Genomic DNA, 559566 nt, shown 5'->3' on the forward strand with positions numbered 1-559566 from the left:
TGCCACTCTTCTTATTCTCGCTATTATTTTTTTTTTTGCTATGCTCTAGTTGTCTACTTTAAAGGTGCTAATTATGTACTGTGGTCACGCAAAAACAAAAGAAAGGCAATCAAAATATAATTTACTATATTCCACATATATGTGGATAATGTCAAGTGAACACCTGGCACCTATGAAAATATTTATCTAGGCTGGAATCAGTGCTAACAGGACTTTTCTTTTGGCATGCAGTACCCCGTCTGCTGGTAACCTTCCGCTACGTTTCGACTCCAAGAAGATTTAATACTGATTAAAATAAACACACAGTCTTAAGTCATTACCCACTTTATTGAGATAAGTGGTAAGGGTGTTGGAGACTAGGAAATCTAAGTGACATAGCTGTTGTTTAAAGAGCGCAGGGTTGGGAAATGAATATCAGCATGAGACGTGACCCCAAGAAAAAAGAAGAGGGTAAAGGAGGAAGCATAAAAGTGCTTTAGAGATTATTCAGAAGTTAATTTCACTTACTGTTGGCTAATAATCAGGTGGTTACACATTCACTGCCACTTATCTTTCGACTTAGTGGATAAGCCAGCTTAAGCTCCGTTGGTGACATGAAATGCAAAAAGCCAAATCCACATCTCAGTGATGCCCACAGAGTGTGCACAGCTAATGCCGAGGCCTATGTTAATGTTTTATTTAATTTAAAGTGCCTCATACTTTCAGACATTTTCCTTCACTGTCAGTATTTGTATATCAGAGCCTCTAAGTGAATCTCAGCTTTTTGAACATCTTGGTGTGTGATTAACTATGTGAAACCTTGACAAAGAGAGTGTGAGAAAATGAACAGACAAAGAGACAAAAACACATGTACCGTGTGTTTGTCTTTGAGCCAGGGAATGAAATATAGGGCCTGAAGTGTGTGTGACTGAGTGTGTGTGTCCTGGCACGTGTGAGGTGGTGTGTGGGCGTCGAGAGGGAAAGCTCATAAAACCCATGATCACACTGATGAGGTCACAGGGAGTGAAACCGGAGAAAGCCTTTCATTTCCTGTCTCATTCCATCCCTCTCTCTCCTACTTCCATTCATCCATCTCTCCTCTGTCTATACTTTACTTCTGTTTTTCACAAGTAATGCCAAGAGCCAAAGTCTTTCTCACCCCCACGTCTATCTGGAATTTTTCACTGTGTCACCTAAGGTTGGAAAACAGGGATATAAGAGAGAGTTTTGCTTTTTAATCTGCCTGACGTTTGTGTTGAGCTTTAACAAATGAGACAGGAAAATGTAATTCCTGCTTTTCACAAACTCCTTTCACATGTGCTGTGGTTTTTCACACGATGTGTTCACTGTATGGGCTTCAATGGGTAAAAACGTCTGTCAGTTACAAAACTCTTGCACTCTTACCAACTCATTTGGTCTTTCTTAAAACTACAACCAGGAGTTAACAATAAAAAGTATATATAATCCTCCACATGCTCAACTGCCAGGTAATGTCATTTAAGAGGGTTTAATGATTTGACCTTCAGCGGATACAGACGTGTTTAATAAAGTCTACCAGCACCAAATGCCCCAGAAAGTTCTGTTTTATCTACTTGAGGTTTTGGTGAAATGTGAAGTATTTGCATAGTCCCACAAAAATGGAGAGGTGTTAAGCAAAGCTTGATACAATTGCAAGTAACACCAAACCTATGGCACTTTTTACAACTATTATTGGTTATTGGTTGCAAACAGTGATTAAATGTCTATCAGGTGGTCTGAGAAATCTGAGATCAGCAGAGAAAGACATATTTTCTACTCAGTGTTTGCTTAGCAGGATGTATTTACTAGCTGTGAGAACTATTCTCTCTACGCTTTCGATAAATAAAACAAAAGTTCATTTCATATCCACCTGTGCAACAAAATATGCTGAAATGGGCTGTTTCTCTTTGTTAATTTGACTTATGAAACCACAAATAGCCATCATGCTTTATGAGTGAAAGTGTGACACTTGTTCAGCAGCTTTCTTACAATCAATTTTCTTCACATTTCACCAAAACCTCAAGGTACACCTGAGCTCACTCCACAACGCAACAGTCGAGAACCAGTGCAGCAGTGGATAACAGAGAACTACACAACCGCTCCTGCAGATACTCTGCTTCTTATCGCAGATTCATTACTGGTCAGTGTTTGGCAAAAACTCCAAGGTGCGGGAGTAGCTGGCTGCCAGATTGACTGTCCCATCTGTGTGCTCACGTTTAGTACAGGGAGGAAAATTAACGGCAGGAAAGGCAGGAATGGTGCTGAGGGAAGCTGTGTTTACTTTCACAAATAGTTGCGTTCCCCAAGACAAAAACACAGCAACATTAAAACAAGCTACAAGATATGAGATCAAAACAAAGAAAAGCAAATAACTGACAAGAGGAGTTAACATCAAATGTAAAGAGGCACCTTGACTGGAACAAAAAATTCCTTAAAAGTAGAGCGAAGTACAGTAAAAGAGCCTAGTCTGTATTTGTGTGCAGTTTTCGTATATCATCACCAAGCAAACTGCCACTACTGATTAATCTTGATCTAACATCTCTTTGTATTTGTGCGTATAGAATATATTTTATTTGTTCCCCCAAGGGGAAATAGTGAAGCAGCAGTGCTAAGAGTGATTCGGTATTCTGCATCCAGTGTAAGGTTTAGCACAGGGGACCTCAGGCTTTCTCAGAACCATATTTCCATGTATTTTTAAATTTTTTATTTATTCTAGTTTCATAAAAACAAACAAATTAGATAATGTGGATAGGGAGTCTGGGATTAATTTTGAAGCAGCTGATTAGTGTGTGTTTGGATAATTGTGTCTGGGACCAAGCCTAAAAAGCCTTCAGGCTTTACCGCAGTCTGGAATACAGAAACACTCCCACCTCCTCCTGCTATCGCTGCCTCTGCTTCAACAAACCCTCCTTCATTCTGTCTTTTCATGTTTTCCGGTGCACATGGAAGAAAAACTTGCTTCTTTTACTTGTTTTTTTCATCTCTTGATACATAAGGTCCTTGATTTCTTACACCTTCAGTTTCTCCATGCCTCATGCCAGCGTGCTTCACACTCATCCCCCACCTTTACTCGTGCGTCTCCTCATCTCCTCAAAAAAGTGAAGCATATCATATAACACAATTTGCTGAAATTGTTCTTTTTCATCAGGAACACAATATTTATTATTTAGATATAACATATACATACGTATATATATATATATACATAACATATACATACGTATATATATATATATATATACATAACATATACATACGTATATATATATATATACATAACATATACATACGTATATATATATATATACATAACATATACATACGTATATATATATATATATATATACATAACATATACATACGTATATATATATATATATACACACACACATACGTATATATATCTATACATACGTGTACAGACAGACAGACAGACAGATAGACAGATAGATAGATAGATAGATAGATAGACAGACAGACAGACAGACAGACAGACAGACAGACAGACAGATAGATAGATAGATAGATAGATAGATAGATAGATAGATAGATAGATAGATAGATAGGTATAATATTTTAACTTCAAACCATCAACTGCAGATGAAACAGCACTAAGCAGAATTTCAGTCTGTTTGTTCAAATGGTTTTCTTTAAGGTATCCAAAAGTCAATAACAACTGCTAAAATCAGAAGACAAAGAACATAGTGAAGAACTGATTTTTCTTTTATTCAAGTAATAATCCAAGAAAATAATGAGAATACCAAGTATTACAAACAGTAGCAATAGTCGCTCAAGTATGTCATATTCAGCATTACAAACAACTAAAGTGCAAATAATTGTAATATCATCTCACTAAGCTATCCAATCAGAGTCTTCATTTCAAGATCAGAAAACATATTTCTGCCTTTAGTTCAGCAAACAGGTGTAGTGCTCTGTCCCGAGCAAAGCACCCCCTCTAAATGACAAACAGACTGAGAACAAGTCCCAAATGAAGAGTCCTAACTGTTAAACATGACTTGAAATTTTTGCTTTTATTTCTAAACCTGTAACAGCTGTTCACTGAAATTGATCATTTTAAAACTAGCCAAGTTAGGCACTAGTCACACAGGATTCGAGAGTGGTCGGCAACCATCTGGTGAGCACTGGTCATGGGGGGTAAAATGTGTATTCCCTGACTGGTTGTTAAGTTGTTGCCTGAGGAAATCAATTCAATTCAAGTGTTGGTTGCAGTGGAGAGGCACAGCAAGTTTTACAACAACTCAAATAGTCACTGCCACCAGCCTTCAGGAATTACTTGTCAGTGGGTCACAAAACAGACATTTTACCCTAAGAATCAGAGACTGCCAGGGGGGTCACTGACCAAGGTCTGTGTATCTCAGGCCTTAGCAGTTTAAAACCTGTAATTTTCTGTCACACTTCTAGTGACAATCATAGGTATTAAGTGACTCTATTGCAAGACCCTGATCAGGTCCAGCCCAATCCGTCCCCTCTGAAGGTCAACATTCAGGACCCGGACCTCCACTCGCTCCCCAGGTCCTAGAGCCAGGCTGCGACGACGCTGGCTGACAGGCAGCTTGTCCAGGGTGATGTTGCTCTTGTGGATGAGGCCTGCACGGCCAACGCCAATATCTACAAAAGCCCCGAACAGAGCGGTGTTGTCCACACGGCCTGTCAGCACAGCACCCACCCGCAGATCACTCATGGACACAACGCCCCGCTTAAAGTCCGCTTGTCCAAAATCTGGGAATGACAAAAAGATAGCTAGACGCAAGGTGTGGAGCGATATCAATGACAAAATAATACACAAGTGGCAGACAGTCGAAGTGTTTGGGAGTAAAAAGTGGGATAAGGGAATGCAGAAAAAAATTGTTGATGAGGCAGACATGAAAAACATAACATTTCGAGCAGTCACTCAATACTTGTATCTACATACGTTTATCAGCAGTGTATTAAACCCCACTTTCCACTTTGCCTGCTCATAAGACCTGTTTCCTGTCTGTAACACTAACACAAAGGACTGTGCTCCAGGAAATAGTCCCGTCCAATTATCCTCCCAACAGCACTGATTTCATGCAGTAGTCTTAGCCCATCTGTTTATTCAGCTGAGCACTGGCTATGAGGCCAAGCATAGTGTACTGCAACCGAATAAGGCTAACCTGAGAATGAACTTTGAAGCCGCGTTCCTCAATTTTAAGACAAGTTAGCCAGCAATAAGTGGGTAGACTTGACTTCTTTCCTCTTCACATAAAATAGTATTTAACTAGCCAGTCTGAAAATAATTACTCTTTTGTACTTACATCTTTTTTTCCCTGTTTTGGGGAAGACCGTCAAAGAAAAATATGTTGCACAAATATTAAAGTGCTCTGTGCCATTTTTAATCAGGATTTGAGAGTTGATGCTGACTTATATTTCCTCATTATCAATAAATAGGCTGCTTAATCAAAAACAGAAGAGCAAGAGATGTGTCCTATTTTTTTCCTTGAGAAAACAAATTTGAGCTACAGCAACAGTTTGTAACTATGGATGGGGTTTTAGTGGTATGTTTGTATGTGCCTGAACTGAAGTGTTTCAGATTAAGGAGAAAAACAGAGTTCTTTGTGCATTTTGTATGTGTGTCTCTGCAAAGAGACGCTGCCCAACAACACAGTCTGTTGGACCCATCACACCCTGTCAGAAACACACTGCTTGTATTGTGGGGCTACAGGGAGGAAGCCACAGCACTGTCAGATCCTATCAAGTTACACTGCCAAGACATGCCTATTATAGTAAAGGCAAGAAAAGTCAGTGTGTGTCATAACTAGCAAGATTCTCAAAGAGCTGGATGAATACAAGTTTGATTTTCTATCAGTCAGTGGGGACCTATAAAGGACATCATGAAGGAAAGATGAGAGGCCAAGGGAAGTTACTGTGACTGATAGGCTGCAGATACGTGCAGTCTACAACATTTTTATACGATTCAAAATACTGATAGTTTTGAGATATAAGGAAATAAAAAACATGCATGATCAAGGGTATACATATGTTTCATTGGCTTTCTTCTATTTAAATACCTTTTAAATAACAAAGTCAAAGTAACATTTATGTAAACATATTAATGTCAACATCTCATTTTCCTATTAAAACCAATTTTTTTTTAAAAATGTTTACATGCATTAACATGTTTTTCCTTCAGCATTTTCAACATTGTCCTTTGTATTGTTCTTCTGATTGAATTGATATCAGTATATCAGTGAGTGGCCGGAGTCTTACTTTGTCGTATGTCAAACCCGGGGGGCTGCGTCAGGCCGTCTATAATGAGTTTGAGGGTCTCGGGTGTGGTGTCCAGGGTGCGGGCCAGCTCCTCTACACTGCTTGTCTTAACTTTGTTCTCCACACAGTGTTTCAGGGTTGTACTCCCAATTTGGTCCACACTCCCACCCACAAGAGACAGAAATCTGGACAGGAGAGACGTGCAGAAATTTGAGCTTAGAAATAAAACCACAAGCCTACTTGACTTCATAGAGCCTTACCAATAATAGATACTCATTTTTAGGGATTTAGAAATTCAAATATCATTATTATTTACTAGAGTTTAGTGTTCTACCGTTATACTGAAAAGGGAAAATGTTGGGATAATTTATCTATATTTCTAGCAATGTATTCCATAAACTAGCACAAAAAAAATTTGGAAAACGTTTCACCACAATCGCTCACATGATGCTCCATCTCCAGTTTGTATTGCTAATTGCAAAGTGTCGCTACCAGTAGGGGAGTAGTTTTTGCAGACACGGCATTGACTGTGCAAACTACAAACAACCACCAAAGAACTTGCAAGGAGGTTTTTGGTTCTGCACCAAGTAACTCTTTTCAACCAGTTTCACCTTGTGACTACCAGCGAAGTCCAGCAACCACTTGCCAACCAGTCAAGGGAATAAACACCCTTCCATTAGCAACAGAAATTTGCCAGGAGGGGTCACTGACCCATCTCTAGGCTTGCATGACTGGGGTCTAAGAGTAGATGACAAACAGTAAAGGTAAAAACAGAGAAAAAAAAAGATGCTGGAAAAATGGAGGGGAAAAAAAACATATTAAGCTTATACGGGAAAGTGAGCAGGCACTGGGGAAAAATAGGGAGAGCGGCAGAGGTGTGTGAGTAATACGCAAAAAGTTGTGAGTTGTCAAGGTGGAGTTTTCTGTGTTGGATGCAAAAACACATATTTAATTTACCCCTGGTAAATCAGGTAAATCCTCATTGGGCTGTAAACGCTCTGACACCTTGTTTAATGAAACTGCCTCCACTGTGCTAAGGCTGGACTTCGTGTCTGTCAGCCACACTTTTATCACTTGATTCCAGCACGATGTCCCACCACATAATGTCTAGACAGTCAAGTCGCACCATTTCAAATTCACTGAGCCGGAGATATAAATCCAAACTAATTAGTTGCTCTCTGTACTCTAAACAGAAACAGTAACAAATTGGCATTAGAGCCAAAGTAGCGAGCAGGGTTTATGGAAAAAAAAGTGATGTATGTGTGTGTGTGTGTGTGTGTGTGTGTGTGTGTGTGTGTGTGTGTGTGTGTGTGTGTGTGTGTATTATACATACTGTAAATATTATTTACAACAGGCACTTGGCATATTTGGTGATAGATGTGACTGCATTTGTTTCTATGCATGTGTTCATGTGTGGACCAGCTGGGTAACATCCGTGATAGATGTCGCTCACTGGCAGGCTGACGCCAAACAGACTCAGCAGCTGTCCACGACATGATGGACAGAACAGGTGGAAACACACCAGAACACACACACACCAACCTGATTCATACACTGTGTTGTTCAGAAATGTTCATTTGGCAATAGGAGGGACAGTACCGATGTAACATAAAACAGCTTGTGTACAAACTATGTTTGTGACAGCTGTGCGTCGAGAGGCCCCTGCCATCAAAGTCCCTGTCTAACGCCCAAAAGAGGGAAACAAGCGGACTCGATCTCTCAACACCAGTAAGCTTGATCGGTACAAAATAGTAGCTAAGTATGTGCCAGACATGACTTAGTGGTAAGGAAACAACACCTTCGGACCAAACTGGATATCTGTATAACAATAAGGTCTTCTCTCCTGTGCCTCTTTAATCTTCTTAACTTTCCAACCACATATCTTTTAACAGGAAAAGAAATAGTTGTGTCTTGATTGCTTAGACACATATCATCTAGACCCCCAGTTGGACTAAAGCCAGGAAAAGGCGGCTGACATATAATTTCTTACAGAAAGCAAGCAGGATCATTTGTAAAGCTTTTCTTTGCACAATGCAACCAAGTTTAATTATATCATTAAGTACAATTTCTGATATTTTAACTCTTTATATATATTATAGAGTCATTTAAGTCATGCAGTTAATATACGTTCATATAAGTTTTTTTTCCTGCTCCTTAATTCATATACACTGTGGTAGAAGTTCAAAATCCAAACTAAATGTATGAGCACACTGGTTGAGTAGCAGGAATACTAAAATCTTAAAACCTAAATAAAAGCAAATAGAAGAGCACAGGAGAGATATCTTAGAATAGATTAAGTGGGTGGAGGGCCCTACTAACATACCTACATACCTACTTTCAGTGGTGTATGTTAGTATTTAAGGGGTACCGGGAGTCCACAGGCCTCCAACACCGTTGGGTTCATACTTATATAATTGCTACCAACACTGTGCATGTATTTTGGTATGTGTGTGTGAATGTAGCGTTGGGTGGGCTCTAATACAGATTTTGTCCAGGCATACAATCAAGGACCCACTCTGTCTTCAGTTATAGAAATATTAGGCCCTGACTGTTACTTATGAGAACAATATTCATCACACAGTGGAAGCTCGCTGTCTCAAACCAAATTACAATTAAATATTTCACATAATGCACTCACAGAATTAGGCTTCACTGATTTATTTTTTATTTTTTTAAAGGTGGAAAAATCATGTGTGTGCTCTTGTGTTTCTGGTTTTGTGCGCGTGTGTGTATATGGTTACAAAAAAGGGTGGATGTGTAGGCTGTGAGCAGTAATGGAGGATCCAGTTCCACTAATGCGATGAACATGATATTCCTTATACAGCATAAAGACACACACAAACACACACATACACTAACACACACAAGCATTCCTTTACAATTCTCCCTCTAAACCTTGTTTTCACCATTTGTAGGTGAGGAGGAGAGAAAATCTTTGGGGTATCTCAGTGATGCTCTCACAGCTAATAATCTAATCAATTCAAGTTGATTAGATTATTAGTGATTAGTAGCGATTATTAGAGTTCTGATTTTGAGTCAGTATACAAATTAGTGATTTTCCAAGTAACTCTTTGATTATGAATATAACTCACCAAGACTTTTACAGCTATAATCTAAAGGTTTACGTAAAAAGACATCCAAACTAGCCCAATGAGTGATACACTCGTCAAGTAGTATGGTCTATTTCCAGATCACTGTCATACCCTGTGATTTTAAGTTTAGTGGAAGGTTACTTATTTTCTGGTTTGTCAAAATAAAAGAGCAAGAACTGACATGGCTTTTCATGTACTGAAAATCTTTACAGAGACAGGTGATGTGCTGGAAACCACAACACACTTTGGGATACTTTCAGAACCCATACTGAATGGAGTACATTCCCAGACTTGGATTATAATACAGCCATAACACCGGATAATGCATTTGCCAACACAGGATTAAGAATTCTGAACAGCAAGAGAAATAGAAAAGCAGAGAACGATTAGATGTCCAGTGAGAAATTTCAATTGTGGAGTTAAATTCTATGGGAAAAATGCTAAAGATATCTTTAAACGGTTGGTAATTCTGGTTAAAAGAAGTTTTAATGTGAGGCACCATTGAGAAAGTGACAGGGAGGGGCAGTGAGAGAGCTGAAAGTATGGACGAGAAACGTGTCTGCCAAATAAATAAATAAAAATAAAAGAGAAAAACAAATAAATGTAACTAAACGCATGCAGCTCAAAAAGGAGTGCAGAGGGTATTAACAGAAGAGTAATGTGTGCTCTTATATTTTAAGACCTCTGATCCCCAATACTTCTTTGATGAACTACTCTCTAGTGCAGTCTGTATTGAACACACAGACACTGAAGTAGGAAGTTTCATACACGCAACATCAATCTATCTGCACGTGTGTGCACAGAGATACATCTCCCCACATATATGTACAGACACCATCAACAAGAGGAGAGCAATGCTTAAAACCACTAGTGTCAGAACTTATGTAGACTAAACACAGTTGAGTGACTACAGCTGGATGAGAGAGGGCCCCCTCTCTCTCCCTCCGTTTTGTGTGTCCATCTGTTACACACACACAGATGCTCAATGTGCTTCTGATATCAGCATCCGCAGCGCTAACAATCATCTCTCACACAAGGACACACACACCACAGCCAACGCCTCCTCTCTTGTATCCCATGTCTGTGTAAATCAAATCAGAGCCCTCCACCACTATAACCAACCCCATGTGAGATGGTGTCAAAATCAACTCCATCATAGCCTGAACATGCTTTAGCCAGTGGGGTGGGCTGCTGTTCAAGCGTCCGTGTGTGTTTGTGTGCACTGTACCTTTGCGCTACATGGTAGGACTCCGGGTGTATACAGGTCTGATCGAGGGGGTTAAATGAGGTTGAGACGTTGACACCAGTTTTTCCCTTGCCTTTCTTAGCTGCAGGTTTCTCGGGCACTTCTGGTGCCTGGTTAGATGATGATCTGACACTGTTTTGGCAAGAAAGAAATGCATTTTAAATCACCCCAGTATTCCTGCTCTAAGACTATATATTGTTTTATATAAACATTAAAGGAAAAGAAAGTCTATCAAGCCATGGAAACATGCTGCATTTTGCTTTACTGAGCCCTGTGAATTTTGCTTCCATCCAAATATAACAGCGGTACAAGTGCTTCAGGCACATCCCTCTGGGAGGAGATCCTGCCGCAGACCTGCGGCAACCTGGAAACATTATATCTCTAAGTTGGCTTGAAAACGCACCGGTGGTTGGGAAGTGGGAGGTCTGAGTTGCTAGACTGCTTAGACTGCTGCCCCCATCATACCGGAGGGAAAAATGTCAGAAATACTGAATGGATGGATATTTGAAATAATCCAAGTACACTGTCAGTGTTTCCCAACACATTTGACACGATTATCTAGAGTAACTAAAACATTTTTTCTTTAGAATAATTTCTGCATCACATCACACTCCTCATAAATCATAAATAACTTCTTCAACCCATCTCTGTTTTACATGATATACACGATACAAACTCTTGGATGGTAATTCAACTGTAATTTTTACTGCTTTGAACACTACGAACTGAACCCCATTGAGAAATTCTCAGAACTTGGGTGCAAGTTTATCTAAACTACTTGCATGGCTAAATAACACAAAATGTCTATGAATAAACAGGGCGTTTTAGCAGTTTGTTCCAACAGACCATTGCATGAAAAAAGACAACATTGTGAAACAGAATTTGAGTGTTTGTCTGCTTGCTTTTAGGTCTATCTATGTGGATATACTGTGTATATGAGTGCGTACCTGGATAGAGTTTGTGGGTTTATTCTAATGAAGCCAGCACACTGCTGGTAGGACTTGGGCCCCATGCCTTTGACCAGCTTCAGCTGCTCCCTGTTGATGAAGGGACCGTGCTGCTCTCTCCATTCTGTGATACTCCGTGCCCTTCCCGCATTTAAGCCTGCTACATGCCTAGGAGATAAAACAACAGATTGAAGGGAGAAAAATTACTCATCTCACAATATATTCAAACAACTTCTTAAAATTATTCTACACTAGATGCTAAAACAACAAAACAGAACAGGTAATTAAATAAGTAGGATCTCAAGCTTGGTTGATATCCATATAGGTTGTATACCTATGGGATCACCTATAATAACTCTACAGTATTAGGCTTAGACACACACACCCACACCAAACAAACAGCAGATTCTGCAACCGTGACCTGGCATTTAAGCAAGCACTGGAAACACAAGTGACACACATAAGCCAATATTAAGCATGTATATTTGTCCAGTTCAGGCTGAGCAAAGACGAGAGGTGATTTGAAACTCAATTAGGTCTGCTCTGTTAATGCCCACAGTGACTCACTCATGCTAAAGCATGTGGCTATGTCAACACTCGGCATAATACCTCAGTCATCAACACGTCTGTGTGTGTTTCATGTGCGTTTGTGCATAGCTTAACTTTGTGGAGGAATGGAAAACGCTCACTTGCAGAGCAGACAGGTAAACAGATGACCTGATGCCTGCCTTGCAGCTAATGCCAGCTCAATTCATACTGTTTGTCTCCACTGCAAAAAGTGTGCATATGAAATTTCTGCACTTCCTACTTTTGACTCATGTTTATACTGCACAAGTTGTAACAAATAAGCACATGTGTGCACGGTGTTCTTGCATGTTTCTTCTTCAGCATGTATGTTTCTGTGAGTTTAATTGTGTCCACTGTTCCTAATCCTCTTTGTTAATACCAGTCAGCCCAGTAAGTGGGCCAAGGTGTGAAGCATTAGTCTAAACAGAAAACTGGCAGGCCATCTGTGTTTTTGTGTGTGTAGATCATGCAATGGCCTGTGCATGAGTGTGAATGAAGCCTTGCCATGTTGTGACTGCAAAGGGAAAGTATGCCAGAGGTCTGAGTCTGTCTTCATCTCGTTTTCAGAATTTTGTCTCTGTCTGCATGTATTTGTGCAGCACACAGTGGTTGAGTGCAAACATGCACTTGCTTGTGAGGACATGTATTAAATGTTTTTAGGTATGTTTGATGTTTTGATTCTTAATTATCATCTAACATTAGCAAGACAGCTCACTGGTCCCAAACGAGCTATTTTAATGCATCTCTAGTCTGAGTCTACAGCCACGCTCAGTAAGAACCCTCTTCTGTGACAACATAGGCAAAGAATCTTGCAAACATAAACTGTCTGTAAAAGACGGACACAGGCAATGTGAGTCCCACAATTCAGTCTAAGCTGAGTATAATTCCCATTTTAGTGTTTAGAAACTGTACACGGTGAAACTGAGGAGCACTTCAAGATTATTGGCTAGTGACTTCTCAATCAAATCATATCAAATCACATCATACTACAACTTTTGTTTCCACTACAAATTGGGTGCAGAAGTTTGAATTTAATTTGGATTTTCTTTAATCAACACAGGCTCAAAAGCATACATACAGGTTCAAATGTGTACATACATTCACTTACATTTTTTTCTACAATGTCCTAACTTCACAAGATGATCCTGACCAAGAAAGAAGCCCTGCTCCAAAATTAACACCTTTGTACCAGCTGTTAAGCATGGTGGTGACAGCATCATGAGCTCAGGCTGTTTTACTGCTTGTGGTAATGGTATATTGCACAGTATATGGAATAATCAAGGAGGACTACTCTGAAATTCTTCCTTCAATTTAAGGTTAAGGCGGGCTAAAGCAGGCTGTTGCCAAGTGCATACTTGTTGTTTGATTATTGGGGTTCTCTCTGTGTTATTGGAGCGTCTCTACCTTACAATTTAAAGCACCTTGAGGTAAGTGCTGTTGTGGTTTGTTGCTATATAAATAAAACTGAATTGATTTTTAGAAATTATGCGATATGTCATTTTGGGTACTCTACCTCATCAGTATCTCAGAGCAGATGTTAATGTCCACACCAACAAAGCTCACACACTCCTGCACCACGCCATCCAATGCTGTCTTCAAAGCTCCAGCTGACACGTCATGCTAAGAGAAAAAAGAAACATATTGACAAAACCAGGGAATTTTTAAAGTACAGACACACACAGAGACAGAAAGACACATGGCAAAAACTGGTTAAGCAAAGAAAACAACTTTAAATCACTGCTTTTATCTGTGTGTGACAGCAAATACAGGAATTCTTAGGATTTTTCAAACCTCTTTGGGACAGATGAACACTAAAAACTAACACAGCTGCATGTAGCTCTGTTTATCAAAATATTTTAATGGAAGATTTTAACAGACTTCACTTGAGCGTGTTCAGGTTAATTCCCATATATTATATTCCATTTTCACCACATACTGCTACTTGATCTTGTGCTGACAGCAATACAGCAAATATGAGGCAAATTTTAAACAAAAAAGGGAGTGAGAAAACTGATTGACAGGAGAAGTACAGAAGTGAAAGGAAAATGTTTCGTTAGGCCTTTCTGTGATTTTTCCCAGTAATACAGTGTTCTTGTCATTGTAGCTCTCAGTCTATAAAAGTACCTCCAAATGAAACTTTCACATTTCTCATCGACCAGCCAATCAAACATTAAACAGGAGATATTTTTCAAAAGCAGTGGAGCCTGTTTGTTTGTTTTTTAAATAAGAAAGGTTGACAGCAAGAAAGGAAAGGAAAGAAAATTATTGTCAACAAACTACTTAAGTACACAACCAAATAATCTTAAAGAAATATAAGGTCTGGCAGTGAGAAACACGAAGCCCTGTGTTGTGGTTAAAATCCAGGAGTTCAGCTACAGGCTGATGTCTCAGCAACTGCTTGAGGATTAGCTGACACTCTAAACTAGACTACTGTTGGTCTTTGAATGTGTTTGTGTGCATGTGTATGTCTGTCATGTGCATGAACATGACTGAGACTAGCATGTGCTGTCCTGTAACATGATCAAGCTTTTAACAAACACTGACTTGTAAACAGATAACAACAAGAGCAGCTAGCAAACACACCCTCTGTCAGCAATAACAGGATAGGAGGACAGATGAGGATAGAGGAGGGAGAGCGCGGTAGACAGAGAACACATGGGGCTCCAAAGTTTTTGCTTGGCCGTTGTGAACTACAATATGTAATTTCAGCACAGAACCTCCAATACTTATCACACATTTTTATGCTATATAGTTACAAAAATATTTCTATCTTGTTATCTTAAGTTAGCACTTAGCCTACAACAGATGTAGCTTTGCTCAGCAGACAGAGGATGACTTACAGCTAAAAGACAAAGTAGTTCTGGAGAAAAACAGCATCTACAATCTGTTCTTTGTAAGTATAACCAGAGGCCTTTTGGAGACAATAATTTAAAAAAAATTCCGAACAGGAACAAATAAAACTACGAATGATTTATGATTTCTGCTGAGTGGCTCTAGAAGCAGAAGCTCACATGAGAAAGAGAAGACAAGGAGGAGGAAATCACCTGTCATACCAGAAAAGAATTTTCTCACGTGAGAAAGTTGGAGGTGCGTAAGGTAGTGTGAGTTTTAACCTGCAGGAAAAATCCACTGAATGTGTTCTTAGATTCTTGCTGAAACCTTATACAGGCGTGAGAAACACTAGAACACTTTAGGTGCTGCTTGGTTAGGGATGGGAACACTAAAAATGTAGCTTAATAAGCATTTATAGTAACTTCCCAAAAGTAAACAATAATCATAATAATCACATTTACACTTGAAACATTGTGACACTGCTCAATAATAATAGATATTTGCATAACAAATAAGGGACTGCTACACAGAAAAGGATATGCAAATATGTCGTAAGGAAGAAACTAACGAGAAAATACAGGTGAAGAAAAACAACTGTACTAAACAACTGTGATTTCAGAGCTGGAGTGAAAGAGTTCTGCTCTATTAAACATCCACAATCCAGTCCGTGTGTTTCCGCTTCAACACCCAGGCAGCAGAGGCCCGCATGGCTCTGCGTCACAGTTTACAGTGGCGCTAACAGCACCAGTGAAGCATGTCATGCTGTATCTTTTTATCTATCGATCCACGTGTCACACTTTGTGAGGTATGTTTTCTATCTGATTATGCAACAGACGAGTCAAATAAAATGGCACGATCACTATTTTTAAGCTGCAAATTCTAGCTTTAGAGGGATGCACTGACCTAGTGTTCTTCTATTTTCATTTTATATTCAACTCACCTCGAGGTACACACTAACTAAAGAACATTAGAAATCACATACGCAACTTAATGCAGATTTTCCATCTGAGCCATCTAGATCATTGCTAAATGTTCTTCATAGTATTTAGATTAGAGCTGTAAGGTGATGTGGAAGCATAGAGGTGGTTTGCCAGACAAAGCTATATATGCTACTATCTCTTTGAAAATCACCTCCACTCCCTCATTCCTTCGTCCCAACTCCCAGCACCCAAACCTCAAATTCATACAGAACCAATGGAGTGGATCCCTATGTGAGAAGGTTATGTTTGGATTGGTCGGAAACCAGCCAAAGCCAGCCAACCAATACAAAGGAACAAAGTGCTTCTTTCTGCACCTCAAGTACTTAAACACTGTTGAGTTACCACATGTCAATCAGAGACAGTGAGAGAAGCACAGTGATGAAAACTACAAAAGAGACAAAACAAAAAGGGTTTTTTAGAGAGGTACTTTACTGATAAAACCTAGAATACCTTGTCATTTCGACATTTATAAAATTGCAGTGAACCAGAAGGTGAGTAAACCAGAGAGGGAAAGGGGACTGACAGTAATGAATGAATGTCTTTGGACAGCAGGCTGATCGTTTATATGAAAGAAGAAGAGCCTGAGGGATGTAAATGACAGAAGGTTAACTATGAGACTAGAAAAAGTTGCATTTCCTGCGGAAATGCAGTGTGAATGCTGTGTAGTGGAATCTGCTGAAAACAGCAGAAGAAGCAAAACTATCAGCTGAAGAGAGTTGTAGAAGCTGAAGTGCTTGCTGAAAATGGCTGTATTTGAAAGGGTACAGTGAAGAGTGTCAAGAAAGAGTGCATGCAAGCAGGGGAACATGTGCGGCAACCGCCACAGGCAGGATTTGAATCTTCGCCACCATATCTCACGGCAGCTGATCATCCCACTGAGCCAAACCACTTTCGGTCTCAACCAGAAATATGATGAGAGGCAAAATGTCCACTGTGCAGAAGAAGCTGAATTGTGCTGAAAAGAGGTGAAGAAGCTGAATGTTCAGCAAAAAGAGACAAAGAACCTGAAAATTGTGCTGAAAAGAGCAGAAGAGGCTGAAAATTCTGCTAAAAAGAGCAGAAGAAACTGAAATTTGTGCTCAAAAGAGGTGAAAAACCTAAAATTCTACTGAAAAGAGCAGAACAGACTGAAAATTCTGCTAAAAAGAGCAAAAGAGAATGAAAATTCTGCTGAAAAGTGGTGAAGAAGCTGAAATTTGTGTTGAAAAGAGTGAAAAAAAAGTTGAACTGTTAACTGAAAAAAATGTTGCCATAAGCGGGATTCGATCCCAGCCCTCCTGCTCTGAGAACGGCTGCTCATCTCACTGAGCTAAAACATGGCTCAGCCAGGCAAGCAAAACCAGTGATCACACTCGCAATGTGGTCCCATTCAGCAAAATGGGCCAAAAAATGGCATAAAAAGCTTAATATCTCAAAAAGTATAAAAGTTGTGAGGACCAAAAGATATAGCAGGAATTAGCAGAAGGAGCGGAACAGAGGGAGTAGTTAACCAGCAAAGTCAAAGTCAACTTTATTTGTCAATTCTGCCACATGTACAGGACATACAGAGAATAGAAATTTCGTTACTCTCAAACCCTAGATGAAATAGCAATGAACATTTAAATATAAGAGAGTGATTAAAAAATGCAAATAAAATAATTAAAAAGTAAAAATTTAAATAAATACAATACAAATTAACAAGAAAGCTATACAATATACAATATACAGTATTCAGGTAAGGGTAAATGACATTGAGTGTAAACCAGGCAGAGTAGTGCAAATAGGCAAAAAGGTCTGAGCAACTAGAATAATAAGGTAGAAGAATAAAGAATAAAGAGAAACAGGAACTCAATAATTAAGATCAAATGTCTGTTGGGTTCCAAGTGTTGTATTCAAACTGAGACACAAAGGCTTATACTCATGTATTAATTCTTGTAATGTGGGAAGCCACAAGTCAGTGAATGTTGTCACATCTACCTGAGGTTGATTAGTTAAAACTGTTTATTTAAATCAACCAGAGCAACAACTAAGGTATGCTGCCTCAGCAGCAGCCATGATTCCAAATTCTGCATCACCAAACTCAACCCCCACCCCTTCACAGATCTCCTCCCAGTTGTCAACAATCCACAATGTACTTGGCACCAAAGTGAAGTTGGGAAAACCAATTTTGAAGACAGACAGATAGACAATGGAGTGAAACTGCTGAGTGAAGTCATTCAGTTTCACATAATAAGTGAACTATGTACAAATAAACAAGGCTATTTGAAGGTCATGATCTTGACTGACAGCACTTTTTAAGGCCTCTGAGACCTGTATATGTATTCTACATATGGAGCCTTGGCTGAGTATGCTTGTGTTTGTGGATGCAGGCATTACTAATGTTTTAGGCCCCTAAATGTGGTCACAACAATTACTTTATGAAAGTCTAAGACAATATGCAGACTAATCAGTGACTCTTCTCTACAGGCATATTATCAAACTTGTCTTTCTTGAAGGGACAAAAAGCAAGTCTTCAATATAAAAATAAATTTTAATAACCATTTTTAAGATGAATTTTAAGGTTAGGTTACAGGTTAGGCAAGTAGTGCATACAGTTAAAGTAGTTAAAGCGTGGGAGTGTGCATGCACACACAAGAGTGATCATTATGGAAGCTCAGGAAGTTAAGTAATAGCTATCAGGTCTTTGTGAAAGGTGATAGAAAATCATGAAAAACATGTCCTTGCCATCATATCACTTTCGGGTGCTGATGAATGACTGGCATTTAACGACCTAACCAAGCACATACTCGTGTGCACAAACACATGCACGGTCACACATTACCCAAGGGAGTGCAAAACAGAACATGAGAAAACTAGAACAGAAAGCGCTTCAAGAGAGGCACAGGAAGTCTCATCTATTTAGGTTTTCACTTGGAAAATATCATGTTTGAGAATTTGGACAAAATACTCTATTCAAATGTTCCATTAACAAAAAGATTAGAGGCAATGTTTGCATTTTGTTTAATATAGATGAAAAATTAAGGACACAGTTGATTTAAATCATCATTTTAAGAACCAAAAAGATGCACCTTTCCTCCTCTCTTTTAAATAGTTTATTTCTTATTTGACAATTCTGCTGTTTGCTCTTGTTAACTATGAGGTTTGTGTGCTTTTTTCCCTTGAATATCCTACTATATAAACTAATTTTGATATAAAAAGGTAGCAATTAGAAAGCACTTACCAAGAAATTTAAACAAGGGAAAGTAAATTGTACAACCTTAAAATAAGTAGCCTGGCAGCCAGATATGTATTATTTATTGCAGAATAAGAAGATATTTGGCACAAGCCTCTGTAAATCCATTATACAAACAAAGATGCAAGGTTTATTCATTTAACACCCTGCTTAAATGCACAAACACTCAAAAACATGCTTGAACAAATCTAAAGGAAATCATTAAAATAGTATCTCCTAATGTTTTTGGCACCTTCTGCCAAGTCTTAAAGAGCTTGCTTTTTTTTTCCCACGCTCCAAAGCGACTAGGCAGGAACTATCAATCACTGTCAAGCCTTCATTTTTTATTCTTCTTCTTTCCCTGTGTTCTGCCTGCTCCTGTCTGCCCCATAGGCACTACCATTCAAGGGTGAAAAACATGCCAAAGGAGTCATAGACACTTTCTTCACAAGGGGTTTTCAGTTTCAGTTTTAATATGTGACAGTATTGTGCAGGCTCATGAAGAGGTACAGGATTAAGTTACTTTACTTACTGCTGCACAAAAGTATTAAACAGTTACGTTACTGTTAAAATTTCCAGGGAAAACACTTCCTAGGTTACTTTTGTGCTTACATTTGACTTGTGCTGTGTCACTGTATACAATGCTGTGTCACTAGTATTGCACTATAATGCTGCTGGCGGCACCTTGTGGCAACAGATTCACACTTTCGATGGCATCAATGACAGTGGCTCAATAGAAAAGACGTACAAAAAATGCCCTTGAATTTGTTCACACTTATAAATGCTGCCTACAAGCTGCGATCAGTTTTTTTTTTCTACATCCTTATAAATATCATTATCTCAGATTTCCTTGAAATATTGCACTATAATTTTGAGGTTGTATTACCCACTCCTAACACGTTGTAGTATTTGAAAGAAAACATGAAATTAAAGGAAGGCAGATGAAGGGCATTAGTTCAGGTGTGTGAAGAGTTTTACAAAAAGTTAGAATTGGAAGAGAAAAACAATCAACAAAGGTGAGGGGAAGAATGACAGTTTCTTTAATATCCGGCTGGCGGGTAATGTTTTCTTACACAGCAGTGTGCGTCTGTGTGTGTGTATTTTCCAGTAGTTCATTTCACATCCCTGGGGATTTCCCAGCTGTCAACAGACCATAGCTACATAAAGGTGACTGACAGGTGGAGGTCTGGTTCAAAGGAAAGTTAGTGTCTAACTAGAAAGTGCATTTTCTGAAGAAACTGCAGTGTGAATGCTTGAATCTGAATGTATGCATTGAAATGAAATAATTACTGAATTTAAGTTAAAAATTTTGAATGAGATAAAAAAATAAAACCCTAATTTAACCTGAAAACAAAAGTGCTGAACTGCTAAAAGCTGAAGGTTACACAGAAGAAGAAGTTGGAAAAAAGCTGAAAATGTTTTAATTGTAAATTAGAAAAACCTAAGAAATGAGAAAAGAACATTTAGAGTCAGAAAACATCTGAAAGAATATTAAAAGGTCATATTCTTTGAATCACTGAATGACTAAAATGTGATCCCTCCACTTGGACCCACACAGTTTAAAAAGTTTACATCTCTGAGCTTTGAAAGACAAGATGTTGGAAAAAGAACAACGATGGCGACGTTTTGAGGGTAAAATGATGGCTTTAACACTGTGGACACAGCAGCAGTTGAAAGAGAAGTGTTTAAGATGAATTTTGGCAGAGTGGCAGAGAGAGCTCGTTAAGCAGGCAGGTGTGAGCCTGGTTGCTATAGTGACCGCACCCAATGGCTCCATACACACGCACACAGACATGCACCTCACTTTTGCTGCTTAAAATGAACAGAAAAGTCAGGCCGAAACAAATCGTTCCCAAATGAAAAGTAAAAGTCGTATTGACAAAATTCTTTCACCGTGAGCGACAGCAATGTCTAGTCTACCAAATTCTCAGTTTTCATGTCTGTGGAGTTTATTATATGGACGTGGTGACAGTGGAAAGACACCATGCTCTTCTGATTTTCAAACGAACCTTCTGAGCCATTTTAACATTAGAGTCTATGGAAGAGTTGGAGGGAGGAGGCTGTGCATTGGTGACATTTATGAAAGAACCATAACACCTAGTACAATAGTAAACACATTGGATGAAAGAGGACAGCGATGGCTACGTTTTGAGGGTAAAATCATACCTGTAGAGCAAACGCTGCGGACACAGCAGCAGTTTTAAAAAAGATTTTAAGATTAATTTTTTTGCTCCTCTCACTCTAGCAGTTGAGCTGCCTCACTCTAGCCCCAACATTCCGTCCCATACACACCCATTATAAACTCTGAAACGGGTGAAAAAACATCATGAAACTTAAACTGGAACTGAAGAAAAAGTATAATAGATATTGAAAAGATAAATACAAGTTGAATAGTTGAATGTCTTGTCTTCGTTTTAAAGTTTGAATGGTGGCTCTATGTCAACGTATGTGGAAGTAGTAGGAGTTTAAAAATGAGTAACTTGAATGAGAATTTGAAGGGTCTCCCCATTGAAATACATGGGAAATTTTTGTTGAATAAAGTTGAATAAAATTAAAAATATAAATGTTAAAAATGAGAAAAGTAGAAGCAGTCATGTCCAAAAGAATAGGAATCTAATGGTGTTTGAATGGTTTTTCTAAGTTGAACGGTTTTGAAGGAGATAGATTACAAAAAACGTACGGAATAGATAATAATAAAATAGAACTAGAAAGTGCATTTTCTGAAGAAACTGCAGTGTGAATGCTTGAATCTGAATGTATGCACTGAAATGAATTAATTACTGAATTTTGAGTTAAAAATATTGAATGAGATAAAAAAAAAAAACCCGAATTTAACCTGAAAACAAAAGTGCTGAACTGCTAAAAGCTGAAGGTTACACAGAAGAAGAAGTTGGAAAAAAGCTGAAAATGTTTTAATTGTAAATTAGAAAAACCTAAGAAATGAGAAAAGAACATTTAGAGTCAGAAAACATCTGAAAGAATATTAAAAGGTCATATTCTTTGAATCACTGAATGAAGAAAATGTGATCCCTCCACTTGGACCCACACAGTTTAAAAAGTTTACATCTCTGAGCTTTGAAAGACAAGATGTTGGAAAGAGAACAATAATGGCGACAATTTGAGGGTAAAATGATGGCTGTAACACTGTGGACACAGCAGCAGTTGAAAGAGAAGTGCTTAAGATGAATCTTGGTACAGTGGCAGGCAGAGCTCGTTAAGCAGGCAGGTGTGAGCCTGGTTGCTATAGTGACCGCACCCAATGGCTCCATACACACGTACACAGACATGCGCCTCACTTTTGCTGCTTAAAATGAACAGAAAAGTCAGGCCGAAACAAATCGTTCCCAAATGAAAAGTAAAAGTCGTATTGACAAAATTCTTTCACCGTGAGCGGCAGCAATGTCTAGTCTACTGAATTCTCAGTTTTCATGTCTGTGGAGTTTATTATATGGACGTGGTGACAGTGGAAAGACACCATGCTCTTCTGATTTTCAAACGAACCTTCTGAGCCATTTTAACATTAGAGTCTATGGAAGAGTTGGAAGGAGGAGGCTGTGCATTGGTGACATTTATGAAAGAACCGTAACACCTAGGACAATAGTAAACACATTGGATGAAAGAGGACAGCCATGGCTACGTTTTGAGGGTAAAATCATACCTGTAGAGCAAACGCTGCGGACACAGCAGCAGTTTTAAAAAATATTTTAAGATTAATTTTTTTGCTCCTCTCACTCTAGCAGTTGAGCTGCCTCACTCTAGCCCCAACATTCCGTCCCATACACACCCATTATAAACTCTGAAACGGCTGAAAAAACATCATGAAACTTAAACTGGAACTGAAGAAAAAGTATAATAGATATTGAAAAGATAAATACAAGTTGAATAGTTGAATGTCTTGTCTTCGTTTTAAAGTTTGAATGGTGGCTCTATGTCAATGTATGTGGAAGTAGTAAGAGTTTAAAAATGAGTAAATTGAATGAGAATTTGAAGGGTCTCCCCATTGAAATACATGGGAAATTTTTGTTGAATAAAGTTGAATAAAATTAAAAATATAAATGTTAAAAATGAGAAAAATAGAAGCAGTCATGTCCAAAATAATAGGAATCTAACGATGTTTGAATGGTTTTTCTAAGTTGAACGGTTTTGAAGGAGTAGGCTTTCAAAAAACGTACGGAAAAAGAAAATATAATAACTAGAAAGTGCATTTTCTGAAGAAACTGCAGTGTGAATGCTTGAATCTGAATGTATGCACTGAAATGAATTAATTGCTGAATTTTGAGTTAAAAATATTGAATGAGATTAAAAAAAAACAAAAAAAACCCGAATTTAACCTGAAAACAAAGGTGCTGAACTGCTAAAAGCTGAAGGTTACACAGAAGAAGAAGTTGGAAAAAAGCTGAAAATGTTTTAATTGTAAATTAGAAAAACCTAAGAAATGAGAAAAGAACATTTAGAGTCAGAAAACATCTGAAAGAATATTAAAAGGTCATATTCTTTGAATCACTGAATGACTAAAATGTGATCCCTCCACTTGGATCCACACAGTTTAAAAAGTTTACATCTCTGAGCTTTGAAAGACAAGATGTTGGAAAGAGAACAACGATGGCGACGTTTTGAGGGTAAAATGATGGCTTTAACACTGTGGAGATAGCAGCAGTTGAAAGAGAAGTGTTTAAGATGAATCTTGGCAGAGTGAGAGAGAGAGCTCGTTAAGCAGGCAGGTGTGAGCCTGGTTGCTATAGTGACCGCACCCAAGGGCTCCATACACACGTACACAGACATGCACCTCACTTTTGCTGCTTAAAATGAACAGAAAAGTCAGGCCGAAACAAATCGCTCCCAAATGAAAAGTAAAAGTCGTATTGACAAAATTCTTTCACCGTGAGCGACAGCAATGTCTAGTCTACCTAATTCTCAGTTTTCATGCCTGTGGAGCTTATTATATGGACGTGGTGACAGTGGAAAGACACCATGCTCTTCTGATTTTCAAACGAACCTTCTGAGCCATTTTAACATTAGAGTCTATGGAAGAGTTGGAGGGAGGAGGCTGTGCATTGGTGACATTTATGAAAGAACCATAACACCTAGTACAATAGTAAACACATTGGATGAAAGAGGACAGCCATGGCTACGTTTTGAGGGTAAAATGATGGCTGTAGAGCAAACGCTGTGGACACAGCAGCAGTTTTAAAAAAGATTTTAAGATTAATTTTTTTGCTCCTCTCACTCTAGCAGTTGAGCTGCCTCACTCTAGCCCCAACATTCCGTCCCATACACACCCATTATAAACTCTGAAACGGGTGAAAAAACATCATGAAACTTAAACTGGAACTGAAGAAAAAGTATAATAGATATTGAAAAGATAAATACAAGTTGAATAGCTGAATGTCTTGTCTTCGTTTTAAAGTTTGAATGGTGGCTCTATGTCAATGTATGTGGAAGTAGTAAGAGTTTAAAAATGAGTAAGTTGAATGAGGATTTGAAGGGTCTCCCCATTGAAATACATTATAAATTTTTGTTGAATAAAGTTGAATAAAATTAAAAATATAAATGTTAAAAATGAGAAAAATAGAAGCAATGTTGTCCAAAATAATAGGAATCTAACGGTGTTTGAATGGTTTTTCTAAGTTGAACGGTTTTGAAGGAGTAGGCTTTCAAAAAACGTACGGAAAAATAAAATATAACTAGAAAGTGCATTTTCTGAAGAAACTGCAGTGTGAATGCTTGAATCTGAATGTATGCACTGAAATGAATTAATTGCTGAATTTTGAGTTAAAAATATTGAATGAGATAAAAAAAACAAAAAAAAAAAAAACGAATTCAACCTGAAAACAAAGGTGCTGAACTGCTAAAAGCTGAAGGTTACACAGAAGAAGAAGTTGGAAAAAAGCTGAAAATGTTTTAATTGTAAATTAGAAAAACCTAAGAAATGAGAAAAGAACATTTAGAGTCAGAAAACATCTGAAAGAATATTAAAAGGTCATATTCTTTGAATCACTGAATGACTAAAATGTGATCCCTCCACTTGGACCCACACAGTTTAAAAAGTTTACATCTCTGAGCTTTGAAAGACAAGATGTTGGAAAAAGAACAACGATGGCGACGTTTTGAGGGTAAAATGATGGCTTTAACACTGTGGACACAGCAGCAGTTGAAAGAGAAGTGTTTAAGATGAATCTTGGTACAGTGGCAGAGAGAGCTCGTTAAGCAGGCAGGTGTGAGCCTGGTTGCTATAGTGACCGCACCCAATGGCTCCATACACACGCACACAGACATGCACCTCACTTTTGCTGCTTAAAATGAACAGAAAAGTCAGGCCGAAACAAATCGCTCCCAAATGAAAAGTAAAAGTCGTATTGACAAAATTCTTTCACCGTGAGCGACAGCAATGTCTAGTCTACCTAATTCTCAGTTTTCATGCCTGTGGAGCTTATTATATGGACGTGGTGACAGTGGAAAGACACCATGCTCTTCTGATTTTCAAACGAACCTTCTGAGCCATTTTAACATTAGAGTCTATGGAAGAGTTGGAAGGAGGAGGCTGTGCATTGGTGACATTTATGAAAGAACCGTAACACCTAGGACAATAGTAAACACATTGGATGAAAGAGGACAGCCATGGCTACGTTTTGAGGGTAAAATGATGGCTGTAGAGCAAACGCTGTGGACACAGCAGCAGTTTTAAAAAATATTTTAAGATTAATTTTTTTGCTCCTCTCACTCTAGCAGTTGAGCTGTCTCACTCTAGCCCCAACATTCCGTCCCATACACACCCATTATAAACTCTGAAACGGCTGAAAAAACATCATGAAACTTAAACTGGAACTGAAGAAAAAGTATAATAGATATTGAAAAGATAAATACAAGTTGAATAGTTGAATGTCTTGTCTTCGTTTTAAAGTTTGAATGGTGGCTCTATGTCAATGTATGTGGAAGTAGTAAGAGTTTAAAAATGAGTAAGTTGAATGAGAATTTGAAGGGTCTCCCCATTGAAATACATTATAAATTTTTGTTGAATAAAGTTGAATAAAATTAAAAATATAAATGTTAAAAATGAGAAAAATAGAAGCAATGTTGTCCAAAAGAATAGGAATCTAATGGTGTTTGAATGGTTTTTCTAAGTTGAACGGTTTTGAAGGAGTAGGCTTTCAAAAAACGTACGGAAAAATAAAATATAATAATAATAAAGATTAGAATAACAATACTGTGAATGCTTTTCAAGCATTCACACTAACTAGAAAGTGCATTTTCTGAAGAAACTGCAGTGTGAATGCTTGAATCTGAATGTATGCACTGAAATGAATTAATTGCTGAATTTTGAGTTAAAAATATTGAATGAGATAAAAAAAAAACAAAAAAAAAAAACGAATTTAACCTGAAAACAAAGGTGCTGAACTGCTAAAAGCTGAAGGTTACACAGAAGAAGAAGTTGGAAAAAAACTGAAAATGTTTTAAATGTAAATTAGAAAACCCTAAGAAATGAGAAAAGAACATTTAGAGTCAGAAAACATCTGAATGAATATTAAAAGGTCATATTCTTTGAATCACTGAATGACTCAAATGTGATCCCTCCACTTTGATCCACACAGTTTAAAAATTTTAAATGCCTGAGCTTTGAAAGATACGGTGTTGGAAAGAGAACAATAATGGCGACAATTTGAGGGTAAAATGATGGCTGTAACACTGTGGACACAGCAGCAGTTGAAAGAGAAGTGTTTAAGATGAATCTTGGTACAGTGGCAGGCAGAGCTCGTTAAGCAGGCAGGTGTGAGCCTGGTTGCTATAGTGACCGCACCCAATGGCTCCATACACACGTACACAGACATGCGCCTCACTTTTGCTGCTTAAAATGAACAGAAAAGTCAGGCCGAAACAAATCGCTCCCAAATGAAAAGTAAAAGTCGTATTGACAAAATTCTTTCACCGTGAGCGACAGCAATGTCTAGTCTACCTAATTCTCAGTTTTCATGCCTGTGGAGCTTATTATATGGACGTGGTGACAGTGGAAAGACACCATGCTCTTCTGATTTTCAAACGAACCTTCTGAGCCATTTTAACATTAGAGTCTATGGAAGAGTTGGAGGGAGGAGGCTGTGCATTGGTGACATTTATGAAAGAACCATAACACCTAGTACAATAGTAAACACATTGGATGAAAGAGGACAGCCATGGCTACGTTTTGAGGGTAAAATCATACCTGTAGAGCAAACGCTGCGGACACAGCAGCAGTTTTAAAAAAGATTTTAAGATTAATTTTTTTGCTCCTCTCACTCTAGCAGTTGAGCTGCCTCACTCTAGCCCCAACATTCCGTCCCATACACACCCATTATAAACTCTGAAACGGGTGAAAAAACATCATGAAACTTAAACTGGAACTGAAGAAAAAGTATAATAGATATTGAAAAGATAAATACAAGTTGAATAGTTGAATGTCTTGTCTTCGTTTTAAAGTTTGAATGGTGGCTCTATGTCAATGTATGTGGAAGTAGTAAGAGTTTAAAAATGAGTAAGTTGAATGAGGATTTGAAGGGTCTCCCCATTGAAATACATTATAAATTTTTGTTGAATAAAGTTGAATAAAATTAAAAATATAAATGTTAAAAATATGAAAAATAGAAGCAGTGTTGTCCAAAATAATAGGAATCTAACGGTGTTTGAATGGTTTTTCTAAGTTGAACGGTTTTGAAGTTATAGGATTACAAAAAACGTACGGAATACAGAATAAAATATAATAACTAGAAAGTGCATTTTCTGAAGAAACTGCAGTGTGAATGCTTGAATCTGAATGTATGCACTGAAATGAATTAATTGCTGAATTTTGAGTTAAAAATATTGAATGAGATAAAAAAAAACAACAAAAAAAAAAACGAATTTAACCTGAAAACAAAGGTGCTGAACTGCTAAAAGCTGAAGGTTACACAGAAGAAGAAGTTGGAAAAAAACTGAAAATGTTTTAAATGTAAATTAGAAAACCCTAAGAAATGAGAAAAGAACATTTAGAGTCAGAAAACATCTGAATGAATATTAAAAGGTCATATTCTTTGAATCACTGAATGACTAAAATGTGATCCCTCCACTTTGATCCACACAGTTTAAAAAGTTTAAATGCCTGAGCTTTGAAAGATACGGTGTTGGAAAGAGAACAATAATGGCGACAATTTGAGGGTAAAATGATGGCTGTAACACTGTGGACACAGCAGCAGTTGAAAGAGAAGTGCTTAAGATGAATCTTGGTACAGTGGCAGGCAGAGCTCGTTAAGCAGGCAGGTGTGAGCCTGGTTGCTATAGTGACCGCACCCAATGGCTCCATACACACGTACACAGACATGCGCCTCACTTTTGCTGCTTAAAATGAACAGAAAAGTCAGGCCCAAACAAATCGTTCCCAAATGAAAAGTATAGGTCGTATTGACAAAATTCTTTCACCGTGAGTGACAGCAATGTCTAGTCTACTGAATTCTCAGTTTTCATGCCTGTGGAGTTTATTATATGGACGTGGTGACAGTGGAAAGACACCATGCTCTTCTGATTTTCAAATGAACCTTCTGAGCCATTTTAACATTAGAGTCTATGGAAGAGTTGGAGGGAGGAGGCTGTGCATTGGTGACATTTATGAAAGAACCATAACACCTAGGACAATAGTAAACACATTGGATGAAAGAGGACAGCGATGGCTACGTTTTGAGGGTAAAATCATACCTGTAGAGCAAACGCTGCGGACACAGCAGCAGTTTTAAAAAAGATTTTAAGATTAATTTTTTTGCTCCTCTCACTCTAGCAGTTGAGCTGCCTCACTCTAGCCCCAACATTCCGTCCCATACACACCCATTATAAACTCTGAAACGGGTGAAAAAACATCATGAAACTTAAACTGGAACTGAAGAAAAAGTATAAAAGATATTGAAAAGATAAATACAAGTTGAATAGTTGAATGTCTTGTCTTCGTTTTAAAGTTTGAATGGTGGCTCTATGTCAATGTATGTGGAAGTAGTAAGAGTTTAAAAATGAGTAAGTTGAATGAGGATTTGAAGGGTCTCCCCATTGAAATACATTATAAATTTTTGTTGAATAAAGTTGAATAAAATTAAAAATATAAATGTTAAAAATATGAAAAATAGAAGCAGTGTTGTCCAAAATAATAGGAATCTAACGGTGTTTGAATGGTTTTTCTAAGTTGAACGGTTTTGAAGGAGTAGGCTTACAAAAAACGTACGGAATACAGAATAAAATATAACTAGAAAGTGCATTTTCTGAAGAAACTGCAGTGTGAATGCTTGAATCTGAATGTATGCACTGAAATGAATTAATTACTGAATTTTGAGTTAAAAATATTGAATGAGATAAAAAAAAAAAACCCGAATTTAACCTGAAAACAAAAGTGCTGAACTGCTAAAAGCTGAAAGTTACACAGAAGAAGAAGTTGGAAAAAAGCTGAAAATGTTTTAAATGTAAATTAGAAAACCCTAAGAAATGAGAAAAGAACATTTAGACTCAGAAAACATCTGAATGAATATTAAAAGGTCATATTCTTTGAATCACTGAATGACTCAAATGTGATCCCTCCACTTTGATCCACACAGTTTAAAAAGTTTAAATGCCTGAGCTTTGAAAGATACGGTGTTGGAAAGAGAACAATAATGGCGACAATTTGAGGGTAAAATGATGGCTGTAACACTGTGGACACAGCAGCAGTTGAAAGAGAAGTGCTTAAGATGAATCTTGGCACAGTGGCAGGCAGAGCTCGTTAAGCAGGCAGGTGTGAGCCTGGTTGCTATAGTGACCGCACCCAATGGCTCCATACACACGTACACAGACATGCACCTCACTTTTGCTGCTTAAAATGAACAGAAAAGTCAGGCCGAAACAAATCGTTCCCAAATGAAAAGTAAAAGTCGTATTGACAAAATTCTTTCACCGTGAGCGACAGCCATGTCTAGTCTACCTAATTCTCAGTTTTCATGCCTGTGGAGCTTATTATATGGACGTGGTGACAGTGTAAAGACACCATGCTCTTCTGATTTTCAAACGAACCTTCTGAGCCATTTTAACATTAGAGTCTATGGAAGAGTTGGAGGGAGGAGGCTGTGCATTGGTGACATTTATGAAAGAACCATAACACCTAGGACAATAGTAAACACATTGGATGAAAGAGGACAGCCATGGCTACGTTTTGAGGGTAAAATCATACCTGTAGAGCAAACGCTGCGGACACAGCAGCAGTTTTAAAAAAGATTTTAAGATTAATTTTTTTGCTCCTCTCACTCTAGCAGTTGAGCTGCCTCACTCTAGCCCCAACATTCCGTCCCATACACACCCATTATAAACTCTGAAACGGGTGAAAAAACATCATGAAACTTAAACTGGAACTGAAGAAAAAGTATAATAGATATTGAAAAGATAAATACAAGTTGAATAGTTGAATGTCTTGTCTTCGTTTTAAAGTTTGAATGGTGGCTCTATGTCAATGTATGTGGAAGTAGTAAGAGTTTAAAAATGAATAAGTTGAATGAGAATTTGAAGGGTCTCCCCATTGAAATACATGGGAAATTTTGGGAAATTTTTTTTGAATAAAGTTGAATAAAATTAAAAATATAAATGTTAAAAATATGAAAAATAGAAGCAGTCATGTCCAAAAGAAGAGGAATCTAATGGTGTTTGAATGGTTTTTCTAAGTTGAACGGTTTTGAAGGAGTAGGCTTACAAAAAACGTACGGAAAAATAAAATATAATAATAATAATAATAAAGATTCGAATAACAATACTGTGAATGCTTTTCAAGCATTCACACTAATAATAATAATTATAAAGATTCGAATAACAATACTGTGAATGCTTTTCAAGCATTCACACTAACTAGAAAGTGCATTTTCTGAAGAAACTGCAGTGTGAATGCTTGAATCTGAATGTATGCACTGAAATGAATTAATTGCTGAATTTTGAGTTAAAAATATTGAATGAGATTAAAAAAAAAAAAAAACGAATTTAACCTGAAAACAAAGGTGCTGAACTGCTAAAAGCTGAAGGTTACACAGAAGAAGGAGTTGGAAAAAAACTGAAAATGTTTTAAATGTAAATTAGAAAACCCTAAGAAATGAGAAAAGAACATTTAGAGTCAGAAAACATCTGAATGAATATTAAAAGGTCATATTCTTTGAATCACTGAATGACTCAAATGTGATCCCTCCACTTTGATCCACACAGTTTAAAAAGTTTAAATGCCTGAGCTTTGAAAGATACGGTGTTGGAAAGAGAACAATAATGGCGACAATTTGAGGGTAAAATGATGGCTGTGACACTGTGGACACAGCAGCAGTTGAAAGAGAAGTGCTTAAGATGAATCTTGGCACAGAGTGAGAGAGAGCTCATTAAGCAGGCAGGTGTGAGCCTGGTTGCTATAGTGACCGCACCCAATGGCTCCATACACACGTACACAGACATGCACCTCACTTTTGCTGCTTAAAATGAACAGAAAAGTCAGGCCGAAACAAATCGTTCCCATATGAAAAGTACAAGTCGTATTGACGAAATTCTTTCACCGTGAGCGACAGCAGCTTCTAGTCTACTGAATTCTCAGTTTTCATGCCTGTGGAGTTTATTATATGGACGTGGTGACAGTGGAAAGACACCATGCTCTTCTGATTTTCAAACGAACCTTCTGAGCAATTTTAACATTAGAGTCTATGGAAGAGTTGGAGGGAGGAGGCTGTGCATTGGTGACATTTATGAAAGAACCATAACACCTAGGACAATAGTAAACACATTGGATGAAAGAGGACAGCCATGGCTACGTTTTGAGGGTAAAATGGTGGCTGTAGAGCAAACGCTGTGGACACAGCAGCAGTTTTAAAAAATATTTTAAGATTAATTTTTTTGCTCCTCTCACTCTAGCAGTTGAGCTCTCTCACTCTAGCCCCAACATTCCGTCCCATACACACCCATTATAAACTCTGAAACGGGTGAAAAAACATCATGAAACTTAAACTGGAACTGAAGAAAAAGTATAATAGATATTGAAAAGATAAATACAAGTTGAATAGTTGAATGTCTTGTCTTCGTTTTAAAGTTTGAATGGTGGCTCTATGTCAATGTATGTGGAAGTAGATACAGTTTAAAGAGGAGGAAGTTGAATGAGAATTTGAAGGGTCTCCCCATTGAAATACATTATAAATTTTTGTTGAAAAAAGTTGAATAAAATTAAAAATATAAATGTTAAAAATGAGAAAAATAGAAGCAGTGTTGTCCAAAAGAATAGGAATCTAACGGTGTTTGAATGGTTTTTCTAAGTTGAACGGTTTTGAAGGAGTAGGCTTTCAAAAAACGTACGGAATAGATAATAATAATAAAATATAATAACTAGAAAGTGCATTTTCTGAAGAAACTGCAGTGTGAATGCTTGAATCTGAATGTATGCACTGAAATGAATTAATTGCTGAATTTTGAGTTAAAAATATTGAATGAGATTAAAAAAAAACAAAAAAAAAAAACGAATTTAACCTGAAAACAAAGGTGCTGAACTGCTAAAAGCTGAAGGTTACACAGAAGAAGGAGTTGGAAAAAAACTGAAAATGTTTTAAATGTAAATTAGAAAACCCTAAGAAATGAGAAAAGAACATTTAGAGTCAGAAAACATCTGAATGAATATTAAAAGGTCATATTCTTTGAATCACTGAATGACTCAAATGTGATCCCTCCACTTTGATCCACACAGTTTAAAAAGTTTAAATGCCTGAGCTTTGAAAGATACGGTGTTGGAAAGAGAACAATAATGGCGACAATTTGAGGGTAAAATGATGGCTGTAACACTGTGGACACAGCAGCAGTTGAAAGAGAAGTGCTTAAGATGAATCTTGGCACAGTGGCAGGCAGAGCTCGTTAAGCAGGCAGGTGTGAGCCTGGTTGCTATAGTGACTGCACCCAATGGCTCCATACACACGACACAGACATGCACCTCACTTTTGCTCCTTAAAATGAACAGAAAAGTCAGGCCGAAACAAATCGTTCCCAAATGAAAAGTAAAAGTCGTATTGACGAAATTCTTTCACCGTGAGCGACAGCAGCTTCTAGTCTACCAAATTCTCAGTTTTCATGTCTGTGGAGTTTATTATATGGACGTGGTGACAGTGGAAAGACACCATGCTCTTCTGATTTTCAAACGAACCTTCTGAGCCATTTTAACATTAGAGTCTATGGAAGAGTTGGAGGGAGGAGGCTGTGCATTGGTGACATTTATGAAAGAACCATAACACCTAGTACAATAGTAAACACATTGGATGAAAGAGGACAGCCATGGCTACGTTTTGAGGGTAAAATCATACCTGTAGAGCAAACGCTGTGGACACAGCAGCAGTTTTAAAAAAGATTTTAAGATTAATTTTTTTGCTCCTCTCACTCTAGCAGTTGAGCTGCCTCACTCTAGCCCCAACATTCCGTCCCATACACACCCATTATAAACTCTGAAACGGGTGAAAAAACATCATGAAACTTAAACTGGAACTGAAGAAAAAGTATAATAGATATTGAAAAGATAAATACAAGTTGAATAGTTGAATGTCTTGTCTTCGTTTTAAAGTTTGAATGGTGGCTCTATGTCAATGTATGTGGAAGTAGTAAGAGTTTAAAAATGAGTAAGTTGAATGAGGATTTGAAGGGTCTCCCCATTGAAATACATGGGAAATTTTTGTTGAATTTTTGTTGAATAAAGTTGAATAAAATTAAAAATATAAATGTTAAAAATATGAAAAATAGAAGCAGTGTTGTCCAAAAGAATAGGAATCTAACGATGTTTGAATGGTTTTTCTAAGTTGAACGGTTTTGAAGGAGTAGGCTTTCAAAAAACGTACGGAAAAATAATAAAATATAATAATAATAATAAAGATTAGAATAACAATACTGTGAATGCTTTTCAAGCATTCACACTAATAAAGATTAGAAGAACAATACTGTGAATGCTTTTCAAGCATTCACACTAATAATAATAAAGATTAGAAGAACAATACTGTGAATGCTTTTCAAGCATTCACACTAATAAAGATTAGAAGAACAATACTGTGAATGCTTTTCAAGCATTCACACTAACTAGAAAGTGCATTTTCTGAAGAAACTGCAGTGTGAATGCTTGAATCTGAATGTATGCACTGAAATGAATTAATTGCTGAATTTTGAGTTAAAAATATTGAATGAAATAAAAAAAAACCAAAAAAAAAAACCAAATTTAACCTGAAAACAAAGGTGCTGAACTGCTAAAAGCTGAAGGTTACACAGAAGCAGAAGTTGGAAAAAAGCTGAAAATGTTTTAAATGTAAATTAGAAAACCCTAAGAAATGAGAAAAGAACATTTAGAGTCAGAAAAAATCTGAATGAATATTAAAAGGTCATATTCTTTGAATCACTGAATGAAGAAAATGTGATCCCTCCACTTTGATCCACACAGTTTAAATGTCTGAGCTTTGAAAGACACTGTGTTGGAAAGAGAACAATAATGGCGACATTTTGAGGGTAAAATGATGGCTGTAACACTGTGGACACAGCAGCAGTTGAAAGAGAAGTGTTTAATATGAATCTTGGTACAGTGGCAGGCAGAGCTCGTTAAGCAGGCAGGTGTGAGCCTGGTTGCTATAGTGACTGCACCCAATGGCTCCATACACACGTACACAGACATGCACCTCACTTTTGCTGCTTAAAATGAACAGAAAAGTCAGGCCGAAACAAATCGCTCCCAAATGAAAAGTAAAAGTCGTATTGACGAAATTCTTTCACCGTGAGCGACAGCAGCTTCTAGTCTACTGAATTCTCAGTTTTCGTGCCTGTGGAGTTTATTATATGGACGTGGTGACAGTGGAAAGACACCATGCTCTTCTGATTTTCAAACCAACCTTCTGAGCCAATTTAACATTAGAGTCTATGGAAGAGTTGGAGGGAGGAGGCTGTGCATTGGTGACATTTATGAAAGAACCATAACACCTAGTACAATAGTAAACACATTGGATGAAAGAGGACAGCCATGGCTACGTTTTGAGGGTAAAATCATACCTGTAGAGCAAACGCTGTGGACACAGCAGCAGTTTTAAAAAAGATTTTAAGATTAATTTTTTTGCTCCTCTCACTCTAGCAGTTGAGCTGTCTCACTCTAGCCCCAACATTCCGTCCCATACACACCCATTATAAACTCTGAAACGGGTGAAAAAACATCATGAAACTTAAACTGGAACTGAAGAAAAAGTATAATAGATATTGAAAAGATAAATACAAGTTGAATAGTTGAATGTCTTGTCTTCGTTTTAAAGTTTGAATGGTGGCTCTATGTCAATGTATGTGGAAGTAGTAAGAGTTTAAAAATGAGTAAGTCGAATGAGGATTTGAAGGGTCTCCCCATTGAAATACATGGGAAATTTTGGGAAATTTTTGTTGAATAAAGTTGAATAAAATTAAAAATATAAATGTTAAAAATGAGAAAAATAGAAGCAGTCATGTCCAAAAGAAGAGGAATCTAATGGTGTTTGAATGGTTTTTCTAAGTTGAACGGTTTTGAAGGAGTAGGAGTACAAAAAACGTACGGAATACAGAATAAAATAGAATAAAGATTCGAATAACAATACTGTGAATGCTTTTCAAGCATTCACACTAATAATAACTAGAAAGTGCATTTTCTGAAGAAACTGCAGTGTGAATGCTTGAATCTGAATGTATGCACTGAAATGAATTAATTACTGAATTTAAGTTAAAAATCTTGAATGAGATAAAAAAAAAAACAAACCCGAATTTAACCTGAAAACAAAAGTGCTGAACTGCTAAAAGCTGAAGGTTACACAGAAGAAGGAGTTGGAAAAAAACTGAAAATGTTTTAAATGTAAATTAGAAAACCCTAAGAAATGAGAAAAGAACATTTAGAGTCAGAAAACATCTGAATGAATATTAAAAGGTCATATTCTTTGAATCACTGAATGACTCAAATGTGATCCCTCCACTTTGATCCACACAGTTTAAAAAGTTTAAATGCCTGAGCTTTGAAAGATACGGTGTTGGAAAGAGAACAATAATGGCGACAATTTGAGGGTAAAATGATGGCTGTAACACTGTGGACACAGCAGCAGTTGAAAGAGAAGTGCTTAAGATGAATCTTGGCACAGTGGCAGGCAGAGCTCGTTAAGCAGGCAGGTGTGAGCCTGGTTGCTATAGTGACCGCACCCAATGGCTCCATACACACGTACACAGACATGCACCTCACTTTTGCTGCTTAAAATGAACAGAAAAGTCAGGCCGAAACAAATCGTTCCCAAATGAAAAGTAAAAGTCGTATTGACAAAATTCTTTCACCGTGAGCGACAGCCATGTCTAGTCTACCTAATTCTCAGTTTTCATGCCTGTGGAGCTTATTATATGGACGTGGTGACAGTGTAAAGACACCATGCTCTTCTGATTTTCAAACGAACCTTCTGAGCCATTTTAACATTAGAGTCTATGGAAGAGTTGGAGGGAGGAGGCTGTGCATTGGTGACATTTATGAAAGAACCACAACACCTAGGACAATAGTAAACACATTGGATGAAAGAGGACAGCCATGGCTACGTTTTGAGGGTAAAATCATACCTGTAGAGCAAACGCTGCGGACACAGCAGCAGTTTTAAAAAAGATTTTAAGATTAATTTTTTTGCTCCTCTCACTCTAGCAGTTGAGCTGCCTCACTCTAGCCCCAACATTCCGTCCCATACACACCCATTATAAACTCTGAAACGGGTGAAAAAACATCATGAAACTTAAACTGGAACTGAAGAAAAAGTATAATAGATATTGAAAAGATAAATACAAGTTGAATAGTTGAATGTCTTGTCTTCGTTTTAAAGTTTGAATGGTGGCTCCATGTCAATGTATGTGGAAGTAGATACAGTTTAAAGAGGAGGAAGTTGAATGAGAATTTGAAGGGTCTCCCCATTGAAATACATGGGAAATTTTTGTTGAAAAAAGTTGAATAAAATTAAAAATATAAATGTTAAAAATGAGAAAAATAGAAGCAGTCATGTCCAAAAGAATAGGAATCTAATGGTGTTTGAATGGTTTTTCTAAGTTGAACGGTTTTGAAGGAGATAGAGTACAAAAAACGTACGGAATCCATAATAATAAAATAGAATAAAGATTCGAACTAGAAAGTGCATTTTCTGAAGAAACTGCAGTGTGAATGCTTGAATCTGAATGTATGCATTGAAATGAAATAATTACTGAATTTAAGTTAAAAATTTTGAATGAGATAAAAAAAAAACAACCCGAATTTAACCTGAAAACAAAAGTGCTGAACTGCTAAAAGCTGAAGGTTACACAGAAGAAGAAGTTGGAAAAAAGCTGAAAATGTTTTAATTGTAAATTAGAAAAACCTAAGAAACGAGAAAAGAACATTTAGAGTCAGAAAACATCTGAAAGAATATTAAAAGGTCATATTCTTTGAATCACTGAATGACTCAAATGTGATCCCTCCACTTGGACCCACACAGTTTAAAAAGTTTACATCTCTGAGCTTTGAAAGACAAGATGTTGGAAAAAGAACAACGATGGCGACGTTTTGAGGGTAAAATGATGGCTTTAACACTGTGGACACAGCAGCAGTTGAAAGAGAAGTGTTTAAGATTAATTTTGGCAGAGTGAGAGAGAGAGAGCTCGTTAAGCAGGCAGGTGTGAGCCTGGTTGCTATAGTGACCGCACCCAATGGCTCCATACACACGCACACAGACATGCACCTCACTTTTGCTGCTTAAAATGAACAGAAAAGTCAGGCCGAAACAAATCGTTCCCAAATGAAAAGTAAAAGTCGTATTGACAAAATTCTTTCACTGTGAGCGACAGCAATGTCTAGTCTACCTAATTCTCAGTTTTCATGTCTGTGGAGTTTATTATATGCACGTGGTGACAGTGGAAAGACACCATGCTCTTCTGATTTTCAAACGAACCTTCTGAGCCATTTTAACATTAGAGTCTATGGAAGAGTTTGAGGGAGGAGGCTGTGCATTGGTGACATTTATGAAAGAACCATAACACCTAGTACAATAGTAAACACATTGGATGAAAGAGGACAGCCATGGCTACGTTTTGAGGGTAAAATCATACCTGTAGAGCAAACGCTGCGGACACAGCAGCAGTTTTAAAAAAGATTTTAAGATTAATTTTTTTGCTCCTCTCACTCTAGCAGTTGAGCTGCCTCACTCTAGCCCCAACATTCCGTCCCATACACACCCATTATAAACTCTGAAACGGGTGAAAAAACATCATGAAACTTAAACTGGAACTGAAGAAAAAGTATAATAGATATTGAAAAGATAAATACAAGTTGAATAGTTGAATGTCTTGTCTTCGTTTTAAAGTTTGAATGGTGGCTCTATGTCAATGTATGTGGAAGTAGTAAGAGTTTAAAAATGAGTAAGTTGAATGAGGATTTGAAGGGTCTCCCCATTGAAATACATTATAAATTTTTGTTGAATAAAGTTGAATAAAATTAAAAATATAAATGTTAAAAATATGAAAAATAGAAGCAGTGTTGTCCAAAAGAATAGGAATCTAACGGTGTTTGAATGGTTTTTCTAAGTTGAACGGTTTTGAAGTTATAGGATTACAAAAAACGTACGGAATACAGAATAAAATATAATAATAATAATAATAATAATAATAAAGATTAGAATAACAATACTGTGAATGCTTTTCAAGCATTCACACTAATAACAATACTGTGAATGCTTTTCAAGCATTCACACTAATAATAATAATAATAAAGATTAGAATAACAATACTGTGAATGCTTTTTAAGCATTCACACTAATAAAGATTAGAAGAACAATACTGTGAATGCTTTTCAAGCATTCACACTAATAAAGATTCGAATAACAATACTGTGAATGCTTTTCAAGCATTCACACTAATTATTAAAGAACAGAAGACTCCAGCAATGTTTACACACTTAGTTTTCTGTACTGTGCCGATGTGTAAGTAGTCTTTTAAATGTCAGTGTCCTGTTAAAGCTAATGACACTGGCTCCTCATTCTGACATGTTTCTGGCTTTTCAGCATTCAAAAAAAAAAAAAAAAGGAAAACTGTCAGCCAGCGGATCCACAGTGAAAACAGCGTTCCCACCCCAATACTTGCGTCCAATCTGATTTTAATGGGCCTCACTTCTTTAGCCCTCAGCTCATTTCCGTCTTTCCCTCAGAGCTGTCACTCACTGGGTCAGCAGGGAGAGAGAAAGAGAGCGCATGCTGTGCCAGCTGTCTAGAGTTACATCTACCCTTATGCTTTTTGGGTCTAATGGCAATAAACTTTCCGAAAGCTCAAAAGGCCATATAAAAGAACTTGCTAGAAAACAAACGCATGCATGACTGCCCTATTCTCACACATATACATTCACGTATACACCAATGCAAATGTATGCACACACATTACATACTGACTCTGAAAAAGGATGGGAAGAAAGTGTGTATGCTTTGCGTGAGCTCATACACAGGTCAAGATGATGTCCCATCTCATATCTGTCAGCACCCAGAGTTTATTTACTCGGTAAGATTAGCATTTGTTGACCTAGTCACATGATCTGAGAGCGGGAGGTGCAGAACCCTGAGCACCCTAGAGAGTCAAGATCAGGACGTGATGAGAGACACGGGCCTGTGACCTAACACACACAGCCATGCACACAATCATTTGAACAATATGACCTCCTCCTTTTACTTTCAAATGTTAAATTTTTCCCATCATTCCTTTACTTTGACTTTTGTCACCCTCTGCTGTTCTTTTTAACCCCCCTCCCTTCCTTCTCTTCTTCCACTGGTGAATTCTTTTTCTTAACACTGAAATATTACCCAAAGCAACACATGAAAATGCTTCTTACGCTCCTTGAATGACAGCTCTTGAAATAACCTTGATAAAAGATATCAGTGTATTACTTAGTTACAATTTACCCTGTACAATACTGACTTAGTGAGCAGAAACCTCCTCTCAGCAGATAAACAGCACCTCATCTGTTAGTTGATGAATGAAAAACCAACTGATAACAACTTCAGTCTCCTTTTTACTAAGCCAAAAGCAAAAATTCTTTTTCATCAATGACAAAAATATCTGCTTTTTTAGCAATTAAAATTAAATTAAAAGTTAATCAAAATAAAGTCAGTCCTACGGTGCATCAATTCTTCTCTCTCATAATTTCCCAGTGATTAAATGGGCTTCACATTTCTATTACAAAGAGGAATTCCACCAATTTAACACTAGACCTGAAAACTCACTCAGCCTTACAGTACATCAGCTCTTCTCTCTCATCACTGCCCAATAATTAAATGGTCCTCACATCTTTATCAGGAACAGGAATTCTACCAATTTAACAATATAACTGAAAAACAACTGCTGCAAAAAAGCACTACATGTTCTGCAGTTTACACCCTCTCTTCTACCTGCTTTAACTATATCCAATAAAGCCTTAAAAATAACTTTATTATTACTTTTTTTTGTAGTACATAGCATCTAATACTGGATCCATCATGTACAGCTGACAGTCGTTTATTGTGACCTTATTGTATTTGCCTGTGTCATCCTCATTCTTTTCCGTTTTCTACTTATTTCCATCTCCTCATAGCCTTTTCTTCCAAGACCACATGGAGAACAATACTGCATTCATAGCTGATGCTAACAGTAAGCTCACTGACATAATGCTCAGATTGCCTTTCTCGCACAATTACATACCCACTCGCAATGCAGAAAACCAACACTGAGCCAACTCCTGCTTCACACACACACACACACACACACACACACACACACACACACACACACACACACACACACACACACACACACACACGCACACACAGACACTGGAAAGAGTATAAAAGAGTTGGCAGTGCACACAAACGGACAGAGAACGGCAATTAAACAAGCAAAAGCAAATGTCCAAACATACGTCATGCCTGATCTCCATTAATTGAATTAGTCATCCTTAGCATCATCTGTTGACACAGCTCTCAGCCAAGTTTATCTTCTTTGTCCCTGCTTGCCTGTTTTGCCTTTTTTCCTCATCCCTCTCATCGCTTTTTCTTTTTAGGACTCAGTTACGTTTCTGCTCTCTTGGTTTTGCCTAAAAGATAAATGTCGCACCTAAACTCTAGTAAAAAGCAACTTGTGCTTTGGAGGATGAAAGGATAGAAATGCAAATGCATGATTACATTATTGTTGGTATGAAATATTTGATCTGGACTCTCCTAAAAAGACCATCTTTGATAACTAAAGTAAATACGAAACATTAAAATCAAAATAAACATAAGTGCCTTATTGTACACCTGGAATATTTGTCTTCATTGACAAAAGCAGACAATCGAAAAGCTAAAAGCTAACTTACCTGATATGTTCCAATGCCTATGTGTTTGGGATCAATCTTCACAAGCTCAGCCAGCGGATCTTGGACACGTCTTCCAATCGACACTGCCATCACACACACACAGACACACACACACACACATGAGATACCTCTACGTCTCATGGGAATCCGTGGTTTGTGTTTTTCATAAACTTGGTATTTGACTCACAGTTATTGAATATGCAAATCCATAGTAGTATGCGTAATTACTCGATATGCTAATTGTCTGCATATTACTGTGTTGGCCTGAGGGCAGGCCAAACCTAATTGTCATTCCTCCACCCCCACTAATAATAATTAAAGCTGGCATTCAGCTGGAGTTGCTGCACCTGTCATTTAGCTTGCTGATAGATGTTTGAGCCATGAACCTTTAAAAACACCAATTTATCCACTTCTGTGCCCTCAGGCAAAAACAGTCAAACGTAGCACACAAACAAATACACAATACTCCTCAACCAACGTTGGGTTTGTTTTATGACAGAGTCTTTAAGGTTTAGATCACACGTCTTTTCTGATTTTCTAAATGACAAAGAGAAAAATTACAATAATCTTATTCACATACACACGGCATTTCCCCACGAGCACACACCAAGCGGAGAAGAATAACACAACCAATCAATTGTGTACTTACATAACCATGGGCAAGACAAAGGGGATGCCAGCTCTGGGCGTTACCGTACACTGTTATGTCTTTTCCATTTATATAATTTTTAAAAAGAGAAAAAGCAATATATACATAAATATTTTTAGTAGTTTGAGTTTCCTTAAAAAATAGAACTTAAAAAAACTGCTATACTCCCCAAACTTTGGCATCACAACACAATTATGACCAACGATTTGCTCATCCATTGATCAATTTCAGGGAACAGTTTGTCCCTTCATTTGTCCTTCCTTTCCTGCCCTATCCACCGTTTTGTGTATGTAGTATGCTGCATGGGATGCATCAGATTCTGATCTTTGAGGTGGAAAAGGCAGACAAAGGGAAGAATAGGATGTAAGAGAGGGAGTATGTCTGGAATCAATGGTCCTCCTCTCTCTCCTCTGGCTGCGGCAGGAGCCTGCTGCCTGAGATAATATTTAGACAGGGATGGAGTTTCAACCCTAGCCTTGCTCAGTACACCACCAAAACTCTCCTATACTCTTTCCATTTATTCCGTCTCTAACCCCCACCCCCCCTCTGAAGGGAGGTTATTTGTAAATGGAGTCCAGCAGAACTCTCCAGCACTTATTGAAAGTTTATGAGCCAAATACAGTACTACAAAAATGGGAAGCAATGAAGAGCACAACAACTGACGAAGGCCCTGGCCAGACACATTACTCAGGAGAAAACGGAGACATCCAGCCTTCTGGTGAGACACTGATGATGTGGCTGCACAGTTTTTGTTGCAGAGCATGAACTGAGAAAGAAAATGAACTGCTCGCACTCCTCTCAAACATCATTACTCTCAATCAGATCATGAGCTGAAAAAACTTGATTACAACAGGCCAACTTTTAAAGAGATGCAGCATGTCTGCAATGAGTGACTGAAAACCAGTTAGTAACAGCAGTCCTCTGATCAGAGGGGAGACGGGAGGAGCAGAAATAAGTGGAACAAAAACAGTAATCCCTGGAAATGGGTAAAATATTACCTATTTCCACTAGGTGTCCCTAATCTCACAATAATCAGTGTAATAAGTCAAAACACCCCCCTGCATACAGTGTTACACAGCCATTCATTTAGACTAAGGCAATAGCAAAGATACCCCCGAAAGGCAAAACAGACACACACTGTTATTCATGGTGTCGAGGCTTAGCATCCAAATATAAATTCAGTAGATTTCTTGAGGTTTTCGTTATGGGTATAAATATGGCTCTCTGCAAGTGCTCTGTGCTGCTGACCACAGGATACTAGTGAGGAATAATCCAGCCTTGGCTGATTTATGGTTTTTATAGAGGAAGTCTGCTGGAAACATTTATTCTCCAAAACTCAGTGTGATTCATTTATATTCTACTGTGTTTTCAATGACGTAGTATGTGCAGAGAGTTAGGAAGAATTGGCAAGGGAGGCAGAGAGGTAAAGCAAAGTTAGGGCGACAGAGGAGAACCAAAAAGCAATGCCAGAAATTCACTGATGTATGAAAGCATTATGCAAAAAAAAAAAAACCAAAAAAAAGGTGGAAAATAAAATTGAAGCTGAAACCAGTGGACATACAGCTGTTCATGACTACCAAATTTCCAACCTTATTCATATTGCTATCCACAAAAACAACACATTAAACCAGGAAAAATCTACTTGCTACTTGACAACAATCAAGCTTTGCAGCTTGGTGTACCTGCACTCCTAAGGTTAGGGTCCAGGTCTGGCATCTCTTGGACTGCCTCGGGACTCACACTGTAGATGGATGCTCCTGCCTCATTGGTTATACTAGGGAAGATATGGGAAAGAAAGAAAAGTAAGAGTTAGAAAAGTAAAGGATGTCTTTGGGAAGATACTGGCAGAGATGTACAAAGGAAAAAGGGAAAACATACAGGTTCGACAGCGGGGGGAAGGTGAAAAAGAGGTGAGAAAGATGGGTTTGCATAGGGAGAAAATTGTGAGTTAAAGAGAGGGAGGAGGAAACTAATTAAAACAGCTATTACTACTTGAGAGACATCATCATAATTAAACATGACTTACATCTTTAATAATGTACTTGAAAAGTCCTTAAAACAGTTACTTTATTTGACTCTAGTTACCCCCTTTGTAGCCATGACAAGCCAAAATAGCATCATGACTAGTAGTCCTGCACCCTTAACATTAAGATCTCAGTTACAATCTTTCAAATGCCTTTAAGTATTCTGACACTTGGCAGCAGGTGTAAAAAAACAACTTGCACTCCAAATACATGTATGAGTCACTGCCTCATGTACCTATGAATACTTAACATGTTCAGAAGTTAGCGAGTCAGTTGGGTGATTGAGTCAATTTGCCCACTGTATGGTATGCACTTTAGGCAACTATAAATTCACAGCCATACATTTTTCTGCATATATGATTCAGAGTACGGTCACTTTTCCACACTGAACTCTCACAAAAGAAAGTCTGACTCAGTAGTAAGATACCGAACCTCTTTACAGCAAATCGTGTGGCACTTCTGCCATCTAGTGGTAGTTTTGGTGCACTGTTTGCCAGCCTCTATAGAGTATTACTATAGACAAGGGATGTCAAACTCACTTAACCTCGTGAGCTACACACAGCCTATTTTAATCTTAAGTGAGGCATAGAAATGCTACTTCTCTTTCTGTCAGTGTAAAGAAACATAACTAAACATTTAATCCCTGAGATGTCTCAACATAACAAAAAGAAGTGCAATTTCAACAGCACGCTTCATTTTTCTACGTGATAAATGTGTGAAATTACAGAAAAATAAATAATTTTACAGACTGTCCTTTATTTATAAATCGAAAAGTTTTTGTTCATTCACAACAAAATGTGAAATTTATATAACAGAAAGTGACAAACATATTAGTAATTTATTAGTTTATTAGTTTTATTAGTTTATCTATTACTTAAATACTTTGGTGCATTATAAGTGTCAAAGGGGTAGGTCTATATCACTAGGGAACAAAAGGAAAAGCTGTTAATGTAATCAAAATACAATTAAAAGTTCAAAATGCTGCATTCATTCACATTTTCCAAAGCCATGTCAGGACTGAGACATGATGTCAGACATACCAAGTTTCAACTAAGTCCTAAGTAATATAATTCTTCTTTCTGCCCAGTTATCTATAAATTTAAGTAACATTAAAAAAATCCATTTACATGTTGCTGCAGAAAGAAAATCGTTAGAATTATGCATAAAGTTAGAAAATAAAACCAACAGTCTGCCTTAATACTTCACATAATTAACCATTAAATAAACTTTTAACGACTCAACTGAAGTCAAGGTCTTTGACAATTCCAGCATTGTTATATTTCATATATATCTTATAATTAAATTCCTGGCAATATAAGGTTAACATGCTACGAATTATACAATTTCCCTGTTAATGCATTCAGTCTAAAGTAGGCTGCTTATCATCCATCACCACACTTGCAAGATGGTGGTACAACAAAGCCACTGATACCCATGTTAATGTTGGTGACACACAAATGAAACTGCCAAATTGTTTAGTCGTCCTATTCTCTTGAAGGGGACTTGGAGAAAGAAAGAAGGGGGAGTTCCCTCAGGGCTAACCAATATGACAAGAGGGTCGTCCCCTCCCCTATGTCCAAAACTAAGGTCTTCCATAGTGCGCTCACACACACAAACACACACGCGTGCACATATACTATCCCAGAGGCCTAGACCTTGCTACAACAATCTTGCCAATTATAAGTGTCTCATTAATGAGGAGTGGCAGAGGCCGTCTGATGAGAATCGCATTTAAATTAACTTGTCTGTCCACCCTCCCTTTTTCTTTCTCCTTCCCAATATCTTTATTCAGCCCTTTCTCCATTACACTGTTCTTTTTGTTAACCTCCCATCCATCGCGCTGACAGCTGACATATCGCCATGGTGACACTACTAACGAGCAATGGCACATGACCTTCAAGGAGGTCAAAGCAAAGCTGGTCATTAACCTGACACACATGGGCTCGCGCAGAAACATGCAGGCTTGCAGAGACACAAATTTACATGGTAGGTAATGCAGATTAAGACCAGATTAAGATTTCGCTTATATAAACAAAATCATTCACTATACCTAAATCTCAATTTTCCAACAGCAAATGCAAAGGGCCAAATAATTATATATGTATTTATATACATATGAATGTGTATTTCCCAACCCTGATCTCTCTCTCTGCCCCCAAAACAGAGTGGGTAGGTCAATGAGGTGTAGCACCTACACCGTTTGTTTTTCAAGAAAAATTACAACAAGAGAGAGAGAGATGCTCTAGACAGAGTGAAAAAAAATGATGGTACAATGAAGCATACACAGGACATATGAAAGTTGAGAATAGGGTGAGAGAAGAAAGCAAGGCCACCAGCCCCTATCACGTCTGACTTAATTAAGGCTGCTGCTGGGGCATCTGGGTAACCACTGTCATAGATACAGCTCTGAGCCCTCATCGCCATAGCATCTATGACTGCAGCCATAGTGAGGGGATCGCCCTGGCAGCCAGCAGAAGGTCATCTGTGGTTGGATGGTGGATGAATGGACAGATAACACACACACACTCTCTCTCTCTCTCTTTTGTATACAAAGTCAGTGGTTGCCTCTTGGTGTGAAGCAATGATTTCTGCCCCTGTAGGGATATCGTTCACTCGCATGTTCATTTGCTCTCTTAATTGTACACAAACATAAATATAGACTTGCCTTTAGCCATGCCCTTTCCTGGGGGAAAGTCACAAACTCAATGGTCCACACACACACACACAATGACTGGCATCCTGCTACTCCTCAAGAAAACAGAACTGTTATTAGCCACAAAACCCCAACTCAACAACTTGAAGAAAGGGATGCTGTAACTGAATATCTGTCTATTTAGATGTTTGTTGTTTAGGCCCTATGGTTTTATATTTCACTAGTCTGATATTTCTCTTTTTAATTTGGAAATACCCTTACACTTGAGATGCTTCAGTTCACATAATTGTTGCCAATTTTGGAACGTTTTATACCAATTATATGCTTTTTTCATAAAAGGAATCAATAACAAAAATCAGTAGACAGGAGTGCTTTGCCTCTCACACTTAAAGGAGCTGTAGCACCAACAGTCCGCGCACAGTCAATTACCAGCAGGTGCAGTCACTTAAGAGAGTAAATCAAATAAAACATGCCTAGTAAAGAATATATACAATATATATGTGTAAAATACATAATATGACCAAATGCTGATGAATAAATCCCCCAAAACTGGTTCTGTTTATCTGGATGTAGCCTTTTCAGTGGGAGAAATTATGAATTTAAAAAAGCATTCTGTGTGCTGCAAAGATTAATACCTTTGAAATCACTGATTTTGTAATTCAGCTGGACAACTAACCTAAACCTACATCCAAAGCAGAGATATTTTTTAGAATGAAGATGGAGGGATATAACTGCCAAAAGTCAGTCACTTGAATTCAGCAAGACTTTGCATGCATTTCACTTGCTTAAAAGAGATCCCATATAGAATGCGAGTGTAGGTGGCTGCAATCTGCTGCTTAATATGCAAAAGAAAGCAGCAAAGGGTACTGATCTCCAATACCTTTCTCTCTGTGTTAATGATACCCAGTCAAGCTGAAGTAGAAACCTTCTTATTTACTGCTTTACTTAAATATGGTAAGGAAAAGAGAACGCAAACTTTGTTGCCCAAATATGTCTAACCTGGACCATGTTTTCTATTCCAGCAACTGTGTTTGTGTTCAGGATACTTGGATTGGCCTCATTTTATTGCCTCAGAATGAGCTGTAACATCAGATGTTGTCACCCAAAAATAAATTTGCACGCACACGCACACACACACACACACACACACACAAAAACACACACAGTAAGTTTCTCTGTCCCAGCTGCTCAAACAGCTTCGTTCCATTGTTCAGTCAGCTGCAAAGCTTGACCTGAGGGAGACAAATTGAGGGATGCGCCATATCGCACTCTCTCTCCCTCTCTCTCTCGCACACACACACACACACACACACACACACACACACACACACACACACACACACACACGTCGGTTCTGAAGACAATGACATTTTTCACAGAGAAAAGCGTCCAAATGGCAGGTGTCAGAGGCCGTCAGTCTCTTTCGAGGCGCTAGAAGGCAGGCAGCCGAACGCACACACACATAAACTCCAACTGCCAGTGTGAGGCATGTCTGAAAAGAGCAAAGCCTCACAGACACTCACGTCAATCTGGTAGCAGGAAAGGCCTGCACTTGTGTCATACACAAAAGCATACACAACCACATGCAAACACGCAATACACACATGGCATGTCACACACATTCATCACACATTTTTGTCACACAAGACTATTGTAGGGAACCGTGTAGCCCTAGGGTGAAACGTGGGGAAGAAGGGACCGAGGCTGGCCACCAGTGAGCACGGTGGGAGGAGCGACAGGCCTGTGGCTCCTCAGAATGAAAGTGGCAGATATTTACTGTTCACCACCTGCAAATGCCAAGTCCTCAACCCAACCCAAACCATCTGTGACTATGTTAAGCTAAAAAAGTCCAAATAAACCTTCTTCAAAAAACAATACTGCTTGAATTATTTGTTTTTTTACAAGCCATTTACTTCAGTAATGGAAAGAGCAAAATATCTCCAAGAGCTCCGTGAGGATGAAATAGAAAGAGAGCAACAAAAAGCTTCCTGCTTTGTGCCAAAAAGAAAGGGCAAACGAGATCAAATGAAAAAGCTGTGAAGAGCACAGAAGGTGGGCACAGATGTCACAGTGCTTTTCATGCCCTTTAGACTTTCACACTTTGACGGGTAAAAGGTTTCAAGGAAAAAGTAGAAAGTAGCTATCCCACAATTATTAACACATAAGTCATGCCATCATAATTCATATCAAATTCATATTTTTTTGTTTCATTAAAAAAAAAGCATGGTAACACTGTGACTGATTAGAAGAAATGTCTACTATCTGCAATACATGAATGCATTTCTACTTTATACATAGTAACAGACAATACACATTCATTTTGCAACTAACTAAACTATTTATTTAACCCATCCTTTTAAGGTTAAACAAATAACAAATATACAGAATATGTATTTAAGTTGAAACTCTCAAGGTTCCTTAAATAATCACGATAAATGCAAATGATGTTTTTCTTCTGACCTGTAGGTTTTCCACTAACACACAACTTGGGTTTTGTTCAAAAACATTTAGCTAAAACAACCACATCTCAACCCCACGAGCCACAACCTGTCCACAAAGTATTAAAAGAGAATTTGTTACGTTATATTTTCTCCTGTCTGAAATGTTTACTCAATACTTCCACCATTTTCTGCATCAGACTCAATTCATTATGAATTACCCGTGGGTTTATTTTCCTCTTCTAATATGAAGATGCACCCCAAAGCCAAGCTGAGGCCTTTCCATGCCTCTAAATCCATCTGTCCCTCTGCACCACCTCCTATCCAACCTTCAATGGGGCCTGAGTGCCTGGATGTCACTCAGTCATCGCTTGTCCTGCCACTGTATGTTCATCACTCTCTCAGCTTGGCCCTGGGAGCATGCCTGGACACAGGACATGACAGGGGATACACATACCCGCACCCACATACAGTCATAAATACAGTCTCCACCACTTTCCTCCAGGTCCATCAGTAGCAAGTAATAATGATCTCATCCCAACAGGAGCGAGCCAGAGGGCAAGACAGTCAAGGACTTATTGTAAGCGTGCCTGTGTGCCAGGGCAAACAGAGGCTGTTATTAGACACTGCTATTTGACTTTTTCTTCTGCTGCTTGTGTCAATCTCATCTACAGAATGAACCATTTAAGGAAAAATAATGACTAGCACGAGAAAGAGAAACGTCATAATACTTTTATCAACTAAAAGTACAACTTTGACAAAACCCACAGCTCAACGACAAGTCAGAAATGGCAAAAAAAGAGATTCAATTATAATAAACTGTAGCAAAAGTCACCATATAGACAAAGTAGTTTTATTACGACAGAGCACCACAAAAAACGATTTTATTTTAACACACTGCAATTTATCAGGTCATTTATTCAACGCAACAGGACCGGTGGTTGGAGTTGTGACATGTAGGCCCGCAGGATCTGATTGTGTGTTTATGAAAAAGGATAAGAGGGTCAGTCATCCCATTGCCTTGAGGAGCAACAGAGAAAGTGGTCAAGAAATTGGATGTCGTTTCTGTTTGCCTTTAGCAGTGGTCAGAGTGCGTGTGTATCATCACAGTTGCCCAAAGATCTCCCTAACCTTACCCCACATATTCTTGCCCTCTGATATAATAACATCAACCTATTACAGCCAAACACTGTCAACTTGTTAGCCTTAATGCTCAAAGCCCAAAACATGCAAAACAGTGAAATGCAACGGTAAATGTATCGCAGTTCAGTCGTAACACTGTGAAAACAGGAAGTGTTTAAAACTGACTTGCAGATCAAATTTAAGCACAATATTTTTGCACTGAACCCTCTCAGCTTTTTGTCATTTGTAAACCTCAGTCCAATTCACTGTGCGTACGTGCATTCGTGCGTGCGTGCATGTCTTTCCTACCAGTAAGATTCCCCCACAAAAATCTGGAAACCACCTGACGAAAGTGACAGAGACCACATATCATATCACCAAGCACAACGCTATATCACACCAACACACAAACATTTCCACTCGAGCATCTGTCTGGTCCGTGTTGTGCACCTTTGTGAGCTTTGACAAAGCCTGCATGCTCTATCAGTGTTAAAGCACAATGACAGCTGAGGTCAAGCTGCTCTAGCCAGGCAAGTAGGAGAAAGAAAGACACACGCACACATACTGAGCAGTGAGCTAGCAAAGAGCAGGTGTTAATGACAATGCCCAGGCAATCAGAGCAGATGCACTCTGGTTAGGTCACCTAAAACCTAGAAAATAGTTTACTCAAGTCAGAAATTTGGAGCTTCCTTCTAATGTGTCCCAGAATGATGTCCAGCAGGAGGTCTTAACATTATCCAGGCACAGCTGTATGGCAAGTAACCTAATGTGCATTCAGTGAGGGTCATCATCGCCACAGACAAACCTTGTCAGCTTAATATTACCTCATGCTGTATAATTTCCTGCAGATTACTGGTCATCCATAGAGGCATAGTTCAAGCTTAATCATGCAAGGTTACTGTGTGGTGAATCTTATAGGACTATGAAGAACCAGATTGTGTGATATAATTCTTACATGGCAAAGACAAGAAAAGAAAAATACAGGAAGCAACACTGAAGTCCTTAAAAGCTGTCATACTTAATCCTCCACTACTAACATCTAAATATATATTTTTTCTAATGATAATCCTGTTTCAATAACCTTGAGTTGTATGCTAGTATATACTCCTTAAACGTCTTTGTACTATGTCAAAACTCACAATCTTCTCTTGAATATAAAAGGTTTTATATAATTTGAATAAAATATAAATTAACATAACAGAGATTATCCGCTTAACTGGTCAACTAGAAGCCAAGTTCGCTCACCATCTTTTTCATTAAATAAAAAAAAAACAACAACAAAACAAAATTTAAGAGAACTAGGCCTAAATTATTATGGAGAGGATGTTGAAATCAGACACAAGTATGCACATTTTAGGCAGTTTGTTCAATTTACCTTTGTTAAAAAAAAGCCTTGTATAGCCACAATGATAGCATCAACCCACTAAAATATTTATGATGTCATATGCTTATTATGAAAAAAAAATCCTGAGAGCAAATCAGTGCTGAAAAAATTAATTAACCGATCAACAAAATATTTATTCAGCAACAATTTTAATAATCACTACTGGTTAATTTCACATTCCAGCCTCTCAAATGTGAAGATTTGTTGCTTTTCTCTATTGAATTACAGAATATTAAACAGCTGAAAGCATAAAATAATGAAAAGATTAATTGCTGTGATAGTATTTCTCCATTTTGAATTTGCTAAAGTTGTGATTATTAAAGAATCAGAATCATTTTTATTTGCCCAAGTTTGTGCACACAAACAAGTAAATTTGCAAAAATATAAACGTTATATTTAAATAGGCAGTATATACAAATAAGTTATATTTTTGACTTTCAGTAAGTGCAGAACTGAGTAGTGCAATGTGCATATGTGCCTATCACCTTCATATAAAAGGTACAGTAAGTAGCTTTCGGGGTTATTTATCAGAAAAAAAGAATGTTGTATTCATAGAAATACAATGATTGGTGTGTAATTACATCTTCTAACAAAGTGATGTGGACAAGACGGACATTGCCATTCTGCATAATCGCATTTTATGTATATGGCTGGATACCGGTCACATATGTTGTACACCTTATAAGTAACTTTATATTTAAAGATCACAAATAGGTCGTTCAAACTATATATAAGTATTTAACATTTGGACATCTATATTTACATCATCAATTTTTCATTCTGTCTTTCTCCCCCTCCACACATGCTCTTTCCTCCCTCATTTCCCCCTCCTCACCTTAAGCCTCATCTCTGGTACTAAAGTTAGAAAATGTGAATAAATATGCTTATCTATCTTGGATATTCTTGCAGTCACTTATTCACTGAAGATAACACATCCGACACTACCATCTCTTAAACAAACTAACAGTAGGCAAGCTAAACAGCAGCAGCTGGTTATAAGCTAACATTATTCCAGCTAATGTAAGGCTCAAGTGTCTTGCAAATTACACTCTCCCTCTGATAAACAGCTTGATAACATTCTCACATAGTTATTCACCAAGTGTCCCTGTAAAACAATGTTTAATCTATTGTTTCACTAAGTTCAGCGAACAGTGGCAAGAACATCATGATTACGAACAGAAAACCCTGGACACGAGCTTCACTGACTCATCGACTCTTATTGGACTCCTTTCACAAAGTTTTGCAGCTTGTTCCAGAAACAAATAGACATGGGAAAGTGGTATATTGACAGCTGAGGTAGACAGCGAAGTGACAGGCTGCAGTGCCAGCTAGAGTTGTTTGTCCCACATCAGCCACTGTAGCTAGGTTTATACACTTGAATTGGGAGAGGTAAGAAAACACAATTCAATTGACTGCAATCTGAAATCTACTAATATGGTGAGATTTACACACTGTACCTTTAAAAAAATCAGAAAGAACTACATATATGTTAATAATGGTGCTGTGTACTTTTTGTGGCCTAATGAAATTACTCCGTGCACTCCATTGTACATCATTTCTGCGCTATCAGGGAAACAAATAGGGGTGACTATTACAGCTGCACAGAATAAAACAAGCTTTCACATCTGTAGTTCCAAAATGACATAAAATGACAGTCTTACAGACAAAGACTCAAATCTGTGCACTTTTTTCACCATCTTTGGAAAAGGCCACACTTCTAAAGCATTATGGTGATGCGGAAGATGAAAGTTAGACTTAAACAGGACTAAGGCAAGGAAAACTGCATGCACACACACACACACACACACACACACACACACACACACACACACACACACACACACACACACACACGCACGCACACACGCACAGTCAAAATACAAGTAGGGATGTCCTGCAGGCTGCCATTTCTGGCTGTCATTCCATCTGAGCACTGAGGCAGAAGGACAGAGAGCGAAAGAGAGACAGGCGAGTAGAGAAGACAGGGTGGTGAAGGGTGGGGGTGGTGACACAATGAAGGCTCACAGGGAGACAGGAAGCAGACGGTGCAAATGAGGCCGGGGACTTTAATGAACTACGGCACAGTCAAAGCTGGCAGAAAAAGTGGAGGAAAAGAGAAGAGAGGGGAGGTCTAATTACCAACACATGTGTTTGCAGAGGTACACACAGAGCCAAACAAGCCAGCCCAACCTAATACCTCTAATGGTATTCTAGTAAAAATATTAAAATACTGGTAATGCCAAACTTTTACTGATTCTATTTAAAATGGTAATGGCATCATAACTAGCAGCAGATGACAAAAAAAGCAGGGTGAAAAACAAGGGCCACTAAAGGTATAGCAATGGTAACACAGGGAGAGTCACTCACTTTGTAAATACCCTGAAACCACTATTTTGTCTTCCTGGTTGTTTTCCACCACTGTGATTTGGCTAGCTACGGATTCCTAAAAACCTTCCTACATCTGTCAAGCAAAAAGTATTGGGCACCAATTTGGTATCACGTCAGCCTACAAAAGCTCATGCAAACATGCTAAGTATACAAGAAAATAGGTCAATTAATTACTTTGGGGTCATACACAGCCAGCACTAAGATCCCTACTGTTTCTGATGCTACACAGCTATTCTACATCACTGTCATCATCCTTGTGGTCACAGTAATGAGTATGTCTTAGTAGCAAGTCAGGGTCAGCTGTGGGTCAACCAGCAGGGGAGTGAGACCCTCACAGTAAACAACCATCACTCTTTGAGGCCAGTTATTCTTTAATCAGCCATGCAATCATTGTCATTCTTCAAGAGATGCTTCTGTCAAATTTGACACAATTAACCAGATATCTTAAAGGAGTATTAAGGAAAAACACATATTACTAATACAGCAGGTATTAGGATGTTAATCCATTTTAGATCAATAAATGTTGACAACTAGTATATTAACCAACAGGCTAGCTATACAATTTCCCCACCCCTAAAACTTTTTTCCATTTGTACCAGGAGAATGACTTCATCCAGCATAGAATGATTTTCCATGCAGCAGGAACGACAGAATAAAAAACATGCAGAAATAAGTGTATTGATATAAAACTGCTGTAACATAAATGTGAAGTATCTCAGTTACACAGTCAATTGGGTTAAAAACCCAATTGAAAAATTACAACTAATTTAAATCAACTCTACCTATTCTGCTAAGATGAGTGGCAAATTACCCAGCCACAGTTATGCCTTTTGGTTGCCGATGGCTACCAAAAACATCTGGTCAAGAGGCACCTTGCTAAGGGACATTTAACCAAATATTAGTGGGGACGTAAGTATACATTTGACACTGTGTGGATTAGAAAATATCAAAAATAAATTCTAACTTGAAATGTATGTTATCCAATCACCTCACGCTGGGAAAAGAACAGCTCAAAAAAATAATTAAAAGTCCAAAATTACCATAACAATTACGGATATGATGTGTGTATGTAAACTTATGACCACAACTCTAAATCCCAAAGTACGTGCAATACTGATACTGAACCAATCCTAGAGTTTTAACACTTTGGAACGAACCACTATTTAAGTATGGGCAGTTTTTGAAAATCTAGGAAAAGGATTCTGCAGGGCCAAAGAATGTTCAACTGAAGTTAAGAAGGGAAAGTCAGGAAAGGGATACATAATGTAAAACAAGGACCAAGGAGAATCAGATTGAGAGAGAAGGGAGCGAAGAGCAGCAAGAGCAGAATGTAGATTTAAATTCTGAAAAAAACAGACTGTATTTTAACATCTTTTTTTTCCCCATATCTTATTCATCAACTGTCCAAAGAAACCAGAGTGAGATATAGGACCAGATGATTCTGGAAAGATGTTATCTCTGGACGACAACAACCATTTTTCAATAACTAATGTCAAAACAACAGCTTTCTGTTCTTCTATAGTTCACACACTTGCAAATGCCTTTATTCCTCAAACCATACCAAGTTAAGGCAGACTCTTTACACATGTGCTGCGTACTCAAATGTGATTAATCACATTGAGTAATACAGGACATTCAGCTATCACCACATCAAACAGACATCCAAAGGTTCTTCTGTGTTGTGAAAAGTGTGAATGCCAAACAGCTGCAGCAAAAGAATGAACAAGAAAGGCATTATATCAAGATGTAAAATTTAGCTGCTCTGGAGGTGCTCAAAAGAAAAACCATCTGTCAGGAAAATAATCAAGTGGACATTAACTTACTAAACGCCTCGCTTTCACTGTTTCTGTTCTAAAAAGACGACAGAAAATGTAACATGATAGAAAAAATATGGGCTATTATACCAAAAGCACAACCTTTGAAGTGTGTGTGTGTATATGAACTCCAAGGTGCTCAGAAAAAAAAAAATTATACATAGACATTCACATATCACTTAAAGTCACTTTAGGCTGTGGTCCCACTTCTAACCCCAAGTCAACAAACACACATGGAACTCAGTAGAGAGTGAGCGAGATGGAGCAGGGAGAGGCCAGTGGTTATTATGCTTGGACACAGGTTCTGTGCTGTTATATTCTTAAGTTTGGACTGGGCCTGGTTACAGACACAACTTCAACCACAAAGCGTCTCTTTAATTGGACCAAAGCGTAACAAAGTCCAGATGGCTTTAATGGACAATATTCACTGGAGGACACATTCCTCTTAGTCTTACTCTGCATCTGTGTCCTGCTTTCTCGCTCACACATATAATGCTTTTTGTTTTTTATTCTTCTACACTTCTCATCACTGTTCTCCCCCACTGTTAATCTTATTCTGTACCAAGATCATAATAACTTAATAACTTATTAATCATCATAATACTATGGGGGTGGCTGTAGCTCAGGTGGCAGAGCAGGTCAGCCATTAATCAGAAGGTCGGTGGTTCAATCCCAGGCTGCCTCCTGGCTGCATGCCAAATATCCTTGGGCAAGATACTAACCCCATGTTTGCCTACTGGTGGTGGTCAGAGGGCCCGGTGGCACCAGTGTCCGGCAGCCTCGCCTCTGTCAGTGCGCCCCAGGGCAGCTGTGGCTACAATGTAGCTTGCCATCACCAGTGTGTGAATATGTGTGTGAATGGGTGAATGACTGAATGTAGTGTGAAGCGCTTTGGGGTCCTTAAGGACTAGAAAAGCGCTATACAAATGCAGGCCATTTACCATTTACCATAACAATTCCAGATCTTGCTGATACCTCCCCTCTTACTCCTCTTTCATAATGAAAGAGATTACATATTGGCAGTTAAGTTGTATAAACAAATCAAGGATATTTCAATGAATCACTTACTTAAAGGTTTTTTTAATATTTTGGTCCTAAAAAATCCTTGGGTGTTTTCTAAGAGTAGGAACCATGAGTGCAGTTAGCCTTGGCTTAGCCGAGCAGTATGGCATGTTTTTTGCAAACACCATAGAGAGAAAAGACAACAGACAAAGTTAACTTTAAAAATAGTCAGAACAAATACAGTTGCAAATATGTATTAAACTTTGAATTATTTCAGCACCAGTTCAATTCAATTTGTTTCTGGTGTTACACAGATTCATAAAGCTTGAGCTTCACTTACTACTATGTAATTTTCCTTTCAGAAAAAAACACATATCTTGCAAACCATCCAAAAATATCTAAAGGTCCACAGTTTACAGCCTTCTGTTACTGTTTAAGATGCAAATCTTGCAAACCCAAGAAACATTAAACTGTGCACTAGAAGTCAGCCCTCTGGATAGTCATCTATCAGCCATCTTTTATAAGCATTTATTTCTACTCAGGATAATAAATAATTTACGAACTATTCCAAAGTATAGTGGACCTTACCAATAGGACACATCCAGCGGGTGAAAATACCGCCGGGAGATGAGGTCAGCGAAGAAGGACTCTGTTTCCCGACATGCTGTCCCATTGCCAATGACAACCCTACTACAGCTAATATGGACAAGATGAAGAGGAGAAAACTGAGGATTAAGAAAAAAAACATCAACCTCTGAAAAACTGCAACTGGGTTTTGAGTTCCCTCCAGATTTTAATAATATACAGTTCAGTGGACTTTATAACACCAAGAAAGCAGACAAATACACAATCTGCACAGAAATACTATGATTAACAGTGACTCTTTAGTTGTAATACCTGTATTTGGTCATAAGGTGGCGTAATTTCTCTGCTTCCCTTGGTTGGTTTGAATTATGCAGGTACACAACATCAGTTTGGAGAATCTGACCTTGGACAGATAAAAGTAGCAAGAGAGAGAGAGAGAGAGAGAGAGAGAGAGAAATTACAATATTGCTGATATGTCACTATGATGACAAGAGGAATTTAACAGACAAAGATGTATGCTATAACGTAATGTCTCTTCCCTCTAAGTTGAGTACACAACCTATAATCCATCCAAGCTGCGCCAGAAAGTCAGTCACTTCACTGCTTCATTAAAAGAGAAGTTTAGATCTGAAGCTGTGAAATGATGTGAGCCAGGAGACACAAACCTGTGACCACACCACACGGTATTTGATACTATTTAAGTGTGCCAGCATGACTTTTGGCCACACAACTGGTAACCCAGAGGGTGGGGCAATCCCTTGCCAGTTTGAGGGCACAACCACTGAGTGACATGTCAAAAAAAAACAGTAAAATGGACACAGCACATACACATAGTTGTGTGCACACAAAAAAATAAACCCACCAGGTTCATGCCAGCTCTATCAAATCTAGTGGTGCCTGGTTACACGGCAACCTTTCAGAAAAAAATCTTTGGCTTCATAATTTGCCCAGTAACAACTGGAAATGTGTGCCATTGCTATGTATATCCAGGTTTGAATTATCAATAGCAAAGGGAATTAAGCACAAGTGTCAGAAATCACAAGACACAAACGAGGGAAATAAAAATTCACTAGTCATAAATTTGAAAGGACACTTAAAAAGTGTGATAAAATACAGTTGGCAAAAGCAATGACGTGAATTTATACTTAGTTATTGTATTAAAATATGACAATGAATTGCATTAACTAAAAACAAACCATCTTGGCACAGCTGTTCTCCTGAGATACAATGCACTCAAAACTTTCAAAAGGTTTAGGGTAAAAGGGTAAAAATACAATTCCCTTTATAGTTAATGGACAAAGGTGCTCTTTGGAAAGGGCTACAATGATTACAATCACAAAAAGCCTTTAGAGATGCTTTTTGAGCAGCAAAAATGGATGTGGCTCATGGCTTTGTCTCCCAGTCAGATAACGACTCAAAAACATTTGTTGCTCTACATCCAGTAGACCGAAGTCCAGGACAAAGCCCTGATTTGAATCCCTGGGTAAATCTGTGGGATTCTCCGATTCTAAATTGCCTTTATATTTCCATCTTTCTTCAACATCAATGTGATTTCATCATATCTTTAGCAATAAAATGTATTTTTTGTATTATTTGTGTAGGTACATGAGTATGCTTTTTATACACTGACTTGCAAAACCAAGAGATAGCTGACAGTGAGTCCACTTTTGTACATTTTTGTGTTTACTTACTAGTAGGTGAGAGAATTGCCAGCTTGCAGCCATGTCTGAAGCCAGGGTCCACCCCCATGATGACACAGCCTCTCACTGGACACACCAACAGGCGCTGGCGGAGGTTGCGCACAAACATGGCGATTGACTCCTTCTCCGCTGCACTCGTCAGCTTAGTCCTAAAGAGAGAAAATGCAAGATAGAGACAAATAGATAAGTTAAAGAAGAGAATGACAACATCAACAAAAGAGAAACTGAGAAAGGATCAAAAAAGGATCATGGTGTAAATGGAAAAACTGATATTGGGTGAAAAAACACTTTAAAATCCAAAATCCACTTACCTGTAACTCCTGGTGAGGAAAGGAAGAATAAGCCTTTTATATGAATCCTCCACTGCATTCCTAATGATTGCATGAAGTTCTTCTTTTGCAAATGTCTTTGGCCTCCACCTGCATTAAAGCAGTGGGGGTAAAGAGTGTGTTCTTCTGCAAGGCGTTTCTACTGCTTAACGTATTTTGTCAAAGCAAATGTGCCTTTGCAAACTGACTCTTGTGCTCCCAAGAGATGCTTTGCAAATGTCATCAAAAACCCAATCTGTACAGAACCTTTTATTATAGTTTAAACCAGGTGGAGTGTTCTGCTTGTCATATTTGGTGGCACATAAGGAAACTACTCCTTTAATCATGAGAAATACGTCTTATCATTAGAGTAACATTTTGTTACCTTGCTTACAAGATGCCTAAGAATATATATTTAAAAATGGATAGCGTACTTTACAAATAGTACTTACAAACAACTGCTATTTGCTTCTTTTTCTATTTTACTGATTATTTAAATGGCTATTTCAGAGTGGCAAAAAACAGAATTAGCAAAAGTTGCTGTTACCTAGGAAAGTGCTGTGCTACTCATGCTTCCCAAAACTAATATTAAAAAAGAATACTAAGAAAATATTCAAAATTATGAGAATTGTTGCTAATAATAATTTCTCAATGTAAAATCTAATTTAGAGATACCTGAAGCATAAGTCAAAAATAATGAATGGATTGTATTCAATTTGGAGTATTAAAAAATATTAAATTTTCATTTTTGTCCTCTTGAAAAGCAATAATGACTCTCCAGCCATTTCTTAGTATTTCTATTACCGACTTCAGCCACAGGCAAAAACAGCCACAAAACATACAGCACTGGTATCATATGTTCAGTTTTGTGCCTTTTGTACAAAAATCTTAAAGTCAACAACAGATGCCACACTTTCTGCCTTCTACAGTTCCAGTTTTGTATTAAATTTTTAACAAAACATCATATGATCATGGCAGACACATGTGTCAGTGAGTGTAACAGTGTTTGTGTATTACTTGTGTCTGACCTGTTGTTGATGCACCACCTAGTGAAGTCACTCTTCACCCTGTCGGGGATGTTCACCTTCACTGTCAAAATCTTGAGACTCTCCCCTCGGTTAATAGCCAGCGTCTGCACATATATGCACGCATGAATGCAATACATATATTTCCACCAGTTACCGCACAGACAGTTAAACAAGACTCGCTGTTGTCCCTAAAACCAGCATCCACTGAAATCATAAATATTCAGATTAATTTATGTGTGTATATGTGATATACTTCATTTGAAGTATGATAAATAGCAACGGCTAGCAGAAATATTTTAGAAAAATGTATATTTTATGTGTATATTTTGTTTTAAAACACATAAGGCTCTGTCGCTTTAGTGCATGAACACGCTTTACTCACACAAACATACAAAAAAGAAAAAATCTTTGAAATCTCAATACACGTGCGCTAAAAGTGATGAGCCTAGGAGTATATCCCGTGGCCAGGCCTGTTTTGCTGTGCGGTCGTTCCCCCCTCAGAGGAACTGTTACATGCTGTTAAGCAAACAGTAGTAAGTGTCTGACCTTTTCAGTGGGGAACCTTTAGCCTGCCATAGAACAGGGCCAAGAAACAAGACGTCAATCTGGAGCCCAAGCGGAAGAAGCAAGCTGACAAATGCCACCACCATGCCACCATCAGCACTGAGACCGCAAGGCCTTCCCCCCACCCGCACCCACACAGTGCCACAACCATTACCACTCAGCAGCACCCTCGGAAGGGATGCGCCCATGTTCAACACACACACACACAAATAAAAACATAAAACACAGCTAATGGCATGGCAGAGACACGGATTAATGCAGCAAGTTTCCTTAAATAATGATGAAAGTTAAGATTTCTCCTGTGTTGACATGTTTCTCCCCAGAGCTGCCTCGCTGACTATGAAGAGATTTCTCAAAGAATCTTTATCAAAGAACTAAAGTTTAAGAGGTAGTCTAAAATAAAAAATAAAAAAAGGCAAAACACTTCCTTATCTTGGAATTTAGGAAAGCCCATGAGTGAAATTAAAGCAGTAAATACAAAACAAAGCCTTGTTAAATCTGCGCTCTTGGGCTTTAATTATTTTGGGTAATTAAGAATGACATATACTTTTATAGTGTTATTCATACGACACTGTCTGGCATCAACGTGTGTATCATCAACTAGAAATAAGAAAATATTAATAAAGTTTTCAGAAATTCAAGAATTCATAACACTTTAAGTAAATAGAAGCTGCACAGATAAACATAACAGTCTATCTATATACACAACACTATAATGTATGATAAAGATATAATTCAAATATGTATTTCTTATAAACAACTGCAAAAATGCACAACTGTACCAGAATTTTAGCTGCTGCTTCTAAGGTTTTATTGATATCACAACCTAAATGGAGGAAAAAAAGAAATCTCTCCACAGTGTAGTGGTTTACACATTCAACAGATCACCAGTTCAATTCCAGGAGAAGACACAAATTCCTTTGGTATTGCATCAGGAAGGGTATTCGGTGTAAACCCTTCGAAATCAAACATGCAGAGATACGTGCTGTGGCAAGCCTTGGTGAATAAGGGAGCAGCTGAAAGTAGCTTTCTGGAAAACAAACAAACACTAAATTCATCTTCCTTGTTGCTGGTATGTATTCCAAATTCAGCTATGGTGCCAACAAAAGTAAAAGATCTAAGTTCATCCAACAGCAATTTTTGTTCATGCTCAGGTTTTTTCTATAGCAGATGACGGTCCTCAGTGATGATAAACACCAGTGTCTGGTGCTTCTCTCACTTTCTCTCAGTTTCTATCTGAGTTGGGTCACTGATGGGACACACAGGGTGATCTGGAAGGAAGGGTGATGTGAGACAGAGTAAGAACTGTGTTTGTGTTTTAGATGGGCCCAGAGTGACAGGTAACCAAGTAGTGGCCAAACCCTGACAAGAGCAGACAGACCGTCTCTTCTAGATGCCCCTTATTCCTCCCACCAGCCCTGAAGGGAGGGCAGTCAGCCAACAACTATACTCTGTCTGTCTCCTTCTCTCTCTCACCCTTTCTTTAGAGGAATACTGTCATCAACACATCTATCCATCCGACATATCAAGGATAAACAAACAGACACACATATTCAGTGCCAACTTGCAGACTTTTTGACTTTGTTGACACACACAGGACACATTGTATATGAGTGACGAATGTGGTTGTATAACAGCTGAACAAAGCTGTCAGTAGAATGCTCAATATCCCTATATAAGTGAAGGCCAGTAGGATTAGAAATACAAAACTGGGCATATAATGGTCTGGATAAACAATAACCAGTAAAGTATATGGAATAATAAAACAAAAGTATCTTTACACAGTTTGATTTCATTTAAAAAATACGCTTTGTAAGGAACACACATGGAGTTTCCCATTCTCACTGTCGCACAGTGACGTGTTCTCACTACTGGTGATATGTCGCTTGGTTTAGGTAAAGGTAGCGAATAAATACATTAGGTGCAGAGCGTGAGGGAGGAAGGAGACAGGACACCTGATGTCCACTCGTAATCACTGATTACACAGACTTTGTACTACCCAGGTGGCAAAATAACATATTTTATATTTGACACATGAATCTGATTCAATATACCGCAAGTTGTACAAAGTTATAAAATCCTCAGAGCATCTCGGGCATTAAAACCATTACATAAACTCAAATATACCACATGTACAGTACACACACACACACACACAAACAAACAATTTTGCAGTACAAAATGTGAACATACAAATAATCTTGTTTTTCTCCGCCTGTCCATCAAAAACAAGTGTTTAATTGATAAAACAGTTCCATTTACCCAAGCTTCTCTGCAGGCAAGCCCCAGACTGGAGTGCTGAACTACCATTTGATCACAGCGCAAATCGCATTAAAAACAGCCCACTGCATGTTTAACAAATCTTCCCTGGCATACTCGAGAGCATAGCAGCTGCTAATAGCTATAAGGTAAACGTGTACCCTTCAAAGAAGGCCTCAAATCATGTTAGTCGGAATTAAATCTGAGCTAAAGAGGGCACAGCTTAGCCTGGTGTGTGGTGTGCTCTTACAAAACTGAGGAAGTTGGACAAGTGAAGAACAAAAGAAGTGGCAGGCGCAAAAAACTATCAGCAGATGAACAGTAACCGAAAGTCGTACCATTGGGAAACAGTAACAAGAGATTTTGAATGTCCTTCATGAAGCCTGGAGAACTATTCCTGGAGACTACATAAGTTTGCCTTAGAGAGTTCAGGCTGTGTTGAAGGATAAAATGATACCGACTTTTGAGCTTGTTGAAATTGTACAAATTCTGCTTTTGTCTTATATACGCTACAATAAATCACTGTACTTTTTCCCCCATTTTCACTCATAAGAAATCATAAGAAAAGTTGGATTTTTTGTGCCTGAAATCATTAGCTGATTAACAAGACAACAAAAAGTACTGAATTACTCATTTATTCCTATAATTTGTTTATATTTTCAGCCCTTTTTTCAAGAAAAGTTGAAAAATGCCAAACCAAAAAGTTTCAACTTCTAAAGTTCAGGAATGCACTCTTTTCCTTCACTTCATGTGGTCATAAAAATCAGTGACATGGATTTTAGAAGGCAGCACGAGAAAAATCATCCACCAAATCTGTTATTATGGATTCAGAATTAAACTGTCATTTCAAGCCCGTACTTTTGAATCAAGGTGAACACCTAATGTTCAGATGTTACCTTCTTGCTTAATTCTTTTCCTTAATGTATTTAACTTTGACGATGAATTAAAATGTACCAACACCAAAACCTAGAATCCCTTTTATGTGTTACTTCATTAAGGAGATTAAAATTCTGAAGATGTACTTTCCATGCTACCTAATTTTGTTTTCCACCACAGGAGATCTATACTTCCACACACCCTTAATACAATGCCTTGCACTTTATTTTTAACAAACTACCACGGCTGGGGCTTAATAAAAATGTGCTAAAGCAAACGGGCAAGTGTGTGCTCACACACATGCCTCCTGTCAAAACACATCTCCCACCTGCTCCCCCTAACTGCCAACTTGACGGCTAGAAAAGGTTCATATTAGCCGGAATCTGACAGCTCGCAGGGTCACAGCAGCCTGTGGATTAACGCTCCGTGACAAAGGCGAGTCATCGAATTAAAGGCCTTGCATAGAAAGGGGAGGAGAGGCGCAAAGCGGAGGTGATGAGTGGATTGGAGGGCTGACGTTTAGTCAGAAAAAGAGGGAGGCAGAGTAGAGCGAAGCAAGAGAGATAAGTGACGGAAGCACCTCAGCACCACTCATCTGTCCATGCTCTGCCTTCCCTTACTGCCCCCCACTCCTTCTCCCCGTCCTTTTGTCCGCCTGTGGGCCCAGCAGCAGTAGCTGTCACTACAGGAGAGCGCCTGTCAATCAAAGCTCCCTAATCCAATGGCATGTCGGCAGGGGACATGTCACATATGTTAAGAAGAGAAAATGAGGGGACTCACAGGGTGCGCTTGTGTGTGAGCAAGTGTGTGTATGCATGTGCGTATGCGATTAAATGACTGTAGGGCAGAGAGCGGTTGCCAGAGAGTGTGGTGTGGCAGAGACAGCAGATGATGGAAGCTGTGGTGACACATGAGGCCCGGGCCCAACTCTGAGTAACCCACCAGTCACTAGAGGGACAGAGGGGGAGCAGAGGATGTGGTGCAAGATGCAGGAGGGCTAAATATGAAGGCACAGACAAGGCTAACTGTGACTGACAAGGCTAGCATTCAGAAGTGGCATGCATTAAGCAGACAGAAATGACACAAGCAGATGGTGTGCATTTGTTCATGTTTATGTGCATGCGTGTGTGTATTTGAGAACTAGGGTAGTCAAAACACACTCCACAGCTGTAAATGACCTTTATGATCATCAAGAAGACTTGACTTATTTGTTGCTTTTCAAGTTTATTTGTTTTATATGTATTTTCTCTTATGGCTGGGTTATTACTTGTCTCATTAGTTATATCATAAAAGTAAAGGTGTTAGAAGGAGTAATTCCAGTCGAGGTAAAAAAAAAAAATAGGCACAAGAAAAAGTGTGAGTCTCAGCAGCGTAAATGTATCTTACAAATAAAGCAAACTGTCATTCTTTTTGTTTGGTTTTCGCTGTGGAGCAATTTTAGCCACCCTTTTCCGCAGAATTGTTCAAATTGAGCTACACTGAAGGGTTTTTGAACATGAACAGCCTATTTAAGGTCACGCTAAAGCCTTTCAATTGGACTTAAGCTTGGACTTTGACTAGGCCATTCAAAACCTTTAATTTCTTTTTTTGTTTAAGCCATTCAGAGGTGGACTTTCAGGTATGTTTCAGATAACTGTCCCACTTTGTAACCCAAGTGTACTTGAATTTCAGGGCACAAACTGATGGCCAGATATTCAGGATTCAGAATTCATGGTTTCATCAAATACAAGTCACCCAGGTCCTCAAGAAGCAAAGTAGTCCCAGAACACCACATTTCTACCACTATGTCAGAATCAGAATCAGAATCAGAATCAGAATGGGGTTTATTGCCAGATGTTGAGGTTTACAACATTAGGAAATTGCTGCGGTGCTTCAGTGCAAACATAGTGTCATAAATAGCACTTAAATAGACATGAAAAAAAATAAAATAAAAGTAAGAATAAGAATTAAAAGTGCTACGTAGAAAGATATGTGCATGGGATATACATGAGATATATACATGAGAATAAGAATAGAGTGCTACGTAGAAAGATATATACATGAGTGCAGGTGGTGATCAGTGCCAAACATGAAATGATGCAGTGACACAGCGTAGGGTCATGTGTTAGTGGCGGGGACAGTCATATGGTTATTGTTCATGTGACCAACAGCAGAGGGGAAGAAACTGTTCTTATGGCGAGAGGTTCTGGTGCGAATGGACCGGAGCCTCCTGCCTGAGGGGAGCAGGTCAAACAGACTGTGTCCAGGGTGAGAAGGGTCAGCTGAGATCCGGGCTGCACGCCGCAGTGTCCTGGAGGTGTACAGGTCCTGCAGAGATGGGAGTCTGCAGCCAATCACCTTCTCAGCAGAGCGCACAACACGCTGCAGTCTCTGTTTGTCCCTGATAGTGGCTCCAGCGTACCACACGGTGATGGAGGAGGTGAGGATGGACTCGATGATTGCAGTGTAGAACTGCATCATCGTCCGTGTTGGCAGGTTGAATTTCTTCAGCTGCCTCAGGAAGTACATCCTCTGCTGGGCTTTCTTGATGACGGAGGTGATGGTGGGCTCCCACTTCAGGTCCTGGGTGATGGTGGTACCCAGGAAGCGGAATGAGTCCACAGAGGTGATGGGGGTGTCAGTCAGGATGATGGGGGGGAGTGGGGCTGTGTGCTTCCTGAAGTCCACAATAATCTCCACTGTCTTCTGGGCATTCAGCACCAGGTTGTTGTGGCTGCACCAGGACACCAGACGTTCAACCTCCCTCCTGTAGGCAGACTCATCCCCGTCCGAGATGAGTCCAATAACGGTGGTGTCATCTGCAAACTTGATTAGCTTGACAGACTGGTGGGTGGAGGTGCAGCAGTTGGTGTACAGGGAGAAGAGCAGAGGAGAAAGAACACAGCCCTGAGGGGAGCCGGTGCTGATGATCCGGGAGTCCGAGACATTCTTTCCCAGCCTCACATGCTGCTTCCTGTCCGTCAGGAAGTCAGTGATCCACCGGCAGATGGGATCAGGCACATTCATCTGGGAAAGCTTGCCTCGGAGATGGTCTGGAAGGATGGTGTTGAAGGCAGAACTGAAGTCCACAAACAGGATCCTGGCGTAGGTTCCTGGGGAGTCCAGATGCTGCAGGATGAAGTGTAGGGCCATGTTGATGGCGTCGTCTACAGACCTGTTGGCTCTATATGCAAACTGCAGGGGGTCCAGGAGGGGGGCCGTGAGGGTCATGTATGCTTGTTGGCACAATATTCTTATTATGAAATGCAGTGTTAGTTTTATGTCAGATGTAAAAGGAGTCAAAACTCCCAAAAAGTTACATTTTTGTTTCGTCAGTCTACAGAATATTTTCCCAAATGTCTGTGAGATTATCGTTTATTTATTTATATAGCACATTTAATTACAAGACCAACGTTAACTAAAGTGCTGTACAAAAATACCAAATAACTAGTACCAAATAACTTATAATATTAGTACCAAACACCAAATACCTCTCATACTGTATTAAAAGCCAGTGAATACAAATGCGTTTTAAGATGAGATTAAAAAGACTGACAGTAGTTGCCTGTCTGATGCATAGGGGTAGATTATTCCACAGTTTAGGTGCTACGGACCCAAATGCTTGATCACCTCTGTGAACTAGCCTTGACCTTGGTATGGCTAAAAGCAAAAGCTCATTTGATCTAAGAGATCTAGAGGGCGCATATCGCTGCAAGAGGTCAGACAATTGCCCGGGAGCCTGTCCATTCAGGGGATTGTAAGTCAACAATAAAATTTTAAAGTCAATTCTGAAGTGAACAGGGAGCCAGTGAAGAGAGGCAAGCACCGGCGAAATATGTTCACATCTTTTAGTTCATGCAGCTGCAGCATTTTGGACCAACTGCAGTCTTGCAAGGCAGGTCTGGCCAAGTCTAACATATAAGGAGTTACAATATTCCAGCTGGGATGTAATAACAGCATGGATTGCCCATTCAAAGTTTTTAAAAGACAAAAATGATTTCACCTTAAAAGCCTCAGTTTGAAAAAAGACCAATGTACAACTGAGCTAATCTGTTTTTCAAAGGTGAAATTGCTGTCAAATATAACCCACAAATTTTTGGCATGCAGCTTAATAAAAGACTCAAGACTGCGCAGGTTAAAATGAGAGGTGCTGGGATTGACACTTGGTCAAAAATTATCACTTCAGTTTTGTTGTCATTAAAGTTAAGGAAGTTAGAGGCCATCCGGGCTTTAATTTCACCGAGACACTGAACTAAGGGCTCCAGTGGAGCAGGACAACTTCTCTTCAGTTGAAGACAGATCCGAGTGTCATCGGCGTATGAATGGAAACAAATGTTATATTTTCAAAAAATTAGACCTATGGGCAGCATATAAATAGAGAATAAAATTGGCCCCAGTATAGATCTCTGGGGAACACCACAAGTAAGGGGAGCTGAAGAAGAGATAAAAGCTCCAAAGCTCACAGAGAAAGTCCTGTCAGATCGGTATGACCTGAACCACTCTAATGGAAGGCCCTTGATGCCGCAATGCTCCAATCGTGAGATCAAGATGCTGTGGTCAACAGTATCAAAGGCAGCTGTCAGATCCAAAAGCAAAAGCACAGCTGAGTCTCCTGAGTCAGGGACTAATAAAAGATTGTTAAGAACTTTTAAAAGTTCAGTTTCAGTATTGTGAATAGCTTTAAAACCAGACTGAAACCTCTCAAGAACATTGTGTCTATTTACAAAAGAACTAATACAATCTTTTCCAAGATTTTCAATTGGAAATAGGTCTGAAATTTGAACGGACACGTGTTGGGCAGGGATGCCAAACATCAAAAGTTCAAAACCTGAATGAGAGTCAGTTAAGAGTTGTTTGCATGCGAGCTTCTCCCTAAAAACAGCCGCCATTCCACCACCACGCCCAGTCATCCTCGGCACGTTAAGAATTAATATCAGCTTTCCTAAAAATGAGTTTAATCACAGTTAATTCACGATTTTATAATGGGGCCAATTACTTTTTCACATAGGTTTAGGTAGCATTTTTTCCCTTAATGAATAAAATCATCCTTTAAAAACTCTATTTTGTATTTACTCTTGTGAAATGTATGTAATATTAAAATGTTTTCTGAAAAAGGAAAATAGTATTAGTAATAGCACTATATATGCAGTGCATCAAAGCCAAAATAAAAATATCCCAAACTCTAAAATATTCAAAGGACTTGAACTGATTGTTTGTTTTTTTGGTGGCTTGGCAGGCAGTTATAGCTAAAATGTAAAGAAAGAAAGAAAGAAAGAAAGAAAGAAAGTGTACTTTATTATGTTTATTACAAAAGCACTCGAGAAAGATTTTAAGCTTATAATCACACTCCAAATGGTTACGCTTCTGCTATAAAATGTATTTGCACAAAACTTTTAAGGTAGATTGCAGACAATTCTTAAAAGGATAATTAAACTTCCTACCTGATGGGGTTGGATACGTTGGATGTTACAGGTGAAGTCAAAGTAGAGTTGGAACTTGTCAATGTCCTTGTTTTTATTTTGCTCGGCGCCTGCTTTTGTTTTGTGGCCTTGGACAGGTTTCGCCTGTTCCTTTTCCTTTAATGCCGACTTAGACACAGACGACTGTATGCTTACAAAACTTTTCTCACATCTGGCACAAAAAAAGAAAGACATACAATATTAATAATTCATGAAGATACAAGAAAAATGAATTCGATTTTATGTGTATGTAGACAGACTCCTACAATGTCTTCACGTAGGTGAGTGTTTCAGGATCTTTGGCCATCATATCAGCCAATATGTGCTCCACACCTGTAGCCACTTCTTCCACTGATGACAGACCTGTCACACATATACACACATCAATAATGTACTTTAAATGAGTCAATAAATCTTTAAGAATTTAGAATGTGATTGTGTGTGTCTTCATCTGCATTGCATAACCATTTAAATCATTTGGTAATCATTGGCTGGTTCAAGCAATACACAAAACAGCGCAGACCATGACAAGAGTGTGCACATGTTTATCAGTTACCTTCAGTACCAGGTTTTATCCATGCCCTTAAATCTAGAGTGTGTGGTGTGTTCATCAATGCAGAAGCAGCGTCCTCAAGGCCAAGTGCTTTGGCCCTGCGAGCTTTTGTCAGCTTGCTGCCTTTCTTATAGGGGGAGTACTGCAGGCAAAAACACAAACACTGGACTGAGCTAGTTATTAGTGCTAGAGCCCTTTTCATGTGTGGAGAGTCAAGAATGAACTAATCTTATTACAGTTAATTGATGGATAACACTTTGGAATACAAATTTGATTCTGACCACATGATCCAGTTCATCAGCTGAACGGCAGTTCCTCAGGTTTTGTTCCAGTTCAGTTGTTAACACCCCATCTTTCTTCAGGGTCTGAACCACAGACTGAGTCCTCTTTGCCAAAGAACTGAAGAACAAATATACACATAGAAGAAAGACAGATTATCAACTGTGCAGGACAAACACACAGAAATCAGAGAAATACAAATCAGCCACATGCAACTATTTCAGGCTTTAAAGCTTGACATATAGCACCATCTAGCTGCAGGACTCAGTATAGTCAGCTCATGTGGTTTCACAAATCTAATTCCAGTATTCTAAAATGCTCTTTCCATGCTTTTAACATATTGAGGGCATGAGTAGTGTAAGTAGTATAAGATCCATCCATCCATCCATCTTCTTCTGCTTATCCGGGGCCGGGTCACGGGAGCAGCAGCTCAAGCAGAGAAGCTCAGACCTCCCTCTTCCCAGCCACCTCCTCCAGCTTGTCTGGGGGAACACCCAGGCGTTCCCAGGCCAGAGGAGAGATATAATCTCCCGTGTCCTGGGTCTGCCCCGGGGCCTTCTCCTGGTGGGTCATGCCTGGAACACCTCACCCAGGAGGCGCCCAGGAGGCATCCTTGTCAGATGCCCAAACCACCTCAATTGGCCCCTTTCAATGTGGAGGAGCTGTGGCTCTACTCTAAGCCCCTCCCGAATGGCCGAATTTCTCACACCATCTCTAAGGGAGAGGCCAGCCACCCTTAGAGATAGGGTGAATCTGAATCTTATGAAAGTATAAGATTCTTTTTTTTTTTGTTTCATTGAACATCTTACATTCACTTACCATAACTCCTCATAAACCATCTGGACATCTCGAACAGCATCAGCATCCATGTGGTTAATCATGTCTTTCCTGTAGCGCACCATGAACGGCACAGTGTTCTCCTCACGAAGCAGCATAATGATGTTTGCACATACCCATCGCTCCACACATGTCAAGTGGGACAGCACCTGGGGGGGAATCACACACACAGGAATTGCAACTCTGCATCTACTCTACATGCATATATACACACACAGTTAAGCAGGTAGGCAGAAAGACACAAATTAACCTTCAGCAGAGAGCATTTGATTATATTTGATATGCAGAATTCTGGATCTTTGTGTGTATTAACTGATCACTGTTTTTTAAATATGTCAGTGTGCACTAAGAACGGCTACTTGTATACTTATGATTTTCAAACATCAGTAATGCAATACACTAAATTTGAAAAAGCAGTTGTGACTTTTTTAAAGTGGCATTTCTCTCCAGTAGCTTATCACCTAAACTGCATATGCGAATCACTGTCACATAGCCTAATTTAATTCTTGAGTCATAACTTTATGCAAATGAAGGTAGAAATATGCTTTTTGGCCAGGTGGTGGTGGTCACCTTCAAACTGTTCGTTTATTAGAGCATTTATTTTCTGTCTGAAACTAAGTGAGGTGTCTTTTTACCACCTGACAAAAAACAAACAAAAAAAGAAACAATTCCCACATAATATATAAAAATACCTCTATCAAGTCCCAGTTCATATTGAGTTCATTCCTCAAAGACTGCGCTTCAGATGATGGTAAATTAGTCGGCCGTCCCATGCAGGCAGCACTGGTCTTTTGTTTCTTTAAACAGGGCTCATCAAAAGTAAAATCCTCCGCATCTACTTCCTCTTTCTTCACTCCAAGCCAAGCTTGTGAAGACCCCTCGTCTGCCCATCTGTCTCTCTGATAGGATTCTGACACAATAAATGACACCCTCTACAAGAAAAGAAGAGAAAGAAAGGAAAACAAGGAAAAGATGAAAGAAAATATAAAAATGCAAACACAAGACATTTAGAACATGGACATTTTCTGCAGACATCAACTCAGAATGTAAATATTGATGTGTAGTTCATTGTCCAGTTTTTAATATTATAAATACAGCCACAGTTTTGTGTAATTAATGGGTCACAAAAGTTAACTTATAATTACATTCTAATATGTTTCATTTGGCTGTAATTATAAACACTGAAAGTTTGCCTTACCTCTTCCTTCGTTCTGACACTTGTCCCGCTCTCTTCAGCCCTCGTTTCCTCTGGACAGTCAGTTTGAATTCCTCCTGTTTTTTCTCTATAATCATTATCCACTTTTTTCCTCTCCATTCCAGCCAACACTGAGGCTTCAGAATCCTTTAGACTTTTAGCAGCCTGTGTTTTTCGTCCTGCTGCAGGTTTACGTGGTGCCCTTAGCTTAGGTTCTTTAGGCACTTTGGGAGCTTTAGGTTCTTTGGGTGCTTTTGCCTCTTTTGGTTTTGCAGTTTTCTTGGCAGTTGTTTTCTTTTCACCAGTTGCAGTACCTCTAGCAGTTTTGTTGGGGGCTTTTGACTTTGGCTTCGGTGGCCTCCATTCCTCAGCATCCTCATCACTACTCACCGTTTGGGAAAAAGATCTGATGGTGGAGTAAAGAAAAAGAACAAAATCTGTCAATTATAACACCAGAACCAAACTTGAACCTTTCTAATAACTTTATAATGTTTTTCACAGGTGTTTAATGGATTGATAGTTAGTAACATGCAAGCAACCCGAACAATTAGTGACATATTTAACATTTAACACGTAATACCCCTTTCTAAGGCCTCACAAAGAAGGCCTTAAACTTCAAATGATCCAAAATACAACACCTGTTTTGTCACTATAACTAAAATAGAACAAATATAACTTTTAAAAGTGCTTCATTTTATAATTCATTTTATTTCCCTTAATGTCATTGTCTAGGAATCCGTTTCCTGATTGGTCCATTAAAGTTTAAAACACATTACACACAGTAACTATTAAAAAATAGATTAATACATGTTAAGTATGTATCTTATTAATAGAATTAATACTATTACAGATGATGGCTGTTGCAAAAAAGCTATCTGTAGCAATTTCGAAGACATTAGGGTTTAAGTGACCTTAGCCTGTGCCTGTCATGTCTTCCTATGTTTTTATCAGTTTTGATTGTTTTAAATGTATAGCACTTTGGTCAACAGTTTTTGTTTTAAATGTGCTATATGAATAAATTTGACTTTGACTTAGATTATCATAAAAGACTAGCTCTAGACTTGGTGAAACTTGTTTGTTGTCTGCATACCATCTTATCCACAAGATCCTGAAATTCTAGTACCTTAAAATTCCCAAAAGCAGAACATACAGAAATCCACCACTTTGTATTATTGACCATCACGTAAACAGCTTCGATTTAAACCACATAATGCATTTTTTTAAGCTTCAGTTTGTGAAGCTATGATGTAATTCACTTACTGCACACTAATTTATAACTCTCAAGGGCTTTTTCATTGAATAGAGAAATCTTTTAAAATACAGGATTTAACAAATGTTTTAAGCAACCTGTTATGAAAACAATGGAACATTATTTTCTGCTCCTGACCACAAATACTGTACGGCCCTACTGAGTGGGTGAAATGAACGAGTAAAAACCACTTACAGGTCGGAGTCCACATCTTTGTACTTTACAGCGTTGACAGTAGTCGCTCTGGGTCTTCGCATCATCTGTTAGAGGAGGTATTTTGGTAAGAAGCATTACATCAAATTTCATCGTTAAAATCATATCACATCGTGTAAAATTATCTGGCTTTAACAATAATAGTGCACTGTCAGTGCCGTTGGGCGAGAGTTACGTCGCTAAACAATACTCAGCCCATTGTATTCAACCATAAGACCATTTATTTTTGCTGAACTTGAATTGTACGTGTCTGCTAGCTAACAACAGAATCGGCGTTATGTTGGTTAGCTGTTTCAAATTTGCCGCTACATGATGAAGCAAGCAACGTTACTGACATAACGAAGAATTTTAATTCATGACACAATTTTTCCGCACGGCATAAAGCGTGACTACCTACTATACCTTTATACTGTTGATAATACTCAAACTATTTGTGGTTATTGCGCTGGAATAGCACTTTGTGCAGTACAACGACTGCTTCCTGCAACAAAATGGACTGAGCCAATCACAGCAACCAAAAGTCTTAAAGGGCCAAAGACTCTTCTTCCTTGTATTTGTTGTGGAAGGTGCACACTGCCACATACTGCAAAGGAGTGGTCAAACTCATTTTAGCTGAGGGGCCAAGTACAGCACAGCCTCAGTTTCGTGACTTGGGAATTTGTGAATTGTAAACGAGAGTATGTTTGCAGCTGGCTTTATGGCATATGTAATTGTAAGTTTCCCTTCCAGAAGGAGATTCGTTTGTCCTTTTTCACCTGTCCTGTCGGCAGCTTTTCCAATCTGAATTATCATCTGAATTTACTGTTGTGCCAAAACTATTCACTTTTCCAAAATTAGCTTAATAAATTCTCTGTATCTCTATCCTCTTGTTTGTGTTTACCTTTTTCTTTTATCTATTTACGTATTAATTTCCTTTTTTTTCTTTCTTTCTTTTTTTTTTTACAGTTTTTCTCCATCGCTTTGGCTCAGTTCTGACAGCAGAAAGGTCATTCTCGCTACTCTTAATGCAGAACTCAAATCTGTGACGCATATTCTCACTCATATAAGACATTCTCCTTGTTTTTACACACACTGCTATTGTGTCTACATTGTTTCTACTATTATTTCTACATATACCTCATATGCCTCACTACTATAGCTATTTGTTTCTGTGTTGATGCACTTCTCACTACTCACTTTTATGAATTCTGTATGGATGTCTGAATCCTCTGTATGTATGAATATGTATGAAAGAGCAAATACACTAACACTATGTCAGAGGTTTATTTGCAACCAATAGAAATGCATACTTGACATGGATTTGAACTGACATTTGGTGAATGTGGAGGCCATATGACTACGATGTTTTTCCAGTCTTCTATTGTCCAATTTTTGTGAGTCTGTGCAAACTATAGCCTCAGTTTCCTGTTCTTAGCTGACAGGACTGGCCTCCAGTTTGGTCATCTGTTGCTGTAGCCCATCTGCTTCAAGGTCAGATGTGCTTTCAGAGATGCTCTTTTGCATATCTTGCTTGTAACATCACTGTTGTCTTTCTAACAGCTTGAATTAGTCTGGCCATTTGTTTTCTGACCTCTGCATAAAGTTTTATCATTTTGCTTTTCTCCATTTCTGTAATTTTGTAAGTAAGTAAGTAAGTAAAATTTATTTATATAGCGCTTTTCACAGATAAAAAAAATCACAAAGTGCTTTACAACACAGGAAATAGAAATATAAAACAATATAACAGTAAATAAAACAGCAAATAAAACAATGTAAAACAATAAAACTATAAAAACAGCATAAAAGGAAATTAATCATATGCTTTTCTAAATAAAAATGTCTTCAGCTGTTTTTTAAAAGAATCAGTGGAGTCCGTGCAGCGGCGAGACAGTGGAAGAGAATTCCACAACCGTGGTGCCACAGTCTGAAAGGCCCGATCACCACGAGTTTTAAAACGAGTGCGCGGTACCACCAGCAGTCTCTGATCCCATGACCTTAAAGCCCGAGAAGATGAATGTGGTTTCAGCAGGTCAGATAAATATTGACGAGCTTGACCATGTAGGGTCCTGAAGGTTAGAACTAAAATTTTAAAATGAAACCTAAAATTTATAGTCAACCAGTTAAGGGAGGTCAAAACTGGAGTGATATGAGATCTTCTCTTGGTGCCTGTTAAGAGACGTGCTGCAGCATTCTGCACTGTCTGAAGACGATTTAAGGCAAAGTTGGGACAATGTTAATGACTTTCTTTTTCATCCACATTTGGATCACTTAAATCTACGACAGTCATTCAGGCAGTAATGCCTGGACTGGAAACAAACATCCTTAAAATATTACAACATACCAAGCTTCTGTGATTGAATGCAAAACAAATGTGCTGTTTGATCTAGAGCCTGCACTTGTGACTGAAGAATAAATACATTTTATTTTGATTATGTAAGTAATGTAACTTCCAAAACAAAGTTGTGGAAGGCCTAAACTTAGTTTTAGAACAATTAAATCTGAGACTTTGTTTCATTGTAAGATTATAACAATGATGGCAATATAATTGTTTGATGTTCAGCAGAACAGTGTCCAGTATGTTGGCTGTTATACTTTTTTGCATTTGAAAATAAAAGTTGGGCTGATTTTAATGCCATTACAAGAATTGTTGTTAATGGGTTTGTTTGTTTTTTTTAAATCATACTTGCATACAGTGTTCTATTAATACAAGTGTTGTACTAGAAATTTCAAGGATGATAAAACATAATGTGAATTTATGAACCGCACCAAATCACAGACTTTTGTAAAGTTTTAAATAAATCCTTCTCATTTCATTGTGTTTTGAAACACTTAATATTAGGCCTATATTTTTGCTGTACTATTTTGAAAGTAAGTAAAAAAAAAATAGCAATTTGATGTCTTAAAATGACAAATTTTGACAAATGTGAAAAAGATTTTGATTGTTGTAGTGTCTTTTGAACAGGTTAGTCTGTGTTATGAAAAATGCCTTAACCATTTTGACAGCTGCATTAAGAGTGGTGAAAATTGTTCCAAAATTATTGAGAACAACTGTAGGCTTATGGTTGTGATAGTTGCCACTAGTACTTCTTGTTTTTTAAAAGGGGAAGATGTTATCAGAACGAGTGTGTAATCAATACTTCACGTGGATGACTCAAAGTTATGAGCACACTGTCAAAACTCTGCCCTGAAATTCTTCACTCGGTGCTCAATTTGAGCGTTTAGAGGCCAGCCCACTTACTGAGTTTAAATAATACTGAGATTTTTATTAAACAGAGCAGAAATTAATTGAACTGAACTTTCCTTTTTCTCGGCTGTGTGCACGCAAGCAATTTGGTAAATGTACTAGTTCTTCTATAGCACTTGTGAGCACTACTTGAACACTCAAAGCACTTCATACAACATGCTTCCTTCACCCCTTCATGTTCTATATAACATTCACACTTGATGTAATGGAGAACAATCTGCAAATTGTTTAGTATCTTGTCCAAGGATTTTTGCAATGAGGACTGGAGCAGTCAGGGATCAACGTACCTACCTTCAGCTTGCTCTACTTTCTGAGCTACAGTCTGTTTTGAATTATAGTGAAATTGTCACGGTTCTGGGTCATTTTGACCCAGCCTTTTCTGTTTCTTATGTTTTGGTGTTTTTCTGGATTATGATTTATGTTCTGATTATTTAGAGATACTGTTTTGATTATTGTTATTATTGCAAGTTTAGTTCAGTGTCAAGTCTGTCTCACTCTGTCTAGTCCGTGTCTTTGTAAAGTGTCTTGTTTCCTGTTTTACTTTGAATGTTCACGTTCATGTCTGATGTCAGTGTGTTCAGTTTTACTTCTCCCCTGTCTCGTTAGCCTAATTTCTCCCAGCGGTGTCTCCCTCCTGTTTCCCATTGCCTGATTACTCCTCTGTGTATATAAGCCCTGTGTTTTCCTTTGCTCTCTGTTGCGTCGTACTCTCAGATTGTGCCTGTGTGTTTCTGTTTCCAGTTGTTCATTGTCAGTTCATGCTTTGTTTCATCACCAGCAATAAAGCTGAGGGGTTTTTTGAGTTGCAATTCAGTGTCCGAGTCCTGCATTTGGATCCTCATCTCCGCCTGCCCGCACACAGAGCCCTGACAGAAATGCCTGTTAACTGAAAATTGAAATTAAGCTATTGTTATATTATATTATATTATATTATATTATATTATATTATATTATATTATATTATATTATATTATATATGTCTTAGGGTGATTTGCGTACATATACACATGTGGCACAATAACATGGTAACAGGGACACCGCGTGACCTGAGTGTAAATAACTTTTTGTGTTCCTCTATGCATTACACAGATCAGGAAAGCCCCAAGCAAGATGATACACATGAAACTATCTTCATCTTCTTCTTTTGGCTGCTCTCTTTAGTGGTTGCCACAGTAGTTGTCCTATTCCTAACATTATCCTCTGTCACATCAACCCTCCTTCATTCCACACATCTTCTATCTGGTTTTCCTACTTTTCTGCTGCCTTGCACCAGCATCTTCAACATCCTTTGCCCAGTATATTCACTATGTGTCCATTCAGCCTTGTCCCTTTACATTTGTCTCTAAAGCACTCAACTTATACTTTCCTTCTGATGTACTGATTTCTAATTGTCCATCCAACTCACTCCCAATGAAAACTTTATCAACTTCAACTCTGCCACCTCTGGCTCAGGGTTCTGTCTTTTTGTCAGTGCTATCATTTCTAAACCACATCTCACTACCTTGTCTCTTGCAGCTTCTTACAGATCATTCCTGAAAAAAAGTGCATCAAAAAATAAACAAGGAAAATTATATAAACAACTACAATACTACTGCTGTACTATTGTATATTACAGGAAATTCCCACTATATATGGTTACAGTATATATGCGTATGTAATTAGTCACAACACACAGCTGTGATACCAGAATGAGAGCATGTGTTACTATAACCACTGAAAAAAGTAGGAAGTGATTTGCTAGCAAACACTAACACAAAGTAAAAGATATGTTGTATATAAGTTATAATACGTACAGATGAGAAATGCATAAACACAACAAAATGTTTTTAGTAGTGAAGTATGTGAAGCATATGAAGCATAATGATAAAAGACCAATGTAAGGACATAAAGAGTGGTTAGAGTGACATTTCTGATCGGAGAACTGTGTCAAAGCAATCAAGAAAAACTGTTTTTAAAAAAAATCCCCAGTATCACTTCCTGTTGCTCTGTTCAGCCTCAGATTTTTATCAATTTCTCATTTACATTTTTCCTCTGGTACATTCTTCTTCTGGTATAGTAAAATCTATACTCTGTATTCGTCTGCTTCTTGTGTTTTGTTCCCTTTGTTGCTGAAAAGTACTCTATTCCTCTTCCTCTTCACTGGGCTGACTTCATTTCCTGATAAATGTCCATCTGACCAGGCTCCTCTAAGTTTACAAATTGTTGTTGTGGAACTAATGTTGGTATAGTTGGTCTGACTCAAATTTTGGATGGAAGTCTTCAATACAATATGTGAAAAGATTCAAAACTGTTTATTATGTTATGGACATGAGAAAGAGCATTTCTCATTCTTTGACATCACTTATAAATGTTTTCAGACATTTACAGCACTGAAAATATTGAATTTGTAAGCTTGAACCATCTCATTTTTATCATAGTTTCATTTTAATGGAGAGAAACAGAGTATTAACCAAGAATCCAGCAAAAGCTTCAGCTCCCTCCAAAGTCACCAGACAAAGGTGCTCCAATACAGTGCTCCAATACAGTGCTACAATATGTGTAATAATAAATATTGAACACGCTTACTGAAATTTATTTAACACTTCGTACAAAAGCCTTTGGTGGTGATGACAGGTTGAAGAGGCTTTTTTTCATTGTCTTCCTGAAACGGCCACCCTCGTTTCATTGTCATCAACCTGGTAGATGACACCAGTATTTTTATCAAGAATGTCTTGGTGCATTTTTCCATTCCTCCTTCCTTCAATCATAAAGTGTGCCAGTGTCGTATGCTGAAAAACAACCCACACCATGATGTTCCCACCACTGAAGCTGGTATAGTGTTTGTTGGGTGAAATCCAGTCTCCTTTTATCTCCAAACATGGTGTGTGTTATGGCACCCAAATACCCCCATGTACACCTCTTCATGGAAATGGGGTCTACATGGTGTAAATGTACATGGTATACATAAAAATCTACTGAAAATGATTTGATAGGGTTTCCCCCATTAAATATAGTATAGTGATTTTAAAGAGCGAAAGCAATGATACTACAGAAGCCTTTCCCTTTTCCTTACTCTTGAAAGAAGGTTATCTCCATCGCCCACATACTCAGAAAATCAGTTTCATTTTGTGTAATGTTTGTAATTTCAGAACCTCTTAGGCTACCAGAAGAATTAAAACACGAGCACAGAGACTCATTATTACAACTTCAACCAAACCACTCACAACTGTGATTTTGCAACCTCGTCTGATTTTAAGTTATCTGACTTGCAGTACTGTCCTGTCAAATCAGGTGTCCAATATACTTTCACTTCCTTTAGCCAGTTCAATTGGGTCTTTGTTTTATTACTCTGACGTCACAACAAATCTAAATCAAGAAATACCTCAATGATTTTACAATGCTGCATATGTCTAAATTGTAAGAAACTAAGCAGTGTCCACACTTCAGATGTCATTAATTGGTGGAAATTTACAACCAATATAAAGAGAGGAAAAAGGAAGTCTGTAAGCCGGATGTGTGGATATTTATTTGAAATATATATAAATATACCAATATTACTCTTTCCTTTTTTTTTAGAAAAATCTCCCATGTTAAATATATGCTAATGATATATATTTAATATAATAACAGATTTTATAAATGAGTGTTAACTGGGGTCTGCTTTTTGAATGGTGAATGAAAAACTGTCTTTTTCAAGAGTTAAGTTCGATTCAAGGATGTAAAGACATTACAGGAGTGGGTTGGAAGCATAATTGTTCCTCAATCTATAGTTATTAGTAGAATTTTGTTAATATTAGATTTAAATTTAGAAATAAAGATAGAAATATTTTTATTAAAGACATAATCGGTAGTACAGGTATTTTGAAAACACAGTATGTTGTTTGTGTTGTTAACAAAGTTAAATTATTTACAGATATTTAATAAAATTCAAAGATATACCCCATTTACTTCGCCATATAAAGAGCTCAATTGTTTTTCCAAGACTAAACGTCTGTATTCTCTGCTCCTAGTTACAGATGATGAACTATTACAAACAGCCAATCACAAATTCAGTTTGTGAAAAAAACGCCAACCAGAGTAGAGATTGGCAGTGCGGGATTCCCCTGCCTTCAGCTTTCAGTTCCTTCTGCCTTTCTTCAGTCATAAAGGTAAAATTTGGCTGAATTCGGTCACTAATACCGTGAATCACTTTACAGTCTGACCTAAGAGAAGGTAAACAACCCGTTTCCGTGTTCTTGTGTGTGTTTGTGTGTGTGTGTTTATGAAAGCATGTTATTATTCTTTCTGTTTTATTTTGTAATTAGTGGGTTTTTTTAAAAAATATATGTATGTTTGCCCCCAGGTTTGTGTTTGCGTGAAGATGGCCGACCCCGAGACTCCAACCCAACCTCTAATTGGCGCTCCTAGCCACGAAACAACCGTCAATGTTGGAGCGCCAGGACAGAAGTAAGTGTTTAAGATGTTTTGTTTTTTTTTTTATTTTGTGTGTGTGTGTGTGTGTGTGTGTGTGTGTGTGTGTGTGTGTGTGTGTGTGTGTGTGTGTGTGTGTGTGTGTCACTAATTGATTTACACACTGCAAAAAGAAAAGAATGAAAGAAAAATAGATTCCAAAACTGCAATGTGAAGTGGATTTGTGGGTTATTATGCTAAGACTGCTACTGATATAGAAATTAATGTTATTTTAGAATTAAATAAAAATATAAATGAAATAGAGAGAGAAAATTTCTTTTTGTTTTTTGGGGGGGTTTTTGTTGTTGTTTTTTTCTCTCTATCTCTTTCTCCTTTTTTTCCCTTTTCCCCTCCTTTGTATATACTTATTTAGGTATATAAATATGTATGTATAGACATAGATATGTGATTGTTTATATAATGGTAATTATATTTTATGTATGTTTCACGCTAATAAGAAAACTAATAAAAAAATTAAAAATAAATATATATATATATATGCAAATGAAATATATATGGTATTTGTTTAAAAACAAAACTGTATTTAATGATTTTAGGATATTTTTTTTCTAGAATCAGTAAATCAGAAGTCAAAAAACTTCTTGCTGAGCACACGTCAATAAAATTAAGGATTGTCCAAAACATGCCCTGGTGAAAACAGAGCTCATCTTAGATGTTCACTCGGGTGTCTGCTTGACAACAGCTGATGTCATTACTTAGTTACGTATACACATGAGCACCATGGACATAGTTCCTGTTATATCAATTTTTTCCCCAGTTCTGAGCCAACAAAAAGTCTAAGTTACCAATCAGGTTCTTCATTCTTCATATTCTTTTATGTCCATAAACCTTTCTGCCTACCTACTCATCATCTTTCTCCCACTGAAGGTTTTCATCCTGAAGACCTTCTAGTGCCAAATAATATTCTTTTAATCCTACAAGCATTAATAAAGAAATATTGCTTTCTTTTTTTTTCAGTGGCCGCTCTACCCGGGCTTATAAGGTGGCAGGATTGACCCTTCTGGCCTGTGTGCTGATTGTGGGCCAGGCGATGACCGCCTATTTCCTCCTCAGCCAGAAGAATGACATCAAATCTCTGGAGGATCAGAACAACAAACTTGAGTCACAGGTGTCACGAGTCAACTCTGGTGAGAATGCTATGCTGGGAATTAGCAGGATGCAGCAAAAAAAAGCTTTATTTAAAACAAACTGCTTAACCGCTAAACATTAAAAAAGATGAAAAAAAAGACAAAATGTCATGAAACTGCCCTGTTACCTGTAAAACAACTTAGACTGATAATGAATCAGTGCCTAGAATTTTATTGAAACCGAATTACAGCTCTCTGTTGTTGTACAATTTATTTTTAGTGCCACTCTCTTTTTTCTGTATTTTGCTTTTTGTTTTACCTCTGTCTCACATACACCTTTCTCTCCCTGTCCATAGCTCCTGCACCCATGAAGATGCATCTGCCCTCGAACTCCATGCTGATGTCGGACCTTGCGGACACGGTAAAAAAAAAAAAAGTCTGAAACTGGGCTTTTGATTTTCAAGTTAGTAAGTCTCAGTTCAAATCTAACCCTAAACCCTAATTTTGTCTATTTTTTTTAAAGTTAAATAAGTACAACTTTAGTGAATCCTGACACACTTCTAAAGTCCCGCATTTTTCTCATTTGTGGTTTTTAACTTATTGTGTTGCAGGACTCTTCAACTGGAACCCCAGATGATTCCTGTATGTCTTAAATATTTGTGTTCATATATTCTGTATATGTGTTAATTATCTTCTCATCTGTTTATGGCCTAGAGAATGCTTTTTTTATTATTATTAACAAAAATGCACTTTTTTCTGTCCTCATATGTGACCTCAAAGTTCAATAGTCAGAAAGATTAAACTGTTGCCGTTTGTCTTTAACAAATTTATAAAATGTGGATCAACTCATCCCCTCTCCCCTGCTCTCACAGCCCCTCCTCCCACCAAGTGCCAGCTTGAGGCTTCTGGCGTGAAGCCTGTGCAGGTGCCAGGTTTCAAACCTGCCTGTGAAAAGGATGGCCTCTACAAGGCCCAGCAGTGCTTCGAGTCCGTTTGCTGGTGTGTGAACACAGCCACCGGGGAACAGATCAATGGAAGCCTGCGCCAAGGACGAGCCAATTGCAATCAGTCCGTCCGTGCTGGTGAGACAAGATAACAGATTTTGAGTATTAAGTTCAAATTAGAAAAAAAAATATATTATTGAAAATGCCATGTTCAGTTTCATATCAGCATTTTATTGTTGCATTTATGGTTTATTTCATGTAGTTATTTAAATCTACAACCCACACGTCAGAGATTTCAGTGAACTTTTTTGCTGACTATTTGTAGAGTTGTGCACGATTAATGAATTTGTGTATTAGGTTTTAGCATGATATTGAATATACTTTCAGAGAACTCAGGATTTTTGTTTTAAAAATATTGATCTTTCATAAGAGGATTGCAATGTAATTCCGATATGCATATACAAATCTTGATTCATCTGGAGAAATCTAAAACCTTTAAATGATTCAATTATTGATTACATTCAGGATCTGATTTAAGCTACAGTGTCACTTACAGTCCAACATCTGTCTTTCCAGGCACCATGATAAGAATGCTGAGTCTTCCCAGTGAGGACAATTAAAACTGTGGTGAGTAAACAATCATATTCTTCTGTCTTGCTTTATATGATCGCTATAAGCTACAGTTTCTACAATTAAAAAGTGCATTTCACTATCGTAGGGTATTTCCCTACAGTGTAATGTGCCTTAGTGCTATATAAATAAAATTAAATTGAACTAATAATTTTGGAAAAGTACAATTGTCTTGAATAGCGAATTTAAAACCATTAATCATTTATTAATCATGCTTTTTGTTGTTGTTGTTTTAGGCAACAGAAGCCGCTTCAGTCTTTTCCAGAAACCAGTTTCGGCTCATCTCCTAGTATCGTGTTACAACTTTGCCGAATTAATCACCACAGCTGCACTTAATAAGCTAATGGGGTTTTATATATCGCTGATAAATTACCAGTAACCAATTACCTGCTTGCTATCGTTCCTATTTTATTGCAACCAATATTCTACTGACAGCAGAGCCTTTTGACCGTGATTGGAGATTTTTAATGGCTATTAAAGATGAATAATTATCAAATAGTGTTTAGTGTGCAGCCTTAAAATGCTTTATTTTAATGTTGATGATTGGACAAGAATGTGGTTTTTGTGTTGGGAGGCACACATAAATAAAGAGGAAAAAATAAGAGAAGCTAAGCCAAAGTACTTTAAAAAATACTTTTAAGAATGGATTTCTGACAAAATGTAAATGCAGTCCTCCCTGACATCAAAGGCTTGGTCTTTTAATTTTGTCATGTTTGGCTTAAGGTAAAATATAATAGTAATAATAATAATAAAGCTGTTATTACAAGTTCTGAAGGATCATTTGGACACAATCGGGATACATGAGTAGATTTATTTGAACAACCCAAATAAAACCTGTTAAAAACAGTTCTGATGGTTTTCTTTTATGATACCAGCACAGTGGGAATTATAAACAGTTCTGTTTTTGATGTGTAGGAGCATAAACACACAAAAACCAAAACTGCTAAAACAAAGCTCTGTCAAGTTGAATCAATATCCCACAAACATTATTACTTAAAAACATGCAAAGATAGGACAAAAAAAGAGACACTAAAACATACAATATGGAGACAGTAACACAATGACTGTCAATAGGCACATGTTGTTTCTGGATTCCAGTCACCAAACATACAGTACACACGTTTGCCTGAAAACTAACAAGCTGATCACAAGCTGAAACGTCTTTCTCCTTTATGGCTTGTTTATCTAATTTCTGTCAGAGATCTAATTACGCAATGGTGTGAAATGTTCATTTCGATGTTGCCACCATGTTAAAAACATCACAGTGCAGTTTTACAGTGCTTTCCATAGACATGAATACATTTTTAATATTACACTAAAGCTGCAAAAACAACAATATATTTTGTAGAATCACTGAATACTGTAGTGTTTACTGATTTATCTTTGAAAAAGCGGATTGTCCACATTTTTGTATGTGGATAGTGAAATATCCGCTGTGCAAAATGAAAATTCACACTGAAATGTATGCTGGTTTTGCCAAGTGGCACCACTATTTTGTACAACTTTACACGCTGGATTATTAGAGATGTGTCTCCTGCAGCAGAAGCAGCATAGTCTATGGATAAAACACTCAGTTTTACAGCTTAAACCTCTAATACTAAAAAAGTACAACTCATAGGTGCATGATGCAATCAGCACATTCTAAGAAAGTAAAACTTTTCACTTTTCATTCTACAGATTTCAATAAATGACTCCAAAAAAAAAAACATACTAATTACTAACAGCTTTAGATTAAAAGAGCATAATCGATACATGTGCAAACGATCAGTTTCCAGCATATAAAAAACAGGCAGCCAACTCTTACAAGGCTTTTGAGATGATACTGTCAACTCCAGACCATAGTAGGCACTCTTAATGTATACTTTACATGAAATGCTTTAACACACATTCCCCAGTTTTTCTAAAAGTCCAAAGAGCAAATTAAATCTTAATAAAGAAAAAGAATTGCTTTGGCATTTGGCTGTTTTCTTGCTCTTAGAATTGTTTCAGCATTGTGAGGACACAGGAAAAAGCAACATAATTTCTGGCAAATTGAGTGTTTTTCTGAGTCAATCATGGAACAACTTGTCCAAAAAAAAAAAAAAAAAAAAAAAAAGGAAAGAAAGAGACAGGTCTCTGAAAAGTGTTAACTTATAGAGATTAGGAAATATAATCCAGAAGGAAAGGGGAAGGGTTCTGTACCTGTAGATTGACATTACTCCGCATTACAGACACTGCTCTGATAACTGTAAACAATGTGAAAACTAACAAAAACCAAAAGATTTGACAGGTTTTGCAGAGAAGAACTGTGTGATGTAAAGTGAGGCAATTTTACACCCTGAGCAACAAGGAAAAAGTGTCATTAGTTAAGGCTGCTATTATTGATTTCTGACCACTAGAGGGCAGAAGATACCAAAACACACAGAATTCAAGTCCTGTTTGAATTTTCATCAAAATGCAACGCGTTTTCTTACAATAAGCTTATGCTAGAGAGGTCAACCGAACCAGAGTTTACAGCTACATATTTGTTGGTCTTTCAATTAAGTTTTAGAAAGCATGTGCTGTAATGAAAGACAAGGTTGGCTTCAGAAGTCAATCATAGCAGCTGTAAGGATTTACAATAGCAGTTTGTCTAAATTTCAACCACTGACATTTTTCTGCATTCATATTAATGAATGCATGAATTAATGAGCTGTCTTCTGCAAGGGGGTCAACTAAATTTAAAAAAAAAAAAAAAAAAAATATATATATATATATATATATATATATATATATATATATATATATATATATGTATATAAAGGAAAAGAATAGCTGTTTTTTTCACTCTATACCAAATTCAATAGTGTAATTATAAATTTTTTATATATATTATTTGAATATATTTAAAGTAAAAAAATACCACATTAAATTCTGATAAGTTTTAAGCTTTTTCTATATGTTTCTGATCCCATGTGGAGCTGTACTGGCACACTCTTTCTGTAGATGTCTGACGCTCGCTTTGCTCCGTTGTTTGGCTCCAATTTTCCTCCTCCTTACTTGTGTCCTCCTTTCAGGTTGCGTATGTAGTCTTTAATGGTGTTTTCGATGTTGGGAACAGCATAATTTTGAGCTGCATACATCCCTGTACACGTGCCTATGGCAACGCCTAGCAGCGCTGAAGAGCGAAGTCTAGCAACAACGTACCCAGCAAGAAAACCCTTCAAGAAAGGAGAAGCCAGCAGACTGCCCCCCTAGAGAGAGGAAGAGAAATGAGACCCGGTCTGGTGTTTTGATATATACCTCGACCTATAATTTTATAACTTAACTCTCAACAAAATTCAAGGCAAAGTAAACTATGCTCTCTCTCCATATATACTAATACTACTAATAATAATAATATTTGATTTGTGAGCCTTACTGGAGGAACTCCAGCCTGTATCTCATCTTCTACCCGTTTCTGAATGTCCTCCAACTGGTCTTTTAACTCCACGAGATCCTTGAGTTGACCCAGTGGACTCTACAAAAACATGTAGGCACAGAGACAAGCAAACAGGTTAGTGGAGGCATCCAGAGTTTTCTAAAACATGGAGTGTATCTAAAAATAAAACATTTGAACTTCCTGTATTATGACCAAGCACAGCAAACGCTCTGACAATGAACTTGAAAATCCACTGAAAATATATGTTCTAAAATCATTTGGGCATATGATGGATTTTCTTTCAGAGACTCTGTTGTCTGAGTTTTAGTTTCAGTTTTGTTTTACCTTAACAGGTGACTGCAGATTATCCATTTCCAATAAGAGAAAGTACACCATATAAACTAAAAAGAAAACACATACTAAGATGGTTTTTGCTAATACTTGCAATCGTGAACAGGCAATTTCCACATTTGGAACTAAATATTAAATTGGTTTTATCTTATTACCCCTTATTAGTTAAGTTGCCTTTAGGCTTATATTTCCTCGTGTTTCCCCGAGCTCTGTGTAAAAACACACTGCATTCCACAAACCAGGTAAAACGGGTAACTTATACAACAGTGACCCTATGCCGATGGTAGTAAAATAAACAAAAAGCATAGAGAACATGTTGGAACAGATACTTGTCTCTTAAAACCATTCCCATATATCCGTTGCCCTAAGCAGGCATGACACCTTTTAGAGAACAGTAACATTATTTTCGACAGGTTACTAAGCTAACTGTTTTCTTTTAGCTTATTTAATAGTAGAAATATTTCATTTTAAGCGCTGTGGGTCGTGTTTTCGTTGTTTGCTAACTGACAGTCTCAAGGTGAACAGACCTTCCAAATCTAGTCCTTCCCGTCAACGTTATTTTAGCAGCTAGCAAAACGTTTACTGTTATGAAATTAACAGTCTCTTTATTTTCAGCTTATTGACAGTGCTATGGATTTGGTTGAATACACGACAAATGTATTTCCTGTTTGCTAATTTCATTCGGTTAAACGGAAAGTAAGCTAACGGTTTAGCTAGTTACCTCTAGGACGCTACACTTGTTTTACGTAGTGACACCCCAAGCTGAAGCTGACAGCTAATGCTGAGTGACAGCTCAAGTTAAAATGAACGCCTATCCACTATTCAAAGTTGGCTTAACATTAAAACTTGGAGACACACCTTGTCATTAGCCATCTTTCCAGTCCGTTGATGCACCTCTTCTTCTTGTTCTCGTAGATTTGCTTAAAAATGACGTCTACTGCCCTCCACTGGTGTATTCACAGACCACTCTTCTTCTTCTTCTTTCGGCTACTCCCTTTAGGAGGCAGAAGATCCTCCTTTCAGATCATCTGTTTCAATGATCTCACCCTATCAAACCAGCTTTCTCCTTTACTGCATCTATTAGTCTAACCTGTGGTTTTCATTTTTTTACTCCTGCCTGGCAGCTCCATATTCAGCTCCAATGCTCCTGGCTTTGGTTCCCATCCACCTGGTCTCCTGCAGGCACAATACATTCTCATTCCTTGTCTTCATCAGCCAGGCAGGTCTTTCTTTACCAGTGTCATGCCAAAAAGGGGATTGCTGATGTTTATTTGTGGGGGGGGGGGGGGTTTTATGTCTAATATATTTATTTATATTGATAAATAGGCTGTAGTCAACAGGATTTATGTCAAGGATATATATGATGTAAAGAAATGGCATGTTTTGCAATGACTCTACCTATTGTACTTAATGCTTTCACATTTTCCTCTATCACACCAAACCTGTTGCACATCACAATATCATAAATCTTCTCTGTGGTCTTCCTCTTTTCCTTCTGCCTGACACCTCCATATTCAACACCCTTTATTCAATATATCCACTATATCTCCTCTGCACATGTCCAACCCATCTCATTGTTTCCCCTCTAACTTGATCTCCAAAGCCCTCGACCTGAGCTGTCCCTCTGACAGAATTATTTCTAATCCTGTCCACTCTGGTCACTGCCAAAGAAAGTCTGAGCATCTATGACCGTGCCACCTCCAGCTCAACCTTCTGTTTTTTGTTAGTGCCACTGTCTCCAAAACATGCTACATAGCAGGTCCTACTACCATGTTGCAAATATTTCTTTTCACTCTTGCTGCTATCCTTTTCTCACCAATCACTCCTGACACTCCACCCACTTCACCCTGTCTGCACTCTCTTCTTCACCTCTCTTCTGCACTGCCCGTTTCTTTGGATAGTTGACCTCAGGTATTTAAACATGCAGAACAGTTTGTATCCACCTCAAATGCCCCTGTCCTTAGTCTGTCTTCCACATTATAGTGAATTCACTTAAATATCTTTATTGAATTGTTATGTTATATATATATTTTTTTATTTGTGCTGCCGTCTTGGGCAGATCTCTTTTGACAAAGAAGTTTTTAATTTCAATGAAACTTTTTTACCTGGATAAAAAAAAAGCATTTATAACAGTCACTTTGACAGAACATGACTGCAACTTCTACCTTTTGACAGGAATGTTATTTCTGGCTCAAGATGACTTGATATCACCCGTGAAAGATATGTTTGAGATTTCTTGGGCAGATCATAGGCTAATAAGTCAATTACAGCAGTTTAAATACTGGCAATCATTTTTTGGGCAAATACCAGAACCCACTTTCTTCAGAATTTGTGACAGCCTGATAAGTTTCATTAAGGTGAAATACGAATAAAGGAAGCAATTAATTACCCTGCTATTTCTGATCATGCAAAAAAAAAAAATAATAATAATAATGATATGCTATGTTTGAACACTGTGATAATTGGGGAGACTTCAAAAACAATTTAACCAAAACATAACTCACATGGTCACAATGGGCTCATTACTTTAATTGTCCTCTTTCATCTCTCACTCTGAAACCTCTTTAATTCCAAGTTCCAGTTTGGCTTTTGCAATGCAGAGCAGTCCCCCCCCCCCACCACCACACACACATTATGATGCTGAAATACTAATATAATATACTGATATAATAATATAATAGAACAGATCCAAATTATGGGAAAAACGAAAGTGAAAAGAAAATGAACAAGAGTTCAGATAAATAATTAGCTAGGCAAAGGGATAGAGGATCAGAGAAACAGAAACAGAGATGCTCATTATCTCTCATTTGTAATCATCAGTGCATCCCACAGAAGCAGGGAATAAACATTGTAGGGATAGTGCAAGATAAGTATTTTCCCATAGATGTATAACATTGAAGTCTAAGTCATTACATCAAGTGAATCGGATTTAAACCCTTGTGTGATTTATTTTTTTCTTGCTGAGAGCATGACTCCCCACAAGTGTGTCTTTCCAGAGACTGTGGAAGTGAGAGTGAATGGCAGAGCCCCGAGTCACAGGAGGTGAGAAAGAGATTGAGAAAGATGGCAAGAGAAAGCATTTAAGACCTACTAGAGAACTTGAGTTATTCCCATCTGATGTAGAGGCAAAAGGAGACAAAAAGGGCGAAACTGCAAAATGAAACTATTCATTTAAAAAGATTAATCTTGCCAAAACATAAATTTCTACTTTTTAGACGCTACTGGCTGGCTCCTTTTTGTTTCTCCGAAGGGGCTTATAGGTATTTAATCCTCATGCTCAGGCAGGACAGAGAGTCCATTAACTTTTCCTTGTTTTGGGTTATTGCAGGACCAACCTGATATGGACCACAGTATTTAATGGTCAGTTCAAGCTGGACATAACACAGTCTGCATAGTTTTGCATGAGATGAAAGACTGGCCTCGCACTCCCCTGGACTGCAGGTGTTTAAGACTTGGAAGGAGCGATGGAGGTAAGGCGTCTGTGATCTTCAGTGCTGTTGATGGTTCAGGGGGCGTATTGATTTTGGCTGAGGCATGTTTGGCTGACTAATCTTTGGACGCCTCTGTACTGGAAAGGTCACGGAAGCTTAGGGTGCAATCATTACAGAGATGAGCTTCAGGGAAATGTGTATTCATATACTGTACCACGAATATCAGGGACAGATCGTAGATTTATGTTTGAGTTATCATTTTTAGTTTAGGTAGTCATTGTAATGTCATGAGATGCAGCTCGCCCAAAATAACCTTTGAAACAGTAATAAATTTGCCTATTTTCCAACTAGAAAAAAACAATAAATAATTTGGACTTTTATAGCTTTGTGACTAAAGCTTCATTTATTATTCAACAAGCCCAGCGGAACATTTTCTCTTGCATAATGAATGTGGTTTGTGTTAATACTCCAAACAGCAATAGCATGGGTTGTTTGAGCAGATGTAGTCATTATAATTTAAAGGATGGAGAAGTAAGCCCTGCATACACTGGCTTTGAGATGTCGAGGCAGTCATTTTTTTCCCGATGTGATTAAAGAACTCATTTAAAATGTATTTTATAGTCAAAGCACTGTATGTGTTACTGTCTGTTAGTTATTTTCTTCATTGGGAATAAAGCAGGAAAACCCCAAGAAATGTTTACTCCATGATTTACTGAAACTTAATGAAGCAAATGGTTTTCATAAGCAATCTTGAGTAAATATGAGCTTCTCTGAAGGGCACATAAATTCTTTAATTTCAGAAGCTTCTTCACAGCAAATATGTGTTCCTCAAATGGGATGACATCTTCTGATAATCAGGGTATGAAATACTGTATGAGCTTCTAAAAGCATCTCTTTGGGATAACTTGCCAGCAGCATACCCTTTATGATTTATGTTTTTATTTGCTCCTTCATATCTTGTAAGTTGTTGTGTTGTTATGAAACAGGTACTCAGTGTGAATGTGGCAATATAAGGAATTGTTTCTTAGAAGAAATGTGCTTGAAACATTGAAAGTTTTATCACAGAGTGTATAAAACTCATCTCCTGCTGCTCCTTGTGTGAGGAGCACTGAGTTATGGTTTCACAACCTGAGCTCCGCTTCGAGAGTGTTATGGCTAAAGCAGCGTGGTACTGACTCTATGCTGCTTTTGCACTACCATGTTGGATGTTATCAAGGATCACAGTGCATAAATTGGTTCTTTCTATTGTGCTGCACGGCACTATACAAAAGACAGAAAAAATGTACTTAACAAGCAAAGTTTTTCGGTTAATGCTTTGTGCTTTAACCTAGTCGCAGCCTGGGATCACTTTTGATCCACTTTAATAGAAATAAAGTGTTTCATCAGTCAGACACCTTTGTAGTGTAGCAGCTAATGTGATGCTTTTCCCCCAAGGCTAAAGCCTAAAAGCCTTTCAGCAAGGTGCAGTGGTTTTGTGGGCCCCTCTTCATCCGAGTTCCCTCATTAACCTCAGTGCTCAGTATTCAGCCCGCGTCTCCACTGATGGCTCCTAGCCGAGAAAAATGTGAGTGAAGGAAACAGAGCTGCAGAGGGACTGAGACTGCTTCACAAATATTCTTGACTCAGCATTGTTTAAATGCAATGAGGTGTCACAAAAAAAATTATCAGCCTTGAAAATAACACAGAATGAGTTCAAAAATAACACAGAAATGAATGGAAGCTAGGTAGTATTAGCTTTTCATGTCTAGTAAGGGCGAGTTTTCTAAACCTTTGAGAAAACAGAAGAGAAGGTCAAACTTTATTGACTGTGAGGCTGTGTGATTTAATATACACTGATTTTTTTCAGGCTGCATGTCAACATTTGTGTGGACAGCCCAGGCTCCTTGCTGTAGCAACCACCAGGATGAGGTATAAGTCAAGTCAAAGTTTATTTCTATAGCACATTTTAAACAACCTCAGTTGACCAAAGTGCTGTAAAGTTTCAGGAAATATGCAATTATATGTGTAAGAGTCACCAAATCAAACAATAAAGATACACTAAAACTCAAATAAAACAAGGAAATAAGACTGTGTTTGCATAATAAAAGCCAGAATACTCTGCTCGACTAGTCAAAAAAGCAAGCGAGAAGAAATAGTGTTTTCTAAAGTGCTTAAAATGATTGAGAGACTGGGCAGCTCTTATGTAAAGAGTTAAGTTGTTCCAAAGATTAAGAGCCACCACTCAAATCACTATCGCCTCTGTTTTCAAGCCTGGATCTAGGAATGTCCGAGAGGAGCTGTTTTGTAGAACTCAGTACTCTCTTAGGATTGCAGGGTTTTAAAGTTTCTATTAAGAAAGGGGTACCAAACCACTGAGACTCCTAAAAACAACTAATCAAATTTTAGACTGGATCCTGTGTAAGGAGGCCAGTATAGGTAGAAGCGTTTACACCATTTCTTTGGATAAAGGATAATCTTGATGATTGGATTGGCGGTATAAAGTAATCCATGTATGAAATGAGCCTGATAACTTTCTATACAGCAATGTAGAAAACTGAGTATTCTTCAAAAGCAAATTTTATAATACACTTACTAAGCCAACTGTACAGCTCTGACATATGGCTTGCTGTAAGTTCTTTTTTTTCCAAAAAACACTGAATCTTAATTTTAATCTTTAATTATATCTCTATGGAGTGTCTGAGGAACATTATGCAGTGCATCTAAATAACAGATGATACAATGATGTCATTATTTTTTTTTTTATTCATGAAAGGTGTGGAAGTGCTTTTCCCCCAGATCGGCAGTAATAGTAACATTAGTTCTAACCGGGACTGAAAAATGAAAGAAACTCATAACATCCATCTGGACATTGGAATTTGGGGAGTCATCAAACCTCCACTGTGTTTGGACCTTTTTAATGGAAGTATCCAACAAATATTATGACCTGTTGTGTGATACAGACTGTCCAAGACGTTTGCAACAAAACAGCACTTGTGATGGTTACTAATGATCTTCTTACGGCATCTAACAGGGGATGTGTTTCTATACTTGCTCTGCTAGGCCTCCATCCACCATTTAATACCACTGCTCATAACATAAAACTGAGATAACAATGCACTGCTTGTATTCAATTAAATTAAATGAGTCGTATCTGTCTGTTAGATTTAATAGATTCCAGTTTATTCATCCAAATGGCTCTGTGCTGTGACCAATACTTTCTTTCCTTATCCAATATTATTAGAAGACATTGCAAAAAAATTAACTGCTATTCAGATAGTACTCAACTACATTTGTCTATTAAGCCAGACGACAGAAAGTAAAGTACAGGCATGTCTTCAAAACAGGCCTGGCCTGTAACTTTCTTCTCCTAAATTTGGACAAACCTGAAGTTATTGTATTCTGTGCTAAAAATGTTAAAAATGTATTGTTTAATCTGGTACACTTTGATCAGCACATATGTGCGTCAATGGACACATTAAACACATATGTAGGACTGCTCTCTGCCATCTGCACAATATTTATAAATATCCTAGAAAGAAAATTAGAAACGTCCTGTCCTGCATTTCTTTATGTTGAGGCTGGAGTATTGTAATTCATTATTAGCTTCTCTTCTATGTCTTGAAAGCTCAGACAAAATCACATCTCATCTTTAAACCATATTGTCCCAATAGAACACTTAACTCTCAGACTGCAGGCTTACTTGTGGTTCCTAGAGTTTCTAAAAGTTGAATGAGAGCCAGGCTGCAGCTATCAGGTCCATCTCCTGTGGAACCAGCTCCTAGTTTGGATTCATGAGATAGAAATCTTCTTTTTTTTAAGGCTAGGCTTAAAACTTTCCTTTCTGAGAAAGATTAAAATTAGGGCTGGATCCATGAGACCCTAAATCATCCACTAGTTGTTCTGCAATTGTATTAGGCTGCTGGGGAACATCCCATGATACACTGAGCATTTTTGCTCCACTCCCATCGTTCCCCTCCATGTGTATATATTAAAAATCACCTGTGCATGTCATTGAATTTTGTGTTCTCCATCCTAGAGTTTGCTTTTTGACCTCTCTTTCTAAGCTTTTCTTTTCTTTGTTCTCTTTCCTTTCACTCTCCACCAGTCAAGGCAGATGGCTGTCCTTCCCTGAGCCTGTTTCTGCAGGAAGTTTTTTCCTGTCGAAAGGGAGTTCTTCCTTTCCACTGTTGCCAAGTGCTTGCTCATGAAAAGCCTCTGTTTGTTGGGGTTGTCTCTCTTACACTTTAGCTTACCATGAAAAAGAAAATGACATTTTGGAGCTGTTGCTTTGAGTTGGTGCTATGTAAACAAAAATGTATTAAAATGAGCTAATTGTTTTAGTGTGTGAAATTCTAGTCTTTTAGTCTGTGAGTTAGCACTTTGTAGCAGAATTGGTAGTTAGTTCATAACTTAGCACTCTGCCCTCTTACAAAAAAACTGACATAGCAGGGCCCAAAGGTTTAAAAAAATATGGAATCAAAAACCTAATGGTTGACTTCATGGTGGCAGAATCCATCTTTTATACAATCTTTGGCTCTGACTAAGGAATTGTATCAAATCTAGACTAAACCAGTACACATTTTCTTTGACAGCACCCTGAATTCCTCCCATGCACAAAATAAAAAAAATCCGAACACCCTCACAGCCTTATATATTTCTCGCTATTTTATTATTTATTTTTAAGTGGCACCCCAATCATATTTTTGTATAATAAGCAGAGACTGCATGTGTTGTCATTCTTTGGCAGACTCCCAGCATTAACACTAACCACAGAAATGGAAGTCAGTGCATGCAATTAAAATGAACTGTTTTTATTTCAGTGAAGCAAAGTGCTCTGGCTATCCACCACTAATCACTTCAATGTGTAGATGGTGTGTGAGACAGAACTTGCATTGCTTATATTATGGGGAGCTGCCTCCCCTTTTTTGGAACAAGAAAGCAAGTTTCTGTATTGCAGCTCATTAAATTTTAGGGTGAAGACATCTATAGATTAATGGAATATAGTATAGACTTAGGGATTCATGGTAAATGGCCTGTATTTATATAGCGCTTTACTAGTCCCTAAGGACCCCAAAGCGCTTTACATATCCAGTCATCCACCCATTCACACACTGATGATGGCAAGCTACATTGTAGCCACAGCCACCCTGGGGCGCACTGACAGAGGCGAGGCTGCCGAACACTGGCACCACCGGACCCTCTGACCACCACCAGTAGGCAACGGGTGAAGTGTCTTGCCCAAGGACACAACGACCGAGACTGTCCAAGCCGGGGCTCGAACCGGCAACCTTCCAATTACAAGGCGAACTCCCAACGCTTGAGCCACAATCGCCCCGATCAGTACTAGCACACAGGAATAACTGAAAGGAAATTAATACAAGTGAGTGCAATGTCCTGTAACTGGAAGTAGAACCGATTGTGTGTGTCTGTGTGTGTGTCAGTACAGTATGCATGAGTTTACCCAGATGCCAATTAAAGTTTTTAAGCTCTGTTGCTTCTCTGGCACAATGACACAACCAAAGGTAAGGAAAGAGAGGTACTGCAGCCTCACTGCACCACTCTGCTGTGATGCACCAAGGGGGATGTTTGTGCGTGCGTATGTCTGCATGTTTGAGTGCAGTCAGAGGTACATGTGTCATAAATCAGTGGAAAGATAAACAACTGAAAAACCTGTAAATACTCAAGTGTGTGCGGTGGGAAGAAAATGAAGAAAGACAATGCAGAACTGGAGGTGTAGGCAGCAAAAGAGTGTGACACAAGTGGAGAGAGCTGACAGGTTAAAAGAAGAAAACACTGATATTTCATAGTGTGAGGCAATTGCCAAAACAAGTGGAAAGAGAAAGGATTGAAGGGATAAAAAGAGGTTTAAGATTAAGAAAAAGGCTGAATAATGTTTATTGGATAAACACAGATGTGTCTGTTCCTCCTGTCGTCAGAGTCTATTGATAACGGCGTATGCTTTACAGAGGGGTCTTTCCTCCCTCTATGACTATGAATCAGCTTCACCTCAACTCTGTCCATCCCCTCTCTTTCTACCTCTTTCAGTGTTCTTTTCAACCCCTCCTCTTCCCCTCCCTTCTCCTGTTCCTCACACTCACGCTCTCACACGGGGGATGCCTGAATCGGTGGAAGTCCTGATCAGTGTTGTCGGAGTCCCTCGTCTGCTGAGGGCAGAGCCCAAACCCAGTCTAACCCAGATCAGAAAATACTGAAGATCTCTGCAATATCATGAGAAGGAGAAGCACTTGAAAGAGGATTTCTTGCAGCCGATGGACATTTGTCAAAAGTGTTGAAGACAGGGACAGTCTCATTTTATAACCAGAGAGGTATGGTGAGAATGAAAGCTGTTTGTTGATTATTTTGAGGAATGCAAAGCTTCAAACTGGGATTTTGTGTTTAAGTCATTAAAGACACTGACAGAAGAGGATCCACCAGAGCGGAATATTTATAGCAAACCACATTGGAAGAAAAAAAAAACTCACATTTTTATAATTGCAGAGAAATAAGTGTATTTATTTTTCAGCATGTGCAAATTGAGTTAAAATTTGAGTGTACGGGATGCAGCTGAATTAAGAGTTGTTTTAACCTATTGGCTGAGGATCAACAAGCTAATTGATTTTTTTTTTTGCAAGAGTGGAAGACCACTGAACCAGTTGCCCAACCAACCAGCCATGGAGTTACGAGGAATACGCGGGATAGTAGGTGGCCAGGACACAAAGTGTCAGGGGTTAGGTTTTGGCTATCCAGTCACCGGGATTCCAACCAGCTCCGTAATAACAGCCGTGCAGCAGCAGGACTACTCAGCCAGTGTCTGGCTTCGCAGGAGGGATAAACTGGAGCATGTAAGTTCTGATACTGGAGATGAGGTATTAGACACAGCTGAAAGAAGAGTGAAGTCTTAAGTAGAATTTAATAAGAATAGTTAAAAACATGTTGTGTTTTTCATATCCACTGGGACATGTTCTCACCCTCTGACCCTTGGTTAAGCCTTTCAGAACATGTAATTTCAAAAATGGGATAAAATGGAAGAGAAGAATTTTAACATATGAATGTCTTTTAGTGTTCAACTATTACAGACTGATAGAATGAGGGTGGTGTCACTAAATTATGATAATATTTGAGTGGAAACTGTTTCCAATGAATGCACACCCAGATTGTAGGGTGTGGGCTGGAGTGTTAACAAGAAGAGGCTGCTGTGGAGACTGGACAGAAAAATATCTATTTATATAAATCTGAGATAAAATGTTGAGACAGTGGACTGTTTGGTGGCCATAATGCAGAGACAAAATTCAGAATACAATGCAAAGCTGAAACACTAAATAATTAATTTATTGATGGAATTCGAATTATTTGGATAAGTGCAGCTCCTTATGTCTGATTAATAGAAATCTAAATTAAATTAATTACTTTGTTTTTTGTTATTAGCAACAAAAGGAATTTAAGTTAAGCAGAGGGAAAATTGATTGTTTATTATAAGGAAATGCTCATAATGAAAACATATATAGACCTGCTGTACGTTCATAAAATATTTGTCATGTCACATTTAAATTGTGTTGAGTAACTTCTTTTTTTGTTAACCATGCCCTCTTTCAGTACTGTAGGTTACAATGATCTACATTAAAATGTATCCTTATAGCAAATGTAAATTTGTGTAAAAACGAATACAGAAAAGGGTCTGATATTAATGAATCTGCTGAGCAACTTCAACTGTAAACTACTGCTTCTATAACACATCAACTTAAGTTTCTAAATTTTGCATGCTGAGGGGAATTTTGTGTTGTAAGTGAAGGAATAAGCTGAATTTTGCTTTATATGCAGCAACGCTTTTCTTTTATACCTTTGTGATGTTCAACAGTTACTTTTGTTTTCTATTAGAAAGGAGTTTCTATTAGAAACATCCTCAGGAGACTCGCTGCTCCGACGTAAACTGAATCAACATTCTGTGAAGGCCTTCCAGGTGTAGAGATTTAGCGTCAAGGAAAGGAATGGAAGAGGTGTGTGTGCTGAATATTTGATGCTGGAGGGGAACAGTGCCACGTCCAGAGAACTGCTGCTAAGTCTGTCTGCATAACTAACTAGAATGATGAAGCAGCCTGTCCCCTTTCTGCACACCCACACACATCTACAGAGGCACTGAATCACACAGATACATGCACACGCATGCTGTAAGTCTGTTTTTACAGGCCGACAGAGCACACACAAAAGCACTCAGAGGCCAGCAAGTTGGCCGTCAAGCCTGAAAACAGAAAAGACATTTTGCATTTTAATAAACTACCAAGCAGACATGCAGATAAACACACACTCATTCACTCTATGCATTATTCAAAACAAATTATAGCTTGAAGGACAAAAGCAAACTTTACAGTGTACAGTGATTTTATTTTCTGTAATTGCATAACATTAAGTCTGCCTCTTTCTATCTACATCTAATGTAAATGATGTGTTGGCAACATTTGACAGATATGATTTCTCATTCGAGTCGAGAACAAACCCGTTATTGTTTTATAATGAGATTTTCTTTAACTGATGGAGCTTGACTTTACATTTAAGAGCAAGAGTTTTCCTGCTGACAGCGATGACAAATGTGGTGTAAGTTCAAGGAGAGATAAGAAGTTGGATACTGAGAGCCTTAGGGACACAGAGTGCCAGTCACAGTGATGTGATTCAAGTCACATCTTTAGCATATTTTCAAACTCCAAGAAGGTTTTTTTACTCATTCCAAGTGAAGTCATCAATCTACGAAATCAAAGACTGATTACAGCCTCATGTTTTCACCTGGTCACGTTGTAACTTGGAATATGAATATTCTGCAGTTGTCCAAAAGTCCACTTAAAACATATACAAAAACTGAAATCTGTGAACATTTTGGCACGATCCTCAAAACAGCACGGATCAGTTCAGTATGTATGATAAAATTTCATTCCTTGCTACGTTTTGAAAGTATGATAGTGCTGCATTTGGATTAAACATCATCTTCTGTCCTTATTTGACCAATCTCATGCAATTCATTGAACATATTTTACTGCTCATCCGAGCGCATCACCTTGCTCTTAGTTATTACTCGGTAGCTATGCATATGTGTTTTCTCTTACACTACTCTTTTCCTCTTGTCTGTGCTGAGTCATTGATTTTGTAACAGATGAGTTTGCTGCGGTTGCTTTCATTAAATTATGCAAGTTTAAAGAGTACATTACTAAAGATGGGATCTTGATATAGTACGCAGTGGAGCTACTTTTGCTTCTCATCCTGATGTAGTTTAATTTCTAACATTGCCAAACAAAATACAAATCATGCAAATAAACAAATCAGTCAGCAAATAATCTGAATGATTATCAGCTGAAGAAGGTGCTTGGTGCTCTATCCAGCTTTCTGCTTTGTAGATCCTCTATTGTTTGTTGATTGACTACATGCATTTTTTCACGAGTACATAGAATTTCAGAATCATAGACTAAGTAGTTGAAAAATATCTTTTTTGTTTCTTGTTGTAGTAGACAGGTGTGGCTGTTCTGCACCTTGTAGTCACACTCATTCGTCTATCTGGTTTCAGGTGCACATCCCTGCACCTAGGGAGGTGAAATGCCATTTAAAGTTTCTCTTACAGCAGTTACTGGATCTTCTGTGTTCACTGTGTGCTCATAAGACAGTCTTAAAGAAGATGAATCAGCAGCTGAGAGCCAGGGCAGGAGGCTAACTGTGAATGAAAGATAGCCAAACCTCCAGGAGGAATTTTAAGAATTGGCAGCTGAAAGTACAGCTGGCTCCACACGCTGATTGCATTTTCAATTTCATAGTGGCAGTGCTGATGTATAGACCCATATCTGTGGTGTTATTGGTCAAACTATATGGGGCCTAGGGGACTTCTAGCCTCTTATGTAAGTTTATTTGTTATTGTTCTTGGCTGGTGACCCAGCGTTCTGTGTTTTGGACTTTTGAATCTTAGTATTAATCTTAGGCTACGTTCCCACTGCAGGTCTTAATGCTCAAATCCGATTTTTTTGTCTGCTTGTTCAAATAAAATGTGATAGCAAACGCGCTCTAGTGTGAACCCTCAAAGCGGCCCGCATGCGCAAAAGAAGACGCTCTGTTTAGACCCAGACCAAACGGTATTGTTTGACTGATGGCCCTTAATATAAAGACTTGTTTTGGACTGTATATTTCCCAATTTAGCTTTAAGTTGTAAAGTTATTTTGTTATTTACATACAGTCTAATAATTGTTCTTATTGCTGTTTTAGAGAGGAGCGGTGCTTCAAAGGATAGTTGCAGATTTCTGTCAGAATCTGCAGATTATACAGTGCAAATAAAATGTTCACGTTTCTCCAACGCTGTCTTCCAAACAGCTTCACTGACATCTACAGTGGATGGCCAGGAAGCGTTCACGATGTCTTCTCGGGCGCTTCTCCGGCGCTGATAATTGGCGTATGTCTTGTGTCAGTGACGTAAAAGACGGATTTAATGCGACATGACCGTTCAAACAGCAGTCGCTTTCTAAAACGTCAGATATGTATCGGATTCAGTACCACATACGAAAGTGACCCAGATCGGATTGGAAAATATCGGATTTGTGCCGTTCACACTGTCATACCGTGATCGGATATGGGTCACATAGGGTCAAAAAAGTCGGATTTGATGCGCTTTCGCCTGCAGTGTGAACGTAGCCTTAGAATATTAAGCTGATTTCTGGATGTTATTATGTTGGGTTTTCCTGTTTAGTCACTTTAGGGTCATCAGCTTATTGTCCCGTTTTCTTAGTCTTGTCACTGTGTTTCGTTCTTTAGTGTTCTCCTCCTGTGTTCTTACACTCACCTTTATGTTTTGTCCTTAGCGTTGTCCATGTTAGGTCTGCCATGTTTCCATGTTTGTTGCCCTCTGTGTCTCTCGCCCTCTCTTTTTTATCCCAGTCATGCCTCTGTGTTCTGTCTGTGTGTTCATCCTTGTCTCCCCTGTCTGTCATGCGCTCCCATGTTTGTTTATCCCCATCCTGGTGTCAAGCCATGTCCTTGTCTGAGTCTTGGTATGTGTGCTACTTGTCTCATGTGCATTGTGTTCAGTTTTGCTCTCCCTGTCTCATTATGTGGAAATTTGTTCCTGTGGTGTTTCCATGTGTTTCCACTTCCCTCATCATCCCTCGGTGTCTATATTGTCTCTGTTTTCCTCCATCCTTTGCCAAAGCCCCTCTTCACCTACCCCTGTGTTTCCATGTTCCTACTTTTCCAGGCTTTCATGATTAATTCCTCATTCATTTTGGTTTTCTTATTTCGTTCTGTTTTGACAATCAGGCTGAATAAATGGCTCGCCTTTTGTTAAAGTTCATTGCTGCCTACGTTGTCTGCATTTGGGTCCTCACTCTCCGCTCCACACGGTCTGCTGCCTGCAGATTGTGACATTATTATGTTTATTTCTTTTTTTTTCCCCTATCCCTCTCATTTGCTATTTTTGTGGGCTGGGCGAGTGAAGATGATGAAACTCAGGGAAAATATTTATTTGCCTCAAATGAATAAGAAAGTTGGATTGATTTCTCAGTGCACATTAGTCAAAGTATGAAATATTATTAGACATATATCTTATGATGAACTTTTTTATCTGGAAGTGATGAATGATGGTGTTAATCGGTTGAAGAATGAGGGGTAGGAAGATTACACTCAGGTTTTGACACGTCCATCTGTAACACAAGTTCACCCTGGAAGTGGGAAATGTAGATGTAGTGACAAGGTAGAAATATTTTTAGCTGTGTGAAAATTTCTGGAAATCAATTTGAGAAGCTGTCTATGAAGTGAATAACAACTTATGATTATTTATGATAAACCTCCAGATTTAATACATAATAAATAAAGTTATATATGTGAAACATTTATACTGCTTAACTAATTTATTAGACCACCACCCAGTGTAATGATCTGCCACAGCTGTTCTAAATCACCAATATTTTTAATTACCAAAAATCACTTTTACATTTTTATTTCATTTGTTTATTAAGATGCCAAATTACACTTACTTGCATGTCACTAACAGAAAATAAATGTTTTAATAGTTAAAACTTATGCTTGATCTGACTTCTTAGAGAGTCCAGAGTCCAGGCTCAAATTTGAGTATAAAAATGAGAATTCAGCAACTTTTAGTTTATGTAATTTTGTAATTTTAAAATGTAATTTGAAGTTTAGTCTTTTAGTTAAAGATGTTTTGACTCATTTTTTAAAACATTTGTATTTTCTTGTTCTTAAGAACGGTGTTCTAATACATTTATTTTAAGCACTTGAAGGAAACCAGAGTAAAACCTATTATTTCCATTGCCTTGCAAGGTGGAACTGTTTATATACATTTCAGATACTAAATGCAGAGACACTAAACCTGTGGTCAAAAATGAGGAGAATTAACTTTTTTTTAAAAATATGATTAATTTAAAAGAAATAATAATCTTGGTGTATAAAACTGAGCATAATGTTAGTTCAAGCATGTCACAGAATCAAGCTCACCTGGAAGTCCTGTTGGGAAACATTTTACATTTGTACTGCTGCTTCAGCAAGCTGCTTTGCAACCCACCCTCCACACCAGCTCTTCTGTTTCATGCTATTTCTGACCCAATCAATGTCTGTTGTCATTTCCTACTGCTCAGTAATGGTGTATTGCTAAATTCTACAGCACCTTCTTTTTAAACAAAAACTTGTGCTTTAGAAACTGTTAGCAATTTATGTAACAGACATTAATACATTCACAAAAACACAGTAATGAATCATTAGGACACAGGAGCACATCTGCCTCCTTTAGGCGATCCTAAAAGATTTCTTGTCATCACTTTCAGTCCTTAACCACGCTCAGATAAAAGGTTGCTCTCCGTGGAGAAAGTGCAGCCTCATTAATGCTGTTGTCTCATGCGTTCATCCCCATTACTTGGTGATGACCTCGGGCAATTGTCTCTGCCTTCAAAGCAGTGAGACCTTACTTTTTCAGTTCGAGATGGACATGTTTTCAGAATTCTGGATTCCTTTTATTTTTAATTGGTGAGTTTTGTCTGACAGCAGGGGAAAAGACTCATCTTGAAGTTTGTGCTGAAACTGTTTCTTTGCGGTTCAAATTCAACCATGAAGCAGCCTCTTCATAATGCTGCTCGAAGGCTTTGATCTTTCAGTAAGATGTTCCAGTCTAATTGTTTACTCTTAAACAACAACAACAAAAAAATCACCAATCCATTTCCCCCCTGTCAAGCAGCCACATTACATTTTAAGTAAAAATGTTGACCGGTTGATTAAAGGTGTTTGATTATAGACAGAATACTCTCATTATGTAGTGGATGGAAGATAAACAGCAAAGAGAAGCCAATGAAATAAAAGACAACACATTTTAACTGCTGCAAGTGCTGATCAAAGTTAAGGAAGATTTACATTGGGATTATTTTCCTACCTAAAGATCAGCAGAAATGAAGGCAAGAAGACAGATGTCTTTATATCTGTGAGAGTTGTTGTTGTATTCAAACTTTATGTAGATACCTTTGGCCAGAAGCTTACTATCATCAATCACCAACACTCTTCACTGTGTTCAATACCCAGTACCAATTAAAATTGATGCTCGGGGTTCTTGGCTCCTTTTTAACAGCTTGGCATGAGTTCATCCTGATTTCACTTCAGCATCAACTTGACCTTGTGTGGAGGCTTCATGCTTAGTTAAAGTTTACCTCTTGCCTGTTTACAGCTAAACTGTATAAGGCTGCAACTACTGTATAAACATAACTGACACAACATAGTTCTATATAGTCCATAATTAAATTTGAGATGCTATCATAACAAACCTTGAAAGAAATTCAATTAAAGCTACTTTCAGCTGCTCCTATGCACAAGAGGTCAGCACAGTGGGTAGATCCACAGTAGATTTCTTGCATGTTAATCACTTCTACATTATAAAGTAGGTGTTTCTAGGAACTAGATATTTATTTTCCTAAACGGGTAGCATTCCTTGTTTACTTTGGTTGTGTTGATGGCTGGTTGTATTTCAGTGGTTTCTCTGTATTTAAACAAGCTATTTAAGGTATGTAAACAATAATTATCCCAAATTAAAACAATAATTTACTACCTATAATTGCTCATTCGCACTCTTTCATGAGTGGTTGAATTAACACAAATCTGGCTGGGTACACATACACACACACATTTATACACTCACACACGTATACCCTTAATTCACTATTCTGTCGTATAGTCCTGCCTTGTTCATTTAGTTTACTTCGACTGCTTTCTGATTGGATAGATGCTTATTTGATTTTCTTTGTGAATCACATGACTTTTGTATTTGCTGTTGATTTCTTTTCTTAACCCTTTAAATTAAATTTTGATCCTTAGTGATGCTGCGAGTTCTGGCATAGTTTGTAGCCTACAGGAACAGTAGGGGGAGCTATCACCTAATATGAAAACTTCATTGTGTAAATTGATGTAGATTTTTAATTCAAAGGATTGGAGCTATAACATTTTGGCCCACTGCATGCATCAGACTGTCAGTTTCCAGGTGTGTGATCTATATACTGCACCATGATAATGAATACCATCTGTTTCAATTCTAATTAATTAAACATCTCTTCAGGACCTGACAGTTTGAGGCATGCTGGCTGTCAGTTTTCTACATGTGAGCTTTAAATCTCCTTTAGTTTAACTAGCTTTCTTATTTTCATTCCTTTTTTATCTTTGTTTTATGGCATCTCAAAATTCAGCGTGTTTCCTCTTTCTCTTTAATCACAAAATTGACTCAGACTCTGATTGCTTTGAAATATAATTGGTTAATAAATACACATTACATCAAAATTTTTAATACATAAGATTTTTTCTCAACTTTGTAATACTGCAAAAAGACCTTCAGTATTTATAATGATATATGTTATATATTTAGGATTTACTGCTGAATCAATTCAGGCCTTGAATAATGTGATAGTGCACTCAGGGACATCATAAAAAAGATTTTGCCGTCTTCAAAGTCAGAAGAGGTCTTTTGAGGTCTTTGCCTGTTGTTATTCTTTGTTTGACAAACTGCCCTTGGCACAGACAATGGAGTGCATATCTGTGAAGGGGAAGTGACTGACTAAATTAGTAAATAAGTAAATCAATAGCATTCCTTATCATGGAAAAAAGGTTGTATAATTTATTTTTTCCCCAGATTTGAAAGATGGAAAGAATCTCTAACAAGATTACTAAAATCAAATTTGATGGTAATCTGGTTAGATGATTTACTTATGATTTTGTAATCTGAATACATAATCCCGGTTACATGTATGTTAGCCATTTTTGCCCAACCCTGTTACACATACACAACTACCCCCTCACAACCACCTGCCGAGACAGAGTAATGGGGAAGATACACTGGAAGCCATAATCATGCTTTTTCATGAATTGAACTAATTAGGCAATTAGCTGAAACTCATTAGACTCTGTTTCTGTACCACAAAGCTAAATTATTTCAGCTGTGAAAGTGTTACATGAGTACAGAGCCCTCACTGAATTGTGAAATCCACATTATCTTAAACGTCCAGAAGGATTTAAGCCTTCTATGAAACCTTTGTGCCATCATCTCTAGATCTCTTAAGAGAGAAGCTCTGCTGGTCTGTTGTAGCTCACAATGTAGATTAAAAAGAAAGCTTTCATGTTGACATTTCATAATCTAATTTGATGCTCTTTTTATCCCCCTCGACTCCACTGATTTCTAGAAATGTTTTCTGTTTAATTTCACTGGCAAACACTTCATAGCTCTTATAGTTCAAATGCCGGAGGCTCAGTAAACTCTCATGCTTCAGGAAATTTCAATACAGCAGAGCAGAGATAAGAGTGGTTACAGCTCATGAAACTACTCAAGTGCAATATCTTTGTATATGCTAGAAGGGATTCGTTTATTGGATGCTTGCTTTGACTACACTGATAATAAAGAGATTCTTAGTGTTGGAGTAACAGAAGTATCACGTTTACGTGGTACTCAAGTAGTGGTCAGAGGGCTTGGTGGCGCCAGTGTCCGGCAGCCTCGCCTCTGTCAGTGTGCCCCAGGGTGGCTGTGGCTACACCATCACCAGTGTGTGAATGGGTAGATGACTGGTTGTGTAAAGCGCTTTGGGGTCCTTAGGGACTAGAAAAGCGCTATACAAATACAGGCCATTTTACCATTTCATATCAGAGTGCAGCTGTGATATACCAGCAATATATAGGAGAGTAGTGAGTGATAAAACCAATGCAGCAGCTTCCTCTTGCTGCACACGCAGCCGGCATCACATTGTCAGCTAGCTGACACTAACAAGAGAGACGCAACTTGACCTCTTCATGGAGTGTGGCAAAGGAAATCCGGAGCTGATACCGAAAGGCTGGATGTGAAATGACCTGAATCTGACATAAAACTGTCAATCTAGACAAAGCCAAACAAAGTCTCCCTTGATTTTTTTGTTGTGCGCAGTGCCAAGTCAGCTTGAAACTCACAGTTCTGCAGTGCATCCAAAACACAAAAACACACCAACTTCAGCAGATGGATGGCACCGCTGAGTGCTGATACTGCATCAGTGATGCTTGTGACAGATGCTCTAATTATTTTTGTGTGTGAAGAAAAACTGACAGATCCTGAAACTGTGAGAATGTATTTAATGGAACACGGATCAGCATTTCTATAACTATTGTGTCGTTAAAATATTGTTTAAGGTGTGCTTTGCTGCTGTGATGACCCCCTTTGAGATTAATATGTTCCTGCTGTGGAACACAAAGACACATATAGACATTTCAGAGGCAAGTAAAGCTACTGTTATACAGTACTATTGAAACATTTGGAAAACTGATCAACTACAGATTACATATCTTTTAGAGCTTCCAAACAGCACATGCATCCTTTATCCTGCAGAAGGGCAGATGAGGTAAATGCTTTATATCTGAGATTGGTTGCACTTCAGTGGTTTCTCTGTATTTAAACAAGCTATTTAAGGAATTTAAACAACAATTATCCAAAATTAAACAATAATTTGCCACCTATAATTGCACATTCTCAGTCTTTCATAAGTGGTTGAATCTGAGAGTTTACGTCAAACAAGTTCTCGGTCATTTCCTCCGAGAAACACTTATTTTTGGTTTAGTCAAGAAGGCTGCCTGGATACAGAGGACAGGAAGCAGGAAACTAAAAACACCTAATTTGCTGCTTTTAAAAGACGTAAAGGCTTGTGCAAATAAACTTTCTCATGCTTCTTTATATGTGCTACAGTTACACTGTACGCTGACTAGTCATAAACAAGTGTTTAATTGATTTTCTCCTGGTTAAAAAAAAATAATAATAATCTGGAGTGATGTTGCACTTGCTGCCATTCGGGTCATTGTACTGTTTTTATACTTAAGACAAGGAATCTTATAAAAGTGACTTTATCATGCAAATACCATTTGAGGCAACATGAATATTGACCATAGGTGTGAACATGAGTGTGAGTGGGTGTCTCTCTGTGTGGACTGTGACTGAGTGGGTTCCCTCTGGGTAATCTGGATTGCTCCTACAGTCCAAAGGTATGCAGTTTGTAGGTTTAACTGGTTATACTAAAATGCCCACAGATGTGAATGTGAATGTGCATCATTGTCTGCGTAAGCCCTGCAGCAGACTGGCAGCCTTTCCTATGCCCTGCTTCAGCCCTGTGGCAGCTGGGGTAGACTCTAGCCCCGCACAACTCTGAGTTGGATAAGCAGAGGAGAATGGATTGATGGATGGATACTCCTGAGGGGGAGATTATATGGGGTCCAATTGTAGTGCTGAAGAGCTATTGTCAGTGCAAGTTATAATAGCATATGGGTGGTTGGGTGGGGAGAAAAGCTGTTCCTTAGTCTGTTTGCATGAGTATTGTATTCATCTGTATCATCGGCCTGATGGCAAAAGTTGAAACAAAGGGTAACGGAGGTGTGACGTGTCTGAAATGATGCTGCTCGTCTACTTCCTCAGAAGAGTGGTGTAGACATCTTCCAGTTGTAGGAGCTCGTTTAGTATGCAATCTTCACCACGCGGTGTAGGTCATCCGCTCGGCTGCTTTAGCAGCTTTAGTACCGCGTCATGATCATGTTTGTGAGGATGCTCTCGGTGATGGTTCTGTAGCAATTCAGCACCAGTCCCTGGGGGAGATGTGCTTGAAATACTACACTCGAACAGAAAGAGTCTTGAATGACTGTAGTGAATGATATGGTTTTTATCACCTTTGTAGGCACTCGATCAAAAAGGAATAAATATTGCTTGTCCGTCTAACAAATAACAGTTTCAGTGGGCTGTAGTCACTACGCAGGTAGCTTCCATTTCCTAGGGAAGAACTGTCCTTGTTGTTTGTTTGTTTTTTGACCAGGTTTGAGGACTGAAAGTCCATGTCAGGTGGCTGGACATGGTAAGTCCAACAAATTTTAATCTCTGCATACTCTCTGCTGCTTAATATACTGTTGGGATTTGTGCTGTGTTTACTTTTTATATGACTCTCAAGTCTTGTCATCTTCCATTTAAATAATCAAGAACATGTCTAATAATACGGATTTTAAGCTTTTATGAGTTTCAGCTAACGATCATCATTGTAGCCTTTCACAAGACTGGGTACTGTAACAGTGTTTTTTTATGGGCAGTAAAGCTATCGGATAGCTAGCTGCAGGTGGACCATAAAAGACACAAAGGTATTTGTAAGGGCTTTAACAAAGAAAAATTGACTCTAGTGTTTTCTGCTCCATTCTCTGCTGGTCTGTTCTCATTGTTTTAAAAATGGTTTCACATACCTTCCGACTGTTTGGCCATTTTCTTGTTTGTTTGTTTTTATTTCAGTCTATGGTAAGTTTAACAATTGATGTCTGATAGATTCTAGACCTTAAAATATATACTCCCATCTATCGCAGGAAAAATCCCAGAAATGTGAGCTGTTACTAAGGGGGGATAAGCAGGAAAGGAAGAAGAGGAGGAGAGCCTGATCATCTATTTATTGTTTAATCCTCCATCTATATGGCAGAGACAGAAACTGTCTGATAGTTGATCTTCTATTTAGCTCTAATCACAAAGCCCTGTTTCTCTTTGTCTCTTATTTTCTTATGCCTACTGCACTGCGATGATCGCCAACTTAAAAAGCGTACTAGCACCCCCTGTTGGCTTTTTTCTGTCAGCACACAGCTGCAGGGCAGACAGACTTTAAAAGATTTACTATCTATACCCTGCATCTGAACAGGATCTGCTCTGCATTACAATGTGCTGCCGATGTATTGCTTTTGCATACTAAGAAGTGTAAAATAGCATTACTTTGCCATATCTCTGCTTGCAGTCAATGAACTAAACTGCACTGAGATGTATTGAATCAATGCAATTCAGTTACATTGGCTGTGTTTCACTAGGCTCACTGCCTGCACTTTGTTTCATGCTGTGCCTCTGCAATTCCATCATGTATTGCAATTCTGTTTTAATATCTGAACAAACTGGATTAGTATTAAAATCAATAGACCTGAAAAATCAGATTAATCACAGAAAAGAAAAAGTGGAGGAGCTCACTATTGCAATAATGCAGGGTAAGGTGAGACAATATAAGCAGGAGAGGCAAGTGGATGTACAGTGAAAAGAGAGGAGAGTCCGAACATCTATTTATTCTCTATTCCCTCCCTGTTTTGTGGGTCTGTATGGAAGAGTGGAGAAATTTGAGCTTTCTATTAGAGAGAGAGAGGGTGGTGAGACAGCGCAGGGGAGGGAGCGGGAGAGTGAGAAGGAGGTGAGCAAACATGCGATATGGTGGGATGAGAGGAGGAAAGGATAGAGAAAGAAAAGTGAAGAAGGAAGCTAGAAGACAGATAGCTCAACAGATAGATAGATCTATATATAGATAGACAGATAGAGGTGTGTCCTTTTATGTTTTCATTCATGCAGTTGTAGGAGAGGATAGGAGGAGCAGCGCTTTCCCTCTCTTTCATTCTCTTTCACACACATATGCACGTGCACTTACAAACGCCAACACATACATTTTCTCTGCCGAGAGGGATGGACTCTCCTCCCCTGTGACTCCCAGGGAAGAGAGGAAGCAGCGGATTTTGCAGCTCTCACACACGGACACATACTCTTTCTGTCTCTTTCGTCTCGCACATCCGGAAGAGCACATGTGTTTCCGAGTGGACTAACAAACAGAGGGAGGCGTCATGAAGGTGGGCTCTCTACTATAAAATTTGTTTAATCTAAGCAGGAGTGAGTGAGCGAGTGAGTGGTTCTATCTATCTATCTATCTGGTGCAACCTGTGTGCTGCATGAGAAAGTCATATGTCTCTTTGTTAGTGTCAAGTGCTCTGATTGTTCTTTGGCTGCAAGTGTTTTTTTCTGTTTTTTGTTTTCTTAGAGTGTGAAGATCAAGTCTTGAATATAGGGTGTAGCCATCAAGGATAGTGGTGCTGTGGGATATTGTACTTTGCCTTTACTTTATACTCTTCTCTGATCTTTGTTTATAGGAAGTAGGTCAGAAAATATCTTGAAATATTGCATGTAATGTGAAGTCATCCATGCTTTGGAACTGTGCATACTCATTCACACTTAGACCTAGATACAAGGTGCTGTATTGACTTGGTCTTGTGACTATTTTATCCACTGCTGTCTTTGGCAATCAGTGGAAAATGGGTTTATAAGTGCCTTTCATTACTTTATCCATAAACTCAATGTGATTTTCTGCATTTCTCTGTTATTCTTTATACGAATCTTATTATATTTTGAGGCAAATCTGTGTACGGTCATCCATGTCACGGTAGTCTTTGGGTTCAGAAATATAAAGAAGTCCTGTTGCCTTCTTTTCAAGCACTGGAGATTTTGAGGTAACAAGGTGGGCTTTTGTAGGTGCATTCATACTGAGTGGATGGTGATGATGCAGTAAAAACAAAATGTGGTAAAAAAAAGAAAAAAGAAAAGAAAAATGTTTTAACCCTGTATATTAGGACGCTTTCACATTTTTTCTCTCATGCCTAATTAGAATCACAGAAAGTAATTGATGTATTTTTTATATACATACAATTTTTAGGTCAGTTGGATGATAAGATTAGCCCTCATTTAGCTACAGCTACAAAGCTACAGGACTACATTCACAATTGTATTGCCTGGCACATAAACTAATAATAAAAACACACACAATGACATTACTCAATGCCAACGAATGTTTTTTGATCTGCATATTAATTTTGCATGCATTATGACTCATTATGACTCATGACATCTATGTATTAGAAAATATTGCTAATGGAATGCTTATGAATTCAGATTATAATACTGGCTATAAATGTAGCGATTTACAATTATTTGTTTATGGGAAATAGTTATTAGTCGATATTGTGGGACATACTTAATTTATTATTAACAGGCTTACAGTAAATGCTGGCAGACAGTTGTGCTGAATATTTCTTTTTGTTTAACATGCATTAACATAAAAATGTTTGTTAATGTTTGTTTTTTTAAATATTTTTTACATTGTTAGCATTTAGTGTACAATAAGGTTATCTTTTATTATGTCTCAGACCTCAGTTATGGGTAGCCTATTAAAGTGACTCTCCAACAAAAGTCAGCAGGTAAAGCATCCAGTAGAAACCCTGATACATAATAACACCGTTCCCTAAACATCAAAATATCCTGTTTACTGAATACACAAGTTTGAATTACAAAGCAGAGTTCATCACAGTGCAAATAAAATCAAAGAATGCTGGAGGAGGACAGCCAGACTAATCTTGTCCAGGCTTACCTCACTGCTGGTCAGCTCTCACTGGCCGTGATTCACTGATTAGCGCACAGAGCATGACTCAGACCCATACAGATATCAGGCTGTCCTCTTTTTGTGGTTTACTGAAATTTTATATCATGTGTGTGAACCTTTGACAACTATAAATTCTCCCAGGATCTTTATAGGAATGTTCTATACCAGTACTCTATGTCCCTGATCCTTCCTCTCTATCTCTGTTTCTCTTTGTCTTCTGGTGCCATCAGTCTTTCAGCCTGGGTACACATAGCACAGGCTGACAAGTGGGCTGCTGGGCCAAATTGGACTGGCCAAGTCTGGCCTACTACACTCTGTATATATCTATGGGGAAGAAGAAGAAGAAGAAGAAGAAGAAGAAGAAGAAGAAGAAGAAGAAGAAGAAGAAGAAGAGGAGGAGGAGGAGAGGTGGTGATGGCAAAGGAGGGCAGGGGGGGAAAATGAGAAGAGAAGAGAAGAGGAAAATATGATTACAGAAATAAATGCGCCATGAAAAGAAAAAAAAATTAATTCTGCTCACAGACAGCATCAATATGCTGGATACACAGACACACATTCACAGGGACTCATACAAACAGACCCAGAAGCCATCAGACCATGGTGTACAAAGCACCAACAGACAGTAGAGCCCCCAAACACCTGAACTGGTATCCATGGCAACCAAACTACTACCTCCTGAATTCTAGCCAAAACAGAACAGCCAGTGATTTATCTGTGAGTGATATCTCTACAAAGACAGGTCAGTCTGGCCTGATCTCATTTTGTGAAGAAGAATGTGTCCATTAAAGGTTAGAGGTTCGATTAGTCGTACTTCAGGATTAAAGCGGTCTGATTTACTGCATTTTGCCTGCGCGCAGTCTTCCCCTCTCTGGCAATACGTGTTGCGATTGTCAGTGAGAAACAGTAATTGGTAGATCTAGCTAACAAGGTGCACACTACTACTAAAAAGTCAGATTAATACTCTCTCTACATAAAGAAGGATTTTTCTGGAACAACTGTGGCAAAGGAAGTGGGGTAGGCTTCAGTCTAGAAATGCTGTATGCATTATTGGGATAATGAAACAACATAGTTATGCTATGTATGCATTTAGTACATCTAACTGTAATTTCTGTCACAGTCAATATATGAATAGCATCCTTATTTGGACTGTTGTAACCTTGCTTCTCTGTCCTCATGCTGCAGTATCCTCAGTGTCAGTGAGTTCAGTTCAAAACCATGGTTACCTCAAGAAAGAAAAACTATAAGAAATTGGAAAATGATCTTTCCATCAGTTTCTTATTCTTAGTTATTTTGTTCTAATTGTTAAAAAGATAGAATAAAGCAGTTCGTATACATACTGTAAATGTTTCTTTGTTAGAAAACCAGTCAATATTATATCATCTGGGCAAGCTCTCATAATGCTTCAAGCATTTTCTGTTACTGAATTAATGTCACATATTTAGCACTATGCACTCTCAGAGTGGTTATTCTGTTGCAGTTAATTGGGATAATGAACACGTTTAGTATTGTAGAGGCGTAAGTGTGGAGAACACGCGTGAATAGATTAATGAATCTCGTTCTAATATGATGTCTCTTCTGCAGATGTCACCTTAGGACAGCCCTGAGGTTGCTACCTGCATACTGAGTACGCTTAGTTGATTATATAATCGCAGATGGAATAAAAAGGATAAAAAGCTGAAAAAATAAAACTGCAGAAGATGTCTATAGAGCTACAGTTTGTGGTGTCTTCACTATTCATTCTTAAGCACTTTTAGCATCAGTTTCATCAGTAGACAGACCTGCATGACTTATTACTTCAATACTAGTGTGAATAGCGTGAAAGGGGATTTGATTTTCGGTTTGTTTGTAGAGATTTTTCTTTCCTTGTTTTCTAATTTTGGGTTGACATTGTTCTCATTTGACAACAAATCTTTTTGTGGGTGGGTTTATTTTTTTTTCCTTTTAGACTAAACTGTGCTTTTAGTAATTTTAAATATCCATCCATATTTTTTTGCTTATTTGGGGCTGGGTCGTAGGGGCAGCAGCCTAAGCAGAGAAGCCCACACCTCCCTCTCCCCAGCCACCTCCTTCAGCTTGTCCGGAGGAACACCAAGGCGTTCCCTGGCCAGCCGAGAGATATAATCTCTCCAGTGTGTCCTGGGTCTGCCCCGGGGCCTCCTCCATGTGGGACATGCCCGGAACACCTCACCCAGGAGGTTCCAAGGAGGCATCCTTGTCAGATGCCTGAACCACCTCAACTGGCTCCCTTTGATGTGGAGGCGCAGCGGCTCTACTCTGAGCCCCGCCTGGATGGCCAACCTTCTCACCCTACCTCTAAGGGAGAGGCCAGCCCATTTCTGCCGCTTGTATCCTCAATCTCATTCTAATTTTAAATATAATTTTTCTTTTTTCTGCATAAAGTCTAATTAATTTTTTTGGTTTCTGTTATGATTTTTGGCAGGGTTGCATTCCTCAAACAATTTGTTAGCCTTTGCCATTTCAAAGCTACATTTCTGCTTTAAAAGCTACATTTTGAAATGTCATATTGATATACTCAGTAACCTTGTTTGCACCACCTCTGGTACAGATAGATGGATTTTAGTTGTATAGAGTTGAAAGCTGTCTGAGACTTGTCCGTAAGACGATTTAAATCCCCTGTTTTGTGTCAATCATTTCCCCTAGGAGTTGAAAGAAGACTTTCATTTAGTTGTGTATGAAAAGGTGGATTGCTATCTAACAGTAATGCACTGATATAAAGCATGATCTACACTAGACCACATTATTAAGGAGTTGGCCTGTGTAGCTCTACCTACTGAATCCCCTTTAAAACTACAGCTGGCTCTGCACAAGTTTACAGTGTCGCACCCACTTTAATTTATTTCAGATTCAAGGTTGTTCTGAAGGGTTGGTGGTATGTGTGGTAATCAGGGGAGGATGACCAAATTCATGGTGTTGGCCTTGTGGGTTGACAACATCAGGTCCCCTCACTTCTGCCCTTCACTGATTTTGATTGACACATCATTCATCACTAACCCTGCACTAACAAGGGTTTAACAAGACAAAGCATATAACACCTCTTAGAACATTACAAGATCTTGTCAGAGAGAAAGAGAAAATGAGATTTAACAAACCATTAATAATGAATGAACCTGGAGGAGAGGAGAGGACGCTGACTCTTTGTTTCATATATTTACATTTCTGCGCCCTGCTGTTTTTATAAATTGGTACATTGTTACAGTATTAATTCATTACATAGCTTAGAGGAAAATGTAATCCAGATTAAATTTCACTAAAGTAATAATACAACAGCATTTTGTGTGTTTATTCACTGCTCCTACGTGCAGTCACTACCCGCACTTTGTCCTTGATTTGTCTAAGACAGTCCAGTTGTGGAAACTCATCTATTTCACAGGTGACAGTCAGTCTGCATTAGTTCTCATTAAGTTCCTGTCACTACTTCACTTCAGTCAACTAAGGGTGACACAGCCTGCAGAGGGATGATCAATTTGTTAAAGAAGATGTGTTCTTTTCGTGCACCTATCGAAGAGTATGGATTTTTTTAAGTCTTTAATGGGTCTAACTTGCTTGCCTTTTTCCTCAAATGATAAAAAGAGAAAAATGAACATGGCATTAGCATGATGAAGTTAAAATTACAGTCAGGTGAGGGTTTGAGGAAGTCCCTTTTCAGTGCTGTTATTCTTCTTTCTGTGCATTCTGTGCTGCTATTTTTTGTGGCTCTTAGCCTCTTCCATCCATCCATCCATACGCTTCCGCTTATCCTTTTCCGGGTGGCGGGGGGCGGGGAGCCTATCCCAGCTGTCATAGGGCGAGAGGCAGGGTACACCCTGGACAGGTCGCCAGTCTGTCGCAGGGCCGCTCTTAGCCTCTTTTAGCTGCTATTAGCTGATGTTAGCCACCGTTAGCCTCGGCCTTTGTTTTCTGCAGTTGCCTCTGTTAGTTAATATGAACCTGTCTGTAAGCTACTATTAAAAAATACTAAGGGGTGGACTTATATTAGCCCCTGTTAGCTACTGCTACCCCGAGCTAGTGAAACTTTAGTTGAAGTTGATATATCCCTGTTGGACTGATGCATAGTGAATAAACTCTCATATGATTTTAGAATGAAATTCTAAAGGAAAACGAGCAACCAAAACTCCAAATAACTTTCATGTTCAAAAAGGAGCAGAAAGAAGCATAAGCATATTAGGCTACGTTCACACTGCAGGCAAAAGCGCATCCAATCCGATTTTTTTGACCCTATGCGACCCATATCCGATCATGGTATGACAGTGTGAACAGCACAAATCCGATATTTTCAAATCCGATCTGGGTCACTTTCGTATGTTGTACTGAATCCGATACATATCTGACGTTTTAGAAAGTGACTAAAACGTCTTTTACGTCACTGACACAAGACAGACGCTAATTATTAGCACCGGAGAAGCGCCCGAGAAGACATCGCGAACGCTTCCTGGCCATCTGGTGAAACTGCTGGGAAGACAACGTTGGAGAAACGTTAACATTTTATTTGTACTGTATAATCTGCAGATTCTGACAGAAATCTGCAACTATCCTTTGAAGCACCGCTCCTCTCTAAAACAGCAATAAGGATAATTATTAGGTTATCTACATTATTATGTAAATAACAAAATAACTTAAAGCAAAAATTGGGAAACGTGAATTCCGAAGTCTTTATATTAAGGGCCATCAGTCAAACAATATTGTTTGCTCTGGGTCTAAACAGAGCGCGTTGTGTGTGACATCTTCTTTTCCGCATGCGGGCCGCTTTGAGCGTTCACACTAGAGCGCGTTTGCTGTCGCATTTTATTTGTAGTGTGAACGAGCAGACAAAAAAATCGGATTTGATCAAAAAATCGGAATTGAGCATTAAGACCTGCAGTGTGAACGTAGCCTAAATTCCAGATTCAAGATTCAAGACCCTTAACCTCTAACCCAAACTGTTTATATGAGGGAAAGTATTATTTTTAGGACACTTGAACCTAACATTAGTAGTGGCATAATGTTAGCTTAAAACCAGATGTTGCTGTTTAGCCAGCAGTTTGTAGGCTGTTCGGAGATTGGAGGTCTGCATGTCTAATCTGCTTGCAATAAGTAACTGCGATAATATCAAGAATAAATAAGCATGCCAATGCACAATTTCATGTGTTAGAGCCCTGACTTCAGTTCAGGAGATGAGGCTTGAGGTGAAGAGGAAAAGGATGACATTTTATCAAGATGCTGGTTGTTTTGGTCTTTTTGCGTTGCATATTCGCTTCTTTGTTAAAAGGGACCCCTTGTCAGATGATAATACACAGGTATGAGCCTTCATATCTTGAGTCAGAAAGTTTAGAAATAGATGAAAATTTGCTTGCACAGCAGGCAAATGCCTAAGAGTTCCCTTCTCCTCAACCTTTGGCATACAAAGTATGCAGCCAGTCTCTAGCCACACACATAAAATGCAATTAGACAAAAAGCACCATGTTCAAGGTGGCGGGGAAACATGGGAGCTTCCACAAACCGGTGCCCTAAGTTAATGAATTCATTAAAAAACTAATGCATTAGTTTGGCAAAATATTTAAATACACACTATTTAATCTATATTCATAAGTAAAATATTCTTTATATTATATTCTAATCTCAAAAAATTACTAATCGCACCTTTGAATGTTTGTAAGTGTTATTGCTGGGTTCAAATGTACTAAGTAGCAGGGGCTTTTCTGTGTATAATTTCCATTTTTCTCCATGTACTGGAGTTTTCTCAAAATAATCCTCCCACAGTCCAAAGACATGCATGGCAGGTTAAATGGTTATTCTAAATTGGCTGAAGCTGTGAGTGTAGCTGTCAGTCTCTCTCTTGGAAGACCCTATCATTCAAATATTGCAGCATAAATCAACATTTTTCAATCTTGTGTTGTTCAGTAGGTGTAGATTGAAGTGTCCCAAATAAAGTAGTCATTGAACATATAGTATCCATATATAGACAGAAATATACAGGTAGGGAAAAAAGTGACTTACCACCACCTCCAGTCAACCAGTGTTCATCATTTAGCACCATCTAGCTCTAGTTTCAATCGTCTTGCTCACCTGATGTAAAAAAAAAAAAGAAAGAAAATCATCATAATCATAACCATTACCTTCATGTGCAAGAGAGAGAGCGGTTTAACTCAACATGATCTAATGGCCAGATCTGAATAGGCCACAGCAGGAGTGCAGATGATGTACAGTAGGTATGGTTTATTGTGACAGTGTTATTAACAGTGCAAAAAAAAAGTGTAGACTCAGTGATTTTAAAGTTAGCTCCCTGTCCTGGAGTTAAATCTGCCACTAAACTTCTTGATGTGTTGGCTCATTACTCTGAGCATCAGCATCCCTGGGGCTTGCAAGAGGGCTCGAAGGCCGGAGAAGGAGAAGGCTGGGAGACTGTCAAGGCCATACGTATAATAAAATTGCTGTCACAAACTTTGCTCCAAGTAAAATAGTGGCAGACAAAAAAAATTGTGTCAAACACCACAGAGTCCTCTACATCATAAGATAGACAGGCAGCAATGGCAATTTTATCGATTTTTCTCACTGGGGTGCCCAAACATATTTAAGAAGCCAAAACGTTGATAAACTAATATGTTTGTGTAAAGAATGAAAGGACCATAAAATCTAATGATGGTTTAGCCAATCCTGTGCGATAAGAAGTGGGATACTGTGGAGGTATTGTACAGACGATACAGGAGCTGTAACTTTCCATTCCGACTTTATTCATCTCCAAACTACAACCCCAGCAGAACCCCTCCTCCCGACCTGGGTGTGAGTGAAGCCCTCTGGTGGCCACCCTAGCCACCTAGCCTAGCCACCTGTGTCATCAACCGCCTTACTGAAATACCTCTTCACCTTTAAAAGTTGTTATGAAAAGATAAATTAGCTACAAAGTCAAAAACCTGATTATTTCTGTTGTTAAATTTGGTATTTTTCCTGTAGGACACCTTGTAGGAGACATTAAATTGTTAAAGTTGATTTGGAGCCAGCTTTAACTAGAAATTAAAATTCTTTTTTGCTGAGATATTTCTTTATGGACTAAAAAATTACACTGAAATTGTGAATCCTGCAGACATCCTGGAAGTGTGGAGAGAAGGTTCAATACCAAGTCTTCTGTAGAACTAAACAGCGATGATGACTTTTAAAATAAAACATTTCTGTTATTGAAAGTAATTGAAGACTAATTAGCTAAAGAGTCAAACATCTCTGTCCTTTAACACACCTATACAAACGCTTCACATCATACTTACTTAGCTTAATTTCCTGAAGATTTACACTGCCTCTACTTGTCAAACCCTGAGCTAAGCTATTTATATCTAAATTAAATGCTATGGACAGTCACACTCACAGAACTGATAGTCTGACAGCATAGCACGGACACCCAGACATATAATCCACTCACACCAGAGACTAATAAACGCTCACACGTGTTGTTCCTGTTAAATGACACTTTGTCACAGAGCTGCTACTTATTCATTTATTATAATTACAAATACACTGACACAAGCGCTCAAAGCCCAAATGCAAATAGTGCCGCACTCTAAGGTTCTGTGCATTGTCAAATGTTGTGGTCATTACAAATCTCTGAAAAAGGTCATGGTGCACTGCAGATATAGCACCCAAGCCCCTTTTGTGGGGCAGATCATCTCTCTGTCCCCAAGGTGATCACATTACTCAAGCTAGGAAGAAAAAAAAGTTGCAGCACTGAATTGAGTTCAATCAACAGAGTTTAATGGCTAATTCAATCCATGTGTAATTTGTGGATAAATTTGCATGAAAAGTTTATGTTATCACAGAAAAAAAGGTCTTCAGCTTTCATAATCTTATCATTTCCTAAAAGTTTAAACATGATATTACTTTGCTCGTTGTTTGGCTGCTATCCCATTTCTAAAGCTCAAAGGTCCAGATAATTATTTTTTTTTAAAGAGTGCACAGAGAGATGAGCCCTTATTGTGAATCAATTCATGAAGCTCACTCTTTCAGTGCTCCCTTTTTGTTCCCTGCCATCGTTGTAATTTAGCCTAGGCCTGTGACTTGTCAGGGGATCGTGCCCAAGCAGCTCTACTGGCAGATCTTTAATGAAACACTTTGGTGCACAAAGCATGTGAGTGCTTCAGTGGATATGTGTGTGTATGGGTAGTCATAAACCATTCTCTGTGTCTGTATACACCAGCTGAGCCAGTGTAATTTAACATCCTGCTGATTCCACCACAGACACATGGAGTCACAAACACATGCACAAACAGTGAAGTGCGGTGGTATGACCAGTGGCAATAGGATACATTTGCTATTAAAGATATGCAGGAAAGTCAGGAAATGCCGTTTGGATGGTCGGAAATGTGGAGAAAAATGCAGTGGTATGCAAAACATCTGCTTTTTAGTAAGATGAGAGCACCGTCGTGGTAGCTTTAGTACTATAGTCAACAAAAACATACAGTATATCGCTTGTATTGCTACACCAGCAGCAGCGTATTGCAAGTGTGATTTTGTGGATTGCTTATGTTTAGAAGTTCTTATGTGTGTCTGTGTGTGAGAAGGAGGCAATGAGGGCAGTGTCTTTCTTTCTGGACAGTAATTGTAATGCGAATGTAAGAGGAATAATAAGACATGTGGGTAATAAAATGGTGTTAAAAGTAGATAGAATATCAGTTATTCAAAGCGGTTTTCTTATTAAACACTGTAAGAGAGTGTGGTGGAGCAGCTATGCTGGAGAGTCTACTCTGCAGAAAGCTAATAGTACAACTTATAAATATGGTATAACACAATGCAGTTTGATTCACATGCAGGCGCTGAGTGGAAACTGTCTTGCATTGGGTTGGACTGAATCCATTGAACTACACATTTGCAAAAATGACTTAGAAAGCAACGTTGCGGTTATTTATAAATTCAAAAAAATATTAATTCGTTCAACATGTGAGACATTTACACCTTCAACAATTACCATATGTATAAATAATTAAATATCAATGCATCACCAGATTTACAGACAACACAGCAAGTCCAGATGAAAACAAGCCATACAGAAGATTCAGAACAGCATGTCCATCAAAGAAAGCAATGTGTCTTATCAAAGCTTCTATTGGATTTTTTAATAGGAAATATTAATTCCATTATGAAATGAGTCACTTGCAACGAAGGCCCCTATTCAAATTAATGTCTGACTGCAGCTTCTTTTATAATGTGTTTAAGTTCAGGTTAGAAAAGATTCAAAGGAGAGAAGACAGTGATTACTGGATTTAATGTTGCTTTGTGACTGCTGGCAGTCGAAAATCAACATCTGTTTACTAATGAGTTTGCCACAAATTGCCACATCACATTAGAAAGAATAGCCATTGTTTCGTTCACGACTTGTTTCTGCCTAAAATCACCCCTCCTCCCATCATGACTGCCACCCCCACCACACACACTTCAAAACAAAAACAGAGAAATTAAGAAATTAAGAAAATTCCTGATATCAACAATCATATGTGTGTTTTTGGTTTCCCAAATTTAGCACATTTCTTTGAAATACAAAGAGATGAACAAAAGTGCACGCTCTTTGAATATAATTAAGTTTCACAGTGAACAGTAAGAAGAAACAAAGATGATAAAGTCCTAGCACTTTCTGCTGAACCAGCAAAAAGCATACAGCCCTTACAGTCTGTGCTAAACAACCAACTGCTCCTAGCTGACTGGATAAAAGCTGATTAAATGAACAACTGAGCGCTGAGTGGGTGGGTCAACAGTGGACTCAAGTCTCATCACGGTCAGCAGGGTTCTTATGTCATTTTAACAGGACTGCGGATGACTTATTGATTTTGATAACACAGGTGGTATGAATGGACACAGGCACTTTGCAAGAGAAGGAGGCATGAAGGGAAAGTGTGAGCGAAAGTAGATTGAGTGCATGATTGTGGTAGATGTGAAATGTTTAAATGTGATAACCTCTTATTAGTCAAGGCGAAAACAAGTGTCCAGAACATGTCTGCAAACAGACTATATGAATTACAACAGTATATAACACTTTGCATCTTCAAGTCCTTCCTGGTCATGTTTCTTCTTCTCTATGAATCAAAATGATTTCTCTGTCTTCTACAGCTTATACAAAGATGCACAAAGACAGACATTTAGAAGTGTACATCATCATTTGCAGGTCAGCTTCAAGGCCAATGCTGACTTTTGTTATCAGAGATTGACAACGACCTCTGTCTGTTAAGAAAAGGTCAAGGAAGAGGTCCGCTGAAAGCTTTGCTCAGAGAGAGACAGACTGCGTTGCCTCACCTGCCTGACCTTTAAAAGATGATGCATATAGATGCATATTCAAGACATAGTTTGGTCTTAAACTTTTCTCTGAAGTGTAGGACTCTGAACACCAAAAATAATTTATTTGCATTTTCCATGACGACAATGACACAAACAGATGAATGTAGATAAATGTAAGTTATAACTAGACCAACAAAGAGTTTAAAACCTACCCACCACTTAGGACTGGTGAAGGGTTTACCATCCACCATTCCCAAGACACATCCAACCAGTAGCAGTAGGTGCAGAAACCAGTCCGTTTTAGTGTTTTAAGGACAGAAAGCTGCATCAGTCACAGTTGCTGTTGTATTTCATCCCCTCACATCCCCACATGCACTCTCAGGTTCAAACTGTCAGCATGGATACATGCTGCAATCTGTTTGCTCCAAATGAAACCGTAAAATATGTTTTTCTTCACAAAACCCTTTTTTATACAAAGTGCACAGCATCTGAAGACGTGACACTGTGGATTAAACTGGATGATGGATCGTTTCAGAAGGCCTGAACAACACAAAATGTGCTAACCTTCAACCTTAAGAAGGAATCGAGGACTAGAGATAGAACAAGCAAATTGAGAAATAGCAGCACAGTTCCCTGCTGAGCGGGAATTGATGAGATTTTTTACCGAGTTTAGGTATGAAGGTTCAAGACTGTCAGAGTAAATCTGGGGAAGAATGGAGCTGCTGGGACTGTCTACCTCTCTAGCTCCTTTCATTCCCAGACTTTCTTTAGAAGTGATGGATGGGCTTGCTCCAGTGTTGCAAACGGAAACAGAAACGATTCAATTTAGAGCGACTGATGAAAAGTTTTGTGTACTTATAAAGTCGTTTGTCATAGAAATTAAATCAGGGAACACAAAGTGACATGAAGAAATGGGATAAGACACTTCATGTGTCTCAGTAGCTTTGCAAGCATCTGCCTTTTTTATTGTCACCCCACAGAAATTGAATCAGTGTATATAGGCTACAGAATTTTTTCAGTTAGTTTTTTCTCTGTGCAATTTGTGCAATATGTTCAGAAAATTACACATTTAATATGTTATTGTAGTTTAAAGGCTCTTTTGGAAGGTTCTGCTAAAAGAATCACACAGAAAACTAGTAATTTTCATCCATCAGAAAATAAACAAGTTGTTGTCAAGGCAAGCTGCTTTTTGAACCAATCCCATTCAGATAGTGATCCGAGACTGAACTGCGTGACTTCAGGATAATTCTCTCTCCAATGTTACCACACCATGTCTCACCATCTGTATACCAGTTTCTAGGAGAAGTGCAAATATTGAACAGAGGAAGCTACTGTAACAGCAAAGGGCCAGAAAGATGGAGCTAACAGCGTTTCGTTGTATGTTTCCAATAGTTTTTCATTTAACTGTTCTTCAGTGAGATGAAAAAAACAAAACTTTCCATTTAGGTTTCTGGTAACACTTTAAAATACGACCTGAGAATAAGGCACAAATACCCTGTACTTTCTGGGGCAAGGGTCATGTTATGGAGTGACTAAGGCGCAACTATCCTGTACTTACCTGCAATTTGCAGGTAACAAGTCAGGTTTTTGCAGGAAACAATGAAACAAGTATATTGTAAGTACACTGTACTTTCTGGGGCAAGGGTCGTGTCATTGGGTGAAACTACAGGGTACATAAGATGTAAGATGAGGAAATATTGTTTGTTTTCTGGTATTTACCATGAAATAATCCAGTTCTTAAAATTGCTTAATTAAATTTTATGTTATTATTTTATTGTTTCCAGTAAAAAACAACAACAACAACAACAAAATTACACGTAATTACAGAGACTTGTGCCTTAGTCGCGGGTGCTACAGTGTAATTGTTTCATTGTTTCGTGGGTCTTGCAAGTGACGCATAATATGGCTTACATTTCATAAAGTACAGGGTACTTACAGTGTAATTGTTCCATAGTTTCTTGCAAAACCTGCCTGCAAAATGCACATAAGTACAGGGTACTTGCGCGTCATTCGCGGGTTGTGTTATAAAGTGTTACCAGGTTTCCCTATGTCTAATTTTTATATTAGATTTGACACTTGTTTGTACATTTTTATTGCTCTCAGAATAACATGTGATGAATGACATCGTGTTAAACACAACTCGTTAATGAGGCGCATCATGTCTGCTCTGCTCTATGTGAGAGAAGTTATAAAGAAAGGAGAAACTGGTGTAACCAAAGATAACAGCCCTTCTCAGCAGGAAAAGCTGAAGCTGAAAAAAGATTATTATTTAACTACTAAATGTTAATTCAGTAATTCATGCATTTTATTTAGCAGAATTTAAGTCAGATCTTATCTTATGCATTAAAGCATGATTCCCAGTCTCTTCTACAGAGTGAGGAATAAAAAAATTGTGAAACTCTAATTACTACGGTCTATATTTATATATCGTAGTTAAATAACCTCTAGCTGCTGTGTGAATAAGTGGATGTAAAATGTGTCTGATGTTTTCAATTTTAGATTAAATGAAATACACTCTGTTAACCTAAAAGATATACAGTATAACATGTGAAGTGATTCCATTAAACCCCAAACATAAGCTTTTCCTAAAAGAAGGTTTTAGCTAGTTTATGTGACAAAACACTGAACAAAAACAAAGTAAAAAGTAACTAAGAGTGGGGGGGCGACCGTGGCTCAGGGGGTTGGGAAGCGTATCTGTAACCGGAAGGTCGCCGGTTCGATCCCCGTGCTCTCTGTCCTGGTCGTTGTGTCCTTGGGCAAGACACTTTACCCTACTGCCTACTGGTGTTGGCCAGAGGGGCCGATGGTGCGATATGGCAGCCTCGCTTCTGTCAGTCTGCCCCAGGGCAACTGTGGCTACAACTGTAGCTTGCCTCCACCAGTGTATGAATGTGAGAGCATTGTAAAGCGCTTTGGGTGCCTTGAAAAGCGCTATATAAATCCAATCCATTATTATTATTATTATTATATAAAAATGGTCATAGATGAAGTAGATGAGACTCATACTACTGTCAAAATCCCTTTACTTGACTCTTTTAAAGCATAGACATTCCTATTTGCGTACATGGGTCATTTTTAGGCAGAAGGAACAAACTACTGACAAATAAATTGACCTTCCGCTACCTGAAAACATTTAGCACATCATGAAAAATATAAGAAAGAAGACCAAACTCCAGCAGCTGGTTTCCTCAGTGCCCATTTAAAGACTGTTGTTATATGGCGTTATTTTTGTGCCTCTATTTTGAACACATGTAAATAAGAAGTACAAGTGTTGCATTTTGAGGAGAGAATGATTTTGAGTGAAGAAAAGCTTAATTAGACCGAACAAAATTCATTGCTGCATGCAAGAAATGTATTTCAGTGTTTGCTATTATCCATATACACACACAATGACTCTCGCTAAGTTGTTGGCATTTGCTCTAGCTCAGACCTCTGCTCTGTGTTCTGACAGAGATCTGAGGACCTGCTCCCAGTGTGTCGCTCCGCTCTCAACATCTATGCTCAACTCTTCCTGTACACCGTTATAGATGTGCCACAAAACCACCCAATCACAGACTTGGATGCAAAAATTCTAATTGGCTGTTTTGTTCTCCAATCAGCTCGCTAGCTGCGTTCTGGAAACTCTGTCCAAAATGTAGCTAAATCCAGTGGAGTGGTTTGGGTTAGAGTAGATTAAAACCAACAATGGCCTTAAAAAAGTATATATTTTAAAATAAAATAATTAAACATACTAACCTAAAATGGGTTTAGCTAAATTTTGGACAGTGTTTCCAGAATGTAGTACCTAGCAAGCCTATTTGGGTTTATCAAATTTGCAAATCATTACATTTACTTTTTAAACTGTGAACCAAACTTTTTGGAATTAGGGTTGTAGATGTTTTTTTGTGGTTTGACTAGAAAGTTTTCTCTCTTTACTTGTCCCTCCAGCTTTCAGTGAATGTAAAATGCATAATGAGTTCATTTATGTGGTTCATGGTAGCACTGAGCAGCAGCTGAGTGTACAACAGTGGTTTCATTACGACTTCTTATTCAGAACAAAGTGAAAATGCATTACTGAAGTTTAATTGCCCTCATAGATTTATAACTGTACTTTAATGGGTGTACTTTAATGCATGTGTTTCATTAAACTACTTTATGTTTCATTAAAATATTTTTTGGCCTCCCGTCCACACTGAGATGGCGTTTTCACTCATGGAAAACGCTCTCGAAAACGCAGACATTTAAAAACGGTGCTTTCGCGTCACAGTGTGGACAGCGAAAACGCAGACTTTCTAAAACGATGAAGCATGTCATTCATATGATGTAGGCATGTGACCAATTAAACTAAGATAGCAATTAAACTAACATAGCAAAGGGTATTATACAGCAGTTGTTTTGTGTGCTCTCTATTTTTACAGCCCTATTAAAGATTAATATCACTTTGTACATGCTCCAGATAGCTTTTCTTCAAATTCTTTAACTCTCACTCGCTTTTGCAACTTTGTATTTTTGTGTTACTCGCAGCAACAGCTCCACCCCATTGTTAGTCCATTTTAAAAACTTGGTGCTTTTCCTCAACATTTTGCTGCAACATTTCAAATACCCGGAAAGTAAATAAGCGGCAGACAGAAATGAGGCAGGTAGAATCTTCTTGCGTTTCACGCATGCGCAGTACTGGAACGTAATCGTTTTCAATGTGGACACGCAACTCTGTGACAACGACTAAAAAAGCTAGTGTGGATGCGGAGCATTTTCAGACGAAAACACAGTTTTCAAATCTATCCGGGCTAGTGCGGCTGTAGCCTTTGTGCTTTAATGAAACAAATGCAACTGCAAACCAAATGGAAGAAAGGAACAACGTGGCCATTTTTCTGCCAGAAATGAGCCAAATATGCCTCTACTGCTTAGCCTTTAAATACTGTAGCTACAAATCACAGCTATTCTTCACATTATAAATGCTTCAAGCAGTTCTTCATTCTGTTAGAGTAGAAAATTAGATTTGAGAATTGTGACCCTGTTGCTTTAGCTGAAATATTAAGGTGAAATTTAACTGTTGCTCTGCCCACTTTGTATTCCAGAGCATACTCTTGTCCTGTGTGTGTACCTGCCTTAAAGATGGATGATGTTCCTCTTCTATTGATTGGCCCCAGTGATGGATTCAGGCTGAAAGTGAAAGAGACATAAGTTGGCATTAAGCCAGGCCCTCTTACTGTTAGCACAACCAAAAACAAAAATGAATATGTGCGGCTGTACAGAGGCAGAAAGACAGATAGAGGAAAATAATGGTGCAATGATATCTTTATTCCAGTATTTATTTACTTAAGATGTATTTAAAGCGCACCATAGGTCATTGACCAAAACATGCATCTCCTGCCAAAAAGCTATAAGAGTAAAAAAAATAAAAATCCCATCATCCATTTTTATGCTATGTGTGCACAAGGCCATCGGGACTCTTGGGTGCACCACAGTGATTTTTAGTCACATCTGAGCTGGCAGGATCAAAAAGCAGCAACATAGCATGACACAGTTTGTAATTACCATATAGAAAGGCAACGCAGTAACAGAGGCACAATGACGGGACATGCGACATCGAGTGATTATCATAACAAATGCAGAGCAGAGCACTCATATGTTGTGGTCTCTACAATCCCCACAGCTCTGTTATTATTGTTGTTCCTGTTACTTTGAGTTTGACAGAGCCAGCCTAGCAGTTTCAGCTCACTTTTCTCCTTCCCACAGACACGGAGTGATATTGATCGTCACATGTAACTCTCAGCAGGAAAGCAAATGAGCATATTTCCCAAAATGTCAAGCTGTTTGGATGAACATTATGAATGAATCATGTTTGCAACTCAGTATAGCCAAAAAAAAAGACTTCAAAAGAACAATGGCATTTCCAGTGAAACAGTAAATTATGTGTGTTTTTCTTATTACAGTACCTGAGAGGCTCAGCAGCTTTTTTTTTTTCTTTCTTGTTGACATGAATTAACTTTAATAAGATTACATAAAAGATTTATGTACTAAAATGGGGTACAGTGGTATAGCGGTTACCACTATCATCTTACAACAAGATGGTTTGGGGTTTGAACCTGTACTACCAGTACTAAGAAGCAACTGCAACATTTCAGTAAGGAGAGATGGTGTTGAAGAACTGAACGTAATTTACTGAGACACAGAATTCAATGAAGCTATTAGACTGATGACCCACCATGACAGAACAGAATCCCAGTGGTGGTAGGAATTAGGACCAGTCCACCCTAGTTTAGACACTGAAGATGAAGATGGAAGCTTGGATGGGTTTTTGCTTTGAAGCACACAGAATGGAGGCCGATTGGCTCAGAGAATGCAGGTGTGAAAGTGATTGGACTAGAGCAATGGACAGCAGGCAAATGAGTGATCTTCCCCTCTGAACTTATGCAGTTTCATAATCATTCATAATCTTCTTCTTACTTGGATAAGTAGTTGCATGTATATGGTTATCAACCCAGAGATTCCCATTGAATTAAGATGATGTTCAATTGAAAGTGGAGCAGTGGCAGCATATATCCCATCACAAACATGGACAGATAGAGCAAGTTATAATAGAATGATGTCTTGTTTTGTTTTTTAGAAGTCTGTTCTTGAATCAGTTTTAGCATTTTCCACTATTGCCTGGTTTGGCAATGTTAAAACCTAGGGACTGCATAAACTTGAAAAAGTTGTGAGGGCAGCCAAAAATGTATTAGGTCTCCCACAGTCACCGTAACTTGCTGTATATGAGCAGCAAGTATTGCGAAAGGTCTGAGCTATTGTGGAGAGCTAGAAACACGCGTGGCATAGAGAATTTCAACTGCTTCCTTCAGGCTTCAGGTACAAAACATCAAAAGTGTGTAATAGAACCAAAATCAGTCTGTGATGTTTGTACCTTACCTTACACCATTTTAGTTTTATTTAAATATATTTTAGCAATATTTCTCTTTTTTTTTTCTTCATGTTTGTTTGATTATGTCTTGTGATTTTGTATGTTTGGTTTATTTTGGACGTGAATTTAAGTTTTAGTGCATTATTGTAGTTGTTTCAATGATAAACAACAAAAATGGATAAGCTGTACCAAAAATAAGTAGCACCACCTAACAGCTGCAGGAGATGTTTAATTGTAAAGGAAAAAATAGTGCAGTGGTTAACATGTGTGATGGCTGCACTTACAGCCACACAGTGGTAATACCCACCATGTTAGTATAGAGGCTTATAAGTAACATTGCATTCACATGTCTTTCTTTAAATATAGGAATTAATTTACAGGACAATAAATAACTGGTTTTGGTTTAGAGTCAATTCACATATCCACATAACACTGCATTCTAAAATAAGTGCGCACATTTTAGTTTACACTGTTATGTATGATTAATCTTTTGTTTTCTGAGTTACCTTAGCTGCAGCTGTTCCAGTCCCTTGATTAAGGAGCCAAGAGGTGGAAAAGGGGCGGAGCGAGCTTTAAAGGAAGACTGCAAATTGGTTCATGCCATAACTCGGGACCATGGGGGGGAATTGGAGTTCATTATGTTTGTTTTACCCCTTCTCCTGTTTTTGTGGGCTGATCAGCCACTATTTAAGTTTCCCCTTTGTCTCATTAAGTTAGGTCAGTTTGGTTGAGTTAGCAGTTGTGTTGTCAACTTTGAGTAGAGTTTTGTTATTTTGACCTCTTTTATGGGCCCAAGATTTTGATTCTTTTTGCATGAGTTAACCAATTGTGTTTTTTGGGTTAAATAAAAAATCTTTTTTTTTTGGACTTTAACCTGTGCCTAAGTTTCCTTCACTGCTCAGTCCATCACAACATGTTTGCCTAACCCAATAAATTCTAGTAAATCTAGTTTGAGACCAAGAAGAGACACAAATCCCTGGGTGGGGTTTTTCAGGAACCTTTGTAAAAGGTCTATGCCAAATCAAATATGTGGTCCCATCTGCTGTGGCAATCCCTTATGAGTAAGAGGGTAGCTTACAGAAGCTTTTATAAATGAAATAAAATGTTATGTAACTACAATAAGCCCAAAGCTTAAGATATTATTGTTATATGAAGGCTCATAGAAAATATAAAATTCCTTGTAGCTATAGGGTCAAAAAAAGCAAGTTATAAAGTTCTTATTTAAGCACCAAATCCTGCTTCATAGTACAGGCTTCAAATTGGCTGAGACCTCTCTCCGTTGAGTTGTATCCTCTCGTGCATCTCCAGTATGTGGATTTCCTCCAGGTGCTCCAGTTTTCTCTCACAGTAGAAGCATCTTCTTGCCAGATTAATTGAAGACACAAAACTAGCTGAAGGTGTTGATGTAAGAGTGTGTAGTTGTCTCTCTGTGTTTGGCTGTAATGGACCGTCAGTGTGTCCAGGATTTACAACACCTTTTTTGCCTGTTGTCAGCTGGAATATGCTCTTCTTTTAAAAACAACAGTCTACAGGCAAATTAACATCTTACAGTCAAATAAGAATTTAGTGGCCACATATTTAAACAACACAGATGCGCTTACAGGTATTTTTTAGGATTCCTGTAGGCAGATTGGTCCAAATATCATCTGATATAAGGCTTCTACTGCTTCATTTAATTCCAACGTCCTTGATAGGGTTGAGGGGCACATCATCTGTTGCAGGACTCTTGTAAAATAATAACTCTTTAAGACAGTGGCTGTTTGGTTGGGATCACTGTCAAAATGCAAAATGAGTTCAGTGCCGATGATGTCCTGCTTTTATTGTGTGGTGTGGAAAAAATGTAAACATCTTTAGTGTCCAAAAACCTTTGCATATGACTGCATATGTATGGCTTACGTCTCACCATTTAAATTCATTAAAGCGAGAAGTGTTTCTAAGAACAGTTCCTGCTCCACAAACATTAACACGAATGAGAGAAAATCCATACATGCACAAGACTTGACAGAGCAGTCAAACAGAGTGATAGTGGAAAATCTTCAAAGACATGTAGCCCCTGGTCTTCCAGCCATTACAGAACAAGAGCCAAGAATCTGGTCATCCATTCCTTTCTTTTATTTGACTAAAGGTGTCAAGCTGAGGCGATCACTCCTTTTTTAAATTGAACAGATATGGAAAAAAGGCTCTCAGCCAACCGGCTACTGCACTCTTTAATAAAGTTAACTCAATTTACTCTGTGCTCTTGAAGATATTTCCTGCTCTGGCTTTATGGTTAGTTCTTTAAAACTGTTTCCAACTTTGCACAGCATGGCCTGGTGCATTTCTCTTATTCAAACACCTAGACAACAAGAGAGCTACTCATCCAGCTGGCACTTTGAGCTCTTGGTTCACTCCAGGGACCAGAGCAGACAGTCTCTAACAACACTCAGTCTCCCAAGAGAGGAGCACTTGATGTCACTTTCCAAAAGGCAGGAGCAGGCAACAGCTCAGAGGTGAAAACTGTGGCAGCAGGATTGAAGGAAAGCACTCGTTTTTTGATAGAAAATCTGATTAATTATGTTGCTTCTCTGACTTTTTCCTCAGTCTTGCTAAAGGAAAAAAAAACAAAGTATGGTCTAATATTAAATAATCTTAGCTGACAAAGAGCTCCAAGGACATATTAACTACCTACAATAAAGTAACAACAAACAGGTGTTTAATTTCACCAAGAAAACTGCTAGTTGTCTACCTTAACACCTTTTACCACATGCAACAGACAAAAACGGACCATAAATGGATCCGTATAAGCCAGTGGATTTTATCCAGATAGACACATTTTCAGTTCACTGACAGCTTGGGGCAATCATGCTAATCACAGATCTCTATTAGTACATTGCGATAGCCTTGAGTCGCCCAAAATTTCCATTGCCATTGTTAAAATGGTGTTGAGCAGCAATTCTCCAGGTTTTCTGAAGATCTATCAAAAATGTTCTATGGACATTTTTTAAGTATAAAAAGCATAAAAATACACTTAACTCAAAGGGTAAACCAGTATTTTGTCCACACTTGAATTTGCAACAAAAACTATTTTATCTTGTAACAAGGCATTTTTACTAGCAGCCTGTTACAAAGGCATAGTTTGCCACTTACCATTTCTTGAATCTATAAACAATTCCAAAGATAACGTAAAAAAAAAAAATTTCAAGTACCAAAATCCCAAGGTGATTCTCAGAGAGCCATTAGCCCAAAACGTGCCATTTTTCGGCATCCTGTGCAATGTGTCCTTTTAGGAAACTGGACAAGTAGAGGACAACGAAAGAAAATCCTAAAAATATCTACAGCAGATAAACAGTATCTGAACTTCAAGTCACTGGAGTGATAAACTAAATTTAAAGTTATTTGCTCAAATCATCTTCAGTCTGTACAGATGAGATCAGGCGAGCGGTACAACTGTGTCTACAGCCATTAGTTCTGTCATGGTTTGGTGTTGTATTTAAATCAGTGTTGTTGGGGATCTGGTCACAACTGATGCAATTATGAATGCAGAAAAGTACCAGTATCAGATTTTCATCCACCATCTGGATCCCATCTGGAAACAATTTCGCTGGCAACACCTTCATTTTTCAGTATTATAATAATCCCAAACACACTGCCAGTGCAGTAAAAGCATGCCTGATTAGAAAAAAACACACAATGGAACAATATCAGTCATTGATTGGCCTCTCAGAGCCCAAACCGAACATTACTGAAGTAGTGTTGGATCAGCTTGACACAGAACAGAACAAAAGCAACCAGCATCCAAAAAAGAGCTTTGAATGTCTTTAAGAAACCCGGAGAACTCTTCCTGAAAAATGTTTAAAGAAATTACCACAAGGCATGCCCAAGACATGCCTTTCAGCTAACCTTTTAACTGTGTCTGCTGCAATCCCTGTTAGAGGGAATACACATTTTAGTTTTGAAATGTAGCTTTTAGTAAACTATTCCTTACATTATGCTGCGATGTTCATCACGAATATTCAGTTAAATTGCTTCTTGTCTCACACTCGCGTTATATTTGTTTGTTTATTAAGGAACTCTATGAATGCATGCTAGAGGAGTGTGCATACGGACTTTCAGAAATGCTGATCATGTTGTGCACCAAAGTCCATTTTAGCTGTCACTGCCTTGTCAGTTTGCGTTCCTTTCTATGTCTGTCTTCTATGTGCATGCCCAGCTTTTCAAAAGCAACATCAGTAAAACATCAGCATATCTCCTGAATGTTGCTCAGTCTTTCAATTTGAACCTGAATGTTTTTCTAAATGTGTAAATATTTCCACTATTCTTACACAGAAAGCTGACTTTGAGCATTACTTCAGAAGGGTTTTTTCAGCTTTGATAAATTCCCATCATCTCATAAAGTAATACATTGCTGTCACCTTGAGCACAGACCAGTAAAAAGACTTATTGCACTCATGAAGACAGACAGCCTCCTAAAAATGAAGCATAAAATCATCCAGCGTTGCCTCTGAACAGAATTCCTTCATATACTGACCAAATTGCAGCACAGACAGATGGATTATCTTCTAATAAATGCAAGCAGCACTTTGTGGCAGAGTCAAGAGCACAGTTAGAATCACCAGCACTCACCGACTAACCAGAAAAACAGGTATTTGAGACAGAAATAAGTATGGTCATGTATTAGTATATTCTGTTACAGACAGTTACTTGATAATAATAAATACTAAGTACCCCAACCCGTTGTGGCAGATAGCTGCCCCTCCCTGAGCCTGGTTCTGTCTGAGGTTTCTTCCTGTTAAAAGGGAGTTTTTCCTCCCCACTGTCGCCAAAGTGCTTGCTCATAGGGGGTCATATAATTGTTAGGTTTTTCTCTATATGTATTATTGTAGGGTCTATCCTACAATATGAAGCGCCTTGAGGTAAATGTTGTTGTGATATGGCGCTATTCAATAAAACGGAATCAAATTAATAAGTTACTTTAACTTTTAAGTGTGTAAAGAAAAGTACAGGAATTAAGTTTAACCAAAAAGCAAAAACACAAGAGGAAAAAAACTGAAGACATGAGGAGGCAGAAGATACACCAGGAAAAGCAATCACCAAAATAAAGAAAGAAATGACTATAAATGAGACATGAGAAGGCTAACAGAGTAACAAATAGGACAAATACAACAGACACCAAGCTCCATGACAGTGTTGCGTTTAAATAAAGATAAGCATGAGTAGGGGACAGCCGGGATGTTTGGCACACCTTGTCTTTTGTGTTATCATTTCTGTCATGCAGTAATTTAGAATACTCCAACCAGCCTCAAATGAAAGATTTAGGTAAAGTCGTTTTGTGTTGTGCCAGCAGTTCTACAAAACAGCTGTTATAGAGTAAAATGTTGAGAGTTAAATAACAAATGTAAGTAATAAAAGCTTTTTGTTCACACCAGAAACAGAGAATGTACACATTAAACCAGGTTTATGCATATTTTGACCAAATAACAGTTTGTATGGGTGGTCTGTATATGTGAGTGTGTGTGCTCAAACCCTCACCTCAGCACTCTGTGTGCATAAACGGCTGTGATAATGTCAAGTAGGCAAGCAATTTGATATTAGATTTCTATGGCCATACCCTTTTAATTGCCTGTATAATAAATGAGTGCCAGCCAGCCTGTGTCGCTGGTGATGCTGTCCTGCTCATCTAACTCTCCATCAGAAAGCACATTTAAATCTGTCAAATGTTCTTTTTTTTTTTCTTTTTTTTTTTTGGCCTGTCCCGTTTGGCTCTTTTGCCATCAGAATTGTTGTCTAAAGGCAAAGAAAGATGCCCAACGGATTTACTTTACCAAACTGACCATCCCAGCCTTGCCGTAATGGTCCATTTGATTCACCTTTTATTGTTTATTTTATTTTCACTTACTGAATACGGGACAGACTTGACTGGGGGAAAGAAGGGGAGAAAGAAAGAGGGAAAGAGAAACAGCTGAGAAGAGGGACGGGGGAGAAGGGCAAAAGACAAATCTGTCAAATTTTCACTTTTAGCTCAACAAGAAAATGTCACAGTTTTTTCTCTTGTTTCTTTTTTTCCCCTGATAATTGGAAAGATAAAGTTAAAGATAGATGAATACACTGAAAAGAAGAAAGAGAAACAGAGCTCAAAATAGAGCCGACAGCACAGAAAAAGATACCAAGTCAGACTCTACACAACTAGAGTGATAACCTGACTTATCTCAACACACAGAGCCAAAAAAGAAGCAAGTAAAAGAGAGAGGAAGCACATAGGTGACTGGAAATGAACTGCACTCCCAGCATTTTGCTCACAGCTCCAAGACACACACAGAAACACACGATCATAATAAAAATTCACCCACACAGCACTTACTTGGAGAGCATGGCAGTACACCGTCTGATATTATTTTTTCTTTACAGTCAGTCCCTGTGCAGCTCTAGCTTTCAAAAGCCACTGTACAAAATACACACATCATCACACAAACACATAAAGCTGCTGACTACGTGTTTGTGTGCAGAAATGTTGATCCTGGATTCACATTTCAGAGATAGACAGGTTATTTTTGTTGTTGTTGCTACTGTTTTATTTATCTGAACATTTTGCAAGACAGAGAAATAATTAAAGACAAAGACATTTAAAGTAGATTTCAGACTAGTGGTAAACACAGGATACAAGAAATTATTTAAAGGTTATAGAAAAAATTATAATTGAATATAAAAGCTTAAATGTGTTTTTCAGCGCTGAAATTTCACATGGCTTTCTCCTATATTTATGACGTCTGAAGGGCTGGAAGAAAAATTAATATGACTATATTAAAAAATATATTTTGGTACAGAAGGAATCGCTGCTTGAAGGTGAGCCTGATAAAAATGTTGTAAAGCTTAGACTTTTCATATGTCATAACTTGTTTTGATTAGTGGCCTATCAGACATGCAGTTTTTGAAGACTCTGTGTGTGGGTGTAAAACTGATTTGGTTGCAGTTTTTAGTGGCTTTCTCCTGTACTTATGAAATTTTGAAAGAAAAAAGTGAAAATAAGGTAACACTTTATACTACAGGGAAATACATGCAGACCTTCTTCCTCTATCACAGCACGATGACACTGGTGTTCACATTATGACGTCTAACACAGTTAAGCTTTCGTGCCACAAAATAATAAACTGTTTTTAAGAATTCATGAATTGTTTTCATACCTGTCAGCAAAAAAATACAAAAAAAGGTTAAAAAAAAAAAAACACAATAGTGAGAGGTTTTTTTGTATATTGCGTGAATACTGTTAGCATGTGAAGCTATTGAATTTCCAGCCGCTGTGTGAACCATCTGCTTTCGCCTGAGGCATGAGCCTGAAGCACAACAGCTTTTTCCCCACTTAAGACAGTTGTTTCATCACAAATGTGATTACTAGATTCATCCATTATGGTGTAATGTGGAGAAAGCGGTGTTAGAGTGATGGAAAAGTACTAAAAATATGTTTCGATCATACAGAGACCATAGTGTCAGTGTTTGTTTGTTTATTTGTTTGTTTGTTTTTGTTTTGGGGAGTTAGATGACCATTATGAATATGCATTACTACTAAAATGGTATTTTCTCACATTTGTATTTCAAGCAGCTTGGCATGTTAAAATTTATGGCTACGTTGATTAAACTGAAGTTCTGTCTCAAAGTCTAGTACATGTGGACTCATTCATTAGGCTACCTAAGAGGTTGCTCAGAGGTTCTCATCAGGACCTCCATCGTGAACTTAAAGTCAGACACTTTAGAGCAGGGGTCCCCAACTCCAGGCCTCAAGGGCCAGTGTCCTGCAGGTTTTAGATCTCACCCTGCACTGAAAAAAAATAATCAGTGGTATAAACGTAAAAAAATTATTGTAATCGGTTGCACGAAATTAAGTTATGTTTGGTTAACCTTAGTTTATGTTATACCTGCACACATTTTTCTGGTAACACAAACATGACTTTTTTATGTTGTTGTTATGTTTTTCATTCCGGTCAAATATTTATAGAAACCACTTGTTTATCAGACATGAACTTTTTGTGTTAATTGTATTGGACTACTATGTGTTATATTGACAAGATTATTTTATGGTAAGCTTATTTTATTTTATAACAAATTTCTAATATATAATATATAATATAATATAGTATATAATTGAGTGTTCAATAAATAAAACTAAATTAAGGCTGATCTTACTGTATGTACTGTACACTTTCTCTTCAATCAAAGAAATAAGCAAAACATTTTTGAACAATGACCTGTATTTTTGAAAATACTACACAGTTGTAACAATGGACTTTCAATTCAGGCTTCCAAAATATACATGAGTCATATTTGTACAATGCATCTCTTGAAAAACATTCCATAACATTCCTCAAAGTTATCTGCTGTAACCTGAATTCAACATTGTGGGGCCTTATGACATCGCGCTTATGTAAAAAATAGTTTTTTAAATGTAAGAGCCATAAGGTAATATGGCAACAGGGGTGTAATTATTAAAATGACACAAAGAAGAGACTTAAAATAACATTATAACCCACAGGCACACAACCAAGAGACCTAAACTGATTAGTATTGGCTTGCTTCTATCACTAAACATCACAATCACTAATACTAGACGATGCAATCTGTTTGTAGTGGTGCACCTTGGGAAAAAAATTGCAAACTGGTGAAATTGGTGCAAGGCACCATTTCCATTGAGAAAAATGGACATTCAAAGTTTGAATTTTTTTTTAAAAGAGTCATGGCTTGAAAAGTGAAAACTGCAGTAATAAAGGCCCCAAGTTGAAAAGTGCCAGAAAAATAAGTTTCACTATGTCCTGCAACTTTACCAGTGCTGGCTTAAAAGAAAGGATGGTACATATTTGAAGAGGTAAACATGTTGTTCCCACATCATAACTGGAAAACTGTTCAATCGTACAGTCTGGTCCTGAAAACCTGGGCCTTCTTTGAAAGGCTGTTCCTTTTGAGCTCCATAACCAGTTTCTATAATACCTCGAAGGTATACTTTTCCAGTGGGTAGGTGAGGTTCAAAGTGTACATTAGTCCAAACAGCATTGCAGCTGCTAGGGTATAGTTATCCAAATCCTGCCAGACTCTCTGGCCTTCAAGGACTATCCCGATGTCCTCAGGGCTGCCATTGGCATCTCTTGACTTTATGATGTAAATTCCCATGGTTGTTTCCTTATTAGATCGTTGGATAATGGCTTCATCTGTGGCCTAGAAAATGCAGAATTCCAAAATTTAATTAAACAGAACACTGGTCAAAGAACATTATACCAAATCTTATTTTAATCTGTGTCACTATTCCAAAAAATGTTAACATTAACACATTAGGTGAACAAAAATGGATTCATTACAGCATGTGATTTGAGTCCTCAGAATGCTTAAAAAGGTAATGAAGTGAAATCTCCATGCAAAGAAGCAGAATACGGTCAGAGCACAGAGAGGTGTTCAACTATCAACTCCACACATAGAAAAATGCAGGTAAAAGAAAAAGAAAAAAAACGCACCCATGGTAAATTGTGAAAATCCCAGGTGATTTTCGACATACTCCTGGCATAGAGTGACAAGCAGCATTTTGTTAAAATTATTATTTTCCCTAAAGTGTATACACAAATTAATTTTTTTCTTACCTGGGCCGTGGGCTCCAGAATGTTCTGAAGTCTTCTTCCTATTTGTCCTCCTCGCCTTTTGAAGACCTTTATTAGTTTGTCAGATAGCACATCTATCTGCGAGAGTAATCTGGACTGCAGTGGCATGGTGGTAATGCGCTTAAACTCTGCATTTATCTAAAAAGAGAAGTTGTCACATAAAAATGCTGTCAAAATCTCAAATCTCACAAGGTTACATCCACACAAAGTTATATTACTATTTATTAGCTATGGGTCCCATGTTGCTGAGCAGTTCCATAGTTGCCCTTACTTCCAAACCACCCAAAGCCTGTTTGCAACCACAGCAGTTGCCTCCTTCTGGCCATTTTGCAGTTCTGCCAAATGACCCAGAAACGACATCTATTATTGTCATATACACATCAAGGTCTTTCATTAATACTTAGTTAAATTAGTTAATTTGACCTTTCCAGAAAATTTACCTTACAGAATGTGAGATAAGATATGCAAATCTTCACTAGTAAATAAAATAATGTTATTAAAACCTTAACAGTAACACCTCTACATAACAGCGCTAGACAATTGTTCTGAAGCAACACCAATCTGCCCTTCAGCAGGGATAAGCACCATATATCGATACAGAAAAAATAAATTTAACATATTTATATTGTCATTATTTTTATCTCTTTAAGCCCTCCTCTCAGTCTCTCTATAAATCAGTTAAAATAATTTGTTGGGTTTTTGTGTGTCTTTAACATGTTATCAGTAGATTACATTCACTGCCCCAGAACATGAAATAAAGCCCCACGTCATGCACTTCCTCTCCTAATGAGTACTGCATAGGTGTCATGCCCTAAATAAACCGACTTTAGTGAAGACACCCCCCCCCCCCCCCCAACACACACAGAGCCCACCCCATGGCAAACTAGCTTATTAAACTGTATAACTAAAACATTTTAGGTACAACCAGTTAACTAAATGGACACGAGTTTGTTAGTCTGTATTCACTGAGAAAAAACAAGCGGATGTGACTGGGCACACACTGAAAAAAAGCTAATGCACATAATATTGTCTCGCAGCTTAAGCTAGCATTATCGTTAGTTAACTTAAGGAATGACTTGTTTTTTACATTATGTTGCTCAACAGCAATTCATGAGAAAAACTTCCCCATCTAATGGATGTTCTCTTCGTTTCCTCTCAAACATGTAGTTTTCAGTTTACCTTGACAAAGTAAAGCTCAGCACCAAACGTAAACGAAGCGAAGACAAAAAATGGCGGACCGCCACAGTGAATTTTCCCTCGCAAAACACACCCTGGGGGGTGGAGTTTCAACAGAAAACATAACTATTTTCTGTTATTTTGATATGACTGGTTTTAAAAGACTGAACATCCTTCTAAAACAAGTGAAAGGCGTGAGACTTAATTATGTTTAGACCAAAAATATAAATGATTCATGTTGGATATATTTACTGTATTTTTACTAATTTAACAACCTCATCATTGCATTAGTCGCTTTATGCTATAGCATTACGCTTACATTAGCTTGAAGCTCAAGGTCGTCATTTTATTTAATTTCTTTTTCTGGGCTTACAAACAGGACACACAACATTTAGATAACCGTTACACTGAATCTTGGGTCTGTGTTGAGTCTTCCAGCTGCTGACTACAGAAGCTAGATTGACCTTTCAGCATGTTTATAGCGGCTGTGGCTATGTGCTGGTAATGTTACCGTGTGTGAGCAGTCACATTGGCAGCAGACATGTTTCAACAAACTAGTCATATCCCGGCCCTACATTAGCTTGTTTAATGGTTAAGACACTGCAGGTACCACCACTTACTACAGACACCGATGCAAGTTTGTAATAGTCTGTTAATTTAGACTGAAAGAATATAGAAACAATATTAACTCACATTATATATGTTAATTACTAATTTGCTTATCGCATAATTTCGGTTACCATTAGCTAACTGGAGCCTAACATTGGCCTTTCATGGTTTTCGATAAACAGCCCACATACCTGTAAAATAACAACACCCCAGTAAAAGTCCACATATATAAAGGGTCTACACTCGTTCTCACTGGTGTGTTAGCTTTAAAATCTTATTTACCTTCAAGTGTAAAACTCCAGATGGTAGTAGATTTTCCAAAGCGAGAGACAAAAATGGCGGACAGTGCAGCCGATTTTTCCTTTCCAGGGGGCGGAGCTTGAGGATAAAACACGACTAACTTGTTTCTTTTCAACATGATTTGTTCTAAAAGAATCAATATTCTTAAAGAATATGTGAAAATTAAAAGACAAAAATATGTTTAGATGTGAAATTTAAATTAGTCATGCTGGATATATGAAGTAATTCTATGCAAATTCAACAACCACCCTATTGCATTTTTTTCAGTGTGGGTCATCACACCTGAATCAAATGATTAGTTCATTACCAGCCCTGGAGAACAGCAAGGCATGTTGAGGAGGTAATTTAGCCATTTGAATCAGCTTTGTTGGATCACATCTAAAAACTGCAGGACACTGGCCCTCGAGGCCTGGAGTTGAGGACCCCTGCTTTAGAGGATTGTGGGAATTTAACCAATGCATAGGCCTCAAAGACACACTCTGCATCGGCTGATGATTGCTTTAAAAGTTATCTTGAAGACGAAAGAGAAAATGCACGAGAAGCACAGACAATGGCTGCAGTGGACACTTGTCATCATTTCGCTCCTCAAAAAACTAACATATTTTTAAATTTTATATTTTATCACTAATTATTGGCTCCACAGTCTAGTGGTTTTCTTATTCGCCTACCAAGTGACAGAAAGACTTGAATAACAGGCCCCATCATGTCTTAAAGTTTCCAAAAGTAGAATGAGATGCAGACCCCCAGCTGTCAGGCCTCCTCCTGTGCAGCTCTAATTTCAGTTAAGACACCTTCACTACTTTAAAAATTATGCTTAAAACTATCCTTTTGGGTAAAGTATATAGTTTGGGCTGAATCAGGTGGCCCAGAACCATCCATCTCTTAGTTCTGCTGCTATAGGCACAGACTGCTGCAGGACTTTTCATGATGCAAGCAGCACTTCGCTCCCCATTTCATTTCTCATGTGCTTATATGCCACTACTGTATGTCATTCATTTTGCATACTTTTTTCCAGTAGTGTTTTATCCTGTTTTGTTTTCTCTCTGTGCTGCTCCCAGCTGGTCACCATAGATGTCTCAGATCATTGGGGTTCTCTCTCTAGGATTGCAGGGTCTTCACCTTGCCAACTGATGGCATATAAATAAAACTGAATTGAAGTGGATAAAAACATAACTGCACATCTTTTGAAATACGTCTGCAGGCTTGTGATGAGCTTTGACTTCTCCCTCCTAACATCCCCACGACATCTGCGGCACTCCAAGCGCTCATTAGACAAATTATACCAGGATTTGTTGTTGATAGCTTTCCCATATTTCTGTTGCAATGGTTTGTATGGTGTAAACTTATCTTCCCCTCTAAGCCACATGGCTCCTTCCTGTCCCCTTCCCTTGACAACAAGGAAACAGTCCTAAGAGGATAATTGGGCCCCTCAAACTTTTCTCTGGCTGTACTGTGGAGAAACTCATTCTGCTTCTCTGTAGGCGCACTTTAAGATTTCCTTAAATGTGCTTCCAAAGCCGCAGGGATCATATGCCTTCACAAACTGTCAGCTTGCTGCATATTTCTAGCGTCTTTCTGCTTTTCTTCAGCATACTATAGTGTGACACTGCAGTACAAAAAAAGTAGGACTTAAGAAAGATAGTGTCTACTTTAGATAACCCCCACACTTTAGTAAAACTTTTTTTACAGCAGAGTTTTTAAAGGTTATAAGATGACTAGAATAAGCCAGTTTTTCAAAAGATAGAAAAGGGCAAACTTTAAACAACTAAGAAGAGCTTTGGCAGATAGTTGCAGGGGGAAAGGACAGGCAGTTTTGTTTAAAACATCTGCCTCTGATCTGCACTTATAAACATCCACCTTCTCTGGCCTTTACTTCTGTGTCTGCATGTGTGTTTGTGCATTCAAAAAGCAGGCAAGGAGACAGTATGAGGTGTAGAGTGTGTTTGTTTTTGTGTGTAGTCTGGCACTGTGCCATCCACCTTGCACGGGCTTTTTTTAGATGGACTCAGGGGAGCTTTTTAAAACATCCAGCAAGCAATTTCATTAAATCATCTTATTTATGATTTTTTTTCCCCCTCAGTCACTCAAGGCTATCTTTGCTTCTGGTATAAGATTGGAATTTTTAAGCCACAAAAACCATCACTGTAAACAGCCAAAAAGCTTCTTGAAAGCGATGACAGAAAAAAAGTCTGTATATTTTAGCTGGAAATTTTGTTTGTGGGATTCGTCTGTTTACAGTTATTGTTTTAGAGATGATACTGGCAGTGTCGGCGCTCAGTTTTCAGTGAAACGGCAATGTGGGAAGTATAGAACAGTGTTATCATCAGCTGCTAAATTAACCCGTTTAATCCCACCGGCAACGATTGTTGCCGTTTTAACCCCCTATTACATTAACGAAATTAAGCATATTGTGTGTAGGGGAAGTCTGAGGAGTAAAATGCATGCACTTATTTTGCAGGGAAATTGGGGATTAAATGGGAACCATAAAAATCTTTCCATATTTCACCAGGATTGGATTGCCAGACATTGCTACAGTAAATAGTGTCTGTACCCTGCCTCCCTCTCTGCTTGTTATTTTGTTGCAGATCTATGATGGATATCAATCAGCAGCACGTGTAACACCTGGGGCCAGGTCTGCCTTTAATGTCTTTATAGTTGGTTTGCAGCCACAGCTGCGGTGATGTGGACGCTGTACCAGTCTGTCCTGGTGAAGAGAAAGCTGAGAAGCAAAGTTGTTGAGTTACCGCTCGATGTATGTCGCTACCCTCACCTATGGTCACAAGCTTTGAGTAGTAACCGAAAGAACAAGACCAAAGATATAAGCAGTGGAAATGAGTTTTCTCCAAAGGGTGGCTGACTTCTTCCTTAGAGATAAGCGCTATTTTTTAAATAAAATGTATTATTATTATTATTATTATTATTATTATTATTATTATTATTATTATAAGGTGAAGACTCCAGTCATTTGAGAATGACCCAGATAAAACCACTACTTCTCTACATTGAAAGGAGCCAGTTGAAGTTGCTTGGCACTCTGACTAGGATGCTTCCTAGGTTGGATGTTCTGGGCATGTCTTACCGAGAAGAGGCCCCGGTGACCCACAACATAAGTGGAGAGATTATATCTCTCGACTGTGTGGCCTGGTAACCCCTCAGCGTTGCCCTGGATAAGCTGGAGGACGTGGCTGGAGAGAAAGAGGTCTGAGGTCTTGTTTGCTGTGGAGGGTTTGTGACATAAATGTTAAAAATAATAAAGGAAATATGTAAAAGTAGGATATACCCTCACTCTTTTTGAACTCCACATTTTGAGGCCATAAAGGTACAGTAAGCAATTTTAGGGGGTTGCTTAAAACAAAACAAGAATGTTGTGCTTATAAATAAGTACATTGATTAGTGTGTATTTGTGTCTTCCAACAAAATTACTGTGTTCTCAGGAACTATTAAAGCGTAAATCTATTAAAGATCCATAAGAGCAAGCACCAGTTTGTGAATCTGTCATGTTGCCCGGCATCCTGAATACAGGGAGTGCAGAATTATTAGGCAAATGAGTATTTTGTCCACATCATCCTCTTCATGCATGTTGTCTTACTCCAAGCTGTATAGGCTCGAAAGCCTACTACCAATTAAGCATATTAGGTGATGTGCATCTCTGTAATGAGAAGGGGTGTGGTCTAATGACATCAACACCCTATATCAGGTGTGCATAATTATTAGGCAACGTCCTTTCCTTTGGCAAAATGGGTCAAAAGAAGGACTTGACAGGCTCAGAAAAGTCAAAAATAGTGAGATATCTTGCAGAGGGATGCAGCAGTCTCAAAATTGCAAAGCTTCTGAAGCGTGATCATCGAACAATCAAGCGTTTCATTCAAAATAGTCAACAGGGTCGCAAGAAGCGTGTGGAAAAACCAAGGCGCAAAATAACTGCCCATGAACTGAGAAAAGTCAAGCGTGCAGCTGCCAAGATGCCACTTGCCACCAGTTTGGCCATATTTCAGAGCTGCAACATCACTGGAGTGCCCAAAAGCACAAGGTGTGCAATACTCAGAGACATGGCCAAGGTAAGAAAGGCTGAAAGACGACCACCACTGAACAAGACACACAAGCTGAAACGTCAAGACTGGGCCAAGAAATATCTCAAGACTGATTTTTCTAAGGTTTTATGGACTGATGAAATGAGAGTGAGTCTTGATGGGCCAGATGGATGGGCCCGTGGCTGGATTGGTAAAGGGCAGAGAGCTCCAGTCCGACTCAGACGCCAGCAAGGTGGAAGTGGAGTACTGGTTTGGGCTGGTATCATCAAAGATGAGCTTGTGCGGCCTTTTCGGGTTGAGGATGGAGTCAAGCTCAACTCCCAGTCCTACTGCCAGTTTCTGGAAGACACCTTCTTCAAGCAGTGGTACAGGAAGAAGTCTGCATCCTTCACGAAAAACATGATTTTCATGCAGGACAATGCTCCATCACACGCGTCCAAGTACTCCACAGCGTGGCTGGCAAGAAAGGGTATAAAAGAAGAAAAACTAATGACATGGCCTCCTTGTTCACCTGATCTGAACCCCATTGAGAACCTGTGGTCCATCATCAAATGTCAGATTTACAAGGAGGGAAAACAGTACACCTCTCTGAACAGTGTCTGGGAGGCTGTGGTTGCTGCTGCACACAATGTTGATGGTGAACAGATCAAAACACTGACAGAATCCATGGATGGCAGGCTTTTGAGTGTCCTTGCAAAGAAAGGTGGCTATATTGGTCGCTGATTTGTTTTTGTTTTGTTTTTGAATGTCAGAAATGTATATCTGTGAATGTGGAGATGTTATATTGGTTTCACTGGTAAAAATAAATAATTGAAATGGGTATATATTTGTTTTTTGTTAAGTTGCCTAATAATTATGCACAGTAATAGTCACCTGCACACACAGATATCCCCCTAAAATAGCTAAAACTAAAAACAAACTAAAAACTACTTCCAAAAACATTCAGCTTTGATATTAATGAGTTTTTTGGGTTCATTGAGAACATGGTTGTTGTTCAATAATAAAATTATTCCTCAAAAATACAACTTGCCTAATAATTCTGCACTCCCTGTACAGTAGTTGAGATGAATTATGTATTTGAACTGATCGGATTCAGTTGACTGAAATCTGCAATTTACTGACATCTAGTGGTGAGATTTTACACACTGTACCTTTAATGTTAGTATTTTGGCAGTCACCATTGCCTTAGTGTTGGGACAGAAGTTATATTTAGACCAGAATATGGACTGCTAATGTTTTTGCTATTGCCGCTCCTAGACTCTGGAATAACCTCCCGGATGATGTCCATACCTCTGAATCTATTCAAGCATTTAAATCGCGCTTAAAAACCCACCTGTTTAATTTAGCCTTTGAAGCACATTAGTTTGACTGTCACCTGGCTTGCACTACACTATGTTATTGTCATTATAATTGTAATTGTACTATTTGTCCCTTGTTTCTGCCTACATTGCGGTTATATTGTGAAGCAATTTGATGTACATTGGGCTTTTAAAATGTGCTATAGAAATAAATTTGATTTGATGATTTGATTTGATTCCATTAAGGATTGTTTAGTGAGCTGCATCCCAAAGACATAGATACAAGCTGATTAGTACTAAGTATCAGACTAATACTACTAACACTGCACTCACAAATTGAAGCACAAACTAGCAATTATTTTGTTCACATTTTTTGATAATTGCATTAAAGTTTTCTTTATTTGTCTAGCTAATGCTGCTACTTCCTATGATTTAAGGAGCACTGACTTCTAGCTGTGCTCCAGTGCCAGGTAACATGGTCCCTTGTGAGCACTAACGTGACCTTTTCATATCACTGCTATCAGGCACAAACACAACCAATCACATGTGATTGGAGGTTCAGCAATTAAGTTAATCTCCTTGCTTCATCTTCTTTGTCCGGTCAGTCTAAGATGTAAACTGATTGCATTATGGTTTAAATGGAACATGTACGGTGTAATATATCTCATCCACCAGTGGAAAACGCCATTCCTATGGCAGACATCAGCGCAGACAGATAGTTGTGTGAGAATGAGAGTGTGAAGCTGAATATCCCAGCTAGTGTGTCTTTGCTTCTCTGGGAATGCTCCATTGACTGGCTCAAAGATTAATTTAATTCCCACATTGAGGACCTGTGGGCATTCATCTCTCTAGCTACAATAAACACACTACAGCAACCAAAGCTATGTGTTTGTGTGGCTCGCAGAGGTTGATGGTCTGTGATATAACATTTCTCTTTGTAGACAGAGAGTTTAGCTGACTGTGCTAGTGATCTGCTGTGCAAGTGTTCAAGGGTAATTAATTTGGGCTCTTCTGGCTGGTTTCTCGGAATCAGGATGCATTTATTATTATTTTACAAATAACTATGGCAGTTCTCTGTAAATGAGTCAGTACCTTGAGACTACAATAGAAACATAATGTCCCATTTACTGCTTGTTGGTTGTAAAGTTGATTAAAATCTTTAACATACTGATATAAATATTTGAATATTTTTTCTTCACTGACTAGTAGAGCGTTGTAATATGATTTCAAGCAAAAATCAATACAGTTCTATATTTCATTTTTGTATCGTGAATTATTTTCTTCAGTGTCACTAAAACTTTTACAGAGTTACACACTATAAGAAGTTGGAAACATGTACAGTATGCCTACTAGCCACATGATTACATATGTATCTCTAGACATCTATAGTCAAGTTTTTATAGGAATCTATGCAGGTTAAGCGGCATAGATATAAATGTTGTTTCATTAGGAATTAAGGGGCTAAACAGCAGCAGTGGTGCTAATCAGTTGCACTTAATTAACTGATTATCAGCAGATGTGACCCCCAGCGCCGGTCGTTGCTGGAGGTTTGCTTATAAAGGCAAACATTTAGGCAGGTTGTTGGTCTGAACCATTCGGGTGTGTGTCAACACCATCTTCCCAGGGACGTCCCAGTAAATTCACCCTAAGCTCAGACCGTGCAATGATCAGAGAAATTGCAGAAACCCAAGAGCTCAGAGTCCACAAGCCTCAATTAGCATGTTAAATGTTAAAGTTTATAAAAATACATTTAGAAAAAGAATGAACAAGTATGGCTTGTTTGGAGGGGTCCCCGGGACCTCTTCTCTCTAGCATCCAAAGTGGATACTAAACGTTTTGCTAAAATCCACAGCACAGTTGTTATGCATTTGCTTTTTTGTTTAGTTTTGTTCTATTTTTTGAGGAGAAAAAAGAAACTTGAACCACCTTCAGCAGGTTTTTGAAAAACAAACAAACAAACAAACAAAGGCTTAAGAAGACAGCAAATGAACGTGATGTAGGAACTTTTGAGCCGATATAGAAAACTACGTGTATGTTGACTACAACTATTGTATTTTACATATGTATCATATTTAATTTCATTTCACTGGTCTGAAATGGTCTTAAAGGTCTTTTCTATTATCATTTTTTAAGCTTGTGCAATATTTGGCCTAAATAGTTTTCTTCTATAGATCCATCATAATCACCAGAACCACACACATTTCTAAGTCATCTTGGCTTTCACTGCACGTTAAATGCAGAGGTGACATCGTATTTAATATGATGCTGTGAAAATGTGTTGAATTAAACAAAAATGCTTTGTGGCATATAAAGACACAAAATACAAGATACGTTTACCATGACCTCTGAGCTGGTACTATGTAATTTCCTCTACTTCCTGGGGGTCATGCAATTTTAGATCTTGTATGTTTAAACAACAGCAAATGGAACAAATCTGGTTATAATTATTTATACATTTTATCCCATTTCTGGTGTGTTTATCTTCAGGAGGTAAACAGAAAACTGTACAGTTATTTTGCTACTGCCGGGTCTTTCAAAGGTCGACAAATCCCCAAGGAAATATTCTTAGTAAGAAACTTTTCCTCCTCCTGTCAACAATAATGGATAGTGTTCTTTTTTCAGAGTAGATTTGCACCCAGAGGGGCTGTTTGGCTGATGAGGTAGAGATATTGCATTTCCTTTCACACTGTAATTGGTCAGCAATGCATGGGACAAAATTACATTTTGGCTTTGTGATTTCTCCAAAGGGCTGATTAATATTAACAAGCAAAACAGATTCTTTGATGTCAAACTTCATATTTGCATGTTGCACAGTTCAGGTGACCTTTATTTTCTTCTGAGTTATATCGGATGTTGAAATTCATGAGACCATAAATATTACCAAAAAGAAATTTAAAAAATTAGAGACAGCGAGAGAAACAAAACCACCTCCTTGTATATCTTTTGTTCTTTTCTTCTCATTCCTGTTTCTCGATTATATGAAAGTCAGAACTTCCGAGGTCATACTTCTTACATGTTGGTGTTCAATTCTCCTCTATCATCCAGTGACCCGCTGAGCTGGGCATTAAATCACTTCTGTCAGCCAGACGGCTAATAGGAGCCAAGGTTGAAGAACTTTGGCTGTGTTTCTGCAGTAGCGATGAAGAGCAGAAAATGTGTCTTTATAATTTAAGTGTTGTTGTTTTTTATTCTTTCTTGCAGTCTCAGCAGAAGTGCATTGTGATCTTTGCCTTGGTGTGCTGCTTTGCTGTATTGGTGGCCTTGATTTTCTCTGCCGTGGACATCTGGGGTGAAGACGAGGACGGGATCACAGAGGAGAACTGTAGCAAGAATTGCAGGTGAACACTGCTGATCTGTAAACACACAGCTGTAGAACACCCAGAGTGGTTTCCAAACTTTCTGCCTCATCACAAGTTAAAAGCTAAAGCTGATTTTTTTTTTTCTTTATTAGAATTGCAAGAAAATTATTTGCAAGAGGTCTGAAAAATTGGAGAAACTAAAAAAAAATTAGGCTGAGAAACACTGCATTCTTTTATGTTGTGAATTATATCAGTAGTTTTTCATAATTATCACATTTTGACCCTTTTGACTTTTTGTCATAAGACCTTCAAGCATTTTTCCTTTCGCCTGTACTTCTCATTGTGTTTGTTCTATTGTATTACATTTCCCATTAGTCAATTATAATGGAAATCTGGTTTAAATTGATAATAAATAGATTTACAGAATTTAAAAGTTACATCAGTTTCCAATGTTTCCACTGATATCTATCTGTGCTGCATCAGCAAGGGTATAGATATCATAGTCGGGAAGTTTATTTATGTTTTAAAATTCAGTATGTGCACTGTTGACAGCATTGTAAGGTCACAGGATCTACAGTGAGCTCACAAATCAGGAATAAAGGCTTGCTGCAGCAAGTCCTACAGCCCTGAAATGACGTAGCATTTTTCACTTGTGATTCCCTCATCACAGAGTCAACAGGTTTTTAGGGTTGGGGTTCTAATTTTTTAAGGGCTTTTGATTGGATGCCTGAAATGAGCTCTGTATTTACACAAGCTTCAGAAAGATTAAAAAACAAACAAACAAACAAACATCTGCAACAAAACACAAAAGTAAATGCCGCTCTCCTGAACTTTGAAGCTTTTGTGATATTTGGTAACAAGTAACTAAACAAGTCAACAGAAGTCAAGGACGTGGTCCAGGCTATTCAAAGCATCATGCCAAACACAGAAGTTTAGTGGTGGAGATCAAATTAAATCAATTAAAACATTTTATGATGATCATCAAAAAATGTAAACGTGGCATTTTTGTTTATTTCCCACTGAGCTTATTTTCTGATGTAGTCAAGGCGACTTACAAATTAGCATTTGAAATCAAATAAAAAGTAATATAAAAATAATACAATAAAATAAAAATCCCTGTGACATTCTACACTGATATCACCAGGTGGCAGATGGAAATAACACACACAAAAAGAAACCTCAGAGCTGAATAAAATTTAACAAGCTGTAGTTTGAAAATGAGACATACAGTGATTCCTCTGTTTTTACAGGGTTTAATGTGGATAGCACCAAAATGCTGTACACTGCAGGCAGACTTTCAAACTAAAGAAGCATCAAAATCAAAAGTATCAAAATGGTCAATAGAAGTTTAACGAGACAAATGTGAAGACAACTGGAGGGAGACAAACAGCAAGCAAAACTAACACCGGACAAAATGAAACAAGAAATACAGACATTAATACTAACACTTAACAAGTAGGAGACAAGCGAATCCAAAGGAAAAATACTGAACATGGGTTCAAGAAGACTCATGAAGACAAAAAAAGACAAGACCAAAGAAGAAACAGATGGAGGATGAGTGAAGGAACTTCAGCTACTAATAACAGAAACAAAGCCATGAAGCAAAACAGGAATGAAATCATCCAAGATGGCACGGGAATTAAAAATAATAAATAAATGGAATAAATAAATAAATAAATAAATAAATAAATAAATAATACAAATCAAAGCTCCAAACACCTGGAAATCAAAACCCAAGCAGCAGCTGAGACTCAAATAAGTAAGTGATTCAAAACTAGAGATCACTGAGATGTTTAGATGCAAGTAGACGTGCGAGATATAAGAAGAAGCAGTTAAGTACAACAAAGGAGCGAAGCATTTACTAAGAAATGAATATCTTTTGAGACTTCGGTTGACATGAGTTAAGTAGCTTCTCTTTTGCTTGTCTGGGCCTTGGCAACTGTAATAACCAACTGTCTGGAATTGTTTGCATTATAAGTGAGTTGACTGTTGCCTAAAGCACCAGAACATAACTCCCTATTCACTCCCCCACGGGTGTGAAATGATGACCAGGCTGTGCCTACAGTTAATTTAAACCAGACTTTAGCAAGTTTCTACAGTCTGTTCCAAGTTTTAAGATTATAGATCCCTAGACAAAAAAAAGTGTAAAAGCCACTACAGCACATCCTTGTAGTCCAGAGTAAAAATGGCTGATCAGCAGGCATCCAGCTGATACAGCAGTCCTGTTCTCCTGCTCGCCACTTCGTACTGGTTCCTCTCCATTAAACTCTTATTATTCAATTTAACATTCAGTCTTCAATTACTTCCTTCTTCTCTCTTTAAGTCTGTGTCCATTTACTCTCTCCCTCCTCTTCCTCCAATCAGCTATTAACAAGCCTTTAGAGAACTCTATCGGGCATCTATCTCTTCCACTCAAGGCTGAAAGTGTAGTCCCAACTTGTAAAGACAAATTGGACTCCCCTTCTCCTCTGAAGGGCCCCTAAAGCTAGTGGGTAGAATGAGAGATAAATATAAGGCCAGTGCAATGATTGAGGGACGGTGATCCAGGTGGAGGGAGAAAAAGAAAAAGTTATCAGGGTAGACTTGGAGCTTGAATCAGTGAGACACGAACAGATGTTGTTTGCTTGGCAGGCAAATTCCAGAAATGTGTGCTGTCAGACTTCTACGCGTGCACTGTTATTCACTTTGCATGAGCTTAGCGATGACGCTTTGACTGTGACATGCATCATTTTAAAGGACTACGAGATGTAATTAATGATTTCATAAAGCGATTTGCTCAAAGCAAGTCCCAATGCAAGGTCTGAAACATGATAAATCACTGTGAGTTTGACACATTCGTAATGGGGTTGCGGTGAGATTTGCTCATGCAAGCCCTTTACATTTCTAAAGCGAATTCATCAAAGCAAATGCATCTACGGCTCATACTTGCATGTCTTATATGGAAGGTTCACACTCTGAAAACGATCTAGTGATTAACTTAAAAAATGAAACTACTGAACAATCGAACAGAGCCAGGCAACCTCGATGCTGTGTAGCCATTACTCTCCTTTAACTAAAAACCCCCTTTGAGCTTCCAAATAACATGTCAGCAGCTTTTATTTGTGATGTTGTAATTTTGACTTGTCAGCTGTTTGTTTTGTTATGTAGATTTCCTTTTAATCTGCTTTGGCCTCCATCATGAATGATGCTAATTCTTGCATCCAAAGAACAGGGTGGGATGAGATGGGAGTTGCTGCCACTCTGTGTCCTCGCTGACGCAGATAGTTGCTTCATGTTTTCCTGGCAGTATAATCAAACACATAATTAATTTGATTTATACTACCTCTTCCCATGATAAACAGTGTAATCTACAACTGCACTGAAGCTTGAAGCCTCTTAGGTATACAACAATGTGCACGTGTGTTGCTTTGTTGTTGGAACAAAGTGGGAGCATTAATTTTCCTCTCATCTCATCGCATCCAAATGCGGGTCTGATCCATCCCTGGTGTACGTCTATAATTGCTTCACGTAAGACAGCTAATAAGGAGGTTAGTATTGATCCATCAGCTACTGTGGAAATGCAGAAAGTACGCTTGAAGAACCACGCTTGCCTCATCCCTAAAATCAGACGCGTTTCAGATATCATTTACAGATAATCTGAATATGATGTATGGATCTAACAACATGGCATCGCCCATTGGTTTGAGGAGAGGACTAACACTTTTTTAGCTAAGGCTCTCAGGCTCGGTTAGCCATAAACTGTACTATAAATGCAATTCACAAAATCAAAATCATCTGTACTAAAGTTGTTATGAAGATAGAAACTACCCATAGAGGCCAAAAACATTTTGTACCTTACTAAAAACACAGTTTTCAAAACGTGCCATTTTAACATCAGAGTCTGTGGGGACTGACTCACTTTGAGACAGCCTCAAGCAGCCATGAGAATAAGTGTAACTTTCGGCATTTCCACACTGGCTTCATATTTCAAACCTCTCTGAAATATGAAGCCTTGAACAGACAAAGATTAAAAAGGTCACCATGAAGACAGATTAAATGGTGCATCATGGTGTGTAAAGGAGTACATCATATAGATCTCGTTTAAAGTTCATATATTGCAAACTGCTTAAAAGTCAATTAATTAAAAGTTTATTAATATAAATAAAAAATACATTTAAAATTCATTACTAAATGGAATCAGCTCAGTTTTAATTTCTTTTTAAAGTCCATGTCTAAGTTCTTAAATAAGCTGATTTAATGAATTTGAGAATTGGCATGCTCAAGCAACATCAAGTCCACAAAGTCTTGGTTTTAGCATGAAGTCTTTCAAGTCTGCTAGTTTCTATATCTCAATGCAACTGCCTCTAAAGTAGCTGCTGTCCAAACAACTAATTATTTGGGACTTTGGGAAAGTTAAATAGCGTGTACTTTCTGTGCACAGGAAAACTGTGAGTAACCATTTGAAACAATGGCAGATATACTGCCAATATACCGGTATATGGATATCCATTTTCAATTGGATCAGATTGCTACTGTGATTGTTAATGTTAAGAAAACAGAGGAAAGCTCACTGGAAGCATCTTGGCAGCTGGGTTTCAGGCAGTAGGTTGAGTTGTCTACAAATCAAAGATTTGACTTGTCATGAAGTGCAGTTTGCAGATGTACATACAGCCTTCTTAGACCAAGACAACAGGGACACAGGAAGTAAAATGAGGCTCTAAATAGACATGGGAGGTAATCGGGGAGAGTGGAAACAACCTGTTAACAGAGCACAGAAGAAACTAATTAAGATAATAATTGAAAACTACTGACAAGGCACCAGAAATAGAGGACTAACAAAATAAAACAGGAAATAAAAGCAAGACACCCTAACAAGATGCTAGAGAGAATAAAACTCCCCAAAATAACATTAAAACCGACAGATCGTGACATGATGGTAAACGTAGCTATCAAGTCAGCACAGAAAGGAACACTCAGGGTTTGTGGGTCACTGATTTACTAGTTTGAGGTAAAAAATAAGAGGGGAGCAATTTATTGTTACCTGCTGACAATTCCTGACATGACCCAAACCATTAAAACACTTCAGATTTCCCTCTGGGCAAAGCTGGAAGAGGATGCAGTGAACCACGCAAAAGAGATGTAGAGCAGCAAGACAGAAAACTGATAAAAATATAAGCTATTTTGTTTTCATTTCTTGTGCCACACATACTATACTATTTACCAAAGACATTAGCATCCATTTTAATTAAAATGTACACCAGAATAAAGAGTTTCAAGTATCATGTCCACTTTATCATTGCAAAGTCTTATCAGTTAAACACTAGCAAGCAAGCAACTTGTATTTAATTGGTGTTGCTATTTAGTATATAACAATATAAGAGGCAGTTTGTGTTGTGTGGCTTAATCGAGTGAAAACTGAATGATAACCTTTTTCAGCTCAAACCAGATTACGTTTAAACTCTCAGTGCTGCTCCTGCCTCCAGGGCACAAAATGCAGCGCTCAGCACAAATGGATTATCAGACATCAAAAACCTTAAATAGACCCTCGTCCCCAAAAATGAAAGGCTGAGCTAATTAAAAAATTACCTGAACCAATCAGCAACCAGTATCTGAAACACACAGGTATAAAATAAAGCTAGGTAGTAATTAGGCCAAACTGGCAATCAGTCCAGATCATTTTAGGTATGAAAAAGCATTTACTTTGTTTGTCTTTTTATTTTTTATTTTTTGCACATTTATCACACTTATGTTTCAGGTCATCAAACAAATGTTAATACTAGACAAATATACCACAAATAAATTCAAAATGCAGTTTTAAAATTATTATTTAATATTTAAAGTCTATCCAAACTTTTCTAGCCCTGTGTAAAAAATAAAAGTAATTGAACGTAATAACTGGTTGTGCCACCAAGTTTTTGTAATAACTGGGAATGAGTCTTTCAACATCTCTGCCAAGAACATTTAGCTCACTCCTCTTTGCAGCATTGTTTTAATTCATCCACACTGCAGGGTTTTTGAATATGAATAGTCTGTTTAAGGTCACACCAAAGCAAGTCAATACGATTTCATCCCAGACTTTGACTAGACCATTCCAAAACCTTCATTTTGTTTTGTTTTTTAGCCATTTGGGGATGGGTTTACTGGTATGTTTTGGATCATTGTCTTGCTGCATAAACCAAGTGAGCTTGAGCTTCAGGGCACAAACTAATGGCCCAAAAATGTCCTTCAGGATTTTCTGGTAGAGAACAAAATTCATCCATCAGTCAAACAAATCATTCAGGTCCTGAAGCAGCAAAGCGTCCCCAGGTCTGGCTGTAATCCGGCCTGTGTGTGGTTAATGAAATTGAACTCTGTTTTCCAAAAATTGGATTAATCACAGTTAATTCATGATTTAACAAGGGGGACAATTACTTGGGGTAGAAGCAGGTTTGGATAACTTTTTTCTTTTAACAAAGTAATTCATCATTTAAAAAGGGTGTTTTGTATTTACTTGGCTTATCTTGTATAATATTAGAAAAACATTAACATGTAAACTTGTTAGTGTGACAAAAAAAACAACTAAGAAATCAGGAAGGGAGCACTGTAAATTTAAATAAACATCCTAGCTGTGTTTACTGTGACAGGAGCGCTTTGGTTGTACCTGGTGAAAATAAAATGAACATCATGCAGGGAGCAGAGCAGCAGCAGCAGCTTCTGTGATACCCATATTAATGTCCTCGCTGCTGTGCACCCACTGCTCAGGGCAGCTCGTGAGAGGGTGGATAATTTATATCAGATGTCAGGAATGACTCGGGCACACTGAGGTATATCAACATGCTCTTGCTATAGGTGTGGATCAGCGGGCACCTGCTGATAAAAGCATTTGCATGTAACAGATTTTATTACATACATTATGCCGACGTACGATGTATCCACTTTTTACTGTGCTGTATCTTTAACATGTCAAGATGCCAGTCTCAGCTCTGGCAGCCCTGTAACAGTGTGAAATGTATTCTTATGTTCAGCCCTTGTGGAGCAAAACATCGGGAAGGAGAGCATAATTTTAAGAGAATACGTTTTAGTGATCTAACTGCTCTCGCTTACAGCACTGAAACTGGAAATCCATTATCATTCAGAGTGTGAGATTTTACATTCAGACACCCTCGTTCTTCTTTCTGTGTCACTGCCTCGTGTATGCACACACACACTGTGAAGTTTACACCACTTAGGTATTGGCTGCTTGAGCTGAATCACACTCACAAGTGCACAGATGGGTAACAAAGGAGGGAACCAGCCGTGGACAACACAGACTGCATAAATCAATGAATCCTCTGCCGGAAGACACAACCGCTGCCTCTCTGCTTCCCTCACTTTTAATACCAAATCCTGTCTCGTTGTTTAAACTGGTCAGAGTGATTATTCATCATATCTCACAGCCACTAAAGTGGACTGAGAGGATTCCTTTCAGAATGAGATTACCCCTGTTCTTCCTCAATCTGTTTTCCTATCCATCTTTGTTTTCCTCATTGTGAGGTGTTTACTGCAGCTGTCCTAGTTTTTGCTGTCAATTTAGGACAAAGAGGGATACTCTACGTACACTGCGAGGTGCAACGCTGTATAATTTAATCACAGTTCCCTATATTCCTTTTCCAGTTCACTCACTCTCAGTGTCGAGTCCTCGAGCTCCGTGCATGGCAGAGCACAGAATACACATCGAATTAAATCCCTCAAAAGAAACTCAGCAAGTGCCACTGGTGTTGCTCTGCTTTATTAAACATTAACAGTTTTTCTCCATGTGGTGATATCAGCATGTCGAGGGAACGAATCCTACTGTTTGACCACTGTCAACTTTCCAAAACCCTGACTTTGTTTTATTTTAGCCAGGAATACATTTTCAAGCTGTGAACTGCAAACTGGCCTCTCGGTGTGATGCCACTACATTATCACCTGCAGCTCATACTCCCACCAGCATGCCCTTGAGTCCAGCTCCCGAGCTGTCACTTTTTTGCTGACCCTGTGTTCTGACTACTCTACATGCAGGCAGACATTTGAAAAACAAAAAGGTTAAATTAGGCTTTAACAGAACAAATGATCGCGAATGGACAGGGAAACAATAATTAACTTTATCTGCTACAGTCCAAAATGAAACTAGATGAATGTAAATATGGAAAAGAGCAATAGTGATCTTTTATTTAATATTGCTGTTAGTGATTCTTTACATTCTACAGTTTTAAAAATATGTAGCCTATAAACGAACTAATTTTAAAAATATATATATATTTCCACAGTTAAAATGTATCCATTTGGCATGAATTAGATTAATTTACACAAATACAGGTAAGAGTGAAAGTGGCGACTTAGCTTCAGGTACTCAAAGTAGGTCTATGTATACTAATCAGTTTGTTTTTCTGCACTTTGCATTGTTGGTTAGTAGAAATAATTTGAAAAGGTGAATAGCTTTTCATTTTGTAATTCTGTAATAATAAATGCAATACAAACAATGCTACAAAAACTTTGCATGTCAATAATAAAGTGTTACTCTAATGAAATGCAAAGTATTAGATACTCAGAGATTACTGCAGAGTCGTGTATTATATTACAGCATTACATCATTACAATATATTATTTACATCCTCTTAGTAATATTGATAAGCTGGTTTATACTTAATATTCGGCTTCACCTTTATTATAAAGCTTATACAGATGTTTTTTGTGTAATAATCACTCAAAAACAGCAACCTTTATTATCACACATTCTTTTTGAGTCACAAGTCACTGTATTCTATTTTAAACCATTCTGCTCCGCTCTAATAACCCTGTTCCACCAGTGCCAGCGCTCAATCTACAGCCGATTTCATGCATTTCCACTCAAAAAAGACTGGTAGCTGTGATGAAAAGCTTGTAACATCAAGGCGACACCAAACTGCCAGACCCAACCACTCACAGTTGCTCTGGGAAAGACTACCATAAGAAATTTACCAATGATTGGCACATGAACGACATAGTAACAGTACATAACAACTGGTATTAAAAACTAGCAAAAATGTGGGTTGTTTGTCAAAAGGCAGAAAAGCAAAACTGGCTTTGCAGCATTAGTGGATAGAAGGTGCAACAATTAGCCTAAAATAAAACAGTCAAACAAAAAAAGGAAGAAATTTCTTATCTTGCCCAAAATAAAATGAATCAATAAATGTGTCATTAATGTTAATCTTTTCCTTCCATCAACCTTTTCATGAGAGAATAGAGATAAAGCTCTGCACTCGTTTTAAATGTTTACAGTTTTGTTGTTGTTGTTCTTTTTACCAGCAAATGTGCTACTTTTAAATTCCACTACACCACTTTTCAGGATACACTGTATGTCATATGAGCTTTTATCATGTTATTTTACTCAAAGGAGCAAAGAAAAGCGTCTGGACTTCTTTAAGTTGCTTGAAGACGTTTCACCTCTCATCCGAGAAGCTTCTTCAGTTCTAAGGTCAAATGGTGGAGAGTCCCAGATATAAACCTAATGGGAGTATCCCCCCACAGAGGGACAAAAGGACCCCCTGATGATCCTCTAATCGCCTGAGCCAAGGTGTGAAATTGGGTGTGGGACCCAATCAGCCAGGGTTTCGGGTGAGTTCATTGTGAAACCTGGCCCCACCTTATCATGCGAATTCCTGAGGTCAGATGGCCCAGGATGTGAGTGGGCGTTAAGGCGTCTGGGAAGGGATCTCAAAACTGGATTATAGATGGCAGAGAGTTGGTGTGGTAAACCACTGCCTGTGTTCAAAGACGGTCACTCACAGTGGACATAGATGGCTTCTTTCACTCCTCTTTCAAACCATCTGTCCTCTCTGTCCAAAATGTGAACATTGGCATCCTCGAAAGAGTGTCCTTTGACCTTTAGATGCAGATGGACTGCTGAGTCTTGTCCTGTGGCGGTGGTTCTTCTGTGTTGTGCCATGCGCTTGTGAAGTGGCTGTTTGGTCTCTCCAATGTAGAGGTCTGGGCATTCCTCGCTGCACTGTACAGCATACACCACATTGTTAAGTCGTGTTTTGGCGTTTTGTCTTTCGGGTGAACCAGTTTTTGTCTGAGCGTGTTGCTGGGTCTGAAATACACCGGGATGTCATGCTTGGAGAAAACTCTCCTGAGTTTTTCTGATACACCGGCTACATAGGGGATGACAATGTTGTTGCGTCTGTCTTTCTTATCCTCCCTCACTGGTGTCTGATCAGACACAGTTGAAGATCAGACACACCCAGTTTCACACCTTGGCTCAGGCGATTAGAGGATCATCAGGGGGTCCTTTTACCCCTCTGTGGGGGGATACTCCCACTAGGTTTATATCTGGGACTCTCCACCATTTGACCTTTGAACTGAAGAAGCTTCTCGGATGAGAGGTGAAACGTCTTCAAGTAACTTAAAGAAGTCCAGACGCTTTTCTTTGCAAGCTCCTTTGACTACGATGACCTGGATGACTGTGAACCTTCACAGACATCATGTTATTTTACACTTTTCTGTTTCCACTGTGAATGGAGGCACTCATAAAAATAACAAGATTGGCATTGGTGCCTTAGAGAGTAGAGGAATTGTTTCTCAGCTGCAGTGTCAGCAGTTTGAGCCCTGGTCCTGGCCTCTGTGGTTATTGACTTCCTGTAATTTCCGGCATTTAATCACCCCCCTGGATAAACCACCAAAGTAATCAACAGTATATTTACCTTACAAATTCTTACTTTAATCCATTTTCTCACTTAAGTGCATAAAGGTCGTGTGCAGAAGTGGTTCTGCTAGCTTCCTGGACAACATTTATTTCATAGACTTAATCAACCTAGGTGCAGCCGAATTGATAGCTAAGCTGTTTACCCTCGAGGAAAATAGCCTCTTTGTATTTCCCTCTTTTGAAATCCAATTGTCATAAATTGATGTCTGCCTTTAAAGAAACGCAGAGAGAAAGTAGTGGAGCTTGGTAATGGCTTGGTTCCGAGTGGCTGCAGATCTAGGCCTGGCTTCCACAGCTAATTCAGTCTGTTTACTCCAGTGCTAATGCCTTTATTATTTTTGTCAGGATATCTGAAAATGACACCTGCTGAGTCACTGGATGATATATACAAAAGAAAAACACAATCACAGAGTACATTTTCCCCATCATTCAACTTTGTGCTAAGGGTTTACAAGAAAAGGAAATAACCTGGTGCCACTCAATCAGATCATTTAAAGGATGAATTGCCTCTGTACATGACATCATTATACATTCTGTTTGCTGTAGCTATAGTATGCAGTCTAACCCCAGACTGCTGATCTTTACATTAAATGCACCATGTGACCACACAGGGAGTAGTGTATAATAGAAACCACTGACAATACAGCAAAAAATGTCATTTTTCCCTGACTAGCTGTAATTGAATCTACATACCTGACAACTCTGCATATCAGCCTTCAATTATTCTCAACCCCTGCCAGAGGCAACCTGTACACAATTTAATGAAGCTTAATAGAATCTAAGGGGCCTGTGTAGTCTCAAAATCTTTCTCTCATTAAGCTAACGATCCAGAGAGAGGAAGAAGGCTGAAGTAAGCTAATTTGTCACAGAGAAGGAGTATAACCTTATTTCACTACCACAAGATCTCCCATTGATGTGCACCCATAATTGCTTTGTGAAAGAGCATAAGCCCCGCATTAATTTCACATCCATTTTCCCATTAACAGGGTTCTATGACCATCCAAATGATGCTTTTGTGACTTTGTGCGTCTGTTATCAAGCAGTTCCTACATAAATATGTATGTTTTTCTTTCCATTTCACAGAGTCGTGCTCGTGGAGAACATCCCAGAAGACATTTCCTTCTTAAACAACAGCACGTCCCACCTCCCCCTCTCCATAGGGCTGTACAACCTACTGAACCAAGCTATCCGGGTCGTAGAGATAGTTTCCCCGCAGTGGCTCCTTAACTCCTCTGATAATGAATCCAGTTTCCAGCCTGCTGCCCGACAGGTAAAAATAGAGCAAATCAACAGGGATTTAATTCTGCAAGAGTAGTATTTACATTTTATGCCTGTGACGTTTTCTCTCTCTCTCTCTGTGTTAGTCTGTATAAACTGGTGAAAGACAAAGTTGGTTCCTTAAATACATTAAAGGTTCAATAAAATCAAGATCCTGATTTTAAACCTCATAAGTAAAGGGACATTTACACAGAGAAAAATGCTACTGTAAATTATATGTTATCCAAATCTGATAACATCAGATTTTATGCTTATAAGAGTTGATCAGCGAGCTTATTTTTACTACTTTACATGTACTCAGTCCGTTTTACATTTTTAAATTTAAGCAGATGACTGTGTTTATAATCTTGTGGGTTATTGAATAATTTGACTGTTTGGCCTTTTTAAACACTTGCATTGCTAAATACATTTACTGGATACATTTTCTTTAAAAAGAAAAATTCTTTCAGAAAACAAGATGATTACAAAGAAATGTTTTTTAATATTTTTCTGTGCTTTTTGTAAAACAGAATTTGATATTCAAGTATAACAACAATAATTATATTTTAGCATTAAACATATCATTTTGATTAAAGAGATTGTGCTTACTGATAGATTAACAAAATGTCCTAAACATAACATGTAAAGGGTGTCAACCAAAAAACTTCTGTTTTGTAGGGGTGATGATAGAATATATCTTTATTATTAATCATTGTATTTGTTCTTTGTGCAACATTTATTTAAATTTATGGGCTTTAATCTATGTTTGTGCGTCTTTCAAAAATGTTACTGATGTTATTTTGCTTTTTATCCAACTCCCATTACTCCTAGAGTCACTCTGTGTTTATGCAGTTGGTGCTAATCAGCTGCTCTGATGCTCTGTTCTGTGAATCATCCTGTTGAACTGGAAGTGTAGCTTTATGCAATATCCATCCATCCATGTTCCTAACCACTTTTAGGAGGCTAGAACTTGTCCGCACTGACACTGGGTGAGAGATGGGAGTACCAGTCCATCACAGGGCTGACACACACAGGCAAACACATCTTATTTAGAATCACCACTTAACCTAGCATCAGCCATGTGTTTGTACTGTTACAGAAAGTGTGTTTGATAAACATTTACAAGTAAAACAGTAAATCAAATCATGAAAAAGTACAATATTTCCTGCTGATAATTACACATTCATATTGGACTGGGTGAATGTTATTGACCATCGTGTGTGTGTGTGTGTGTGTGTGTGTGTGTGTGTGTGTGTGTGTGTGTGTGTGTGTGTGTGTACAGCCTGGCAAAACACATGGTTCATAAAAAATTGAATATGTCAGAATTAATGAAACCCTGAGGCTGATGGTCAGAAACGGATTGCACCTTTCAGTCCCCTCAGGCCAGAGAGGAGCTAATGCTCTTTCAGTCTGCACCAACCTAAAAATTTTACAACATGTTCAATTAAAAATTGAACATGCTGTATATGAAATTTAAAATGTAATGTTCTGTAAAAGGGCAAGCTTCACTGCATGCAGGTGGAAGTGCTCTGCTTTCTTCTTCAAATTGTGAACATCTGTGTGGCTACAACAGGCATAAAGCTAATAATCCTGGAGACACAGTGTGGGTATTTACAAACCATCACTGAAAAGAATATCTGTCAGTCCTGCAAACAGGGTGGGAACCAATAGCTTATAGATTTTGAGCTAGAAAGCATTCTGTACCTGGATCCTTAGTTTGTCTCCCGTCTGTCTGATCCGTTTGATTATATTAGTACATATTTCCTGTCTGTCTACAATGCACTAAATCCCAGAAATAAAGTTAAGTCAAAAGAAATAGATTTTTAAGAGCCATCCACTTAATTTTCTTCCCCTTATCCAATTCAAGGTTGCGGTTGGGGGGTTGCATTTGGACCAGTCTGTTGTAGGGGTGACATAGATAACCATTTTTAAAACCAATCCTTAAAATTGAAAATTGGAAAATATTGCATTTATCTACCTTTTTCCACTACACTCTTGGCAAACATCTTTAAATCTCTGTGTCAGTATAGTGGTACGAGGTCACTTACACATTACAAGAGCTACTCGGCAAACAGAGCCCATGTCACGAAGCTCCCAGTGCACAGTTTTGTGCTGATGTTAATGCCAAAGTAGGTTAGGAACTTTGCAGGTATTGAGTCAGCAGAGCATTGGTGACTTTTAAACCCTACGCACCACCGATTTAACTTTACTTAGTGCCCCATTTTATGGCTCTGCTGTGTTGTTCCTAAATACTTCCACTTTGCAATAATTTCACTTACAGTTGATTGCAAATTATATGGCAGAGAAGAAATTTCACAGACTGATTTGCTGCAATTGTAGCACCCTATTATCAGTATCATACTTGAATTCAGTGAGCTCTTTAGGATAAACCCATTTTTAAGAATGTTTCTAAGTCATACTGTGTTTCTGAGGAGACCTGAATTCAAAGATTGAGAGGTGTGGCCCAATAATTTTGTCCATATAGTGTGATATGGAACATACATTTTCTAGCAAAAATGTGAACTTCCCAAACTCAAACTGATAAAGACACCATTGAACAGACTGAAAATAATCCTCTGGAGCCATAGAAGGTGTTATAATGTTGTTTTTAAAGCCTGGGCAGTACTCGATGTAATGCATTAACAGGGCTTAAAGTGTAAAATCAAATATGTCTCATTTAAATTGTAAAACACAGTTTTAATACATCGTGAAATAACAACTTCCCTAGTGTACATCAGGATCTGAGTGTAGAAATGGAGCCAAATTGACCAAATTTGCATCTCAACTGTAGCTTTTAGCTCTTATTTAAAATGCTCCTGTCTTCATTTGTGTCCTGTAATGTGTGTTCAGTGATCACTAAAGAGAAACTAATGAAGGATGAGTAATTTTCCTTGTATCACCAAAGGTACTTAATGAAAGGAGTCCCTCACAGTATCTTGTACTCTGGGTGGATTTCAGGTCGGTTTTATGAAGGAAAACTTCATGAAACTGGAAATTAATCTTCATATCAAGTGTAATATATTGTTAGTTTGCTCGTTTCTAAATGACATGAGATGAATGTGTGTAAATTATGTTGAACAGGTTGCTTTTTATTTTGTGTTACAGCAATAACATGCATCGTTTGTGGGTTTGTAAAATTTGTGCTTCTAAATATGCACAGAAGGTTACATGTTTTTGGATAGCTACAGTGATCAGAGGTAGTCATCACTGGAAAACCATAAGAGGCATATAAATATTTTTCTAAATAAGACTCCAAAAGAAAAATAGAGATTACAGTAGCTGCCTGCAGACGAGTGCTTTGAAAAAAATGAATGGGACACAAATAGCACATTTATCACTTATGATAGTACTTGAATGTAAAAAATGTAAGCACTTAGTCTGAACTCTGTGTATCTGATTATACTGCATGGATTTCATGTAACAGTCTTGCTTTGCTGGTTTGTTTCCTCTAGGGCAGGGCTCTGCTGTCCAGCCTGCAGGGACTGAAAGCAAGAGGAATTCAGCTGAAAATCTCAACTGGAATAGCTAACTCAACTGAGCTCACTAAACTCAGTAATCACACCTAGCTCTTACTTTCATTGCTTTATATGTTATGACATAACACATAAAATGTTATGTTATGTTTAGATCTGACTGTTCAGCCCTTTGCTCCCCCTGGTCACATTTTCAGTCTTTCAGTCTCTCACCATCTTTCCTATCCCCTGTCTCTATTGGTATGGCTTCTGGCAGATTTGTCTTTATCCTCCTCCATGTCTCACATGTAACTCCCTTTTCTCTCCATCTCTAGATGCTGAGGTTCACTATATTAACATGGCAGCTCTGACCAAAGGCAACCTTCACTCCTCCTTCTGGGTGGTCGACAGGAAACATTTCTACATCGGCAGTGCCAGCATGGACTGGAGATCTCTGGCCACCGTACTGCCACCATACTTTACAATACCCACAGAAATACTTACAGAGACTTTGGAGAAAAATCAACCAAATTTTACTTCTGTGATTTCTGAGGCAGGATAGTAACACAAATTATTGAAATTTGGTATTGTTAATGTAAAGTTCTCGTAATGATCTATTGGATCGAACTTTACATTTCGCAAGGTATGAGCCAGTATAGCTTAAAAACAGCATTGTTGACGAAACAAGAATATTCAGATTTAATGTATTTGTAGAGTGCTGTGCAAATATTATAGGCACCAAGAGGGAAGCTAGAATGTTTTTTAATGAATACACAAATAGTTTTATTCGTCTAACTGTACACAAATTCATTCTGTTCAATTTTATTTATATTGCATCGACTCACGCCGCCAGTTGCCTCAATGCAGGAATTAGAAAGAAATACTGAATCATACCAACATTTAGTGTGAAAACTCTTAAGTTCTTTTAGAACTTAAACACCTAAAACATTTTGAAAGTGCTGTATATACACTCACCAGGCACTTCATTATGTACACTTTCTTAACTGTTTGTTACTGCAGCCAATCACATGGCAGCTACCCAGTGCATTTAGGCATGTAGATAAGATCAAGACAACCTGCTGAAGTTCGAGCCGCTCTGCGATGTCGATATAGAATAAGAGGAATGAAGAATCCTTCCACAGTCTTGCTGAATCTGTGCCACAAAGAACTAAAGCAACTGTTGAAGGCAAAAGGGGGTTCAACTATATCTGTGTAGATGTTTCTGTAGGTCCAAGCGTTACTAGCAAAGTGTACCTAACAGAGAACAATAGTTAGCACACAGTCAGTTTATATCTGTGTATATGTTTTTGTGAGCGCAGGAGGTGGCGTCCAAAAATAGAGAATCCAGAATCTTTCATCTGTTTTTCAAAGGTAGACAGCTCATTAAAGTGTGAGACCGTTTGTTAGTGAGGGCCTTAATTTAGGAAGATGAACTGCAAGGAGCACAAGGTAACTATTCAAAAGTATTTGTCAGGTCAGCATGTTTGATGCATTCTCAGCCAGGCTTATATTGATGCTACATTGTATTTAAATTAGACCACAAAACAAACAGACTGACATTGTTCTTTTCCTTCCTTATTTCTGTAGATATCTATGAAAATAGGTTATGGACTAGATTTTTAGTCTATTGAGGAGTGCATATATTCGCGTTTTTTTTAAAAAGACAATGGCAAGAGTTTAGTAACACATGAGCTGCAAGAGAAGAATTTATTAGAAATGCTTTACTCATATGAACACTGCTGGGTTGTGTAGAATGACAGAAAGAAAAGGTGACTCCAAGAACTGCATGGTGAGAATCAAAAAAATGACAAGTGCCACTTTGAAATGGTACTGAGAGCAAAAAAGAAGATCAGGAACAGAAAGGCTCACTGCGGCATATTTACATTCCCTGCTGTTTTTGTCAGGATAGACTAAGGCTTGGAATTGAATTAGGCATGCGGACAATATGGCCTGACGTGGAAATATCAGAGAAATGTGTGTGTATGTAGATGAATGCATAAAAGTGTTAAAACAGTAAAACAGGTTAATATTAGTTGGAAGGTAAATGTTGATGGAGATGATAGGCAAAGGTTGATTCAAATAACTAAAGGCAAAAATGAAGATATACATCTTTAATTATGTAAATGCTGCCGGTTTCAATTGTTGTTTTGCTCTACAAAATGTGTTTGTTTATTTTTTTGTTTGTTTTTTAGAGGAAGGAGCTGGGTGTGTTGGTGTACAACTGCAGCTGTCTGGCTCTGGACCTCCACAAAGTGTTCAGTCTCTACTGGGGTCTCCAGTATAAAGACTTTATTCCCTCCTTCTGGTCCAAGCGCCTATTTGCTGTATCCAACAGAGACACGCCACTGAATCTCACAATCAATGGCACAAAAGCCTTGGCCTATGTTTCTGTAAGTAACATTTAAAGTATTAGTTTGCATTATAAATGAATTAATTCATTGGTTCATGTAGCAAACACACACTTTTTGGAGTCCAAAACCCCAACTTTTGGTAAATTACAATACATATTTGCTGAAATTAGACATAAATATAAGTGCGTGCAGTACACATTAGTGTAAAAGCTGCCTGCAGTGGTGGCGACAGCTTAGGAGAGGGAACGTTAATTTTTCATAGAGTCCTCTGCAGGATGCTGTGTCTTTCAGTGTCCTTATCTTCTTGGACAAGAGTGATGGTGATCCAGCAGAAAAAAAATGTTGATTCGGCTAAGCTGTCCATTTCAGTAATATTAAAATGAACACAAAAAGCACACTCAAGCACACACTCTGAGTTAATGATTCATAGGGTACAGTGCCTGTCAGCAAGGAAGTTAAAACTGAAACTTTAATCCTCACTTATTCACACAACGAGAAACCCTGATGCTCATTTACAATGATAATAACGAGGAAAGCTCAGTCAGTTATTATGATTATAACAGCTTTAATGATCACAGTGGCAACTCTGTAGTTTACGAAGATTCCTGTGGTAATAATTATCTGTTTACACAATGCTCTTGTGATCACTGTTGTGTGTATCTTTAAAGAGTATGCAACACCAACATTCCCTAATTCTCTGTTGACAGAGCTCACCGGATGTTTTCATTCCCAAACATCGCAGCAGTGATCTGGAAGCTATTGCCAGGGTCATCCAAGAAGCCAACCATTTCATATATATCTCCATTACTGATTACCTGCCCCTCATCGGCAGAAACACCAGCAGGTTAGAGCAAATATGCTGCCGCACAGTGACTTGGCAGGCATTTATCACCAGTGGCTTGAGTGCAGTGTTTAAACTGCGTATGTGCCGGACCAGCTGCATGCCTAATTCTGCGTGTATTTGTATCCGTGCCAAGGTACTGGTCGCGTATCGACAGCCTTATAAGAGAGGCTCTGATCCTGAGGAATGTACGAGTCCGTCTGCTGATAAGTTGCTCGGAAAAGACTCATCCGCTAACTTTCAACTTCATCTGGTCCCTGAGGAGTCTGTGCATGGAGCAGGCCAACTGCTCACTAGAAGCTGTAAGTTCAGGGCCAATATGCACTATTTTCATCTCTACAGATACTCTTTATCAAAGCTCACTGCATAACTGTGCATGTGTGTGTACGTGTGTGCAGAAATTCTTCAACCCCAGGGGCCAGAGGGATGTCAGTCTCGAAGGAATAAACCACAACAGGTTTATGGTTACAGACAGAGCCATTTATTTAGGTGAGCTCATCGACTAGACTTTATGACTGTGGCCTATATGTCTGCTCACTTTATGCCTATGACCTATTTTTAGTGGACCTAAAGGAATACTTCCTCTTTTGTTTTCTTTCTGACAGTGAGAATAAAAGATCAATATGATGAGGAAATTTGCCTAACACAGATGAAAAAAATATACAAGGGGAAATGACTGTACTGGCACTCTAAGGTCAAAAACACTATAATCAGATGTTCAGAGGTTAATTATATGTGTGCTTCATTTGTTTAAGCTTTATCACTAACCAGGAAAACAACCCTAAATACAAATTAAAATAATTTAGTGATAATGAAGCAACAAGCTAGGCCAGACACTGTGATTTGGGGAAAGCCTCGCTGAGGATCTGCTGCATCTCGTAACCCTGGCAAGTTCACCTGATACCTTTGCTAGAGGCAGGAGGGAGGGTGTTGCACAAAACTAGAGCAAATGTACGTATGGTGCAAGTATGAACAGTGTTTGAGGCATGTGGTCCAGTCTCTGAAATTCAGCTAAATCATCTCCAAAATCTGGATGTTGATCCATTTTTATGGAAAACAATAACCAGACAGTGAGCATCCGAGACAGGAAAGTCCGTGGCACCCATCGACTGAATATAAAAACCTAATGTAGCCACTGTATCATCAACAAAATTGATTTGTGTAGTCCTGTTTTGAACTCTCGACTTGAGTGTTTTGACCATCGCCATACTGGTAACCAAACTTAGCGAAGATTATCCTGCTTTGCTGCCTGTTCTACTTACTACGGGAGCACACGTTACAAAATGAACAACCTTTTCTTTGAGATGCTCCCTTTAGTGGTCACCACTGCCGCCATCTCACCCTATCCCTACCATCCTCTTCTATCGCTCCAGCCCTCTGCATGTCCTCCTTCACCACATCCATGAACCTCCTGTGTGGTCTTCCTCTTTTCCTCCTGCCTGGCAGCTCCATCTTCAGCATCCTTTCTCTAGTATATTCACTATCACTCTTCTGCACTATACAAATCATCTCAACCTTGCCTCCCTAACTTCCCTCTGATAAGTATAAAAATAAGAATAACTTTTTTGATCCAAGAGGGAAATTCATGTCTGACATAGCTCATCTGCTATTTGTATAAGAACTGAAAAGCCTGACGGATGTTTTTTTGTTCCATAAAGATTTTATAATGTAGGTGCTCAGAGTTGTTCAGGATGGCTTCTAACATCTTTAGTGTGTATCCTTCCTCCACCTCCTTCAGCATGTCCAGTCTGGCTCCAATAACAGAGCCAGCTTTCCTCCAGCCTTCTTGCCTCCTTGTTCCTGATGCTGCCTCACCAGCAGGCTGCAGCACAGAACAGCACACTTGCCACCACAGACTGATAGAACATCTGCAGCATTGTACTAAAGATGCAGTTTTCTTAACAAAAAGAGGTGACTTTGCCCCTTTGCAAATTAGACTCTTCCCTATTCAGGGAAGTGTCTAATTTGTTGTCTAGGTGATGTACTCATTTCTAATCTTTTGCCTCCTGCCTTTTTATTTGTGCCACTCTCTTCAAACTATAGCAGTTCTCACTACTGCTATGTAAACCTTCCTTTACCTTACCCTCATGCTGCTCCTGTCACATATCACCCCACTCAAGGAGACTCTCCCTGCTGGAAAGTGAAGAGAATGCAGGTTGAATATATAGACCTAAAACCCACAAGTTATATCAATCATCACTGTTCGGTTGCAAATGAGTTCATCGTACAATTTCCACTTTGATTTACAATCTATAAACTCAGATATGCTTTTCAGTTCTTCATTTCAGTTCCATCTACAAGTTACCCAAAACTGCGATGTCATTTGTGTTTCTCACTGTGGTCTATTTCCTGACAGGTAATCTTGACTGGGAGGGGGATGAGTTTACCTTTAATGCAGGAGCAGGCCTTGTGATCAGTAAGCTAGAAGATATCGACGACAGGAACTTCACCGTCGTGGAGCAGTTACAGGCTGCGTTTGAGCGGGACTGGTTTTCACACTACACCATCCCCCTGCAGGCTAATAAATTCCTGGTTTGCAACAAGCACCAGATCAAACCAATGGTGTTACTCAAAGCCAGCCAGCTACGCAATGGACCACTGCCTATTCAGAAAGGGCAGCATAATAAAGGATCTATACTACCAAGAAATCATCACAAAGTTGTTGGACAGACACCGGACGAAACAAGGCACCGTAACGACAGACTGAGCAAACTTACTCGACAAGGCACTGCTAGTGGGTTAGTGCCAGTTATGGACAACTACCAAGAGAGGAGTCAAATGAAAATGAGTCGCTTTGACCAAAAACAGGTAGAAATAAAAGGTAACGCCGACAATCCAATGGAAGTACCCAGTCAGTCCGCTGAGAGCAGTGGTGGCAGAGAGATCGCCAATGGATTTGTGTGACCACAAAAATCATGTTTGAAGAACTTCTTTCCTCCAGTGGCATTGGACTTCCAACACTGGGTCTTTGTAGCAGTTTATTATTGTGATTTTATAGAAAGACACTTTTCAAATTTAGGTATCTGGTTTGCAGGACTTGATAAAAGGAAGAACTCAGGAAGGAAAGTAAATGCTCCACAGCAGGCTGGCACTTTTGATTCTTTACAAATGAAACCAAATCATTTTGGTTTAGAATTCTGATTAATAGGCTAATAATATTTTACAACCTTACAACTTATATATTATTTTTTGTCCTTGTTTAGATCTCCCAGGAAAGGAAATAAATTGCACTGATTGCCTAAATATTGTATGTCACTTAAGCTAACATTCATAATTAATCACCCTTTAAAAGGAGGGATAACAGCTGCATGTGAAGAGGCAGGAGGCACGTTAGCATATGTAGCTACAGTCGCTACATCTGGCATTCAGAATTCACCACACACAGGTTACCACACACCTTAAGCTGTTGCAGATCTCTAACTGCCTCTGTGCTCTCAATGGTCTTGAATATGTTAGCCTAAAGTAAACAGGTTTATGCTTTTCCCATAGTATTCACTCACACCAGAACATTATTTAAATTGCAAAATTCTTAAAAACAACAATTAAGCAGAGACTGAAATAAAAGTTTAATCGGCTTCCTGGAAACAAACAGCTTCATGTGGCTGAGCCAAGTAATGTATTGATCTCTAATTGTAAGCATTAGTTGTTTTAGAAAAAAAAGCTGATGAAGTGGGCCTTTTAAGGGATTGCTCAAACCATGTCCACCATGTTTTATTTCCATTTCCAGAAGTATGAATATGGGTGCATTGTTCCACTGCATGACTGAATTAGATGATGCATTTGATGGCTTAGCATCCTCCATCAGCCACTACTTTCAATAAAGCAAGCTGTGGTTTTTTATGGTGGAAGGAGGGGGAGCTAATGATCCAGAAGGGTCTTAAAAGATCATTATCGATAACCATAAACAAATCCTGGGATTAGAGGTGGATTGCATGGATATCTGTAGTATCCTTTCAAACCCAGCATTGTGACTTATTGAACACATACTGAAGTAGCGTTAAGACGAAAGGGGCCAGAGGGTCTCTGCTGTCAACCAAATCAATACAATGAATTTTTAACAGAGCTTGACAGAGGCAGTTGCTGTATTTTAACCTCAAGGACATGTTGGCCTGTAATGTCATGCCTGTGACAGAATATATATTCCCTTTATCTTGTGGAGATAGAGCTACAAATCTAGCATCTTTAGTTTATACTTGACTGAAAGCTTGAAGCAACATTTATTTGCATTTCGAATGATTGCATGTTTACACACTCTTTGCTACAAGTGTAACCTTTAGAAATGATTCTTGTGGGATTTATAATAATACAGAAGGTTTTTTTTTTCAACTTTCAAAGCCATTAACTGAGTAAAGTCAAAAACACCACCAGAGAGAAAATCGTAGGGATGTCTGTGTCTAAAATGTATATATGTGTTGCTATGGAGTGTTTAACATGACAGCGCCACATGCGTCATCAGTGTTACGTCTGATTTCAGGAGAGAATTAATTGACAAGTCTTCTGATAATGTATTAATTACATAAACAGTAATTTTCTATCATTAATATATGAGGTGACGTTTCTTGATCCAACTAATAAAGATATTAGCAATTTAATCAGCAATGAAAACAAAACATTAGTTCCATCCCTAAAACAATATCTCGGGTTTGGTAATTTTTCAGGCTGTGTACCATTTGAAAAACGAATCTCTGTCGAGGTTCTCAGTCATCCACGCCGTGGTAGTCCTAAGCATGTTACGTGAAGGCAGCTGGATCTTTTTAAATTGGCACATGGATCAAAAGGAAGTCCAGTTTTCTTCATTTCAGGGGCTTAGGATTTCAAATGTTTGTTGGCCAATGTCGAGTCAGTTGAAACTTGGGTAGCTGCTGCCATCTAGTGGATGTCACGAGGCAAGTTACTTGCTTTCACTTAAAAGTTGCTATTAAATGTTAAATGAAAAATTCAGCCTTGATCAAGCAACATGTTGGTTCACAGCTGCTGATTTTATGCACGTGTAACATGCATAACAGGCAGTTCCATGAGCATGTGTGTGTTTTATCAGATAACACTTAACTGACTCTATCCTGAGAGCGATTCTTTCACACCAGAATGTATAAACTATAAACAATAATAATACCATTTAAAAAATTATTTCATTCTGAAAAGCAAAAAACTTTTTTTTACTACTTATGTGTACCCTAAGAACCTATACCTTTCTGTGCAAGACACAGCCACGTATCTATCTATAATAATTACTTCATAAAAGTATCCTTAAATGACAAACACAGTCGTTTTTTATTTGTAGCATAACTTCTCCATACCAAGTGAGTAGACTTAGAGATTATGACAATAATAATATCTATGTGTAAAGCACTGTCACCACACTGTAATGCTTATCTGCCAGCTGACCTGGAGTCAGATTCACTACTATACGCTGCTATAATCTATGATTGTCATATGGGGAGGGCGGTAACGCTGGTACTGCATTCTGCCCAGGTTTTTATGGTTTTTGTGTTTTGTAACTATTCTGTTTTGGAAAACAAATCTTTTTCCAGTTACAGTGGGGATTATTTCAGCTCTGTACACAGTACAGAGTACACAGATGCCAAGATTTAAGTGGTTTAAAATCTGCTACATGCAACTTATAGAGTCAGAGCAAAATTTAAAAAAAACAAAAAAACAAACTGGAATGTTTCTGAATTGTGTGTTGTCTGCCTGTCCATTGCTCCAGCGAAATGTTCATTTTTTAGTGAAAACTCTGTAACAGATCATATTTTTCTTGTACACAGAAGGGCAGAACTGCTTATTTTAGCAAAACAAAGCACTATTACCGAGAGATACATTTCAAATACTGCCTGTAAAGCTTTTTAAATGTTGCCTACCTTTAGTATGTTTTTTCGGCATGACTGCTGCTTGCATGCCTTGCCTTTATGAGCTGTGCACAGTAGCTATGAGCCTTTCTTGAGATGATGCTAATAATGAAATCTTGTACCTTTAAAGATACAGAAGGAATGTATATTTATTGAATATCCTTGTCAATGCGCACTACTAAATTATGTGATCACTCGATTTTTACTATTAATAAAAAATAAGCATCTTAGCTTATGTTTCTCTGTGCGTTTGTGTGTGTATGTGTGTCTGTTTAGTGATCTGGCTTTCGTTAAGTAAAGTGGTTTACCTCAGAAGTTAATCCTTAGTACATCGCTGCACATTCAGATTACACAGACAAGGCCCTGTGTAACCAGAATGGACAATCAAAGAAGCCTTACCACAGGATGGCGAATAACAATAATCATCATAATCATATTTAATAATTGCAATCATATTTACCATAATACCATAATAATTAGATTTGCCACAGGATGAAGCTAATGTGAGATTAAAATTAGTACCACGGCCAACTTAAAACATAATCTACGTACAGTAATGTGCAAAAGTCTTGAGTCAACTCTCATTTCTTTATATTTTGCTTCCAAGGAGCCAGACATTCGTCTAATTGTTAAAGTGGTCTTGAGTCATAGTTCTTCTTTTTGCACTGGCTTTTTTTTCTCACTCGTTTCAAATTCTTGTACCCGATTATTTTCAAAGGAACATTTTTGTCATTGTTGTTGTTGTTTCTTAAGCCACTTAAACCTCTGTTGTAGACAGACAACATACAAAGAACCAATTTAAGTTGTTTTGTTACCACTAGCCTGTTGCAAAGGTTCATCATTTGTTCCCATTTCTTTAAATCTATGAAAATTCCCAAAGATAACATAGTTTGATCAACACAAAAGAGTATTTTTTGGATGATCAATGTATTTCCCAAACTGCTAGTGGCTGAAAACATGACATAAGTTGGCAAAATGTGCAAGAGAACAGGAGGACAAATTAATTCCATCATCAGACCTTCAAAAAAAGAGAATAGTAAAGGCTGATTCCCAGCATAATATAAAGAAATGAGGGGTTACTCGAGATTTCTGCATAGTAATATTTTTAAATATTTAACACTCATACTATTTATTTCATTTTAACTTATATTTCTACTATATGTAATTTCATTTTTATGTGAAGCATAAAAACAACAAATAAAGGGAGTAGAATCTGAAAACGTTTGGTTCACCATACATTGCTTTTTGAGATAGCACACGCTAAATGGTAACAAAAAGTACAAACAAAAGACTCAGTAATCTATATACAATGAGCGAACGATGCAGAATTAACTTTTGTTTTATCTTGTTTTTGTGATATTTCCAGCAACTGCAGGTTTGGGACTGTGGGGAGTTTTTAATGCTTACTTTAGCGGCTTCTCCGTCTCGGTGCCAGTGGAGGGCTCTACTTCGTCCAGGCAGAAGGAGCAGCTGACTGACGTAATGGTTACCTTAGCAACCAATTAGGCGTCACCATTCTCAAATTCATGACTGCGCATTTCTCACCTTGTCCAGAACGGGAAAAGCAGCCTCCGAGACTCATGCGGACTAGTTAATGAGGGACGATAAACCAGATGTGTTTTCCCATCTGTGTGAGCTGTGCTGCACGCGCGGACCTGAAGAACAACACTGTGTCAGGGCTGCCGCTGCTGCCTTTGTTGTTGTTGCTGCTGCTTACGCCCGCCAGCTACGACCAACATGGCTGAGGACGACAGTGAATGGGTTTTAGAAAGCATCGTTGGCTACCTTGGAAGTCCCGAATGGGTCGTTCCTGTAACGGACTTTTTGGAAAACAAATGCACAGGTAAAAACAGGTTATGAGGTGATTTTAGTCTGAGACTAAGCCTCTCTGGAGCTGTGCACCGTTAGCGCTGCGGCTAAGCTAACGCTAACGTGTAACAGCGATGCTGTCTGATAGTCTATCCACTCAAGTTTAGTACTAGACTTTCTCCTCCTGTACATTTACATATGATACGAGCGGAAACAGCGACAGCAAATCTTACGACACCAAATACAACAAACATCTGCATATAAGCGGACCTATAAACAGGTTTTACATGTTTAACTTTTCTGCGTGCTAAAGTCAGTGCATCTAGCTAAGTCTATAAAATATTTCCGTGGACACAATTCATTTCTGTCAACTGTGTGTTTTCAATATTTCAGTTTTTGACGACGAAGATGAGAATAAGTTGGCATACACAGAAATCCACGAGCAGTATAAGAAATTGGTGAGTTCAATTGTGATTACTACAATCTGGCTAATGTCGTGCATTGCCTCATCAGCATCAGTCAGTAGTAGTTTCATATTGCTGACTCGTCAGAATGGACTGGTGTGAGCTGCTTTGCTTTCGTAGGTGGAGAAGCTGTTGGAGAATTACATGCAGGAGGTTGGCATCAACGAGCAGCAGTTTTTGGATGCGTGTACTTCTCCCTTTGCCAAGTCTAAAGCTCTGGAGGTACTCTAAGCTTCCTGCTTGCACACCACTGTCATCCTGCCAGCTAACCTGAATTGAGAATCAGGGATAGGATTTGCTTACATAAGCCCAGTGTTGCTGGCATCAAGCAGTGGGCTTGATGCCAACAACACGTTTTTAAAAAATTAGTTTGGAGGGGTTTCCATTTAAGTTGAAACATTCACAGTCTTGCGTTATACAACATTCCAGCTGTCTAAGGCCGTCTTTGCTGTGTTTTTTGCTGCATAGTTCATCAGATGTTTTCAATAGCTGACAGGTCTTGACATGTCAGGTACTTACTACTTTTCAGATGCTGAGTTTGGTTGACATTGTCTTACTGAAATAAGCAAAGCCTGTATATATATTGTGCTTTTACAGATGCAAACTCATTCACCCCTACACCACCATGGATACTGGCGATTGAACTGTGCACTAAGTTAAATGATTCTTTCTCTTTTGGCTGAAGGCATAGCATCTATACATACATCTATACATCTATAAATTCGAAAACGAACTTCAAAACCCAGAGGGCAGTGTTTTTGTTTTTTTGTTTTTTTTATTGTCCCCTAGTTTACCTTAAATGAGCTTAGCATCCAGATAAGTGTTTCTGGATTTGTGTAGGTACATTTTGTCTTTGCATGATAATTTTAAGCTGCATTTATCAATGCAAGTTGTGATCTGACAGTGTTTGTTTTGGAATTATTCCTGATCCCATGCTGATATTCCCTCCTGAAATCCTGAAATCATGGTCATTTTCCAGATTTTCTGAATCTTTAGCCGTTTTAAATATCAAAATGATGAAAACTCTTTGCAAATGTATTTCTGAACATTTGCTCTAGCCCTTTTATACAGACTGCAGAATCTCTGCAGTCATTACTTCTAAAAGATTTGGTATCACTAATGCACTGTTTTTATACTCATTCTGTTACTTATCCTGTTGCCAAATAACCTAATTAGTTTGAGATGTTTGTCTTTTGTTTCTGCTTTTTTATCTGTTGCTGTAAACATAGTCAAACTGAGCTTTTTCCTCAGAAAACACATTTCTTAGTTCTGAATTGAGCCATCAATTAAGGAAGGGTTAAACGGTTGTTTCCATTTTATCACATTAGTTTAGATTAATGTAAGTCCTCTGTAAATACTACAACCTTAGCACCATGAAGTGTTATACTGTGTCTGAATGTTTATTACACAAAGCAGACTTATCAAAAGAAATCATCTTCAAGCTGCACTTCATTAGGAGTCACTGTGTTTTCAGTCTTCCTCTGTGTTTAGTTATTGAGTCAAATACTTCACAATATAGTTGTTGTTTTTTTTGTGTTTATGAGAGACTGAAACTGTTTTGGTGAAACTGATGAGTTGCCAGAACTAAAGCAAAAATGTCCAAAACTGGCAGTGATCAGTTGGACGACATTGGAATTGTGAAGAAAAAAAAAAGTCTAATTGAATAGATTTTGATGCAGAATATAATTTGAATTTTACAGTTGTGTCTCTTCTATAAGCACACACTCAGTCTTCATTATCATGTGATATGAACACAAACTTTTTACATAGTTTTTATTGGACTGAAGGCCCAGTAAGGTTTGTCCATGATCAACAGGACACGCTACTCTTCCATGGCAGTATTTAATAAACTAAACTTGCACAAAGTGATCACCTGATGAGCCTTCACCCAAATTATGTTTAAGGTCAGGGTGATATTGGTTGTTTTATGGAAAATTTTCATTTTCACAAGAATTGCTTCTCCTCCTGCATTGTTCAGAGTTTAAATTCGTCTTGAATATGACATTGACATTGCCTCATTGTCTTCTCAATACATAATAATTCTCAGTAGTTTGTTCAATAAAGCCAGTCAATGAAAACAACAACTATTTCACACATTACTACAACCTGTGAACGGACTACGTCACTGATGTTGGTTTTTTTGTTCTTCAGGCAGTATTCCAGCCAGTTCTGGCTACAGATGACTTCCAGATCTTTCGCTCATTGATGGTTCACAAGAATATGGAGCTGCAGCTCCAAGCCCTCAGGGTCATTAAAGAAAGGAACGGTAGGCTGGATTAACATGTAAAGCAAATCCAAACACACACTTGCAGAGCCAAACGCTCAGCTGTAGGTTAAATGTCTTCGTGTGTGTAGGGGCCCTCCCAGAGTGTCTGACTGATGGTGTGGACGTCATGACAGAGTTGCAACAGCAAGAGATGAAAATCCTGCAGGAGGTTCTTAAGTAAGTCGCTCTGTCATTCTTGTGGTATCTGACTCCTTCAGTGTTTGACATAACATTTACTGGTGTCCCAAAAATAAACTTTTAGTTGTTGTGTAAAGCTATTCGAATGGCCGATTTGAAGATTTAGGATTGTTGATATTTCAATATGTGACTGTAAGAAAACCTTTAGTGAGTGTCTGGTTCAGTTAGTTTGTTTCACAGGTGAATCAATCAGTGAACGCCAAAACGAGCCAGTACCTGCTCAACTATCTTTCCCCACATAGTTTTTTACTGACTGTGGACCATCACTAGTTCTGTTGAACCTGACATCTCATTCACCCTTTCTTAGAAACATCCTCACAGTTCACTGTGCCACCTTAAGAGCACTCTAATGTTTTTTTTAAATGCTGTGGCTCTTCGTGTTTTTATGGCACATCTGTTGAAAGGATATTTTAGAAGTCCTATGAGCCAGATTTTGAACAGTCTCTGACGGGAATTTCATGGAAACAGTTTTTGATCATTTCTACAACAGAATAAAAAAGTGCTGCTCTATTTATTTGTATTCCAAGTTAACATTAATTAGGAATGTATTTGCTTAACAACTCTGACGGGAAGTTAAATCCCCATTTTTTTCTCAATTATTCCTAACTGAATAGATTATTTTTCTTTGAATTTAGGCTGAAATTTCACATTTACATTAGTCAGTAGGTGTTTACTAATTTTACTTTTCAGGTAATTCAGTTAATTTTATAGTACATATGAGGCTTTTGTTCCTCACTATACCATTAAGAAATTTCCACATTTTCTTTATGCATCCATTGCACTTCCTGAAGGCTTCCCGAAGCTCCTATCACTCTTCTCTAATGGGATTTTGCTATTGAGTGCCTGGCCAAGTAGAACACACCGAGTCTAATGGGACCACAGTTAAGCTCCTTAGGATCCAGCTAATTTAGGTTGGAGGGATTGACACTAAACAAGCAGCTGAGAAAAACGATGGTTTCATCCCTTTTGTCATACCAGGGAACCTTATCAGCGGTCCACTATGCTGCCCCTACTCCTCTCCAGGTTATCAATAGTTTCTTCTATATAAGTGGCATCATAAAGGAATTGTTTTACGTAATCTCTGATTGGAACTGCATCACTGAAGCTGACGCTTATTTTGATGACGGGTCTTAAACTAGTATTAATTCTGCAAGTTTATGTTTAATTGTTTTATCCTCAACAGTTCAAATGTATCTATGTTCTGTCAATATCAACCTATAAAAATCCTCACAGGATTTATGACTAGGCACAGTTCCAGTCACAGTATCTCTGTGTTTCCATACACCTACTTGTAAATGCTTTGCAGCAGTCTCCACTGAGACAATTTAGGCTATTAAATAAATCAAATTAAAGGATCTGGCTGTGATTCCCGGGTGATGCCTGGGAGCTGGTTGGGTCAAAACGGGGTTACCACATGGAAATCCCTGACGCGGCTGTCTTTTTCTAGTTTCTACTGGTGCTGTCAGCCAAGGGCTAACTGGACAATAGAACAGGCTTATCTCTAAATTGTCAATGCTCTTATCACACCAAAACTACTGAACATACTGTGAACCCCTTCGAGAGGGCTCTTGACCAAAGGCTTTGCAACAGGGCTGAAATAGTGAAGTTTAAACAGTTAGTTGGTCCTAGGCTTATGTTGAACTCTTTCTTTCTTTTTTTTCTCTCCTGCTTATTCCTGTGTAGAAAGTCAAAAGAGGAGTATGATGAGGAAATGTCCAGGAGGCTGCTATTAGAGAAAGAGGTTGGTTCCACCTCCAGTGGCTGCTCTAGTAAGCTAATGGCAGAGTGTGATGAAGCCAAGAATACCTCCTCCGCCCTCAGCCAACACATCAGCCCTGCCAAGGTGAGGCATCATGAGCACTATGAGTTAAATAAGACCTGTGAACCAGCCAAATAGTGCATCTTAGTGAGGCTTCTTGTGCATGCCAGTGTTACCTTTTGTTGGACTTTATCTCACATAATCTCACTAACTACTTTTCCATTGAGTGCCTGAGCTCAATTCTTATTGTGAAGTCCCCTTTAACCTTGAAATCACTTTTTTATTAATGTGCTATTTAAATTTCACCAAGGTGAAAGCATGGGTTAATGATCAGCACACCACACTGGTAACTGGAAAAACACAGTATAAAGTTGAACCATCCATGCAGTAAGATTTTAATCAGGGATGTATTAATAAGTACACTGCAGTTTACTAACTAGAAATACAGTAATGCCAGTCCAGCTGTGTCTGTGATAGCTAACAGAGAGAAAATGCTGGTAAAACTAAAATGCACAGTAGACCTCTGCTCTTAACAGATATAAATACCAGCCTAATTATTGGATCATTAAGCAGCTTTGAAGTGTTTGTGCTTTGTGGATTTTGCACATTATTTGGAGACAGTTTAAATGTTCATTCATTCTTTCCATCACCCATATCCCCACCTGTAGGTCAACAGTAACCCAGTTAGAAAAGAAGGGAGCAAGACAGCTGCTACAGGAGGTGGTGCTGAGAGGAGTAGCTCCTCTAAACCCACAACAGGTAAGTTAGAAGAGAAGACAAATACTTTGCGACCAACTGAACTCTTTCTTTCTTCTTGTTATATAAAATTACCCCACTATACCACATTATTCTTGATCTCCTGAGCTACAGACAACCCACATAGTCAGATGAGAAACATTTTTATTACTGGAAATCATGTAAACGAGCAGCGTCAGTAGTATTACTAATGTTGCAGATAACATGTGAAGCTTTTTAATCTTTTGTTTTATTTTAAACACACAACCAACACGAGAGTGGCAGCTCATCAAAGTCATTTGTGTATGTGCCCACAGATCGTGGTAGTGATGCTGTGGGATCCCGAGTTCTGCCAGCTGTGAGAGCTCCTGTGAAGTCTGGTGAGCCCTCCATCAGCAGCAGTCCTCATGCTGGGGAGCAGAGCAACAGCAGCCAGACTACAAGCGAGGCGTGGCTGGAGGAAGCACACAGGGAGGCTGGCTTCTCTAAGCCATATACTGTGAGTCTGTGAGACTGCTGACGTACCCCATAGATTACAGGAAATCTGCGCATAACATAAAAAGCGATTTGCCTCATCCTCACTCTGAAGGAAAGATCAGTGCCAAAGCACAATTGCACTCTAAACAGAAGGGTTTAATATTTCCTTTTAGGTAGACAACAATTATTTAGTTTTAAACAACTGAATTACCTATTACTGAAAGAAAACAAAATAAAATACAGATATTTTTTTTACTTCCCTACCTAACATAAATATGTACAATAGATACAGATACAGATAATCACAATACAATACAAATTATGACCTGCATTAATTTAAGGGAGGAACACCAATGCATAGACTGTATATAAAAGACAGACAGGTGTTGTCGGTGATTTCACCAATGCTTTGTAAGGTCTTGTTGTGAATGTGACCACCAATCTTCAGATTAGTAGGTGACCTGCGTTATCTCCTGAGCTACAGCCAACCCACATAGTCAGATGAGATACATTTTTAATGCTGGAAGTCATGTAAACGAGCAGCATCAGTAGTATTACTAATGTTGCAGATTACATGTTTTGATTTTTGGTGTTTTTAAAAAGGACTCAACAAACATGCAGTGGGTGTAACTAAGAGTTTGAAAGAAATGTAGAGACTTGACAATAACAAGTTTACATGCCCTTATGCCTCATGTGTGAGAGATTGCCAGTTTGAAACTAGGAGGAGACTAAAGCTCCGCATGCTAGAATGACTAGTAACAGTCCCAAGCCTGGATAAATGTGAGGATTGTGTCAGGAGGTGTAAAAGTCTGTGCCAAATCAAATGTGCAGATGTACTGTGGAAGGAGTTTGGGAGATAGGAGAGCAGCTGTAATTGCTGTTGAAATATAATAATTGAGCTTCACCTGCGTTTCTCTGCAGGAGTTATCAGTATCACAGCAGGAGCAGCTCCAGCAGAGGGCGGCATATCTGCGTCAGCAGAGGGACAAGCTGCAGGCGCTCCGAAAAGAGCAGCAGAAAACCAAGCAATCGTCCTTGCCGGAGGAGGCACCCAGCAGTCCCACACCAGCACCCAGCACTACCCCGGTAAATGCAGGTCCTCGCCTCCTTCTCCATACCTCACTTCATAAAGTTGCTCATCCAACTGCTGCAGGCAGTTTGGCACAAATTCTATCTGTTGAAACAGGGATTTGCAGTAGTTGTGTTGAAGTGAATACATTGTTTTTGATTAGACACACATTCATGCATTAATACTCATAGTGGCTTATTAAAGTTCTTCAAAGTTATCTTTAGAGATTAGAAATTTAAGTTTGACGCTGGTTATGAATTATGCCTCACCCAGGACCAGTTATCCAAATTTCGCCTGATTTTCTTAAACCTACATTTAATTTTTTTGTCTTCTTGTTTTTTCCCCTTCCAACTTGTTTTATTTGCTTCTTTTTCTTGTTCTTCATTTCCACCCACTTCCACTTGTGTCTGCTCTGGACTGGCCTGTTAGGAGGCAGTGGGTCAGTCCCAGAGAAATGGGGCCTGTTCCCCTCCTCATCCTCCTTCTTCTCCTCCTCCTCCACCTACTCCTCACTGTGCTTCTCCAGCACAGCGCTCCTCCAGTCAGAAGGTGATCCATCAGCTGCCTCTGATGTTAACAACTGTACTTGTTCATGTCTTGTGTTCATCTGCTTTTGCTTTGTAGTAATCATTCCCTTCATTATCACCAACTAAAGGTCTGCATCTTTTTCCCCCCTAAATTAATAATTTTATTGCCACAAACTGAAGAGAATCAGATCTTGATTTGTGTTGACTGAAATCATCGATCTTGACTCAGTTCCTATTCCTTATTAGATGCGATTCTCTGTCAGCACCTTGTTTACCTCAAAGTTACAGGATTACTATGCCAATGTTTCCAGTACTAGCTGCCTGTGTTTAGTTTTCTTGCTTGTGTACTGTATGTAGACACATGTGCTTGGTTGTATTTTAGTCGCCTTTCTCGCTGCTTTTTCCACTTTCCCTATTTTGCTGGTGAGTATTGACTGCTTCCTGGTCTGGTCTCTTCTCACAGGAGATATCTGCTGAGGAAAGAAAGAGGCTGGAGAAGAGAAAGCACCTTGCCGACAAGCTGAAAGAGGAAGTGATCAAGAAATGACTTCCCCTCAAAATGCAATATTCTCCCTTATATCTTATCTATTTACTCTGGCAATCAAACACATGGCTTCCTTTACACTGCTGCATATTTCGTAATGCAAATCTTTTCTCTTTTCTTTCTAAAGACAAAAATTATGGGCTCTTCCATCTTCTGAGTTCTTTTCTGTGTAGCAAAAAGAGCATCTTTGTTTTTAAATGACACTCATTACTCTTAACAGACCACTGGAGTATTTAAAGGTCTGATAGCTACTTTCTGTATTGGACTAATTTCAGAAAATGTTAATTGAGCTAAAGCACAAGGGGCTGTGTGCTTCTGTATATCAAGCGATATCCTGCCAGCGGTACCGAAACCTCTGCTTTTCATTTGTAGACAGACTTTAATTATACTGTGGGGATCGTGGGTTCAGGAGAAGAGTAGGTTGCCCCTAATTGCAGGTTTGGTGGTGCGGCCACAACCCCACCACATGCCAAAGTGTGTTTAGTGAGCAGAACGATGAACCCCAGTTTCTTCTTGATGGCAAGGCAGCACCTTACTTGGCAGCTCCACCTGCACTGGTGTGTGAATGCATGACTGAGTATAGCTTCAAAGCACTACTACTTAAAATGTGCTGTATAACTGCTACATTTGTAGACCATTGGTTGAAAAAGTGGAATAAAAATGTTTTTTCAGTCTGTACACTACTTTTTAGAAATGTCTAGCCGTTGGACAACAAATCAATCCAAACAGGTATTAATTATTTTTGTCATAATTTGACATTTTTAAGCAAAATTGTGAAGATTTGAATATTTCTTTTGTCACATACCAAGGTAAAGAGGATATTTAGACATTTTGTACTTTTCAAATAAAAGGGTGTATAGTTGTATTTTTTTTCCTCGGTTTTCTAAAATTGAAGGACAATTAAGAAAATAAGCAGAAGATATGCAACACTATGCTCGTCAGTATGCACAAAATCTTGCTTCACAGTTTCTGAAACCCATTTTGCTACTTTGAAACTAGTCAATATGTTTGGAGTGCTGGATTTGGATTCAGACACTGGCTGATTTCCTTCTAGCAACAGTTAACAGTAACTGGCCATGACGTGATGAATCAGTGAGTACAGATTTGGGAGGACTCTACGCTGAGGTAAAGGCAGTATTAGTTGGATCCAGTGCACAGATTGTTTTCCACTGTTAGCACTCCCACAAGGAAGCTGGTACGTCGTTGGCAGTTAAGAGAGCTGTGCAAGTTGTCAAGATGACCAATCACATGTTCATACAGGGGCCAAGAGAACAGTGCGCTGCTTTCTACGAGTGCTGTATTTATCTGCAAACCAATCAAGAGTCTTCACTTCAATCAACCATAATGCACCAGTTTATTTGTAATGTTGTTATTGTGTATGCTGTTTAATAAAAAATATATTTTTTAGAAACAACCTGCAGTCTAGACTTGAATGTATATATATAAAAACCTACCCACTTCAGTAGTTAGACCTTTTAAGTACTAGGTTGGACCCCCCTTTTGTTTTCATAACTGCCCTAATTATTGCGGCAAAGTTTGTCCAATTTTTTAAACCTGTGCAAACAGTAGCCTGTTTTCTGTTCTCAGCTGATATATGATCTTCTACTGCTGCAGCAAGATTCAGTGTGTTACACATTTTTCCTGTTACCAGTGTAACAAAGCAGCCTGGCTACTCTGACATTGACAAGGCATTTTCATCTAGAGAACTGCTGCTCACTTCTCTTTTTCAGACCATTCTCCATGAGGGCCAATAGCGCAGGCTTTTTGTTCTCCTGCTCTTATCTCTGTAACTTTCCATGCAATTCAGCCAACTGATATACAGTGCATAGTAAAAGAAAGCACATATAACTTTTCAGATGTTAAACCCCATTTTCTTAATATTTTCTGGCCTCTTATTAAGCAATCAAAATGCCTAACATAAAATCTAGGACACTTGCAGCTCCAATTGCCAATTGGTACAAAGTTGGTAAACAAAGCTAGATTCACAAGTTCAATGTCAGGGTCACATTTAATTTCAAAACTTATCAAATAAATTCATACAAATGTTAAGAATGGATGGTGGTAGTAAATGCACTTGGTACAAATTCATCAAGGGAGAGCAGAAACAGTCATTGTTGGATGGAACCAACATAGAGGAGGAAAGACAATTCACTGCAGGTGCTGCTCCTGAAAAGCACATTGGCAATAATTCTCTCATTTCCTACCTCCTGCTTTTGTTGTTGTACATGAACAACTGATCTAGCAATTTTTTTTACCCAGTTTAGATTCCCTTCATCTTCCTATGTGCTTGTGTTGGGACCATGAGAGAAGAAGCAATGAAAGAAATGTTCCAACCCGACAGAATTATCCCGCTTCATCACACCGGTGTGTTGTCAGAAATAATACGCACAAGAACCACTGTTTGATTCAAAAACTTCACTGCATTGACTGCGGGGTAAATCATATTTATCATACCTAATAAAAACAGATCATCCATTCAGTCAATGAAAACTTTTTTTTAAAAAAGGACTTAAACTAACTTTTGATCTGTAGGGTTTATTTTTCTTCTTTTTTGTGTTTTTTTTTTTTTAAACAGAAAATGAAAAAAACAAAACAAAAAAACTTGAAATAGGCTTTAAATTTTGGGAGTAAGAAGATCTCAACCAGAGCAGAACGACATTTTGAACCCTCAAAATGAAAACAAAAGCCCCCTTTAGCACCTCAATCTCATTAGAAGAAGTCTCCACAGTATATGTAATATCTGATTATTCACCATCTAGTAGTGTTACTCTGGCCAGAACATAGTATAAAAGATGGACACAGCTTCCAGGACTGAAAAGTGAAACCAGTGTGGATGGGGCCAACTCTGGTTGCAAAAAAAAATTTAAGTTTATGGGAAACCGGCCCTCAACTTGCTTGCCCTATGACCTCAGTACACTTTGTTTATGGCTTCATGGTTTCAATCACTAGTTTCAGGTAATACTGAATAAAACATGAAGCTCACTTTTGTAAATTGCAGTCATTATTAGAATCCGAAAAGAGGATTAGTCAGGGTAGGATCCAGTGTGTGATATCCTTGTTCACAGCAAGATCATCTCCCCCCTTCTCACATCTGGTTTTAAAACTACAAGAGGCTAAGCTCAAGGCTTCATAACAGGACTTCACAAACCAGTGGGTGACGCCACTGGCTACATCCATCTTTTATACCAGCTGTGCCACAACAAGGTGGGCAGCTTTTTGTTTCTGATGCAAGTTAAACTCTGAACCTGAGATCTGTCTGGGAGAAGGATGAACGACTCAGGTTTGCCACCCTTTTAAAACACAAACTGGGCTGATGATGTGCACACTGTAACGAGGACGCCAAGTTTGACTTAAGTACAAAATTCCAGACATCCTCGAAATGTTGACTGAAAAAAAGAAACTTTACTGCAAGTTTTTTTGTTATTTTTAAACCAGCATTTAGGACTTCTCTGTATTTGTACACTGAATCAAATGAACTGTACTAAAGGGTGAACAGTGACCCCACCTTTTTGTGCGACAACAAAAAGAACACAGGCAGGTAGGGGTCTTGCTCCCCTTTCAAAAATCACGTCAGGGGCAAAAGATTAAAAAGAGGAACAAAAAGATCTGTACAGTACTTTTTAACAAAGTCATGAAATACAGGACTTCCTGGCTAACACAGTCTTGTATGTGCGTGTATCATCGTGTGTGTGTGTGTTTGTGTGTGTGCCTCGACCAAACTGACAACATGGCTTTTGAAGGTTTGAGTCCTGCTCCTCTCGCTCTTAGTCTTCATCCCAGTCTCACTGGTCAGCTCCCTTGTCTTAAGAATTTGGGGATTTTTCTATGATGTCCCTCTATCCATGACTAAAGTAAGTAGTTCTCTGGGAGGGCGGCACACACAGCTTCAGCCAGTCAAGCTTTCTATTACTATGACGGCTAGTCCTGCTAGCCTGACTGACCTGCTGTCAAGTTCATACACTGGCTGGTTGTGATCTGACTTCCTCTCTCTCTGGAGCTCATCGATTTGGATTTGAGAAGTATGGAAGGGCTTTTTATTTTTATTTATTTTTTTTAAATAAGAGGTGACAGGCGCAGTGGGGCTCTTGTTGGACTGCAGCTTCCTTAGCCCTGTAGAGCTGGGAACTGCTGTGCCACCAATTCAAACTTCAATGTCTTGTTGGTGTTTAGGGTTGTGGGTGAGGAGGAATAAGTGAGAGCAGGAAAGGAGAGCAGGAAGGAGTGAAAGAGGGGAGAGATGAATTCTCAAAGGGTCAATGAGGTTCTCAGGTGGAAGAAAAGAGATTTGGGAATCTCCCTGAAGAGGTTGTTGAAAAGGAAGAGGTAAACAGGCTGAGACACAGATTGATCCTTCTTTCTTTAAAAAAACAAAAACAAAACAAAACAAAAGCAACTCTTCATCTCCTTTTGCCGAGGGAGAAGCTGGAGCAGCAATCAGAAGGGACTGAGAGAGGTGGGAGCTCATCTTTGTCCATTTCTTCAGTGAGACAGGTGGCACAGGCAGGCAGCCAATGAGACAACCAGAGGAGGGGATTTCAAAGGGACTCAATGTCCGTCCACCATGACCAAAGAGGACAATTCGCCTTAGGAGCTCAAACGAGGCCGCTTCCTTGGAGACTGGTCTTCTTCCTCATCATCTTCCTCTTCATCTTCATCGTCAGGGTAGTCCACCAAACCAACCAGAGCAGTCTAAGACAACAACAAGAGTGACTGTTTCATTTCAACATGTACTTTTGCAGGAGCGCAGGACAGCTATTAGTGCTGAAACATAGTGTTCTAAATTTCACTCACATTTTACTTATTCTGACCAGTGAAGTCAAACAACAAGTAACTTGTGTAACTTTTATCTGCATTCATGTTGTGATACCACTCGAAACATATTGTGCAACACAGAAAATTAAAGACTGTCCTGTGTTATACTGTCCCAAAATTGGACAAAGGATTAGGATAGGACAGGATAGGAATTCAAGTCTTTCTCAGAATGCAACATGAAATATTACCTTGACTACTGGTGTGGCAGGAAGAGGAACAGTTTTGACAGAAGAAGCTGAACTGTTGTTTGGAGTGACGGCTGGTGAGGCAGGTGGGAGGGCAGCAGCTTTCCCATTGTTATTGGCACCATTGGCTCCGTTGGCAGCTCCTACAACACAAACTAGGATCATGCAACAATCTGGGAAAAACTATCCAGCAACATTCATACAGTAAGAGAATATAGCTTACCTTTTTTGGCTTCCATGTACTTGCCGTAGCTATCAGAGAAGTCATCCCCCATTCTCTTCTCCACTGCCTCTCCATCGTCATCGTCATCATCGTCATTGAACCACAACTCTTCATCCTCATCCAAAGACCGCGCATCTCTTCGATATCTACAGTTGAGAAAACTGCTTCATGAGGTACAGGTGTCTACACAAGGGGAAGTACTACCTTGTGGTAATAAGTCTCTGATTAAATATAAATGAAGGTTATGAAGCTGAACAATGATGACAAGCACTAGGGTTAACAGAGGTTGACTAAAACATGCAGAAATTCAGTAGGGGTGTGCACAAAATGGGAATAGAAAACTATGTAAAGTCGGCATATATACATGTAAATTTATGTGGTGGAGTGCATGAGTGATAAAGATCACAGTAAGGGAATGACCCTTGCTTCTGACCTGTTGAGTCTCTGGCTCTGCCGGTCTTTTTCCTGTTCATATCGTCCTTTCAAGCCCTTGAATGTCTGGACATACTCAATGGATTCAAGTGCTTTGTAGAAGTTATCCACGATGTGAGCTATGAGTGATTTGATGTCCTCCTGGAAAGCAAAAGGTGGATCATTATATATTTAATGCAAAAACAAAGGCTTGTTAAAGTAGCCTTTGTGCTTTTACATACCACTTTAATAAACTCAAAGAGCTCTATGATGGCAGAGTTGAGGAGGTTGTATCGGGTCCCATTGTCCAGCAAGGCATTAATGACAGGCTCAAACAGGTTCCCTTTGATGATGTAGCGGTTGTAGTATTCGTCTTTTAGACCAATGATTCTGCGCATGAAACGCAGAGCACCTTGGACAAAAACAGAGCCACTTTGTAAAAAAACGAGGCACGATATGATTCAAAGTCTTATCTGTATTATTTCTGTGAGCTTGGATACAAACAGCAGTTACACAGCTCTGGTATGGTTATATCTGTATATGAGGTTCAACCACAATGTAGTCACTATCAGAACACAGGGAACTTACAAAGAGCAAGGAACGTGTGCTTTGAGTTCATCAGCACCAGCACTCTTCTAAGCAGGTCTTTGTTCATGATGTAGGTCTTGATGTGATAGGTGTGGTGTTCCACACAAAAGGTCAGAAGCTCCAGGATCAGTGCCAGCAACTGAGCTGTCTGGAAGTTGTCTACACAAATAAAGACAAATCGTGTTAGGACATGCAGCACTGTCCAGGTACATTTCCAAATACAAGCCAGACAGCAAGTGTACAATCCTTTAATATATGGTTTTAAGAGTCATTCCAGATTTTGTGATCCTCAGCATCTTCCTTAATAATTTGAAGCTGTTCCCATAGTCTGGTGACTAGCTTAACATTTTATTTCTTATTCACGTCCTCTAAAAGAAAAAGAACCCTTAGTAAGAGCTGCTGGTCATTTATTTTGGAAGGGTTCAGGTAAAAACAAATAATATAATGATGTTGTCTACTACAAGAGCAGTACTTTCAAGCCACTTCAAATGCACAAATTTCTAACTGTTGAGTAGTTCATGGTTGACAGTTTAAATAACACCCACCTGGGCACACTGGGTTGACCTTTGTTGATCCCTCCTGCAGATCTGAAATGTGATTACATAGATTAAACAGTGAAATGTCCTTTCTTCCAGTCTGTTGTACCCTAGTTTAACTTCCCAGCTCACCTTTTGAATTTTTGTCAAGTGCAGTGTTGGCCAGCAGAGGAGCAGTCAACACGTGCATGCAGTATTTGTAGAAGAAACTCAGAAACTCTGTCTTCTCAGTTTTCTAGCAGAAAAAACAAACACAAAAAAACTTTAATAAGTGTTTAAGGTTTCACTCAGGGGACACATATACTTAATCTAGCGGTGGTAACGGACATGTGGAGACACAGATGGGGGATTTTGTCAGATAACAATGAGGTAGGCACCATAAATGTGCTGCTTTACATCAGTGTTTCTTCAACTGTGAGGCAGGACTCACTGGCAGAGCCACTGCAGGTGGGTAAAAATAATGCGTGAAACTAAGTTGAATAAACTTGACTTTGTAGACTTTGTTTTTTTAAATACAGAAGACTCCACTGACCCTAATTTGACTAAATTGGATCCTTTCTTCATTGTTAATGACTAAAAAGTGTGGGGAAATGAGTCACACCAAATAAAAGTCTGAGAACAACTGATTTAAATGAAAAAGCAGAGTGATCAACATTGAGCAATGGCTGGAGAAAAAGGAAAGGGGAAGAAATCAACAAAAATCTGGTTGATTTTGCTTACATTGGTGGAAGCCAACATATTCTCAGGGTCGATGAGTGTCCTGAGCAGACCCATCAGCTGGACAGCTCCCCCCAGCTCTGGGTCAGAGTCACAAATCATCTGCTTAATCACAACATTTATCAGGAGAACATCCTGAAACACAAATACACAAAGCAAACAAAGGAGAAGTTAACACAGTAGCGCGCTCAGATTAAAAATAAATTTTGTATGGCATGAAAAGAAAACTGTCTCTCTCAAAAAAACAGGGCAAACACACAGTATTAAAACAAACAAAAAAAAGCCTTCTTGTACACAGAACAGAAGATCCACAGAGGACACTAAAGAAAGTTAATCAAACTTTGTCTCAGTAATTCTCTATAACAGTTCTGTGTTTTTATACTACTTTATCAAACATGTAAATTGTGTATCAGCTATAAAATGCCTTCAAATGTTATGGCTCTGTAGTAAAAATCGAGCACATCACGTGAGCCCCAACAGTGACAGGCTGTTGTCACAATACAAAACACCTCGTTTCCCTCATTGTTCATAAAGCAAACAGTTTTCCTTATTTAGATTTCACCTCAGTTATGGACTGTTCTACATGCCTGATGTGGTAATGAACTATTTGAAACTGAGAGAGCCTGGGCTGCCAAAACACTGCTTTCATTAAAGAGAAAGTTCTTTTTTTTAAAAAAAAATAATGATTAGATGCTTACATCATCTGTCTGCTGAGGTTCCTGCATGACAAATTCCCTAACCATGGAGGGGCTGAATTCCACCAGGTAAGAGAAGATATCAGTAGCTGCTGCCCTCACCTGCAAGTCATCCATTCCCTGAACAAAAAAAAAAAAAAAAAAAAGAAGAAGTTAATTCAACTGAGCATTGACCAATCAAAAAAGACTTTTATTAAGACTACCTCAGATACACATTCATGCCAGAACTATAACGTACCATTACTATTTCAAGAGCAGGTAAAATGCCTAGATTTGCCAGAGTTTTGAAGAACGCATCCCTGTTTTGAGGCTGCAACGTTTGTGAAAACGCACAGAATTCTTTGACGAAGTTCACCTAAGGAGAGGAGGGAAAAAAAGGAGATAGATAAATGACAATATAAATGAGAAATGCAAAGATCAAAATAATTAAACCGGTCCCAAATAAAAATCACTGTGCCTACCGCCATTTCTGGGCTCATTTCTCAAACATGGTTATGAAAGGCAACTACTTTGAGGTTTCAACATATGTCCAAAAAAAACCAAAAAAAAAAAAAACAACAAGAACAAGAACAAAAAAAACTTCTTAAAACTTGCCAATTCTCTCCTTTTACTGTCCTCAGTCGCATCATCTGTGAGCTGTGCAAAGACCTCCGTTAGGAACTTCTCATCCTCCTGCGGCACATTTAAAGCCGGGTTAAAACATCAGAACAATAAAGAAACATGTCTTAAAAATAAACAGAAAATCTAATCCTGACTTGCAATTTCAGCACAACAAGAATGAAAGGCAAATTATTCCAGCAATAAACCCATGAGTCCTAGAACCGTACAGAAAATTAAAATCAGTCACCTGACTGTGAAATGAAAGAATTCTAAGGTCCTGTTTGTTTACACCATGAAAATAATTGTGTGGTATAAAACTTATTGTTCAGAACATATGCCTCACATTTGCACCATATTACAATCCACATACAAGTGTTACAATGGGCCTAAACCTATTCACTCAAAGATTTTGAAAATGTTTTAATGTATAGTTTTAATTGGTCATCATCACAATACAAAACTTGACACACACATCTTACGCATACATTATTTGTACAGTCATTACAGGCTTATACATTTCCATCTGTTCACACTTATTATTTGAGCTTTCCCACTTGATTTAACATTTCACATGAGAATTAAATACATTTAAAGAAAAATTTTTAATTTGGTTTTAAGCATGAGTCATCTTGGTGGACTAATCTACAAGCAGGGTCATTTGTCAAACAAATTTTAATTAGTCACAACATGTACAGCAATACTGTATATGTACTGGCTAAACTACACAGTGGATTAAATAATTAACTCATAATGTTGTTTTATAAATAGCTTGGTTTGAATCCTTACCTGCAACATACTGACAATTTCCACCTTGTTGAAGAAGATGAAGGAGGTGAGTGTGGATAGGAAGTTCTCCTCAAAGACAGATGGTGTGGGCAGGATTATGTCCTGGATGTACTGAACTCTGTATGTCTGGTGGATCTTCTGCCGCAGTTCAGAGTCTGTGATAGGGATCACCTCCTTAAATTTCGCCGTCTTGGTCAAGAATTCCCGGTGGCGTTTAGGTTGAACCAATGCTGGGTCGTACTCCAGGCAGCCCACCACATCCATGATACAGTCGTCAGAGAACATCACCTCAAAGAGGGCTGCTTTATTGAGAAATAAGACGCCTCGGACAATCTCATAGAGGTGATGGAGGCCTTCCCTGTTGTCCACTTCCTCACATACTCTAAAGAGACCCAGGAGTTTCTTGATGTAGCCCTCAGTCATCAGGGCCAGGGCAAGCTTTTCCCTCCGGATGGGTGAAGAAAGGACAGAGGTAACCAAGTCGGCAATTTCCTCCAGTCTGCCTTGCTCACAAGGGGGGAGCTCAACTAAGTGGCTTGTCTCTGGAATCTCCTCAAAGCGCTCTTCCTCAGACTCATCAATGGGGTCCTGGGTGATGTCCAGAGCAGGGTCTCTACCTTGGACCTGAGTCACAAATAAAAGCTATTATTAAATGAACACAATTGATAGTATCATGTGTACAGTCACCTCTTTGCACAGGTTAACGTTTCTCAGTAATTTGTCCAGTACACAAACTATTAAATAGATCAACAGAGCTTGCCCATTGTGGTAGGCTCAATGGAATTTTAGCATCAGTGAAACAGCTGTATGTTCCTGGTTTGAGTTTTACCTGGCAAATTCTTTCCCAGATCTCATCACAGCCAGCCTTTTCCTGGAAACTGAGTGCAAGGTCATAGTTATCTGCTTCTGACCAGACAATCAATGTGTCCTGGAACAAAGACAAAGGATTATTAAACTTTACACACGGACACGCTTAACTCTTTCACGGCAGGCACTCACAGACACACACAGACACTTATTCAAGATACACTTCATTAAATTGTATGTTAACTGAACACATGCTTACAAATGTGTGCACACACACACACAGGCAGCAAAGGAAAATAAAAACGTCAACATTTAACTCCTGCAGACAGAGGATCTTGTGGCTCCGTTATGCCTTCTTGTACGTATTGCTGGCAGGATTTGGGTGCAAATCCTTAAAGTGTATCTGAAGGATAAAGTTTTCTATCCTGGTGGGAATGCACTCCTCTAGCATGACAGTGACTTATCCACAGAGTATGAAAATGATTTGAACAAAAGTCTACAACAGACAAAGCAAGCTAAACACATGCAGAATATCTTTTTTGTACCTAGCTTCACCAAGGTGGTTATCAAATAAGTCAAACAGGGGTTTTTCGATCTAGCTATGACCACATTCACATGAAAGAGGCAGCAATGGCAGCATGACCAACCAGAAACATGAACCGGTCTATTAGCAGCTGAGGGGCATAGTTTATGAATACTATCATGCTATAAAATTAGCATTATATAACATGAAGTAGGTAAACCGATAATACAGACTCGCTGCAACACAACTTCTGTAGCCAAAACAGCAGTGTCAGTCTGTGTGAGAAGAAAAGCGCTGTGTAATTTTAAAGTATTGTTATATATGTCTTAAAGTAATAATGTTTAAAGTAAATAGTAAAGTGTGTACAAATTTTGATAATTTAAGGCAACAAACTTAATGTCAAAGATCTGGGAAGACCTCATTACTATATTACAATAAAAAGAAGCTAATGACGTTTAGATTTGCCGCTTCTTTCACTCAGTCTCCGCAATTTGAAATAGTCTAAGGGCAAGTAGAGACAAAATTTAACAAAATAAAAGATTTCAAACTGGTAAGTAGCCAACTTGCAAATGTTTCATGACGTCAGAAACGAAAAGGTTTAAATTGCCTGTTTTAGTATCATTTCAATGTATTACAGCCTATACAACAATAAAGTTGCTTTAATATTGTTTGCAGTCAACAGGAAAGAAGCAAGGAATAAAGTTGCCCTCAAGAATCTCTATTTCTTACCGATGCTGAGACAAACTTCAGATTTTCTTAATATCTGCACACTAAGCTCTAATTGATCTTTATGCATTATTTCATAGAAATAATTGTTCCATGGGACGCGATTTCAAACATGTTGATCTCTTGTCTCAAACATGCCCCATTCCTGAGGAGATTAGGCGAGTGTAAATTGCCACAGTAATGTACCCCATAAGAAGTAAACCAGCTCCAAAACACTGGAAATCCAGGATTAAACCTGAAGTTAGCCAGACCCTAATCATTAATAATGCTATAAATTTTTAGGTAATATAAAAGTGTCATATCACAATAACAGTGATACATAAAAAAAACCCCATGCAACACAACAACAAAAAAAAAGAAAGAAAAAAAAAAACACGCCTCAACATGTCTGAGAACAAGAGCTGCTGTCAGCCTCCAATACCTAAAAAAAGGAAGTTATTCAACAACCTTCAACAAAGAGCAGTAATTTTAAAGACGTGCAAAAATATTTAGAAAAAGGTGGAAAATATTTTTCTTTATTTAGGAACTTGCAGAGTTACAAGGTTAAGGTTAAGTTGAATTAGTTAAATGTTTCATCAATTACAGCAGCTCACTGTTAAAGGAAGGTGGAAGTTGACTTTCAGACACTCAGCTATAAATGTGGGAAGACTTCATATTTATGCCATAATTCTAATGATACCTTGATTTACAAACCGGTGTGGTTCATATGTGGTAATTACTCACGGCATTACCCGATTATTACTCGATACCAAGTTTACAATTGCATCAGTCAGCCAATTTCTACTGTCTCGCCTAGATTACATTAACTATCCAGCAGCAGATCTCAAACCAGTGTTGGGATTATTTAAATATGTGTGCTATCTGTAGCTGAGCCAGACTCAGGTAATAATAAAAACTTACCTGTTGTTTTTGATATGCAGTATTTGGACTTATCTTCGATTCCAATAGCAGTGATCCTAAAGCACAGAGATATAGGTGACTAAATATTCAAACCAGTTAGAAAGCCGGTTCTTTAAAGACGAGGTTTGTTATTCTGCCTGGGAATAAACAGTCATGGCTATGCAAATACACACAAAAACAATCGAATTAAACTAAAATGCTTAAAAACAAAGGTAAAATAACTACAGCAGACCTTAGATTCTATTGTAATAACGTTATGTACTTTCTTTGTCACATACATGAACCACAAAGAGCAATAACAAGTTTATGCGTTCAGACTTTCAGGGGCACCATGCTATAGAGATCCCGTCGGACTAAACTAATAAGCATGCTAGCAACAGCTATTCAATAAATATTTGCCATTTATTGAGAGACGTGCCTAATATTAACAGTTCTGGCACTATGACGGCGAAGTCTGCCCCACATGTAGAAAAAAAGTCTAATAAGGTAATCTGGTGCCCACTGTGGGCAATCGAAGCGCTCTCTCCGAACAACCAGGAGTTAGCATGCTAACCACCGCAACAACTATGCTAACAGGGAACTTACCGTCCGATTCAGCGCGAACTAATAACGATATCCCCCTCAGTCGTTCGACAAATGTAGACGAAACGTGCCCGGTACCCCGATCATCCCATTGCCGATCTTCATTCAGCGTATATACCTTCACTCGCCGCCGAGTGTCCGACATGGTTTAAACGAGTCGGAGCTAGCAGGCTAGCTTTCTGCTAACAAGCTATCACCTCACCCGTCTAGTGTTTTCCTCGACCTGTTAACTTTGTTTCCAACCGCATGTTATAAAACATGCATGTTTAAATTTAGTTCCCAATAGCAACAAAATATATTAGTAGGTATTTCATAAACATATTACGACGTGAATCTACTTATTAAGGGGCCTAATATTAAACTGGAAAATTCTGAGAGAACACAACAACTCTAACGGCCTTCTTGCTAACGTCCACAGACCGCCATCTTGTAATCCGATCTTGTGTTCTTTTTCTTTTTCTACGTCAATCAAGCGCTAACTGCCGCGGGGTCTCCTCCCCCGGGCTGCATCGTCCAATGGCAGAACTGCGGCTCCTCCAGCTCACCGCGTCACCAACGGTAGAGAAAGGTAATAGCACCCATAGCCGTTTGCAGATGTTGGCATAATGTACAGATGTGATTTTGTTCAGCTTGTTTAATTCATAGAGGAAGCAGATACTTACTTAAGCAGAAGATTAACAGAGTTTTTCACGTTAATTAATCACAATCATAACTGACAAGTTTTTTTTTTTTTACACAAACGAGGAATTTGTCTTGGAAAAAGCAACACTTCAAGCCATGATCTACAGAGAAAGAAAGGAATAAAAGCTTGATGGGTTTTTTTGGCATAAGTTTCTAGACTTCTTGGAAAATATTCCTCAGACAAAAGATTAACTTTTTGGTAAGTAAAACTAACATTTAATTAAAAGAATATCAAAGCAACAGTCAAACATGGTGACGGTAGTGTGATGGTCTGGGGCTGGTTTGCTGCTTTATGCAGCTGATGGAACCGTGAAGTCTGTCCTCTACCAGAAAATCATGAATGAGAATGTCCAGCCATCTGAAATTTTAGCAGACTTGGGTTATGCGGCAAGACAATGATCCAAAACACCAAAACTTCACTGAATGCCTCAAAAAAAAACAAAAAAAACAAAAATAAAACAAAGGTTTGGGATTGGTCTATTCAAAGTTGGGACCTAAATTAGACGCATGACCTTAAACAGGCCGTTCATGTTCACGAACCTCCCAACATGACTGAATTCAAACTATTCTGCAGAGAATGGTGAGCCACAGAGGATCATCTGCCTCCATCTCAGTCCATCCTCCTCTGTCACATCAACCTTCCTCTGCATCCATCAATCTTCTCGGAGGTTATCCTCTTGTCCTCCTGTCTGGCAAGCTTCGTCTTCAACATCCTTTGTCCAATATATCCACAAATTACCTCGACAGCCACTCCACCCTGCCTATACTGTCTTGTGCACTGTCTGTTGTTTTGGATTGTAGCCCAGAGGTATTTAAGTCATACACATGTATTCTGCCTTGCTTCTACTGACTTTCATTCCTCCTCCCTCCAGATCTGTAGGCCCTTCCTGATGCAACCCTACACATTACTACTAACACTCTTAGATTAAGGCTGAACAGAGAAACACTTAATTCTTCTGTAAGACTCCAAAGAGTTATTAGATCTTTCCCTGTCCAATATTATGCAATAAATTGTTTTAAATAAATGTTGAAATTTTACAGCTCTCCTGTTATCATCTCCACCACTCAGTTTCTTTTAAGGACCCACTGGATGAACCTTTTCTATTGTGAAGCAACTGTCCATCCATCCATCCATTCGCTTCCGCTTATCCTTTTCAGGGTCGCGGGGGGCGCTGGAGCCTATCCCAGCTGTCATAGGGCGAAAGGCGGGGTACACCCTGGACAGGTCGCCAGTCTGTCGCAGGGCTAACACATAGGGACAGACAACCATTCACACTCACATTCACACCTAGTGACAATTTGGATTAATCAATTAACCTATCCCCACAAGCTGCATGTCTTTGGACGGTGGGAGGAAGCCGGAGTACCCGGAGAGAACCCACGCAAACACGGGGAGAACATGCAAACTCCACACAGAAAGACCCCGGCCTGATGTTGGAATTGAACTCAGGTTGCTGTGCGGCAACAGTGCTAACCACCGTGCCACCGTGCTGCCCTTGTGAAGCAGTTGCTTGTGAAGCAACTGTCTTTTTTAAAACACGCTGAAGCAGTACTTGTGTGCCTGCATGTGGCCACTGAAACATGCAATTAAATCAGCTTTTTATGAAGAAAATTTTACATGCATGCACTCAGTACATTCTGGCACGGTTGGAAGGTGTTTTGTTGACTTAAAGACATGAATAAAGAAATCATTAATGACTTTATTTACATATTACGTCTACATACTGCTACTCCTTTTAGTTGGGTTTGTAAACTCTCATTTACAAACCTTTCCTTCTCTCCTGCTTTCCTCTTTCTTTGTCTTTGCACAGCAGTTTCCACCAGCACCCTGCTGGTCAACAGCACCATTGGTAGTCGTTCATTCTTGATGATCCACATATTTGATTTGAAGATTTTACATCGGATCCCCTTCCTGACCTACTTATCCATGGTTGGTAACAGCACTAGGAGTACACTGGCATGTGGCCCACCTGTGGCTGATTTTTTATTTACATTTTATTACTCACATATAATATAAATGCAACACCATATAAAGATTAAGAAAACGCCTCTAACACATCACCCACTTGCCTTTCTTTTCTTTAGTGGACACGCTGCTACAACAGATACCAAATATGCCTCAAGAGGCAACATTATCACACATGTGAATGACAGAAGCACTGTTGTTGTGTAATGAAAGAAAAATCTTATGACTTTGATACAGTCAAACAACAGAGCATGAAAATGGGTAGACACTTGTATTTTTGAAAATGTTTGCCTCCTCGTCTTATCCGTTTGTTTGTGCAAATTCTCAGAGTCATGATGTCAGCAGCATTTTAGCCACATCCATGCTCTCAGCAGCGGAGTAACCTTCTTTATGTATAGTTCGTAACAAGATCTGTTGTTTGAAAAGGGAAAGTTGACTCAGTCCAAGTCTACTCTGACAGAAAAGCCAGAAGTTAGGCAGTCATGGGGGAGTGTCACGAATCTGTACTGGTCGTCTGCATGTCGCTTGAACCCATGGAGATGCTCTGTTTGTCATTCAGTCTCTTTACGACGCTTGCAGCGGTAGACTGGAGCACCTTCCGCGAAAGCCTCATTCTGCCATCTGTTGGGTCCCGTCCAAAATACTTGACCTGTTAGCAGAACACAGTTTAGATACAAGCATCCCAGACTGAAATACGCAATGCCTTGTCTGCAGTAACCGAGACGCACCTGTATCTCCTGTCCCACCTCTAAGCCCAAAGCACTCGGATGTTTGATCTAAAAGGAAAATAAAGGAAGTGACTTAAGTAGAAATCTTACCATCAGACTCAAAAGGAAAACCATTTTACGCAGACAAATTCACAAACCCGTTTGTGGTCCAGCTGGGAGTTGTGCAGCAGGACAGGAGTCATGTTGGGATAAAGTTTCACCATCACGCCAATGTCCCTAAAGCAGAGGAGCAGAAGAACAGATGAATGTATGAAGGCTGCGATACTTTATTTATACATAAATCAGTTTCCAAGTGTGGAGAAATAACTGTAAACAAACACTGTTGGTAAATAACGCATTGTTTTAGTTTACCTTATTTCTGTGATGGTGGCAGTGTAGATAGCACCAAACTCCAGCTGCTGTTCTTGCTGCAAAACAAAGAAATAGACCCATTTTCACCTACATACATTATGAATATGTGTAATATGTGTAAGCAGTTGTTCTTAATGTTTTGATTTGTTTATGCAGGTCATGTTTGCATTGTGATATAAAACAGCAATTGAGTTTATATATGTGCATAAAAGGGTGCAAAGAAACTATTAGAATATATAAATATAGATATATATATTTTATGTTTTATTAGAGCATGCTGAGAGCTTTCCTGTTTTTTTAAGTGTACTGATCAGGATTATTTCTCTTATTTCTTTGTTTAAATGCCATCTAGCTTAAGCTTTATACTATATTCCTCTTTTTTTAATCTGTTTCGGGTTCTCTGTAGAGCAAATTTTAACACAAATTTTGAAAGGCTCTGAATAAAGACAGACTGCTATTATAAAGGTAATTACAAGTGGGGGAGACTCACATCATCTTTGCAGATCTCGCTGATGAAGTGTTGGGCTTCGTTCATGGCTCCTGGTGTTGGAGCGAACACGGAAAAAGTCTCTTCGTCTACCTGACTTATCGTCACACCTAAAGGCAAAGAAGAAAACGTGGTGACGTTTTTATATTCTGCACAACAGTTTCTATTATGAAAAAACAAATCTGTGTGCTGCTGGATTAGCATCACGTCACCATCACATTCCAAGTTGCCTTTTTCAGACTTTATTACTTATACATTACCTGTTTGAGCTTGAAGCCTGCGGAGGTTGTAGCCTCCAGGGCCAACAAAGCGAGCTCGCCTTGAGACAGGTACCCGGACATTTTCTGAAGACAGAAAACATCACATATTGGAACAGATGACAGTAAAAACTGTCTATTAAATATTGCATCTTTCTATATATATAATATTCAGACATAACCTACCTACAACAGGTCCATTCTCTTTCCTGCTCTCTCTGGGTTTTGCTATGCATTTGTTCATAATGCCCAAGATCTCCCTCTTTGCCACTGAAACACAACAACAGGCAAATGCTGAAAAACAGCCATGCAAATAAAATTTTAATAAAGAGTATATTTCTCAGTTTTGGGGCTACCTGTGGCCTGTTGGATTGCCTCCATGACCACCTTCAGTGGCAACCCAGGAATCTTCACATCAGCCTGGAGGTAAAATAAAGAAAATTTAGTTAATACATTTCATCTGTATCAGAAAGGCCATTTATGTTTCACCACGCAGTCGTTTAAGCAGAACAACACTTTCACTAAGAAGAATCCTGCTTAACTTGCCATTACAGAGACAAGTTAGTGCTGTCTTATAATAAAAAGAGAATAAAATAAAGCTCTAACACTATACTGGTCTCTTCTTTAATATTTTACACATTGAGTACAGTTTATATTAAAACATTTCTATGAAAAAGTGATGTCCCTTCAGCTAGCTTTATTAAATTTTACTTCTAAAACATCTTTCTTAGACACTTATTACAAGTTACTCAATGCAGTACCTGTAAAGCAGTGATACCCTTGTTTGTTCCTGCCAATTTGAAGTCCATATCTCCCAGGTAATCCTCTATTCCCTGTTTACGAAACAGTTAAGAGCTCATACTCAACACCTGTCATACCCAGGAACAACTACAATAACATTTTGAGCATTCAACTATAATCTTTCTTCCACTTGTTAGTGATAATAACTGATCACAAACTGGACTTACAAGAATGTCTGTTAATAGTCTGTAGTTTTCTATCTCAGCAGGTTTTTCTGGGTTAGCCTTGGAGATGAGACCAATGGCTACACCTGCCACAGCAGAAGAGATGGGCACACCTGGCAACACAGATTTAGATATATTAGTTAATCATTATTATATGACATATTATCTGACTAGCATCGTATCCAGACACATGCAAAATTCAGGTCACTTTGAAAAAAAAAGCTGATGTTTGCTGTCTGCACGTCTAAGGTCCAGAGAGCAATTTACAACTGGATTTTTCCTGGATTAACTAAAAAGTCAGAACAGTACCTGCATCCATAAGAGCGAGGCTGCCCCCACACGCTGAAGCCATAGAGGAGGATCCTGAGAGGACATGCAGAGATGGAAATATGTTGAAAAATAAGAGCAATGGACACATTCGTATTTGTGACTTTTTATATTACGACTTATAAAATTGCTTCCCCGCACTCACCATTTGACTCTAACACCTCAGCAGTGACCCTGATGGTGAAAGGGAAGTCTTTAGGAATGACTGGTCTCAGAGCCTTCTCGGCCAGAGCTCCTGCAAAAACACGAACAATGCACAAAAGATTCTTGATGGAAATGAGGGATTATTAGACTGAATACAAACAGAGGATGAAAAAAGTCAAACAAACCATGTCCAAGCTCTCGCCTGTTGAGGCCTCCCATCTTTCCAGTCTCATTGGTTGCATATGGGGGGAACTAAAAGAAAGGAAAGTTGACTTTACAGCTCTATTTGAAAACTAAAACAATTATATTTAATATCTGATAAACTATGTGACTTAAAAAATGATTTTACTTACTTCATAATGAAGCATAAAGTTTTTGTCTTTGATGCCACTGCAAAAAGAAATGCATGCATCACAGGAGTGCAGATGTTGGTAGACGCTGGCAGTATCTCCACAATTAATAACTAGCTTTTGAAATACATTCCTTGAAACTTCCTGAACAATGATCCTTTTCAATACTACATTAACATACTGCATATCTGTATATATAAAGTATATGAGGTGATACCGTTTTTTTAATCCATGATAAACAGTATCAGCATGAGCAACAAATATCCAGTTATGGTCATGCTCCCGTCTGAGCATCCATGTAAGGAAATTCCAAAAAGTTGATTCTGTTTATCTGGATGTAGCGTTTTCAGCGGGACAAATGTTTAGTCACTCATCAAAGTGACTTCTTCAGTCTCAGGATCTAAGGGGAAACCTGCAGGGGTCTGCAAGTGACTGAAGAAGTCACTTGGGTGAGTAACGAAATTTTCTCTCCCGCTGAAAACGCTACTTCCAGATGAACAGAATCAACTTTTTGGGATATGTGTTCGGGTTGTTTTACCTTAAAGCTGTAGTGATAATATCTGTTTTGATGCTGGACTCCAGGGAATCAAATGTGACACTGCACAGCACCTACAGGGAGCAGAGGAGGACTTTGTTACAGGTAACATCCAAGTTTTTCCAGTTTAGAGGATTTTTTAAACACAGAATGGTACACTGGTAACACAGACTCATAGACGATACTTTATTTAAACTGATCATGCTTAAGTGTGTACCAAACAGGCCTACTCTGAGCCAGGAAAAAATCCTGTGTAACAGTCATTAAAGCGACATATCTCGACTACAGTTTCAGCGTTCCTGCTGTTGTATTCAAACCTGTCATACTTTTGCTTTCAAAACTGAAGAAACAGCCACAAACATCTTCAATCCCTTCAAAAAAAAACCAACTTATTTACCAAATGAACTACGACTTTTGTTGGCTCTTTGTGCTTTAGCATACCTGTGTTTGTCCTCTTTGAAACAGAGCCGAGCCATGCAGCGGTTTAAATAGATCTACATCACATGAAATGTTTCTTAAACCAGTCAGCTCTCTTCCATCACACCTAAAAACACAAAATGGGAAACACAATGTTTCCATTTTTCCACACCCAGATGATGTGACATTATAATATCCACCCACAACACAGAGTGCTTACCTCCTGTACTCATTGAGCACTAGATTACGGAAGATTTCCTTGCTCAAAGTGTTAAAGGATTCAATGACTTCAAAAGGCTCGGCCTGAGGGAATTTTTCTATGAATCGACGAAATCAATTGACAGGGGTTAAAGATGGAAATACAGCAACACTGGAAACTCAACTGTAAATTCTTTCCATGCACCATAACTTTGAAGGCCTACCTTTAAGTTCCTCTTCAGTTTCCAGCCGAACTTTGTTGATTGCTTCATCTCTCGAAATCTAAAAAGATTATGATGAGATTATTACAGTTATTTAGGTAAACTTCCCTAATACATAAACTGAAGCAGAAAGCTGAATAAAGATGATAGATTTTACCTTGTCATGAGTATAATCGGTAAAAACAGCGTAGATCCTCTCAGAAGCTAATCTGCAACAGGAAAAGGAAAAGCAAGTCATTTCTGAGAGCTAGAACAATATAAATCCTATTTTTGTCCTATTTTTGGCCAAACCATTAAATGAAATCATTACCCTTGCCTCAAGATTATTTTGTTTTCTCGTTTATCAAAACATTTCAAAATACACTGCTTAATTCCCAGCATCCTTTGCCTTCATCTTCCTCAGTCTCAGGCTGTGTTCTTACCTCCGAACATGTTCCACCATGTCAGCCGGGGGTGAAAACATCTTGACCGGGGTGCGCTTAGTCACCTTCTGCTCTCGTGCCAGCTGCTGGATGGCATGTATGATTTGCTGGGTGTGTTTCACTCCCACCTTCACAGCATGGCAGAAGTCCTGCTGCAGCACGTTTTCAGCTGATGCCTCAATCATCACTGGCAGACACAGAGAAACATGAGAATGTGATGCTGTCTAAGACAGGCACAAGAAGCAGGAGTCAGGAAAATGTAGGATTCTCAGAAACTGAATTATTACAGAAAGCCACACATCCAGGCCACAAAAAGATTTTAAAAAAGTCCAAGGTAACCTTTAGCAGAAATTGTCAAATTTAAAACACAAAATGCTATTATGAATAAATCCCCATAAAGGAGAAGCAATAAAAGACAATTTACATAAAGGTAAGTCTATAAATACAGGAAGTCAATACTTCTGCAGGCACTATCTCCTCAGCAAAGTGATTCCAAACACTTGATCAAGTGTTTGAATTCTAAACTTAGCAGCTTAACTACATGCCGCTATAAACACTAGATATTCTGCTGCTTATCACATACCAATTATTAACTTACCCACTTGACTGCTGGGAGCTCCAGCCACTATCAGGTTAAGACTGCTAGAAGCCATCTCTGCCCTCGTGGGGTTGACCAGCAACTCTCCATTTACCATACCCACACGCACAGCACCTGCACACACAATAACATAAGTAGCTCCAAGGTGGAGATAAACAATAATAACAATAATGTCCCAGGAACTGAAAGTGAAGTGAAAACCACCATTTCAGATCAATAAAACAATATTTCTCACCCACTGGTCCATGCCAGGGGATGTCAGACAGGGCCAGGGCAGCAGAAGCTTTAATGGAAGAATATAATGTTTTACTCGAGGATATAAAACAAACAAACAAAAAAAATCTGATTTGTGAAGAAATCTCTGTAGCTGAGATTTACCTCACCTGCATTAATAGCCAGCACATCTGGATCATTGGCGCCATCGACTGCTAGCAGGTTACAGAGGATCTTTAGGAGTGAACATACATTAAAACAGAATGGGAGGATTATCACCTTTGTGCAAGAAAACAAAAATGTGGCAACATAATCACCACATGACAGTGAAAATTCTTTAAAATTTAACTTACCTGAGTGTCATAGAAATAACCAGGAGGGAAAAGAGGTCTAATCGACCGATCTGAGCAAAACGAACGGGAAAGTTAGTCAGGTCACTCCAATTAAACAGGAAACCAAACCTCCACGACAATGTTATACACTCAGTAAGGACAGCGCTTATCTTATTAACTCACCAATAAGTCTGCTGGTGAGGATCTCATTGTCAGTGGTGCCCAGCTCTCGCCGCAGGTAGTTCGTGGGAATCCGACCAGCAGCTGCAGCTTTCTGTCTGTAGTCCACCTGTCAGTTGAAAAGGATATTAAATCAAAAGAACCCCACCAGATGTTTCCTTACATCGGGGATTCATAAAGTCAAATCCACTTAGAACATGGCTGTAACAAACATGGAGTCGTACCACAAGCGGCATGAACTGAGACGGAGAAGGTTTGGTTTTGCTCACAGCGGTCACCATCACAGAGGTGTCTCCGAGCTATGGGAAAAGGAAAAAGTGGTCACCATTTAAACCTGAAGAACAACATTTTTAAAAAAAAATCACAGGTCATCTTTGCTCTGTTTTAATAAGCAGCCACAGAGGTGAATTACAAGTTGAACATATGAACACGAACAATACAAGCCTCAGTATAGGTTCTGCTGTGCTGTGCTGACACGTCCTGGGTAAAACGGACATGGGACATAAAGCCAAACTAATAGACCGGCTGCTACCAGTTGAAAGGATTTTTTTCTTGGTGGGATTCCTGTGCATAAGTGACGATTCTCTGCATGCTGATGGCCCATGGTTTACTATTCTGTAATAAAGATCTTTTGCCAACAAAGTTATGCCTGGTGTTTAATGAATTACCACAACAGAAGGAGGATTAGTAGTAAACAGAATCAGAAATAGAAACAATACACAAAGAAGCAAAAAGAAAGGGCGAAGACAAATCAAAGAAGACTTTTTTGTACCTGTACTACAGCAGCTCCATCAGCAAATCTGGCAAACCTCCCTGAAGAGATTTCAAGTTTCCTACAAAAACAGCAAGAACACAACACGTGAAACTGCCAGTGACCCTGCACCGCTCGCTTTATTTCACAGTTCATGGAAGAGAATGGAAACTGGGAAAGACCACTCACTTCTCTCCGAGGTCCACTCCCACTCTACATGCGTTAGTATGGCGGCTGTAAACACTCTGGTGACATAACCGGACATGAAGGCGGGCGAACGAGCGCCCCAGCCGGAGCAAATACTTCATATTTAACCAGTAAACAACAAAAATATCCGCGCTCAGTTTGTCTTTACAGTTGGGATGTGAGCGAGGAGGCTACCATGACAGTTCGTCACATGTGCGGAATTACGTAGAGAAGCTGTCTCTTCTGATTGGACAGAGCGAGGAGAGTGTGTCACATCCACGGAGTTTCCTGCCATCCAGTAAACAACAGTTCCGCTTGATCTACTTTACATTTATCTATTTAAATAAATAAACAAACAGGTGTATTCAAATTGGCTTTTAGTAATCAATAAGGTTTTCATTTTACATATTTTACTTGATTCTCTATAATCTTAAAAAAGCTCAAAAGTATGGCATATTTTTCGATTGTTTGACGTATGTAATATATTTTTGTATTTATTTTCCTATAATCTCCTTGATGTCTAGTTACTTAAAAAATATCAGTGAGTTTAGAAAGCAATATAAGAAAAAAAGAGGAGTAAAACTTGCTAGAGGAAAGAGGAAATACAAAAGATGACACGATCATTCACTTAAGACCTCCATGAAATCTGATTGTAATGGTTTGATATATTTGACCCACTTATTCCACAAATTAAAAAAAACACATTTTCTTAAGACCGAGTAAAAAGTTTAAGGGGAAAACAGTATTAAGTTTGCTTTAAAAAAAAAACTCTTTCTTCACATTCCCAGAATATATGTCAGTGACTGATTTCTTAAAATCTAGATTGCATCTAACATTTGCTATATGCAAAATGTCTTAAGCAAACAAATAATCGTGATGTCTAAGATGCCCGTGGAAATTATCATGCTGTAAATGACAATTTGTGCATTTCTGTGGGAATTTGCATAGATCAGCCAGTTCTCATCTTATGAAAGACTACCCTCAGTTTTCTATTTTTATTTATATCTTTTCATTCTTCTTCTTCTTCTTCTTCTTCTTCTTCTTCTTCTTCTTATTCTTATTCTTATTAGTAGTAGTAGTAGTATTAGTATTATTATTATTTACAATTTTTCAAGGCGATATTTATGTTTTTGCTGCGTCACTAAAATGCAATTTTAAATTCTCACCACTAGGTGTCAGGATTAAAAAGCTCATATAAGGCATATAGTTCTACCACAACGGTCAGACACTCTCCTTTTTCTCCATGGACGTCACTGTTGAAGTATAGATTTTTGTTTGTTTGTTTGTTTGTTTGTTTGTTTGTTTGTTTGTTTGTTTGTTTGTTTGTTTGTTTGTTTGTTTGTTTGTTTGTTTGTTTGTTTGTTTGTTTAAAAAGTTCTGCTGATATTTTCGTTTGCTCGACTTCCAGCCACTTTCATTAAAGTGGTGAGATTATTTCAACCCTATATAACAGCATATAAGGAAAAAAATGCTTGTGTTGCTATCTCATCCATATTCAGAAAGTTGCCTTTGTTCAGGAAGAGTAACGTTTTTGTATCAACTGTTATGATTTATCTTGAAACCTAGTATTAAACATTGCATGGACCCTGTCCAGTTATCAGTCAGTACATCTGGCAGTCAATCAGTGAACTTGCCTCCACATGAGACGATCAGTCCTGAAGTTTGTTTACAGCCTTCCAGTCAGTCAGTGAGCCAGCTCACTAACACTGAGCCTGGTGCAGTTGTTATGGCAACAGATGAAGTGTTAACAGCATCTCCAGGCATTACTTTCACGCATACACGCACGCGCACACACAGAAGCTAATTGCAGGGCTGAGCAGCAGGATTTCACACGGGCACACACACTGAAACACATAAGCTCTCATTCCCATTATTACTAAGGTTTCTACCAGTTTTATCTTGTTTCCGTGGCTCCAGGACACACTGAGATCTCATTTATACCACGCAGAGCCACAAACTATTACTGTGTAATGGACCACTCAGTGTTTTCCACAGGACTACATGGATCATATAAATAACTCAGTGGAAGATAATGTGTTGTTTGCCTTGAAGAGAAAATGTAAATGTCTAGAGACAAATACAAAAGTTTGATATATGTTAACGGACAGGCTGTATCAATCAGTCATTAAGTCATCTGGTCATCTAACAGAGACTCCTGTGGCCTTGATTTGATGATTTGAACTAACTGCATAATAATTAGAATTACCCAATTTCCTTCGGGGTCAACCTTCAGGATCAAAAATTTTTTATTGAATTGAATTGAATCCATTTGACTAATCAATGGTTACTCAAACAGGGAAGATTTAGGGGAAGTAAAGGGGAAGTAAAAGTATAATATCAGTTCCATCTTTCAAGAAAATTGGGACACCACTTTAAGCCATAGTGTCTGGTCTTCATGTAGGATGATCGTGCAATTGATAAAAGTGCAAAAAGGTTTTTTGTTTATGTGTCTGGAGTGTGTTTGTCTCTCGATCACTTCAGGACACAAGAGGCTTACGTGGTTTAGTGATTTTCATGCTGTGTTGGATCAGGAGGGGGCAACAGAACAGCCTGCATTAACTCTGCACTGATTTTCTGTCACACACACATGAACACACAAATGCAGAATCAACAGGAGCTTTAGCGGGGGTGAGAAACGAGGCTTTTCTGGCTCCTTGGCGATCAGTTTGAGTCAGAGTGACTGATGCCCTCAGGGGTCGGTGCATTGGTGGTTCTTGGTGTCCAGGGCTGGGCGCTCAGGTATGTACCAGCTCACTCCCGGTGGCTACTTGGCGGGGCCTGGCGCCTGTTGCTCGGTCAGGCCTCCTCCGGGGTGCGGGGGGCCCTCAGGCCTCCGGCCTCTGGGCCTGCGGCTCGGTTCACTCTGGCACAGCTGGCTGACTGCAGAGCTGGCGGGCACGCCGGTGCAGCCCCCTCTAGCTTCTGCTCGGTGGCTACTGGGTGACACCTCGTCTGGGGATCCTCAGCCCTTCCCATGAGGGTGGCACGGATGCCCCTCCGGTGGTCCTCCTTGGGCTCTCGCACTCTGGGGCCTCTGGATGTCTGGGGCCTGGATCTCCTCCATGCCTGCTTCATGCTCTGGGGGACAGGGCTATGGCTCTCTACATCCTCTTGCAGACCATTACATGTGGAAACCATTCGAATACAAGCGCACTGATCCACACAGATGTGCACACGGGTGTTCACTGTTCGTAGACTTAAATTACACCTTTCTTGGCTGCTACTTCAAAGCACATTGTGCGCTGTCTGTCCTGCGTGCTGCACAACAACATTGAATATTTAGTATTTACTGCTGTTTACACTTAGCTAGATTAATGCGATGATGTTGTGTTTAGTATGTTGCTTTGTTTTTTTTTTTGCTTGTTTTCTATTCTTTTTCTCTCAACAGGTGATCCAGGAGATTTTTTTTCCCCTTCTCCCCCCCCCCCCCCCCCCCCTTCTCACTGTCCCTCTCCCCTTCTGTTATTCTTTTCCTTCCTCTTTCTTTCTCCCTTTCCTATCCCTCACTCATGTCTGTCCCGTCTGTAACAACTGAAAATAAAATAAATAATAAAAACAAAGGTCAATCAAATGGACCAATACGGCAATGCCACGATGATCCATTTGGCAAAATAAATCCATTGGGTATCCTTGTTGGTCTTCAGACAACAATTCTGACGGCTAAAGAACCAAATGGGACAGGCAAAAAAAAAAAAAAAAAAAAAAGAAAACCTTCAATTGAGTACTGCTGTTTAATTTGTTTAATGATTTTATTTTTTACCAAAGAAGCGTTGGTTCCTTGTAGTCCTTACTTTATATTTTAAAAAACATCTCATCATTCCTTCTTTCTGTAAAGCGAAAGCTCAATAATTGATTTGACTGATATGGACACGCATAAGCTTGCAGCAGCCATGTATAGACAGCTTTTGGCTACTTGAGCTGACAAGGCATGATTTGCTTTGTCACAAGCGTGATAATTACATTATGGCACATGGCAAGGATCCACATAAGGAGCTCCCTCTCTGAGAACAAAGCAGGGCACAACTGTAGCTCATGGAAGGTTGTTGCTTCATGGCTGTGATTCATTTAGTCCACTGACTTAACAAAAGGTATGAATACCATGCTTGAAAAATACTTACATGTTAAATTTGAAAACAAAAAAAGAATAAATACATGTAAAAGCAAAAGTATTCAACACAGAAAACATACACCCTGTGAGTGTTAACCTATCCTAACTACCATAACCTATAACACTGATCGTTAATAATCATCAGCGTACAAATATGACTCATATATTACTGTTTTTAACTGCTCTCTCTCTCTCTCTCTCTCTCTCTCTCTCTCTCTCTCTCTCTCTCTCTATCTATATGAAAGAGAAAGACAAATAGAGAGAGAGAGTATTTATATATACTATATTTATATAGAGAGAGTATCATAGGTATTTCACATTGACCTTTTGTGCAAATTTGTAATTGTTGTACATTATTATTATTATTTTGTAACATTGCAATTGCATTGCTGTTCCTTTTCCTACAAGACATTAACATGTACAGCAGCTGTGGGCAAATGATTCAATGATTTTGTATTATGAAAAATCCTTTATGGAGTTTAACACCTTGTCCAGTAAATGCCTTCCAAGGTGTTGCTGTACAGCAGCCAGGAAAACTCACCTTGTATGTATAAGGTCTAAAGAAGTGAATTTTGACTGATGCATACAGTTCACTGGCAGGCTAGCTTTGTCAGCATTATGGCTCCTAATTAATGAATCTTTTGGGATCAGTTTATTGATTAGATGCAGATTAGAACTCCACCCCCCTCCTCTCTCTCCTTTCTCTCTTCTCTCTATTTCTGTGTGTGTGTGTGTGTGTGTGTGTGTGTGTGTGTGTGTGTGTGTGTGTGTGTGTGTGTGTGTTTACTGGATATGAATGATGATTCAGAGAACACCGGGAAAAGTGTCCTCATGACACATGCACAACATGCTGATGTTGAGATGATCAGTCCAACCAGAGTGTGACATCAGCTGATCATCAGTTGCAGAGATTCATGACAACAGTGAACAACAGTTTTCATTATTATTATTATTATTTTTAATAATAATAATTGGTTGGAAACAATGAAGGAGTATTAGGGTCACATTAAGAAAAAATATATTGTTGATCGTTTTGGGAAAAAATTTGAAATGAGATTACCATTGATGTTTCAAGACAAACTGCCACAGCTGCTATACCCTCTACAAATTACCTTGTTTAGATGAGTTAGTGAAACAAATTAACGAGCCGTATGGTAACACAACATGCATTCTCTTTATTGCATGAGTGTGTAACCATCGATAACCTTGCATATGACCATTACAATCCATTTCCTTCATTTCCTTCTCCACATTTGTGTGTTTTCCCGTCTAACCAGATCCAGCTTTCTGCACCATCTTTCCAACGTCCTTATAATTATCACCACTCTGTGTTTATGTGCTAAAAGAGAAATCATTTCCTTTCTTGTTACTAAAACAGATTCTGAGCTCACTAACTCAGAGGGTACAGAAACTGTAGCAGTATGTCTTGAAACAACAACTGTAATCTCCACATTTTGACTTTTTTTCTTAAAATAGTATCATTTGGGTAGCACTGTTGTTCTCTCAGTGCTCGCACTGGCTCTTTTAGGATCTATAGTTTCTAATGACATCAAAAACATGGCAGGTGAATTTTCCTATTACTGTGCTGCAGGAAAAAGCCACTGGTTTACAGCAAATGTAGGTCTCCATGTGTTAAACAATGGCGACCCACCGCTCCCAAAGTCTAACATAAGCAAATGCTGTACAGAGATCAAAGAGCATATCTTTCTGTTATCTCTGTCTTACTATCTAAATTAGCAAAATCAATGTTTATTTATTTTTTGAAATAAAATTGAACCAAAATGTTGTGATTTAAATCGTGATCCTGCTTTCCTAAATATTGGCTTCCTGCAGCATTACTCATTTCCAAAGCCTCTCAAACAGACATGTGACATAAAGCCAAGGGGCTGCAAAGAGCCGAATACTTTTTGATCTCCATCCTATTATGGCCAGTCATTAAGGCTCCTCATAACATCAGACTGTGCTGTTCCTATGGTAGGATAAATTATTCAGACAAAGCAATAAAAATCAACCAATATAAATCCAGTAGCTTTTTTCAAAATTAAACTGCCACCATGATGATGTAGTGGTACTCCAGTGTCTCAATAAAATAAAAATACTTAGTTTATCTGTGAGAGCTAAAGCATGCATCAGCATTTTACAACACATTTGCATGATGAAAGTGTTGGGGCATGCTCATCTTTATTAATGCAATGTTATGCAATTAGGCTTTCACTGTGCCACGGGGCTCTTAACAATTAACATTGGAGATTTAAGAGTTTTGCATTGATTTGTTGTGGCATTGATTCCTTGGTGGGATGGATACAGAGACAGGGCGGATGGTCAGAGTGACCTCCACTATAATGATAGAGGTTAAATCTTTAAATTACTTAATCTAGAAAGGCTGAGGTAATGTTGTAAGATATGCATTTTATTTTATGTTATATGTGTTCGTACACATTCCCACACCTTAATACTCTTATAATCTACTAAGCAGATTAAATTTGTTCTGAAAATTAATGATACCTGTAATCAGTCACTGGACACATTACCGGGTACACCTTGCTAGTATCGGGTTGGACCCCCTTTTCTTTCAGAACTATGTCAATCCTTTGCAGAAAAAATAAGGGTTTGGAACATCTCTTAGAGATTTTGGTCCACGTTGACATGATAGATCACACCGTTGCTTCAGCAACCATCAGAAGATGGATACTCTGTAGTCATAAAGGGATGGTCATAATCAGTAACAATACTCAGCTAGACTGGGCTTTTTAAATGATGCTCACTTAGTACTAAGAGGCCCAAAGTGTGGCAAGGAAATATCCCCACACCACCGGCAGTCCAAAACATTTATACAAGGCAGGATGGATCCATTCTTTCATGTTGTTTATGCCTAATTCAGACCCTGCAGTTTTCTGGTATGTTGCTGCAGAAACTGAGATTCATCACACCAATTTTTCCATCTTCTATTGTCCAATTTATTTGAATTTTAGGCTCAATTTTCATTTCTTAGCCAAAAGGAGTGGTGCCTGAGTGGTCTTCTGCTCTTTCTGTGTAGTCTTCACTACCATCTTATTCAAGGTTTGGCATGTTGCATGTTTGGATATACTCTTCTGCACACCTTAGTTGTAACTGGTGGTTTTTAGAGTAACTCTTGTTGACTTCCTATCAGCTTGAAGCAGTTGTAGATCTCTGTCTTTAGCAAGACATGAACAATTCTCTGTAAACCTTAGAGATGCTTATGTGGGAAAATCCAAGTAAATCAGGAGTTAAATATTCAGACCAGCCCCCCTGATTTTAGTCCCATGCTCCATCATTGTGTGAACGTGAATTATGGAAAATGCTGGCCAGATTTCCATTTACTTTGGTATATTCCTGATGTTTCTTTTCTTTTTAAAAAAAATGGCCCATTCTACCAGGATTTAATACTAAACTTTTCTCATTAATGACAAGTTAACTACACTTTCTCATTTTTGTAATAGTCATTTTATCTTTAGTTGAAGAAAGAGGAAATTCTGTGCAGCCTTAGTCATTCAAAGCTGCATCCAAGACCACAAGAGATGGGCCCAGCTCCAAATTAAAATGTTTGTGGCGTCTTGTAAATTCCTGTGGAATAACTAACAGGAAACTACAGTCGTCAAAGAGAACTTTCTTAGAGAGGAGCTGCCAGTGCGTCTTTTACGTCAGCTAGAGGAGAAGTTTCCATGTGGCTCTCTTTGGTAGGTTTCCACTGGGTCTTTTTCCCCACTTTCAGAGCTGAGTGTGTGAGAGAAGTGCTGTTAAATCACTGAGTCATTAGGTGGAGGTGGATGCCGCTTTGTGACAAAACTTCTTAAAAGCCTCATGAATAATAGATTTTAGTAAAACAGCCAGGAGCACACTGTTCAGTCTGAGGTTAACGAAGCCACGCTAATGGAAATAAATGCAAATACACAATCACAAACACATTGAGCTTTACAAAATATCCAAACCTCCACAGGTCTAATCCCCCACAGTAAATGAGTTTTGAAAAAAAAAGTATTCAGGCTGCTGTGTGAGTAAGCAGGCGGTACACGAACCGTGAAAGGTTTTCATTATCTGCGTCAGGCTTAATTGTCGGCTGAGGTGATAGGGTTAGCAGAGATGTGTGTGGGCTGCCAAGGAAAAGAGCTGGGCTTGATTTGAAAAGAAGAAAAAAACATTTGCACAGACACTGAAGCAAATCCCCGTTCTCATTTGATTCAATTAAGAAAACAATGTCAATTAAACCAATTTTCTTATTATTAGTATGCTTCATTTATCAGTCTGTTAGAAATGACGAAAAACATGATCAATGAGAACAACATCTTCAGGAATAACATATTTTATACACTTTTTTCTACAATTTTACATTAAATTAGATCATTGAAAATCAATTAAATGTTGCTGTAAAATATTGTCAAATATAAAAACCATTAATACTCTATATAGAGACTAATAGAGAAGGCCTGCGAGTGATGTTTGATGAAGCACTCCAAAGAAATACAACAGGGACAAGGAACAGCAATGAGAAACAGGGAACATATTGTTAGAATATTTTGGTTTGAGGGAATGAGTAGAAATGCAGGAGGGGATAATGAAAGTTGACCCAAAGTTATATTTTTTCATTTTTTTAATAAGAAAAAAACACAAAAAACCTGAAACGCTTCTACCTGCCATAATGGTGTCACCTAAAAAACAGAAAAACATTTTGTGTGTGATCAGTGATTCACTTGAACAGATCTGTGCACGTTTCACATCTTGATGTCCAAAATAACAGCACACTACAAAAAAGGACTGCATCGTTAGGTAGACTTTGCTACAAATATATATTTCTTGTTCTTATTACTCCACTTTGACCCTTGAGCCTCCAACAAATTCATGCAGCCAAAACAGTTATTTTCCAGCACTGAAGCTACTTCTTGCACCTTCTTTACAGCCCTGCAAAGGTGTGAGGGTAAATCTTGTGTCGTACATTTCAACATCTGAAAAGCTGATTTGATTGATAACACTGAAAACCGTTAAAAAAGAACTTTATTATTTTTGAATATATGCTTGGATATTCAAAACAATGACTATCATACATTTTTTGTAGTGTAGTTATTGCTACAAAAATTACAAATAATATCAAACTAAAACAACAACAAAAAACAAAACACAATACTGTGTTCTGACTTTGATTCATTGATTGACTCTTGAGTCTCTAATTTGGGAAAGTTTGCCAGCTTCCAGACTACTGTACTTTAAATGAATACAGTGTTGGTCAGAGTCTTTTGGGATAATTGTAGCAGCAGATGTAGTACACAGATCACGCCAAACATGACCGAGAAGTTCATCAGCAATTCTTGGGAGTCCTCCACAAAGTCACTTTGAATTATAACAGCCCAGAATGAATGAGAGATAGTCAGATGGTAAATTGATTAATGAAGTGGGCAGCACATTTGGTTTCTAGTAAGATCAGAGACTGATTTAATACAAAGTACAAAACAAGAATCCTGGCTTTCAGGATGCTTCTTAAAACATATTTGCCTAAACAAAACAAATTAGCATTTCCCTGCATGGACATATCACTGAACGTTAACTTATCTTTTATTTAACTAGTTCATGTCACTTACCTAACAATTACTTCTGGCCTTAAAAATAAGGCCTAAATAATTTAGTTAATAACATTGAATATTTATTGCAAAATATATCATATATATAACCATATCCACTTAGTCTTCATTAAAGAAATTCGATTGTAAGGTTAAAGATCAGAGCACAAAATGATCATATCTGAATCATCACCGAAGAAAGAATAGTATGTTCTTCCTTCCTCTCGTGTTTTACTGATACAGCTCAAGAAATGAAACGACATCTTCAGAGACTTTAAATACATTTGAATATAAAACAGGTGTGTTACCGAATTAGTGCTTCGGTATGCGTGATCTAGGATACAGAGGGATTTATTTCAAGCCTCCAAAAGGAACTTTTGCAGTTCAAATATAAGCAAAGACACAATCAGACATTACATGTTGAAACATGTCAGACTTTTACCAGTTTCTGCTTATATCTAATGAGCATTTTGTTGTACGCTAGACATAGCCCATCTGTTAGCAGCAGAGCGTCATTTAAATGGCTGATGCCCACATAAAGATGCAGACTTCCATGTAAAAGATAAATAGAGTCCTTTTTTGTTTTGTTTACATTGGATTATCCAGCTGAATATTGTGCTTTAAACAACTTACATGGCTTCAGCTAAACATGTTTTGCAGGAAACGAGAGACAGCCGGTCCTGTCATGAACACATACTGTATAGTCCCAAGCTAAAGCACCAACAACAGTGACCGTTAATCTAAATGCAAATTATAACTTCTGCTTATTCAAAACAGCTGGTGAAATGTGCTGAGTGAAGGTTTTAGGGGACTATATGTACAGTAAGCTATTCATTCATTCTTAAACCTGTTTCTTGGAGGTGATTCAGGTCTCTGGTTCTCAAACCAGTGATTGTGTTTTGATTGGCTATTTGGCCACATTGCCTTTGCTCCCTCTGCACATCATCAAAGCCATTCATCATTTGTTGATTAGGTGTCTTCAACCTCTATAGTGGACTTATCTCTAAGTCATCACCTTGCAAAATAAAAAAATTATTGTGTGCTTAAAACTGCTGGCTTCATTCAGCAAACTAACCAAGTCACATTTAGTCAAACACATTAGTCATTGTACTATTTGTTGCCAACAGTGAATTTATTGATTAGTTACTCACAGTCTTCCCAAACCAACCTAATACAATCAGTGTCCATGTTCTGTCCGGCCCACTCAGAAATTCAGTTTCCACTGCTATAAAACAGAGAAATGTTGGTGACAACTTGTTTTAAAAATTATTTGAATGATTCATTAATTATCTAAGCAGCAGATTCTTTTTCTGTCAAAATCTGACCTTGAGTAATCATTTGACCTTTCACTGAATAGTGTGAGTCACAAGTTATCTTAGAGCTTCAAAATTAGCCATTTATAGCTGTTCTGGCATTTAGTAAATCATCATCAGTAAGTCATTTTAAAAACACAACTATCAATAAAAATGACATAACCTCATTCTGTATCATTATGGATATTTTTAGTTTTATGGTCTTTAAAGCAGACCTGTCTATTTCTGTTAAATTTGTAATGTTACAATGGCGACTGCTCAACTAATGATAGAGGCATATCAGAATCAGACGAATATGTAGAAGTAATGAGCCAAAAGCTCAAGTTTCAGACTGCTCTAACTTGCTCCATTTCACATACTTTTTTTCCTACTCTTGAGTATGCATGATGTCACTGAGTCTAGATAATATTGTCATTACAGACCCATCCACCTGCTATTGAGCCTGTGTTTTTATCAGGGATAGCCAATCAGAAGAATGTTGCGTTAAAGATGAGAACTAAAATACAGATGCTGGATGAAATGAGGGACTGTACCAAGGCCCAGTATAAGATTAATCGGGATTGTTTTGAAATAATAATAGACTAGAGTCCAAGAGTAGCAAGAAGATCTTGATAGATTGTACCGTGAATCTCTACATTTTATTAAAAATCCAAAGTCTCTGATAACTTACAAAAACCAATATTGGTTTATCTTTCTCTATGAAGCGATATTATTTAACACTATTGGACGCCTCTTTGTTGCCATATCAATAGTTACTAGCTATGATTGGCCTTTTTTGATGTGACTAGAGTTCTGACAGATGTGGGGACAACAGTGTTTTGTTAGACATGGAATTTACAGGAAGACCTTAAACTTAAACATGGCTATAGCTATTGGTGAATTTAAATCATCATATGGATTGCAGAAAAGGAGACATTTCATTATTTTTTTTAGAGGCCACTAATGTTTTATGTTATTTGTTTATTGCATATTAATTGTATGTATGTAGACCTTGTATTTTTTGTTGTATTTGTGGTATTTTGGGGATATATGTCTAAAAGTTGCATTGGCCAAATCTCCCTTGCAAAACAGATTTGATTTCAAAAGAACTTCCTAAATAATGCTAAATAAATAAATAAACAAACACAAAGCTGGAAATGAGCACAAGTCTCCTTTATTAAACCAAACAAACAACAGACTGCAGAAAGCTTATTTTAAATTTAAACGAATCATATGTTGCAAATTTGATGGAACAGTTTCTTTGATTGACAGATACTACACCTCCAGTCTTTACGTTACCCACCAGGTGTCAGTAGCCTACATGTCACTAATGTACTGCATGGTGCAAAAGCAGACAAAGAGTATACCTGGATCCCCACCATTTATACATGCCAGTGGATTAACTAAGCACAAACTGGAACCAAATGTGCCACAGCATGTTAGAAATTATAACGCTGAAGCTGCAGACAAACTGGTTCTCAATAAAAAAAAACAACATTTGCTTCTTTGATACTTAAAATGATCTTAAGACAGTTTAACTGCGCTAGATGACTAAGTGCTTTCTACGAAACATGACTAAGAGCATGAAGTAGTCTGAGCTGAAAGAGATGCTTTGATCAGTGCCCTACTTTTCTTGGGCTAAAGAGGCGATGAGGCGGAGGGAGATGCACGCGAGAGGCAGGGAGGGGGGCGGTCCTACGTGTCCTCCTCCCCAGTCTTGCGCTCAGTGGTGTGCAGCATTTGAACAGAGGCAGACAGGGGAAGCAGAATCAGTGGCTAGACATGACCTTAGAATAAATTTGAGGAGTAACCCGATGGTTTCAAACCACGGACCTTGAACATCTGGATTTCCCTTCGTATTGGATATTTAATTTAAAAGGAGGTGTTGGAGGAATACCTCCCCTCAGCGTTGGACTCTATCTACCAGTTCCTCAGCATAAAACCATACCTGGCGCAGGTCTCAGAGTCTCCTTAATCTTATTTGTAGATAGACAGCGAGCCCGGCTGGCGACACATTAGAGTATCTTTATTTAAAGCGCTTTAACAGAAAATGTGAATCCCTGCCTTCTCCGTGAGGGAGCCGAAACCCCGTCGTTGGCATCTGAAACAGCTGGCTTGTGTCTAGAAAATTGTGGATTAACGATTTTTTTTACCCCTTATCCAAAGGAACCTCGGACGTCTTTCAGTGGCCTGTAGCCACAATGAGCGTCGATTTAATTGAATTAACTACATGAGCGGTGTCAAAAGAAACGCGTTTCTCTCCGATTTAAAAAGGGAAAAAACCCATATCTGCTGAAATAAACGGCGCCAGGAAAATATGGAAAACGAGGTGTTCACTCCTTTGCTGGAGCAGTTCATGCTCACACCTCTGGTCTGCTGGGTAAGCTCCCTAATTAGCTATTCAGATGTGTCTTGAGCTCGCCAATTAATCACCCCATGCTGTTCTTTTATTGATTATCTATTGTCCCCTTTTCAGGTGAAGACGGTCGGACACTCGACGGTGACCGATGGCACCAAATTATCGGAATATATTGAATTAGTGGATGGGATTTACCTGAATGAGATAATGCTTGAGATGTAAGTAGTTTGCGGCACACATCCAGAAATATTACCCATCATTGCATTAACAAGGGTTACATGGTTAAACCGTACCCATTCTGTGTGGTTATATGTATGCTTTTTGATCAGTAAACGGGGTCTGTGGGTGTGGAGGAAGGTCAAAGTGGTACTCACCCTGGGGTTTTTTCGTGGGGTCATCCCCTCATGAGCAAATTAAGCAACTGCAGCCTCTGTCCGGCGCTTAAAATGAATGTAGGCTAAGCACAAAGGGACCTTGTATTGGGGTCAATGATGGGTCGCACTGTCAGAAATCTTTGCAGACAGTTATTGTCAGGGGTTCTTTAGAGCTCCGCAGATTGTCTGCAGGCATGTTTGCTGCAAAGATGCGTGCGTGTTTTCTTTTAAGTCATCCTACACTGTCATCTGCAGCCGACTGGAAGACACCCCGCCCCTGGAAGCTGCAGCTTCACGTTTCCTGCTGTGCTGTAAATTAAACTAGAAATAGTAGCCCTAAGAGGAATCCCTGGTAGCAGCACAGAATCTGGATGTTGACTGCACTGCAATGCAGCAGGCCAACATTTGGTTTACATTCAGCTGAAAGGGAAAGACTGCTTATGTATTGGGAGTTCTGTTGATAGTGAGAGAGGTTGGATGTTTGATAAGGCAAAGGAATTTCATGTTCAGTTTGTCTCTTTCCAGTCATAAATATATAAAACATGGCAGAACACCGCTTTCCATTCCTTTGTCTGGCTCCTGGCTGGTACTTCCTGCTAGCAGGACAATTTTTCATATTTTCCGCTAATGCTACACTCCACACTGTCAGCATTTATCCCCCCGCCTGCCTGTCTAAGCACCATTCAACCCAGCCTGCTCCCACTGGAATTGATTTTCACCTCTCAAGAGATTATGTGTTGCACTTTCATGTGACAACTTCTTGCCACATCAGTAGCTCAGGGAAATGTATGGATATTCTAATCTGTCTTTCCATTGTTTTGTGTACAGATTTATGTTAGTAACAAGTGTGTAGTGTTTCAGAAGGATAAATGTGTGGCTGCATTGCATGAGGAGCTGATTAACCCCCCACACGGTTTCCTCTCTTTGGATGGTTTCCTCTTCCTCCTGTCCTGCCTTCTTATAATGTCCTCGACCTCTTGCTGTTCGCCCATCACTCTAAGCTGCCTATCTTGAGGTTTCAACTATCTCTTCCAGCTCTTTTTCCCATGCTTGTTTTCCTCCTCCAGGCTTTTTCTACATGCTGATGTATTCTCCAAATGGCAAGGCCGTCTTTCCTCTTCCACACATAGCTTCATCAAACAAGTCTGCTATATTTTTAGTGCATTTTCCCCCTTATGGGACACACTATGGTGGAAAAAGAAACAGGAAGGATATGGGGGGAAGGGAAGGGTCAGAGGACCAAGGAAGGCAGAAAATGATTTGCCAAAAAGCCAGAGATGAAAAAAAACAAACAACTTTGACATGACAGGAAAGATTTGCAAAAATTGAGCAAGCATTTAACACACAAAAGACAAATTCACATCCCTGGTTTGCTGAGCCACAATGGCAATTCCTCAGTTCTACATATTAACACAAAGGTTTGTGGCCATGTAATTGGTAGGATTTCAGTGTGCAGTAAAATGGAAAGAGCCAGAAGGAAATTTCCTGTGGATGGTTGAGAGCTCTATGCTAAAATGAACCGTGACTGCCTTAGTGATCGCCTGACAGGATACTGGGAATATTCAGTCACAGCCCGCACAGTGTGTTTATGTTTGTGTGTGTCTGCATGCTTTTCTGCAGGGCTTCTGTCTCTGTGTGGGAGTTTGTGTATCTGTGTTTTTTTTGTTTTTTCTTTTCCCTGTGTATTTGGTTTTGGACTGAGGCAGCTGTTGGTAGTCATCTTGTTCAGCCACCCTCCCACTCAAAGGGCTACAGTATTGGTCAGATTTAGTGTTGGTGAGACTGCTCTTTGTCTGCCTCTCCTGCTTTACAGGCACTGCAGGATTAACTTCAGCTAACTGAAATATCATAAACTCAACTGTATATTACACCTCATGGTTGTAAACTTTGCAGCTGCTGCAGAGCCCTTTGAATAATTGCTATATCATTTTTTTCATTGTCATCCTTTTGTAAATGTAACATGAGCTTATTCAGTATTAAGACCATAAATGTGGTTGAAAGCAATGCGTGGTGTGTGGTTATACTTCCTTCGGCTCCATCTCTCATTAAAAGTAGCTTAGAAACTTCTCCGAATACCTGTAGATGATAATTAACAGGGCTCCCACTAGAACACTCTTACTCACACATTTAGTTTTTTCCTTTTCTCCTCTGTTGTGACAGCTTGAAACATATTGTAGTGAGTGTTATTGCCTTGCTTGAAATTGATCCAGCTGCACTAAAAAGCTGTACTCTACTGGTGTTACCATCCAGCTGCTGTTTACATTAAAAACCAGCAACAAAAAAACACCCACTAGCGTTCAGCACAGTTAGCACTGCATTTAGAAGAGTCAATGATATAACTACAAAACTTACATAAATGAGTGGATGGAAGTCGGCATACTTTTATGTTAAAATAAAACATTAATAAATATTGTGTGATCACTTCACATGCATGCCTAATTACACACCTTTGTGGTATTTTATTGGCAACATCAGCTGTTGTAGAGCAAGCTTTAGTATTGCTGTGCGCATGTCTCTATCTAGCACAAAGCAGGAGACATGGCAGACCGGCTGGCAGCAGTTGTCATGAGGACAGCATGGGAGAGCACAGAAAGAGCTGAGAGACCCCAGGATTATCTAACGGTTTGCTGACAGACACCCAGATGGCACCGTGTCCCCTCCCCCTGCCCTCGTGTGACTGACATTACCTAGCCAATTACATCGCCTCCGTAGTGCTGTCGAACCAATTAGTTTTCCCGCCCAGCAAGAAAGCGCCAATTAAATTTTTGTCAGAGTGACAACTGTCCATTTGAATTCTTGGCTTTTTTGCAAAGTCTGTAGACTCGTGCTGGCTCCTTGGCCTGTTCGGTCAACCGGTCAGTCCGTCCTTTTACAGGCTGCAGTTACCTGATTTATTTGAGTGAGACAGACAGTTGATGGAAATCGGGTGCACAACATTTGTCATGTTGGATGTCAGTGCTTTTCTAGCATTGCAAAGCTGTGAGCTTTGCAATGCTAACTTTGCAATGCTAACAACTTTAAACTAGAAAAGATGTTCAAAAAACTGGCTGCTAATTTTACTGAAGTAGCTACAAGTGTAAAGTAGTAACGCATATGTGAGAAATGGAAAGAATGTGGTTCCACATGTTCTGTGGTCAGTACTTCTGTTTATTATTCAGACAGATCAGTGCATGTCTGTAAGTCTGTCTGAATGGGTGCACATATGGGAAAGAGAATGTGAGAAAATTGAGCGTAACTACCAGCTGTCAGAATTTTCATCTGCATATTTTTTTCTCAGTGTATTTCAGTACACTTTGTTTGTACTGTTGTAACAGCCATTGAGGTCTGCCGTAGATAATCAACTTAAAATTACAATTTAAATGGATGTAAATTCCAGCATTGGCTGGGTTTTACTGTGTGAAGTCATATGTGCACCAATCTAATACTTTACTTGAAACAAAGCTCTGTTGCATGTTGATACATGTCTTTTGTTTTTTTGTCATATTTGTCTTTACAATTTTTACTCAGGAATCACACCCAGGTATTATTGCACCTCTGCTCTTCTCTAGTTTTTTTTTTTTTTTTTTTTTTTTTTTTTTTTTAGCAAACTAGAACAGCTAAGAAAAAAATACTACAAGTCATGCAATACCAATAGGTCTCAGAGGGGTAAATATTTCAATAGGGTCAAATCTTATGTTCTTTTTCTTCTGCTGTCTCTCTTCATCATTTACCAACACTTACAGATCCTGCACCACATGCTCTTAGTCTGTTTCTCCCGTCTTTCCTCCAGCTGGCATCTCCATCTCTCCACTTCCTTTTCTGTCCACACCTCAGCACTCCTCTCACTCTCATTTCTCTCTCCTGTTTTCTTTTGAGCAGCACGTTGAAGCCTTTGTTAGCTTTCTCTGGGGCTAGTTACAGCAGACATAGTTGAAATTCCTGCTGGATTGGAGAATGGAGGCAGACAAATGTGCTGCTGGGTTGTTAGACTGTTTGATTTCCCTCCTGCTCCTGGCTGGAGTGTGGGCTCCATCCTTCAACATCAAAGTGTTCGCCTTGGATCTCAACTCTCATAATCATCATTGTGTCATTCTCTCTGTGCCCGGCGAGCAGGGGGATGTGTATCATATCAGGAAGGAAACGGCAGCTGTGACCTTGGGAGGACAAAACTTTAACAAGGCTGTGTTAATATGAGGCACTCCAAACCTCGGAAACAAGGACGTTTAACCCCAAAGGAATCATCGTAGAAATTTAATCGCAGAGTTTTTCACTCTAGCAGTACAGAGTCATTTGACTTACAATTACCCGACTCTTAAAGTATAGTATTTAAGTTTGCTGCTGCATAGCATTTAGCATGACTATGAATAAATTGCTGCCCATCACAATTTAATACTGAACTTTTGAATTCCACTACTGATGCTATTTGCCACCATTTCAAATGTTCATTTTGGCAGCTTTATATCAGATTTTTATTAAAGGTAGCTGTTAATTTGCTGGTGCTGCTATTTGCAATTAATGCAAACTCAACATTTCCTCCATCTGTTACTTATTTCTATCCCTTCAGCGGCTCAGGGATATAATCCCTTCTGTTCAATGAAAGACTTATGGGGTGAAACATCTGCAGGAATTGTTGAGTTTCATTAACAGCAGCTTAACACTGAGAATTAACAGCAAAGTAAAATTAATCATCGACCAGGTAAAACAATTTCTGTTCCAAAGAGTGACCCATAGCAGAATGATTGAAGTGTGATTTATGTTAGAAAGATTCATTCTCTATATTGACAGTGGATGTGTCTAAATAAGGTGCGAACCCTTCTCAAATGAATTAATAATTAATCTTATTTAAAAGTTTCTCTTTTGCAAATGTGTGTTTGCAAAAAAGTACTTTTTATACTTTTTGACAGATAGTGTGTAGTCCTGCGGCAGAACTCCACCTTCACTATCGTCGACTGAAAGTAGCAACACTAGACCTTACTTTGCTCTGAGGCCTTGAGGAACCAGTGCTTCACCTCCTACACATTTCCAGTTTGAGCAGTTAGTCCTTCATTATGCAGATAAACTGCAAGATAGATGACTAACCTTGGAAGGACTTTCCTCAGCACCTCCAATCCAGATTGGTAGGAATGAGTTCAGCTACAATCCTTGTGGGTACACGGAAGACAGGAAGAGGCCCTGTGGTAACAGAAAGACAAAGACGGAAAAGAAACGACTCCATGAAAAACCAGGACAAGGAAATGGGGCGATGAGAACTCGGTGTGTTTAAGCACTACAGTTTCCGTGAGAAAAGGTGAAGAATGAGAGAAGAGGATGCAGTCCACATCTGTAAAGAGTAGTGGATGTTACTTTGTTCCAGCATCTTGCACTCCCAGTATTCTAATGGGGTAAAGTAATATAATCTGCATTGCAGCCCAAGTTAAAAATAACCTAATGGTGCAGTGACATATGATGCTCTAGAATCACCGTCTGATTCCTCACTAATTTGAGATTAATTGGATTTATAAGAGTATGTGTTACCTCCTGCCTGTGCTTACTGTACTTCAAAGCTTCTGTTTGGAAGTGCAGTCAGTGTAATGATGCACTCCAAAATCTAAAAGATAAGTGCTGATTTCCTCATTTTATAGCTGACTTGTTAGTATGGATCATTGTTAATAACTTTCTTTGCTTTCATAGTAAGTGTGATGTTTTAATGAAGGTATCCTATTTATTTACTATTCATTAATCAATTCCCTAATATTTGACCGATATTCCTACATGTCCACAAATATTGGATTAGTGTCCGACAGAATGAAGTCTTGACTATGCTCCATTGTGGACGTGGACAGCTGGAGACCCAACAAGCATGCAATGATTCCTGTTATCCTCCTTGGAAATGCGCTGCCTGGGGCGGATGCGTCGTCGGTGCATTGTAATGTAAATTCCCTGCGGACAAAAAACAGGCAGGCACCTGGGTGTGCACAAAATTTACGCCGTTCAGATTCAGGTGGATTCGTGTTTACTCACAGACAAGGAAAGTCGAGGCTTCAGATCACAGAAATACAAGTGGTAAATATGAGCTTCCTCCAAAGGGTATTTGGACTCGGGAGGAGCTCAGTAATTTTGGAGTGTCTCAAAGTAGTACTTATACTCCCTCGCACTGAAAGTAGCCGGGATAAATGGTAGAAAAGAGTATCATTTTCTATCAGCCTGTTGGTTAACAGTTCTACAAGCCATATAAGGTCTAGATCTGTGTTACTGGGTTGGTTGCATGCCCTCAGTGGTATTTGAACCAACTGGTTTAAAATTTTGACATCTTAAAGGCTTCTGCTGTTTCTTTGTGCTTCTGAGTGGTGGAAAAAACAAACCGAGGGCGTGTCAGACAGCCTTAATTCTTTACACCGACCTGAAATTATCCTGAACCAAACCGTCAGCCTTAACACGGCTGCTAATAAGAGCTCATCCCCCAGATTTCTTTCACCGGCCTCCTGTGTATGTTTGTCTTCTCTCTCACATGGAGGCACAAACACACCCCTCCTGCTGTGTTTGGACAGTACAGCTCACAATCTCCATCTCCAGCACGTGGCCAAATGGGGCCTGGGCTTTGTGTGTGCGCGCATTTAGGCTGCTTTCTGTATTGGTGTGTGTACGGGCATGTGCCTGGCTGCCCACGTTGACTCTAATGTAGCCTGTCATATATAGGCTAACACTACTCTCTAACCTACCCAGCCAATCAAAGCTTGCAGATGAGAGGAGGAAGCCCAGTGGCCGCCTGCTCTGCATAAGGCTGCAGTGCCTATCGACGGCAACCATGAACCGACTTATTGACTGGCCGTCTGGCTGACTTGCTGACTAGTTGTCTGTGTTGCTGCCTCTTGAGCTGGCTTTGCCTGTTCATCCTTAATCTGTTTGTCTATTTAAAGTCTTAGGTTTATTGTATCAGCAGGAACAGGGAGGGGGAGGCAATAAGTTGGATTTTCTTTTCCTTTTTTTTTTCTTTTTTTTTAACTGCTGTTAAGCCCCCGTATTTAGTCGCCCGCTGATCCACAGGGGTGTCAGCCTGTCCCAGACTAGTAACATCAGAGATTGTGCAGGAGAAATGAGTAGTGGATTGCATGTTATTGTCATGAGATGGTGACTGCCATGTTGTCAGCTGAGCGTGATGATGATGATGGAATGCATGAATAGTAACAACTTTTTTTTTTTCTCTTCCTTTTCCCCTTCTCCAAGTATTTCTCACACACCTCGTTCACCACATTACCCTCCTCGCACTGATAGGATTACAGCTTCCTCTGTGCTTTTTAATTAATGGGTTAAATAGACCCCCTACTATGGACCTCGAAAGGGGCTGTGTGTGCATGTGGAGGGGAGAGATGGCAAGGTCATGTGACTTCGTTTAGCACGGTATTAAAAAGAGCCGTGTGTGTGTGTGTGTGTGTGTGTGTGTGTGTGAGAGAGAGAGTGTATTTCAGGGTGGAGGCTGTTGAAAAGCCGAATTAACACATCCACACTGCAGCCATTTGAGAGAGAGACTTTTCATATAAACCCAAGACTTCTAAATAAATTCATAAATGGGTCTAAATTGATAACTGGAGTCTTTATATTACTGTGTATTAAGCAAGTATGCTTTGTTTTGTTTCTATTAGAGGTATATTTAATGGTGCTCAGTGCAAGGAGAATGTAATGGTGGTAAAACAAGAAAAGGATTTAACCAGTCACCAATGAATGAATGTTGCTGAAGATAAATACAACCCTTGACATTCAGCGTCTTCTTCTAAACAGGAAAAATAAATCTTGATTATATCTTTGTAATCAAATTATGAGCTGTGCAGATACAGACATTCCTTTGCGATTCTTGGGTGTTTCAGAAGCAGTCATGCACACACATGCATGACGACACATGTGCTGCACACTGCATGCATGCATACATTTATAAGCAGTCAGGATCCTTCTCAGGCGCAAGGCAGCCATGTTGACCCTCATAAATAGGTCATGGAGCATACACACTGAGGTTTAAAGTGCATATCACGATAATCAGAGCTGCTCTCTGGCATTGTTGGTGTAAGGCATGATGGTAAGGAAAATACCACGACTTAATTACTTGGATATGTTTCCCTTATGGAGGATAGGAGGTATTTTACTTTATATAGCTATAACACATGGAAGCTGAATGGTGAAATGGTTCATCATTTTGATGGATCATCAAAATGTGTTGCCTCAAATATTGTTTAGTAAATTATTTCATTATTTTTATCTATAGGAACAGCAAAATTAATGTGTGGCAAGTTTGTTAAAATGAGTTAAGTTTAGTATAAAATGTAGCTGGTTAATTATCGGTTTAAAATTAAATTAGCATGAGTGTTAAATTGCATTTCACTTTAAAGTGACGTGTGTGTGTGTGTGTGTGTGTGTGTGTGTGTGTGAGAGTGTGTGTGTGTGTGTGTGTGTGAGAGTGTGAGAGATCTATTGGCCTTAGCAGATGTGGTTCTGTTTTACTTAGTCTTATGCAAAAAAAGTTTTCACGAGGCTCCTAAATACACCCTTACTGTTTCAATATGAATTAAGAAAGTAAGGAGCATCCAGGTGCTACTGATGTATTGCAATTAATAAACTGATCATTAGCAAGTGTGAACACCTTTTAATAAAGCAGATGATTTGGCAGTTCATTTGTCTATTCATCATTGAAGTTGTGAAGTTGTTAACACAATACCACAATCTTTTAAGGGATGGAAGATTGTCTGAGAAATTCACTCCAAGTTCAGACTGTGCAATGCACAGAGGAACCGCTAAAAATCCAGAGCTATGTCTCGGACACCACAAGCATTACTCATTAAGAAGGGTTGACAGAAAAACATGGCAGCACAGCTCAGGTTTGCATCAACAAACCACAATGTGTGGAACAATGACCTTTGGACAGATGTAATGCACAGTACCATGTTTGGTAAAATCAAGAACAGCATATCAGAAGCACGGTAGTGGAGGGGTGATGATTTGGCCTTGTTTTGCATCCACTGGCTCTGGCCAGCTTGCAGTGAATGACTTGACCGTGAACCCCTCTGTTTACCAAGTATTCTAGAGTTAAATGTGACATGTGTCCCAAAACTAAATGTTGGCCCAAATTGGGTCATGAAAAACAGGACAGTGATCCTGAGTATGCCGGCTAATGAGCTGTGCATAAAAGAAAGCCTGCAGGCCTCAGTTGAGTAAACTGAAGTAATGCTGTGAAGAAGAACGAGCCAAAATTCCTTCACAAGAATGTGAGAGACTGATAAAGTCTTACAGAAAACAATTACTAAAGTTAAGGGTAATAAAATAAATAAATAAAAAAGTAAAGATTTCTGCAAACCATTGACTCATCGGGTGGACTTTTAGTGGAACTTTTAGTGGGATTACTGAAGGAAATGCTGCCCATCTAAAGCTACACTCATTATGTAGAACAAATAAACTGTATGAAAAGTATTTGAGACATGTTACAGCAATATATAGATGCATTTGGCATTAGCAAATGTGAAATTAAGACTTTCTCTCTAGATGCTCAAGGGCTGCCATTTTGTCATCGCCTCAGTTCTGTGACTCAAGAAAACTGGAATTTCCCTCAGGGGATCAGTAGATATCACATTAAATACACAAGACTTGTATAGTATCAATCTTTTTAACCTCTAACTAGCTGGTTGAACTTCTTTTTTCTCTCCCTCCAATCAGTGTCGTTTATCCTATCAAAGAACTTTATTGTTAAAACCTGGGAGATTATTAGCCATAAATGATGCAGACTCTGAGCTTGACAGCAGGTCAGCATGTCAGGCTTTCCAATGACGGGAGGATACAAGTTGCTAAGGATTTGTCTGATTAATTATCTTACCAGTAGACTTAATTGGTGAATGTTTGTAATTAGGCTTGGTAACATTCACAGATGTGCAAATTGTTTGGATTGCTATCAGTTACTATGTGAAATGGTTCTGTGTGGATGTGGAATGTTTGGCTCCTTAAAACGTGTTGACGCCTGTGATAATATAAGTTGTGATGCATGCGCCGTTTAACATCCCTTAGGCAACACTCACCGAGGGCACACAGCCTCTTGACTCTGCAGGCAGCATGAAGGCAATGATCACAGTTAAATGTCACAGAACTGCTGATATACAACGCCTCAGTGTAGCCTAGTGGGTATCAAATGTTTTCTGACATTCCCCAAATCGAAGTAAAACATGTAGTAAGCAAAAGGAAGCTCTTGTTTGTGCATTTTCCCTGAAAGTGATTATAAAATTAATTTTGCTTCACCCCCCCCCCCCCCCCCTCTGGTTTTCCACGTCCCATCAACAGAGCCACTATGCCCCATCTCAGTGATTTTCCCCCGCAGTTGGTGTAACCCAAATGTTTAAATACTTCAAGAGCTTTGAATTTTAGTACTTTAATTTGGACCCTAGAAACTGTCTGAAACTTTGGTGCCACTAATGTTTTGTTGGTTGTGGTTTCTTTTAACATTGTTATGGCACTCTGTTTATTTAAGCAAGGGTCTACTGTCACTCTACGGCTTATATACAGAGCCATTCTATTACATAAAGCAATGATACAATCTTCACCCGATATTTATCTTTGCTACAAACTTGGATTGTTGAATAACCCTTATTCCATTTCTCCTACAGAAATCCCAAAGCCACAGTGCAGCGCACCAACAAGAAAGTGAACAATGACTCCACACTGCGCATCCAGAACCTTTCTATTCTCATCAGGCAGATTAAATCCTACTATCAGGTAAGATTTTACTACTTTGCTTTATCAGAAGTTAAAAGTAGCCACACTGAAGTGATTGTTAGGAGCTATTTATTGCAGATATGTCATAAAAATGTGTGGATTTAGTGATAAGGGTCAAAATCCCTTAAATTTAGCTCTTCATACATACCCCATGTTCCTTTATGCCTAAAACAGGAGTTGGCTTTCACCACCTTTCACCACCAAAAATGTATCAGTTAACACACTCGTCAAGTTTAGCTCAGCATACACACAAGCTCATGCCACATAAAGAGTTGGCTGTATAAACGGAGATGTATTTGCAGATGTGTATGTGAGTGATGTGGTATCAGCCTCCATCCAGATGTCAAAAGTAGCCCAGTAAATTTAAAGAGACGTCAGGAATGTAAAACAGTGATGTGGTTACTCGTCTATAGTGTCTGCTATATATTTTTAACTTAAATCTGCTTATGTACCATTTCCGTCTTGAACAATTTTCTTAATTTTAGAGAGTTTCATCCGACAGTGAGAAAAATAAGGCAGTTGTCCTGATATTGATTCATTCTGTGTAAATGTCCTAGAAAAATGAGGAAATCTAACTTACTGCCTAAAAGATACTCTTATAAACTTTGGTCAGAGGTTTGAAGTTGATATAAGTAGACCAAGTTACGCATACTGAAGTAGATTACTGCTTAGCATGTTATCAGGTCTATATACGTTTCAGTTTCCGTTCATGGTTAATCATTACTTGTGAATCTACAGTCTTTGCAGTTGATCATATCAGTAAATAAAGGCTCACACTTAGTAAATACTTTATCAAATACTGCAACAGTATAGTATACTGCTGAGTTACTGTCTGCTGCTCGTCAAATACATTTCATTGCAGTGTTGACCCTGTGCTAACTTCCATATGACAAAACTGAAAACATGTGTGGTGAACTGGTCACAAGCAGTAAATCCCACTAATGCTGTGATATATTTGATATATTTGTGCATACTCAACCTGGATAATCTCTTGACTGCTTGCATATGTGGGACAACACATGGTTGATTTGTGTCGAACAACTTTGGTTTGCAGCCCACTTCCAAGTGCGGATGCCAGATATTTGAATCTGTAATCCTCCCCTATCTCTGTGGTAGAGTGTACATTTTTTCTCTGCTTATCAGTGCTCTGTATCTCACATATAATATAAAGTTTAGTTGGCATAGAATGATATTTTCAGCTGAATTAATGCACGACACAAAATGGTCTGAACACTTTTTGATATTCTTTAACATATGTTGAGACACCCGGTGTTTCCAAGAAATACTGGTGAGCATGACAGTCATGTATTTTTATGTATCATGCAGTTTAAATTCAAGGTGTTAAGATGAGGTAGGGTTACTTGATTTCAGTGGGGTTTTTTTGTTTTTTGTTTTTTAAAGTGGATGTTCTTTAACTTGAGATAAATTTATGTATCTAAAAGGACAGAACACATTAATCAGCATTTCTGTGAAACTACCAGTGTCACCCAGCGTTCCTGTGGCAAGATGTTTTTAAAGGTGCTTTGTTTTTTGTAATCTTTGGAAAACAGTTTTGTAATACAGGTTGATTTATTGCCCAACCTCAAATGCATAAGTTGCCCCATGGTAGGTTGCTGTTACGGTTGTGTAGTTTAGCGTGCTGTCCCACAGCATTCCTCAGTGTCTGCTCCGTATTGTTTATAACGGTTATGCATGTGTGTTGTGAAACCTGCAAGGTTGACAGATTCGCAGAGAATATGATTCACATTGTTGCTGGAACTGTGTTTATGGTAATCAGGAGTTGTGTGCGCAAACATGCTGTTGCAACAGTGCAATGAGTTTAGGAATGCCGATCTAGCCAAGCAGTCAACCTGATAGACACAAATTCCCACACTACAGGTTTAGGATTGACTTGTATCCTCATGGGTTGTGAGTGTGCTGGGCTTGTGTAAGAATTAGTCATTAAAACTGCCATTTCTAATTTCTGTTGCAAAGTCTGTTGTGCAGACTTTTACATTATAAGGCCACAAAAGCTCCAGTGGGCATCTTTAAAAGGACTTGCCAAATTATGTGCCATAGAATCAATGTGTGCCAGTTTCCTCTGAGGTTGATTAATGACTAGCAGAGTAAATGAATGATGAGATGACAGGAAGTGTTAATGACATTAACTGGAAGTGACCCAATCTATCCTGTTTTTTAACATCCTGGATTTAGGCTTCAATAATGCCCCCATCTTCCGGGAGGTAGATTAAAAATATATGTATTTAGTTGAGTGCATGCACAATATACAGATATCTGATTTACTTTACGTTGCATTTGTAGTAAGGTTTGTCATTTTTCCAAGGTGTTCAGCACAGGATGCAGCATGTGCTTCCTGCTTATTTATATTAATTAAAAAACATCCTTTTCTGAAAAATTTAGCTTTTTGTGATTTAAGATTTAAGTACTGACCCTGCCTACTTGTGAGGGATAATTTGTTGCACTAATATGAGACAAATTCAGTTCAAGACCTTGCTAATGTAAGTAAACGGGTGTTGTTTTGGGTGTATATAGTACTGTGTAATCTGTGTGGTCGTTAGCTTTACGTGAACGTTGTAAGGCAACAATGCAACTCTTGTAGGGCCATGGCGTTTGATTAATCATCCCTGTTTGTATGGGTGTTGTTCTTTTGACCTCCTAGTCACGCCATTGTTCAGCCACTTGTGTCTGCAGCCTCAGACTCTCGGAGACCACCTACAGGCTTAAATCCCTCAAAGTTCCCTGCTGTCCTTGTTGTGTGTCTGACTGCCCCTATGATGACCTATTAGGGATTTAACTGACAACGGAAGGGTTATGTGTAGGATGTAATTACCTATTTAAGTGAGCATTTTAATCATTTTGATTTGTGTGGTTTTGGACATATGTTATCTTGATTTTTTTTTTTTTTTTTTTTTTTTTTTTTTTTTTATAAATGAAGTTCATATTTAGTTCATTAGCAGCTTAAAAGAAATAAAACTAAAGTGTCTATGAGGCTGTGTGTATTGTATTTAATAAAAAATAGTGAGTCTGAATGAGATTAATTCTATATTTGTTTAGATGAAAATGAAAAGCACTTTTTTTTGTTTCAATCTCTAATAATAGCGAAACAGTTTGTGTGTGCATGTGTTCTTTCTGTGGGGAAGCACGTTGGATGTTAAATTAATCAGTGGGTTAAAGATTAAACAGTCATACCTGTTGAGCATGCTAGGCTTTTCTTCCCCTGCAGCGCTGTTCAGAAATTGAAAAGCAGTTCATATGTATACCATATTTTCTGATTATGCTCCTCAGCAGAGTTTCAGAGCCATCCTGCAAAATATGTATCCATGTATAAATATATATGATCATACTATATTTGCACACATGCACAGTTTGCGCACTAGGCCACAGTCTTCTGGAGCAATGAGGAGGAAAATGACTTTGATAAATGGCTTTTCTGTGGTTTCCATTTCCTCTTACTGGTTTCACATTTCCAGTGACACATGGAAGAAGATGGTACCTTTCAGGTCTTAGGCTAATGGTGTTAGCAGCTTTATATTTACTGCAGCACTCAGCACTTTGGACGAGGATCCAGCATGCTTGGCTGCTTCCTACGATTCAATAAATTGATCTTGATCTTTGAGTCTGTGTAGTGGAGCATTGGAGGAACTCAGCAAAAATTCAGCAACAAGAACTCAAGGCAGTTCAGAGAAGCTTTTTAAACAGACGTGCCCCGGTGACTGTGCTGTCGTCTTTATAAGCAGCACAGCAGCACATGTCCGGGAGGAAGGAGGAGGGAAGGACTTTATTTGGTCAGTCAGCAAGGGTTCAAATTTAATAATCTCCTCGTGTCAAGAGAAATACAGTTATTAACTTTTTTGATAGCAGGCAGTTGCATACCTGGGATTTTCCTTTGTCCCTTTCCTCATCCCTTTGCCTCTAGGAGATGTAATCCTAGGAGCGTGTGTGTAGAAGCTGCGAGAAGTGAGCAGGCAAACAAGAAATTCAGTAATAACGGCTTTCATTTCAAAGTATCCCTGTCTTGGGCTGTGTTTGAGTATGAGGGTTGTCTTTCAGTGTCGTGTCATATTTGTGAGTCTTTGTCTCGGTTATTGTTCTGGTAAAGTAGATTCTGTAGGAGGAGGTTGATGTCTAGACGGGCTTCAGGCTTTGATTTTTAGAATCTGGTGAACATATCAAGGTTGAGCGTGTGTGTGTGTGTGCCTTTTCATGTGAATTTAATGTTGTGAAGAAGCAGACATGGTGATTGCAACACAAGTAAGCAAGGGGTGGAAATTTTCATTCTGGTAATTATTGCATTGCTTTTGAGTAGAATATCAAGTTTCCTGGTACAGAGTCCACTGACTTTTCCATTGCACTGATGGTCAGTCCAAATATAGGCCAGGCCTCTTTTTAATTTAGTGGCCTTGGTTTGGCATTCTTAAGTGGGATGTAAGATGGAGCCTTCAGCTGAACTGAAGTCTTTGTGCATGTACTTTTCTCAAAGCTAAGTGAATCCCTTTGTCCTGGTTTATGAAACTCTGGCTCAGACACCATGTGGTGTCATTCATAGTCGAACGTAATCATTCAAACTGATGGAAGGGATTATAATTTTTTTCCCTCAAGTTAGGAAAGTGTATATACTTTTGTAGTTTTTCATAAAAATGTATAAATGGCACACAAATTATTGCAACTTGCATTGATTTACTTTATTTAGTGCACAGCAACATTTTGCTTCTATCCTTTGAGTTTTAGACGTTACATTTGAAAATAAGAGTGTTTTTGTCCCCTGTTTGCCTCTGCTTTGGTTTTGGGGTGTGGTTTAAAGGCTGGGAGCTCTGTTTTGACTCTTTAAAGAGTAACAGAGGACACCATTGATGCAGAGTGTGCCTGGCCCCAAAGCTCTGCAAGGTTTTTTTTTTTTTTTTTGGGGGGGTTTTTTTGCAGACTAATTCACGATAACGTTGCATGTTTAACGGTGATCTGTAAGCACTTTACCAGCGAGCAGCAGTTCTAAAGTCCTTTCAAACCCTTTATTTCACATTTTCTCTTTGCTGTTGTTTCAAAAGAGCATTTGGTGTTTGAATTTGTAATCCAAGCTTCAGATCTTTTATCCATCAGCTAAACCTGAGAAAGCATAAGGGTGAAACCTTTGAAATTGTGTGGCTGGCTTCACCTAACAGATGGATAATGTTTGCATCTTTCTTGTTGTAGCCTTTGCCTCAAGATACTGATTATGTTTTATTGCTTTCTGCTAGAAATTGTACTGTATTTGTATATTTTCACCAAGTCTGAACTTACTCACACAGTCCTTTCAGCATCAGTCATGAGCAAATCAGTTTATTAGGGCATGTGCTTGTAGCTGCAGGCTAAATGTGCTTTGTCATGCAGACTCACATGCTGGCTATTCTGAATAAGTCCTGTAGATTATAATAGTTTAATAGCTCAGTTTTTGAACTCTTACACAGGTAGCAGTCAGTCATACATCACTCTAGGCATATATAATAAGGTTTGGAGTTGATTCATATTGATCTGTCTGGCTCAAATCATGAAATAAACTATCTTTTTTTTATTCTGTTCCCAAAACAATAACTTGGTTAAAGCAAAGACAATTGAAGAGTCTCAAAAACTGACAGATGCCAGACAGCCTGATTAAGTCGCTAATCAGATTACCTGACTATACAAATAAGAACTTAAAAGCTTGATTTATATCACTGAATCCCTTGGAGGTTACACTGTAATGGATATTGTTGGTGTTTACCTTTCTCTGCAGTCACGTGCAACACTGAGGTGGTTATGTTGGCTTTGGAGCTAATAAATATTGAAAAATGCTCATACTTATATTGAAAAAGGGCAGAAGAATTTAGAACAATTTGTCTATAGAGGTTGTCAGAGTTAGGAAAATGAGAAAAGACGTGAATAGACTGGAGGAAGGGGGCAGTCATTGTCTTATGGCTCAGCACACTGGAGTAAAAATAAAATGGCAATGATCGCAAGCTGATGGCACAGGTTGCCTGGTAGGAAGCAAGTGATCTGCAGATAGTTGTGGTCCTCAACTGCAGTCACGCTCAGATAGATTAGCAACTGTTTGCAAAACATTGTCGTCTTATTTATGAATGCAGACAGTGTGAATCACCAACGAGCACAACTCTTTTGCATAGTGTTTCTTTTCACAGAAAAGTGGTTGCTAGTTGGTTGGATTCTGGTTATTTTGCTATATCAAAACACTGTTTATAAACACAGATTGCAGATGTTGCAGACCTGGTTCCTGTCTTCAAAACAATCGTTTCAAAAGCAAATTGACTGTACATGACACATGGCCCCAAACTGTCAAATTGAAGCTGGCAGTTGTTTCGGGTTTGCAAAACCCGGTATTATTACTTTTCTGAGAAAAGGTGCAGAGGCCAACGTAAATCCCAGGGGCCAGAATCGGCCTGGCAAAGACTTAATCCTACCTGCTGAACAGCTTTTTGAAATATAAGGGAAGGCATACATTTTTGGACTTTTAACTTTGAAATAAAATTATACTCCACAGTAGATGGGTAACAAAAAAACAGCAAATAACAGAAAAGTTCCTGCCATTCACTGAATACAGTAGAAATTTCAGTTTTATAAATATGGGACAGTCTGAGCAGTGAGCTACACGAAATTGTGCCAGAAACTGTTATTTTAACTTGAGGATACTCAAAAATAAAAAGTTTGAATTTCTGGTTTCACTTTCATGTTGATGGGTTTTCTGAGTAATGTCAAACATCAAAGAATGTCAAAGAAATATTGTAGTGAATGTCATCCATGTGTCACCTTTTGCCACTGGCTTTCTGGTTGGCTGCTTACTGTAAACAAACCTATATTGTGAGATGCATGAGTCAGTAAACGAACTCCCTTTTTTTTTTTCTTCAGATTTTATGAAGGTTGGTATTAAGTGTTGTTCCATTTTAAACCCAGAACCTCTCATCGTTCACACCAAATAATCACAGCCTTCAGTGGGAACTGAACATTAGCTTGCCTCTGCTCCTCTGCGTGCACATTGATCTGCAAGTGTTTGTGGATGTGCCTAGTAAGATAAAGCATAACAGGAATTTGTGGCAGTTAAATGCAGAGACAGTTCCTGTATGCCAAAAGGGGGATATTTATAGATGTTGTTTTTAAGGGGAAGCTAAGAGCTAGGTTCTTCTTTTTCTATTACTGAACTAAGGCATGTCTGCTATGTCTCTGTTATGGACTTACTGAAGATAAGAGTGACATTTTATTGGAAGCGTCAGTGAACAGTTGCACTTTTCTCAAACATAAATGCAGAAAAAGCCCACTGTGTCTTTGAAATCTCCAAAAATTCAATTTTCAGCAACACATTTACACAACCACTCAGATTTACTGCTCCAAAACGGTTTAGCACATTACAGAATTGACAACAGAAACAACCAAGCTAATTTGAATTATGCATCAAAGAGAGCAATAATTACTACAATGACGTCTGTAGCATCAGACAAAGTTTTCCAGTCAGTGTAAAGCACAGCCCTAGGGATGACTGGATAGTGGGTGGTGGGGCAGGGCTTCCCCAGCCCACCTGCCAACACCTTTGAGACAAGCAGCAGGATCAACCCGTTCACTCGTTCTGCCTCGGGGCTCTTGTTAAAAGCACTCTAGCTGATGGATACCAGCAATGAACAAAGGAACTGGGCACTAATGGTGCATTTGCCTACTCCTCTTCATGTAAATGATGATCTGTCCATCTGGCTATCAGTGGACCCTCACTGCTGCTCTTTTCATGGTAGTTTTTATTGCCAAGAGTGACTCTTGATTTTTATTTCTTTCCTAAAATTCAGTTGTTTTTGCTTGTAACCACTTTCTGCAAGGCTCCACTGACAATAGTAGTAAAGTAATTTTAATAAAGTGTTGATTTAAAAAATAATTCTCAAACCTTTTTTGTGGATTTTTACTCAGTTTGATAAGCTGTCAGTTCAGGTAAGCTGTTCACTTGTTAGTTTCTCTGAGACCATCAAAGTTTATTTTTGTTCTCCTCTTAAAATATTACTTTGACCAATAAGCTCACAGAATTATGTTGGCTTGCCCCTTGTTCTTTTGTGCAAACCCCTTAAGTGTACCTACAGCTCTTTTAGGCCTCTTACAGACATGAGATATGAAACATTGCTGACTTTATTCAAACGTGGCCAGAGCAGTGAAGAGTGAGCCATGGTACATGAGGTGTAATTCATGCAGCTATTTTATTATTATTAAAACGTGTGTGTTGAAAGTAACTTGTCTTCCTTTCTTTCTTTCTGTATCTACTTCCTCCCTTGCTAACTCATTCATCTCTCACACACGGTGACAGCAGCAGAGATAAACTATGAATAAACTGGCCTTATAAATGACTGCAAAATGCATTAGTCTGGATTTTTATCATACCTTGATGGATGGATGTGACTTCCTGTTTGTCTTGGGAATTTTAGCTCCAGCTTTATCTCATGCGGTCTTCCCTGGTCGACAGCCGTGAGACTGTTACTGTTTAAATTTTTACCACCAGGTCAACTTATCAAGAAAAGCTGTGTTATTCTTTAACATTGCTAATGACACACAGTTACATTTACCTGACTGCAGATGATTTAAGCTAGAAAGCTTGATGGTTTCCAGAGTCCCATCAATAGTTTGACTTGCTACAGAGAAACTTCACCTTCTCCCCAAAAGCGACTGTAGGGTAAGGCCTGATTTAGACGCAACCTATGTAAGGTTCCTATATAGGTCCCTCCATTTCATTTGACCCGTCATGTCTAATCCTGTAGTTGGCGCATTCTCCATCTAGGAATTTGCTGACATTTTCGAGTTCTTATGTGAATGCTATTAATATTATTCCTTATATTGAGGCTATTATTGCTATTCTCTCACTGATAAATTCAAAAACTAGAAGCCAGAAATACACTGGAAGAATCGACGGTAATGAACGCACTGATGTAACTACCTGACATGTCATTGCACTTCTGGGGAGGTCTACATTAGGTTACACCAAAGGTTACAGCATAGGGTTTTCAGAGGACTTTGCAGTTACTATGTAGCTATGTAACAGTGTGATATGTATACATACCCAGGACCACTGCTGTAATAAGTTTTCCATCAGTTTAAGCTGTAATAAGGTGATCATTTAGACTTAAAGAGGAAACCTTAATATGTCACTGGATGAATTCAAATGAGTGTAAAAATGGCTTTACCACATTGAACAACAGGAAAAGCTTTTCCTGCATTGATTTGGTCAGTGGGGATGTCGTGTGATCTGGCGTTTAAAGTGCTTGGTGTGTGTGCGATAGATATGAGAGAAAGCGGAAGCATGGTCCTTCCCATTGTTGTTGGCTGTAACCTTTTCAAGTTCATAATCTCTGCAGTTTTTCTCTGCAGAGGTGTGTGTGTGTACGCCTGCTCCTGAACATTTACTGTACCACGTGCTTCAGACTCTTGAGCATGGGGAGAATAAATCAATCTCCTCATTTCTATGGTAACACTCCACTCAGCAGAATGGGTGTGATTCAAGCTTTCAGGGCTCAGGCAGCATGTGTACAAGCACACACATACTGCACAATTAGTCCCCTGTTAAAGCTCTGCCGGTAGCGGAACTTGTGCTTGGGTGGAGAGATGGAAGGTGTGAGTGTTGAGAGGGCTACCTTAACAAAGAGCAGTCCTGTGTGACCAAAGCACAGCCAGCTTATGACCTCTCTATGGACAACACTGAACACACAGCAAACTTGCACACATACTGTAATGTGTATTAATTTTCGCATGGTTTTCGCAGCTCGAGGTGCAAATCTCATCTGCAAGAAGATTATCTCCATTCTCAGCACGTCCATTCACTGACCTTGAGCCTTAGACAATAGAGATGTCTGCAGATCTCAAAATGATCATCTGCCTTGCAATTTTCTTAATGTATTCTATTGTACATGCTTTGGGTTTATCTTACGTTTCAATTGAGGATGTTTTTGCTTCGCCTATCAGAGGAAATGGCTCAATAATACAAAGGGAAAGAGGAAGTGCAATATGTTTTTAAGTATTTCCACTTTTTGTTCACACATACTACATGATGACAGCTGTGTGTGCAGAGAGAACATGTTGAGGGAGTATATTCCAAGGTTTGGGTGGATGTATGGGGGTGGGTGTGTGGATAAGCTTCCACTTAACCTGTACCTCATTTTAGCAACCTGTCTAAATGTCTCTGTAGGATGCAAGAGCAGCCAGTGTTGAGGAGCTGTGGATCCTCATGGAATCAATAATACAGCAATATAGTGTCAGGATAGGGGGATGGTGGGGTAAAGAAAGATGAGAAAAGAGGAGGAGGAGGAGCCCAGCACTGCGTGCCTGGAGTGAAAAGTGATGGAATCAAAGCTGTAGCTCTCTTTCTTTCATTTCTCCATCTTTGCCATTTTCCCCATTCTCTCCTCATTTCCCCCCTTGCTCATCACACATGCCTCTCAATGTCTGAATAACGTCTCTTTTTTTTTTTTTTTTAAATTTAGTTTAATGATTGGCTATTCCACATCCCCCATGTGTGAAATGGAAATGATTAGACATTTGTAGTATTGGAGGCTGTCATATTGACTTGGCTAAGGACATTTCTGCTGTCACAGTTCGGATAAAGCACTGAAGGCTTTCCACTTGAAATCTGTATGACAGTAAGTGTGTGTGCACATGCATCCCTTGGTGTTTGTAGCACATTGCCATGACATGCTCAGTGTGATGGCTGGTCTCTCTCCTGCAATGTCCATCATGTTTTATGTATGTGAGCTAAGCCTTTGCCAGCTAATCCAAGATGCATATTAGGCTACTGTAGTTTAGTTTTTATTATTCGCCTCTAATTAATCCTCAAAGCATGCTATTACTCACGCTCTTGAAGGGAAAAAAGTCAATTTAAATAGCACCATACTTGAAAGTGCTGGACCTGATCTTACCTATAACACCTATACCTTGTCAGAAACCTATAGTCTACATACCCTACACCTCCCTCCCACAGTCTGGGTAAAATATATGAAGCTGTGACTGCGCCATGATGTTATACTGTGAACATTTTCCACACATTTAGTCTGCGTGAATGCTGTCAAGCTACAGTCTTATATTTTTTTTCTTCTAAGTTATAAAGTCAGCTGCAGACTTGTTACTAAAGAGATGTAGTGCATGCTGTCTTGAGTTTTTTTTGACAAAGCTCCAAGCTAACACCCAGACATATCACAAGATCAAAGACTACGAAGTGTTCTTCAGTGTCAGTGGGGGAAGAACAGAAGGAAAAACTGTCCACGGTGTAGTTCATTCTTTTATAAAGTCTTTAACAAAGCAGAAGAGGAAGTTGGGTGATGAATCAGTGAATGAATCAGCTGTAGTGCCAAATCACAACATGGGTCATGAAGAAGAGTATCAGACTATGACAAAGGTCATGCACCCAGACAAATCCATCAGTATTAGCTGGTTTTATGCCATAGAAGCTGCAAATTAATGACATAATTAATATAGCATAATTAATATAGCTATATGATAACCCAACGGGCGGGGCTGAGATAGATTTTGGTCGCCCGACCGGAGATATCGCTAGCTCCGGGACGTCGGGCTAGCGATTTTTGCGAGCCCTGAGACTGTTTTATAATATCTATTTCTCCATAGTTATTTATGTTTACAAATGATCAGTGGAAACATTCTAATAAATTTAAGTAACAAAATGATTATATAAATCCAGGTGAAAGTTTGCCTTTGCAAATGAAAAGCTATACTTGAAGTGTGAACATAAAGCACTAAACTCAGTTGTCATTACATGGTTGTCATGAAATGAGAGTGTGAGAAAACAGAGCTTGCAAGGCGAACACATGCTAGCATGGAAGGGGACAGGTGTGAGCATGAATGGATGAGGAGCAGCGGTCAGCAGTGGGACAGGTGGTTGTAGGAAAAGAAGTGTGTTTGTGTCAATCTAGTAAATGACTTCTTTGTTTATTTATTTAGTACTCTCAAATGCTCAGTTGACCTTATAAAAATCATGTTCTGCTGGTGTTTTACCATCAAAAAGGCACAAATGTTTAAAACTTGTCTGGTTTCCACAGCAGCAAAGGCAAAAATATTTTTCCCCAGGCTGAACTTGTGGTACTATATTAAACAGCAATGGAGTGAGTCTGAAGTGTAGCTCTCTGTGTGCGCTTATTCACTCTGAATACCAAAGAGATAATAAAGCAGAGTGCTGAAAATTTCCCCAAATTTTAGACGGTGACTCCAGGCTCTTTAGTTTCCTTTAGCATATTTTGGCTTCTATTTTTGCCCTTTAAAATCAGATGAATTTCACCCAAAGCGGCTGTCATGAGGTCTACATGGTGAATTGGCTGTCAGGCACACCAAATGCCTCTCTGTGAGATGCCAACTGTGGGCGTCTGAGATACGCTGATTATTCTGTCTGACGCTTGTTGAGTCAATCTGTCTCAGCCTTCAGACGTTATGGCCGTTTGGTCGCTTCGGCCTGGAACAGCCAGACATTGGTCACTGTTATCGCTCCATTTTGTCATTGTTATCAGTGTTGTATTTGCCATTACCACATTTGTTTATTGCTAAATATTTACTTGTAAAATGCTATAACATTTATTGCTCTTTACAAAAAGCACTTGAAGTTATAATTTCAGAAATGCAAATTATATGTAAGCTTTTCTGGAAATTGCTTTGGAAATGTATGATGACTCCTTTCGTTCCTCCGTGCATGCTCAGACACCAGTGTAGACAGAGGAAGAGAGACATAGCAGCTAGGGTCACTGCTGTTATCACCACTGGGATGAAACCATGGCAACCACGCTTCGGACCTAATAACCATTACTGCCTGTTACTGCGACCCCCCCCCCCCCCCCCTACTCTCACCTTTACCCCATTTTAGTGAAGCGTCTCTGTGCATCATTTCTGTTATCAAATTATTAAAGGAAATTTGGTGAGTCTAACGTTCTTCAACTAAAATATTACAGTCTAAAAAAAGACAACAACAAACTAAGACCATGTGAACCATGTTGTAGTGCTATTTGATGACGGCCAAAAATCAAAATCACAATTATTTTGGTCGTATATTCAACTTAAGGAACATCATCCATTAACTCAGTTGAAGTATTAATGATTTTTCTGCAGGTTTGTGTCCTCTAATTAAAGGCTTCCTTTCTTGGCTCAAAATAAACTTCACAGTGGAGGGGGAAAAAAAGTTTTTGTTCATGTTCGTCGTTAAGGTTGTAACAATTTTCCAAAGCTACCGTTTAACATTTTACTTCAGTTTTTCTTTAGAGGGGATGGGAGGGCAAAATAACAATTTTGGCAATAAACGTGTTTACTCTGATATATTTCCAGTCCACTCATTATCTGACCAATCCTTAAACACAGGTATCCACATGGGTACGACACTACATGAAGACAAAACTGATATATTATTGTCATTTGTATCTTAATTATGAATTATTGCACCCTTAGCAAACAATGGAAAATCATAATTAAATATAATTATTTGCACAGCCCTAGCTTTTTGTTATAGCTCGTTATTTGTCAGTCTTTCAGACTATGCGGCTATCTGTTTAAAACCAGATGTGAGAAATGCACTGAACATCTGTCACCCCATCCTCTGTATACCTTCCTGTGTGAACCGGCGGTTCTCTCTCTCTTCATCAATCCAAACGGCTGACAAAGGTTGTCAGAGCTGCTGCTTCTGCTGCAGGACTCTGATAAGGATAATAGTGCTGAAATTGTGTTTGCAACTTACATTTCCTTAAATTCCTTAAATTTCCTTTGACATGAAAAATATACTGGCCCATACATGTTTCTCAAACTGCAGCCATGTGTACAAACAGTTATATGGAGATGGGAAAAGCTGCACTGAGATTTTGAAGCAAATCTAGAAATTTCTTGTGTGTACATAAATATATGCATATTTTCATATATCTCAGTAAAGAGAGCCTATTAATGAAAACGTGAAATTGGCCAAAAGTTGTAGTTTTTTAGTTCCTATTATATCCTATTGTGTAGTTCCCTAAGTTATACAGGGATACAGTTTTGAATTCATCAGCTGAATGTAGCTGGTTGATTATTTTGGAAATGTTTCAAAGCAGCAACAGATGTGGTTCAATTTTTAGCCAGCCACCACCAAGTGATGTCAGTTTTTTTTTCTTTTTTTTTCTCCTTCTACGGTGAGGTCACAGAGTATGTATAGAGCAGTTAATTACTGCACACGCAGAACTTCTGCAAAACCCTTTACTAATATAAGCCTCGTTGTCATGACTGCAGCAGTGCACTGCACAGAATAGTCGACTGTCAGGTCAGATGAGTTCAAGTTGTTCTCTGCCATCAGGTAAGTATGAAATATTCAAGTTAGCTGACCTTTATGTATATTCTATTTAAAGAACCCATCTCTTCCTTTGCAATCAGACATGTGGTTTAGGGTTGGTTTATACTGCTCTAAAAGTTTAGACCATGAACACTGTGGCAGTTAGCTGTGTACAGTTTCTACCAGATGGTTAGCTGGAACTTTCTGAATTTTACAGATGTTGCTTTATGGCAGTTTGCTGTTTTTCTTTTCTTTCCTTTCTTTCCCTTTTTTAAGGAGGCCATATTTTACCTTTTGCCTATCTTGTCCACTTTCATTTATTGTGTTTTTTCCTTTTTGTGCATGTGTAATATCTGCAGAAGTTACAAAGCCCATGTCAAAAGGAATTGTCTACTTCAGAAAATACTAGTTGTTATTAGGTGTCTGAAACACCTTGTTGGGGTCCAGCTTTTTGTTTTGTTTGTCTGTATCGCCGGGTAATACATTTGCCTAATGACCTCCGGCAGAGAACAAGCACCCTACAGACCAACATTTTTATTCTTTTACAGTAGCTCAGGTTGCACCTTCAAGTCTTGGTTAAATGCCAGACATTGATGACTCCTTACTACTACAAGCCCAGGCTATACTATTATTTTTACCTCTTCATGCTTCGTCCAAACTGATATACTTGATCACAAAAAATAGGGCTGGTAGATGCTGTTTATATGATGAAAATAGGTAATTTTAGTCTGCTGCTTGGTGGTTGATTGGCACCATGATGGCGTCATCACATCATATGTCATTTGTGGATATAAATGATGTTGTCATTAATTTAAAATAATAGGGTGCTTTCATCAGGTGTTTTAGGTGCAGAAATACTAAAGTTCTCACGTGCCAGATTTGTTGCTCAGCCACTGGTCCAGGAGGAGCTGGTAGAAAAAGACAGATTTCATGTATTATAGTAAGATTTCCACACCACTACCAGGAAAATACTCTGTGCTGTTTTGTTACATGGCTAATGTGGGTATAATTATATGCCCAGAGGCCAAAGTTATGTCAACATTTTAACAGCAAGGGGCAGAAACTGGGGAAACTTTAAGACCAATTTTAAACCAGTAAACAAGGACTGGGAGGGAGTTGGTTTGTTTCCATGTTGCCTTTTTTTGCTGCAGTGCGGGTCTTTGAGAAAATGGTAAGGGCATCCAAACAGTGTCTTCTGTTGCAGGTTCTCGTTGTTTGCCTGATTCTGGTTCTGGCTCCACTGGCTGATGGCTACTCGTGTTCTCATGAGGTTTACGGTTAGCCAACAGTAGTCTTTTGTCTTATTGTTTGTTCCAACCATGCAAGGCAAACAGAACTATTCTGAAAGGTGGTCTGAAAGACACTGTGTCTAGAATAGAGTTGCATACAGAGAGAGAGCAGCAATGTAAAGTTTGGGTGAAAAATGATCTATTTATGGTTGTGGACCTCTAAAAGGAAATTTATATAGCCTTTTAAATGGCATTAGACATCTTATTATTATGATGATTTGAAGTCATTTGTTTCTAGCTGTTTTTGTACCATTGCCGCACCTTTAATTTGACTAAAATGAAAGCATCAACACCAACATTGTCAGTATGTGCAGATGTACACATTGGTGCATTTGTCTACCTGAGTGTAATTTGTTGGTTTGGTTTCATTTTGGTTATGATGATTGAAATGTGAATGTAGAGGGCCCTGCGGCATAAACCACACCAGCTATTTAACCCACATGCACACCACTGCCACTTGCATCATCTCACATATGCAGTCACTACCAATGCACGAAATCTCATGGTTAGCCATATACTATTGATTTATCTGGCCTCACCCAGTGTGTAACTCTTAAAAATTTAAGAATTGTCTTTCTTTGGAAGGATCTCACCTTCCTACTTCCACACTGTCAAATCTCTGAGCATCATACTTGTAATATTTCAATTATTGCTATGTAGCCATGTATTGATAAACAATCAATGCTAAAAAAAAAGATAATCTTGGATGGTAGTATCCTCTGATAGACGTATGTAGCGCTACTAAAGCTATTTAGAGTCCAATAATCAAGAACTCTGGCAAATTAAAGTAACATTTGGGCTTGGTTTAGATTTAGTTGCTTTGATTTCTTTTCCATAATTCTTTTTTTAAAAATAAATATTTGACATTGCGCTCCCTTGCTGAACATTTTTTTTTCTTTCTTTGTGTGACAGGAGTGTCTCCAACAGCTGGTGATGATGCCTTTACCAAATGTGCTGATACTGGGCCGGAACCCCCTCTCTGGTAAGTGCCAGCGTACTAAACAGTACGTCTTCATTATACAGACTGACGGTCTGACCCGTCCTGTGCCGGTTTTAACTTGACTCTAGCTGAGTGGCACTGGTAGTAAGTGCATTGCAGGCAGTTCACTAAGAGGACATTCAACATTGCAGAGCTCCCCAAACTTCATCAGAATGCAAATTTAATCCTGTTAAAATTATCCAGTGCTTTGATGTTTCATGTGTGCTTTCTCTTTGGTGCCTTTATTTTCTTTTTCTGCACAATAACGAGCTGTTAAATGTCATTCATAACCCACGCTGAATCGAAACGTAACAGCAGAAAATGAAAAATGTTGATCATATTTTTGCAGCGATGTGAAGTGGACCAATTATAGGTTTCACAATCTTTCTGCAGCTCTATTCTCAGAAAGTGTTGTGAAAACTTGTACACACATTTTCCACCACAAGCAAGTCGCCCACGGCCACATCTGTAGAGTTCTATTACCCAAAGTGTTAAATTCATTTAACCCCTTGGCATCAAGGCTTTGACCTGGTGCTCCCAGCTATGCAACTTAATACGTCTTAGTTGCCTTAAAAGCAACAATCGTGCAGAGTCAAGTGTTCGAACACCATGATAATATTTTATGTAGCTTGACTTGTCCAGCCCTAAGTGCCAACTTGATACTCCAGCATGAACTTAAGTAAGCCACTGAGGAGAAGATAACTAACAGCAGGTCATCATTTAAGAGTATGCCGTAGTGGTTGCAGAAATACATCTGTATTAAAATATATAATTTGGAGGGGGTTCAGCCAGTGTAGATCAGTAGACACACAAAAGATCATTGGATTGGTTGCTCTACTTTGGGAAAACAGTATCCACACAAAGGTTCAGAGCTTTTGTGTAGATGTCTGCAACTTTAATCATGAGCTCTTCAGTGTATTGTTTCCAGGCTCAGGTCACAGATGTTGCTGAAAGATCTGTACCTTTTTAAATACCCATCCTCCCCCAGCTGCCTTATCATACGTTCATCACAGCAGTTTGTTATTTTTGGGTTTTCAGCACTCTTTAGTGGTCACAATTACCCTTTTTAATTCTCATATGCCCCTACTAGCATGAAAGGTAAATAAATGAACAATAAGAGGCTGCAAGTAGTGAATACTTTTGTGTATGGATCACTGGCACCAGATTTCATAATTGCTTTTATTTGGTGTTTATTAATCCTTGTCAGCCCCTGTCTGTTTGTTTGAATACATCACTGCCATTTTCACAGCACCTTGGCAGTCTTTCACAGCCTCACGCAGCAGCCTTTAGAAGTCCTGAAGGAAATATTAAGAGGATACCGAGGTCGACCCATTGCACGAGTGGAGTGAAGCTCCATGTAAGTGGGCCAGACCAAGCAGGAAGACTTCACTCATCTAGTGCTTTTTACCTTGTAGCTCATCAGATAATCACTCAGCAAGGTAGCAGCCAGTCAGACCAGTGCTAGCTGTGGAGCTTGGCTGCTGGCTCAGTGACTGCCAGCTGAAAGTCATTGGCCATGTGGCTTTTATTATGCTCCCATTAGGGGGGGCAGGGGACAGCTCTCCATGTGTGTGAGTGCATGCATGTGTGTTTGGTGGATGGGGGAGGGGTGTCTTCACAACAGTGAACAGTGGGAATGCACTGTAGTACCCCCCTCAAGGCTCTGGTTTAACCCTAGTTCCCCTTGCATAAACATGCAGGGTTATATGCACAGACAAACACTCCCTTGTGCATGCAAGTAGTGTCTGGTCAGTATGGTTATGTGCACATGTCAGAAAAACAGAGTAGCTCCTTTGTTTAGTCTGTTTTAAAGTCTGTGAATTATCATCACTAATATCTTAGCTAATCTATAGCTGCTTTCCTTGGGCAAATTGAGTGGCCTTTTATAGTTATAATCCTCTTTTCATCACTCCTAATGGAAAATGCTATTCACTGACACCAGCCAAAAACAAAGCTGATTGAGTCATCATCAGACAAAATTTAAAGGTAAATTAGTGGAGTGTTTTTGGAGCATTTCTAAAACCTACAGTATGCTCCCTTATATTGAAGAACGCCATAATCTGAAGCCCTCTTTAACTCTATGCTGAAAACTCATACGTAAACTACGAGGGGCATAAAAGTGTAGGCATAAAAATAGTTTCCGGTGACATCAGTTCAGAAGTGGATTTCCTCGAAGTCTAAATCAGTATCGATCACAGTGCTTTGGTTGTCCTCACTGTGTAGGAGCACTCAGACTATTTGTGTTCCTGAGGCTGAAATATTTTCGTTTTGTGGAGATGCACGTTTACCTCTGTTTGTGTGTCACCCACTGTGTATTTGTGTGAATTTACTGTCTTTGCATAAGATTTGAAATAGGACTTTGCTTCACCATGTGCAAAAATACCTTATATAGTGTAAATATTTATTTTATGAATTAATATATTTAAGCAAGAAAATCCGATATGAAAATCTCTGAAACTGAGGAAAAAAGTTCTGCCTATTTTTACTATGTTGTGGTCAGTTGTGCGTCTATAATAAGCAGAGTAGATGGAGAGGAAACCAGTGTTGGGTTAGCTCTGAGAGCTGGGGGATTGGTGGCTATTAATATAAATGGGTAGCCTGCCTGAATAAAATCTATGTGCAGGAAATGCTGGGTAAAGCACAATTGCTCTAAAATGATCTCTAAGTAAGGTTTAGTCAACTCTGCCCTGTCCTCTGCTCCAGTGAGATGGGTTGAATAGACTCTGGCACCTTGTCAAAGCAATATCATATTGCATGTACCAGTATTATTACTGACATGCATGCCATTGGGTCCTGACAGAGCTTGCATGGAAGTACACAATTCTGTTTTTCCTCATAATTGACTCACATCCTCCCACACACTGCTGTGGCATTGCAGGAAGAAGGGTTGGTAACTGTCCTTCTGACCTTTTGTTTCCTGCCTAAAGGATAAAAGAGGGAGGAGGGAAAGGTGGTGAAAAAGGAAGCCTAGATGAGTGTGCTCAGTCTCAGAAGGTGCAGATCCTCTATAACAATGTTAGAGGATGGTAGGAAGGAAGGATGGGTGGATGTGTGTTGCAAAGAATAAATGGGTGGATGAAGTGATTGGATAAGAGAGGAGGAGAGTGATGGAGGACAAAAAGCCAGCAGAGATTGAAGGCGACCTCTTTGCTGCTGGAGGGAGATTTCTTTCTTTATTTTCAACCTTGCCTTTTCGCCTTCCTCCTGCTCTCTGTCTCTTTTGGTTTCTGTGTTTCTATATTCTTCCCTTGTGTTTGTGTTGCTTGTGCGCTGTGGTGCTTTCCTCCTTTTGTGTCTCTTCCTTTCATCTTTCCCTCTTTACCGCTTCTCGCTCTTGTTCTCTCTGTCTCTCGGTTGCTCTCTCTGATGGTATAAATTATTTATCCTATGAGGCCCCTTATCTTTCCTTGGTTGCTTCAGTCGATTTGCTGAGCTAAATCCCTTCCCTGACTAGAATAGGTTCCTGTGGCTCTAATAGACTATTGTTAAGCCCAGTGGCTCTGAGAATTAGTTTTATCTGTCACCCTCCTAGGCCCAAATTCACTTTTTTGTGTGCTTCATAATGAGTGACTGACTAAGCACACTTCAGTATTCATTCTTAAAACAGCACTGGTTATTTTCTAGAGACAGTTATTAAGAGTTAAGAGTATTTACTATTAATTAATGATAATATATACTTAAAATGCAGTGACATAAATGTTCAGTTGATTTTTTTTTTCTAAAATGTTTCATGACATCATGCCATGTCTGGGTCACACGCACAGTGGATTTGTGGAAAAACACCTGACCTTGTTATGACTGATTTCTATACCAGAAGGTTAGAAAGTTTCCCTCTGAGTTGTCAACAACCTGCCACTCATTTCCTTGGTTGCGCTTCAGCACAAATTCTATTACAAGAGAATTTCCATATTATGATTGAAGCATCTCTATAATAAGTGCCTAAAGAAGAAAAAAGGCTGCTGCAAAGCTCCAGGTCTACTAGCTGGAATGCTCAAAAAAGAGAGGGGGGAAAAAGAGACCTGCTTCACTATATATTTAACATAACTGAAAGTTATTTTCTCACATATGAATGCTGCAAATGTTGGCACAGTTGGGTCCTGACATTGTCAAGCAGTTGGCACACAAGATAGATTTTCGGTGTTGGCAAAATTCCACTTGCTTTAGGGAAGGATGCCGAGAGAGAGCATCCTAGAGGCAGGATGCAGTGAACACACCGGATTATTACCTGTGATATTTCACAACGTGCAAGCCGGCAGAGAGGCGGGGGCTGTCACACAGACGGGGGCTGTGAGATTAAGTTTAATATCTGATCTGACTCATTTGCATTCTGACATGTCTGGTAATTTCTCAAAAGCTTCAGGGCTACTCTGTAATAATATTGACTTTTGTGCCTCTGATTCAAGACTGATGAATGAAGCATAATTGATTTGTATAGAGAAACCTGTAAAATAGCTGAATAGACACTTGCAATGGGAGTCTCTGTTTTGCCATCCTGGAGCGACAACAGTGTCTGTTGCTTTAAAAAGCTCTTTCACATAGAAAGCAGCATGTGCTGTGCTGACTGCTAGGCCAAGCAAACGCTGACCACTGTTCTCTGTTCTCTGTCTGTACCATGTCATTTTTTTGCGGCCACTTATGGTTTTATGTTTATGGTATGCGCTCGCTTCCTGCCAGTCTGCATTTCTACGGGTTGTGTGGATTTCAGAGGTGCCGTTTGTATCCACACTGTATGTGAAATGCCCTTAAGTTGTTGCTTTCCACAGCTTTTTTTAACCACCTCAACCCACTCCAAACATGTACTTTTCAGTCCTTCATGAAAAGTACTTTCATCACTCATTCATCTCATTATCTCTCTTTTTTTGTCGTTTGGAAAGTCCCACGAAGATTAAAGTTGTCAATGAAAATTGTCCTTGTGTATGCCTGCTGTTTAGCTGTGATGATTGGCCCATAAAGCAGACCACCCTACATCGAGAACATGCTGTCACTAATCTGGATTTATGATCGTTTTAGCGGGACATTTTTAGCCCTTGCTAGCCCCCCTGGGCCGCGGGATGAGCTGGCTTATCACACACACTCTGGTTATCAACTGGGGGAACACAGTCTTAGTACAGAGAGACACAGATGCCCTTAACTAGCATTAACTATACCACTTAGTTAGTGTGTGACACACACACACACACACACACACACACACACACACACACACACACACACACACAAACACAAACATGCACCACCTGGTTTGCTGTTGTTCAGTCCCAAATCACACAGATGAGCTCAGGCCTGTTGAGCAGGCAAGCAGCTGTTTGTCGGTTTCAGCAGTTTCTGACAATATGTCCTGACATGTGGAAGTACTGGGTGTTCACCCTGCCAGCCTACTGCGCTGTGGAAAACATCGTGTCACTGTATCTGAGGAAAGGTTTTATAAGGGGAAATGGGAACAACCCAAGAATTTAGGCTTATTGGAAGTAAATGTGGGAATGATTTTATTCCTGTCTTAAAATAAGATGAAGCTGATGTTTTAATCTGAACCTACATCATCTTGATTTTTACAGGGAATTTGGTCGTGTGAAGCCCTGTTTCCAAAGGACACACAACCTTAAGATAAATTTATTACTAATTGAAAAAAAAATCAGTTTGTAAAGCTTAATTTATGAGTTAGTTACTGACCTACATCATGCAATCGATCTGAGCTTGTTGTGATGAAGAGGCTACGGAAAATACTTCCACTGCTATCAACAAAACACCAATCAGTAGCACTAATTAACTAACCTCTGTGTTTTTACTCCTTAATAAACCACAAAAACTGAACACAAAGCCAGACAAATAAAGGGAGTAACAAGACACACGTAACAAATGATCTTTGATTTCCACAGGAATTTTGTTTGGGTTTTTATGCAGACATATTTAAAGTTATTCCCCTGCTGTGTCCTATGTCTTCCTTCAGCACAAGGTCTGGAAGAGATGAAGAAACTGTTGCTGTTGCTACTAGGCTGTGCTGTCCAGGTAAGAGCTCAGTGTAGTCGACCTAAACACTCCACATAAGTGCATTTGATACAGGTTTCATGCTGCTGTGAAAGTATGGACTAAGAAGATTCATAAAAGACGACTATCAACTCAAGATGATATTTTATGAGGAGGTCAAATAGATATCATTGTTATTTGTGTCATTTTTAGTGGTCATACTTTTGCAATTTAATTCTCAATCCAAAAAACACATTTGGAAGAGTTTAAGTCTGTTTAGTCCAGTCTTCCTTGATTTACTGCCAGCTTTAACTCTGATACAACTAACGCTGTGTAATGAATGACAATGCAGACCTTTTTCCTGTCTTATGACAAAGCCTGCATTCAGCTCTTACTCACTGCACGTCAGATAAAACCACTGACCTTTCACAAACTCCATTGTTTTATTCAAATGAAGCTGCACCTGTGTTCATGCACTTAACTCTGACTTGATAATGTGCCTACCACAAGGCTGCATTAAAACGCACAGATGCCTAGCTACTAATCAGAATTATTCATTAAAAATAAAAAAATACATTTTTCCATCTTCTTGCATCTTCTTATTCAGTTCAAGAGCCTGTCTCAGCTGTTTTTGCTCTTATCATCTTTCTGATGTATAAGAATACACTCAGCTCATGTTTACATTGTTGGCCTGCTAACCTCCTCTGGACCCCCAATTAAACTTACAGTATCAACTATGTCACATCTCAAATATCGTGCTCTTCTTCTCTCATTGAAGATTTAGAGATTTAACTTTTGCCCCTGCATCCTCCTCTCTCTGTTTACAGTGTGAGAAGAAGGAAGAGTACATTGAGCGTATCCAGACTCTGGACTTTGACACCAAAGCTGCCATAGCATCACGTATCCAAGAGGTATTTCTCCTCCACAGCAAACACAAAAGAGAAAATGTTATAAGCCTTGCTAAACCTTTCAGCTGGTGTTCACTGTTACATTCACTATTCGCTAAAGCTTTATTGACAATATGATGGTAATTTTAGGTGACTCATAACCAAGAAAATGTAGTGGACCTGCAGTGGTTGGAAAGTGGTGAAATACCTCCAGAGGATCTGGACAGCCTCTCCAGAAACCTGGCTTTCCACCTCAAGCGCCTGGTGGATGAAAGGGACACACAGCTTGAGGTAATGACATACTGTATATGTGTGTGAATATACACTTATTTAGGCTTATTAGTAAAATGACAAAGTACATAAACAATGCAGACCAAAGAACAAAGAAGTGTAGAAAATTTAATGAATTGAAATTCTCTCTGTTGTTGGGGGAGATTTGCTGATGAAAATCTTTAGGTCACTTTCGAACAGGGTTATGTGGAAATTTTTCCTTTTTTCATGTTACCACACAAGAGAAACCTCAGGAAGGAAGGGTTGAAACTGTTAACTGTCGCATGGATGCGTGTGTGTGTGTGTGTGTGTGTGTGTGTGTGTGTGTGTGTGTGTGTGTGTGTGTGTGTATGTTTGACTTTGACTTCGTGCGTCATTGAGTTTCCAACCCATGGGGTGCAGATCCCAATGACAGATACAGCGTGTGTGTGTGTGTGTGTGTCAGGGGGTTCTAATAGCCTCCAGATTATCACTGTAGTCCAGCCGCTTTCAATTAAAATCCCATTTCCTGTCGGGGGCAGTAGATCAAAATGGGCTGTATGTGGGACTGTGTGCACTTTTTATTCTGTTCTAGTTTTTGGGTGGTGGGAGTCCTTCCGTTGAATCAGTGAATCTCCTCTGTTTTTCCCTCTTAGCACTTACACAACACCTCACCTTCTATTTTCTGCTCCCATCCAGACTATAGTCGAGCTTACCCAGGAGAGAGACTGTGTGCAGCTCTCTCCACTGGCTCCCTGTTCAACCCAGTCTCCCGGTGACTCTCCCAGTATGAGGAGGACTGAGAGCCGACAGCACCTCTCTGTGGAGTTGGCTGATGCCAAGGCCAAGATAAGACGCCTTCGGCAGGAACTGTGAGTGCAACCACCATATCAGCTTTTTCAATAATTATCTAAATTAAGCACAGGGAACAGAAAAAAGAAGCTAGAACTGTAAATGGATCTCTGTGGGTGCCAATTTTGTTTCCTACTGTTGCAAGTGTCACAAATGTGATCTGAACTGGGCAGATAAAATCTTGCACGGTCATCAGGATCAGTATTTGAACTTCATCAGATTCTTCGTGATCAGCAATCACCTTCATTGTGAGAAAAGGATACAGTCTAACTGGATATTTATCCAAAGAGTCCATTTCCACTTGGCCCACTTATTAGTTGCACGAGCTTTCGTTGTTGTTATGAGCCACACACAAAAGAAGAAAAAGTGAAGTCATTCTCAGAAACCTTAGAGGCCTTTTAAATGTGGTTTATGAATAATAGAGTTTCCTTTTTTAAAGTGCTGTAATTTTCCAGCAGACAAAGGCTTAATGGCTGACATGGATCAGTTAGAATAGAAAACTTTTCACTTCAAGTGGAAGTATTTTACAGGGAGTGCAGAATTATTAGGCAAGTGAGTATTTTGTCCACATCATCCTCTTCATGCACGTTGTCTTACTCCAAGCTGTGTAGGCTCGAAAGCCTACTGAACAAGACACACAAGCTGAAACGTCAAGACTGGGCCAAGAAATATCTCAAGACTGGTTTTTCTAAGGTTTTATGGACTGATGAAATGAGAGTGAGTCTTGATGGGCCAGATGGATGGGCCCGTGGCTGGATTGGTAAAGGGCAGAGAGCTCCAGTCCGACTCAGACGCCAGCAAGGTGGAGGTGGAGTACTGGTTTGGGCTGGTATCATCAAAGATGAGCTTGTGGGGCCTTTTCGGGTTGAGGATGGAGTCAAGCTCAACTCCCAGTCCTACTGCCAGTTTCTGGAAGACACCTTCTTCAAGCAGTGGTACAGGAAGAAGTCTGCATCCTTCAAGAAAAACATGATGTTCATGCAGGACAATGCTCCATCACACGGGTCCAAGTACTCCACAGCGTGGCTGGCAAGAAAGGGCATAAAAGAAGAAAAACTAATGACATGGCCTCCTTGTTCACCTTGTAACCCTAACCCTAACCCTACACACAGATATCCCCCTAAAATAGCTAAAACTAAAAACAAACTAAAAACTACTTCCAAAAACATTCAGCTTTTGATATTAATGAGTTTTTTGGGTTCATTGAGAACATGGTTGTTGTTCAATAATAAAATTATTCTTCAAAAATACAACTTGCCTAATAATTCTGCACTCCCTGTAGTGCTGCACGAATGAACTTAACTTGTACCTGTCCTGACAGACTGGCTGGTGCCTTGAAGTTGGTGTTGTTTAACAACTTTGCAGGAACTGTTTTACTCTACAGAGGTTGATTTTCATGTTTTCTGTTCCAGCTGAAATAATCATGAATTGGATTCCTGTGATAGGCTGTTATCAGTCCTGACATAGACTATGTCAAGGAAATTGTTTACACACTTGAGTGGATCTAATTTGCTGGAAAGAAGTGAATCTGTCACCATAACAGCATTTAAATGAGTGCAAGCCCTGTGTTGACAAAAATGTTAGCTCACCGCAAAGAGGTTAACTTGGGGGAAAATCACCAGGACTCAAGTAGTTTTGTTCATGTAGGTTTCATTTAGTCAAGCGTACCCTCATTTTCTTTATCAAATTAAGAGAAATGACAGCCATCTATTACACAAAGACCCATTTTGAGTCAGAGAAAGTCCTGAGCACTTCTTAAATTTATAGAAAAAGAGAAGTCCAACTACCTACCAGCTAAAGCTTAATTTACATGGATAGAACTCCATAACAAATGACCAACATTGCAGGCTTGTTCATGCAGTGTGAGCTGCTGTCTGTGTTCTTATTGAAATGTTAAATATATTTATTTTACCAAATAATAATTTTAAGGATTTAGAGCTGGGATGTGAGTTCTGCTCACATTATATAATCTTCACATTTTGTTAATGTATAATGTAGGCTATCACTTCTAAAGGGTTTTGGTCTCTTATAAGGCAATATTTGCTAATGTGCTACGTCATGGATTAGCCTCATTCTCAGTTTTAACTGTCGACTCACTCCAGTTTAAACAGGTTGTTGATTAGTCAAAAGGGTAGATTCCTGTTTGTCGAAGGATGCGTTGTTTTGTTTCCTTTGTTTAAACGAAATGTTTGTATGAGGCCTAACTAAAGGACTAAATTATGGTTCTTCAACAATTGATTGTATCTTAGATTGAGGTGCCGATCAGCCACTTCCTTGTCACATTAAAAACATCTCACCTTGAATGATCTTAAACTAATTTGTCTTAGTTCTTGTGCGGGAATGGGTCGCCATCAATCACTGTAGGCGTTTCGCTTATCTTTCCTTCCTTGACCCACATTTATAATCTCTTCAGTTAACTTAAAAAGGGGCACAATACAACAAGAGCAAGATTTATTTTGTTTGTTGGTTGCTATAGTGTTGCTATAGTGCTGCTGTGTCTGTGATAGAAAGGTTATTGCCATGTGATGAGCTGTGACAAGGAACAAAAAGGTCCGTCTGTCCATTCTGATGTAGTCTGGTCACATGATTTCTGTGCCGTCTTTAAGGGAGAGGAAGATTGTTTGTTGTGTCTATGGATGCAGGCACATACACAGACAGTGTCTCTCCATATAAGTGTGTGTGTGTCTGCTTTTTGTGTCTGAAGGAGACCAGGTCAGAGCTGGGGGGTATGTTTCACTGTTTCCACAGTGGTCTGTTTTTGTTCATTTTTTGTGCTATTTCCACTTATCTGCCCCCAAAAGCTTATTAGTTTTAATATAGCGGTATTACAGCTTCACCTAGATATATAAATTTGGAATGTTCTAGAATCATATAGATAGAAATATTGAAAAGTAAAAAGTAATATTTTGTTACATTTTGGGATCTAAATGATATAGATTGATTGAAAAGCACAACAAATCTTTCAACATAACCATATTTGGTGTCCTAACTTTTCATTTTAAAGCTGTATTTTTATTGAGAATGCTTTTGTTTGTTCTTAGACAAGAGTATACTTCTTTTTTATATGACAAAGAATTAAAGCTATGAAAATAACACCAGACTAACAGATGGAGGACATTTAGATATTTGTTAGACTAAGAATAAAGGTTTCTTTGTTTCTTGGCTTCTTGAATATGGCAACTAACACAACTGTTTGTCTGTGCATGCATGGCGTGTTAAACCAGTCAAATAAGCACCAGACTGCGATGCATTCACAATGAGAGTCCAAAACTATCTCCGTGGGTGGTGTTGACAGGTGTTTGATTTTTGGCAGGGAGTTAATTGATGAAATGAAAACAGAATAACGTGAACCTTGGAAGAAAGAAGGTGAACGAGAATGCCTGAATTAAAGGATGCTTTTTATTATTCAGATGGACAGAGACTCCAGAGAGCAGTAATCAAATAGTCCATCAAATGTTCAGTGGAGCGGATTCATGCAAACACATGCACACAGAGAGCAGCATCTCAGGAATGCAGTTATTTTCCTTCAAAGCTACCCTCTGTGGAAGGAGCTGGGAGAATTTGCAACACAGACAGCAAATGTCAGGCTGCCCTACTTCACTGTCATTGAAATAAATGTTACAGAACAGTCTTGGATAGTAGATCGACCCAACTGTTGATGCGAAAAAAGAGTAATGAATTGAATTCTGTAGTTTCCATCCCAGTTTTTATGTCACTCTTTTTATTTTTTGGCTCCAAAGTGCACCAGGGGTTTTAGTCTCAGGGAAAGATTGACATGCAATCTCTTGAACTCTGTTTTTCATTTGTCTGTGACTGTTTTCCTTTGGCTGTTATTCAAAATGTGCTGTCAAGCAGAATCGGTTTGTTTATTACTCACCAAATTTAGGGCAAGACGCAGGAAAGACGCTCCTGACAGCTACAGGTCATACACACCAGGCACGATAGGATATTTTTATGCGTCTGTCCCAGTAACGGCACAACTGAAAACCTAATTTTGGGTTATTCTTCCCTTTCTCATGGACACAACGTTACAAGAATGCCTGGGAGGCATTTCCTAAAATGTGGCACAGTCATACATTGGACTGAATACCTAACTGATTCATATTACTCACTATGACACATGTCACACAAAGATTTAAGAGCATCAAAAGATTTGTATTTTTTATTTTTTTTTAAAGACTACATAACTGCTGATTGCAAAGAAGCTTCTCAGACAAAAACAATCAAAGCTGGAATTTGAGCATAACTAGCACGTGAAACAGATCGGGGCCTTCAAGTAGCTGACGGTGGTTTTAAGAGATCTAACTGCTGAAACTCGGTTTACATTCCTGCTGCCTGTTGCTGAATACTTATAACTTCTTGAAGCTTCTCAAATTACGTAAACTAAAGGGTATCAAACATAATCCAAGATCAGCCCGGCAAAGGCTGCAGTCCGATAGGCAGCGTTGAAAATTAAAACAGGGCACAAATTTTGGACTTTTAACTGTATTTTCATATTATTTTACAACTCTTCCTACTGATGAAGAGCTCTCCCATGGCCCTTCATAGGACACCAAAAACATTTTTTGGGGTTAAACCTTTTCTGTGAATTAACAGACTTCCTGTTTTAATAATTACACGACAGTATGGGCAAATAGCTTCTAGAACTTTGTGTAAAGTCATGCTTTCTTTCATTCACTACAGCAGCATTTCTTTATCATGTAGAAAAACTGGAACTTAGTGTTGTATTAACTTAGGTGTTTCAGGTATTAAATGTGTAGTTAAACTTCTTTACACTGACACAGAGGGAGTTTTACTGATCCAACCCACTTAAGATCAAAGTAGGCTGCATGTGGCCCACAATATAAAAGAAGTTTGACATTCTGTCTACCTACTGAAACTACTTTTCTGATCATTTATTTTGTTCATATATTCATTTCTGTGCTCCACCTGTAAATGATTAACTGTAGCTGAAAGCTTTGAAGTCGAAACAGCCCTAAGGGAATGTTCTTGTGCATCCCGAGAACTGATATACATAGGAATCCACACTTAAAAACAAAAAGTACAAAAACCCTTTGGCATGGGATTTTTCAGTGTAAAGCTTAATGTTTCTAACCTTTTTCCCATTGCTAACCTTTCTCATTTGTTTGCAGAGAGGAGAAGAGTGAGCAGCTTTTGGACACCAGGCAGGAGCTTGAGAACATGGAGGTCGAGCTCAAGAGACTTCAGCAAGAGGTAACGTCTCCACTGACGTCCATGCTTGTGCACCTACATGCACACAAACACACAAACATTCATGTGACTACATGTCCCCTCCACCTGCTCCTTGTGCCTCTAAGTCCTCTGTTTGTGCAGCTCTGCCAGGATTTAATCAGTCAGCAGGTGACTTAGCTCATTACAGGCTATTGGAGCTATCTTTAGTGAAGCAGCAGCCTCACATGGCTTTTGATAGGGAGTGGGCGACAGGCTGACTGGTGAACTGCAGTAAACAAGGTGCATGAGGGTAATTCTTGTGGTTCCAGAGGTGTTTGTGGGGCGAGTTCATTCTGGCCTGATCTGTTTATATAGCAGAAGAAACTTGCTAAAGTTGCTAATAGCTTATATTTTTACAAGATTCCAGATTCACTGAGTGTTGTTGTTGTTGTTTTTTTTTCTTTAATGCATGTTTTGGTTGTTTGCATCTTTGTCCATGAAATTCTTTGTCAGTTGCTCTTTGTTTCATGAATCCACATTATCATGCTGTACATTTGTTTGCCAACTCCCTCAGAGCTATCAGCTGCTGTCAGATGCTCGGTCGGCTCGGGCCTATCGTGACGAGCTGGATTCGCTCCGAGAGAAAGCGATACGCGTGGACAAGCTGGAGAGCGAGCTGAGCCGATACAAGGAGAGACTTCATGACATCGAGTTTTACAAGGCCAGAGTTGAGGTACAGGGCTGCACATACAGATCAAACATGATCTCGTAGCCAAATATTAATAACTCTAGTTTATGTTGGCAGTGTTGTGATATTATGCAACCAGTATGAGACCCATCTTATTATCTATACTGCAATATCTGTGTTCACTGCAAACTGCTAGTTTTTAAAAAATAAGTATTGATGTTTGAATTAGAAATTGAACTATTGTTAGTGCTCTCTTGAATAAAAACTATAAATCTAACAGAAAACACTTTTCTAGATGAATATTTTGTGCCATTCACATATATAAAGATTCATGCATATGTAAAACTGTGTAAGCCCAGTCTATGCAATATATTAATTTAAATCTTACGTTTTTGTTTAAAGAGAGCACATGTCCAAGTTGTAGTTTTGTTGTTCACCTTTTATTACCTGCTGGCTTTTCTGTAGGAGCTGAAGGAGGACAACCAGATTCTGCTGGAGACTAAGACGATGCTGGAGGAGCAGCTAGATGCTAGCAGGACCCGGTCCGACAAATTACATCTCCTGGAGAAGGAGAATCTACAGATCAAATCAAAGATCCACGACCTGGAGATGGTATGATGATACGTTTTTTAATTCAGTGTTTCAGTATCGGTACTATTTGGAAAGTACAAATAGTGATGAAAACATTTGTTATATCCCCAATGACCCAGGAGCGGGACATGGACCGTAAGCGAATGAAGGAGCTGTTAGAGGAGAACCTTGTGCTTGAGATGGCCCAGAAACAGAGCATGGATGAATCCCTGCACCTTGGATGGGAGCTGGAACAATTATCAAAGACACCAGAGCTAACAGAAGGTTAGAGGAGAGCCACGGAGTTGAAAAGTCGAAAAATAGCATGTTGAGTTAAAATGCTGCTGACAGTCACCTGAGTTCACCAAGATTAAGGGTTCAGATGGCCCGACAGATCAGACTGTGGTCATTGGCTCTTAATCCTGGTGTCTTCTCTATGGCCCTTGTGCATTTGTCAGCTTCCACTGGGTTTTCTTTCCACTTGGTTAAGACCTGTAAGTAATATTCAAGCGCTCCTGAAAGATCAGCAGTGCGTTTGGATTATAAGAGTGGTTAAGAGGTTTAACAAGACAGGGATCTGGATAAAGACTTTGTGTGGGAGTTTGTTTGTTAAAATGGCACTTTAAAGGCTTTAAGACCTGTAAAGTTATACCATAGTGCAGGGGTGGGCAATCTCAGTCCACGAGGGCCGGTGCCCCTGCAGGTTTTAGATGTCCTCGAATCAACACAGCTGATTTAAATGGCTAAATTAGCTCCTCAACATGTACTGAAGTTCTCCAGAGGCCTGGTAACGAACTAATCAAAAATCAAAACAGAATTCTTTGGATTTAGTTGTTAACATTTGCTATTTGTAATCCATATTTTTCAGCCCCTCAGAAGTCTCTGGGGGAGGAGGTGAATGAGCTAACGTCAAGCCGTCTGCTAAAGCTGGAGAAAGACAACCAGACCCTGCTGAAGACGGTTGAGGAACTCAGAGCAGCGGCCAGTCAGGACACTGTGACAAAACTGGTCAAAGCTAACCAGGAAAACCAGAAGCTGAGCAAGAAAGTAAGAATTGACGTCATATTTTATTATTGTTCTCTCTGGGAACTAGCTGAAAGTAAATTCCTGTTTTCTGTTTGGATTAAACATATCTGATGTTTGTCGAATGACTCAATAAAGTTACGCAGACAACTATGCTTCCGATTATGTTATTCGAAGGAGAAATGCCTGCCTGTACCCCAAGTCCTCCCCAATAAAAACTGGATATATAGTTTCACATGTAGGTCCTGTTCACTGTTCATTTCTATGACTGAAATAAAGTGGGTATTCTGTGTGTGTTCTAGTATAGATTTGCAGCTCTACATCGTTTTTTGAGGCTAAAATTTATGTCCTTTATCAGATTAGCATATTGCACCAAGTTCCTCTAAAATATATCATCCTGGTACTTGACTCTAGACCTCTTCCCTCAGTAGGAAATGGACAGAAAGGAGGAGAGAGGGTATAGAAAGGGGTGGATGGGAGGTTGAAAGCAAACCTATAAATCCGGGGAGCCCTGCATTGCCTTTTCTTTTCCAGTGTTTGACACACCAGTGCCCCTTGCTAAGAGAAGTCTCTCAGCTATTTTCAGAAACATAAGCCTCTCTCTGTGGCCGTTGAATAAAAGGCTTGAAATTGTGTTCGTCTCTCACAAAGAGAAAATTCAGAGTTAGATTTCTGAGTGGCTTGAGGAGCCAGAGCACATTAAAATGTGAATGCAGCTGCTGGAAGAGTCGAGCCACAGTAATATTTACTTTTAATGTGTGAACAGCTGCTTCTATGTGTCTCTCTGCAGATTAGTGACAGAATGAGGTGACGTATTCAGCATTTGTTACAGATTAATAACTGCATTGCCATCTTTGTGACTATGATATGTCGTCCACACAATTGATGCTGCAAGACCATCTCCTGTGCATCTTTTTCTTATTCTGTAACAGAATAAGAAAAACTCCCAAGAACAAAAATCGCAAACTTGCTTTAATTATTGTTTGCAGTTGGAGTCGTTGGAGAGCGAACTGACAGCAGACAGAGAGTCGCTCCGCAGTGCCGAATCTCTCAGTACTGACCTGATGAAGGAGAAGGCTTTGCTGGAGAAGACTCTGGAAACCCTCAGAGAAAACTCAGAGAGACAGGTACGCACACGCTTACAGGAAATGACACGTCATCAGTAAAAAATAATATGCACAATTTTTAGAAGTCAGTAATCCAAATATATTTTGGAGTGGTCACATCCTACTCAGTTGTGAATGTGCCTAAAATATCAAAAATATATTTTTCTAAAAAATAATAACCTGGAGTGGAAAGTTTTTGGTAAAAAGCTAATTAGCTTTGGAAAGCTAGCCCTGACTTTGATTTAAATCTCTCCCCTTGCGCCTCTTTTCAAGAATGATACTTCACTGACTGATTTAGAGAGCAGCTTTTCTGAAAACAAATTGCGTAATATTTTTGTGCCTTTAAAATGTAATTAACATTCCAGTTTATTGGACAGTCTCAGACACATTAATACAAATGGGGCTCTGACATAGACGCTGTGCTCTCCACAAAACCGTTACTGACTCTCATTCCTGGAAATTTCATTAAAACAACACGACTACTACACGGCTGTGTAATTTACTGAAGTCTCTAGTTTTCTTGAAAGCAATCTTTGTGTAATTGATTTGCGTTTGGCTCCAAAAAACTGTTTAGTGGAAACTCCACTAATGTTTTATTGACTGAACAGATTTCTGGCACTCTGTCGCCCAGATGCACTAGCTCGCTGCCCGTCTGCAGGGACTTTGCAGCCGTTAGACCTAAATCTGACACCTTTGATTAGTTTAAGTGTCTGATTTGTAAAATCCGGCCTTGATTAGCTACACAGAGAGAACACTGGGATTACTGCAGCAAAATCTATGCACTTGGCTGGGAACATAATGAGATGTGGCTAATGTGATGTTCCAAAATACATGAACAGCTTTGCATACTCCTAATAAGTTTCTGGGTTTTTTTTTTTGGTTTTTTTTGCTTTGTTTTTTTTTTTTTTTAACACATCATTAGTTTTCTTTCTTGATGTCAATTGAATTTTAATGAGTTTATCTAACTAGACTAAAAGAAACTAAATGAAAGTCTTTCTCCAGCACTGGCTCATGCAGCCAAGCTAGTTGTTGCAAAAATGGTCACTAAGCATAGAATTCACCCAAAAGTAAATAATTTATCTTAAAGTTGTCTGTTAGCCTCCAATAAAACTGATATGTGCTCTCCAGATGAAGGGTCTCGAACAGGAGAACAAGCACCTGAGCCAAACCGTGTCGTCTCTGCGTCAGCGCTGCCAGGTGGGTGCCGAGGCCCGGGTCAAGGATGTGGAAAAAGAGAACCGCATTCTCCACGAGTCGATCTGTGAGACAACTGCCAAACTAAATAAGATGGAGTTTGAAAGGAAACAGCTGCGTAAGTGACATGTTTATTATTTTTTATGGTTCATTACAGCAAGTTAGTAATGGTAGGTTTTTTTTTTTTTGTTTTTTTTTTTCCCCCCCTCATCTTTCCTCATGTGCTATAAAAATGTTATGGATAAACATTCTAGTTGTTGTTAAACATCTATTTTTGCAGGCAAAGAGCTTGAAGTTATGAAGGAGAAAGGAGAGAGAGCAGAAGAGCTGGAAATTCAGATACAGAAGTTGGAAAGGGAAAACGAGAGCCTGCAGAAGAAAGTTGCCAGTCTTGGAATCACCTGTGAAAAGGTCAGGTGCATTTTGTGACAGTGTCTGCAAGTTTTCATCCTCTTATCTTATCTCACATTCAGATTTATTATTTTTTTTTTTGGAAGCAATTGTTGGAGTAAGATGAAAAGAATTTGGTGGTATTGCCAAATGCTTTGCTTCTCATCTTTGTTTCCTGTGTGTGTTTAGGTGGCTTCTTTGGAGAAGGAGAATAGTGAGCTTGAGGCAGAAGGCCGCCGCCTCAAGAAGAAGCTGGACACCCTGAAAAACATGGCCTTCCAGCTGGAGGCTTTGGAAAAAGAAAACACTCAACTGGAGCAGGAGAACCTGGAGCTTCGACGCTCAGCTGAGAGTCTCCGCTCGGCGGGGGCTAAGGCTGCTCAGCTGGAGGCCGAGAACAGGGAGCTGGAGAGCGAGAAGAGCCAACTGAAACGCAGTCTGGAGCTGCTCAAAGCCTCGTCTAAGAAGACTGAGAGATTAGAGGTAATACAGGTCATACAGCGGGTACATATGTGATTGAAGAGCAGTGAGATGTAACTGTGGGAATAAATTTCTTTGAGAAATAAAGCAGATATATGCAAATGAAGATTAGTGGCCATCTCGGCACAAACGAAGATGATGTTTATTTAAGAATGTGAAGAATCCGTTTTAGTTTTGTAATTTATTATCACTGAATGCTGTTACAGGGGATCTGACATATAGTTGTCTTCAGGGAGAAGCACAACTAGTTCATAGATGATTTGAATTTCCTAATCTGGCTATTCCTCTCCCAGGTGAGCTACCAGGGCCTAGATACTGAGAACCAGCGCCTGCAGAAGGCTTTAGAGAACAGCAGCAAGAAGATCCAGCAGTTGGAGGCAGAGCTGCAAGAGGTGGAGTCTGAGAATCAGTCCCTCCAGCGTAACCTGGAGGAGCTCAAGATCTCCAGTAAACGTCTCGAGCAGCTGGAGCAGGAGGTAGGTAATGCTTAAATGTGGAAATGGACTGAAAATGAAAGAATTAAAGGTATTTTGAGGAACTTGCAGTTATTTGTCCAGCTCAAATATATGGCAACTAGTGGGACAGCTTTAGGCGTCTGTTACTTTTGTTGGCATTGATTAATGGGGTCAGTCACACTGGCTCAAAAAATGTAGTTTCAGCAGACTGAATTCTCCTAAATAAATCAAAAAAGTGAAAAATGATCTGGTGCTTAAGGAGCATTGTACTGCCGCTCTGATTCTTTTTAGTTTATTTTGAAATTATAGCGCGATTCCCAGCTGAGTTGGATTAACCCAGATTATTTGTCGTATACATTTTTGGCCTTTTGAGCAAATCTTTGTCCAAGTTCAGCCAAACAAGGCATTTAGACAAAGAGTAATCCCAAATCATATTTAACCATCTGCTCTCCATTACATTCGTTTCTCCTCCAGAACAAGGCTCTGGAGTTGGAAAGCTCCCAGCTAGAGAAAGACAAAAAGCTCCTGGAAAAGGAGAACAAGCGACTGAGGCAGCAGGCTGAGATCCGCGACTCAAAGCTGGATGATAGCAACCAGCGCATCACTACCCTGGAGAAGGAAAATCGGACAATGGGCAAGGAGATGATCTTTTTCAGGGACTCCTGTACGAGAGTCAAGGACCTGGAAAGGGAGAAAAAGGAGCTGGTCAAACAGGCCACGATCGATAAGAAGACCCTTGTCACGCTCAGAGAGGTAAAAATAGCTGTTAGACTATCAGACATCTGCAAATATTATCTCAAAACATATTAAACCTCTTGATTTATATATTGTAGAGGCCATTCATTGTGTATTGAAACAAATATTGATAAAATTAAGAATTTGTGATTAAAAATTTGTTTTTATATCCCTTTTAATAAACCTTGCAACCAATTTGATTGGGTTATTTTTAATAATATGTCTGTTGCTAATATGGAATTCAAAAGCATGTAATTGTGTGTTTAGGAGCTTGTGAGTGAGAAGCTGCGGACTCAGCAGATGACCAATGATCTTGAGAAACTGACCCATGAGTTGGAAAAGATTGGACTGAACAAAGAGAGGCTCCTGCATGACGAGAGCTCAGACGACAGGTGAATATTATATCTGCACACAAAAGCTAAACCATCCTCAAATTCAGCTCGTATGAGAAGCCTGTCAGCTTGCTTGGAATCAGAATTATTACAAAGCACAATCACTAAAGTTAAGGCTTAAAATGAATCAAGTCTGGTGAGGTGTAAATGACATGCTTTGATTTTAAACAGCGTTTCTTTCACAAACTCACTTTGCAAAAACAAACACTCGTCTGGACTGACCTGAACCTTTATCGTCAGGTTTAAGCTCCTGGAAACCAAACTGGAGTCGACCCTGAAATCAACTCTGGAGATCAAAGAGGAGAAAATTGCTGCACTTGAGGCAAGACTGCAGGAGTCCTCCAACCTTAACCAGCAGCTTCGCCAGGAGCTGAAAACGGTTTGTAACACAACCAATGAATTTTTTAAAAATATGGATTTGTATCTGTGAGTCTGCCGTCTTCTGCTTATCTAAAGTGGAGTTGTGCTGGCAGCAGGTTGACGAGACTATTCCAGATGTCATTCTCTCCAGCCACACTCTAGTTCTTTCTGGGCAATCCCAAAGCATTCCCGAACTCCCCAGCCTGTTCTGTCTCTTGAGGCCTCCCATCTGGCATCCTAACTAGATGCCTGAACCATGTCAACTGGCTCCTTTTTAAAAAAAAATACTTTAATATAAAACTTGTTCATTTACAGATGTTTAGCATTGCCACATTAAAGAAAACCCCATTATTAAAAACTTGAATATGCTTGCTTGTCCACTTGAGATCAGCGTGTCCCAGCATCTTTCTCGTACACTCAAACGCTAGAAACAATGAAAACATCGAAGACTTGTCAAGGCCGATGCATTATTTATTTTATCCACTCTTCGTTTCTGTCTGCACTTTATCTATTTATAAGGGCTGATGTGCTATAGGAGATGTCTGCTTTCCTTCAGGGAGGTGTTTGTATTTTGAACCTGCTGACACAAATCTAATCCAAAGCTGTGAAAAAACATGAGCCATGAACAGGCGGTCGCAGGAATTGAAATGTTTAATTTTGTTGACTTACTATTTTCATCCCCAGGTGAAGAAAAACTACGAGGCGCTCCGGCAGAGAGAGGAGGAGGAGAGGATGGTGCAGAGCTCGCCCCCTAAAGTGGGGGAAGACCCTCAGGCTGTCAGTAAATGGGAGAAAGAAAGCCATGAAGCAACCAGAGAACTGCTGAAAGTCAAAGACAGACTCATTGAAGTGGAGAGGAATGTGAGTTTAGATACTGTCAGGAATGAATTATGGTGTGAATTTTGGTTCTATATTTTCCTGTCTAATATCATGTGTCGTCTTCCCAGAATGCTACTCTGCAGGCTGAGAAGGTGGCCCTGAGGAGCCAACTCAAACAACTGGAAACCCAAAACTCCAACCTGCAGGCTCAGATAGTGGCTGTGCAGAGGCAGACGGCCTCTTTACAGGAGAACAATACAACGCTACAGACGCAGAATGCCAAACTACAGGTAATCCCGTCACACCTCTCACAGCTTGGTGTGTGTTTATGGGGAATTTTTCACACTTCTTCCAGAAGCGCATTTGTGAAGTCAGAGAATGATACATGTTGGAACAGGATGGGGCCGTCCCCAAACTGTTACCTCAAAGTTAGGAGGATGAAATTGTCCAAAAAGTCTTTGTATGCTGAAACGTTAAGAGTTTCTTTCACTGAAACTAAAGGGCTGGGCCCAGCTCCCAAAGAACAGCCCTACACCAAAATCCCGCATCACCCAAACTTTATACTTGTCTCAGTGCAGTCAGGCAAGTACCGTTCTTCTGGCAACCGCCAAACTCATCCATCGGATTGCCAGACTGAGAATCGTGATTCATCACTCCTGAGAACACGCCTGCACTGCTCTATAGTCCAATGGTGGAGTGCTTTGCACCACTGCATCCAACCATTTTTTTCTGTCTGGTGAAGTAAGGCTTGAATGCAGCTGCTATGCCATTAAAACCCTTTCCATGAAGCTCTCTACTCAGTTCTTGAGAACAGAGAGTTTGGGTTCTGTAGCAATTGACTTTGCAGAAAGCTGGCAACCATGCATATAGTAGGCAACAGAGCTTTGTTAGCCGTTCTGACTTGGATGGCACTGCATCGTGCCTTTATAGCCTCCACTGTGTACTGCCCTGTTTGCACTGTTGCCTTGCCCGGCTGCTTAGCTCTCTGCTCTGGATTTACACTTGTCCTCCCTGTTTGGCAGTAATTCAAACCCTTCTTAAGGGTGGAGGGATTTACACAGTAGCTATTTCTCTGTTTGCATGTGTTGCTTTGAATTGGGCACTGTTTGAGGACATTTGTATGTGGGGTGGGCTAGAGGTAGTTAAGAGTTTTTAAAAAAAAAGGTAGAAATTGTAGCAACACCAGGACTCCGTGTGTGTGTGTGTGTGTGTGTGTGTGTGTGTGTGTGTGTGTGTGTTCATAGTGTGAATAAACACAGTAGTCATGTCTGTAGAGGGATTTGAGAACTGGGTGCTGCTGTGATCATAAAGGAAAACATGTAAAGAAACAGCTTTCATGCTGATGTTTTGTAGTATTTTGAAGCAGGAGAGCAGGTTGAGGGAAGAGTGCCCCCTACAGACCAAAGCCCCATCAGCTACTGCTTCCAAGTTCTTTGATGTTTGATTTAAGGGGCTTAATGCTGTTCTTATTCACACGCCACACATCACTCTTATCACCTCTTTGCGTAATATGTCCTTTTCTCCCTCTGCCTTTGTCCTCTTCTTAGGTGGAAAACTCAACTCTGAGCTCACAGAGCGCATCCCTGATGGCCCAGAACGCCCAGCTGCAGACCCAGCAGAGCAGTGTGGAAGGAGAGCGTGAAGGAGCGCTGAGGGAGAAAGAGGAGCTGAGAGCTACCTATGAACTGCTGCTGCGCGATCACGAGAAGCTGGCAGCGCTCCACGAGAGGCAGGCAGCCGAATATGAAGCGCTGATCGGCAAGCACGGTGGGCTGAAGACCTCCCACAAGAGCCTGGAACAGCAGCACAGGGACTTGGAGGACAAGTGAGATGTGGTTTAGGAGCTTGGGATGGGCACATGCTCAAGTCTAATTGCAGCTTAAGTCTCATTTGTGACTTTAGTTTGTAGTTTGGCCGCCTTTTGCAAGGAAATATGGTCCTGGACCTAACGACATAAGTGTTAAGGTGTGTGTCTGTTTGCGTATGTAGGTACAAACAGCTCTTGCAGAGAAAGGGGGAGCTGGAGGAGCTGGAGAAGAATCTGAAGGAGCAGCAGGAAAAGATGGCCCTGGAGAATCAGACCCACCAAGCTACAGCTGACCAGTACAAACTGCTCAAAGAGGAAAATGATAGGTCAGCTCAACCTTTTTTCCATAACCTTAAACATTATGCTCACATTAGCACTAATTCATCAAAGGGACTGAATTAAATCAATGAGGCCGTATACCAAGGAGTCGATTTTCTCTCTCCTCAGGTTGAATAGCACCTATCATCAGCTCTTGAAGGACAATGAAAATCTCCAGCTGGACCATAAAAACCTAAAGAGCCAGTTGAACAGTGCAAAGCTGGACCAAACCAAGCTGGAGGCTGAGTTTTCTAAACTGAAGGAGCAGTACCAGCAGCTGGACATCACCTCCACCAAGCTAACCAACCAGTGTGAGGTAATGAGTCTCTCTTCCCTTCCCTTCAGGTTTTCTCATGGTGTCTACCTTTTTAATGTATCATATTTCAAAACACTGCTTCTAAAGCCAAATATGAATGTATCTGTCTATGTTTGTGTTAGTTGTTGAGCCAGCTGAAGGGAAACTTGGAGGAAGAGAACCGTCACCTGTTGGACCAAATCCAGACTTTGATGTTACAAAATCGCACACTGCTGGAGCAGACCATGGAGAGCAAGGACCTGTTCCACGTAGAGCAAAGACAATACATGTAAAACTCACAAAGAAATATGCCAGAACCATGTATCTGTGTTTGTAAATGCAAATATGCTGCCTTTATGTTTAGAGTGTATGCATTCCTGTCTGCTTTTACTGTGCTTTTATCTTCTCGTCGTCCAACCTTCAGAGATAAGCTGAATGAGCTGAGGAGGCAGAAGGAGAAGTTGGAGGAGAAGATCATGGACCAGTACAAGTTCTATGACCCTTCACCTCCACGCAGGTGCATAATTTGTTTCCTGTAAATGACATAAAATTGAGTCAAATTGGTAAAGTTCTGCATACATGCTGTCTTGTATTTTGAGATGGAAAAGCAGTGCAGCATCAGGAAGGGAGTGCATCAAATATTTATTACCTGCAGAGCATCATACAGCTGTATAGTGAAAAATTTTTTTTCTTAACCCTGATAGTCATTTGGGCTTTTGGCCTAAAATAAAATTTCAAATGCATCTAGCCTTATATATCCTTTATATGATTATGTATTGATTTTTTTTAAATTCTATTTCCTTTTGTTCGTCTGTTATTCTGTCTCATCTCTGCTTTACAGGCGCGGCAACTGGATTACTCTAAAGATGAAGAAGCTGATCAAGCCGAAGAGCCGGGACAGGATCCGGTCTCTCACACTGACTCCATCTCGATCAGAGTTTGGAGACAGTTTTCTGATGTTTCCCCAGGACAGCCAGGACAGCTCATCCATAGGCTCGGGCACCAACTCGCTAGATGACACGCTCTCACACATGAGCAGCAGTGAGTCTGAAAGAACCAAACACACACAAGATTGCACAGTTATAGTTTCAACCATCACTGAAGGAACTTCTTTTAATGTGTTCACAATATTTTTTTGTTACAAAGAGAAGGGAAACTCTTAAAATACTGTTTTGTAGTACACACAGAATTAGTGAAACATTTGCTAACAGCTTTAATTTGATGCTGAACTTTCTTCACTGACACATAATGGCCTACTTTGTGAGTGTGGCTTTGTATGCCTGAGTGACTGAATGGGTCTTCCCTCCTAACTGCTCCTTTGCTTCTTTATATCTCTCTGCAAAGGGAGGAGAGGGCAGCAGTCTCATGCCCAAGTGCAGGGTTCCTCCAATGGTATGCTGCGGATGGGGAGGGTGGGAGGGGTTTGTGACCCGACTGTCACGTCTTTCAGGGCATGTTTTTGTGAGTCCATTGTCCATATCACTCAGCTGTCGTAGACATTACGGCTGAGCTGTGCAGGCTGACTCTTGACCTCAGACCCGGTTAAAGATGCAGAAGCATTTCTTGTGTTTGAAACAAATTGAGGTGCACTCAGTCAGCTGCTACCAATGCTATTAAACTCAATCACTGAAGAATAGTACTATTTTATGTAGTTACTGGCATGTCCACCATTTCTGAAGAAAAGTCGCTTTAACACTTTCGCTTCGTGTCACTGGAGTCATTGTCATTTGCTAAGCTGTAAGATTTAATATCTTGGAATTTGCAGAATAATTTGGACTACATATATGTTGCCAGCATACTCGCTCAAGGTCGAGCTGAATCAAGTGCACCTCATGGTTTAAATATTGGAGAAAAAAAAAAATCTAATCCCAAGATGCTTTGCTCTCAGGTAACCTGTCGATCTGTTCAGCTCACTCGTAAATAAGAAACGTCCTGTATCATAGCATCGTAGATATTAAAAGGTGCAATGCGTTGCCTGGTTATCGCGACCTGGCTTGGTTGGTTGTTTTCAGTTGTACTGACATTAACTGTAATCACCAAGAAACAACTAAGCCACATATTTCTGCTATGTAGCACAAAGTTGTCAGTTAGTGTAATGAATCTGTTTTTCACAACACACAAGATAAGAGGTAAGACAAAGAGAACGTAGCCTTTAACAACCATGTAGTAACATTTGCTAAAACACTTGCGTACAGTACAGAAATTACACAGTCGAGTGTGCTGGAACAGCAGCTATAAACCTCTCATTCTTTGAGGTTCTTGGGAAAGTCTTTGCTGGAAACACTGTAGTGCTGTTTTTTGCTGTTAACCTGCCCCTTCTTGTTCTCCTGATTGCACCCTTTAATAATTTTCATCTTGTCGTCTCATCTAGGTGTGGAATGTGTTGTGTTGTGTACAGAATGTAATGCCTGGAAATAAGTTGAGAATGTAATATACAGTGGTCAAAACCATTAACATGAGAATGTGCGGATGATGCTGATTGTGTGCAGGAGACGGTGTGTGTTTTGCATAATGTGTGTCTGTTTTTCTATTGTTTACACAATGTAGTTTTATACAAAAGCCTGCCCTTAAATACAGAACATATAGAAAGTCAGTGGAAGGCATTTCAGTCCATCCAAAGGGCATCCAATAATGTGTGTGTGTATATTTTTAATAATATGGAGAGAATTTGTATAGATTGAAATACCTTACACTTGACTAACCATCTAATAGGCTCTCTAATATTATAATCCACATGTTTTTAAAGTCATATATTATAGTTGTTGTTGTGTCTGTTGCAGTGTTGTCTGTTGTCCAGTTAAGGTGTCCAGGAGCTCAGCTCTCTCTCCCCTGGTTCTGTTTGTGACAACATTAACCACATCCCTCTGTTCTGCCCTTCTTTTCTTTCTTTTATTTTGCTTTTCCTTCACCTCCCTCCTGGTCTTACTCTGTCGCTCTCTTCCCTCCCTACCTGTCTGTCTCTGGCTGTGATCGGACAGCTATAAAAAGGTTGCCTTTCATGAGGAACAGATCCAAGGACAAAGACAAGGCCAAGGCCATCTACCGGCGCTCCATGTGTAAGATCTCTGTTAGCTGCCACGCTAGCCTTCATCTGCCTCCTCTCCCTCCTCTTGTCGCGCTAGGAGAAACAAAGGAGGAGCAGTCACTGATGTCAGGGTGGCGGTGGTGAGGGACTTCAGTTTTCAGTCACATCTGCAGAATTCAGTGTTTAAAACTCCAGAGTTTTATCATCCATGTTTTAGAGATGTCTGCAAAGGACCTACCAGAGGATCAATTTTTAAATTCTTTATAGAATTTATCCCATCCCCCTGCCGCTCTGCTATACCTGGTGACATCAGTGACTTGTCCTTAAAATTTTTTCCTAGTAATCCCCACCCATCCCATCACTTCTGCCGCCACGTCTGCCGCCGCCACTTTCTCCTGTAGAGTATCTTCCAAGTCTTTACTCACTTTCCTCTCACTATTTGCAGATGAATGATTAACACAACCTTAACACTAACTTTAGTGTTTGTTAGGGCTAAACTATAGGAACAGTGGTGATTTATTTTTTTCTGTTTTCTTTTGTTTCATTTTCACCTCTGGACCAAAACCATGTCATTTGGTCACTTACAGTAATGTGCAATGGGCAGCTTTCTTGTGTGCTTTGTGGTTTTATTTTGTTTGTGTATGCTGAATGAAAGGCCGTGTGTGTGTGTGTGAGAGAGAGAGAGGGTGTGTGTTCAGGTGAGACAGCGGGAAAGACTGTGGGTTTGCCTTTCATGCGCCTGAGAAATGTGTGCTCCCGTCTTTGATTACAGCATGACAAAGAAAATCACTAAGTGCTTGATCATCGCTCGCACTCACCATGGAGGACTTGAAATGGAGCCTTTATTCTGTCTCTCTCCCTCTGTCTGTCTCTCTCTCTTCTCTGTCAGCGTGCTGCATTTCAGATCTTATTCTGCTGACATGGGCTTGCCTCGCTCTGATTTATTTATTTTTGTGTGTGTGTGTGTGTGTGTGTGTGTGTGCACAGCACCACCGCCGTCGCTCAGAGCAGCTTTGCATGTTTCCATGCTTCTTCTTCGCTGTCGGCTCAGTAATCAAAGTGCATAGAGACGGTCAGGGATGTCAAAAAGTGTCTGGCTGTGACCGACCGTGCACTTTGGTTGATATGTTGTTGGCTTTTAAAATATTATTATTATAATGCTGTATGCCTGCAAGTGCATTGAGTTTTAAAAGGCTTGGACCTGTTATTCTATAGCATGAATTTATTATTGAATATTGACTTATATCCACTGATAATTATAGTCTAGATCTGCCCTGTCAGAGTCCTTCGAGAAGCAAGTCTCAGCACTGGGTAGCCATTTTGAAAAGCCTCTGTACAGATGTTTATTGCTATCATCTAAATGAAAGCCGAGAGAAGTTATAGTTCTGTCTGTGCACAGTTTCAAAACGTTACAGCTTTGCTAATGGCTCAGTGCTGACACAACTTCTCACATGATCTGTGCTCTTCTCGTTTCAGCACAGCCAATTCATGATACAGTATTACAGCGCATCTTTGCTAAGATAATGAATATGAGACGTGCTTTTCTTATATGAAACTTAAACATGATTGGCTAATGTATTTTCCATTTTGTCAGTTGATTTGCTCTGCTGGGGCAGCAGCAGGATAACCGCCACCTTTGCTTTTACAGAATCCTTTTAGATTATTGAAGGATTCTTTGAGGCCACATCTGTTTCCTGTAATGTCTCTAGGCACATTCCCAATGGTAACTTAGCCTTTGTCTCCAAGAGGGACCTAGATGAGTGTCCTGTGTACAAAAAAATGTTGTAAAAAAATCTTTGCAAGGTTGTTCTTCCATCGTAAGCATATTTTAGCGACCAGTTTCTCTGATTTTAGTTTGCCTTTAAAGTCTAGATGGATTAAATTGAGACTTCTGTAAGATAAAATGGCTATAAATCCTGAGCCATTACTTGAGGTAAGATTATATGTATTAAAATGTCTAATCTCAGTTTTTTTTCTTCATGCCAACCCATCCATCCTAGCTATGAATGACCTGCTTCAGACCATGGCAATGGCAGGTGGTCCTGAGGCTCAGTGGGCGGGCAGCAGTGAGAATCTAGACGGGGCTGAAGCCGGAGATGCCAACATGACGGGCAGCAGCAGGCGCAGCGGGCAGCGCATGAAGGAACTCGCCTTTTCCACCAATGCCATTGATTGTGCCACCCTCACCCTGCCTAGTTCAAGTCACAGTAGAGCCAAGCACAGGCTTCAGGTCAAAGGTCAGGATGCCTGTTTGTGGAAATACATTGTGTTAATTTCCTCATTGCATTTAGTTGACGAAATTTGTTCAGAACAGAGTGAAAAGAAGCCGTAGCATGACTGCACCCTTTATCTCAACAGACAATGCCTCCTGCGAGGATGTCGCCGGCTCATTGGATGATCCCAAGAGTCAAGGTAGAGTAAAGCTTCACACGACATCAGCACGAAACTGTGTCAAAGAAAAGCGCCTGCAGTCTCTCAGCACCAGGCTGGAATCTAACGGCCCCTTAAACAAGAAATGAGGGGGGGAAAAAACAGGTCATGTCCTCAGGAGTCCCACTGATAATCTTTGGGCTGCCTTCCTGCACTTTGATTAAGCTTGATTTAGAGTTAGATGGGAGCAAAAGAGACGGGGAGAGGGAGACAGATCAGCCTTTGCTGAAAGCAGGATTGACTTTAATACAGGCGCTAGGGTGTTATCCAGGGCAGTTAATCTGGATCCAGGCAACACTTGATCAGGTCTGTGTCGCTTTAATGTAGATGACCCAGTTGCTAAACAGCCACAAAACTACTGGCACACATTCCTTAAGTTAGGTCTACAGACAGATTTCTCTTGTTGTGCTTGAGTGCTGCAAACATCTGCACTTTTGATGGTCAATAAACTGGTTCCACAGGATATTGTTCCCAGAATGAGAGAGAGAGAGAGACTATAGTGAGACTCATTTCCCACCTCATCACTGTAATGGTTGAAGGACGCCCAGTCTCACTCACACACCGGATGTTGCTCAGAATGTATGAGCCATTAGGTCATCGGATGTTGTAGACACTAATGGTAGTTTGAGACGTGTATTGATTTTTTTTCCCCCCTCCCCCAGACTCTGTAAAAAAAATTTTGTTTCCATCTGCGTTTCATTAAACTTTATTATTTTTGAGCAGTATTGAGTTGTCATGTTACCCTTTAGGTGTGTTGCATTGTATTTTTTTTGTTTGTTATCAGGGCCACAGAGGTATATGTCTCCCTGCCATTTGAATCGTTGTGCTGTTGGTCTGAGCGCTGTGTGCAGAGTGTCCTGTAGCATCTGTAGTAAGTGACAGTTACTCAGGACTGAGGATCACTGTGGGGCCACAAGCAATCCGCTGGTTTCTGACTCTGATACTGATCTGTAACATTGGGGTTGATTTGAAATTCTAATTTGGTGTCAAGCATGTCGTGAAAACCGGTTTGAGATGATTTCACGGTCACTGGTTTTCAGTTGGGGCTGTCCCTGTCAGCACTGGAAAGAGCAAGTTCATGTTGTCTTCACACCTTTCCTTTTACTCTTTGTCTTCCTTCTCAGTTCCTAACATGGCCTGTCATTTCCTCTTTAATTACTAACAGACTCACACTTGTATCGTCAGTCACTTCCCCTTTATTGGTGGGAAATCGTTCCTTATATTTGGGTGTCCCTGCCGTCTCTGTCAGTAGTTCCTTTGTTTATTGAATGGACATATTGGGGCTGCAGCCTGGCATTGAGCCACCTTTCCTGTCCCTCTGCCTGGCATGTGCCATCTGCTCCCCCAGCAGGAGACGTTCTGTCAGGGTGTTGGCGTCCGTATACGTGTTACTCCTCGCGTTGGTGCATGTTGGTGTGGATACATGTAAGCGTGTACAGATATAAATCCTAACTGTGAATGTATGTGTGCATGTGTCTTACCTCTCGTCCCTTACCCAGCCGCCAGACCCTCCAGTCTTCATAGCAACAGGACCACCAGTAGTAATAGTAACAATAACTCCCACCTCACTTCTCCTCTGGAGGGCAAAGGTATGCTCCTCCTTTCCTCTTCCTCTGCTCCTATCCACTTGTTACTCTTGTCTTCTTCTTTTGCTCCCTTTCATCTCGTTTCTCTCATCATTTCTCAAAAAATTAATTTTTTTTTCTCGCGCAAAAATGTGATCAAGTTGGTTTGGTTCAACTTTAAGCCATTCTCTTTTCTTCATTGGGTAGAAAGCAATAAGTCATGATGGTAATAAAATTAGATCTGAGTTAAATTATGAGATTGTTTTTTCAATATAATGCTTTTTAAATTGCATGGTGTGTTCTGAAAGTGTGGGGTAGTCTGATCACTACTAATGCAATCAGAAATCTTGTAATCCATGCCTCCCCTCGTCCTGCAGGCACATTGAACGGCAGTCTGAGCAGGCCTCACAGCGAGAGCAGCGGCGAGTTCAGCCTGAGTCTGGACCAGGAGGTGTGGTCCAGCAGCGGCAGCAGCCCCGTCCAGCAGCCCACCTCCTCACGCTCCTCCCACCAGAGCCCCCTGCAGCTGCGCAGATCTCTTGACCCATCCGCCGCCGCGGGCAGCGCGGTCCAGTCCCAGATCAGGAAGACGGGATCCCCAGGGAACGAGGTGCTTTCCCTGCAGCAGTTCCTGGATGAGGGTATTGATCCTGCAGAGGTGAGGCCTGAAATTCTGCTATAAGTGCTGTTCTTAGATTTATTGGATTACAGCCTACATATGAAGTGGACTAAAATCGAACATGTTCTTCTTTATTAGTCAGTTCAGATAACGTTTGGAGTTGGACGTGAATTGTTTCCATTGTTATTTGTTCTGTCCTTAATGCTGTTTGCTGTCTTTTGTAGTCTGGCAGTCAGGAGAACCTCACTGTAGACTCTCCTCGCCTCTCCACCTCCTCTGAGCACGGCCAGAAAGAACGCACTGTCACAAAGGGCCGGGGCATACTGCGCTCGTCCAGCGGGAAGGCAGCAGCAGTCAGCGCTGACCGGCCTCCGAGGTCTTCCGGACAACCAGGACGCCCTTCCCTGAGGAAGGCCGAGAGCACACGGGTGAAAGGCTCCGCCCCAATCCGCGCCAGCCTGTCTTCACAGGGCAAAGCGACCTCTGTCTCCGAACGGCTCGATTCAGCCTCCTCCACCCTGCCCCGGGCCAGCAGTGTCATCTCCACTGCTGAAGGTACCACACGGCGTACCAGCATCCACGACCTGCTGTCCAAGGACAACCGGCAGCCCGTTTCGGTTGACGCTCCTGCTGCTGCTGCTTCCACCAGGGCTGGGCTACGCTCGCAGCCCACACCCAGTGAGTACCACCCCAACAGCACCAACCTTAAGGGACCCCTCACCACCATCACCCCCATGCCCAAGTCAGTCAGCTTACCTTGCAATAGCTCGGAGGACCCCGACCTCTCCACCCTTGAGTCTTTCCTCGGCCCTTCCTTCACTGTAGAATCTGTATTCATGGACTCCATCTTTAGTGAGTCAGCAGACAAAAACCTCCCCTTCCTTTCTCTTAACCCCACCTTAGTCAGCAACATCAGCGGGCCTCCTGTTACAAATAAGACCCACCCTCCTCCTGTGCCGCATCACATTCGCACCCAAAACCAGACCCCCCACAGCCAATCAAACGGCCAGGTGAGATCCAGCGAGGGTGTTGATCAGAGTTGTGTAAATAATCCGGATCAGTCACTGAGCCCAGAGGAGAGGGAGTCTCTGTGGTACGAGTACGGCTGTATCTAAATGACGGGGAGGTTTCTGGTTTGCTGATTTTAATACTTGACTTGAAGAGGGAGGAACAAAAGGATGGATAAAGAGCAAAGCCATTTCCTCTGCATGTATTTGTCAGAGTACTGTCTGTCTCTGTGTGGTGTATGTGGGTCATTTTTCCCTGTTTGCTATGGTGCTGATTGGTGACTTTACTTTCATTTTTAATATTTTTTTAACCCCCATTTTCTTTTCTATGATGCGGGACTTTGACTGTTCTTCCGTCCAATACCCTTTCACACATTATTTTTACCTCATCAGATAAGTTTTACCTGGCTAACATTATACTATTATCTGCTGCAGTGAGGTGATACATTTTATCTTGGGAATGAGAAGAAATAGAGAATTATCTAAAGCTTTCATGTGAGGCCAGAACACACAGAGCAAGTCGGTTCAAGTCACACCAGGAATCATAAAAACAGCAGGAAAAGCTTTTTTTAAAATTTTTTTATAATGAGCAAAGCATTCTGGGGCAATTTCTACATAGTAAAGTCAGATAATAGGTTCACTTTGCATTTTCTGTTTATTATGGTGATTCTTGGCAAGTCCCACTTTTCACCTCCTAAATTGCATGGCTTTGTTTTGTCTGTTTGACCTGAAACTTTCATTTGGATTGCTGTGATCAAAATGGTTTTCATCAGTTTGTTTCTTATGATGGTGTGTGCTGTTTGTTTTTTACATTTGATATCTTTTCTGTTTTTCTTTGCTGTGTACACGTTCACTGGAGTGTTTGCTCCCCTCTGCAAATGGATTAATATGATCTGGTGGATCTAAGCTGACCTCCTGGGCTGGTGACAAAATGATGAAGCTTCATTCCCAAAACAATCAGGGCGGCATTTTTAGTTTGAAACGTGAAAGTTGACGGAGAGGACACAGAATACAGCATGGCAATAGTGATTTGGTTTCACACAGTTTATGATTGTTTGGGGGTATTTTAATTATTTTTTTTAGAACGTGGAGTTGATACTGTAAGTTGATTCATTTGAGGTTGTTTTGTGAATGAAGCGAACATCATTCCTTTTGGTATTTTCTCCTGACACGCCACAAGTTGGATAACTTGAGGTGATATTTGAGACTGACCTATCTTGTATAGACTGCTATCATTAAGTTATAATCAAAGACGAGCACTACATGTTGTGCCAATACTAGTTGAACTGCCTGTATCTACGTCCTTATTTATTTCTGCTTTTGTACTCTTTAGTTGCTGTTTTGAAGTTGCTATATTGTATTTATCTTGATTCAAAGTATCCGCAGGTATGAAGTAAATGAAAATGGTCTGTCATCACTCTGCAGATGTAACATAAGCGTTGCCTTTGTCCTACAGATGTGGAGGGCAGAAAGTCTAAAAGCAGGAGCGGGGAGCCGCAGCAAAGCTGCTAAACCCTGTCCCCCCCACCCTCGTCTGTCTGCTACCATGCTGTGAGCGCGTGGTGAGTGAGCGAGCGGGAGGAAAAGGGGGAGGGGGGTGGGGAGGGTGGGGTCAGTCTTGTCTCCATGGGAACCTAAAACATGGTGTAACAGATGTCGTCCATCCTGCTGTGCGCTTGCTTTCCCCTGCTTCTCTAAGCTGTTACCCTTCTCCCTCACTGTCCTGTCCATCCCCTCACTGTCACTGTGGTGCCAAACGCCTGTTCAAGGAGCCTGATGAGACCCGTCTGCATGGCATATGGGCCATTTTACCGTGTAGCTCTCAGTGTATGCTGCTTCCCCCCCCCCTTGGATCTCAAATCCCTTGACAAGACGAGCCATTCGGCTCCAGCAGCTCACCGTTTCCCACTCCTTCATAAAGCATCTCATGCTGTTGGCGACTGCTGAGTGAAGAAGTCGGTGTTTGCAGGCTGCTTATTGTTGCTGCATGGCTTTGGTGTAGCGCTCAAATCCTTCCCTCTTGCATGTAGATCCAGGCGTCCTTCTGTGTTCCCTTGTCACGTCTCTGTCTTTGCTGGTACAGCTTCTGATCTCTAACTTTCTCCTTTGTCTGTTTTCCATCTCCTTTCCTTCTTTTATCTTTCTCAACTTTCTTGTCATCTTTCTTTTCCTATTCTCTCTACTCCTCTTTGCTTGCTTGGGACTCAGAGAAAGGTGGCCTTGGAGCTGTGTGTCTGAAGCCTAGTAGGGTGAATCTGCTGAGACCGTCTACAGTGAGAAAAGATTGTAAAAGCCTGTCTCACCCCCCCCCCCCCCCTTTTTTTTTTTTAACCCAGGACACTTCAGTAGAGAAAAGTGGCTTCCTTCTCTGTTTTCTTCTTTCTTCCTTGAATCAAGGAAACAACTTAAAATTATTAGAAAATGTTACAGTGACAGTTTTTATTTGTTTTCTTTCCACTAAGACTCCAATGGCAGATTGCACTGCCACGTGTCCTTCAGTGTGACGGACAGTTAGACATGCACTAGTGTCTGTGGACTAAAATTAAAGTGCCAGTGTTCACACAACAGCCAACAGGGCAACCTTGAACCAGTGAGACAGACCTTCTTCTGCCCAGTGCCATGGTCATAAAACATTTTGTAACTGGGCAGAACGCACAAACAAAGACAACATGAAGCATGTCCGAAGAATCACAATCTGCATGGAGCAATCAGTCAATCATCCCGCTTCCTTTATCCAATCAAAGAGAACAGTGTTCAATGGAAACATGCCAGGATGCCAAATGGACTCGGACAGGAAGCCATGACAGCTTGATTGAGTGAAGGTAGTGTGAGAGAGAAGTAGAGACTTATCATGGGAGTGTTTCAGGTCACCTATAAGGCAGAGACACACCCTGAGAAAAACCCTACATGTAGTTCATCTTCACCCTTCATTTTCATTTCACCAAATGGCACTGAAGCATCTCATTTATCACTTCCATTGCTGCTCTAATCCAGAGAATAACTGTAAAAGCACAGTCTTTACATTCTAAAAAGACACTCCGTAAGGAAGTGTTTAATAAATCTGTCTGAAGTATAGGTGACCTGCGACCTGCCCAGTGCAAACGGAGCATGTGCAGACTTCTGTTGTGTTGAACATGTTGGCAGTGATGAGACCCAGTGTTTTCCTCCTTTTCCACTTTTACATGAATTCATTTGATGTAATTAAAATTCATCAAGACTACCTGTGTGCGCTCTTGGTTTGTGTGTGCATGTGTATATATAGTCGGGGTACTCTGTTATGAGAGTGTAGTCTAATACAACAGCGCTGCAGTGTGAATCGTGTTGGAGTGCTATTTGAGCTACTGTTTGTGGTCCTTTCCTTTTTCAAAGGTGAAACACAGCAACTCAAATGTAGTTCTTGCAGTACTTGGTTGTTTATCTTACTGCTGGATTACTCTTGATTTCTGAGTTATTACATTTAAGCAGAATTGGTGTGTGAGTAACTTTACACAGTCAGATTTAAATACCCCAAATATGTATAAAATAGCCAGTGCAATAGCTGGTGTAGTGTAACGTTAATTTGTAACTTTAGTAGATACGCATAGTTAAAAGTTAATGCAGTCTAGTACTGAAGTGCTGCAATAAATTTTACCATCATGATGTAGGCATGAAGGGAATAATTATGTAACAGACTTTGTTATAAAATATCCATTAATGGATAAAATGACAAGAAAGGAAGGGGCTGCCTTTGTATAGAGGAGAGATATTAACGTCTTCACATGCAGCCAACTTCAAACCATCAAGTCAGTGATGGAATCGAACCTCATCCAGGCTCACTGATGGGAGAAGGATGACCAGGAGTCAGAGGTATGGTTCTTAAAGGCAAGTTGCGTATTTTCTGCTGCAAGCAGTAGTTAAAATGTTCTGCAGCGTGCTTGCAAATGATCCCTTCTTACTTATACTGATCATTTAAAAAAAGCCTCTAATTTTCTCTGAAAATAGAACATTGTGTTTGTCTCCCAGGGCCCATTTAACTTTAAAATATGCATGAAGACTGGACTTTGTTCCCTAATAGGCACATGGGAGGCAATGTAGGCTGAATAAAGGGATGGATGGTACAGAAATGGATGAACCAATATATTCTGTAATTTCATGTTACCTTTAACTACCAATAGACCTTAGAGTGGGTTGGGTAATGAACACATTTTAACCAATGTAAGTAACTTGCTATTAATCTCATTGCAGGCACAGTTTTCTCCAGTTATATATTAACATTGTTTATCTTGCAAATTTTTTTTTACATTAACAGTAAAGCTTTGAATAAAAAAAAAAACACACTTTTTTTAATGTATGTTTATTAACTGTATGGTCATGCAAAAATCCAGCATCCAATTGAAACTCTGACATGTTTCCCCCTTTTTTTTTTTCTTTTTTTTTCTTGTAAGGTTACAATGCAATAAATTCACTTTCAAGGGGCACATAAAAGCTAAGGCTTTTGCTAATCTTTTAAGCATTTTAAAGCGATTTAACATCACTTGATTTTAACATCTCAGCCTTTTCATAACCTTGAGGATGCAAATAACATAGGTTTCCATTTCTTTATCAAGTAAACAGTGAAAAATTACCAGAAAGTAGACATGCATATTTCTTTCATTTGTAAAACTGCATATATAGTGTTGCTGTTAAAGATTGTGGTTTTTAAATTATCCTCTTTAAACATCTGTTTTAAGCCTTTCACAAATCTTTTCAGCTCCTCGGTTCACTCGGGTACACTCTTAACACATTTCACACATTTGCCAAAGTATTTGGAGAACCTGACTGCTGAACACAATAGGACTTTTGAAAGAATTCAAATGCAGGAAAGCTACTTAAAGTATAGGGAATCATTATTCTCTTATATGCATTTGGTGCTTTTTCCAAAGTTAATCTGTGCCCTAAAGTGATCAAACAGCTGATTTATCCAACAGCTGACATCAGCCAAGGAGAAATACGGATTATATGTGGTGTGACAGAAACTGGAAAACTGAGAAACCAAAACTAGATCTTCCGGTCTTTAATATTCTAGGTAAGGGTTCAAAAATTGAACGACTCACAGGTAAGTTTATACTTAACGTCGAGAAAAAGATTCTTTGAAACTGCATTAATTATAAAATTTGGACAATGTTAAAGTTGCTTTGTGAAAGTGGATATTTCTAAAATCATCTTACGCACTGTTTAGATCCATCGTAACTTGCTACTAGCAGTCCCTGTCTTGGCTTGTTGTTGCCATCTGCAATTAAGCAAAACATGAGAAATATCTAATTTTTAAGGTTAATTATGAGCAAAGAAAGTGGAGATGAAATTTAAAGTGTATATTTTTTCCATAATATTTTTTACTAAACACACCCAATTCAAAGTAACCAGGTAAGCATATGCACAACCCAAAATCTCATGCTCTTAGCTCTGGTTCATGTAAGTTAATATTTTATGCACAAAACTCTGGATGAGCATAGAAGCTCTAGCCATTTCCTGTTCAAACCTTCTGTTTGTGAGGGGCAGCCAATCAGGAAAAAAAGCTACCCCCTAAGACCCGAACTCTTCCACGACATGCATTTTTAATTTCTCTTTGATATTTGGGCATATTGGGGCCCGATGAATGTAAAAACAAAGAATTACCAGATTTTTATTTTTTTTTTAACCTTATTTTTGTTTTTAAGAAAAGAGCAATTTTGATAGAACAGTAGCAGTATGTCCTCATAAGTGGATATCAGGCCCTTGTAGAGCAAAATTGAGTATTTTAGTCTAAATAACCCAAAATGTGTTGTCCACATATGTGGACGCCAGGTCCTAGGAGGTTAAAGGAGGGGGACAGGACAGAATTGTTTTAAGTTGAATAATAAAGTCAGTAAAAGTCCAAGAATAAAAAAAAATATGGACTTGCAATAGGATACAGATGGATCTGCACACCACCTGTGTGACTAAAGTCGTGAGCAGACTCACTGTAAGGTCACAAACGTTGACGAATCACTGTTAACGTTTAACTGAAAACTTATTTGTTAAGCCTGTGCAGCTCACATATTAACATCAATGATGGCTCACTTGCAGCCTAACAAAAGCAGACCAGAGGTGAGTGCAAGGGCCCTAAAATAGTCAAAACTTAAAGGAATTCAGCCTTTAATATTTTTGGTTTTGCCTGAGCTTTCTCGGCTACAGCATATCAAAATATTTGAGTCTAGTTTGGTTTTGTCATAATTGACCAAAAAAAAAGCTTGATGTCAACTGTCCAAATACTCTGGCAAACTCTGATAAATTCTCCTCCTTCTAAGATAGTCGTTAAAGCCTAACTGTATTTTCCCCATTCCATTTAAACATTCTCATAAGCGTGGAAACGAGTGCACACACATACATACACGCGCACACACACAGACACACACAATGAAAGAAAAGCATCTCATCAACAAACAACTGAGCACAAATGGAACTACTGAACCATACAAAACATCACATAGTTTCAGTACTGGTTTTACAACGCTTCATTGTGGTGCAAAAAGTGGGAGGAGACACAGTTTTCATGGCATGTCAGATATGTCCACAGCACAGGCGCTTGATACAGTAGGCTGGGGCTCACATATGATTTAAATGTATTTACTTTTTCTTTTTTCTACAGTCTGTTTACCGTGTTAGCGCACAGATATGCGATGGTCCGAAGCTTCGATGTGGTTTCTGCTCTTAGGTGACCACCAGCAACAGGACGGGTGGTGCATGAGTTACTATTAAGCGGCGCCGCACGGGACAGGACAGATAGCAAGCCTCACCCCTCCACTGGTACAAAGTCACACACTCACAAAGTTTCTACGACACAGTGCTGCAAAGTTTAACCACTGAAACACATATGGTTTTTTTTTGTCCTCCTAAAAGGCAGAATCTTTGATCTCATGTGCTTTCATGATGTGAATTCCAAAAATATTTAACAAGAAGAAATCTTTATCCCAACATTTCAGCATTCGGTGTGTGCAGTGATCTATCTCCATTCAATTCAAACCCTTAATATTTTTAACCTCTGCATAAAACAAATGGAAAATATCAAAGATTAGATCAAAACACTAACAGCTACAACATTTACAACAGAATCTGACAAAAAAAAACAAAACTAAACGGGGCCAAATTCACTGACTGCAGTTGATCAGCGAAGGTCCCAGAGCCCTCTAGCCAGTGTAGCCCTCTTCCCATCGTGCCTTTTTTAAAATTTCCTCCTGTCCATTCCCTCGGCTGCATTTCTTTTTAAACATGCTTTTTTTTTTTTTTTTTTAAATAATGCCAGGACTTCACACAGAAGTACAGCAAGCCAAGACTGACAATATACAAATTATTTCAAGAACACAATCAGAACAAGAGACAGGCATAAGGGTGACATCATCATCATCACACGTCGTGGTGCTACTAAGATGGTAGTACGAACTGGTTAGCGAAGGTCACGACAAATGTGGAGATTGTAAAAGGGAAGGAATGATGAAAGTAGAGTGGCAGAGGTAGGGTGAGAGGGAAGGATTTTGGCAAGCATAACCTGAAGTTGCAGAAAGGTTCACTCCCTCAGAAGAGCGACCACAACAGCATCGAGTCTTAAGTGTCTGTGCAAAAACAGTACAGGCCATCAGAGAGTTAAGATAAATCATGCTTCACATCAAATACACACACACACATACACACAGACACAAACAAAACGAAACTAAAGAGTTAGATTGAGAGCATCCATGCATTCAGACCAGGTAGTTTAGAGACGTGAGGAGCTTTAGACTTTGACCAATGGCGCTGCCTAGTGTTCCAATGCACACAGTGCAGGGCAGACAGATGGAGGCCTTCTGCAACTTCAGGATGAGCTGGCCTGGATGCCGTGTCTAAAGCTCAGGAGAGGCTCCACCTCAAAGGCTGGAGCACAGGGACTTTGTGTGTGTGTGTGTGTGTGTGTGCGTGTGTGTGTGTGTGTGCGTGTGCGTGTGCGCGTGCATGTTGCATGTGAATATGTTTGTATTTACAACACGGGACCAAATAAAACGAGAAAAAAAAAAAGCCGAAAACACCATCACACTCATCTTCAGCTCCCCTACCTACACCTCAGAAGTAAATCATGCCTCCCTCCACCCCCTTTTGTCCTATATAAATATCCATTTATACACAATTCTGTTAAATAAAAACCCTCTTGATTAAAAATGATTATTTTTTCCAACACAAAATACTTTAAAACAGTATCCCTCATTCAGAATACATATTACAAAAAGACAAAATAAAAATAAAGGTCCCTTCAGTAACACCTGAACCCCCTTAAAACATCGTGTGCAGATACTCAAATCTGACGCTTAAATCTGGTGTTAAATTCTAATATTAGTTGCTCCCGTTCCCATAAACCCCACCCACAAATACCTTACAACTCTAAAACGACTGGATTCAAACAGACGCTCTGAACAGAAATCACTTTTTCCCCAGACGTCCTCGCTGCCCCGGTCTCTGTGCGAAGTGTACTTATTTTTCATTTGTTATACATAATTTTGAACATGTTAATACTTTTCCACGTGGCAGACAAACAAAGAGTGGGGAAATGAAGGCCATGGGAGAAAAGGATCGGGACAGCATCACCCCTGTGTTGCCACCAGAAGCATGCACCATCTGCAAAAAGGGGCTGACATCAGCTGGGCCCCAACATCATCTAGCTAGGGTTGGACTGGATTGGTGTTGGTCGGTGTGGTCGGTCATTCAGTCGAGCTTTTAAGATATGCTTTTTTTTTTTTTTTCTTTTAATTTTTATTGTTTTTTGGTTTGTGGCTTTTTTTCTTTTTCTTTTTAAATTGTAAGGTATGTTTCCCACATTGGTGTTTTCCAAGCAGCCTCTTCCTGGGCAGGATCCAGACACCGCTCCGACCACGGAGAATAAATGCTCCCAATAGCTTTAGACTTCAGGCAAAGCTGGAAAAAGGAGAGCACTGCGGTTAGTGAGTAAGTTGTCTCGGGGTTGAGGATGAGAACTAAAGGACACAGAGCTTATGCTTTCCCACTGAGCCTGAGATCTGTGGACTCTTTTAAAAAGCAGATTAAAAACTAATCTTTTTAAACTATATTTTCTATCTCCTTGTCTTTGTTTTTAGCTATTTTCTGTGATAGTTATCTTGAAAAGCGCCACATAAATACACTAAGAATATTTTACTGTGTTATGGATTCTTCTCAGTTTCCACAGCTGGTGGACTGAATGCAGTGGGGAACACAGGGCATCCCTGTAAAAAGCCCCTTAATTTTTCTATTAAACGGACTTGTTTTCACTATTGTCTAAATACAGTAAAAGGAGTATCACTCTTCTTTTACTTATACATATTACAGGGATAACTCAGTAGGTAGAGTGGTCGGCTTCCAATCCACTGACTGGCTACCCTGAGGTACCCCCGAGCAAGGTACACTGGCTGCCCACTGCTTCACTGAGTGAATGGGTTAAATGCAGAGAGGAATTTCCCCACAGGGATCAATAAAGTATTATCATTATTATTATATTGATGGACAACATGCTTCATATTGTATGCGACTCAGCTCTTTGCCTAATAACACTGAGTTTACTCAACAACTCTTAATATCTCTGATTACAATGAGTACCTTTAAACTCTGATGGATATCATTAAACTGTTGCACAGGCCTGCTTCTCTAATGTGCCACTAGAGTTTTAGGTGATCTAGCTTTAGCCGATGCTGTTGAAATTTTATACACAAAAACCAAAATAATGGAGTATCAGTTGTAGAAGTTGCCTAGTGACAGAAATAAAGTAGTTTGAATTAAAGTTGAATGCTAAAGTGTTTGATAATGTAGATGGGAGATGGACAAAAAGATTTCAGTGCTCTAAGTATTAAAAACTGCAATTTAGATTGATGCTGCACACCAAAAATCATTAAAGAACCCAATAACCTGTGCGAAGACATTTTGCAGTCCACATTAATGCTTTTATGCGGCATTGAACTGTTATTGCACCTTTCAGGCTGTCGTATTGAGGTGGTGGCATCACCTTACCTGGGCCTGAGTTCTCAGTTCACTGCAGGGGTGCCGCTGGCGCCCCTGAGCAGTGGAAGTGCACATTGAGCCATTTGGCGTCACGGCGATGCCACACACGAGTCTCCTCAGACTGGCAGGAACGCGGCCGTCCCTGACCGTCTATGTACTGCGTCAGACGAATGTAGGCGATGCAGGCGGCATCCTCGCCGATCAGATGGACGTGGGGGTTGAGGATGGTGGTGTGCACCGGTTTGCTGTTTTTACTCAGAACTATGATGGAAAAATGCAAAATGCATTAACTTAATTTGTAAAGGTAGAATTGACACATTGTAGTGTTTATGGCTTTAATGTCCCAGCTGCATTTATTCCATATATTTTTATTAATTTAATATTTTCTTTAATTCATTGGATTCACCACTTCAAAACACTGATGATCTGCTAGATTTTAGATTGTAAATTGGACAAATGTTGTTATTAAATTAAAAGAAAAGAGAAAAAGAGGAAGCAAAGCTTGCAGATTCTACAACTTTAAAAATTTATTGCAGTCTTAAATTAGAGGGTAGAGAGATCCAACATGTTTGGTTACATTTGACCATTAAATGAAAACTTTAGTAAATGAACATATCACTGTAGGCTAAACTCTTGTTAGCAAATGCCAACTATATTGCCCCTGTGGATTCAAAGGGCTCAAGAACTGAAGGAAAAATCCACTAAATCAAGTAACTTACGATTCTCAAAGTAGAACTTGTGAAAGTCCATTCCCTCGACCAAGTTTCCAAGGGCCTCCGGTTCAAAAGAAGTTAGTCCTGGATCACAGATTCTCCTGTGAGGAAAAATCAATCAAGAGTATCCTCACGTGAACAATGACAAAGAGTAAAATCTGCAAATGTGACCAAAAAATAAAAGGAGAAATTCATAGTAATCTACAGCACTGTGAAAAAGTCCTGAGCTGTCTCTAATTTCTTGCTAGGAAAATGGGCTCAATCTTTTACATGTTTAAACATGTACAAAAATGCAGCGTATAAGGCAGAAACAGAGTTTGTATAAGCTTGAACAACCTAAAGTCAATATTTGGTATGACCACCTTTACTCTTTAACATAGCCTGAACCTTAATGCAAGCTTTCTTGCAATTTCTCCTGGAATAGTTCTCCAGGCATCTTGAAAGAAACTTAAGGCTCTTCTTTGGATGTTGGCTGCCTTTTGTACCTTTCTCTGACAAGGTGATCTCAAACTGCTTCAGTGATGTTGAGGTCCAGGCTCTGGGGAGGCCAATCCATGGCTGAAAGTGCTCCATAGTGTGTTTTCTATTCAGGTATGCTTTTACTGCACTGACAGTGCAAATGAAGCTGTTGCCAATCAGATACTTTCCCGATGGAAATACATGGTAGATCAGACTCTGATGGCCTCACTATTGAACCTCTTTCCTAACCTCCTCCATTCATTCTGATGACAAGTTGAACCAAAAATGTCAAATTTGGATTCATAGTAAAGATGAGGCATCTCTCAGGTTCTGTGTCAGGTCTTTCAAATACTGTTCATCTCTTGTAGATACATTTTTAAGTTTGCCACTTCTTGTTTTTGTCCAACACTTATCAATCTTTTATGGACACACTGCACACCCTTCTGAGATGCAACACATTTGCAGCTAATAGCTCTTTGTGCTAATAGCTCTTTTTTTTATTCTTGTGTAACTATGTTATTGATGGCATTTTCCTTAAATTCAACACAAGAAATGGGAACAAACTGTATTTTTGTCACCTGCTGCTATAAACAAAGTGCCTAAAGATAAAATTTTCAGTTGGTTCTCTGCTAAGTTGTCTGTGTAGACACTTCATATGTGAATGATTCACAAGTGAGTGTTAAGTGGCTTAATACAGCAAGGAAAAGCCCCCACCCCCCAAAACATTCCTTTCAAAACGGTCGCATACTGGACTGAAAAAAGCATCTAAGCTTTGAAAGACCCCGAGACAGCCTGAAGAACTATTGCTCAATTAGTGGTACTAGCTCAAAACTTTAGCACAGAGCTGTAAGAGTACTTGAACACTGATGACACACAAAATACTATTGATTTATATATAAAAACTTACGTGTAAGCCTCAAAATCGCCATTGTTGATGGCTTCAATCAGCTGTTCAGTCATCTTTATTATCTCCTGTTTACGAGCTGCAAGCAGAGAGAGGAGGAGGTGGTGGGAAGAGGAGGGCGGGCACACAAGAGGTCACAGATTGTCAGGGATCATTTGGAGGCTGAACATGCACATCCACGTCGCATGCTTTCCCTCAACTTACTGCCTGACATTTGAAATAAGCTCTACACACGGGAACACCGCCTCTGGTATAAATGACAGTGACATTTAAGGTCACCCAAACACATCACATACTTCAATACTGAACACAGAATCAAGAGTATTTGAAGCTGTATGCAATGTTCAACAGGCCACTGAACCCTGAAATCTCTAAAACAAACACCTAAGCTAACTTCTCTCGACTGAAGGAATTCCAAAAATATTTCACAAACAAAACCGATCATTTACTACAGTTTTTGAATTTGAGAACACCAAAAAATACTGCACAAGGTTAATCATCATCAAAAACACCAGTTATTAAACTGAATCTGTAGCAGAGATGATCACAAAGCCACTAACTCCATGTACGCACTCACAGCGTAATCAGCAGAGATTTTCACACACCAGACTTTATGGATTCTCATGTTGTAAATGACATCAGCTAACATGCAGCAGCTAAGCCAGAACGTCCAGCAAAACTCAGACCTGCATGTCCATAAAGTCTTCTGTCAACAAATGACGCACAGTTTGAACAAAAGGCTTTCGGAGCCTTTGCACAAACACACCAAAACCTGCCTGTCACTTACTCTGCTGCAGGTTGCTGCTGCCTGTGGGGGGTGAAAGAGTGAACTCTGGTGCAGGACACGAGCTCTGAGCTGGGCTGGGCTGAGCTACAGGAACACTGGGGCTGCTAACAGCCTCCTGCAGGGGACCAGCTGCAGGTAGATACAGTCATCCCGGTAAAATAAGGTTATATACATGACTTTGCAATATATGAAATAGTGGGTTGAAGAAGTTGGATACAGATATAGTACAGAAGGGAAGCAGTAAACTGTAGTTATATTAGAGCGCCAGTAGATGGCAGCACAGTAGGGCTGGAAATGGTACAAGCGCCGGTGATGGCTCCAAGTTTTACCGCCATAATGTCTTGTGTTGCTTGTTTTATTTTGGTCTTGAAATATTGTTGTCTGGTGTGGCAGGAAAAGGCCAGAAAGGTCAGAGCTGAGAGGCGAATCAGGTGAACTGCAGCTGACTTACAGGTGAGCGGTGGGCACTGAGGAGACGGGGTCTGCGCCTGCTCCTCAATAGTGCTGGACTGTGTTAACCCTGCACTGTCTGTACTGGTAGAGTCACTGGTGGCCGCTGCTCTCATCACAGGACACACATACAAACAAACATACAGAAACATGCTGATTGGCAGGCCACAGGGTGTTCCTAAAATCTGAGAGGAACTCATCATTTGTCCATCCATTAATCCACCTTAAACTCACTGGCTGCCAGTGTCAATCACATCTTTGAAAGGTATGCAATTCTAAGCCTCACGTAAACCAAAGGAAATCAGCAAATCATCAAGTTTATTGAATGCTATACTGCAAAATGACTTCTCTATTAGCTGGCTAAATGTTTTGGCACTACAAGCTATTGCTGCGCATATTATCACACAATGCAAGATAAAAAGAGTGACACAAAGAGCTGATCTGCAACATAGAAACCAGCTGCACAAACCAGAAACTACAAAGAAACACAAGCTGGACATGACAAACGCGCTACACTTGTGCTCTGAAGTGAGCGCGCTTTCAGCATTAAGACACAGCAGCCTGATGTCTAATTTCAGAGATTAATTTTGAAATGAGAAAGATCACACACAACACAACCTTCAACAACGGAATTTATTACTGGCCTCAAATGTGCAGCAAATACCAGGACAAAATGGCATACGATTCTGCAGCAACGGTTTAATTACAGTTGGTTTTAGGAGACTGCAGCACAACTAAGTTTAAAGTGAAGAGTTTTAGTTCATCGTGTTGCAGAAGATTGGAAATCTGAACACAATCTGCTTGATATATCTTATTTGTTCTTTATCTTTAAGGCCTTTCCTGTTTTCTTCTTGTGTTTTGTGTTAGACACAAGCTCTTCTTACTGTTCACTTGAAGCACTTAAAACCACAAGTCAATTTTACCATAGTCACACATCACTTTATTCTACGTATTTACGCATTTCTATCTATACTCTATTCACAACTCCAGCCAATTTAATATGCATGTCTTTGTCCGGATTACCAGATGGAAACACAGCAAGAGCCCGGAGATTCAACCCCAGAATGTTCTTGCTGTGAAGGGATGGTGCAAACCACTGCGCACAACCTGAAGATTTAACATCCAGCCTTGTAGACAAAAGAGCTAACACTAATCAAGCAGATTCTTTCATCCAACAAATTATAAAAGCATTCAAACTCAGAGATAGACAATAGAGACATGATAAACAAAGGCATCTTGATTGCATGTTAGTGATGCTTTTTAAGATCAAGTGGTAGTAAATCCATGAACATCGCCTTAAGTAACAGGATTAACTTCTTTCTGGTAAGCTGCAGGTAGCTCTGTGCTACTTCTTTCAACTGAGAAACCTTAAAAGGTCATCCCTGAGGCTGAAGATAGCTTAATTAAAGGCTTAAGTGGTGTTTGATGGCAGCATACACACACTTACGCAAACAACAATCGAAATGAGGCAAAGATACCGTCACGTGGAACACACAACAGTGAGCTTTGGAGGTGTCATTACCAAGGGATCCTTTGTTTGGACTTATTCAGATGATGATGTAATTACTGTAAGAGCAGAATACTCCTGTTCTCTACACACAGCAGTGTTTACTCTCAGTCATTCTTTCTAATCCCTGCCGCAGATCCATGAGGTACTGCTCACCAAAGCCATGGCTTTCACTTTCTAATACAACTGTGATTAAAAGTCACAACGGGCAGAACTTTAAAGTGATTACAGCATCTTTCAAAACATTTGCAGATAATCCTCCAGAAAAGACAAAAAAATTACTTTGAAGTAATTAACGTTAGTTTCATTTGTTGTTTGTAGAACAATCTATCCCAAATAAATGGTAGGACTGCAAACCTTCATCCTGCTTTGATATTTAACTTTCTTATAGCTCAGTCACTTAAGTAAAAATACGAACCTTGCAACTAAGAAGAAGAAAAAAAGATGGTTCATTGCACTGAATTTTATTTGGCAACTGATTACCCATATGATTGCACAGGTCACCTGGTGGGATGCTTCTGACTCAGACCGACTACAATCCTTCTCAGGACAGATTAGTAAATGTTTGTATATAATTTCCATCTGATTCACAAACAAACATTGTCATCAATCTGAGTCAGTCAGCATCAATGACCACAACTCATCTGCGGCATGGCTTTTTACAGCAAGGACCCAAATCAACTGGTTGCCAAATGGTTGTATTCTGGTTCTAATGCTTTATAAAAGCAAGGTTGCAGTTAAATATCTGTCCTGGAGCAATACATCTCTCTTTATGGAGAAATCTTCTGAGTATAAGTAGTTAATGTGAATTTCTGTGTGTAGGAAGCAGCAGATTCGTGCCGACTTGTCACCGTTAACTCCCATACCATCACAAGCAGACTGCATTTAATTGCCAACCTGACATTATTCAATCAGGACTGACTCCTTTGTCATTTCATTGCCGTTCTGATGCACCAAAGTTTCTTTGACGACTGCAACTGACTAGTCACACACCTGGACCCCGTCTTATAGCATCTATTTCAACGCCAACAAGCTCACAAGTTCACATGCTTGCAATATTTTTGGTTATTTTCCTTAGTGTGAGTGCAGCATTGAGGACAAGGCTCGCCCATTAGGCCCTCCTACAGGAATTAGTCGAGACAACAGAAAAAGCATATTATCTGGCATAGCAGTACTGTTTAAGTCAGTCAACATGCACAGCACAGCGTTCAGACGTAGCGTTTCTTTCCTGCAATGCTCCTCCAACTCCAAAACGTACTGACTATCCCAGCCTGAAGTGCTCTGACGGAAGCATTTTGTAGTGGAAAAGCAGAGTTGACAGATTCCTGAAAGCTCTACCTAGAGGACATGCATCACCTTAACATAAAGCGAGGAAATAAATATTTTGTCTTTTTTTTTTTTTTTTTTTTTTAATCTATCTGATCTGGATTGGATGCAAAGTGAACCAATGCATGCAGAGTAGGTGAAAGTTGGACAAGTACCTTTCCTACCTTTCATCTCCTCCTCTTCAATGTTATTACAGCTCTCAGTGGAGCCCTGTCAAACACAAAGGGGTGAGACAAAAAGAGAGGTGGATGGAGAGAGGAGGAGTGGGTGGAAGAGGAAAAAGTTGGATAAGGGAGAGGTGGACAATCATCTTTTAATTTGTAGCTGAGACAGGTTTGGGATGCTTTAGACGCCTATAAAAACACAGAGACAACCTGATGGACAGATGGACGGGTACATGACTCCCTCCCAGGAGCACAAACCAGCCAGAACAGCAGCGAAGAGAAGCGCAGAGAGCCACACATTACGGCAACGTGTGGGAGCAGTTTAAAATGAATTTTTAACAGGAAGGCGTGTGTAAGAGAAGATTAGTGCAGAACCGCTTCTCGAGAGGAAACATGCCCATGTGGCAATGTGAGAAAAGTTTCAGTGTACAGGAAATAGTGCAACACCATCAGCATTTGAATATGTAGTGACACTGGTATTTAACAAACGTGTGTGCACCAACACAACAGTGAAAGCTGTGCGGCACTTGGTTCCTGTTTTAGTAAAGAGTCTGTTTGTGCGTGTAGGATTTTCTCTTTCACATAAGGAGTAGTAGTAGGGTACCATGAGTATTTGCAAGTTTGGAAAAGGCAATGAAAAGTTTGTAGTCTGTCAATATCAGGTGCTCTGAGGGGAAAAAAACTGAGGATCAACTAAACCATCTCAAAGGGAAGCAGACTGAAAATAATAATAAAAAAAAAAAACTATGAAAATATCAAAGGTTGTATTCCTGTGTTCTTACATAAGCAGATTATCACCTTAAACATGAAGTGTATAATTATTTTAATGGTGGTGTATGCAGAAATATTAGAGAAAATCCTCCACGAGTGTTAGTAGTAGTGGCTGGTGGCTTGAGGCTGGAGTAGAAGCAGCTTACCTTGGTGCCGTCTGCTGGGTTGTGTACAACAGTTGTCTGGGCTTCCTGGGGGGAGGTAGGAGACACTTTACCATGCAGGGAGTGTATGATAGGGAGGGGGTGGGCACCAGCAAAAGATGCCAGGGAATATCATGATGACAGACGCATGAGGGCACACCAAAACAAAGCACAGTGCAGAGGCTGTGGAACATTTATGGTAATAAAAATCCATGATTGTTGATGTCAAGGCGCTCAGTATCAGTCTGTTTCCCCATTCACCAGCACTGTGGCCTACAGGACTGTTTTAGAACCTCCGAAATGGATGAAAACAGCCATGAACACAGCTATACACATATCCACCACCAGCCAAGGCCATGACTGAGGAGGAGGGGTTTGCAATTTGTAAACCATATTACAAAAACCTACACATAGCTATAGTGACTTTAAAGCTAAGCTAGTAAATGGATAAATACTAGATAATATTTCACATCTCAACCCTCCATCCCATGTGGGCTGAAGACTGGTTTAATGGTGAATTGTGTTTGTGCAACAACTCCTCATCCCCAGCCTTGACCCTATGACATAAACATTTAGCACAAAGCAATTCAAGAGCTCAAGTACTGGACAGTGTGGAAAACAAACCCACGGTATCCTGGTTTAGTCAGTCAGGAGCACTTGCATGATCTCCACCAACCCTGGACCCAACTTTTAGAAGATGCAGCCCCTTCAGTGACGTATGGGATTATGCAGAATTTAAAGTATTACAAGTAATGGCAGCGAGACGACAGTCCCAGGTTGTAAACTCTTATGGGGACTGGTCCAGTTGCTGGGAAGGCAGTCTGTGCTCTATAAGAATCAAATATTATTTATTTTTATTTATTTATATATATATATATATATATATATATATATATAAATAAATACAAATGCATTCTTGCAGATTAAAATAAAAATACTGATGCTGTTATGTTTGTGTGGTAAATGTCGTACATAAATGATGGAAGCCTTTTATAAAGCTTTAAACTGAGGATTTTGACTGTTGAGATCTGCTGTTTTGAAACTGGAGAGTGTGGGCTGGCTCTGACAAAAAAAGGCAAGCTAAGGTAAGATAAGTTTACCTTCTTTTTAACATTATTTGGGACTAAATTTAGCAAAAAAGGTCTTATTTGTTTTAATGTAATCTTTATTTTTACAAGTAATCCCACTGACATTCAGACAAGCATGACAAAATTACAACAATTAAATACCAAATCTTTTTTTTACTATGTTAGATTCAATAAGACTAAAAGCTAGCAATAAAGACTGGAAATATCTTGTTAAAGAAAACAAACAGTATGAAATGACATTTTGAATTTATAGAGAAAGTTAATTACTGGAAACATTCTTAAGTCTTCAAAACGCCTATTTGTGCTAGATTTTGTTACTTAGATGTTTTGGTTTAGTCTTATGCTAGGCTTAAGACATGATAGGCATGATACTTATGTCAGGAGACAGAAAGTTTTTGTATTAATTAGAAATGAAGTACACATTCAGTGCACATTTCCTTGTCGTGTGTTATGTTGCCATCGTTTCCGTTTAACCAACCTGAGACAAACATCATACAAACTCTTGTATGTTGTATAAATGACTCGATCCCACAAACACAGGGGCTGCATCCTCTTGCAAAAATATGGCTTGTTTTTCATTTGTCAACTCAGGCTGCTGTTTTACCCAGAAGCCCCCATCATTTACCATTCAGAAATTGAAGAGCAATTTGTGAAAGGTCATCTTTTGATGTAGAGGCAATAACCTCCACTTCAGAGGCAAAGCATCAACAAAGCTCTGGTGACATAGTTGAACACACAAAGGAGTCACAAGGATGTGGTTGAGCAGAACTTGATTGAAGTGTCTGCTGTTGTACTGGAAAATGAAAGTCATTTGTCTACCTGTCAGGCACCGGGTAAATATATGAAGGTGTGTCCACAGAGGTATGGGTAAAACACAAGCCAGGAGAGACAAACTCAAAGGGGCAAGCCAGTCATTTAATTTTAAAGTCATCAAATTCACCGCCAAGATCACAGTTTGTGTTCGAAACGGAAGCAGAGACGCAGACAATGATCGATGAGACAGAGGACAAGGAAAAGGTTTTACTTAATATGGGAAGCGACAAAAAGATTATGAGGGGATAGAACTAAACGATAAGAAGATGGGAAACAATGAAATGATGCTATTAAAAGCAAAGAAACCAAATAGAGATGAGGTACCATTGGTGCTGAAGATGACATGCTGCTGTCTTTGGTGCTGCTGCTGCTTACTACACTGTTTTTACTGTTGTTTCCCTGCGACTGGGGCAAAGAAACACAACACAGAGTGACTCCCACTCCTCCCACTAAACCATGAACCAAGCTATGGGAATCATAGGTGGAATAAAGGAATGGAGCCATTACACGGACTATACGCTGCACAGTCAGGGCAAGAGCTGTATGTGCAGATGTTAAACTTAATTTATTTATCTGCACCTTCCTATCTTTGCATTTTAAAGGGCAGGTGCAATCATCAGTATTTCTGCTCTGCATGTAGTTTTAACGTTTCTTTTCATGATCATAGAACTCATAGATACAAAGTAACCAAAACAAAATATTTTTATTCCTTTAATAAAATTGTGAATTGTTAACAGAAAAGTGCATTTTAACAATAAGCATATATTAAGGGCGAATGACTTATTTTCTTCCCCAGCACTTAAAAAAATGTGAATCATTTGCTGAGATAGAAAGAGAAATCAGTCTGTATCTAAAGCGAGCTCAGCAGTCCAGGTCTGTGCATGCAGTGAAAGGCCTTGGGTAGCAGGTTTTTCTCTATTGTGTGAACACATGCAACAGATATGTGGTTTAAGCTGTTTTTCCCCTTCATTAGCTCACGCAAAGATAACAGTAAAGCCTATTTTACACACAAAACTACTTAAAGGATCATCTTGAACAGATCCTATTTATGGCTTTGAGTTTTAAAAAGTGAAATCTGTCTAAACCTTTTTCAAATGTTGGCTGCTAATATAAAAAACACTCACAGCAACATTTAAATTTTAATTTTAAAGAAAACAAAATACAGCGGCCAACGATACCCCCTCAGCCTCCTAGTGGATACACGTGTTGTATCAATTTGAAAATCATACATTGCCTTGTTCTCAAGTTATTACATGGCATTAAGGTCGAGGTCACAACTTTTTTTAGTAAATACACCTACGGTGGAATTTAAGCTCCTGTGTTTTTTCATTCTGGAGTTATTGCATTCAGGAACTTTGGTCCTGCCCGCACGGCAGGATGACGATAATACAACATCAGCCTTTTACAGCTGAAGGAAGGTTTAATTTTAAAAAATATGTTCTGAATTCATATTTCTGTTTAGCTATGATATAGGTAGTACAAAATGTAATTAAAATGACATTGGCTGCACTCTTGGAGAATCTACTAATATAATTAAAGTCATGAAGTGCAATCCAAGCTAGGAGACACATTTACAATGCGTTTCTTACTTCACTGTGGTGATTTGTGCAAGCCATAAAGAAACGTTCTGCAAAACTCGCCAAAAATTAGCTTTTGTAAGCAAAAACAAAACAAAAAACAAAACAACCAGGTACAGTAAAAAAATTATTCAGCAGGCAGAGAGGGTATGACAAAAAGATGGTGTTGATTGCATTATGGAAAATGTAGGATCTGTGTTTAGAGAGCTTAAAAACCATAAGGACTACACGTTTGGATATTTCTGTCCTTTTAAGCATATTTCTGTCTTGCTTACGAGTTAACATAATTTTTCACTCGCTTGCTCCTAAAAGCTGTAGTAATGTTTCCGCTGGATGACTAAGATATAGGTTATGTTACAGCTGCAGACTGAGGCTGGAATGTATGATGTGAACAAGAGAACACTGTTTCAGCTGGACTCTCCTTTTGGCCTCGAGCTAACTGGAAGGAAAGGGGAATACAAATATTCCCACAGGAAAGTTGAGAGGTGTGGACGAATGGATTACGTCAGTGAAAGATTAAGGCCAAAGTGCTGGGAGTTTTTAGCTGTTTTTCTGCAACTCTCAGAAGAGCAAATTACCCCAGTGTGACTTTAAACAGTATTTTGGCAGTCTCTGAGGCCTACTAGGAACAACTTCTAACAGAATAACTAATGTGCAATGCTGACACCATCAACAAGGCAGATTACAGATTTGACATCTTTTACTGCATTTCAGGGCTGGAGGAGAAACATTTCTCATGAATAAGAAACATTTAACTTTCAAGAAGTTCAAATATAAAAAATATATTTCCACCTGCAATCATGACAGCATTGTGGAGCCACTTTGTTTGGACCTAATTGATCAAGGTCATGAGCCGACATGTAGCCTTGTTCCTCTTTCTTTAAAAAACCCCATATCTGTTAACTTGGTGAATCTGAGCACTTCAGTGCTATTAAAACAACTTGAGCAGAATTTGGAATAGAAAAGCACAGAAACACAAACATGAGGTCCTTTTAAGATTATTCCCCCCCAAGCCTCCTCAAAAAGGCTGTTTACCAGAATCAAAATATTCAGAACAGCATGTTATTAATGTCTGAAAATGCTAATTAGGCCTCAAACCGAGATATTTCTTAGTACAACCTGCAATCTTGAACCTCAGTTTCCATCTACAAAAATAAACAAAACTGTGTAGTACTTTTCTTTTAATAAAGTTTTATGTTCTTTTGAAAGGGTAACGTCTTTTGGGAGAGATGAGGATAAACTGGACTTTGTATTTAAAGCAGCTAAAGCAATTATTTTGTTATGTTTTCCACAGATATGCAAACCTACCACTAATAAATGTACACTATTAACTAGTTTTGTATCACTTTTACTTTGGAAAATAATGTAGTGAGGGAAAAATGTAGCCATCCAAACAGATCAACAGACCTGAAAAATAAGAAAACAATCTTTTTACTTGATTATTTTATATTCAGAATTTAGAAGCTCACACTTTCTCTAGCTCATATCGGAGAATTTATCTGCAGGTGACAAAGACAGCCGTTTTATTTACGGTAAAAAGGGGAAAGAAGAATTCACTTAAATGAAACATAATGAGGGTACGATAAACATGCAACAACTGAAAAAAAGAAAAATGGTGGCATCTTGAGATTAGCAGGGATTCAGTTGTCCCACGGTGATGGTCAGGTATGAAGTGAAAATGCAGATCCATGGGTCAATGAGTCGCACATCAGAAGGGGGTAACTGGATAGTGAAGAGCGTGTGTGTGTGTATTATTTCTTTAAATGGTTTTGGTGGCGCTTCCAGAGGAAGGGAATGCAAGGATGTTGTATGAATTTGGAAAAATCCAACAAAAATTGCCATAAACGACCCCTAAAGCATCTCTGCACAAAAGGAAAAAAAAATGAAACAGAGAGGGTAAAGGGAGAGCTGGACGGGCAAAGACTCGCAAAGAAGACGGACAAAAAAAAAGTTTAAAAAAAAAATGAACAAAAACGACAGAGCCGATCTCACCATCAAACAAACACTTGAGCTGGACTTCCTTTTCTGACAGACAGCAATGGAAAAGAGGAGGGAAAAAAATAAGGATTCATCGGGAACTAATCAAAAAAGACAAAAAGGTGAAGCTGCCAGATTGATCCCAGAAAGATAGTAAAAAACAAAACAGCTGCACAAGCTTACACAGGAATAAAGATGAGATAAAGGGATTCAGAAAAATCTGAATCAGCTGCAAATAAAAAGGGGGGTTAAAAAATAGAAAAAATATTGGAAATTATTTTATTGGTGTTCAATAACTGGTTGTGCATTTTCTAATGTTTAAGGGTTTAGTTACTGTTTAAGTTACTGTATGTAATGGGAGTTTTGTTTTGCCCTTGGTGAGTACGGCAGTTCATTGCATGCACTGACGCTGACTGTTGATCAAAACAAAAATCGCTGTGAGTCAAAGAAAAGCGGCTGGTTAAAAACACCATTTTAAAAGCTTTTTAATCTTTAGGTAAGCTCGTTAGATCTACTTTAATCTCAATGTGAGTTAACTGATTTCTTATGAACATAATCAAGTACCTAGTTCATTTCTAAAATAAATCCTATCCCCCTAAGTCACAAAAATCTTTAAAATATATTAAACAGACTTTAGAAAAAAGACCATGTTGCACCAGAGCACAGAGGTGATCTAATTGATCTTGTTCCATCATATCACAGTTAAAAATGGTCTCAGACAGTAATTAGGGGGACAGACCAAAAAGGAGATAAAGATAAGGAGAGTAAGTTAAGTACATAAGTCACATCAAGAAAACCCTCATGGGTCAGAGAGCTTACCTTCACACCGTCCGACTTTTTGTTTAGTAAGGTTTTACACGCTGAAAGAAAGTGAGAAAAGATGATGAGGACGCAGTTTAAGGGGGACAGCTGTCCAATCAACAGAAGAGCTGAAATCACTCAGTCAGCATGACAAAAGACGGCCTAAGAGTTTATCAGGTTTGACAAAACTGACTTCACATTGATATTTCTAACAGCAGAGCTGTTGTATGATGGACGATCCCATCAAAAAGTTTACTTTATGAACCACTGTGGATAAACGGAATTAAAGAGACTTCAGTAGTGATGATACAGACAAAGCAAAATGATAACGTGAAAATCAAAAACACAACTTGTTGGCAAAATTGCAATCACTGTATAAAAACAGACACATCGAGGTAGCCCCATTCATAATTATTTTTCATTATAATGTACACTACACTGACTATGCAGATTGTTTTGCCCAGTAACGTGCAAGTTCCGCATTTTATTTCCACTGCATTGTTACAGTTTGTACACCAAGATTGTAAAATTTATTTAGTTAAAAAATTAAATGTCAGTAATTCACAACTATTGCATGGAGAATCCAAATTCTAAAACAGTAAAATCATTAAAAAATTTATACAGGGAAACAATTAAAAAATTCAAAAAGGTGATTCTGATTGTGAGAGCAGGTCAGCATTACGAGTTCCTAGTAAAACCACATGTTAATTTTCTGAGCTTTAAAGCTCATTTTAAAGTTGGTTTCATTTGTTTATGGTACTGTGTGGATTTCTGGCTCAACCATAATTTTGGGTCCAATAATCCTCTAAACTGTCAAAATGTTAAACAATAAACACTTTTTGTTCACTTTCCACAGTAATAACATCAGTTTCAGCTCAGTTCATAACACTTCTAATATTTCATATCCTGCTCTAGTGTTTGATTTTATTTGTCTGCTTTCAGGGGGCAAATGAGAATTAATACATGACTAAGCTTATGAATGAGTAAAAGAGCTATTTTTTTTTTATCTTTACCTTGTTTTTTGTTGAAACAAGTAAAATATACATATATATATGTTTAATGTCAATTACAGAACTGCTGATAATTTATTTAATAAGATTGCTTTGGCCACGTCAAATGCCACCTTCATCCCTATAATCTAGTTTATGTTAGGAGGCATGTATGTGAACCTGAAAACCTGACCAGACAGTTTTAACACACAAATGACACCACTCCACCTGACAAAAAGGAAACGTAATAAAACACATGCATTAACACACAAACACTCACTAAAAATAAACATTTTACCAACAATCATTTGTCTTTGAGCCATGTTCCAATGATTCACCCTTACCTTCCATTCAAAAAGAAGGAAGGATGGCAATGAAAAAGGTAAGAGAACAGTAATGTATTTAATATCTGCATCTTAACATCTGAACTGAAAGGTGACAACTGCAGGCAACACCTGTCAGGCTGTTACTGCGCGTTAAAAGGCATTCTTTAATCATTTTCACAGCGGTGATGGTTCATGCAGTCATCAAAATGTCTGGCATGCAACATCAACTTCAAAGTCTTCCTCATAAAATGAGCCGAGTGGTGCTTTCTCAGCAGAAACCTTTAACTTCAGGATGTCATCTGTACAAATTCAAGTCTGATTTCTTCACTGTAACACTGTATGTGACAACACTGAGTCTTGTTAAGTGAAGAAATTTGACAGTTGGAATTGAGCAAAAAAAGGGAAAGTCATTAACATTTTATCGGCAAAGCATCCTCTTGTTAATCAGACTGTTTTTTCCTGTATGACCAGCTTTTAAAGGGGACCCATTACACTTTTCCTTATTTTCTGTTACTTACATAATGTTGCAAGGGTTCTTATGAAACGTGGCACATCACTTGTATCATCAGCGAATGTACAAGTGAGCTCTAAGCACTTTAAATTTGGTTTTGCATGATCTCAAAGAGTGTGGATATTCCTATTACAGTAATCTCTACTTTTGAATATAGCAGCCCCGCCTACCTGCTGTTCAAACTCCTGTTTGTGAGGTGCAACCAATCAGAGGAAAGCAGTGTTAAAGCTGCTAGCTTCAGTCAAATGATGAACTAAGTGTCCTCTGTATAAGATTAAGGAACTTTTAACTATGAATTCCAAAAATAAAAATATACAGCTGAAAGAAAAGCTTAATAAGTCCTCTTTAAGCAAGCAGCCAGCACTGTCATATGACCCACACGTGTTAAAGGTTCAGTATGCTTCAAACAAACTAATTAGTTTGAGCATGCCTGAAAACAAAGCTGTCCTGAATCATCACCCTCAGAGGTAGAGCTAAAGGTTTGCCACTGGAGAACAAGATGTAATCTCTTAAGTAACGTAAAGGTTTATTGGGAGTTAAGGGAGATTTTAACTAAATGAAAAATCATTAGCTGCAAATGTGATCTGTCTTAGTTAAAAAATATCAGTAATGTGAAACCACAAACCAAAGCCATCCACGTGCTGATACCCCACTAAGCGATATCGCTGTGTTTGTGTTAATATATATCTGCATAATGATGACCTGATAATGGCATAAGCACTTTGTTTGAAGCAAACTGTTTTTTTTTCCTTTTTAGTTGTATTTGCTCAAACAAAAACAAGAGCAGGCAGGAGAGAGGAGACAAAGAAAATAGTTAACACAGGACACTTTGCATTCTGTTTATCCAGCTTCCCATGCAGGTTGGCAAACTGCACTGTACGCTCATAAACATGCTTGGCTGGCTGTTGGCGCCAGAGCCATGCCAAGGGAAGGTTGCAGCGAGCACAGGCAGGCATCGACTGGGCATCAGTACTGTGGATCCAGATCAATTTGAAGAAGGCAAAGCTGCAAGAGTTCCGAGTTAAATACTGGAATTTCTGTTCATATTGGTAATATAAATGGCGATGCAGCAGAGAAAAACAACCTGTGATATTTGTGCTAATGCAAAGATATATAACCTGAGCTTTGCTTGGTGACAGCTGGGGTAGTTGGAAGAAGGTCCGAGGGTCATGCTGGGTGTCATTTAAATGGCTGTTGTGTTCGACACAGGAAATTAAATATCCAGTCCTTGAGAGGTGGTCTGTTTATTAGACTATTAGGAAGCCCAGGAGTACTGAAAGGTCAGTAGCTGAGCTTCATCTGCGGCTTTTATTTATATGTTTGTCTGTGACTGTAAGATGCCCCAGTGCAGTGATGACCACATAAACGTGATCCATCAGTGTGCAGGCAGCAGGTGGTTGTGGTGGTGGGGGGAGGGGAGGGTTCAAGCAGCCCAGGCCACATGCCAAAAACCTCAGCACGAAGCTGGCAGTGCCCGACTCCAACACCCCCTCTAGCAAACGTACCTTCCTGAGCCATTGTGGCTGTGCTGGTGGTAGCGGCAGGACTGGTGTGCTGCCGTCCCACTATTAGACAAAGAGGAATTCAGTGCGCTACTGGGAGAGAGACCCACTAAACCATGAAAATCTCCTTCTTTTTTCTTTAATAACTTTTTGTGCTTCCAAGAGACCTGCTTACTGTTTTTGACATTTTAATTTAATCAATAAAATGATGTAATACCAAACTTCATTTTTATTAGGATGAAGTGAAGCAACAGATGGGAAAATCTTGTCAGAAATAAAATGTCTGAGCCCCAACTTACTGATTTTACTTCTTTGTTTATTCTACAGTGAATAAACAAGCCTAGGCTTACGAACAAAGCATTTCAGAGGTCTGGCTGGTCTGCTTACTTCAGTCTGGATCAGTCTTAGCCTTTACAAAGTAGATGGACATAATCCAATGGAGCTGCTTTGCTTACATGAAGGCATATAAACACAGGGCCGATAGCATTAGTGCATTAGCTTGCTAGTCCATTGTCCAGCCCGCAAATTGGTTGTTCAATCAAAAGTGCACTGTGATCAAACTGCTTATGAGGATGAAATCCAAGCCAAACCCCTGAAGTGCAAAATCAAATCCAATCGGTGTGGCTAAGGGAAGAAGATGGTAGACTGGAGATACAGTAGCAGAACAACAGTGACATGTATCACTTGGCTTCTATGAGAGATAGGATCCGGAAAGAAGTGCGCTCCTACTGAGTGTTGACAATTTTAAACTAACTACAAAAGCTCACCTGAAAAGTTCCTGGACACGAGCATCGTAGTGAGGATAGCTCCCTAGAGTCAAGGCAAATAATATACAAGATTATAAGCATAAGCTAGTGAGTTATGTGTATGTTTAACTGTGTTCGTGCTTACTTTAAGCTTCCTTCTGGCATTGAACTTGCGCAGACATTCCACAGTCTCTTGACGGTGCATCATGGAGGCCACAGTGGATCGTTGCTTTAAGTAAAGAGGAAAGGGCAACATTAAGTATATCACTGTTACACCGTCAATGCCACTTTTTTAATAACTTGTCCATTTTTATACTGGTAAGACCTAAAGTTAGGGGTGCAGCCATATTGGACAGACAGGTATTCTTACACAGGCAGATGTACCCAGTCACTGTCTGCTAGGCCGGTGAACAAGACCTTTTAATTATATCTGTGCTTTTGGAATATTTTACCGTTTATCGCATAGTTATCACCTGGTAACCACCGGTTATCAGATAAAAATGTGTATTACCAGTTGGCAGTTGGTTGTGGGAGGCTGCTTGCTATCTTTTTAAAGAAACCGGTGGCAAAGTGAGTCACAAAGAGGGTGCTGCACTAATAATCTCCTTGTGATAGCTTTGGTCACTAGCAGATTTCCATGGTCACCCAGCAGAGGATGCCTGCTTGTCTGCAAACACATGCCAACTATTCTGTAATGAAACTGGAAATGGGGACAGTTTCCCAACAAAGTAAAAGCCGCACCTTTTAAAACATAATGGTTTCAGCAGTAATGCACAACATTTACTCTGAAGGCAAATGTTCTCCATTTTCAGTATGCGTAGCAATTTAAGTTTCACTACCAAGTCAGTTGTTGAGTGTTTGCGTACAAGTCGGCAACTTCCACGCAAACTACTGGTGACTTTGAAAATCCACCTGCGAGAAAAGCAATTACAAGAAGGTTTTTAATGAAGCACCCTCTCTGCCAGCAACCATTTGCCAATCAGTAGGGAAATGCACACTTTTCCTTAGCGACTGGTCTCTAGGTCTTTGTGACTGAGGCCAAACCAATCTTAGCTGGTAACTTAGCACTCCACCCTCTTGTCTAAATATAGTGAATATAGAAGAGGTGGTGGTCACATACACCACCTTTTCTATAGCACTGACACTGAAGCATCTATGTGTAAGCATCCATCTTCTTTATAGAGCCTGTATATGTATCGTTGACTTGAGATTGAACTCACAGATATGTGATGGGACGAGATGAAGAACTGCTTTAGAAAATCTCTTTGAAAAGATAAAAACCCATGAACATTAAAATACAAGAGGAAGGGACCGTAACTCCAAAGGTGCATTCTGGTAAGAAACATTTAATCACCATTTTGAGGCTATGACAATAATGGCATTGTGTACAACTGCAACAATGAATTCTTTTTAATGCTCTACAGCTCTGATATGCTCCCCTGAGTAGCTTTTCATCAACAGGCAGGAGCAGCTCATGTGTATTCCAACTCCTCTGTGATACCAAACAGAATGAAAAAGCCTGCTTTGTCAGGGACTTATAAATGAAAACTTTTAGAAGTGGGAGCTGTAAGATAAGCCTACGGGGCTCTTACATTATCTGGGCGACTCCCTACTCAACTCCTTAACAATAAAAATGGAAATTATTGTCCTTGTGCTTTATCTGATAACAAACTACATTTATGCTGTTAAATTGTTATTGGTGTTAAAATTATGACTTATGACTTTACAGGTCTTTTCTGAGTTCCTTAAATGTGCGTCTTGTCCAAATGTGAGACAAATAAACCCAAACTTTTATGTCTCAACCTACAAAAAGCTACAAATTCTGCTCTAGTATATAATGTCATTCTGTGCATGTTTTTAAAACTAGCCATTTGGATCAAAGATGGTGCTGTTATTCTGAATAGCTGTGTTAGAAATGAAATACAATGTAAGACAGGTGTTTCTGGGCTGTGCTGATGTAAGAGTGCTTAAGAAAGAAAAACTGTGACATGATTTGTTTAAAGCTGGCAAGAAAAACTACATAAAAAACAAAGATAAAGACAAGTGTGACTTACGCAGACCCAGGGATGCTTGAGGGCCTGGTCGGCAGTGATTCTTTTGGCGGGGTTAATCGTTAACATTTGATTGATCAAATTCTTGGCCTCAGGGGTCACTGTGTCCCACTCAGGAGAAGGAAACTGAAGGAAGGCGAAGAGCAGGAAGAAACATATCACTGAAAAACTGGTAAAACAAAAACTGATGTTTCCAAGCCATGATTAACTTGCTGTTGTTTAGCATTGATTAGACATTTCTATATTTAGCACATATTTAAAATTTTAACACTGGCATTCCAGCACAACTGAGCAATAAAAAATAAAAAAAAAACATAGTTTGCAGAGCCCGAAGAATGCTTACGCAGATACAAGATCCAAAAAAGATGGTAGTAAAAGCTTTTCTTTTAATTGACTGTGATATTTAAATGACTGAACCAGATTTCCTACAGTGTTTGCACCTGTATTTACCCAACATGTAACAGATTAGAGCTGCAAACTGTATGATCATTTAGAAGGTGCAGCTCTCTCCTCATTGTGCATGCATTCAAAGGAGGGTAGGGAAAATTTCCAGCAAAATATATTTACAGAGGCAGGTTGAGTGAATTAAGGTTGTGCAACTTGCAACTTTTAACTCTGTAGGGCAAATATCCACACCTCTCAGGACCAGGAACAAACACAAGTCATAAGCGAGGTTGTAGCAATGAAAAGTAATACTCTAATTGCAGATTTACAGACAGCTCTTATCCATTAATAAATATAACTTTGTTTGTGCTAATCAATCGTGTCCATAAATTTTTACAGGCTATGAGCAGCTGATCAATGTTACCTCATAATAACATCCACGGCATGTGAGTAATTTGTTTATCTTTAATTTGTCATATTAAAACACTATCACAACACCCCCATGAACAGATTAGGTTAAATTGGCCTTCGTTTTCTCTCTGAGGATTAATTTGTCTTGGACACAGTTGAAGGAGCAGCACACATGTACAAACAAACAACAGTTAGCACCAGAACATACGCACATAGACAGGAAACACAATACTGTACACAAAAGTGTTGCGCAGATACCCTGCAACAACAAACGGCACATACCTTTCCAATAAGATATACATGTGCACACTCCTGTGGGGAATGGTTATTTCCCTCTTATGACTGTATATATCATTGTAGGGTCTTTACCTTATAAACAACATACAACACCTTTAGGTGACTGTTTTTGTGATTTTAAAAAAGTATATTTTGCTTGTTTCTCTTTAAAACATATTTGACTTCATTTGTTTTGGAACAGTCTTAATATGTGAAGTTGAGCAACGATTTGTCTGTCTTTGATGGGCAATTTCAGTGGTATAACAAAAGGGTGGAGTCAGCAGACATGTTTACTGCTAAAAGTCAAAGCAAGCTTTCAACAGACTTTTACTTCAAACATATCAGATGTCAGTTACCGATGAAAGAAAAAAGCAGAAATTCAAGGTATCTGTGTGACAGTGATGATATCCAAGAAGTGCACATTATTATAAGTGCTCGTCAGTCACTTCATATTATTGTTCATATTATGCACATTCATTAGATGTGGTTGCTTCCAATTATGTAAATTAATATGGGTAATAAATTCCTATCTCCCAGAGGACAATGACGAGAGCTGATGAATAAGCCCATTGCTCTCCCATAGTGTATCAGTTATTTTTTCTGCAGCAAGATGAAAGTTATACAATGCCGAGTAGCAAGCCATTAAAAACTAAAATTAAATTTCTAAATTACTTGCATGACAGAATTTAGAGCATGTTATTTGACAACACTTGAAGTGATGGTGTCCTGCAGAGCTCATCTCGATGCTCCGGCCTTGTAGTTACGAATACACATGAACTAATTTGAAAACAGGAAATGATCAGAGTATCACAATTAAAGTTTCATGAATTCAGGTCGAATTCCCTCACAGATGTCATGAAACTTAACTCTCATTTCCATAGATGCAGGTACAAAAACAATGCAAAACGCCTGCTCTAACCTGAATACGCCCAAAACTATGTGTTCCATTAAAGTCCAAAGTGCTTATTGAAGCTCTAGCTAATAAGGTTTTTGTAATATTCTGAATCAAATGTAAATTCTTAAACAGTAGTTTTAAAGTAAAGACCCCCTTTTGCCTTCAGAACTGCCTTAATTCTTTATGGCATAGATTCAACAAGGTGCTGGAAACAGTTTGAGAGATTTTGATCCATACTGATGTGACATTTCATTTCAAAGTTGCTGCAGATTTGTCGGCCGCACGTCCATGACAAATGATCCCAAAGATGCTCTACTGGATTAAGATCTGTGGATGCCATCTGAGTACAATGAACTTATTGTCGTGTTGGAAAACAGTTTGAGATGATCTTTGTGTGCATTTTTCAACTGGAAGCAGCCATCAGTAGACACTGCGGTCATAGAGGGATGGACATGGTCGGTAACAATACTCAGGAAGGTTGTGCTCAACTGATACTAAAGTGGGCTAAAGTGTGCCAAGTATATATAACCCCATATCATTACACTTTCATCAGCAGCCTGAACAGTCGAACTTTCATGTTGTTACACCAGATCCCAACATTACCATCAGAATGTTGCAGCACAAATTGAGAGTCATCACATCATGCCACACTTTTACAATCAGTCATTGGGCAATGTTGATGAGCCTTTTTCAGTTCCAGCTTCAGTCCCTCGTTCTCAGCTGACAGGAGTGGGAACCAGTGTGGTCTCCTGCTGCTGTAGCACATGTGCTTTATGGTTCAACAGGTTTTCTGTTCAGAGATGGTCTTCTGATGGTCTACTTTGGTTATAATGAGTGGTTATTTGTTACTTCCCATCAGCCTGAAGCTGCATTTCAGTCATCATGTAACATAGAACTGGTGCTCACTGGATATTTTTCTCTTTTTCAGACCGTTATCTGTAAACCACACAGATGACTGTAAAATCCCAATAGATCAGCAGTATCTGAAAAACTTACACCAGCCCATATTCTGATGCTCAGTTTGAACTTCAGCAGGTCGTCTTGACCATGTCTACACATCTGAATGAGTTGCTGCCATATGACGGGATAATTAATTACTCACTTTAACAAGCTGTTAAATAGCCGTAGTTAATAAAGTTGCCAACAAGTGCATGTTACAGGGATATGCCTTACATAAAACAGTGGAGAATGAAATGGCTAATTCAGCTAGGAGCAGAGCTGAGTCTTTGACAGTAAAACCAAGAAAGAATCCCAACCCCAAGTTTCTGATGCTCCAGATGGAAAATAAACTTGTTCAAAAGAAGGATTACAGTATAAGAAAGGAGAAGAGGTCCCAGATTATGATTTTTTCCAAATTGGGAGATTTGATCAGATTTCAAGTACCATTTTGCACGTGGATTGGGTCAGATCCTGTAACCGCATCATCCTACAAAATTACCACACACCCTGATAATAATTGCTGTGCTATGATTTGAGCTTTTTTTAGGAGTAAAATGATCAATTATAGAGAAATATAGAAGCAAAAAAGTACCTTTGTCAGTGTTTTTCTACTTTATTTATCCCAATAAAAGTTGCTGAATCTAGCAACAAAGTAATCTGGAGTTTGATGAGAAAGTGCTATAGAAATACATATCCTACCGAATTTTTACCATATGCAGGTTGCAGGTAATTCCACCCCCAGTGTGTCTGTTTGCACAGCCTTTATTAGTGAGCGTCATTTGTTTGTCTCTGCTGACAGTGCCTCTGGCTCTTATTTACACACTCACTTATAATTTAAATACAGGTTTTACAAGCTTTATGGTCTGATTACTAAGGAACTGTCACTTGAAAAATTATACTAACAAACCTTCAGGCATCTATCTATAGTTTAGCATAGCAAAAGCATGGACGTGCATGGAAAAAGCACCAAAAAGAGAATATCAGTTTAACTCACCAAGCGGTTGACTCTTATATAAAATACAATATTTAGGCCAAGATTGTCCCGTGTATGCTGGATCTGTTTGTTTTAAATCAGCTCTAATATGTCATAATTGTAAACGCTGTGTCTCCAGCCTGATGTTGCACTCTGGGAGGAGTTAAAAACTTAACTTGTGTTCACACAACTAGTATTTCAGTATATATTTACAAACTATATTCAAGTTTAGCCACCATCAAGGTTAAAAAATGCAACTCTGATAGCTCAGAATCCTCCAAACACGACACCAACAATCCAAAGCAGACACAGAGAGTCATAGGGATTTGTCCCTCCCTAGGAAATGTAAACATTACAAAGTCTTGTGTCGTTTGTGTAGCTGGCTGTGTCTGCAGTACACAGAAAATAAACACACAGTCAAAGTGATATTCTCCGTCCACTGACAATGCCATGCTGGAATTCAGTTCTGCACAGTGCAATCATTATTCTGCATCATAACTGTCTGCACATATGACAATACAGTTCAAAAGGAGAGGGTGGTTAATACAAGAATGTGAGTACTTACATCATAAGCACCAGCCTTAATTTGTTGGTAGAGTTTGTGTTGGTCCTCATCCCAGAATGGAGGGTAGCCCACCAGCAAGATATACAGGATCACACCTGACACACACAAATGTAAAAAATACTGTACATACACAGTTAAAAAGAAAAAAAATGTTTATTTGGGCTTATAGCAGAGTTAAGGGCATTTATCACTTAAAATGATGTGGGCTGCTGTTTATGAATCTGGCTGGTTGTGTTTCGGCCGAATATATCAAATATTTAACTAAAACTTACTGCAGGGAAAAGACTGTTACAGGAACGTTACATGAAGTTGTTGCTTAAAGATTGCAAAGTCAGATGAGTTGTGAAAGACATGGTAATGCTGTAGTGAACCCATATCTAACAAAAATGGAGAAAACAGGTCTGCTAGGAAATGACTGTGCCTACAGTCTGAAAACTTTAGGACTGACCACATGCCCATATGTCCACTGGCTTGCCATATGGGTCCTTTCTCAACACCTCTGGGGACAGATACCCCGGAGTTCCTGCAAAACCTGCAAATATAGAAAAATACAAGCATGTTATACCTATATACAGTACACAGTGTGACTTCTGATTACTACTACTACATTATGACAGGTTTCATACATCTTTCTGTGCTTTGTGCCAGCGCTGTGTTTTAAACAAATTAGCAAGCTGAGATGATCTAAACATTCAGTCTTCATCTCTTTGTGCTACTTACTCCAGCAGAACTGTGCATAAGTCTTGAGCTTCTTCTAATTTCTTTATATTCTCCTTCCAAGAAGACCATCCTTGTATTTTTTTTTAAAGTGGACTTGAGCAATAGCTATCCAAGTTCTTCTTTGGAGATGGTCTTCTTTTTCACTCATTTTCAGTACATTCTTTGCATTAAAGCATTCCCAAATAGTGACAGTGGAAGGCTATCAGTCATTGATTGGCCTTCCCAAAATTATCGAAACAGCATGAGATCATCTTGACAGAGAGAATGGAACAAAAGGCAGCCAGCAGCCAACAGCCAAAGACGGGCTTTGCATGTCCTTCAAGAAGCCTGGACTGAAAAAGGTAAATAACTTACAAGAAAGCGTGCGTAAGAGATTTCAGACTATGTTGAAGAATAAGGGTGGTAATGAAAAGTTTGTTAGAATTTTGTAAACTTTGTTTTGGCATTAAATATTGTATTTCCATGTATGTTTACACATTTCAATAAATTCCAATTGTCCCAGCAAATGATAAAGATGTGAGGGCTTCCCTGAGGCTTTTGCACAGCACTGTATATCACTTTAAGCCTATCCTGTTTGCTGCATTTTTAAATGTAAACCTCAAATTTATGATGTTACATGAACATCAACAACACATCATTTGAAATGCTACAGATTAAGTTTAATAAATGATCTTTCTTACCAAACCACGCCTGCTGTTCCCCTTGAACCTCAATAGCGAGGCCAAAATCTGCAAGCTTCACCGCCGCTCCCTTCATCTTACTGGCCAGGAGCAAATTTTCTGGCTGCAATACAGAGACACAAATAATTCTTCAGAATGAAGAATACCTTTACCCTAGTGACTGATTTTATTATTATTATTTTTGTCAGACAAATCTCAAGTTAGAAAAGAAGTTATAAACTGTAATTATTATTAAATAAAGGACAAACAAATCCTCACCTTTTGGTAATCTTTGATAAATTATTTCCATTCCCCAATAGAATAAAAATAATGAATATAATAGCAGATTGGTACACTTGTACTTGAACAAACTTGTTTTATGTGATAAACATACACTTGATTAGAGGCAACAGAGATGAGCATGTGCATGACTTAGAGAAATGTCCTTTCTGTCTGGATGACTGAATGGGCCGCAGGAGCATTATGACATCTACAGTAGTAATGAGCCATGATGCTGTCAAGTTGGCTACAATGGTTTTCCCCAAAGCAAAGACCTTTTCAATCAGCTGTCACAGGATTTAACACAGCATTCTTACTCGGTCCCTCTGATGACACTATTGTGCAAAAGGTCAAGACTTGGCAAGCATAAGGATGCATCAAGTGTGTTTTAACTCATTTCCTCTTTTGCCTCTTTCCCTTATGTCACAGCTGTTTTTTTAAAAATAGATTAATCGTGTTACTTGATTATGAGTAGCAGTGTTTTATTTCAACTTGTTTCAGGTTTTTCATTCTCAACACCAGGTAAACATAATTTACAGGTTGTCTCTGTCCAAGTGGCAGTATCTACTTTTAGCCCTCTCAGACTTTAACTGGGACCAGCTTAGAGCAGTAGCTCTGCATTACTTAAAGTTAAAATACCCTCATTACTCTTGCACTGGGCCTTGATGGAGCACATTAGTTCATCCTGTGTTTGAAAAACACCATTTAAACATCATTTCCTTCTTTTAAATCAACTTTATTCTGATGGCTGCACCTTATAATCAGATCATAGATCAGCAGGCCTGTGTGGCTTCTTACAGTTAGATGTTTAACCTCCATGGCCATATTTCATTATTCTTTATTTATCCAGGTAAAAAGTCTCATTGAGATTAAAATCTATTTTTCAAGAGAGACCTGGCCAATATTAAGGATAGCCCATGTCTTAAACAGAGCATTTAGAGGAGTCTGTAGCCTGAAATTATGACTCACAGGGGTTACTTTCACATATACTGACCCCATTATTCAAAATAATAATTATGTTTAATATATATTTGAAAATGAACTGATCCTGCTTAAGTAACATTGCATGCTTGATCATGTTACTAATACTGCTCTAAGTATGAGGAATATCATCTTAACTGAAGACATGGTTCACTTCATCCTGTTAGCAATTTCTGGTTTCATGTTTCTGACATTTTAGAGTTACACCTTAATTCTCCATAGCAGCTATTCAAAATCAGAGGGGTAAACAAAGTGCACTGAAGTCTCACATTAGGCTGGTGCAGAGTGTAGTTAGTTAGAATGCAATGGAAACTGCAACGTCACATCCAGCCAGCATTCTGATCTCAACCACGTGTGAAACAAGTCCGTACAGTCTAACCTTGTTCTTCAGAAACCTGATTCATCATTTCAAGTTAAAACAACAGTTAAAATTGTCCAGGTAAAGCTTTCCCCAATTTTCCTAATTACTTCTCCAATTCAGGGTTGGATGGAGCTGGAAGCCTATCCCCACTCACACTAGGCAAAAACGTGGGGTCAACACCGCAAAGGCTGCAAGTCAGTCATAGTGACATGTACAACTGCATCCTCAAACACACACATACATGCCTTTTGACTGTGGCGGAAAGTTGTACCCACGCAGGTGCAGAGAGAACATGCAAACTCCATGTGGAAACGCCTCAGAACCTTCTTGCTTTGAGGCAACAGCAGTAACCACTGCACCACGATGCCACTGCTAAAAGCTTAACCTCCCAGATGTAGCAATGCCTGTGATCAGATCCAGATAGTGTCAACTTAATCCCAGGTGTTACTGGGGTCTAATGGTGAACCTGAGCAAGGTAAATGGTGCGGCTCTGCACTCAAGACTACAAGTCCCAAGTGTCAGGCCTGACGTGTCTATGTTTGTGTGTGTGTCTGTGTTAAGGGCAGAAGTCTTTGTAGTTGTTAGCAGTCCTCAGTGCCTCATAACTGGACAGATGGATGGATGGGTGGATGTCAGAAGCTTGTACCAGCAGTCGCTGGGCTCTTAGTCCGTTTCTTCTCATCTGTCAGTCTATCCCTCCCTGTGTAGTTTTCCACCCCTCCCCTCCTGCTACCCCCACCCCACAACCCACCCAACAGGGCAGAGCTGAAATAATGGGAAAAAGAGACCAAAAAGAGGGCAAGTAAAAGCAACAGAAGAACAGAGGGACAGACAGATAGATAGATAAATGGGGGGTGGCATAATCAGTCCCTACTCTGGTGCTGCAGCAACCGGGTGACCTCACCCTATAGTTACCATGACAACCCAGTCTGCCACCAGCTGACAGCACTCAACTCTTTCTCTCGAATTCTTGTTTTCCCTTGAGCGAGTGGCCCTTCCAGGATGACAGAGAGGCGAAAAATATGACATGCGTCTGCGAGTGAGGTCACACCTCTCCGTGGCACACTTCAATGCCATTATTGGTATTTTTATGGCTCGAATGCAGGTACTGCATTCAGCAGCTCTATCCCCTGGATGCTCTTGTGGGTAAAAAACAAAACAAAAATAAACTAAATCAGAGTATTTCCTACAGGGAGTGCAGAATTATTAGGCAAGTTGTATTTTTGAGGAATAATTTTATTATTGAACAACAACCATGTTCTCAATGAACCCAAAAAACTCATTAATATCAAAGCTGAATGTTTTTGGAAGTAGTTTTTAGTTTGTTTTTTAGTTTTAGCTATTTCAGGGGGATATCTGTGTGTGCAGGTGTGCATAATTATTAGGCAACTTAACAAAAAACAAATGTATACCCATTTCAGCGTGTCAGGCTACATTTCACTGTGTGTTATACTTGTATAACTATGCATGTGACAAATAAAGAACCTTGAACCTTGAACCTTCAATTATTTATTTTTACCAGTGAAACCAATATAACATCTCCACATTCACAGATATACATTTCTGACATTCAAAAACAAAACAAAAACAAATCAGCGACCAATATAGCCACCTTTCTTTGCAAGGACACTCAAAAGCCTGCCATCCATGGATTCTGTCAGTGTTTTGATCTGTTCACCATCAACATTGTGTGCAGCAGCAACCACAGCCTCCCAGACACTGTTCAGAGAGGTGTACTGTTTTCCCTCCTTGTAAATCTCACATTTGATGATGGACCACAGGTTCTCAATGGGGTTCAGATCAGGTGAACAAGGTGGCCATGTCATTAGTTTTTCTTCTTTTATACCCTTTCTTGCCAGCCACGCTGTGGAGTACTTGGACGCGTGTGATGGAGCATTGTCCTGCATGAACATCATGTTTTTCTTGAAGGATGCAGACTTCTTCCTGTACCACTGCTTGAAGAAGGTGTCTTCCAGAAACTGGCAGTAGGACTGGGAGTTGAGCTTGACTCCATCCTCAACCCGAAAAGGCCCCACAAGCTCATCTTTGATGATACCAGCCCAAACCAGTACTCCACCTCCACCTTGCTGGCGTCTGAGTCGGACTGGAGCTCTCTGCCCTTTACCAATCCAGCCACGGACCCATCCATCTGGCCCATCAAGACTCACTCTCATTTCATCAGTCCATAAAACCTTAGAAAAATCAGTCTTGAGATATTTCTTGGCCCAGTCTTGACGTTTCAGCTTGTGTGTCTTGTTCAGTGGTGGTCGTCTTTCAGCCTTTCTTACCTTGGCCATGTCTCTAAGTATTTCACACCTTGTGCTTTTGGGCACTCCAGTGATGTTGCAGCTCTGAAATATGGCCAAACTGGTGGCAAGTGGCATCTTGGCAGCTGCACGCTTGACTTTTCTCAGTTCATGGGCAGTTATTTTGCGCCTTGGTTTTTCCACACGCTTCTTGCGACCCTGTTGACTATTTTGAATGAAACGCTTGATTGTTCGATGATCACGCTTCAGAAGCTTTGCAATTTTGAGACTGCTGCATCCCTCTGCAAGATATCTCACTATTTTTGACTTTTCTGAGCCTGTCAAGTCCTTCTTTTGACCCATTTTGCCAAAGGAAAGGAAGTTGCCTAATAATTATGCACACCTGATATAGGGTGTTGATGTCATTAGACCACACCCCTTCTCATTACAGAGATGCACATCACCTAATATGCTTAATTGGTAGTAGGCTTTCGAGCCTATACAGCTTGGAGTAAGACAACATGCATGAAGAGGATGATGTGGACAAAATACTCATTTGCCTAATAATTCTGCACTCCCTGTATGTGATGAAATCAGGGATTGTAATTCTTTTAAGACCCTCTTCATTGAAAAACCAATGTATAGATAAAATACTTTAGCAAGTTGGAGATGGCAAATGTGTTGTAAAAAGTTACTTGTTTGTGCATTAAGCAAATGCAGAGTGACACTGGAGTTTTTGATTCTGGTATTCACTCTGCGTTGTTAAATACATGACTACATTAGTCACTAAGATAGTGCATAGCAATTAGTCACTGATAGTATAAAGATTACCAGATCAGTAGTTTGACAGCTGCTAAAAATATATCTATATATTTATAATAACAATGTGTCAAATCAAAGTGAAACTGTGTCACTATGAAAGGGTCCCTTTAATCGTGATGAACACATTTTTAGTTTCCACAGTGTCTGGTTCTCTCTCTCACCTCAGCTAGCCTCAACACTTGTTCTGCACAACCAACCCGGATAAAAGAGACTTGCTGATAGAAAATGTGTGATAGTAGAGACCAAAACCGAGCTAAGAGATAGTGAATAATAGCCTTACACTCATCAACACTAAAATAACTCTGGATGAGTCATCGTGCTGCTCTGTAATCACTGGCAGGTGGAAAATAACAATTATTTACGAATAAATTCACTACATCAGTATGCAAGTTACACGCTTTAGTCCTAATGGCAAAAATCTCGACTTCTACAGGTTCACGGTTGGCTAAAAGTCATTTTTAAGCACTCTGCCAGACCCTTCCAGTATTTTCCCTGACTCAGTTTTTTCCAGCTCATCATTTAAGCAACTATGATGATAATGCACTTACTGTAAATTGCTTTGGGCAAATGCATGCCAAATGCATATAATGTGATATATAATGAAGTCTGTACTATATAAAATATCCAAGACTTCAAGTTTTGATAGTGTTTATTCTATTAAACAGACATATTTCAATTAGTTATTTGCAAATTCAGCCTGATATGTTTAGGATTTTGGAACAATATCCAGGCATTAAAGAATGGGTTTATAATAGCTGCCCCACCAGCAGGTCGTCGGAGTGTATAATTGTATGCTAGTGTACCATTTGAGAAGACTATAATAGTGCAGCATGAAAGCAGTTATGAAACATGAAAAGGGAGTTGTACATTAACAACTAATCTAATACATTGCTGTCCATAGCCCTCATCATCAATCATCATTATCATCTTTCTAAACCTCTTCCCTCTCCAAGTGCATTTGATACTGACATCCACTGGCAAGCTAAAAAAATAAATAAATAAAATAAAAATAAAAAAATCAATGAGAAGTAACACAAGTCCATTTACACCACTCGGATAAAAAAAACGATTGTGCATCGTCCAATTATGTTCGTCTATTTACCCTCAGAGTAATGGCTTAATTTTACACTGTCACATAAAAGTAGACAGACAGTTAAGTAACCTTAAAAGTTTAGGGCTCTGAACTTAGTACTGGTACAATTATCCAGGTGTTTAGATCTCAGATTAGTCTTGTCTTTATTTAATATTATTGTATTAACGTTAAAATTAACGAAATTTGAAAGCGCACAGCTGCAGAGTGGTTTTGGTTTCTGCCAGGGGTGCACAGACTTGCTGCAAGGGAAATCGTCACTGGCCGTCATCTCACCCACCGACCCGCTATTAATAGCAGCTGGTTTGCTTTCGTCACTCCTCAGCAGTGCAGGAGGGAGAGGGGGAGGAGGGCAGAGAGCAATAGAGAGGAAGGAGGGAGACGGATAAAAGGGAGGAGGGGTGTAGGCAGAGGATTGGGAATGCAGAAGAAAGCCGGTGAGCAGAAGGATGACGCTCATCCCTTAAGTTGGTCTAAACGTCACTGCGTGATGTCTGTGCGTGTGTGCAAGAGCGCTCAGACATGATGCGAATTTCCACACGTCTTTAATCTTCATTTACAACAAAGTGCTAGTCACTATTCAAGTGATTTATATAGTATACAAGGTACTTCGATATTCACCAGAGGTGTGTGATCACTCACCTTGAGGTCCCTGTGGACAATATCGTGCTGGTGGATGTGGCTGACGCTCTCCAGGATCTGATTAATGCAGTGGCTGGAAGAGACAGAGAAGGATGAGGAGCACAAGGCAGACACATTCGTCAATCCACAGGAGATCACAAATGCAGACTGAAGCAGAAGTTTTAAAAAAGAAGAAGAAGAAGAAGAAGAAGAAACTAGTTTAGGGTGGAATTCATATTACGTGACAGTTAAAGTACACGACGAGCATACGAGTAAAGACAGAAATGCCACAAAAAAGATAAAAAAAGAGGATATGGTTGAACAGGTTTCTGTTGTTCACACTGTATAGTGTCACAGTATTAAAGTAAATTGGTAGACAGCTCTTCCACTGGGCACATAACAAAATTACGAAGCGCTTTAAGCTTTGCCATTATTATATGCAACCAAAAACACCCAGAGCCTTGACGTAACCCTGCATTAAGAGCCAGGTTATGGCCTCAGTCATCCCAAGTGGCCCATGGATGACACGGTGAAAAAGAAAGCAGGATACAGAAAATACAGCAACCCATTTCCAGACACTCTTTCTAAAGAGACAATGCAACCTGTTACAAGGGCTACAAAGAGGAATACAATGCTCTGCTCTCCCACTGCTTCCTTAGTTCTGCTCAGCTGGCCAATCACAAAGTGGCTACAAATGTCAGATCATTAGTGGCTGTGGGTCCGTGGTAACAGACACCCACAATGCAACACAGGAAGGGTGTAGGGGTGTGTGTGTGAGTGAGTGTTTCAGACGCTAAACTGGCATTCACATCCCCTTCACACCAGCAGTGTAGACGTGAGAAAAGAGCTGCTCTCTAGTTATGGTTGCTGTGTGACTACTTCAGCAAAAGAAGCACTATCAATGTCTTGAAGGAGACCCTTTCAGAAAATGTGCCCGTAAATCACATTTACCTCGCCCTTACAGAAGAATTTTGTCTAACTTTTTTTTTTGGCTGATCGACTAAATCCTTGCAACCAGGGTCTTTTTCACCAAATTTGCAACATTCTAGTGGTTGATGGGCAACACAAAATCATTTCCTGTTGCTCATTTTGACACTGAGGCTGTAGTCTCAGTCATATGCCGCAAGGCTGAATGCAGTAGTTTGATTCTGACCAGTGGCTTTTTGCTGCATGTCTTCCTCTTTCTCCCTGCCTTCCGGTCTCTCTTTACTGTGCTATCTAACAAAGGCGCAAAAACCCAAGTCAATAAAAAATTATTATTATTTGGATATACAAGGGTATACTCTCAAGGAGAAAAGTGCAGCATTGACAGTTTTTGGCCTGATTCATTATTTTCGATAGCTGAGGAAAAGACTCCAAATGAAAAACACCTGCCTGTTCACATGACTGTAGATGCCCAATCCTATGAGCGACTAACAGCTTAAAATGTTTGCATTTACTGAGGTTTTTCCTGTGAGATGATGATGAACGCAAAACTATAAAGCACTTAACTAGCAGCAAGGTAAGGTTTTAGGCTTTCTGTATGTGTGAACACATCGAAACTGTTGTTTGGTCTTGTTACTATTTTAAAAAGTAAACTGTATCCAGCCATGATGTCAATAGTTCATCCAAGGATCTAAACTCTCCAATCTAAATGGAAAAAATGGCTCAGAGTCTGTGGTTATATTTGCTTAAAATAACACTGTTTAAATGATTTTATATTCTAGCTTTTTATATTTCTTTATAATTAGATCAGGCTAAAAAGGCTAGAAGGTAGAGTGTACTCAACACATTGTGACAGATAGTCAAACTAGAGATTAAGTGCATAATCAAACCTACCCCAGCAACAGATCAACTGATTAGAAGGTAACAGTTCAGTCAACCAACAATTTGGCTGACTAAAGCCCCACATTACACTAAGCTAAACACCTGATTTATTTATGAACCCCCCATGAGCCATGTAAGATTTATAAATGTACCTGCAATCTTTGAGCAACATTCCCGTGTACTTGGAGCAGAGGATAAGTGGTGCAAGAAGAAGTATGTGGTGCATTTTTTAAGTAAATGAACGTGACGAAAGAAATGTGGGCAGGGTGTGAGGGGGGAGTCTTATGTAAGCTTGTCCTCAGCATGCATATCTACAATTCTTTCGGCTCAGTTAAAGTTGCTATTATTTCTCTTAAAATAAATTGAGCTTGGCATTTAGTAAAGGTGAAGTAAGGGACAACAGCGGGAGGGGGAGACAGATTTAGGGAGTATTGTCGTCTCTCTGCGAGAGAGAATCAAGAGTGTCCAAATTAGAGCACAACAGGACTTAAAATTTATCCCGCCATTTATTCTGTCCCTACCCAGCTTCCTCATACACATATATGACATTTATTATTTTTCATGTGTTACTGAGCCTATTTTATCTTCAGCCTAATCTAGTATAATGCCTATTGTACTATTTTCCTCTTGTACTTACCTTAACTCTATTGATTGCCTTTCGCATTCTCTATTGCAAGTTTTGACATATTTTTTTAATTCTGCTATTTAAGTCATTATCTAACTGATTAAAAGCTTTTACATCATGGTTAAGCGCTTAGGCATGTAGGTAATGCAAAAAAACAAACCTCAACTTCGGACAACAAACTAAAAATAAGTTTTAAACTCAGAGGACAGCTTTGTCATTGTTTATTAATGAAATTTAAAAGCACTGAGTCACTTGGTCCAAAATAAAGTGTATACAGGTTGTGCCAGAAAGCAATGGTTCTGCTGCTACAGCACAAAGTACATTAACACAGATTCAAATCGCAAAACATTTTATGAGAGTTCACAGCAACCAAAAACAAAAAGGCACAAAAATCAATTTTGTGCTAACTTAGTGTACCTGGCATCTGCTTCACTGTAGTACTCTCTGGCGACAATGTCCTCAAACAGCTCGCCTCCAGTGACTCTGCGGAAACATACATGAAAAATAGAAACTTTGTATTTTGTGTTTATTTCTGAGTGAAGATCCCCAGCACAGATGGAAAACAAGCATACTGCAGACAATATCACCAAAACATGCTTTTTAAAGATCAGTTTGTCTTTTTTTTCCATTTTTACCCCAATTAACTGCTATTTGTGGACTAACACATGAGAAAAAGTGAGTTCTTTTTGTAAAGTTGGAGTCATTACCTCTAGACAATAAACAAAAATTGATCAACAGAGGAAGAAAGGCCTGAACTGGTAATGTGTGTGTTTGTACTGTGATTCACTCACAGGTCAAAGACAAGGTAATGGAAGCCTTCCTCTGCGATGCTGTCATGCAGTCGTACTAGTGAGGGAGAGAAACACACAAAGAAACAGAAAGAGCCATCAAATAAAAATCTGCAAATCAACTTTAGGTGTTTAGGTTGGAGGTTGCGTGCAGTCACTTCAGGCTTGTTAGTTGATCACAGCCATTGACATGTCGAAGAGGTTAACACGTGAGGAGCGGATCGAAATCGTGTTGATATCTGGTGAACGCAGTAACCGGGTCATTGCAGCAGATTTCAATGCAAGACACCCTACGAGACCACCCATCTCCCATGCTACAGTCAGCAAACTGTTTCGTGAAACTGGTTCAGTGTTGGATTTGCCAAAATGTGGACGCAAGAAAACTCACTAATGAAGAAACATCAGTGGCTGTCCTAGCTTCATTCAGCAAGAGTCCACAGCGTAGCACTCGCCGCATGTCACTGGAGAGTGGCATTAGTCAAACATCCCTTCGGCAGATATTAGCTACTCACAAAGGCAAACATTTATGTGAATGGTGAAGTTAACAAACAAAACCACCGCTATTGGTCTGACACTAACCCACATTGGATGGATCCCTCCAGGACTGTTGGACCAACAAAAGTGATGGTTTGGTGTGGTACTGTATATGGGGTACAACGATAATGGGTCCATTCTTCATCAATGGAAACCTCAAGGCCACTGGATATTTGAAATTGCTACATGATGATGTGTTTCCCTCTTTATGCACTGAAGCTGGCACGTTCCCTGAGTTTTTCCAGCAAGATGGTGCACCACCACATTATGGGTGCCAGGTCCGAGCATTCCTAGATGAACAGTTTCCTGGAAAGTGGATTGGTCGTCGTGGGCCAGTTGAATGGCCCCCAAGGTCTCCCAATCTGACCCCCTTAGACTTTTATCTTTGGGCTCATCTGAAGGCAATTGTCTATGGTGTGAAGATACGAGATGTGCAGCACCTGAAACTACGGATACTGGATGCCTGTGCTGGCATTTCTCCTGCGGTGTTGCTATCAGTGTGTGAAGAGTGGGAGAAGAGGGTTGCATTGACAATCCAACACAATGGGCAGCACATTGAACACATTCTATAAGCGGTCAGAAACCTGTAAATAACTCATGAAAGAATAAAGTTGCATTGAAAACAAGCACATCGTTGTTTTTCTTGTGACATTACCAATAAGTTTGATGTGTCACATGGCCCTCTTCCTATTGACAAAACAAAAGTTGTATCCAAGATGGCCGACTTCTGAGGAGTTTGCCCCCTCACATATACTAATGTGCCACAAACAGGACTTTAATATCACCAACCATTTCCATGTTATTACGGTGTATCCATATAAATGGCCCACCCTGTATAACAACTATAAGCCGAGTCAAAAAGGTCTAGAAACCAGTTTGTGACCCTCTGGTCAAAAATGTGATTCCCAATGCTAAACACCTAGTGGACAAAAACATGAATTTCAGTCATTTACCAGTTCCTGAAGTTTATAATGATTTTGGCTTGCCACAAATCACTTACTGGTGTAGGCCTGTGTAAATGGAGATTAAAGTAAATTAAAAGAGGGTGCCCTGTAGGCCTGGGTATGCAGATATAGGTTTGTAAAGAGGTAGGCTAATCTACAAAAATTCTCGATGTCTTTAGGAAATTTTGGTTCTAGAAACTGAGTAGTAGATCGTTATTTCATAATGTCCTTAATCAACTAAACTTGGCTCAGAAAGCCTCTACACATCACTGAGAGGCTATAGAAGATAGTAAAAACTGTATTAGACGAAGAATAAAATAAAAGGTTGGGGCCTCATTATGCCAAAGATACAGGTACTGCAGCACCATGCAGTAACACCTGTAGTAATATGAGCCACCATGATCAGTTTCATAAGTCAGGTAAGTCAGCAGAAGGTGCCATTTTTCATACTGGCAGGCTAAAAGGCCTGTTACCCAACAAGTCTTCACCTGAGTCAATGATGCCTGTTTTACAACTTTTTCCATCAGCAGTGGGTCAAAGTAGAAACTGCTCAGGGACTCATGCATGGCTAAACAGACATGCTCATATATTTAAATAAATCCCAAGGAAAGCATTCAAATCCTGACAAGACAGTCAGCAAACTTCTTTTATTTTTTTATTTTGTTTAATAAAAATGATAATAATGAAAGTTATTAATTGCTAGCTTGGGAACAAAGCCAGGAGAACATACACAGTGAAATGACAATATTATTATGGCTTTGCAAACACACACAAGGTCAGTGATAGAAGGTGTCTCAGTCTTCCCGGAGCACCGGGCGCCTATCTGAAATGATGAGACGGTACAGTATGTAGTCACAGTGCTGCCTGGCAGATTGGCAACAAACAAACAGCCTTTTGGATACAAACACTAAGAGACCTGCTCCCTGTTTTCATTATTTATAATTAGTTTGATACTACTATATCCCTTGTTTTTGGCTGATTACTGTACCGTATGCAGATTGGCTAAACTTCTTTCTTCAGAAACGAGGATGTTTTACCAAAAGCACAACTTTGATACCGCACCAAGACCATCAAGCTTGCAAATTAAGTAGTAATACAGTTTTTCTTTTTGCAAGCTTCAGTGTAAGGATCAAATAAAGAACTATTTTTAGTGTCTTTGCTCTCTGTTTACTTGGTGGTAATTTTGAGGGAAATATCTAGTGGCCATTAACTATTCAGTGTCACATACACAAAACAATGACGCACAGTACACAAAGTAAACAGCGCTGATCGCATTAGCATGTGTTGGCGTTCAGACTCACTTTGTCTTGTTGGCTGCTGGCCAGTTGCACCATGCAAATATCCCACACAGCGACAGGCCAGGTAACTGGCTGATTTGCATATCACCTGGGGCCATTTGCTTCAAAGTTATTATTAAACTGAACAACACTGAAATGAAACCCAACTTTGGTGCAGTTGTTCTTGCTGTTTTGGTTCTATATAAAAAACAAAACAAAACTGGGCAACCACAAGGTTTCAGCTTTCAGGGAAACTGTTGGTTTTCACATTCATATTGGCCAAATCTGATCTGTAAGCAACTGAGCATGTTTCACGTGATGAAGTATAGGTATAAAGCAAAAAGCCCCTGAAAAACCAGAAGTGAATATGGCTGTAACACGTTTTCTGTTCTTAAGCCCATCCTCCCTGATAGGAATGGCTTGAATATGATTATCAAAACACATGTTCACAAACTGAAGCTTCTAAGATGTTAATGAAGGTGAACTGAGAACTGTTTCTAGAACTATTTATCCAAAAGTGCTCACGACAAGATCTGAAAGACAGAATTTATTACAGGGCTGTTGCATTAAGGTCCATTATTTGTATCTGACTGTACCCATTTAACCGTTACTCAAATAAACATTGAGACACCGACAGCTGCTAAAGGGTGCTAATATTCAGTTCAATCCAATTCAACTATATTTATGTAACACCAAATCACAACAAAAGTTACCTCAAGGTGCTAATTTATGAGCACCAAAAACACAAACATGATGAAGAGGTCCAGTTAACAGCCTCAAATTAGCTGGGGTGATGCCTAACAATCAAAGCAGTTAAGCATTTACTCACACGTAACTTTTACAGCACACTTACAGTTATTCTTAAGGGCAAAATCTCTGTAGCAAATGACGATGTACGGCCTATTTAAGTAACACACTGTATTAAATACAACAGCATTAAATGTTGATCTACTCTGATCTCTGGTCTGAATAAAACTGAAACAAAAAAAACAAAAAAAAGCTGTAGCTTTTGTTTTGTTCAAATTTCTACAGATGTTTTCATGAAACATCTGCATTATCACAGCTGTGTCACTAATCATTTAATCTCTTGGCTCCCAAAGGTCACTCACCTATGTTCGGATGTTTCAGCAGGCGACAGATCCTCGCCTCCCGCTCCAATTTCTGGTGATCTGAGGATAGAGAAGAGCAGAGAGGAAATGGTAAACACTCAGTAATAGTACCAGGAGGAGAAGTCACTTTGTTTTTGTCCAGCATGCAGAACAGACCCCTTTCTCAAAATCCACTGAGTAAGTGGACACAGAACGGCGTAATGCTGAAGTACACAAAAAAAGAGGAGCCATAACATTCACTCAACTGACTGCAGGCCGTGTTCAACATCACTTCTCCAAAAGCACGCTTTGAAAACAGCTTTTTCTGCAGAACTTTTTAACATGTGTTCACAATTTAAGTGCTAATAAATGATTTATTTCTTTTTCTAAACAACAGATTTTCGCAAACATTAAAAGTTGATATCTTGTTTGGTAGGACTTCAGAACTGCCTGCACCAGCGACTTCGCAACTTGATTAAAAATGTTCTTTCAACTCTGAACTGGTTACACACAAACATATAAACATACTTCATTTTTTTTCTCTCCAATCTCTCCTGCTCCTCCCACTCCACTGAGAACAATCATTTTTCTTCATCTAAACTTGACCAAAATCAATCAACTTGAACTGGAGACGACAGCAAAACACTTCATAGTAGCAGAGCCCGATGATGTAAGAGGCCAAAACAGAGACCGTAAACTAATGCATGATTACACAAGCAGACAAACAGCTGTATAGTGTACACACACAGAGACATACACAAAATAAGCACAAGCTTTTTGCACTTAGTGAAATTAGTCTTGTGGGTCTGCCCTTAATACAATCAGTGTCCAGATAATGATTCTAATGGCAAGGGGAGGATGTCCATGCATGTGTGTGTATGCAGCTGCATGTTTCAGGCAGATTGGTTGCACAGATACAGTAGATACAATGGATGGCATGTCCTGTTGCGGGGTCTAAGAGGTCAGGTTTATGTTGGGCTTTCCTGCCACCAACCAGCTGCTGGTCTCAGTGGACAGATGGAGTGCTTACTTGGGTGCACAGACCTCTGTGTGTGCGCCTATGTGTTTTGGTTCGAGTTCGCAACAGAGGGTTAGAGACACTGGACATCCCTTATCCCAAAAATATTAGTTTGACCATCATTTTGTAATTGCATAATAGATTATCTTCTTGATATATCTTTATATTGTCTGACAATATCTTTTTTTCACTGAAGCTGAAAATCACAGTCACCAATTCCTTACTGCTTTTTTTGTAAACCTTTTGAAAACCTTTGAATTTAGTATCGGGGGAAAACTAACATTGTACTATACACGCTACATAAACACATCAAATAAACCCAATTGGAAACAAAAATGTGTTATTGGTTTTCTATCATAAAAGCTACAGATATGTACAACTCTAAGCAGAAGTATGGCTCCTGTTGTGAACACCACTTGTTCTGCCCAACTTATATGGCTATCAATATACATTCACCAGGCACTTCACTGTAAACATCTGTTCAACAACTTAATGCATTTAGGAGGGCAAGCACGGTCCATACAACCGGCTGAAATTTAAGTCGAACATAAAAACAAAAATCAACCAAAAGCAAGTTTAAAAATATGAGTTTTAAGCTGTTTTTTTTTTTATGTGTGTGTATGCAGCTGCATTTTTCAGGCAGACTGGTTGCACAGATACAGTAGATACAATTTAGGTGTCTTTAAACATGACATTGTTGTTTTGCCAGAAAGATAGGTCTGAGTGTTTTAGAAACTACTACTACTGAGACTTTTTCACACAAAATTTCTAGGGTTTATAGAGAATGATCTGAAACTGAGAAATAGTGACAAAAATAATCACTTGTTAGAACCAAGGCATGCAGAAGAGCATCTCTGAATGAACAACGCATTGAACGTTGAAGAAGGCCAGAATGGGTGCAATAGTTGAGTAATTATCCTATTTTCTGTACTCACCAATATCCAACAACATTAGATTACAAAAACACACCACTGTCACATAGCTCAAACCATCTCAGACTTTGAACATTAATTCACTGTACTCACAAGGCGTCCACAGACTAGATCTCAATCCAATAGAGCACCTATGGAATGTAGTGCATCATGGATGTGCACCCAATCAATCTGTAGTGACGCCATCGTATCAATATGCACCAAATCTCTGGGAAATGTTTCCAGCTCCATGATGAATCTATGTTATGAAGAATTAGGGAGTACCAGGTTAGACTTCCTGAAAGCAAAAGGAAGTCTAACCCAGTACTAGCTGGATTTACTAAAAAAAAAAAAAAAAATGCGATGGTGAGTGTAAATCTATGCACTAAATAAAGAAAAAACCTTGAGGTGACATGCTCTGGTCTACCGGCCAGTCAGTCACGGTAGACTGTCCTAATCATTGTCCAGCCAAAGCTTTGGGAGGTGTTGGAACATCTTAGGTATTTTTTAAAAATAGGAATTTTCCAGTTTTGTTATGTCTCCACAACATGAAAACACAAAAACATATCAAGGAAGTAATTAATGCCATGCTGAAGCAATACATGTGTTATAAATTAGCAGATGAAAAATCCTCACTGTGGAAAGAGTTTTTTTAAGGTAATTTCCAGTTACTTAAAATGTGGTTTACCCATGAACAAAAGGCCATAATGCATCTAAAATTACACATATTTTCCAAAATACCTGTGTACATGTTGATAGAGCCGGAATGAGTAAACATACTGATATCTGCTGTAGCACACATCATTCGCAGTGGAACACGTATGCATTCACGCTGTGTCAAAGTAAATGGTTTGGTGAAAAAATCAAGAAGCTCTCTTGTCGTCTACTATTAATGTATTTTCATCTCCCTTTATTCGACGCACATTTTTATTTTAATAAAATGAATTTTTGAATGTTAAAATGTCAAAACATATGAAAAGTCATCACATACTATAAATACTACTGATACTGATCTTAGTAACAGTCAACGTTAGTTAAAACTGTAACAGGAGATCTGTGAGTCCTTATAAAGATAAAGATTTGGAGGTGCGATACAGACTAATTACATTTCCTGCATTGCACTGCACAAAGAGCCACTGGTTTGTTACACAACACCACTGCACCACACAGCATGATGTAGGTAGGACACAAAAGATAAAATTAAAATAAGTAACACTCTGTCTGTGCCTATTATACACAGTGGGTATGTAACTGCAAATTCAATGCTGATGTTTGTTGCATGTCATAATATAATAAAAAAAAATGGTACAAGCCAATCAAAGGTGACATGTTAATGTATTAAAGTCTCTAAGATTGAAAGCAGCAAAGACAGTTGTAGTTGAGGAAATAGTTGTACTGTTATGTCATGGGTAATTATCTCATGTCCTCAAATACACCATATTTTTATAAAAGGTAGCTGATGGAAACAAGGACCGGCTTCCATTTTATTTAACTTACTTTTCTGCAATGAGTGACACATCTAAGATGAAAAAAAGAAAGAAAAAGGGAGAAAAAGAGGAACACAATGACAGACAGGAGAAAACCTAAGAAGACAACAAAAGATTCTTGTTAATACTGTCAAGAGAATATGACAAGTTCAACCCCAATTAGTGAGAAAACTGAAGCAATCATTAATATACTAGAACTATAGGTGAAAGCATAGTGTAAACTTTCAGTCATTAGCAGATTTGGTGGCAAAACTGTCAATCAGCTGTGCCAGCTGGCAATCCCCACACTTTTACCAAACAAAAAGCTGTAATCAGTGAGCTAAGCTCATAGGGTGGAGGTACCTCAGAGGTCAGAGAAGGCTTCAGTTGGATCAAATCTCAGAACAGGCTGGAAAAACACTTACAGGAAAAGTGAATAGGAAATACTTCCTTCCTCCACAGCAAACACAGAGGGGACTGTAGAGTCAGTGGAAAAACAATTCAGTGGCTACCATGTAAATACATAATTTGTGGTCTTGTGTGCCTACAAAATATTATGAAATCAAATTACACTTCTATATTTGACTTGGCACTCACAGCAAGACACAAATGACAGCAGTAATACTTCAATATCCTTGTTGAAAGCTAATATTATTTGAAATAAAAAATACAACTTTTTAATTCCCTCTGAATGTTAATAACAGTGTTTAAATGTAACCCCAAGTACTGAGAAATGGGTGGCCAGATGACTCGTTCTGTACATTTTAAACAGTTCGTATTTTCAAAGTTTTTGCAGACCTATGAACATTAACTTGCTTAAATAAAAATAAAAAAGTGAGAATTGTTTCAGGTTATTTGATAATTTAAAGCTGTAACCTTTGTCTCTTCTTCCTTAATTGCACACAGGTCCGAAGTTATGAATTTCCGGTGAAATCTGTTGCACTCATCAGCAACAAGATACTACAGGAAGATACAGTAAGGGATGTAACAGTACCCTACATTTAACCCCAAAACTCTGAAACAGCAAGCCAGTCAGCTGTAGTGCTTCTCCTACATATCTCTGCACAGCATACACAGTGTATACCTGTCCTGTTCAGTTCAATATCTATGCTTTTTGCTTAGGCTTCACAGACACAAAAGTTTTGATAAGTCCAGCATTTTCAGAGAAAAAGAAAATATCAAAGCAGTCTACAGACATTCCACAACCTTCTTCTCAAAGCCATAATGGGCTATTTTGGCTGGTTGTATTCTTAGAAGTTGGATCTGCTTGCAAAAATAGGACTATTTTTCGATCCTGGCCTGATATGACGACTTTATTACGCTTGTGATGGCAGACAAGCTTGGCACCCAGTCTGCTTAGAAACACTGCAAACTGACTGAGGAGTATCAGCAAAAAACAAAAAAAATGTGAGAAGAGTTGGTGTCAAAAAGACAAATTTTATAGAAAAGAAAGTGACTGACAGAAAGGTAACTGTAGGCTTTTTCTAGAACCAACAGGACCAGCTAGTAAGTCATTAGAAATAAGACAGACGGGCTGTTATACAGGTGCTGAAAGTTGAACAACCGACCTAAAATTTAGAGAATTAACTCTCTAAATCTGGTATTTCTAAATGGGAAAAAACATATACATAGTGTGTTTAATTCTGCGCAGTGACACATAGTTTAAAAATGGAACCATTGTAGAAGTAAGAAAATGTCTTTCAAGACATGTGCAACTACACTAATAACTAGCCAGCCTTGGAACAAAGTCTCTATTAACCATATGTTGTGTTTTACTCCGTATGTTTGAAAGACAATTTGCAATCGCACCAAAAAAAGTTTCCCATGAGTCTAACAAAAGCGACTCTATGAGTAGGGATACATTCAGACATGTCTGTAGCAACAACAACAACAGTTTTAAAAGAGTTACAAAAACCAGGAAGTTGAAAAATACTGGTGGCCACCAGTACTATCCCTCAGTCTCATAGCAGATTCACCTACGGTATCATTTTGAAGATCTAGGTGACACTGTTCTCAATTTATTGTGTTATAAGATTCTGAAAACTTGACCTCTACCCTTTACCTTGAGGTCAGGGTCACTGAGATTGTAAATCATCTGAGATTTTTAGTAGATGCAGCTACAGCATTGCTATCAAATTCAAAATCTTACCTCACCACATTCTTGAGTTATCTCATTCTTAAACTTGGTTGCCACGCTGTCTGCCCACCCACGCAAAGGGCTGATGGTAATATCCCATCAGCCTTTTGCAGCTCAGAGTAAAAAACTAACTTCAGAAATAAGAGTTGTTCAGTTTTATAGATACAATATGTTATAGAGGTTTGAATCACTTCACAGCCCATGATACGATATACTTCACTTATGATATGATATACCAACATAAACAGACAAAAATGCAGTACAGTGAAATCCATAAGAAACATGAGGTGAAAGCGACTGTTTTCCACAAGTCCCAAGCCGCCACAGACACAAAAGTTAACCAAATAAACAACTCTATATTAACAAAAGACAACAAAAACAGTTACAGTTGAGTTTTAATGATAAATGAAGCAGTCCTTGTACAGACTAGAAAGCGTTAAACAATTCTGAACACTGTTACGTTAAAAATATCAATTTTCTGCACATGCTGTTTTTTCTATGAAATTAACACAAAGAGAAAAAAATACCACATTGGCACTCACTGGCACAGGCCCTAATGATGAATCATATATGGAGGAAGAAGTTGTGTGCATGTTTTGTGCATGTTTGTTCCACCATCAAGTCAAACCCCCAGAGTTTACCATCCCCACCCTCTTACATATGCAAGCCCACCCTTTCGACTGCTTCCCAGAGAGATGGTATGATATCACACTGTCTGCTCCAAAGTGAAGAGCACACAGCACTTAGCCCAATTGGACTGAGTGATGCCTGACAGTGCAGCACATCATCATATTCATTTATCCAGCCAGCCCTCTGCTTATTACTCTCTCATCTAGAAGCTCCAAACAGACAGGGGGAGTGGATGAATGGATAGACAGAATAGATGTCATCTTTCAGCATACATTAACTTCTTGAAGAACGATCCAAACCCCATGAACCATGTACATCAATTATCTTCCACTCACATGGCAGAATACAGATAATGCTTTAATAGATGCAATAATGAGAGTAAACAACATGGCTAGCCGGCAAACATTTTGATTCTGACTTTTTGTTCTATCTTCAAACTCTTAACAAATATATTCCAAGTAGAAGTCCATTTATTTACAGCATGCACATCATAAGTAAATACATAATCATAAAATATGTAAGTACTCAAGATGTCAGTTAGCAGCTCCATCAAGACTGTCAGGGATCCTTCATCCTCAGTCAACAATACATCACAATTGTTCTTCATCAGATGATTCGAGCAAACATGACAACCTGCTTCCTAACCACAGATATTAGTGGGATGAACCCCTGATTAGACTCTTCATGTGAAACAACTTCAGCCCAAAAAACACCCATGGGCAGGTACTATGTTTCTAAAGCTGATGCACCAAGAACCTACTGTTAGTATGTAAGACATCCAGCTTTCTATACTTCAACATGATGAACTGTGAAAGGGAAAACAGAGACCACGAAAACAACGTTCTACCTTCACCTTTTGTTTCTCACTGTATCCTTACACTTCCTCTAAGTAGTGTAATGTATGAGGGAGTATCTGTGTGTATGGGCTGTTGTTACACACATTTTTTGACTCGACAAAGCCATTAGACAACCTCACAATTCCATTTGAAGCCTTTAGCAAAGTTACAGTCAAGTCAATGAAAAGAGTGCTGTGAGCACAACTAAAAGCATAGCTCTCAGCCTTGTTTCCTTATTGTGCACAAACCAGCATGCAAAACAACACAGCCTAAATCCACACAGACCACTTTTGGATGCTCTAATTTTATTGTCCTGAAACAAACAACCTAAATGCCACAGGGTGTGTCCTGAATCACAGACATATTTATTCCTGTAAAGGAGTGCATGTGAAGGTGGAAGATCTTAAATCTAAAATGTTTGGCAGCATTTGGTAAGGCTCAACAGCTACATTTCATCCAATGTATGTTAACGTTGGGTCTACAAGCGATCATTCTGAAATTCAAGCATTAATAATCAAATAGAAATCAGAATATTGTCCTGTGCTCAGCCAACTGTGAAGCCGGCAAGGTTAACAGAAGCTATGACAGATATTTTGCAATCAGTCTGGATCACAATGTGTCCACCTAAGTTTCTACATATCCTTTGCCCACCTGGTATGCCTCAAGTAAAACCCTAAGGAAATATGAAGCCAGTCCCTTCAAAAAGTGAGTCAATAAACTCTCATGCCAAGTCCTAGAAAAGGACAACCTGCACGGCGTCAACGCATTAGCGCGGTTAGCTCATTAACCCGTTGACGCCATCCAGCCCCACGCACAAGGCGATCCGCAGTAACTCGTTAACGGAGATTTGCTGCGTTAATGCAGTTATGGCGTTAACGTCATTTTAACGAGGTTAACGTTGACAGCACTAATGAAACTGTTTGTGGTACTGGTGTTTTTTTGAAGATTTTATTGCCATTATCTGACAAATGACATAGCTTGATGTGTTGTTCTTAACTTCCAAGTGCTTCGGAGTCTTGTTGAGTAAAATTATGGTATATAATTAGTCTGTTAGCATTAGTCAGCTTAATAACCAGGTATCTGTGATTGTGGGTGGCACTATAAAGACTTTTACACACTGAACGGGTTGTGTAATTTTACAGATCTGAACTTCATGTATAACCTGTAAAAACACAGAATGTGTTGCGTTTTTGCCAAACATTTCTCCTCAAAAAACGGAATGTAGAAAAAAACAAAGCTGACATGAAGTGACGATGAGCTGATCCTGATGTTCCAAAACGACAAAAGGAAGAAACAGAGATTCTGGGTTCATCCAACTCTCACAAGAACATAGGAGCAGCAAGAATATTATGGTTTGATCTAGGAGTTAAAGCTGTATCACGGTCAATTTCGTACATATTTCAGGATGTCAGTGGGGCAGTTTTAGGTCATGTTAGCAGAGCTGGGACCACACCTGGGGAGGTAGAGAAATCATTTCAGAGAGTCGAGTTAGCTGAAGCAGTGTTTAGCTGTGTGTCTGAGGTAAAACAGTATCATTTTACTGTTTCAGTGTCATTCCATATTCAGCACAGTTGCGGAATTTGAGCTATGAGCACACCTGTTACTAAATACAGTCAGATCTGTTTAGTCGAATCCAAAACATCCGAAAAAAATCAAACTTGGTTTGAAAAAGTAAATGCTGCAAATTCATGTAGTGAAGTTACAATAAGAATAGGTGAAAATATTTCTAATGCACGAAATATTCACACGATATTACATGTCCAGTCTGAAAGGGCCTTTCAGAGTTTATGAAATCAGTTTGTTAACCAAGCTTGCTAGTATTAGCTGACAGGACCCCACTCTACGCTCTGGTGACTTCTAGCTTGAAAAGTCTAACTAGCAGCCAAAATGCTAACACCACTGTGGTTATGTCGACACTGTTATAGAGTTATGCCTTATGTTATGCATTATATTAATCTAATATATCTAATTTATCTATTCCTGCCATGTTTTGTCAATACTGGACGCACACACCTCATTTCACGTAGCGCCCTATCTCACAGCAAATTCCTATTCACTCTGTGACATTTATGGGCTCTGGTGAGACCACACTTTTCTAGGAAAATGAATACATCTCAGGCCTAGTCATTGAGCTGTGTCGGGGTCTTCTGCACTGCAGACGTCTTCAGCCACAGTCAGCTCTACTTGGCAGGCAGAAAGGTTGGCAGATCAAGCAGCCTTTGCATTTTTGCTCAATATGAAGAAAAAGAAAAACATCCTGGTGTCTCACAAATGTTGCTGACAATATATAAGTCTTAAGAAGTCCAGTCAAAAGAGCAGTGAATCATGCAGTCTAAACTTCTTGGCTGATCCTCCAGACTTTCTATTGCTGTTGCTGGTTATGATTTACTGTCTGCATGAATGGGACTAAATGATTTTTATGATTTACAGTCTATATAAACAGGACTAAATCAATGACAGAAGGAACGTGGACTTGACTAATCCTCTTTAAGTTCTTATGCACAGCGAGCAGCTTCGTGTGTTCGTCTTACACAAACTATAGGATAAATGCAGTTTACTGCCTGAGTGCATTCATCTTAATACAATGATTTATTTAAGTGGTTCAGATCCAAATAAACAATTTTAGCATTTTTTGGTAGACAAATTCAACAAATAACAAACAAAAAATACAGTTCTTGATTAAAGACAACAAAACAGTTGCTTCATTCAGATGGTTTTTTTTATTCAACCAAATTTTGGGTAATTAACTCAATTATTTATCAAACAGACTGATTTAAATACCTGAATTTCTTAACTGTCAATTTGGACTCTGGGCATTTAAAGGTTGTCTTTTTAGATTTTCTTTCTTTCTTTTTTTTTTTTTTGCAAACAAGTCAATCAGCTGATCAATGAACAAAAAAAAGTTTCAGCCTCTCAAAGACATTGCTGCTGTCAAAGGCACTGAGCTTGTTAAACTCTGGAAGGCATTACTTTCCTATTTTAGGGTAGACCAACTGATGATGAGCTAACTGAATGGCAGGCTGACAGAACTCAACAGGCAGACAGAAAAGAGAGACATAGACTTTGGGTCAGTGTGGCCCAGAGCAGACAAGCCTATAAATAGATCCAATCCTCCTCCGGCTTACAGCCTTGAATCACACTGACCTGGCCCGCCCCGCATCAGCAAGCTGAGAGACAGAAATACAATGAGACAGAGAGTGAGCCAGACAGAGAAACAGAAGCGGAGCCAGACTGACAAAGATGTATAGAAAATCAAATGAAACAGAAAAGGCAGATGCAATTTTCTGACACTGATTTTAAAAGATCTCTCTTAGCTTCTTGCAACAACAGGTGACTCTAGTCAGACATCTCGTCGGTGCGAGAGGTCAGTGTTGTGTCAGTGGGCCGATACAGAGGATCAGGTTGTCTACTCAAAGCCAACAGCGGAATGATGTAAATACGATAAGAAGCCCATAATGGGCATGGAGGAAAGAAATATATTGGAGAGATAATGGTGATGCTTCAAATCCATCCATCCATCCATCCATCCATCCATCCATGTCTGATCATAAAGATATGATACATACAGCTAAATAACTTTAGTAATCTGGTAGTTTTAGTTCTCCATTCCTCTTCAGCTAAAGGGGCAGTCAGGACTGCACCCAGCCCTCAAAACCCTTCACTCTTGATTAGCCTCTTTTTTTATCCGCCTCTGCACTATGCTAATTAGGCAAAAACAGACACCATCGCTGCTCTACTGGACCCCAGAGACTGACCTAGTGCACTAAGTCAGCCAAGAGCAAAATGGAAAAAAAAAAGCAACAAGAAACAAGCCTTAAACCATTTCCACATATAAAGCTTGTCTCACAATCCAGGCTCTGGTTGATTAGGTAACTCGCTACATTTAGGGATGCAGACATGTTCAAGATGACCTGCTGAAGAATAAATGAAACGGCCTCAGAAAGATGGTTTTGGTGACTTTTAACATGTTTAAGAAAATGTTGATCTACTGGGATTTTCCCACACAGCCATTACTAGGATTAACAGAGAATGGGTCTGAAAAAGAGAAAATATCCAGTGAGCGACAAAATGTCACAAAGCTCAGCTTGTTTCACTGTACTCAGATTGCCTCCATAGTTAACAGATCTCAAACCAATAGAGCCCCTTTGGGATGTGTTGGAACTGGAGATTTGCGTCATAGATGTACAGCCAACAAATATGCAGTAACTGTGTGATGCTGTCGAGTCAATACAGACCAAAGTATCAGTTTCCAACACCTTGCTGAATCTATGCCATAAAGAATTAAGGCAAAAGGGGGTCCTGGTCCAGTACTAGCTAGGTGTAACCAACAAAGTGGCCAGTGAGTGTATTTTACTAACAAAGACTGCTCTGAGGTTGTCCGGTAAGATAGATCTACTTAAGTCTTTTTAGACAAAGACAGAAATCCCAAAACCCTACTAGTGTTACTCCATGCATGATAAAGTGCTGCTCTTCCCATGCTGTCAAACTCCTCTAGCTTTTGGGAGTCTACACACCTTTCTGCAAGTTTCCCACAGGGGCAAGTTTAAAGGAGTTGAAGTTGTGGTCATAGTTGTTATCCCATTGGTCAAAGAGAACTTTTCTAACTAAACGCTGTATGGGGTCCTGGCACAAAGACACAGACTCCATTCACCATGGTGTGCAGCAACCTGACGTTAATGGTCTCTGCCAGCAGGTCAGCTAAGGCCTCCTTAAATTTCATAGAGCGGCTAAACGTAACACACAGTAAGCCATACACACCAACTAAACTACCTCTCAGACCCCAACATCATACACAGAAAACGCTCAGAAAATACTCCACTTCTGTTTTTTAACCCTACATCTGAGAACAGAAAAGAACAGAGTAACTCTTGCTCTCACAAATGCAAGTTTATCTTGAGCTTCAGCACATTTCAAAATATAAACATCTGATTTATGTCAAGAACATAATTTTAAATGACTGAGCAACCAGGGGGTCAGAACGACTTAAACCTGAATAATGATACTTCGCAGACCAGGCATATGTGAGAGATTTTGCAGATGAAATAAAGAAGCGGAGCAATGCTGTAGACACTGCACTAGTTCAAAGTTAAGGCCTGACCTGCCTCATTAAATTAATGAAATACATTACATAAAAACGGGGAGGAAGCAGTTTCATCTGAACATTTGTGACCGAGTGGAAAAATTCTTCTGTTTAGTTTTATGGGCATGGAGGATATCAGGGATCCCCATTAATATTTCCACTAAAATGGGCTGGATGAAAAATGGGCACTGAATATGTGTAGCTGGGTGTCTACCCAAACAACAACAGAGGTTTTTGGTTTTACTTTTCTCTTAAAATGCACTTTTTGAAATCAAACAAACAAAAGCATGAATGTACATAAATATGTCTCATCAGATGAATACAGTAGCTTCTCTTTCCTCTACACTAACTCAGCCAGTGGTTTCTCCCAACTTCTTTAGATCTCCCATGACATTTTATGAGAGTACATTAAAGTTACGCTCCACAAGAAATGTTTTTGTTTTCTCTCAATTTTTCCAGCAATTAAAAATGTACTTGCTCATTGCTTTGCTAACTGGACACATCCTGAACATATGTGTGACAATGAGTTCCTATCGCTCTACTTCTCAATTACATCTGCCACTGGGATATTTAAAATCTATCAAAATATCAAAATAATTAACGAAAAAAGTATACCTGAGCACACAAATATTTAAATGGGTCCTAGCAACCTTGATTGGCTAGGACCCATTAAACATTTGTGTGCTCGGGAGATCAGGGCATGCTATTCAACATCTAGCTGTTTTCAGGAGTAAAGAAATATCAAGTAGCATTGAAAAAATGTGTATATTAGCATCCTGAGCCCAGAAGTGATGTGTCATGGGGTAGTTTTAATTGCACATGTAATCTAGATTAATAAAATGCTGCTTTAATTCATGACATTTAGTTTTGTTTCACAATTTCAAAGGTCAGTAGTTGGACAGAAAAGCTTCGAAGTGGTGTTTTAGTGTTTTTGCTCCAGTGCCCACCATGTAAAAAGGGACAGCATTTCTTTTATTGTCAAGTTTCTTGAGTGTGGGTAAACAACAATATGTATGTCTAAGCCTTTGGCAATGAAAGCAGAAGACACAAATCTGATGCCAAGTGGGACTGACTGCCTGTTAACATCCTGAAATTTGACTGGCTTTTTTCCGAGTACTGCCATTTGTTTGTAGCTGCCAGAAGTTGGCGTTTCCTTAAAGAAAAGTGCCAACAGAAACAAAGCAGTTTACTTTCTATAATACAAATCTAAAAGCTTGCCTTTTGAAAATAAGTAAAGGTGGTGATTAAATGAAATGGCACATACCTGCCACAGGATGTTTAAACATCTGAAATCACAGATTTTATGTGGTAGAGTTGTAGCAGAATTGTTCTCTCCTAGCGTGCAACAAATATGTTTGGAGATTTTGTATAATGTTTTGAGGATCTTTTGGGATCCCAAATGTGTTTCTGAGAAGAGAGATAAAAAAATAAATGCAAATTGTGCTGTTTTAGGCTCTATTTTGGAGATTTCTTGTGTCACTGTCTGCCCTGTAACTTTCAGCTTCCTTTTGAAAGTGGGCCAAGACGTCTGATTGGTGTAGTTTATCTGAATATGTTCATAATATTTCTAGGTTATCCAACTTACAGAAGACACAACTGACAATGGCAATGCTTTGCAACCTCACACAGATTTCGAACTCCAAATAATGTGACAAAAATATTTGCAGATTTGTTTCTGTCTTGTTAATTCAGTAAATGTTCTATTAAACAATTAAGTGCAGCTACACACAAAAAAGGCACTAGCTGTCTTTTTTTATAGTTTAGATTGAAACAGAAAATAACACTATGGAACATTTCATTCAGCCAGGTCAGCCTGACACTGAAAAGAGCAGAATCTTAAACGTTTAAAAGTAGTTTCTAAAACTATATGTAACATCTCTCTCACTCGCCTGATACGCACAGATCACGTCGCAAGCCCATGTTGGGTTTTGAGACAAATTTCACACTGCCAGCTTCGCATAGATCCACCAATGCAAGATGTATTCTGTCCCAGTGTCATACTGGGACATCTGGCCCAGTTCATACGTGCGTTTCTTTTTCTAAATAAACAGAACAGTTTGTAACCCCTTTACTAGAAAACACAGATTTACCAACTACAAACACGACAAAGTAGCCTGTTCAGGGTTACTCTTTACGCTAATGTTCAGGATGTCAGCCTGTTTTCATCACAGAATGGTAAAATTTACATCAAAGTGTTATTCCATTTTACCTGGCTTATATCTACATGCAAAATATACAGAGATTAGTTAGCATATACTCACTGCAGAGGATGATCCACAGTGATGTACAACCACGGTGCTCCCCCATCTGCAGCTGAGCACTGACTGACTTTTCCCAGCAGAAGAACGTCCAGCAGATTATTTAAACCTTATATTAACCTTTATAGGCTACTGTGTAGTATCTGTAACTGGTAAATCTGTGTTTTCTTGTTGCTACGAGTCGTTCTGTTTACTTAGAAAAACAAACGTCCACTTTACTGGGGGGGATGTATGCAGTGGAAGCTCAGATGTTAACTGAATCCATCTTACATTTGTGGATCTATGCATGACACAGATCTGTGCATAGTAGGCAATTTGTGCTATGCGATTTATATTTAAGGTTTTGGAGTGAGCGAGACAGATGTTAGGTCTGTTTTTAGAAACAGACGCACAGAACGGTCTTCATAAGGTACAATTATCGGATTTGTGAGTTGAACTTAATAAACTGTATTAGAATTTCTTCAGGTTTTGATGTACGCATTTGTAAAATAGTTTGCTTTGTATTTGTGTGTGGATTGAAGCACTTGCTCGTGAGGCCATTAAAAGTTACACACAAATCATCGCACACATTTGTAAGTCTTAGTTTACGTTTGTGGACATGTCGTATGCATTTGCAACACTTTTTAGGCAAATTTCTCTCCGTAAAGTAATAACGTCATCTGCAACAAAAAAAAAAAAAAAAAAAAAAGGGAAAAAAAAGAGATGTTTGTTGTAAAAAAAGGTTTTCTAGTATCGTGCAGAATCCCTTTTTAACCTTCACTTCCATATCATTTAAACTGACAAAATCCCATCATTAGTGCTGCATCATCATCTCATCATTTTTGTCCAGTGACCCCAAACTAATGTTCTTAATATCACTGGTCTTTTAGAATAATGGATCAAAGCAGAAAGCTACGCAGCATGTAAAAGTCTTACAGTCAGTAGCAGAAATGAAAAAGTGAAGTCACGGTGAAGGAAAAAAAAAATAGTAATGGCTAGAGCTGGGCGATATGAGATTTTTTCATATCACGATATGTTTTTTTCATTTCAGGCGATAACGATATCTATCACGATATAAGCCAAATAACTATATTTGTAAGATTTAAATGTGCCGTTGCTCACAAGTAAAATGTGAAATAATCAGCAGCTTGTTTTTATTTAAATATTTATTTCCCATAATAAGTTCAACAGGGTAGATGTACTTAAGGAACATGAGACTTTTTCAGATAAATAAAGGCAAATATTGCAAACTACACAAAAGGCAGCCGCTAAAGCGTTTAAGTTTCAAAATAGAACAAATGAAACAGACTAAATTGTCAATTCCACTTAGAAACAAAATATTAATTCTAAAAATAAATCTTAGTTTGTTTTACAGAAGAACAGACAAAATTGACTAACTTTTGTCAATATCAAATAAACTGAGAACTAAAAGGAAATTCTCAATCTCTCCTTGTTGTATAGCTTAGCTTTTCAAACAGTTTTAACAGTTACTTTAGTCTGACAAAAGCCGAATGACGAATTAGCGCTTCCAGTCAGAGACTGAGGCTACGTCCACACGTACACGGGTATTTTTGAAAACGGAGATTTTCCGTTTTCGTTTTAAAAAAGAATCCCGTCCACACATAAAGGCAGAAATGAAGGAAATGCTGCTATGAACATGCCAAAGCAGCAGGTGGCGCTAGATTCCTAACCGTGCAGAAATGTTGGCCAATCAGAAGTCTAGAAGCCTCGGTGGGAAAAAGTAAACAAAGCTGGGGCATAGAAGCAGAACCGAGTCGTAAGTGTGGAGGGACAGTAACTGTGTGTATATGTAAGCATTTAACCACTGCAGAGAGTAGAATTAACAGTAACAGTATTGTAGAAATTCATTTCACCGAAACAATAACGTGGCGCACAGTGTGACGCATGCACCAGTTTATTGTATTTCCAGACTTGCTTTCGGCACAATTTACAGTGCACGCTACTCTGTTTTTTGTCAGACTTGAAATAGCCGAAATACCTTCACACTACGGAACTTCTATGGCTCTTCCGTTCGACAATCTCTCCGGCATTGGAACCATCATCTGTTTTCTCTTCGGTCACGCTCGGTTGATTTTTCTAGTCGGCGCACTCATTTCCTCCATTACCCGCTGGCTGCTTCCCAAACATACACACGTGCGGCTTGGCACTTGTGCTGTACGTAACAAGTCACGCGACGTGACGCTGCGGCTGTGATTGGTTCGGCTCTGCGCTACTTAATTTGGATTGGCTGACCTTTTTTTTTTTTTTTTTTTTTTAAGAGGACAAGAGCGGCGAAGTCTATCGCGATAGTTTAATTTCTCTATCGAGTAAAAGTTATATCGCGATACATATCGTTATCGTTCTATCGCCCAGCTCTAGTAATGGCACATTTAAATATAAATAGTCGTTTCAGTCATTGCTACACAATGGTTTTTTTCTTCATGTTATCTCATCTACACTGTGGCGTAGCTAAGCAAATACAACTCAAGATTAAAAGGTAAATTAGATTTATCAGAACTACTCTGACAGCTCACTATGCCACATGTTATTAAAGACATCTGAACACGTAACAGCATCGCAGCTTGGGAGCTGTTGAACACATCCCTGCTGCGAGTTTAAACTATTCAGACTGTGATAACTAACGCAGGTCATGAGGTTAACAAAACGTGAATGCACTACTGATATAAGGAGCTCATAATTTAGTGGTTTTTTTTAAACAAAAGAAAAAACCCTCAAGTACTTTGAGCAAAGAACTAAATTAAGACTATAGCCAGAAACACATGAACTGAACTTTATTTTCAAACAAATAACATAATTTACTCAATATTTACAAAAAGCACACAATTACATCTACTATCCATGTGCTCTTTCTGACCCATAAAGTGAAAGCTGGTAAGAGGTTAGTATAGCAAATGGATGGAAGCGTATGGAACCCTAGAATAAATTTTTTTAGCCAAATGATTTAACTACACATTAAAAACAGCATTAATTTTCTAACTACACCTCTTTTATCATAATTTCATCATAGTTAAAAACCTTCCTGTTTATTTATTGTTCAGCTAGCTCAAAACCTGATAGCCACAGCTAATTTCTGCTAATCTAACATTGTATATAAGGAACATAAATTTCTCAAAATACTTTCACTGTTCTTTGGCATTTAATTTTAAATGTTGTATGATGTTCAAATGTAAACATTCTCTGTGTATTAATCTTGATGAAACGTTAATTTTAAAATTTTTCTGTTAAGCAAATTGGAATTTTTAAAGTGTGAACGGCTCAGTGATGCAATGAGCTAATAGTTTGTTGTATATGGACGGATTAGCCTTAACACACAGGATCAGAAACCATAAAAGCTCAGCTGTGGCCAGTGCAGGCTCAGAAAGTGTTGTGTAAACAATGAGTTAACTGTGCTGTTATCACATTTCCCTCCATGTGTTTTTTTTTTTTTTTTTGCAGTAGCAGAGCAAGTCTGAATGGTTTATTTTGTTCACATGAACTCTATGCTATGACCACTTCTCAGTGACTGAAATCATTGTTAATTTCACAAATGTTGCCACAATTATACTCCAAAAATGCTGCAGGATAAAAGTGATTAAGAGACTCTGACTTGGACAAAAACCTGAAAAAGGTGTCTTTAACTTTAGCCAATTATGAAGACTGGAATGCACAAGTTGCTATTCTTAACCTAAAATGATCCAATTTCACTGCATCACTGTAAGCACTAAGTGGTGACATCAAGCGCTCTGATATTATAGCAGCTCATTTTGTAATTATAATTCACAGATGATCGAGTGCTTCATTCCATTAAAGGCTGCACAAAACCATCATTGCTCACACCGACACACAAGTGTGTCAAGGCAGCAGCAGGCCCTGAATAGGACTTTTATTGTGAGCAAGCTTTTATTATGAAAGGCTGTTTTGATTGTAACCTTGGAAGCAGACACAAACGCAACAACCATGCTGGTGATGTGCCAGTCGAAAGGAGGACACACTTCAACCAAACGATGTGGCCGTGCCTTCGACTCCACTGAACACGTTTATTAGAGTACTACAAGCTGTTGTTGGAGCTACAGAGCGGATTTAAGTGGGGATTATTTAATCATTTTAACTTGGCCGGGAACTTGCAGACAGGTGTCATTTGTTACTATTAAACAGATAGCACTAAAAAGGCACTACATAGAAAATAGTGCAACAGACTTTGTAATTTTGATCTACTCTGGGTCTGTGTCGCTTGTCAAACATCTTCCTCCTGGGAAAATAGCAGCCTTGATCAAAGAACCCGAAGTGCAAATGGAGATAATGACAACAACGGTGAACAAATATTTACACAGATCCACCATCCTATGTGTGCGCATGCATGTTTGTGTCCTTTTTTTCTTCTTCATTTAGAGTCTAGCAGAGATGTCAGAGTGGTTTTCTGGGTATGGCTGGTTTGCATCTTGTAAAACGAACACTCAAAAGCATACACCAATAAAATAATTAGATACGTAAAGTGGTGTGTTGAAGAGTCAACCGTCTGCTGCCTGGATAAATAACCAGCTTTAAAGAGGAGATTACTAACTGAAATGAGGGTGAAATGTGGTGAAAGAAGTTAAATGAGGCAAGAAATAAATGTGTTTAGAAATATGTAGCTCATAAAAAAAAGTCTAATTTGGCAGGATGAATATCAAAAAGCCACCATAACTGGCTAAGCAACTCAAAAACCTTCTCTCTGTGCCATACCTAAAAAAATTTTAAGGTGACTTCATCCATTTGCTGTCCAACTGCTCTAAGGGCTTCCCATTTTCCTCTCCCACCTACTTAACACTGTCTCCAACCTCACAACCCACTCGAATTCAACGGTGCAGTGCAGGTTGTCAGTAAATCGATCTTTCCAACAAGTTTTTCCTGTGTGTTCAGTGTTTCTTTGTACAACAGACCTCCACAAAAAAGACAACAAAAAATACAAATCTATGGTGCAGTATTAGCTTGCATGTTTCGCCACTATGAAATAGAATAATTTGCATCACACATTTGGTTTACATCAAAATAAAACAGAGATAAATTGCACTTTAAAGAATACAGAATCAAAATCTATAGATTTCAATGAATGGCCAAAATCCCCTCATGTCATTATGCTGACAAATGTGCACAATAGAGGTTGACAAGAGTTTCAACAGGCAGGTACATCTCTCTACTAGTTATGATATTAAATATGGAGCAAGCGTACTTTTATTTTTCTTGGCTCATTGTTCTATGTTGTGAATTAGCATTTGGCATTTGCTCAAAGCCACAGACACTGATCATGTCAGCACTTTGAATTGAGCCATTACAGTTTATGCCTGCAGTTCACTGTGTTGACATCACAGGTTCTATGAAATGAATGTTAATGAGTGTGTACTCGATTCCTGTTGAGGGAGTTTCAATTTGAATTTGCTTCAGTGGCTGCTGTCATATTATAAGTGGACAAAAGGTCACATCCTTTAAATGCATTTTCTGAAAACCATCAATCTGACCGACAGCACTGCCTTCTGATTGGCCGACCTCACGCCTGAGGAGTTTGTGTTGTGAATTGCAATCCAAGTTACCATTAAATATATGGTGACAAAGGTGATGTAATCTTAGCCATCCGGTGTTAAGGATTGCATGAAATGTAAGGTAGTTGTTACCACGGTGAAAAGCTGTGTGATTGACAGCATGACAGTAAGCATGCGATTAAGAGTGGATCATCCCTGAAGAGTAGCCAGCAGACACACATACGTACTTTACCCACAGACAGCATTAATGACCATTTCAGTCACTATATCTGATTAATCTAAAATTAAGACAAGAATTCATGTTAAATCAGATTTTATTTTTCATTTAAATTTACTCTACTCAACATCATGATCATTTTACACAAAGGTTGTTGTTATATTCAATTACCAAAGTATGCCCGTGTACATTACAATAGGCCGACTAGTATAAAGCATTGTTCATGAGGGTGAATTTCTTTAATATTTTTATTGCACTTTTTGGGGAATTGTCCTTAGGCATGCATTTTTTAATGTGCTCCTGCAAAAAAAATAATGGCAGGTCAAAATGAATTTTGGTGCCAATCTTTGACCCATCTAAAGGCCTAATTATAATAACAATCAAATATTACTTCAAATGTTTTTTTTGGAAAATATTTAGTTTTTTTGTTTTTTGGGGCTAAAAAAACAGGGCGCTCATGTAATACAACTGGGATTTAAAGGGTTAAAACAACGAAAATATAATTAAAACTTTATATGAATATTTCAGGGAGAAGTAGTTTTAAAAGACTGACCAATTTAAAGTGGAAAAAAATATTACTATATAAAGTTTTTATAGCACTTTTTGGGGAATGGACATTTATTTTCTTTAGGCCTAAAGGTGGATGTCTTTTTAAGCACCCTCCTTAAGTGTCTGTAGCATTATAACAATTTAGCTGTGAAATCAGACTAAAAATGAACCTAAGATGTACAGTTATATACTGCGTTAACCATCATAAAAATCCTGTGATTGATCTCCACCAATACAACTTTCACACCTATCCCAAAAAGGACCAGCTTTCGCACTAAAGGTAAACCATTAAAACCCCTTTCATCTATAAAAATACATGTTTATTTTCAGCTCAAACAGTACAGTATAGACCTGTGGCCTATTTCAGGTGGTTTAGCCTCCAGCTCTCTCCACAACCTTGAATTTCACAGGGGGTTTTTTCAACTATTTTTGATTTAAGCACGTAACAGGAACAGTAGGCTAATAAGATAGATCAAGCCTCAGTCATACAGGCTTAGAAACTTGGACCTGGAAACCACTGGTCACTACAAGGTTTGTTTGTAAGACCCTGAGTTGTCTGCAAACACTTGCCAACTATAACACTACTGCAAAGCGTATTATGCAAACTAGAGGGAAAAGGAGCTGCAGTGCCGTATACGTCTTGTACCCAATTTTAACTATTACTTTAACTTAACTACCCACTGTCAGCATCTACATGCTGAATAGCCAGGGAATACACATTTTTCCTTAGCAACCTGAGGCTGTCAGTGATTGCCAATCGGTCTCTAGCCCTGTGAGAATGGTGCTTTAAGCTTAAACTCGACAGTCAGATTCTGAGGATCAGTAAGGAGTCACCTTGGATCTAGTAAGCTAGCTCTAAGTTTGTATTACTTTGAACATATCCCTAACACAAAAAACATCAATTTTGGTCAATTCTTTTGTAGAAGAGAAGAAGTGAACCAAGCAATAAAAAGACATGAAAAGTAAAACTCGTGAGAGCTCTGGAGCTTGATGTCATCTCGCTGTCACACATATACAGAGAGACTAACACACTATCACACACATTTTTGCCTGATGCCTCTCCCATGTGTGTACCCTGCTTTATTGCCTTTTCAGTCTTTCAACTGTGGCTATAAATAATCTCAATAAAAACCTCTCTATTTACGAAACAGTATTTTACTGTAACTTACTCACCAATAAAGTTTAATTACTTTACAGATCACATAGATAAACATTAGTCTCTGTGTGTATGAGTGTGAGACCTTATTCGCTGACAAAAACGCATTCTGCATTTAGCCACCTCTGGTGCTGTACCTGCTTCATCTCAAGCATCTCATTATATCTGGCACACAACTACAAACAATCATCTACAGCCTTCCTGATGTTTCTCTCACATGTTGAATTGGATAAGGGCTTCAACTAATAATTATTTTTTATAAATGGTTCACCTGTTAATTTCAGTCCAATTTGCCATTCTGACTTTTTTAAATTGCAAAAAATATTTCCTACATTATTTGGTTAATTGACTTGAAAAAAACAAAACAAAAAAAAACACACAAGTTCATGAATTGGTGTGGTAGGGATAACAGAAAGCTATTTGTGTGTCCGCGATTATCCCAGAAAAATTGGTTTCCCTCCTTTCTTTAATATAGGACTTTGATTTTATTGCAGTTATCCACTGCTAATAACTACATCATAATGTTCTGAATTGAGCCACGGCTTACTGAGCTAGGGAAGCATAATAATAAATCTTGCAGAAGCCTTGAGGCAAATATTTGTGACAATGAAAACAGGTGATATGAAGATTAACTCTTTCTAGATAAAAAAATGATTGAAAACTAGAGAGGTCACAGGGTTGCCACAGTGGATCCATCTACATATTTGGTTTGGTTTTCCAGATGTAATCCTACCAGAGTCAAATATTAATAATTAATCATTTCAATAAAAATAATTTATTAAATACAATTGGTCATAGAAAGTCAAAGAATTCCAGCCCTATCTAATTATTTAATCAAATATTTAACTGACGAATGGTTAAATGATCAGTTAGAAAATAAAAAAAGGTTGGAAAAAATTAAAAAAAATTTATAAACTAGTTTTTACCATTTTCACTATTTTTTGCAACTATTTTAATAATGGAATAATAATTCTGAGCAAAATTGCCAAATTAATTGCTGAAATAAGCTTGGATTTGCCTATATATTACCATTGGTTTGAATATACAATGGTTCTGCACAGTTGATCTAAAAATTTTAATGTCAGGGGGCTTTTCCTGGAAATTTGGAAAGAATCTGCACCATAATATCATATGTCATCACTTGCAATCCAGCTGACTAGACTGGCCTAATAGCAATAGTTAATCTACTCAAAAGTGACAATCTTAGTCTAGATCTTACTCTTAGTTTTAGTCCAAACTGGCTGGCACTATATGGTGAATGAAAATGTTTTTCAAGTTGGCTGCCACATGATGCCATATGTCATTCAGACAGGAAGGATAATGATGGGCACGAGAGGCAAAAAAAGAGGAAAAAAAAAACACCAGCAACATGAATATGACAGAAGGACAGTCTTGGAAAATGTTACTACCTCCAGATACACACACTGTCAAAGTCTTAATAAGAAAAGAGGAAGGTTTGCATGCTGTGAAAAGACTAACACCATGAACTATTCTTGCTTTGGCGAGTATAACGCTGACCGCCCCGTTCTCCATTTCCATATCTACATCTTTCTGCTTCCATATAAGACTCTCACTCTCTTTTTCTCATTAAATATTCACAGTTGGTCCCATTAAACATTCACCACGCAGCGCTGCTACGTTTATCTGGCCTCTGCCAATCAGCCTGCAGCGGCGCACCAGAAGCCCACCAAAAGCCTGAAAACTAAAACACACACACGCACAAACACACACACACGCGTCTGCCTGCATGGTCTGCGATGCGGCAGCTTTGCAGAGAGCGGAGAGGGAAGGACATGACTAGAAGCAGGGAGGAAAAGCTGGCAAAAAAGAGAAGCATAAAAAAGGAAGGAAATGGTGGCTGAGGGAGAAATGAGACACATGAAAGAAAATCAGCTGAATAAAGGTAGCAAAAAAAGGAGTCTGGGGGTCTATTCCTCAGCTCTTGCCCATGAACAGTAACAGTAGAGTATCCTTGTGCCTCAATAATTCAACAGCAGGACAAGTGCCGCCTGCCAGCCTACCCTCTTTCTTTTCCTGACATCACAAGCCTTACCTAATAACAGCGTAAAAATACACTCTCTTCACAGTTCAACACAATACGTGACACATAATTACAGCTAAAAATAACATGAAACACTGTCGGGATAGATCACTCTGAACAGTCTTTTCTTTAGTGTCTACACAGAAAATGTTTCAAACAATTGGTAAAAAAAAAAAAATATTGTGAAACCCTAAGTGCATTGTTGGGCTTCACGTCTATTTTCTTACATTCTGCGTCTTCAGCTACATTGGCTGCGTGCTGGGCTCTGACGCCCGGCTACAATACTGACCTACATTCAAGATGTGAACTTACTGATATTTTGATGTGATATGTGATATGTGATCACAGAGAACAAGCAACAGATAACATGACCAAATAATGAAAGGTATAAATGGGGTCAGATGACATTTATGACAGTAATGATGAATTATTCATACATCCCCTTTATGAATCGCTACTTTACCCCTGGTAAGGTCGCCGTGGCAAATTGGTCCAGCCCTTTCCAGGAGACTGGTCCCAGAGCCCAAGCCATGTGTTGAGGTGAGCCCAACTATATCTAGTCAGTACCTCTTATCCTCACCCACTAGCCCAGGCGTGACTTGGTAACAGGGGATGGGTCTCCAACCCTGGCTGCCACCCAACACACACTGCTCCAAACCGGCAGCGCTTCCTGCGGGTGGTGGGCCTACTGGAGGGTGGAGCCAGGCCCCCTATTCAGGCTGTGCCCCATAGGCAAAGACAAGGCCACCAGGTGTTCACTCCAGGGCCTGGCTCCAGGATGGGACCCCAGTAGCGCTAATCCTGGGAAGGGTGAACTGTTCCGTAGATTTCACACTAATAGCGGTTTTTGAATTGCTCTTTGTCTGGTCCCTCACCAAACTCCCAATTTGCCATGGGAGTTTAGAGTTTTTTCTCAGTGGACTAGAGGGTTTGTTCCCTGCACCTGATATAACCCACATCTTCCCATTTGTTTTGCCTGGAGTAGCTTTACGGTCGTCTGCACTCGTGCACCAAACGACAGCTTAGAGTACCCGACCTTCCTTGAGTGCCTGGGTGGGGTTCTTGGGGGTGCTTCACCTGGGGATTCAGTAGGACTGCCATCCTACTGGGAGACTTCAATGCTCATGTGAGCAACAGCAGTGAGACTTAGAGGGGGGTGACTGGGAGGAATGGTCTACCAGATCTGAAACCGAGCACTGTTCTGTTACTGGACTTCTGTGCAAACCACGGTTTGTCCATAACAAACACCATTTTGAACATAAAGGTGTCCATAAGTGCATGCGACACCAGGACACCCTAGGTTGCAGGTCTATGATCGATTTTGTAATCGTATCATCAGATCTGCGGCCATATGTTTTGGACAATCAGGTGAAGAGAGGTTTTGAGCTGCCAAATGAGCAAGACGTGGTGGTGAGTTGGATCAGGTGGCGGGGCAGGATACTGGACAAACCTGGCGTATAGTATAGTTAACATATACCGAGGTTGTGCTGCTAACACCAGGCAGAATCCCCGGTCCTTGAGATGTTCAACTCAAGCTTCTGGCGGAATTTCAACAGCATTCCGAGGAAGACTGGGGATTGAGCCTGAATGCACGATGTTCAGCACCTCAACATTGCTCAAGCTGCTGCACTGAGCTGCAGCCGGGTGTTTGGTGCCTGTCGTGGGGGTAACCCCAAACCAGATGGTGGACACCGGAGATGGAAGAAACCACCAGAAGGAGTCCTACTGGTTAGCCTGTGGGACTTCGGAGGCAGCCAATAGAAAGAGTGTCCTTTATCCTAAAGATGCAGATGGACTGCTGAGTCTTGTCCTGTGGACAAGACTCAGCTGCACTGTACAGCATAATGGACAGCATGCTGTACAGTGCAGCGAGGAATGCCCAGACCTCTACATTGGAGAGACCAAACAGCCACTTCACAAGCGCATGGCACAACACAGAAGAGCCACCTCCACAGGACAAGACTCAGCAGTCCATCTGCATCTTAAGGATAAAGGACACTCTTTCGAGGATGCCAATGTTCACATTTTGGACAGAGAGGACAGATGGTTTGAAAGAGGAGTGAAAGAAGCCATCTATGTCCACTGTGAGCGACCATCTTTGAACAGAGGCGGGGGTTTACGACACCAACTCTCTGCCATCTATAATCCAGTTTTGAGATCCCTTCCCAGACGCCTTAACGCCCACTCACATCCTGGGCCATCTGATCTCAGGAATTCGCATGATAAGGTGGGGCCAGGTTTCACAATGAACTCACCCGAAACTCTGGCTGATTTGGACCCACACCCATTTTCACACCTTGGCTCAGGCGATTAGAGGATCATCAGGGGGTCCTTTTGTCCCTCTGTGGGGGGAAACTCCCACTAGGTTTATATCTGGGACTCTCCACCATTTGACCTTAGAACTGAAGAAGCTTCTCGGATGAGAGGTGAAACGTCTTCAAGTAACCTAAAGAAGTCCAGACGCTTTTCTTTGCGAGCTCCTTTGACTGCATTGTTTATAGATATTCACAATTCTTCCCCTACTAAACATTTAATACTTGACTATCACTTCTGACTCACAGATTGGGTAACTGGAAACAAGCCAAAGAGCATGTTTATGCAGAACAATGAGGGGCATGTTACTACTGGTAAGAGTCAATCTGAAATTTTGAGATAGAACCTAAGATAAATACACAGTAAGGCAAGCCAATTGCAAGTTTCAGCATGTAGTGTGTGTTTTATTTGCCTTCTGATTCAATAATTATTAAAAATGCTGGAAATGTATTTCAGCTTCTGTTATGTCTGGTAGTGATCTCTTGGTTTCAGTAGGAATGCATCCATGGATTTGCACATCTCTTTTGAGACACAATTCTAACAATTTTGGAACTCGGGCATACAGTGTCATTTTTTGTTTACACTATATTTTACTTTGTGCAAAAGGAAAAATAACTCTAGCTTACATTTTTTTTGTGATAATCTGCACCATAATGTGAACAAATATGCACAACTTGTGACTCTGTGTGATTTAAAAGTTTCCCCATTTGGCACAGAATTGGTGCCATAAAACAGGCTACCCTGCACTTCAACGTGATACGAAGCTCGCCTCATTTTCTTCATATCCATTGGGTAAAAACGAGATTTCAGAAGAGTGCATGTCCTGTCCTTCTGTATGTCTCAATAAGTGGAAAAGTGAGAAATGCTGTGCATCCCCACAATAAGTGGGGCATCTGGTCACCTTCTGTGCTGAGTGAATCCCATGAGTGAAGTAAAAACTGGTTTTCACGTGTATTATATATGTTTTTTTTTAACAAAAACCCTTAGTATGAGACAACCAGGAAGTTAATTCCCAGGAGTTACATGGAAATGTTAGCATGCACATTTTCCCACAGTCACAGTGACAGTTTGACACCTTTACTGTATGTTATGCCAGCAGTTCAGTATTTGATAAATGATTTTGGCACATTTAGAGTTTGTTAACTCTATATTAAGTTTTATTCTGCTGGAGAGAAAGACTTATGGTAACTGTGGTTGTCCTTCAGTGTAAATTTTCAGGCCATATTGTGACATATTTAGAAATAGCCTAAAACTATTATACGTGTATAGCAAAATTTCCTCTGAAGACCTACTTGATGTTTGCACCATATATGAATTGCAACATTATGACAATTAGCTTCTATTTTGAACTTGCATGCAAAAACAGGGACAAGGGCCCTCCTAAAAACCCATGAACCACACCCCAGTGTCCATACTACAGTTGCTCCATCCTTTAAAACAGTTTCACTCATACTTTCTAATCAATATTTTAAATGTAATGTTTAATCGATACTCAGTGCCAATCCATTGCTTTCCACCATAAGCACATCTATTTAAAACACTGCTTTAAGACAACTTTAACACTGTTTCTTTAATCAGCCTTTTTGTTTCTAATAATTTCTCAATCAACATGCTGAATTTATTGAGGACTTAAGCCCCATACAGCTCAGTTTTGAGAGCTTGTCTTTCACGCATGGTCTTTATGGGGGTTTTTTCCCCACAAATGACAGCGCATTTTTGAAAAGAGAAAATTCCCACAAAGATATCTGTTACCTGGAGCTCAAAGAAGCAGAGCTGAGATATATGCATTATAATATCAAGGACAGAGAACCCGCATTTCACATTCACTCACAAGCCAGATAAAATCAGTTTTGCTACCAGTTTTAATGACCATCGTATGCGAAAGGGATGTTCTTCCTGACTTCACTAAAGATTTAGTACAGACCAAATCCTTTACTCACTTTGGAATATGATATAATCTGCCCTCACGGTGCAGAACAAGTCTGAATGAAAAAATGTAATGCAAGGGGAAAGGTTTTAAACTAGTGTTTTCTCTGTACATGAGAAACAAAGACTGAGATAACGCAACACTAATTCTGCATATTTAACCTTAAGCTTCTGCAGACTTGAAAATGTTGAAAACGTATGAAGTTCCAACCCAGTGATAGTGACGATACGACTGTTTCAGACAGGCGATTTAGCAACTTTACTGCAACTTCAGACCTGATTCCCACAAAAACAAATGATTGGTAACAAATGTGAGCTCTATAAATGGTATGTAAAGATGAAAGTTAAGCAAATTCTTACTTCCTCAATATACAATTCTGAGATAGGCAGTGAAACAAGCTATTGTAACCTCTTACCATAAAAGAGATATGAAAATATCTTATAAATGTATTTGCTACTGTATTTTTAAAATCTAACTACTATCTTCTAGCACTTTATTTTGATACAGAATGAATTCTGAATGCGATACATGAGATGTACAGAAATCATGGCTCATCACAAAGCGGTGGAGATCACCCTATCTCGCCTTTTTATCAAATTGTGCACAAAAACATGCAGAAATCCTTTCCCACTAAAGCAAAAGCAGCACTTCCTCTCTTAGCTTCTGCTTCCTACGATTTTTATCAGGTATTCACTATTCCCTCAGGCTACCAGTAATCATCATCATCATCATACTTCTGTAAACTGATGCTAAAGTTTCTTATCTTCTAAAAGGAATGTAGCCTACTCAGTATAGGGGCTGTGGGAACAATCTACACATGTGTGGAACCACTTTTCACTGATTTCATATTGTTTAAGACTCTAACTTGCTTGTTCAAGCAGGAACAGCAACACATCAGCAGCAACTTACTCAAGCTCAAACTTTTTTTAAAAGCAATCAGTAAACACTAAAATTAGAATGACATGAAAGGGAACAGGAACACAAGTGCTAAACTACCTTGAAACCTTGAAATCCTCTAAATGTGCTGAAAGTGAAATACACAAAGCTTTTTAAAATAGAGTTTTCTCCACAGTCTCCACAGCACAGACAAGTTAAAAAGCTGCAGAAGAGAGAAGCAGGAGACAATCGGGTGTTGACCATCACCATGCAGGGCTGCAGCAGTGCAGGTAAACTCCAATGTGAGGCTGTAGCACAAATGCACATCATTACAGCTTGGTTCTGCCGAATGTTGCTAAAAAGTAATGACAAAGAGCAACAACACATTCTTGACAAAGGTGCTACCCAATCTCTATCCAATGGAAGGAAAATCTACCTACCAGCACCTCTAAACTATAAGCGCACTGCATGTCATTTGTGTGTTACGGCAACAATGAGCAAGCACGTGATGCCACATCATCCAGCTGTAACTGACCTCACTGCCACTGTGCCTTGGCTGAGCAACAGAGAATAGGGTTTAATCCCGCCTAAACATAAGTAACTAGAGTCAATACTACGGCGTGTTCTCAGACATCAAACAATCAGAGCTGATATCCTGTATGTTCAGCATCTGTAAAAGCTGAGAGGGAGCTCACAGGCAGAGATCAGACGATATATAAAGTGTGTGTTAATTTCTAGTTGTGAACAGATCCAGAGAGTAAGGCACTGAACCTCTAGCTGCTGCAGTGGTGTATAAATGCAACCAAGCACAAGTGTCCACCTTTAATGAAGACATGATCCTTCTAGCAATTCATTCTCACATTGTCTAAAAGGTAACTGCTGAGATCTGAGAACACAGAGACGTCTCTACAACACAGCAGGCACGAGGAACGCAAATGTTTGGACAACGCTACAAACAAGGCAACGCTCAGCAACACGATCTAAATATTTTTTATTAAAAGTATAGCAAGCTCACCATCCAGCCTAAAATAATAATCACCTCTGCTAATATTACAGATGTTAGTGAGTTCATTTTTTATTTATCTGAATTCAATAATAAATACTCAAAATTACTTGAGTGAAATGATAATGACAAAACGTCATCGAGATCAGTCTGCTTCACCAAAACAAGCCGCCCTAAATTACAAAAGATCATGAGTTCACTTCACAGACACTGATCTGGGTCCATTTCACTAAATTTTACTATAAACTTTTTTTAATACAAAATGCAAATGGTACATACTTTCAGTTACAGATCACAAGCATGGTCTTGGTCTTTTATTAGAAACTACCACCAAGGCAGTCCTTGCACATGTCAATGTACAGACAGATTATGCCACTGGGATAGTGATACAACTGTACAGCATACAGTAAAGCCACAACTGCACAATCTGCAGCCTCCTAGATTAAGTGTACTTATTCAATGCATAAACATTATATTTTAGAAGATACGTTTGGTCCAAATGTCTGCAAAGTCATGTGCAACAAACAAGGTAGATGATGCTGAGGTGGGAAGTTAAGTAGTCCACATGTTTATTGACTGCAAACCGAGTCCTATATATAATTTACATCTAGTTATCATGCTGATGTTTGAAAACACATTCCAGCAAAGATGTTTAGTCGTAGACAGCGATCAGAGGCTTCAGAAAGTGACTGAACTGTAAAGAGGCATGAAAGTACAACAAAAGTTATCTATGTTTCTACAAACCCAATCCAAAAAGTGACTGAGCTGTAAAGGCAAGTTTCCTTTTTACGTGCTGCCAGTTTCATGGCAGACAGCCAGGCTGTATGATTCGTTATCAGAGATCTTATACTTTTTATCTGGAATTAAACTTGTTTCAACCAGTGAGACGACTAAAATTAAGGTTTAATTTTTCGCCCTTTATGTCAGTATCGTTTTGATTTAAACGCCGTATTCTACTTTTAGCTATTAAATTCAGGCTTGTTATAGCTTGTTTGCTATATAATAGTCTTGCTCTAGAAGTATAATCAGAATGCATTCTTTTACTTGACTAAATTAAGCGTAACAAATGTCTTTGTAGACTGGCTGAAGGCTTCTTGTGGAACACATTATAAAAAGTGTATATAAGACTTTTAAAAAAATTTTTTATATAACGTCATCAGTGAAAAAAAACAAACACTAGATTCAGGTTGATCTGCAAAATGTTTACAACAACAGTTTGAGCAAAAGTGGTATTATATGCAATTCTTTTTCACCTGAAATCTATTTGCCTTGTCTGAAGCATTCACTGGTTACACGCCCGTCCGATCAGACAAAGGCTCGTCGTTCCTGACAAGAAGTTTGCCGCTTTCCCAGATCAGATTAATTTGGCAAGTGTGGTTACTGACATAAAGAAATGGAGAAATGGTGGCCTAAACGATTAAAAGAAGTTTAAATAAAGCAAATTTATTCTTTAAAATCCTTACATGGTGTGGTTAAGATTCAGGGTTTCACACATACAAAGCTTCATGTTTGTGAACATTTCAGGCCTGATTAATGACAGAAGGTGGCACTATTATGTATTCTCTGTCACAATGTGAAACTATTAAGAGAGAAGCCCTGTATGCATACAGTTTAGTGTGAGACCATTAAGGAGGTGAGAAAAAAAAGTGCGCAACTGTTTTCGTGTCATGAGAAATGAGAAGTTGTCTGCAAGTGTGCATGTTTGCACGATAATTATAACCACATCCAACAAATACACATACACACACTCACACACACACTCACACAGCGATCGGTCTCCCTGCCAGACAGCCTATGGGATGAAGAATTTCACCCCTGCTGTTGCCGGGTTACTAGCTCCGGACCACTGCCAACGCAGCCACACACACGATCAAATCGGCTGCGGAAAAGAGTTTTAAGATCTTTCCTCAAATCAATTTTTTGCTTATAGAGTAGGGAGAGGGCGGGCAGGAGAAAAACAACTTGAAAAGGAAGGAAAATGACATGGTCGGGGGTGTTTGAGTGAGACTAAAGGGGAGACAGAGCAATTCAGCCTGCATCCCCTGGGGAAAAAAAACAAGACCAATCAGTCCAAAACTGGCCCTGATCTGCAGCTCACATCATCACTCAACCTTTCGGTGGCCTGGTCTGATGCTTACTCGGACAAATATGCAGCACGCTAGCGCACACACACACACACACACACAATCAGTCTGCGACATACACAAAAACACGATGAGATACAGTGAGATACATGTGAAAACACAAACACATGTGGTAACCAAAACAAACAACAGACAAGTGATGCTTGGATTCAGCTACATGGCAGATGAAATGCTTTGACACGAGCAGGCTGACGATGACAACAAATCTGCCACAAATACCGAAACACAGGTGGTGGCATTTCAACATGTGTTAAGATGCTGCATGTGAACACACACACACACACACACACACACACACACACACACACACACACACACACACTTGCAGATTATACAATAGCTTAAGGAATAAATCCAGGTTTTTACAACTTGGGTTGTACGTTACTGAAGGAACAAGAGAGGTTTGGAAACATGGCAAGATCACTGCAACAGAATCTGACAGACACATGAACAGTTGGAAGACAAGACAGCTGTGTAACCACATTTAAAAAACCAACGTTGAAAAGACTGCAAGGGTTGCTAACAGCTCTGTTTGACTGTCCCTCATTTCACAAACATTTTGGTCAAATATAATAGTCCATTGGTGACAATATTTTTAAATTCAAAATAGTCTTTGTATGTGTACAGCACTTCACCCGTCTTCAGTCAGTTAACACTGATGTTTGACTTGGGTATTTAAAATAGCTTTATATCATTTTATGCTGTTGCTCTTGTAATCACAATGAACTGGATAGATCGTCCTTTTTTGCAATGCATCATCTCTAACCAGGGTGTCCTAGCCTTCCTGTGGTTTCCTAATTGATCTAATGTAAGCTGATGTTGGGGCAGCCCTCAGTATCATTCAGCTACCTCTCCAGTGACTCTCTCATCCAGCAGTTGGTAAGACAGTCTTGGACTACAGCTGCCAGTGATGGTCCTGATTCTGCTGCAAGCTGGAGGGCCATTCTAACCAGAACCTGCAGCAGGTGGAGACTAGTTTCATGGGCTGCTACACCATGCTCACAAAGGCTTCAGAGCAGAACAAGAATCACCACCGTGTGCATCAGTGAATGATCGAAGAGCTGGAGTCTATCCAGAGGAAAGAAAATGACTGAAGGAACTGATGATTATGTGAATCTATTAATAAAATGTAATGGTTAATAATTAATCTAAGACAGTGTGTATGTGCCCAACACAAACAGAATCTGTGATACATTGTATATCAGTTGGAATTCAGTGAAACTCAATCTTTGAAGTGACAGCACTGAATGGTAAAAATTAGATACGCAATGAGTAGATAGACCATGACATGACCAGCCTACCAGTCTCACATGTAAACAGCACATGCTGCTGCTGCCTGTGCACCTCTCAGACATGAAACTACACTAATCTAATAAACACACAAATCTATGAAAATACAGCATACAGCTTTTACAATATTTCTTACATGATCTATGCTATGTGAGGCTGTTATTTTTTCTTTGCTTCCTTATAATACTAACAAGTTGCGTGTACTCTGACATCTGCTGTTTACACCTTTTCTGGACCACTCGTTTGATTTGTTTGATTTGATGATGAGCGTAACTTTAAATTCACATGAAAGAAGAGCTGAAATTAATGTATGTAGATATACTATCAATCAAAATGCGTCACAATGCAAAAAAGAGAAAACTAACTCAACGACCACTTCATGACACAACTGTGTTTTCATCCAGTAAGAAATGACTCCAATCCAAAGTGTATTCATCTGACAAGAACATTTTTTGATCGACCCGATTACTCTCCTTTTTTTATATATATTTCATAGACAATAACATACAAATATGTGAGATGAGTCATGTTTGGCAATTTGAATTCAAAAATGGAACCAACTCTTTATTAGATTCCTGAAATATCTCAACAACACTGGTTTGCTTTCAGTAACTAAGACATTCAATACTCGGACATATTAAAGGCTGGCTTCATGACTCAAATGTGTAACAATTACAGAGACAAAGAAAATGGAGCTAATGAAATCCTTTTATGCAATTTCAGGAAGTCACTCTGTTAGTGTGGCCACTCTAAAGGCTTCTTTAAAACCTGCCTGCTCATGTGATTACTCATGTTTTTTGCTGTGTTTTCACCACTTTGCAGAAGGTGACTGTAAGTGCAACATTATCATCACCAATAAAGGCAACCCTATTAAAATAAACCAAAACTACCCTGCATTGCATCGTACATGCCTCTGTGGATATTTTAGGCTCAAGCTTGGAGCTTGTGCAATCCTTTGCTAGAGATCAGCAGTAACTGTAACAAACCAAAAATGGTTGCGAACAACCACCAAAGCCCGCTAACCCCTCTGTTGAGACCTAAACCAAGGCAGCCCAGCTGTGCCAAGTGGCCTCCAGCTTTTCAGGAATCTCTGCTGTCAAGGACATGACAGAACGCCTGTCTCTCTGCTCTTAAGGAAATAAACTGACTTCACTGAGCAACTACAGAAGCCTACTGTTGTCAGCGTTCATTTTGCATAAATTCATGTTGCTACTTGACTGTTTCGCTGAGCTGCACAATGCATATCTGCTGCGCTCACCTCTGGCCGAGAGCTTTTTTGTGTTGATAATTTTTGCGGCATACTCCTGGCCGGTGGACTTCTTGATACATCGACGAACGATGGAGAAGGCACCCCTGAAGCAAGACAGATCCACACATGAGAGATCGGTGTGAAACCACTTCAAACATAACAAACATGAGTGTGTCACAGGGAAAAGTGCACTGAACTTGTCTGTCTGTCTCACTCTCTCTCTCTCACACACACACACACACACACACATAGTAAGGGCATGCATGAATCACATAGTCTTAAAGAAAGGGGAAAGGAAGTCATAGGCAATATTAACACGGCCTGATATTCTGTGTACGACAAGAGGTCCCGGCTACTAGTGTGTGACGGGGCTCAATGTGAAAGGAGCCAGTCATAGCTGCCAGGAAGAAACATGAGTAAGGCTGCAGGAGAATGAAGCCACTGAAAAGTGTTATTAGCATTTTCTTTTTTTTACTCAACCTGACTTCATTATTTTAGTTTATTTACTTTTTTTGCACAGATACCTCCTTAAACCTATTAGCCACATGCAGAGATTAGATATTCTGGCAGAGATTAGATGTGATCTAATCTCTGCCAGAATATATATATACAGCCAGGATCACACACACACACATATATATATATATACACACACACACATATATATATATATATACACATATACATACATATAGACGAGCAAAGCCCGTTTCTCGTTCTTCTTCTGTTTTTTTTTTTTTTTTTTTTTGGCATACACAAGAGCCCTGCAGTCTGCTTAGAAATGCACAAAAACAGAGCTGAGCAGGACCCCGGAGATGCCACCAGGCAACCAGCACATACAAACGACTTTTCGACGCGTGCTACCTGCAGATCAACTGACTCGCAAGTTGCTCCTACGGGGAGGGGGGGGGATGTTTCCCACCTTCTGGGCTTACAAAGAGAGCCACAACGCTGCCACGCACCATTAAACGCACATGCAGGATTAACTGCAAGCCTCCGCAGCGCTAACATGAACCTGCCGACAGCTCTTTGTTGCTCAGGAGGGTGCCTACCCCTTTCCTGTTTTTTCTCTCTCTCTCTCCTTTTTGACAGCCCCTCTCGCGCGCTGTCAACACAACAGCAGCAGCGGAGAGGGGGGGGCGTGCGAACACACACACACATATACAAACAAGCATACACTAAATGCAACAAGAAGAGCAGCAACGGCGGCGGTGGCGTTGACGGTCGCTTACTTTCCGAGTTCCTCGTACAGCTGATATTCGTCTGTGAATCTGGTCGAGGTTACAACTGTAGCCATGTTGACTGGAGTCAAGGGGAGAGGGGGGAAGTCGCCTCGCGCTTCAGTGGCCGCCTCGCGCAGGTTTCGGGAGGAGAACTAGTGAATGCTCAAAAGGGAAGAGTGGCTCGAGCTCACAGAGAGGAGCTGGGAGTAGGAGGAGGGAGGAGAGAGAGAGAGGGGTAGCTGTAGTAACGGAGATCTGCTATTGAGAGGAAGAGTCACGCTGTGTCGAAAAAAAAGCACGACGAGGGAGTGTAAAATTGAGATAGGCTTTATATTACTGTGCGCAAATACATGTGCGTGAGAGATTAGTCATTTTTAAATATATATATTTTATTGAGATACGTTCAGCAAGTATGCAATTAATCCTTGTGAACCAAAACTCCTGGCTGCAGATTGATTTTTTATTTTATTTTTCCCTGCCCTTGGCTCTATGTCATGTCAATGATGACAGAGTATTTGGGGCCACATAAAAAAAACTCATTAGCGTTATTTTGAGATTAAACTCGAAATATTATTTTAAGAAAAAGGGTAAACCCAAACTACTGCCACAGCTGCTACAGGCTACCCTCTACAAAATATGACGTAGACGAGTTAGAAAAGCACCTGGCGAGGTACACAGCTGTCGCTGAGCCCCACTCATCTCTCGTTCAAACCTTGTGTTTTGTGTATCTCTCGTGTTTGCAACCGGTAGCCAATCAGAAACAAGAAAAAATGATTTAAAGGGAGAACAGTTAAAACTTTTCAGACATAAGATAACCTGAGGCAGCACAGGCCACGTAAAAGACAAATGATTTGGACAGATATTTTTCAGTGGCTTTGGCAAAAAAGTTATTCTCCCAACTTGGAAGTTTACCTGTTCTACCTCTGCACATTTGATCGGGAGCCACACGGGTGGCTAATCGAAAGGTCAGTGATCAGATTCCCTGGCTCTTCTAACCTGTATGTCAGTCTCAGTATCCTTGGGCAAAATACTGAACGTAGAGCTGCCCCTGATGCGTTGGAGTGTGAGTATGTGAATGTTTGGTTAAAGGTGCTTACAGTAAACAAAGGGTTGTATGAATGTGTGAATGAGGCTTGTAGGAACAAAGTGTTTGCTCAAATTGAATAGAAAATTGCCATTAATACCAGTGTGTTTAGCATTTATTCATTATACAAATGGAGGAATTATTTATGTGTAAACAAGATACCATATGCCGTGGCAACTGCATTGTCTTTAATTCTCCATGTATTTTTTGTGTGTGGGGACCCTCTTGTATGTTTTTTTTGTGTGAGGTATGCTGTGGCAAATTAAAAATCAACAAATAAAACATAAAATAACATTATTTAGAGATTTTAATAATGAAAAGCCATTCTGGTAGAGTTCATAAATGCTCAATAGCTCCCATTTATAACAGAACCAGCACATATATATATTCAGGAGATCACTTCACATAAGCAGCCTGTGAAAGTTATGTCTTAACATTTTATCAGGTGAAGAACGGTAAATCATAACTTAATGTTTTATGAACGTAATTAATTTTGAGAACATCTTTCCACCAGCTTTTACAGTGTATTATTAAATGCAAACACAAAAGTGTTGAAGTGCTGCAGCCAGTAGCCCACATGCCCATTGGCAGACATGACATGAGCTGATTTGGGCCTGCAGTGAACAGTCGACATGACCTATTATTGCAGTGTATCTTCCTTACAATATAAAGCAGCTTGAGGCCACTGTTGTTGTGGTGTTATATAAATAAAACTGTCTTGAAAAAATTGGGTTGAGCTGGCCAGCGATAGAATAAGAAAGAATCCACAAATCAAAAACACTTGACTGACAGACGTCATCCTCTTGCTGTGGTAATAGTATGCCAAACTTATATTAAGCCTCTACAAAAAAGAAATGCAATATCTACTAGCGTCTATGCAATCAATGCTTCATTTTATATTATTATAGGCTAGCAAACTCAGTGATTATGTGTGTGCATGCTTTTGCCTAATGTCTGAATATAAAGATAGTAATTTAAAAACCTAAATACATAATATATTATATGTATTAATAATATAAAATAATACAAATTATAATATAGTTACATTTTGACATCCCTATAGATCACACTGGAATAACAAAATTATGTTTCTACTGGTGCATAAAAGCTGTGGTCTAGACTGAATTAATGTTTTCTCTTCTGGCCGTTTCGTTTCGTTTTGTTTTGAGGTTTTTCACAAAGCAGAGAATAAAGAAAAAGTAGCGGAGTGAGACCTCTTTCCACTCTCTCCCTCCGGCTGTAGTGGTGGAGGTGGGATGCAAGCCACGCGAGATCTTTTCTGGTGTACTAGGAGCTGCAGATCGCGGTTCAGTTTCACAACCTCTCCGGTCCATTTGGAGTTTGCGTACACGAGGTTTAAAGCTGACACCAGAACAGCTCGTGCGCGCAGCATCCATCACGGCACGCGCTGAGATGCGATGCCGCAATATTTTAATATTGGCACAAAGCAATGAGCTGCATGCCCACTAAATTATGGCATTCGGTTTGTAACTGGGCCTCACCGAAAAAAGAGAATCAGCCACTTCAAAATGTGGCACCTGGTGACAATAATGATTCCCTGCGCACACTATGATTTTATTATACTAATGCACTCCTCCTTCAAGACATTTTTCTTTTCATTTAGCACATGTGCTTGCAACATCTTCCTCGATGATACATTCGTCTTGAAGCAGAAACAGTGCCGTTTTCCTGAAGAGAATTTGAAATGTTTTCCCGTTGCTGATATATCTGAGAAGCACTCAAACTGATCTGAGACTGGAGCTAGAGCTTTAAATACATCATTGATCCTATTACCCGCACAACTGTGGTCTTTTTTTTTTTATTGCTGACAAAGCTCGTTCAAAAGTATTATTATTACCAAAATGCTCAGTGTTTCTTCCTTTTTATTTTAATTTCATTTTTACACGTGGATAAGGTGGGATTAAGCAGGAAGTGACACAGATGCTGCAGCAACAGCCTTAATTGAAATACATTATAGACTTTGCCCTATTAACTGATCTTCATGATGTTCTTTTAGCATTTTATTGCGTTATTTCTTTATAAGGTATTTATAGTGATCACTTTTTTATGCTGCCTAACACTGAACAAGCAAACATTGGACTGGCAGCTGTCACCTGGATTTAATCATTATCACAACACTTCTACTATAAACTAACATCAATATAAAAGAAAGAGAGAGAAGTCATAAAATGTACTCATGTCAACTCATATGCAGTTTTACGGATTTTGGCTGTAAGAGGCAGAATTGTGTCTAAGATGGGGAAATATATGAGTTACTGTATGAATGAATGAATATTCTTTATTGTCATTGTCACAGGTACAATGAAATTGAAAGAATATTCATTCATTCATGTAATGGTCTGCTATGCTGTAAAGGTTTAATTGCTTTCATAAATATCTCATGAAGGGTATTAATATATTCTCCATGCATGTTTAAACGTGTATGTGTGCATTGCAGCGGTTCAACACTGTTGTGGGGTGATGTGATAAGCTCACGAGCTTAGTAACATTTCATGATGTGGATTTTTCTATAGTCATGTGTGATTTTTCTTTTTTATACTCTCGATGTTTAAAGTGCAATATTTACAGTGGTGGCACAAAATCAGTTTAGTAGCTGTTGTGCATCTATGTGTCATAGCACATCAGCTTCATCCGGAGACGGAAATCTCAATCTCCTCAGATTTTAAAAGCTTCTTTAAAAAATAGTATTTAATAACTCAATGTGTGTCACTTAAGCCTGAAAAATATTCACCAAATATGCACCAATCCCCACAGGCAACATTAGCTTCACAAAAAGTAAATTACAGGGTTAAAAATACTCTTATAAACAATGAATCAGTAAACACTGACGTTAAAAAGTTCTCAACTGCAACTTTCCCTTACTGAACCCAGCACAAGTAAAGCACAAAGATGCTTTCAAGCACCACAGGCTCCACTTTAATAATAGAAAATGCCTGCTTGTACTGCGGTGCAAACGATTATTGTAGTGGTGGTGAGTTTGGTGTAGAATTTATTGCTTTTGTTTTCTTGTGGATCGTGCTGCAGTCTGGTTCTGCTAGATGAGCTACTGCAATTCAAAAGGTGGCCTATAGGACCAAAAACAGCAATTTCACATGTTTTCCACTTTGCCAAAGGGACTTGGCATGCTTGCAAAATCATACATTTTCCATTGTGGTTCTTTGCTTGCGTCTGAGTCACAACATTGCATATCCACTAGTCATCCTGTTAAATTCCTGCTCATCATCACCCAATGCTGTCTTCCTCCACAGCTTCTATCCTTTCAGTCATTAATCTAGCTACTAAAATTAGTGGCCTGTTCATCCTCTTTTCTTTGCCAAATATTCATTGTTTCTATTCAGGCATTGTGTGCCAGCATGTCTGTTGTGTAAACTTGTCACTCTTTTCACCTTCCTCTTTTGTCGGTGTGGCTGAATCTAGGTTTGTTTCTTCTTGAAAGTCTTTTTGATTGATGACAGATGGACAATAATCCTGTCTTGTATGAAAACACATGCTTTATCCACCCATATGATACTCAAAGTCTTCAAAATATAATTTAAACTGAAACATCTGCAGTTCAATTCCAAAGTGAAAATACCTTGGAATAATTGAAAATGGAAAATAATTGAACCCTGGAGTTGTTGTGCATTTAAATCACACAGTACTGTGTATATCTCATGTTCAGTATGTGTACTATGGGTTCTTTCTGCCTCTGAACTGTGAGCGTATATCTGGCACAGAGTTTAGAGCTCACTGCCGGCAATTAATGAGTGTTTGCAGTGAGCATAAGAGCAGCGCGACCAGTTTCTGCCATAATTACAGGGAGCCGCTCTGATATGAAAGCCTAATTAGCGAGGGTGCAGAGGTACCATCCTATTAATTGCTGTGTTTCTCTGTGATGTGCTGTCAGATGAGTCTTGGACAGGCAGTCCTGTGGCAGGTTGGATGGTGGGTGGATACAGTGAGTATAGAGCAGCAGGTCCCAAACTATCAGGCTCGTGACCCCTTAAAATGAAGCTTTCAAATCCTTTTCACCCTGCAACTTCAGAGAAATCCAACTGTCCAACCAAGATGTCTTCCCCTGTAGGATGACTGCTTCATTTCAGTAGAATAATTATAAGAGGATGGAAAATCAAAAACTGTCTAGTAGTCAATCAGAAATAAAAAATTCCACAAGTATATATAATTTTAAGTCATTATAACAATATTTTTCTTTTGCTAATCAAGTCACGACCACTCAGAGTTATCTGTCACCCCCTTTCTTCTACCAGTAAAAAATACTGACTTCCAGTATTTAAAGCTCATTATGTTAACATTTTTAGACCCAATTCAACATTTAATATCATTCCACCTAAATGTGAGTAGTTTCTGTGTGTTTTGGAATGAGGTTTAGAGTAGTGTGTTATTAAATTTCCTATTATCTTCCTATTATTTTCCTTGTAAATAGCTTCTCCCATTACTAGTTTTGTTGGGTTGAACATTTAAATCAGCTAATTAACCATCATTTAACCTGTTTCATTTTGTTGCTACAGAGTCAAAGGTTTCACAGATAGCTTATTTTTAACACTTGGTAAACATCCATCCATCCATTCATCTTCTGCTTATCTAATTCAGGGTTTTGTCGATCAGGCTGGCACCTACCCAGCTGTCATAGGAAAAGAGGTGGGAAGCACCTCGGTCACCAGAATGTCACAGACTTCGTTAATCAGGCTGATTTATGAACAAATGCCTGGTGTCTGCTAGTACCAGATTCAGCCCCCATTTGCCTTCCCAGTTTTGTTAATTCTATATGGCATAGTTTCAACAAGGTGCTGGAACCCCTCCTCAGAGATTTTGGTCCACATTGACATGATCTCATCGGGCATTTGCTGCAGATTTGTCAGCTGCATATCCACGATGTGAATCTCTTGTTCCATCACATCCCAAAATAACTATTGGATTGAGATCTGGTGACTGTGGAGGCCATTTAAAATCAGTGAGCTCATCGTTATATTCAGGACACAACTTTAAGATGATTTGAGGATCGTGACATGGCACATAACCTGGCAGGCATGAGAAGATGGGTGGTCATTAAAGGATCCACATGGTAAGGAACTTGTTCAGGCCACATTCTGACTCTGCCTCCTGAATTTTACATTAGAAATTGAGATTCATCAGAAAAGGCAACATGTTTCCAAAGTTCTATTGTCCAGTTTTGATGAGCCTTCGTGCAGCTGAGTTGTAGCAGGTGTGACATTTAGTGTTGTCTTCTGCTGCTATATCTGCTTCAGGGTTGCATATTTATGCTCGTCTGCAGACCTTGAGTAAAACAAGTGGTTATTTGACCTGTTGTTGCCTCGCTATCAGCTCAAAGACTTCTGGCCACTGGATATTTTTTCTTTCCTCTTTTTTAGACCATTCTCGGTAAACTCTTAAAAATAGTTGGAAGATATTAAAATCCTTGTTATTTCTGAAATACTCAAACCAACCAGTCTGACTATAAAAACACATTTCTTCCTCATTCTGACACATAATTTGAACTTTGGGAGGTCATCACTGCCGTGTGTACATGTCGAAAGATGTGACTGGCCAATAAGATATTTGTACTAGTAGTGCTAGTAGTTATAGAGGTGTACCTAATGAAGTAGCCAGTGATTGTAAGTGCCTTTGAAGACACAAGTTCTGTCTGAGAGTTTAAGAAAAATCTCACATTGAGAAAACACCCAATCATGATCTTTCTGTTACAATTGTCATATTGTTTCAGGAACTAAACCAAACCAAAATGTAACCACAACACCACACACCTTTGCAAAAATCGGTCCAATTAATGACTCAGACAGAGGGTACCATTCATTCTGCATGTCATCAGATCAGAAAACATCATCAAGTGTCTTCCTCAAACACTGTAATCCCAATAAAGGGGTCAAAGTGGTGCAGATTTGCACCCCTCTGACAACGATGTCAAAAACAAAAATGAGCAAAATGTTAAATGCTGCTGCATAGGCGTGCATTAGATTGCACAAGGGTTCAGACCTTTTTTTTTTTTTTTAATATATCACATCCTTAGAGAGTTAGCTTCCAATCCCTCGCATCCACTTCTCCATTTTAGAGAGATAATTGCCTCCCATAAGTTGCTGTCCTGACATCCTGTTTGGATTACCCTGCCTCTTCTCGTCATACGACTCTAAATTATTTAAGATTGGAAAAATAAACTCTCCAGCGGTGAATGTATATCATTAATACATGAGCAATGGTTTGCAGTTATGGTAAGTGTTTTACATTAATTACAGCAGTGGAATTTAACTAAGATCATTTCTACAAGTACTGTCCTTAAGTGCAATTTTAAGGTAAGTATACTTTACCTGAAAATATCCAGTTCATTTTATGTTTCAAATGGAAATCTTGTACTTCTTACTCCACTGCTAACATTTATGATTAGTGCATTATTCTGCATTACGCGCCCCTAGATGTTGAAGTACAAGTTCAAGAACCCTGAAGACTAGAAAAAATGGACTAGAAAAGCTGTTGTGGACAAATTGCCTGGACAAGGTCAAAAGAAAGGTTGTTTTTTTTATGTCACTAACAGACACACACTTATGCAGAGTGTATTTTAATACAGGATTTCCAGTTGATGGCAGGATGAACTGAAGTAGTTTTTTACAAGGTAAAAATTTGTACCTCTGCAGCTCCACATGGTCTAAAAGTCATGATACTGTAGAAGCAGTGTTGTGGAGCCACACAGGCCAAAGTGACTCATTCAGCAAGAATGCGTTCAGCTTGGCCCGTGGCTGCTCTACGTATCTCTCCACCCTTGCACTGTCATATCACAAGACTTTCACGATTTTGAGGTGTTTGTGTGTTGACAAAAAGCCTTGGGGGCGTCAAACATTCCTGTCTGCTGTTGAGACAGCTCGCTGGCTACAATTCAGTGAGTCTTTTTTCAAATCATAACCTTTACTGTTTCCTGGGGATCAATCTGTCATGGATAGTCCATTAGAGTAGATGTATTATCGTTTCTTGCCGATTACCAAATCGTCACATTGTTGCAAGTAAGCATTTAATAGCACATCAGAGCAATTTCTGTGCTTAATGGCCCTGCAAGTTATGGTGCCAGAGACTCTATTCAGTGTGTCCCAATCGAGTCGTTGATACCATTCTCTTTGAATGAGTGAAGAGAAAGGACTGCATTCATTTTCTATGTGGAACCATTAGCCATATCTAGAACACAGTGTCCATCACAAGAGGATAACAAGTTCTATTTAAGACAGAATCACGAGGCTACTGTGTTTAACTGCACAACTTCAACAAGAGAAAAGAAAGAAAAATCTGAAGATCTGAAAGGTAGCCTTACATTCATGTGATTATCCAACAGTGGATATGACAGCTCCCTCCCACGTACTGAACAGCCGTGTGTGTTCATATGTGTGTGTGTTGGTGGGACACCTCCTCCATGATTTATATCCTCTGACAGTGCCTGAATTCTGCAGGCCATCACGGTGTACTGGGAATCAGATGTGTGGGCATCTAACGACTGTCTTCACCAGTACCTCATCAAAAGGCTCATCAGCAGTTTTGTTTTTTCTGTGTATATGCGAATATAGAGGAAGTGCCTTCGGCTTCAATGCTCCTTGGCGAGGTGATACACAAGTGATGAACTCTGTGCAAAAGGATACTCTTTGAGAACAGAAAGCCTCCGTTCGTTTGAATCCAAGTGGTTTACATAAAAATGACCACAAAAGGAAACTAACTTTTTCCTGGCTTGTGAAACCGCTCTTGAATTCATTTAAAAATAGAAATGGTCTCTGATTGGCAGTCCTGCAGATTTTTCAGTCTTTAAAGCACCTAAAGTAAAAGAAAATTTTGTCACGTTGTTACAGCTAACACAGATGCTAGAATGCTTTCTGCCCCAGACTGGACAAGATGCTGCCGCATCAATGCCTCAAATGTTCTCCATCTCCTTTTATTCCCCTCTGTCACACCAACCCTCTGTGTGTCCTCCTTCGCTGCATATGTGAATCTTCTCTGTGGTCTTCCTCTTTTCCTCTTTCCTCCATCTTCAGCATCTTTTCCCCAATATATCCAATAGCCCTCTCGATCTCGACTCTCTAAACTTTGTCTCCAAACCAGTTAGCCTGGTCCCCTAATGTACTAATTTCTAATGCTGAAATGAACAACCATTGCTGAACTCTAAATAAGTCCAGTTGCCTTTTTTTCACACACAATTCAGACCACCTGACAATCACCTCTACCCACCCTCTTCTTCTTTGGATGGTTGACCCCAGGTAAATAATCTCAACCACCTTCATTACCTCTGCTTCTTGCATCATCTATACCATTCTGAGCTATAACAAATAAAAATACATACAAAAATAAATCAACATTAAAATATTTTCCATTAAGGTCACTGGAAGACAAAAGGCCAAACCACAGAACATACTTTATTTACATTATGTGTGTAATGCCACGGTTTTTAACAGTAGCAGGAGCATTAATAGCATTAAGCTTTCAATAAAACTCAAAGAGTCTTCCTTGATCTATGATGCAAATATAAATAGGATAAAAAGGGAATGCAGAAGGATGTAATCTAATGTGCAGGGGTCTCACTGCTGCTTTCCATGTATGAAGCAGAGGGAATTCCCAGAAGAGAGTTATACCATGGAATATGAATTAGTGCAGGTGGAAACAACAGTCCTCTCATTACTATAATGTTCCTGATTGAAAAACAATTCACTTTACTCATGTTATTTCCCAGTGAACTACCCTATTGAGTTTCCCGATGTTTTTTAACAACAGATGCCAAAAAGCTTATAAATTGATCCTATAAACTATACTGTCTGTATAACACTCCTACTTAAGAATTGTTTTCCAAAAACTACTATAGCGTTGGAGCTGTAAGCCAGAGAGAAGGGAAACCAGAATGGGTTTAACAGGTAATTTAGACATCATATACAATATCTACAGGCTTATCCTTTGGCTTTATTTTACTTTAACAAGACATTGTGTTATGCAGTGAAGCTTTTTCACTAAACAAGGCTTTTTAATCTGATCTACAAGCACTGCAGACACGACAGCCATCTGTAGCCTCAAAGGAACTCTCTCTTCCCTCCTCCACTCTTTCTATTTAACGGTATGCCACAGAGCTCTGAGCAAAACATGGCTAATACCTCTAACTCAATCTTCCAAATGAGCACGAACAAGTGAGTAGGATGGGGAACAAAATGAAAAAGAAAAGACATGGAGGGGGGTTTGCTGAGGGAATGAGCAAAGAGCTGAGGAATAAAAGTATCAGGGAGGAGGAGGAAAGAGTGAGAGCTGACCAGAGGGAGAAGAGATGCAGGAGAAGGACAGCTGAATATTCATTATTAGGCCACAAGGGAGAAATTTACAGCACACACACACACACACACACACACACACACACACACACACACACACACACACACACACACACACACACACACACACACACACACACACACACACACACACACACACACACAGATAGATTAAGAATCACACCTAAAGGCTTAGGTCAAAGAATGTGCTGCTATATGTCCCTGTCTATAAATGTTCATGCTGTTGGTGACCAACAGTACCATCGCGGATCTGCTCCTATCAAGATATATCACTACACAGTGGCAGTCGCCCCAGCGGGAGGATACATCACACAGGATCAGACAGCATGAGGCTAAACTATGACTCCCCCAGCCTAGTGTCTCGAGGAATTAAGTCTGTACTGGATGATTCTTCACCTCACAAGTCAGGTCCACTGCTTTTATGTAGTGAGTTAGCTGATGGGTAAATACTATTTCAAGCAATATTTCTTTTTTAATCCCTACTTGTGTGGTTTGTTGTGGTTTCCTAATCTTCTAAAAAAAAGTGCCTCCCTTATTTAGCACTGGATTTGAGATATACACTACTATAACACAGATTTTTACATTTCAGACTGTCTTTGTTACCTGTAACGAAGAGTGAGGCACAAAGGTCTGGTCCACTTCTACCTTATTGAGTGGTGATTCTTAAGTACACGAATACAAGTTACACTCTGAGTCAAAGTACAAACTGAGTACACGCCATGATTCAGTATCTTGTAAATCCACCTTTAGAAGCAATGACTTGAAATTATTATTTTCTGTATGACTTTATCAGCATTGCACATTGTTATGGGGGAATTTTGGCCCACTCTTCTTTACATTGTTGCTTCATTTCAATAAGCTTTGCAGGCATTAGTTTATGCACAGGTCTGTTAAGGTCCTGAAAAAGCATTTCAATTAGGCCGAGGTCTTTACTTTTACTGGATTGTTGCAAAACCTTGATTTTTTTTTTCAGCTTTCTGCTGGCAGCCTTTCCAAGAAAGCCACACGTGTTCAGTCTTGAACTGTTCTGAACTTTAACATTAAACATGCTGACTGAGGACTGTAGAGTCGGAGATGGGTTTTCTGCAATTTTCTGTGCATTGCACAGTCTGACGTTGAGGTAAAGTTGAAATTTGGAAACTCTTTTGAATGTTTCCCACTTGTGAATCATCTTTGGGTTTTTTTTTTTTTAAATAGCCTTTTAACACTTCTCAGAAAGAACAACAGTTTCTCTAAGACCAGTGCTGAAGTTCTTCCTCCTTAACATTTTATTAAAACACACCTAAATGCTCAAGATGACCAAACTGCCAAGATTTAGGCTTTTACAGAGAAGGTCATATTTGCTGATGCTGACTATCAGTTAATCATGTGGATTTGATAAGCAACACCTGCCTTTTACTTACCCTCTTAATTTCTATGAAATCAATAAGAATGTACTTTTAATGTAGTTTTTCACGTTTCTTCAGTCTCAGCTGACTGCAGGTTTCCCCAACCATTTAAACAGAATATTTGCATAATGACTGAAACTAGCACAACTGATGAACATTGGGCTGCTAGGTCAGTTTCTTCATCATTAATATGCAATTTGTCATCACCACTGATCAACAACTACTGATCACTGATCAGTGGCCATTGATCAATGGGTCCAAGACTTGGATGAACGAAACATTTCTCCCACTGAAAACGCTACGTCCAGATAAACTGAATCAACTTTTGGGATTTCCTTACCCAGATGATTGAGCATCAAGAAATTTTAAGCCATGCTAAGGAACACATGATTTTTCTCTTAACATGAAACCTTAGAATTAAAAAGACGGCGCAGTGTCTTTTTCACATGTCTTTTACTAGTGGAGAAGCACTTTCTGCCAGGAAGTTTCTGTACAGTAGGACCAGAGTAACATTTTTGAAAGATTTCTTTACCTGGTATTTTTACTAGAATTATCATATTTTCTAAACGTGACTGAAAACTGAAAATAATATAAAGATTTCAGCAAAAAGACCCCGAAGGCAAACATCTGCCACTTGTCATCATTTGGGCTGAAAAAGAAAATATTGATTTTATGTGCTAAACCCCATTTTCTCAGGAGAAAGCCTTATGCTTAAAACACTGCAAAGTGGCTGATTTTACATCTTAGGAAGACTTTCTTGCTTACTGCTCAACTGATCTGGACTTAAAAGATCTCTAATTTCCAAAAAAATCCCCTGTCTCCTAGTCTAAATTCAGAGAAGAGAAAAGCAGAAGAGGTTAAGGTCACAGCTCCCTCTGGATTTCCAATATGCTAAATAGTTATTATGAATTTTTTTATCCACTGATACCAAAATCATATTGCCTATACCAGATTTAACACTCTCTGGATTGCATACAGGCAGCACAAAGTGAATATAAAAGACAAAGCTATTAATTTCTTATACACCACATATTATTTTTAAAGGAAGAGCTCAGCAAACATTATGCTACTAACTTTGACTTTACTTTCAGTAAAAAGGGGGTTAAAAAGAAGATTATTATTATTCCTTAAATTTAACCATCATCTTTTCCTAACCTTAGCTAACAGCTTTTCTGTCATGTTCTCCTTGAGTTCACAACCTACATCCCTGAATTTGTTTTTTATCAGCCATTAACAATAACGGAAAGAATTAAAGTGGAATTTTCACTTGCTTGTTTTACTTGCATTATATTAAATCACAGCAGTTCCAATTTGCCTCCAATTACTCACATGCAATGGCTTCATGCCCCAGCAGGAAGTACTGCCCTTAAGTTCAAGAACCACCGTCTTAACCATAATGCAGAGTCCACACAGAAAGCAAGAATTTTGCAAAGGATTCATAATCTTAGGTTTTACAAATTCTTTTTTTAAATGATAATCATCTTCAGTCTTCCACATAATACAAGCACACAGATACAGAGTGTTTGTAATGACAAATATGTTTTTCACAGAACAGCCATAACAAGCATCACATGGATGTGAAAAATAGGTTTTCTGCCCACATTTTGGGATTGGCTTCATTTCTAAGACATTATGATTCAGTTTGGCACTAACTGAGAAAAAAATAGACACATATACACTGAAATTTAAATAGCAGGTCTAGTAAATGTTTATGTATAAATTAAACACACATATTGAATTTTATGCTTAGTGATAGATTAATTTTTAGGTTTGGATGTGAGCACAACTAAGATTCAAGAAACAATTAATCAGCAGTATCCCTGCAGCATTTTTCTTATTTTTCTTCTTTATTCAAGATTTTATTGAAACGATGAAATTCAAGTCAAAGTATTTAATAGAGTCAAAAAATGATGTGTTTAAGTGACATTTAAAAGTCCAGAAAAGCAACAGCTATCGAGTCTTTGTTGGTTTGTTTGCAGGGACAGAACACTGTGTGGGGGTGAGGTCTTTCAAAGGCATGGGGGTATGCTCTAAGCAGAAGTGAATCTGTATAACCCTTGAGAACAAAAGAACAAGGTGACATTTGACAAAAACAAGCCCTGTGGGTGTTTTTGTGGCATCCTTAAAGGGTCCTCTCGGATGATTAAGAGATGAGACATTGAGAGGTCACCACAGGCCTCACTTCCACATGCACGCACTCCATCTCTATGTCTATTAATCGAACTGTTCATGAATGCAGGCATACATGCACAGTGACACGCACATTGCTCCCTAAGCAGTCCTACGATGACCCACAGTCTCCCTGCTGCAGTTTGGCTGCAGGACAGCGAGTGAGTCAGCTTGCTCAGCCAGCCACACAGTCCTGCCTGTTTTGTCTTTCAGGAGGCCTGTTTATCTGCCAACCTTCAGTATTTGACTGTAGGTCCGTCTAGTCTATCTGACCCGTGTGCATTTCTGCTTGTCTATATTTTTTCTTTATCTATTTTTCATTCCCACACTAAGTATACTTTAAGGGGAAGACTTTCAGATCATCAAATAGTGTCACAGAACCCTTATGCCCTCAAATGACTAATGTTTGTACTCTATTTTTTTTCTATTTTCCGAAACTATTGTAGTCTTTACCTTATGATATACTCAGCATACTCAGGTGACTACTGTGAATTTGTCCTATATAATTAAAAGGGAATTGAACTGAACGGAAAAGAGGAGAGGAACATTGGGTAGATAACTTATTCCATCTATGATTGTGGTCCTTAGAAAACAGTAATTAAAGTGTTGATAACACTTCCTAGCTCCTTTGAGGCACTATTGAACCTTTGGCACAGTTAATGCTACTAGAAGAAACCTTTAGAATAAGGTCTTCCTCTGCAGGCGTGATCCCACCTTTTTGAAGAGGGCTTTTAGCTTACATAATTTGCAGTGCCTAATCTTTATCATCTTTTCTTTCCTCTCCTCCTTTTCATTATCCCCTTCTAGGCCCAGCCAGGGGCTCCATGCCCCTCCATGGAGCTCTGGGTCAGCCATTGGATCATCTGGTGGATTGCTGGCCATCACAGCTGTCTGGTTGGACTCTCTGCCAGCCTGGTCAGCAGATGTTTTACTACCTGTGGACGAGCTTCTGCCAAATCATACCTCTCGTAAGGGTCTGCACTGACATTAAAAAGCCACACTGACTTCCCCAGCTCATTGCGTCTCTTCTCAAGTTTCGTCCAACGTTCTGGACCACCAGGAAGTGCTTGTGGTGGTATCCAGTCCCCATCACCCACATTTCCTGTCAACAACTTCCAGTCACCAAGTCACAATGCTGCCCTCACGACTGTGTCCCAGATCCCAAAGCCATTGAGTATCAATGCCTTGTCATATGGTTCTCCAGCTTTCCTAGAAACTGGGTCAATGTTGAAAAGAATTTCAGTGCGAGGACAGGGAAGACCTTCACTGATGCTTCCCCAAACATCATGACCATCAAGGCCATGGTGGGACTGCCGCGCTCCAGCAAGCCCCAATAAAGTAGGATACCAGTCAGAGACATGAATCAGTGCTCTGCTTACTATACCTTTCTTCTTTAGAAGTGGGCTGTGGACAAAGCCCACAGTCCGAATGCCCCCTTCCCAGTAGGTTCCTTTGCCACCTCTCAGTGTCCAGTTGCTTCCGCCCGAGAGTGGCTGCCCACCGTTATCAGAAGAGTAGATGAGTACAGAGTTTTCATAGAGCTCTTGAGTCTTTAGTTCCTGGACCACTTGTGCAACCCCGCTGTCCAGGCAGCTCAGCATGGCTGCATAATGACGCCTGAGACGATTGTACTGGGAATCATAAAGGTGAAGAAAATGGTCTGGTACCTGCAACGGCGCATGGGTGGCCTGAAGGGAGAGATAGAGGAAGAGTGGTGTATGTGGGTCGTGTCTCTTCAAGAACTGCTTCACTCTGGTTGTACAAATGGAAGATTTAAAAGAATTTAATGACTGTATTTCTGTAGGATTTCTCTATTTACATGTACCAGGATACTTACCCGTCTATGCAGAGGAGAGTGGAGTAGTTCCCAGCCATCTCCCAGGCAGGCCTGTCTCCATCATGCAGGTCAAATCCACAAGCTTCTGCCCCGTCACAGCTCTGATAGGAGAAATGATCTCCACTGCCAGTCAATGTGCCCAGGAAACTCTGAAAACCACGTCCTGTTGGCAAGCAGCTTGGCCTGCAGAAGCCTAGGTGCCACTTACCCACCGTGTGTGGCGTATCCAGCTTCAGCCAGATGCTCTGGTGGGGTGGGAATATCAGGGGGCAAGCACAGCGGTTGACGTGGGTGGATGATTGAATGCTGGAGTCCAGTGTGAATTTGGTAGCTGGCAAAATTGAGTAGGGAGAGTGTGAGAAAAGATGTCACAGTATATTGCTACATATATTATGAAGCAATACTAGGAAGGGTTGTGTAGCCAATATTGCACCTTTGGGTACTCATAGGCTGCTACACACCATTGTAGTGAAGGTGGGGTATTTTTAAAGTCTTAGTTTACATATGATACACACACTCTCTCTCTCTCTCTCTCTCTCTCTCTCTCTCTCTATATATCTATCTATCTATCTATCTATCTATCTATCTATCTATCTATCATATATATATATATATATATATATATATATATATATAAAAACACCCAGCACGCCCCTGCGGGCGGTTTATCCTTCAAGCTCGGGTCCTCTACCAGAGGCCTGGGAGCTTGAGGGTCCTGCGCAGTATCTTAGCTGTTCCCAGGACTGCGCTCTTCTGGACAGAGATCTCCGATGTTGTTCCCGGGATCTGCTGGAGCCACTCGCCTAGCTTGGGAGTCACCGCACCTAGTGCTCCGATTACCACGGGGACCACCGTTACCTTCACCCTCCACATCCTCTCGAGCTCTTCTCTTAGCCCTTGGTATTTCTCCAGCTTCTCGTGTTCCTTCTTCCTGATATTGCTGTCATTCGGAACCGCTACATCGATCACTACGGCCATCTTCTTCTGTTTGTCTACCACCACTATGTCCGGTTGGTTAGCCACCACCATTTTGTCCGTCTGTATCTGGAAGTCCCACAGGATCTTAGCTCGGTCATTCTCCACCACCCTTGGGGGCATCTCCCATTTTGACCTCGGGACTTCCAGGTTATACTCGGCACAGATGTTCCTGTACACTATGCCGGCCACTTGGTTATGGCGTTCCATGTATGCCTTGCCTGCTAGCATCTTGCACCCTGCTGTTATGTGCTGGATTGTCTCTGGGGCATCTTTACACAGCCTGCACCTGGGGTCTTGCCTGGTGTGATAGACCCCAGCCTCTATGGATCTTGTGCTCAGAGCTTGTTCTTGTGCTGCCATGATTAGTGCCTCTGTGCTGTCTTTCAGTCCAGCTTTGTCCAGCCACTGGTAGGATTTCTGGATATCAGCCACCTCCTCTATCTGCCGGTGGTACATACCGTGCAGGGGCCTGTCCTTCCATGAGATATATATATATATATATATATATATACACTTCAGCAAAACACCTTAGTGGTAATGTAGTAAGAGCTAAAAGATATAAAGTCAATAAAAAGAATCACGTCTCCTTTTATAGCCAACATGATCAATCAAAATTCCAATAAAGTGGATTTCAGAAGGCAAACAATCTCTTTGCTCCTTGATATAAACACAGATGGTACTTCATTACCACAAGACAAAAAGCCTGTTGATGATATGATTAATTACTTCTGCTGCAAACAGAAGCTGTAAATGAATAATTATACTGCCGGAATAATCATGTAACGAGGAAACTCACCGCCCTGTCGTGAGTTGACTGCGAGAGGGTGAGCAGATAGGTTGGACATAATAATTTTCCAGTTTAACCCCCTCTGCTGCCAGCCGGTCCAATACTGGAGTGTGGATGTCTGAGCCATGGTAACCAATGTCTCCATAGCCCTGGTCGTCCACCATAATGAAGATAAAGTGAGGTAGCCTGGGCTTTTCAACCTCCTCTGTTTTCACACTTTCCTTAAACGTGTCTTCATCCTGACAGGCAAGGCTAAAGAACAAGGTTGCACCAAACACAAGAATAAACAAAGAGGAGCTTCTTCCCGTAATCTCGAGCAATACCTTGTAACTAATATTTACTCAAAGCTGATTTTTTTCTTCGTATTTCTGCTTAGTCTGCAGTTAATAAATCTCCAGCCAGATCACATTTGCAGAACGGGCAGATCTGTGGTCTCAAAGAGCTTGTCCAAAAGTCTTATCTATCCATTAAGTATGAGCTGCTGTCTTTTTCTGGGGCTTATTCTTAGTTTTGTAAACTGGAGCTGAACTGGTGCCAGCTTCTGTGGTGGGTGGAGAAAAAGTCTGTCTCTAAGAGGTGCAAGAAACTGGCAGAGGTGAGAGTTTGAGAGAGAGACAGAGAGGTTTACCTTTTTGCAGTGCCTCGCTAGATTCCTATGTAGCTTCAGTTGTGCTATAGGATTGCTGGGAAGGTGTTGGGTAAGAATTAGAGGCAAATGTACTGCTCAGAGAAAGTAGACAGACATGGTGTTCTTAGCTTGCAAATCATGATTTTTATACTCACAGCAACACTACATTAAGGTAATATTAAAGGTACAAACCATAAACCTAACAGATGTACAGTGGTAAATATGTCAAACAACCAAAAGTTTAAGCAATAGTAAAGCAAACGATTTTCAGAAAGATAACTGTACAACAATTTGGTTTACTGTGACGAGGTGGCACTTTTATAAGAGGATAGCTTGGGCTATATGTAGCCATATTGGTGATGAAACAGGAACAGCAGCAAAAAAATAAATAAATAAAAAAAGAGTGACACTAATTCTGACTTTTTATTCAGGGGTTTAACTTATAAGACTGTCAAATGAGGACGTGCACTGGATCAGAAGAATCATTAATAAAGTGAATCCTGCAAGCAGCTTTAGTCAACTCAAGCTGCTCTATGTCACTCACATACAAGATGTCTTTTCACAAGTCTGTGAAAAAAAGTCCATGAACTCGTGTTTTGACAGCAGGAACATGGAAGATTTACGCAGAATGCAACACATATGATGCACTTTCTTGACCCGAAATTCAAATTTTGACACTTAAATACTTTTCTTTCCTTCAGGTAGAGCCACGCCAGGAAAACACTTGGTTACCAGTGCTGGACTATAAAATGACTTCACTATAAAACCTCTGTGTTTTTTTTCTTTAATAAGCAGCAACATCCTTCTGGCTTGTGTTGTACTGAGCTGGCAGCGAGCTAATCTATCAAAAGCAGGTCCAAAGAGTCAAACATCTATTACCTCTGTTTCAGCTGCTTTGGCCTGCCCACAGTTGTTTTGCAGCTGCAAGCCACTTTGTAACCCATCTTTGGGGAGTGGACATAAATCCTGCAAAAAAATCATTATCGGAGAAGAAAATAACATTATTTGTTTCGCTACAGTGGGTGGCCCTTATTGTTGAACTACTCTGATGTTCCCAAACTTACATTAAAACTTTTCAGCCAATATTTAGATTATTTTCTGTGCTGTTGATCCCTAACTACACTATAAATCCTTTAGCCTCTTTAATTTTTCTTTCATTGATTGGTGCAGCTCATTTAATACCTGTTAACAATTACTGCCTGTGCGATGGCATCGAAACCTATCCGGCCAAAGGAAAGCTTCCGGAATTGTGATGAGAATATTTATCGACCACTGTGCTCTTAGTCTTCACCTCACTGCCATCTGCACCCCACAATGCTGAGAGAAAATCAATGCCTCACATACGAGTCCATTTCCTATGGTATGGAGGCAAAGTTATGTAATTTCACAGGCTTTTTACCCATGGTGAAAGTGAAGCGTCCGCTGGGGAGATTCTTATCTCAGTATCATCTTTCACTAAGAATGATGAAATGATTTGTGGGAAATGTGAACATGTAAACAAAGGACTATATATTATAAAGTTAAAGTGTCAAGAGGGGTACAGGAAAGAAGAGGGGGAAGAAAAAGGAAAAGCAGTGGACAGAAAAAGCTTCAGTGTCTAAGAGTACAAGATAAACAAAGTGGCATAAAAGGAGCAGTCACTTTGTCTTGTGTGTGTGTGCACGTCGAGGTCTCTGGGTGTAGCCATCAGTTTGTTTCGGGGAAATGCAGGACGACGTGAACTCTGTTCTACCACTAAGAGGAGGGAGACGAGAGGGAGACGGGGCTGTAAAAATGGAAAGTGACAAATGTCTTCTTGAGGAGTAGACAGTAAGGGATTGTACTCTTTCCTCAGCTGTCTGAGGAGACACAAAGACATGGTGCTATCAAAAACTGGTGTTATAGATTCTTTTCTACATACGATGTGGGCTGCAGAAGTGCATTTTAAAAAACCCACAATGATGAAAGACGAAAATAAAACAAACAATCTACAAAAAGGTTCAGTTTATAGTTGACCCTTTTACTTTTTCAGGGCTCGCATTGTCAAGAATAATGTCTAAGTGAGGGGAAAAATCCCTTTCTGAATGACAGTACTGGGGAATTTGGTGTGTAGGTAAAACAAGCAAACCATGCAAACCCAGTGTGTGTTTTAACAGTGTGTGTTTGCATGCGGGTGTGTTTTGGAAAAGGCAGTGGTGCAGGGTAGAAGGGAGTAGGAGTTGCTGTGATTTATTCATGATGACGAATAAGTGACTCACTTGAGCTGGAGACACTCTTAAGCTGGATCTAAGGTGAGGAAATGTGTGTATGTGTGTAACTCTGTCTAAATATGACTTTCATTTTGAAGTCATCATCCAAAATAAAGAGCCTTCTATATTAAAAATTACCCACTTGAGACTCTTTATCGTATTTCAAATCCACAATCCAATATATACACTCATTTGTGGTTCAGTAGAATGACGTCAGTGCAAGCGAAGGGCAAATCATGTAAATGAAACTTACAGATGACATGTTAAAAAAATGGAATGTTGGCTCTCTAAAATCTGCAGATGCAATCAGAACTACAACTCACAATTTTGCATTTTGATGGGTCTGAATTATGATTTAAAACTCAGTTACTAGCACTGCTGCAGTGTGACACGAGGGAAGGGAAATCATATTTGCCAAAAATAACCACGTCTTCTGTACTACTGCACTATGACCGAAACTTGCAGTACTATCCAGTAAGAAAAGCATTCATGGCACAGCACGTATGTTGCATTTACAATTAGTTTGTCATGAATAAACGGATTATCACTAAAACACTGAAAAAAAAAAGTGAAAACTGCACCTGTGTAGCTGCAAACGTCTGAAGAAAAACAGAAATAGAAAAAAAAATACAACAACTAGAAAGCTATTTTTATCAAATTATCACAGAAATGTGTGTAGTCCACATGACATGAAAATCTGCTGTGGCATCCTGCCACTGCACTTTCACAACACCTGAAATTGATTTAGCTAGAAGCTGACTACAAGCTACGAGCTACGAAGTTTTGCTTTAGTTTGGCAAACAATCTCTGCTTGTTTAGCGGCTGAGCCAGATAATTCTCTCAGGTGTTAGTGGAGATCAAACTAGAGCTAAAAGCAAAGACTGCCTTAGCCTCTGGGTCTAGCACTAAAGGCAATACTAAGTGATTTAACACAGGGCACAAGTAAAACTTTTAAGAAAAAAAGTACAGCTGTATTAAAAAAATATTTTCATTTGAGTGTCTTTGAGTGTCTTTGAACTAGATACTCAGTTATGTTCTACATAACTTTGAATGTATTCCAATATGTGTCTTTTTGGATGCGCTACTTAGCTCATTACGTATCACCTCCATTGAGGTGTGTTGCAAGTTAAAGACATGTTTATATGAGTCATGTTTCCTAATCTGACCTGTTTTAAGATTTGCAAATTTGAAAAAAAAAAGAAAGAAATTATTATTTCTGGCAAATTAAAAACGTTTGTATTCACAACACTAACTAAAAAATGTTTGAGGTTAGCTCTCAGCTGCCTCAGCCGCTCTCCAGCCATGTCAGTACAGCTCTGTATACTGAGTTGGATGTTTATAGTATCCTGTGCTTGCAAACAATTTATGTAAGTAAATGATACATTGTATTAAAATATATTCCTCTGGAAATAGTATAGATTTGGTATATTATTAGGTGCAAATTTAAGTTTCTGATTTTTATTATATATTTGTAATTTTGAATGCAGCCTTGATTAAATAAACTAGCAAAAGAGAGCATAAACGGATTAGTTTATGATGTCTTTTTCTAGTTTTAAGTTGTCTTTATTCAAGCATGGTGCACAATCTTGTACATATGATCCCATGTAGAGAAAAATAAACAATAAAGCAAGCCATGCTTTAAGGCTGGCTATCTTACAATTGAAGAATCACTACTGTAGGAGTGTGTAGTGTCTTCAAACACAAATTTTGTCCACAAACAAAATAGAGTTATAAGTGGATCTGTCTGTCTTTTATATATAGTCTTTTCCTAAATCATGGGTGAGTAATGTTATGGTCAGATACATAACATTAACCAAATGATAACATATCATATATATGCGCTATGTTCTTTCCTTGAAATTTATGACCGCTCTACTTCCTCGACCGGACAATAGAGTGGGTCATATTCTACAGCCAAGCAGAGTTTGAAGGTTCAATCCCCAGCTTTAGCTGGTCTTTGGGAAATCACTTCACTCTGAGGCATCTCACAAAGTAACTTACTGACATTAGTGAGTGGGCTGATCATAAAACAAAGTATTAAACAATCTGCAGCCTTCACCAGTTGATAAAATTAGAGGAAGCCAGATGGGCATCAAAGTTATTGCCAATATCCTGATGGCAGCATGGATGTCTATAATAAACCTCAGCATGAGAAGCAATTTAATATTTCACATGATAAATCAAGAATAAGTGAAAAGTTTGACTATAGCTGCTGGCGCTACAGAAAAAGTCTGCAGTTATTAATGTTAGGGTTCAAACCCAGGGCACCATGGATATCTGAACCAAATTTATTGGCAATCCAATGCATTTCAGTAAAAGATAACAGTGTCAACCTTATGGTGGTGCTACATGAAAAATTAAATATGACAGTAGGCTCCATCCTTCATTGTACTCAAAATATACATCAGTCTGGACCAAAGTTGAGGGCTAACTTGCTGTAATAGCAGCTAATAATTATAACTGAACTTTTGTCTAATACGCTTTGAGCCATATACAGTTTTAAGGTGTTTTCAAAACTTGTCACTAAAGTGAGGAAATAGGCTTTCGTTCAAGTCATGTTCAGTGTAAACACACAACTCCACTGAACCTATGCACATAGACGCGCATGGCAAACTAAACACAGAATTTGCCATCTAAACCTAAGTGATCAAAACATTGCCTCTTCAGTACACCAGTGGAGCTGGCAGATATGGGCTCTGAGATATCACACAAACACTGTCACTCCCATCAGCCGTGAAGGTGACACTGACAGAAACCCTGGCTCTGCTGCTCCTTAAATACTCAAGGATCATCTTGCAGCCAGCAGAAACTCAATCCACTCCCTATTCTCCTCACCTTACACTGTGATGGATTGACAAGAAGAGGCTGAAGGGTTGAAGGATTACTCAGGCTCATCACATCTAACAAACCACCCACATGGAGGATGCTGGTGGCCTTATGTCAGATTCAAAAACTTTGGTTAAACTTTTCTGCGTCCTTCTCCTCGTCTTTTTTAAAGCCTGGACCTTTCCATCCTATCAGACGTTTCCCTCGAGGAGAATAAGTGCTGGCTTTGACTCATCAAAAATGAACTACAAAAGTGATACAGTCAGTGGAGAGTGCCACCGTGAGGATTAAAGAAATAATGCATGATGCAGATTTTCTTTCAACTCAACTCAATTTAATTCAATTCAATTTTATTTATATGCCACCAAATCAAATCCACAGTCACCTCAAGCTGCTTAATATTGTAAGGCAGACCCTACAATAATACATACAGAGAAAAACCCAACAATCATATGACCCTATATGAGCAACCAGCAGCCGGTTAGGGTGAGAGAAGGAAGACAGGATAAAAGACATGCTGTGGAAGAGAAAGATGTGCTTATTTAAATATAGTTGCAGTTTTTGGCTAAGGATTTATTCCTGGAAGCAGCTGCAATTATCAGATTACTCAGAGTTTAAAGCAGGTTCAGGCTTGTAAAGTAACTGAAAAACTATCTGCGATTAAGGCCTTAATTCAACATAAATCTATGTGAAAAAGAACAATTCATTAAAATCCTTATCCCACAATTTCATTTATCCTATGAAGATGTTCATGGTCAGAATATTCAGGAAACTTTAGTTATTCCAGTTAGATCCAGAACTGTGACTCAGGAAACAGAGTGGCTTGTTCACTGGTCACCATGGTTGGTGGTTTGAGTCTGAGCTTCCGTGTCCTTTTGCAAGAACCAAATCCTAAGTTTCCCAATTTCATCTGTGCAGGATAGAGAGATGTGCCGGATGCACAGAGTAAAGTATATGAATGAATGTGACTCATATTGCTTTAAGTCATCAGTAAAACTAACAAAGTGCTATACGAATGTCACTCCATTCATCACCGAACCACTTTGGTCCAGACTCAATTTTCTCAGTGCTGGACTGATTACACGGAGCTGAGGCTTTACAGGTCGAACAACATTTTGTACAAATAATCATATCACTAGATGATGAATCCTGCAACCTGCAAGGTTGGCCTTTGTATTGACATTTCTTTACAGCTATTGAATGGAACACGCAATGATTGCAGTGGCAGTCATGTTCTCCCTCGACACAAGTGGAATTAAAAAAAGTCTACAGCATACACTGTAGAGTACCAATATGCTGATCTAAGATTGTGATTATGACAAACATACCAGCAACACATTTGCACTGAGAGTATGTAACATGTAGCACGTTCACTTTAACCTTCAGTTCAGTATTGGAAGCTATAATGGCATAGACTGTCAGCTTTGTTAAACTTTTCACTACATTTTAAACATTTAAAAAAGCACTTTTCCTGGTAAATATCAGAGTAACGAAGGTACTGTACCATTACACAAGTAATATAAGGTTCGCTGAGGACATTAAAGTATCATTAATGGTAAAGAATTTTTATTTATTTAGTGGTTGGTTTAAGATAAAGCCACCTGAAATACAGTAAGTTCTTATACAGGAGGAAAGGTCCATGTTTGCATAGCAACCAGTGAACTGAAGTATAAATCTCTGACCAATCAGAGCTTAGTTTGAGTGACCTGTATAACATATTTTAGGACAGATGGTCTGCACTGTTATTTTGGGTGACTTTGGATGTGTGTGTATGTATTTGTTTGTGTGACTCACTGGTGTGACAGCACAAGGAGGTTAAGAGGGGCCACCTGTGTCATGAAGCAGATGATACAGGAGTCATCTCTCTGAGGACAGTGGGAGTCCTGGGAGAGATGCAGCAGTCTGTCACAGACTGGGGTCAAGAGTTCAGGATTACAGGAAAAAAGGCTAGAGTCACAGAGTAAAAGAGTCAGTAAGTGGCTGCAATCAAAGCAACAAATTATTGTTAAAATAAATCTTTTCAAAACAATTAAAAGATATCCCTTTAATAGTGTCACAGATCCAACCTAAAATGACTTTGCAGTTAAGATAGACCTCAAAATGATGTACATTTAACGGACAAAGATTTATATATATACAGTATATAACCAGCCTGCTGAAGAAAATAACAGAGGACAGACCCAGCCTTCACCAGAATGCTTAAATAATCAAATTAATTCAAAGAACAAATTCTATTAGGATATTTGAAGAATGATATAATTATTCCTCCACCACATGGAATCTGCAGCTTTTTAACTTGAGATTTTAAAAATATGAGATTCTTAAAACTTGAATAAAATATGTTTTTGGATTCTTTAAAGCTGTTTTGTAAAAATCAATTTCTGAAAGCAGAAGGTTTAAAATGATAATTTCATTTGGAATGCGTGTATTCCCGCCACTATGACACGCTATCCTCTTCATTTATGTCTCTTTGAGCAGTCTAAATATATTCATTACTCTTATTTTCCACATAAAACACATCCATAATGTTAATTTGTGCTTGACATTACACAAAGCTCAGTTTACAACATGTTTATTAGAATGGCAATCTCATTTTCACCCCATCTGAGCTGGGGCGAAGGTCTGGCAGTGACTGGTTGGCAGTATCTGCCATCCTGGCACAGATGCCACAGTGAAAGGGCAGAGTCGGCGTCTGCTGCTACTCCACCAATCTGTCTATCAAATTCTTCTTGGCAAGGCCAGTTGGACAACAGAGAAGTTATTTATTAGAAAAACAAGCTGCAGGGAACAGAGAAAATGTCTGCAGCTCTTTGAAGTGTAATGCTAGAAAAGGTAAACAATAAAAAAGTGGAAAAAAAATGTTGAAAGAAGAGATGGGCACACACAAACTAACAAAGGAAACATGAGCAGGACAAAGACACTGCATCATTTAGAAATTCTCCCATGTCCACAGAAAAGAAAAAGGAAAAAAAACATGCTTCCAGGCAGGCAGCTCCTGTCCTGGATAGAATGACTGAGCAGACCTCTTCCTGACTTATGCAGTTTTTCTAACTGAAACCACAACTATTCACACTGCAGTGTTTAGTTTAGCAGAGACATAGTCCCTTTCAGCAAAGACACACTGTGTTTATTTAACTGTGCAAGTCGGTCATACAATATCACAAATGTATTTTTGTATTCAAACATTTCTCACTGCTCTGTGAGAGTGTCTGGAAATGGTCTGACTTCCCAGACAGTCAGAGATCCTTCAAGTTTTTCCCAACATTATTACCAATATTAGTGTTTGGATTCATATGGATTGGAGAATTTGTATTCTCCAGAAAGATGGTATTAGAAATTTCTCTGTAACTTCTAAAATTATGTAATGATATTGGCTTTTTTTTAACCTCAAAAGAGACAGAAATTACCATTAAAACTGTGAAATTATGTAAAAACTCAGGGATGCTAAGAGCAAGCATGTTTTTAACCACTAGGGGGAGCAATTACCACAACTACTCTTCCCAACTGTTGGTTCAGAGGTCCCACTAATACCACACTTGTTCTAATGCATCAAATAAAAATAATAAAATACGGTGTATCAGTTTTGTTCAGTACCTTCTTTAACTGTGGTATTCTATTAGATCTGACATTGGCTCTAGGAAGACAGTGTGACATTTTTTTCTCAGTGGCTGACCCAGGACTGATCCTGGTTACTATCCTGAGGTCTGGAAACAGCTGCAGAGCAAGGCTGCCAAAGGGAGCAACTATCATCGGTAACCTCCCACCGCATTGATAATAGCAGTGTTGGCTTTCTTGCAAGAGGATCATTCACCCTCCATCAACAGGTTTAAAAGGTCTGTCAGTGCCCCAAAGGACAATACAACATAATTTAAACAAGTTTACATGCACTGAACTTCTTTTAATGCAATCTATTTTAATTGGATGAAGTTTAAGATCAAATCATTAAAATGACATGAAATTAAGAAAAGATACAAACAAAGCAAAAAAAAAAAAAGGACCAATTTTACTCTGGATCATCCTTAACTTAAAATCAAAACTTTTGTCATTGTTTCATCTTGTGACTCGTGTTCAGTGTTAAAAAAAAACACTATGAAGACATCTGTTGCTTTAGGCCACACTTAAAGTATTAATAATTACTAGACATATCACCAATGCTTAAAAAGCATAAGAACTGCATATAAACTTTACATAGCCAAATCTGGTAAAAAGCACTTGCTCACTTTGCCTAAGAATTTAAAAAGCTTCCCCCCGAGTAGAGTTATGTTTCTACAATTGACTTGATTCAGGATTTTCTGAGTGCCACTTATGGCACTTTGTGACAGCAGCGTTTAGCACAAAGCATCACTGTGCACTAAGGTACAGCTTCTCAGACATCCAGTCTCTTAGCTTGGTTTGTGTGTGAAATGTCTCTGTTCAGACTATCTGCAGCAGCCAACATATCCAAGAGTTTGGCTGCGTGTGTGAATGTGGCATCTAGCTGTGACCGATCGATGTGCATAAAGGTAAACATGCGGTGGGATGCATGTCTGCCTGCAAAGAGAGGCGTTATATTACCTCTAATTTAATTAACAACAAACTGTTCCAAAAATCTTTTAGCAAAACAACTTTTTCATTTTATTTTTAAACAATTATGTGATCATGGGATACTTCTGTATGTGCCATTCAGTCAATAATGTGAATGCTTGTGGATAAACTTTGGTCAAATCTCAGTGTAGCAATGCAGATTCTTCATCCAGAGCATTAGTATTTCTTCCAAAGACTCTATGATGACAGCCTTGCATGTTTCCAGAGGATCTGGCAGAATGCATGCACTAATGACTGACGGCGCCACAATCTCCACTTACTGTCCACATGGATAATGTTTCTCAACAGAAAAAAATGTATTTAAAGTAATTAATCATAAGTGGTGTCTTCACTCATGGCAAAGCTGTCGCGAGATGGGAGAGTGACTCTGCTAAAGGTTACTACCGACCTAAAATGCCAGATATGAAACACTGGCATTTGGATGTTCTGAATGGTAACTTTGCATTGATCTGAAGAGGAGCAGGCAAGACATTGAAGGTGGCGGTGCCTTCCAATTTCAAAAATAGGACAGCACCCAGTGGCACAGGTCTGAGTGACAGGACAAGTGTTGAGCTGGACCCTCCCCTCCCTCATTTGGGGCAGGCATTCCTCTGTGTAAGCAGACACAGACCCCCTCCCATCATATTTCTCTCTCCTTCTCCCTCTCTTTTTCCTTTGGCGATGGTAGTTGGCTGACACGGAGTATGGGTGGGCACACAGAAGTGTGTGTGTGCGTGTGTGTGCTTGCATGTTTGTGTGTTCAGGTGTGAGTGCGAGCTCAGAGGGAAGTCAGCATCCGGACAGTGTGCTAGGCGAGAGCAGGCCAGAGCTCTCCGATGGGGCCCTGACTAGGGCCAAAGCACTGAGGGGGGTCCTCAGATGAATGATTAAAAACCTTAGAAGAAAAGAAAATAACTACAAAAAAGAAGAAAAGATAAAAAAGAAGATCCAGAGAGAAGAACAATGGTTGTAGAGGAAGTGATAATTACATTGTCTGGTGGAGCGCCATGGGGGTTTCGTCTCCAGGGAGGCGTGGAACACCAGAAACCACTCCAGGTAGCGAAGGTAAGGCGAGTCACTCAGTATGTTGGACAGAAGCCAGTATTTCACAGTTTGCTAAGACAACAGTGAAAAGAACAAAACAGTGTTAAAGTCAATAGCGTCACCAAGCAGAAGAGAAACAGCAACAGAGTTTTATTGTGTAGAGCTAAAGGAACATTGGCAGTGTTCAATGTTGGTTTGGGGCCTGAATATGAGTCATCATCTTGTTTGAAAACTTTTTTTATGTAGAGTTGTACTGATGATTGATTGGGTGAACTTTAAACTTCAAGTACAGATAGGTGGGAATGCTAGGCCACCCTGTTGCATATCTTCCTCTGACTGCTTTGCCTGTTAAGCTCAGCATTAAAGAAAATGATAGTAACCCAGAAATCAAGTAACATTTGCAGAAAATATTTTTTTCTGTTGCTGGCCACAGTGCGCCCTACACCTCTGAACAACATCATAATTTCATTCAAGAAACGCTTCAATTAACCTGGCCACACCCGATAATCTTGAAGGATACATTCAGTTGGTTTTTTTTATTGTAAAGTAAAATTACAAGAGTGAAAAACATACAAGTAAGCAAAATGTAGTGACCTCAGGTTATTTCTTTATAATATATTTGTTTATAATGTTAAAAAAAATCTTTATTCCATTTTTGAGAATTGCAGACTAGTTAAATATTCACATTTCCTTGAGTCCACTGAAGGTAAAGGAAATATTTAACCTTCGAATTCTCACATGGAGTCACTCAGCTCATTTTACTCTCCAAAAGCAAATTCTTCATGGGCAATAATTTGGTACCAACACTTGGCAGAAATGGAGCAGTCCAAATTTCAGTCTTGATCTCCATTTAGGATTTCAGAATGTGGCATGATATGAGATGGGGAACATATACTGGATAAAAGGATTCATTTGGCTCCCAAGTATATAAAAAATAGCACCTCTGATATAAGCTTCTCTTTTTATTTTCTGACTTAATATGTACATTTGTTTGTATTGAACACATTATATTGCACACACTTTATGAATGTATATTAGCATAATATGAAAAATAGATTCATCCACACATACTTTCCATAATTGTTGACTGAGCAGAAGTACTTTTGAAGGTGGCTATTTATAGCTGAGAAGCATCAGGTCTCTAGGTCAGCCAAGGTGTATGTTTCAGCTCAGTATTTAAAAATTAGCCTCATACACTATTTCTGAACATGCACTAATCGTCTTGATGCTAATCGTCACTTCCTTGTAGGTTCACATCAAAAAGAATTACTAATCGTTTGACATCTTTTACTCCAGATTGTTGCTGCTCTGACATCACATATGGCGTGGTGTTAATTCAAATGAAGCCCCCCCCCCCTTTAAAAATGATCTCTATATTACAAAATACAGGAATCTATCTACTTGGCACAGTAGGTCAGGGAAATTGTATTATATCCTGTTTTTTCACAGGATACAGGATAATTTTCAAATTATCCTGTTTTTTCAATTTCAAATGTTAGTATGGCCAGTTCTTCTGTGCAATGAATCTTGCATCCTTATTTGTATAATGCACTGATATATACCTGTACTGTAACTCATTATCTTCCACAGTTGAGTTCATATATAATATTTGCACTGGCAAAATAATTATCCTTTGGAAAATGTTACTGGCTTAGATTGTCTAAGTAAACTTTTAATATGTTTTCATGAGTGATTCTACGTTGTTGAGTTATGAAGAGTGACATGTAGACAAGCTGGCCTCGGGACACCAAGTCACCTTTACGAAGGTGGACAGCTGGTTCTGTCTGATCATCTAAAACAATGTGCTCCTTCACCCCTGAGAGGAGGAAGCTGTAATCTTGTCAGGTCTCACACTATATCATCCCAAACAGGTGGAGCAGTGTGTGGCTGCACTGAAAAGAGCTGGTGTGTCAGTCCTGGGTCTGTGCCGTTGAGACAGCATGTGCATGCTTCTATGTTTATTTATATGACTTTAAGTGTATTTTTGTACTTCCCCATGTGGTGAATGTGTGCACGCATGTAAGGCTATTATAACTGTTATGATTTGTGGCCACAAAGTGACTGCGTGAATGAATAACAGACATCCCTGCCACAAGTAAGCACGGACCATTTTAAAAGGCTTAGCTAAATGGGGACATGGGATTTAATTACAGACAAACTAGAATAGCTGGAAAGAAAACTAGTTAAGGTAACCAAAGCAATGCTTCTCCATCTACTAATTCTAATATTAAAAATTTCTTTCATATATGCCTTCGTAGAGCGTAATCAAAACTGCACTGTTAGCTTAAAAAATAGGAACATCTTCAGGCCTCTGTTTTAGATTTACTATAGCTTGCACAGACCTGAGGCAGTTTAGAGTGGGCAAAACGCCACGGTCCTGACAGACCTTGGGCACAAATAGCAAAGCACCAAATGAAGATGGCTTCTGGCTGGCATTTCCTTGTTAAAGTGTGTATGAGAGCTCCACTCGAGCTGTAATATGTGGCATATGTCTGCAGCAAGATCGAGCTGTCAGTGCAGAATCTGGTCTCTGTCTTTGTCAGTCATTATCACAAACCAATCCAAGACAGCAGCATAGCTCTGTTGTTTTTTTAATTTTCTAATCAAAAGCGTTACAAAAGCTGGTCTTTCCCTGATCATTCTCTGGGAAAAAATTATCACAACTCTGTACTATACAACTTGTACAGCCCTTCAAAGTAAGGTGGCAGGGCTGAGACTTGGCCTCAAGTTATGTTTAGTTTCATAAAATCCTGGAACAATAAAAAGTAAATATGACATCATTCAGCAGGATATGAACAGTTGCACACTCTAAATATTTAAAAGGTATTTCACAGTAAAGGTATTTTGTTTTGGTAGCATGTAATCACTATTAATTTAAAACAGAGAAAGGAAGTTTACTTCCTTTTACTAAGGAAGGTTTACTGAGGAAGTCTATTCTCATTCTTTTATTATTAAAAACTTCTGCTTGCAAGGCCTTTATACCTGATTTAAGACATAAAATGTTATTGTACATGTACAAGGACAATAAAGGGCTATTCTATTCTATTCTATTCTATTCTAAATAGTCCTGGATGTCTCTTCTTGTAGGTTATCAGGGACTTGTACCAAATGACTGAAACAATATTTCTTCATACAACGGGTCAAAAAATTTAGATTTTCAGTTATTTTTAGTATTTCAGCTTTTAACTTGTTTTGCCTATATGCAGGTGCGCAAACGCAGCAAGGCATGCAGGGCTGGGTTGCGGGAGGCTGATGAGCTGGTCTCCATCAATGAGCAGCCATGTGCAATGCTCTCCCATGCCCAGGCCATGAACCTCATCGACAGTTCCCCTGGGATATTACACATCCGGGTCAAAAGGTCAGAAGAACAAGAGAAAGTAAACTCTTCTCAATCTTAAAGCATCAGCAGCTCATTGTAATAGATAAAGAAAAGTGTAAAATGCACTGACTTGATACTTGCTGCCCTGTATTTAAAATGAATTAAAAAACAAGAAGACAGCGTATACTAAAAATAAAAAAAGTTATGATATCACATTCAAAGGTACTAATTGACATTAATACTATTTTAACCTTTGCACGTTTTCAGGGCACCTGCTGGTTTTCAGTCTGTGGTGCTTGTGACCCGAGCCCCATCTCCCCGAATAGACAAAGAGTACCGTGCTGCTCTGCGAGCTATGTCACCAAATCACCCTCACCATGCACCTGTCCGCGAAGTCCATCGTAGCCGCTCCACCCTAACCAGCGGCTTGACATCGCCACCTGGGAGCGAGGCTTACTATGGCGAGACTGATAGTGATGCAGATGTGGCAGGCTACGAGAGACAACGCAGGCAGAAACGCAGAAGCCCCAGCAACTCCAACCCTGGGAAACCCACAGGACGAACCTCTCCTGAGGGTGGGGAGACATCAGAAATGAGTGGCTATGACAGCGCTCCAGATGCACATGTTTACCCCCGTTTATTGGATGGTGGAGAGGGAAATGGAGGAGGAGGTCTGCCAGGGGTGGCTAGAAGGGAAGTGATTTACCAACCTCATGGTCCCGGAATGTGGTCTTCCCAGACATCGACAGAGACTTCCTCTATCATATCCTCAGCAGATGACCAAGGGCCACGGGATGCAGGGCAAGAGGAGGATAGTGGCTTTTTAGAGCCTGCCAATGTGCCACTGGTATCCCCTGAGAGGGCAAAGGAGGCTCTGATGCTTGGCTCCCGTAACCAGCTCGTGCCCATGGTGGGTCCTGTGAATAAACCCATCGATGATGAGCTTACAACAACATACATGGAAAAGGCCAAGCAAGCCAGTAAGTACACCTGGAGAAGGCCACTGGGATCAACTTGTGCCTCACATGTAAAAGTTAAATAAATATCCTATTATGATTTGGTGGGAGTTTATGATTATGATACAAATGATCCAAAAATTAAAAATCAAACAAATACGCCTTACCTTTTTCTAAACAGTGCGTCAAGAGAGGTCAGTTATTGATTTAAAACAGCGCTTTAGGGAGCTAAAACAGATCAGTTTTGGAACTACAGTATTTATCTATATATGGTACCTGTTTATAATTACCCTAGAGTCACCAGCCGAGTTTTGAAGCTGGTCATTAGCTATTTATATCCATTGATACTCTGGAAACATCACTGATACCAAATTAATTGTACCAATACTGTCGGAATAGTGTGATATGAAGCTTAATCAAGCTTAATCAAAAAGACTAACGTGTCCAGTGTGATTTGTTTAATATGACAATTAGCAAAACTAGCCACGCATAAATGTTTTTTGAGGTTTGAAGCTCAAAGTGGGTGGGTGTCAAATCTGATAACAGGGCATAGTCATATAGTTTAACGCATGTTCCTCCAGTTATGTAAAAACCCCAGCAATCAACCTAGGAGCCCAGAAAACCAACTGCTTTTTGATATCAGGTGGCAAACCGAGGATAATATCTAGAGCTCTTGCTGCTCTCATCCCCTTTACTCTTTTCTTACTTTTTTTTTCTTACTGTATATTGAAAGAACAATAATATGTGATTTGTTCTGTAATACTCAATATGATGTACTTTGGTTCTTATTAAAATTGCAAATGCATTTTTATGCTTTTCAAAATGCATCAATTAAAATGATGTGCTTACATAAACCTTGACTCAATAGTTTCACAATCTTTGAAGAGAGGTTAAAAAAATGCGATAGTGATGAAAGCACAGAAAATGACTAAGCATTCTTTCCTAAAATTTGTCATTCTGTCTATCATCCTTAATTGATTCTTGGAATTCCTCCTTGCCATCACTGACATTCTAATGTCCTACTTAAGAACCATGTCCTAAACAAATTAAAATTCCGCTTCATGTGGCATTTATACCAGGGTAATAGAATTAGATTGCCTATGATCTGTTTAATACCATAACAAGTTAAAGGATATGGTATGTATGCCTTTTGAAGTTCTCCTTCCAGTCACCTATGACATCAAAGTTTCCATTAGAATGCAAATACTTTCATTAAAGTTAGATGTCAGAGTACATGACCCTAACAATGTGCAAATTTATCCTTCACCTTAGCTAATGTGATAAGCTCAAAGCTTCTGTGGAATTTTCCTGGAAGTGCTACTGTGGCAAGTTAAGAGATGGATGCCTGTTGGACAGGCAGACAGGACAGGTTTAGAAGCTTATGTCAGAGTTCATTCTTTCAAAGGCTAAATCTTTTCCTTTTGAAATTCTGACCCTAAGATTTACTTTACATTATGCCACTGCATAACAACTTCTAATAGTTTTGACTTTCATATCCTGCAGAACTGAATCGAGGGGATACACAGCAAGACAAACAAGTAAAGGAAGCCAAAAGCAAGTGTAGAACAATCGCCTCTCTTCTGACAGATGCTCCTAATCCTCACTCAAAAGGTGTGCTAATGTTCAAGAAGAGAAGGCAGCGCTCCAAGAAGTACACACTCACTAGCTTTGGTAGTGTTGATGAGGACAGGTGTCAGGACTCACAAGAGGAGGATGGGGTACTTCCTGGCAGTGAATCTGAGTTTGATGAGGAAGGTTTTTCATCAGTTCCGGACCCGACTTGGGACAGTGACTATCTGGATATGCTGGAAAAGAGGGCAACAGCAGGTACTGAAGGTCGTGGGGATGGAGCAGAGGATGCTCCGAGTCCAGGTTTGAGTGACACTGTGGGCAAGGGTGCCCAGTTATTTGAGCAACAGAGAAAAAGGGTTGCTGAGCATGCCAAGAAGGCAGAAGCAGCAAAACCTCAAATACCTCCACAATCCCAAGTCCATGAGGAACCTCAGATACTCCAGTCACAACAAGAAGTAGAGCCACAAATAAACTTACAACCTCAGCACATAACACTACCTGGAACTATATCCACACAATCAATCCTATCACAAGCCCCAGGTCCAGTTCCTGTTGCATCCCGTGGAATGACTAATGGAGACCTATCCTACTCTGCAGTCAGCACAGCTAGCATGGAGGAGTCATCTCCACCAGTGGCACCCAAACCAGCTACTGCCTCAGTTACCATTCTGACCAGTCCTGGTCAACCAGCCGAAACACCATTGCCAGAACTACCTGTGAGTAATGTTCTCAACAGGACAGCACGTCCTTTTACCCCTGGCTTTATCAGCATTCGGGCTGCAACTGCCCCTGTGACGTTCCGGCCACCTGTCACAAAGACAACCCAGCGTCCTGCCTCAACAGCTGTTGTGCCGCCACCATTTTCCACTACATATGAACTAGACATTAACAATACAGCAGGAACTTCACAGCTATCCCCTGGTACTTCATCAGTGATCTCGCCACAAACTTCCATACTTCAAAGTTCCTTGGTCTCAAAGCCAGAAGCTCCTGTTACCTACCACCCTCCATCCCTTTCTACTTGTGTGCAGTCAACACCACCAATTACTACTGTTCAGCAGGCTCCATTTCCAATTGTGACTCCAGCCTCTATTCCATCAGTACCACCAGCACCACATGTACCAGTGATTCTAGTCCCTGGTCCACCTACATCCCAAATTCCTGTGTCAGCTGACCAAGTTATCACAGTGTCTCCACTTCAAACACCAGTTGCTCAACTACCACTGCAATCTTCAATTGCACCTTTGTCTCAAGTGTCAGTGGTCTCCCAGTCTGAAACTGTAGCACCAACCCCAGTTCCTGGTCCAACAGGTCGCACAGGAATCTTGCTTGAAGCTCGAAGGCGTAATGGGAAACCCAAACCAATGTTCAATGTGCCAGATGTTAAAAAGAAATCCCCCAATCCTGAACTGTTGTCTATGGTGCAGAATCTGGATGACAGATCCAGCCGACACAACTATGGCCAACCACCCGACGAGAATATCTATGATGATTCTGAGGAAATTAGAAGTGATGAGGCTGGCATAGGAAAGGTGCCTCCTCCAGTGGCACCCAAACCACGAGTTGTTCACGAAGCTCCACAGATTCTCCAAGCAGGAGGTAAGGGGGCCCAACTGTTTGCCAAAAGGCAGAGCCGTATGGGTATGTATGTAGTGGACACTCCACCTGAGACTACTTACCAGAAGGAAGGGACAATGCACAGTGCAACACAACCCCTTGGTTCCTCCCTCAATCCTTCACTTCCTTCTCAATGGAAATACTCCCCAAATGTCCGTGCACCGCCCCCAATTGGGTACAACCCACTTTTGGCCCCATCTATCCCTACTGGGCCTCAGAGAGAAACAAACAAGCCAGACAACAGGGGTAGAGGAAGCTCTCCAAGAGAGGGCATCAAAGCACTGGATTTCATGAGAAGGCAACCCTATCAGCTCAATTCTGCCATGTTTAACTATGGGGGCAGCGCTGCTAATCTAGCAGCTATGCCTTCTTACCAAGCCCAGCAGCGTGACTACATACCACCAATGGTGGGAAGCTCCTTGACCTCACCAAGGCAGATCCCCGTCAAAACAGCCCGTGTCTATGAGGTCAAGCGATTCTCCACACCTACACCTATGTCCGGTCCATCTCTCGCTCCTAAAGTCCTCGCACCACGCTCAGCTACTTGCCTTGGAGAACGTTTGACTCACTCTGGCATGACCTCCCCACCTCCTGAAACCTTCACTCCAACTCCAGTCTCTGCCTTAACAACAGCACCAGACAGTATACCAACCCCAGCTGCACCTCTGTCCCAATCAACTGGACCACCCAACCTTCCAAAATTTTCTGCCACTCCCATTCCAAACCCAGTGCCCCCTGCAGTCCCAACACCTTATGCTCCAGTGTCATATACCACTGGGCTCCAGTCAGCCAAACAGTTTCAGAGTGCTCCTGAGCTCAGCATCCTTGCCTCTCTGCCTCCACTCAAGTCCAACCCAGTACAGGCACCTAAACCACGATTTGTGGCCACCAAGGGAGGTGTTCAGCCCCGTGTCTGGAGGCCAGGGGCAATCTGAGGGCAATGAAGCAGTCAGTACCATGCTTGGACATCTTCATATTCATGAAAAGGCTAATTAATCATGGACAGAAATATATCTGACAATTTTGTTAATTGGTTGATAGAAAAAACATGGAGTTAAAGATGTTTTATGCTTTGGGAAACTGATGGGCAAAGATCAGGACTCATCTGCAAAAATTAGCTGCTGAAGTAACATAAAATGGCAATTGAGTATGAAATTGAAATATAAAAAACAGGTGAGTTAAGTTAAATGAGAACAAAAGATTTTTTTTTTTTTGCTCAAAATGCTGCTTATCACATTTATTTTGCTGCAAACAGATTAAATGAGTCACACTAGTTTTAAACTATATTGCCATACACTGTATAGCCCACCATATGCCTGTCCTGGGGGAGGTTTGTGTAAGGCTTCTGGAGATCTCTTCTACTAATTTAGCGGAAAACCCATCTAAACAGAGCCTGTACTGAATTATTCTTTGAAACTTGAAATGTCTGAAAAGTGAACAATGAATGAACGAATGCCATTATGAGCAAAGCTCAAACCACTAAAAATATATGTTGTGTGATGTAGACTGGAGTAGGTGGATCTTATAACATGTAATTCACAGTACTCGCCCTATTCAGTCATGTACACTCATGGGTGTTTAAATGATGCTGTTTTTTAAACACCTCAGCTCGCTAGGGTCTATAAGTGAAGGCAAGGTTTGCTCTTGCAACAAGTCAGATACCTCCACTCACTATAACTAGAGAGAAATGCTATCTTTTTAGCCCAGGTCACAAACAACAAGTGCCTGGGCTGTCACTGAATGAACACTTGTTACTGGATATCACTGCTTCTATTTACCACCTAGACACACCAGAGTCATATAGTTGCACTTTGCAACTATATGTAAATTCATAACTTTTATTAAACAAATAACACAGATGAAGAAATGTGTATTTTGTTTTGTAAAGTTGTAATTTATTCAGAGGGAATGCATGGGGAAGTAGATAGACAGAGAAGCACTGGCCCTTCTGAAAGGGTTCATGAAAAGAGAGCGGCTGTGGAACGAGGACATATTTAGGAGTAATGGGGTCACAGTTCTGGTGTTGCCATTTCACTGAAGTGGTCACAATCAAAGTCAGACTTCTGTCTGTTGGTTTGATACCTCACAGCCTCTAGAAATTAAATTAGAATGACCAGGAAAGTTTGAGCCATGAAGTTTGTTGGACAGAAGCACAGAGGTTTAGCTGTTGTGTTCTAAATAACAATGGGTGCTGTTAAAAAGTAAGGAGAAATATGTTTGATGAATATGTGCTTCCAAAGACTGAATATGTTAAAGGAACAAGTAAGAAACACAGAAAGACTGTTGTGTTATATTTGTGGTACTCTTGGTAGATTTTTTTTTTTTGATTTTTTACCCTTTTTAAAATACAGTTTCTCTTCAAGCTTGTTCTTGTTTTCATTATGTCATTAGAAAACTAGATCTTAGATATAAATATGCTGAGGTGTACAGTGTGAGTTTCTGAAAGTACATGGATTAAATAATGAGTGTGAAAAATGTTTGTTATTAATGCTGAGTAGAAGTTTATACTGAGAGATGACAAGATATTTTTAGAGGAATAAAATTAGACTTCAAGGCTCTCCAGCTGTCTGACATGTCTGATTTTATACTGCCCTCTGTTGGTTAGTCTTTTAATGTATGACAAAAAGCATGCAGAAATGGAACTTGTAACTGAACAATGAAGTAAATGTAACTGTATAGTAGTTTAAACATTAAAAAAGGATTAAAAGATAAAAATTATTACCAGTGCAGAGTTTGTTTGTTTTTTAACTTCAGACTAATTTTATAAATTACATAGGTTTGTAGCTCGTTAATAAAAATAGTAACTCAGATAATATAATAGAATATGAATTATATTTTCACATAAGGAACCTATTGGGTCATTCTATGAAAAAATCAGTGAGTGTGTCTAGCTTGATTAGAATCAGCTCATTTTTGTTTGTACAACAACTTTATCACATTTAATAAAGCCATGAAAAATTCTACCTTCAATGAATATTTTGTGAGTTCTTAAAGTATAGATAAAGATCAAAATTCTAACATTGGAGCTAGCCACATTAAAATTTCAGGGCTGGAAAATACATTTAAGTATTGTTAAAAATTGTAGGTAGATCAAATGCACAACCACTCCAAATGTCACAATTTAAAGCCAAAGTGTAATTTCTTTCTTTTTTTCTATAAACAGCTCTGAGGATCTATATTATGGGATATATCCTAGAGTAGCAAAACTCCATCAATTTAATGTGACAGACTAACAGACATGACCATTGAAACCTTGGATGTTTCATCATATATTTCACAGGAGGAAACTTCAAAAACTATAGTATGGGGTAAAGTTTTAAGTATCATATCATCATATTGGAGAGATACCCGGTCAGTACAATTTATAGCATACAACATGTCCTTTTTTGTATTTTCTAATGTTTTTTTTTTCTCATTTTAAACACAAATGTTGAAGCAGTTGTTTGAGATTGAGTTAGCTTCTTTTTGACATATTTCTTAGTGCTAAATTGTAAAGATTCAGTGTTTATTACTTCTGCAGTTCCAAGAGTCATCTTTTTGACTAATCTTTGTCTTACTTTCTTACTTTTCAGTAAAGACTCTAGGAGTGAGCTAAATCTGGACATTATACATATATAAAATGGGCGGGGGTGGTTTGGTGTATAAAAAAAATACTATTTTCACTTTTTTTCTGTTAGTAAGATTAAAAATTAATACTCAAAAAGTGCATTATCGTTGGAAACTTGTTGTTTAATGCCATCTATTCATTTCCCAACACACAGAATGTGTGATTCTATATCTGGAACTCAAAATGTATATTCATGTATAAATTTTGACTATAATGTAATGCAATAATGTTATATGGTTGTACTGTGTGTCAGTATATTTTTCTTTCTTTCTTTTCTTTTTGCCTACATGAACACTTGCCACTAAGTGGTGCTGTGGGGCATCAGTGTACACTGACAGTGCATTAAAAATGGCCAAGCCCCACACTCACATGGGAGGCTATATATAGAGCTGCTAATATCCAAACATAATACTCTTTATTTATAAAGAAAATGAATTGTTGCCAGGTCCCTACTGTAATTAAGAGTTGCTTCTTAATTTACCTACTTAAAAAAAGATACATTAAAAAAGGGGCCTATGGAAAGTTTCTATTTCAAGATGTGCAGAAAACATCCCGTGGAGTGTTTTCCATGGGCTGTACTAGAAATAAGACATCTGCAGCAAATCTTAGTGCTTTCCATTTAATACTTCGTTGAAATGTCATTTGAATTGATCAAAAAAGGGACATGGATATTTCTACATTTCATATGAAATAATGAAATGTATGCAGAGGTATGTATAAAAATAAAACACAAATTTTAAACAGTGTCACCATTGTTATTTAAATATAAGACTTCAGTTGGTTCGAAGAAAGACTGAAAACATGTCACTTGTTACAAGCACTTCTCTGCAGTGATCATTTTGATAAAAATAGATAATTTTCTTTAGATTTCGGAGGCCAGAGATGAGCCAAAAATTTATGAGAAATCAAGACTTTATGAAGAAGAGCCTGAAGAACCTTTTTGAAATAAAGCTGACCTGAGTAATATTTAAGGAAGTTAACCCTAAGAAATAAAGGAAACTAACAATATTGGGCATTTGTATTGATGTCAAAAACCCAATGTCTGATGGCTTTCCTACATTTCAGAATCATGCATCATAAAATATTTTAGAATATATAAAGTAAAATAAGATACATCTTACTTGGAATTGAAGTTTAACTTAAGAACAATGTTGCACATAGCATATAGATCAATTGTACAAAAATTGTACAAAACAGTTTGCTGGATTGAAGCATTCAGTTGCGTTGGCACAATGTCACAAGCTTCCCAGTAGTGGATATCCCAGCAAATTTAATTCCAAGGTCAAACCATGCAATGCTCAGAGATATTATGGGGATTTGGGTTTGTTTTTGCAGCCACAAGATCTAGACACCTTGCAATTACAGAGTCCACCACCTCTTTTTACAAAAGCATTCTATAGTCAGATGTGAGGCCATCTCCTTGGCAGTTCAAGCATGTCATGAAACAGGATAAGCACAGCAGCAAATCTACTATGGAAAAGCTGAAAAACAAAAGAAAAGAGTGCTGAAATGACCCAGTCAAAGACCAAACCTCAACCCAGCTGAAATTCTATGGTGAGATCTTGAGAGGGCTGTGCATAAATGAATGCCCACAAACCTCAATGAACTGAAGCAGTGTTGTAAAGAAGAGTGGACCAAAATTTTTCCACAACAATGTAAGAGCGTAAAGTTACATAGAGAAAAATTGCTTTAAAGTTATTGGTGCTAAAGGTGGTTCTACAAGCTACTGAATGTACTTAGTTTTTCACAGGATTGCATAGACCCCTGTAAAACCTTTTTTTCCCCCACATGATCATATGCCTGTATTGCATGCTATTATCATCACTATAATAATGTAGAAAAAATCGAATAATGTTAGACCCTCACCTAAAGGATAACTCTGTTGTTATGACAATGTAAGTACGTATATTTACTGAAGACTTTTTAAGCCCTGGGAAAAGTTGTGACGTCAAAGGCAGGTTGTGTATTTGCACACAAGAAAGCAAAAATTTGTGTTTTCTTTAAAATGGAAGATATACAGTTACCAGTAAGGATAATAATGACATATCTTTGGTAGTTTTGGGGTTTGCACTCCACCACATTCAGATGGTTTGCACAAAATGTTTTAAATATCTGTCACCTCATTGTCTGCATGTCCATCACATTCAGTAGTTCAGGGAAACTGAAAAGTCTTTCTGTGTACCCTAAACACACCCCAGAGTCCTCTGAGGTTATATTATAGTTGGGTTCTGTCCCCCTCACTCTTTGCTACTAAATATAGGCTTCTGAGCCATCTGTGAGAATGATTTTGTTCCCTTAATATCACCATCAGCAGTTTCAGCTGGCCAACAGAGACTTCTCCCCTGACTTTAATGCCCCCCTGCCCCCTCCTCAATCCCTATTCATACACCCAACCTCAACCTCCTCCTCCCGTCTTGATACGAACACCAACAGCCCCAACCCCCTGAAAGAGCTGCCATCTGAGTGTTGGTTGGGTTTTGCACTTCCCGGGACCTGGGTCCAGGCGAACGTAGGGTCAGAGGCACTGAGGGATTTGTAAACTTGTGATCGAGATCACCAACATTGGTCCCTCGGTCTCCTCTTCACTGTTTGGTATTTATAGGTCTGTCTTTCTTGCCAGGACAACAACAAAAACTCGGTGAGTGGATCTACATCCCACAAATCACTGTGTCCATTTGTTCTACCAATCAACTGACAGCTGATAACTGGGAGGATTTCAGTTTTGCATAGTGCAAAAGCCGTGAGAGGGATTTAACATGCAATGTGGTCCCACTCATATTTCTGCAGCTGATCTTAAGGAGAAACTAATGCAAGACCTCAAGAGTTCAATAAATAAAAATGATCAGTTAGCAGTTTAATTTTATGACAAATAATTAATTGCAGATGCAACATAGCTATAAAAGTTCCTTTGCTGTTTTTAAAATTATCAAAGGAGTGGTTAAATGTGCTGATCATCTCACTCGGTGGGTGTTGCATATGTTTTATATGGCGCTGCCAAACCCTGAGAGGGGTTGGTAAATCTGAGAACAGACTTGTCTGAGCCTTTAATTATTTAAGGGAATTAAAAGACAGTGTTGAAAATCCTCCTCGTTAACATCCATTAACTAAACCAGTTTGTACACCTGTTTTGAGAGATGGCCAAATATATAGTCAGAATTGTTTTGTGGAGGTGTGTTCTTAAGGGTTATGTTGAGCCCATTTGATAGCCGAATGACGCCATTCCATGTCGCTAAAATGTCTTGGCTGGAAATGGCTTTTAAAAATAGCTTCAGTGGGTTGAGTTACAGCCAGTAGATGTGATGTGATGTTTTGCCACTTGATTGGGCCTTAAAGAAACTGGTGAGAGCTGAAAGTGTTGATACCTGTTCAGAAAGATAAGAAACTATGTAACGCACGCATATAATTACATGTAAACCAGATGCATGTCTTTCACAGTGGATAGCTTGGCCTATGAGATAGAGGGAAGTTTTCCCACCTTTATGTTTCCATGCAAGAGACTGTGATAAAAGATTATGAATAATTCCATCATTTTAATAAGCCCGAGGCTTCTGTCTCAACCATAACATGGTTCTGTTTACATTGGCACAGACTGTGTACAGATCTTGTGTCTCCAAACAAAACTGAAACACATATTGAGCTATACGTTTCCTTCGAGGCAGACATCTGTTTCACTAGAGAATGTAAGAAATCTGAGGGCACTGACATCCCGTTTGAACTTGAAAAATGAGGAGGGCCCTTGCTGTCAGTCTGTCTGATACATTCAGGTCCCGGGGATTCACTTTCAGGCGTGGTGGTAAAGTGTTGATGGTTGAGAGTTATTTTGTGGCTATGGTGCAAATCAATGGTAACACTGAAGCAACAACACCCCTTTCAGTGCAATTAAAGCTTTACAGTCAATTTATGATTTATGAATTCCTTTGAATATGGATGTGTAGTGTGAAATAGAAAACTACAACTGAAGGTATCAATTACTTTGTCTTATTTGGTTTCTATTTTGTTAATTTATGTTTTTTTCATACTAAACCTCTTAAAGTTTTCTATGTTATTTATCTAGACTTAATCCCTTTAAGGAGCTTCTTTTTTCTGGAGAAGTTTTGATATTACTTAACATTAATTAACTTTTGAGTCTTGAACATAAGGATTTCATTGCTTAAGTATGTGTTCAGGTTAATATCATCACTTGTTCTACATTTTTCTAACCAAAGGTAATGTTCTGTGTTCTCCCCTGGCCCCTCAAGTCATGCCTCTGGGTACACCTGCTCCCCTAACCAAGCGGAAAAAGCCCTCCAAGATCATAACTGACCTATCACATATCCCTCAGGATGGTAAGGCTTACATAAAATGACGTGACTATGAAACCAAGTTACCACTGCTCAGTAGAGCTCTTTCATATAAACACAGTATACAGAAATACACGGTGGTAAAACAAAAAGGGGTACAAATATTAGAGAACTAGCTGCTTATTTGCAGTACAATTAAGTCAATCTACTTTACTAATAAAGGATACTGTTCTTTAATGAAACAATGTTTATGAGTTAGTACTACTTTCAACCTCATTTACCAATGTTAGGGCCATTGTTTGGCTCTCACTTACGTAGAATATGAGTCAGAGCCAGAGGCATCGGAGTTTGACCTGGGAACAAAGATCAGAACTCCTAAAGACATCATGCTGGAGGAGCTTTCCCTGCTGAAGAACCGAGGATCCAAGATGTTCAAGATGAGACAGCAGAGAGTGGAGAAATTCATCTATGAGAACAACCCTGACATCTTCAGTAGTGAGTCCATGGTGAGAGCCTAGTTCATAAACAAAATAAAGTCTTGTTTGTCACTGCAATGCAAATTTATTGACACTAGGTTGATAATCCAAGCAAATTTGAGGCAAATAAATCTTGAATTAGCTTTGAATCTCATGCAGAAAGGTAACACCTGAAGAACTGTATCCTTACCTTTACAATTTTGCTTTTGTTGATATAAATATTTGAAAGAAACCTAGTACCAGCATGCAGATGGTGATTATTTAAATGTAAAGTCACCTGGGCTTTAATTATAATCATACTGATCAATTTTAACAGTGATATAAGAGGGTTTTTTGGTCTTGAAGCAGATAAAGACCACACAATCATAATTTTAACCTAAACATAATGCTCAAGTCCTGATCATTATTATTCAGTAAATACAAATCAAAGCATTGTATGGTGTATGATTGATTATAATGGTGATACTTTGCTCTATATGGGGTGGCTGAAGCTCTGGAGATAGAGCAGGTCATCTGCTAATTGCAAGGTTGGTGGTTTGATCCCTGGCTGCTCCCACTTTGCATACCAAATATCCTTGAGCAGAACACTAAACCCAAGCTGCATGAATGTGTGTGAATGGTAGATAGATAGCATTTATGCATAGAAAAAAATGGTTGTGTGAATGAGGCAAGTTGTATAAACAGCTTTGAGTGCTCAGGTACAGTAGAAAAGTGCTATATAACAACCAGTCCATTTACCCTTTCTTTCAGGACAACCTGCAGAAGTTTGTTCCCTCCCTGGGAGGTCAAGTGGGAGGTCAAATAATAAACCTTGGTGGGCATTTTGTTAGCAAGGAGTCTGGACGTCTGAATTTTGTAGGGCTACAAACAGGAGGAGGGGCCCCTGTGCCTCCCCCAAAGCCTGGAAGCAAAGGAGCAGGAGGAACGGGAGGTGCAAGTGGAGCAGGAAGTGCAGGAGTTGGTGTGGGCGAGAAAGGTGGAAAAGGAGAAGGTAGTAGTGAGTGGTCTCCACTAAAAGGTTTGTCTAATTTCTTTTTCTTTTGGCCATTTGTAGTGCAATTCTGTTTTAGGTACAGAGGGCCATTTCTCCAAAAATTATTTAAAATGCATTAAGAAAGTGTGTTTACAGCTTGAGAAATACATCTAGAAGGACAACTGTATAAATTAATAAAAAATAACAGTGTACACGATATATATATTTATTTATTTTTATTTTTTTTAAACCAAATTACATATATCTATTAAACACTGAACTATTCAAAAATGTGTTGAATATTTGTATTTGCTTTCTTGCTAAAAGTACTAAAACCACCATGACCAGCTGGTTAGTTAGCTAAGCTTGGCTTAAAGTCTGGAGAAAACTGATAATGAGCAACTCTAAACCTCATTATTTGATATGAGGTACTTTGTGCGTTTAATCTATACACAAGCCTTAGTGCAAAAAACCCAAACAGGTTCCAATATGAGGTTATCAAGAAAGCACTGCAGGAAGTCGCAGTTTCTGGCACAGTGCAGTTCAACAATAGCCTAGGGCCAGTTAAAAAAGTATGCTGGACAAGTTGAATGGCCAGCTGCTGGTCTTTTTGGGCTAGTAATGGTGTTTCATCGAATGGATTCACCTTTGAAGCAAACAGTCAGTATTCTGATATCAAAATACAAATAAATATCCTTTATTGAACCACCAGTTCTGGTAGTTTTATAAGTGAAAAAAATTAGATCTTTTTAGCTGCTCCTACCCCTCACATTGTTGCATAAAACAACAGCACAACTAAATTTAGAAAAAGCTAAAATAAAATCTGTCTGTCTGCAGATAAATTGTGCTGGTTTATTTTGCCACAATCTTTCAATTTCTAGTAGCAATACCTGCATAAGAGGGGCATTTCAATCATGCCACAACCTTTATTTTTAAGTTTTAGTTACCAGCACATGTGGATGACTTTCTTTACAGGTGGAAAACATGGCGGTACTAAGCAGCAAATTCATGTGAAAACCTATGTGTCTCCATGGGAGAAGGCCATGAAGGGTGATGAAGGTCTGTTAGCCACTCTACAAACCAATATGCCACATCCCAATGCCAAAAAGGAATTACTCCAGTACAAGTGTTTCAACAGGTAGTTCCCTTGAGGTCTGATATGTAGAAGATTTGTGAAAAAAAAGGAGCTTTAATTAACCTTTCACCTTGGTTTGACAGGAGTGCCATGCCCTACGGCGGTTTTGAAAAGGCCAATCAGTTTCTGAAATTTCAGCTGCCAGAAGCTGAGGCAGCCAAAGAAGAGCCTGAACCTGCAGTGGTGTACCATCATGACATTAGCTGCCGGCCTTCATTCAATCGCACTCCTATTGGCTGGGTGGGCAGCAGTGAGCCCAGCAGCATTCACATGGAGACGGATGCTGTGCCCTTCGATGGAGAGACCGACGAGCTGTGAAAGCATATTAATAGTGATTACTATGCACATACTCACACACAAGAGTAACTGCATGCATACACCATAGCATGCACACACAATAGTTGAGCTTACAATTAACTATTACACTAATGAATTTGAATCTCCCAGTGTGGACAGTTTAAAGCGTACAAATAAAATGAAGTCCTGATCTTAACATGCTCTGTATTTGGTTGTAAAGCGACAAGTTTTATTTGTTATGGGGAGATGAAACATCAAATGTCTATTTGATAAATTTATAAGTTGAGCCAAGCAGTCCTCTAATTTGTCTGAAAGTTTGCTGTTGTAGGTGAAAAATTGCAGATTGTCCCATTGAGGAATGAATCATATATGATGAATAGGTGATGAATGCTAAGTCACTATTGTGCAGGCTGTCTGAACTTGTTACCATAACTGTTATCGCTCAACATTGTCTTTTTTTGTTGTTACAAATGTCTGATGATTTGCTGCGCTATAAAAACCTAAAAACTTGTTTAACTCAATATGCATGCTGTTGCTGATCCCTTAACCAAACAAAACAACACAACACAGTTTCTCCACAATAAACTGTAACACTGTAAATAATTTAGTGCACTCTGAATGAATTCTTGGAATATACAGTATTTGTATGTACAACGTAAATTTCAGAAATGTTATTAACTATTTGGATGTCGGGGGGGGGGGGGGGGGGGAGAAGAAGAAGTGAACAAAACAAAAAAAGATCATCCTTATCATGCCCATGTCATATTGTGTACTCACTTGGCAAATGTCATGTGTGCTGAAACATTAATGGGAACTGGGACATTTAAGCTAGTTTACGCAGTTTAACAGTTCTGTATTTAATTACTCTTCTAATTTTTCATTCAAGAAATGGAGAGTAATATAAACAACAACAACAACAAAAAAAACACATACACACTGATGTCTACAGTATTATCTGAAAATTCCCGAAAGTCTGGCAAATACCTGGTAGCTTAAAGTAAAAACAAAATAAGAAATCGTGAGTAACTGCTATGAGTTCGGCTGAACTTCCAACACTAAAAATGAAATCACGACTAAAGTACGTTTCTATTAATAGTACTTCTCCAGCTAAGCAACTCCCGCACAATTGGGGGCAGTCATGTTCCAAAAAGTTCTAGCCAAGGAAAAGCAAAAAGAAGAATGCCATACCTTTGAATGTTGGATACCGGGGGAATCTACTGTCCAAGCACTATTATACAGTAAAGTCTGCAATCTACAACAACGCAATGGACACCAGCCCAGTGTTACTAGGTAACATTACGAAGTCTTCAACCGATGAGCTAGCTTAGCTAAATATGTATTTTGGTGGGATGGCTTACGGAATTTCCCAGGAAACCTCGCAAATTAATGCCCAAATTTGCATGTTGAAACATACATGCACCGACTTTATGTCAGTGGGCTCTTTTTAAGTTGAAATACCGAGACGGTTTCTGGTATAGAGTAAGGTTAACTTGTTTAGGCAGCTGAGAGGGTCGATACGTCATGGCCAGCAACCTCTGGACAGTGTTACCTAGCGACGGCAGTGCTAGCCAACAGATTAGCACTGACAAGCACTGCCGTCGCTGTGCGTCCTTCAGTCAGTAGAATGAAAGAAAAAACAAAAAACACGTAATTTCCCTCCACACAAGCTTCTGCTGTGTTTCAACTAAAGGATACATCTCAGGGTATATTGAAGTGTGCATTTAATATAGGTTATGTGTGAAAATCAGTTTTAAAAGTAAACTAAAGAAAGTTCTCCCACCTTTGTAGTCTTCTTGTTATCTTCTCTTTGTGTTGTATATGCACACCCAAACAGTGTATTGATTATGAGAATCACTAAGAAGTATCACTACTGAACTATTTACAGTGTCTTGTTGCCATTTTTCGTGGTTTCCTGCATTAAATTGGTAAAATAGACTTGTATAAGCACTACTGCATTGTTTAACTATTTATAACATGTGAAAGCAAGAGTTTTTTTCTAAATTATTAATTTTTTTTAGCACATGAAGTGAGTCAGAACTACAGCAGATAGTTTCCAAACATAACTCTACTAGGAATTATGCTGAGTGTAATCTTGGTCTGTGGTCATTTTAATTTTTTTTAGGTATACGATAGCGGATTGACTTTCATTGATGGGATCCATATCTAAAGCCCAGTTGGCTCCCTTGCCAAGGACAGAGGTCCTTGTCTATTGGGTGCTTTCCTTGGGCTCTCATCTCTACTCTTTCTATCAACTTCACAGGTTCAGCAAAGGTATAGTAGAAATATGACTACTGAAATCTTAGTTAGATAAAATGAGAAAAAATAAATAAATAAAGCTGTTATATCCTGTTTTTGGCCCAGAGTATGAAGTGGGATTAGAGAGAGAATTCCAGTTGGAAAAGGGCCTTGTTAAAGGTTTTAAAAGGGTAAGTTCAGTGCTGAATTGATAGAAAGCCATGTCTGAACCAACAGACTAGATTTTAAGACTTATAGTGTACTAAAGGTTTGTGGTAATTTCCAGTTAATTTTAAATTTAGAATAACAAAGTAATAATTTTAATTTAATCGATGCATAGAAATAAAATACCTTAACAGATTTGCATTGTTTAAAGCTGCTTTTGAACAGGTTTCAGGTGTTATAAGTGCATTGTTTTGTTATCAGGACCCTTTAGATTTTGAGTGGAATTTTTGGACTGACTGGGCTAAGCACTCTTTACTGTGGACTCTGATTGGTCATGCTGTCTTATCAAGATTAACCAGCATCTTTTACCCCAAGGTATGAAGCTGTTGCTACAGTAATCTTTAAATATAATATAGGTGGCAAACAGTTTAATCCCACACATTTTTATGTGTTTTTCCATCAGCTTAGAGTGCCAGCACTTGCGATATATGGCTTCTTAGCAGCCAGCAGTGTTTTGGGGATTAAAGGTGTGAGTGTGCTGCTGGTACATCTGGGCTTGTCCTTTTCTATGGCCCAGCTGCGAAAGCCCGCTCTGTCGTGGGCATGTAACCTGCTGCTGCTCTACACACCTCATATCAACGAACTTCAAGACATCCAGGTGGGTTGACTTGGCTTTAACTCCTACAATAAATCTTTTCCTGTATGCTTGTAGGTGTTCTGAACACCTACAAAGCAACACCTAGTTCAAAAACTAACACAAAAATAGTAACTTTGACTGCATCAACAACAAACCACAGACTGTTCTGCAAAAACTGTTTTATTTCTACATTGGTATTCGCAGACAAACACAAATCCTACACAAGGGGCTTGTGTAGGATTTAGTGATATCTGCCAGTGAGTGTTTTTTTTGTCCCATCCGTTTCTACTGTGTCCCACTGTAGAAACAGTGGCAGACTAATCCATCTGTAGATATGAAGAGATCATTGTAAGATGGTAAAAACACAGCAGTTCTTATTTCCAGGAGATTATATGTCCTTTAAAACATGAAAAAAATATTTTTTAACTGCTGTCCCAGCTGTCATGGGGCAAAAGGCAGGGTATATGCTGGACAGTTTACCAGCCCATGACAGGGCTTTATAAAATATATAAATAATAATGTTAAACTAGTTTTTTTGTAAAAACCTTTTGTTATTCTGTAGCAGCATGATATCCAGTTACAATTTGAAAACTTCCTTTATCCTTGTGATTGTTACTAGATGTCATATTTGCCAAGAACACAAGAGGGCGCAAAATACTAAGGGAACCATTTGGTCACTTGCCTCCTTTCTACAGAATATCCAGATCACATGGTTAGGGTAAATTTATTTTGAGTATATTTATCTAACAGATCAATTTCCTACATGATAAATGATAAATAGAAATAATTTCAGATAAAATGCAAACATTTAGATTCATTTTTAATGTTACTTAACCATTTCACTATAGTCCACTTATACTGTATAAATAAATAGAATATATATTTAGTGTCTATCTTAGTGCTGTTACTACTAATGCAATGATTTTGATGGAATGCGTCATATGTAATTGGCCTTCCCACTGTATTACACAGAGAGGCTGGTATGAGAGTGATGAGGAGCACTATCTGCTGCTCTTCAGTGTTGCTGTTTGTGGTCTGCGCTTCATCAGCTTCAGCCTGGAGCACTGCTGGAGCCCTGAAGACCAATGCAGTATTGTGCAGCTTTGCTGGCTGTTTTCGTATACCTTCTATCATCCTTTTTTCTATAATGGACCCATTATAACCTACAAAAACTACATTGAGCAGGTAAGAGACATCAAAGCATTCTTCTAGATTAAACTGAGAATCAAATTTTCCTCTTTGTTTTTTTTTTATCTGCAAGAGACTGAAGCTGATTGGTGCTCCTGAGAGCAGATCTCCCTTTTACAGTACAAAAGAGCAGTAACATCACATGTTCACTTATTTTTTTAATCAGCTTATCTTTTTTGTCGTAGTTTTGTACTTATCCTTACATTATGTGTTGCCTCTTTTACTACAACCCTGAGATTTTTTTTGGGTGGGGCTGTGTGAATGAAGATTCACCTGGCAGTCCTTAATAACATGCTCTCTTGCTCCACTAACAGATGCAGAAGTCTGCGGAGGAAAGTAACAGGGATGAATCTGCCCTTAGTTACTTGGTGCTCAGATTAGGACGGATCATTTTGTGGTGGTGTATTGCAGAATACATGATCCACGTCATGTACATGCACTCCATCCAGTCTAATGAGACCTACATAGAAATTCTTCCTCCTTGGGCCTTAGGCAAGTCTTGATACTCTGTTTTTTTCCACCAACAGCACAGCTTTCTTAAAATTTTAACTTTACATTTACCTACTACATGCTACCACCACAGGATTATGTAAGTTTTAAAACGTTCTCATATATGTGTGTATTTGTTTGTTTTTGATATAATAGTTTATTTGCACTTAAATTAAATATAAGCCCACTCTAAATTAGCAGAGCTGGTCTCTGACATGCACATAGAGTCAGATATACAGTTTATGCAGGTGGTTGTCTAAAATGTCTTTCATAAATTTTTTGAATGTTAAGCAAAAATTGGTAACATGAATTTTAAAACACCTCTTGGATTATGAGCTTATGTCGAAGATGATATAATAGAGAAAAAACCACACTTGAGTAATCCAAGGTTACTGGTTATATGTTAAACCTGCACTACATCTGGTTTATACCACAAACGTCTGGGCAGTCGTGTTGTTGCAATATGAGCACAGTTTGCTTATTGACACAAGCGAATTGGTGCCATCTAATCCTTCATTTCTTTATATTTTGCTTCCAAGAAGCCACACTTTCTTGTAAGTGGTATTTTAAAGCAAATGTCTTGGGGCTTTCTGAAGGTCTGAAATACTTTGTTACTATTAGCCTGTTGCAAAAACATAATTTGTTCCAATTTTCTTCGTTCACTATATGAAAAATGCCAAGTTTGACACACATAAAATATTATTTCTGCAACAAGGAGATTCCTAAAAAGCTGTTCGCTAGACAATTGCCATATCTGAAAATTTGAAGAAATTGGACAAGTGACCTAAAATCACTATACTGCAGATGAACAAAAAGGTCATATCCTTAAGAAATTGGAAACAAAATCCAGCAAAGGACCTAAGAGATGCTTCTGGACCCGCAGTTGGTTTGTGTATTGTTTGTTGGCCATTATGTATGCCAAATTATACAAAAACTGGACTAAAATGGGGCGACTGTGGCTCAGGGGGTTGGGAATCGCATCTGTAACCGGAAGGTCGCCGGTTCGATCCCTGGGCTCTCTGTCCTGGTCGTTGTGTCCCTGGGCAAGACACTTTACCCTACTTGCCTACTGGTGTTGGCCAGAGGGGCCGATGGCACGATATGGCAGCCTCGCTTCTGTCAGTCTGCCCCAGGGCAGCTGTGGCTACAACTGTAGCTTGCCTCCACCAGTGTGTGAATGTGAGAGTGAATGAATAGTGGTATTGTAAAGCGCTTTGGGTGCCTTGAAAATCGCTATATAAATCCAATCCGTTATTATTAGAAATCACTGATCTTATCTTATAGATCTTATTGAGTAATTAATCCAAATTTGAAATTTTTGGTTTAAATCGTTATAAATATGTAGAGAGGAGGTCAGGAGAGAGGTACAAGTGGAGGCTCTGTAATGGTTTGGGGCTGCATTTCAGCCAGTGTTGTCAAAAAAGTTGATGGAATTGTGAAGAAAGGAAGAAATGAAGTTTAGATCAAGACCTTTGGACAATAAGATGACTGGAAAACCTGTGGAACAAACAAATCACATCTAATCCTCCTTTCCCATATATCTTTTGAGTTTTTACTATAAATATAACACTGGCCTAACATACGTTTGAGGATTATATAGAACTTTTTTACAATAAGAACTTTTGATTTCACCACCTACTTTCATTTTTGTCACAGGTGGTCTTGCTCTAGCTGTCGTCCAGTTCTTCTATGTGAAGTATCTGGTACTGTTCGGCCTTCCATCCATGCTCGCTACTTTGGATCAGCTGGTTCCCCCCAAGCTTCCCCGTTGTGTCAGCATCATGTACAGTTTCACAGGCATGTGGAGGTAAGACAGTGGAATCAATTCTGGGAAACCACAGTGATAGAATAACAAACATAGTACTATACTGGTCTTTCAGCTTTGCTAAATATTCCCTTTACTAGAAAAGCTACCTTTCCTCATGTCCTTAAATTAAAACAAAGTCATTTATTGTCAAGTTTCAAAGTGGGCGCAGAAAATAGTTTCATTTTATGTTGTTAATAGTAAGAACAACAGGTTGTCCTACACAAGATCACCTGAAGATCATTCTTTCAGACTCATCATAATGATAAGCACATGTTAAGCTATTATTTTTAGGCCAATTTGTTTTCTTTAATTCATAATCAGCAGGTTTGTTGCAGTGTTTCTTAGACAGCAGGGACATTATGAAACAAACTGAAACCTTGTAGAGTAAAACCAAAAGCTTTAATAATTGAGTTTTACTTGTGTGTCAGTTAAAGGAACCTGGATATTTCTGGTTTATTATTATTTTACGCAGTGCTGTGTAATTGTAAGAAACAGGAAAGATGCTTTGATTTTCTTCTGTTTCGTGGTTTAAAATGTGCTCGTATTGAATTATTTCTGTCACAATGAGCGGAAAAAATAATAATAACTTGTCTTTTCACTTATTTTTTCAATTAAAATGGAAACTAGTCTAATAGATCTATTCCTAGTTTATACTGAAGGGGTCACAATTGCTCAAGTTAATGAACATGCAAAGGAAAACGCTTGTTACAAGGGACAAGGAATCTTATTCAGCAGGTATTTCATTAACAAAAACAATAACACACTGTGTATAAGTATATAAATAAGGATGAACATTTGTGCTATTGTGCTGTTAGTATTTAGACTTTGCCACTTCAGAAAATCTCTTTATGTATTTATATAGTGCAAAATATACATTCATTTCATCTTATCTATTACAAGCTTATACAGTGCAGTTATTTGTTGTTTAGCTCTTAAATGATTCACCTTTATGAATCATACAGGTTTCATGTGTATGATGATGGCAGGTTTTACTTCCTTTTTATGGTTTAAGGTTAAGGGTAGACAGTTGAAACAACTCTTCATATCTTAAAAATAAATCCTCAAAAGTAATAATCATCATCACAATGAAGTTGAATTAACATCTCTCTACAAGAGCTTATATCCTGCATCAAGGGACGCTTTACTGCAGGACCATTTTAGCTTGCCGTATAAACTAGCAGCTTATTATAGCAGTGGGCAGTTTTTAAACAGAACAAACATACCATTAAGTGCAAACCTTGAACATATTGCCATCTGCAACAAAAGGAGCGACTCAAATTGGGTTTAGATCCTGGTTATAAATTACCAGAGTATCCCAGCAGTTTGTCACTTTCTCCCAGTACAATCAGTCTTGTTCCCAAATGTAATTAACAGTGAGAAATTCCCCATATTTAGAGTACAAAAAGCTGAGCTAGAAGGCTGTGTGTTGGTATTACAGTAAAAAAACGAGAAAAAAAAACAGCTGTAGGATAAACGGACCAGTGTGCTGACACTGATGCACTCCAATCGAGCCTGTGTGTGTGCGCTGGTCGAATTCACTGATGGATTGCATAAAGCTATCCATCAACATTGCTGATGAAACAATTCCAGTTATAGACTGAGCCAAATCTAATCTTCTTAATGACAAAGAGGAAGCACATAAACACAAATGTGTAAACATACTTATTGCGCAGGTCTCAGTTTATATGAAGCCCAGTGCTCAGCTGGTTCTTACTCAATGATATATTATTATTATGTAAATTTGTGACTCAATGTATTTTTTTCACTCTTAGGCACTTTGATGAGGGGCTGTATCGATGGCTCATCAGGTAAGAGGCACTTCAGCGATGGCCTGACTAATTCCAATGTTAATGCATACTTAAAATGAGAAATGTCATCCTAATCAAGTAATGCCTCAAGAATATCTGCCTATCTGCATCCATTTATTTGTCTGTCTTTATCTATGTCTGTCTTATCTAATATTTGGAATACTTTTGTATCGCATCTGTTATCTATTATGCAGTTAAAGAGCTTATTTCCTGTGGGGCATTGAACCTGTCAGCTGAATAACCTTAAAAAAAACATGCCATTCTCCTGCTGCCTGCCCACATTTTTCATCACAATGGATAAGGATGCTGCATTTGCATGTAGGCTTTCTCATGATTATGAGGTTGCATGTTGTTGGTGAACAGTTCCTCTATTGTGGCGCTGCCCGTGCACCCTGGAGAAATGCCTCCTTGTTTAATATGTGCATTTGTAATTTGCACACTTGTACTTTGGACAACACACATTATTGGTTTGTTCGCTTTTAATGATGCACACTTGGCTGAATGCAGCCTATTGGGAGTTTATGGTTTGCTTGGTGGAGGCAGGTTGCTACATTAAGGCAACGCTACAGTTGCATGGTTGTCAGAAAACACAGTGGAAATGTTCCCCTGTCTTGGTTATTATTTGCTAATTAGGGTTTTATTTTTTTCTCAGTTGTGTGACGGGTACAGTATGACGGTGCATGTGTACATCTACTTTTATGAAAGAATGCATATTAGAGATTTAAAATGGCTCCAATTAATTTGCTAGAGATCCCAGAATTTAAATTGCAAATGCAAGTTTCCATTTTAATTTGTGCCCATTGGAAATTGTTTTCTCCTGCCTAATGGCATCAGTTGCAATTATCCTACCGCAGATGCAAAATGATACCCATGACACAATGCCCCCGACGTTCCTTCTTGCAAAAGTGCTTTTAAAGAGGTTTTAATGCAGTTCTGAAATTCAGTTGAAATTGTCTGAAGAGCGTTAGATGAGTGCGTAGGTGTTAAATGATGTACTCTACATGACTCACTGACACCCCGTCTCCCTGGGCAGCTAAGTGGCTCATTCTTCGCCATTCCATTGCGCTTTTCCTGTCTGTGTGCCACCGTCTCTCAGGTTCTCCATTTCACTCGCATTTAGTTATTGCCCAACAAAAGAGCTCTCACTGGGTTATTGATTGAATTATTGCAGCTACACACGAGCAGAAGCATTTGATCTCACACCTTAGTAAATATTGGTTGCAAATATATAAGTGGGGGAATAGGTTGGGTATGGTGCAAGGTTAGAAATTAACTTCGGTTTTTAGTGGATTTAAAGCAAAACCGATTAAGTAAGCTGCATGCCTACACAACAACAATATATACTACACTCTTTAATTCCTAATGACAGTCGATAAAACCTGTGAGCATGTTGTAGTCTGCACCACCTGCTTGGATTAATCAGGTGTTACATAACACATTGATTAATCAGAGATTAATGTACAGCATGATATTATCATATTTTGAAAAACATCTGTTTAGAATCCATCTACATCCAAATGAATGTATTAGATGGATAGATACTCTGCATGTTTAGGTATTCAGTTTCCTCTGGCTCTGACAATCTGGTACCTTTCCATCTGTTTTCGCACCTACTTTCATCCTCAATATGGCCGAGCTGGCCACTCTATTTCAGGCTTAGAAAATGCTGGCTCATCTTTCAGGAACATTGATTAGCCACAGGGTGGCTGAGATAATGAGTTCCCAGCTCAGCAACACTGCACACAATGATTTGTTTGTTAAGTGTGTTGGAGTGATATAGCATGTTCAGACTCTTGTCAGTACCTCTGGGACAGACAAGGTTCTCGCAGTATCTGAGGCAATTTTTCTTCACAACATGCTCTGCATTTGATAACGACTGGACGCTATTCACATCGAGTGTGTTATCACATGAGGTGCTATTTTTATACCACATGGAACGTAATCTAATCTAATCCACAAAAATGAACTGCAGGAGCTGTGCTATAGCTTTACTGTTTGATGAATTACCTCATGAGAATTGTCGCTCTTTTATTTAACTGTGTATCCTCACAGTTTATTAACTGATATACTTAAGTCAGAACCAGGAGCAAAAGTGCGCTAAAGTGTTGAATAATACAGAATTTGTACGTTTGACAGTGGGTTAAATGTGTGTGAATCATAAAAAAACACTTAAAAACATTAACCCTCCTCCAGAGTTGTTAATAGGTTGATTGATATTCTCTGGTTTGCCTCTATTTTTGCAACTAGACGTCAAAGCCATGTTTAAAAGTAAAATCAGCATGACCACGCAGTTTTTTCTGGTTCTGATTAATCCAAAATGCATTGTGGTGCCATTTTTACACTTGCAATGTTTTGCAGTGGTTAGTCTTTACACAGGTTAGAATCCCCTTTTTTATTCATTCTGTTGACACTGGATTGCTGTTATTTTTATGACATGTACTCGTGTTTCAGATACATCTATGTTCCACTGGGAGGTTCACGCCATGGTCCTCTTTGCAAAATGTTTTCCACTGGTGTTGCGTTCGGATTCGTCTGCCTCTGGCATGGTGGACATGACTTCTTACAGTACTGGGCCCTGATGAATTGGGCTGGAGTTCTGGTGGAAAATTCTCTGAAGTCTCTCTTTGCCTCGACCTTTATTCACTCCGTAGTTGTAAGTTTGAAATCCATTGACGGTGCTAAAACATTAGGAGGTTTAAATTACCTACTAAGTCTTTCATTTAAGATGTGTGGATGTAATAAAAATCTCTCCTGCAGTCAGAAATAAAGAGGTCATATTATGTTATTTAGTGAGAGATGATGCCTAGAGAGGGTACACTAATTACAGACTGGAGACAAACTGGCTGGATCTTGTCACATCTAATGGGGAAGTACACTTAACCTCAAATATTCATGTTAGTAAAAGCCTGTTCCCAATTGCTTCTTTGGCCATAGCCTTGGGAGATGGTTCATGTTCTCAATATAGTGCTCATATCTGATGGCACACCGTGAAATCCACCTAGTTTATGGTCACACAGTTCATTTGTGCCAGGTGCCTCTCTGTTCCTTCTGCCATGTACAATAGAAATGTCTTGTGGTTCGCCTCTTAGTATTTATTTTTCTGATTTCCCAGGAGCAGAATTTCTCTGCGGCGATGAAAAGGCGATGCATCGCCCTTGTCTTTGCCTTCTCCACTGCTATGCTCATCCTTTCTAATCTGGTGTTCCTTGGGGGAATACATGTTGGCAGAATCTTCTGGAAGCGTGTCTTCATTCACGGTAAATTGCTTTCCACAACATTCACTCAGTGGGAATTGCGTGTGGCTTTATTTTGCAGGATTGTTTCAGCTGGCATTTGTACATTCTCCTGTGTGAATTATCAGCCATGTGCTCCTTTTAATTTGACAGCTGAGTTGCATTGTAGGTCATCACATGTTTGCCCTCAGCGGTGAAAGCAGCTAAATATTGTTTTTCCTAAAGCAACAGAGCGAAGCCAGCCAGTATGTACTAGAAAATAAAATCGGAAATAAAATATAAGAAATCATTAAAAATTTGGCTTCTCTGTAGGTTTGTGTATTTAACAGTTTTTCTAATTTAATTAATCTGCACAGGCGAATAAAGAGACATCTGCTTATGTGGTTGTGCCAGGACCTATTTTTCTCCCAGTGTCTCTTTTTTTGGCTCATTGGATACCTAAAGAAAGATGGCAGCGCCTCTTGAAGCCTGTCTAGTTACGATAAGCAGTCTGAGCTGCACTCGCTGCTGGGCTGGGAGCACAGTCGGTACAAAAAAGCCCATCAGTGGAATGTCACATCATCAGAATCATCAGAATCAGAATCAGAATACTTTATTGATCCCTGGGGGAAATTATTTATCAATATTGTATATTAACCAAAACTTTAATGTGGAATTTTAATTGAGTTGAATATGAGTTTACTCATTTATATCGCTAAAATGTGGCAAACATAGAGGCTGATTAAAAGTCCAAAATGTAAATTTTTATTCAAAGCCGGCAGAGGTCAAAGACAGTAAAGCAAGCAGCCCTGCAAAGGATCCAGAAGAAGAGCAGGCAAACACTAAATCCAATTGTCAGTCACAAAGGAGACAAACACAAAAAGATAAGAAGGAATAAGACAATCTGGCAGAGATCTGTGGAAACTGACAAGTGTATCTATATAAAAACTGTTGGGTGAGTCGCTGATTTAACACGGGAGAGAAACGGGGAACAGGTGTGGAAGATGACACAAGAAAAACTAATAAGGCAGTGGCAAATAGAAATAAAATTACCGCAGGAAGTAAAACAGACAAGAAGCAGTGATTACAAAATAAAACAAGCAATAGCTTGAACCAAAACATGACATTTATCCACTTATGAGCAGCAGTGGAAGCTGTACTACAACAACAACAACATTTCTACCCTGTAAAGTTTGTACAAGTGTTGGATGTTAGGAAACAGCTGCTTAATTGCTTCATTATCTCTTTTTCTTTCTTTCCAGCTCTTTCTTTGACTCTACTAACTCCTGAGGGAAATAAGTGAATCTTTAGCTGCTAAATGCATTTACCAGCGAGTCCCAGACTGTGCCAGTGTGCTTATGTTTGGTGCTGAAACTATGGTTTACACTGTGCTCATGAGAGCTGAAAACAGTTGCCTGCTGTTTAAAATAGGATTTTAAAAGGAACTTGAAGAGATGAAAGTTGTTACTAAGCTGATCTATGTAGTGCCAGGGACGTTTTTAAAAAAAAAAATGACAGATTGTTGTTTTCATTCATTTAAAAAATACATATATATTGATGTGAAGATCACTAGTATTGATGTGAGTGGTTTACTGTTAGATTTAAAGGTTGTGTAATATCACCCACGAATGCCATGGCAAGAGGTAAACTCAGGTAACAGATAAAGGGCAAAAGACCGTCTTTCTATTTCATGCTGATTTTAGTTCATGTTGTGCAGTGAGTGTAAATCCACAAACTGAAGCACTTCTTTATTACTTTTCCTTATTACTATTTATTATTTTAGCATTTCTGTTTATACCACAGTCTGTGGGATCTTAAAGTCAAACCTAAGCAGTCTGACAGGGTATTTTCCAGTCACCACTTAAGCTTCAATGTTACAGTAAAATTTTGTTGGAGGCAGCAAATGGTGCATAACTTTACACCTCCTCTAGCACTCCTGACCTCCTTCGTGCTCACAAGACTGTAGTCTCGGTGTAAATAAGTTAAGAGGAACCTAAAAATAAGTGCATGGTGTTTGAAAATACCATTTCAGTTGTGAATTATTCAGAGCAAGAGCTGCGCAATAGCTAAGAATCTCAGTTTGCTTTTATGGGGATTTATTAAGATCATTGAAATGCTAAAAAAAAAAAAAGACTGGAAAATTAGAAATACATGATTTAACAAATCACTTAATAAGCTCGGTTCTTTCACTGATTACATGTGTTTTTGCACTTTAAATTGAGATATAGTGGTTCCAGCAGAAACGCCTGAGGCAGTTACTTGTGTCTGCGTGTGTCCTCACAGGAAACTGCAGAGAGGGAGCTGTGGTTTCATTAACATGAGTGTCTGGGATTGTGAGTGGTGCAGGCAGTAGTGTAATTGCTCCCTGACCTTTCTGGCAAAATGTACAACAAACAATTTTCTGAACACACTGTGTGTCTTAAGTTGTTTGTGTTAACAGTGTCCCCTTGAGTCTTGCACCTGAAAGCCCCCATGTACTCTAAAGTTACAACTAAGAGACAGACCAAGTTTTAATTCAAGAGCACACAAACACAGCAAAAAGTACCACTGCACTGTTATGTGTGGGGTTTTTTTTTTTGTTTGTTTATTGCATGCACAAATGTGCTGATGACATCTTCACTGTTACCCAAGGAGTACTTTTTGTGTTTCATTTTTAACTGCAAAGATTCCTTAAAGCTCAATTTAAGGCACATGAAGTCCTAAAAATGGCAATATTTCCCCTTAGAACATTTACCTAACATTGGTAGAATTGCTATTGTAACACTTATGTGCGTGTCTCAAATACTCCCAGATCAAAACAAGAGTATGTCACCCAAATTTGACACCAAGAGCTCAAAGATTTGGACCAGTAGGTTCGGCTACGTACAGGAGAGGCGAACTGAATGAGACTCAGACAACCGCGAGTTTTGAAAAATAGCCGGAATTGTATTTTTCTTTTCGATTAGCAATAACAGGACATTATGACAAACACACAAAACACCTACAAATGAAATTATTCCCTTTCGGTACCGGTACTCTCTCAATAATACCTTTTTGGCAAAATCACAGTGATCACTCGATGAAAACAAAAAAAAAAGAAATCTTACCTAGGTGCACCCTTTCTAGAGGTACAGTTCACATCTAACAATGAACCACAATGTCAATCATCAGCATATAAATGTTAACACTTATTTGCATTTTCACAGACTTCGTTTACAGATAGCAACAGTTAATCAGCTGGAGGGTTATTTCCGACCGCTCACACTCACTTTTGTCCACATTCATGGAATGTACAGAGTCCGTAAAACGTGTCCTTAAAACAACCCGCCCGTGAGTCCAGGGGGATGTGTGTGAAAAAGGGGGACTACGAGTACAAAATGGCGTGGTGTGTCTCTGTTTTGTTGCATCTGGCCTACCACACTCTGATGTGCAGGACAGAACAAAGTCATTTGGTCCTTCAACGGGGTTGGCTCGCCATCAATTTCAGGATCCGTTGGAATGCACCAGGAAGATACAAACCAAAGAAACAAAAAAAACAAAACCAAACAAAAGAAAAAAAAACCTGACCTGTCAACGACAGTGTCATGGGACATATTAAGTTCCTCATAAAATCACAATTCACACATTCACTTCAACTGCTGGGTTTCAGTAAATTGAACAAAGTTTCCTACAGAACATTCCTAAACAATTATCATTAAACACTGGAACATTTTACTTGCAAGGCATTCATGAAACACAGATAAATAATGAACAAGTAAAACACTTTGCTCACCGATCTCAGAATTAGAAAGACGGAACAGCGCGAGATGGCGCACGACCGATGAAATGGCGTCGTCTCTAACTCCCGACCTTTCTCGACTAAGCAATGTAAAAAGAACCAGCTAATTACTCATCTTAGCAATATACATACAGTAAAACAATCTTTCGTAAACGGCGAGTGCTAGCTCTCCGTCCATATTACTCTTTTTCATACCTCGTCTCAGTAAATCGCTGTGTCTCGTTTCCTCACTAGCTTGCTCATGGAAGGTTCGCGAGCGGAAGAGAGAAAAGAAAAATCTGTGTCCTCCTAAGCAGGGGTGGCAGGCGGAGCCTGTACCACGTTTCAGCAGCTCATTGGCCTAGAGTAGCACGTGTCTAAACCAGAACAGTTAACTCCTTAACTGCTGCACCCATGGTTTATTCATTACAAATGAAGTGTGCTGCTTAGATTAAGGATTCTTTTATTCTGGTGTATTCTAGTTAAGCCATACTCAAATATGGGTTACACCCTCCCCACTTGATGGTATGCACGTCCCTGTGCATCCAAATGGTTAGACTGCATAGAGCTTGAAATGGCTTCGTTTAGGCTATTAAATACTGCATTAACAACATACAGTAAGGGGTTACCTAAGGTAGAATACTGCAACCTTTCTGGTGTCTGACGTGACCTTTGAGATCGACGAAGAACGTCATGTTCTTCCCGAGAGCTGTTCTGTGAACCAAATGAACTGGGCTGCTCAGTTATGACTCTTTCTTGGTCATTAGGACGCTCTAGCATCGTCTCATCCACTTCGGGCAGGACTTGCTCACTAGGTTGCTGGGTCCTTTCCACAGGATTTTCAACTTGAACGTTGATTTCCCGCAAACTAGGCTCAGGTAAGTCCACATGTTCGGGTAAGTTCTCAGTTGCAGTTTCAGGTAAGTTCACAACTTCCGTTTCCTCAATGTCCTCGGATTGTCTGTCACATTCGGTGGGGTTGTCACGTTCGGTGGGGTTGTCACGTTCGGTGGGGTTGTCACGTTCGGTGGGGTTGTCACGTTCGGTTTCATCATAAGCTGGAAATTGTCTTTGCACACTTTCAGTGCGGGGCACAACGAGAGTTGGCTTGACAGAGCTGGTAATGGAGATTGGTATCCAGGTAGGTACTGGTAAGTACTCGGAGTCGAGGTCGTCGTCGTCTTCCTGAACAACAGTTTGCCTTGTGTTCCGCCGAGCCTGGGGCTTTTTGGGACTGTTTTCAGTTGACTCTGTGACCGGTATGAAGCTACAAGGAAGGAGCAGGTCTCTGTGCAATGTTCGGACTGGTCTTTCTTTCGCTTCCGGTTTGACCGTATAGACTGGTAGTTCGCCTGCTCTTCTCAGAACTACGTACACATCATCTTCCCATCTGTCTGCCAACTTATGCTTTCCCCTCAGTTTAACATTACGCACGAGAACCCTGTCACCCACGTTGAGAGTTGAGTCAACCACTTGCTTGTCAAAGCGAGTTTTATTGCGCTCAGCATTCTTGTGTGCGTTTGAGGTTGCGATCTTAAAACTCTCCTCCAACCTATGTTTTAGATCACTGACGTACTGGGAGTGTGACTTCTTCTGAGCATTCACAGGCAACCCAAATACTAGATCAATGGGAAGCCTTGGTTGTCTCCCAAACATCAGCACATAAGGCGAATAGCCCGTCACATCATTCTTGGTACAATTATATGCATGTACTAGAGGTTTTACATACTCTTTCCAATGCAACTTCTCATTGTCATTCAAGGTACCAAGCATTTGGAGAAGTGTTCTGTTGAACCTCTCAACTGGATTGGCTCTGGGGTGGTATGGCGTTGTGTGTATCTTTTTCATGCCAATAATTTCGCAGAGTTGTTTTATTGTCTTCGATTCGAAATCGGGGCCTTGATCACTTAAAAGTCTCTCTGGGACACCATAATGAACAATGAAGTTCTCCCAGAGGGCCTTTGCAACAGTGCGCGCTCGTTGATTGGGTGTAGGGACAGCTACTGCGAACTTAGTGAAGTGATCAGTCATAACTAATACATCCTTAGTGTTAGACTGATCTGGCTCAATAGATAGATAATCTATACAGACCAGTTCAAGGGGCCTGCTTGTCTTGATGTTCATGAGGGGAGCTGCCCTCTCTGGCCTACACTTCCGGCGAACACACCGTTCACACGTGTTGATCATTTTTTCAACTGACGTCTGCATTTTTGGCCAGTAAAACCGAGTTCTGACCAGGTCAATAGTGCGGTCAGTTCCTAGGTGGCCCATGTTACTGTGGAGGTGTTGGAAGACTACTGACCTCAACTCCTCGGGTAACACGAGTTGAAAGGAGATGTCTGGACCGGTTTGCCTCTTTCGGTAAAGAACTCCATTCTGCAGTTCAAGACGACAGAGCTCACGCAGCAACAAGGGAAGCTCAGGTAGTTCTGCTCTAAGACTGGGAGGTGGGGTCTGACCAGTTTCTAACAGAGTGACTATAGCATCGAGAGCTGGGTCTAGCCTCTGTTTCTGTCTGAGCTCATCCTCTGCCATAGGCGGGGGAAGAGGAGAACCATCCAACAGCTCCCCTGCAAAGCTATCAGGGACAGCTGTAGCATGTAAGGCTAAGGACTCAACTAAAGCCAAACCTGGGCAAGTGAATGACCCTGAATCCAGGCCTGCAGAATTAACTGAATGCCTTTCGCAGATGGCCTGTACAACCTCCCTAGAAACCATTTCTTTGTCATCGCCACTGAGGTGAGTGAGGGCGAATTGCCGGATCCTTTCACTTTCCTTCTGTGAGACAGGATCATCACCTGGGCTACCATGGGGACGACGAGACAGTGCATCCGCGTCTACGTTTTGTTTGCCAGCCCTGTACTGGAGTTGGAATGAAAAAGTAGACAAGGCTGAGAGCCAACGGTAACTCGTTGCATCCAGCTTCGCTGATGTTAGGATGTACGTTAACGGATTACTGTCTGTCACTACTGTGAATTCTGTACCATATAGGTAGTCTGAGAACTTTTCGGTGACAGCCCACTTAAGGGCCAAGAACTCCAGCTTGTGGGCTGGATATCTCATCTCACTTCTTGAAAGTCCTCTGCTAGCAAAGGCTATGGCCCTCAACTGTCCATCCTGGAGTTGGTACAGAGCGGCACCAAGGCCAATGGTACTAGCATCCGTATGGAGGATATATGGGAGTCTGGGGTCGGCAAAACCCAACACTGGGGCTGAGGTTAGCCTACCAATGACTTGTTCAAAAGCCTCTTGACACTTTTGAGTCCACCTGTCACCAAATAGCTCTTTCGGGCTATGGTACATGGAGCTTTGTTGCTTCGTGGGTCTTTTCTTTCCTTTTCTCAATGGTGGGTAACCAGCGGTTAACTCATTCAACGGCCTTACAATATTAGAAAAACCCTGGATGAATCGCCGGTAGTACCCAGCAAAGCCCAAAAATGACCTTAACTCTTTAAGGTTGGTGGGGACGGGCCAACTCGTGAGGGCTTTGATCTTCTCTGCATCAGTCTCGACTCCACGCTCTGACACCACGTGGCCGAGATACTTAACAGAGGTTTGGAAAAATTTACACTTCTCGGGTGCTAATTTTAACCCAAACTCTTTCAGCCGCAACAGGACCTTCTTCAGGCGTTGCTCGTGTTCTTCAAGAGATGATGAAAAGATGATGAGGTCATCAATAAAGACAAGGACCTCCTTAAGATTCATCGGACCCATACACCGCTCCATGAGCCTTTGAAAAGTGGAGGGTGCGTTGGTGATCCCTTGGGGCATCCTATTGAATTCCCAAAATCCTAAGGGACATACGAAGGCTGTTTTCTGCTTGTCTGACTCTGACATCTCAATCTGATAATATCCCGACTTGAGATCTAGGACCGAGAACCATTTCGACCCTGCTAGAGCGGAAAAAGCCTCTTCCAGATTCGGGAGTGCATATGCATCTTTGATGGTTTGGAGGTTTAACCTCCGATAGTCAATGCACAAGCGAACTGAACCATCTTTCTTTTTGACTACTACGATTGGGGAAGCGAATGGTGATTCAGATTCCCGTATCACTCCCACGTCAAGCAGTTCCCGCAGGTGCTTCCTCACGGCCTCCACATCGTGTGGATGTATTGGTCGGGGTCTGGACTTGAATGGGGTTTCATCACTAAGCTTGATGTGATGTTGCACCTTCTCTGTGTGTCCAAAATCCAATGCATGCTGTGAAAACACTCCAGGCATTGAATTTAGCAACTTTGTGACACGATTTCTCCATTCATCAGGTAGGTCATTTCCAAAGTCGAAACTGATTTCTTCAGGTTGAGAAGAATTTCCTGAGTGGTCTGAAGAGTTTGACATCTTCTCTGTCTGTTCTTTACATATGACTCTGGTCACAGCATTAATGTCAGCTAGCACACGGCCTGACGGGACAACAATGTCGTGATCGGTTTCATTTTTCACTACAACCGGCAGCTTACAAGGCCGCTTGGCTGGCAGGTTGACAAGACCAGTTAACACAAGCAAACCACTGGGCAAGGGAAAATCTGATGACGATTCGACAACTGCACATTTCTCATTAATGGAGTTGGGAATGTACACCGAAGCTTCTAAAACTGCCGTCTGCCCTGCCGCCACCACAGCTTGCTCTTTACCAGTTAACTTTGCACACCCAAGGCTGCAATTGCTAGCGGCTTTTCGACGTACTCCAAGGATTTTGAGGAGCGCTCTGAAACCATGGGGGACGGGCTGAAAGTTTGCACTGGACTCATGGAAGTCAGCATAAAGGGCATCTAAGGTATTTGTACCTATCAAGATCTGTTCTCGCGCCTCGGCTCGCAGAGGGGGGATAACTAATGCTAGGGTATTAACACTAATATCCGAACCCACAAAGTTCTTGAGAAAGGTGATTGAGAGTTCTACATAACCTAGGTAAGGGACGGATTGGCCGTTTGCACACTCTACATCCAGGAGATCGCCCAACGGGTTTATAGGCAAGTCTGAGAGATGCTTCTCATAAAAACTCTGAGGCACGGTTGTCACTTGTGACCCTGTATCAAGAAGACAGTTCGTTTCTCTGCCAGCGATAATGACAGTAGCAGAAGTTTTGGTTCCGACCAAACCCTTTGGAAGGTGTATAGACGGCGCTTTTGACTGAACTTCCCTTGAAAAGGCACGTTGAGGCTTGGGACGAGAATTGTCTCCGGCAGCCCCCACTTGTCCCACACTGGAGGCTGGGATTAGTTTAAAGGCGGCTCATCACTGGCCCTAGTTGATGCTTCCCAACTAGATTGCCTTTCTCTCAGCTGTTTTCGCTTCATGGCCACTAAGGATGGATTTGGTTCGCTTTCACATGACGAGGCAATATGACCGTCCTCACCACAGTGAAAGCAATACCAAGGACGCGGCTTTGCATTGGCTTTTGCAAAGTTCTGTGCGGTCGAAGCCTTCCTTTTCGTGGGGTAGACTTCGACTTTGGCATTAACTGTGTGGCACTCTGACTTTGAGTGCTTGGGCTGATTTTGCTTTTGGCTTTCTATTTTCCAACTGTTAAGTTGTGCACTCAAATCAGCAATTTGTTTCTTTAACACATTGAGGTCAGACTCACAGCTACTTGCTGTTTGTACATTTGACATGGCCCGGTGCTTTGGATTGCTAGGGCCAGGTTTGCTCTGACCAAGATGTTGTCTCATACGACGGACTTTTGAGGCTTGCTTGTCCTCTTCCGTGCGTAGAAGCAAGAGTAGCTCAGAGAACGAAGGTGGGCTCTCTTTTCTTTGTCCTAGCTGGAGGTCGCTGATGAGACTGTCCTCCCAACAGCCACGAAGGAATTGCTTTAACAATTGCTTGTCAAAATCCGACACATTGACACCTCCTCGTCGCATTGCTTTGGTCAAACAGACATGTAACCTTTGCAAATAGGCTGATGGTCTTTCTCCTTCATTCTGAAGTGTGTTCATGAATCGCGCATAGAGCTCATCGCCATCTTCGACGGCTCCAAACGCAGAATCGAGTACTCTCAGGTACTCAGAGGGTCTAGCATTTGGACCTAAATGCTTAGTGACGTCTGTGGCAGGCGACAGAAGACTGTCAAGGATCCTCTGTGTGCAGTTCAAGTCAGAAACGGCTGGATCACTCATGAGGACTTCAACACTTGTGCGCCAGGCGTCGTAATCAGCTTCACTGTTAGGGCGAGGAATGCGCCCAGAGAAAGCTCTAATCCTACTCGGCATAGGCGAGTGTGAAGAAACTTCACTACTGCGCACCACATGTTCAACTACCACCCGCCGGACATTGGGCGGGTTAAGCTCAAGTGTGGGATGGAACTGGGTCGGTCGGTCAGGATCGATCAGGTTTTGATTTAAGGTTGGAATCGAATCCGTAGACTGTGAAAAATCAGCAGCAGGTTGACTGGGGGAATGGTCACCCTGTGCATGCAAACTTGTCTCGCCTCTGTCAACAGGGGGAGAAACTGTAGGCTGAGGAGATAGGGGGGGCACGTTTAAGTTAGCCAGTCCCTCTTTGAGCATGTTTTCTAGTGAATGGCCACTAAGATTGGCCATTTCAGACAGTTGTCTCATGTATGCTCTTGTGACATTCCTCGCATTCACTGCATACGCCTCAGTTAAACTCCTAATTTCAAACGTGACTTCAGGCTGAGCAGAGCTTTGAATAGTCTGCGGCAAAAGAGGATTCAAAGTATCCATTGCACTGGCATGATTGAACTCAGCTATCATCTGCCTGTGAAACTCAGAATGCGGATCATCTATACGGATGTGGCGGTTAACTGAACCGTGTTTCCCCAGGTAAATAGCTACTTCTTCATCGAGGTCGCTGTTAGTAAGCCCTTTTATGATTACTGCGTTTGGGATTTTAATTGCCTCTTTAAGTACTACGTCCATTTTGTCAAACTAGGTTTTGATTGTTTCTTATCGTTGTAATACTTAATAAGATGAGTCTCATGCAGTTTCACAATAACTCCTGGCTGCTGGCTCGCCAACTTGTAACACTTATGTGCGTGTCTCAAATACTCCCAGATCAAAACAAGAGTATGTCACCCAAATTTGACACCAAGAGCTCAAAGATTTGGACCAGTAGGTTCGGCTACGTACAGGAGAGGCGAACTGAATGAGACTCAGACAACCGCGAGTTTTGAAAAATAGCCGGAATTGTATTTTTCTTTTCGATTAGCAATAACAGGACATTATGACAAACACACAAAACACCTACAAATGAAATTATTCCCTTTCGGTACCGGTACTCTCTCAATAATACCTTTTTGGCAAAATCACAGTGATCACTCGATGAAAACAAAAAAAAAAGAAATCTTACCTAGGTGCACCCTTTCTAGAGGTACAGTTCACATCTAACAATGAACCACAATGTCAATCATCAGCATATAAATGTTAACACTTATTTGCATTTTCACAGACTTCGTTTACAGATAGCAACAGTTAATCAGCTGGAGGGTTATTTCCGACCGCTCACACTCACTTTTGTCCACATTCATGGAATGTACAGAGTCCGTAAAACGTGTCCTTAAAACAACCCGCCCGTGAGTCCAGGGGGATGTGTGTGAAAAAGGGGGACTACGAGTACAAAATGGCGTGGTGTGTCTCTGTTTTGTTGCATCTGGCCTACCACACTCTGATGTGCAGGACAGAACAAAGTCATTTGGTCCTTCAACGGGGTTGGCTCGCCATCAATTTCAGGATCCGTTGGAATGCACCAGGAAGATACAAACCAAAGAAACAAAAAAAACAAAACCAAACAAAAGAAAAAAAAACCTGACCTGTCAACGACAGTGTCATGGGACATATTAAGTTCCTCATAAAATCACAATTCACACATTCACTTCAACTGCTGGGTTTCAGTAAATTGAACAAAGTTTCCTACAGAACATTCCTAAACAATTATCATTAAACACTGGAACATTTTACTTGCAAGGCATTCATGAAACACAGATAAATAATGAACAAGTAAAACACTTTGCTCACCGATCTCAGAATTAGAAAGACGGAACAGCGCGAGATGGCGCACGACCGATGAAATGGCGTCGTCTCTAACTCCCGACCTTTCTCGACTAAGCAATGTAAAAAGAACCAGCTAATTACTCATCTTAGCAATATACATACAGTAAAACAATCTTTCGTAAACGGCGAGTGCTAGCTCTCCGTCCATATTACTCTTTTTCATACCTCGTCTCAGTAAATCGCTGTGTCTCGTTTCCTCACTAGCTTGCTCATGGAAGGTTCGCGAGCGGAAGAGAGAAAAGAAAAATCTGTGTCCTCCTAAGCAGGGGTGGCAGGCGGAGCCTGTACCACGTTTCAGCAGCTCATTGGCCTAGAGTAGCACGTGTCTAAACCAGAACAGTTAACTCCTTAACTGCTGCACCCATGGTTTATTCATTACAAATGAAGTGTGCTGCTTAGATTAAGGATTCTTTTATTCTGGTGTATTCTAGTTAAGCCATACTCAAATATGGGTTACACTATATATTTACTTTAGGCAAAAAACGTGTGTTGTTCCCAATTTTAGCACATTCTTTTTTTGTCTAAATAATAATGGTACTTTCTGGGAAGAAACACAAGTCCCTTCTGGGGTTGCGTCAGGAGGGACATCCAACATAAAAATCCTGCCAAAGCAAACATGCGGCGCTACCCACTGTGGTCGGCTTAGCAGATGACTCCCCGCATTTCATTTTACCATAGACTTTTACACCAGCTGTCCTTCTTATTTCAACCCTTCCAAGGATTTATATCTCCTCCAAAGCTTGAAGCAGAAATCTTTTGTGTGTTAGGCCAGGTTGTTAACCACTACACTGTTAAGCCATAGTATTAGTGTTTCAGAAGCTAGTTTTTTAGTGTGCAAGCATGCTAACATTCAGTAAGTAGCACTAAACACATCTTGTGTATAAAATATAGGTGGAACCCTTATCTGATTTGACTTTCTTTTCTTTGTTTATTTTAAAGCAGTCATCACTGTGATTGGGATAAGACTATCCGGTTGCTAAGTCTGACGTCACTAGCCGTGTCTGGACCTAAACTCCGCTGCAGGTCCATATATCAAATGATCACTATGGCATTATTGAGAGTTGGAAAAACTGTCTAAAGTCTTTCATCTTTAATAAAATGATCAGCGTTCTGCTCTACCAGGTGTAACAATTGAGTTTAACATCCAGGCATCCATGAAAACGGAATTTATGACATTTAACGGAGTTAGAAGTTAGCAGGAAGTTAGCTCGCTAGCTTCTATCTAAATACAATATAGCATGTTCTGACTGCGGGGTTTTGGAAACAAATTAAAACGTACAGCTCTGTTATCACTTCCAACATAAATGAAGACAGAAAACTAAACAGCAGTGACGTTTGTAGGGTTACTGAAGTTTGGCTATCTGGTATATAATGATGTGCTACGTGACCGCTAGCGACACAGCTATGTTAGCATAATATAAACAAGCTAACTTTTTTTCCACTCGATAAAAGTTAACGTGAGTGTTCTCGGTGGTCAGGAACAAATGTAATCGCATGGCAGGATGCTGTAAAAGGACCAAACTTCAGCCAGGAGAACAACTGAGATAATCCATCCACATACACTCAACAAAAATATAAACGCAACACCTTTGTTACTGCTCCCATTCCCCATGGGATGGACGTAGAGACCTAAAATTCATTCCAGATACACAATATAACCATCCCTCCCAAACAGTGGTCACAAATCAGTCCAAATGTGTGGTAGTGGGCACATCTGCTATATTGAGATAATCCATCCCACCTCACAGGTGTGCCACATCAGGATGCTGATCTGACATCATGAGTAGTGCACAGGTGTACCTCAGACTGCCCACAACAAAAGGCCACCCTGGAATGTGCAGTTTTGTCTCACAGCAAAATGCCACAGATGCCACAAGCAATGAGGGAGCGTGCAATTGGCATGCTGCCAGCAGGAATGTCAACCAGATCTGTCGCCCGTGCATTGAATGTTCATTTCTCAACCATAAGCCGTCTCCACAGGCGTTTCAGAGAATATGGCAGCACATCCAACCGGCCTCACAACCGCAGACCTCGTGTAACCACACCAGCCCAGGACCTCCACATCCAGCAGGTTCACCTCCAAGATCGTCTGAGACCAGCCACCCAGACAGCTGCTGGAACAATTGGTTTGCACAACCAAACAATTTCTGCACAAACTGTCAGAAACCGTCTCAGGGACGCTCAACTGCATGCCCGTCGTCCTCATCGGGGTCTTGACCTGACTCCAGCTCGTCGCCGTAACAGACTTGTGTGGGCAAATGCTCACATTCGATGGCGTACGTCTGGCACGTTGGAGAGGTGTGCGCTTCACGGATGAATCATGGTTCACATTGTTCAGGGCAGATGGCAGCTGAGAATGTCCCAGTTCTTGCATGGCCAGCATACTCACCGGACATGTCACACATTGAGCATGTTCGGGATGTGCTTGACCGGCGTATATGACAGCGTGTACCAGTTCCCACGAATATCCAACAACCTCGCACAGCCATTGAAGTGGAGTGGACCAACATTCCACAGGCCACAATTGACAATCTGATAGACTCCATGCGACGATGTGTTGCACTGCATGAGGCAAATGGTGGTCACACCAGATACTGACCGGTTCTGGGTCCCCAGACCCCCAATAGCGCAAAAAACTGCACATTCCAGGGTGGCCTTTTGTTGTGGGCAGTCTGAGGTACACCTGTGCACTACTCATGATGTCAGATCAGCATCCTGATGTGGCACACCTGTGAGGTGGGATGGATTATCTCAATATAGCAGATGTGCCCACTACCACACATTTGGACTGATTTGTGACCACTGTTTGGGAGGGATGGTTATATTGTGTATCTGGAATGGATTTTAGGTCTCTACGTCCATCCCATGGGGAATGGGAGCAGTAACAAAGGTGTTGCGTTTATATTTTTGTTGAGTGTATGAGGTTAGTCATTCATATACTGCTGCATGGGATGGGTTGTAGTTACATCCTAAGGTTTTAAAAACTGAGCTTAAATAAATGATTAGCGGTAATAAAAGCCGAGGGAGGTCCACAGTGATCACTGACTGTTTTAGGAGCTTTTTGAGATTAAATAGAAGAAAATACAAAACATTAAACATGTTAACAACACAAAAGCCATATTAAACAGACTACTTTAGGCCCGGAAGTAGGATTCGTCACGTCATCACTTAACAACCGGATAGAGTTGCTAAGCTAGCAATGGCTAGTTAGCTTTGTTAGCTGGGTGAATCCATAATCCACTGATAGGAAATGGGACAGAGTCCATAGAAAAATGACTGAGTGACTGTCAGTGGTAGGAAAACAATCACATTTTCCTCTACTTCTCCCTTTCTAGTGATATTATATAAACAAAGAGGTGAAAAAAAGAGATAACATACAATTTTTAAGTTTCTTCTTTTATCTGAAAAGTTGTTCTGGTCATCAGTTGGTTTTATTTTGTTTTTAGATTTTAGTTGCCTGCAAAAAACATTGCGAATAATCAAGAAGAAACGAAAGCACCGAATACATTTTTAAAAAATACAATCAGTTCCAACATATTTCTGAAGTTATATTTGGCTAGTAGTGTTTCTTTCAACTTTGCCTTTCTACTATGTTAGTTGTTGGCCACATTAAAGATTGGATAACTGGCTGGAGAACATATTTCACACTGAGGGTGTTAATAAAATGCAGATACCTGCAAAGGCAAAACACTGGGGTGTCTTGGCTCATAATGTACATGTAGGCTAGAGGGCTTTAAATAATGAATAAACAGGTGAGAAAGGCTTCATATAATGATAGCTTATGTGAAAATGGTTATACCCAATGTGATTAATAATTAGTTCATATTTACTAAAACATCAAGGCTTTTCTTAAAGATGGTTGCAATCAGACAGAAACGCACTATGCATACTACACAACACAAAACTTATCCTCCGTGCGCCATTAAAATATTTTGCATCATAATAAAGCTTTTCTGGCCTCAGCTCATGTAACCTTTTTTTTACGCAGACAGAAAACTGACAGTACAGCTGTGCATAAAGCAGCCAGTGTGTGCGTGAATTAGATTTTGGCATGAATAGAAAAGAATAGACCATTGAAAAGCATTGTGGGTGCAGGTGCAGGTTACTGAGATAATCTGGAGGCAGGCCAGTTGGGGAGGAGGTGCAGACAGCTGTCCTTACCTGCCTGCACGACCCTCGGAGAAACAGCTAAATATAGAAAAAGGAGGGAAAAAACGTAACATGATGCAGTATGGCACAGGGAAATGAGCAAACCTACTCACTTAGCATATACTTTTAAGCTGCGTTTAAGCTTCATTCATAATTAAATAACTGACAACAACACATAGACTGCATTATCCAGATAGTTTGTAAATCGAAAAACATGCAAATATATTTGCTTTCTTTTTGTTTCAGGCTGGTCTACCATGGCCCCACCAATGCTAGCTTTCCTCTACTGCTATGCTCAGATTGGACTTGAGTGGACTCCTCACCCACCGTGAGTCACCTTGACTTAAGAGCAGTGACTGAGAATCCCTGCTACTGGACAGATACAACAACCTGCTGACTCCACTGCCTTGCTCTCACCAGCCAGAGTCTCACTGTGGTGGACCTGGCTCATAGCCACACAACCTGTCCAAACCTGGCTGAAGTACAGCTGAGCAGCCACTTTCCAAAACCCGCAAGTCTGCACAAAATTTGTCTGTAAGCTGATACTTACAGAGAAAGTTTTCTGAACTTTGGGTGAAATGTAAGTGCACCCAAACTGTAATAAAATTGCTGAAAATTTAGGGCAGTCTGTAATAGCAGCTCTGAGGCAGTAAGCTAGATGAAATCACTGCTATTCTAAGAAACTGTAAAAGAAAATGTGGACTCTGAATCTCTCTCTTGGTTATATGACTTTGACAAGGTATTGCTTGGAGTTGCAGGAAGCTGAAGAAAGTACCGTCTTCCTGTAGCTCTCCACAAAAAACAATCAGATGTAGACGGTTGACAAAAAAAGCATATCCAACTGCAGCCTTTGATTGAAAACACTAATCCTGTTGATTATCAGTTTATTACATCTGGGATGTAATAAATGACAAGCTGTTTTTGGCTTATTTGTTGTTACACACTAAATCACCTTTCATTTCCAAAATGTCAACATAACAACTAAATTTAGACAAAAGTAAAATCTCATTTTGTTGCAAAACTCATCTGCCATCTGTCCAAATCTGTCAAGTACTTGGTCATCAAGGACTGTCAGAATGTGCCTGCTCAGTCAAAGCAATGTGATTAACACTGAGGGTTATGAAACAGCAGAGGAGTCCAATCCATTTGTGCTTTACTGTAAAGCTTTTGTTTCAAGGGGGTTTTGCAAGTCATAGGCTGATTACACATGTGAGAGTGACACTGCTGAATAATGTGCATTAGAGCTGATAGATGTTGTTGTTGTTGTGTGTGTGTGTGTGTGTGTGTGTGGGGGGGGGGGGGTATTTAAGGCACTTTCGAATTGTATGTTCAAAGTTACACTGCCAGATTAAATGTCAATGTATATTACTCAATATTCACTCCATTTACTTCAAAACCAGGTATTATACTGTGCATATTAAGAATAAATATAATATAGCCTTATATACACTCCGTGTTAATCAGTGTTGTTCGACATTTCTAAGGGTCGTAATGCAAATATCTAATTAGCTAATCACATGGCAGGAACTCATTGCATTTTAGCATGTAGACATGGTGGGAAAAAAGGTGATTTAAGCGACTTTGGACATAGCATGGTTGTTGATGCCAGACAGGCTCATCAGGGTATTTCAGAAACTGTTGATCTACTGGGATTTTCCCAAAAAAACTGTCTCTAAGGTTTACAGTGAGTGGTCCAAAAAAGAGAAATTACCCAGTGAGCAGCAGTTCACTGGGAGAAATGCCTCATTGATCCCAGAAGTCAAAGGAAATAGCTAACTACTTTGAATTGATGGAAAGGCAACAGTAACTCAAATAACTAAGTCACGCAGAAGAGCATCTCTGAGTGCACACCACGTCAGCGCAGATGGGTTACAGCAGTGGAATACCACACCAGGTGCAGCTCCTATCGGCTAAAAATGGAAACTGAGGCATCACAATTCACACAGGTCAATAGGAGGTTAGAACAATCTTGCTTGCTCTGGTGAGTCTTGATTTCTGCTGTCACATTTGTATGGTTAAGTCAAAATTTGAAATAAATGACATGAAAGCATGAATCCATCCTGCACTTATTAGCAGTTCAGGCCAGTGGTGGTGGTGTAATGGTTTGAAAAGCATAATTTGGGCCCCTTAATGCACCCTGTCATAAAGGTTAGATTATCTCAAACTGGTTTCTCCAACCTGGCAATAGGTTCAATGTACTCAAATGGCCTCCAGAGTCACCAGATCTCAATCCAATAGAGCGCCTTTGGGATGTGGTGGAATGGGAGAGTCACAACATGGATGCGAAGATGACAAATCTTCAACTTCTCTCTTCAACAATCTCTGATGACTGTTTCCAGCACCTCGTTTTATTAAGGCAGTTCTGAAAAAGGCAAAAGGGAGTCCGATGAGGAACTAGCAAGGTGTAACTAATGACGCTGATGGTGAATTTTTACTCCTGCACAATTGCCCCATTTTTTTAAAAGCAAGTGAAGAAATGACACAGAGGATGAGAGGGATCTCTGAAACCTCTTCAGTAATAACGATAGGGAAATCATTTTCAGGCACAGAGAGTCACTGAGGCATTGCTCCAAACATATGTCTTTTTGACATGTGTTTGATGGCTAATATCTATTAAGTTTTTTCATTATATGGAGGGGAGATTGTGAATTTAACTGACATCATAATGAGTGGTGGAAAAAAATGTAATGACTTAGTATTTCATTAGAGAAGCTGACACTTTTTGAATACTGTGTTGTAGCCAGATATTTTTTGGGTGCCAGCACCTACTACTTCTGCCTCAGCTTCTATTTTAATCCATTAAAAATGTCAGCTCTTCTGAGAGCTTTTTGCCAGTATATTACAGGCTTTAAATTTTCATATTCTAGACAGAGGAACTCTTTAAGCCTTCCATAAATCATCATGCAAAAATGATTTTAAAACAGCTTTATTCTAAGGTTGATGACTATAATGAATGCAAAATGTGGTGTGTAAAGCTAGTTGCCAAAAGAAAGAAACATCTGAACGTGCCAAAACATAAAACAATTTATCTTCTTAATGTTTTTCTGAGTCACCCACTGTGTCCCGTTGGGCCTAGTTATTTACTAATATTTTTTAAAATACATTATTAAATGTTCTTGTAACAGCAGATTAGTGTTTACTACATATTTTAGGACAGTGATTGAGTACATCGATTACAATCAGTCCACCACTGTGGCTCTTTGGTGAAATTTTGAAAAAGGTTTTGACAAAAGTGATAGTATATGACATATCAGTGTAATAATTGGCGAGATCAGCTCTACTGAAACTGTTTGTTACCTTTTGTTTTCCAGACTGATCCTTAAAGAGAGGTTGAAAATTTTTTGTCGCATGGCAAACCAAACTGTGGAGAGTTGAATGTGAAAATTCATGAAAACTAATCAAATAACCATAAGACATTCAACAGAAATTGAGATTAATTTACCTCATTATTCAGCCACGTTGGTAGAAGAGAAAGAAATCTTCACATTAATCGGTTATGAAAGCCTGGAACATGTAATTTATTAAGAGTAAATTTTACATTTTAAAGTTTGACCAGTGAGCCACAGCACAGTTTTTGGCAACCAAGGCTACCAACTCCAAGGGATTTGCATCTGCTCTTTACATTTCAGGGGTTTGTCAACATTTTTTAAACTTTATGTTTAAGTACTTAAGTAATCTGTGCTTTTCATGCAATGTGGCAAAACAGTCTGGGCTTCTTGCTATTCACAGTGCACAATAATGAAAGTAAACAGCTTCGGGGTACGGATTCAAGAAGATTAGGTTAGGAATTAATGAATTTTTAGTCAGATGTGTCATAACTGAAAGCTATTACCTTGCCTCAGGGTCCTGAGTTTCGCATGATCATGCCACAGCAACTGACTGTCCCCAAAGTTTAAATTGCTTAACCTGCACTGGTCTGCAATTTGGTGTTTAAACACTTGTATGACACAAGCTTGTTTGCCCTTAAGTAACAGAAGTACATTGTAATCTGGACTCTGCTGTTCTGATAAGGCTCAGGTGTTTCCATTAGTTGATGTCTTTCATTGGGATAATCACATCTGTGGCACTAAGGAGGATCAGTGGGGGCAGTGAAGAATCCTCTTAAATTAGCACAAAAGTGTGAGGCTTATCTGACATAAGAAGATCAGCAGCAGAATACACCTGCTGAGTTACACCTTCTTAGAGACGCGTCCTAATCGTTAACAGAGGAGCCATAACGCAACAACACGAAAGACACCCGTGAACCATTGCCTGAAGAGATCTGACAGCGTGCAGCATGTATAAAATATTTATTATGAATAGCACAGTATGTCACAGTTCATAACACGGAGTTTCCATTGTGCTTAAAATACATTTCTCATCACATGACGTGAACATAGAGGCATGTGCATAATACATAAACCATACATAAAATTCAAATTCTGCTCTTTCTTAAGAATCCAAACGTTGCAGTACAACTTGTGCATATCTCTCTATATATCTATTTCTATATCTCTGTGTAGAGTTTGCTAACTAGGCAGCTTTCCATAGCTGACCACAAAAATAGATCAGTGTAAATCTTCTCGAAGGAGCAACAGTAATTTGGGTATTTAATGCTGCTTGGAAAAGGAGAATGGGGCAATATCATGAAGGCACAGTGTTGCATGCTTCTCAGTAGCAATCAAAGGTAACGACTTTAATATGTAAATGTTGATGTTATGAAACCGTGGTGCTGTACTTGGTAACTTAATGTTTTCTATATTTGCGTTGTTTTTTGGATCAGTTTTTTGTTTTTTACAAATGTTAAAGCAAAGAACTACATATTGCTTTCAAGCATTTTAGAGTGCATCCCTTTTAGGATTGTATATTTATGGCCTTGCCACAGGCCTAAGTGAGAGTACCCTGCACGGGCCATATCTTTGTTACTGAGCTGCATGAATCAGATTTCATGTTTTTTACTATTTTCATTTTGAAAACAATCAGACTTGGTTTTATGCCTTAATGCAACAAATGTAAAAGTAATATAACAGTAAATTTACAATATGAATAAAACCGATCACAATGATGGAATAAGGTACATACCAAATGATAGTCATAGGTTGTGTCATTCATAATAAAAGTTTAAATATATGAATATTACCAGCTCTGTCATTGATAAAGTGAAACAACAATTTATTGTGGCTTCAGTGAAAATATTATATCTTAAAGGGGACCAGTTACACTCATTTCCAGCTTCACATTGTTATTCTTGGACTCCACTAGAATAGATTTGTATGATTCGCAGTTCAAAATAAACGTTAAAAACTTTATGCTAGGCCTTGGTGCAGCCCCTCAGTTCATCCACTGTCTGAATCAAGTTGTTTTAAGGCTGATATTGATTGGTGATTGGTTGCCTCTCACAGATTTTAACAGGTGGGAGGAGCTTCTGTTAGATGACCATATTAGGAATATCTGTTTTCTCTGACATCAACCAGTGTTAAAAAAAACAAAACAAAAACAAGAAAAACTCTTAAACCTGAGCATTTGGTTAAAAGGAATTAGTCGCACATGTACTAACCTTACTTTTTTTTTTTTAAATCTTTCACCATATTTAATGAAAGCCTCTAAAACTGTAACAAGAAAAAGCATAATAGATCCATTTTAATGTGCCATTTTTCACAACAACAACAAAAAAAAAAAAATCAGTGCAGGTGTTTTCATTTAATCTTCTGTTTGACACAAAGATTTAAAGTGTTGACATCTACATGACTACAAATCCATTGTTAGCCCTAGAAATGTTTCTTTCTAAAAGCCTCCTGTAATCACATATGGATTACATATAAATTAGATTACTGGTATTCGTTGAGTTTTTCCATTGTTGGTGGAACGGAGTTAAAATCCAAATAATCAAGGTAACAATTGCAACTATTTCAGTTTTTTGCCTTAATGAGTTCTGGGTTTTCTGTCTGTCTCTTAGGAGACAGCAAGAGAAAAGGATGAAGGAGGAGGGGGGCATGCTGCTGCCATACAGCACACTTCATTTCCCTGTTACACAGTTTTTAAACCACTGTTGAATCTGTTATTATACAAAACCAACGAGACTGATAATGATTACAGCCGTATGTATGCGCTGAAGCAATTTCCCTACCCTTGGTGGAGCAGAGTACTAAACCGCTGCGCTTAGTTTTCAGTGCACACTAAAATGGGTGTAACTGGTTCTTGTGTGGTTGTTGGATCATTTGCATAAAGTGGAGTTTAAATCTCGGGTGCTCAGCGGGCTGCACAAAGCATCCTATCACTCTCTAAGTATGTTTATGTGAGCGGCCCATTATTCTGCAGTTATTGCACAGACATGAGTGTGGTTTAAATCTTCTCACAACATAGATATTGTTAAATTATACTTTAATGTTGTTTCAAGAATTGCGCATGCTATTGATGTAAACCTGACTTAGCATTTGCCAAATGTAGCCTCAAAACCGCCAAAGTAGGTCTGCTTTTTCTTAAAATAGCACAGTAACTTTACTGGATTTATCCTACCGTGTTGGGAATGAGTTTTGTTCAAGTAACCATGCTTTATATGCTAAATTGTGAAAGCCGCAGTAGCAGGTATTAAACTAAACCCTATCATTTCTTTTCTTTTTTTTTTCAGATAACTTGAAATTGAACATTAAAATAGCCACTTACAAAAACAGATCTGAAAAGAAAAGAGTTGCAGGCTCACAGCCAGAAATTTGTCAATTATCAGAGTCTGCGTTGAACTCTGCTGGCTTCAAACATAATGACTAGATGAGATGATCATCCTCATCTCATCTATTCATAGATAATAAATACGTTTTTGTCACATCTGTTTGCACTTTCAAAGCGTTTAAAAACATCTGATGGTTGATTTTGCTGCTAAGATAAAGACTTTGTCTTGAGTTACATAATCTTTAGATCCTTCTTTCATTACAGTGACTGAATTCCTCAGCGATGCCATCTGACCTCTTTTCCTCTCCCTTTGATTTGTGAACTCTTGCGCAGCAGCTTCATGAATAATCTGTGATCGAGAGGCCATGGTGATTTTTAGTGCCTTTTCTTTGGTTTTGAGATCACAATTCTTGGAGAAGCAGACCCCCAAACACTGGCAATAAACCTAATGAGTTCTCACTTCTGTGATGACATGCCCATTTATTTTTAGCAGGCTGAATTTTTGATGGAACATGAGTGTTGGAGTAAAAACCTCAGCATCTTTTTCCTCTCAGCTGTGTCCGTCCCAGCTTGTCTTTGTCTTTTGTGACGGAGAAAGCGCGCAGGGAACATAAATTATCCATGAGTGATGAATAATAAAGAAAAATGGTTATTTTTTCTCATGAAAAGAAGTGCTTTTATTGGATAAATTCAGTAAAGCTCCTACTTTTTCCAAAGATGAACCAAAAGTCATATTATTCGTTTTAGAAATACAAGCGTTAATTTCAGTGATATAAAACTTTATTTCAGCTGATTGCAACCACTTTCCAGGCTTCATTACCTGCAGTCTGATTGTTTAAAAAATGACTCACATTTGCAGAGTATTATGAAACTTTCTTCCATTATTCATTGTTTCTCAAGTGCGGCGACGGATATCTTAGAACTAAATTGTACTGTAAAAGCTAACTGTGCCTTTTTTTATTGCTTAATACCAGAGTGCATTGCTTTGCTTTGCTTTGTTTCATGCATATTTTTCTCATTTAGGTTCCACTCAGTCAGCCTGTCCACATTGATCACATTGATTGTCTATTGTATTTTTGTTTGTTTGCTTTCGGAAACGTGTGTCAATTTGTTTTGGTCATTAAATTTAAAGTCGAAGGACAAATTTGATAATATTTGGCATATATGTAAACTTTTAGTATTTATCATGCGGGAATTATTGCAATCTGAGTTAATCCCTATTTAACAAGAGTTAACGAGAAAAATGAAATTGTAGAGATTGTTCCTGTTATTGTATATTTTATTTATAATGATTGGAGGAATCTGCCTGATGCTGGTGTTCAATACAAAAAATAAATAAATAAATAAATACATTTTGGGACTTGATAAAAATACAGCATTCTATGTCAACATTCAATTTCTACCCTCAGAGTCTACAGTAGTCATCGTGTTACGTAAAGCAAGTTGCTCATCAGTATAAACTAAATGTCTGTATGATACAAATGCAGCTCTTCTTGGCCAGTTAGACGCTACAACTACTGAAGATTATGTGGAATTGGGGAAAAACAAGTCTTTTGATATTAAAAAGAAATAATAGCATGTTCACAGTAAAATAAAATAAAGATGTTTCATTTAAAAAATTTAAAAATAATCACATTAAATCTATATTCTTACCAGCCATTTCATTAGGTACACCTGTTTGACTGCTTAACAAAAATATCTAATCAGCAAATCACATGGCAGCAGCACAATGCATCTAGGCATGCAGATATCCAGTGAAGAGAGATGATTTAAGTGGCTTTGAAAGTGGCATGGTTTTTGATGCTAGACAGGCTGCTCTGGGTGTTTCAGAAACTGCTGACCTACTGGAATTTTCCCACGTAACCACCTCTAGGGTTTACAGAGAATGGTCTGAAAAAGGAAAACTGGGTTTGGGTGAAAATACCTTCTTGATTCCAGAAGTCAGAGAAGGCAGGCGACAGAAACTCAAATAACTACTAGTTACAACCAAGATATGCAGAAGGGCATCACCGAATGTAGCAGCAGAATACCATACCAGGTGCCACGAGAAACTGAGGCTACAATTCACAAGGGTTCATCAAAATTGGACAGTAGTAAGATTGGAAAAATGTCAGCTAGTCTGATGCCTGCTTCTAGCAGAATAAAGTCCCATGTCACAAAATTATATCATCTCAGACTGTTTTCTTAAAAAGGGGAACATTTGCAGCAACTGCATGATGCCATCACATCAATATGGACCAAAATTTCTGAGCAATGTTTCAGCATCTTATTGAATCTACATGTATGTCATGAAGAAATAAGCCAGTTCTAGAGGCAAAAGTGGGTCCAACCCAGTACTAGCAAGGTGTACCTGATGAAGTGAAAGTGTATATTGTAACAATTAAATAATATATATTAACATAAACATACACCATCTATATGAAACACTCCTACAACAGCTATGCGTGATATGGACTTCTGTGGAAAGTCTACGGCATAACTGACGATGTAACCAGTCACCCCTTTTAACCCTACACTGGACCTTCCATGGCATTCAGTCGTCGTGGGCTATGTCGACCCGTCCCGTAGTTATATTTCTTGGGAGGGGCACATCAGGTTATGTGGAAGGTGTACGGTTAAAAAAGGGGTTTCCGGTTATCTTGTAAGTTATGCCGTAGATTTCCCGCTGAAGCATAATTCAGGCATTACTGCACCAAGTGTGTCGTTTTAAAAAACATTTGAATGTCTGCAACACATTTTTTGTATTGACTGCATCATATTATAAAGGGGTTGAGGGGTTAAAGATTTTTCCCACTCTGAAGGAAACTCTTCAATTTTTCAAAGCCAGAAGCAAGTAAACACATTTAAAACAGTTCAAGATCATCTGCATTTCACACACTCACTCTGAATTTGTGCTCCGAAAAGACCTCCTAATATTAGCTTTTTTGTTTGTTTGCTTTCTCAAGTAAAAATGAGGACAAACAGAAATGTTAAATCATGCATGTTAACAGGATTAAAATGTAAAAATATACTTAAGGGACCATTAAAGTCAAAAATGGTCTGGTGATCTCAGTCCACTTTCTAACAGCCTGTTTTATTGTACACAAATTTTAGTTTACAAATATTGTGCAAATCGCCATTACTTTCTATATTTGTAAGGGTTTTGGCCACAGTCAGTACCTATAAAATTACTGTATGTATCACCAAAGCTGTAACATAGTAAACCTAGATATCAGGAAAGAGGGATAACTTGCCATTTGCTGCCTCACTAGTTAGCATTTCATTCAATTTTCCATGAAGCACATCTATTTGTGGTTTATTGAAATTAGGATCTGCGCTCAAACATGTTTTTGAAAATCAGATTGGTCGGGCAGAGTTATCTGTTGTTTAATTCATAATGATTCTGGCATCTGATATAATTACATAACTGTTTGAGGAAATTACATTAAGATTGATTCAGCATCTGCAAAAACTGTCCTCTTTCCCTGTCAATGTGAAATAATGCAAATGGATCGGCGTGCGGCCTCAATTAATCAAATATGCGCCAACTGCTATTTGAGGCAGACGTCTACTTTATGTGACATGCAAAGAATCTCTTACAAATGCTAACAAACCAGTGGGTCATGCTGCTTCCATTGGAACCTTCCAATGGAGATACCTCCTTCTCCTACCTCCCCCAAAATCTGAACAGACTTTTCATAAAATGCCACCCCTCAAAGTATTTTTCCATCATAGTGCAGCGGAAAGATAAATCAAACGTATGTACAAACAGAGAGCTGTCAGTTTTTGTGTAACCTTCAGATATTAGATTCCAAGATACAAAAATCTAGGTTACGACCTCAACTTGTCAGCACGACGTTACCTTGCTACCAGGTAGGTACACCCTAGGATGAAGGCTGGTGCATCTTACTACACTGCTGCCTAATCTAAATGGTATACCCAGTGTGGTCTCAGCTATCCGAGTAATCTGTATATTACTGGATTCAGCTGAATTTAAGGTCAACTGTTGCCGGATGACTCTTTCATTCTTCAAGAGAAGATATCCTCTTTGTCCACTTCTGGTGAAGCAGGTCTAGAAATGTCAAAAAGATGCTGTGGAGAGCTAGAGCTTGAATGGCTGGCTTTCAGGAGTTTTAGCACTTCTGTGAGTTGCATCTCTAGGCCTGACATTCGAACATTTAGGTTCTTAAGGTCATCCTTTAGCTCTAGCTTGAGCTCCTGCAGTGAAGCCTGAAGTGTTTGCTCCGGGATGGGGTAGAAGAAATGCCTCATTTCTGGAGGCTGGGCAGGACTGCGGTCCTGAGGCGTCAAGCGGAAGTCACCCACTTTGTCCAGGCGTAACTCACTTTTGGTAATGCCGCTGTCACATGAGTCCGTCTTTTTTAAAGAGATTGGGGATTCTTGCACCTTGGTTCGTTCAGGTAAAGTCTCCATGGATTCAGCTTTAGACACTGTGTTCCAGTTGTCAGCTTTGGCCATCGACTCCTTAAAGCGACCCCAGCCTTTCAGTTTGGGTGGGTCAGCAGAGCGGCCACCAACCAAAGAAATGGACGATGGCACTTGCAGTTTTGCCTTGTCTGCGACCGTACAGTTGAGAGGTGATGGCGATTGAGGAGTTGAAGATGAAGGTGTAGCTGGGCTTTCTGTTACAGTGACAATGCTGGTAGTTGTAATAGCTGATTTAATTTTGGGGATGTCCACATAGAGAGGACCCTTCTCAATGTCTTGTTCATCTGTTTCTGGTTTCCCAGTCACCATGCGGGCCTCCTTCTGCTGTCGAAAGCGCTGGAAAAGTTTTCGTACTGGGTGATCTGGTGGCAAATTCAGAGGGGCTTCATTTTTACGGTTCCGTCTCTCCTCCTCTTCCCGTTTCACATCACTGATCTTTCGAAAAACGATCTGAAAGAGAATTTAAAATTCTTATGACTAAAAGACCATCATTAAAAAAAACAAACACAAAGTTTATTGACCAAAAGTTTCAGATTTTGACAGCACACAAGAAAAATTATACCCAAACCACTCTCACACCCATGTCAGTTTAGTCTCCTGAAGTAGTACAAAAGCAGATCAACATCATTTTCACCATCTCTCTTATTGATTGTAGAATTTGTGTGTGAAAGATTGCCAATATGTCAAAATGTGTGTTCTTTGCAAATGTCACTTTAAAAATTCCCATGGCGCACAGGGAAAGTTCATATCAAGCCTCTGGCTTCAGTGCGTGAAGGCTCACTGTCAGTTTACCACCCAGATGATGCTAATGGACAACTATATTTTTAGGCATTTTGTATTTTCAGTTTTTAGCTTTGTAGCTTTATTTCTGTGCTTTAAAATGTCGCAATCCCAGTCTCCCAATCCAGTGATTCACTTGTCTCATTAATTAGGGATTAATATTAATTAAAAGTAATAATTAAAAAACACAAAATACACATTCTGTATTCACATGTTCAGGAATACTTTATTAACCTTCATTAACGTCACACTCTAACATTCAACATATAACATTCATTTTGTCAGTAAGCAATTCAACTTTAAGGTCTGCAAGCAAAACCCCAAAAAAAGCTGATGAAAATAAGCGCAAACTACTCTTGACATTTTGGATTTTAATAGATGAAAATGTGAAACAATTTGAGTAGCTGTTTGTTTTTCCCAAGGATACATGACAGTGCTGAAACTCGAGAACCGGTTCTTGTATAGAACTGTTCCCAGTAGTCCAATTCCCTGGAATTATTAGTCTGCTTGCCTATTGAGCCTGCTTTTCGGTTGGGTGTGGGTGAAGAATCTAGTCTAGTAAAGCTAGTGCAGGGAACTCAACTGAAGCTGTGCTGGTTAATTCTTTACTGTCCTCACGCTGTAACAAAAACATCCTCCCAATTTGGTCATTTATTTAATCTGCAAATCTATCTCTCTAGGGAGAGATAAATTAAATAAATCTATCTCTCCCTCTGACATGTCAATGCCACTGCTGCCTTGCATCGCTACCTGCCATTTTACCACCTATTGTCCACTTACAGGCTAATCACCCCAGTTTCTAACATATTTAGAAGCAACAATGAGCTCTAACAATATTCTTCTGCTGCACTAAATACTTTCAAATGGAAAGTATCTGATTAAAATAGGTTATGTGGCAGTTTTAACTCAGAAAGTCTGGGCATTTTATTTGCAACACGCAGAAAGTCACTCATCACATTTGAAAAGGTAAGACAGCATCAGATGTACAGATCAAATGCACATTGTCTGCTCTGCTGGATCAGTCAAAAACACAATCTCAGCAGCTCCATTTGAAGGCAACATTAGGCTCCTTTAGTCAACCCATATCGGGATTTCCCTGCTGCATACATTCAGGACGTGGGACCCTGGTGAATAGTAACTTTAATGCAGAAGATGAGATTGCCTCTTCAAATGCAAACAATCCAATCTCACTTGCACTCTCCCGGGCAGGCTAACCTCATAAAGAATGAAGCAGTGATTGGTAGCTACTCTTACGCTATTGTTGATCACAGCTGTTCATTTCTGAATGAAGGATGTGAGAGCGGCTTTAGTATATGGTGGCTGTTTAATGGAGCTCTGTTTTTCTATGCAGTGCTGTGTGGCTGAAGGCAGTAGGTGCACGTGTCCCTTAGGTTGAATATAAGGTTTTCTGTGGTTACCTTTTCCCAGAGTGGGAGTTTCTGGCCCCTATTTAACAAGAATTGATACGTGTGAACAATTGTGATTGTCCAGATCATGAAAGGAGGTAGGCTGTCTTCTGCTGTGAAATATATTGACATGACTAAACATATATAGGTTCAATATTGATTAATTGATTGATTTATTTAATAAATCCTCCTTTCATCTTGTTGAATTTAATGCAATCTCAACTTGGATTGCAAAAAAACCCTCTCTCCTTAAAGGTTGCAATCTTCAGCTTTTGCTTTACTTACTGCTCACTGTCTGGTACTGGTAATATCAACGCTATCTTTACAGATATTATTGGAATTTGTAAATATATTCTAAAATGTTTGTTTTATTTTGTTAATATTTTTTTTCTTTTTCATGTACCACTGTGCACAAGGCTGAAGTCTTTGCAGATGAAAACTTCTGTGTAAATCCTAAATGAAAATGCAGTCAACTGTATCTGGCATCTGAACAGTCACTCACCCTCTTACGCAGGTTATAAGTGAGCAGCAGGTTTCGAGAGAAATGGTTGGAAAATGCCGTGTAGAATTCCAGCACCTTCTGCAGAGCGTCGCGTTTAATAACGTGGAGGTCGCAGTAGGTCAGAGCTCGCACATTGGCGCAGGACTGAGCCAGAGTCACCTCTTTCCAGAAAACGTCCCCAAATACGTCTCCCTTTCCTGCACGAGAGAGCGCACAATTTTAGTTCCATGTTAGTTCAGCAACAAGATCTGATCTTCCAGGTAAAAGAAAACAGTAAGAGACAAAAACAGGCTTGCAAAAACAGCTTTAATAATGTTTTTATATATCAGTTATCGATGATTATTGAAAATCTCAGTACCTGTAATTTAACACACAGCATTAAGTGCTACACACAGGTTTACACTAAATGGACACTTTGTAAGGTACACCTGTTCAAATGCTTGTTAATGCAAATTTCAAATCAGCTAATCCCATGGCAGAAACTCAGTACATTTAGGCATTCAAAGTTCTGAAGTTCAAACCGAGCATCAGAATAGGGAAGAAAGGTGATTTCAACTGGGTATAGTTGTTGGTGCTAGATCTCAGATCTAAGTAGGTCAAAGTATTTCAGAAACCGATTTTTTCCCCACACAGCCATCTATAGGGTTACTTAAGAAAGTAGCATAGCAGAGCTTTCTGATCTGACGTTTGGATGGCAGGGTCAGATTTTCACGTAAGCAACATAAAAGCAGGCCTGTCCTGCCTTTAGTTCAGGCTGCCAATAGAGGTGTAATAATTTGGGGGATATTTTTTGGCACACAAGAGAACTGTTTGAGCACCACAGACTGCCTAAGTATTGTTACTGACCACGTCCATCCAGATCCAGTAGAAACCAAATAAAGTGGATGGTGAGTCTTTTACTTGTGAAAAAGTCCCTCTATATATGGGATGAAAGCAGCAGCTACTTGTTTTAGGTTGGTTATAAATAATACAGTTATGCAATGTGGATCATTTATGAGTCAAGAACACATTTTGGGTTGGGAGGTCTTGGAAAGTCCCCCTCCAGCATGACAGATGCTGCTGAACAGCTGGAACTAAATCCCTTTGTTCTTTTGAGGAGACTTTTATGTATATTTAAAACTGAAGACAAAGCTAGATGAGGATTTTCTGCTGTTCGAGGTAATGGCTTACAACTGATGTATTAACTATTAATACATATAAGAAATATAGCTTTCAAACCTTTATAAAGAGTGTTAAATTACCTTCATAATCTAAAGCTCATTAGACCAACTCAGTAATTTATAAGGTCTGTCATTTGTGACTCATGCACAGCACTTTTTTTAAGTTTGAGAAGCCCAGTATTACCATAAACTACCCTGAACAAAGGAGTACTATGACTCAGTATAATCAACAGCTTATCATGAATTTTTTTTCTTTTTTTTTATTGTCTTGACATAAAACACCTTGTTATTTCTTCACATGATGACATGACGAAACACACGCAGTGGATGAAAATAAACCTTATATGTGGCAAAAGCATTAATATAAAGCAGTATGTGGTACAGTGGTAAAAATAGCAGTAGCTGATTAAACCAGATGCCCTGTCTTGTTTGCTGATTTACTTTACATGGCGTTTCTTTTTCGTTTGTTATTAGTCTCATAAGGAATTCAATACAAAGAAGCTATTTATTCATCACTATAGTTGCCTTCCGGTTCATTGGTTTAATGTTGACAGTATATTGATTTATGCAAAGAGAAAACAATAGAAGGATATTGACAGAAACCAGCCAAGGCACTGTAATATTTCCTACCAGAGCATGGCATCCGTTATTCATTAAATTACTCATAAAGCACATTAAATGATGATGTTTTAACAACAAAACATTCTGCTGTGAACAGTTTTCTACTTTATTTTTTAAAATAAGATCAAATCTAGATGCATTGGAAGACAAACTAGGGTCACTAACATGGGAAGTATCCCAGTAGTTAGGAGTAGGTCCTTATTAATATTCATTAGGCTTAGATGGTGTAGTCATTACAGACGCTGATACTGTGCTTACTTTAATCTGGTCAAGTATGGCCTCATTTACTGGCACAGGTCTCAGTTCAATACATCTATCATAACCACTGTGGGAAAAATACTTTAGGAAATTAGTGGCCTTTGTAATAGTGTGTTTGCTAATAAATCACTTATGAGCAAGCAGACTGCAAATGTAATGATATTTACCCCCTTTTAGCACCGCCTTTGATTTCTACCAACCCCTCAGGTTTTCCATTATGCTCACCGTTGTTTATCCCAGTATGCTTAATATTAATTATCATAACATTATAGAGAGAATTCAAACAATCCAGCAATCCCTTATGAGCAAGTGTGAACTTTCTAACCCGTTTTTTTGTTTCTACTAACTCCTAAGTGAAGTATGTAGGTCTTAAAGAGCTAAATCTCCAGAAAAGTCTCTACTATAGTCACAAGTTAGTTGAGCTGGTGTAAAGCCAACCAATAAAGTTGTAGATGCACTGCTAATCATGTGCGGATTCGGGTAATATTTCTTTACAGGTTTATTATAAATTGCTCAACATAACCATTTGTTAGATAGTTATTATCTTCTGACTGTTGCGTCATTGGCTACAGATTGTGAAAGATGCAATTTTAACTAAAGCTTTTTCAAATTAGCTCATAATAAAATCTTAAGAAATAATGGAAGCTAACTAGGTATTTAAAAATAACATTGGTTTATTTCGTTTGTTATGTTGTTCAGTTTCATTGCCTTTACAATAAATCAGTGAAAAATCAATCCAGGCAGCCATATTACATGTTTGCTTGAAATGAACCTGTGGCACAGGTATTGATTGTAACCTTTGAAGGCCAAAGGATTGCAAGTGTTGCGTTGTGATTTTCTGTTCAGTCCTGAGTTATAATACTTTTAATTATTATTTATTTTAAAATGCTTATTTTCAGTTAGGTTTAGTTTAAACTAATTTCATTTGACTTAAATGAATACAGCACTGAAAATACACTCAACAAAAATATAAACGCAACACCTTTGTTACTGCTCCCATTCCCCATGGGATGGACGTAGAGACCTAAAATTCATTCCAGATACACAATATAACCATCCCTCCCAAACAGTGGTCACAAATCAGTCCAAATGTGTGGTAGTGGGCACATCTGCTATATTGAGATAATCCATCCCACCTCACAGGTGTGCCACATCAGGATGCTGATCTGACATCATGAGTAGTGCACAGGTGTACCTCAGACTGCCCACAACAAAAGGCCACCCTGGAATGTGCAGTTTTGTCTCACAGCAAAATGCCACAGATGCCACAAGCAATGAGGGAGCGTGCAATTGGCATGCTGACAGCAGGAATGTCAACCAGATCTGTCGCCCGTGCATTGAATGTTCATTTCTCAACCATAAGCCGTCTCCACAGGCGTTTCAGAGAATATGGCAGCACATCCAACCGGCCTCACAACCGCAGACCTCGTGTAACCACACCAGCCCAGGACCTCCACATCCAGCTGGTTCACCTCCAAGATCGTCTGAGACCAGCCACCCAGACAGCTGCTGGAACAATTGGTTTGCACAACCAAACAATTTCTGCACAAACTGTCAGAAACCGTCTCAGGGACGCTCAACTGCATGCCCGTCGTCCTCATCGGGGTCTTGACCTGACTCCAGCTCGTCGCCGTAACAGACTTGTGTGGGCAAATGCTCACATTCGATGGCGTCTGGCACGTTGGAGAGGTGTGCGCTTCACGGATGAATCATGGTTCACATTGTTCAGGGCAGATGGCAGCTGAGAATGTCCCAGTTCTTGCATGGCCAGCATACTCACCGGACATGTCACCCATTGAGCATGTTCGGGATGTGCTTGACCGGCGTATACGACAGCGTGTACCAGTTCCCACGAATATCCAACAACCTCGCACAGCCATTGAAGTGGAGTGGACCAACATTCCACAGGCCACAATTGACAATCTGATAGACTCCATGCGACGATGTGTTGCACTGCATGAGGCAAATGGTGGTCACACCAGATACTGACCGGTTCTGGGTCCCCAGACCCCCAATAGCGCAAAAAACTGCACATTCCAGGGTGGCCTTTTGTTGTGGGCAGTCTGAGGTACACCTGTGCACTACTCATGATGTCAGATCAGCATCCTGATGTGGCACACCTGTGAGGTGGGATGGATTATCTCAATATAGCAGATGTGCCCACTACCACACATTTGGACTGATTTGTGACCACTGTTTGGGAGGGATGGTTATATTGTGTATCTGGAATGAATTTTAGGTCTCTACGTCCATCCCATGGGGAATGGGAGCAGTAACAAAGGTGTTGCGTTTATATTTTTGTTGAGTGTAGTTTCACAGACACCACAGAGTGGTTAGATTGACAAATTTGAACAAACGAATTGAGAGTAAATCCCAAGACACTTATTAACCACAAAAGCTTATTCTAGGCAGTTTTACACTAAATAATATAGTTTTAGGTGATTTTTCAGGTATGTAGAATATGTTTTTTACACTAATTTTATAATAATAATAATAATAATACATTTTATTTGAGGGCGCCTTTCAAAAACCCAAGGTCACCTTACAAAAGAACAAAATTAATAAAAGAAAACAATAGTTATAAAATACATAAAATAAGTTAAAATTGCAAAGCAGAACTTGACAACAGGTAAAATCAGCACTAAAGTGAAAAAGCCAGTTTGAACAGATGTGTTTTGAGCTGTGACTTAAATGCGGGAAAAGAGTCTATATTTCTTATGGCTGGAGGAAGAGAGTTCCAGAGCTGAGAAGCAGAGTGACTGAAGGCTCTGTTCCCCATAGTGGTAAGACGTGTGGACGGAACAGTAAGATGAATAGCAGATGATGATCGGAGAGGGCGGGAGACAGTGGTGATATGGAGCAGGTCACACAAATAGGAAGGAGCAGATTTATGGATACACTTGTATGTGAGAAGTAAGATTTTAAAGTTTATCCTGGCTTCTATGGGCAACCAGTGAAGCTGCTGAAGAACTGGCGTAATATGAGCTCTTGACGGAATACGAGTTATGACCCGAGCTGCGGAATTTTGAAGAAGTTGGAGTTTATGAAGGGACCTTTTAAGGAGACCAAATAAGAGGGAACTGCAGTAATCAATATGGGACGTAATAAGACTATGGACTTCCCTCCCCATCTCCAGCTGCCTCCCCCTTCCCGCTCCACCACAACCACCCACACATGCAGGACCTTGGAGTAGGGGTATGTCACCAGGGTGCAGAGGAGGCTACCCCCCCCCTCTGTCCCCTTCTGGCTGCCTCTGCCTCAATTTTATCCCACAACTTAGACATTCACATTACTCACACTCTCATTACACATACATATAGGATCTTGGGGGTGGGCACGATACACGGAATCCAAATTACCATCAGGGTGTACACCCCACCCCTGGCGTCGTTGCCCACCTCTCAATTTTAAATACACGTAGACATTGAGGGCTAGCAGGAGGGACTATGCGCTTACCTGCTGCTCTCTGGCAGGTAGCTCCAAGCCCTCCTGGGTTTTAAATGCACCTTAGAACACATATGCATCAACACTACAATGAGCGGGTGGAGGGAGGTTTGGAGTCTTCTCTCACCCCCATTCTCTGCGGCCTGCTGGAGCGGGGGGGCTAGGAGGAGGAGTTGGTCGTCTGACTGCGGTCTGGAGTGTGGGGCCTCCCTGCTGCTGCGGAGTCGGGGCGGTCTGCCTCTCCCCACCGCAGGGAAAAGGGTAACACCACCTGGGTCTGGGTGCGGTTCCCCCCTCCAGGGGCAAGGGTACCTAGACCCGGTTCGTAGAGTATGCTTGGGGAGTGTGATCGTGTGTACAGCGTCTCTTTATGTCTGTCTCCACGTTGGTTGAGTGTGGAGTAAGTGCATATGAGAGCATGAGGGTGGGGAATGGATGTTTGTATCTGTGTGTGCCTGTATGTCTGGTTGTCAGGTTGGGTGTCAGACGCCACCTCTCTGGGGACATCTCAGGCCCTCCAAGGTTTGAAGGCCTATCTCCCCCCACCACCACTTCCCCTGCCAGTGGTGGACTCCCTCAGACATCGGTGCGTTGGTGGTTCTTTGTGTCTGGGGGTGGGCGTCCGGGTACACACCGGCTCACTCCTTGGCGGCCGCTTATTGGGGCCTGGAGCCTGGGGCTCGCTCGGGCCACTTCGGAGGTGGGGTGCCCCCGGCCTCTTGGCCTGGGGCTCGGTCACTCAGGCACAGCTGGCTGCCGGCGGAGCTCACGGGCGCGTCACTGCAACTCCCCCTGGCTTCTGCTCCGCGGCTGCTGAGTGAGCCCTCATCTGGGACTCTCCTCAGCTCTTTCTGGGACAGTGGCGCGGCTGCCCCTCTGTTGGTCTTCCTTGGTCTCTTGTGTTCTGGGGGCCTCTGGATGTCTGGAGTTTTGATCTCCTCCATACCTGCTTCATGCCCTGGAGGACGGGGCTGTGGCCCCCCACACCCTCTAGCACAGGGGTGGCCAACCAGTCAGAGACCAAGAGCCACTTTTTTTTTTACTGTGTTACCGCAAAGAGCCACATCATACGCATGGGCACACATGAACATCACCCATCCTTTCCTCTCTCTCTCTCTCTCTCTCACACACACACACACACACACACACACACACACACACACACCTCTGCTCAGCCAGATTTATTGTAAATGTCACACACCAACATGATAATGACAGAAATGGACTCCTACAGTACTAAAACCACAGGCCAGTCATTTTCAACAATGAACATTGTGTGCACTGTCTCACACACACAAACTCTCAGTTCAACCAAGTCCACAAACAAAAATATAATAATCTACAATAGCATTTACTTTTATAATGCATGTTGTTTAGTGGGACTTCTGGCATTCCTTGCCTTGAACAATCCTCTTTAAATCTGGCTTGTATTCCGTTGTTGTCACTCGAAGCAATTCTTTCACATGTGTGTCAGTCAGAACAGATCGATGCTTTGATTTCACATGTTTTAGGGTAGAAAACACAGACTCGCAGACGTATGTTGACCCAAACATTGACAGTATCTTAAGCGCAGCCCGTTTGACATTGGGGTATTTTTCCATTGGCACACTTTTCCAGAACTCAATGGTCCCTTCCCTTAAAGCAGGTTTCAATTGGTCCTCCTCACAAAGATCGATCATCTCCAACTCAGCCGCAGCTCCATCTGTGACTAGCGGGACTTTCAAACAGCCGGTCTCTGCATTAAATGGGTCGACGAGGAACGTAATCTGTGGCCTTTTCAATTGTAGATCATGGAACCGGGTCACGAAGCTTTCGTGCAAGTTTTCAATCAGCGTTGCATATCTGGCTCTTTGCTTACTCAGGGCAGCACTGGCGACTTGCCCGCTGGCTTTTAGCAGAGTGGGAAAATGCGTTAAATCTCCCTTTTGAATATGTGTCTTGAACAGCTTCAGTTTGTTGACAAACGCAAACACACTTTGCACTAGGTCAGGGAGCATTTTTAACTTACCCTGCAGGGTCAGGTTCAGTCTGTCCAAGTGACACAGCATGTCGACCAAAAAGGCCAGATCCATAATCCACTTGAGGTCCGAGAGCTCGGGATAGTCCTTGTCCTTCTTTTCCATAAACAGTTTCACGGCATCCAAAAGCTCAAAGAAGCGAGAGAGTACCTGGCCTTTTGACAGCCACCTCACAGTGCAGTGCAGCGGCAGGTCACCTGGAAGCCCTTGGTCCAGCTCAGCGATGAGATTCTTGAATTGCCTGTGGTTAAGCGCATGTGTGCGGATATAGTTGCCAATTTCCATCACAGGCTTCATGACGTTATCTAAATTCAATGATTTAGACACGAGTTGCTCCATGTGGATGATGCAGTGGAAATTCCAAAAGTCAGGAATAGTTTGGTCAGCTTTGCACAGCCCCACAAGCCCGTTCACAGATCCCATCATGGCTGGTGCTCCATCCGTGGCTATTGCAGTTAATTTCGTTATGGGCAGATTTGCTTTTTCAAATGCAGCCATCATGGTTTCTTTCACATCTATGCCACGGGTTCTGTCTTTTAATGGCACAATATCCAGGAGTTCTTCTTTGATCACACAATCGTTTGAAACAGACCGTGCAAATATTGCCAACTGAGGCTTGTCTTGTATATCACAACTCTCATCCAATGCGACACTAAAATACTCACATGCTTGAAGGTCAGAGTGCAACTGTGATTCAATAGCCGTGTTAATGTCCGATATTCTGTGTTCAACAGTGTGGCGGGACAGTTGGACGTCTGATACCATGCGTTTTAATTTGTCGTTTTCAGGAGACAAGATTTCAACAACATCACTGAGGCATTTTTTAACGAACTCCCCTTCATTGTATGGCTTTTTAGCCCGTGCAATGTTCCAAGCCAGCTGATAGGATGCGAGCGTTATGGTCTCTGACCGCTTCGTAAATTTTTGGAAAAACTGTATCTGCTTTTCTGCCTGACTTTTCAAAGTGGCCAACTCGTACTTGCGAAGTTCAGTCCCTTTTGGAAATTCCTGGTCGATGTTAGCATGGAGTGAGCTGAAGTGGCGCTGAAGATTTGAAGCTTTGAAATGCGCTAATGACGTCTGACATATAAGGCAGAATGGCTTACCATTGCGTTCCACAAAAAAATATAAACTCTCCCACTCTGTTAAAAATGTCCTGTGTTCCTCTTCATATTTTCTTTTTGCTGTGCATTTTTTTCCTGCCATTTTAAGGGCGAACTTGCTCCTACTGGGAAACCTTGCGGTATTTTCATCTCACACACATGCGCATTTCATGAAAATACCGTATTGAACTCAAGCGAAGCGAACGCGCACATTTTAAAACAACAACATAAAAAAAATCAAAACACAAACATAAACTTTGATATGAACGTAAGAGCCGCATGAAACCAGGCAAAGAGCCGCATGCGGCTCGAGAGCCGCGGGTTGGCCACCCCTGCTCTAGCAGATCATTACATGAAGGAACCTTTTAAAAAAAACAAGCGCGTCCATGCTCACAGGTGTACACACGGGTGATCACACCCACAAACTACACCCTTTTTGGCTCCTACCTCAAAGCACACTGTGTTCTGTTGATCTTATGTGCTGCACAATAATGTTTAATATTTAGTATTTACTGTCATATTCCCATATATCATTGTGATGTTGTTTTTTCTATTACTCTTGTTCTCTTCTGCTTGTTTTCTTTTTTCTTTCTCAGCAGGTGATCCAGGTGATCGATATATGCTTTTTTTTTTTTCCTTTTTCTTTTTTTTTCTGCCCGTTCTGTTGGTTTTTGTCTTTTGCCCTTCTCCCCCGTCCCTCTTCTCAGCTGTTTCTCTTTCCCTCTTTCTTTATCCCCTTCTTTCCCCCAGTCAAGTCTGTCCCATATTCAGTAAGTGAAAATAAAATAAACAATAAAAGGTGACTCAAATGGACCATTACGGCAAGGCTGGGATGATCAATTTGGTAAAGTAAATCCGTTGGGCATCTTTCTTTGCCTTTAGACAACAATTCTGATGGCAAAAGAGCCAAACGGGACAGGCAAAAAAAAAAAAAGAAAAAAAAAAAGACTATGGACAAGAATGGCAGCAGCATGGGGAGTAAGGAAGGGGCAGAGTCAGTTAATATTACGTAAGGGGAAGTATGCAGACCGGGTTATGTAATTAATGTGGGGCTGGAATGAGAGGATATTATCAAGTATGACACCCAAACTCTTAACCTGAGGGGAGGGAAGGGTGGAGAACGTTCAATGTTAATGGAAAAACTGTGGGATTTGGATAAGATTGAGGCTATACCAACAAGTAAAACTTCTGTTTTATTACTGTTTAGTTTAAGAAAATTGGAGGAGAACCATGATCTACTCTTGATAAGACAATTTGAGAGGGAGGTAGGTGGGAGGGATGAATTGGGTTTAGAAGAGCTGGGTGTCATCGACATAACAGTGAAAATTTATATTATATTTTCAGAATATATGACCAAGAGGGAGCATGTAAATAATGAATAAAAGAGGCCCTAATACTGAACCCTGGGGCACACCAGCAGAAACAGGATGGAGAGTTGAAGAATGGGATTTAAATTGGATAAACTGAGTGCAGTCTGAGAGATAGGAGGTGAACAGGGCAAGGGGGGTATGACTAATGCCAATGGATGTTAACCGGTTCAGGAGAATATTGTGAGAAATGGTATCAAACGCCGCACTAAGATCAAGAAGGATGAGGATGGATAGGAGACCAGAATCAGCTGCCATCAGAAGGTCATTGGTAATCCTTAACAAAGCCAGATTGAAATTGTTCATAGAGATTATGGCTATTGAGGTGTAAGTGAAGCTGGGAGGCGACAACTTTTTTAATTTTAATTCACTTATACCCTTGTAGTTCACACAGATGAATTCGTACAGGCAAAACTGAATGTTTGTTAATGCAGTTCACAGCACCACAAATCTTTATCATTCCAACTGTTTAAAATGCTAAAATCTTTCATTGATCTCAGACAATATTTAAGGGGACAGCCAATAAAATGCAGTAAATTTGATGCACTAGAGATGATTACAATATGCGCCCAAAGTAGGTGAGCTGGCTTAATGTGATTCAGATAAAACTGAAAATACCAGACTTTACTGTTGCTGAGAGGACTGACAAACAAATTCTTGTCCAAATCCTGAATCCATCACTCAGCAGAAAATGATCCCCAAACAGCTCAGCTGACACTGCAGACAGGGACAGTTTGTAAAGTGCTGCTAGGCAAAAAAGAAAAGGGAGGATTTAAGTAAGTCCTCGAACAAAAATATTTTCTTGCTATGATGTTCAGAGAGAGCTAGAGGCCACTTAGACTTAAAAGCCTTTATGCTATCAACCAGTGTTTTGGTGTTGAAGTGCCTCCAAGACAATACATTCAGATTAGAGACACTATTGTCAATGCATCTGAGTCACACAGCTTAAGTAATCTAAAACTTTATATTGTGAAACAACCGAGGAGATCAGCAGCAGGTCCTTCGACAGCTGGGGAAATGAAGAGGTATAATGCTTCTCCAATGGAGGAAATGCAAATTTCCTCATCAAGCATGTAGTAGTAGTATATTCCTTCAAATGGCCTGAAAATTTATACTATACATGTTGTATATTTTCAGCATTATGCAAATTTATCATTATTATAGAATGAGGTTTGTTTAGAGGTAGATTACTTTTCACTAATTTCTACATTTTAATTTTTGTAGAAATGCACTGATCAGTTCATCAGAGAATGAAATTTCAGCATGCTCGGCCTGGAGCGGTGACCGGCTGGTCAGTCACATTTTTCCAATTATGAGCCAGTCTGTTTCATGCATGCGCAACACGTGCACAATGGTGAAGACAAATAATCACTCAGGCACTCACAGCCATACTCGAACATGTCATTAGCTTGTGGCTGTAGGCATTAGTAAGAGAAGAAACACAAAACATTTGGCAAAGTAAACCATGGGTGAATCACCATGATTACTTTGTAACAACAAATCTAATGATACACTTGAGTCATCTTTGCCCAGCTAAACATGCCTAGTTTGATGAAGCTAATGAACGGAAAGTAGATAAATCTGAAGCTAGCTAGAGTGCAGAGCTAGCCACAAGGCAGCAGCCTCGGTATGAGCAGTGAAAAAAGCCCAAAACAGCTATGAGGGACATTAGAGAGAAGGTTAAAAATTAGGTCAATTTCCTGTTATCTGGTTAATTTAGAATGTAATGAAAAATAAGTACCAGACATTTATTTTATTTTAAAAAATAAAATAAGATCAATTCAAATCTAATGTAAAAATTAGGAATTACACATAGTTCTCTTTAAAGTAAAACAAAGGAGCTTTACTCACCTAAAATGGCAACAACCTCATCATCCTGAATGACCTCCAGTGACCCTGACACCACAAAACAGAGGCTGTCCACACTTTCACCAGCGTGATAGATCAGGTCGCCAGGGGCGCAGTGGGTAGTCTGAAACTCCATGGCCAGTGCTCGGAGACACCCATCACTGGCCAGTCGGAAAGCCGGGTGCTCTTTAAAAACTTTGCGATTGAGGTGAACACAAATATCAGCTCTCATGTCCTTCGGACAAATCTGTAGCACCTGGAAACAAATAAAAGAAAATACCTTATAATGCACACTACACAGGCCACCGTCACAGCTTGCCTCATTTCACTAGTGTGACGTACATACAGGTGTTTATCTGGCTGGATGCATAAAGGGTATTTGAAACCATTAATCATCAGTAAGTGATTAAGGTTGTTACATGTGGGCTTATATATGAGGCAGTGATTCATTTGGTCCTGACAGAGTAGGTGGCGACTGCATAACTAAAATTATATAAAGGATAATTTCCCATGTTGCTTTACCTTGTTAACAGATGTGGACAGAAAAGCACCTATTATCCTCCTTTTTTACAAAGTTGTGGTAGTCAAATTTTTATCAAACTTTATCAAGCCTTCAGCTTTCAGGGCCAGTCTTTGGTGGAACCAGCTCCCAGTTTGGATTCACAAAACAGACACCCTTTCTACCTCTAAGATTCGACTTTTCCCTCCCTATGCATTTTCACACCATTTAATCATCAGTTATAATTCATCAGTTATGTCAGCAGGCAGCCCTTGCTCTCAGCCTGGTTCTACTGGAAGTTTCTTCCTGTTAAAAGGGAGTTTTTACCTTCCCACTGTTGCCAAGTGCTTGCTCGTGGGGGCTTGTGTGATTATTTGTATATTCTCTGTATTATTTTAGGGTCTTTACCTTACAGTATAAAGCACCTTGAGATGACTGTTAGGATTTGGTGCAATATAAATAAAACTGAACTGCTCAAAACTGTGCAGCAGGAGCCTCAGGGCATAGGTTTCCATGGCTGAGCAGCTCTTGCAGATGTAATGTGTAGGTGGGCTGGTATTTTTGTCGATTTTCTTCCAGCAAAAAGCAGAGTATTTATTATACTATACATATATGTTTTAATTGAGTCCACTAAAATGTGAATTTTTAAATTTTTCTGCAATTGTTCAATATCCATTAATGAGCAAAATGTTTTTCATGTAGACAGATTGCACACACTAAAATCAGAAACAGATGTACCCATCTATAATTTCTCTTCATTACAGTGGTCAGTGGTTAACTGTATATAAACAGATGTCTTATATCTGTGCAGCAGATTTCATGGGAGTTGAAAAAAGTAAAGTACCTACATATATACACATATATACACATATATATATATATATATATATATATATATATATACATATATATATACACATATGTATATGTATATATATATATATACACACACATGTATATGTATATATATATATACACATGTATATGTATATATATATATATACACATGTATATGTATATATATATATATACACATGTATATGTATATATATATATATACACATGTATATGTATATATATATATATACACATGTATATGTATATATATATATATACACATGTATATGTATATATATATATATACACATGTATATGTATATATATATAAACACACACACACACACACACACACACACACACACATATATACACATATACACACATACATATACATACAAAGTAAAGTACAGTAAAGTACATATAAAGTAAGTTATGCATTTAAATAAACCTTTTATTAGCTTATTGTTAAATGTGAAATCCATAGCAAATATTATGCAGGCCCTTCTTAATGATGTGCGATAAAACAGACAATATATGTGTCCAGCTAATTTCTGCACTAGGGGTCAACTTATCTGTCGAATGGCACTAAATATGTCAGGTTTCACATGTGGGCGACATGGAGTCCAGCCACCTCTCTGCTGAGTGTCACTGAGTGGCAGCATGTCATTCCAAGCACAGCTAATCAACAGGATGCCAGGCCATTGCAGGGTTCTGCCTTTAAAACACATCTCTTTGAAGATGAATGTCAAGCAAAAAATAACTCATGTGCCATTTTTAGACCCTTTAGTGAGGCCTTCAGCTAGACAAATAGATGATCCATACATGCAGTTCAGCCTCAACATAGGAACAACAAAATAAGTGAGCATAAGAATCATTAAAGTTGAATCACTGAGGTGGTGTTCCCTGTAATAAAATCCCTGTGTCATTGTAGTTATGAGCCTAATTGGAGGTGAAATGATATAATAAGTGGATTTAAATGGGATGCAGTGATATGAATGCTTTTTGGCTCGTGATTAACCAGAGTGGCACTATTTCAGTGTCTCCGCTTCCAGATTTTAATGCTTAATTTGAACACACTCAGATCGTTTTAGCATCATTTTAATTCAGGAGGATGGGTGAATGAGCACCACAGCAGTGTCTCTTTTTAGCAAGCTCATAAATTTTACCTATATATATATATATATATATATATATATATATATATATATATATATATATATATATACACACACACACACACACACACACAGGTTATTTACAGTATATAATTTACCCTGTGTTCCTATGCTTTTAACATCTATATGCTATTTGCAGATTATTTAAAATTTCTGCATTTCAACCAAGAACAAAAAAACGCCATCTGTTAATTAGAAACAAAAAATAAATAGCCAGTGAGCGCATGTTGGCATACCTTTTCCGTGTCTATGCCCCGTGACATGGACCAGGTGGAGGCAATGTAGTCCATTACTCTTTCACTTAAGCCCTTGGGAACTTGGTAGAGCTTCAGGAAGTCCCGGACACTGTTGAGCATCTCGTGATAACGATTTGTGTTGGCGTACATCTGCTGAAAAATCGTTGTCACGTTACCAAAAATGGTGGCATAAAGAAGGGCTGGGGGAATATAGAGAAAATACAAAGGAAGACGTTAGGAGAAAATCTAAAATAACAGATTTTTTTTAGCTTTGAAGATGATGAGGGCAGTTATTTGCCATTGAAAATGATGTAAAAAAATATATGCTTTTGGATTAAAAAAAAAATAACTCAATTTGTAGAGATTCAGGATATAAAAATAAGTAAAGCCTCATAGATCTGAAAAAATATTTTTTTTTAAATCTAAGATTTGGTTTAAAAAAGCAAAAAATACACCTGTAACAAAATATATTTTTATAAAAATAATTTAAAAAATTCTCCTTGTTTAGAAGGACACAAAAATGGTAGTTGGTGTCAAAATATTATAAAAAGACTTAAAAGCATCCAAAACCTGGTTTACAAGGACAAAAAAGTAGCAATTGGGGTTTAAGAAGACAACTAGCAAATCAACAAATTCATTGTCAATTACATAAAAATTTCCAAAAGCTTAATTTAGGATTATAATTCTTTTTACATTTCAGTTTTGAACAAATGTGCCTTAAGACTTAATATTGTTTTATGTGGTTTATGCTTGAATTTGTCACATGGGAAATTAACTATTACTACCTATGACTGCCTCCAAATATAATCAACAAAAGTCTTGCCAAAAGGAAAACTATAATTAGAGCTTCATTGTGACTGTGTGTAACCATCCATCCCCATGCAGCTACATCCCACTAAATACTGGTTTTCATAATTCGTAATAGATGAATTAAATGAAAAGCAACAGAAAGAGAAGTGCAGAGCATCTCCAAGGTGGTTGGGTGGTTGAACTGGTGCAACAGCTGGCGTGTATGTGTGGATCAAAGCCATCAGATGTCTGCTCAGTGTGTGCACTGTTCTCCTGGCAGTGGAGCCCTAATTAGCCCTGCTAGAAGGGACGGAGAGGAAACATGCCAGCCACACATTTCAATTATCCTCAGATGATGACAGTAACCTGTGCAATTGTTTGTGTACGTTTGTTTATTTCACGGCGTACAATCAAAGGGGTGAAAAACTGCACAGGGAATAATACTAATTAAAAAGCATTCAAAACTCCTTCAGGCTCAGGATAACCACAACTTCACCTTTTTATTACTGTCACTCAGTCGTTCATTATAGTTGATACCTTGTTAGCTGCTTATCAAACTTATCAAAGTAAGAGAAGCGAGGTACACCTTGGATAGGTGTTGCTTTTTAAAGACATAAACATCAGTAAAAAAAATCAGTTTCCTAATCTCTTTGTCTCCATCTTGCATAAATAATTCTTCCCAAAATTTTGTTTAAAAGGACATGACATGAAACCTAGCTTTAGAACAAATGAGCAAATGCTATTTATGGTCTCCTCACAACAATGATAAGAACGAGAAACTGGGCCAATATGGCATGTTTGTTAATACAGAGATATACATGTTAATGTGATCTAAGATTAATTCAATGCGTGTCGTGCCCAGGGCTGAACTAGGACAAAAAAAAAATCAGCCTGGGCATTTTGACTAGAGAGCGGCCCACCAGGTATTACAGGAAAAGCCATAAAGCCTTTGAATGAAAACAAACGCTGTTGTGACAGTGATGTACAGTCTTGTTGGTATATGTATGATTTCTATGCATTTTACATCAGTTAAAAACTTTGGTTGTAAGATTCAGATAATTATTAATTAAAAGCTAGACATTTTAAATGAGAATAAGAAAAAAAAAGTGTTTCTTTTTGCCCCCCCCTTTCCCTGTTAATGCCCTACCTGGCCCCCTGGCAAAACTTTGCTAGGCCCGCCCCTGCACAGTTACCAGCTGTCAGCTATGTAGAAAAGGATCCTGGTGTTATTTGTCTCTCAGAAACAGTTCATAACTTCCCTTCAAGTCATTCATGTCACCTAAAAGGTCAACCTGTTTCTCCATCACAGCTCTGATGATTCAGTAAGGACATCTCCTGGTTTCATCTTCATGTTTCCCTCTCGCCAGACATTCAAACCGATATCATGACCAGCAGCTTTTACAGCTGTGGCTCCAACATCAGCTGATACTAGAAATTAATATTAAATAAATTCTAATAACAGCTGATCAAGCTTTAACGTGCTGCCGTTGTTTAGCGTGATATCCGCTGGTTTCCTCTTTCTGGCGCAAAGTGGGCGATAAACAAGCAAGAGAGAAAAGCCGATCAGCTGATTATTGATCAGTTTCATGATTGAAGTAGCAACAGCAGAGGGAGGGGAGAGAATGAGAGAAGAAGAGGCAGCTGTGCAGCGTAAAGACAGAATAAATCCAGCTTTGTGTATTTTTCATTCTAGCTGAAGTCCGGGACAAACTGTGTTCCTTTTCAACTCAATACGAAACGCGTAATATTTTCTCTGAATACGGGACGATTCCGTTTTTTACGGGACCATTGGCAACTCTACTAACTAAACTTATGAACAAAATAAAGTTTACTATCAGTAACATTATAGCACCCACCCAGCAGTAATATAAACTCCGTCATGCTAGCTAGTGATTGTAACCGACTGTAAAAAGTCAGCACAACGAAAATAAACTCCACCTTAACTTGGTTTATATCTGACCCAGATAGACTGCAGGTCATAACTTCTTACCTGAAGCTCAGTTCACCTGACACTCGGACTGGCGGCCGCCTCGGGTCTCTCCTCCTCCTGCCTCCCCTTTCCCTCATCCACCTGCTGGCCTCTGTGGAAGGTCCGCCATAGCCAGCACCAAACAACTGAGTTATTTTTACACATCTGCCAGCATCTGGCCAATGCACCACCTTTCATTGTTTATACTGTTGCAAAAAACAAAACAAACAAACAAACAAACAAAAAAACAAACAAACCCATAAAAATGAAAAACCACCATCGGCCCACCGGGCAAATGCCCGGTATGAAATCTTCATTTACTGATTAATCATCTGTAAAAATTGTATTCCTTCCAGGAATGGAGACCTCTCTGTGTGGAGTGAATTTTATTCCTTGCTTTTCTTTTTCCTTTTTGCTCCAAACAATTTCACATCAATTGTATTGTTATATATGACCCTAAAATGGGGTATCTATTTGTATGTATTAAATTTGTACAAATTCAAAACTTACATTTGAATTAGAAATTATTTCTTCACTTGCTTTCAGACACTTAACCCTTACCAGGACTACAGCTCAAAGAGCAGGGTGTAAAATCTCTTAGACATGTCTTATTCTTAAATTAGCTAAACTGGTCTTTACTGACCAAAGCACTTAAAGTGTACGCACATTCAAGTAGCGCTTCTAATACTATACTACATTGTTTTTATTCTCACACACACTTGCACTGCTGCTTTGTAGCAGTTGTGTCTCTGTATTATGTGTTTAATCTCTTCATATTTGTGTGTTATTGTTAAGCGAACTGCTCTGGTGCGTGAAGTGAAGCCACATAATGGAAAGATTTTATGAGTATGTTAAAAAATCTTTAGGAACCAGGACTTAGAGATAGACAAGTTAACAAAAAAAAGAGTCTCAAAAAGACAGAAAGAAAGCTTAATATCCAAGTTTTGAGGGGCAAAGCCAGGGGCTATGATAGGTTGGCACATTTACAGGCAGACAGCCAAATGTCTAAGCAGAGATGTCATATCAAGTGGGCCAGACCAGCAAAACTCTATGGAATACCTTTACATTCCCGTAATTTTGTTATCTCGTGTTAGTAAAGCTACTGGCCAGCTGGTGCCTTTCTATATGCTCATATTCTCCTTGTTCCTGCATGTTTTATTTTGGTTTTTTGCAAAGACATACATGCTAGATTAATCTGTAATTTTAAATTGGCTTTAGGGCAGTGATTTTTTTTGTCTCACTGTATTTTCCCCATGATGGATGGGCGGCCTATCCGGAGTGTATTTGCAATTGACCAGTTGACCAAATTTGTCTCTTTGGTGGGCAGGTTTTGGTCCACAGGTCACATGTTTGACAACCCTGATCTAAGGCAATGATTTACAGTGAAGCGAAGTCCACACCAGAGAGCACAATCTATGTAGGAAGATAGGAAAAGCAAGAAGCACATCGAGGTATATACAGACAGTATGACAATCGTCTCCTTGTAAAATGATGATTTTAGAATCCATTTCTTTTGAAGTTGTAAAAGTTTGGCGTAGCTGCTTCCTGGAGCCTGAACACAGATGGCAATGCTGATGTCTCTGATAAGCAGAGAATGCTGTATCAAAGGAAACTCAATCGATCCCTGCAGAGCGGAGCCTCATCTAGCTCCCAACAGCTCTTTACTTGCTGACGTACGCAACTTCATCACACGACACTCGCTGTCCAACAGCTGGCTTGTTTGAAGGTAGTTAAAAGACAGTTGTCAGAAACTCAAGCCCCCGGCCAACAGTTGCTATAGAAACAGGACATATGTATAGTGCCCCCACTGCCTCCCCCTTCCTTTTCCCCATGCCATCCCGCAATCCCTCGTCACACTGTGATCTTCTTCTGCCAGCACCGATCCAGTGCTGCTGGTAAAAATAGAACAGTATCAGGGCATCTATATTTCATAGAGAACAGCCATGGACGACACTAGATTGCATCTACTACTGAATCCTCCCGAGGCTGTCTGATTTTAGATATTTGTGCTTTAAGATTATATGTAGCTCACAATGAAAAATTTAGACACAGACAAGTGCAGATGAGTTTTGCCAGTTCCCAAGAGAGTGTATTAATAAAACCTGCGCAACCAAAAAGTAAGGGGGAGCTGAATCTTCCTCCAAGTCTCAGGGTTGAGATTGTGGCTGAAAAAAGTACAGCGGAGGTGAGGAGTGATTGCAGAGGGATCGGAGGGAGCACTGTGCTAAATTGATCTGGCAGTGTCAGTTATTGCTCCGAGGTGTTGCTCTCTGCGTGCAGTCACACATAATGGCACCGCACTGTGGCATACAGTGTTTTATGAGCCACACAAACACGAGATAGCTTATAAATATTGAGACGTGGAAAGAAGGGCATGCTGTGAAAACCTGCCTCATTTAGCATATTACATGTTTTGTTAAAATGCAGAGGCAAGATTTTTTTTCTTTATTTACATACAGAACATATTGGTGTCCTTGGATTAACAGGCAGTGGGATATTTGCAATACTAGAAATCCGTTGGCATCAATAACAACCTAAACAACTAGCAGAACTTGTGATGATATCTACAGAGCCTAAATTATGCTGTACCCTCTCCCTTCTTAACAAGACAACAAAAATAACCCTGCATAAAATAAGACAGTAAGCAACCTGGGGGGCATCTAATCACTTTCTGAATAGATAATTGTTTTGTCTAAATATTCTAAGAAGGGTTGCCAGATCTTATTAAATGTCTTGCAAGAACCTGCAAGAGAGTATCTAATTTTTTCAAGTTTGATGTGAGTCAAAACTTCCCTGAGCCAGCTGTTATGAGTCGATTGAGACACCTGGGTAATAGGGCTGTAAAGGAAAGTACACTACACTTTATAGATGGGATATTAGTCAGTTTAAGTGGGGGGATACCAAATTGAGCTGAGGAGGGGTCAAGGCTAAGTTCTACATTCAGCACTGTAGCAAGAGTGTCAAATATTTGGCTCCAAAAATTAGAGAGGCTTGGACAGGACCAAAACATGTGAGTATGGTTGGTTGAAGACTGTTGGCATCTATTGCAACTGTCGCTGGCGGTTGGATAAATTTTCGCAAGCCAAGCATTTGTGTACTTTAAAAAGAATACTCACATTGAAATAAACCATGAAATATATGGAGGATGAAAAATTAGGGTTCACTGACTATCTGGTATCAGTACCCCTATTTCCTCCTCCCTGGTCCGCTTAGGATGAGCCATCCGAGCACTATCAGGAGAAACAATGAGGCTAGATATCACGGAAACAGAGTGTCTCTGAGCAGATTCCTGAGTGAGCAAGGAGTCAATCAGCAGTGACCCTGGTGGATGATTAAGAAAATGAGGGTATGTATTTGACAAAGTCTCTGGTTTGAAGGAAATGGAAGAAATGAGAGTGGGGCAACCCAAATCTGGTTGTAAGCTCTGTGAGATTAGTAAAGGTGTTTTCTGTAATTCAGAACATCTGAATAGCACACTGAGGTAACAAGCCTCACTCATTCAAGACCTTGAAATATATGTAGGCCAGTTCATTAAAACAGTTTCACTTGAAGCTAACAGAAGTGTGGATAGGAATGAAGGAAAAAAGGATTCAGTTTATATGCCTTACATTGTCTCATATATTAAAAAAAATCACTGTATCAATATGTTTTGCTCAGATTTACTTCTACAAGAAGCTGTTGTGTAAGACTGTTACAGCACTCATGCAGAAGCCCATTTCAACCTGTCCACATCTCTGATTCTTTTCAGCAATTCACATAATTCACTGACAACTGGGCCAATTAGAGCTCTGAAGGACCGAGATCAAGTACAACAGAGCAGAAATGTGAGGTGATTTTGGCATGGTGACCAGACCTTGTTAGTGCAACTTCCCACATTCGTTACAAGACGCACTGTGGCCCAAAAACTATTCTTCCTAAGACACTCAATAATAACGAGCAATACAAACCCAACAAAAAACTGCTTCATAGTATGCAAATTATGAAAAATTGATCCATATCAAAGTGGATAAATATTGTCTGATAGAGCTGGAGAAACCAATCTATCATTTAAATGAAGGAAATCATATTTGTAATATGGTTTCCAGTTTTTCTTGGACCTCAGTCACACAGGCCTGGAGACCAATTGGCTGGACTGTCTCTCAACTATCTGTCTCAGCTGGTTGGCAAGTGATTGATCGAGGTTGAAATTGGACACAAAGTGATTTACAGTGCTGCATTACAATAATATTCCTTATGACTGAGCACATTGTCAGCTGTTTGCATGGAATATGCCAACTTGTCTGCAAACACTTGTAACTACTTGCCAAGAAGTAGTTAAACTATGAAAAGTGCAACGCAAAACATCTGTTTGCTTATTGCTTATAAAGTAAAAGTTACTCCTTTTCAAGGAAAACTAAAATGCAACTTAATTAAAAATTTACTTTGAAGGTGAATGTTGTATTATATGCAGCAAAGTGGAAGTTAATGTCTTGTGTGCAAACTGTGGGCTACTGTGGCAATCTGATATTGACCAAAACAGTCCCAAGTAGGTTTTTGTGCAACACAATCTTTTCTACTAATTTCACTTGGCAACAACCAGAAACCACTCACAATTGGTCAGGTAATAGATATTTTTGCCAAGTGACTGGAAGTTGCCAGCAGCTCACCAGCTGGTTGCTATCTCTGTGTGACTGAGACTGACTCCATCTATGACTGAGAATGAGATTCCTGTGCACATGAAAAAAGCAACAGAATTCTCTTTTTAAAAAAGTAACTGTACAGGTAGTTGGAAAAAGACCTATGCAAATTACAGCTTGGCCATGTCAGAAGTGGCAATGAAATTCATCAGGGCTAAAAAAGAAGCTTGCTCAAGTAAAGTGAAATAGTTCACATCGACTGGAATAATTCCAGAGGAGACCAATTCGGTTTGGCTGTATCATCTGTATGTTTCCACATATTTAAAATGAATGGATATGAACAGACCACTACAAATTCACCATTACTGATAAATGTCTTTATGAATAAGGTGGAGACTGATATATACACACTAACAATGAAGCGAGTTTGGAAGTGCCAATAACTGCATTTCCTCTAATGGCCACTTGTCACTTTTTAAATGCCCAGCTTTGTAACTTGTAGCTCCAAATAACTAAAATGGTGCTGGCCAAAATGCTAATGTTTAGACCTTAAAAACCCACATACTATAACTATACTGCCAAAAGTATTTACTCATCTGCCTTTGCATGCATACAAATCTGAATATCATCCTATTCTTTCACAAATGTTTGTAGAGGCAGTCTGTGTGGCTAGGTGTTTGATTTTATACACCTGTGACCATGGAAGTGATTGGAGCAAATTCAATGATTTGAATAAGGGAGTGAAAACCTTTAGCAATATGGTTTTTAGAGAACTGGAATTACCCATGTAACCAGTGTTTTATAGTGTGACATTTTGTCAAAGCTGTATATACACTGCACGTTAGGCAACAAAAGCACCATTCAAATACAATACAGGATCATGACACAGTAAATTAAATAAGAATTCTGCCAGTAGTTCAGGCAGTGAACTATAATCAACCTCAGCAACACATTCAAGGTATCAAGAGAGGTAGAAAGACTGCTCAGCTAATCGTGTGTGTTATTTTCTGAATTTCAATAACTCTATTTATAATTCACTTATTCACCACCTCAGAGGATTGTGGCTTTAAAGAGCATAGCTGGACTTATCATTTATCTTGTATGTGTTAGATTCCAGGGAAGATAAAACACCTCTACTCACATCCAATCATCATCATGGCCACAGCAAAGATTTTCTCTCCGTCTGTCGTTGGGGCGATGTTACCAAAGCCTATACTTGTCAGGCTAGTCATGGTGAAATATAAAGAAGTGATGTAGACAGAGTCATTGTTAGGCCCTCCATCCCAGTTCCCTGAGCTGTCGTTGTAGTAGTATGGTGTGCCCACTGTCTCAGCCAGGATGTAGAGCCAGCTGTCCTTCCGAATGATGTTGGTTTCCTCATCAATAATCTCATAATAACCAATGCTGTACCTGCAAAGTGCAAAAATCAATCATGTATTTTACATTCCATTTCATTCTTAATATTCAGTTCATAATTACATCTACTTACCAGTAGAATTTGAGTCTTAAACAAGGCCTAAAAAAAGCTTCTAGAAATGCTTCCTGATGCTTCCAGATAGACGTCTTCTATCAATATACCGCTACACACAGAAGCCTTCACACTATGAGTCTATTTTTTTTTTCTTTTGGCACACTTTCCAAAGCAAAATCTCCAAGACAGCAGCTTGAATTTCAAAAAAAAAAAAAAAATAACCCACTGTTTATAACTTTTTAATGGTACCCATAATGATTTTTTTGATTACTCCATGTCACTGTGTGCTTTCTAGCTCCAAAAATCTATAGAAACAATGACTTTCCATATAAAAAAAATATTGCCGAGTACTTTCTACTGAGCCTACATGAAAAATATTATGTCAACAAGTCCTTCTGAGTTATAGAATGAAATTTCTATTGACTGCTAATGGTTATGCATTGCACACAAACAGTGTAGACTCAAGATTCAAACCATGAGTCATCAACTGCAGAAGTTTCTATAGAGATGAAATGTACATACATATTTAAACTGACTTGTTTTCAGTTTGCTGTCCTGCTTTATGAAACAATGTTTAAACGGTGAGGAAGAGGTAAGTAAGGAAAATAAAATATCCCATTGCACATCCTCCAGACTGAGCTGTTGATGCATAGCACGATGAATTCAAGTAGATCAGCACTTTCTGAAATACTCAAACCAGCCTGTCTGGCACCAACAATCATGCCACATGACTGATTTGATATTTACATTAATGAGCAAACAAACAAGTGTATCTAACAAAATGACCAGTGAATGTACAGTCATTCATCTAGTTAGGGAAAGTGGCAGTGATTGGGGGACAGTTTTTTTTGGTTTTAAGGCAAAAAAATTAATATCCACCAATTCACTTTAATTTCAGGGAACTGACCTCTGAACTTTTCAGATTGAGTGAAAAAGACACACAGCTTAAAATACATCTGCCTGAGTTCACTATTAACATATAAAAGCTCAAAGATACCTAGTTTCTTGCAGAAAGCCCTGGAGATGAAAAAATACCCCTAGCAATGCAAGAAACGCTGTTTTCATTCTTTCTTTCTGTTGTGGGTTTCTCTATGGAAAATTACAGAATGCATTTCCCCTCATCTGACTGTATCATCTGAATATATTTTTATATAGCCCCGAGGAAGCAAAACTCAATAGTTTTTATTGCATGGTTTGATTATGACTTTCTTATTTACAGCCTTGGTGTTCATGTCATGCTGCAACCACCTCCATTTTTTCCCTTGTTATAAAAACAGTGACAGCAACAAGGAGAGAGGGAGGCTACGGCTGTTGCTCCTGTCATCTCACTTGATGATGGTTTAACTTTTCTCAAGTCGGCGACACGGTTCGGCATGTGACCATGGCAACCACAGAAACCATTTGGAGGGAAACGATACAGGAGCTATTTTTACCGGTATTATTGTCTGCTTCAGCCTATCAAGTTTGATTACACTGTCTGGATCCAAAAACAATCTTTATGACACTGGTTACAGCCTCCGTTTGAAATCTTCTATGTTAATATGTGTAATTAAATGTAGTTACGAGGGCTTTTCACGAGACCTCTTATGAAAATGAAAAAATATCTACAAAGGAGAAATGTTCATCATAAACTGCCAAACATATTCTCTGTTTTTATGCATGCAGGACATTAACTCGTCATGATGGGCTCTGTCAGTCACTCTGCATGTGTAGACATTCTTATAAACATAATAAATCAAGCACGACACACAATGGAGAGTTAATGCTTCTGCCACACTTGCCCCCTGTAGAGCAGAAGATCTGATTAGACTTTGGAGGCCTTTGCTCCATAAATTTGCATATTAATGGGAAGGGAAAAAAACTAATTCCCTTGAAACTACAATAACGCTTTCTTGACTTTAAAGTGTGGAAGAACATGCAGTTTAAAATGTGTGAGAACAAGGATGTTGACAAAAAGTAACTGATAATTAATGACCTCATTATCTTAATCAGTGACCTTGTTTCTATTAATTAGCTGGGCTGTTATTGCAAATGTGGCAGAAAATCAAAACATACTATGTAATTCAAACCTACAGTAAAGTACAGTAATACCTCAAATGTCACATGATTACCTGTTAAGATGATTTTAGCAATTAAACTAGAATTCTGGTTTTACTGTATGAGACAAAACTGTATTATTATTAATAAAGGGACTTGAACATACCAAATACAGGCCAGCCAGTGAGCAGCCAGTCCAAAAACACACACCAGCAGCACCAGGACCGCTGCTCCGTACTCAATGTAGTGATCCAGTTTACGAGCTACCCGACCCAGCCGGAGAAGCCGAACCACCTTAAGTGAGCTGAATAGACTGCTGATGCCCTAAAACAGGAGAAAAGTACACACAACAAAGGCAGGTATCAGAAACTATATTTCAAGATCTTTCAAACTGATATGATTTTACGTCAAGCTCTTGTGAATAATATCCAGCACTTTACTTTATCTACAATAATTGTTCTGCACTAATACAAAGCTTTTCTTTTAGAAACGCTGTTTATAAAAACATTTAAAACACATAATATTACACTGTGTTCTTGTTGGCATCCATGGATACCTTGTAGAGTAAAAAGTAACCAATGGTTTGATGAGCAGGTTGCTGTTTGGTTACTCTCATCTCACAACATTTCACATGTGTCAGGTGGAGGTGGAAATGTACCACAGAGTGTAGTGGTTACAAAAAAAAAAACAAAAAAAAAACAGGTAATTACCAAGTCATTTGTCTTTAAGTGTTAATATAATTTAAATATTTGTTGCTACTTTGGAGATATAATTTATACAACTGCATTATAATGTATTCATAAGTTTTAGCCAAATTTATTTAAACTCTTGAATTGTTAAAAAAAAAAACAATCTGCAAAGCCCTGCTTGCTATAAAAGCTATTTAACATGTAACATTTCAGCAGAATAATAGTTAGAGCAATAGCATTAGCAAAGTCTTTAAAAATTTCTTTACAAACGTTCACCAAATGTACACATATTTTTCTTTGGTCATCTACTTCACACTAGTAGTGGCTATATTCCCCACTAACAGCATGCACCACCCACTGTTTGTTAATCAGTGATATAAGGTAATAAATCCTAATTAACAAACATATTTTAATCTGTATCTGTTCAAACATGCAAAAGTAGCAGTGGAAATCCAAAATCCGAAAATGAAATAAGATTCAGTGTTCTACTGTGTAATGATGTAATGATATATCAGAATGCACAGAGTGAAAAACAAAACCTGAGATGCATTTTAAAGAATAAATATGAGTGTTTATGAAACATAACGTTACAGCAAACACAAAATACACAAATAAGACGAGGAATAACAAAAGACTCCAAGCATCTGCTCAGCTGATTTTGAAAACATTTATGTAAAATGAGATTAAATTTTGCAACTTCCTTCAATTACATATCCGGCAGCTAAATGTCTGCTCAGCTTAACTGTATGCTGAAGCACCAACACAGTGATTCAGACAGACAACTGCAATCGCATCAGTCTCCTTTGCAGTTCAGTGCTAGTGTCATAATGCAAGTGTGTGTGTGTGTGTGTGTGTGTGTGTGCACGTTCAGTCAAAGATATTGATTTTGCTAATGTGCTGTGGTCTGCAATGCCAGTACAACTGCAGTGCTCGCTGTCACTTGATCTGATCTAGCTGCCTGCCAGACACCTCAGGTTCTCTGAAATCACTTTACAGCTCTGAGCTCTGCCATGATTTAATTATCAGTGCAATCGTGCTTCTGAGTTCTGCTGCAAACTCTACAAGCACAAGTTGGAAGAAAACTTTGCCAGTGAAGAGATACGAGAGAGATTTAATCAAAGGACAAGCTGGTAGATGTGCTTATTTGCCTTTTTGTGGAGATGCACTTAGATTAAATCATCATGTCTGTGCACTAAATATGGCAGTAGAGCCACAGTTATTCCAAAACACGCATGCCAGCATTAGAGCTCATCCATGATCACAGGATATCTTGTTTGTTTCAGTTAGATTTGATTTGTGGTTTTACCCAGAGTAATTACATTTTATGATGGATTTACACTGCCTCATAAAATGTATACCAACCTACTGGGGGCTGAAGGACAATGTGATTGGATGCTCATGTTGCTGATGCTACTGCAGTTTGGTGCAAGTGGAAACAGCACTGAGTAAATTAGAGTGATTAAAGTATACTCAGTTCTTGTTGTGCAGCTTAGTTTAAGATATCATGTAGAAAAACTAGAAATTCGCACAATTAGATTTAGTTTAATGTCTGAAAATTGAAAACTGGATTTGAAATACTTCCATTTCCTACACACCTGACAACCACGCAACTTTTTTAATACAATCTACTCTCACAACTAGGATTCTGTGGTATTTACATTTTTACGTAAAACTAAATGGACATTGCCGTGAGATTGCCTTTATTTTGCATGATTTGGGACAAAGCAAACGGTTCAGGTATCACTGAAGAAAAAAATCCTAGTGTTATAATAATATTCAATTTGTTTGCTGGGATGAGCCAAGAACACTACAGTTTAACTGTAACATAAGATATATTTTTCACTAATAATTTCTTTAAAACAAGCTTTTTATAGATAAAGTTTACTCTTAATAAAACTAATAATAAATAAATTCTAAAAAATCTCAGATGTGTAAAACAATGGTTGAATGTCATTTTATCCAATAGATAACAGCCGTTTTTGTTTTTAAATTTAAGCTTATCATTTAAAAAAAAAGGCACACTGTTGTTATCTCGTGTAACCGTTTAATTGATCTGGTCTTGCATGTGTCAGGTACATAATTAATTTCATATGACATTAATTTGGCAGCTGTAGCAACACTAAAAAGTTCAATATTAAAATACGTGGTAAAAATTCTAGTTTCTGGCTGTCATAGTCCTCAGTTTTTTGGGGGGGGGTTCTTTCTCTGTCGGTCTTTTGTGTCTCTGTCAGTCTCCTGTGTCTGTGTGTTTTATATCTTTTTTTAGCTGCTTCATGTTTTATTATAAAGGTTATTTCTCATGTGGCTTACTTCCTGTCTGTGTTCCTTTCTCACCCTTGTTATAGTTTGGCATAGCTCACCTGTGCTTCATTAGCCTCTGAACCCGGTTATAAATTTTGCTCTCCCTCAAGTTTTTGGCTGCATTGCTTTCCTTGACCCGGAGTTGTTAGGAGATTTAGTATTTGTCCTTTTGCTCTTTTGCAGTTTCCTGAATTTTCCTGCAGCAACTTTTGTTGTAACATAATTCTGCAAGTTTCAGTAAAAAGCCTTTTATTTAACTTCCTAACAGTGTGCAGGTTAATGACCACCTTAACCTACAGACTGGATCTATTTCAGAACTTTGCCCTTAAACTCAACTCTAAGGTAGCCAGTTAAGTAATGAAAGCCATCAGAGATAGCTAACGGCAAGAGGTGGTTCTTATACAATGTATATGTGGTATATATGTATACCACTCTATATTAGAAACACACTATCTTAAAAGACATTTTTAATCCCAGGATGACTCTTGTTGAAAATTTAACTATAGTCAGTTTGTCATAAATGATTGCTGATGTGAGGACTCAATCTGCTCTTGTGCAATTTTAATGAACCTCATTTTTAAATATTGCATAAGACAATCCTGGCATTAAAAAGCTTTGCAGAGAGAGCGAAAAAAAACAAGAATCCCATATCTTATCTTGACAGTTCATGCATTTATACTGCCATATCCTCGTTGAGAACATTGTGCACCTATTATAATTGTTAAGGCCTGATCGATGTGTGAATGTGTGTCTACAAGTAAAATAAAAACACATTCTATGATATTCTAATCAAACTGAAGCCTACTTGAGTGACAGCTCGGTGGTTCCAATTCTTCCCATCACGTTCCATGCATGAACACAGGCAGAAGAGGATGGGGGGGCCATGCAAACAGAATGGAAGGATAAAAAGAAGAAAACAAAAACGAAGCACAAGTAAGAGAAAACATACTTGATCATTGGTAAGCGATGAATAAACACAGTTTAAAAAAAATCAACATTCAATAATCAAACAAAAGGAAACACAAAGGAACATTCTTATCTGTGTTTTGAAAGTGTTTACAGTGCAAAGCACGCACTCAAAGCTTTATTATTTCAAACCACTTGCAACATGAGGTGGTCCATTTATTGTAGTTTTGGGTTATCCCCGAGTGAAAAACCAAATCGGTCAGTGTTTCAAATTGCCAAGAATAACTTTGACAGCGGCTCCCCGTTAATGAGCTTCTCTTTTCTATTCGGAAACCTGTTGGGGGAAAACAGCCATCAAAGTTATTCATGTCAGCTGTTAAGATCTGCTGCAGCAGCAAGATGTTTCCATACCAGTTTAATAACACAGGCAATTGTTTGCTCACTCTCATTTACCCTTGCCAAGGATTGCCTCAAAGCAATTTGGAACAAATTGGAGTCACTGAGTTGTCGCAGAGACACAATGGAAGATGATCCTGAGTTTGCGGTCATGGCTTTGATGTCGGTTTACAGCCAATGCATCCATTACCTCCATTGCCGTATCACATTTCTTACTCACAGCAGATGCATACATAAGTGTTAGGCTGCACTGTTTCATGTAAGGCTGCATCAAATAATTATCTTCGCTTTGATGGATGTTTTTATGAATTAGGTGGTAAATGTCAAGTCCGTAAAATAGTATCTCAAAAGAAAGTTCAAGTAAATAGCTCTTTTTTTTACTAGCTTTGAAATCTATATAAAAAAATTATAATTATATCCAACTGAGAAAACCACTGACCTTTGAATATCTGACATATTGTTTTGATAAACAGCTTATAAATGGATGACAATCACCTAAATGGATAATTATTTCAGAAGGCGACACTGTATCCATGGCAGCATAATAAGCAAATAATCACTTTAAAATGGAAAGAGTGAAAAATAAAAGTAACACATGTTACAGAATAAGGCCAGCAACACCTGACAAGCAGTGTTTAGTTGTCAGAGCTACATATCATATAATATTCCAGCTACGTCAATGGAATAGCAAGTGACGTCTTTTCAAGTGCATACCGAGCATGCTCAGTTTACAGTATACTGCACTGACTATACTGTGCAATGATTCTGTTTCTTAGACAACTGGATACTGCTGGATGCCATATGGTGAAATCGAAACACATGTATGCATGCAGGTTTTTCAGTTTTTGCATGAAAGACGACTGTTAAAGTTACTGAGGACTGACAAAATGTAACCAAACTAAAAGCACATCTTTGTAGCCTGGCTCATACATTTATTTCTAGCTATAAAATTAGCTTTTACATGTTTTTAGTATTATTTATGATTTTATCATTTCCTCTATGTTCAGTAATCAGTAAAGAATTTAAAATTGCATTAACCTGCATGAAATGCACACTATAAAATAACTGATTATTTCAGGTGAATTTTAAGGGATCTATAAAACCATTTCTTCAGTGTTTGTTCAGTTGCTGAATTAGTAGCCTAGGGAGTTCTGATCCCTAGTAGCGCTGTGCATCGGTTATAAAATAACCCCAATGCTTCCACTTCCCTGAGTATGTCGGGTCCTCTTGGGTCTCCGTTATGCAAATTTGATCATCAGAGGCCTCTTGCAAAAATCCGCTTGCTCTCTCAATTTCCTGTGACCACAAGTTCTGACTGATGCACCAAAAACAGTCGCTTCTGAGTTCCAGAGCAATCTGCTGCATTTGTATTCAGGAGAGTATAGTCAGCCAAAATGAGTCTCCAATTTATTTTGGATACAACACACATTAAATTCAATTCAATTTTATTTATATAGTGCCAAATTACAACAGCAGTCACATTAAGGCATTTTATATTGGACAGTAGAGACGCTATAATAATACGAAGAAAACCTAAACAATCAAACACTCCAGCTAATGTTTGACCTCAATGCTCAGTGAAAGAACACAATCCATGTTTGATCCCAATGACATTTCAATCTACTGTCAAACCAGCCAATATTCACAATTTAAATCTACAATTAATGATGCATTTACTTACACTGGCAGCAATTTATATAATCAACTGTCTTTTTAAAAAATAAACTAAGAAGAACTCTGTAGCTCTTTCATATACTTTCAAAAGATTTTGTCAATGACAAAATCTATTCAGACAGTCCATGGTTGGTTTAGTTTTTCTTTAATGAGCATCACACGATCAAATAACATCAGCATTCAAGCTACAAAAAGGTTGCTGCTTTTCCTTTCTACTGACCCCCCTGACTGCTCCGGTCAACTGAACTCGTCAGCATTTAGAATGCTGAATCGATGAAATACTAGAAAGGCTGAAATGCCTGATCTGCAAGCACAACTAAATGCTCTCTGTCCACCAATCAGCTTTACTACTGCACATCTTATACTGTGTGGGACACCCAACAGTGCGCAGTGAGAAACTGCGCCGTAAACTGCTATTACAGTGTTTTACACACATACACACCAAGAGATGTGGCACATATACACACACCGAGACACAAAATGATACACTAATATAATGAATACTGGCAAATGCAGGACTTTAAAGTGCCACGTTTGTTTGAGGGGGGGTAAAAAGATCTCCAGATACATTTACGCCAGATTCTGAAGCTGCGTTTTCTCCTCGGACATCTTTAATCACAGAGAGCTAAACATGTAAAATATTTTACATGTAAACCTTCCTTCAAGTTATTTTTTCTCTTTATTCTAAATGCAGATGAGAAATGGTATCACGTAATAGACCAAATAACCTTTTTTCCCTTCAGAGAACCAACCAAAGTTAGGCTTTTAACAAACCTTCCTTCATCACATTATGAAACTGAAATTTATCCATTAAAAATGGACTAACTCAAAGTGCTTGTCTGGTAGAATGGCACTATTTCCCATGATTATTCAACTGTCATTAGGTGTTAATGGCTTTAGGGCATCAGTGACACAGTGGAGCACTGGCGAGTGGCCGAGTTCAACAGTGTTAACGCTCCTTCCTCAAATTAAAATGTGCCAATTATCTCGAGATCCTGTGATGGCTCTCCAGCAAACACTCATCACTATAGTGGATCATTTATTCACAAACAAGCATATTATTAAGCCGTTCATTAAAACTTGTTTTTTAATGTTCCTACCCGAAATAACAACCAGTGAACAGGTTCTGATACAGAGTAGTTGATAATGTGGTTAAATGGCTGCATGGTAACCTAATAACCTGTCCATCAAATCATTATTTACAGGATTTTAATTTGATTTTAACAGTAAAATTATTTTCCCGTTGTTTAATCTTAATGTGAAGTTGCTGTTGATGGCTCTGAGAAACCAAAGTAAGAAAAGTCCTGATTGGTTTAGAGGGCTTACAGTGCATTTTCACATTTTAGAGAGGGTCATAGAGCTGGCACCACATGCTGTAAAGAATATATCACAATCATCTCACAAACTTTGGATTAAAGTTCATTTTAACTGTTAAATCTTTACATTGGCTGAAGAGTAGTGATGATCGCTTAGCAACAAACTTATTTAGATATATTTAGATCCAATAACTAAGATCCAACTAAGATTCTCGAGCATTTGTTTATCCGCACAACAACATACACTGTTCTTAGGGTGACTGATGAGAGAATAAGCAGCAGAGAATGCAGCAGTAATCTGATGCAAAGTGATGCACTTATCACCAGCAAAGTCTTCATCTTTAACAGCCATGTATGTAATCTAAGTCCCTTCTTGTGAGAAGTTTGCAGCAAGAGAACATGATAAGCGGCTGCAGTCACTGTGAAGCGCATGCCAGCATCAGTGCTTAATCTACTCCGATAAACCATTTAGTGTACACCTTTCAGAGTAACACCTATCCAGATGTTTTATATTGTGTTTGCTGCCCTATAGGAAAGAAACAAAGGCCTGGTTCATGCAATGTTATCTTTCCCCCATTGTTACTGCAGAGATGCATATGTCAAACTACTAATAAGAAGACATGGAAGCTTAAAAACTTTCTTAGAGATCAGTTATTACACAGTGGAAAATTAATTTCATGCTTTAATATGTTAATATATTTGTGTATTTCCATGTTGTTTAAAGTGAAATTTTAAAAAATTAAATAACGGTGGATAACATGTATTTCAAACATCACTGTTAAATGATGAATTCAGTTTGACTGAAGAGAATCAGAATTAACCACAACATTAAAACCACTGAAAGCTGAAGTAAGATGCATTCATCATCTCATTACTACTCAATATTCTGCTGAAAATCCTTAAATCCTGGCATTCATGTGATTGTTTCCATCTTAAAACATTCTTGCAGGTCTAGCATAAAGGCACTCCCTGACAGCTGTGTCCTCCTCTAGCAGCAAACACCTTTTGGGAATAGCTTGGGGGAACACTACAAAGAGTCTAAGGTGGCATCCAGAGAGGAATCGACATGGCAGCCAGAAATTCATTGACAATTAGTGACTTCAAGTGTAACAACGGGCAAAAAGACCAGCTCTAAGACAAGGATACAACAGCGAAGGATACTGTTGATTTACTGATGACAGATGGTAAACACATCAGGGGCCTACTACCTAGGCAACCGGAGGCTGGAATGATCACCAGTGACAAAATGTCACCTACAAAGTGACGCGTGACAAGCTAATCACTTAAAAACCCCTTAAAGCACCATCCTCTGAGGTACCAGACATGACGGACACCACCAAAGGTCCATATGGCTGATGGCTTTTTATTTTATCACCAGTTTAGAATAATTTGCTTGTTACTTCAAGGTGTTTCAAGACGTTATTTAGACTGACCAACAGTCTAAAAGGATTAAATCTAAAATGATATGCATTCATATTCCTTGATTAGTAGAAAATGGGGAAACAGCCAGTAACCACTTAAAAATACCTAAAAATAATACATTCAGTTTCTGCCAGGTCAAGACAGTCCAACTGTTTTGTTTACTATGAGCCAAAGCAAAGAAAAACAACATCTGCTATTATTTGGGAGTCAGGTTTCGAATCAACAAATCATTTGAGCCATACGCACAGTGCTGCACTCACCTCATCTACATTCTCGAAGGCGTTGATGACATCATATGGCAGGCATGACAGCAGGTCAATAACAAACCAAGTCTTAAGGTAATTCATTCGAATCAGCTTGGGGTCTGAGATGACCTCACCGGCAGGTCCAACAAATGTGGTGTGGAAGTTTAAAACTATGTCCACCAAAAAAATGACATCCACAATGCTGTCTACCACCAGCCACGTGACGTTGTTCTGCTTCATCTTGAAGGAGACATTGTAGGGCACCATGATGGCGGTGTAGAAGGTGAGGATGAGGATAACCCAGTCCCATGTGGTCTTGAAGAGGCAGTAGTGCAGGATGATGTGAGGTGGAGTTTTGGGAGTCTCCTGCTTGTACTGAGGTAGGATATCTGAGCCGAGCTGCAGAACCTGCACAAAAAACCCAGTTAATATGTGAAGCTCAGCGCAGACAGGTAAATTGCCACAATGGGGAGCCAAAAATGCTGCAGCTAAGGTTTGCTAATCCTTTTAGTGACTGAAGTTCACCTGCTCATGAAAAATGTGTCCAAAGTTAGCTCTTGTTCATTTACTCCGTTTTCCCTTTCATACACAATATTCATATTTTTATTAGATTTTCACCTACTAATGACATTTAAGCACCATCTCACATCTGTGGACATTTTATTTCCTACAGAATGTAACACTATTTAACTTCAACAGTGGAAAAAAAATCTGAAATTAAATCCAATGAGCGAACCTTACCTCAGCGAGGCGGGAGTGCTTGTGGACGTTCTCTCCTTTGTGAACCGTGGGCTGCAGCTGTTGTAAGACTCCTCTGCTGCTTGTTAGAGCACGAGTCAGCCGGGCAAACTTTCCCCAGCCTGATCATTAAACACGGATAGAAAGCAAATTTTCAATATGAGTCTTGATACTTCAGATTTTTCCAGGGGCTACAACACGCTTTTGCTGCTTGTAGAGTTGTGGCTCTGAAATCACTTTTTTCAGTATTGAACATTTGCTCAGCATCTGCTACGTATGCATATTAAAGCTTGATTATTATCTGGGTATGCAGGGCATCAACAACTTCAACAAGCTTCAGATTTCAGTTTGAATAAATTCATGATTCCTCACTTTTACAAAAGGCCAAGCCAAGAAACACAGTTTCAAGGCTCCTGATACAAACTGCCCAGCAAAAGGTTTGTGGGCATTTGCACAGATCTGTTACGTTCCCATCACAGCTTTTTAGGCAGGTTGAATCTGGCCTTCGACTGGACTATGGCAGTTTGTCATAGATTTGCTGCTATGAGTGGGATCACTGTGCTGTTGCATGACCCAGTTTTGACTACGCTTTTACTGTCTGACAGACGCTCTCACATTTGACAGTAGAATACTTTGGCATAATGAGGAGTTCATGGTTGAGCAAGCTGCAAAACAAGCCCAAATCATCACCCCTCCATCACCGTGCTTGGTATGAGGTATCTGTGCTGATATGCTGTGTTTGCTTTCACCAAATGTAGCACAGTGCATTATGGTCAACGGACATTGTTAGAGAACTTCTGCAGTTTGCTCAGATGTAGGTTTGTAAAACCTAAGCAGTGCTGCCATGTGCCTTTTTAGAGAGAATAAGCTTTTTCCTGGCAACACTTCCAAACAACCTGTACTTCTTCAGGCTTTTTCTAATTATGCAGTTGCGAAGTTTAACATTTAACATGCTAACCGAGGCCTGTAGAGTCTAAGACAGGGCTGCCCAATCCCAGTCCTCGAGAGCTACTACCCTGCAGCTTTTAGATGCATCCCTACTCCAACACAGCTGAATCAAATGGTTTGATTACCTCTTCAGCATGCCATCGTGTTTGGCAAAGGCCTGATAACAAGCCATTCATTTGATATGGGTGTGTGGGAACAAGGATGCATCTAAAAGCTGCAGGACGGTAGCTCTCGAGGACCGGGATTGGGCACCCCTGGTCTAAGATGAAGCCCTTGGATTTTTGCAGTTTCTCTTAACGTTACACGGTCTGACCTTGTGTAAATTTGCAGGTACGTCTGCTAATGGGAAGATTGTGGCATTGTGTACACACACAAAGCTGAATGCTCCGGGCCAGAAAAAAACGTTTCCTGTTATAGAGGTGGTCACACTTACTGATGATCAATTAATCAAGTGAATTTGATTAGCAGCACCTGGCTGCTACTTACCGTCTTAATTTCTGTGAAAACAGTAAGGGTATACTTACTGTACTCATACAAAAATCAGAGTCATGATAGACATTTTTAAGAAGGGATATTTGTGCACAAACATATACAGTGCAACTTATTGTGTGTTTTGTTTTTATTTCCACAAATCTATCAGGTCGAAAAATGGATCATATCACACAATGTTTAGATTTCTGCATCTTTTGGTCAACAAAATTGCGTGGGTGGCTTTGGTTCACTCTCATTAATGTTGTTTATGGTCACAGCAGGCTGCTGTTTTCAGCAAAAGCAGCCTACTGGGCACCAAGCAGCAGACAGACAAAGTTAGCCACTGGCTGGTGTACACTGTTGAGGATTCAGAATCATAAATTTCACTAAAGAGTTGGTGAAAACTAAAAATAGAGCACAGATGAGTGGAAATATTGGACCTATGTCCAATTAATTAAATTGTGAATTAAAGGATGAATCCTAATTATTAAAAATACCACTCCCTCTCTGCTACATGTGGAAACCGGCAACTGCTAGTTAGTTTAGTGCCCTATAGTGCACATAAATTTATTTTTTATAGTGATGAAATGCATTTGTCCATCAACCCTCCAAACGCTGTTTTGGCAGTATGTTACTACAGTCTCCAGTATCAGTGCAGGGAACACAAACATACATGTCTTTTCATCCTACCTGTTGATGCTCAAGCCTGAACTATAATTTCAGTTTCATGTTAACGACAAACCCCGTTTTTGCCCCTATTACTGGATGCACTCTTGCACTAATTCATGTTCTATTTTATCTGTCTAACACTCATACAGTCCAGTGAATAACTTTTTGTGCTGTGTACTGATAACTATGAAGATGAGGCACATTTGACTGGTGAATGGTGAAAGCAGGCAGACTGATTTGACTTCTACCTCTGAAGTAGATCATACGGGTCTATCGTGTGTAGTGGAAAAATAGATCTAACAGGATTTTACAGACTCATGTGGCGCCCAAGTATGGATGTACATTCTTTTTTTCCCCATTTTACCTCCTCTCACCCTGTCTGATAAAAATGTGAAGTTAAACAAATTAAATTTGCCCAGAGTCTAACCTTTGGAAGAATCGTCTTCAATAGGCTGTTTAAAGGCTGTGATGTCGCTGAATGTGCAGAGAAACAGGACCACTTTTTCTTGTTCATTACGAATGGGAGCAATCTTCACAAAAAACCAAACAGGCGTCCCTGAAAGTACAAAGAACAGCACACATTTAGCTTCATCACCTGCTTCTTATAAAGGGAAAGAATCAGTGTGTGCATATAGCATAGTAGGAATCTTGATGGCCTTTCAAAACTTTGCATGTTACACCAGCAACAGGAAACAAACAACCCCACATTTTGCTGAGGAAGGCTCCTCTGGTCTGGCTCTCAACCAATTAGTACATTTCTAGAGGTAGAAATGTTCTTGGCTGCCTTTGAACTCTGCTGTATGTTACAGAGGCTCTGAATACATTTGCATGATGAGGAGACTGTGGAAGTTTTCTCTTTTCTCGCATGTAGAGTCGCTACTCACTGTTTTTCTTGTACATCAGTATTTCAAACGAGTTCATCTCATAATTCTCAAATGTTAGTCGCATTTTTTCCGTCGTGTCCTTGTCTGTGAGCTCCCCATACATGAAGCTGGAAAACACAAAGGGAAATAACAATTTGAAATCTTAAAAGAGAAGCAGCTTTCTCTCTTTTACTAAAAGGGTGGTGAGAAAGGTTTGAATGGGAAAATATCTTCAGTGTTAGATTACCTTGTGATATTTTGTTCTTTTGGCTTAAAATCAAGCACTGCTTTGACAACTTTTTGTGTCACTGCATTTACCTTTAAATCATGCCTCGGTCAGGATTTCCTCTCAGTTTCACCTCAGTTATAAAAAATGATATCTAAACTAAGCAGACCAAGCTGTGTAAAATATCAAGTGGGTTAAAATTCATATAAATGTATCCTGAAAACATAAAAAGACAAATGCAGCCCTGGATGCTCATTGGCCAAATGCAAATTAAACCTGAAGATGGGTTAAGCAACCACGAACACTTTTAAGCACACTACAGAGACATTCATCTCACTTTACTTATTAGTGCCAGCCTCAGTAGCAGCCTGCTCCAGTGTGATCTAAATATAGTCTGTTATGAAATACAAAAGGAAGGCTAAATTTAATGAGACTAAATTCTGATGCTGCAGAGACTTTTCAGACCAGCGCTTGATGTAACATCAGTGACGAATGTCCTCATCTCACACCTCCCGTCTTTCCCCTGTGCGGGGAGGAGAATGACATTCTTCAAAGAAGAATATGTAAAAGCAATTCCTCAAATCACTTCATCATCATCATCATGTGTGTTTATAGAAGGATGTAACTGATGTGCAAAAAGAGCTCGTTATTAGACTCTGGAGAAATGAGCATACATCTTATGTTTGAGTCATCTTCAAAAACATTAAAAATCCATAATGTGAATGTTTTATGAGCTCATAATAAGGCACAGGATTTTTTTTGATTTTTTTACATCAAATAAAAATAACTTAAACACCAGGATGATTAAAGGTGCCGGAATATGTCTGAAGAGAAAGTGGCTACTACCTAAATGACTGTTTTTTTTAAATGGTTCAGATTAAAAAATAAAATTGATCTGGAAAGTGATCTTCCAGTAGAGAACCAATGGACACAGCTAAAAAAAAACTGCAAAAAAACCCCCCAGAGTATCGACTCATGTAAAGAAATGCAGCATATATGAATTATTAACATGAGAACTGTGTAAGCTGCTGAGTATATAGCCAGTGACTCTATTCCTAACATACAGCAATGCATAAAAAGACAGTGTTGTATAGTTATCTTCCATAAGCAGTTAAACACTGGCAGTAACACCAGCGCTGCCAGGTTTTAATGAAATAGCTGGTTTTTGTTTTGCTTCTTGCTTGGCTCAGATTCAGCCTTTATGACCATGTTGAGGGCTGAGATATATCAAATTTTCTGCTTTCACAGTCACTGCCATGGGAAAATCACTTTATTACTGTGGTCATAATAGCCTTTTATACAGCTGGAGTATTGTAATTATGTATTTCAATGCCAGTTAAAATATATATATTTAAGAGAGGTTGGCACAAGAAACTGTAGTTTCAACCTGAAAGTCTTTTGTTTTTTAATAATACCTTTTTTTTCCCCTTAATTATTTGTGTTTAATGTAACTTTTTAAAGTATTTCTTTGTGTAAGAATAATGCCCCATTTAACATGATAAAATTAGACGTTTTTAGAGATTCTTCTGACAAAGCAGTAAAGCACCAGGAAATCTATTCTTCTTCTTCTTCTTTTTCCCATGCTAATAGTGTTTGTGCCACAAAAAACTGTAAAAAAGTATTAACGTTGATGATATTTTTCAAAATTTCCACCACTACTCAAGGTTTCAAATCCCTTCTCTCGGGATAAATTAAATATTGATAACTATAAAATAATAATAACCGAAAAAATAATCTCAAAGAAAGGAGGCGATGCTAGTGTGTGCCGCTTTCCTAACATCTCCCTACAGCAAGACTACCTCACAAAATGCTTACCCTGTGATTTTATAAGGCCTATAAACAGCCCCTATTGGGTGTTGCTAATAGATCAGCAGTTGGCTTTTGTCATACATATTTAATAGCAATTATTTGCCTCTGTTTAGTTCACCAAGATCCTGCTTTAGACTTAAGAAATCCCCACAAAGAAATACAGGAATAAACGTGTGAAGAAGTGTAGCTACAAAGAAACAGGAATAACCAATAAAATGCAGAAATAGAGAAATGCAAGTTTATATACGGAAATGTTTTTTTTCATTAATTCGTTCACTGATAACTACTAATCACCGATTCCTCTTTTTACGCTCATCCTCACTCTTGTGAGCCGTTTGATAGTAAATGCTCAGTATGATCTTTTCACCACAATAATTAAGTAATTAGTGATGAATATATCTCTCAGTGTGTTCTCCTACAATTCATTACTACCTATTGCAGAAATAACGCATTAGTGATTTATTAATTATCAGGTTTCCTCCCTCACTCGTTTTCTGCTTTCCATCAAAGACATTTGGGAGATTTTAAGTTTGTTTGTCTCCCTCTTTCAAACAGAAGCCTGCACTTGATTTACCGACCTGATATTAAACCACAACAAACCATTACACATTGGCTTCAATATTTGTATTGGCGAGTGCTCTGCAGCTTATGTTTGGGCACCCGAGGGTCTAAATCAGTAATAGCCGCAGTGCTGGCTGTAACAAACACCATCTCCCGCAACAGATGAAATCTCCCACGTTTTTCAGATTTGGCAGCACCAACTGTTTCACTGGGATCCTATTAATATGGTGGTTAGTGGCATCCTTATTGTAGGCACAACAAACACAAGTCCTGAAATGATTTACTCACTCCAATAACCTTTTATTCCTTTATGTTTATGTATATCTACAGGTTTACCATTATAGTCGGTGATGCAAAGGCAGTTTCAGCTGTTACAAGCTGATTACATCACAGATTTGTGTCTGGTTTCCAGCTCTGTGGCGGTGCAAAAAAACCCAAAACAATCTGCTAGACTGTGTTTAACTATGGGAATATCATATCAGATCTAATTGAGTGGTCTGTGTAATTTGAACTTCCTCTGGTGAGATGCTCTGGCAAAAAGAATTGATTCTCCTGTCAGTTGGGTCTCGTATAAAGCCAGGCCTTTGACATAGCAAAGTTAGCCCCACAGTGTCACTAATAACTGTGTATCCACATCTTAATTGTTAGGTTTAAGCTGATAGTTGTATTTTTAGGTTTGAATTTGTGACAAATAAATCAAAAACTGATCACTCGGCTCTTCAGCCCTGCTAGAGACGCGGCTTTATAGACAGCATTATCAATCCCATGTCAAGCCCAGCAATTTGGCCCAGACTGAAATATCCCACCAATATTGCCATGAAATCTGTTCTGATCCCCTGACTTTTCCTACAAATGTGTCATTGAAGTTGGCATTTATGATTGGGAGTGTTAGGTCATGTCTCCTACCGGATTAAACATAAATAAACTCTGGTGATCCTTTAGGTTATAATGCAGGAGGAACAGCAGTAGTGGTTTTTGCATGTTTGTCACACTTTTTGTTTACAAATTATTACAAGTTCAGTTTCACTAGCAACACCCAGCACTGATTACTGGCAGACCTGTTGAATCAAGAAAACCTAAAAGTGAAGTACACTAAGAGATCTCAAAACACAACACATCATGCCAGAATTTAAAGAATTCAATATAAAAGTCATTGTAATCTCTTGGTCTGGAAAGGGTTACAAAGCCATCTCTAAGGATTTGGGACTGGAAGCAAACACGGTGGGAGCCATTATCCACAACTGGTGAACACTTCATAGAGACCAGCCTACCAAAATTACTCCAAGAGCACACTGACGACTCATCCATGAGGTCACAAAAGAACTCAGAATATCTAAATAACTGCAGGCCTCACCCTCAGTTAGGATCAGTGTCCATGATTAAACAATAAGAAAGAGACTGGGCAAAAATAGCATCTATGGAAGAGCTCCAAAGCTGACCAAAAAGAACAAAGAGCCTCACATTTGCCAAAAATGTCCAGCCATCAGTTCATGCTCTGAAGCTCAAGCACACTCGAGTTATGCAGCAGGACAATAATCCATAAAACACCAGAAAGTCCACCTTGACAATCCTGCAGTGTGGCTGAATTAAAACAATTGTCTAAAGAACAATGTGCAAAAATTTCTCCAAAGCAATGTGAAAAACGGCCAGTCACAAACACTTGATTGCAGTTCTTGTTGTCAAAAATGGCACAACCAGTTGTTAAAAGAGCAGTTAAATTTTCACACAGGCAGGTTTGGATAGCTTTTTAACCCCCTAATAAATGAAAATATCATTTAGAGTGTGCACTTTGTGTTTACTCAGGTTATCAAGGTTTAATTAAAGTGATAAGATGATCTGGAATATGTAAATGTACCTCAAGTACAACTTCACTGTACTGAACAACAAATCCCATTACTGCAGACGCTGCACCTGACCAGAAGCACCTCTTGCTATTTCATTAAAAAAATAACAGAAAAAACATTTGCATGTACTGCTGATGGGTGAATGTTCCTCTTATTCTGGTAATTAACAAGCAAATTTGCGAAGAAGTTCAATCTGAAAACACTACATATAGTCAGTTGTGGCATGTAGGGACTATTTGCAGTATAGGCTATATTTTCCATTTCAATTAAAATAACTCCAAATATTCATTAAAGGCAGATCTCTCGGATCACAAGCAACTACTGATTACATTATCCTCCTTAAATAAGGCTTTCCCACCTCACAACATCAGCGCGCTCTGCTTGGTGGTAGAAGGTGTAAATGCATAAAAACAAAGGAATTCACAGTAACTGCATCCATAACTAAAAATGGCTCCTATTGTGACAGAACTACATATTAAACTGTCTGATGTCGGATCAAACCCCATATAGATCTTTTAATCACAGGACCCAAAGTAATACCATACCTATGTGATCAAAGGATCTAAGTGAGGGCTCCACACATTTCTTTTTAATGGAGAAATTTAAACTAACTTGATTAAACATAAAGTGTGAATATTTTAGCATTGCCAGGAGCTCATCGAGACAGCAGCGGCCATAACATGTTCTCAAAGTGTCACTGAACAATCTTATTTATTTATTGACGAGAAACAGCTGTAAAAAAAAGTTAGTGCCATAACAACTAAATGCTTGAGGGCTTAATGAAGTATTTTGAGTCTAAATTTAAAGTTTTCAGTAGTACAGTACAATACAGTACATTACCTTGTTCTAGGCCAGGTTCGTGTTCAGTGTTGGGTTAAAATCGTCTGTAAGCTCCAATTTTTTTTACTGATTCTTTGAATTTTCAGTACTGTAAGTGTAAAAAAAAAAAAAAAAGACATTCTGCTGAAGGAATACATTTTTACGTGCAACTTTTTGAGCTGTACGTTAGAAGAAAGAAATCACAGCAGTGCAAACAGTATCAAGTATCCCTGGAATTTGCACACGTTTAGTTGTTTGACTGCTGGACCTAACTGCACTTATAGCAGCCCATAACATTCAAATAGATCAAGTCTGAAGTAAATCTAATGTGTAGAGCTGCTCTCTTGGCGTATTTGTACGACTGGTTTTATGTTTTGTTTTTTATATTCTTTATACATCCCTGGCACTCATTCTAATGATGTCTTTGAATGAAGACAGCTCTTAATTAATCTACCAATTATGTGCTGAAAAATAGCCAAATTACATGTTAAGCCCTCCTTTTACATGATGTAGTTTTAGGTTTTGCCAACCCAGAGCCAGGCTATGTTAAACTTTTAGTTTTTAGTTCATTACTTCTCTGTAATTAACAAATAATTGTTAAAATGAACAAAGCTAATGTTTATGTTGGGATGTGTTCTTGAAATTCTCTTAATGAATTTAAATACGTATGACAGTTTCTTGTTTTTAGCTTTTAACGTACAATATATTAATAGATAGAGTTCCCTTTTGCCTACCTGCAGGTGCTGCTTTTCTGCATCACCTCTGCTCTGTGATACCCCGACAGCTTGCAGAAACCATCATTGCTGTAGACGATGGGCCAGTCCACTATCTGAGCATTTCCCAGGACAAAGTTGGTATCTGTTTTAGAGTGAACAGGAAATAAAAAGGGCAAATAACTCGCAGCATTTCCTAAAAATAGCATTGTAGTGTAACATACTTCAACTACAGGGTAAGGGAAAAGACCTGTATCTTAAACTGAAAAAGTAAAAAAGTTATTGACCACTATCCATCTATATCTGTATCTCTCTTTCTATTTTATAAGCATATGTTTATCTTAGTAATATCTATCATTAAAAAGATTGGTGACTTAAAGCAGTTTAAAGATTTTTATTAGAGTCCACGGTCGCCTACGGCTCATTAAACACTCAGGGCAAGTGTAAACAAATGTAACCAAACATAAACTCTTTGCTTATGCAGAAAGCATCCAACTATCTGCTTCATTAACTTGCTTCTTGGCAGTGCAAAAACAGGTTTTTATTGCTTTTTTATATTTACCTATGTAGAGTTTGTAACAGGCCTAATTGGCTGCTTAATGTGTGTGTGTGTGTGTGTGTGTGTGTGTGTGTGTGTGTGTGTGTGTGTGTGTGTGTGTGTGTGTGTGAAAAAGTAGTTATGTTTGCCATTAATTTATAGATATAGAAAACTGTAAATATCTGTATCTACCCTTTATGGAGAATAGAACACATTTGTTATCATGTGGCATATTTTGAATTATTCAGAGCAAAACGTATTTGTGGCTAAATGTTAATAAGCTTAAATAACCAGATTCGCATGCGTACTTGCTTCCATCCTTTTTTCAACCTGTCAGCAGTTATATAATTAGCCTACTCAAGCTGTTACTCATGTCGTAATACATTAAATAAACAGATAGATTTGCTATTTTTTTTATTTTAGGGGACATTTTAAAAAACCGAGATAAAGTACTACATTGTGCAAATGACTGCAGTGGGTTTTTCTGGGAAACTTTGAAAAACTCAGACAAATTTTAACATGAATATGTGTCACTTTTACAAATAACATTTGCATTTAAATGACAAATGAAATAACTTGTGCATATGCACATTTTGATATTTAAAATGAGGAAAAACATTACGCATATAATGCCTGCAAGCTAGCTCACACAATGTTCTACAGGGATCAAAAACAAAGGAAGATTTTGGTGATTTTTATGGATAACATAATAAAATAAAACATACTATGTAGTAGTGGACATAGTGATTTTAGCTAAGATGAAAAACTAAACATACAGGCATAGACTATAACAATGTCACAACACTGAGGTAAAGGAGCAGGAGGGAAGGAATTCAAAACACTGGGTCACAAAACACAGTTTATATATCACATCTAAACACAAAAACACATGAATAATCACTAAAAGCATGGGGACGATGCACAGAACATTTCATGCCAACATGTTATTTTGCAGTGAACACATGTTAATGTTGGGATCCTGGGAGGAAGGAGGCATAAAAGGAGGCATCTGTTAACTCACTAATGGGTTGCAGCAAACATTTCAGATCTGAGCTTTGTAAATTAACAGCATTTGGTCTAGAACATTAAGTGTTACATTACAAAAAGAGAGACACTGACGGGGGGAATATGAGCAGCACGCCAAATTAAACTTCATAGTACCTGTCTGCCTATGTGACAGTGTCCAAACTGAAATGTTTGAAAAGAAAAGAGGGTTAACAGATTACAGAGAGAAACATGCACTGAATGTCAAACAAACAGAGACACGCTTGTGTTTAACTTGAGTAGCTGCTGATAGACATTTAAAGCAACTATCTGAAAAAAAACTATTCTGATTAAGTTAACACATTAGTGGCCACATGAGTGCAGATAAAAACAGAAACAAGCATGCAAACTTAATCACATTTATAACCCTGTGATCAATTTTTTTAAGCTTTGATTTCATCTTTAATAACTTCTGAGAGAAATATTTGCCACTTTAGCTGCTAATGGATTCAACTTTCTTCAGCTAACATCAGCTTCACTTATACACCCATTGCCCCGCTCAGTAGCTACACTTGTTCAACTGCTCATTAACAAAAATATCCAATCAGCCAATCGGCAGCAACTTGACATATGTAGGAATGCAGCTATGGTCAAGATGACCTGACAAAGCTCAATCTGAACATCGAAATGGGAAAGAAAGGTAATTTAAGTGACTTTAAATGTGGTAAGGTCGTTAGAGTCAAATGTGCTGCAGGTCTTGATGGAGGTCCTAAAAATAAGCATTTTGGTTTAATTCGATAAAATGTGGAAAATGTGTAACAGAATGGCAACTGCATAACCTGACAGTGCACTACCATAAACAACAGCAGCTGTTTCAGCAGCTGAATAATCATTCTAACAGCTGATCATCAGCTGGGCCTGAACTGGTAGCATTCTGTTTTTGTTGATTGGTTATAATTATACTAATTTCTGAGATGCATTGTAACAGTTTTCGAGGTTTCCAGGACACTTTTGTGGCACCTTTACTCGAAACAAATAAAAGCGACCTGTTGTGCTTTACCCTATTTTATGTGGGACCAACCGTAAAAGCACCTAAAGTAATGCCAGCATTGCATTTGCACATAACTGGATGAGTTGCAAATATAGTGTAACATTATCAGTGTTGCTCAGTGCTCTTAAAATGCCTGGACTACATACACTCTTCTACAACACTGCTACAGAAAAACATAAATACAAAATAAATTGTATAGCTAACATGACTATGTTCTACAAAAGACAAGGTAAGTTTATATTACAGTATCAAATATAACACTAATATCAATGTAATCTGACGTTGTTTCAGCTGTTTCTTCAACCATGCCTATCTTATATTTTTTTGTTAGTATACTGTCATTTGAAAAGACAAGTAAACAGACGTATGCAGGTTGTTACTATGAACCAAATTTTGGGAGAAAAAGTTTCAAACAATGATCTCTAATCTCTATGAGCCAGAATCTCAGGCTTCAGTCTGTTTTTTTCCATGTGATGTTTCTATACAGTCGTCTTCTACAGGGGCAGCACGTAGAACTCTCAGTGCTGCCCCTCGGCAGGCTTCGAGATGTCAGGCAATCAGAGGAAAATAGACTTTAGTAAAGAAATCTAGGGATTGTTTTGGACAAGAGGACGAACTCAGGGGCAACATATAAAACAGGTATATCGAAGACGTTTTTTAAACTTTGAGACATGCAAAGCTAATCTAGTGGAATCCCAGAATAAAAATACAGAGGTGGAAATGAGCATAATATGTACCTTTTTAAGTTACTGACATGTGTAATTGAGCCATCAGTGCTGTTCTTTGTGACTGTTCGTTTCCTTTTAAGACAAGTGCTGAGAAAAATGTTTGACAGGTTTATTAAATGGGGAGTTTAAGTATAGTGAGAGAAGAGAAGATATCTGCATAATTTAAAAGTCAAAGTAGGTGGTGAACTGCTGGGCACGAAAATCAAAAAGTTGTCTTGAACACTGTCGTCAAAATATAGCACAAAGCTAGCTATTTAAAAATGAATGACTGGTACATAAAAGGAATATTTCATTGTTTGCGAATGCCCACCCACCACTGTCTCAGTGGCATCCAGCAGATTATAGTCTCGGCTCCTTTGTTTCAAGCTTGGGAGAGATTTACTGCTCACTAATCCATCATGGGCTGCCTAAGGTCATAAGAAAAACATATGTATCTGCTTTTGTTTTTAACAGGTGGATTTTCTTAAATATATTATACAGCTTAGGAATCCAGACATCACGCTGTAAAGCCAGCCTCACTGTGAAGAGATGCTGTCACTGTCTCTGAGCAGGCTGCTCCCTGTTTGTCATAACACATTTAAATGTAGATATGTGCAGCAGGAGCAGACTGACAGTGAGGCGGAGAGTTCATGCACAGAAACATGGTGGTTTCACATGTGTGAACCCCTATTTAAAAAAAAAACAAAAACAAAAACATAAAGATAGTACGTATCCAGTAATTTTCCCAAAATGTGTCTCATGACAGAGGCAACAAACGCAGGTGGTTCTCTGTCACAGCTAGCTGTCAACTCTCCAGTCCGTGCTGTCACGTCCTGTTGGATCTAAAAAACACAGAAAAGCTACTTTCTGTGTTTTTACTGAAGCCAGAACAGTTGGCTTAACAAATCCCACTTGTCTCTATAAGTTTAAAAAAGAAAGAATCTTAATTTTAGTTCATGTTTTTCCTGAGAAGTCTGGTCTGTGTGTTTTCTTTCAGTGAAATGTAACTCAAAATGGTATAACAGAAAGCCTAAATCCTCTTTATTAACTGATTCATAGCACCAGTTACAACATGGTGCAAGGCTTTCCAGACTCCATGAAGAAAAGTGAACATGATAAAAATAACTATTAGGATTATGTTTGGACAAATGTCAACTACTTTTGGATACATTTTTAGATTTAGTTTAATAAATAATAATGCCTCAGATGTTGATAATAAAATCCCAACAGCTAAATTTCAAACTGACCTGTAACTTAAAGGGAAATTAAAGTGAATGCTATCAAAAGCAGGACTTTTCACTCTCTATATTATACTGATAATCTATTTATGTGAAAACTGTAGAAATAAGTATCATGCCAGACATTTCTGAGCCATACAGTCTTTCCTTGGACATTTCCAATGGTCTTATGTAATCAGTAGTACATTTAATGCTTGTAATGCACACAGTGAAAAAGTGAAAGTGAAAAAATGAAATAATTTTAAAGATGAATATGCTTACTCTAAATACATGAGTGAGATATTGACAGTCCTACTAGAAACATTAATCAGAATGTTTAACACCCAGTAGTTTTTCCCCTCCTGGTAAAAAGATCACAGAAATGTTACTTTAAAAAAATCTCAATAAAGGATTCTTAATTAATTAGCCCTCCTCGTTATTTAGTTAATTAGACTAGTTGACTGTGTCGAGGCATTTATTATGTCTAGCTTTCCAAAACAGAGTAGAGTTCATTTTTAATGTTTAAATCGCATCATCCTTACCGTTCGACCGTCTGACAATATTCTCCAAAAAAGTATTCTGAGGGGCCACAAGTCCCCTCCGACCCCCCGCCATCCTGCCGCTTCACTCAGTCGTCTGCAGGTGAATCGTTACTCCGCAATCTGCAGTTTGTTTTCATGGTGTCTCAGGCTCTGAGCGGATTTCTTGGACAGAGGCTGGCTGTCTGGTGTGCTCATTAGCTACCTCCCAAGCCCGGTGTGGTGCGTTGGCGCCTCTTACGCACCTCATCATCCAGGAGAGGAGAGGAGAGACTCTGGGTCGGCTGTTATTGACTGGTGTTACTAACAGGACCTGGAGCTCCATCTGCTGGACATAATTATGCGTACACTGAAAGTTCGCAGTGGCTCCTGCTCTCAACAAACTGCAGTAGTGGAACTAAGAGCGTTTAAGTCACGCGGGGATTAGCAAATGAAAGAACCCAACAAGCACAACTCTGATGGCCAAAGGCGAAATGGAACCCCTAGGACAGACGTTTTGAAGTCATATTTCTCTTTGGAAAATAAATTAAATATCCACACAGAGGCCAAGGCAACTGCAAAGGGACTCAAAAATAACCTCAAAGAACTGAAAATGACCTCCAAACAGACACCACCCCCCAACTAACATAAAATATACATTAATAGACACAAAATCTTACAAAGACTACAACAATAGACCATGGGAATTAGGGCAAATCTTCTTAAAAGACCCTCAGTTTTTTGGGTTTTAGATGTAAAAGTCAAATCTCAAACAGTGAGGTTTAATCTCTCTTATAAGTTTGCAGGTGTTATTAAATTAAGAAAAAACCTTCCTAAAATCTCCCCAGGAGAATTCTGGTCAGTTAATTTGTAGGAACAGTAATGCTGAACTTTGTGGTTTCCTCTTTGTTTACTGCCGTGAGCTCTTTCTAGAACATTTTTTTCATCGCCTCATAAATCTTGCTCAATTATTTCGGACTCGTAGTTGGCCACACTAAGACAGGCTAAGAAAACAAATCCTGCAGTGACATTTCCATCGAAATTAAAACAGTTTAGGTGGAAAGAATGACGTCATGAATGGTTTGCAGGTGAGGGCTTCAGGTTTTCTGTCCTCACAGTTTGGGCTTGCCTGTTGTTGCAAGTCTAAATCAGACTGGATGGCTACTATGGAAACCAGCAACCAGCCTGCGCTGCAGAGAAGCTCTGGTTACCGCTGTTTTGTGCTACACCAATTAAAAAGGTGGAAAATGGCAGAATCTTCCTGCTGTTTTGCTATTTCACTGTCCTGCACACACTGATAGAAAGACAGGAGCAACCAGAGCACATTATCTTCTTATATTATTGCCAGTTACACTTTAACCCCTCATGTAGCATCTGCAGGCATTATGCACACAAAATCAAAGTGTTTATGCTCACCATGTGGACGTCATTGACGATAAACCCTCATTGGGGTGGGTACATGAGCCTGATGGCTCCATTTAAGGGCAGATGATTTCCGAGTCAGTGTTTGCTTTTCTTTCTTTCTTTTTTTTTTATTTGGTCACAACTTACTCCAGTCTTTCCTTAAAAGGATAATAATCAGGTCACCTGCTGGCTTTTCCACCTGTCTGGTGATATAATTATGAATTATTACATAAAAGCAATAACTGTTATCAGACAACAGTGTAATGCTGCGTGTGTGCAGATTGGTTGTGCTCTCACTGACAGTCAGTATCTTCTTTAGTGCTATCAATTAACTAAAACACAGATTTATGTAGAACACAAACTATATCAGCATCTCATACTATTGTTTGTGACACTTCTTTAAACCCTCATTGTAAAAAAAGAATTTTAACAAAAGTGTTTATACTATACAGTGAATTATTTCTTATATCCACGGCCAATACAGCATGTGTTATGCATTGTCTGCTTTATTGCTTGGAAATACTGAATGATGTCTTAAAGTAAACTACAGATAAATTTGCCTCAGGTCTGTGTTTCCATTTAAGGGCATGTAATTTGAGTTTGTGTTTGGGTCACACCTTCCTCCATGTCCTTAAAAGGTTCTTCCTCCAGATACGTATTGGTTCTGTCAATATTACTGATATGTGATGGCAATAACCACTGTTAGACAACAGTGTTGTGCTGCATCTGAGTTTTCATGAGGGCCAATAATCCAGAGTCTCTGGAGAGCCTTAGATTTGTGGCAATAGCAGGAATCATAAAGCATATCTTATCACAAGACTACAGAGCAGTAGATAAAATAACAAGGCTCATTACCTACAAACAATTCCTTAAAAGGATCAGTGAATAGAACCAAAGCATTTCCTTTAGATTAAAAAAAAATATTCCTCCCACTCTTATAAAAATTCAAAGGGTCAAAAAGGCTTTACAGTCACAACAAATTAAAATGTGTTCAATTGTTTGTTAAAGTTACATAATTGCACCCTAAATGCCCCAGATAATCGATATAATTTCTCAGTTTTCCTCATGGAATATACTTGTGCAGCTCATTCAGTTAAAGAGCTTTTGTAACCAGTGGGGAGGCTGAACTTAAAAGTGTATTTTGTTGTTAAGCTCTTAATTAAGGACGCACAGATAAAACGTGGCTTTTGAAGAGAATTTTATCCAAAGAAAGCTACATCGAAAGGAAGAATGCCAGTCACATTTTCAGCCGAACCCAAAACATCTGCGAACAGAGAGAGTGAGAACGGTCTTTTGGGAACACTTCAAGGTGGCTTCTCAGTTGACAATAAGCAAATCAGTAATAATAAGCCATAATAAACAAAAACAGGGCTTCTTTGGACAAATTAACTGTTTTAGATTGTTATACTATAAACACAGTCTTTGCATGTCACTTCACACGTTAACTTGACCAGTTCTTAGTGATTCTCAGATGACTCAGGTGATCTGTGATGCGTTTGTGTTCAGGAAAATTCGCAAAGCTGGCCTCCTTCAGCTTGAGCCAGTTCTGGGCTCTGCGTTCTGCTGCATGCCCGTGCTCCTGTTCCTGGGTCATGTACGGCCGGCTGATCCAGTACTCGTTCTCAGCTTCGCGCTCCAGCTGCTTCAGTGTGTTGCGTTTCATTTGCCAAGTAATCTGTCGAGGCCGTCGATACTTTCCGATCCACTGCTTTCCAGGAATACCTTTTCGCAGAAGGGTGAGGGTGAGGAACATGATGGCAAATTATTTCTGTGAAAGACAAAAACAGCTGAAATTAGGGACTGCTGTGGTGACAATTTATGACAGCAAAAGGGCTTTGGTGAAAATATAGCGGGGCTTCAGAGACACATTCAAAACTGGCAGAAAATAACCAAAAGACAAAGTGATTACAAACTTGAACATTTTAAATGAAAAATGATTTCTTTTGAGAAAGGGCTAAAAATAAAAAGTACATTGAGGGAAAGCTGTCAGGTTATACTGCCATTAAATCCAATGAAGGTTGGGACAGACTGGCAATTGCTTGACAAACCAGTTTACTAAGACGTTTGGATTTTCAAGTTTTGTTAAAAAAAAAAGAAAAGAAAAAAAGCATACAATAAACAATTCCCATAATGCTAACTACATACTGCTATGAATCCAACTGTACACTGAGAAACTTCACTATTTCACCAATAAAACTTCATTTTAGGGGAAACTTTATTTTTTTACTTTAATCTAACAGCCACACTCAGTATGCGTCAGGAGCAATTCAGCGTTCAGTATCTTGCCCAAGGATACTTCGGCATGCAGACTAGAGCCAGAGATTAAGCCACCAGCCTTCCGATTGGTAGACAACCCACTCTACCTCCTGAGCCACAGCCCGTAAAAAAAGAAAAAAAAAATGCTGCAAATGATGAAACATAAAAAGACCAGATTCAAGCCATCATGCTTCATGCTGCATTCAGATTTTCCTTTTAAAAAGGCCAAACGGAAAGAACAGAGTAGCTACCTAGACTTAGGAATGTTTACACTGCACTCCAAAATATTATAACTAATGGCGAGTTATTAAAAATAAATAAATAAATAAAATATGCACACTATGAATATCCTATACTAATCCTCTTGCTAATTAAAATAAATCTGACTTACATCTGAATCATTCATTTATTCCAACATTCACTATAAATATTGCAATGACATCCTTAAAGTACATTTTTAAGATAAGATAAGATAAGATGAGATAACCTTTATTAGTCCCACACGTGGGAAATTTGTTTTGTCACAGCAGGAAGTGGACAGTGCAAAAGTTATGAGGCAAAAATTAGAATACAATAAGAATAAATACAATTTTGGGGGTCATGTTAATTGTGTAGTGATACTCGGATATAAAATATATTATATATGATATAACAGGAAACAACTAGGGTTATAATGCAAAATGAGGAGCCTGGTGATGTGCATGAATAGAGTGGCATGGGACAAATTTCTAGCAAAACCTACATTTGCCCCCTAAATTATCTGCTTCGTGAACCAATATCAAATGTTAATTATACTATCAAACATTTATAAAAGGTAAGTTTTTATCCAACGGTTTTACTGAGGTCAGATTAAGCTGTATGTGATTCATCAACTAAAAACAACCTTGACGCCCCACAAGTAAATGCCCTTAACACAGAAACCGTTATAAAAAGAAAAAATTCATAAAATGTATTAAGAGTCTAACCTTTTTGTTATAAAGGTGGGAAAATATTTAAAAATATGGAACAAGCAAATACCTCAGCGTGGTTTAAATGCAAAGCTGTAAATGGAAGCTCTAAACGAAAGCTAATGTCAACCGTGCTTCACGTTGCAGAACAAGGACAGTTTAAAAACGGATCATTTCAGAGTCACAGCAAGCACACAATGGGAAACCACGCATCTAATCTTTAACTTACCTTCTAACTGCGTTAAAAGCAGCCGAATCTCTGACCAGAAGACAGGTTCACTCAATTTGATTATAATACAAAGAACAAAAAAGGCAGAAAACAAGCCGCATAACTAGCATCCGCAGCTAACTTCCCGGGTCATTGGTTGTATTTCCGGGCAAACTATGGGGCCTAAAAAGGCCCAAAAGTCTTCCGAAATACGCGTTTGTTTCTTTGTTTTTAAAGAAAGGCTTAAAACTATTTATAAATGTGTAATTAGGAAATTATTAGAAAAAAGTATCATACTCTGAAATTTAAATTGTTTATCAGGTCGTGTCATTGCAAATTTACGCATCTGAGCGTTAAAAAAACTGCTACTTTATTTAAGTTGTTTGTTTATTGTGAATTTAAATACTGCAATTCATATAAACCTTTTTTTCTGATCAAAGTTTTTGTTTGATATCCTGGAAAACCCGCTGAGTCAGAGGTGGTGACTAAAGCTAACTGACCCACCAATGACCTCTTTTTTTCTTTTCTTTTCTTTTTTTTTTTTACAGCCTCGCTGATAATTTGTCAGTCTCCTCCCATCATGGAGTGGCTTTAAGATCAGGCTCCCAGCGCGTTTCCTCAGTTCCTTTTCCAGCGCTTTCAGGAAGAAAGTCTAAAATGTTTTTCACATTATTTTCACCAACCACTTGGACGTTGCTGGCGATCGTGTTTACCCTGCTTTTGCTGTGAGTATTCTGCGAAGGAAACAAATGGGTGTCAAGCTTTGTTATTAGTTGTGATAGTTATTTGTTTATAATAACTGATGTCATATCGATCTCAGTTTTTCTCCTTTTTTTGTAACACAGGTATGGAATTTGGCCATATCGTTTTTTCAAAAAGCTGGGGATACCTGGACCATCGCCTCTCCCTTTTGTTGGAACAGGGCTTGGCTTTAAAAAGGTAAGGAAACCAAACACCAACATAGTAATACACCTCACCTTACAGTAAAAAGGAGCTGACTGATGACTGACAATGAGTACCTGTCTTCTCTATTTAATTTGAATGCATACATCCATGCATACATGCATCTTCTTGTAGGGAATTCTTGCTTTTGACCAAGAGTGCCATGCGAAGTATGGGGACATCTGGGGGTGAGTTATTGCTTCATGTGAAAGATATTTTCAACTCATGTATCCAAATACACTTAGCTGCACTTACGTGTCTTTTAAATAAACTGTGCGTGACTAAGATTGGGAATATTTCCTGTTTTTATGAAGGTGTTCCTCCTTTGGACCTGAAATAGTTTTTAAAAAGTGCAAATCTCTTTTGGCTGAAGCATGAAGATCCAAAATGTTAGCTCAAATGACTAGATGCCTCCTTTTTGCAGGTTGTACGATGCAAGAACACCGGTTTTAATGGTGGCTGACCCTGAGATTATTAAAACTGTCACTGTGAAGGAGTGCTACACTGTGTTTACCAACCGCAGGGTAAGAGACCCTTTGTATCACATAGCAAAGTGAAACCTATTTGCATGAATGTGTTAATTTAGCCGTCATTCAGTAGCAGGAATAGTTTGACTGCCTGACAACCTGCCTGGTTTTGCCGGGTGGGTACTAATGAAACATGGGAAACGTATTTTTTTTTTCTTCAAATTTGTCATTTGTACTCACTTATGCACATATTAAAAAACAGCATTACAGACATAACAGACGTGCTTGTTATTCTAGTTTGTTATTAATCTTTGTGCTAAATTAAGATAAGTTTCAGCTTGTTGTATAGTTATATATTTGACAAAAAAATTACAATATACATTTCCATATGTATTCTATATGTACATTTTAAAATATATTTTTTTACTTTCTTCTATGTATAATAATAATATGCACACCATAGAGTCAACCTAGAGATAAAGGTGTAAAGACATTACAGTTGCATTACATTATCTCAGCAAAGTTCATAAGTTGATGTTGGACATGGAGATGCTGGAGGAAGCTAAATTTAAGCTTTAAGTGTAATTTAATTTTCACAGGATTCTGGTTTTATGAATGGACCTCTGGATGATGCAGTTTCAGTAGTCAAAGACGAGAGGTGGAAAAGAATTCGGAACACCGTGTCCCCATGCTTCACCAGTGGAAGACTGAAACAGGTTGATATAATGTATCAGTTATGTTGTAACTCCAATTTTGTTAATCTGTCTTAAGGAAATTCTCTCTCATGTCTTATGAAAAGTTCTGTCTTTCTGGTCCAACATCGTTAGTTACATTGATGTACAGTGGGGCAAAAAAGTATTTAGTCAGCCACCGATTGTGCAAGTTCCTCCCCTTAAAATGATGACAGAGGTCAGTAATTTGCACCAGAGGTACACTTCAACTGTGAGAGACAGAATGTGAAAAAAAAATCCATGAATTCACATGGCAGGATTTGTAAATAATTTATTCGTAAATCAGGGTGGAAAATAAGTATTTGGTCACCTCAAACAAGGAAAATCTCTGGCTCTCACAGACCTGTAACGTCTTCTGTAAGAAGCTTTTCTGTCCCCCACTCGTTACCTGTATGAATGGCACCTGTTTGAACTCATCATCTGTATAAAAGACACCTGTCCACAGCCTCAAACAGTCAGACTCCAAACTCCGCCATGGCCAAGACCAAAGAGCTTTCGAAGGACACCAGGAAAAGTATTGTTGACCTGCACCAGACTGGGAAGAGTGAATCTACAATAGGCAAGCAGCTTGGTGTGAAAAAATCAACTGTGAGAGCAATCATCAGAAAATGGAAGACATACAAGACCACTGATAATCTCCCTCGATCTGGGGCTCCACGCAAGATCTCATCCCGTGGGGTCAAAATGATCATGAGAACGGTGAGCAAAGATCCCAGAACCACACGGGGGGACCTGGTGAATGATCTGCAGAGAGCTGGGACCAAAGTAACAAAGGTCACCATCAGTAACACACTACAACGGCAGGGATTCAAATCCCGCAGTGCCAGACGTGTTCCGCTGCTGAAGCCAGTGCATGTCCAGGCCCGTCTGAAGTTTGCCAGAGAGCACATGGATGATACAGCAGAGGATTGGGAGAATGTCATGTGGTCAGATGAAACCAAAGTAGAACTTTTTGGTATAAACTCAACTCGTCGTGTTTGGAGGAGGAAGAATACTGAGTTGTGTCCCAAGAACACCATACCTACTGCGAAGCATGGGGGTGGAAACATCATGCTATGGGGCTGTTTTTCTGCCAAGGGGACAGGACGACTGATCTGTGTTAAGGACAGAATGAATGGGGCCATGTATCGTGAGATTTTGAGCCAAAACCCCCTTCCATCAGTGAGAACTTTGAAGATGAAACGAGGCTGGGTCTTCCAACATGACAATGATCCAAAACACACCGCCCGGGCAACAAAGGAGTGGCTCCGTAAGAAGCATTTGAAAGTCCTGGAGTGGCCTAGCCAGTCTCCAGACCTCAACCCCATAGAAAATCTGTGTTGAAAGTCCGTGTTGCTCGGCGACAGCCCCAAAACATCACTGCTCTCGAGAAGATCTGCATGGAGGAATGGGCCAAAATACCAGCTACTGTGTGTGCAAACCTGGTAAAGACCTATAGTAAACGTCTGACCTCTGTTATTGCCAACAAAGGTTATGTTACAAAGTATTGAGTTGTATTTTTGTTATTGACCAAATACTTATTTTCCACCCTGATTTATGAATAAATTCTTTACAAATCCTACCATGTGGATTCATGGATTTTTTTTTCACATTCTGTCTCTCACAGTTGAAGTGTACCTCTGGTGCAAATTACTGACCTCTGTCATCATTTTAGGTGGGGGAACTTGCACAATCGGTGGCTGACTAAATACTTTTTTGCCCCACTGTATATAGTATCTACATATTTTTTTTTTTGTCTCTGTAAACCCACTGACATGCATTCCAAACAAAACATAAATAATATAATTCTCCTACTTTATCTCCTTGTTAAGGTTTATCCCCTTGTTGCTCGCTATGCAGACCGACTTGTTGCTAAACTTGAGGAAACAAATTTGGATGAACCCATCAATGTCAAACAGTATGTTGTTAATCTTTAATATGCCAGCATATTGCATTGTTCATCCTATAGTAAATAATGCTCTGACTTGTCTTTTCCAATTCTCATAGGTTTGTGGCTCCTTACAGTTTAGACACTGTGACCAGTGCTTCTTTCAGTGTGGAGACAGACTCCATAAACAATCCAAATGATCCTGTGAATGTGCAGGTCCAGAAGGTCCTTAACTTCAAATTTTGGCCTATACTTTTCCTAAGTATGACCTCCTTTTGACCCTTATTCAAACTCCATTTGCTCATATAGTATTGCTAGGTTTTTAATTTTTGTTCAACTGCTCTTTTGTCTCCTTTCAGTGATTTTTCCCTTTGGTAAACATCTGCTGGAGCTCCTGAAGATTGAAATCATGCCCAAAGACAGCATTGACTTTTTCTACAACATCATTAAGAGATTTAAAACCCAGCATCGTGAAGATGAATCTGTAAGAATAACATTTATAAAAGAAGTTCAACATTTCACAAAATCAAAGGCTTTCTATTTTGTTACATTATATTTAAAGATTAATGTCTGTGAAGTGCAGCAATCAAGATCATTATATTAGCTTGAAAACAGGAAATGAGCTGCCTACCCTTTATCTACAAATTTTTGTTCTGGTTAATTTTAATTTGTATTAAAAAAACAAAACTAAAGATGAGAAATGTGTTTTTTTTTTCACAGGTTTAATAACCTGACTATTAGCTGGTCAACAATTGAAAACTGTGTTCATCTTTTACATACAGTCTACCCATATTGCAGATATTTGCAATTTTCTTCTGCTGTTGTCTTTCAGTCACCCATATTTGAGTCAATAGACTTTGAGCAAGTTTGCATTTGTTGCTGACACTGAATGTTGTCTTTTTGGTCTAGGCCCGAGCAGACTTCCTGCAGGTGTTAATTCAGAGTGAGATCCCAAAAAAGGAGTATAAGAATGATGAAGAACAGCCAAATAAAGGTATGTTTTTACCAGAGAGGTAATCCATAAACAGGGATATTATATCCCTATAACATCCCTGCAAATATTTAGAGACAGCCAGGCTGGCTATGAGTATCAAAAATGTACACCAGGAAGGTTGGACTTTAAATCAGTGTTTAACCAATACCAGTCAGTTATTACATTAGGAATACACTAGCTTTGAATATGATTCTGAAACTGACAAGGATTTTTCTCTTTTTGATAGGTTTGACTGAACATGAGATCCTTTCCCAGGCCTTGGTCTTCATCTTGGGAGGCTATGAGACCACCAGTACCACTCTTACATACATGCTTTATAATCTGGCCACCAACCCTGATGCGTTGCAGACCTTACACAAAGAAATCGATGCTAACCTGAAGAAAGATGTACAGTAATTTCTCACATAATTTGTCTTGTTACTGTAGCAGACAGTCTTATCACATTTTCCTTTTTTGTGATTGTGTGTTTTCATATTTTGCCTAGGAACCCATTTCTTATGAGGAGCTGACCGACCTGCAATACCTGGACCATGTTATACTCGAGTCGTTGCGTTTGATTCCCACTGGCCCTCGGCTCGACAGGACATGCAAAAAAACTGTGCAGGTGCATGGCCTCACCATCCCTGAAGGAACCGTAATTGGGATTCCTGTGTGGCTGTTGCACAAAGACCCACGCTACTGGAACTCACCTGAGCTTTTCAGACCAGAGAGGTAAATCTGCAATCTTATCAAGAACCAATCTTGGTTAAATCTTGGAAACTATTACTAAAGAAAGGGTGCTTTACAAGGTTTATTTCTATAGACTAATCAGAATCAGAATACTTTATTGATCCCTGGGGGAAATTATTTTTTGTTACAGTGCTCCATTATAAACCAACATTAAGACAAGACAGACAATACACTAACTAAGAATAGTAATATATACATACATACATACATACATAAGTCACTCATAAATAAATAGCTGAAAAAGAAACGTGTAGCTGTAGCAGCAAACAGTGTGTTAAGTGGATGCGTTGTACAGGGAGATGGCCACAGGCAGGAATGATTTCCTGTGTCGTTCAGTGGTGCTTTTCGGTAATCTCAGTCTCTCACTGAACGAGCTCCTGTGACTGACCAGCATGTCATGGAGTGGGTGGGAGGTGTTATCCAACATTGTCTTTATCTTGGACAGCATCCGCTTCTCCGACACCACCTTGAGGGAGTCCAGCTCCATCCCCACAACATTGCTGGCCTTACGGATTAGTTTATTAAGTCTGTTGGCATCTGCGACCCTCAGCCTGCTCCCCCAGCATGCAACAGCATAGAGGATCGCACTGGCCACAACAGACTCATAGAAAATCCTCAGCATTTTCTGGCAGATGTTGAAGGACCTCAGTCGCCTCAAAAAATAGAGACGACTCTGGCCCTTCCTGTAAAGTGCTGTGGTGTTTTTAGCCCAGTCCAGTTTATTGTCAATGTGTACTCCAAGGTATTTATAGTCCTCCACAATGTCAACACTGACCCCCTGGATTGAAACAGGGGTCAAGTGTTTCCTGGTCTTCCTGAAGTCCACGATCAGTTCCTTGGTCTTTGCCACGTTGAGCTGCAGATGATTCTGCTCACACCACGTGACAAAGGAGTCGACCACAGCCCGGTACTCTGTCTCATCATCCCTGCTGATGCATCCAACCACTGCAGAGTCATCAGAAAACTTCTGAAGATGGCAGGTCTCTGTGCAGTGGCTGAAGTCTGTGGTGTAGAGGGTGAAGAGGAAGGGGGAGAGGACAGTCCCCTGTGGTGCCCCTGTGTTGCTAATCGCCTTGTCAGACACACACTGTGGGAGACGTACATATTGTGGTCTTCCTGTCAGGTAATCAACAATCCAGGACACCAGAGAAGCATCCACCTGCATCGCTGCTAACTTATCACCCAGGAGGGTCGGCCTGATGGTGTTGAAAGCACTGGAAAAGTCAAAAGCCACTCATATCACTTTGTCTTTGCAAACCTTACAAACAAATCTGACATAAATGCTGAAATACCGTTGGGTTTGCTGACAAGAAGTGACTCAAAGACATCTACACAATCATCACAACAAGACAAAGCAAGGCTGTATCGAAATTAGTTATAGATTTATTTTAAATACATTTATAAAAAGATTCAATTTCTTTTCATCTTTTTTAGATTTCTGTGTATTTGCATAATTCCTTCTATTTAAATATATACAAATTATAGTTCCCATCAGTTTATTCTTAATATTTCAAGTAATGAAGTGATGACATTTTGACATTTTTGAAAATTTAATGAAAATCAAAAACTTGAATCTCTCATTTGTAACACTCAGGTTCTCTTAATTGGATAGTTTGCAACAGTCCCTTTGGCAGCAGGTTCCACACATGGATTTTGGGCCATTCATCCCATTTATCCTGACAGATCCTCTCGAGCAGACTTCATGAGAAGTTTTAGGTCCCTTTACTTTTAGTCAAGGATAGCCAGAGACTTATCCAGTGGTGTCTTAAGACTGTGTTAAAGCTTCATCAGGATGTGATTTAGGAGACGCCGAATCTTATCTCATTATAGACACCCAAAAACTTTCTGTAGTCCAGGGGCCACGCTGTGCTGTAGAGGGTTAACAGTATTTGTTTTTGTGTTAGAGCACTGAAGTTAAAACTACAAATATTCTTACTGAATACTACACCTGAAATTAATGTAAAAAAAAAAAAAAGAATTCAACAGAGGATTTTTTGCTACTGTTTCGAGTAGCTAGATTAACTGCATCCTCTGTAACAGCATGCAGAGCCTTTTCCTTTTACGTAGTAACTCCATGATTTTAAAGGCTTATTTGATCTGTATCTGCAGGTTCAGTAAAGACAGCGGAGAGGAGGTGAACCCATATGCGTACATGCCGTTTGGACTCGGCCCTCGTAACTGCGTTGGGATGCGCTACGCCCTCCTCGTCATGAAGATGGTTGTTGTCCGTCTCTTGCAGAAGTACACTTTGGAAACGTGCAAAGAGACCATGGTAAGAGCAACACTCCTCCACATTCAGACTATGATGCTACTTTTTTGTCCTGTCCCTGATGTTACATCCATTTCTTTTCTCTTCTTTAGATTCCACTTCAGTTTGACTGGAAGTTTCAGCCAGTTCAGCCTGTAAAACTCAAGATTGTTCCCAGAAATCAGTAATCTAAGAGGGAACATCTTCAAATCCCATCAAACATGTTATTTTATGCTTTTGCTTTAACGTGAGGGAACTGCTGCCAGGAATGACATTGTTCATGTAATTTCTTTTTTCAGCTGCTATTTTGATGAATCAAATGTATTTTAATTCCCTTTTTTTACTGTGTTGAATGTTTAATCTGACTTTTCTGTGTTCAAAAAACACATCTACCTTTGCTATTTCTCCTTTTATGGTTAATTGCATGAATTTCTTGATGACATTCTTGGACTTGTGACTTCTGAAAAGTGCAAACATGCATATTATCTTTTGACACTTCTGCTTTATGGGTCACATTTCTTCCTTGTTTGGTTTCTTTTTTTGTGTCAGTTTGGTAGAAATTGGTGTCTGTTCATGTATGAGCTTCGTGATGCAATAAATACAGTTACAACTAGAAATTCAGAGTCTTGTGAAAGTCTGTCTTGAGACTGTCAGGGCCATGAAATAAGCTCCTGGCAGTGAACACACATCTCCCTGATGCATGTAGCTTATTATTGGTGGCAGTGGCGGTCCTAGCCTATTTAGCGCCCTGGGCGAACACTCCCTCTGATTGTTTCAGGATGGCCTGCCATTATCCAATGACACATCTGCTTACCTGTATCTTTTGCTCGTTTCTCCTCCTCTTTTCTCATTTTTATAAACTGAGCACCTGATGGCTTTGAACTTTTCTTGTCCATCTTCCATTGGTTTTAATTTTGCACTCCAGTATGAACACCCATCCCCCAACACAAGGATCACCACAACATAACCTAACAGACCTACACCTTAGTTCACAGATTCGATTTGTCTAGGGTTTATTTCTGGGATTTCACACAACCCAGGATTCAAATCATGATTACATAATGGGCTTGGATTTACAGCATTACGATTGAAATATGCTCTATTTGGAAGCAGCCGGCCCCCTCCCCTTTCGACGGGTTGTGTGTGAGACTTTAAATTATCAAACTGTAAATTATAAATTTTAAATTGTTATTGATCCCTTTACCCCTGGTCCTAAAGTGTATATTTATTTTCTTACTCTTCCTATATACACTCAACAAAAATATAAACGCAACACCTTTGTTACTGCTCCCATTCCCCATGGGATGGACGTAGAGACCTAAAATTCATTCCAGATACACAATATAACCATCCCTCCCAAACAGTGGTCACAAATCAGTCCAAATGTGTGGTAGTGGGCACATCTGCTATATTGAGATAATCCATCCCACCTCACAGGTGTGCCACATCAGGATGCTGATCTGACATCATGAGTAGTGCACAGGTGTAATGGGCGATAGAAAACCGATCGGTGCCTATGCCATTCCCAATATGCGCTGGCATGATGTTGGGGCAGCATGAGTTCGAGCAATTTTATTTTATTTTTTTGCCGATGCCCGTGATGCCGCCCCGGGCAACCGCCCGTGTCACCCGTATCAAGAACCGCTACTGATTGATGGTATCTGTCTCCACCTAGCGTCAACAGCTGCCAACCAGCTTCTACTGATAATTTGTTTTAAACGTTGACAGCTGTCCACTGCTGATTATATCAAAAGGAAATCTTACAATATGTCGTCAAATCCAAACACTTGAATTATAAATTTGTACTTGATGTACTGAATCTTTTTATTTTATTTATTTATTTATTTTTACCAAATTCCAGAACAAAATCCTAAACCTGAACTTCAGTGCTTCTGTTTTTAACAGGACTTTATAAATTTATAAGTCCATGAGTACAAGAGTTGTATCTTCTCTTGTAACTTGCAAGACTACGAATAAGCACGTTTCCCGTAATGTAGTACTATTGTTTTAGATCTTGAATAAGTCCTCTGCTTCCAGACAGGAGGAGTCATTAGTTATATTAATGGAGTAAAATCAATCATAAACATTTAATTAATTTATCCAAACAATCAAACAGTCATGCAACATAAACAGAGTCACATATATAACTAACAGTAATAGCGGAAGTCACTTTTTTTGAGATTTTCAATTAATGAAGTTCCCTAATCTAAAATTATAACTTGCAAATGAAGTGAAAATGTCACTCAAGTGAAAATTGTATGTGATCTATTTTCTACTCTGACAAATTAAATGTACAAAAATAATGATGATGGTGATAATTTGAAGGCATAAAAGGATAAAAAAAACAAAATGAACTTAGAGTTATCTTTGGTAATTTAATTTTTATACCTTAAACTTGGCAACGTGAATACAGCACAATAATTGAGTTGGCTGATGTAGTTGTCTGAAAACCACCTGAAGCTATGAAGTATAAAGGTGAGCTCAAGAACTGTATACAGTTCTTGAGCTCACATCCAAGAATAGTTTATATATAAACTATTCTTGGATGTGTTTGGGTGCGTGTGTTTGCATTATAAAGTTTGCTTTTTAAGACCCATTGGTAACACACTTTTGTATTACACAATCAGTCATCGGTGCCAATAGTATCTAGGGGAAGAGCCAGCAGGTGACCTGATTATCACAACCTTTTAAGGAAATATTGCAGTAGGTTGTAACTAAATAAACTGTGACCTAGAAAGCATTTGCCCTTAAATGGAGCTACTAACACCAGGTTGATTTACCCGCCCCAATGAGAAATTATCAGCAGCAAAGGTGAGACAGTGAGCATAGACACATGGCATACATGGCATAGAGCCTGCAGATGCTACATGATGGGTTAAAGTGTAACTGACAGTAATATAAGAAGATAATCTGGAGTCGTTGCTCCTGTGTTTATATCAGTGTGCAGGACACTGAAATAGGAAAACAGCAGGACGTTTCTGCCATTTTCCACCTTTTTAATTGGTGTAGCACAAAACAGCCTTAACCACAGTGTCTCTGCAGCCCAGGGAACACTGCTGGTTTTCATTCTAGCCATTAAGTCATCCAGTCATCCTCCAGCCCTCACCTTCAGGTGTGAGCAAACCTTTAATGACATTATTCTTTGCACGTTGTCACCAGAAGCATTTTTTAGTCTGTTTTAATGTGTCCACCTAAGGGTCCAAAGTAATTGAGCATGATTTATAAAGTGGTGGGAAAATCAATTTCACAGTTGTAGACAAAAAGGAAACCATAAAGTTCACCAATACTGCTCCACGAAACTGAATTTATCCTCAAAAATCTAAGTAAGCACAATGCTACTTGGAAGACTGGAGGAAACGTTTTCTGTGTCAGACCCAGCTCAAGCCTTTCATCAGTCATCACAGAAAAATAAAGAAACAGTACTCATAAAGTTTACTGATGCTATTAAACGAAAAGATGCCCTCAGTGTGGAGTGTCTAACATAACCTAATATTTATACAGGTTCAGGTGTTTTCTAGTCAATTCTTTAGTCTCTGAACAGAGACACACCAAAGAGTCACAAGATAAATTTGAATCCTGTCTTTGAGATCTTTTGATTGAATTCTTAAATGCAAGCCAGGACCCTTGCTGGATACCTGGTGGGAATCAAACTTGTGACTATCGGTGCAAAAGTGCATAGTTTTACCACTACACTATTCAGCTGCCTAACATTCCCAAGCTTTTCTCGCACATAAAGTTAATGATCTTTTTTGATTTGTGAAAATAAACCTCACAAATAATATTACAGAGAAGAATTTGCCTGAAATCTGATTTTCATACAACTGAAAAGAAACTGAAACCTTTATACTCAAATGATGTGTGTGTGTAATTGTATTTTAAATTCTAATTACATTTACACAGTTTAAATCTAATCAAATAAGACAAAAAGTACTAATAAACCCAGTGTTACATAGGTCGTGCATTTACTAAGCAGTTACCCTTGGCACACTGATACATGTGACCAATATCACTAACATTACATCAGCGTTTTTATCTCCTTGCTCTTCCTCTGTTATTGTGGGAAAGGTTACACAAAACTGCAGAGCATGCGCAGATGTAACAGTTTCACACAAACGTCATAAAAAAAAGAGGATCGGATAACAAGACTTTTATGTCAAAAGTCAGTCACGGACCAACTAAATCACGTAGCAGCCGTGGAAGGTGGAAAAATAACTATTATGGGGATAACGAAGAACTTCAGATTCTAACAGCTTTATAACCGTGAAGAAATATTAAAATGATTCAAAACGAAAGCTAATTTACAGAGCAAGGAGAGCGGCTCGTTTCACACTCACGGCACAAATAATACCGATAACCACACCTTTGTTTTCAAGTTTACCTTCTATAACCCAACAAGATGAAAAACGATCAGAAATGCGTTTAATAAGAACAATAGCAAAACAAAGAAAGAAGAAAAAACGAAATAAAGAAATTAAACATTTTAGCTTAGTTTTATTTTGCCATATGTTGCAGGCAGTGGTGTTCAGTGTGAAGGCTAAAGTGTCTTTTCTTCTCATTCAGTTGTTGCGCAAACACAGTAAGAATGCAAAGAAAAAAAGTTTAAAAGCTTCTGACCCTTTATGGAGCTTATTACGTAATCACATTTCTGTCTCATAGACTCCTCCCACCACACAGAGGCAGATGTTTTAAAAACACAGATTTTCCAGCCTTCTTCCTCATCTGTAGCTTTTTGTCGGAAAGAAGTCGCAATGTTTTTCACGCTGTTTTCAGCAACCACCTGGACTTTGCTGGTCCTGCTTTTCACGCTGATATTACTGTGAGTATTCCTCGACTACTGTTTTGCAAGACAATCGAGCCCTTATCTTATGTCGCGTTCAAACCACCCGTACGTGGAGTTTTGTTTCTCTTGTGTTCCCTTTGTTTTAATGTCCAACTGACGATTTCAGATTTTCTCTGTTTTGTGACACAGGTACGGATTATGGCCATATCGGTTCTTCAAAAAGCTGGGGATACCTGGACCGAGGCCCCTGCCTTATATTGGAACGATGCTTGGCATAAGAAAGGTACGCACAGAAACCAAACTCACCTTAGAGACTGGGATACGAGGAGCTGACTGATTTGATCTTGAAGAAGTGAGAAGGACATATTTAATGTCCTTATCAATCGTCACTATCACTGACCTGCCTGAGCTTTCTGTGTGTTTTTGAACACGTGTCCTACTCAGTGGCTTATTGACTCTAAAAAACATTTTACTTCTTGCAGGGATTTCTTGGTTTTGATCTAGAGTGTCATGCCAAGTATGGGGACGTCTGGGGGTGAGTATTTACTTCATCAACCAGGAAGTTCACTCATGTGAGCCATGCAATCCCCCCCCCCCCCCCCCCCCCCCCACACACACACACACACAAAATAAATAAATATACAAAAATTCTGAATTCATTCATGCCAATAATGCTGTGGCCTAAAGCAACTAAAAAACAAAACAGAAAATGCCTTAAACAATTAGCCATGAATTGTGTTATTGTAAACGGCTGTTTTCTTTTTTGCAGGTTGTACGATGGACGAACGCCGTTGTTAATGGTGGCCGACCCTGAGATTGTTAAAACCGTGATGGTGAAGGAGTGCTACTCTGTGTTCACCAACCGCAGGGTAAGAAGCTCCTCATTCTATGATGTACCAGAGTGAAAATTCAGCAAATCAGATGTAGTTCAATGCTGACATCTGCTCTCAGATTTCTGTCAAGTTGCATCACTTATTAGATTTCATGAAACCTTTGGACGTCCTGCCACTCTACATAGAACGTAAAATGGTAGCAAAAGATAGGTACAAATACTTTTTCACTTTTTTACATTAACTAAATTGCTAGCAGTGATTTCCAAAGCAACTTGGGAAATGCTGTAGTTTATAGTGTCAGGCCGATGTGTTTAGGAAAACAACAGCAGCACTACAGGGAAAGACTGTTACCACATGAAATGTAAATGAAGTAATATTAAAATCCAAGAGGCTGAACTTGCAGTAGTTCTCTGTGCTTTACACAAAGAGTTACACTTTTATTACTCAAGGGTTACATCAGCCAACACAGCAGCTGAAGAACATGAAGCAAACCAGGAAACACACTTCACTGTTTCACATAAAAACTAGAGAACAAAAACAGATGTTTAAGATCTATCTCACTATGTATAACAGAATCAAAGGTAATTTTATGAAGGTTTTATGTATTTAAACCAATTCAAATCATCACATTATTGTTTCTGGGACTGCTTCCTGTACAGCTGAGTTTAAAAAGAGTTGGTCAATATATAAATTATCAGCATTGTACCGGTACTAGTGAGTGGTGTACTTTGAAGCAGTTTTCTGACATGTTATTTAATCAATAATCAATAAGCACTGGTAGTAGTTAAGATATTTTTTTGATTACATTTTACTCGAACCTCTTTACACTGTAGTACTTATTTATGGTGATGTTGGTATTTGTCGTTTGTTTACTTTCCACTTTTGCATGTACCCATGTGTGTCGATCTAGCCAAAGGAAGTTCTATATGAATAATCAACATAGAGCCAACACAGAGAAGATTCCAATTGCATTACATTATATGTGCAAACCAATGTTGGAAATGTAAGCAAACATTGAGAGTTATTATTTCCTTTTCACAGGATGCTGGTTTTTTCACTGGACCTATGGATGACGCTCTTGTAGTAGTCAAAGATGAAAGGTGGAAACGAATTCGCAACAGCGTGTCTCCATGCTTCACCAGTGGAAGACTGAAACAGGTTGATATATCTAAGTTCATTAACCACTTATATCCCAAAAAGTTTCTTTTTCAATGGGTGAAAGGTGATGAAACATTTCCCCCACTGAAAACGCTACGTCCAGACGAACAGAATCAACTTTTCTGGATTTCATTACCTGGATGATTGAGTATGAGTCATGACATAACCACTAATGTGATTAAACTATATAAAAAGTATAAAAAAAGCTGGAACGGTTCGCAGCCGAGTGTGAAGCAGGGGGAATGAGGATCAGCACCTCCAAATCTGAGGCCATGGTTCTCAGCCGGAAAAGGGTGGAGTGCCCACTCCAGGTCGGGGATGAGTTCCTGCCCCAAGTGGAGGAGTTCAAGTATCTCGGGATCTTGTTCGCGAGTGATGGGAGAAGGGAGCCGGAGATCGACAGACGGATTGGGGCTGCAGCTGCAGTAATGCGGACGCTACACCGGTCCGTCGTGGTGAAGAGGGAGCTGAGTGTAAAAGCGAAGCTCTCAATTTACCAGTCGATCTACGTCCCTACCCTCACCTATGGCCACGAGCTGTGGGTAGTGACCGAAAGAACGAGATCGCGGATACAAGCGGCAGAAATGAGCTTCCTCCGAAGGGTGGCTGGCCTCTCCCTTAGAGATAGGGTGAGAAGTTCGGCCATCCGGGAGGGGCTCAGAGTAGAGCAGCTGCTGCTCCACATCGAAAGGAGCCAGCTGAGGTGGTTCGGGCATCTGACAAGGATGCCCCCTGGGCGCCTCCTGGGTGAGGTGTTCCAGGCATGTCCCACCGGGAGGAGGCCCCGGGGCAGACCCAGGACACGCTGGAGAGATTATATCTCTCGGCTGGCCTGGGAACGCCTTGGTATTCCCCCGGATAAGCTGGAGGAGGTGGCTGGGGAGAGGGAGGTCTGGGCCTCTTTGCTTAGGCTGCTGCCCCCGCGACCCGGCCCCGGATAAAGCGGATGAAGATGGATGGATGGATGGTATAAAAAAAAGCCAGCAGTTCCCAGAGATGTTCTTATTTTTTTCACAGACATTGTTAAAGTTTGTAAAATAGAGAAAACGAGTTTACAAAAAATGTACCAACATCATCAGTGTGTTTTGATCTGTTTTCTTTCTACATATCTGACAGACATTTAACATCTACAGAATATTAATAACATAATTTTCTTATTTTGTCTCCATTATATAAAAAAGGTTTTTCCCCTCGTTGCTCGCTATGCAGAACGACTTGTTGCAAAACTTGAGGAAATGAATTTGGATGAACCCATCACTGTCAAACAGTATGTTGTTAATCTGAAATATGCAAACATATTAAATTGTTCATCCTAAAATAAATAATGCGCTGATCACTTGTCTTTTCCAACTCTAATAGGTTTGTGGCTCCTTACAGTTTAGACACTGTGACCAGTGCTTCTTTCAGTGTGGAGACAGACTCCATAAACAATCCAAATGATCCAGTTAATGTTCAAGCGCAGAAGCTCTTTAAATTAAAAATGTGGCTTTTCTTATTAATAAGTATGTCCTTCTTTTGACTTTTAAAAACTCATTCAATGTTTTGTTTTCAGAAAGCAAACTCAATAGTATCTGCAGGATGTCAAATTTTGCTTACTGGTATTCGGTCTGGTCTCCTTTCAGTGGCAGTTCCGTTTGGTAGACGTCTGGCAAAGTTCCTGAACATGGAAATCATACCCAAGGACAGTGTTGACTTTTTCTACAACCTCCTCAAGAAATTTAAAAACCAGCATCATGAAGACAAATCTGTAAGTATTAAATTTATAAAGGAACATCAACATTGTTGTGTCCATACACGTCATGTTGTCTTTTTGATGTCTCTATCTTGATTATTTTAAAGCCAGAAGCAGCTTTTGGGATACTGCATGTTCACTGGCAACCTGTCATTCACATAGTAGAGCATGCTTTATCCTCCTTTACAACTCTATTGGGGACCATAATTTAAAAAGTAAACCTATTGTTGATTGAAAAGGACATGAAACTAGTCACAGAGGCCATCAGCTCATCAGAAATGTTTACAGACATGAGAGACAAAGCGAGATGTATAGGTTTTCCACATACATCTAGCTTTGAAACCACAGGACTCGCTCCCTGTAAGCTACGGGAAAATAATTTAGGGCAAACCCTGAAATCATTTGCCATCTTTTATATACAGTCTATGCACACCGCAAACATTATTGATAATTTTCTTCTGCTGTTGACTCTCAATCATCCACATGTGAGCATATTTGAATATTGTCTTTTCTGATGTAGGCTCGAGCAGACTTCCTGCAGGTGTTTATCCAGAGTGAGATCCCAGAAAAGACGTATAAGAACGATGAAGAACAGCCAAGTAAAGGTATGTGTTTACCACAGAAGTAAGCTGAAGCTAGATTTTACCACTGCCTTAATCTAATTGTCAAACTTCAGATCACAGTCCACTTTGACCCCCAGGTTTGTGACAGCTGGTTTAACACACTTGGCCAAGGTATCTAAATACACATTGGGGGTCTCAGTGGGGGTACCAAAAACCATGACCTCAGTCTTTTTATCATTGAATTTTAAAAAGTTAAGAGACATCCAAGCCTTAATGTCATCAAGACACTGAAGTTATGGCTGTGTGGAGTATGTGCCTTCTTTCTTTAGAGGTACATAGATCTGACAGTCATCAGCATAAAAGTGGAATGCAATGCCGTGCTTTCTCAGTATACAACCAAGAGGAAGCAGATATAAAGAGAAGAGGAGGGGGCCTAGAACTGAGCCCTGTAGGACCCCCCACCCCACCCCCCACCCACACACACACACACACACGAGGACCCGAGGTTGATGGAGCTTGACCACCCACAGGGGCAAGAAAGTTATAAGTACTAGATACTGATTTCTCTTAAGTAAGATCATGAAATGTTCTTTCCATAGGTTTGACTGAACATGAGATCCTTTCCCAGGCCTTGGTCTTCATCTTTGGAGGCTACGACACCACCAGTACCACTCTAACTAACATCCTTTATAATCTGGCCACCAACCCTGATGCGTTGCAGACCTTACACAAAGAAATTGATGCTAAGCTGAAGAAAGATGTACAGTAATTCATCACATAATTTGTTGCCATTCTCGATTCAATGGTGGACACCATTTGCATATTTGTTTTTATGTTTGCCTTCTTCTTTATATTTTGTCTAGGCACCCATTTCATATGAAGAGCTGACCGGTCTACAGTACCTGGACCAAGTTATACTTGAATCAATGCGACTGATTCCCACTGCCCCTCGAATTGACAGGGTGTGCAAAAAAACTGTGCAAGTGAATGGACTCACCATCCCTGAAGGAACCACAATTGGGATTCCTGCGTGGGTGTTGCACAAAGACCCACGCTACTGGGACTCACCTGAGCTTTTCAGACCAGAGAGGTAAATGTGTAGGTGTGTCATCACAAGGTTATGAAGGACCTGGTCATCCTGTAATTAGTGAAACCTGGGACATTATGCTTTGCTTTATCTTTGGTAGATCAATGAGGTGCCATATGTAGGTCCCTTCACTGATGTTCTCAGTGGTTCAATTGAGAGACAGCCAGTTACGCATCCCAAAACCTCTGCAGTGTTGTCTGCAGCTGTTTTGAGTCATTATTATTCTGGAAGCTGGCTGGTTCCCTAAGACTGAGAGTGCTGCACTGTGGGACTGGTTTTCTTCAATGCTTTTTATCTAGTGTAGCTTCCACCTAAGTACTGCTTTGATCATAGGTTTTTCCCTGCTGTAAGGGGACTGGCCAATGGGTCCCTAATCCCCGAACAAAGCTTTAGAAGTAATAGAATACTTTTGCCCTGATCTATGCCCCCGTACTCTTTACGTTGTAGGTCTACAGACTGCCTAAAAATCATGTTTCAATACAAAAATAATTATTTCACTTTACATATCTACAAGTTTGTTTGATCTGTATCTGCAGGTTCAGTAAAGACAACATGGAGGAGGTGAACCCATACGCGTTCATGCCATTTGGACTCGGCCCTCGTAACTGCGTTGGGATGCGCTACGCCCTCCTCGTCATGAAGATGGTTATTGTCCGTCTCTTGCAGAAGTACACTTTGGAAACATGCAAAGAGACAATGGTAAGAGCAGCAAACCTCCACATTTAGACTGTCATGGTACTCTGCTGTCCTGTCACTGATGTTACATCCATTTCTTTTCTTTCTTTTTTTTAGATTCCACTTCGGTTTGACTGGAAGTTTCAGCCAGTTCAGCCTGTAAAACTCAAGTTTGTTCCCAGAAATAAGTAGTCTAAGAGGGAACGTCTCCAAATCTGATCAAACATGTTATTTTATGATTTTCCTTTGATGTGAGGGAACTGCTGCCAGGATGACATTGACCATGTAATTTCTTTTTTCAGCTGCTTTGTGATAAATCAAATGTATTTTAATTCATTTTTTATTGTGTTGAATGTTTAATCTGAGTTTTCTTAAATGTACACAAATAATAATGACGGTGATCATTTGAAGAAATAAAGTGGCATAAAAACAAAATGAAGTTAGAGTTATCTTTTGTAATTTATTTTTTATACCTTAAACTTGGCAGCGTGAATACAGCACAATAATTGAGTTGACTGATGTTGTTGTCTGAAAACCACCTGAAGCTATGAAGTATACAGGTGAGCTCAACATTGTGGTGTTCTTGGATGTGTTTGGGTGCGTGTGTGTTTGCATTATAAAGTTTCCTTTGTAAGACCCATCAGATACACACTTTTTATAAAAGATGTATTACACAATCAGTCATCGGTGCCAATAGTATCTAGGGGAAGAGCCAGCAGGTGACCTGATTATCACAACCTTTTAAGGAAATATTGCAGTAGGTTGTAACTAAATAAACAGTGACCTTGAAAGCATCTACTTTTAAATGGAGCCACTGACACCAGGTTGATTTACCCACCCCAATGAGAATTTATCAGCAGCAAAGGTGAGACAGTGAGCATAAATACTTTCATCTTGTGTGCATACATGGCATAGAGCCTGCAGATGCTACATGATGGGTTAAAGTGTAACTGACAGTAATATAAGAAGATAATCTGGAGTCGTTGCTCCTGTGTTTATATCAGTGTGCAGGACACTGAAATAGGAAAACAGCAGGACGTTTCTGCCATTTTCCACCTTTTTAATTGGTGTAGCACAAAACAGCCTTAACCACAGTGTCTCTGCAGCCCAGGGAACACTGCTGGTTTTCATTCTAGCCATCCAGTCATCCAGTCATCCTCCAGCCCTCACCTTCAGGTGTGAGCAAACCTTTATTGACATTATTCTTTGCACGTTGTCACCAGAAGCATTTTTTAGTCTGTTTTAATGTGTCCACCTAAGGGTCCAAAGTAATTGAGCATGATTTATAAAGTGGTGGGAAAATCAATTTCACAGTTGTAGACAAAAAGGAAACCATAAAGTTCACCAATACTGCTCCACGAAACTGAATTTATCCTCAAAAATCTAAGTAAGCAGAATGCTACTTGGAAGACTGGAGGAAACGTTTTCTGTGTCAGACCCAGCTCAAGCCTTTCATCAGTCATCACAGAAAAATAAAGAAACAGTACTCATAAAGTTTACTGATGCTATTAAACGAAAAGATGCCCTCAGTGTGGAGTGTCTAACATAACCTAATATTTATACAGGTTCAGGTGTTTTCTAGTCAATTCTTTAGTCTCTGAACAGAGACACACCAAAGAGTCACAAGATAAATTTGAATCCTGTCTTTGAGATCTTTTGATTGAATTCTTAAATGCAAGAAAATCCTAACAATAATACTAAACCTTCCACCTATCAAACTTTCTTCTACTTGGCTGTCCCTCAAAGCTGAGAGTTGAACAGCAGGTGGGTGGAGCTGCTGTTTCTGAAATAACGATATTAGGCGTTGCAGGGATTCACATATATTGACTTGATTATTTGAAACTGTTAAATATAAGCATCCACCAGTAAAAGAGAAAGAATAGACTGTAACAGGAAGAACAGTGCTGCTTCCTAGAATTGGGAATGCTGGCATATCAATCCAGCTGATTCGGCAGCTGCCTGTACTGAATTAATGACTGTGAGCACATTTCTACAAAAAACCTTTATTTGTCACATACACAATTATGCAGAGTACAACATGTAGTGAAATTCGGCTGTGTCTGAAGAAGCCGAACTTCAGACATAGCCGTGCCATCCCAGGGCTTGGTTTTAGCATGGGGAGGGGGTTTAGCCAGGACCCTTGCTGGATACCTGGTGGGAATCAAACTTGTGACTATCGGTGCAAAAGTGCATAGTTTTACCACTACACTATTCAGCTGCCTAACATTCCCAAGCTTTTCTCGCACATAAAGTTAATGATCTTTTTTGATTTGTGAAAATAAACCTCACAAATAATATTACAGAGAAGAATTTGCCTGAAATCTGATTTTCATACAACTGAAAAGAAACTGAAACCTTTATACTCAAATGATGTGTGTGTGTAATTGTATTTTAAATTCTAATTACATTTACACAGTTTAAATCTAATCAAATAAGACAAAAAGTACTAATAAACCCAGTGTTACATAGGTCGTGCATTTACTAAGCAGTTACCCTTGGCACACTGATACATGTGACCAATATCACTAACATTACATCAGCGTTTTTATCTCCTTGCTCTTCCTCTGTTGTTGTGGGAAAGGTTACACAAAACTGCAGAGCATGCGCAGATGTAACAGTTTCACACAAACGTCATAAAAAAAAGAGGATCGGATAACAAGACTTTTAAGTCAGTCACGGACCAACTAAATCACGTAGCAGCCGTGGAAGGTGGAAAAATAACTATTATGGGGATAACGAAGAACTTCAGATTCTAACAGCTTTATAACCGTGAAGAAATATTAAAATGATTCAAAACGAAAGCTAATTTACAGAGCAAGGAGAGCGGCTCGTTTCACACTCACGGCACAAATAATACCGATAACCACACCTTTGTTTTCAAGTTTACCTTCTATAACCCAACAAGATGAAAAACGATCAGAAATGCGTTTAATAAGAACAATAGCAAAACAAAGAAAGAAGAAAAAACGAAATAAAGAAATTAAACATTTTAGCTTAGTTTTATTTTGCCATATGTTGCAGGCAGTGGTGTTCAGTGTGAAGGCTAAAGTGTCTTTTCTTCTCATTCAGTTGTTGCGCAAACACAGTAAGAATGCAAAAAAAAAAGTTTAAAAGCTTCTGACCCTTTATGGAGCTTATTACGTAATCACATTTCTGTCTCATAGACTCCTCCCACCACACAGAGGCAGATGTTTTAAAAACACAGATTTTCCAGCCTTCTTCCTCATCTGTAGCTTTTTGTCGGAAAGAAGTCGCAATGTTTTTCACGCTGTTTTCAGCAACCACCTGGACTTTGCTGGTCCTGCTTTTCACGCTGATATTACTGTGAGTATTCCTCGACTACTGTTTTGCAAGACAATCGAGCCCTTATCTTATGTCGCGTTCAAACCACCCGTACGTGGAGTTTTGTTTCTCTTGTGTTCCCTTTGTTTTAATGTCCAACTGACGATTTCAGATTTTCTCTGTTTTGTGACACAGGTACGGATTATGGCCATATCGGTTCTTCAAAAAGCTGGGGATACCTGGACCGAGGCCCCTGCCTTATATTGGAACGATGCTGGGCATAAGAAAGGTACGCACAGAAACCAAACTCACCTTAGAGACTGGGATACGAGGAGCTGACTGATTTGATCTTGAAGAAGTGAGAAGGACATATTTAATGTCCTTATCAATCGTCACTATCACTGACCTGCCTGAGCTTTCTGTGTGTTTTTGAACACGTGTCCTACTCAGTGGCTTATTGACTCTAAAAAACATTTTACTTCTTGCAGGGATTTCCTGGTTTTGACCTAGAGTGTCATGCCAAGTATGGGGACGTCTGGGGGTGAGTATTCACTTCATCAACCAGGAAGTTCACTCATGTTAAAATATGTTTGTGAGCCATGCAATCCCCCCCCCCCCCCCCCCCCCCCACACACACACACACACAAAATAAATAAATATACAAAAATTCTGAATTCATTCATGCCAATAATGCTGTGGCCTAAAGCAACTAAAAAACAAAACAGAAAATGCCTTAAACAATTAGCCATGAATTGTGTTATTGTAAACGGCTGTTGTCTTTTTTGCAGGTTGTACGATGGACGAACGCCGTTGTTAATGGTGGCCGACCCTGAGATTGTTAAAACCGTGATGGTGAAGGAGTGCTACTCTGTGTTCACCAACCGCAGGGTAAGAAGCTCCTCTTTCTATTTCATGAAACCTTTGGACGTCCTGCCACTCTCCATAGAACGTAAAATGTTAGCAAAAGATAGGTACAAATACTTTTTCACTTTTTTACATTAACTAAATTGCTAGCAGTGATTTCCAAAGCAACTTGGGAAATGCTGTAGTTTATAGTGTCAGGCCGATGTGTTTAGGAAAACAACAGCAGCACTACAGGGAAAGACTGTTACCACATGAAATGTAAATGAAGTAATATTAAAATCCAAGAGGCTGAACTTGCAGCAGTTCTCTGTGCTTTACACAAAGAGTTACACTTTTATTACTCAAGGGTTACATCAGCCAAATTGTCACTAGGTGTGAATGTGCGAATGAATGTGAGTGCGAATGGTTGTCTGTCCCTGTGTGTTGGCCCTGCGACAGACTGGCGACCTGTCCAGGGTGTACCCCGCCTCTCGCCCTATGACAGCTGGGATAGGCTCCAGCGCCCCCCGCGACCCTGAAAAAAAGGATAAGCGGAAGCGAATGGATGGATGGATGGATGGAAATTATCACATTATTGTTTCTGGGACTGCTTCCTGTACAGCTGAGTTTAAAAAGAGTTGGTGAATATATAAATTATCAGCATTGTACTAGTGAGTGGTGTACTTTGAAGCAGTTTTCTGACATGTTATTTAATCAATAATCATTAAGAAGTGGTAGTAGTTAAGATATTTTTAACAAAAAACAAAACATATTTCCCCGCATCTATATTATCAAACAAACCTGGATAAATATGACGGGTTACTGATTACATTTTACTCGATTACATTTTACTGTTGCATGTACCCATGTGTGTCGATCTATCCAAAGATTGTTCTATATGAACACTCAACATAGAGCCAACACAGAGAAAATACCAATTACATTACATTATATGTGCAAACTGATGAGGTAGATGTAAGCAAACATTGAGAGTTATTATTTCCTTTTCACAGGATACTGGTGTTTTCACTGGACCTATGGAAGACTCTGTCATAGTAGTCAAAGATGAAAGGTGGAAACGAATTCGCAACAGCGTGTCTCCATGCTTCACCAGTGGAAGACTGAAACAGGTTGATATATCTAAGTTCATTAACCACTTATATCCCAAAAAGTTTCTTTTTCAATGGGTGAAAGGTGATGAAACATTTCCCCCACTGAAAACGCTACGTCCAGACAAACAGAATCAACTTTTCTGGATTTCATTACCTGGATGATTGAGTATGAGTCATGACATAACCACTAATGTGATTAAACTATATACAAAGTAAAAAAAAAGCCAGCAGTTCCCAGAGATGTTCTTATTTTTTTCACAGACATTGTTAAAGTTTGTAAAATAGAGAAAACGAGTTTACAAAAAATGTACCAACATCATCAGTGTGTTTTGATCTGTTTTCTTTCTACATATCTGACAGACATTTAACATCTACAGAATATTAATAACATAATTTTCTTATTTTGTCTCCATTATATAAAAAAGGTTTTTCCCCTCGTTGCTCGCTATGCAGAACGACTTGTTGCAAAACTTGAGGAAATGAATTTGGATGAACCCATCACTGTCAAACAGTATGTTGTTAATCTGAAATATGCAAACATATTAAATTGTTCATCCTAAAATAAATAATGCGCTGATCACTTGTCTTTTCCAACTCTAATAGGTTTGTGGCTCCTTACAGTTTAGACACTGTGACCAGTGCTTCTTTCAGTGTGGAGACAGACTCCATAAACAATCCAAATGATCCAGTTAATGTTCAAGCGCAGAAGCTCTTTAAATTAAAAATGTGGCTTTTCTTATTAATAAGTATGTCCTTCTTTTGACTTTTAAAAACTCATTCAATGTTTTGTTTTCAGAAAGCAAACTCAATAGTATCTGCAGGATGTCAAATTTTGCTTACTGGTATTCGGTCTGGTCTCCTTTCAGTGGCAGTTCCGTTTGGTAGACGTCTGGCAAAGTTCCTGAACATGGAAATCATACCCAAGGACAGTGTTGACTTTTTCTACAACCTCCTCAAGAAATTTAAAAACCAGCATCATGAAGACAAATCTGTAAGTATTAAATTTATAAAGGAACATCAACATTGTTGTGTCCATACACGTCATGTTGTCTTTTTGATGTCTCTATCTTGATTATTTTAAAGCCAGAAGCAGCTTTTGGGATACTGCATGTTCACTGGCAACCTGTCATTCACATAGTAGAGCATGCTTTATCCTCCTTTACAACTCTATTGGGGACCATAATTTAAAAAGTAAACCTATTGTTGATTGAAAAGGACATGAAACTAGTCACAGAGGCCATCAGCTCATCAGAAATGTTTACAGACATGAGAGACAAAGCGAGATGTATAGGTTTTCCACATACATCTAGCTTTGAAACCACAGGACTCGCTCCCTGTAAGCTACGGGAAAATAATTTAGGGCAAACCCTGAAATCATTTGCCATCTTTTATATACAGTCTATGCACACCGCAAACATTATTGATAATTTTCTTCTGCTGTTGACTCTCAATCATCCACATGTGAGCATATTTGAATATTGTCTTTTCTGATGTAGGCTCGAGCAGACTTCCTGCAGGTGTTTATCCAGAGTGAGATCCCAGAAAAGACGTATAAGAACGATGAAGAACAGCCAAGTAAAGGTATGTGTTTACCACAGAAGTAAGCTGAAGCTAGATTTTACCACTGCCTTAATCTAATTGTCAAACTTCAGATCACAGTCCACTTTGACCCCCAGGTTTGTGACAGCTGGTTTAACACACTTGGCCAAGGTATCTAAATACACATTGGGGGTCTCAGTGGGGGTACCAAAAACCATGACCTCAGTCTTTTTATCATTGAATTTTAAAAAGTTAAGAGACATCCAAGCCTTAATGTCATCAAGACACTGAAGTTATGGCTGTGTGGAGTATGTGCCTTCTTTCTTTAGAGGTACATAGATCTGACAGTCATCAGCATAAAAGTGGAATGCAATGCCGTGCTTTCTCAGTATACAACCAAGAGGAAGCAGATATAAAGAGAAGAGGAGGGGGCCTAGAACTGAGCCCTGTAGGACCCCCCACCCCACCCCCCACCCCACCCCCCACCCACACACACACACACACACGAGGACCCGAGGTTGATGGAGCTTGACCACCCACAGGGGCAAGAAAGTTATAAGTACTAGATACTGATTTCTCTTAAGTAAGATCATGAAATGTTCTTTCCATAGGTTTGACTGAACATGAGATCCTTTCCCAGGCCTTGGTCTTCATCTTTGGAGGCTACGACACCACCAGTACCACTCTAACTAACATCCTTTATAATCTGGCCACCAACCCTGATGCGTTGCAGACCTTACACAAAGAAATTGATGCTAAGCTGAAGAAAGATGTACAGTAATTCATCACATAATTTGTTGCCATTCTCGATTCAATGGTGGACACCATTTGCATATTTGTTTTTATGTTTGCCTTCTTCTTTATATTTTGTCTAGGCACCCATTTCATATGAAGAGCTGACCGGTCTACAGTACCTGGACCAAGTTATACTTGAATCAATGCGACTGATTCCCACTGCCCCTCGAATTGACAGGGTGTGCAAAAAAACTGTGCAAGTGAATGGACTCACCATCCCTGAAGGAACCACAATTGGGATTCCTGCGTGGGTGTTGCACAAAGACCCACGCTACTGGGACTCACCTGAGCTTTTCAGACCAGAGAGGTAAATGTGTAGGTGTGTCATCACAAGGTTATGAAGGACCTGGTCATCCTGTAATTAGTGAAACCTGGGACATTATGCTTTGCTTTATCTTTGGTAGATCAATGAGGTGCCATATGTAGGTCCCTTCACTGATGTTCTCAGTGGTTCAATTGAGAGACAGCCAGTTACGCATCCCAAAACCTCTGCAGTGTTGTCTGCAGCTGTTTTGAGTCATTATTATTCTGGAAGCTGGCTGGTTCCCTAAGACTGAGAGTGCTGCACTGTGGGACTGGTTTTCTTCAATGCTTTTTATCTAGTGTAGCTTCCACCTAAGTACTGCTTTGATCATAGGTTTTTCCCTGCTGTAAGGGGACTGGCCAATGGGTCCCTAATCCCCGAACAAAGCTTTAGAAGTAATAGAATACTTTTGCCCTGATCTATGCCCCCGTACTCTTTACGTTGTAGGTCTACAGACTGCCTAAAAATCATGTTTCAATACAAAAATAATTATTTCACTTTACATATCTACAAGTTTGTTTGATCTGTATCTGCAGGTTCAGTAAAGACAACATGGAGGAGGTGAACCCATACGCGTTCATGCCATTTGGACTCGGCCCTCGTAACTGCGTTGGGATGCGCTACGCCCTCCTCGTCATGAAGATGGTTATTGTCCGTCTCTTGCAGAAGTACACTTTGGAAACATGCAAAGAGACAATGGTAAGAGCAGCAAACCTCCACATTTAGACTGTCATGGTACTCTGCTGTCCTGTCACTGATGTTACATCCATTTCTTTTCTTTCTTTTTTTTAGATTCCACTTCGGTTTGACTGGAAGTTTCAGCCAGTTCAGCCTGTAAAACTCAAGTTTGTTCCCAGAAATAAGTAGTCTAAGAGGGAACGTCTCCAAATCTGATCAAACATGTTATTTTATGATTTTCCTTTGATGTGAGGGAACTGCTGCCAGGATGACATTGACCATGTAATTTCTTTTTTCAGCTGCTTTGTGATAAATCAAATGTATTTTAATTCATTTTTTATTGTGTTGAATGTTTAATCTGAGTTTTCTTAAATGTACACAAATAATAATGACGGTGATCATTTGAAGAAATAAAGTGGCATAAAAACAAAATGAAGTTAGAGTTATCTTTTGTAATTTATTTTTTATACCTTAAACTTGGCAGCGTGAATACAGCACAATAATTGAGTTGACTGATGTTGTTGTCTGAAAACCACCTGAAGCTATGAAGTATACAGGTGAGCTCAACATTGTGGTGTTCTTGGATGTGTTTGGGTGCGTGTGTGTTTGCATTATAAAGTTTCCTTTGTAAGACCCATCAGATACACACTTTTTATAAAAGATGTATTACACAATCAGTCATCGGTGCCAATAGTATCTAGGGGAAGAGCCAGCAGGTGACCTGATTATCACAACCTTTTAAGGAAATATTGCAGTAGGTTGTAACTAAATAAACAGTGACCTTGAAAGCATCTACTTTTAAATGGAGCCACTGACACCAGGTTGATTTACCCACCCCAATGAGAATTTATCAGCAGCAAAGGTGAGACAGTGAGCATAAATACTTTCATCTTGTGTGCATACATGGCATAGAGCCTGCAGATGCTACATGATGGGTTAAAGTGTAACTGACAGTAATATAAGAAGATAATCTGGAGTCGTTGCTCCTGTGTTTATATCAGTGTGCAGGACACTGAAATAGGAAAACAGCAGGACGTTTCTGCCATTTTCCACCTTTTTAATTGGTGTAGCACAAAACAGCCTTAACCACAGTGTCTCTGCAGCCCAGGGAACACTGCTGGTTTTCATTCTAGCCATCCAGTCATCCAGTCATCCTCCAGCCCTCACCTTCAGGTGTGAGCAAACCTTTATTGACATTATTCTTTGCACGTTGTCACCAGAAGCATTTTTTAGTCTGTTTTAATGTGTCCACCTAAGGGTCCAAAGTAATTGAGCATGATTTATAAAGTGGTGGGAAAATCAATTTCACAGTTGTAGACAAAAAGGAAACCATAAAGTTCACCAATACTGCTCCACGAAACTGAATTTATCCTCAAAAATCTAAGTAAGCAGAATGCTACTTGGAAGACTGGAGGAAACGTTTTCTGTGTCAGACCCAGCTCAAGCCTTTCATCAGTCATCACAGAAAAATAAAGAAACAGTACTCATAAAGTTTACTGATGCTATTAAACGAAAAGATGCCCTCAGTGTGGAGTGTCTAACATAACCTAATATTTATACAGGTTCAGGTGTTTTCTAGTCAATTCTTTAGTCTCTGAACAGAGACACACCAAAGAGTCACAAGATAAATTTGAATCCTGTCTTTGAGATCTTTTGATTGAATTCTTAAATGCAAGAAAATCCTAACAATAATACTAAACCTTCCACCTATCAAACTTTCTTCTACTTGGCTGTCCCTCAAAGCTGAGAGTTGAACAGCAGGTGGGTGGAGCTGCTGTTTCTGAAATAACGATATTAGGCGTTGCAGGGATTCACATATATTGACTTGATTATTTGAAACTGTTAAATATAAGCATCCACCAGTAAAAGAGAAAGAATAGACTGTAACAGGAAGAACAGTGCTGCTTCCTAGAATTGGGAATGCTGGCATATCAATCCAGCTGATTCGGCAGCTGCCTGTACTGAATTAATGACTGTGAGCACATTTCTACAAAAAACCTTTATTTGTCACATACACAATTATGCAGAGTACAACATGTAGTGAAATTCGGCTGTGTCTGAAGAAGCCGAACTTCAGACATAGCCGTGCCATCCCAGGGCTTGGTTTTAGCATGGGGAGGGGGTTTAGCCAGGACCCTTGCTGGATACCTGGTGGGAATCAAACTTGTGACTATCGGTGCAAAAGTGCATAGTTTTACCACTACACTATTCAGCTGCCTAACATTCCCAAGCTTTTCTCGCACATAAAGTTAATGATCTTTTTTGATTTGTGAAAATAAACCTCACAAATAATATTACAGAGAAGAATTTGCCTGAAATCTGATTTTCATACAACTGAAAAGAAACTGAAACCTTTATACTCAAATGATGTGTGTGTGTAATTGTATTTTAAATTCTAATTACATTTACACAGTTTAAATCTAATCAAATAAGACAAAAAGTACTAATAAACCCAGTGTTACATAGGTCGTGCATTTACTAAGCAGTTACCCTTGGCACACTGATACATGTGACCAATATCACTAACATTACATCAGCGTTTTTATCTCCTTGCTCTTCCTCTGTTGTTGTGGGAAAGGTTACACAAAACTGCAGAGCATGCGCAGATGTAACAGTTTCACACAAACGTCATAAAAAAAAGAGGATCGGATAACAAGACTTTTAAGTCAGTCACGGACCAACTAAATCACGTAGCAGCCGTGGAAGGTGGAAAAATAACTATTATGGGGATAACGAAGAACTTCAGATTCTAACAGCTTTATAACCGTGAAGAAATATTAAAATGATTCAAAACGAAAGCTAATTTACAGAGCAAGGAGAGCGGCTCGTTTCACACTCACGGCACAAATAATACCGATAACCACACCTTTGTTTTCAAGTTTACCTTCTATAACCCAACAAGATGAAAAACGATCAGAAATGCGTTTAATAAGAACAATAGCAAAACAAAGAAAGAAGAAAAAACGAAATAAAGAAATTAAACATTTTAGCTTAGTTTTATTTTGCCATATGTTGCAGGCAGTGGTGTTCAGTGTGAAGGCTAAAGTGTCTTTTCTTCTCATTCAGTTGTTGCGCAAACACAGTAAGAATGCAAAAAAAAAAGTTTAAAAGCTTCTGACCCTTTATGGAGCTTATTACGTAATCACATTTCTGTCTCATAGACTCCTCCCACCACACAGAGGCAGATGTTTTAAAAACACAGATTTTCCAGCCTTCTTCCTCATCTGTAGCTTTTTGTCGGAAAGAAGTCGCAATGTTTTTCACGCTGTTTTCAGCAACCACCTGGACTTTGCTGGTCCTGCTTTTCACGCTGATATTACTGTGAGTATTCCTCGACTACTGTTTTGCAAGACAATCGAGCCCTTATCTTATGTCGCGTTCAAACCACCCGTACGTGGAGTTTTGTTTCTCTTGTGTTCCCTTTGTTTTAATGTCCAACTGACGATTTCAGATTTTCTCTGTTTTGTGACACAGGTACGGATTATGGCCATATCGGTTCTTCAAAAAGCTGGGGATACCTGGACCGAGGCCCCTGCCTTATATTGGAACGATGCTGGGCATAAGAAAGGTACGCACAGAAACCAAACTCACCTTAGAGACTGGGATACGAGGAGCTGACTGATTTGATCTTGAAGAAGTGAGAAGGACATATTTAATGTCCTTATCAATCGTCACTATCACTGACCTGCCTGAGCTTTCTGTGTGTTTTTGAACACGTGTCCTACTCAGTGGCTTATTGACTCTAAAAAACATTTTACTTCTTGCAGGGATTTCCTGGTTTTGACCTAGAGTGTCATGCCAAGTATGGGGACGTCTGGGGGTGAGTATTCACTTCATCAACCAGGAAGTTCACTCATGTTAAAATATGTTTGTGAGCCATGCAATCCCCCCCCCCCCCCCCCCCCCCCACACACACACACACACAAAATAAATAAATATACAAAAATTCTGAATTCATTCATGCCAATAATGCTGTGGCCTAAAGCAACTAAAAAACAAAACAGAAAATGCCTTAAACAATTAGCCATGAATTGTGTTATTGTAAACGGCTGTTGTCTTTTTTGCAGGTTGTACGATGGACGAACGCCGTTGTTAATGGTGGCCGACCCTGAGATTGTTAAAACCGTGATGGTGAAGGAGTGCTACTCTGTGTTCACCAACCGCAGGGTAAGAAGCTCCTCTTTCTATTTCATGAAACCTTTGGACGTCCTGCCACTCTCCATAGAACGTAAAATGTTAGCAAAAGATAGGTACAAATACTTTTTCACTTTTTTACATTAACTAAATTGCTAGCAGTGATTTCCAAAGCAACTTGGGAAATGCTGTAGTTTATAGTGTCAGGCCGATGTGTTTAGGAAAACAACAGCAGCACTACAGGGAAAGACTGTTACCACATGAAATGTAAATGAAGTAATATTAAAATCCAAGAGGCTGAACTTGCAGCAGTTCTCTGTGCTTTACACAAAGAGTTACACTTTTATTACTCAAGGGTTACATCAGCCAAATTGTCACTAGGTGTGAATGTGCGAATGAATGTGAGTGCGAATGGTTGTCTGTCCCTGTGTGTTGGCCCTGCGACAGACTGGCGACCTGTCCAGGGTGTACCCCGCCTCTCGCCCTATGACAGCTGGGATAGGCTCCAGCGCCCCCCGCGACCCTGAAAAAAAGGATAAGCGGAAGCGAATGGATGGATGGATGGATGGAAATTATCACATTATTGTTTCTGGGACTGCTTCCTGTACAGCTGAGTTTAAAAAGAGTTGGTGAATATATAAATTATCAGCATTGTACTAGTGAGTGGTGTACTTTGAAGCAGTTTTCTGACATGTTATTTAATCAATAATCATTAAGAAGTGGTAGTAGTTAAGATATTTTTAACAAAAAACAAAACATATTTCCCCGCATCTATATTATCAAACAAACCTGGATAAATATGACGGGTTACTGATTACATTTTACTCGATTACATTTTACTGTTGCATGTACCCATGTGTGTCGATCTATCCAAAGATTGTTCTATATGAACACTCAACATAGAGCCAACACAGAGAAAATACCAATTACATTACATTATATGTGCAAACTGATGAGGTAGATGTAAGCAAACATTGAGAGTTATTATTTCCTTTTCACAGGATACTGGTGTTTTCACTGGACCTATGGAAGACTCTGTCATAGTAGTCAAAGATGAAAGGTGGAAACGAATTCGCAACAGCGTGTCTCCATGCTTCACCAGTGGAAGACTGAAACAGGTTGATATATCTAAGTTCATTAACCACTTATATCCCAAAAAGTTTCTTTTTCAATGGGTGAAAGGTGATGAAACATTTCCCCCACTGAAAACGCTACGTCCAGACAAACAGAATCAACTTTTCTGGATTTCATTACCTGGATGATTGAGTATGAGTCATGACATAACCACTAATGTGATTAAACTATATACAAAGTAAAAAAAAAGCCAGCAGTTCCCAGAGATGTTCTTATTTTTTTCACAGACATTGTTAAAGTTTGTAAAATAGAGAAAACGAGTTTACAAAAAATGTACCAACATCATCAGTGTGTTTTGATCTGTTTTCTTTCTACATATCTGACAGACATTTAACATCTACAGAATATTAATAACATAATTTTCTTATTTTGTCTCCATTATATAAAAAAGGTTTTTCCCCTCGTTGCTCGCTATGCAGAACGACTTGTTGCAAAACTTGAGGAAATGAATTTGGATGAACCCATCACTGTCAAACAGTATGTTGTTAATCTGAAATATGCAAACATATTAAATTGTTCATCCTAAAATAAATAATGCGCTGATCACTTGTCTTTTCCAACTCTAATAGGTTTGTGGCTCCTTACAGTTTAGACACTGTGACCAGTGCTTCTTTCAGTGTGGAGACAGACTCCATAAACAATCCAAATGATCCAGTTAATGTTCAAGCGCAGAAGCTCTTTAAATTAAAAATGTGGCTTTTCTTATTAATAAGTATGTCCTTCTTTTGACTTTTAAAAACTCATTCAATGTTTTGTTTTCAGAAAGCAAACTCAATAGTATCTGCAGGATGTCAAATTTTGCTTACTGGTATTCGGTCTGGTCTCCTTTCAGTGGCAGTTCCGTTTGGTAGACGTCTGGCAAAGTTCCTGAACATGGAAATCATACCCAAGGACAGTGTTGACTTTTTCTACAACCTCCTCAAGAAATTTAAAAACCAGCATCATGAAGACAAATCTGTAAGTATTAAATTTATAAAGGAACATCAACATTGTTGTGTCCATACACGTCATGTTGTCTTTTTGATGTCTCTATCTTGATTATTTTAAAGCCAGAAGCAGCTTTTGGGATACTGCATGTTCACTGGCAACCTGTCATTCACATAGTAGAGCATGCTTTATCCTCCTTTACAACTCTATTGGGGACCATAATTTAAAAAGTAAACCTATTGTTGATTGAAAAGGACATGAAACTAGTCACAGAGGCCATCAGCTCATCAGAAATGTTTACAGACATGAGAGACAAAGCGAGATGTATAGGTTTTCCACATACATCTAGCTTTGAAACCACAGGACTCGCTCCCTGTAAGCTACGGGAAAATAATTTAGGGCAAACCCTGAAATCATTTGCCATCTTTTATATACAGTCTATGCACACCGCAAACATTATTGATAATTTTCTTCTGCTGTTGACTCTCAATCATCCACATGTGAGCATATTTGAATATTGTCTTTTCTGATGTAGGCTCGAGCAGACTTCCTGCAGGTGTTTATCCAGAGTGAGATCCCAGAAAAGACGTATAAGAACGATGAAGAACAGCCAAGTAAAGGTATGTGTTTACCACAGAAGTAAGCTGAAGCTAGATTTTACCACTGCCTTAATCTAATTGTCAAACTTCAGATCACAGTCCACTTTGACCCCCAGGTTTGTGACAGCTGGTTTAACACACTTGGCCAAGGTATCTAAATACACATTGGGGGTCTCAGTGGGGGTACCAAAAACCATGACCTCAGTCTTTTTATCATTGAATTTTAAAAAGTTAAGAGACATCCAAGCCTTAATGTCATCAAGACACTGAAGTTATGGCTGTGTGGAGTATGTGCCTTCTTTCTTTAGAGGTACATAGATCTGACAGTCATCAGCATAAAAGTGGAATGCAATGCCGTGCTTTCTCAGTATACAACCAAGAGGAAGCAGATATAAAGAGAAGAGGAGGGGGCCTAGAACTGAGCCCTGTAGGACCCCCCACCCCACCCCCCACCCCACCCCCCACCCACACACACACACACACACGAGGACCCGAGGTTGATGGAGCTTGACCACCCACAGGGGCAAGAAAGTTATAAGTACTAGATACTGATTTCTCTTAAGTAAGATCATGAAATGTTCTTTCCATAGGTTTGACTGAACATGAGATCCTTTCCCAGGCCTTGGTCTTCATCTTTGGAGGCTACGACACCACCAGTACCACTCTAACTAACATCCTTTATAATCTGGCCACCAACCCTGATGCGTTGCAGACCTTACACAAAGAAATTGATGCTAAGCTGAAGAAAGATGTACAGTAATTCATCACATAATTTGTTGCCATTCTCGATTCAATGGTGGACACCATTTGCATATTTGTTTTTATGTTTGCCTTCTTCTTTATATTTTGTCTAGGCACCCATTTCATATGAAGAGCTGACCGGTCTACAGTACCTGGACCAAGTTATACTTGAATCAATGCGACTGATTCCCACTGCCCCTCGAATTGACAGGGTGTGCAAAAAAACTGTGCAAGTGAATGGACTCACCATCCCTGAAGGAACCACAATTGGGATTCCTGCGTGGGTGTTGCACAAAGACCCACGCTACTGGGACTCACCTGAGCTTTTCAGACCAGAGAGGTAAATGTGTAGGTGTGTCATCACAAGGTTATGAAGGACCTGGTCATCCTGTAATTAGTGAAACCTGGGACATTATGCTTTGCTTTATCTTTGGTAGATCAATGAGGTGCCATATGTAGGTCCCTTCACTGATGTTCTCAGTGGTTCAATTGAGAGACAGCCAGTTACGCATCCCAAAACCTCTGCAGTGTTGTCTGCAGCTGTTTTGAGTCATTATTATTCTGGAAGCTGGCTGGTTCCCTAAGACTGAGAGTGCTGCACTGTGGGACTGGTTTTCTTCAATGCTTTTTATCTAGTGTAGCTTCCACCTAAGTACTGCTTTGATCATAGGTTTTTCCCTGCTGTAAGGGGACTGGCCAATGGGTCCCTAATCCCCGAACAAAGCTTTAGAAGTAATAGAATACTTTTGCCCTGATCTATGCCCCCGTACTCTTTACGTTGTAGGTCTACAGACTGCCTAAAAATCATGTTTCAATACAAAAATAATTATTTCACTTTACATATCTACAAGTTTGTTTGATCTGTATCTGCAGGTTCAGTAAAGACAACATGGAGGAGGTGAACCCATACGCGTTCATGCCATTTGGACTCGGCCCTCGTAACTGCGTTGGGATGCGCTACGCCCTCCTCGTCATGAAGATGGTTATTGTCCGTCTCTTGCAGAAGTACACTTTGGAAACATGCAAAGAGACAATGGTAAGAGCAGCAAACCTCCACATTTAGACTGTCATGGTACTCTGCTGTCCTGTCACTGATGTTACATCCATTTCTTTTCTTTCTTTTTTTTAGATTCCACTTCGGTTTGACTGGAAGTTTCAGCCAGTTCAGCCTGTAAAACTCAAGTTTGTTCCCAGAAATAAGTAGTCTAAGAGGGAACGTCTCCAAATCTGATCAAACATGTTATTTTATGATTTTCCTTTGATGTGAGGGAACTGCTGCCAGGATGACATTGACCATGTAATTTCTTTTTTCAGCTGCTTTGTGATAAATCAAATGTATTTTAATTCATTTTTTATTGTGTTGAATGTTTAATCTGAGTTTTCTTAAATGTACACAAATAATAATGACGGTGATCATTTGAAGAAATAAAGTGGCATAAAAACAAAATGAAGTTAGAGTTATCTTTTGTAATTTATTTTTTATACCTTAAACTTGGCAGCGTGAATACAGCACAATAATTGAGTTGACTGATGTTGTTGTCTGAAAACCACCTGAAGCTATGAAGTATACAGGTGAGCTCAACATTGTGGTGTTCTTGGATGTGTTTGGGTGCGTGTGTGTTTGCATTATAAAGTTTCCTTTGTAAGACCCATCAGATACACACTTTTTATAAAAGATGTATTACACAATCAGTCATCGGTGCCAATAGTATCTAGGGGAAGAGCCAGCAGGTGACCTGATTATCACAACCTTTTAAGGAAATATTGCAGTAGGTTGTAACTAAATAAACAGTGACCTTGAAAGCATCTACTTTTAAATGGAGCCACTGACACCAGGTTGATTTACCCACCCCAATGAGAATTTATCAGCAGCAAAGGTGAGACAGTGAGCATAAATACTTTCATCTTGTGTGCATACATGGCATAGAGCCTGCAGATGCTACATGATGGGTTAAAGTGTAACTGACAGTAATATAAGAAGATAATCTGGAGTCGTTGCTCCTGTGTTTATATCAGTGTGCAGGACACTGAAATAGGAAAACAGCAGGACGTTTCTGCCATTTTCCACCTTTTTAATTGGTGTAGCACAAAACAGCCTTAACCACAGTGTCTCTGCAGCCCAGGGAACACTGCTGGTTTTCATTCTAGCCATCCAGTCATCCAGTCATCCTCCAGCCCTCACCTTCAGGTGTGAGCAAACCTTTATTGACATTATTCTTTGCACGTTGTCACCAGAAGCATTTTTTAGTCTGTTTTAATGTGTCCACCTAAGGGTCCAAAGTAATTGAGCATGATTTATAAAGTGGTGGGAAAATCAATTTCACAGTTGTAGACAAAAAGGAAACCATAAAGTTCACCAATACTGCTCCACGAAACTGAATTTATCCTCAAAAATCTAAGTAAGCAGAATGCTACTTGGAAGACTGGAGGAAACGTTTTCTGTGTCAGACCCAGCTCAAGCCTTTCATCAGTCATCACAGAAAAATAAAGAAACAGTACTCATAAAGTTTACTGATGCTATTAAACGAAAAGATGCCCTCAGTGTGGAGTGTCTAACATAACCTAATATTTATACAGGTTCAGGTGTTTTCTAGTCAATTCTTTAGTCTCTGAACAGAGACACACCAAAGAGTCACAAGATAAATTTGAATCCTGTCTTTGAGATCTTTTGATTGAATTCTTAAATGCAAGAAAATCCTAACAATAATACTAAACCTTCCACCTATCAAACTTTCTTCTACTTGGCTGTCCCTCAAAGCTGAGAGTTGAACAGCAGGTGGGTGGAGCTGCTGTTTCTGAAATAACGATATTAGGCGTTGCAGGGATTCACATATATTGACTTGATTATTTGAAACTGTTAAATATAAGCATCCACCAGTAAAAGAGAAAGAATAGACTGTAACAGGAAGAACAGTGCTGCTTCCTAGAATTGGGAATGCTGGCATATCAATCCAGCTGATTCGGCAGCTGCCTGTACTGAATTAATGACTGTGAGCACATTTCTACAAAAAACCTTTATTTGTCACATACACAATTATGCAGAGTACAACATGTAGTGAAATTCGGCTGTGTCTGAAGAAGCCGAACTTCAGACATAGCCGTGCCATCCCAGGGCTTGGTTTTAGCATGGGGAGGGGGTTTAGCCAGGACCCTTGCTGGATACCTGGTGGGAATCAAACTTGTGACTATCGGTGCAAAAGTGCATAGTTTTACCACTACACTATTCAGCTGCCTAACATTCCCAAGCTTTTCTCGCACATAAAGTTAATGATCTTTTTTGATTTGTGAAAATAAACCTCACAAATAATATTACAGAGAAGAATTTGCCTGAAATCTGATTTTCATACAACTGAAAAGAAACTGAAACCTTTATACTCAAATGATGTGTGTGTGTAATTGTATTTTAAATTCTAATTACATTTACACAGTTTAAATCTAATCAAATAAGACAAAAAGTACTAATAAACCCAGTGTTACATAGGTCGTGCATTTACTAAGCAGTTACCCTTGGCACACTGATACATGTGACCAATATCACTAACATTACATCAGCGTTTTTATCTCCTTGCTCTTCCTCTGTTGTTGTGGGAAAGGTTACACAAAACTGCAGAGCATGCGCAGATGTAACAGTTTCACACAAACGTCATAAAAAAAAGAGGATCGGATAACAAGACTTTTAAGTCAGTCACGGACCAACTAAATCACGTAGCAGCCGTGGAAGGTGGAAAAATAACTATTATGGGGATAACGAAGAACTTCAGATTCTAACAGCTTTATAACCGTGAAGAAATATTAAAATGATTCAAAACGAAAGCTAATTTACAGAGCAAGGAGAGCGGCTCGTTTCACACTCACGGCACAAATAATACCGATAACCACACCTTTGTTTTCAAGTTTACCTTCTATAACCCAACAAGATGAAAAACGATCAGAAATGCGTTTAATAAGAACAATAGCAAAACAAAGAAAGAAGAAAAAACGAAATAAAGAAATTAAACATTTTAGCTTAGTTTTATTTTGCCATATGTTGCAGGCAGTGGTGTTCAGTGTGAAGGCTAAAGTGTCTTTTCTTCTCATTCAGTTGTTGCGCAAACACAGTAAGAATGCAAAAAAAAAAGTTTAAAAGCTTCTGACCCTTTATGGAGCTTATTACGTAATCACATTTCTGTCTCATAGACTCCTCCCACCACACAGAGGCAGATGTTTTAAAAACACAGATTTTCCAGCCTTCTTCCTCATCTGTAGCTTTTTGTCGGAAAGAAGTCGCAATGTTTTTCACGCTGTTTTCAGCAACCACCTGGACTTTGCTGGTCCTGCTTTTCACGCTGATATTACTGTGAGTATTCCTCGACTACTGTTTTGCAAGACAATCGAGCCCTTATCTTATGTCGCGTTCAAACCACCCGTACGTGGAGTTTTGTTTCTCTTGTGTTCCCTTTGTTTTAATGTCCAACTGACGATTTCAGATTTTCTCTGTTTTGTGACACAGGTACGGATTATGGCCATATCGGTTCTTCAAAAAGCTGGGGATACCTGGACCGAGGCCCCTGCCTTATATTGGAACGATGCTGGGCATAAGAAAGGTACGCACAGAAACCAAACTCACCTTAGAGACTGGGATACGAGGAGCTGACTGATTTGATCTTGAAGAAGTGAGAAGGACATATTTAATGTCCTTATCAATCGTCACTATCACTGACCTGCCTGAGCTTTCTGTGTGTTTTTGAACACGTGTCCTACTCAGTGGCTTATTGACTCTAAAAAACATTTTACTTCTTGCAGGGATTTCCTGGTTTTGACCTAGAGTGTCATGCCAAGTATGGGGACGTCTGGGGGTGAGTATTCACTTCATCAACCAGGAAGTTCACTCATGTTAAAATATGTTTGTGAGCCATGCAATCCCCCCCCCCCCCCCCCCCCACACACACACACAAAATAAATAAATATACAAAAATTCTGAATTCATTCATGCCAATAATGCTGTGGCCTAAAGCAACTAAAAAACAAAACAGAAAATGCCTTAAACAATTAGCCATGAATTGTGTTATTGTAAACGGCTGTTGTCTTTTTTGCAGGTTGTACGATGGACGAACGCCGTTGTTAATGGTGGCCGACCCTGAGATTGTTAAAACCGTGATGGTGAAGGAGTGCTACTCTGTGTTCACCAACCGCAGGGTAAGAAGCTCCTCTTTCTATTTCATGAAACCTTTGGACGTCCTGCCACTCTCCATAGAACGTAAAATGTTAGCAAAAGATAGGTACAAATACTTTTTCACTTTTTTACATTAACTAAATTGCTAGCAGTGATTTCCAAAGCAACTTGGGAAATGCTGTAGTTTATAGTGTCAGGCCGATGTGTTTAGGAAAACAACAGCAGCACTACAGGGAAAGACTGTTACCACATGAAATGTAAATGAAGTAATATTAAAATCCAAGAGGCTGAACTTGCAGCAGTTCTCTGTGCTTTACACAAAGAGTTACACTTTTATTACTCAAGGGTTACATCAGCCAAATTGTCACTAGGTGTGAATGTGCGAATGAATGTGAGTGCGAATGGTTGTCTGTCCCTGTGTGTTGGCCCTGCGACAGACTGGCGACCTGTCCAGGGTGTACCCCGCCTCTCGCCCTATGACAGCTGGGATAGGCTCCAGCGCCCCCCGCGACCCTGAAAAAAAGGATAAGCGGAAGCGAATGGATGGATGGATGGATGGAAATTATCACATTATTGTTTCTGGGACTGCTTCCTGTACAGCTGAGTTTAAAAAGAGTTGGTGAATATATAAATTATCAGCATTGTACTAGTGAGTGGTGTACTTTGAAGCAGTTTTCTGACATGTTATTTAATCAATAATCATTAAGAAGTGGTAGTAGTTAAGATATTTTTAACAAAAAACAAAACATATTTCCCCGCATCTATATTATCAAACAAACCTGGATAAATATGACGGGTTACTGATTACATTTTACTCGATTACATTTTACTGTTGCATGTACCCATGTGTGTCGATCTATCCAAAGATTGTTCTATATGAACACTCAACATAGAGCCAACACAGAGAAAATACCAATTACATTACATTATATGTGCAAACTGATGAGGTAGATGTAAGCAAACATTGAGAGTTATTATTTCCTTTTCACAGGATACTGGTGTTTTCACTGGACCTATGGAAGACTCTGTCATAGTAGTCAAAGATGAAAGGTGGAAACGAATTCGCAACAGCGTGTCTCCATGCTTCACCAGTGGAAGACTGAAACAGGTTGATATATCTAAGTTCATTAACCACTTATATCCCAAAAAGTTTCTTTTTCAATGGGTGAAAGGTGATGAAACATTTCCCCCACTGAAAACGCTACGTCCAGACAAACAGAATCAACTTTTCTGGATTTCATTACCTGGATGATTGAGTATGAGTCATGACATAACCACTAATGTGATTAAACTATATACAAAGTAAAAAAAAAGCCAGCAGTTCCCAGAGATGTTCTTATTTTTTTCACAGACATTGTTAAAGTTTGTAAAATAGAGAAAACGAGTTTACAAAAAATGTACCAACATCATCAGTGTGTTTTGATCTGTTTTCTTTCTACATATCTGACAGACATTTAACATCTACAGAATATTAATAACATAATTTTCTTATTTTGTCTCCATTATATAAAAAAGGTTTTTCCCCTCGTTGCTCGCTATGCAGAACGACTTGTTGCAAAACTTGAGGAAATGAATTTGGATGAACCCATCACTGTCAAACAGTATGTTGTTAATCTGAAATATGCAAACATATTAAATTGTTCATCCTAAAATAAATAATGCGCTGATCACTTGTCTTTTCCAACTCTAATAGGTTTGTGGCTCCTTACAGTTTAGACACTGTGACCAGTGCTTCTTTCAGTGTGGAGACAGACTCCATAAACAATCCAAATGATCCAGTTAATGTTCAAGCGCAGAAGCTCTTTAAATTAAAAATGTGGCTTTTCTTATTAATAAGTATGTCCTTCTTTTGACTTTTAAAAACTCATTTAATTGATTTGTTTTCAGAAAGCAAACTCAATAGTATCTGCAGGATGTCAAATTTTGCTTACTGGTATTCGGTCTGGTCTCCTTTCAGTGGCAGTTCCGTTTGGTAGACGTCTGGCAAAGTTCCTGAACATGGAAATCATACCCAAGGACAGTGTTGACTTTTTCTACAACCTCCTCAAGAAATTTAAAAACCAGCATCATGAAGACAAATCTGTAAGTATTAAATTTATAAAGGAACATCAACATTGTTGTGTCCATACACGTCATGTTGTCTTTTTGATGTCTCTATCTTGAGTATTTTAAAGCCAGAAGCAACTTTTGGGATACTGCATGTTCACTGGCAACCTGTCATTCACATAGTAGAGCATGCTTTATCCTCCTTTACAACTATATTGGGGACCATAATTTAAAAAGTAAACCTATCGTTGATTGAAAAGGACATGAAACTAGTCACAGAGGCCATCAGCTCATCAGAAATTTTTGCAGATACGAGAGACAAAGCTAAATGTATATGTTTTCCATATGCATCTAGCTACGGGAAAATAATTTAGGGCAAACCCTGAAAGCATTTGCCATCTTTTATATACAGTCTATGCACACTGCAGACATTATTGATAATTTTCTTCTGCTGTTGACTTTCAATCATCCACATGTGAGCATATTTGAATATTGTCTTTTCTGATGTAGGCTCGAGCAGACTTCCTGCAGGTGTTGATCCAGAGTGAGATCCCAGAAAAGACGTATAAGAACGATGAAGAACAGCCAAGTAAAGGTATGTGTTTACCACAGAAGTAATCCACAATATCCAGTCACTCATGTCACATTACTTCAGGGGTTTTACGCACAAATTTTTGTCATGATATCAATCTGCTCATATGTCTCATACGCAAAAGAAAAGTCAGTATCATATATTATAAGCCAGGAGCTGGATGATCCAATCCAATTCAATCCAATTTTATTTATAAACCACTTTAAAATACCCAGCACAGGACTAAAGTGCTGTACAGAAAATAAGTTAGAATAACAGAAAACAGCAAAAATAAAGCACATAATACATAAAAATTAAAACAGCCTGTCACACAGCCCTATATTAAAAAAGAAAACAAGATAAAACGGCATAGAATCAACTAAAAACAACTAAAATAAAAAACAAAAAACAACATCTCATCAAGAGGTAGGTTTTCAGGAGTCTTAAAAGAATCCTAAAAGAAATGGGCAGCCAGTGAAGTGAAGCTAAAATAGGGGAAATGTGCTCTAACCTTCGACTGCCAGTTAAAAGACGAGCTGCGGCATTTTGCACCCTCTGTAGATGAGTAATGTATGATGAACTGACCCCAATATAATGTGCATTACAGTAATCCAGCCGAATGCTAACAAAGGCGTGGATCACTGTCTCAAAGTGCTGCTGTGAAAGAATTGGCTTTATTTCGGCCAGCTGCCTGAGCTGAAAGAAGCTAGATTTTACCACTGCCTTAATCTAATTGTCAAACTTCAGATCACAGTCCACTTTGACCTCCAGGTTTGTGACAGCTGGTTTAACATACTTGGCCAAGGTATCTAAATACACATTGGGGGTCTCAGTGGGGGTACCAAAAACCATCACCTCTGTCTTTTTATCATTGAATTTTAAAAAGTTAAGAGACATCCAAGCCTTAATGTCATCAAGACACTGAAGTTATGGCTGTGTGGAGTATGTGCCTTCTTTCTTTAGAGGGACATAGATCTGACAGTCATCAGCATAAAAGTGGAATGCAATGCCGTGCTTTCTCAGTATACAACCAAGAGGAAGCAGATATAAAGAGAAGAGGAGGGGGCCTAGAACTGAGCCCTGTAGGACCCCCCACCCCACCCACACGAGGACCCAAGGTTGATGGAGCTTGACCACCCACAGGGGCAAGAAAGTTATAAGTACTTGATACTGACTACTCTTAAGATCATGAAATGTTCTTTCCATAGGTTTGACTGAACATGAGATCCTTTCCCAGGCCTTGGTCTTCATCTTGGGAGGCTACGAGACCACCAGTACCACTCTAACTAACATCCTTTATAATCTGGCCACCAACCCTGATGCGTTGCAGACCTTACACAAAGAAATTGATGCTAAGCTGAAGAAAGATGTACAGTAATTCATCACATAATTTGTTGCCATTCTCGATTCAATGGTGGACACCATTTGCATATTTGTTTTTATGTTTGCCTTCTTCTTTATATTTTGTCTAGGCACCCATTTCATATGAAGAGCTGACCGGTCTACAGTACCTGGACCAAGTTATACTTGAATCAATGCGACTGATTCCCACTGCCCCTCGAATTGAAAGGGTGTGCAAAAAAACTGTGCAAGTGAATGGACTCACCATCCCTGAAGGAACCACAATTGGGATTCCTGCGTGGGTGTTGCACAAAGACCCACGCTACTGGGACTCACCTGAGCTTTTCAGACCAGAGAGGTAAATGTGTAGGTGTGTCATCACAAGGTTATGAAGAACCTGGTCATCCTGTAATTAGTGAAACCTGGGACATTATGCTTTGCTTTATCTTTGGTAGATCAATGAGGTGCCATATGTAGGTCCCTTCACTGATGTTCTCAGTGGTTCAATTGAGAGACAGCCAGATACGCATCCCAAAACCTCTGCAGTGTTGTCTGCAGCTGTTTTGAGTCATTATTATTCTGGAAGCTGGCTGGTTCCCTGAGACTGAGAGTGCTGCACTGTGGGACTGGTTTTCTTCAATGCTTTTTATCTAGTGTAGCTTCCACCTAAGTACTGCTTTGATCATAGGTTTTTCCCTGCTGTAAGGGGACTGGCCAATGGGTCCCTAATCCCCGAACAAAGCTTTAGAAGTAATAGAATACTTTTGCCCTGATCTATGCCCCCGTACTCTTTACGTTGTAGGTCTACAGACTGCCTAAAAATCATGGCTCAATACAAAAATAATTATTTCACTTTACATATCTACAAGTTTGTTTGATCTGTATCTGCAGGTTCAGTAAAGACAACATGGAGGAGGTGAACCCATACGCGTACATACCATTTGGACTCGGCCCTCGTAACTGCGTTGGGATGCGCTACGCCCTCCTCGTCATGAAGATGGTTATTGTCCGTCTCTTGCAGAAGTACACTTTGGAAACATGCAAAGAGACAATGGTAAGAGCAGCAAACCTCCACATTTAGACTGTCATGGTACTCTGCTGTCCTGTCACTGATGTTACATCCATTTCTTTTCTTTTTTTTAGATTCCACTTCGGTTTGACTGGAAGTTTCAGCCAGTTCAGCCTGTAAAACTCAAATTTGTTCCCAGAAATAAGTAGTCTAAGAGGGAACGTCTCCAAATCTGATCAAACATGTTATTTTATGATTTTTCTTTAATGTGAGGGAACTGCTGCCAGGATGACATTAACCATGTAATTTCTTTTTTCAGCTGCTTTGTGATAAATCAAATGTATTTTAATTCATTTTTTATTGTGTTGAATGTTTAATTTAAGAAAACTCAGAATGTTTAATCTGAGTTTTCTTAAATGTACACAAAGCAGAGCGCCTGGTGTTGATGAGGTCCGCCCCGAGTTCCTGAAGGCTCTGGACGTTGTAGGGCTGTCTTGGTTGACACGTCTCTGCAATGTTGCGTGGAGATCAGGGGCAGTACCTGTGGACTGGCAGACCGGGGTGGTGGTCCCCATCTTCAAGAAGGGGGACCGGAGGGTGTGTTCCAACTACAGGGGGATCACACTCCTCAGCCTCCCCGGGAAAGTCTATGCCAGGGTGCTGGAGAGGAGGGTTCGTCCGCTAGTCGAACCTCGGATACAGGAGGAACAATGCGGTTTTCGTCCTGGTCGCGGAACACTGGACCAGCTCTTTGTCCTCTCGAGGATACTTGAGGGTGCATGGGAGTTTGCCCAACCAGTCTACATGTGTTTTGTGGACCTGGAGAAGGCATTCGACCGTGTCCCTCGGGGCGTCCTGTGGGAGGTGTTGCGCGAGTATGGGGTGTCTGGCCCATTGCTACGGGCCATTCAATCCCTATACAACCGTTGCAAGAGCTTGGTTCGCATTGCCGGCAATAAGTCGGACTCGTTCCCGGTGGGTGATGGGCTCCGCCAAGGCTGCCCTTTGTCTCCGGTTCTGTTCATAATTTTTATGGACAGGATTTCTAGGCGCAGCCAAGTGGCGGAGGGCTTTCGCTTTGGTGGCCTCAGAATCTCATCTCTGATTTTTGCGGATGATGTGGTTCTGTTGGCTTCATCGGGTGAGGGCCTCCAGCTCGCACTGGAGCGGTTCGCAGCCGAGTGTAACGCAGCGGGAATGAGGATCAGCACCTCCAAATCTGAGGCCATGGTTCTCAGCCGGAAAAGGGTGGAGTGCCCACTCCGGGTCGGGGATGAGTTCCTGCCCCAAGTGGAGGAGTTCAAGTATCTCGGGGTCTTGTTCGCGAGTGATGGGAGAAGGGAGCTGGAGATCGACAGACGGATTGGGGCTGCGGCTGCAGTAATGCGGACGCTGCACCGGTCAGTCGTGGTGAAGAGGGAGCTGAGTGTAAAAGCGAAGCTCTCAATTTACCGGTCGATCTACGTCCCTACCCTCACCTATGGCCACGAGCTGTGGGTAGTGACCGAAAGAACGAGATCGCGGATACAAGCGGCGGAAATGAGCTTCCTCCGAAGGGTGGCTGGCCTCTCCCTTAGAGATAGGGTGAGAAGTTCGGCCATCCGGGAGGGGCTTAGAGTAGAGCAGCTGCTGCTCCACATCGAAAGGAGCCAGCTGAGGTGGTTCGGGCATCTGGCAAGGATGCCCCCTGGGCGCCTCCTGGGCGAGGTGTTCCAGGCATGTCCCACCGGGAGGAGGCCCCGGGGCAGACCCAGGACACGCTGGAGAGATTATATCTCTCGGCTGGCCTGGGAACGCCTTGGTATTCCCCCGGACAAGCTGGAGGAGGTGGCTGGGGAGAGGGAGGTCTGGACCTCTTTGCTTAGGCTGCTACCCCCGCGACCCGACCTCGGATAAGCGGATGATGATGGATGGATGGATGGTACACAAATAATAATGACGGTGATCATTTGAAGAAATAAAGTGGCATAAAAACAAAATGAAGTTAGAGTTATCTTTTGTAATTTATTTTTTATACCTTAAACTTGGCAGCGTGAATACAGCACAATAATTGAGTTGACTGATGTTGTTGTCTGAAAACCACCTGAAGCTATGAAGTATACAGGTGAGCTCAACATTGTGCTCAGTCATCGGTGCCAATAGTATCTAGGGGAAGAGCCAGCAGGTGACCTGATTATCACAACCTTTTAAGGAAATATTGCAGTAGGTTGTAACTAAATAAACAGTGACCTTGAAAGCATCTACTTTTAAATGGAGCCACTGACACCAGGTTGATTTACCCACCCCAATGAGAATTCATCAGCAGTAAAGGTGAGACAGTGAGCATAAACACTTTCATCTTGTGTGCATACATGGCATAGAGCCTGCAGATGCTACATGATGGGTTAAAGTGTAACTGACAGTAATATAAGAAGATAATCTGGAGTCGTTGCTCCTGTGTTTTCCACCTTTTTAATTGGTGTAGTGTGGAGGTATGTAATAACGACAGGAGAGGTCTCAGTGTCTCACTGCAACTTTATTAACTCACTCTCAGAACTTCACGTACAGTAAGCGCCAAAATTTCCACCCCAGCAGTTCCCTTCAACTTGGGTGTGAGTGGAGCCACCTGGTGGTCCGCCACAGTAGCACAAAACCCCCCTAACCACAGTGTCTCTGCAGCACAGGGAACCCTGCTAGTTTTCATTCTAGGCATCCAGTCTGAAAAGCTCAAGCCCTCACCTTCAGGTGTGAGGTAACCTTTCATGACATCATTCTTTGCACGTTGTCACCAGAAGCATTTTTAAGTCTGTCTTAATGTGTCCACCTAAAGTAATTGAGCAGGATTTATGAAGTGGTGGGAAAATGTTCTAGAAAACATCAATTTCACAGTTATAGACAAAAAGGAAACCATAAAGTTCACCAATACTCCTCCACAAAACTGAATTTATCCACAAAAATCTAAGTAAGCAGAATACCAACTGGAAGACTGAAGGAAACTTCTTCTCTGTCAGACCCAGCTCAAGCCTTTCATCAGTCATCACAGAAAAATAAAGAAACAGTACTCATAAAGTTTACTGATGCTATTAAATTAAAATGCCCTCAGTGTGGAGTGTCTAACATAGCCTAATATTTATACCGGTACGGGTGGTTTCTAGTTAATTCTTTAGTCTCCAAATAGAGACGGACGATCTGATATCCTGGTGTAGGCGTTGTTCCCACATCATCATAATTAATGTTGTTCCAGGTTCAACATTGTGACGTCATTCCTTTGCGATTTCGAAATACCCGCCTTCGAGTATTTAGAAATACAAGTGAAGAAGCGAGAAACCGCAGCCTGTCCGCCGAATTTGAAGTCAATTTAGGATACTTTTCTTTAATAAACGGTAAGCATTATACATATGTTCCTCACTTGGCTTGCTGTTTGTTTGCTAGTGATAGGCTACTTGACGACAGCATTAGCTAACCAGTGTTCTCTAGACCAGCGTTCCCCAACTTTTTGGGTGTTTCGTGGCCCGGTGTTCCAGATCTACTGGCGTTTAGATCAACTGGCGTTGGTCGAACAGATGTGTGGCAGTCTTGCGTTTCAGGAGCTGCTACCGACAAACCAGCAAAAAAAACCGGCAAATGTGTCATCTGTGACACTTGTGAGGTTATCTCAAACACACTCCGTCAGTCTTGATGCTGTTGAACAACAAAATGTTTAAAATGTGGCGAGTTTACCTGGTGATATCCTCATTCGCGACGCGATCGCGAAAACAGCAAACAATTAACACCACGCCGATGTTGTTCACAGGACAGCAAGAGTAAACGATCGGGAGACTCTTGTCGTCGTTATCGTTCCCCTCGCACGGTTTATTTCTCCGGTTTCAGCGTTTTTGCTTCACAACTAAAGCGAGCAGTTTACTTTGTGTGCACTAACATGGACTCGAGTCAACCAGCGCCACCTCTGGCCAAGTGCCACAGCCTACAGCCAGATCAACCTGTGACACACATCTGCACCACGTTTGATTTCGTTTCTTGCACAACACATTTGTACCTTTCAATTGTGTCTGTTTGTGCGTCATGCAAATAAACCTTTGAAAAGAATGAAATGACACCAATATTTCACTAGTGTTGTAACATCACATGTCGTTAGTGTTGTATTGCTTATAATGTTTGCACTCCGTGCTTCCTGTCCCTTGTGGTCCACCGTAGTGGCAACGGGGAGTGTTTGTTTTCACGAAAGTGGGTGTGTTTTATGTTGAACTGAATGAGCGGCAATAAAGAGAATGGTGGCTCACGAAGCAGATTATGAACACTTATTCATAAGTTTGAGGTAGAACATTACATGGTGTCACAGTAAATCGACCTAAACGCCCACTGACAGAGCGAAATGGATTCGTCGGGAGTTCCTGCACCACGGATGGACTGGGATTCAGCCAATCTTCCCGATGCCTGGCGGAGGTTCGTACAACATGTGAAGCTAATGTTTTTTTTTTTGTTTTTTTTTGTGAAGCTAATGTTTAGCGGCCCGCTAAGCGGCAAGCCCGAGGAGACCCAGTGCAGCTATCTTCTTCTGTGGGTAGGAGAAAGAGGCAGGTACATTTATAACACATGGTAGCTATCTGATGAAGAAGCTAAAAAGCTGACCACATATCTCGACAGATTTGAACAGTACCTCATGCCGAAAACGAACACCATTTTCGCCAGATACAAGTTTAATGAAAGACTCCAAGGTGAAGGGGAGTCATTTGAACACTTTGTGACCGAGTTAAAGTTACTCGTCAAGCAGTGTGGCTACGTTAACAGTGACGAAATGGTCCGAGACAGGATTGTCTTCGCAACCAGTTTCCCACAAGTCAGAGAAAAGCTGCTGAGCCAAGGGTCAGATTTGACTCTAGAAAAAGCCATAGACATTGCACGCTCCTATGAGATCGCACGAGAGCAATTGAAAGCCATGGTTGACCCACACACTAGCCTGCAGGGAGCAGCGCCCGCGCATGCAGTATCCGCTAAGCGCCAGAGTATGCAGCAAAAAGATAGGAGGGCATCTCATTATAATAAGATGGGAAAAGTGTGTGGAAGATGTGCACGAGCACACAGCCAGAAGGAGGAGTGTCCTGCAAAAGGGAAGAGGTGCAAAAAGTGTAATAAAATGAACCACTTTGCCAAAGCATGCCGTTCACAAGCACCACACCAACCCAACCCAGTGTACTCTATTAACCCTGACACTCCAAGCGATGAAGCGGAGCTATTCACAGATTCCATAACAAAGTGCAACGAAGGGGAGGCCGATGAACAGGCTTATGCTGACGTAGAAGTAGGCTCACTGCATCACACCGTGAGTTTTAAGCTTGACACAGGAGCCACTGCTAACGTCATCCCTGCCCGATTGTTTAAGAAGTGTTTTAAGCAGGTTAGCTTGGCACCGCCCACACGCACACTATCTGGCTATGGAGGAGAAAAACTCAACATCAAAGGCACATGCCAGTTGAAGTGCAGGTGGAAAGACATTCACAAGATGCTGACTTTTGACATAGTAGACACTGCAGCACCCCCCATCTTAGGGTTGAGAGCATGCCTGGATCTAAACCTAGTCAAGCTGGTCATGTCAGTACAGATCACAAACGTCATGGAGGAGTTTGCCGATGTGTTCGAGGGCATAGGGAAATTCCCAGGAGAATGCGACTTACACATTGACCCAGACGCCATGCCCGTTGTGTGCCCCCCCCCCCCCCCCCGGAGGATCCCTTTCACACTGCGGGAACGACTGAAACGGGAGCTGGATGACATGGAGAAAAACCGCATAATCGTCAAAGTAAAAGAACCCACAGAATGGGTAAATGGACTGGTGGTCGCAGAGAAGCGTACTGGGAAGCTCAGAGTATGCCTCGATCCTCGCGAATTAAACAAAGCCATCAAAAGACCTCATTACCCGCTTCCAACATTGGATGACATCACACCAAAGCTGGCAGGAGCACAGTACTTCAGTGTCATGGATGCTCGCTCAGGCTATTGGGCCATCCAACTAACCACCAAGTCATCGCACCTCACCACCTTCAACACGACCTTTGGCAGGTACCGTTTTCTGCGCC

General features: G+C 39.3%; 20 protein-coding genes, 3 long non-coding RNA genes and 1 other non-coding gene across 84 annotated transcripts; 13 read left to right on the forward strand and 11 right to left on the reverse strand.

Annotated features, from left to right (window-relative positions):
* Positions 1-3702: 3702 nt before the first annotated feature.
* Positions 3703-120003, reverse strand: srbd1 (S1 RNA binding domain 1). 2 transcript variants are annotated; one of them, XM_080287982.1, is made up of 21 exons: positions 119164-120003; positions 73995-74059; positions 72554-72956; positions 72048-72287; positions 71338-71504; positions 70521-70638; positions 70243-70381; positions 69953-70049; positions 69669-69858; positions 60550-60653; positions 59525-59632; positions 59205-59362; positions 57826-57916; positions 57517-57624; positions 43786-43877; positions 41455-41537; positions 13612-13718; positions 11532-11699; positions 10567-10716; positions 6247-6431; positions 3703-4737 (listed from the first exon to the last, which is right to left on the reverse strand). In XM_080287982.1, the coding sequence occupies exons 2-21, from the start codon at positions 74057-74059 to the stop codon at positions 4445-4447; spliced, it is 3066 nt and encodes a 1021-aa protein (XP_080144108.1). In that variant the 5' UTR covers positions 119164-120003; the 3' UTR covers positions 3703-4444. The 2 variants fall into 2 exon arrangements, with proteins under 2 accessions (XP_080144108.1, XP_026045917.2); XM_026190132.2 differs by lacking the exon at positions 119164-120003 and adding an exon at positions 74415-74535.
* Positions 81230-85171, forward strand: cd74b (CD74 molecule, major histocompatibility complex, class II invariant chain b). Its single transcript, XM_026190737.2, has 8 exons — positions 81230-81426; positions 81557-81660; positions 82642-82811; positions 83108-83172; positions 83363-83393; positions 83624-83833; positions 84272-84322; positions 84562-85171. Exons 2-7 carry the CDS (start codon positions 81575-81577, stop codon positions 84313-84315), a joined length of 606 nt encoding a protein of 201 aa, XP_026046522.2. The 5' UTR covers positions 81230-81426; positions 81557-81574; the 3' UTR covers positions 84316-84322; positions 84562-85171.
* LOC113035569 (SLC35A4 upstream open reading frame protein-like) lies at positions 87234-89058 on the reverse strand. The gene is made up of 3 exons (XM_026191221.2): positions 88914-89058; positions 87705-87803; positions 87234-87537 (listed from the first exon to the last, which is right to left on the reverse strand). Exons 1-3 carry the CDS (start codon positions 88926-88928, stop codon positions 87340-87342), a joined length of 312 nt encoding a protein of 103 aa, XP_026047006.1. The 5' UTR covers positions 88929-89058; the 3' UTR covers positions 87234-87339.
* On the forward strand, positions 89351-102123 carry LOC145419707 (uncharacterized). 3 transcript variants are annotated; one of them, XR_013901034.1, is made up of 5 exons: positions 89351-91097; positions 91384-91525; positions 93333-93394; positions 94239-97791; positions 98098-102123. It is a non-coding gene; the product is annotated as an uncharacterized LOC145419707 (long non-coding RNA). The 3 variants fall into 3 exon arrangements; XR_013901033.1 differs by having other exon boundaries at positions 95571-97791; XR_013901032.1 differs by lacking the exons at positions 89351-91097; positions 91384-91525; positions 93333-93394 and having other exon boundaries at positions 93874-97791.
* An 18495-nt stretch (positions 120004-138498) lies between the features above and the next one.
* Positions 138499-141170, reverse strand: LOC145419689 (uncharacterized). The gene is made up of 3 exons (XM_080287947.1): positions 141088-141170; positions 139891-140046; positions 138499-139474 (listed from the first exon to the last, which is right to left on the reverse strand). The coding sequence occupies exons 2-3, from the start codon at positions 140014-140016 to the stop codon at positions 139241-139243; spliced, it is 360 nt and encodes a 119-aa protein (XP_080144073.1). The 5' UTR covers positions 140017-140046; positions 141088-141170; the 3' UTR covers positions 138499-139240.
* An 8959-nt stretch (positions 141171-150129) lies between these two features.
* LOC113035567 (inactive phospholipase D5-like) lies at positions 150130-175261 on the forward strand. Its single transcript, XM_026191218.2, has 9 exons — positions 150130-150660; positions 162368-162554; positions 165994-166093; positions 166329-166456; positions 168186-168383; positions 169052-169188; positions 169322-169487; positions 169584-169674; positions 171542-175261. Exons 1-9 carry the CDS (start codon positions 150476-150478, stop codon positions 172087-172089), a joined length of 1740 nt encoding a protein of 579 aa, XP_026047003.2. The 5' UTR covers positions 150130-150475; the 3' UTR covers positions 172090-175261.
* Positions 175262-176524: 1263 nt separating this feature from the next.
* On the forward strand, positions 176525-186293 carry cfap36 (cilia and flagella associated protein 36). 5 transcript variants are annotated; one of them, XM_080287983.1, is made up of 11 exons: positions 176525-176874; positions 177234-177298; positions 177425-177526; positions 179456-179570; positions 179660-179747; positions 181452-181611; positions 182196-182286; positions 182580-182761; positions 183661-183835; positions 184238-184357; positions 184799-186293. In XM_080287983.1, the coding sequence occupies exons 1-11, from the start codon at positions 176769-176771 to the stop codon at positions 184810-184812; spliced, it is 1218 nt and encodes a 405-aa protein (XP_080144109.1). In that variant the 5' UTR covers positions 176525-176768; the 3' UTR covers positions 184813-186293. The 5 variants fall into 5 exon arrangements, with proteins under 5 accessions (XP_080144109.1, XP_026047004.2, XP_026047005.2 ...); XM_026191219.2 differs by having other exon boundaries at positions 183661-183825; XM_026191220.2 differs by lacking the exon at positions 184238-184357 and having other exon boundaries at positions 183661-183825.
* A 1968-nt stretch (positions 186294-188261) lies between these two features.
* ppp4r3b (protein phosphatase 4, regulatory subunit 3B) lies at positions 188262-198433 on the reverse strand. Its single transcript, XM_026191216.2, has 16 exons — positions 197974-198433; positions 197389-197444; positions 195262-195360; positions 194433-195056; positions 193641-193718; positions 193285-193401; positions 193050-193166; positions 192355-192486; positions 191767-191869; positions 191644-191685; positions 191099-191257; positions 190753-190922; positions 190533-190672; positions 190100-190245; positions 189880-190019; positions 188262-189568 (listed from the first exon to the last, which is right to left on the reverse strand). Exons 1-16 carry the CDS (start codon positions 198113-198115, stop codon positions 189464-189466), a joined length of 2370 nt encoding a protein of 789 aa, XP_026047001.1. The 5' UTR covers positions 198116-198433; the 3' UTR covers positions 188262-189463.
* Positions 198434-200331: 1898 nt separating this feature from the next.
* On the reverse strand, positions 200332-208504 carry pnpt1 (polyribonucleotide nucleotidyltransferase 1). Its single transcript, XM_026190823.2, has 28 exons — positions 208283-208504; positions 208115-208175; positions 207567-207641; positions 207346-207451; positions 207184-207233; positions 207001-207064; positions 206853-206900; positions 206618-206731; positions 206020-206206; positions 205755-205806; positions 205601-205658; positions 205399-205495; positions 205203-205305; positions 204765-204835; positions 204230-204266; positions 204062-204128; positions 203878-203967; positions 203715-203768; positions 203409-203518; positions 203202-203273; positions 202797-202860; positions 202627-202710; positions 202444-202527; positions 202187-202293; positions 201697-201752; positions 201483-201561; positions 201346-201393; positions 200332-201266 (listed from the first exon to the last, which is right to left on the reverse strand). Exons 1-28 carry the CDS (start codon positions 208399-208401, stop codon positions 201111-201113), a joined length of 2313 nt encoding a protein of 770 aa, XP_026046608.1. The 5' UTR covers positions 208402-208504; the 3' UTR covers positions 200332-201110.
* Positions 208505-220958: 12454 nt separating this feature from the next.
* On the forward strand, positions 220959-284839 carry ccdc88ab (coiled-coil and HOOK domain protein 88ab). 10 transcript variants are annotated; one of them, XR_013901035.1, is made up of 39 exons: positions 220959-221629; positions 221726-221826; positions 232575-232683; positions 249151-249220; positions 255165-255223; positions 256009-256092; positions 256219-256359; positions 257017-257189; positions 262302-262383; positions 262916-263074; positions 263495-263641; positions 263740-263884; positions 264468-264646; positions 265612-265749; positions 266857-267040; positions 267203-267333; positions 267502-267795; positions 268086-268268; positions 268722-269000; positions 269250-269374; positions 269615-269753; positions 270419-270595; positions 270682-270843; positions 272101-272378; positions 272543-272686; positions 272808-272994; positions 273117-273262; positions 273398-273490; positions 273815-274014; positions 274318-274365; positions 275952-276029; positions 277999-278235; positions 278357-278410; positions 279213-279299; positions 279928-280017; positions 280371-280651; positions 280837-281290; positions 283076-283181; positions 283828-284839. XR_013901035.1 is itself a non-coding variant. In XM_080287986.1 (37 exons), the coding sequence occupies exons 1-37, from the start codon at positions 221567-221569 to the stop codon at positions 281725-281727; spliced, it is 6138 nt and encodes a 2045-aa protein (XP_080144112.1). In that variant the 5' UTR covers positions 220959-221566; the 3' UTR covers positions 281728-282398. The 10 variants fall into 10 exon arrangements, 6 of the variants coding, with proteins under 6 accessions (XP_080144112.1, XP_080144115.1, XP_080144114.1 ...); XR_013901036.1 differs by having other exon boundaries at positions 283956-284839; XR_013901037.1 differs by lacking the exons at positions 279213-279299; positions 279928-280017.
* Positions 284840-290348: 5509 nt separating this feature from the next.
* On the reverse strand, positions 290349-366525 carry camk2g2 (calcium/calmodulin-dependent protein kinase (CaM kinase) II gamma 2). 41 transcript variants are annotated; one of them, XM_026190672.2, is made up of 23 exons: positions 366327-366525; positions 365104-365198; positions 330520-330579; positions 326659-326713; positions 326285-326350; positions 323458-323530; positions 317058-317160; positions 316106-316189; positions 315658-315752; positions 311218-311340; positions 309309-309392; positions 309185-309227; positions 308421-308480; positions 305108-305148; positions 301059-301139; positions 298837-298881; positions 297920-297965; positions 294924-295028; positions 294473-294601; positions 293689-293764; positions 292329-292423; positions 291619-291870; positions 290349-290535 (listed from the first exon to the last, which is right to left on the reverse strand). In XM_026190672.2, exons 1-22 carry the CDS (start codon positions 366389-366391, stop codon positions 291638-291640), a joined length of 1857 nt encoding a protein of 618 aa, XP_026046457.2. In that variant the 5' UTR covers positions 366392-366525; the 3' UTR covers positions 290349-290535; positions 291619-291637. The 41 variants fall into 41 exon arrangements, with proteins under 41 accessions (XP_026046457.2, XP_080144118.1, XP_080144120.1 ...); XM_080287992.1 differs by having other exon boundaries at positions 297911-297965; XM_080287994.1 differs by lacking the exon at positions 308421-308480 and having other exon boundaries at positions 297911-297965.
* A 14316-nt stretch (positions 366526-380841) lies between these two features.
* On the reverse strand, positions 380842-385464 carry LOC113035407 (arylsulfatase I). The gene is given in 6 exon segments (XM_080288326.1): positions 380842-381193; positions 381196-382042; positions 382128-382340; positions 382342-382458; positions 383902-384144; positions 385400-385464. Coding segments are annotated over 6 exon segments (1710 nt in total). The 3' UTR covers positions 380842-380968.
* A 9309-nt stretch (positions 385465-394773) lies between these two features.
* On the forward strand, positions 394774-405363 carry synpo2la (synaptopodin 2-like a). The gene is made up of 4 exons (XM_026189992.2): positions 394774-395202; positions 398388-398539; positions 398768-399480; positions 400960-405363. Exons 1-4 carry the CDS (start codon positions 395101-395103, stop codon positions 403578-403580), a joined length of 3588 nt encoding a protein of 1195 aa, XP_026045777.2. The 5' UTR covers positions 394774-395100; the 3' UTR covers positions 403581-405363.
* A 3304-nt stretch (positions 405364-408667) lies between these two features.
* On the forward strand, positions 408668-414016 carry myoz1a (myozenin 1a). Its single transcript, XM_026190884.2, has 6 exons — positions 408668-408890; positions 410491-410577; positions 410851-411038; positions 411759-412026; positions 412957-413119; positions 413200-414016. Exons 2-6 carry the CDS (start codon positions 410493-410495, stop codon positions 413432-413434), a joined length of 939 nt encoding a protein of 312 aa, XP_026046669.1. The 5' UTR covers positions 408668-408890; positions 410491-410492; the 3' UTR covers positions 413435-414016.
* Positions 412203-414746, reverse strand: LOC145419795 (uncharacterized). Its single transcript, XR_013901137.1, has 2 exons — positions 414602-414746; positions 412203-413428 (listed from the first exon to the last, which is right to left on the reverse strand). It is a non-coding gene; the product is annotated as an uncharacterized LOC145419795 (long non-coding RNA).
* hhat (hedgehog acyltransferase) lies at positions 414566-442293 on the forward strand. Of its 3 annotated transcripts, none has more exons than XM_026190879.2 (12): positions 414566-414703; positions 415536-415684; positions 415775-415839; positions 416075-416188; positions 416277-416471; positions 417423-417635; positions 417953-418130; positions 419784-419934; positions 421707-421742; positions 424194-424395; positions 424855-424999; positions 441095-442293. In XM_026190879.2, the coding sequence occupies exons 2-12, from the start codon at positions 415564-415566 to the stop codon at positions 441178-441180; spliced, it is 1506 nt and encodes a 501-aa protein (XP_026046664.1). In that variant the 5' UTR covers positions 414566-414703; positions 415536-415563; the 3' UTR covers positions 441181-442293. The 3 variants fall into 3 exon arrangements, with proteins under 3 accessions (XP_026046664.1, XP_080144430.1, XP_026046665.1); XM_080288304.1 differs by lacking the exon at positions 441095-442293 and adding an exon at positions 426217-427446; XM_026190880.2 differs by lacking the exon at positions 414566-414703 and adding an exon at positions 415000-415116.
* LOC145419794 (uncharacterized) lies at positions 435815-437154 on the reverse strand. Its single transcript, XR_013901136.1, has 2 exons — positions 436865-437154; positions 435815-436749 (listed from the first exon to the last, which is right to left on the reverse strand). It is a non-coding gene; the product is annotated as an uncharacterized LOC145419794 (long non-coding RNA).
* Positions 442294-445122: 2829 nt separating the features above from the next.
* Positions 445123-503948, reverse strand: kcnh1a (potassium voltage-gated channel, subfamily H (eag-related), member 1a). Of its 3 annotated transcripts, XM_026190875.2 has the most exons (13): positions 503710-503948; positions 498692-498815; positions 492720-492826; positions 492263-492391; positions 489751-489869; positions 489025-489417; positions 483856-483882; positions 480227-480384; positions 477694-477962; positions 469179-469378; positions 466432-466684; positions 454610-454806; positions 445123-452371 (listed from the first exon to the last, which is right to left on the reverse strand). In XM_026190875.2, exons 1-13 carry the CDS (start codon positions 503780-503782, stop codon positions 451502-451504), a joined length of 2919 nt encoding a protein of 972 aa, XP_026046660.2. In that variant the 5' UTR covers positions 503783-503948; the 3' UTR covers positions 445123-451501. The 3 variants fall into 3 exon arrangements, with proteins under 3 accessions (XP_026046660.2, XP_080144428.1, XP_026046663.2); XM_080288302.1 differs by lacking the exon at positions 498692-498815; XM_026190878.2 differs by lacking the exon at positions 483856-483882.
* A 2322-nt stretch (positions 503949-506270) lies between these two features.
* Positions 506271-509003, reverse strand: LOC113035353 (uncharacterized). The gene is made up of 2 exons (XR_013900994.1): positions 508522-509003; positions 506271-506857 (listed from the first exon to the last, which is right to left on the reverse strand). It is a non-coding gene; the product is annotated as an uncharacterized LOC113035353 (transcript).
* A 29-nt stretch (positions 509004-509032) lies between these two features.
* On the forward strand, positions 509033-517095 carry LOC113035349 (cytochrome P450 3A40-like). Its single transcript, XM_026190881.2, has 13 exons — positions 509033-509225; positions 509346-509439; positions 509578-509630; positions 509867-509966; positions 510509-510625; positions 512452-512537; positions 512627-512769; positions 512867-512991; positions 513417-513501; positions 513728-513888; positions 513986-514212; positions 516340-516502; positions 516592-517095. The coding sequence occupies exons 1-13, from the start codon at positions 509158-509160 to the stop codon at positions 516664-516666; spliced, it is 1497 nt and encodes a 498-aa protein (XP_026046666.2). The 5' UTR covers positions 509033-509157; the 3' UTR covers positions 516667-517095.
* Positions 517096-520966: 3871 nt separating this feature from the next.
* On the forward strand, positions 520967-527741 carry LOC113034480 (cytochrome P450 3A56-like). Its single transcript, XM_026189014.2, has 14 exons — positions 520967-521054; positions 521135-521294; positions 521448-521541; positions 521741-521793; positions 522028-522127; positions 523133-523249; positions 524431-524516; positions 524609-524751; positions 524872-524996; positions 525502-525586; positions 526144-526304; positions 526408-526634; positions 527168-527330; positions 527424-527741. The coding sequence occupies exons 1-14, from the start codon at positions 520982-520984 to the stop codon at positions 527496-527498; spliced, it is 1662 nt and encodes a 553-aa protein (XP_026044799.2). The 5' UTR covers positions 520967-520981; the 3' UTR covers positions 527499-527741.
* A 2562-nt stretch (positions 527742-530303) lies between these two features.
* Positions 530304-536291, forward strand: LOC145419564 (cytochrome P450 3A40-like). Its single transcript, XM_080287590.1, has 14 exons — positions 530304-530391; positions 530471-530630; positions 530784-530877; positions 531077-531129; positions 531377-531476; positions 532445-532561; positions 532969-533054; positions 533147-533289; positions 533410-533534; positions 534040-534124; positions 534694-534854; positions 534958-535184; positions 535718-535880; positions 535974-536291. Exons 1-14 carry the CDS (start codon positions 530319-530321, stop codon positions 536046-536048), a joined length of 1662 nt encoding a protein of 553 aa, XP_080143716.1. The 5' UTR covers positions 530304-530318; the 3' UTR covers positions 536049-536291.
* Positions 536292-538853: 2562 nt separating this feature from the next.
* Positions 538854-544841, forward strand: LOC145419678 (cytochrome P450 3A40-like). The gene is made up of 14 exons (XM_080287930.1): positions 538854-538941; positions 539021-539180; positions 539334-539427; positions 539627-539679; positions 539927-540026; positions 540995-541111; positions 541519-541604; positions 541697-541839; positions 541960-542084; positions 542590-542674; positions 543244-543404; positions 543508-543734; positions 544268-544430; positions 544524-544841. The coding sequence occupies exons 1-14, from the start codon at positions 538869-538871 to the stop codon at positions 544596-544598; spliced, it is 1662 nt and encodes a 553-aa protein (XP_080144056.1). The 5' UTR covers positions 538854-538868; the 3' UTR covers positions 544599-544841.
* A 2562-nt stretch (positions 544842-547403) lies between these two features.
* On the forward strand, positions 547404-553866 carry LOC113034481 (cytochrome P450 3A40-like). Its single transcript, XM_026189015.2, has 14 exons — positions 547404-547491; positions 547571-547730; positions 547884-547977; positions 548177-548229; positions 548470-548569; positions 549538-549654; positions 550062-550147; positions 550240-550382; positions 550504-550628; positions 551103-551187; positions 552372-552532; positions 552636-552862; positions 553396-553558; positions 553648-553866. The coding sequence occupies exons 1-14, from the start codon at positions 547419-547421 to the stop codon at positions 553720-553722; spliced, it is 1662 nt and encodes a 553-aa protein (XP_026044800.2). The 5' UTR covers positions 547404-547418; the 3' UTR covers positions 553723-553866.
* The last annotated feature ends 5700 nt before the right edge of the window (positions 553867-559566 follow it).

Source organism: Astatotilapia calliptera, chromosome 13, assembly GCF_964374335.1.
Source record: "Astatotilapia calliptera chromosome 13, fAstCal68.1, whole genome shotgun sequence".
Taxonomy (NCBI): Eukaryota; Metazoa; Chordata; class Actinopteri; order Cichliformes; family Cichlidae; genus Astatotilapia; species Astatotilapia calliptera.

Bases quoted from the DNA above. Each gene is read 5' to 3' on its own strand.
- srbd1 (XM_080287982.1), bottom strand. From the start codon at position 74,059: ATGATGCGAAGACCCAGAGCGACTACTGTCAACGCTGTAAAGTACAAA. The intron at 10,717-11,531 runs GTACGCACTCAT...TTGCCAAAACAG, and splicing joins AACCCACAAACTCTATCCAG to TGTCAGATCATCATCTAACC. The intron at 4,738-6,246 runs GTAAGACTCCGG...TGTCATTCCCAG, and splicing joins CGGGTTTGACATACGACAAA to ATTTTGGACAAGCGGACTTT.
- hhat (XM_026190879.2), top strand. From the start codon at position 415,564: ATGGGATCCATATCTAAAGCCCAGTTGGCTCCCTTGCCAAGGACAGAG. The intron at 415,840-416,074 runs GTAAGTTCAGTG...TTTTGTTATCAG, and splicing joins TTGTTAAAGGTTTTAAAAGG to GACCCTTTAGATTTTGAGTG. The intron at 424,396-424,854 runs GTAAGTTTGAAA...CTGATTTCCCAG, and splicing joins CCTTTATTCACTCCGTAGTT to GAGCAGAATTTCTCTGCGGC.
- LOC145419689 (XM_080287947.1), bottom strand. From the start codon at position 140,016: ATGCCACTGCAGTCCAGATTACTCTCGCAGATAGATGTGCTATCTGAC. The intron at 139,475-139,890 runs GTAAGAAAAAAA...TGCATTTTCTAG, and splicing joins TTCTGGAGCCCACGGCCCAG to GCCACAGATGAAGCCATTAT.
- camk2g2 (XM_080287992.1), bottom strand. From the start codon at position 366,391: ATGGCTACAGTTGTAACCTCGACCAGATTCACAGACGAATATCAGCTG. The intron at 301,140-305,107 runs GTAAGCTCTCTG...TCTTTGCCCCAG, and splicing joins AAAAGTCGGACGGTGTGAAG to TCGCAGGGAAACAACAGTAA. The intron at 292,424-293,688 runs GTAAGTTTTTAT...TTTTCCTCACAG, and splicing joins GGCGATTTTGAGGCTTACAC to GAGAATCTGTGATCCAGGAC.
- ccdc88ab (XM_080287986.1), top strand. From the start codon at position 221,567: ATGGAAAACGAGGTGTTCACTCCTTTGCTGGAGCAGTTCATGCTCACA. The intron at 262,384-262,915 runs GTAACGTCTCCA...CAACTCCCTCAG, and splicing joins TCAAGAGACTTCAGCAAGAG to AGCTATCAGCTGCTGTCAGA. The intron at 279,300-279,927 runs GTAAGTGACAGT...TCCCTTACCCAG, and splicing joins AGTGTCCTGTAGCATCTGTA to CCGCCAGACCCTCCAGTCTT.
- pnpt1 (XM_026190823.2), bottom strand. From the start codon at position 208,401: ATGAAGTATTTGCTCCGGCTGGGGCGCTCGTTCGCCCGCCTTCATGTC. The intron at 205,659-205,754 runs GTAAAATCTATC...TAATCTTTTTAG, and splicing joins CCGATTATACTCATGACAAG to ATTTCGAGAGATGAAGCAAT. The intron at 204,267-204,764 runs GTAAAACAACCC...TTCTTTTTGCAG, and splicing joins ATTATCACTACAGCTTTAAG to TGGCATCAAAGACAAAAACT.
- myoz1a (XM_026190884.2), top strand. From the start codon at position 410,493: ATGCCTCTGGGTACACCTGCTCCCCTAACCAAGCGGAAAAAGCCCTCC. The intron at 410,578-410,850 runs GTAAGGCTTACA...TCACTTACGTAG, and splicing joins ATCACATATCCCTCAGGATG to AATATGAGTCAGAGCCAGAG. The intron at 411,039-411,758 runs GTGAGAGCCTAG...CCTTTCTTTCAG, and splicing joins TCTTCAGTAGTGAGTCCATG to GACAACCTGCAGAAGTTTGT.
- ppp4r3b (XM_026191216.2), bottom strand. From the start codon at position 198,115: ATGTCGGACACTCGGCGGCGAGTGAAGGTATATACGCTGAATGAAGAT. The intron at 193,402-193,640 runs GCAAGTTTTAAG...TCCTCTCCTTAG, and splicing joins ACAGTAAAAGGAGAGAATTG to GTGAACTTCGTCAAAGAATT. The intron at 192,487-193,049 runs GTAAGCATCTAA...TTTGTGTTTCAG, and splicing joins AACCTCAGCAGACAGATGAT to GATGTTCTCCTGATAAATGT.
- cd74b (XM_026190737.2), top strand. From the start codon at position 81,575: ATGGCCGACCCCGAGACTCCAACCCAACCTCTAATTGGCGCTCCTAGC. The intron at 82,812-83,107 runs GTGAGAATGCTA...CCCTGTCCATAG, and splicing joins GGTGTCACGAGTCAACTCTG to CTCCTGCACCCATGAAGATG. The intron at 83,173-83,362 runs GTAAAAAAAAAA...ATTGTGTTGCAG, and splicing joins TGTCGGACCTTGCGGACACG to GACTCTTCAACTGGAACCCC.
- cfap36 (XM_026191219.2), top strand. From the start codon at position 176,769: ATGGCTGAGGACGACAGTGAATGGGTTTTAGAAAGCATCGTTGGCTAC. The intron at 177,299-177,424 runs GTGAGTTCAATT...TTGCTTTCGTAG, and splicing joins ACGAGCAGTATAAGAAATTG to GTGGAGAAGCTGTTGGAGAA. The intron at 183,826-184,237 runs GTAAATGCAGGT...CTGGCCTGTTAG, and splicing joins CAGCACCCAGCACTACCCCG to GAGGCAGTGGGTCAGTCCCA.
- kcnh1a (XM_026190875.2), bottom strand. From the start codon at position 503,782: ATGGCGGGGGGTCGGAGGGGACTTGTGGCCCCTCAGAATACTTTTTTG. The intron at 489,418-489,750 runs GTAAGGTTCGCT...TTTTTTGTGCAG, and splicing joins AGCACTCCCGCCTCGCTGAG to GTTCTGCAGCTCGGCTCAGA. The intron at 480,385-483,855 runs GTAGGCTTCAGT...CTCCTGTTTTAG, and splicing joins ACCACCGAGCTGTCACTCAA to GGCATCAGCAGTCTATTCAG.
- LOC113035569 (XM_026191221.2), bottom strand. The intron at 87,538-87,704 runs GTAAGGCTCACA...TCCTCTCTCTAG, and splicing joins TACAGGCTGGAGTTCCTCCA to GGGGGCAGTCTGCTGGCTTC.
- LOC113035349 (XM_026190881.2), top strand. From the start codon at position 509,158: ATGTTTTTCACATTATTTTCACCAACCACTTGGACGTTGCTGGCGATC. The intron at 514,213-516,339 runs GTAAATCTGCAA...CTGTATCTGCAG, and splicing joins GAGCTTTTCAGACCAGAGAG to GTTCAGTAAAGACAGCGGAG. The intron at 516,503-516,591 runs GTAAGAGCAACA...TCTCTTCTTTAG, and splicing joins AAACGTGCAAAGAGACCATG to ATTCCACTTCAGTTTGACTG.
- LOC145419678 (XM_080287930.1), top strand. From the start codon at position 538,869: ATGTTGCAGGCAGTGGTGTTCAGTGTGAAGGCTAAAGTGTCTTTTCTT. The intron at 539,181-539,333 runs GTGAGTATTCCT...TTTGTGACACAG, and splicing joins CTTTTCACGCTGATATTACT to GTACGGATTATGGCCATATC. The intron at 541,840-541,959 runs GTATGTCCTTCT...GTCTCCTTTCAG, and splicing joins GTGGCTTTTCTTATTAATAA to TGGCAGTTCCGTTTGGTAGA.
- LOC113034480 (XM_026189014.2), top strand. From the start codon at position 520,982: ATGTTGCAGGCAGTGGTGTTCAGTGTGAAGGCTAAAGTGTCTTTTCTT. The intron at 521,794-522,027 runs GTGAGTATTTAC...TCTTTTTTGCAG, and splicing joins AAGTATGGGGACGTCTGGGG to GTTGTACGATGGACGAACGC. The intron at 522,128-523,132 runs GTAAGAAGCTCC...TCCTTTTCACAG, and splicing joins CTGTGTTCACCAACCGCAGG to GATGCTGGTTTTTTCACTGG.
- LOC145419564 (XM_080287590.1), top strand. From the start codon at position 530,319: ATGTTGCAGGCAGTGGTGTTCAGTGTGAAGGCTAAAGTGTCTTTTCTT. The intron at 531,477-532,444 runs GTAAGAAGCTCC...TCCTTTTCACAG, and splicing joins CTGTGTTCACCAACCGCAGG to GATACTGGTGTTTTCACTGG. The intron at 533,290-533,409 runs GTATGTCCTTCT...GTCTCCTTTCAG, and splicing joins GTGGCTTTTCTTATTAATAA to TGGCAGTTCCGTTTGGTAGA.
- synpo2la (XM_026189992.2), top strand. From the start codon at position 395,101: ATGGTTGTAGAGGAAGTGATAATTACATTGTCTGGTGGAGCGCCATGG. The intron at 395,203-398,387 runs GTAAGGCGAGTC...GCCTATATGCAG, and splicing joins AACCACTCCAGGTAGCGAAG to GTGCGCAAACGCAGCAAGGC. The intron at 398,540-398,767 runs GTCAGAAGAACA...GCACGTTTTCAG, and splicing joins TTACACATCCGGGTCAAAAG to GGCACCTGCTGGTTTTCAGT.
- LOC113035567 (XM_026191218.2), top strand. From the start codon at position 150,476: ATGTGTCTTTATAATTTAAGTGTTGTTGTTTTTTATTCTTTCTTGCAG. The intron at 162,555-165,993 runs GTAAAAATAGAG...TGTTTCCTCTAG, and splicing joins TCCAGCCTGCTGCCCGACAG to GGCAGGGCTCTGCTGTCCAG. The intron at 169,488-169,583 runs GTAAGTTCAGGG...ACGTGTGTGCAG, and splicing joins CCAACTGCTCACTAGAAGCT to AAATTCTTCAACCCCAGGGG.
- LOC113034481 (XM_026189015.2), top strand. From the start codon at position 547,419: ATGTTGCAGGCAGTGGTGTTCAGTGTGAAGGCTAAAGTGTCTTTTCTT. The intron at 547,978-548,176 runs GTACGCACAGAA...TACTTCTTGCAG, and splicing joins CGATGCTGGGCATAAGAAAG to GGATTTCCTGGTTTTGACCT. The intron at 549,655-550,061 runs GTTGATATATCT...TATATAAAAAAG, and splicing joins CCAGTGGAAGACTGAAACAG to GTTTTTCCCCTCGTTGCTCG.